This window comes from Heterodontus francisci, chromosome 2 (assembly GCF_036365525.1).
Source record: "Heterodontus francisci isolate sHetFra1 chromosome 2, sHetFra1.hap1, whole genome shotgun sequence".
NCBI lineage: Eukaryota > Metazoa > Chordata > Chondrichthyes > Heterodontiformes > Heterodontidae > Heterodontus > Heterodontus francisci.
The window spans coordinates 128,928,328-129,419,569 of record NC_090372.1 but is presented as its reverse complement, the minus strand read 5'-3'; the positions used below and the strand labels follow the sequence as shown (position 1 = coordinate 129,419,569).

The window sequence follows — 491,242 nt, the reverse complement described above, 5'->3', positions numbered from 1 at the left end:
AAAGAGGGAGGGGGGAGAAAGAGGGTGAGGGGAGAGAAAGAGGGAGAGGGAGGGGGGGAGAAATAGGGAGAGGGAGGGGGGAGAAAGAGGGAGAGGGAGGGGGGGAGAAAGAGGGAGGGGGAGAAAGAGGGACAGGGAGAAAGAGGAGAGGGAGGGGCGAGAAAGAGGGAGAGGGAGGGGGGGGAAGAGGGAGAGAGAACGAGGGAGAGGGGAGAGGGAGGGGGAGAAAGAGGGAGAGGGAGAAAGAGGAGAGGGGAGAAAGAGGGAGGGGGAGAAAGAGGGAGGGGGAGGAGAAAGAGGGAGGGAGGAGAAAGAGGGAGAGGGAGGAGAAAGAGGGAGGAGGAGAAAGAGGGAGGGGGGAGAAAGAGGGAGAGGGAGGGGGAAAGAGGGAGAGAGAGAGGGAGAGGGAGGGGGGAGAAAGAGGGAGAGGGGGAGAAAGAGGGAGGGGGAGAAAGAGGGAGAGAGGAGAAAGAGGGAGAGGGGGAGAGAAAGAGGGAGGGGGGAGAAAGAGGGAGAGGGAGAAAGAGGGAGAGGAGGGGGGAGAAAGAGGGAGGGAGGGAGAGGGAGGGGGGAGAAAGAGGGAGGGGGGAGAAAGAGGGAGAGGGGGGGAGAAGGAGAGGTGGGGAGGAGAAAGAGGGAGGGGGGAGGAGAAAGAGGGAGAGGGGGAAGGAGAAAGAGGGAGGGGGGAGAAAGAGGGAGAGGGGGGGAGAAAGAGGGAGGGGGAGGGGGGAGAAAGAGGGAGAGGGAGGGGGGAGAAAGAGGGAGGAGAGGAGGGGGGAGAAGAGGGAGAGGGAGGGGGAGAAAGAGGGAGAGGGAGGGGGGAGAAAGAGGAGAGGGAGAAGAGGGAGAGGGAGAAAGAGGGAGAGGGAGGGGGAGGGGGAGAAAGAGGGAGAGGGGAGAAAGAGGGAGAGGGGGAGAAAGAGGGAGGGAGGGGGGGAGAAAGAGGGAGAGGGGAGAAAGAGAGAGAAAGAGGGAGAGGAGGGGGGAGAAAGAGGGAGGGGGGAGGGAGAGGGAGGGGGGAGAAAGAGGGAGGGGGAGAAAGAGGGAGGGGGAGAGAAGAGGGAGGGGGAGAAAGAGGGAGGGGGGGAGAAAGAGGGAGAGGGAGGGGGGAGAGAAAGAGGGAGAGGGAGGGGGGAGAGAAAGAGGGAGAGGGAGGGGGGAGAGAAAGAGGGAGAGGGAGGGGGGAGAGAAAGAGGGAGAGGGAGGGGGGAGAGAAAGAGGGAGAGGGAGGGGGAGAGAAAGAGGGAGAGGGAGGGGGGAGAAGGGAGAGGGAGGGGGGAGAGAAAGTGGGAGAGGGTGGGGGAGAGGGAGGGGGAGAGAAGAGGGAGAGGGAGGGGGGGAGAAAGAGGGAGAGGAGGGGGGGAGAAAGAGGGAGGGGGGGAGAAAGAGGGGGGGGGAGAAAGAGGGGGGGGGAGAAAGAGGGGGGGGAGGGAGAAAGAGGGGGGGAGGGAGAAAGAGGGGGGGAGGGAAAGAGGGAGGGGGGAAGAGAGTGGGAAGGGGAGAAGGGGAGAGAGTGGGGGGGAGGGGGGAGCAGCGGAACAGAAGAGGTGCCTTTTTCTGTGCATGCGCCATAAACACAATAGCAGAAGACCTACTGGCCAGTCCCTGGACCCGGTGACACCAAGGTCTTCACACGCTCGCTCCCCGCGGCTCTCTACGGCCTCTCGCTTCCGGCCCTCTCCATTCAGCCGTTCCCTCCAGCTGCGGATGCCCAATCCAATTGCTTTCTCCCCTACCCAGTTGCTTTCTCTACTTTCTCCACAGTATTTCAGGCATTGCAACTGTCTGGTCCCTGCATTTTGCATGCTCCTTCTCCCCCCACCCCTCCCCCTCTTCCACCCACCCCCCCTTTACCCCCCTACCTCCACCCCTCCTTTACCCCCCTACCTCCACCATAGTTGAATATCTGAAGTGCAGTTGCAAAGTCGGGGAAATAGCATGCAAAACAAAACCTCAACAATTCTGGGTTTAATTATTGAAAAGTTTTATTAAGTTCATTAAGTATCCGAGGAACTGCTGTGCATGGATACGAGTGTTGTGTCCAGCATTCCCGTTCGACAGACAGGCCGAGTCTCTGCTATGCACAGCTAAAGAGATTGTTCCTGGAGAGCCTTGTGGTGAATGAACGCTTGGCTCTCTATTCCACTACTGTATTGTCCATGTGAAGAAGGCAAAGTCACAAGAGTCTGAGCTCAGTCTATTCTTGGTGAATGTTCCCCAAGCGCATCCCAATGTGCATTCCCAATTCATCCATAAATGCAATGTCCTTTCCACATCGTGATGAGCTCCGCAGCATGATCTAGTTGCCTTCGTTGCTTGAATGCTGACCGTAGTCTCGAGGATTGTTTTCTCGACGGCATGTTTTACATGAAAAGAAGAAAAGCAAATCAGAGTCAGAGCTTGCCTCCCTCCATCCACGGAAATTACTGTTGTGCACACCTTTTAAAGTTCTGCAGTGAAGGCACCAATTGATAACGTCGCCAATGAAGCACTTATTACCCACCTCAGATGCAGGAATCATCACATCCTTGCGTCATCTCCTGCACTGCCTCCTTTGCTGGAATGCCGTCCTTAAGTGTCAAGGATTGTTTTCTCAAGGGCACATTTTACACAAAAGGAAATAATGAAAGAACATCAGTGTCAGAGCTTCCCTTCCTCCAATGAATTACTGTTGCGCATGCTTTATGCTCTGCAGTATAGGCCAATGAATCACTTAGTACCCACCTCAGCTGTAGGAGTCAGGATGATGTAACTGCCCCTATCTTGTGATGGTTCAATGCTGCTCTCAGGGAAAACATGAATGATGTGAGGGTGCTGGAAAAAGAAGCACATTTCTTTTGGACTATGAACATAAAGCAGGCCATTTAGCCCAGCTGTTCCCTGCTAGTGGTTATGCTACTCGTGCGTCTTCCCATCCATTCCCATTTAATCCTGCCTACTACTATCAGCATCATCTTCCATTTCTTTCACTCTTATCTACCTTTGCCTTAAAGCAACAGAGGATGGAGAATGGTGTGGCTGCACTCCCACCTCACCAGTTGTGTACGCAGCAAGAGCATTCACATTTGTGCTACCACGGTACACGGCATGCTTGTTTCTTTTAGTGCTCAGTCTCTTCTTGCTGAATGTTCCCCAAGTGCTTGACCCCTTTGGACGCCTTCTCTGCTTGACAGGCAGCAGCTGGCAATTGTGGAGTCTCACAAGGCTCTGCCTGGTTGTTTCAAGGGCGGATGGGGAAACATGTGGCTGTGTGTCCACGTGCATTGCTTGGATGGGTGCAGGAACAGGTGACTGTGTAACTGAACAGCAAGGAGAGGGTACCGCAGGTGGGGGAAGTGGAGCTTTGAACAGGCAGGCGTATGTATGGTCCATCAGATCATTAGGCCAGGGGGTGAAACGCTCAGGATCCATGGATTGTGGCACGCGACTGATGTCCAGCGCGTGGCCACCTCCATCCGAAGGTGCTTCCGGGCAATTGTTGGGCAAATTAATTGGCTCCATCTCATCAGCCAGTCCTTGTGTTTATGGCGCATGCACAGAAAAAGGCCACTCCCCTTCCGCTCCGCTGCTCCCCCCCGACCTCCCTCCCTTCCTTTTCCCCCCGTCCCTCTCCTCCTCCCTTCCCCCTCCCCCCCGACCTCCCTCCCCTTCCTTCCTTCCCCCTACCTTCCCTCCTTCCTTCTTCCCCTTCCCACCTCCCTTCCTTCCCTCCCTCCTTCCTTCCCTTCTCCCTACCCTCCCTTGAAATGTATTTTCAGAGCAACTTACCTTGGAACAATCTCCTCTGTCTAATAAAAATGAAGCAAGTGTCCAAAATGACTAAATAATTGAGATAAAATGCCCGACGAAACCTCTCCTCCTTCCATTTTCAAAAACTCGCGCCGAAGCTTTCGGAAGCTTGACGCACATGCGCACACGGGCTCCGGTCATCTGCGCATGCGCTGCAGTCCAGATTGCCAGGACCAGTTTGCGCATGCGCAAAGGCCAACCTGGCGTGTTCCCCGAGGAAGATGACGTTACGCGATGACGTCACCTGCGCATGCGCAAACTGGTCCTGGCAATCCGGACCGCAGCGCATGCGCAGAGGGCCTGAGACCGTGTGCGCATCTGCGCACCGCGGCGCATCCTGATGACGTAGCGTTGTCATCAATCACTTTGTTAAAATTAAACCCTGTTACAGTAAGACCAGGTGAAGGCTGAAAGGGAACCCTAGACCCTTTTCTCACCAGGTCGTAACAAAGTGAATTAACTTTTACATGTCGATTGTCAGGCTCCGTTGAAAGCTCAGTGACAAACGTTTGTATGAGATTTTACAGCCAAATACAAGGCACCACCTCTATCCCATACCACCACTCCTCCTCTGACCCTCCACCTATTTCCTCACCCCATTTCCCCCAATCCATTCACCCACCTAACCTCAGTCCTTCACCCCATACCCAGACCTGCCTGCCTTCTGGCTCCTGCCTCTATCCCTCTGAGTAATAATTTACACGCTCGTCCTGCGACCTCGGGCCCGTTTCTCTTTAATATTACTGAACATCGAGGCCAGGGCTCCAGACCTCTTTATTCCGTCCGATACGTGGCCTCACTCCGCCGGCATCCCTCTTCCTCCATTTCGGGGAGGAGCCACCTTGCCCCTTGATCCTGGGAGTAACCGTTCTTTCGGTGGCGGGGAGCCAATGTGAGTGCGACAGGCTGCGATCTTTCTCGGCTGGGGTTGTGCGTGTAGGCAGGATGGAGGGGAACGCACCGCCGGGGCTCGACAGCCTCGAGCAGTTTGAGAGAGCCTTCGAGCACCACGGATACGGGGCAGACATCGGAGCGTTGCGGGCCCGCGAGTTCGGCAGGCTGACAGGTAACCGTGCACAGAAGGCCTGCCAGCTGGGCCACAGGCCCTACCCACAATCTCCTCCTCCTGCCGCCCCCTACCCACAATCTCCTCCTCCTGCCGCCCCCTACCCACAATCTCCTCCTCCTGCCGCCCCCTACCCACAATCTCCTCCTCCTGCCGCCCCCTACCCACAATCTCCTCCTCCTGCTGCACCTACCCACAATCTACTCCCTACGCCACCCCCTACCCATAATCTCCTCCCCCCTCTGCCCACCCACAATCTCCTCCCCCACTGCCCCTTACCCACAATCTCCTCCCTACCTGCCGCCCTCCCCAACTCACAATCTCCTCTCTCCCCGCTGCCCCCACCTACAATCTCCTGTCCCCACCGCCCTTATCCACAATCTCCTCCCCCTGCCGTCCCCCACCCACAATCTCCTCCGCACCGCCGTTCCCCCACTCACCATCTTCTCCCCCGCCGCCCTGCCACCAACAATCAGTGTATTTTTAGTATTTCTAACCAGGTTAGAGTGTTACGAGTAATAAACCTACCTCTTTCTTGTTTAAACTCAAGAAAACCTGTCTGGTTCTTTTGCAACCAGATTAGAGGAACAGGAGCAAACACTCACTGTGGCGGTAAGCTCAACCACTTTGTTAAAAAAGGAATAAACCCTGTTGCGGTCAAACCAGAGAAGGGAGGTAAGGGGAACCTGAGATCCCCTCTTCACCTGGCCTTAACAATGGGAGGGGTCTCGTGGGGTGGGGCTCATGGGGGAGTGGGGGTGGGGGTCGGCAGCAAGGGCAGGAGGGGGTTGGGGCCTGAGCGGGTCTCCCCCCTTTCTGATGCTGGGTCCCTCGTTCAGGCACTAAGTGCCTTTGAATAAGGCCCTTGGAGCCAGGAACAGCCCAAACTGTTTTCTGTGCTGTGCTTCCCATGCAGGGACAGGGCTGCGGTGGGAAGAGGCCCTTAATTGTGGGTTAATTACCCAGTTAAGGGCCTCAATTGATGGTGGGGTGGGAAGACCATTCACAGGCCTTCCTGCCCCGAACTAAATTTCGGCGGAGGCAAGATGATGGCGGGAATCCCCCACTCCGCCACTATCCCATCCGATTTTATGCTCTCCCCGCCTCCAAGCCTCTCATAGGAGAGCATAAAATTTAACCCCAGATTTTTAAAAAGGAAAAAATAAAGGTAAACCAAATGAATCAGAGACAACTGGAAGTCCTGAATTTCAGAGTAACTAGGAATGGAAAGTAAATGCCAACGACACCTAAAACCAATCATAGAATCTTTAAAAGGAGGGACTGAATTGAACAAGTGACTGGTCAAATTTAGCAGTCAAATCACCATTGTCCAAAATTTTGACAAATGGTGCTCCTATTTTTCTGTGCTGCTGAACTCTAGTTCAATTCTTCTTTCCAGTTTTTTCTGTCCATCTCATTGTAGACTTCGAAAAGATATTTTATTCACTGGATTGGGGTTATCTCTTCTGTATTGCTGTGAATTCAACAGAAAATCATGCAAAGAATAAATAATTAGATGTAAAGGTACATGTGACTGGCGAAGAATTAGGCTTTCATTCATACAGTGCCTTGTATGTCTTAAACGTATAAAAACACTTTGCATATGGATTACCTTGAAGTTTAGTAGGTAAGCTAAGGTCTTGAAGTTAAAAACTTTAAAGAAGTAATTAAAAGCACAAAAAACAATCCACTGGGTATTATTGTGAAACACATGATGTGATATTCTCGGGACTGGAGGGAGGTTTAGCCAAGTTTATTAAGAGATCAGAGACAGCATGCTGTTGAACAATAAATTCTTCTTTATTCTCTTTTTACTTTCACTTTCCCTTTTGCTCGTTCATGGGTGTGTGTATATAGTGGCCTTAAGTGAACAAAATGTAAAATACAATTCTCAAAACACTATATTCTCCCCCCCACCCCCCCACAACTTCTTAGTAAATGAGAGACATGGCATGTTTCAATGGTTTGTTTCCAAATGTGTAAACAATAAATTTAAACTTAAATAGTTCACATCGTAACATAGTCACTTAAGTATGGTGGATGTTTTCTCTCACGAGTAGGATGTCATCTGACATCAGGTGCAGTCTTCATCTGAGATGTCGTTGTCGGAATCGGATTCAATGCTTTCGAGTGGTGTTTTCAGTGCTTTGAAGAATGATACGTTTCGTTTGATGATTTGCGAATTCCATTTAGCAATGATCATTGATCCTTTTCTGTTGGACACAACAAGTGGTTGGATGTCATAAGGGGTTATTTGTTTTCCAACATGACCATCACGTTTCACAAGTACTTTGTCTCCTGGCTGCTAGCCATGTAGCTCTAAATTTCATGTTTCGCTCTGCATTTATCTTCATTCAATCCTTCTGTTCTTGATCACCTTTGTGTACACATACATGTTGATCATGAGCTCTGCAGGGTAGCTCAGGAAGAGGTGTGTGCATAGGATGTGCAAAGATGAATGTAGCTGGAGGTTTTCCAGTAGTCGAGTGAGGAGTTGCTCTGTAATTACGAAGAAAGTAATATAGTTCTTGCTTCCATGACTTTCTCTCAGCTATAGCTGTACTCAACACATTTTTCAGGTTTGCATCAAAGAACAAAGAACAAAGATAATTACAGCACAGGAACAGGCCCTTCGGCCCTCCAAGCCTGCGCCGATCCAGATCCTCTCTCTAAACATGTTGCCTATTTTCTAAGGTTCTGTATCTCTTTTCTTCCTGCCCATTCATGTATCTGTCTAGATACATCTTAAAAGACTCCATCGTGCCCGCATCTACCACCTCCGCTGGCAATGCATTCCAGGTGCCCACCGCCCTCTGCGTAAAGAACTTTCCACGCATATCCCCCCTAAACTTTTCCCCTTTCACTTTGAACTCGTGTCCTCTAGTAATTGAAACCCCCACTCTGGGAAAAAGCCTCTTGCTATCCACCCTGTCTATACCTCTCATGATTTTGTACACCTCAATCAGGTCCCCCCTCAACCTCCGTCTTTCTAATGAAAATAATCCTAATCTGCTCAACCTCTCTTCATAGCTAGCGCCCTCCATACCAGGCAACATCCTGGTGAACCTCCTCTGCACCCTCTCCAAAGCATCCACATCCTTTTGATAATGTGGCGACCAGAACTGTACGCAGTATTCCAAATGTGGCCGAACCAAAGTCCTATACATCTGTAACATGACCTGCCAACTCTTGTACTCAATGCCCCGTCCGATGAAGGAAAGCATGCCGTATGCCTTCTTGACCACTCTATTTACCTGCGTTGCCACCTTCAGGGAACAGTGGACCTGAACACCCAAATCTCTCTGGACATCAATTTTCCCCAGGACTTTTCCATTTACTGTATAGTTCACTCTTGAATTGGATCTTCCAAAATGCATCACCTCGCATTTGCCCTGATTGAACTCCATCTGCCATTTCTCTGCCCAACTCTCCAATCTATCTATATTCTGCTGTATTCTCTGACAGTCCCCTTCACTATCTGCTACTCCACCAATCTTAGTGTCGTCTGCAAATTTGCTAATCAGTCCACCTATACTTTCCTCCAAATCATTAATGTATATCACAAACAACAGTGGTCCCAGCACGGATCCCTGTGGAACACCACTGGTCACACGTCTCCATTTTGAGAAACTCCCTTCCACTGCTACTCTCTGTCTCCTGTTGCCCAGCCAGTTCTTTATCCATCTAGCTAGTACACCTTGGACCCCAAGCGCCTTCACTTTCTCCATCAGCCTGCCATGGGGAACCTTATCAAACGCTTATCAATTTTCCAATTTCTCCATTAGCTGTTGGCCAACGGGGTGTGATTTTTCGATGACTGAAACTTAGGTAGTTTGGGAATTTACTGAACTTGTCGCTGTTGAATAGAGGTCCATTGTCACTTCTTACCATTTGAGGGATTTCAAACAAGGTGAAGATCTGGTCAAGCTTTGGGATGACTGCTTTCATTGAAGCTAACATAACTAATTCCATGATTGGGAATCTGCTGTGGTCGTAAATGACCACAAGTAAGTGTTCACCTGTGGGCAAGTCTGTGAAATCAGCGCTAACTTCAATCCATAGTCCTGGAGGTATTTCGGACATCTTGAGAGGATCATGAAGATTTGACATTGTGGTTGCTTGCCAATACTGATTGATTTCGTTTTCTACCATGCGGTCAATTCTTGGAAATCATACCTTTTCCCCAAGGAGTTGTTTGATTTTGACAGTTCCCTGGTGTCCTTCTTTTGCTATATCGACAACACATTCCCTCAATGAGTGTGGAATGACAATACAGTTATTATGTAATACGAGATTAGATGTGGTTCTAACAGTGAGCTCATTTCGAACATTGTGAAGACCTTGTAATGTGTGAGTGATTTCGTTTGTAGATGCTCTTTCAATCACGTCTTTCCAGTTTTGTGATTCTATGGCCTTCATACATAGTTGCAAAGCCTCACCTTGTTTTGTTGCTGCTTTAATGTCGACTAGCTTTCGTGATTTATACTTGCGTAGTTAAGATGCTTTAGCACCAACCTTTTTCTCACAACTAGTAAGACCAACTGTTGGCAACAGATATCGTAAAAGGTAGTTTGCTGTGTTGAGTTTGCCTGGCTAATACACAACATGGAACTCGTACTCTTGTAATTTGAGTGTCCAACGTTCTATTCGAATGGGTGGTTTGCGAAGTGAATTGTTGAACAAGCTCATTAGTGGTCTATGATCAGTTATTACTTTAAACTCTCTTCCATACAAATAGAGATGAAAGTGTAAGATACCCCATGTGATAAAGAGCGCTTTGCTCTCTGTTTGCGAATAACATTGCTCTACAGGCGTTAATGATCTACTTGCCATTGCAACAATTGATGGGTTACCTGTCTTGTTTTTCTACACAAGAACGGCACCTAAGCCAACTGGGTTTGCATTCATGACTAGCTGGGCGGTTTTCTCAGGGTCGAAATAGTCATTTGTGCAACTTGCTGACAAATATCGTTTGATCCGGTCGTACTGCCTGTTTGCATGATTTAGTCAATTTCCATTTGGTGATCTCTTTTTTTTTAGATCACGTAGGGGGGCAGATAGTGTAGCAAGGTCAGGAATGAAATGACACAGTACGTGACAAACCCTAGCAGACTCCAGACTTCTTGCACGTTTATAGGATCCACGGTATTTGCAATGGCTTTAACATTCCATGGATCAGGTAATACTCCTTCACCACTGAACACATGACCAAAGAATTCAATTCTGCTTTCATTGAACAAGCACTTGTCTTTGTTCACGGTGAGGTTACATTCTCTGAGACTCTGAGTTGTAGGCGTATCTCGAGTTCTTTTTCAGTGCAGCCATAGATGAGAATGTCATCACTGATGTTCGGCATGCCTTCAAGTCCTTGAAGTGCAGACTGAATCAAATATTGAAATACCTCAGCTGCTGAACTGACTCCAACGTTGAGCCTCTTGTATCGGAAAAGTCCAATGTGAGTAGAGAATACCGTAAGATATCTCGATTCTGCTGCAAGCTTGATTTGATGGTAGCCGCATTGAAGTCAAGTTTAGCAAAGTGTTTCACGCCATTCACTTTCTCTATGAAGTCATCGATTGTTGGTGTCGAGTGTGTTACGACCAAGTGAGAGGGGGTCTAGGAGTTCCCTCTCAGTCTTTGCCTGGTTTAACCGTAACAGTATTTAATTTTAGAAACACCATGTTTTTAGCTCCCCCTTCGTGAATCCTTGTTCACTGCTTCGATTGTAAGGCAAGGAAATCAAACAGGTTTTCTTTGATTTAAGCAAGAAAGGTAGAAGTTTATTCATAAACTCTAATCCAGTTAACAACTACGAATATGCGACGTGACCACGCTAGAGGCCTGCTACCCGACCCAAACCCGGCGAGACCCGATGGCATGTGTCGGGTTCGGGTCGGGTCAGGCCCATCTTCAGGGTACGGCATTCGGGCTCGGGTTGGGTCAGGCCGAGTCCAGGTCGAGTCAGGTTGGGCTGGACATACACGGTAAGTGCTCTGCTGGTAAGTATTGAAATTTTAAAAACTTACCTGAACTGGGCGTCCGGGACAAACTGAGTCTGCGCAGAGCACGTGACGTCATGATGACGTCATCGTGCATGCGCTGCAGCTTCATGGCGATTCCAAGTCCAAAGGTGAATAAAGGGCTGGTCGGGGCAGGTTCGGGTCGGGCCGAGGCAAAATCGGAGGGGGTCAGGCTCTGGTCCGCGGTGGTTTGGGTCGGGTTCTTTTTTCCCAACCTGAGCAGGCTTTTAGACCACGCTAGCATGCAAATGCAATAAGCACACATACAGATAGAGACAGAAAATATCGAAGGAATAAAGGGGAAAAGTTTGAGGCAATATCTGGTAGTTACAGACCTTTTAAGTTCAATGTGCAGTCTTTGGTTGCCGGTGAGTCTTGCAATTCATTGGGGCCCAGTTCACATTCAACTTGTTCTGATGTAGGAGTCTTTTCTCTCTTGAGATTTACGTGTCTTCGTGGGTCCGGTGGCTTGGAGAGAAAGCGAGAGAGAGAGGCTTCCCTGTTCCAACTTCAGTTGCACACTGCTTTCTGTCTTCAAACTGTCCTGTGGCTAGTTCAAAAAACCTGGACCAGCCAGTTAGTCATGTGACCAGCTGGTTTAACCAGTCCTGGCACTGTGGATTGTATCATCTTAGCAGGGCCTGGAATGTGCTTCCTTACACCTTCAATGTCTGGTGATCAAAATCCATTTGGGTTAATTGGAGCAGGGAATAGTCCTTCGACTCCACAAGAAGCATCTCTTAGTATGCAAATATCCTTCCAGCCTAATGTCTGGTGAGCTTCAAACAAGTCATTTCTTCACTCCAGCAACATTTTAAAATCAATGTTCATATGACAAATTAACATGCCTCATTCTTGGCAGGTGGGGGTCTGCATGACAAATGTCTTTCTCGTCCGATGGCTTGGTTTGGTGATCGTATATCAACACAGATTCTAATCTTGTTCTCGCTCTTGGGTTTCTTGACAACTTGTATGAGTGAGACCAACATTTTCAATAAGGTCAAGAATGCGTTGAAGTTCCTTCTCTGTTGGTTCCCTGAAATGAAATGGCATTCATCGCCATTGATGCGCAGCTGGGGACACATTAGGGTCTTCTACAAAGGTCCTCTACCAGCTTCCTCCCGCAGCGCAACACTGCCCCCTGACTATCAAGATCCACGGCGAACCACTGAACAATGTGGATCACTTCCCATACCTTGGGAGCCTTCTCTCAGCAAGGGCAGACATCAACGATGAAACTCGGCATTGTCTCCAGCGTGCCAGCGCAGCCTTTGGTCGTCTGAGGAAAAGAATGTTTGATGACAAAGATCTCAAACCTGGCACAAAGCTCGAGCTCTGCAGGGCCACAATGTCACTTGCCCTCCTGTATGTGTCAGGAACATGGACACTGTACAGCAGGCATCTCAAAGCCCTGGAGAGATATCACCAGCGGTGCCTTCACAAGATCCTGCAAATTCAGTGGCAGGACAGGAGCTCCAATGTCAGTGTCCTCTCTCAGGCCAACATCCCCAGTATTGAGACACTGATCATGGCTAGTCAGTTACACTGGGCGGACCACATCGTCTGCATGCCTGACACAAGACTCCCAAAACAAACTTTCTACCCCGAGCTCTGTTACGGCAAGAGGCTACCAAGAGGGCAGAGGAAACGCTACAATGATGACCTTAAAGTCTCCCTGAAAAAATGTGACATCTCCACTAATTCATGGGAATCTCTTGCCCGAGACCGCACGAAATGGAGAAGAAGCATCCGTGACAGTGCCAGCCAGTTCGAGCAATGTCGACATGCCCAGATAGCGACCAAGTGCAAACAACGGAAGGAGCATTCAGAATTTCGAGCATCTCATTCGTTCGTCTCACCAAACACCATCTGCCCCACTTGTGGCAGAGTGTGCAGATCCAGAATTTGACTATTCAGTCACCTAAGGACCCACGACCCTGGAGTGGACTGCCTAAGAAATAAGAAGAAGGGTCTGCATGCAGCTTGCATGTAACACCTTTCATTTTGCTGATGCCAGTGAATCAATCAGCATACAGTTTGAAAATATTTTTTGTTATGCATAGGAATCGCGTAAGTGATTTTAATCTTGCAAATCTGTTGCTCTGTGGAAACTGATAAGCGTGTCACTTTCGCCAGATATGACACAGAACAGAGCATTCGTTCTAGTGTCTTTGAGACTGGCGTTTCAAAAGTCCCAAGGATTTTCAGTGGTTTGTCACTGTTGTAAGGGCAAGTTTTTGTATTCTCTGGTTTGCAGAGAATGAGGCAGTCCTGAAGTTGTTTGAATGTTTTGTCTTCTATGACATAGACAGATGCTCCTGTGTCTATGAGAGCATATATATCTGGGCAGCCAGTGGTCACTGTCACACGTGACTGTTTGCTGTGTCTGATAGAGAGAACAAAAGTATATTTAGGATTGTCCATCTTGACATTAGCTACATTCTCTTGCCCTTTTGCTGTGGTACGTATGCGTGGCATCCTTCTGTTGGTATTGGTCTTGGTAGTTGATTTTGTTGATAAGTGACAAACAAGAGCAAAGTGGTTGGGTTTTTCACAGACTTTACACTGTTTACCAGTAGCCGGACACTCTGTCCGGTCTGGGTAAGCACCACCACAGTGGAAACACACATTGGATAGGTTGTTGCTTTGCAGGTGGTTTCTTGGCACGAGTGATAAATTGTGTTCACAAGAGTTGAACTTGGAGTGTAGAACTGTTAGCGGCCTCAACTCCAGTAGCTCTGGACTTTGAAAACGATAGTGATCTTGCTAACTCCAGCAGCTCTGACAGCTTTCTGTCTTTGTCGAGTGCTTGTCGGCATTGTTGATTAGAGAGACAGCCTTCGATTATTTCTGGTTCAATTTCCAGTTCGACGTGTTCAACATCACCAAAGTCACATTTGGCTGCTAGTTGCCACAATCGAGCGCAATATTAGACAGTTGACTTGTTTGCTTCGTGTGTAGTATGTCGGAATACAATAATTTCGTATATGGTGTTATTCTTGGGTGTAAAGTGGGTTGTCAGTGCATTTTTTTGCTGAGTGTTATTCATTTTGTTCAGGTCTAAGGGTCTCAAAGATATCTTCTAATTCTTCACCTCCATAGTGGAGAAGTAAGGCCTTTTTCCTTTTTTTTATTTTTATTTATTTTATTTATTTAGAGATACAGCACTGAAACAGGCCCTTCGGCCCACCGAGTCTGTGCCGACCATCAAACACCCATTGATACTAACCCTACACTAATCCCATATTCCTACCACATCCCCATATTCCCTATATTCTCCTACCACCTACCTAAACTAGGGGCAATTTATAATGGCCAATTTACCTATCAACCTGCAAGTCTTTGGTTGTGGGAGGAAACCGGAGCACCCGGCGAAAACCCACGCGGTTCACAGGGAGAACTTGCAAACTCCACACAGGCAGTACCCAGAATTGAACCCGGGTTGCTGGAGCTGTGAGGCTGCGGTGCTAACCACTGCGCCGCCCTGTAACTGTAATTGCAACTGTAATTGCAAAACCTGCCATTGCAGCCACTTTTGCCAACGTGGGAATACAGATGATGGCTCCAAATGTACATCAAAAGGTGGTAGGTTGGGCATAGACAACGCCATATTTATCAGCAATGCCGTGATAATGTGTGATTAAGAATCTGGGATCACGTTCCTTTCAGAGGAAACTTCTCTGCAATGATCCGCGATTATAATTTTTTTCTTATTCGATGGTTATTTTGGAGAAATCAGTTTGTGTGTATACACTGTACAATCTTCCTGTGTGTCTAACATAGTCTCCAACTTAAAATGCTGTCTGTAAAAGTAGACAAAAACCTTCCAAAAAGTTTCATACCTGAAAGCAATGTTTCCTGTTTGTCACAATCCATTTTCTCTTTTCCTTGTCGCCATTGTGATATTCTCAGAACTGAGGTTAGCAAGTGATATGAGACAGAGACAGCATACTGTTGGACAATAGATTCTTCTTTATTCTCTTTTTACTTTCACTTTCCCTTTTGCTGGCTCATGGGTATATATATATAGTGGCATCAAGTGAACAAAATGTACAATGCAATTTTCAAAACAGTACACATAATTTTGTGAAATATATTTTGATTTGGTTTATAACCTTATTAATATTAGAAATTTAAGTTATTGAGGAAAACAGGGCGGTGAAAATATATTTAAAAGTATTTTAATGGATTCAAGTGGTATAATTTCTTTTGCTTTACTTGTGGGTTCCCCTGAATTGTTAGTTTTATAAATTGGTAGGAGTTTTCTATTCCCTCCCTGTCCAATTTTGTTCGGCTCAAAGTAAACAGCAAATCAGTAAAGTGTGATGGGGAAACATGAATATTAAGTTTTACCATAATGCGTTTTCCATACGAAGTGTGGCACAGAAATTAAGGTTAATTTGTACAGGGAGTTCACACCATTCATGACCTAATATATTAATCCTAGCCAATTTGCCATGGTGTTCCACATGGGAAATCAAGACTTAAGTTTTCAGATGAAGTAGTGTTAGAGGGCAGGAGATAATTTGATCAGGGAATGCATATGTAGCTCCGTTTTAAAATAATAAATTTTGACCTTATTTGTATATCATTCCAATATGAATTCTTGTGTCCACATTTATAATGTATAAACATGAAAATATTGAATCATAGAAACTTACAGCCTAGAAAGAGACCATTCAGCCTGTCATGTCTGTGCTGGCTCTTTGAAAGAGCAGTTGTGCTCAGTCCCACATTCCCATTTATTGTCAGAAGAGAATTGGACAGTTCTGAAGAGAGAAATATTGCAGGACTATGGTGAAAAGGCCGGGAAGTGGGATTGGGTGAGTTTTTCTTGCAAAGAGCCAGTATGGACACAATAGCCGAATGGCTGCCTTCTGTGCTGTAGACATTCTATGATTCATAACCCCACGAGTTCTTCATCCTCAAGTACCTGTCTAACTCCCTTTTAGAATTATTTATGAATCAGCTTCCACCACCTTTTCAGGTAGAAAGTTCCAGATCTCGATAACTCTGAGAAAATTTCTCCTCATCTCCCCACTAGATCTTTTGCAAATGAATTTAAATATGTGATGTTTGGTTATTGATCCACTCAACAGAGGGAATAGCTTTTCTCTACCTACTCTTTCAAAACCTCTTATCATCTTGAAAATCTTTGTTGGTCATTTCTCTTGACTTTCCCTATGCCATGGAGAATAGTCCTAATTTTTCCAGCCTCATAACGAAGTTCCTCATCCACAGTAACATCCTGGTAAACCTCCTCATCAGAGAACTGACCAAAACCTGTCTCCAGAGGCATGCGCAGCATTTGCAGGCTGGATCTATCAGGTAAGTGTCTTTACACCAAAGCTGTGGGCCAGGAGTGCTACCCCACCGCTCCCCCACCACGTCCCAGCCCACCTAGCTAACCTGATCATATGATGCTTTCCCCAGTCCCACAATAGTATTTCCCCACTCCACCCCCAGGTGTTCTCCATGCCCCATGATCTTCCCCCCACCTCCCCCCCCCCAACCCCCCGCACTCATCCCCTGTGGATATAACCCAACCCCCATGGACACCCTCCCCACCCACAATCTTTCCTATTCTCCCTCATTCTTCTCCACTCCTAAGCTGTGGCCTGATGCCACAGGTCTTACCACTCAACAAACAGCCACCCTTTCTTTCTGGTTTATTGGGAAAAGGAGACAAAAATTTAAAATGATGCCCTGCCACTAAATTTGGCAGGGCCTCTGGGTTAGCCAGTGTGGACAAAATAGGCCGAATGGCCTCCTTCTGTGCTGTATTTTTTCTGTGTTCTGTGTTCTACCTGCATTTACCCTGAGGCACAGTGTGGCTTTCGAGCAGAGAGATCCACTATTGACATGCTGTTCTCCCTTCGCCAGCTACTAGAGAAATGCCGTGAATAACAGATGCCCCTCTACGTTGCTTTCATCGATCTCACCAAAGCCTTTGACCTCGTCAGCAGACGTGGTCACTTCAGACTACTAGAAAAGATTGGATGTCCACCAAAACTACTAAGTATCATCACCTCATTCCATGACAATATGAAAGGCACAATTCAGCATAGTGACACCTCATCAGACCCCTTTCCTATTCTGAGTGGTGTGAAACAGGGCTGTGTTCTCGCACCTACACTGTTTGGGATCTTCTGCCTGCTGCTCTCATATGCGTTCAGGTCTTCAGAAGAAGGAATTTTCTCCGCACAAGATCAGGTGGCAGGTTGTTCAACCTTGCCCGTCTAAGAGCGAAGACCAAAGTACGGAAAGTCCTCATCAGGGAACTCCTCTTTGCTGATGATGCTACATTAACATCTCACACTGAAGGGTGTCTGCAGAGACTCATCGACAGGATTGCGGCTGCCTGCAATGAATTTGGCCTAACCATCAGCCTCAAGAAAACGAACATCATGGGACAGGACGTCAGAAATGCTCCATCCATCAATATCGGCGACCATGCTCTGGAAGTGGTTCAAGAGTTCATGAAGAAGGGTCACTGACCCGAAACGTTAACTCTGCTTCTCTTTCCACAGATGCTGCCAGACCTGCTAAGTGATTCCAGCATTTCTTGTAAGTGAACTCTTGAACAAAAACCTGGGCTCAACTATCACCAGTAACCTGTCTCTCGAAGCAGAAATCAACAAGCGCATGGGAAAGGCTTCCACTACTATGTCCAGACTGGCCAAGAGGGTGTGGGAAAATGGCACACTGACATGGAACACAAAAGTCCGAGTGTATCAAGCCTGTGTCCTCAGTACCTTGCTCTACGGCAGCGAGGCCTGGACAACGTATGTCAGCCAAGAGCGTCGTCTCAATTCATTCCATCTTCGCTGCCTCCGGAGAATCCTTGGCATCAGGTGGCAGGACCGTATCTCCAACACAGAAGTCCTCGAGGCGGCCAACATCCCCAGCATATACACCCTACTGAGTCAGCGGCGCTTGAGATGGTTTGGCCATGTGAGCCGCATGGAAGATGGCAGGATCCCCAAGGACAGGTTGCAAAGCGAGCTCGCCACTGGTATCAGACCCACCGGCCGGCCATGTATCCGTTTTAAAGACGTCTGCAAACGCGACATGAAGTCCTGTGACATTGATCACAAGTCGTGAGAGGCAGTTGCCAGCGATTGTCGGAGCTGGCAGGCAGCCATAAAGGCGGTGCTAAAGTGTGACAAGTTGAAGAGACTTAGCAGTTGGCAAGAAAAAAGACAGAAGCGCAAGGGGAGAGCCAACTGTGTAACAGCCCCGACAACCAATTTTATCTGCAGCACCTGTGGAAGAGTCTGTCACTCTAGAATTGGCCTTTATAGCCACTCCAGGCGCAGCTTCACAAACCGCTGACCACCTCCAGGCGCTTACCCATTGTCTCTCGGACAAGGAGGCCAAAGAAGAACATGTTCTACCTGCATTTCCAGATTTCCTGTTTGCTACAACCCCTGCCTCCCCATCAATATTAGGGCCTTAATTTCACCTTAATCACTAACTCCTGGAACTGAATTCTACAGCAGCAAATTCTGTGTAAAGGTGTTTCCCATGCTGTCTGTTCTAAATTTCTTACATTCTTTAAAATCTATGACATTTTGTTCTAGACTGCTCAATTTGGGGTTGATACCGTAGCTATCTTGTTTCTCCTTTCCTAATTTTAAATACTTCTATCATATCATACCTGCAGTGTTCTAACAAAAAATGTCATATTTTAAGCTTTCTTTGTATTTGCTCATACCAGGCAACATCCTAGTGAAGCTGAGTTGTACCCTGTCTATAATCTTGATATCCTTCCTATAATGTTAAGTCCTGTGCTGCACACGGTACTCATGCTGAGGTCCAGTGCTGGCAATTAATGCCCAGTTGAGGGCCTCATCCTGCCGCCGCTGCAGTTAGCCTTGCGGTGCGCGACCCTGTTGCGTGCAGGCTGCTTTCTAGCTCCGGTGGGGTGGGGTTGGGGTAAGGGTGTCCCTCGTTAAGAGACACTTTATGCATTTTTTTTATTCAGTCATGGGATGTGGGTGTTGCTGGCCAGGCCAGCATTTGTTGCCCGTCCCTAATTGCCCTTGAGAAGGTGGTGGTGAGCTGCCTTCTTGAACCGCTGCAGTCCATGTGAGAGAAGGAAGTCCAAGTGAATGAAGGAAGGCATCGGGAAGAAGGGGGGGTCCCACTAAGAGCCACCCCCTGCCCTTGCTAATAACCCCCCTACACTCACTCTGTGATCCCCACCCCGCGGGAACCCTCCCACCCTGACCTACCTGTGACCTAGGTCCAGTGCTGCTCCTATGCTTCGGCTGGGTTCTCCACTGGCAGCAGCCGCTGCCACTGTGGTGGCACTGCTCAGTGAAAGAGCTGCCGGCCTGTGATTGGCTGGTAGCTCTCTGAGGGTAGGGCTTCCATCGCCGGGGTCATTGATCCCGTGGAAGGCCTGCTGTTGTCCACTTAAGTGCCCAATTGGCACCTGATTTGGCAGGCTTTCCGGAGGAGAGGCAACGCAGGGTTCTCGGCATCGCTTTTTCCAGACGTTGAGCCCCTGTCACCAGGATAAAATCCCGGCCCCCGTACTTTGGTATCATCTGCAGATTTCAACACCACTCACTCTAGGCTTCAATCCAAGTCATTGATATATACAGTGAATAGAACTGACATCAGAAATGAATCCCATAGAACTCCACTACCCACACTATCCACTCTGAAAACTTGTCCTACTGTTTTTGCTTTCCAATCAATTTTTAATCCAGTGTACAAATGTGTATTCGAGTATACTACATGTCTATGGTATTATTTCAAGTGCACTTAAATCCAGATTTTATTTGTAAGAGCCTTGGAATTTTTTATCTATTGAAGACTCTATATAATTGCAAGTTGTTTTAGGTTTTGTATGAAACTTACTTTATCAGAAAAAAAACATTTTTTTTCTCATCACTTCACATTGGATTTTTAAGCACCCAGAAGTAATTTTGTATGCTGATTTGCACATAGGCTGAATTTAGTGGAGCGAGAATGGAGGCGTGGGGGGCCAGAGAATTGCATAGGAAGTGTCCACCTGGAAATCCGACGTTGTGAGGTCAGTTCTGGATTTAATCTGTGGTGGGAAATTACCAAAGCAGCATCGCTGCCCCGCTGCAACAGGAATGCAATTTAAATTGCTGAACACTTAATTTTTACACATTAGCATCTAATTCATAGCGATTCAGTAGGGGGAATGCCTGGGATCAAGCGGATGACAGGCAGCCCCACGTTCCTTCGGATTCCCCACTGTTGAAAGCTGGTGGCACAGAGGAGAGGCCTCAGTGCCGCGACGGGTAGGCAGCCATGACCAGCAGTGCTTGGGGAAGTGGGGGGAGTGGAGGTCATTGTTGGCCTACAGTGCTGTGCGCTCTGCACAGGGTGGTTTGTGGTCTCAACTGTTCTGCAAGGGTGGAGTTGGGGTCTCGGGTACTTCTGCCAGGGGGGCCGTGGTATCGTGAGCTCTGCAAGGGGGGCTTGGGATCTCGGGTGGGAGTAGCGGCAGAGCAGGGTCTCGGGTGGGAGTGCTGGCTGAATAGGGTCTTGGGTAGTCTACAAGGGGGGAGCTTGGTTTTGGTTGGCTGTACTGATTGTCTAAACTGTTGGGTGAGATGCTTAGCTGCCCATACTGCTGGATGACAGGGTCAGCTGTCAGCATTGGTGGGCACTGAGGCCAGCAGAGAGTCTGCCGGGAGAAGTCACAAAAACACAGCTGCCAAGGCAGCGTCGTATCTGCATCAACAGCACTCTGGAGACCCAGTGATTACCTAGCATGGATCTCATAAACCCTGTCTCTTTGGACCCCCATGGCATGAGGCTGCACCTCTGACGAAGGGAGGGCCAGGAGGCAGCTCTGCCCACCTGTGAAGCTCCCATGACGAGAGCAGCAGCAGCTGGCCATGCCAAGAAGGACCCATCTGCTCCAGAGAGTATACCATACTTGAATCAGCTACCTCCAAATGTCTGAGCAGCATTGTCAGCGAAGACTACAGGCCTCCAGGGAGGCCATCACTGACCTATGCACCCTGCTGCAGGATCAGTTGCGACCTATAGAATTCGGAGGTCACCCTGTGCCAGTGGCCCTGAAGATCACCTTGGCACTTCATTTTTGCACATCTGGCTCATTCCAAGGATCCAGCGGGGGCATGTGTGAAATCTCCCAGGCTGCACCCCAATCAACGTTACACTGGTCTGCGACTACCAAAGCATTTCTTACAGATATGTGCTCGCTTCCCGGGAAGTAGTCATGACATCTACATACTTCGATGTACAACTTTTCAGGCTCCCTGTTCATCTTCAGGGATGGATTATGGGGGACAAAGGCTACCCATTCAAGACTTGGCTACTGCCACCTGTGAGGAACCCTCGCATTGCAGCAGAGGAGAGGTACAACACTTGCCACGACTCCACCCAAGTGACCATCGAGCAGACTATTGGGCTGCTGAAGGTGAGATTCCGTTCCCTCATTTGCTCCAGCGGAGCCCTGCAGTATTCCCCAGTGAGGGTTTCACGTATTCTTGTGGTCTGCTGTGGTCTGCACAGTCTAGCAGTGTAGAGGGGGCAGGCCTTGCTTGACAATGACATGACTGAACGACACTCCACCACTGATGAAAACGCGGAGCAGGGAGATGAGCATTGGATGTTGAAGCCCTTGCACCGGAGGCTAGGCAGATTGAGCAACGGGGGCCAAGGAGGCAAGAGACAATCTTATACTTACCCACTTCTAGCCACCCTAATGGCCATGCAGAGTAAAAACAAAAAAAACTCCCCTCAATGCATGCAGTCTGTTGCTTCCTTTCTATTTATTTTCCATGCCTAGCACTTGCATAGCAATAACCTGCTCAGTGATGCTCAGTTTGGGTTCCGCCGGGGCCACTCAGCTCCTGACCTCATTACAGCCTTGGTTCAAACATGGACAAAAGAGCTGAACTCAAGAGGTGAGGTGAGAGTGACTGCCCTTGACATCAAGGCAGCATTTGACGGAGTATGGCATCTAGGAGCCCTAGCAAAACTGGGGACAATGGGAATCAGGGGGAAAACACTCTGCTGGTTGGAGTCATACCTAGTGCAAAGGAAGATGGCTGTGGTTGTTGGAGGTCAATCATCTCAGCTCCAGGACATCACTGCAGGAGTTCCTCAGGGTAGTGTCCTAGGCCCAACCATCTTCAGCTGCTTCATCAATGACCTTCCTTCAATCATAAGGTCAGAAGTGGGGATGTTCGCTGATGATTGCACAATGTTCAGCACCATTCGTGACTCCTCAGATACTGAAGCAGTCCAGGTAAAAATGCAGCAAGACCTGGACAATATCCAGGCTTGGGCTGATAAGTGGCAAGTAACATTTGTGCCACACAAGTGCCAGGCAATGACCATCTCCAACAAGAGAGAATCTAACCATCTCCCCATGACATTCAATGGCATTACCATCGCTGAATCCCCCACTATCAACGTCCTAGGGGCTACCATTGACCAGAAACTGAACTGGAGTAGCCATATAAATACCGTGGCTACAACAGCAGGTCAGAGACTAGGAATCCTGTGGTGAGTAACTCACCTCCTGACTCCCCAAAGCCTGTCCACCATCTACAAGGCACAAGTCAGGAGTGTGATGGAATACTCTCCACTTGCCTAGATGTGTGCAGCTCCAACAACACTCCAGAAGCTTGACACCATCTAGGACAAAGCAGCCCGCTTGATTGGCACACCATCCACTAACATTCACTCCCTCCACCACCGACGCACAGTGTCAGCAGTGTGTACCATCTACAAGATGCACTTCAGCAACGCACTAAGGCTCCTTAGACAGCACCTTCCAAACCTGTGACCTCTACCACCTCGAAGGACAAGAGCAGCAGATGCATGGGAACATCACCACCTGCAAGTTCCCATCCAAGTCACACACCATCCTGACTTGGAAATATATCGCCGTTCCTTCACTGTCGCAGGGTCAAAATCCGGAACTCCCTTCCTAACAGCACTGTGGGTTTACCTGCCCCACATGGACTGCAGCGGTTCAAGAAGGCAGCTCACCACCACATTCTCAAGGGCAATTAGGGATGGGCAATAAATGCTGGCCTAGCCAGCGATGCCCACATCCCATGAATGAATAAAAAAAAGTTGAACAACGTGCCATGACCCATGGGAGATCCTATTCAATTGAAGGCTGTGCCTGCATTGACAATCCTGTAAGGAGGGGACAGGGGGAAGTCAGCAGCTCACAATTAATGCATGACAGAATAATTACTTTTACACAATGAAGGTAATTGCTTGAACAGAAGAACTTTATATGATGCAGCACATGTTAAATTTCAAACACCTGTTAAGCCCCAAGTGTGTCCATGTGGTTTTCTTTATACATTTACAAGTGCTTCTATGAGGTGTGAACCCTCACAAGTAGCTGGGCTGGAGGGAGGCAGCTGATCAGACAGCCTTTTTGGCCTGTGATGACTTCTGTGGTCTCTCCTCAGGTGTCGTGGCTGCTGGCACTGGGCTCACTGGCAGAGTGGCTGAGGAGCCAGTGTCCACACTCGGAGCGCACTGAGGGGAGCCCCCAACTGTGGAGACCAGCTTCTCCTCCTCCCTTTCAAGGCTCACTTGAATCTCCATGCTCACCAGAGAAGGATGAGGAGCTGAAGAAGAGTCCAGGCACCTTGTCCTTCTCTTGCCCTGCCACTGCTGCATCGAGCTCTTGGCCAAAGCGATGGCGTGCAGGTGTGGGATCTAGCTCTCCATGAGGGTCGCCAACCGCTCAGTGGAGGAAGCCATGCACTTACATGCCTGGGACATGGCTGCACTAATGGCATAGATGGACTCCTCCATCGTCCACTCGTGGCTGCTGTTATGACCGGGTGAGAAAGGGGTCTCAGGCTTCATTCTTCCTCCTTTCCCGGTTTGGCCATAACCATTATCTTTTAAAACAGTGTTTTTACCTTAACACCTCAGTGAGCGCTTGCTCACTGCTCTCTAATTGTAAATGAACCAACCGGACAGGTTTTCTCAGGTTTAAACAAGAAATATGTAAGTTTATTAACCTAATCACTTGAGCTTGGTTAAAATTACTAAACTGCACGACGCAACCACGCTAGCATGCATACGAGATAAACACACACACAAATAGATACAGAGGGGAGAAATAATTAAAAGGGGAGGTTTAAGTAGGGTTGGCAATAAATAGTTACTGTCTTTTGGTTTGGGTGTAAATTCCTTGGTTGGAGTTGAGGTCTTGCAGTTCTCGCTGGGGCCCAGTGCACACTTTCAAACTTGCTTCTCTGGTACTAGAAGGCTGAGGAGGTCCTCTGTCTTGAGGTTCAAGCTGCTGCCGTGGATCCCTGGGACTTTGCTGGAGAGAGAGACAGAGCGAGACCTTCCTTCTCTTTTGTCTTCAAATTACAGTCTCCCAAAACTTTCTGTGATGCACAATTCAAACAGTTCCCAGTCTGGCTAGCGGGTAAGTCATGTGACCAGCTTTTCATTTGAAACAGCATCTTCTGCGAGTGTTGTTGATTCTCAAAGTTCTCCAGTTACACTAGGAGGGGTGTGGAGCTCTGGCTCTTACACAGACAAAGAATGTGACGCATCATGATTGCCCAGACCAGTTTTGCTAATTGAATGAGTGAGCACTCCTACTGTCTCTCTATTCAACTGTCTCTCGGAATGCAAATGTGCGGCCATGTTTCAGCAGTCCAATTCTGTGGTCTTTTTTAAACAAGTTCTGTGCAATGTCCAGCAAAAGGGTTCAAGTAGTGTTCCATCTGACAAAATTAATATGCTTCCTTTTGGCAGGTGTGGTTTCCATCACACTACGCATTGCCTCTGGCATCTCTGCCATATGTTGCCTTACCCCTCTTTGAAACTCCAACATGCCCTGTACTGTCAACACCAGAGCCTCATCATGAGCATGGGACCTGGTCACTCACAGTCTTCTGACTGTCAGAGGCCTCAGCTGTCTCAACCTCAGGCAGCTGCTAGGGCGCGTGTGCGGTGCTCTCAGCAGCTTATGGCCCTGATTCTACAACCGAGTGGAAACCCACCGATATGAAAGTATCTGCGCTGGGGAAGGTGCAGGAGGGTCATGGGATGGTGTATCCTCTGACTGCGGTTCCTCCTCAGATGTTGATGGCTTTCATTCTTCTGCTTGAGTCTCCTGCAGACGCCGACCTGCACGAGAGAACACAAACATGTGGGTTAGGCTGTGCAGATGTCATCATGCCAACCATGTGTGATGTGGATCTCCAGAAATGAACTGTAATTTAATGGAAGGCAATCCTCACTGTCTTGCGCGGAGACTCCACTCTGTTCATCAGATATGGAGTGGCCACCCTGGGTCCCCACCAATTCAAACGTCTCCTCTTCTCCTGTGGCGTGAGGCCAAAGATGTGAGATGCCTCTGCCAGTCTGGGCTGCTTCCATCCTGTTATAGGCCCTCCTGTCCTGCAAGTGGAAACAGGGAAATAGTCATCATTCGCAGAGAGATCAACATGACAGTTCTGCTAGTGGCAGCCCCTCGTCCCCTACTGTGGTATCACATATTGCTCATGCTCCCGTCTGCTCTCAGGGGACTTAATAGGAGTGAGCTGTGAAGGAAGTTGCCCTGTGGCTGAGGTGTAGCCATGCATCTGTTAGGATGAGGTGTTGCCTAACCCCCCTCTCTGCCATTGCACTTGTAATGCCTTCCTCCCCATGTCCCTCTTCCTTCTGCATAGCCACTTGCAATACTGAGAATGGAGAGAGTTATGGAGCACTCACATTAGTGGAACGAGGGAGAACATTGACCCTGTTGCGGCACTGCACCCGTGTTCGGGAAGGTGACCCCACAGCTGCTAACCTCCTCAGCAATCTCTATCCAGTCTTGGTTGGTCAGGTGGGCAGACCTCTTCTTGCCATCACTGGGAAGAGGACCTCCCGCCTTTCCCTTGCTGCCTGGAGCAGAATCTGGAGGGAGGCCTCTGCCATCCTACAGGGTCTGTCTCCAGGGGATGGGGGGCCCAGAGTCACCGCAACATCGGCCTCAGCAAGCAGCAAATCAGGTCAAGGCAGTGATGCTTTAAATATATCGCCAGCACCTGCTGTGCAGTCATCTGACACCATATTTGGCATCTCGAATCCCGCAGCATGATTGGCTGGACCTCATACCTCCGTTAGGTGAAGTGGCCTTTTGCCGTGTGATCTCAGTGGCTGGGCTGCCCACGTGACTCGTGTAAAGGCGCCCACTTCTGGGTCCACCGCCAGGACCCACGACGGTCTCACTAAATTCAGCCCAGTATATTTGTATCACAACATGAGACCCAGCATAACTACTCTTTTTAGGTATTTTAATTTACATAATCCTATGTGAAACATATTGCATCACTAAACACGTTAAAATAAGCACTGTTACTGCTGATGGAGACTTTCTGTTCGCATACAAGTTGTATTTAGATGTTGAAAAGAGCATCAAAAGGATTTGCACTATTAGTCAGTGTCTGAATTTCATTCTGAACTATCTGCTGACAGCCATCAGTTGATACTTTAATTTGGAAACCTGGCCTATAGCCATGCAGAATCTGCATGGTCATTCACTGTAGCTTTTTGGTGTTCTGATCAGCCAATATATAATACACACGATGTATGGCTCTCATAATCAATATTAGTTGAATGTTTCTGGATGTCAGTCGTCTTTAATGCAAATATATTTACAGAAAAAGATATAAAAAAGACGACAAATAAATTAACTGATGCATTGCACACTCAAATCATGTGTTGATTTATCTTGCATGTGATATTGCATTATTAATTTACCATTAGGCAAAGCAAAAGTCTATTTCCTAAAATTGGAATAAAGGGAATGAAATTCAGATTTGGTGAGGGCACAGAATGTAGTGGATTGTCCACTCCTTTTACACCAAATCTGTTTTTCTTTCCACTGAAGTCCCTGCTAAAGTTGAATTTCAAGCCCAAGATATTTTATTGATAACATGACAATCTAAATAAATAACAGAAAAATACTCTCCAGAAGCTTGAGGAAGTACTGCACTGTCAGAGGTGCCATCTTTCGGATGAAACGTTAAACCGAGGGCCAGCCTGTGTTCTCAGGTGGACTTAAAAGATCCCATGCACTATTTCAAAGAAGAGCAGCAGCGTTCTCACCCGTGTCCTGGCCAATATTTATCCCTCAACCAACATCACCAAAGCAGATTATCTGGTCAATAACATTGTTTGTGGGAGCTTGCTGTGTGCAAATTGGCTGCTGCATTCCTTAGATTACAACAGTGACTGCACCTCAAAAGTACTACATTGGCTATAAAGTGATTTGGAATGTCCTGTAATGATGAAACTACTATATAAATGCAAGTCTTTCTTCCCTTTTCAATGGCTGAAAGCAAGTTCGAACCAATGGATAGGTTTTCCACTTGCTTCTCAGTCACTAAAATTATGTTAGGTGCAAGCTGTTTGTTGTAAGTAATAAAATGGAGCTTTTCCAGCTAATGTTATCCCAGTGATACTACTTTTTTTGTCATGTAGTTCTACAGTCCTACACGATTAATGGTCAGTCTTTGCATTGCTTTGGCTTTCCTCCCCTCTGAGTCAAATGATATGGATATGAGCCCTAGGACTTGAGCATTGGGATGTTTTTAGTTAACATTAAGTGGAAACGATTTACTTGTTTTTTTTTAGGTAGCAGCACTTTGTGAGAGTAATTTCAAATTTAAAATATATCCATATTACTAGTATCAAATGCTGTAATAACATACTTAGTTAAACCAAATGTGAAACAGAACAATTCTGTTTGTTTAGTAAGTACTGCATCCTCCCACTGGGCAAAGCAATCTGCGAATAATTTTCCCAGTGCAAGAATAATAAAAGTAAATGATTCTTTTGCAGATAAAACCAGCTATTCCAAAGGCTTGTTCCTCTTCCTGTGGCTGAGGCATTCAAGCAATCCTTAATTAGATGAAGTCTCTCTGTAATGTGAATGGTGTTTAGATATAAGAACAGAACTGGAGAAAGCTATCTCTTCTGCATTGGGGATTGAAGTTTGCTTAAGAATTCTGAATTTCTACGATGGAGAAACACAGATCCCTTAATGCTCATGGATTTACAGTCATATACCAACTAGTTTATGATGTGAAATGCCAAAAATATTGTCCAGCATAAAGTTTATTAAAATCTGGGTATTGGTAGACCTATGTTAGATATCGCATGTTGTACAATGTTTTTCTTTCGGGGTGACAGTGATGGTGTCTAACCTGGTGTTGTCACTCATGATTAATTGAAATGCCAGGGATAGCTAAGTCTCACAGCTGAATGTTTTGTTTCGTGACTGCAATATTCTGGCTGTGAGATCTGACAGTTCCATTTTTCTATAAAACCACATAAGTTTACAGCGCAGGAGGCAGCCACTGGGTTTGTCGTGTCTGTTGGCTCTTTGCTGGTTCAATCCAAAACTAATTACACTGCGCCACCTTTTCCCCATAGTCTTTTTTATCTTTCTCTTCTTCAAATATTTATTCATTTATCCCTTAAAAGGTACATTCAGCTTTGCCTCATCCACTCCTTGTGGCAAGCATTCAATACTGCTACAAACCTCTGCATAAAGACATTTCCCCTAACCTCTTTCCTTACTCTGGGGAGTCAGTGATCATTACTAACGATCAGTATTCTACTTTTGTTTTGGAAGAAATAGTCTCGTCTATTTATCCCAACAAAGTTCTTTAAAATTGTTTAAACCTTAATTAAAGATCCTGTAAGCCTTCACTTCTTCCATGGAAATAGTCCAAATATATCAAGCCTCTTTCCATAAACATAGTTTCCCATTCTTGCTATCATTCTGGTGAGTCTATGCTGTATGCTCTCTATGACTTTAATATTCTCTCTATAATGCAACACCCAAATCTGCCTACAGTTCTCTAACCATTATTTTATATACATTCATCGTTAAATCTTTACTTCTATAATCCAAAATGCTGTTGGCCTTTTTTGTGGTTTTATCTACCTGCACTTGGACTTTTAGGAAATTACGGCTCAAATTTTCCCACAGCTGCAAAATTGGCAACATACACCATAAATCTCATCGGCTAGTATGCCAATCTCACTGTGGTAAATTTATTCACAATTTTTCTGGTTCCTATATAGAACATGCCGGAGCAAGCATAGCAGTGAATCAGGCACTTGCCATCAACCAAAGAGTAGAATTCACAGCACGTTCAACATCCAGAGTCACAGGAGGATTTAAATAAATGGAAGTATAACTTCTTAAATGCACTGTAATCAGCAATTATTTAAAGCTACAGTCCCCTTTTTGAGTTTTGACATGTTTGTCAGTTTCATTGATGCATGTCATCTATGAATTCGGGCCACTCCAAGTAGCTGCATTATAAATTATTAATTTAGGAATAAAAGAGTTATATTTTTATGGATTATAAGTCATTAGATGTGCTAAGCGCAAGCTAACCATGAATTTTTAACTGAATGGAAAACTTAGGGTTGGAATGAGACTTAAAATCCCAAATCTTTGTTGACAGCAAAGATTTACATAAATTCTGAAAACGATCTCCTAAATTAAATGGGCTCCGGCCATAAGACGTAGCAATATTAAAATTGGGAAAAAAAACAGGAGTAGGATGTGGATGATCAGAGGTCTTAGTTGTATAATCTTTGCAACAGTAAATATTCTTAACAACTTGGAGTATAAACCAAATTTTGAAGCAGTAAATCAACTCCTGCAAGCCATTTAGACTATTATTTTTAGGTTTATGTGGTAACAATGTGAAAACTGTCTTAATTGCAGTTAAATAACATTTGCCATTTATTTCAATGGAGCACAGCAATGTTAAATACCTTCGAACTGGTTTCAGTTTGGGTAACCACAAAAATACAAATAAATTCTTTACTCTTTCTTTTGCACTGTTCAAGGGTCTGTACACCACTGATGCACCGTTAGTATGACGCAAGTCTGCAGGAAAATCTAAACCTATGTATTTGATTCTCTGGGTTTCATTGTTCATCTGCACCCTTCAGCAACTTCTCATTGAGTATGCAGTTTATTGTCTGTGAGAATTCTTCAATGTGATTGGCTGCTTACCCAGCTGGATGACATCGCTGTTGCTGGATGCCTGGACCTGGCGCCAGATTCGCATTAATGTCAGGAAAGGTGAAATTCACGCCACAGAGATCACTGTCCCTTTGTGGGCAGTTTTCTTTGCGATCAGTGGTGAGCATTGTTGCTTCACCAGTGACCATAAAATCTAGGCCTTGACTTTTTGAAGTCTTTTACAGACATCCTCGCTGTTTGCCAAACCACCTATTTTTGTGTTAGCAAATGCTGAGATAGTGTTCCCTATATCCAAGCCTAAATCATTTATGTAAGGGTCGATTTTAATCCTATTTGCCAGCGGAAACAGGGCGAATGGGCAGTTCACCTGCTCGGAACTCGCCTGATTCTTACTGTCTCAAATATTAACCTGCAGGGTTCTGCAGGCAGTGAGACACCCAGATAAAGTAGGCAGAACACTAGGAACCAAATGGTACTTAACCAGGGCCAGAGTGGGGAAGTTGCCAGAGATTTCCCACTAGGCTGAAGCAGGTTGGCAGCAGCTGGGAAGGATGAAGAGGCCCTGCATGTAATTGTAAAGCGTTCCTTTGTAGGATCAGTAGCAGTCTACCTTGCCCCCCGACAACCGTCCGCCAGCACATAAAGAGCAAGAGGTTAACTAAGGAAAGAGTAGGGCCTAATAGAGATTAAAAAGGTAACCTATGTGTGGAGGTGGAAGATGTGGGCATGGTCCTTAATGAATACTTTGTATTTGTCTTCACAAAAGAATGGGACGATGCAGATTTCGTAGATAAGGAAGAGGAACGTGAAACTGGATAGGATAAACATTGTTAGGGAGTATGAAAGTGTTTAGCATCTTTGAAAGTAAATAAATCGCCATGTCTGGATGAAATGTATCCCAGGCTGTAAAGAGAAGTAAGGGAGGAACTAACGGAGGGTGTGACCATCATTTTCCAATCCTGTTTGGCTATAGGCGTAATGCCAGAGGACTGGAGGACAGCTAACATTGTACTGTTCTTTAAAAAGGGAGAAAAGGCTAGACCGAGTAACTATAAGCAAGTCAGCTTAATCTCGGCGGTGGGCAAGTTATTGGAAAAATTCTAAGGAACAGTATTAATTATCATTTAGAAAAGCACAGATTAATCAAGGGCAGTCAGTGTAGATTTGTTAAGGGAAGGTCATATCTGACTAAAGCGATTGGAGAGCTAACTAGGAGAGTCGATGAGGGTAGTGTGTTTGATATAGTTAATGTGGATTTTAGCAAGGCTTTTGACAAGGTTCCACATGGCAGACTGGTCAGAAAAATAAAAACCCTTGGGAGACAAGGAAAAGTGGCAAGTTGGATCCAAAATTGGCTCAGTAGCAGGAAGCAAAGGGTAATGGTCGATGAATGCTTTTGTGGCTATAAGAATGTTTCTAATGGGATTCTGCAGGGTTTAGTACTAGGTCCCTTGCTTTTTGGGGTATATATTAATGATTTAAACTTAACTGTAGGGGGCATGATCAAGAAGCTTGCAGATGATGCAAAGATTGTGTGTGTGGTTAATGGTGATGAAAGCTGTAGACTGCAAGAAGATACCAATGAACTGGTCAGGTGGACAGTAAAGTAGTAAATGGAATTCAATTTGGACAAGTGTGAGGTAATGCATTTGGGGAGTGCAAACAAGGCAAGGGAATACACAATAAATGGTAGAATACTGAGAAGTGTAGAGGAACAGAAGGACTTTGCAGTGCATGTCCACAGATCCCTGAAGATAGTAGGACAAGGAAGGAAGGAAAACTTGCATTTATATAGCGCCTTTCACAACCACCGGACGTCTCAAAGCACCTAACAGCCAATACAGTACTCATTTTGAAGTGAAGTCACTGTTGTAATGCAGGAAATGTGGCAGCCAGGATGGCAAACAGCACATGGTAATGACCAAGTAATCTTTCTTTGTGATGTTGATTGAGGGATAAATATTGGCCAGGACACCAAGGATAAGTCCCCTACTCTTCGAAGTAGTGACATGGGATCTTTTTCATCCACCCAAGCAAGCAGCTGCTGCCTTGGTTTAACATCGCATCCGAATGACAGCACCTCTGACAGTGCAATGCAGTGCTCCCTTGACACTGCACTGGAGTGTCAGCCTTGATTTTTGTGCTCAAGCTCTGGAGTGGGACTTGAACGTGGAACCTTCTGACTCAGAGGTGTGAGTGCTACCAATTGTGTCACAGCTGACAGGCAATGAAGGTGGTTCAGAAGGCATACAGGTACTTTCCCTTATTAGCTGAAGCATAAAAAATAAGAGCCGGGATGCTGTGCTGATAGGTCACAGACCTGAAACGTTAACTCTGTTTGTTTGTCTCTGCACAGATGCTACTTCACCTGCTGAGTATTTCCAGCATTTTCTGTTTTTATTCAGATTTCCAGCATCTGCTGTATTTTGCTTTTGTATAAGAGAAGGGAGGTTGTGCTAGAACTGTATAAAACACGAGTTAGGCCCAGCTGGAGTACTTTGTACAGTTCTGATCACTACATTATGGGAAAGATGCCATTACACTAGAGAGATACAGAGGGGATTTATGAGGATGTTGCCAGGACTGGAAAATTAAAGCTATGAGGAAAGATTGGATAGGCTGGGAATGTTTTCTTTGGAACAGAGGAGGCTGATGTTATGAGGGGCCTAGATAGAGTGGATAGGAAGGACCTATTTCCCTTTGCAAAGTGGTCAATAGGGACCATAGATTTAAAGTAATTGATAAAAGGTTAGTGGAGGGTTGAGAAATTTTTTCACCCAGAGGTTGGTGGGGATCTGGATCTCACTGCCTGAAAGGATGATGGAGGCAGAAACCCTCATTGCATTTAAAAAGCACCTTTTTACAGCACTTCAAGTATATATCTTACAAAGCTATGGACCAAGATCTAGAAAGTGGGATTAGGCTGGATAGCTCTTTCTCAACTGGCACAGACACAATGGGCCAAATGGCCTCTTTCTGTGCTGTAAATTTCTATGATTTTATTTACTTGGGAACCACTGGGCAGCTAATGGCCATTCAATCTTCAGATGCAATTACTCTCTTCATGCCCATTCTGGGTGGAAGTGCACTAACGGCATTTAAATGAGACCCGGGAGTTAAAATGCTCCAGATCTGAAAGTTAGACCAGTAGCTATGTTTCACACCTATCCCACCCCACTCCTGCCCGAAACGTGCAGCAGGTTAAAATCTATGCTATATATCGATAACAAAAATGGACCCAGTACTACTAATGAACTACACCACTTCCAAACCTCCAGTCCAACACTGATTCACCCTAACCCTTTGTTTCCTGTCCATCAGCATAATCTTTAGTTATTGTATTTCCCATTATACCATACAACTTACATTTTTTAACAAGCCTCCTGACAGACACCTTATCAAACACCTTCTGAAATTGCACACTGCATTATTTTTATATATACTATGGCCAATTCTTGAAAAAGCTCTATTTATCTGTCAATTATTTTTTTTTTAGATTAGAGATACAGCACTGAAACAGGCCCTTCGGCCCACCGAGTCTGTGCCGAACATCAACCACCCATTTATACTAATCCTACACAAATCCCATATTCCTACCAAACATCCCCACCTGTCCCTACATTTCCCTACCACCTACCTACACTAGTGACAATTTATAATGGCCAATTTACCTATCAACCTGCAAGTCTTTTGGCTTGTGGGAGGAAACCGGAGCACCCGGAGAAAACCCACGCAGACACAGGGAGAACTTGCAAACTCCACACAGGCAGTACCTGGAATCGAACCCGGGTCCCTGGAGCTGTGAGGCTGCGGTGCTAACCACTGCGCCACTGTGCCGCCCTAAATTATGTCCTGCCTTTAACAAATCCATTCTGCTGTCCTTGCTAATCCAGGCATTTCTACATATTCACTAATTTTGTCTTGAAATATGACACTAAAAGTTTGCACAAAGCTCATGTTCGTCTAACCAAGTCTTAGATACCCAGTTTACTCTTCTGTCCCTGTTTGAACAAGGTGTTATATCAGCTACTCCAGTAGCACAATTTAGATATTTAAGAATCACAATTATTACAGTGCAGAAGGAGGCCATTCGGCTCATCGTGTCTGCACTGGCTCTCTGAAAGAGCAATTCATTCCGTTCCATTTCCCTTCCTTCTCCCCGTAATCCTGCACATTCTTTATTTTCATGTAATAGTCTAATTCCCTTTTGAATGCTTCAGTTGAACCTGCCCCCACCATGTTCTCAGGCAGTGCATTCCAGACCTTGCTGTGTGAAAAGTTTTTCCTCATGCCACTTTTGCTTTTCTTGCCAAATACTTTAAATCTGTGCCCTCTCATTCTTGATCATTTCACGAGTGGGAACAGTTTGCGGACATACAAATTGGGAGCAGAAGTAGGCCATTCAGCCCCTCAAAAAATTGTGGCAAGAGTCCTTTGCTGGGTATTCTCTTAATTTCATTTCAATAACCGAAGGTGCTTGCCATCAGAGCAAATGATGGCCCACATTGTCTCATGGGTGCCCAGTTACAGGCTTCCAGATCTGTCCTGAGTCCATCTCACTTATTGTGGTGGTAGTGCCACACTGTGGATTGGAGGATGTTCTCATAATGGAGGTGAGACTTTGTTTTCCTACAAATGCTGTTGTGGACAGATATTTCTGCAACAAGTAGGTTGTTGAGAATAAGGTTACTCCCTATAATGAAAACAGTAAATGCTGGAAATACTCAGCAGGTTAGGCAATATCTGTGGAGAAACAGAGAATGTTTGAGGTCAATGATCTTTGTCAGAAATGGAAAAAGTTAGAGATGTAATCATTTCTAAGCAAGTACAGGGGCAGGGAAAGGGGGGAGGGGACAAACAAAAGAGGTCTGTGATGGGGTGAAAGGTAGGAGAGATTAAATGACTCAAGGGATGATGGTACAAGGCAAATGGAGATGGTAAAAGAACAAGTAAAAAAGCAAAAGATGGGCCTAAAGGTGGTGTAAATGGGAACAGCAGAAACATCAACAACTGCCATCTGAAAAAATGAGGACCGCGGTTGTGGTCTGAAATTGTTGAACTCATGAGCTGAGTCCAGAAGGTTGTAACCAAAGCCTAACCTAAAGATGAGATGCTGTTCTTCAAGATTTTTTTGAGGTTACTCCCTATTCCCCATGTGACAAGGCCCAGTATGGCAGCTTTGTCCTCCAGGACTTGGATCATTTTGATCTGTTTTGAGTCACCCATGATGGTGAACATTGACGTCTCCCACCTAGAGTACATTAATTGAGTATGGTAGCCCAGTAGTTACAGTCAACTAAAATAGTGATCTAGAGGTCATGAATTCCACTCCCACCATGAAATTGCAATCACCAGATCTGGTAATCTGTGGGCCAGCACTAGAACATGGCCATGAATGCTGCAGAATTTCGTAAAAAAAAAACTCGTTCACTAATATACTTTAGGGAAGGAGATCCGTCACCCGCTTAATGGGACTCCATTTCCACACTATATAATTAACTCTTAATGCCCTCAGGGTAATTAGAGCTGATCAAGAAATGCTGCCTAGTTGTTTTTAAAAATAGCTACTGAATGCTAAATTTGCTCTTCTTTGGTTTTTTGTGTTAGTACACCCTGCAGAGTGTGTTGAAAGGTTAAAGTGTACTGTTGTGTTTAACATTCCTTTTAAATATTTCAGGAATGGGTATAAATTGTTCCAACTGAGTTTTCAACAGTAATTTAAAAAAATACTGGAATGGTCAAGCTTCAAGATAGGATCTATTCATATGGCTCTCGTTATAATAGTCATAATGTAGTTTTGATAGTAATTCAAATGCCAAAATGTTGCATTATTTTTCTTCTTTGAAATTAAAGCTGATCTGCAATTGTCTTTGTAGGAATTAATTTTCAGACAAGATAAAGAGGGGGATTAAAAAGGAGCTTGGGTCGCAATATTGATTAAACAATTACAACTGTGAGAAGGGATGATATGTTAGAGGGATCATCAAATGAGGGTACATGGGTTGAACCTAGGAACCAAAAAGATGCAATCAAACTGCTGAGAGTGTACTATAAACCTTCAGCAGTCCAAGGGAGGTAAAAGAGCACATCTGTGGCAAATTTCTGACAAATTCAAAAACAATAAGGTAGTAATCGTGGAGGATTTCAATTGCCCTAAATATTAACTGGGATGCAGTCAGTGTAAAAGGTACAGAGGGCACAGAATTCCTAAATTGCATTCAGGAGAACTTTTTTAGCCAGTATGTGGCAAGTCCAACAAGAAGGTGGGGGGGGGGGCAAATCTGGATTTCGTTTTAGGGAATGAAGCTAGGCAGTTGGAAGGCACTTTTGAATTAATGATCATAATTCAGTTAGATTTAGCATAGTTATGGAAAAAGCTTAAGGTAAAATAGGAGTCAAGTTCTAAATTGGGGGAAAGCCAATTTTACTAGGGTGAGAAGCAATTTAGCAAAAATGTACTGGAAACAGTGACTTAGAGTCATAGTCATTTACGGCACAGAAGAAGGCCATTTGGCCCATCAAGTCCATGCCAGCTCTTTAGAGTTATGCAATCAATCGCACTCCCCAGCTCGATCAGGGTAATTTGGTGTCAGAACAATGGGAGGCATTCAGGAAGGAGATTAAAGGGATTCAGGGTAAACATGTTCCCACAAAGAAAAAGGGTGGGACAGCCAAATCTAGAGCTTCCTGGATGAAGGTGCAAAGAGGGTAAGATAAGGCAAAGAAGAGACGCTCATGCCAGACACCATGAGCTTAATACTGCAGAATACTGCAGAAAGTGTAGGGGTGAAATTAAAAGGGATATTTGGAAAGCGAAGAGAGGGCACGAAAAAATACTGGCAAGTAAAATCAAGGAAAATCCATTGATGTTTTATAAGTATATAAAGAGTAAGAGGATAACTCAGGAAAGAGCAGGGCCTATCAAGGGCCAAACAGGTAACCTAAATGTGGAGGAGGATGTGGGTAAGGTTCTTAATGAATACTTTGTGGCTGTCATCACAAAAGTGGGTAAGGTTCTTAATGAATACTTTGTGACTGTCTTCACAAAAGAGGGGGCCGATGACGTCGCAATTAAGGAGGAAGAGTGTGAAATATTGGATGGGATAAACATTGTAACACAGGAAGTATTAAAGGGTTTGACATCTTTGAAAGTCGATAAATCAACAGGCCCGGATAAAATATATCGTAGGTTTTTAAAAGAAGCAAGGCAGGAAATTGCAGAGGTTCTGACCATTATATTTCAGTCCTCTCTATTTATAGGAGTGGTGCCAGAGGATTGGAGCACCTCCAACGTTGCACCATTGTTTGAAAATGGAGGAAGGGGTAATCCAAGTAATGATAGGCCAGTTAGCTTAACTTTGGAATCAGTTCTGATTAATCGAGGAAAGTCAGCATGGATTTGTTAAGAGGACATGTCTGACAAACCTGATTGAATTTTTTGAGAAAATGACAAGTAAGGTTGATGAGGGCAGTGAGGTGGATGTAATCTACATGGATTTTAACAAGTCTTTTGACAAGGTCCCACATAGCAAAGTGGTTAAAAATGTAAAATCCTTGGGGTGCAAGGGAGAGTGGCAAATTGGATCCAAAATTGGCTCAGTCGCAGGAAACAAAGGGTAATGGTTGACGAATATTTTTGCGACTGGAAGGTTGTTACCAGTGGGGTTCCACATGTCTCTACTCATCCCTTGCTTTTGGTAGTTTATATTACATATGAACATATGAATTAGGAGCAGACGTAGGCCATTCGGTTGCTCGAGCCTGCTCTGCCATTCAGTAAGATCTTGGCTGATTTGTTTGGGTTTCGAATTCCACACTCCCATCTACCCCTGATAACCTTTGCTTCCCTTGCCTAATAAATGGGAGGATGCTGAGTCATGTGTAGGAACAGAGGGACCTTGGAGTGTATGTCCACAGATCCTTAAAGCCAGCAGGACAGGTTGATGATGTTACAAAGGCATATGGCATGCTTCCTTTTATTAGCCAAGGCATAAAATAGAAGAGCAGGGACATTATGCTAGAAGTGTGTACAGCACTAGTTAGACCACAGTTTCTGTACTGCATAAAGTTTTGGTTACCACATTATAGGGAGGATGTGATTGTAGAGGAGATTTACGAGGATGTTGTCAGAACTAGAAAATTTTAGCTCTGAGGAAAGATTGGATAGGCTGAGGTTGTTTTCCCTGGAACAGAGGAGGCTGAGGGGGGTGACTTAATTGAGGTGTATAAAATTATGAGGGGCCTAGATCGTGTAAACGAGGATGATCTATTTACCTTGGCAGAGGGGCCAAAAACCAGGGGGCATATATTTAAAGATCAAAGGATTAGAAGGGAGATTAAGGAAACATTTTTTTTACCCAGAGGATGTTAGGGACCTGGAACTCACGACCTGAAAGCTGTGGTCGAGGCAGAAACTCTCACCACATTTAACAAGTAGTTTGATGTCTACTTGAAAAGCCGTGACCTGCAGGACTACGGACCAACTGCAGGAAGGTGGGATTCACTGGGTAGCTCTTTCTCGATCGGCATGGCCTTCTTCTGTTTCATAAAAATTTCTATCACTTTGAAATTTTTTCCCATTTTTTGCGAAGTGGGCAAATCATTTGTGTTGTTTATAAGGAATATTAAATGCCTGTGTTTTCTGGGTAGTATAGAGGAAGAACTGAAATAAAAATGGATTTTTGGCTCACCTGAAGGCTCATGTAGTTAGATCAGCATTTAGCTGACCCATTCAAATGGTTAAGATACCAGGTTTGGTCTCGTGTCTACGCTGAGTTAACTGATTTGTGTTGAAGCAGCATAATTGATTTCACTTCTCCTTGATCTGGGAGGGAAACAGCAGACAGTGTTCTTGCTGCTGTTCACTGTCCATTGACCCCAGATAGAACAGTGCAGAAAAGTGGGGTTTAATAGGATTGAGCTCTGCTGTGTTGTCTCCCAATTGTCAAATATTCCGTAGACATGCTGTAGGATCTTGTAAAAATAATAATTGATGAGGAAGAAAGTGAGGGAGCTGCTATACATTAACTTATCTTTCTCTCTTTGTTGCCTGTACTTTCCCAGCATTTCCTGTTTTTAATTTGGATTTCAATCATTTTATAATATCTTAATACTATCAAAATTAACTCCTGTTTTGCTTTTTCTAGGAATCACTTATCTGGACCATGGAGGTGCAACACTCTATGCACATAGTCAGATTCATCACTTTTACCAAGACCTTGCAGAAAATATCTATGGTAGGATCTTGGCAATAATTTCTGTTCGTCTTCAAATTTAAAATGTTCACTTTTGTTGCAAAATATCAGGAGTTGCTCTTTGATTTACATTTTCCTTAAAATTAAAATTTCAACTTCCATTAACTGCTTTTGAAAAGCACGAGTACCATTTCTAGTTTGATATTTGGTTTAATAGTTCAACCTTTTTCATTCTGTCACTAATATTGTTTTCCATAAATTGTGGTTAGGGCGAATACAATCCACTTTTTTATAGAAAAGGCAGCAGCTGTGATGATCTATCAGTCTCTGTACATTTTGATGTTTTCACACTCCAGTTGTCACACTTCAAAGTGTCAAAATTGTCTAAAAAGAAAGACAAGCAGATTTCCAGCTCAGAGTAAACTGAAAGTAACTTGCAATTTCCAAACTTCCCTCACTCAATAGCAAGTAAGCATTTAAAAGTAGTGGAAGTGCAGGAGATTGGTCAATAATTTTGAAGCTTTTGTCCTGCCTCATGACTATTTTCTGTTTGAACTACTTACTCTTGGCATTAGCACCAGCAGGAAAAATGATTTACGAATTGCTGTTAACAGATTAAAAGTGAATAAAAATAAAAAATCAGATTTTGACAAAAACAATTCTAATCCCTCGTGTGATCCAGTTTACGACGGAGGCGGGAGGAGTGCACTGTCTTTCTCTAGTTCCACTTGTCCATTGGTCACAACATATGTTTCAATGTTTACCCAGTTACTGATATGGCCAATTACATACTCTTTTTATTTCAAATAAAATCACCAACCAGGTTCCTTTAATAAACAGCAAAATTATTAATTTATTATAAAACGAGACTTGTTCAGTAAAGATGCAAAGCATAACACACAGATTGAAATATGAAAGTTCCCTTTTAAAATTAATCCCCCTCGCCACACACACGTATGCACACGCAGGTTAAAGAAAAAAAAATGAAGTTTTTCTCTGCAGAGATCTTTTTACAAAAATACTTTGGCCAAATACTTTTTAATTCTTGAAGGAAAAGAAGATATGGAATGATATCAGTTGTCCCTTTATTCTGGTGTCCCAAATACATGTAGATAGCTGTCACTGGGATCTTTTTGGAGCAGTTCTCTTCAGGCAAAATCAAGGATTAGTCTGGCAAGCATTCTAGGAGAAATGCAGCATCAGGGATTTCAGCGATCACACAAGGATTCTCAGGGTTTCTCAAAGAGGTGGAGAAAGGAATGAACTGGTCTTCTCTCTTAGCAGGTTGATCTCCAACTGACTCAAAACAAAACCAACTCTTGACCACTATAAATCTTAACATGTCACTTCTCCGTAAACAACTCCCATAGTCAGAAGACACCTGCTGTTTACATAGAACATAGAACAGTACAGCACAGTACAGGCCCTTTGGCCCACGATGTTGTGCCGAACCTTTAACCTACTCTAAGATCAAACTACCTACATACCCTTCATTCTACTATCATCCATGTACCTATCCAAGAGTCGCTTAAATGCCCCTAATGTATCTGCTTCTACTACCACCGCTGGTAGTGCATTCCACGCACCCACCACTCTCTGTGTAAAGAACCTACCTCTGATATCTCCCCGAAACCTTCCTCCAATCACATTAAAATTATGCGTCCTGGAGATAGCCCTTTCCACCCTGGGAAAAAGTCTCTGACTATCCACTCTATCTATGCCTCTCATCATCTTGTACCCCTCTATCAAGTCACCTCTCATCCTTCTTCGCTCCAATGAGAAAAGCCCTAGCTCCCTCAATGTTTCTTCGTAGGACATGCCCTCCAGTCCAGGCAGCATCCTGGTAAATCTCCTCTGCACCCTCTCTAAAGCTTCCACATCCTTCCTATAATGAGGCGACCAGAACTGAACACAATATTCCAAGTGTGGTCGGACCAGGGCCTTATAGAGCTGCAGCATAACCTCGCGGCTCTTAAACTCAATCCCCCTGTTAATGAAAGCCAACACACCATACGCTTTCTTAACAACCCTATCAACTTGGGTGGCAACTTTGAGCGATCTATGGACATGGACCCCAAGATCCCTCTGTTCCTCCACACTACCAAGAATCCTGTCTTTAAGCCTGTATTCCGCATTCAAATTCGACCTTCCAAAATGAATCACTTCACACTTTTCCAGGTTGAACTCCATCTGCCACTTCTCAGCCCAGCTCTGCATCCTGTCAATGTCCCGTTTGCAACCTACAACAGCCTTCCACACTATCCACAACTCCAGCAACCTTCGTGTCATTGGCAAACTTGCTAACCCAGCCTTCCACTTCCTCATCCAAGTCATTTATAAAAATCACAAAGAGCAGAGGTCCCAGAACAGATCCTTGTGGAACACCACTGGTCACCGAGCTCCATGCTGAATACTTTCCATCTACTACCACCCTCTGACTTCTATGGGCCAGCCAATTTTGTATCCAGACAGCCAACTTTCCCTGAATCCCATGCCTCCTTACTTTCTGAATGAGCCTACCATGGGGAACCTTATCAAATGCCTTGCTAAAATCCATATACACCACATCCACCACTCTTCCTTCATCAATGTGTTTTGTCACATCTTCAAAGAATTCAATAAGGCTTGTGAGGCATGACCTGCCCCTCATAAAGCCATGCTGACTGTCTCTAATCAAACCATGCTTTTCCAAATAGTCATAAATCCTGTCTCTCAGAATCCTCTCCAATAATTTTCCCACTACCGACGTAAGACTGACTGGTCTATAATTCCCAGGGTTATCCCTATTCCCTTTCTTGAACAAGGGAACAACATTTGCCACCCTCCAATCATCCGGTGCTACTCCAGTGGACAGTGAAGACGCAAAGATCATCGCCAAAGGCGCAGCAATCTCTTCCCTCGTTTCCCGTAATATCCTTGGGTATATCCCATCTGACCCGGGGATTTATCTGTCCTCATATCATTCAAAATTTCCAGCACATCCTCCCTCTTAACCTCAACCTGTTCGAGCATATCAGCCTGTTCCACGCTGTCCTCACAAACGACCAGGTTCCTCTCACTAGTGAATACTGAAGCAAAGTATTCATTTAGGACCTCACCTACCTCCTCCGACTCCAGGCACGTTCCCTCCACTATCCCTGATCGGCCCTACCCTCACTCTGGCCATCCTCTTGTTCCTCACATAAGTGTAGAATGCCTTGGGATTTTCCTTAATCCTACCTGCCAAGACTTTTTCATGTCCCCTTCTAGCTCTCCTAAGTTCATTCTTCAGTTCCTTCCTGGCTACCTTGTAACCCTCTAGAGCCCTGTCTGATCCTTGCTTCCTCAACCTTAAGTAAGCTTCCTTCTTCCTCTTGACTAGCTGTTCCACATCTCTTGTCATCCAAGGTTCCTTCACCCTACCATCCCTTCCTTGCCTCATCGGGACAAACCTATCCGGCAGTCGCAGCAAGTGCTCCCTAAACAACCTCCACATTTCTGTCGTGCATTTCCCCGAGAACATCTGTTCCCAATTTATGCTCCCCAGTTCCTGCCTAATAGCATTGTAATTCCCCCTCCCCCAATTAAATATTTTCCCATCCCGTCTGCTCCTGTCCCTCTCCATGACTATAGTAAAGGTCAGGGAGTTGTGATCACTATCACCGAAATGCTCTCCCACCGAGAGATCTGCCACCTGGCCTGGTTCATTGCCAAGCACCAAGTCCAACATAGTCTCCCCTCTAGTCGGCCTATCTACATATTGAGTCAGGAAACCTTCCTGGACACACCTGACAAAAACTGCTCCATCCAAACTATTTGCACTAAGGAGGTTCCTATTAATATTAGGGAAGTTGAAGTCACCAATGCAACAACCCTGTTACTTCTGCACCTTTCCAAAATCTGCCTCCCAATCTGTTCCTCCATGTCGCTGTTGCTATTGGGGGGTCTTTAGAAAACTCCCAACAAAGTGACTGCTCCTTTCCTGTTTCTAACTTCCACCCATAATAACTCAGTAGACAAACCTCCTCGACGACCTCCCTTTCTGCAGCTGTGATACTATCCCTGATTAGCAATGCCACTCCCCCACCCATTCTACCTCCCTCCCTATTCCTTTTGAAACATCTAAACCCCGGAACATCCAACATCCATTCCTGCCCCTGTGATATCCACGTCTCCGTAATGGCCACAACATCGTAGCTCCAAGTACTGATCCATGCTCTAAGTTCATCACCCTTATTCCTGACACTTCTTGCGTTAAAATAGACACACTTCAACCCATCATACTGGCTGCAACTTTGCCCTGTCAACTGTCTAACCTTCCTCACAGACTCTCTACACTCGATATCTGCCTGTTCAACATCTACCCCATCCACTGATCTGTGACTCCGGTTCCCATCCCCCTGCCAAACTAGTTTAAACCCTCCCGAAGAGCTCTAGCAAACCTCCCGCCCAGGATATTTACTTAGCTGGAGACATGTGACTTCCAGTCAGTGTTTTCAAACAAAATCCTTCCAGTGACCTTTTTTAAAAAAAAACAAAATGGAATCACTCCAGCCCTCCAAAAGAATCCATTTCCACAATTTTAAAACACGAATCAAAAATAACAAAAATATTAAAAAAAATAGAAGTACCTTCATAACAGTTACCAGATTAAAAGTGAATAAAAATAAAAATCAGATACTGACAAAAAAACAATTCTAGTCCCTCGACATCCAGTAGCATGCATTTCAGTTTTATTAGGTTCATGTAAACTTGTAGAGGCCGTGCTGCTTTTTTGTTGTAATTTTCGAACATATCTGAATTTTTGAAGATTGAGATTAATGGTTATTAATTAATTTTTCTTGTGTTTGTGATATTTTTCAGGCAACCCCCACAGTGCAAATATTACCAGCAGATTGACACATGACACTATTGAATGTGTTCGTTACAGGTATGATGATAAAAAGACATTTTAGAACATGTACCCAGCTACTTCCTCAAATTTCATCTTGTAAGGATAGGCAGTCTGTGAATCTCATTTTCTGTGTGCTTGCCTCTCATATTGTCTGCCTCCAACACACCCCAGTTGTGTGTCTTAATCTGTTTGTGTGAGTTTCTCAGTCTCTTTTTTGTTGCCTCTTTGCATCCGTGTGAGTCTCTCTCTCTCTCTGTCTGTCTGATTTTATTTTGAAGGACACCTAGGGGCAAATATTTTCCAAAATGTTCTGCAAGAATATATTTATTTGCATATTCATTAAGTTAAATATTTGAGTTAAGTTAAACATTGCAACATAAATTTGTAACAAACCAGGATCAAAATCTATAAACCTTCACTCGTGCTTAACCTTGTTTGTGTGGCAAAAATAAATTTAGTATCTGCTTGATTTTTATCTTTCCAAAGGTCTTTGAATGTAAGCTCTGTGTTGAAATTAGAATCAAGTTTATAAGAACTGGAGATCTCAACTAAAACAGAAGATTCAGTTGCATTTAGTCCTAAATCATTTGTCTTATTGCGAGCAGAATATGTCCCATTTCAACACAGGAGTGAAAGCACATTTAACATGAACCTTTGGTCCTTCAGTGAGTGTAAAGAAAATGTGTTCTCATAAATCTTTAGCTCTGCTGTTGAAGATAACATTTTTTTAATTTTGTGAGAACAGTTTGGTGGATTAGTTAGAAGATTCAAAACCTCACCTGATATAAAAGTAAGCACGATAAAGCTCTTCATGGGAAAATATATTTAGTGGAAAACATAACATAGGTTTGATCTTCTGTTCCCAATTCTCATGTCTGGAATATTTCATCATTTTTGAGTCATTCCAATCTAATTATCCTTTATAAGATGACATATCTTTCAAGTTTACTCTCCAACATATGAAAAGAAAGGTGTAAAACGACTATCCAGTCCACCAATGCTCACGCTATTGTTACGGCCACGTGGTGAGATTTAGGTGGTTCCCACTGTTCAACTTCCACCTTGTTAATTGTGTATCAGTTGTTTAATTATATGCAGGTGGAGGATGTTAACTGGGGTCTTACTTGAGCACTTATATGGAGACTCTTAACTGAGACTGGTGGAGGGTTTGAGCGTGGAGTTACATGTTTGTAATCCTTTTACTCTGTACCATAAATATGAAACTGAGTAAAGATAGGCTCCAGCATTATCCTTCCACAACAAGCTTTCTGGAATTTAACATGGTAGGAGAGGATGGTTGCCTAAAGCTGAAGGTTGGAATTTTTTAGACAAAACTAAAATTGCACTGGCTATTATGGAAAATATGGCAGAAAGCAAGTGTAAATTGTCAGGGTATGATTACCCTCTGATCTTTTATGAGTCTGAACCATATGACCACTGGAAGAGTGAAGTGGGTCTGTGGACACGGGTTACATTCTTACCAAAGAGGAAACAAGGTATGACCTTGGCATTGTCACTTCTGTCCAAAAGTAAAATCAGAAATAAAGTGTTTTGTGAACTGAATACTTGTCAATTGGATACTGATGAAGGGTTGGCTCTTCTGCTAGAATTCTTGGATGAAATTTATAAGAACGATGACCTTTTGAGGCATGGTCAGGCTTTGATAGATTTTGGAAAACAGATGGTTATTCAATGGAAGAATATATCATGGACTTTAACAGACTGTATGGAAGATTTAGGAAATTCAGTTTAGAGATCACTGGTTCAATGCTAGCATTTAAGTTGCTAGATTGTGCTAGGGTGTTGCATATGGACAGGATTTTGCTTCCATTGGGGTTCGATTCTTGGAAAAAGACTCCCTGTTAGATCAGATATCTACTGCCTTAAAGAAATTCCTGGAGAAATGGTCATTTCCTGTAGCACTGATAGAACAAACAGGGCATTTGACGTTGACACAAAGAGTGTAGGACTTGATGTTTACTGGATTTTGAAATGATCCAGATACTGGATGCAAGCATAAGTACAACGGAAGAGTTAAAGGCAAGAGGAATGCGGATGAAAGTATCTTTAGCACGCTTGACAATTACAGCGGAAGACAGAATTGGAACAGTAATCATAGGTGAATGAATCCCAGGGATGCCCAAGGAACAGTTAATAGGTGTTACAGATGTGACTCAGAGTATCATTATGCAATGAACTGCCCAAAGCGGAGGGGCAGAGACCTTGAAATAACAAACGACACAGAGAATTATGAGGCAGAAGAGGAAGATACTGATGAATCTGAACAAATTGTACTAATCACAAGGAGTTTTAGTCCTGTGATGAATGTGTTATTTGCAGATTCATTCAACTGTGCTATATTAGATAGTACTTACACATTCACAATATGTAGAACAGATTTGTTATTTGTAGTGAAGATCGACGCAAGGCTAAGGAGTATAAAAGTACTACCAGCTTTAGGTTTGGTGATGACAACACATTGAAGTCACTGAGTAGAGTAGTAATACCATGTAAAATAGTTTGAGTAAGCCACTTTATCAGTATTGATGTAGTCTCTAATGAGATACCTTTACTGTTGTGTAAAACTTCAATGAAAAAGGCAAAAATGAAACTTGATATGGAGCATGATGAGGCAATTGTTTTTGGAAAGTCAATGAATTTGCAATTTACGCAGTCAGGGCATTATTGTATCCCCTTAATAAAACCTGATGCTTTCTAGTCAGAGTGTTAAGGAAATATTAATGGCATCAGGTGTTAAGAATCAGAGAGATAAAACACAAATTGTCTTAAAGTTACACAGACAATTTGCTCACCTTTGTCAGAGATTTAAAACCCTGCTAAAGGATGCAGGTGTGATTGATGAAGCGTACACAAGAATAAGAATCAGAAGTAGACCATATGCCGATCGAGCCTGCTCCGCCATTCAATACGATCATGGCTGATCTTGGGCTTCAATTCCACTTCCCTGCCTGCTCCCCATATCCCTTAATCCCTGCGAGACCAAAAATCTATCTATCCCAGCCTTAAATGTATTCGATGGAGCATCCACAACCCTCTGGGGTAGAGAATTCCAAAGATTCACAACCCTTTGAGTGTAGTAATTTCTCCTAATCTCAGTCCTGAATGATAGTCCCCTTATCCTGAGACTGTGTCCCGGCATTCTAGATTCCCCGACCAGCGGAAACAATCTCTCAGCTCCTTTCAGAATCTTGTATGTCTCAATTAGATTGCCTATTGTTCCTCTAAACTCCAGAGAATATCGGCCCAATTTACTCCGCCTCTCATCATAGGACCACCCCCTCATCCCAGGGACCAATTTAGTAAATCTTCACTGCACCGCCTCTAGTGCAAGTATAACCTTTCTTAAATGTGGAGACGAAAACTGCACACAGTATTCCAAGCCCTGTACAATTTTAGTAAGACTTCTTTATTCCTGTACTCCAATCCCCTTGTAATGAAGGCCAACATGCCATTTGCCTTCCTAATAGCCTGCTGCACCTGCATGTTAACTGTGCATTCCGTGTAGGAGTACACCCAAGTTTCTCTGAACATCAACACTAACCAGTTTCACACCTTTTAAAAAATATTCTGCTTTTCTATTTTTATGAACAAAGTGAACAACTTCACATTTCCTGACATTATACTCCATTTGCCATCTTGTTGCTCACTCACTTAACCTGTTATCATGCAGACCCCCACCTGCCAAGAATGAGGCACATTAATTTCGCCATATGAACATTGATTTTAAACTGTTGCTGGAGTGAAGAAATGACTTGTTTGAAGATCACCATACACTTGGCTGGAAGAACATTTGCATACTAAGAGACGGTGCTTGAAGAGACAAAAGAGTTACTACCTAATCCAATTAACCCAATTGGATTTTGATCACCAGACACTGAAGGTGTAAGGAAGTGCATTCCAGGGACTGCTATGATGATAATATCCACAAAGCCAGGACTGGTTAAACCAGCTGGTCACATGATTAACTGGCTGGTCCAGGTATTTTAAACTCGCCACATGGCAGTTTGAATTGAGAAGGAAGTTTGCGACTGAAGCTGGTTCAAGGAAGCCTCTCTCCTGGCTGTTTCTCTTTCGCTTTCTCCCAAGCCACCGGACCCATGGAAGACACGTAAACCTCAACAGAGAAAAGACTCCAACATCGAAACAAATTGAAGTGTGAACGAGGCCCCAATGAACAGCAGGACTTAACGGCAACCAAAGACGCCACGTTGAACTCAAAGGACTGTAATAATAATCTTGATATTGCCTCCAACTTTTCCCTTTTATTCTTTTCTACTTTTTTTGTCTCTATTTGCGTGTGTGTTTATTGCATATGCCTGCTAGCATGATCGCGTTGCATTATCGTAGTCATTAACCTTTCCACCTTTCTTGTTTAAATCTAAGGAAACCTGTCTGATTTCTTTGCATTACAATTGGAGCAGTGAACAAGGATTCACTGAGGGGGAGCTAAAAACAGTGTTTCTAAAATTAAAGCCTGTTATGTTTAAACCAGGCAAAGGCTGAGAGGGAACCCTGGTCATAACACTGTCTATATCTCTTTGCAGCCTCTCTGTGTCCTCCCCGCAGCTTACTACCGACCTTTGTATCATCAGAAAACTTTTTAGATACATTATTCTCTGTTTCTTCGATACATTACATTGTCTCTTCATCAAAGTCATTAGTATAGAGTAAACAAGGATAATGTAAGAGATTAGTGATGTGTGAAATCTGTAAAAGGTATCGAGGACGCCAGCATGTCCTATTCTAAGCTTCCATTGGCATGTGACTTTAACATGGATGTAAATGTACGGAACAAAGAAAAGAGTATTTTATTTATACATTTTGTAGACCGAGCAACTAGATTTAGTCTTTCTGCATTCATAAATAGCAAGGACAAATGGGTGATTATAGATAAAACCATGGAGAAATGGATAGGGACTGGACTTGGCACCAGCTAAGTTTCTGACAGAATGGAGGGGAATTTGCCAATGACAAATTGAGAGACAAGTGTGAAAACATGAACATTATGGTTATGAATACTGCAGATGAAAAACCTTTCAGCAAAGGGCTGTGTGAAAGGAATCACGCATGAAATGCTGCATAAAATCTTAGCTGACCAACCAGACTGCAAGTTGACAACTGCCATGGGCTGTTCGTGCAAAGAATTCGCTTCAGATTGTTGGGGGATAAATTGGTCTATGGCATGAATCCCAAATTACCTTCTGTACTGTGCAACAATCCTCCTGCTCGAGAAGGTACTAGAGGCCTGCTCAGGTCGGGAAAAAAGAACCCGACCCGAATCCAACCGACCCACCATGGACCACCAAGCTCGACCCGGCCCAAGTCCCTCCGATTTTGCTCTGAGCCCGACCCAACCCGAACCCAACCCAACCCCACTCGACCCGACCCGACCATCCCTTTACCTTCTGATTGACAAGCTCCACGAAGCTGCAACGCATGCGCGATGATGTCATAGTGACGGCGTCGCTTACTGCGCAGACTCGGTTTCGTTGCGGACTCCCAGCTCAGTTAAGTTTTAGTTTCAATACTTGCCAGCAGAGCACTTACCATGTGCTTCCGGCCTGGTCTGAGCCTGAACACCGCACCCTGAAGATTGGCCCGACCCGACCCGACCCGAACCTGACACATGTCGTTGGGTCCCGTCGAGTTCAGGTCGGGTAGCAGGCCTCTAGAAGTTACTACAATTAGTTCAGTTTTTTTCTGCACATTTGAATGCTTTACATGCAGGGAGACGGGCTTTCATCAATGCTGAGCTCCCTGAGAAAATTTGGAGAGTTCTGAGGCATCGTATATGGCCATCTGAGGTGGAATTTAATTCAGGAGATTAGGTGTACTGTAAAAAAGAGGGCCATAGGGATGTAAGTGCCCTGGTAAGGTAATAGGTCGTATGGCAAGAGAGTAGTTATCAAGCATGGAAATCAAACTGTTAAGGTTGATTCCTCACGATTAATCAGGGTTGATTACAAAATCTCAGGATCTGAGCAGCTGGTAGTGGGAAATGAGGCCAGGTTGTACCTCAAATGATCATGTGTTTTGTGATGACAGTCCTGAGGAACAGAATGAGGTAGATCAAGGGTTGGATAGTAATGTGAACGATCATGACACTCTAGAAACAGCTATCGCATCCAAAGGGCAATTGCCCCAAGTAGGTACTTGGGTAACAGATGGGTTTAATAAATGGAGGGATGGTTGTGGGACGTGCAGGAAAATCTAGCAAGTTTAAATATTGGTTAAATGTTCAAGATGATGGCCAAGAAGCAAGAACCATGGACTGGCAGAATGGGGTGAAAGAGTGGAGAGTAAGAAAGCACAGTGGAAGTAAAGGCCTGCTCGGGTCTGCAAAAAAATCCGATCCGCGTCCGACAGCACCACATCCGACCCAGCCCGAGTCCTTCCATTTTTTCCCGCGCCCGACCCAACCCAACCCAACCGTCAGTTAACTTACCTTCCGTTTTTCACTTTGTTATTGATCTGCACAGCTTAAAATAACTGTAACAAAACCACCTATCTAGTCCAAAAATTAAATTAACAGTGGAGCCACTTACGTGTGATAGAGTGTGTCCGACCCGGCCCGACCAGAGCCAGAATGCCGGACCTGGAACTGCAGCCCGACCCAACCCGACCCGAACCCAACACATCGGGTCCCTTCGGGTTCGGGTCGGGTAGCCGCCCTTTAAGTGGAAGTTCTAATAGTGGGTTTCGAAGTGACTCTTGCGTCAGGAAATGATCCCGTATTGGAGAAAGAACCTCCTTTAATGCGCGAGGGAGCTGTTATAGCAGTTGTCCCAAAAGACATCACAGTGCTAATAGAGGCCATAGTTTGAGCAGATTCCACAATGAAGCACAGGCTGGAGAGCAGTCTTGGAATAGAACTAGAAGCAGAAGTTCTCATGACTGTGAAATTTTAGTGGCTGTCAATAAACTAATAAGAGAAGGAAAACATAAGGAATTAGAGAGTTGGAGAGAGTTTCGAGTTTGTTCTGAGGTACCAGATAGGGGACAGCCAGCCTTGTCACATCGATGGATTTGTACTGAAAAGGTCCTTTCCGATGGGACATAAGGCTAAAGCGAGGCTAGTTGCGAGGGTTTTGAAAAGTGACTGGGTGATACTGATATTAGAGTGGACTCTACCACAGCTGGTAGCTGTTTTGGCCGCATATTCATGGGAGTGTAGATCCATTGATATAAAAGCCCATTTCTGCAGGGTGATACTTTTCAGGGAGAAGCATTTCTGAAACCACCTAAAGAGGCAGAATGCTAATCTTTCTGATGGGTGTTTGAGTGCAAACTTTGAGAGTCTGGTTTCATAATATTTCTGATGGATGAAAATGGAAATGTTGTCTTTTAGCTTGGGAAGCTAAGAAAATAAAAAGGGTTGTTAAAAGCACTTTAGCTGCAAAAACATTGGGTCTTGTGGAGGCAGTGGATATAGGGTTCTATTTGTCAAATATTTTAGATGAAATTCTGAACAAGGGACATACTGAAGGGAAGATACCCATTGAAAGTTATGTGGATAATTGTTCTTTGTGGGACAATGTACACTCTACAAATAATGTGACTGCGAAAAGACTATGTATTGATCTTAAATAAAAGCAAAATACTGCGGATGCTGGAAATCTGAAATAAAAACAAGAAATGCTGGAACCACTCAGCAGGTCTGGCAGCATCTGTGGAAAGAGAAGCAGAGTTAACGTTTCGGGTCAGTGACCCTTCTTCGGAACTGTATTGATCTTGCTGTATTGAAACAAATGCTGGAGAGAAAGGAAATCTCTAAACTTAAATGGGTAGATGCAAGTCATCGAGAGATACAGCACTGAAACAGGTCCTTCGGCCCACTGAGTCTGTGCTGAACATCAACCACCCATTTATACTAATCCTACATTAATCCCATATTCCCTGCCACATCTCCTCCTACATTAATCCCAAATTCCCTGCCACCTACCTACACTAGGGTCAATTTACAATGGCCAATTTACCTATCAACCTGCAAGTCTTTGGCGGTGGGAGGAAACTGGAGCACCCGGCAGAAACCCAGGCGATCACAGGGAGAACTTGCAAACTCCACACTGGCAGTACCCAGAACTGAACCCGGGTCGCTGGAGCTGTGAGGTTGCGGTGCTAACCACTGCGCCACTGTGCCATCAGCTATCCGATTATTTCACTGAAAGAAAGGCTGGTACAAATAAATCGTTGGGGTGCTAGAGGAGAGACGTCTTGCAATGTAATACTTTGTACATAATATGGAATGTATTTTGAAATGTTTGTTTGAGCATATTCTAAATTTTATTGTAAAAGAAGGAAGTGAAACTGCTAATTGTGTATCAATTGTTTAACTATATGCAGGTGGAGGGTTTTAACTGGGGTCTTCCTTGAGCACTTGTAAGGAGGCTGTTACTGAGACTGGTAGAGGGCTTGAGTGAGGAGATACATGTTTGTAATCCTTTTACTCTGCACAATAAATGTGAAACCGAGTAAAAATATGCTCTGGCATTATCCTTCTGCAACAAGGTTTCTAGAATTTAACACACCTGACTGCAACAAGTTTGTTTTGTTATTAGGGTTTAACCCCTTTTTTATTTGTCAAATAAACAGACAGTGACAAGTTTTCTTGTAGGTTTAAAACAGAATATAAATTATTTATTGATCAATATGCTTGTCCCAAAATTATCGCAACTGCATCCACTCACGCATTCATTTACGTACAAACACACGCAAACACAAGAAAAGACAGACACTGAAGAAAAGGGGTAAGTGGGTTTATAAGTGGGGGGTTCACAGTAAACCTGTTGAAGTCTCTTCTCATTGAGAACGCAAGTTCTCATTGGTTGCAGGCCTGAGGTGTTTGTAGATTGAAAGTTCAGTTGAAGACAGTGGATCGCTTCTAATTCACTGCTGTATAAAGTGTAAATGTAGAATTCTACAGCAGGGCGCATCCCTTCTGGTTTGCTGGAAACAAACTTCTTGGATACTGCTTTTAGGGTGTCTCTCTTTCTCTCACTAGGCTGCCTTTTAAGTTAAGGATGTGTTACATCTTGCCTCCTGGTAGGCCACGCTTTGGTCTCTTCCCCCATGATGATTGCACAATGGCCCAGGACATGGCTACCTCACACCTGCTTTGTTTCAGAAGAACCCGTTCAATTTGAAAGAGTCTCTTGATGGGTTCAGGATGAGAATAATCCAGTTTTGATGTTTCCACTTCACACCTTCTGTATTTCAGAAGAATCATTCTGGAATATTTTAGGATGGGTGTAGGATGGGTGCAATTGACACCTCTTAGCTTTGAAGATTTTCCTTTGTACCTGTCAGCCAGTTTGAATACACAAAGGCCAAGTGTTTTTCCTTCACCGGCTATTTTGGAGCACATTGTTTACTTTTTAAAAGAAAGGTACAATTTTTTTTAAAGGACAAGGTCAGCTTTTATAACTCTCCACTTTTTGTCCATAATTTTTCACTGTTGCACTTCTTGTTTGCGTGACACTATCCATTGGACAGTGTAACCATTGTGTAATCACATGCAACATCTCCTCCCAGCCTCCAGTTATATTAACACTTGTAGGAGACAAAAAGCTGATTTTAGGAAAGTCACTTGGAAATTCCTTCCCAACTCCCTAAGAAAATTACGTAAACTTCAAAAGACCAGGATTGCCCGTGATGCATTAAATGACATATGTCAAGTAAAGGTAACATTTCAGGTCAGTGACCCTTCTTCAGAACTAGCCGATATTAGAAATGTGAACGGTTTTAAGTAAGTAAAGCGGGGGTGGGGCATGACATAACAAAAAAGAAGGTGTAGATAGGACAAGGTCACAGAGAATAACTGACCAGCAGGTCATGGAGCAAAGGCAAACGGTATGTTAATGGTGTGTTGAAAGACAAAGCATTAGTACAGCTAGGGTGTTAACGGACTGAAAACTGAACAGCCACAAGTACAACCATGACAAAAAACAGTTTGTTCAGTTTGCCTACCCACTTTTTTTTTTCATGTTTGTACTTGTGGCTGTTCAGCTTTCAGTCCGTTAACACCCTATTGGTACTAATGCTTTGTCTTTCAACACACAATTGCCTTTGCTCCATGACCTTCTGGTCGGTTATTCTCTGACTTTGTCCTATCCACCTTCTCCTTCGTTATCTCTTGCCCTATCCCTGCTTTACTTGCTTAAAACCTTTCACATTTCTAATATCTGCTAGTTCTGAAGAAGGGTCACTGAACTGAAACGTTAACTTTGCTTCTCTCTCCATAGATGCTGCCAGACTTGCTGATTATTTCCAGCATTTCTTGTTTTTATTTCAGATTTCCAGCATCCGCAGTATTTTGCTTTTATATAAAGTAAACCCTCTCCATCTTATCCTATTTTACCTCAGTTATCCTTCTATGTCCCTGACTGTTAAAAATGTAACCATCTTCCTCTTACAATCTATATCCTCTGCTGCCACAGCGTCCCTGCTGTTCCACATTTTCCACCCTCTGCAGCAAGAAATTATATACTAACTCTACTTGTCTGTCAACTGTGGTTCAGTTGGTAACACTTTCACCTCTGAGTCACAAGATTCTGGGTTCAAGTTTCAGTCCAGGACTTGACACAAAAATGAAAGCTCACAGTGCAGTACTGAGGGTGTGCTGCATTGTCAGAGGTGCCATCTTTCGGATGAAACGCTAAACTGAGGCTCGATCTGCCTGCTTTGGATGTTAAAGATCCCATGGCACTATTTTGAAGAGGAGCAATATTTATGGCCAATATTTATCCCTCAACCAACATCACAAAAACAGGTTATCTGGTCATTATCACATTGCTGTTGTTACGACCAGATTGAAGGAATACATTGTCTTTCTCTAGTTCTACTACTCCACAGGTCACAACATATATTTAAATGTTTTACCCAGTTACCAATAAAGTCAATTATATACTTTATATTAGTTTCAGAATATAAAATATGCCAACCAGGTTTCTCTAATAAACAACAAAATTGTTGATTTATTATAAAACAAATTTTTGTCAATAAAGATGCAAAGCTTATTCACACACACATTGAAATATGAAAGTATAAGTATCTACCCTTCTAAAATATCTTAATGCGCACGCACACACACACACACACATTCATTAAAGAAGAGAATAAAGAAAATGAAAAAACTGGCTTTGCAGAGATCAATGAAAAAAATACTTTGACCAAGTTATTGTCAAGTCTTGAAGGAAAAGGATAAGATATGTAATGTTCCAGATGACATTCGGTCTTGGTACATATAGATGGCTGTCACTGGGATCTTTCTGGAACAGTTCTGTTCAGGAGACATCGAGGAGTAGTCTTGCAGGCTTTTCAGGAGAATTACTGCATCAGTGAGTTCAGCTATCACACTGGATTCTCAGAAGACTTTTCAAAACAGGTGGCAAAGGATGAGTTGGGTGGCTGCTGTCTTAGCAGGATACACACCAACAGCCCATTCATCCAGTGCAGATGCAAAACACAAAGCCAAAAATTCCTGACAGCCATAAACCTAGACATGTGACTTCTCTGTAAAGAACTCCAATACACAGCAAGGCTTCTTACGTTTATTTAGCCCTTTGTCGTCTCTTCCAGTGTTTTTTTTTAAAATTCAAATTGTCCTTCCAATAACCTTTTAAAAAAAAATCCAGACATCTCCTCAGTCTTTCAAATGAACCAATTTTCGCAATCTTTTAAACACAAGTCCTCAAAAAAATGTAATAATGGAAGCACCTTCATGACACTGTTTATGGGGTTTGATGTGCGCAAAATTGGCTTCCGCATTTCCTGCATTACAACAGTGACTATACTTCAGAAGTACTTCATTGGCTGAAAAGCAGTTTGTGACATGAAAAGCTCTATATAAATGCAAGTTTTTTTTATATTCACTTCTCTTTTCTAAGTTTGAATCCATGTCCCTTATCCTAAAACTAGTGTCAATATTGTACATCATTCTGGGATCTAGCTTATTTATTTCCTTGAAGATCTTAAATACCTCAATAAGGTTACCTTTTAAGCTACTTTTATTTCCACTGTAAGCAATCCCAGTATTTTTATGGTACATTTGCACTTCACAGGTTTAGTGCCTGTATGAAGAAGAAATTGTACCTAAGATTGCCAACCCTGGGTTTATAGCACAAACAAGAAATGCTGGAAATACTTAGCAGGTCTGGCAGCAACTGTGGAGAGAGAAGCAGAGTTAACATTTCAGGTCAGTGACCCTTCATCAGAACTGGCAGATATTAGAAATGTAAAAGGTTTTAAGCAAGTAAAGCGGGGGGTGGGGCAAGAGATAACAAAAGAGAAGGTGTTGATAGGACAAGGTCACAGAGAATAACTGACCAGAAGTTCATGGAGCAAAAGCAAACAGTATGTTAATGGTGTACTGAAAGATAAAGCATTAGTACAGATAGGGTGTTAATTGACAGAAAACTGAGCAGCCTGGCCCCAAGCACAAACATAAAAAAAAGTGGGTAGGCACAGTAGAAAAAAACTAAACAAACTAAAATAAAATAAACACATCAAAAATAAAAAATAACTAAAAATAAAAAGTGGGGGGCCTGTCATGCTTTGAAATGATTGAACTCGGTGTTCAGTCCGGCAGGCTGTAGCGTGCCTAATCGGTAAATGAGGTGCTGTTCCTCGAGCTTGTGTTGATGTTCACTGGAACACTGCAGCAATCCCAGGACAGAGATGTCAGGGATTATAGCCCATGGGTTCATTTATGAATACTGACAAAGAAATCTTAAGGATTTCTGTCAGTCCCTGGTCATTAAGGATTCCTATTATATAAAAACTTTTTAAGGGAAAAGCACTAAATAAACAAATCTGTAATTGTAACTCTTAGTTAGTAACACCTCTCTGAAAACTTTACTCCCTTAAGTTTAGTGCAGTTAACAGTGGGATAAAGTAATATCTGATTGCTATTTAACAGTTTTCTGTCCCACTGTCAGGCAAGCCCCCCACCTGCCAAGACAGACATATTATTTCGTCACGTGAACATTTAGACTTAAAATTGCAAGCCCCTGACTGGAAAGACATTTGTATAGTAACAGACATTGTTGGAACAAGGGGCCCCAGTCGTTGCTTCCCTAATGCACAGAAGAAGTAGCCAGACCAGTTTTAGTCACATGACTGACTGTTGGAGTTTTTTTTGAATTTGAGCTTCCAAAAGGGAAAGAAATCAGAAAGCACATTTCTCCTGGACTGAAAAGACCTCTCTCCTTCCTGCTCTCATTTCACTCTCACCTGCTTCAGAAACCATTGAAGGCACAGAGAAAAGTCTCCTACAGTGAACAAGATTTCAGAAGAATACTGGGCCCCAACTAAAAGTAAGAGCTGTTGACAATCAAGGACTCTGCGGCGAGCTGGCAACACAGAAGCAGTAACAAGAAACCTCCTTTCCAGGCTGCCTCAAACGTCTCCATTTTATTTTTCTTCTCTTTTCTGTCCCTATTTGCATGTGTGTATCGCGTGTGGTTGCTAGTGTGGGCGAGCTGTACATTTATAGGTGTGAATTGTATTAGAATTTAAGTTTAAGGTTTAATAAATGTCACTTTTCTCCTTTAAACCGAAAAAGCCTGTTTATGCTAATTTCTTTGCCTTATAATTGGAAAGCTATGAACAAGGATTCACAAAGGGAGAGCTCAAAACACAGTGTGTTTAAAATTAAACCCTGTTACAATAAGACCAGGTGAAGACAGTAACACCTTTCTTACCTGGTCGTAACACCCTCATCTAACCAACCTGATTGGTTGATACTGACAGACAAACACAATTTGGATTGCTGTGATATTCAGTTCCTGTGCTTAGTTTTGAGAGAATAAAAACAGAAAGTGCTTGAAATACTCAGCAGGTCTGGCAGCATCTGTGGAGAGAGAAGCAGAGTTAATGTTTCAGGTCAAGGACCCTTCTTCAGAATTGGTAGATATAAGAAATGTGAAAGGTTTTAAGCAAATAAAGCGGGGGTGGGGCAAGAGGGACTAGCCATGCATATTGCACAATTGGCTAGAATATAAAGGGCAGGAAGTTTTGCTACAGCTGTACAAAACCATGGTTAGACCACACCTGGAGTATTGTGTACAGTTCTGGGCTCCATGCCTTAGAAAAGATATATCGGCCTTGGAAAGAGTGCAGTGTAGATTCACCAGAATATTACCAGGACTCCAAGGGTTAGATTATGAAGAGAGATTACATAAACCAGGCTTGTATTCTCTGGAATATATAAGGTTTTTTGAGAATTTTGGAAGAAATTTTGATAGGGTAGATAGAAAGAAATTTTTTTTTGCTGGTTGGGTAGTTGAAGACACGGAACATTTAAATTAGAGTCAGGTCATTCAGGAGAGAGGTTGGGAAGAAATTTGTTTTGCAAAGGGTGTTAAGAAGTTTGGAACTCTCTCCCACACAAAGCAGTAGATGCTAGCTCAATTAATAATTTTAAATCTGGGATTGATAGATTTTTGCTAGCCAAGGGTAAAAAAAAGGCTGTTGAGCCATGCAGGTGCATAGAGTTAAGATCTCATTGAATGGTGGAATGGGCTTGAGGGCCTGAATGGCCTACTCCTGTCCCTATTTCCCTAATAAACAAGATAGATATTATCATAAGATATGTTAAATTTGACTTGCCATCTTGAAATTCATACGTGAAGGCCAATGTATCTGATTTTTATGAGCTTACCCTGAAATATTTTGTTGCAGTGACGACTCATTATTTTCTTGCCAATTGCTAAACAGTAATTTTTCTCTTTAAAATAAGTGGGATGGGTAGCCAAATTTCCATAATGGATTTTGCTGCTAATGATTGATCTAATTGCGGTACTGTTGGGAATTTGGGTACAGCATCAGATCACTCCTCACTCTTCAAATGTGTTTCCAGGGGATTTTTTGTCCTTGATGGTAGCCTTTTCTGTACAATTACTACAGTATTTCATACAGACATTGCTTGTCATAGGTCACAAGTCTGCTGTTTATTTTTAATCCACTAAGTGCTTTATGAGCATGCTGCTGCATTCCAAAAGTCTTTGCTAGTTAATCAATTTTAAACCCTTTTCGGAAAGAATTCTATACATTTGTTAAAATAACTTCTGGCAAATAGAGAAGATGGATTCTCTATCCACATGATTCTGCATTGAAATATTATATGATTTGATAAGCATATGTTAACCTTATTGGAACTAATACATGTTTTCAGTGTTCAGAATATGGATTGGGATGTTTGTGCATTAACATTCAATACACTTCCACACATACAGCACATTTGTCTTGTAATTCCAGGTTGAAGTACCCAGAGATGGGTTTGAGGCTGTAATGCACCCAAGAATTTTCAGTGACAAAGATGTAGAATTTATAAGTATTTTAAAATAAAAAGGACAAATTTAAAGCATGCAGCAGGTCAGTCTGAATCTGTAAAGAGAAAAGAGAGATTATGACTTTTTGGATTGTATTCTTCACGAGATGGAGTATCCAAATTATCATAACCCATCTTATTTTTTCAGATTTTTATTGATCTGCTGTGTATTGACAGTACTTTCTGTTTTATTTTATAAATATTTGAATCTGAAGAGTGTACGCCAGAAAGCCTTGAATATACCCCACTCAACTCGTATTTATACATAGAGACCTCCCATTTTAAATAAAAAATACATTTGTGAATCTTCCTTGTTTTGTGTTTTGTTGAATGAATTCATAGCTTACTATGTCAGTGTTCCTGTTACCATCCACTGTTAGCCCTGAACTTGGCATCCCTAATCCTAAAGCTGGTATTAGCTTTCTATGTCCAACAATCTGCCTTTCTTTTCCTGTTTCATAAAACTTTCTGTTCTGAAAGAAGTGATTAACTTAAGACTGGATGTCAATCTATTCCACATATTTTGTACTGCATGGGCCGAATTCACAGGATGTATATCATTAATGGTGATGCTGAATAATTGGCTTGTAAATGCTGTTGTAAATTTATTTTCCTGTTCCCCCTATTTTCATCTCTTTCCTCCCTCTGCACCTCTCCCAGTCAAATTTTAATTTCTATCTAATTTTAAAAGGCACATCTTCCACATAGCTGCTGTGTACAGTACTTCACTCAGATTAAAAGTGGCATGTAGCCACAAAACTGTAGTTTTATTTGCTTGACTTCCAGTGATTCAGGAGTTCCACAGTCTTGATGTATCTTTTTGTTTTTATTCTGTCGTTCTAACAATCTAAAAATGAAATGACTTCAATGTTTACACTTTCTGTATGGAGCAATATCCTTTCCAGCAGCCTGGTAAAATGTGACAGTTTGTCCTCAGTGTCCCAAAAATCCATTAAAGTGAGGTCATGGACATTCGTTTGACAATGTAAAATTACACTTTACGCTGCCAAGGCCGATAGCTTGAGGTTGGATACATATCAGCATAGTAGGCACAGCTGCACAAAAATAATTAGAATTCTATTCTTTCTCCTAAACTCCTGCTTACTTTATGATTGTCTAGTTTATGCGCTTTTAAAGCTTTAAATCAGAGAATCTGCGTCCTTACTTCAGCAACTTTCATTTTTTATTTCTTGAAACCTAATCACATCCACCCTTCTCTTTCCCTATTTTCCCTCTCATCTTTCACTCTACTTATCTGCTCTTGTCTCCTTCACCTCTCCATTTCATCCACCCTATAATTTGCTGCATACCTACTGTCTCTTCTTCCTCCTTCCCTCTCTCTTCCTCTCTCCCCATACCTCCTCTTTACCTTCTCTACCCCCTCTGTTCCTCTCCCCTTTCCACCTCTCCCTCAGTGTATCCCCTCTAAAGTAGTGATACTTAGTTTAGTTTAGAGATACAGCACTGAAACAGGCCCTTCAGCCCACCGAGTCTGTGCCGACCATCAACCACCCATATATACTAATCCTACACTAATCCCATATTCCTACCACATCCCCACCTGTCCCTATATTTCCCTACCATCTACCTATACTAGGGGCAATTTATAATGGCCAATTTACATACCAACCTGCAAGTCTTTTGGCTTGTGGGAGGAAACCGGAGTACCCGGAGAAAACCCACGCAGACACAGGGAGAACTTGCAAACTCCACACAGGCAGTACCCAGAATTGAACCCGGGTCGCTGGAACTGTGAGGCTGCGGTGCTAACCGCTTGATTGAGCTACAATGCTGAGTATTAGCCTATCAAATCTGTGTTCTAGGTGATATGTGTAGCATCCCTCTTGATGCTTTCCACTAACTTTGCCAGCACTGAGGTCAAACCTACTGGTCTATTCACCAGGATGTGATTTTAATCTTTTTTTGAATAAGGGCCCCACGTGCATCTTCTTGCCATCAATTGGCAATTCTCAGTGAACTATTGAAACCAATTGCTAGTGCATCACCAACAACCGTGGCCACTTCAGTACCCAAAGATAAATTAAATTTGGCCTTGATGCTTTTTCCACCTTGACCCGCTTTAATTTAGCCTGTACCTTTTCTTGTAAAAAAAATAAAGACTTCCATTTATTTAGTGCCATTCATGCTCCAAAGCGCTTTACAGACAATGAAGAACTTTTTGAAGTGCTGTAACTGTTGTAATGTAGGAAACACAGCAGCTAATTTGCCCGTAGCAAGTTCCCACAAACAGCAATGTGATAATGATCAGTTAATCATTTTTAATGATATGTGTTAAGGATAAATATTGCCCAGGACGCCAGGGATAACATCCCTGCTGTTCTTCGAAATGGTGTCAAATGATCTTTTCTATCCAGCTGAAAGAACAGATGGAGCCTCTGTTTAACGTCTCATTCGATAGATGCTACCTCTGACTTTGCAGCAGACTCGCAGTACTGCACTGAAACGTTGCTGAGTGTGGAGTGGGGCCTGACCCCACAACCTTTTGATTCGGAGGTGGGGCTTCTACCAACGGACCAATGGCTAACACTACATATATAAGCAGCCAAATTGACCTAAGGGGCAAATCCAGCCCGTTCATGGTTAAAAACATAATATCTATTCTGCTTTTCTACCTTGCTTTTGTCATCTTATACATTTCTACCAAAGTTACCTATCAAAGGTACTTTGGCTCCTAGCATAAGTAAATTGCCTTGCCATTTTTTAAAATTTATTTAGAGATACAGCACTGAAACAGGCCCTTCGGCCCACCGAGTCTGTGCCGACCATCAACCACCCATTTATACTAACCCTACAGTAACCCCATATTCCCTACCACCTACCTACACTAGGGGGCAATTTACAATGGCCAATTTACCTATCACCTGCAAGTCTTTGGCGGTGGGAGGAAACCGGAGCACCCGGTGAAAACCCATGCGGTCACAGGGAGAACTTGCAAACTCTGCACAGGCAGTACCCAGAATTGAACCTGGGTCCCTGGAGCTGTGAGGCTGCGGTGCTAACCACTGCGCCGCCCAGTATCTTGTCTATGTTAGCTATTCTTTGTGGATTCATTTTAGCTTTGCAAATATTTCTTTTTGTTAACACTAAAGCTTCAAAACCTTTTCTTTTAAAATTATTTATTTCCTTTCTATTAGAACAATCCTCAACTATCTCCCATTTAACTAACAGCTCTCTCTTCATAGCTTGTTTGCAGTTACTTTTCCACAATTGAACAAATCGACTCCTACCACCGGCAGCTTTTCTTGTTGTCAACCAATTCCTATTGTTATGTTTGTGTCTTAATGTTTCTGCTTTAAAGCTTTTAGATCTCTGTTAGTGAGTCTGCTGACTTTTGGGGGAGGGGGGGTCACTTTTGTCTCCTGAATGGGGGAACACAGTCAAGCAAGTGATCAGTCCATCGAGGAGTAATAGCAGGGCGGCTCGGCCGATTTTTAGCGGTCAAACTTAATTAGTTTGCAGCTTCCCAACATTCCATCCAGGCTCCCAGGCTGTTTAAATCATGTGGCTTGAGGCTGCTGCTCGCGCACCTCGGCACAAGGTAAGTAAGTGGCTGCAAGCGGAATCAGGATGGTGGATGGGAGGTGGGGGAGGAAACCCGGGGTTGGGAAGGCCCAAGGTTTTCTTGTGGGACCTGGCGAAGCACCCTTCCTCCTGGCTCACAAGGAACCAGACCAAAAACGTACCTTGCTGACCTCACTCCTGTTCTCAGCAGGTTTGACCACACAGGGCTGCCACCACTGCTCGTCCTGATCAGGCTTCGGGTTAAAGTATCAGCCCTTTGAACCTTCTGTTCCTCGTATTGAGTAAGATTACTATTGCAACTGCACATCATCAGTAGGGTAAAACTAACCTGTCTCACTCTATCGTCATTGGACCCTGACATGCATATTTAAAGACAGCCCCACTGGCTTTGTCTGAGTGTCCTACTGCCTGCAATTTACAATTACTTTTGGTCAGATTGGGATGAGACTGTGTAGGTAAGACCACTACTCCCCAGTGAGTAGGAGGGGGTTAAAATTTCTTTCATACTGTTGTTAATAGACATAAATTTCCATGAAACAAAAAAAACCCTCAAAATGCTCAAAATTCATTATTCTTCTAGCTTCTTAGTTTTTAATGTTAAAAATCCTTAACGTTGTCTAGAAGTCAAAGAATTTTTGTACTGAAATAAAGGACTGAATTTTATTCTCCCGCCGCCAGTATCTAGCGTGCAGCGGCTCATCTACATATGTGGGGCAGTCGTTCCCTCCCCCCCTCCCCCAATCACGGGGACAGGTTCTGCGATGCCTTCAGCTGCCTCTGCACAGCCACTGGTGCCATTTATAAAGGGCTGCCAGACCTGTACAGTTGAAGCCCATACTCCCTCCTTCAATGCACTGTAAATTGATTTCTGGCCCATATTCCCCACCCCAATACAAAGAAAATAAATGGCCACCCCATTTCCCACTCCCCCCCACCCCCCCCCCCCCCCAACTTCACGAAAAATCCTAAGTTTCCCCCCTTCCCTACCGCGGTGGCGCCAGCTTTCCTTGGATGGGAAAGTGAAGGCATGTGAGTGCCGACCGTCGCATGGAAGAACACTGACAGCTGGCAAGATCGCTGTGAAAGGAATGTAAATGTATGCCTATCCTTTAAATATTTACAGTTGGGTCCTGTCGCCAAGCAGCTGGGGGGGGGGGGGGCCACCACAGAGTCTCGCCTCAGCCAGGAAGATCGGGCACGGCAATCCAGGCGTCAGGTCTTGTGGCGGACTACTGCCAGTGCGATCTTCCGGTTCCCCCGTCCCCACCGCGGAGCCTGACATCGGGAACTCAACAAAATCCAGCCCAAAGAGTGGAGTGATGTGTTATGATTAACATGGTCAATGGCTAATCACGAGGTATCCAATCATTAAGACTAATCCTTGAGATAGGTTTAAATTACTTGGAAAAACAAGTTAAGATGTCCTGCAACTTTCCATTGAAAAATAAGAAAAGAAATGCATTCTTGAGAAACACTTTAATAGTTGGGGTCTTCATGATAAATGTATGGAACTGAATCGGGTCCATTTCAAAACAAAAGCAGATGACTGGCATCACCAGTGATGCCATTTAGAAGTGAAGCACCAAGAGCATTCTTAATTGAAGTTTCCGGGGAATAAATTGGTCTGTGTACCGAATCAGTGTTGCACACGCAGCGTACACCCAATCACATGGGCACTGTTAAGCACAGAAATTGGTTCCTGTGCCTAATCAATATCGAATTGACAGGCTACCTACTGATGCAGGCTGAGAAATTGTGTAAACTGCACGTGCTCAGAATTCACGGATATGAAGACTAGACTTTTGATTTAATCTGAGGCATTTAAGTAAAAAGAATGTCATTAAAAGACATTAAAAACAAAGTTTTGTAAAGCTAATTAACTAAATGTGGAGACAGGAGAAGCAAGACTTAACCTTCGGCACTCCTTTTCCCATCTCGCGTCCAGTGAACAACCTCTGGGGTCGCACTGGGTACCCGCAGCTTGCAGGTACTTTCCTAATGAGGCTTCTGGACCAATTTGCTGTGGTCCTGCTGCTGGTCTTGTTAGACATGTGCAGCAGATGCTGTATCGAGATTGTTCCCTAATTCAGGCATGATCCAATTTCCAGTCAAGCATTTTTATATACAGATAGAAATTAACATGGTGACTGTTGCTTATCAGTAGAACCTGACAGAACATTTCAAGAGCACCTAGTGATGTCCTCTCTTTTGTAAATTATTGCTGCCCTGCTGTTGCTGCAAGATGGACTGATCACTTGCTTGGCTACATTCCTCCATTCAGAGACAAAATTGACCTCCCAAAAGTCAGCAGATTTACTAACAGATCTAAAAGCTTTAAAGCAGAAACATTAAGGCAAGGATCTAAAAATAGGAATTGGTTGACAATAAGAAAAGCAGCTGGTAGTGGGGGTTGGTTTGTTCAATTGTGGAAAAGTAGCTGCAAACAGGCTATGAAGAGAGACCTAATCGTAGTTAAATGGGAGAGAGATGATGATTGTTCTAATAGAAAGGAAATGAACCACTTCAAAAGGAAAGGTTATGACGCCTTAGTGTTAGCAAAAAGAAATATTTGCGAAGCTGAAATGAATCCACAAAGAATAGCTAACTTAGGCAAGATAATGGCTCATGAAAGTCTGTCAAGCTTTAGAAACTGTATTTGGCATCTGTTTTGTTGTGTGTGATCCATTCTTCAGACGTAGTGATGCTAAGAGAATATCCCAGGAGATACCTGCTGAAATGTGGCAGCTACAACAAGTGCTGCAGAGTGGAAGTGTCATTCATGCTTAGAAGCATATTTACACTGGGAACTGTAATACAACAGGGATTTTGTGGGGGGTGGGGGAATCCCTGTTTTTGGAATCGCAAGTAGAGGATGCTGTTGCTTTTTTTTCTAATCAAATAACACTGATGCAGACTCTTTTTAAAAAAATTGGTTAATACAAATAATCATAGTATAAAGCAATTGTATTAAATCCGGCTATTTGTTTAATTTTTAGCTTTTAACTATTATACTTGATACATAGATTAGAGTAGAATGGTTGTTAATTTCAAGTAATCACCATAATAGTTTTAATTTGAAGAATGACCTGGAGATACTGTGTTACCAATCTCCTAAATATCATCCTGTCACACTGATTATGATATTTGATGGAAATTTCAATTCCTATGTTCCGATGTTCCTACGTTTTGTGTGAATTGTGTATTACCAGTCAAAATCACATTCTATCACAATAAATCCTTTGAAAGTTTTGGACACATTTGTGATCTGTAATGACATAGTACAGACCCATCTAGATTAGAGATACAGCACTGAAACAGGCCCTTCGGCCCACCGAGTCTGTGCCGAACATCAACCACCCATTTATACTAATCCTACACTAATCCCATATTCCTACCAAACATCCCCACCTGTCCCTATATTTCCCTACCACCTACCTATACTAGTGACAATTTATAATGGCCAATTTACCTATCAACCTGCAAGTCTTTTGGCTTGTGGGAGGAAACCGGAGCACCCGGAGAAAACCCACGCAGACACAGGGAGAACTTGCAAACTCCACACAGGCAGTACCCAGAATCGAACCCGGGTCCCTGGAGCTGTGAGGCTGCGGTGCTAACCACTGCGCCACTGTGCCGCCCCCCATCTAGCCTACGCTCTAAACTAAGCAAGGTGCCAGTATCCGAATTAATGCCTGGAAAGGGATGTTGAGTGATGGATTGTGATACCTTCCACTTCCTCTGTTTGTCCAGGGTCCTGCACAGCTTCAGAAACTGAATTGGAAGAGAGAGACGGTTAGTAGTAAGAGTTAGTAGAGACAGATGAATGCTACTGAAAGCAGCTGCACTTTGTTATACGCATAATACCCATTATAAAATCCTCAATCCGTGATAAGATATTACCCCAGCCTCATGAGCCCCAACCTTGTGTAGCAACCGCTTGTGTGACACCTTTCGAAAGCCTTTTGAAAATATCCATGCCTATTCCCGGTTATTATGTGCCCAGTTGTCCTGCAATGGAGCAGGGAGTGGGTTAGTAATAGCATAGTGAGAAGTCTTGAGGATATACATGCCATGATCAAATATTAAGGATGTTGCCTGAAAGGTGTCAGACATAAGGGGAAATGAGGAAGTTGTAGTAAAGAGGGTAGCTGATGTGAAACGTGGCAATAGTAGTGGAAGGAAGCGGAGTGACATGTGCTACTGTTATTGGAAGAGAGTGAAATGAAGCGGGACGGTAAGGCCTATGCATGATGGAATTATGGTGGTGCAGGGCTCAGGAGAGAGTAACACATGATATGAGTTAAGAGCCTAATTATCCTGGTGACGTCATTATACTTTGAGTGACATTGCACTCATGGCTTGCGTACTATTTTCATTGTTTTGACCTCTTTTGCCACTGCTGTCTGGCCACTTATCATAAGACACTTGTTATGGTCAAGTGATAAAGGGTGTGGCTGGTTCTCACTGTTTCCCTCCCAATTGACTGTAGCAAGTGGTTTGTTGCTAGTGCTTTAACCTTTTGTGTTTTATTTGTCAAGCAGGTTTTCTTGTAGGTTTAAAACAGAAGATTAACTATTTATTGAACAATATTCATTCCCAAAATCGTTGCAACCACACACATGCATACACTCGCGCGCACACACGCGCGCGCACACACACACACACACACACACACACACAATTATAGATAGATAGAGAGGAAAAAGAGTAAGTGGTTTGAAGTGAGGTAGATTTTCATGGTTCACAGTAAACCTATCGAATCTTCTCGGAGGTCAGTTTCTCTTTTAAAGTCGCAAGCCTGGAATGTTTGTGGATTTCTCTGGTGGTTGAGATTTCAGTCTGGAGATGGGGAGTTTTAGTGTTGACTTCACAGCAGGGCTTCTTCTTTGGCTTTTTCTGTATCTCTCACAGCTCTCAGCTGAACAGGCTTTTGTGATGTTTGCTCTGATCTCTCCCTTTTTCTCCATAGAGCTACTTCTTAAGGTAAAAGTCTCTCACATGTTGCCTCTGTTGGGAGACGCAGAGCCCCACCCCAACGTGGTCACCAACAATGGACCAGGATATGGCTACTTCACACATTCTTTGTTTCAGAAGAACCCATTCAATTGAAAAATGTCTTTTGATGGGTTCAGGATGGGTGTAATTGACACCTCTAAGCTTGGAATAGATCCTTTTGTCCTTAACAGATAGCAAAACAGTTTGAATATACAGGGCCATGTTGTTTGACCTTTGGCAGCCATATTGCACTTTTATTCAAAGGAAAAATCAACTTTTTATAACTCTTCAGTTTGTGTTCTCTATTTTTAATCGCTGAACTTCATGTAAGTGTGACTTTCTTTGGTCCACCATTGGGAACGTCACTTCATTCCTCGTGTGACATCTCCACCAGGGCCCACCAAGCAGCGTTTGAAAATCTTGGGGTTTTTTGCATTAGCTGAAGTCTCCATGGCAGTTTATAGTATATAGTAGCCAATGTACATCTCCCCTTTAAGATGTGCAAGCTGTCTTTAAATGTCATCAAGGACACCGCCCCCTCCTGCTCCCCCCCCCCCCCCGCGGCAATTAGACGAACTGCCAATGAACAGTGCGAAGCAGCTCACCTATTTGATATTGGTTAGGCACAGGGACCGAAATTTTACCAACTCAACACCTGAAAACTGAACAATGTGTAATTCAAAATATTGGAACTCTGCATTTGATTTCTAAATGGTGTAATTAGTATTGTCAGTTATCTGCTTTTCTCTCATTTTGAATGGTCTTGATTGTGTTCCAGAAATTTGAGAATGAAGACCCCAGATTATAAAAAAGCAAATTTCAATTTGTGTAAGAAAAAGTTTCACATTTAGGAGTACATATAGATGGAAGGGAGTTTTCATATGCCATGTGACATGCTAATTTGACTCATGAAAGGCAAGCAATTAAAAACCATAACTTTTTTTCCAAAGAAAATTCACCATTTTCACTGTCTTTAAAAATGTTACTTTCTTTATATAAATAGATTGTCTAAAAATGACAAACTGGCACAAAAGCAACTAATCCAATTGTTGCAAAGGCCACTGAGCAACCATGTTGGTTGTCCATCAACCCCACTTTAATCCATCCAATGGGAAACTGACTGGATTGGCCATGTGTTTTATACCGCAGCTGATTTTACTTTCTATAGAAGAAACAGGTCAAACCAGTTAGCTCCCACAGTTAACAAGACAATAAATAAAGGTTAACTATAACTTAGTAATATAGAGATCTCTATTATAGAATGAAATTGAGGAATACAATTTATAAATGAATGAGTTATTCCCGACAACAAATAATGATTTTAGTGCCCCAATTTTTAAACATAACCTGATAGTTTAAGGTGACTGAATTGTATATAACTTATGTGTCTGGGCGGGGATGGAGGCAGGGATGCGTTGCAAGTTGTTAAGTAAACAGCAGTGGTCACATGTTGAAATTCTTCAGATTTTGTCTATCAGCACTTCCATATGTGGATCTCTTCTTGAGCAGTTTTTAAATGTAAGTTAATTATTTAAAGAATTTATTGATCCATTTCTTTCAACAAGCTATTCTGTTTTTGCATGAATTGGAGATTCCCTAATGACTGATACCTGTCATTTTGGCTTGAATCTTACATGTCTGCCGCCAAGATCGGCAGCGGACATAAACTATGGTGGTCAGCTATCGCGGAGCCGCCGCGATATTAAACGCGGTGGCTCATTTAAATGGCCGGCACAGACCGCCCCCCCCCCCCCCCCAATGACGTGGAGGTGGCAGGCGGTCTGTCCCTGGCAATGGCATCAGGCGCCACTGTGCAGGTGCTGATGCCATGTTTAAAGGGCTTCTAGCCCTGCCATTTGAATGTTTAAAGAAAAATGACTTCAAAAATTTAAATAAAGTTATCCTGACCCTCTCCCCTTCCAATGATCCTCAAAGTCATTACTTGCCCTCTTCCCCTCCTCAAAAAAACCTACCTTGTGCTCCCAACCTTCTCCCCAAAGGTCATCAACTTTAAACTTTACCCCTTAACACCATCCCCTAGACCAATGAAATTAGTTTCACCCTGCTCCCCCCCCCCCGCACCGCCCTGCACTGAAAAACTTACCTGCTCTCCCCTCCCCACTAGTGTTCTGCCTTCGATCACCAAAAGGAGATCCGAAGGCGCGGGAGTGCTGGTCGCCACCACCAATATGGCACTGGAACGGATGGCGGGAGTGGGTAAATAATTATTTTTACTAAATTAACATATTAAATTTTGGTCCCTTCGCCAAGCTGCGGGGGTGCCTCCACGAGGCCTCGTCGCCGCCAACAATTTCGAGCCGGGCCTTCCTGGCGCCTCTCCCAGAGAGATAAGATAAACTGTGTTGTAGCTGAATGAATGTACTTGGACTCCATTTATTACTAGTTTCCATTAGCTTAGAGTTGTGGGTACATGCTGTTATTACTGATGTACAGCGTGACAGCCTTATCACCTTGCTTGCACAGTACAGGTAGATCAAAAATGTTCGTTGTTTAGCTCATTGTATACAGCACTAATCAATTTAATCATTGTTAGGGGTTGATAGATGGTGATACTTCTTCTGTAAAATAAAAGAGTCAAGCTGTAAACTAGCTTTTGCTTACTGGTGTTGTGCTATGGTATTACAATATATGAACAAATTTTACTTTGATGAATGATATTGAAAATCTTGACCTTGAAAATCCCTGGCAGTTTGGGTGTAAATTCCATTGTAACTTCAACAATTGTGGAACAGATGGAAACTAGACTGGATGGGCTGGATTTTATGGACTCCCTGAAGCTGGGTCAGAAGCGGGGAGGCTCAAAGAGTCGCGTGAGGTGCTGGGGGATGGAGGGCCTGTATCTGCTCTGACACCAAATGATTTTACCGGGGCTGGGATAAACCGACGACAGCCTTCCCACCCAGAGGATAATTGAGGCCCTTAAGTGGCCTATCAGTGGCCACTTAAGGGCCTCTTCCTGCCGCCACTGGGATCTAACCAGCGGCAGGGGGTGCCTCTGTCGTGCAGGGACGGCGTCTTGTAAAACGAGGTGCACTCCCTGCAGGCTTGCGGGGGCGTTGCGGGGGGGGGGGGTGGTGTCCTTCTCTGTTAGCAATCTGTGGCCCATGGAGGACCCCCACTGGCAAAGCCTACAACTTCATGGACCCCCACCCCTCCCCCTGGACTTCAAGACTTCACGTTTACCCACCCACCCCTCCTCGCCAGAGAGAGTCTTCTGGACTGACCCTGGCAACTCCGCCTCACTTAACTGATGTCTGGGGTTCCAGCACTGGGCCTGGGTCCAAGACCTCTGCATTATCATCAGGGGCCTCCGCTCCCGGTGGTGCTGCTGATACTACTGAACTGCCAGCCCTGTGATTGGCCAGCCGCTTTTGGAGGAGGGATACCTGTCTTTAAAGGGACAGAGATCCTGGCAAGGGACACCTCGGCTTGAAAACTCCGGATAATGGCTCTGGAGTTGTGGGGCATGAAAAGGCTGAGGCGGGATTCCCCTTGTCTTTGCAGCCCGGCACCAGGAGCCCCGCTCCCTCCACAAAATCTAGCCTTATATATCAGCTTACAACCTTTAGTATGGGATTCTATGAAGGCCTATTGGGAATGGAGCCTCCACCTGCCCCAAACCTGGGCAAAGGTGAGATCGGATCATCTTGTTCAGAGTCCTCAAGTTCCGGTTCTTGTGGAGCCCAGACATCAGTTAGTTGAAGTACAACGACTCAGAGGAAGTGTACTTCCATGACAACCATTGGAAGTGGGGCCCAGATGAGGATTATTGCATGTACCTCCAAAGAATAAGGACACCAGTTTGATTCTAAATTTTAAAAACAGCTTGTCCATAAAATGAATTTCGACTGAGAGCTGAGAGAGATGGAAAAGAGTATGCTACTCAAAGAAGGAGATGATTCTGGCAGAGTAGGTGAGACGCCAAGGTGAGATTTGGCAGTGAGATCTAGGCTATCATCGTGGTAGTCAAAAGTGAAGCCAGATGGGGAAACTTCTGGACTGTGAAAGGAGTCATTTCCTGGAACCCACAATTCTATCAGCACCAGGACGTCAATAGAATCATCCAGGATGAGATTGTAAATTGCCTTGTTTGCTAGTGAGCAAACTCTATGGCTCGGTCTGGAGCTGCGGTCATTGGCAGGAATGGAATGAGGTTGAGTTTTTGACGAGGGATGGAATTTCAGCAGCTACTAGTGCCACTCACTGCCAAGGCCACCTCCTTAAAGTAGATCTGGATCATGTCTTTTGTGGCCCTCCTTCCAATTTAGTCAAAAAGCTAGATCCTCCTTTGCCAAATTACGAACAGCCACATCTCAACTAAAGGGACAATAAATTTGTGAGTTACTCACTGCCCTGAAGAACCATGAGCCTTAGAAATTATAGGTGTCAGTTTTTGGGTACCTCCTCCAAATTCCCATTCTTCATATGTGAGCCATTTGAGAAGGTAGATTGAGTCGCGGTTTAAAGTTTCATCCAAAAGATGGCACCTCCGATAGTGCAGCATTCCTTCAGCACTGGACAGAAGCATCAGCCTAGGTTATGTCCTCAAGTCTCTGGATTGGAGCGTAAACCCACGACCTCTGACACAGAAGCAAAAGTGCTGTCACTGAGCCAAGGCTGACAGGTAGAACTGGGTGTCTACAAATGTTGTGAAAGGGCAATATGTAAATGTCGAGGAAGCAGGCTGAGGATAGATAGTTGGGGGACTTTTTATTCATTCACGGAATGTCAGTGTTGATTGCAAGGCCAGCGTTTATTGCCCATCCCTAATGTTCCTTGAAAATGCTTTGGTGATCTGCCGCCTTGAAACACTGCAGTCCATGTGGCGATTAGGTAGGGGGTTCCAGGATTTTGGCCCAGCAATGATGAAGCAACAGTAATATATTTCAAAGGCAGGATGGTGTGTGACTTGGAGGGGAACTTACCAGTTCATCTTATAGATGGTACACACTGCAACCATGGTGTGCTGGTGGTGGAGGGAGTGCCAGTCAAGTGGGTTGCTTTGCTTTGTTCTGGATGGTGTCTACCTTCTTGAGTGTTGTTGGAGCTGCACTCATCCAGGCAGGTGGAGAGTATTCCATCATACTCCTGACTTGTGCCTTGTGGACAGGCATTGGGGCGTCAGGAGGTGAGTTACTCGCTGAAGGATTCCTAGCCTTTGACCTGCTCTTGTCGCCACAGTATTTGCTTGTTCTTTTAAGTTTCCGGTCAGTGGTAACCCTATGGCTGTTGATGGTGGAGGATTCGGTGATGATAAAGTCATTGAATGTCAAGGGGAGATGGTTAGACGCTGTCTTGCTGGAGATGATCATTGCCTGGCACTTGTATCACAAATGTTTCTTGCCACTTATCATCCCAAGCCTGAATGTTCCAGGTCTTGCTGCATGTGGGCATGAACTGCTTCATTATCTGAGGAGTTGCAATTTGAACTACAATTATTAGCGAACATCCCCACTTCTGATCTTATGATGGAGGGAAAACCATTGGTGATGCAGCTGTAGATGGTTGCACAAAGGACACTGCCCTGGGAACTCCTGCAACGATGTCCTGAGGCTGAGATGATTGGCCTCCAGTAACCACCAGCATCTCCATTTGCGCTAGGAATGACTCCTGCCAGTGGAGAGTTTTCCCCTGATTTCCATTGATTTCAATTTTACTAGGGCTCATTAATCCCCTATGCTGCTTTGATGTCAAAGGCAGTCACTCCCACATCACCATAATAAAAGCAAAATACTGCGGATGCTGGAAATCTGAAATAGAAACAAGAAATGCTGGAACCACTCAGCAGGTCTGGCAGCATCTGTGGAACGAGAAGCAGAGTTAACGTTTCGGGTCAGCGACCCTTCATCGGAACTGACAAATATTAGAAAAGTCACAGGTTATAAGCAAGTGAGGTGGGGGTGGGGCAAGAGATAACAAAGGAGGTCTAGATTGGACCAGGCCACATAGCTGACCAAAAGGTCACGGAGCAAAGGCAAACAATATGTTAATGGTGTGTTGGAAGACAAAGCATTAGTACAGATTAGGTGTAAATACACTGAATATTAAACAGCAGCAAGTGCAAACCTGAAAAAAAACAGTGGGTACGCAAACTGAACAAACTAAGATGAAATGAAATAAATGCAAAAAAAAAGATTGTAAAAAATGTAAAAAAGAATGTAAAAAAAAAAGGAAGAAAAAATAACTAAAAATGAAAGTAAAATGGGGGGCTGTCATGCTCTGAAATTATTGAACTCAATGTTCAGTCCGGCAGGCTGTAGTGTGCCTAATCGGTAGATGAGATGCTGTTCCTCGAGCTTGCGTTGATGTTCACTGGAACACTGCAGCAATCCCAGGACAGAGATGTGAGCATGAGAGCAGGGGGGAGTGTTGAAATGGCAAGCAACCGGAAGCTCAGGGTCCTGCTTGCGGACTGAGCGGAGATGTTCCGCAAAGCGGTCACCCGGTCTGCGCTTGGTCTCCCCAATGTAGAGGAGACCACACTGTGAGCAGCGAATACAGTATACACATTGAAAGAAGTACAAGTAAATCGCTGCTTCACCTGAAAGGAGTGTTTGGGGCCTGGGATAGTGAGGAGAGAGGAGGTAAATGGGCAGGTATTACACCTCCTGCGATTGCAGAGGAAGGTGCCCTGGGACGGGGACGAGGTGGTGGGGGTAATGGAGGAGTGGACCAGGGTGTCGCGGAGGGAACGATCCCTTCGGAATGCTGACAGGGGAAGGGAGGGGAAGATGCGACTGGTAGTGGCATCACGCTGGAGGTGGCGGAAATGGCGGAGGATGATCCTTTGGCTATGGAGGCTGGTGGGGTGAAAAGTGAGGACAAGGGGAACCCTGTCACGGTTCTGGGAGGGAGGGGAAGGGGTGAGGGTAGAGGTGCGGGGAATGGGTCGGACACGGTTGAGGGCCCTGTCAACCACAGTGTGGGGAAATCCTCGGTTGAGGAAAAAGGAGGTCATATCAGAAGCACCGTCATGGAAGGTAGCATCATCAGAGCAGATGCGTCGGAGACGGAGAAACTGGGAGAATGGAATGGAGTCCTTACAGGAGGTAGGGTGTGAAGAAGTGTAGTCGAGGTAGCTGTGGGAGTCGGTGGGCTTATAATGGATATTAGTAGACAACCTATCCCCAGAGATGGAGACAGCGAAGTCAAGGAAGGGAAGGGAAGTGTCAGAGATGGACCATGTAAAGGTGAGAGAAGCGTGGAAATTGGAAGCAAAGTTGATAAAGTTTTCCAGTTTGGGGCGGGAGCAGGAAACGGCACCGATACAGTCATCAATGTACCGGAAAATGAGTTGGGGGAGGGGGCCTGAGTAGGACTGGAACAAAGAATGCTCGACATATCCCACAAAAAGACAGGCATAACTAGGACCCATGCGGGTACCCATAGCGACACCTTTTACTTGAAGGAAGTGCATGGAGTTGAAGGAGAAGTTGTTCAATGTGAGAACAAGTTCAGCCAGGCGGAGGAGGGTGGTGGTGGATGGGGACTGGTTGGGCCTCTGTTCCAGGAAGAAGCGGAGAGCCCTCAAACCATCCTGGTGGGGGATGGAGGTGTCGAGCGATTGGACGTCCATAGTGAAGAGGAGGCGGTTGGGACCAGGAAACTGGAAATTGTCAAAATGACGTAGGGCGTCAGAAGAGTCACGGATGTAGGTGGGAAGAGACTGGACCAGCGGAGAAAAGATAGAGTCAAGACAGGAAGAAATAAGTTCAGTGGGGCAGGAGCAGGCTGACACAATGGGTCTGCCGGGACAGTCCCGTTTGTGGATTTTGGGAGGGAGGTAGAAGCGGGCTGTCCGGGGTTGTGGGACTATGAGGTTGGAAGCTGTAGAGGGAAGATCTCCAGAGGAGATGAGGTCAGTGACAGTCCTTTGGACGGTGGCTTGATGTTCGGTGGTGGGGTCATGGTCCAGAGGGAGGTAGGAAGAAGTGTCCGTGAGTTGGCGTTGAGATTCTGCAAGGTAGAGGTCGGTACGCCATACGACAACACCACCACCCTTGTCTGCAGGTTTGATGACCATGCCGGGGTTGGACCTGAGAGAACGGAGTGCCTCAAGTTCAGAGGGGGACAGGTTAGAGTGAGTGAGGGGGGGCAGAGAAATTGAGACGACCAATGTCTCGCCGACAGTTTTCAATGAAGAGATCAAGAGCGGGTAAGAGGCCAGGGGGAGGGGTCCAGGTAGAGGGAGAATGCTGGAGGCGGGTGAATGGGTCTGCTGGTCGGGGGGAGGACTCCTGGTCAAAGAAGTGAGCCCGGAGGCAGAGGCGACGGAAGAAGAGCTCAACGTCAATGCCGAGCACGAAATTCATTGAGGTGGGGGCGTAAGGGGATAAAACTGAGACCTTTGCTGAGTACAGAACGCTCAGCATCAGAGAGGGGGAGGTCAGAGGGTATAGTGAATACACGGCAAGGGGCACCTTCCCCTGCAATCGCAGGAGGTGTAATACCTGCCCATTTACCTCCTCTCTCCTCACTATCCCAGGCTCCAAACACTCCTTTCAGGTGAAGCAGTGATTTACTTCTTTCAATGTACTATACTGTATTCGCTGCTCACAGTGTGGTCTCCTCTACATTGGGGAGACCAAGCGCAGACTGGGTGACCGCTTTGCGGAACATCTCCGCTCAGTCCGCAAGCAGGACCCTGAGCTCCCGGTTGCTTGCCATTTCCACACTCCCCCCTGCTCACATCTCTGTCCTGGGATTGCTGCAGTGTTCCAGTGAACATCAACGCAAGCTCGAGGAACAGCATCTCATTTACCGATTAGGCACACTACAGCCTGTCGGACTGAACATTGAGTTCAATAATTTCAGAGCATGACAGCCCCCCATTTTACTTTCATTTTTAGTTATTTTTTCTTCCTTTTTTTTAACATTCTTTTTTACATTTTTCCAATCTTTTTTTTGCATTTATTTCATTTCATCTTAGTTTGTTCAGTTTGCGTACCCACTGTTTTTTTTCAGGTTTGCACTTGCTGCTGTTCAATATTCAGTGTATTTACACCTAATCTGTACTAATGCTTTGTCTTCCAACACACCATTAACATATTGTTTGCCTTTGCTCCGTGACCTTTTGGTCAGCTATGTGGCCTGGTCCAATCTAGACCTCCTTTGTTATCTCTTGCCCCACCCTCACCTCACTTGCTTAAAACCTGTGACTTTTCTAATATTTGTCAGTTCCGATGAAGGGTCGCTGACCCGAAACGTTAACTCTGCTTCTCTTTCCACAGATGCTGCCAGACCTGCTGAGTGGTTCCAGCATTTCTTGTTTTTACTCCCACATTACCTCTGGAATTCAGTTCTTTTGTCCATGTTTCGACCAAAGTTGAAATGAGGTCCTGAGTAGAGTGGTCCTAGTGGATCCCAAATTGAGCATCTGTGAGCAGGTTATTGGAGACGAAGTGCTGCTTGATAGCACTGTCAGTGACAGCCTTTATCTCTTTGCTGATGATTGAGAGTAGACTGATGGGGTTTTAATTGGCCGGATTGGATTTGTCCTGCTTTTTGTGGACAGAAAATACCTGGGCAATTTCCAATTTGTTGTATATATGCCAGTGTTGTAACTGCACTAGAATAGCATGGCTAGAGGTTCTGGTAGTTCTGGTGCACAAGTCTCACAAACTTTAGGGATGTTGCCAGGGACCATAGGGCTGGCTTTACTGTGCGCAAAATGGCAGCGGTCCCACCTGTGAGGGTTATTGCGGCGGACAGCCATTTAGCATAATAACTAAGGCTGTCCCACCCCTTAATTACGTGGCGCGGGCAGCATTGGCGACGCCCCTAGCGACGTCTCCTGATTTTGGATTGCAACAGTATCTACTTTTCCCTCTGCAACAGTATCTACTTGCAGAACTCCCTCCTTCACCCCCCCCCCCACAACAGTATCCATTTGCAGAGTTCCCTCCTTCAACCCCCCCAACAGTATCCATTTGCAGAGTTCCCTCCTTCTCCCCTCGACAGTATCCATTTGCAGAGTTCCCTCCTTCTCCCCCCAACAGTATCCATTTGCAGAGTTCCCTCCTTCTCCCCCTAACAGTATCCATTTGCAGAGTTCCCTCCTTCAACCCCCCCAACAGTATCCATTTGCAGAGTTCCCTCCTTCTCCCCTCGACAGTATCCACTTGGAGAGTTCCCTCCTTCTCCCCTCAACAGTATCCATTTGCAGAGTTCCCTCCTTCACCCCGCACCAACAGTATCCACTTGCAGAGTTCCCTCCTGCACCCCCCCCCCCAACCACCAACAGTATCCATTTGCAGGGTTCCCTCCTTCACCTCCCCCAACAGTATCCACTTGCAGAGTTCCCTCCTGCACCCCCCCACCCCCCACCACCAACAGTATCCGCTTGCAGAGTTCCCTCCTTCCCTCGCATCTACAGATTGAGTTCAGCGGCAATGTCCGATGTGAAAAAAAATTCCACAAGATAATGGATAACTTGCCTAATCTCTATAGGCACCGATGACTCTCGCCTTGGTGGCACCAGGTTTTCAAGGACGGGAAAGTGAAGGCACATGAGTGCCATACAGTAAGCATAAGATTGCAAATGCTTGGTAGGATCGCGCAAATTAAATACAAATTCATACAAAACAGTATGTAGCAGATTTAAATTACGATCCCGTCGCTTCATGGTGGCAGTGCCGCCATAGAACTTTGCTGCCTCCTAGAAAATTGGAAAGCCGGCATTTTGGCAACAGGTTCCATGGCAGATGACTCCACACCGATTCTCTCCCCCCCCACCCCCCCCCTCCCCCCACCACACTCCCCGCCAAAAAACCTGCCTTCTAACAAAGAATAAAATCCAGCCCATAGTCTTTGCTATATCTTGTGCACTCAGCCATTCCTTGGCTTCAAGTGGAGGGAATCAAATAGGCTGAAGACTGACTTCTGTAATGGTAGAGCCCTTAGGAGGAGGTCGAGATGGATCATGCACTTAGTACTTCTGGCTAAAGATGGTTACAATTGCATCAACCTTGTCTTTTGCATTCACATGCTGGGCCCTGCCATTATTGAGAATGGGATTGTTCATGAAGCCTCCTCCTATTAGATGTTTATTTGTGCACCATTCATGACTGGATGTGGCAGGACTGCAGAGCTTTGATCTGATCTGTTGGTTGTGGGATTGCTTAGCTCTATCTATAGCATGTTGCTTCTGCTGTTAAGTATGCATGCAGTCCTGTATTGTAGCTTCATCAGGTTGGCACCTCATTTTTAGGTATGCGCAGCGCTGCTCCTGGCATGCTCTCCTACACCTCTCATTGATCCAGAGTTGACCAGAGGTAACGGTGCAGGGACAGGAAGTGAAGCCATTGCTGTAAATGCTCTGACTGTGTGAACTTACTGATCATACCTCCTATATTTACATCTAAATCATTAATGTACACTACAAACAGCAAGGGTCCCATCACCGATCCCTGCAGTACACCACTGGTCACGGGCTTCCACTCGCAAAAACAACCCTCGACTGTCATCCTCTGCCTTCTGCCATTAAGCCAATTTTGGATCCAATTTGCCAAATTGCCCCTGGATCCCATGGGCTCTTACCTTCTTAACCAATCTCCCATGCGGGATCTTATCAAAAGCCTTACTGAAGTCCATGTAGACTACATCAACTGCCTTACCCTCATCTACACATCTAGTCACCTCCTCAAAAAATTCAATCAAGTTTGTTAGACACGATCTCCCCCTGACAAAGCCATGCTGACTATCCCTGATTAATCCCTGCCTCTCCAAATGGAAATTAATCCTGTTCCTCAGAATTTTTTCCAATAGTTTCCCAACCACTGATGTTAGACTCACCAGCCTGTAATTACCTGGTTTGTTCCTGCTACCCTTCTTGAATAATGGTACCACAATCACTGTCCTCCAGTCCTCTGTACCTCTCCTGTGGCCAGAAAGGATTTGAAAATTTGTGTCAGAACCCCTGCTATCTCCTCCCTTGCCTCACATAACAGCCTGGGATACATCTCATCTGGGCCTGAGGATTTATCCACTTTTAAGCTCTCTAAAACAGCTAATACCTCCTCCCTTTCAATGCTAATTGTTGCTTGACTAGTCTGTGGGACAGCTCTCCAAACTTTAGCACAAGCCACCAGATGTTATTAAGGAGGACTTTGCATGGCCAACAGGGTTGGGTTTGCCATTGTCGTTTCTGGTGCCTAGGTCGATGTTGGATGAACACAGCTGATGAAAGTTCATTGACCTCAAACATTAAACCTGAAGTTCCTTCTCCACAGATACTGCCTGACCTGCTGAGTGTTTCCAACTCTTTCTGTTGTTACTACCAAGGCGGGAGGAGAGCACTGTTAATTCAGTCCCGCTTCTCCACAGCTCACAACTTATCAATAAATTTTCCCACTTACCGAAACAGCCAATTAGATACTCTATTTGTCCCCAGAATAAAGAACACCAACCAGGTTTATTTATTAAACAACAAAATTATACCTTTATTATAAACCAAGTCTTAACCAATAATGAAGTAAATATGTATGCAAATTGAGATATTAAAGCCCCGTATTTTTATCCTAGCTTTCACACACGCAGATACAACCAAAAACCGGTTAAGCTGGGAAAAAAGGGATTTTTGTTTACAGCTGTTACAATGAAGTAGAAGGAAGAAAAATAACAGACTGAATATGGAAGTCCTTTGTTTTGGTGAGGTGTCCCAAAGTCGAATAGGTGGCTGCCACTAGGAATCTTTCAAGGCGAGGTTGATGAACAGTCTGTTTGGGTAGGCGGTTAAAGAGATTCAACTACAGCAGTCTTCGCATAGGTCTCATAGTAGGTGTGCAGCAATCAAGGTTTCAGTTCTCACACATTCAATGAAAAGTTCTTTTAAAGTTGCAAGGTTTCTGCACCCATTCAGGGTTTCTTAAAATGCAGGAGGCATCAGTACAACTTCATGCAGGCTTTTGCTTTTCAAGAGCAGGGATTCTTCAAAGGGCAGTAACACTTGTCTGGATGTTCTTCTGAACAAATTTTTAGTCCAAAACCCAGCTGGCTTTAAACAGTTCAAAGTGAAACTAAACTTTTTCCAAGCAAGTCCCATGATAATCATAAATTCTGTCTTGTCACAACAAAGAATATCTCTTAAGTCAAACCCCTGCTATATTTACTTGAAATCAAATGCTTTCCATAAAAACTTGTTTACTGCTCAAACTTTTGTTGAACTTTTTAAAAAAAACCACCCGATGTACGGCTTCTTCAGTTTCAAAATATAGGCCATCCTTTTACGCCACCCCAGCGCCCCGATTGAGGGCCACCCCGGCCTCCCAGCTCACCCCCGGACCCAGCACACCCCCTCCCCCCAAAAGACCACTCCAGCCTCACCAGGGAAGGACCGATCCCCTGGTGAGGTATGCCCCTACTTACCCCCTCCTGGATCCATGGTGTCGGCTTGGCTGCAGTCCCAGCAGTGACCACCACTCCCAGCGGCACTGCTGGGACTAAGAGCTGCCAGCCCGCTGATTGGCGGGCAGCTCACTGAGGCGGGACCTCCTCCCTCAAGTGGTTGGAAGTCCCGCCTCAGGACAATTAAAGCCTGGGGACCCGTAAAATACAGGATGGATCCCCAGGCTAGGCGGAAGCGGGTTCGGCACCGACTTTCACGTCGGAGTCCAGCTCCCGTCCATCCACCGTAAAATTCCGGCCATAGATTCTAAGTTTTAACAAAAAATATGGAAACTCTCGTAGCACTCTGTTTCTGTCTACGTTTATATTTCCTTTTTCTAAAAGTAAGTAAAAGACATTGACTAATAATTTTTTGTTTCTTCCTCTGTAGAATTCTACAGCACTTCAACACCAGCCCAGAAGAATATACCATCATTTTTACATCAGGAAGTACAGCTGCTCTTAAACTTGTTGCAGAAAGTTTTCAATGGAGCTGTGCAGAACAAAGAGACTCAAGGAGTCAGTTTTGTCACCTGACTGACAATCATACGTCTGTCGTGGGTATGAGAGGATTGTCTGCTCTAGCTGGTGCTCTAACTATTTCGGTAAACCACAATGAGATTTATGAAGATAAAAAGAGTCTTGTGGGCAAGGTGGAAAATTGCCACACTCATCATCTGTTCTGTTATCCTGCTCAAAGCAACTTTTCAGGGACAAAATACCCACTTACTTGGATAAGGGACATTAAAGCAAAAAAACTGTCTCCTTTTAGCAGAATCCCAGGGAAATGGTATGTGCTGGTGGATGCAGCCTCATTTGTGAGCACCTCGCCACTTGACCTCGGCTTACATCAGGCAGACTTCATCCCCATCTCATTTTATAAAATCTTTGGGTTCCCAACAGGTTTAGGAGCTCTGTTGGTGAAGAATGAAAGTGGACATATGCTGGGAAAGAGGTATTTTGGAGGAGGAACAGCAGCTTCTTACTTGTCGGGAGAAGATTTCTATGTTCCAAAGCAGTCATTAAGTGACAGGTAAGGTATTTCTCCTCAGGAAGGAAAATATAACTTTTAAGATATTTTAGTATCTTTTTGGAGCTTGAATATTATTGGCTAAAATGCATTCATGTGCTAAAAATATTCATTTTTCCAGCAACTAGCTTTTAACATTATCTTGACTGAGTCACATGCAAGAATGATATTGCAAAAGGATTTTGCATTCTGTCATGCAGACCACCACCTGCCAAGAATGAGGCACATTAATTTTGTCATATGAACATTGATTTTAAACTGTTGCTGGAGTGAAGAAATGACTTGCTTGAAGATCACCAGACATGGGCTGGAGACAAAGGACTATTCCCTGATCCAAATAACCCAAATAGATTTTGATCACCAGACATTGAAGGTGTAAGGAAGTGCATTCCAGTGATTGCTAAGGTACAATCCACAAACCTCACAGGAGAGACTGTTCCAAATAAGGAGCTAGTCACATGAATAACCTGCTGGGCAGCCTGGGGTTTTTTGAATTGTGCCACAGAGAAAGATTCAGAAGGCAGGGTGCAATTGAAGCTGAAACAAGCAAGTCTCTCACCTGGCTGTCTCTCTCCCTGGCTTTCTCCCCAAGCCACCGGACCCACGGAAGACACGTAAACTTTAAGAGAGAAAAGACTCCCACATCAGAATAAGTTGAAGCGTGAACTGGACCCCAACGAATTACAAGACTTACCAGCAACCTAAGACTCCACATTGAACTTAAAGGACTGTAGCTACCAGATATTGCCTCAAATCTTTCCCCTTTATTCCTTCTACTTTTTGCGTCTCTATCTGCATGTGTGTTTATCGCATATGCAAGCTAACATGGTCGTGTCGCATATTTGTAGTCATTAACCAGATTAGAGTTTAAGATTAATAAACTTCTATATTTCTTGTTTAAATCTAAGGAAACCTGTTTGATTTATTTGCCTTACAATTGGAACAGTGAACAAGGATTCACTAAGGGGGAGCTGAAAACATGATGTTTCTAAAATTAAAGCCTGTTACGGTTAAACCAGGCAAAGGCAGAGAGGGAACCCCTAGACCCCTTCTCACCTGGTCGTAACAATTCTGATGTTCCTATTCCTCGTAAAATATATTTCCAGTTTTTCAACCATCGAATGCAAACTTTGGTAGTAAATCTGGGACGTTCACTGACTACTGCCAAAGAGCATAAAACCAATTTATCCTTCTCAAAAAGTGCTGCCCACAATGAATATTTAAGAATCTGTTTAATTGACTTCAATTAGACCTTTTCCTTCTCCCTTGTTATGTTGGGTCATTGCATGTTTTGTGTGCAAGATATGTCCCAGAGTATTTTCATCCTTAAACTTTCAATGTTATTTTAAGGCACTTAATTTTGAACATGCACTGTAAAGTACATTCAATGACTGAGTCAGCCATGGCTCAATTGGTAGCACTCTCACCTCTGAGTCAAAGGGCGTACCTTCAAGTTTCACTCCAGGACCTGAGCACAAATATCTAGGCTGACACTCCAGCAAAATACTGAGGGAGTGCTGCACTGTTAGAGGTGTCGTGTTTTGAGATGTTAAACCGTGTCCCCATCTGCCCTCTCGGGTGGATGTAAAAGATCCAGGGCACTATTTTACAGAACAGCAGGGGAGTTATCCACAGTGTCCTGGTCAATATTTATTCCTCAAACAACAACACAAAAAAAATTGCCTGGTCATTATCACATTGCTGTTTGTGTGAGCTTGCTGTGTGCAATTTTGGGATGTCCTGAGGTTGTGAAAGGCGCTATATAAATGCAAGTCTTTCTTTAGATTAGATTAGATTAGATTAGAGATACAGCACTGAAACAGGCCCTTCGGCCCACCGAGTCTGTGCCGACCATCAACCACCCATTTATACTAATCCTACACTAATCCCATATTCCTACCAAACATCCCCACCTGTCCCTATATTTCCCTACCACCTACCTATACTAGTGACAATTTATAATGGCCAATTTACCTATCAACCTGCAAGTCTTTTGGCTTGTGGGAGGAAACCGGAGCACCCGGAGAAAACCCACGCAGACACAGGGAGAACTTGCAAACTCCACACAGGCAGTCCCCAGAATCGAACCCGGGTCCCTGGAGCTGTGAGGCTGCAGTGCTAACCACTGCGCCACTGTGCCGCCCTTGTAATAATTCACTGATGACTTGTGAAACACAAGGAGGGCAATCTCACGAGTGCATGCTTCAGTGAGAAGCCTTGCCACTGAGAGCAATCAGCCTGCCCATGATTTTCAAATTTGTGTCTGGAATTTCCAATATGTGCCCCTGCCAGAAGTGTGGACCATAAAGAGTTGCTCACAAGTAAAATAGATTTCCCTATTACATGGTTGCCATTACAGGTGTGGGGTTCATTTTGTTAACTTTGTCTTTTTTTCCTGTATTTTTATGAGGATTATTATTGCAAGCCCTGTAGATTGTCTTATACCTCTCATTATGCTAATCATGGCAACTTTTTTTCTTGCACCACAACTAGCTCAAGTCAGGGATCTGCACCGACATGTTGCACCACAGACATCTGACAAAATTATTGACTCAGCCATGGACATGGGGGCAATTAATCTGTATATAAAGTGTATAGCCAATCTAATGCCATCAAAACACAGTCCGATTTAAAACACATTTCTCCCTATAAATAAAGTAACTAAGCATATAAGCATCAATGGAGAGCAGAACAACTGGATGAGGTAGATATCTAACAAAATAGTATGCAATGCCAATGTGAATTACTTTGTTTAACAGAATAAAGCTAGCCAAACCATGTCACGGTGTGGTAGATGCATCTGATCGGATGACCTCTGTGGATTCAAACTGTATCAGGAATGCAAATTCATCCAATAAACCATGAAACTCAAGGAGAGGATTGTTATTGTGGTTATTGAGGTGAGGCAGTAGAAAAATCAGCAATAGGAAGATCGACAATGGGACACACTTCTATTGTCACAAGACAATGTAACCTGTGATGGTCAATGTTTGTGCAACTTCTCCACCTGCTTGTAATATGTGTCTAAAGACAAGGCAGCCAACAAAAGGGCAGTGATCTCCAAATCAGGAGAATTTTATAGAATGGAGCAGATAGTACTTCAGAAGAGTCATGTAAAACAGAAAAGTAGAGTGGGACAGGAAGGGACAGAGAGATTAACGCTACATAGCCAAGACTAGTTTATTCATCTTGACAGGCTGTTAAACTAGGTCCTGGATTCTAAAATACAGAAACAACAGCATCTCTCATGGACAGAATGTCATCTTCTCACCAAAGCTAGTGACAAAATTAGATAAACACAATTACAAATAAAGAACGCCCTTCAGTTCCTCCAAAAAAGCGATTCTCTTTAATTCACTTATATCTTTATCTCGGTTGTTGCGATTGAGATGGGAGGAATACACTGTCTTTCTCCAGTTCCACTTTTCCACAGGTCACAACATATATTTAAATGTTTACCCAGTTACCAGTTATATATTCTATTTTTATTTGAGAAGAAAATCCACCAACCAGGTTTGTTTTAATAAACAACAAAATTATCAATTTATTATAAAACAAGATATATTCATTAAAGTGGCAAAGTATTAACACAAAGATTGAAATATAAAAGTTCCCTTCTAACTTAGCCCAACATATATACTTTGTTAATTCTTGAAGGAAAAGGATAAAATATGGAATGATATCAGTTGTCCCTTTTCTGGTGTCCCACATACGTGTAGACTAGCTGTCACTGGGCTCTTTTTGGAGCAGTTCTCCTCAGGCGACATCAAGGATTAGTCTGGCAGGCTTTCCAGGAGAAATGCGGCATCAGGAGTTTCAGCTATCACACACTGAATTCTTAGGGTTTCTCAGAGATGTGCAGAAAGGATGAACCGGTCTTCTCTTTTAGCAGGCTGACCCCCAACTGACTCAAAACTGGCCAAAACGAAACCAACACTTGATCACCATAAATCTTGACATGCCACTTTTCTGTAAACAACTCCCATAGATAGAAGGTACTTGCTGTTTACTTAGCAGAAGACATGTGACTTCCAGTAAGTGTTTAAAACAAAGTCCCAAAGTTCTTCTGGTGATCTTTTAAAAAAACTAAGTGCAGCATCTATGGAATCACTTCAGTCCTCCAAAGAAATCAACTTCCACAATTTTAAAACACAAGTCCTTGTAAAAATTAAAAATGGAAGTACTTTCACAACACCTCGATCCTTGGAGGAATGAAACATAATTTTTAAATGCATTTCGTTACAAAGAGTGGAAAAAAAAGATTAAAGAAAAATAAAACACATTTACACACTCATTCTCTCTATACCTGTAACTACTACAGTTCTAGTTGTTTGATAGTACAGAACTGTATTATCGCTGAAAATAGTGACATGTTGTCGAACCTTTTCGTCTTGCACTCATCAGGACAATACGCAAGAATAACCGATGTAAGGGAAAACAACGTATACTACATGAGAAGAGAGTGCTGATTGGTTGGCAAGTGAACTCTGATTGGTAGAGGCATTGCCTTGGAGAATGCACCAGTTTATGGTGACTGACAGTTAACTGCCAAGCTTTGTTTGAAATTTAAACCAGACAGCTTGACTCTGATTGGTCAAGGCATTGCCCTGAGAAATGAACCAGCGAATGGCTGTTATTTATTTTGTTCAGCTGAAAAAGGCACAATGTGTGTATATGTTCTTTCTGTGCAAAGAACAGGGACCTATGTATTAATATATGTAGCAAATGCGCCACACTGCGAGCCCTACTGACCATCTTAAATTGGTTGTCAGCGTAATTCTTAGCACACTGCGGATTATTTAGCAATTGTTGTCAATCACGGAATCACATCTAATGTTGGACACTGTGTTTTGAGTTTTGCAAGCATGGGTTGGTTTGGTATGGCCTGTACCGTGCCCGTTGTGAACTGCAGAAGGGACATGTTGTTTGATACAATCCGCCAGTCTTTGGGACATATGGCCTATATACCTAACATCACACTGGCATTGAAATTCATGTATCATATTACTCCTTTGTGTGACAGGCAGGATGTCTTTTTGGCTTGACGGCAGCATCCTTTTAGTGGCGACCGCCACACATGTTGCTACTGCGTATTAGCAGCGTGTAACAGCTAGCTTTATCTGTTGCTCAAATTTTTGGGATACATTACCCTTCCAGGATAATTTGAGGTAGACGGGGCACTATTCAGGGCCGAAAATGACGGCCTGAGGCCCATTCGTAAGTTTGCACGATATATGCAGTCACAGGGAGAACTTGCAAACTCCGCACAGGCAGTACCCAGAACCGAACCCGGGTGGCTGGAGCTGTGAGGCTGCGGTGCTAGCCACTGTGCCGCCCAATTTGCCAGTAACCGGACTCCGCTGCTGCTTTGATGCCTCTCCTGGGTGCTACGCATGGGTTCTTACTAACGGAGGGAGTGAATTCTTAAGTTCTTCCAGGAGAATTATTTTCCTAAGGGTCTCATACACAGCCTCTACCTTTAGTGCCTGTATCCGACGATCAAAATTAATTTGCTTTACCCTCTCAAATTCTATATAAGTTCGCCCAGGCTGTTTCCGGAGTTTCTGAAATTTCTGCTGGTAAGCTTCAGGGACCAACTCATAAGCTGCAAGAATAGCCTTTTTGCCATCTCATAATCTTTAGAAGCCTCCTCAGAAGGCATATCATAAACTTCATGAGCTCTTCCCATCAATCTGCTTTGCATGAGCAGTGTCCAGCTTTTTTTTAACCACCTCATCTGTTTAGCTATCGTTTCAAAGAAATGAAAAATTCCTCTGTGTCCCTTTCCACAAATTTCAGGAAGGCTTGCTCAAATTTAAGCAGCTCTCCACTTGGTCCTGGGTTGAAGTCAGATTCTTCCTCCTGTCATGCAGGCACATTAATTTCGCCACATGGACATTAAATATCAAATTGTTGCTGAGAAGAAGAGAAGGCCTGTTACAAGGAATTGCCAGGCCCCTGGCCAGAAAGACATTTTTGCATATTAGCATCTGGTGTTGGAACAAAGGACCATTCCCTGACCCACCCAATACACAAAGCCAGAAGTGGTTAGACCAGTAACATGACTACCCTGCTGGCCAACTTGGGTAGTTTTAAATTGTAGAGACAGTTTTTAAACTGGCAGAAAGCTGTTTGCTCCTGGACTGAGGCAGACCTCATCTCCTGTCTGCTGCCATCTCTTTCTCACGGAAATCCAAAACCCACTGAAAACATGTGAAACCCAAGAGAAAGAAAAGTCTCCTGCAGTGAACAAGGTTTAAGAAAAATACTGGACCCCAACGAAAAGCAAGACCATATCTTCAATTAAGGACTCTGCAGCTAGCTCGAAGCACAGTTACAAAAAATCCTCCACTTTATTTTTTCTTCTCTTTTCTGTCCCTATCTGCATGTGTATATCGCATATGCATACTAGCGTGGGTGCGTTGTGCATCCATAGGTGTTAACCGAATTAGAGTTTAAGTTTAATAAATTTCACTTTTCTTTTTTAAACCTAAGAAAGCCTGTTTGTGCTAATTTCTTTGCCTTATCATTGGAAAGCGGTGTACAAGGATTCACCAAGGAGAAGCTAAAACACAGTGTGTTGAAAAATAAAACCCTGGTACAGTAAGACCAGGTGAAGGCTGAAAGGGGACCCTAGACCTCTTTCTCACCTGGTCGTAACAGAAATTTGAGTGCTAACTTCTGGAATTTTGCCGACAGACAAACGAGAGAAATTGGAAGTGGGAAGCCAAATTGTTCCCAATCAAAATAGAGCTAGCAGGTTTTTTGTAGTTGTGTATGATTGAATACGAACATGTCTGCAACTCAAGCGAGTAGCTCTCCAAGCCAGGATGAAGTAACTTGAGATAAGTTAAAAGCACAGTCTGTGGAGGAATTGAGGAAAATGGCTGAGCAGTGTGGGATCACAATGCGTGGCAAGGCTAGAAAGTCTGAGCTCCTAAGACTAGTGGCCAACCATTTTTCCCTTGAATCTGAAGAAACAGAAGCAATGTTAGAAGCAGACCCAGACAAGGTACTGCTAGCAAAGATACAATTGGAACAAAGGAAATTTGAATTAGAGGACAGGGAGAAAGAGAGAGCCTTCCAGAAGTAATGTGAAGAAAATGAAAGGCAGGAGAGAGAGAGAGGGGGAGAATATTCCAGAAAGAGTGCGAAGAAAGAGAGTTGAAGCAGTTTGAGTTAACTAGGGGGCAATAGATTAACCCCAGTGAAAGCATAGCCAATATGGAGGAGCATAATGCAGGGCTGGGTACAAAATTGCTAAAACTCGCTCAACTAATTCCAAAATTCAATGAGGAAGATGTGGAGACATTTTTTGTGTCTTTTGAAAAACTGGCAAGGCAACTAAAATGGCCAGCTGAGATTTGGTCTCTTTCCTGCAAAGCAAGCTAACTGGAAATGCCCATGAGGTTTATTCCCTGTTGCTAGATGAGAGTTCATCAAGTTATGAACTGACCAAAAGTGCTATCCTCGGGGCATATGAATAAGTACCCGAAGCCTACCGCCATAAGTTTAGAACCCTCAAGAAGCAAGCTAATCAAACTTATCTGGAGTTTGAAAGAAGTAAGCAGCTGGCTTTTGACCAGTGGCTGAGGGCTTTTAAAGTACAGCTCAGCTATGAGAATCTCAGGGAAGTAGTTCTGTTAGAGGAATTTAAACACGCTCTCCCACTCTCCATAAAGACCCATGTAGAGGAGCAGCGGGTTCAGAGAGCCCAGCAAGCGGCCATTCTGGTCGATGAGTTTGCTTTAATTTATAAGTCGATTTCCCAGGGGAGAACCTTTCCTAATCACCCCCACAAATATGAAAAGGACCGAGAGTGGGAAGGTGATATCCACCCAGGCAGTCCTGGGAGAGAAAGGAAAGCAGGAGACACAGAGGACCCTCCTCCAGCCAAAAAGGAAGGTGCTGTCAGCAAGAGTGAGACCCGGAGACCTGTGTACTTCCTTTGTAATAACGAAGGGCATTTAAAAGCTGACTGTTGGAAACTAAAGTGAAAACTGGTAGGGTTAATCAGGGCACACCCGCTCAGTGAAAACAAGAACCTGATGGAAAGCACAGCAGAACAAGCTGTGGCTTTAACTGCAGTAAGAGTAATACCCAGGAAGCTTACGGCTACAAGTGCAGGAAAATTGAATAGGATTCCTGAGGGTTATCAGGGTTTTGTGTTTGAAGAGAAAGTATCCCCATAACCTTCGAGTGGGCCAAGCAAGCCAACAGTAATTCTCAGGGACACGGGCCACCAGATCCCTTTTACTTTGAAAAGGCCTGACCTTTCCCCCAGAGAGTGCAGTGAACACCAAAATGGTGGTGAATGGTACTGGAGGGCAGTGTATATCTGTGCCTGTACACCGGGTGCACCTGGAGTGCGACCTAGCTTCGGGACCGGTGACCGGAGGGATTGTCCCGAGTTTGCCTGTGGACGTGGTTGATCTGTTCCTAGGTAATGAACTGCTGGGGGTGAAGGTGGCAGCCCCCCCAGTAGTGAAAGAAAGACCGCAGGAGGTCAGAGATACAGGGCAGTGGCAGGAATCAGTCCACTGGAATTTCCCTGAATATGTAGTCGATCAGGCCATGATCAAACCAGCTCCCCCAGAGGAGACTGCATTGGCACTGCAGGCAGATGACCATGAGGTTTGCCTGTCCGAGACTTTCTTTCGAAAGTTAGGAGAACCAGGGAATGAATTAAATAGATTTTCCCTAGCGGAGGCTCAGCGAGCCGACCCAGTATTGCAAGAGTTAGCACAGGCTACCCAGTCTGAAAGTGAAGCAGAGGAAGTCCCTGATTGCTACTATTTAAAGAATGAGGTACTGATGAGGAAATGGACTTAACTTCAGAGACCTGAGAGCAAGGAATGGGCAGTAGTTCACCAATTAGTGGTGCCGCAGAGGTACCAGGGAGAAATATTAAGAAGGGTCCATGAGACGACAGTGGCTGTATGTGCCAGCATACAAAAGACCAAAGCCCGCATAAGACAGCAGTTTGACTGGCCAAAACTCCACAAAGATGTAGGAGTACTGTAGGAGTTGCCACGTGTGCCAGGTTGAGGGGAAACCCCAACCTACAGTGAACCCTGCACCCCTATGTCCTGTATCAGTGTTAGGAGGACCCTCCAGCAGAGGGCTGGTGAACTGTAAGGGACCCCCACCAAGAACAAAAGGGCCTGGCAGGCGCAAGGCTGGCAAAAATTTAGGAAGAGAAGGGGAAAAAGGGACCGAGGATAGGTTAAAGGAAGTCCTTGAGGAATCCCGGATGAAAAACCCTACTATCTTGTCAGCCAACCCCAAAAAATTTGAAAAGTTGGACCCCACATCCTCCTACGTAAATGAAGACTTTAGAAGCACTCCACCAGAGTTACTAACAGCATTTACAGGAACCTACAGAGACAAAGAAAGTCCTCTCGGGGGCAGAGAAACCGTGGGGGCGATGCCTCACCTAGTCAACGTGCCACAGGAGAGTGCAGTAGAGTCTGCACAAATACCTGCAGGCAGGAGTGTCCTCTGGAACAAAGGGAAGATTAACAAAGAAACCTCCCCCACAGTCAGAGAAAAAGGGAACACCTGAAGTGAAAAGCCTTTGCATGACTCAGCAAAGCTCTGAAAGACAGTTCAGGTTAGACCTGCCCACTACTAACTCTCCTGAACAAAAATTACCTCAGCAGGAACAAAGACCCTAGGCAGTCATGGCAATGGGCAAACTGAAGAAAAATGTCCCCAAAGAACCACATGTTTACTGGAATGCTAAAGAGGTGACAATTAAAGCACCACCGGCACCAAGAAAAGACAGTTTTAGTCAATTTTAGGATTCATGAATGAATGGAAATGAATGAGAGAAATGCATGGTTTTCTGTATCTTATTTTCCTCTCAACTCTTTTAATGAAATGTGCCTTTCCTCAAATCGCATTTCTTTCCCCTGGGTGTCATGCAGGCCCCCAGCTGCCAAGAATGAGGCACAGTAATTGCACCACATGGACATTCAATTTCAAATTGTTGCTGGAACAAGAGAAGGTCTGTTACATGTAATTGCCAGGCCCCTGGCCAGAAAGACATTTTTGCACATTAGCAGACAGTGTTAGAACAAAGAACTATTCCCTGACCCACCCAATACACAAAGTCAGAAATGGTTAGACCAGTCATGAGACTACCCTGCTGGCCAACTTGGGGAGTTTTAAATTGTAGAGACAGTTTTTGAACTGGCGGAAAGCTATTTGCTCCTGGACTGAGGCAGACCTCCTCTCCTGTCTGCTCCCATCTCTTTCTCACGGAACTCCAAAACCCACTGAAGCCACGTGAACCCCAATAGAGAGAAACGTGTCCTACATTGAACAATGTTTAAGACGAACACTGGGCACCATTGGAAAGCAAGACCATATCTTCATTCAAGGACTCAACAGCGAACTTGAAGCATAGTAACAAAATCCCTCCTCAGCGATTGCCTCAAACCTTTCCACTTTATTTTCTCTTCTGCGCTTTTTTGTCCCTATCTGCATGTGTGTATTGCGTATGCATGCAATGGTGGGCGCGTTGTGCATCCGTAGGTGCTAACCAAATTCGACTTTAAGTTAAATAATTTTTACTTTTCTTCTTTAAACCTAAAAACCCTGTTTGTGCTCATTTCTTTGCCTTATAATTGTAAAGCGGTGAACAAGGATTCACCAAGGGGGACCTACTACACAGTGCGTTTAAAAATAAAACCCTGTTACAGTAAGACCAGGTGAAGGTTGAAAGGGAATCCTAGACCTCTTTCTCACCTGGTCATAACACTCTTCAGAACTTTCACTGGTGTGAAGGCCAACCGTTTGTTTTAGTTCCAAATTTTTGAATTCGAATTCTCTTTCTCGCTTCCTTTCTCTCTCCTGCCTCTCTTCTCTTTGCTTTTGAAATATTCTCTCTTTTCCTTTTTCCTCTCTTTTTCTCTTTCAAGTTCAAGTTTTTTGATTTATTTTTCTCTTTCAAGTTCAAGATTTTTTCATTTCTTTTTCCTGTTCAAGCGGCTTCATCTGCAACTGAATTCTAGCTAATTCAAATTAACTACCATCTGGATTGCCTTTTCCTTCTTCCAATTTCAAATGCTGTGCTATTACCTCATTTATGTCTGCTTTCATAGCTCCTGGTTTTAATGCTAACTCCAACTTTTCTGACAATGCTTTTTAGCCTAGCCTTGTTTAAGATTTGCAAATCGCTCAGAGATAAATCCTCCTTCTCCAGAAAGGTTGCAGCAACTGACAAAGCCATTCCAGTAGTGTACACTTTACTCTGATACACAAGAAACATCACATTTTCCTTTTTCCCTTTTCAGTGACTATTACCCCAGTTACAATTACATGTCGTCAGCATTGGGTTATCCCGCAAAGAGCCTCCAATTATATGTTACAACGGAGGCGGGAGGAGTGCACTGTTTTTCTCTAGTTCCACTTCTCCACAGGTCACAACGTATATTTAAATGTTTACCCAGTTACCAATACAGCCAATTATATACTTTATCTATTTTAGTTTCAGAATAAAATCCACCAACTAGGTTTCTTTCATAAACAACAACATGATCAATCTATTATAAAACAAGATGTATTCAGTAAAGATGCAAAGCATTAACACACAGATTGAAATATAAAAGTTCCCTTCTAACTTAGCCCAACACACAATGAAAAATAAAGATGCTTTCTCTGTAGAGATCTTACAACAACAACAAAAATGTCCAAATGCTTGTTAATTCTTGAAGGAAAATGCTAAAATATGGAATGATATCTGTTGTCCCTTTTCTGGCACCTGCTGTTTGCTTAGCTGAAGACATGTGACTTCCAGTAAGTGTTTGTAAACAAAGTCTCAAAGTCCTGTCAGTGACCTTCAAAAAAAACAAAGTCCAGCATCTATGAAATCACTTAGTCCTCCAAAGGAATCCATTTCCACAATTTTAAAAAATGAGTCCTCACAAAAATTAAAAAAGGAAGTACTTTTACAACAGTCTATCACTGTTGATTCTGATTCAGCTCTGACAAGTTAAATATTAACAAAAAACTTTCTGCAAATTGTTGAGTGGTTGTTACCGCATGTGTTATTCAGTTATAAAATGTTTAGTCACTATCTGTAAGATTGTACTCCAGACTAACCAATTTATGTCCAACCCAAATGTCGTACCTGTTAGCAAAGGTGCACTTTTAATGTAATGTAATTATATGAAACTGACAACTTCCAAATGACATTGGCCACTCAGGTTATCTGCTGTCAGACTGGATAGTAAATAATGCACATTGCAGTTACTGATCTTTGATATACTTATAAAACTTGTCCTTTAATCCAATTTGCAGCAAAAGAAAACAGTTAATGACTGTTTCTAACATAATCATTGAAACATAATAAATTTTTACTATGTCTGCCACATCAGTTTTTAAAACTGCAAATGCAGCATGGGTTTTGTTCAGGAATCGTGGACAGTTAGTTCATCATAGATTAAGGTTTATTAAAGCTATCTGTTACTTTGTATTTACTAACTATTGTATATGGGTCAGCAGCATCCTGTTTTTGCCAATATCACTCAGCCCTATCACACTCTTGTTTTCATGAGGAACTTACAGTGGAGATTCCTTGGATTTTCTTGCCTGTTTTCCCCTCAATACAAGTCCTGGAACAATATGATTCCAAATGGATAGGGGAATTGTGACATTTATGTAGAAGTAAAAGTCCAGCAACTTTCAACATTTCACTGAGCTTGTATCCCAATGTGTGCCAGAGCGTAGAAATTGAGACATTCCCTTTGTGACTTTTTCCATTTTAAAATGAGTTTACATAACACAAGCCTTTAAACTTGTGCTTTAAAATAGCCTAGCTGCTAGGTTAATTGACAACACAAGGTTAAAAGCTTGGAGCAAGGGTCTTCAACCTTATCACGTGGGGCGGGGGTGGGGGGGGTGTGCATTACAATTTTTGTCTTACATAGGAGGCCGGTGAGACAATTTCAGACAGATAAAGGCGTTAAAAATGTATCTTACTATTAATCAAAACAACAACAAATGTGCATTTTTGTGAAGAAGCTTTAAATGTGAAGACTAATTTATTGACTTTCTTTCTTGGCACTACGTTGGACACTGATTTAATGAGTTAGCTGGCATTTTTTTTGTTTGCACAAGTAGTCAATGTTTGCCCGCACACTTCTTGTAGCAATGAGGAGTATTCCGGATAGATCTCCATCTGTCAGGAGTGATCTTGATTGCTCTCTCCCTCCTCTCTCTCTCTATATGCCTGCCTATCTCCCCCTCCCTCTTTGTGTTCCCCTCTCTGTGTTGTTCACCCCCCCTGTGTTGTTCACCCCCCCCCCCCCATTTTCTCCCCCTTCTCTGTGTCATCCCCCTTCTGTGAAGGTTTTGTGAAGGGGAGGTCGTGTCTTACTAATTTGATTGAGTTTTTTGAGGAAGTGACGAAGATGATTGATGAGGGAAGGACGGTGGATGTTGTCTATATGGACTTTAGTAAAGCCTTTGACAAGGTCCCGCATGGCAGACTGGTGCAAAAGGTGAAGTCACACGGGATCAGAGGTGAGCTGGCAAGATGGATACAGAACTGGCTCAGTCACAGAAGACAGAGGGTAACAGTGGATGGGTTTTTTTATGAATGGAGGGATGTGACTAGTGGTATTCTGCAGGGATCAGTGCTGGGACCTTTGCTGTTTGTAGTATATATAAATGATTTGGAGGAAAATGTAGCTGGTCTGATTAGTAAGTTTGCGGACGACACAAAGGTTGGTGGAGTTGCGGATAATGATGAGGATTGTCAGAGGATACAGCAGGATATAGATCGGTTGGAGACTTGGGCGGAGAAATGGCAGATGGAGTTTAATCCGGACAAATGTGAGGTAATGCATTTTGGAAGGTCTAATGCAGGTGGGAGGTATACAGTAAATGGCAGAACCCTTAGGAGTATTGACAGGCAGAGAGATCTGGGCGTACAGGTCCACAGGTCACTGAAAGTGGCAACGCAGGTGGATAAGGTAGTCAAGAAGGCATACGGCATGCTTGCCTTCATCGGTCGGGGCATAGAGTATAAAAATTGGCAAGTCATGTTGCAGCTGTACAGAACCTTAGTTAGGCCGCACTTAGAATATTGCGTGCAATTCTGGTCGCCACACAACCAGAAGGACGTGGAGGCTTTGGAGAGGGTACAGAGGAGGTTTACCAGGATGTTGCCTGGTATGGAGGGCATTAGCTATGAGGAGAGGTTGGAAAAACTCAGATTGTTTTCACTGGAACGACGGAGGTGGAGGGGCGACATGATAGAGGTTTACAAAGTTGTGAGCGGCATGGACAGAGTGGATAGTCAGAAGCTTTTTCCCAGGGTGGAAGAGTCAGTTACTAGGGGACATAGGTTTAAGGTGCGAAGGGCAAAGTTTAGAGGGGATGTGCGAGGCACATTTACACAAAGTTTGGTTAGTGCCTGGAACTTGCTGCCGGGGGAGGTGGTGGAAGCAGATACGATAGCGACGTTTAAGAGACATTTTTATTTAGAGACACAGCACTGAAACAGGCCCTTCAGCCCACCGAGTCTGTGCCGACCATCAACCACCCATTTATACTAATCCTACACTAATTTCATATTCCTACCACATCCCCACCTGTCCCTATATTTCCCTACCACCTACCTATACTAGGGGCAATTTATAAAGGCCAATTTACCTATCAACCTGCAAGTCTTTGGCATGTGGGAGGAAACCGGAGCACCCGGAGGAAACCCACGCAGACACAGGGAGAACTTGCAAACTCCACACAGGCAGGACCCAGAATTGAACCCGGGTAGCTGGAGCTGTGAGGCTGCGGTGCTAACCACTGCGCCACTGTGCCGCCCTTGACAAATCTTGACAAATACATAAATAGCAAGGGAATAGAGGGATATGGGCCCCGGAAGTGCAGAATGTGTTAGTTTAGGCAGGCATCAAGATCGGCGCAGGCTTGGATGGCTGAATGGCCTGTTCCTGTGCTGTACTGTTCTTTGTTCTTGTTCTTTTGCCACTTATCAGCTCGAACCTGAATGTTCTCCAGGTCTTGCTGCATGCGGGCGTGAACTGCTTTATTATCTGAGCAATTGCAAATGGAACTGGACATTGCAATCATCAGGAAACATCCCCACTTCAGACCTTATGATGGAGGGAAGGAATTTTTTAATTTATTTTATTTTATTTAGAGATACAGCACTGAAACAGGCCCTTCGGCCCACCGAGTCTGTGCCAACCATCAACCACCCATTTATACTAATCCTACATTAACCCTCTCACATCCCCACCTTCCCTCATTTCCCCTACCTATACTAGGAGCAATTTATAATGGCCAATTTATCTATCAATCTGCAAGTCTTTGGCTGTGGGAGGAAACCAGAGCACCCGGCGAAAACCCACGCAGTCACAGGGAGAACTTGCAAACTCCGCACAGGCAGTACCCAGAATTGAACCCGGGTCACTGGAGCTGTGAGGCTGCAGTGCTAACCACTGTGCTGCCCAATTTGATCATTATCAGCTGAGGAACTCTTGCAGCGATGTCCTGGGGCTGAGATCATTGGTCTCCAATAACCACAACCATCTTCCTTTGTGCTAGGTATCACTCCAACCAGTGGAGAGATTTCCATCTCATTCCCATTGACTTCAGTTTTACTCGGGCTCCTTGGAGCCACACCTAGTTAAATGATGCCTTCATGTCAAGGGCCATCAGACTCGCCTCACTTCTGGAATTCATCTCTTTTAGTCTGGAGCCAAGTTGTGCTGAAGGATTCCAAACTAAGCATCGGTGAGCTGGTTATTGGTGAGTAAATGTCACTTGATAGCACTGTCGATGACATGTTCCATAATCTTGCTGATGATTAAGAGTAGGCTGATGTGTGTGGGGGAGGGGAGGGGGGTTGTAATTGGCCGAATTGAATTTGTCCTGCTTTTTATGGACAAGATATACCTGGCCAATTTTCCACTTTGTCGGGTAGATGCCAGTATTGTAACTGTACTGGAACAGCTTGGATAGAGATGCGGCTAGTTCTGGAGCAAGGGTCTTCAGCACTATAGGTGGATGTTGCTTGGAGCCAAAGCCTTTGCCACATCCAGAATGCTCTGCCGTTTCTTGATATCACATGGAGTAAATTGAATGGCTGAATACTGGCATTTGTAATACTGGGGACCTCAGGGAGAGGCTGAGGTGGATCACCAACTCGACACTTCTATCTGAGGATGGCTGCAAATGCTTCAGCCTTGTCTTTTGCACTGTCCTGCTGGGCTCCTTCATCATTGAGGATGTTCATGAAGTCGCCTCCTCCTCGTGTTTAATTGTCCACCACCATCCACACTGTGTGGCAGAACTCAAGAGCTTTGATCATCTCATTTGGTTATAGGATCTCTCAGCACTGTCTATAGCACGCTGCTTCCCCTGTTCAGCATGCATGTAGTCCTGTGTTGCAGCTTCACCAGTTGAACAGCTCATTTTCAGGTAGACCTGGTGCTTCTTCTGGCATGCTCTTCCACAATCCTCATTGAACCAGGGTTGGTCACCTGGCTTGGTGTTCGTGGTAGAGTGAGGGATATGCTGGGCCATGACTTTACAGGTTGAGGTGGAATGTATTTCTACTGCGGTTGACTTCCCACAGTGCCTCATGGATGCCCAGTTACGAGATGTCGGATCTGTTTGTAATCTATCCCATTTAGCATGGTGGTCATGCAACACAATATGATGGAATCATAGACTCATTACAGTACAGAAAGAGGGCATTCGGCCCATTGTGTCCATGCCGGTTCTCTGCAAGAGCAAATCAGTTAATCCCACACCCCTGTCTTTTCCCCGTAGCCCTGCAAACCTTTTCTTCCGGTGCTTATCCAATTCCCTTTTGAAAGCCACGATTGCATCTGCCTCCAGCGCACTCTCAGGCGGTGCATTCCAGATCCTAACCACTTGCTGAATAAAAAAGCTTTTCCTCATGTCTCCGTTGCTTTTTTTGCCAATCACCTTAAATCAGAGTGCTCTGATTCTTGGCCCTTCCACCAATGGCAACAGTTTCTCTCTATCTACTCTGTCTAGACCCCTCATGGTTTTGAAAACCTCTATCTCCTCTCAACCTTCTCTTCTCTAAGGAGAACAACCCCAGCTTCTCCAATCTATCCACGTAACTGAAGATCCTCATCCCTGGAGCCATTCTCCTAAATCTTTTCTGCACCTTCTCTAAAACCTTCAATCCTTCCTAAAGTGTGATGCCCAGTATTGGACACAATACTCCAGTCAAGGCTGAACCACAGTTTATAAAGGCTCATCATAAGTAAAGAAACAAAAGATGTGTTCAGAGGAGGTGTGAGTGGCAGAATCATGAACAGCTGCTGTCTGAAAGGAAAAAAATGGGAAAAAAGAGAAACAAGTGAGAAAAATAAACAAAATCAGCAAAGAAAAACGAAACAAAATTGAGGACCGAGGTTACGATCTGAAATTGTTGAACTCAATGTCAAGCACAGAAGGCTGTAAAGAGCTTAATTGAAAGACGCGTTGTTGTTCCTGGAGCTTGCATTGCGCTTCATTGAAGCACTGCAGAAGGCTGAGAACAAGAGCTCAGCGTGGGAGCAAGGTGGAGAATTAAAATGATCGGCAGCCGGAAGCTCAAGATCACGCTTGAGGGCTGAATGGAGGTGTTCCGCAAAATGGTCACCCAATCTGTGTTTGGTCTCCCCGCTGTATAACAGACAGAATTTTGAGTGGCAAATACAGTATACTAAATTGAAAGAAGTACAATGAAATTGCTGTTTCACCTGAAAGGAGTATGCAGGGCCTTGGACAGTGAGAAGGGAGAAGGTAAAAGTGCAGTTATTGCATCTCCTGCACTTGCATGGAAAGGTGCCCTGGGAAGGGAAGGGGTGTTGGGGCTGATTGAGTGGTGGACTAGGGTATTTCAGAGGGAATGGTCCCTTCAGAGTGCTGAAAGAGGAGGGGAGTGAAAGATGTATTTGGTGGTAGCCTGACGTTGGAGGTGACAGAAATGGTGGAGGATGATCTGTTGAATCCAGAGGCTGGTGGGGTGGAAGGTGAGGACGAGGGGAACGCTATCATGGTTACATGGACGGCCGGTGGGTCTGATACCAGTGACGAGCTCGCTGTACAATACGCCCTTGGGGATCCTGCCATCTTCCATGCGGCCCACATGGCCAAGCCATCTCAAGCGCCGCTGGCTCAGTAGGGCATACATGCTGGGGACGTTGGCTGCCTCGAGAACATCTGCGTTGGAGATACGGTCCTGTTACCTGATGCCAAGGATTCTTCGGAGACAGCGAAGATGGAATGCGTTGAGATGTCGCTCTTGGCTGACATACGTTGTCCAGACCTCACTGCCGTAGAGCAAAGTTCTGAGGACACAGGCTTGAAACACTTGGACTTTTGTGTTCCGTGTCAGTGTGCCATTTTCCCACACCCTCTTGGCCAGTCTGGACATAGCAGCAGATGCCTTTCCCATGCGCTTGTTGATTTCTGCATCGAGAGACAGGTTACTGGTGATAGTTGAGCCCTGGTAGGTGAACGCTTGAACCACTTCCAGAGTGTGGTTGTCAATATTGATGGATGGAGCATTTCTGACGTCCTGTCCCATGATGTTCGTTTTCTTGAGGCTGCTGGTTAGGCCAAATTCGTTGCAGGCAGCCGCAAACTTGTCGTTGAGTCTCTGCAGACACTTTTCCGTGTGGGATGTTCATGCAGTATCGGCAGCAAAGAGGAGTTCCCTGATGAGGACTTTCCGTACTTTGGTCTTCACTCTAAGACAGACAAGGTTGAACAACCTGCCATCTGATCTTGTATGGAGGATAATTCCTTCTTCTGAAGACTTTAGCGCATGAGAGAGCAGCAGTGAGAAGAAGATCCCAAACAGTGTAGGTGCGAGAACACAGCCCTGTTTCACACCACTCAGGATAGGAAAGGAGTCTGATGATGCATCATTATGCTGAATTGTGCCTTTCATATTGTCATGGTACGAGGTGCTGATGCTTAGTAGCTTTGGTGGACATCCGATCTTTGCTAGTCGTCTGAAGAGACCACGTCTGCTGACAAGGTCAAAGGCTTTGGTGAGATCTATGAAGGCAACGTAAAGGTGCATCCGTTGTTCACGGCATTTCTCCTGTAGCTGGCGAAGGAAGAATAGCATATCAATAGTGGATTTCTCTGCTCGAAAGGCACACTGTGCCTCAGGGTAGACACACTCAGCCAGCTTCTGGAGTCTGTTTAAAATGACTCGAGCGAAGGCTTTCCCCACTATGCTGAGCAGGGAGATTCCACGGTAGTTGTTGGCAGTTACCACGGTCACCATTGTACTTATAGAGGGTGATGATATTGGCATTGCGCATGACCTGTGATACTGCTCCCTCATCCCAGCACAGGCAACGCAGTTCATGGAGTGCTGAGAGTATAGCAGGCTTGGCACACTTGATTATTTCAGGTGATTACTGTCTGATATATAAGTGTTTAATGAATCTTGTTTACAAACACAAAACATGATTAATTGTGTTAAACTGCATTATCACACCATTGGTATGAGATGTGGTTGTGACAATGATGGCTCACGGTTTTCCTTTTTTTTCCCACGAACAATCTAAAAAAAAAGTCGGTTAAACATTTTATTCATAATCACGTTACCTCTTGAAGCTTTGAACTTATGAAGTTATGAACTCAAGGCAGTAATAATTCAAAGCTTGTGTTATTGTACAGGAGCCAGAGTAAGTGAAAATGTAATGAAATAGAGTTTTGAAACTTATTAATGTTCATGAGGCATGGAAACTTTGAAATTCTATTACAGGAAACTTATTAAACTCAGTTTCCTTTATGTTTTAATATTTTAAAGGAACACTTGGCGATAATGTTTTACCTGTTTTCCTAATCCACATGATCTGCTCGTTACTGAAATATTGGAACAGGAGTAGGCCATTCAGCCCCTGAAACCTGTCCGCCATTCAAGTAGATCATGGCTGGTCTGTCCCTGACCTCTAGTTACTTACCTTTGCTTTATATCTCTTGATGCTAAGGGCATACTGTAGTACTGTCAACAATTCTGGTCACTGCAAGGCCATCCAGTGATTTTAGACAATACAAAAAAGGGCAACCAAACTGATGTCAGGTAGATAATATAATGGAGAACCAGGCTGAATATAGAAGGTTCAGAGGGGAAGTGAAAAGACAAATAAGAGAAACAAAGAGAGTATGAAAAGAGACTGCAGCTAACATAAAAGGGAATCCCAAAGTGTTCGACAGGTATATAAATAGAAAGGGTGGTAAAAGGTGGAATAGGGCAGATTAGGGACCATAAAGCGGATTTACACATGGAAGTAGGGGGAATAGCTGAGGTATTAAGTGAATACTTTGCATCTGTCTTTACCAAGGAAGAGGATGTTACCCAGGCCACAGTGAAAGAGGACGTAAATAATACACTAGAAGGATTTAAAATCGATAAGGAGGAGTTATTAGATAGGCTGCCTATACTTAAAGTTGATAAAGCCCCAGGACCAAATGAGATGCATCCAAGGCTACTGAGGGAACTAAGAGTGGAAATTGCGGAGGCACTGGCCATAATTTTCCAGTCTTCCTTCGACTCAGGGATGGTGCCAGAGGGCTGAGAATTGCAAACGTTACACCCTTGTTCAAAAAAGGATGTAAAGATAAGGCCAGCAACTACAGGCCAGTCAGTTTAACTTCGGTGGTGGGGAAACTTCTCAAAACAATAATTTGGGACCAAATTAATAGGCACATGGAAAATGCGGGTTTATTAAGGAAAGCCAGCATGGATTTGTTAAGGGAAAATCATGCTTAACTAACTTGCGGGAGTTTTTTGAAGAGGTAACAGAGAGGGTTGGTGAGGACAATGCTGTTGATATGTTGTACATGGACGTCCGGAAGGCATTTGATACAGTGCCACACAATAGACTTGTGAGCAAAGTTATAGCTCTTGGAATAAAAGGAAAAGTAGCAACATGGATACAAATTTGGCTGAGTGACAGAAAACAGAGAGTAGTGGTTAATGAATGTTTTTTGGGCTGGAGGAAGGTTGTAGTGGAGTTTCCCAGGGGTCAGTGTTGGGACCCTTGCTCTTCCTGATATATGTTAATGACATAGACCTTGGTGTACAGGGCACAATTTCAAAATTTGCGAATGATGTGAAACTTGGAACAATTATGAAATGTGAGGAGGGAAGTGTAGAGCTTCAAAAGGACATAGACAATTTGTTAGAATGGGCGGACAAATGGCATATGAAATTCAATGCAGAGAAATGTGAAGTGATTCATTTTGGTAGGAAGAACATGGAGAGACAATATAACATAAAGGGAACAACTCGAGGGGTTGCAGGAGCAGAGGGACCTGGGATGTATGTGCATAAGTCATTGAAGGTGGCAGGACAGGTTGAGAGAGTGGTTAACAAAGCATACAGTATCCTGGTCTTTAAAAATAGGCGCATAGAGTACAAGAGGAAGGAGGTTTTGTTGAACTTGTATAAGACACTAGTTCGGTCTCAGCTGGAGTATTGCGTCCAGTTCTGGCGCCGCACTTTAGGAAAGATGTGAAGGCATTGGAGAGAGTACAGAAAGATTCATGAGAATGGTTTCAGGGATGAGGAACTTCAGTTATGAAGACAGATTGGAAAAGTTGGGACTGTTTGTTTTCCTTGGAGAAGAGAAGGCTGAGAGGTGATTTGATAGCGGTATTTAAAATCATGAGGGGTCTGGAAAGAGTGGATAGGAAAAAACTGTTCCCACTCATGAAAGGATCGAGAACGTGAGGGCACAGATTTAAGGTAATTGGCAAAAGAAGCAAAAACAGCATGATGAAAAGCTTTTTCACACAGCGAGTGGCTAAGGTCTGGAATGCACTGTCTGAGAGTGTGGTGGAGGCAGGTTCAATCGAGGCATTCAAAAGAGACTGTTATCTGAAAAGGAAGAATATGCAGGGCTACAGGGAGAAGCCAGGGGAATGGCATTGGGTGAATTGCTCATTTGGAGAGCCGGCACAGACACGATGGGCCGATTGGCTTCCTTCTGCACTGTAACAATTCTGTGATTCTGTGATCAACCTCTCTCATAGCTCAGATGGTGTAAAGAATCTTGGATTGTTTTGTCTGGAGAAGAGAATGGTCATTGGATGATGCCATTCAAGATCGTTAGGGATTAGATAAATTGAAGTGCAGATAGTTTGAGATTCTCACACATTCTGAAACTAGGAGCTATTGGTTCAAGCTTGGAAAAGGGAAGGCTAACAGTTTAGTTTGAACTATTTAACACAGGCTGATGAACACAGGCTGATGCCCAGTAAGACACTGAAGGCAGATAGTGTGGAAAATCTTATGGGACAATTCAATGGACATTTAAGAGCACGGGATTGAAGTGTATTAGTATTGAGCACCAGCCACATGTACTGTAGTCTCTTCTCGCCCTGCATTCCTACATCAGATCCCCTTCCTGTGGACCAACCTTCTTCTTGTCCAGATGACAGCCAGGCCACTCAATATTACAGTGGCCCAGTGGTAGTGGGCTGCCCCAGGGTGCTCATATTCCTCCTGTTGTGTCCAAGACCAGTAAAAGTAAAAGAAGCCCAGCTGGTCAATTAGTAGATGTTTTCAATGGATTCCAGAGTGCAGTCAGTCTATAAAAGATCATACAAAGACCCCTGTAGGATGAAAGTGCTCAGATCAATTCTGATATGGAACTACAGGAATTTTCACGGATTCATGTCTAAATTGCTAATAAACTAAATTTAGAATTACAAATTGGGTTTGGCTGGTGAAAAATTATTTACAGGAACCCTTGAGCAAAATGACATTCAATGATGGTCTTGATTTATTGCCATTTGGATGAGATGGAATTATTGTTGTATTTTTTTTGTCATTTTTCGACAGTAAATTGGTTTTCAGAAGAGGCAAAATTACATTTTCCTCTAGTTTATTTATTTAGAGATACAGCACTGAAACAGGCCCTTCGGCCCACCGAGTCTGTGCTGACCATTAACCACCCATTTATACTAATCCTACACTAATCCCATATTCCTACCACATCCTCACCTGTCCCTATATTCCCCTACCACCTACCTATACTAGGAGCAATTTATAATGGCCAATTTACCTATCAACCTGCAAGTCTTTTGGCTGTGGGAAGAAACTGGGGCACCCGGAGGAAACCCACGCAGACACAGGGAGAACTTGCAAACTCCACACAGGCGGTACCCAGAATTGAACCCGGGTCGCTGGAGCTGTGAGGCTGCGGTGCTAACCACTGCGCCACTGTCCCGCCCATAGTCTCAGCCAATAAGATATTTAATTTATACTATTTAAAAATATTACTAGATTTGTCCCAACATTCAGTTACAAATTTTACTCAAACAACCCACAGTAAACTGTTCACAAAATCAGTATGTCTGAAAATAGTCTTTTCAATCTTAAGAACTGCTCTGATCATTTATTCGATAATCCTGGCTGATTAAGGTTCTGCTATGTGCATTTTGTTTGTAGATTTTTTAAAGAAGAGTTTTATTTCATCTGCAGGAGCATTTTCTTTGTAGCTGAAAGTGTTGTATCAAGAGTGTCTGTCATGTCATGACTTTCAAAGACAACAGCTGAAAGTGTGGCCTCTGAGGAATCGCACCTCCATACTATCACAGATTTGGAGGGCAAGCTGTGCGATTGATTCAAATAATCACTTACCTGTTAAGTTACCAATCAAATATTCGATTGCCTAAATGGCAAAAAAGTGTCAGAGAAACGAATAACCAGCAGTACACCAAGGGAGCAAATTGGTTACTTATTTCCTTCAAAGCTACCATGCATGAAGAGCAAGTATTGCAAAACCAATTAATCAAGTTGCTCAAAACAGTTTCTTCAAGTTGTTTATGCCATTATTTTCCTTGGTGCTAAACTGACAGTATTGCTGGCTAGGCGAGCTATAAAAATCAAAGTAACTGAAGAGGTGGGGTTGAATTTTCCTTTCCTATCCCACCTGAAAGCAAGAGGGGCAGTGGCAAAAAGGATGGCAAAATCAGGTGGTGAGACTACCGCCGCATTCCCGCATCTCTCCCCCACCACACTCCCTTCCACCCCCCCCCATCCCAAGACAGCTACTGATTGACACTTCCCCTCCAGTTTCTCTCCTTATCCCTAGTGTCTTGCCAATCCCAGGGACCCACCAGGACAAAGGTGACAATAGGTTCTGGGATAATGGCAGTTAAATCTCCAAAGTTGATCACTGGGAGAGGACCTATCAGTGGTCTTCTCCTTCGATGATTACCCACACACCTACCTTTTTAGGACTCAGCCTTGATCGAGGACAAAAGAAATATAGATTTTCTGTTTGAGACTCTTTTCCCTATCACCATGCACTTTGAAGCATGCAGCCACCTCATTTGGTGCTTCATCAGCAGTCCATTATAACACTGCCAGGAGTCTCTTCTTCTGCACTAGTGGGCTCCCTCTTGGTGGCAATGATCCTACTGAGAGCCCACCCAGCATACCAAATGATCTCTCATTCAGGACAACATGTAGGGGTTGCAGCAGAATCACAGCATTGGGTGGTTGTCCCGCCTCAACACTAATCTGCTGAGAAAAAGAGAAATCAGCCATGGTTTTAACTAAGGTTATGGCATTCAAGCATGCTGGATGTGATACCATTTAACTTGAAGGATTGCTGGAAATAACATCATAAATAGAAGCTGGAATATACCGTTTGGCTCTTCAAGTCTGCTGTGCCACTCAAGAAGATCATGGCTGACCTTCTACCTCAATTCCACCTTCCCGTACTATCCCCATGTCCTTAATTCCCTTAGTGACCAAAAATCTATCGATCTCTACGTTGAATATACTCAATGACTGAGCATCCGCAACCCTTTGAGTGAAAAAATTTCTCCTCGTCTTTTAAATGGCTGACCTCTTATTCTAAACTGTGACCCTGTATATATCTATATATATATATTCAGTAGCTCTTTACAGTCTGTGCTAATTCCAGAGGACTAGATTTAAGAAGAAGAAAGTAAACTCTGGAGATAGTGGCCTGTCAGTTTGACATCAGTTGTAGGGTTGATGCTGGAATGCATGATAAGAGTTTTTTTCACAAGATGTGAAATGCTGGCAATGCCATATTTATTGCCCATCCTAGTTGCCCAGGGACAGTGATGATGGATTTCTCCCGGAACTACTGTAGTACCGTGTTGACTACTCCCACTGTGGTGGTGTTCCACAATTTTGACCTAGTTATGATGAAATAACAGTAACATATGTCGAAGTCAGGATACTGTATGATTTGCAAGGGAATTTGGAGTTAATGATGTTCCTTCCATGTTCTTATTCGTAAAAGGCATTGCAGGACCATAGGGTATAGTCTGAAAAAATCTGTGTGAGTTGCTATAGTGGATTATGTAGGTGGTAGATACTGCAGCCACAGTGTAACTGGTGAGTGGATAAAAACTGAATCAAATTGCAGGGTTGTCGATCAAGCAGACTGCTTTGTCCTGGATGGTATTAAATTTCATATGTGTTGCTCTGGACCCACCCATCGAAGCACATGGATATTCTATCATGCTGGTAATGAGTTTTGTGAGTTGTAAACAGGCTTTGACATGTTATTTGATGAGCCATATACTGGTTGATTGCTGGATCATCTGGCCAAATGTGGATTAATGAAAGAAAGCCAGCACAGATTTGTTACGGACAAATTGTGTTTAACTAACTTGCTAGAGTTTTTTGATGAGGTAATAGAGAGGGTTGATGAGGGTAATGTGGTTGATGTGGTGTACATGGACTTCCAAAAGGCTTTTGATAAAGTGCCATTTAACAGGCTTGTCAGCAAAGTTAGAGCCTGTGAAATAGTGGCATGGATCCGAAATTGGCTGAGTGACAGGAAACAGAGAGTAGTGATAAAAAGTTGTTTTTTAGACTGGAGGAAGGTATATGTTGGAGTTCCCCAGGGGCTGGTGTTAGGACTCCTGCTTTTCTTTTTATATATATTAATGACCCTAGACTTGGGTATACAGGGCAGAATTACAAAATTTGCAGATGACACAAAACCTTTGAACTGTGAGGAGGAAAGTGATAAACCTCAAGAGGACATAGACAGGCTGGTGGAATGGGTGGTCATGGCAGATGAATTTAATGCAGAGAAGTGTGAAGTGATTTGGTAGGAAGAATGATGAGAGGCAATATAAAATCAAGGGTACAATTCTAAAGGAGGTGCAAGAGCAGAGGGCGTATATGGGCACAAATCATTGAAGGTGGCAGAGCAGGTTGCGAAAGTGGCCAATAAAGCATAAAGGATCCTGGGCTTTATAACTAGGGGCTTAGAGTACAAGAACAAGGAAATTATGATAAACCTTTATAAAACACTGGTTCAGCCTCAACTGGAGTATTGTGTCCAGTTCTGGGCACCAGACTTCAGGAAGGTTGGCATCCTTCCATCTCTGAAAGATGATGGACATGCAGCAAACAATCCATTTAGTTGGGGTGTCTTCGCTTGGTGCACCTTTGCTGATGGCTGTGTAGGCCAATCCTTGAGAAGCAGTTCTGCCACAATTGTTGCACATGAAGCTGCCAAGTGACACTGTGAGTTATTGTTTTTGACATTGGAGCCTGTTACCAAGCTGCTGTAGCAACTCGTCATTGTGGTAGTGCACATCAGTCCACAGGATGTATCACCATTTCCCTGGTTCGCCAGTTAGTGACTCCCAGGTGCGATAGTTGACATTTGGGGCTTTCATGTCACTCTTGCAAGCATCCTTCAAGCGAAGCTTTGGGTGCCCCACTGGTTGTCTGGAGTATTGTGTCCAGTTCTGAGCACAGACTTCAGGAAGGATGTGAATGCATTGGAGAAGGTGCAGAAAAGATTCAAGAGAATGGTTCCAGGGATGAGAAACTGCAGTTATGTGGATATATTATAGAAGCTAGGGCTGTTCTTCTTGGAGAAGAGAAGATTAAAAGGAGATTTGATAGAGGTGTTCAAAATCGTGAGGGGTCTGACAGAGTTGATGTGGAGAAACTGTCTCATTGGCGGAAGGATCGAGAACCAGAGGACACTGATTAAAAATTATTGGGAAATAAAAGCAACAACATGAGGAAAACCTTTTTATGCAGCAAGTGGTTAGAATCTGGAATGCAATGGCAGAGAGTGTAGTGAAGGCAGATTCAATCCAGGCCTCCAAAAGAGAATTGGATAATTAGCTGAACAAAAAAATTTGCAGGGATGTGCGACTAGGTGAGTGGCTCTTGCAGAGAGCCAGCACAGACTCAACAGGCCAAATGGCCTCCTCTGTGTTGTAGCCATTCTATGATTCCCTGGAGAGTTTGGCAGTTGCAAAATCCCAGCATGGCTGCTTTATTAATCTGATTGAGTTCTTTGTGGGTGCCCAACAAATGTTAAGTACTTTGATGTTCAGAAACCCTTTAGTCAAGAACTGCATTGATGGCTCTTGGAAAAAAGTGCCATCATTTGGAATTGTCAGTCAGATATTATCCTGGGTAAGTAACTGGTTTAACCTTATATGCAGAAGTTCACTATCAATAGGATAATATCTTTATGGGTCCAGATCACGAGTGGAGTCCCAAGGTGATCTTTATTACCTTCACCATTATTTTTAACCAAACAATTGTAAACCAAATTATCTTCTTCTTTGCTGTACCTTTTTTTTAACCTGAGTTACTTTTATCGTTTTCTCTGTTGACCCATCCAAGTTATTGCTCATTTGTTTTGATTGTCTCTTCTCCTGCACTGATCTATGCATCACTATGCTGTTGGCCACAACCATTGTCTTCATTGTCGAAGCATTTAGTCTCTGATTGCTGTTTCCCAGTCAGCTAGGAGTCTTTGTGTATCTGCTATCCACCAGAAAAGTATGATTAGATTTTCCTCTTCATTACATTTGAGCAACGGTGTTCTCTAGAAACAGTTCTCCAACACTTTGCACCAGGGATAGGCACTGACATGTTGCACCATAGACATTTGACAAAATTATTGACTCAGCCATAGACATGGGGACAATTAATATGTATATAAAGTGCACAGCCAATCTCATGCCCTCAAAACAATCCGATTTAAAACATATTTTTCCCTATAAATAAAGTAGTTAAGCATACAAACATCAATGGAGAGCAGCACAATTGTATTAGCTAGCTAGCAGGCAGAATAGTATGCAATGCCAATGCAAATTACTTCTGTTGACAGAACTGAGCTAGCTACACCATGTCACGGGGTGAAAGATGGACCTTATTGGATGACCTCTATGGATTCACACTTTATCAGGAATGCAAATTCATCCAATAAACCCGTGAAACTTAAAGAGAAAATTGTTATTGTGGTTATTGAGGTGAGGCAGAAGTAAAATCAGCAATAGGAAAACGAACCATTTCTCACATTGCTTTTGTCACAAGACAATATAAACTGATGGTCAATGTTTGTGTAACTTCTCCACCTGCTTGTAATATGTGTCTGAAGACCGGGCAGCCAAGAAAAGAGCAGTGATCTCCAAATCAGGAGAATTTTATAGGATGGAGCAGATAGTGCTTCAGAAGAATCATGTAAAACAGAAAAGCAGAGTGGGACAGGAATGGACAGAGAGATTAACAGTAGATAGACAAGACTAGTTTATTCATCTTGACAGGCTGTTAAACTAGGTTCTGGATTCTAAAATACAGAAATAACAGAATCTCTTATGGATAAAATGTAATTTGCTCACCAAAGCTAGTGACAAAAATTGATAAACACAATTACAAATGAAGAGTGCCCTTCAGTTTCTCCAATAAAGCGATTCTCTTAAATTCACTTGTACCTATATCTCAGTCTATCACTGTCGATTGCGATGCAGCTCTGACACATTAATAATTAACAAAAAGCTTATCTGCAAAAAGTTGAGTGGTTGTTACTGCGTGCATTATTCAATTACAAAATGTTTAGTCACTATCTGTAAGATTGTACTCCAGGTTAACCAATCTATGTCCAAGCTAAGTCTACCATCTGTTAGTAAAGGTGCACTTTTAACGTGATGTAATTATATGATACAGACAATTTTCAAATGACATTGACCACTTAGGTTATCTGCCCTCATGCTGGATAGTAAATGATGCACACTGCAGTTACTGATCTTTGACATACTTGTAAAACTTGTCTTTTAATCCAATTCGCAGCAAAACAAAATCAATTAATGACTGTTTCTAACATGATCATTGAAACATAATACATTTTTACTATGGCTTCCCCAATAGATTTTAAAACTGCAAATGCAGCATAGCTTTTGTTAAAGAATCATAGACAGTTCATCATAGATTAAGGTTTTTTAAAGCTATAGGTTGCATTGTATTTACTAACTATTGTATATAGTTCTGCAGCATCCTGTTTTTGTCGATATCACTCAGCCCCATTACACCGTACTCTTGTATTTATGAGAAACTTACAGTGCTGAGTTCTGGAGAATCCTTGGATTTTCGATAGCAGCGGAATTGTGACATTTGTAAAAGTCCAGCAATTTTCAATATGTCACTGAGCTTGTGTCTCAAGTGCAAGTAATGCATGACAGAGCGTAGAAATTGAGACATTCCCTAAGTGATTTTTGCCATTTTAAAATGAGTTTACATAATATAAGCTTTTAAACTTGTGTTTTAAAATAACCTAGCTGCTAGGTTAACTGACAACACAAGGTTAAAAGCTTGGAGCAGGGGTGTCCAACTTTTTCACATGGGGAGCCACATTACAATTTTTCTCTTACATAGGGGTCTGGTGAAACAATTTCGGAAAATTTAAAGGCATTAAAGATTTATCTTACTATTAAAACAACAACAGATGTGCATTTTTGTGAAGAAGCTTTAAATGAGAAGACTAATTTCTCATCACTATGTTGGACACTGATTTAGTGGGATACCTGGCATTTTGTTTTGCTTGCACAAGTCGTCAATGTTTGCCCTCACACTTGTAGCGATGCAGAGTATTCTGGATAGATGTCCATCCGTCAGCAGTGATCTTGATCGCGCTCTCTCCCTCCTCTTTCTCTCTCTGTCTCTCTCCTCCTCCCTCTCTGTTCTCCCCTGTCTGCTTTCTCCCCTCTCTGTTGTTCCCCCTCTCTGTATTGTTCTCTCTCTCTCTCTGTCCCCCCTCTCTCTGTTCCCTTCTCTCTGTCTCCTCTCTATCTCTGTCTCCCCTTCCTCTCTTTGTAACCCCCTCTCTCTCTGCCCCTTTCTTTCTCTGCCTCTCTCTTTCTCTGTCCCTGTCTTTCTCTCTGCCCCTCTCTCTCTCCATTCCTGTCTCTCTCTCTGCCTCCCTCTCTGTCCACCTTCTCTTTCTCTGTCCCCCTTTCTCTCTCTGCTCTTCTCTCTCTTCCCCCATCTCTCTTTGCCCCCCACTCTCTGTCTGTCCCCCCTCTCTCTCCTGCTGTTTCTCACTACTCCTCTCTCTCTCTGCCCTTTCTCTCTCTGTTCCCCCTCTTTCTGCCCCTCTCTCTCTCTGTCCCCTCTCTCTGCCCCCTCTCTCTTTCTTTGCACCCTCTCTCTCTCTCTGCCCCTCTCTCTCTGCCCCTCTCTCTCTCCCTCCTCCTCTCTGTCCCCCCCTCTCTCTCCCCCGTGCCCCCCATTCCCCCCTCTCTCTCTTTGTCTCCCCACCTCTCTCTGTCCCCCGCACTTCCACCTCCCTCTCTCTGATAGTTGCAGAGAGCAGGGACTCTCAGCAAAGCAGCTTTGTGGTTGGTCAGTTTTTTTTAAAATTGCGATGTCAGTTTCATAGCTGACAGGTGCTGGGAGTGGGAACAGCAATTTCTGAACTTTGGACAGATTCGTGGCTTTCTGGCGGACTTTTAAAAAAAATTGCAACCCGCTGGAAAACCCCGAAGCTGTTCGAAGTTCGGAAACTACTGTTCCCACTCCTAGCACCTGTCAGCTGTGAAACTGACATTTGTGATTTTTTTTTTAAAGCCAGCCTGGAAGAAGAAGCCAATGGGAAATTTCTCATCTCAAAATTACCAGTCACGGATCTCAAAATTTTTTACCAGGGCCACTGGTGTCTGTGTATAGACATGTTGCTGACCCCTGCTTTGCGCTGACCTGGGATGTGTTGGGACTTCCACAGTAACAATAAGAGTAGTAGTTGGGACAGGTTAAGCAGAAGGCTCTGTTGGTGATAACAGTAAAGCAGCTGCATGTTTTTCAGGGATACAGCTGCACTCCTGTTTCCACACGTTATTTAGGCGCAACCCAACCAGGGCAGCAGGGGTCTGCATCTGCTGTGTGCCTTGCTGATTCAGATGGCCTGGGGAGGAAAGATTTTCGCCTGCTTACTAAGGTGTCTGTCAGGCACTCAACAGGTGCCAAAAGAGGAAAATCATCTTGTCATCCCTGTATCAAAAGCGAATCCATCTGCTTTCAACAACCGCTTCAGCACTGTTTGCTCTACTGCCTCAATCAATCGGTTTCTTTCCCCTGGTAACTGAGAAGTCACCTGGTGGTGTAGTGTTTCAATCTGAAACCAAGAACACTTGCATTCTAAGGGCAGGTAATCTGTGCATTTGTCCAATCTCAAAAATATGCAGAAGTCAGTATATTTCAAAGGTATTCAGTTGCAGCTGCTCACCTCTCTTTTGTGCCCTTGTCTGTTTTTTCATTCTTTGATGGGATGTGAGCATCACTGGCAAGGCCAGTTTTTGTTGCCCATCCCTTATTGTCCTTGAGAAGGTGGTGGTGAGCCGCATTGTTGAACCGCTGCAGTCCATATGGTGTAGATATACCCACATGCTGTTAGGAATGGAGTTCCAGGATTTTGACTCAGTGACAGTGAAGGAACGGTGACATAGTTCCAAGGCAGGATGGTGTGTGACTTTTTTATTCTTTCATGGGATGTGGGTGTCGCTGGCAAGGTCAGTATTTGTTACCCATCACTAGTTGAGAACCTAGTGGCTTGCTAGGCCATTTCAGAGCGCATTTTAAGAATCAACCACATTGCTGTGTAGGCCAGATCAGGTAAGGACAGCAAGTTTCCTTCCCTAAAGGACATTCGTGAACCGGATAGGTTTTTATGACAATTGATTACAGTTTTTTTTATTCATTCATGGGATGTGGGCATCATTAGCTAGGCCAGCATTTATTGCCCATCCCTAATTGCCCTTGAGAAGGTTGTGGTGAGCTGTCTTCTTGAATCGCTGCAGTCCATGTGGAGTAGGTATACCCACTGTGCTGTTTGGAAGGGAGTTCCAGGATTTTGACCCAGTGACAGTGAAGGAACGGTGATATAGTTCCAAGTCAGGATGGTGTGTGGCTTGGTGGGGAACTTGCTCCCTTTGTCCTTCTAGTTGGTAGAGGTCCTGGGTTTGGAAGGTGCTGTCTGAGGAATCTTGGTGCGTCGCTGCAGTGCATCTTGTACACACTGCTGCCACTGTGCTTCAGTGGTGGAGGGAGTGAATGTTGTGAATAGGGTGCCAATCAAGCGTGCTGCTTTGTCCTGGATGGTGTCGAGCTTCTTGCTGTTGGAGCTGCACCCATCCAGGCAAGTGGAGAGTATTCCATCACACTCCTGACTTGTGCCTTGTAGATGGTGGACAGGCTTTGGGGAGTCAGGTGAGTTACTCGCCGCAGGATTCCTAGCCTCTGACCTGCTCTTGTAGCCACAGTATTTATATGGCTACTCCAGTTCAATTTCTGATCAATGGTAGCCCCTGGGATGTTGATAGTGGGAGATTCAGCGATGGTAATGCCATTGAATGTCAAGGGGAGATGGTTAGATTCTCTCTTGTTGGAGATGGTCATTGCCTGGCACTTGGGTGGCGCGAATGTTACTTGCCACTTATCAGCCCAAGCCTGGATATTGTCCAAGTCTTGCTGCATTTCTACACGGACTGCTTCAGTATCTGAGGAGTCACGAATGATGCTGAACATTGTGCAATCATCAGCGAACATCCCCACTTCTGACCTTATGATTGAAGGAAGGTCATTGATGAAGCAGCTGAAGATGGTTGGGCCTAGGACAGTACTCTGAGGAATTCCTGCAGTGATGTCCTGGAGCTCAGATGATTGACCTCCAACAACCATAACCATCTTCCTTTGCGCTAGGTATGACTCCAACCAGCGGAGGGTTTTTCCCCTGATTCCCATTGACTTCAGTTTTGCTAGGGCTCCTTGATGCCATACTCGGTCAAATGCTGCCTTGGTGTCAAGGGCCGTCACTCTCACGTCTCCTCTTGAGTTCAGCTCTTTTGTCCATGTCTGAACCAAGGCTGTAATGAGGTTAGGAGCTAAGTGGCCCTGATGGAACCCAAACTGAGCGTCACTGAGCAGGTTATTGCTAAGCATGTGCCGTTTGATGGCACTGTTGATGACACCTTCCATCACATGAGAGTAGACTGATGGGGCGGTAATTGGCCAGTTTGGACTTGTCCTGCTTTTTGTTTACAGGACATACCTGGGCAATTTTCCACATTGCCGGGTAGATGCCAGTGTTGTAGCTGTACTGGAACAGCTTGGCTAGGGACGCGGAAAGTTCTGGAGCACAGGTCTTCAATACTATTGCCTGAATATTGTCAGGGCCCATAACCTTTGCAGTATCCAGTGCCTTCAGTCGTTTCTTGAGCTCACACGGAGTGAATCGAATTGGCTGAAGTCTGGCATCTGTGATGCTGGGGACTTCAGGAGGAGGCCAAGATGGACCATCAACTCGGCACTTCTGGCTGAAGATTGTTGCAAATGCTTCAGCCTTATCTTTTGCACTAATGTGCTGGGCTCCTTCATCATTGAGGATGGGGATAATTGTGGAGCCACCTCCTCTAGTTAGTTGTTTAATTGTCCAACACCATTCAAGGCTGGATGTGGCAGGACTGCAGAGCTTAGGTCGCATCCGTTGGTTATGGGATCACTTAGCTCTGTCTATCGCATGCTGCTTACGCAGTTTGGCACGCAGATAATCCTGTGTTGTAGCTGCACCAGGTTGGCACTTCGTTTTTAGGTATACTTGGTGCTGCCCCTGGCATGCTCGCCTGCACTCCTCATTGAACCATGGCTGGGTCCCTGGCTTATTAGTAATGGTAGAGTGAGAGATGTGCCAGGTCAGGAGGTTATAGATTGTGGTTGAATACAATTCTGCTGCTGCTGATAGCCCACAGCGCCTCATGGATACCTGGGGCTGAATTTTACATACCCCCCAACGTCGGGGGTTGTGGCGGGGGCCGTGGGAGGGGGGTGGGTGGGTGCCATAAAATGCCTCCAGGAGAGGCCCACCACAGACCTCAACACCAGGGACGCCCGGCCCGATATTGCTGGTGGCGGCAAGGCTTCGTGGCGGCCACCGCTTGGCAACGGGCGCCCAATTTATATATTTAAATAAATGAATTAAATACCTTCTTGCTCCCGTTGTCCGTCCCGGTGCGATATTGGTGCCGGTGGCTGGCACTTCCGCGCCTTCGGATCCCCGTCCGTGGATCTGAGTTGGAACACTGGTGGGAAGCGGGGAGCAGGTAAGTTTCTCAGTGCGGGGCGTCATAGTCATTTCATTGGTGTAGGGGATGGTGGGAAGGGTGATCGTGTAAAGTTTATGAACTTTGGGGAGGGGGAAGGTCAGGTGCACAAATAAGTGTTTTGGGCTGGGAGAGGACAAGCAATTAATTCTATGGTTATTGGATGGGTGGGAGACGGTCAGGATCAATTTATTTAATTTTTTGAAAGCAATCTATCTTTAAATACTGAAATTGAAATGTAGGGCTCGGAGCCCTTTAAAAATGGCATCAGCACCTGAGAAAAGGCAGCTGATGCTATTGCCGCGAATGGACGGACGGGCCCGCCCCCACCACGTCATCGGCGGGGGGGTGGGGAGGGGACAGTCCGTCTCGGCTATTTAAATGAGCTGCCGCGCTTAATATCACGGCGGCTCCATCACATGTGACAAGCGCCGGCAGCCCGCCATTGTTTGTCTGCCTCCGATCTCTGTGGCACAAGTGTAAATTTCAGCCCCTAATTTTGAGCTGCTAGATCTGTTCTGAATCCATCCCATTTAGCATGGTGGTAGTGTCACACAACACAATGGGTGGTATCCTCACCATGAAGATGGAATTTTGTCTCCACAAGGACTGTCCGGTGGTTATTCCTAACAGTACTGTAATGAACATATGCATCTGCAACAGGTAGATTGGTGAGGGCGAGGTCAAGTAGGATTTTCCCTCTTGTTGGTTTCCTCACCACCTGCTGCAGGCCCAGTCCTGGCAGATATGTCCTTCAGCACTCGGCCAGCTTGGTCAGTAGTGGTGCTACCGAGTCACTCTTGGTGATGGATATTGACGACCCCACCCAGAACACGTTCTGTGCCCTTGCTACCCTCCATGCTTCTTCAAAGTGCTGTTCAACATGAAGCAGTACTGATTCATCAGCTCAGGGTGGGCGGTAGGTGGTAATCAGCTGGAGGTTTCCTTGCCCGTTATGACCTGATACCATGAGATTTCATGGGGTCTGGAGTCAATGGTGAGGCCTCCCAGGGCCACTCCATCCTGACTGGATACCACTTTGCCGCCACCTCTGGTGAATCTGTCCTGCTGGGTGGGACAGGGCAAAGCCAGGGATGGTGTTGGAGGATTGTGGGACTTTGACCGTAAGGTTCAATTCAGTCAGTATGATTATGTTAGGCTGTTAGATAGGGAGTTCCAGGATTTTGACCCAGCGACCACATGGACTGCAGCAATTCAAGATGGTAACTCACCACCACCTTCTCAAGGGCAATTACGGATAGGCAATAAATGCTGGCCTTGCCAGCGATGCCTACATCCCATGAATGAATATATTAAAAAAAAGGAACAGCAGTATATTTCCAAGTCAGGATGGTGTGTGTCGGAGTTTACAGCACAGCAGGAGGTCTTTTGGCCCTTTATTTGTGCTGGCTAGATCCCACTGCCTCACTCTATTCCCATAGTTCTGTATCTTCCTCTGTTTCAAATATTTATCCATCTACTTCTTAAAAGATGCAGTGGTCTCTGCATCAATCACTTCTAGGAGCAAAGCAGTCCATGTTCCAACAACCTTCTGCATGAAGAAATTTTTCCTACCCCTCTCTTTCTGCAAAATGTTAATTTGATGACCTTTTGTCACTGACATCGTAACGAGAGGAAACAATGGGCTGACGTTTACGTGCCCGCTGGGTGCGGGAAATCTGGAAAAATGGCGCGGGACGGCATTGAGAGGCTTGCCTAATGTCCTCCAGCCACCATGCCATTTTGCCACAGTGGGAAAGCTGGCAGATGGACCACCTGCCCTGAGCCCAATTGAGGCACCTAATTAGTCAATTAACGGCCTCTTTCTGCCTCTGCTGACAGTTTACCGGCTGCTGGGGGGCCTGCTGCTGCATGGGGAGATCGGCAGGTAAACCCTGGCAGCCTCCTAGCAGGCTCCGGTGGAAGGGGCCCTCCTTTTAGGGCGCACTTTTGTCCACGGAGGGCCCTCTGACAGCAGTGGCTGCAACCTCCCCCCACCCCCTGGAATCCGGGAAAGGCACTGTCTGCCCTCAGCGACCCCTCCCCAATCACCAGGACCTGCCTCACTGGCCCCAGAGCCCCCAGACCCTACTTAGCTGACTTTGAGGGTGCCCGGCCATCAATGCGCCCTCATCCTTCAGGTGCAGCCCCAGCAGTGAACCCACTACTGGTAGAACTGCTGAGGCTGCTGAGCTGTTGGTCCTCTGATTGGGCTGGCAACTCTTGGGGGCAGGCTACTGTCCTTAATAGAGACAGCAGGCACTTATTTGGCTACTGCTGGCAAAATGCGACCTGGGCCCTGCTGCCCGCCAAAGCGGGGTCACCCCCCTCGCCTCCCCCCGCAAAACTTTTGGGACCCATGCCACCTCCGCTCAATCCAGTCCCATATTTCCCTGTCACACAAAATCTTTAATAACTTTAAAAACCAGTATTAAGTCTTCCCTTCACCTTCTCTGCTCCAGTGGAAATAACTCCAGCATCTCAAGTCACTCATAACTATGATTTTCCATCCATGGCATCATCCCAGTGAGTCATTCTCTGTGGTTTTGATACCCTTTCTATAATGGGAAACCAAAAACTGTGCACCGTACTCTTATCTGTGACCTAGCCTATATCCCAATATTTAATACAAATGTATCATTACCTCTTTACTCTTGTATTATATGCCCCATTGATAAAACTCAACTGTTGATCTTTTTATGGTGTTATCTACCTACAGTTGCTTCTGTATTTGAACCTGTAGATTTCTATGTTCATCCACACCCTTCAGCATCATTCCATTGAGTGATTAATCTAATTTCTTGTTTTTACTCCCACATATTGACATTAAATAGTACCAGCCAACAGTCTGCCCATTCTTCTAACCTATCTATGACTTTTGTAGTCCCCTTCACTGTTTATTTATTTATTTAGAGATACAGCACCGAAACAGGCCCTTTGGCCTACCGTGTGTGTGCTGACCAACAACCACCCATTTATACTAATCCTACATTAATCCCATATTCTTACCGCATCCCCACCATTCTCCTACCACCTACCTACACTAGGGGCAATTTACAATGGCCAATTTACCTATCAACCTGCAAGTCTTTGGCTGTAGGAGGAAACTGGAGCACCTGGCGAAAACCCACGCGGTCACAGGGAGAACTTGCAAACTCCGCACAGGCAGTACCCAGAACTGAACCTGGGTTGCTTGAGCTGTGAGGCTGCGGTGCTAACCACTGTGCCACATTTTTATTTTATTTTATTATTTTTATTTTTTATTTAGAGATACAGCACTGAAACAGGCCCTTCGGCCCACTGAGTCTGTGCCGACCATCAACCACCCATTTATACTAATCCTACACTAATCCCATATTCCTACCACATCCCCACCTTCCCTATATTCCCCTACCACCTACCTATACTAGGGGCAATTTATAATGGCCAATTTATCTATCAACCTGCAAGTCTTTGGCTGTGGGAGGAAACTGGAGCACCCGGCGAAAACACACGCGGTCACAGGGAGAACTTGCAAACTCCGCACAGGCAGTACCCAGAAATGAACCCGGGTCGCTGGAGTTGTGAGGCTGCGGTGCTAAGCACTGCGCCACTGTGCCACCCCAATGTTCCTCCCTCCAACCTATTTTGTGTCAGCAGAATGGGAGATTGTGTTCCCTGTGCCCAAATCCAAACATCTACATATACTGACTCCTGGGGTACACAATTTCGGAGCCGTCTCCAATCCAAGCAACACCCATTACCCCAAACCCTTTGTTTCCTGTCCAGCAACCAACTGAGATAGCTCTTTTTCTGCAGCTTTGTGGTTTTAACAACTAGACTCTTTGACCTGTTTTATCTTTGTTCTTACATAAGTGGCTTTACAAATGTCAATTCAGCATTAAACAACTATACATTGACCTATTTCAGTCAAGCCTGTCCATCATGCCTTGCAGTCAAGCCTTGACACTAGTTTCTTGCAAAAAGAGTATTATAAAGTTATTCATAAAAGTAAGCCATGCAAATGCTATAAACCTTATAATTGAAGTAAACATACATATCTTGTTAAATAAAAATTGTCTCTGACCATATTGTTGGTTTTTTTTAAATTAGTCTACTGCACATTTTAATGTCAATATCAAATTATTAAATTATATTATCACAGCAGGCAACGCCATAATATAAATGTAATGATGAACATCTTCCCATTCTGGTTCAGCAGTTACCACCACCCAGTTCCAATTTAATATATCAACATAAGCAATAAGCCAATGGAAAATGGGCATCTAGGCAGAGGTCAGGTAAATGCATGTACAGTTAAAAATATCTGACTTTGTTTTCAAATGTCAAATCATTACCTAGAAGAAGGCCTGATCTTCTCTCTGCTAGGCTACTTACTGATACCAGCAACTCGGAACATTCTGCTGAGTATTTCCAGCTTTTTCTGTTTTTTGTTTCAAACTTCCAGCACTCACAATATTTTGCTTTTGTTGTAGGAACATTCAAAAGTGGTTCTTTAGAAAACTGTTAGACCACGAAATAATTCTAGATGAGGAAGGCCAGTTGGTTCTTTTAGTTCATCCATTGTTAAAAAGCCTACATTCCCCCAGCACCCAATTGTTAAATAATTCTAGGGATTTTGCCCGTTTCTCTTGCTGGAAGTTGCAAAGATTAGTCTTGTATTCCCCTGAGTAAAGACAATTTAGGTGTGATATGATTGAGGCATTTAAGATGATCAAAGGATTTTATAGGATAAATACAAACTTTTTCTGCTGGTGATGAAGTCCAGAACAAGGGGGCACAACTTTAAAGTTGGAGCTAGGCAGTTTAGGGGTGATATCAGCAAGTACTTCTTCACACAAACGGTAGGGGAAATCAGGAACTCTATTGCCCAAAAAGCAGTTGAGGCTAGGTCAATTGAAAATTTCAAAACTAAGATTGATTGGCATTTTTAGGGAAGGGTATTAAAAGTTATGGAACCAAGGTGGGTAAATGGAGTTCTGATGTTGTTGATCTCATTGAATGGTGGAACAGGCTTGAGGGACTGAATGGTCTACTCCTGCATTTTGTTGTAAGTTTTAATAAATCCTTTGCACCTCATTGTAGAGAATGTCATCATAGTTTTAACATGAACAATTGTATTGCTGCTAGCCTTTTTATCTTTAATCAAAAACCTTGCACACAATATAAAATTTACAGGCTTCTTTATATCTGGCTGAAAGATGTGTTCCAATTATTTAGAATTGAAAAGTAATTATTTTGCACAAAGTTATAAATGTCCTTTTTTTTATATGATTATTTTAACACACTTAAACACTTTTACATGTCTACAATTCGAAAATGGCCTTACAAGCAAGTAGCAGATGCTTGCATCTGAAAAGTCGCTTTTGTTTTTTTGTTAACTAAAGATTGGTACCATCTTTAAGTACACCTTTTTTCCTGTGGGGATCTTCATTAAGATTTTGTCCAGAAGCCTTTCACAAATTTTAAAGAACTATAACTTCACAGAGGTTAATTAGCCCTAAGTGATTCAAAAAGATGGAAGTATTCCAGCTATAAGAAGCCCGAGTACATCATAATCTTATAGAGAAACAATAGTTTTGTTACCTGTTATATTGTAGTAAATTGAGTGGATTATTTGTGTGATAAGTTATAATTTTCATTCCAGGTTTGAAGATGGCACTATTTCTTTCCTTGATATAATAGCAGTAAATCATGGATTTGATGCACTGGATAAATTTACAGGTCAGTAATAACGTATAATGTTAAATTTATTTAAGTTTTATAAGGATTCCATGAAAATGGGCTGTAATATTCCCAAGGGATAACCATTGCAAATGGTGAGCTTTTAATTGAGAAAAATAGTGACAAATTGCAACCATGTTGAAGTCCTAACAGCATTGTGGGTATACCTACACCACATGGACTGCAGCGGTTCAAGAAGGTGGCTCACCCCGACCTCTCAAGTGCAATTAGCAATAGTCAACAAAAGCTGGGTTTGCCAGCGACACGCACATCCCATGAATGAATTTAAAAAATATAAAGGCCTGTATTTATTTTTCAGTGGCACATTGAAAACCGTGGGTGGCTGGAAATAAGTGGTACATGAGCGGTCTAAGCCACAAGCCAATAGCATGGACAAAAATGAACAACTAGGAGTCTGTCAGTAAAACTACTGGGGGTGGAGGGGGGCGGGGAATCAGATCTTGACATTGTGCTTAGTGTAAAATGGGTGACAGTGAGTCAACAGCCTATTTTACTTTGCTCCTGATTTAAGTTTACATGATCTTTTGTGCTAGTTTGAAAAACATTGGCCCAGATTTTGCAGAGGTTGAGGGGGGAAGGCAGGGGGGCTTTGATGGCAAACTGCTAGTGTAATTACTCCTCTGAAATTATCCGCAACTTCAGCATTTAGCACATGAGCAAATTAACACAGGAATCCTGAAGTTACAGTCTGTTTCTCACTGCTCCATCATAGACTGCACTGTGTGACTAAACTGACCCCCACCCCCCCATCTCCACACCCCAACCTCCAGAGCCAGCAATCATTGAAATCAGTTGATCAGGGAGAAGAAAGAGGGCTTTCCTTGGAAGGTCCTACCCACAAATGGTCTTCCAGGAGCATGTCTCCTACTTAGTCATGAATCAGGAGCAGTACCTGAGGAGGCTACACTTCACAAGGAGGTCATCACAGAATTGGGCCATCTCCTTCACACTGACCTGGAGCCTCAAAGGGTGAGGACAGCCATCTCCGTGGCCGTGAAGGTCACCATCGCCCAAACATTTTGCGCCAGTGAATCATCCCCACACTGGAGCAGGTGACATCAGTAACATCTCACAGTTTGCCGTTCATTGATGCATCAAGGAAGTCACAGAGGCACAGTACACGAGGAGAGAGGACTGCATTACACTTGAAGAACTTACTGTTCTTCTTTAAATAGTGTCATAGGATGTTTTATGCCCACCTGAGCATTCAAATGGGGCTTCTGTTTAATATTAAGGAAAGACATCAGTTATGATAATGCAACCATCATTCTCCTCTCCCTGAGAAGGGAACAGCAGGATGAAAGAGCACGAAAGGACTCCCACATCCATGGGGAACAAAAGAGGAACTGCAAAAGCTACCACTTTCTGAACTTGCAGTTGGTGTGCCACCACACCAAGAAGTTGATCTCGGTGAATTCCCGCTATCCTGGCAGTACCTGTGATGCATTTATCCTGCGCAAATCCACAATACCTAGGCCTCCAATATGCACCAGAGATGGCTGCTCGCCAGCAAGGGCTAACCCCTCTACATATGGCTGATAACCTCCTTCAGCCATCCCACCAAGCAAGGTCAGAAGGCCTTCAGTGAAAGTCATGGAGTGACCTTCAACACTGGAGCAAACCACTGGCCTCCTCAAGCAACAGTTTCGCTGCTTAGTTCACATGGGGGGAAAATCTCGGCAATACACACTCGAGAGGATGTCCACATTTGTGGTTGGGTGCTGTATCCTCCACAAATTAGCCATTTTGATGGCACAGCCACTATCTTTTGGGATCCGTAAGCCACCTTGGGAAGAAGAGGAGGCAGGGAGGAGACCAAATCCACCACGTGGAACTGGACGCAGCGAGAGGGCTTGACAGTTAACAACAAGGTCACTGGCAGATTGGGAATGGTGGGAGCACAGAAGCTGTGATCCTGAAAGAGGATAGGAGGTTCATACTCATGGTGCCACTGCCACTCACACAGGGTGGTCCTCAGCAATCCTAGTAATCTGCTGGAGCACAGATTGCTGAATTGCTGTGAAAGCCTGCATGCCCCGTTGAACATTGAGATCCGCACCCAAGATGGCAGCAGTCTGAGCCTGCATGGCAGCAGTTATGGATCTCATGACCTCCATCTGAGCTTTCACTGCAACAGTGAAACATCAGGAAACCTCCAGGCTGCAGTGGATGCTGAAACTGCGGCCACCAGACACTCCATCGTGGGTCAGTCCGGCAGTGCTCCCACGGAGTTGCCCACCACTTCCACAGTGGAAAGGGTGGACTCCAAGCTCTGTGTAATGCCTGGCTGACACACTGGAGCTGGACTCCTCCATGTCCTTGCCAGTGACTGGAGGCTCTCTGGCAGACCTGCCAATGCATCAAGCATCTCAGTGTGCATTGTCATCAGCTTTTTCCTGTAATCCACCCCAACGAGGTCCTTAACTAAGTCCCCTGCAGCAGAACTCTTCTACGACCTTGCCCTCTGGGGAGTTCGCACATGAGCTGACCTGTTCCCCTGGCTTGCCTGCAGCCCACATGCCTGGTGACTCACCATGTGCTGATCCCAACTCTACTGTAGCCTCTAAAGTTTGTGCAGTGCCATATCTGAATGGTGGCTGTAAATGTAAAGTCAAGTGTTAGTGGTTCTTCTTCACTCTCGTGAGGTTGCTCTTTCACTTCCTCATGGCTCTTTGGAGGCTGAGCAGGCATCAGTTCTTGACTATCTGAAAACACAAAAGCATAAGGGGGGGTTGGGGGGAGAGAAGGGGGTTAGGGAGGAAAGTAGGAGTTCCAAGCTCACACCATCTGCTGTTTCCATTTTGCGGCACCTTTCAGGCTGGGGGTGAGGACTGAGTAGAGAAGGTGCATAAGGCAGCAACTTATCCTCAGCCTGGATGGCTTTGGCAGTGCCTGGTGCCACTGGCTCTGCGGCATCAGCCTTAATAATTCATTGGCCCATCTCCTTCAGGGTCCTCTGGCTTGCTTGCCTGTTGTATGTAGCTTTCACCTGCAAAAGAGAGGGCAGAATGTCATTGACTGCAATAACTGAATATCTGTAGGTTTGCAGAGGCATGGAGAGGTGTGTATGCGACTGGCATGATTAGTATTTGTGTGTGAGTGAGGTGTTAGAGGTGAACCCTGAGTGCCAGGGCGTGGTGCTGGGTGAATGATGGGGATGTTGTGCATTGAGCAGTACGAGAGGCGGCTGGTGTCGTGGGTCACAGAGTCATAGAGCTGTACAGCATAGAAACAGGCCCTTCCGCCCATCGTGTCTGTGCCGGCCATCAAGCACCTAACTGTTCTAGTCCCATTTTCCAGCACTTGGCCCATAGCCTTGTATGCCATGGCGTTTCAAGTGCTCATCTAAATACTTCTTCAATGTTGTGAGGGTTCCTGCCTCTACCACCCCTTCAGGCAGTGTATTGCAGATTCCAACCATCCTCTGGGTGAAGAAAGTTTTCCTCAAATCCCCTCTAAACCTGCTGCCCCTTACCTTAAATCTAAACCCCCTGGTTATTGACATCTCCGCTAAGTATGAGATGTGATGTGCTGATGCATTCACTCACCATGAGCACCCTAGTGAGGACATTGAACTTTTTCCTACACTGCTGCCACCTCATTGAGGTGATATTCTGGGCTTTAATTGCCCTTGTCACCTACTCCCATTCCCTTCTGACAATGTGCCTCGAAGTCTTCCTGCCTCCCAGCGGAAACATGGCATCTTTCTTGGCCTCCACTTGTCTCACCAGTGCCTCCAGGGCAGCATCACTGAAGTGGGCAGCCCTTTCACTGGCACTCTGCGATATCTGCGTTGATCCTGAGTGTTCCAAAATGATTATCCAGCAGCCTTCAGTCCAGTAGTGCAGCTTTCCTTTTATAAGGACAGTGCCTTTAAAATGGAAAGGCTGCCTGGAGCAAGTGGTTTAGTCACAATACTATTTGGCTCTCTGTGGAACACAGAGGCTGCCAGCAGCACTACTGAGGAGAGCAGCTTGGGATTCGCTTGGGGCCAGGCTACAATCATGGAAATGAGGTGGGTGGAGCAATTTTACGTATTGCCTACCTCGTCCCCACACCCAAAAACCAATTTCTAGCCCCCAGTATCTCCTTTAGATGCCGTGGGATTAGAGGGCAGGGAATAAATAATTAAATCAAGCAGATGCAATCCAGTCCTTTTTTTAAAGTCATGCACTGCGACCATAATATTTTGATTTTATATTATTTATAGTTATTAAATAGCAAGACCTATGGTAATTTGAGACACTGATGTTGAAACAAAAAAGTTTCTTTTCAGTACAGGTTGAGAAGTTGGGAAGTAATGCTACCATGAAATTAATGGCAGGAGGTGTAATTACAATCTGAATAGTTCATGTAGCCGGTTGGGGGGGCAGGCGTGGGCTGCAAAAATGCAGAGGCGGGGTTTCCCCGCCTTTTCGACCAGGCGCTGGGAGCCCCACCTCCTACACAAAATCCATCCCATTGAATCCTTACTGCAGTACGGATACACCTTTATGTATGAGCCTAGATTGTGAGTGTTGACAAATTAGTGAACTACATTTCAAGCCTGATCCAGTTGCACCTGATGTGCACAGACCTAAACTTCCAGTTGTTGCCACTACCTAGTGATCTTGAACAGGAAGCCTGTTGAATTTGCCACTCCAATTTGAGATGATGAGGTTAATTCAAGCACCCTGACTCCCACTGCAGCAGAGATAAATTAACTCAGCACATACCAGGGCTTAAAGCTGAGATTTTCCCAATCTCTATAGTTTAGCTATTTGCAACCTTAACCAGCACACCCATTAAGGGACCTGCTTAACCCACTTAAAAGATTCTACAGTCCTGCTGTGGAAGTCCATTTAGCAGCCGTAAGTCAAACAATCTTTCTAGACCACTAATTAAACATGAAACTTAATTGCACTTAAAGACCTTTCTTGCCAGATTTAATGTATTTAATGAATTTTAATACAGAATGAAATATCCCAGAGGATAGAATATTAATCACAAGCTGCTCAACTAATACTGGTTGGCTCTGTACTGTTTATTAATCAACCTGCTAATTTAAAAAATCCAGTTGTTATTTTTGGTTCTCACTTGAGCCACTGTTAACACCAGGTCCAGGGAGGCCAAGTAGAAACGCATGGTCTTCACAGAAGGCGAAGATTCTTTCTTTAAAACATCTGATTTGATTGATTTTTTTTTGCAATGTTAACTGCATGAATCATTTAAAAGGAGGATATCATAACAAATGAAAGCCTAATTGCTGCAGCATCAAACCATTTGGACTTTCAACAGAAGACAATAATTTGTACTTTCTCCTAGAGGGTAACTTTTGATTTTGAAATTTGGCTACCTTTGAGAGGATTGGGTGTTGGAGGCAAGACAAATCAGTCAGAGAAAGAATCCTTTCCTGTAAATGTCTCTTGTCGGGAAGTGTAATTTATGTTACTTTTCTTTGAGATTTCCGTAAGCAGACTATTTTGCTATTTCACTTGAGGTGGTTGATTTTCAATTGTCAGCTGATAGTGAAAAATGGATGGCTGGCAGGAAAGAATTGGGGAGATGATCCAAGGTCTGTCTGATGGGCCTATAAATGGACGAATACCATAGTTGCCAGTTTCAGATGGGAGACTGTTTAAATATGCAAAATGGAGTCTTGTGTTGATGTAGGACCCTAATTGCTATTTTGAAGTACAAATGGGTGGGGCATACATTGTATATGCTCTGCCCATAAGTACAAGGTATAGAGTGCCTAAAAAGGACCACTCGTGTGTTATACTGCCGAAAGCCAGTTGGTGAAGAATAAAACTGGAGCCAATCTTTACACACTTTTATATTTATTTACAAAGTTAGACATTACAAACATACACCTTCTAACCCAACAACCACAATTTTAGTCTATGTCTATTTATAGGGATTCAAGTGAATCATCGGTAAATGCCCACCACCTGCATATAATTAAACACAATTAACATGGTGGATACTCCACAAAAAGGCCCAAAACACTTTCTCTTTCCCCTTTTGTGGCTAACCACCACACCCCAACACGATCCCCTCAGGCCTGACCTACTAGCCAGCTCACAGCTGGTGTAGAAGAGAGTCTGTTTGCCACCTTGAAAAATTACTTTTTTTTACCCTTTGAGCATTTTGCTTTTAAAAGAAATTTGTGCAATTTGGAAATCAATTTTTCTTTTTTTTATATACTTTAAACTTCCTCTCAATGAAAGCAAATAATCTAGTACTGGAAGGGAAAGGTAACATAGTAATTATTGCTACTTGTCAAGTAACCCAGAGGCCCAACAAATGCTCCAGGACACGAGTTCAAATCCTACCACGGCAGCTGGTGAAATTTAAATTCAATTAATTAAGAAATCTGGAATAAAAATCTAGTCTCAGTAATAGTGACCATAAAACTACCAGGTTGCCGTAAAAACTCATCAGGTTCACTAATTTCCTTTAGCGAAGGAAATCTGCTGTCCTTACCTGGTCTGGCATATATGTAACTCCAAACCAACAGCAATGTCGTTGACTCCGAATTGCCCTCTGAAATGACCTAGCAAGCCACTGAGCCACAACAGAAATGTTAAACAAGAATACAACCGGACGAACCACCCAGCATCGACCTAGGCACCAGAAACGACAAAGGCACATCTTGCCCAGTTGACCCCACAAAGTCCTCCTCATAAACAACTTTTGTGAGGCGGCACAGTGGTGCAGTGGTTAGCACCGCAGCCTCACAGCTCCAGGGACCCGGGTTTGATTCTGGGTACTGCCTGTGCGGAGTTTGCAAGTTCTCCCTGTGTCTGTGGGTTTTCTCCGGGTGCTCCGGTTTCCTCCCACATCCAAAGACTTGCAGGTGATAGGTAAATTGGCTGTTATAAATTGCCCCTAGTGTAGGTAGGGAATATGGGATTACTGTAGGATTAGCATAAATGGGTGGTTGTTGGTCGGCACAGACTCGGTGGGCCAAAGGGCCTGTTTCAGTGCTGTATCTCTAAATAAATTAAATAAAAACTGGGGAATTGTGATAATATTGGGAGAGCTGTCCCACAGACTAGTCAAGGAATAGGCTGACACAGTCATACTCAACAAATCATACCTTACAGCCAATGTCCCAATCTCCTCCATCACCATCCCTGGGTATATCCTGTCCCACCGGCAAGACAGACCCACCAGAGGTGGCGGCACAGTGGTATGCAGTCGGGAGGGAGTGGCCCTGGGAGTCCTCAACATTGACTCTGGACCCCGTGAAGTCTCACGGCATCAAAGGAAACCTCCCGCTGATTATCACCTACTGCCCTCCCTCAGCTGCTGAATCAGTACTGCTCCATGTTGAACACCACTTGAAAGAAGCACGGAGGGTAGCAAGGGCTCAGAAAGTACACTGGGTGGGGCCTTCAATATCAATCACCAAGAGTGGCTCGGTAGCACCACTTCTGACCGATCCCTGAAGAATATATCTGCCAGCCTGGGTCTGCGGCAGGTGGTGAGAGGAAACCAACAAGAGGGAAAAACCTACATGGCCTCGCCCTCACCAATCTACCAGTCACAGATGCATCCATCCATGACAGTATTAGTAGGAGTGACCACTGCACTCGAAGACCAAGTCCCATCTTCACACTGAATATACCCTCCATCGCTTTGTGTGACAGAACCGGTGTGCTAAATGGGTTAGATTCAGAACAGATCTAGCAGCTCAAAACTGGGCATCCATGAGGCACTCTGGACCATCATATGTAGCAGAATTGTACTTAACCACAATCTGTAATCTCATGGCCTGGCATGTCCCCCGCTCTACCATTACCATCAAGCCAGGGGATCAACCCCTGGTTCAATGATGAGTGCAGGAAGGCATGCCAGGAGCAGCAGCAGGCATACCTCAAAATGAGGTGTCAGCTTGGTGAAGCTACAACACAAGACTAAATGTATGCTAATCAGCAGAAGCTGAATGTTATAGACAGAGCTGAGCGCTTCCACAACCAATGGATCAGATCAAAGCTCTGCAGTCCTGCCACATCCAGTGGTGAATGGTGGTGGACAATTAAATAACTAACTGGAGGAGGAGGCTCCACAAACATCCCCATCCTCAATGATGGGGGAGCCCAGCACATCAGTGCAAAAGAAAAATCTGAAGCATTTGCATCCGTCTTCAGCCAGAAGTGCTGAGTGGATGATCCATCTCAGCCTCCTCCTGAGGTCCCCAACATCACAGATGCTAGTCTTCAGCCAATTCGAATCACTCCACGTGATATCAAGAAACAGCTGAAGGCACTGGATACTGCAAAGGCTATGGGCCCTGACAACATTCTGGCAATAGTACTGAAGACCTGTGCTCCAGAATTAGCTGCACTGCTACAAGTTGTTCCAGTACATCTACAACACTGGCATCTACCCGACAATGTGGAAAATTGCTCAGGTATGTCCTGTCCATAAAAAGTGGGACAAATCCAATCTGGCCAATGACTGCCCCATCAGTCTACTCTCAATCATCAGCAAAATGATTGAAAGTGTCATTGACAGTGCTATAAAGCGGCACTTACTCAGCATTGACTTGTTCACCGATGCTCAGTTCTGATGAAAGTTCATCAATCTGAAGCATTAACTCTGTTTCTTTCTACACAGATGCTGAGTATTTACAGCATGTTCTGTTTTTATTTGCTCAGTTTGGGTTCCGCCAGGGCACTCGGCTCCAGACTTCATTACAGCTTTGGTCGAAACATGGACAAAAGGTCTCAATTCCAGAGCTGAGGTGAGAGTGACTGCCCTTGATATTAAGGCAGCATTTGACCGAGTCTGGCATCAAGGAGTTCTAGCAAAATTGAAGTCATTGGGAATTGGGGGTTCGGAGCGGAGCTCTCCACTGCTTGCAGTCATACCAAGCACAAAAGGCAGATGGTTGTGATTGTCAGAGACCAATCATCTGAGCCCCAGGACATTGCTGCAGGATTCCTCAGGGTAGTGGCCTAGGTCCAACCATCTTCAGCTGCTTCATTAATGACCTTCGCTCCATCATAAGGTGAGAAGTGGGGATGTTTGCTGATGATAGCACAGTGTTCAGCACCATTAGTGACTCCTCAGACACAAGCAGTCCATGCCTGCATGCAGCAAGACTTGGGCTGATTAGTAGCAAGTAATATTGGTGCTGCCCAAGTGCCAGACAATGACCATCTCCAATAAGAGAGAGTCTAACTATTTCCCCTTGATGTTCAATGGCATTATCATAGCTGTATCCCCCACCATCCTAAGGTTACCATTGACCAAAATTTAACTGGACCAGCCACATAAATACTGTGGCTACAAGAGCAGGTCAAAGGCTGGGAATTCTGTGGCAATTATCTCACCTCCTGTCCAACATCTACAAGACATAAGTCAGGAGTGTGATGGAATACTCTCCACTTGCCTGGATGAGTGCAGCTCCAACAACACTCAAGAAGCTCGACACCATCCAGGACAAAGCAGCCTGCTTGACTGGCACCCTATCCACCAACTTAACCATTCACTCCCTCCACCACTGGCACACAGTGTCAGCAGTGTGTACCATCTACAAGATGCACTGCAGCAACTCACCAAGCCTCTTTCAACACCACCTTCCAAACCCTCTACCTCGACCACCTAGAAGGTCTAGGGCAGTCAACACATACAAACACCACCACCTGCAAGTTCTCTTCCAAGCCACTCACCATCCTGACTTAGAACTATATCGCCATTCCTTCACTATCGCTGGGTTAAAATCCTGAAACTCCCTAACAGCATTCTGGGTGTACCTTTACCAGACAAACTGCAGCAGTTCAAGAAGGCAGCTCACCATCACTTCTCAAGGGCAATTAGGGATGGGCAGCAATGCTGGCTAAAAATAGTATCCCTAATAGCAAATTAGGAACCTTGAGATCATTCTAGTCAAGGCTATAGGCAACATATTTAAAATTGTGCAAAACCTTCAAGTTGACACTCATCTCCATCTAACCCTTTCAGTTCTCCCTCCTCCTGAGTCGAACCTTCTGCTCTTACCTCCACTAGCCCAGCTCAAACTTGTACTTTTCTTCTACTTCCCTGTTCAAGTTGGCACTTGATTAGTATCTAATCAAGGATGAGTGTGCAGTTTTGGTAAATCAGATCTTATAGTGAGGTGCAAGTTAAACTACAGAAATCCACCCTGCTGTGTATTCCAAACTGGGCTTAATTACAGTAGGAGCATCAAATAATGTGAGGATTTTTAATTGAATTAATTTTTAGTAAATACTCCAGTGTTTGTGTTTTCTCCAGGCAAGCAACTGATTAAATTATGCAAGCCAGTAATCATGTACGCATCTTTTTGAAATGATCTGGGAGGAACAGTTGCCACTCATTTTGTGAACAAGATCTACCATAAGAGAATACAGTGTTACTATATTATATAGGGGATTGTGGAAGTTATACAGATAAAAAGAAAAATAAAGTGCAGAAAACCTGAAATAAAATAAAATGCTAGCAACAGAGGTCTATCAGTATCTGAAAAGAAAAAAGAAAATATTGTAAGAAAAATGAATTATTTGTGCCTGCTTTTGCTTTGGGATTATCCTTTTAAATGCAGTGACAATGCATAGTTTAAAAGCCAGCTGCAGTTGAATTCTGTATCCCAGCATAGATTAGTACAAACATTGCAAGGATTGTAAACAGGTTTTCGAACTGTAAGGTTGATGGGAGGAGCCCAACCACATATCCTGTGATAAAAACAAGAAATGCTGGAACCACTCAACAGGTCTGGCAGCATCTGTGGAAAGAGAAGCAGAGTTAACGTTTCGGGTCAGTGACCCTTCTTCGGAACACAGATTCCACATAATATCTATAAATCACTTGCTCATCTTTTGTTCAATAAATTTGCTTGTAGTTTAAGCCCTGAACGGGATCTTATGTCATAACACTGTACCATTTAACAAGAAAGTTTACAGCACTGAAGGAGACCAGTCAGTGCATTGTTTTTGTACAAGCTCTTTGTTATAGCAATCCAAAAATATTTCCACTTGCTTTCTCTGTCCCAAAGCCCTGTATCTTTCTTTGATTCATATATTTAACCAATTTTCTCTGAAAAGATGCACTGATCTCTGCCTTAACCACTTTCTGTGGAAAAGCATTCCCTGCACCAATAACCTTCTACATGAAGATACTTCTCCTAATACCGCTCCCAATTTTCTTAATTGGAATTCTACATTGACAACCCCTAATCACTGACTCTGAAAGGAATCAAGGGCTGATTTTAACACCCATTCAACAAAAATCAGGTAGACGGGCAGTTAAAAGTGCCCATGGGATTTGCCCATCGACATCCCATAGGCTCTAAATTTAACCAGCTCATTTGAGAGGCTAGAGGGAAACATGCTTCTGGGGACTTTTTTATAATATGCAGATCAGGCACAGGTAATGATGTCATCATGTGCGACAGATCTTGCTTCAGCTTTTCCACAAAGCTCACCTAGCAGAAAAAAAATGTTGCAGCCAGAAAAGACTCGAAAAAGTCTTTTTACTATTTTCGACTTTCCTTGTGGTGCTAGCAGGAGCAGGAGTCTGATAGACTTACCTGAGTCAGAGACCATTCCTTTCCTATCAGTTACTAACCCTGATATCCTAGTGAATGTACACTCTCTCTGGGTTTAATGTTCTAAAGATGCGGCATGGGTTAATTCCAGTTTGCTAGAATATCATCAGAATTTCAACAGGGAACTGAATACCAGAAATAATACAAGGGTATGAGAGGTTATCAAAGGATATTTCCTAGGAACTGGGACTAGCCAGAAAGACCAGAGTGATCTTTTCCAGTCCTGTTTCCAAAGGCCTTCTGATTGTGATCCTGGGCACGTTACTGAAAGTTTACCTAGTTATCAAGGTGAATGAATATACTCTCAAATTACAGGGAATTGGATCTCATCTGTGAGAGCAGTCCAAAGTATGGAAGTTAGAGAAACTGAAGTAAGAAGGTTAGAAAAGACTCAAAAATGTAACAGCATTAATGTTTTGGGTGCAGGTCCACCATCAGAATTTTGTTTTGCAAACTGTTTGCAAAGAGAAATCAAGAATAAAAAACTTTATTGTCCATACTGTAACCACCTGGGCCCCAAACTCTGGAGTTCCCTGCTTAAGTCTTACCATCTTCTCCTTTTAGGCCTGCCTCAAAACCCAACTCTTTCATCAAGCGTTTGATCACTCTTCTTAATATCTCCTCCTTTGGTTCAACATCTTTTTTTAAAATCTGAGTATGCTCTGTGAAGTTCCTTGCAGTGTTTTTCTTCATGAAGAGCAAATTATATAAATCTAATAAAAACAGTAAATGCTGGAAATACTCAACAGGTTTGGCAGCATCTGTGGACAGAGAAACAGAGTTAATGGCCGAAATTTTACCTACCTGAATCGGGTCAGTGCGGAGGCATCCAGGTGGTAAAATGACGTCCGATGACATTGGGTTGAGTCCCCGGCGTCATCACGCACAGATGCCGTTTTACGATCCAGGAAGTTGGGCATGATCGAGTTGACACAAGTAATTTAAAGGCACTTAAAGCAATTGAGAAGCCAATTATCTGGAAATTTACTTGGCCGTTTGATTTTATGGCCGTAAATCAGGTCAGTGATCGTGTCCGGGACCCGGCAGCTTCAAAAGGGCGGAAGGCAGGCAATCAGTGTAGGTGTTGCAGGTAAAGCTTTTGTTGTTGCTTAGCTGTGAACGTTTCTGTGTTTTATATACTTTGTACACATTTGTAGCTTGTGTACAGGTCTCCAAGTGTGTCTGACTCACTGCAGCTCGGGACCTATCTGTTCTCGTTCAGAAGTGAGTGGAAGGAAGGGGGTGCCTGTCCTGACAGCTGGAACTTAAGAGATTTTGTCATTGAATCTGGTAACCAGTCCAATGATGGGGATTGTGCATTCTGGAGGCAGCTCTTCAGAGGAGGAGAACCATGCCCCAATCAGGGGCAGAAGGACAGCTGGGCATGGGCATGCGCCATCAGCTGGCCAGGTGTCTCCTCGTTATGTGGGAGGGAGAGCAGGTGCCAGAGTCGGGCGAGAGCAACCACATGTCAGGAGACGTGCCTAACCAACAGGCAGGGTATACTGATCGCGTCTGAGCTACCTGCACCTGTCGGAACACCAGTGCAGAAGAAGGCTGTGTCTGTCCCGTGAGATTGTGACATTTCTATGCAAGATGGTCGCAGTGGATGTAGGCGCAAACTGCCTCGGTGGCCATCCAATGCCAGTCGCTCTAAAGTTGACTGTCGCCCTTAACTTTTATGCGTGTGGCTTTTTCCAAGCGTCGATGGCAGACTTGTGTGCAGCCTCCCAAGCAGCTGCGCACCACTGCATTAAGGTCGTGACTGATGCACTGTTTAGACGTGCTAACAATTTCATTAGTTTCAAAATGGACAACACCAGCCAGGCTGAAAGAGCAAGAGGATTCAGCACAATAGCTGGGCTCCCAATGCTTCAAGGCGTGATAGACTGTACACATGTAGCAATTAGATCACCAGCAAGTCATTCAGAGGCATTCATCAACCGAAAAGGCTTCCATTCATTGAACGTTCAGCTTGTATGTGATCATCACAAGAGAATCATGCAGGTTTGTGCACGGTACCCAGGGAGTTGCCACGGTGCATATATTCTCAGAAACCCTCAGGTGCCTGCTCTTTTCAGTCCCCCAGACAGACTGGAAGGATGGATACTTGGTGACAGGGGTTATCCTTTGAAGACATGGCAGTTGACACCCGTGAGAATCCCAAGGGGTCATGCTGAGGAACGCTTCAATGAGAGCCATGGGGCCACAAGAGTCACAATCAAACAAATGATTGGCCTGCTCAAGATGAGATTCAGATGTCTGGACCGCTCAGGAGGATCACTGCAGTACATGCCAGCACGGGTATCCAGGATTATTGTCGTTTGCTGCACCTTGCATACCTTGGCGATGGAAAGGGGAGACGCCATTGAGGAGGTTCAAGGTAACCGTGAGGCGTCATCAGATGAAGATGGAGTTTCTGACAAGGACGATGGGCAACACTCACATGATGGCATAGGAGAGGAAGCAGAATGTCCTCCGGAATTAAGAGCAAGAGAGACCCGGGATACCCCAATAGGCAGGTGTTTCTCTTGAGAGGATCGCTCCATGCAAGGTTTTCACATTGTAGCATGCGATGAGCCATTGTGGGATTGTGAGAGGGGAAAGACACATACATCCAAGGGAAGAGATGATCAGATTGAAAGCAACGTCATGACACGATGAATCCAACCTAAGTGTGTGTGACATCTCTGCGCAACGATGTCTGATGCAACCTCATGGATGACATATGCAAAGTTAAATGTTCAAACCACAAATTTATTTACAGTGATGTAATGTCTAACTGAAGTAAATAATCGGACGGAAAACCAGTGAACCAGGAGTGATGTTACTGTGATTTCTTAAAATGTTTGTGGGTGCTCTTATGTGTGGACGATCCCTCCCCACCCGACTCACCAGAGGCAGGTGGCTGACCGGGCTGCTGCCCTGCTCTTGATGACTTTGGCGGACGTCCTCTGCCTGCTCGCGGCTGTGCAGGCCACGGCATGTCATCAGAAATATCAGATGCACCCTCTAACACCCTGGGAGTTTGCGGTTGACATGTCACTAGCGGAGGGAGCAAGGGGCTGCATGATGCATCAGGAGCGCCCTGAGAGGAGCTCCCATGTGCTATTGGCTGCTGACCCTGTGCCCTCCTGAGGCTCGACTGGTCCTCAAAGCTAACTTTAGAGGGATGAGCAGACTCGACCTACCGCATGCGCATCTGAGTTTGCACCCTGATGGCCTGGTCCAGGGAGGCTACACTCCCCCTGAGATCACGGATGTCTTATAGCACTGGCCCCGCCACTGCAGCCGCCAATCTGTCAACAGAGGATGCCAGATGGACAAATGCCTGAGAGTTTGCAGCAGACATGCCCTGGATGGAAGAATGTGCTGTGCCTCACAGCATCTCTGGCAACTCCACCAGATATTCATGTTGAACCTGCAACATCTCCCGCCAAATGGATGTTCTCAGAGTTGTGTCATCAGCTTGTGGCTCTACACTGGCCTGGCCTCCCACATTCCTCCGAGTGTGTGAAGCATCGGCCGGTTCTGCCTCTGGTGACTGGTCTGGCGACTGTGCTGTGCTAACACCAGTAAGTGACATTGTTTCCGTGGAGACAGTAATCCCAACCATGGTGGAATTCTCTGCACTGGCGCTTGGTGAGGTGCGATGAAGTGAGGGTGCACCCTCTGAGGTGATCTCCTTATCCTCAGAGGGGGACTGTTGAGCCCCCGAGACCCCTCCTGGCCGCTGATGTGTTTCACCTGCAGGGAAAATCAGATTGATCAGCACCACAGATTTAGGCATCACATGTCCCTTACTGCAGTTTGCACACATTTGTGTGCATCACCTTTTATTAGCACACTTAGACAATCACCACTTCAACTGCCCCCCCAAACCGCCCCCCCCAAACCCTCCCACCACATTATGGGTCACTCACTCTGAAGACCAGGCCGCCAACCTCCGTCCTCCCCTATCAGCATCAAGGTATCCTCCTCCATAGTTGCCAGGTATGCCTGATTGCCCTGGCCACTACCTGTCCGGGACCTCTCTCGGGCATTGTGAGCCGTCTTCTCCTTTTTAAACAAGCACACCTAGTTTAGACATATGATTTGGTCTCTCACCCATTGGGTTTGTTGTTGCATTTCAGCACGACTGCAATGCAGTGCCCAATTGGAACACTGTTGGATCACCATGCATCCCAAACCTGCCAATCCTGCGTCCCAATACAATGCAGCAGGCAAGGACTACTCATTGCTGGTTACCACCTTGTATTGTTAGGACAGACTGACCCTTCTCTGACACATTCACAATGAGATTAATGAGGAGTACCCCTGACCCGGGCAGAGCGAAGCAGGTCATTGAGCCGCTTGCGGCACTGGAGCCATGTCCTCCATACCACACAGCGGCTGCTGAACTCTTCGGCGACCTCCAGCCAGGCCCTCCACTTCTGCGGGCCTTCTTTGGCGTTGAATAATAAGTCCCACTTCGCCTCCACTGCCTGGAGGAGGACTTGCAGCGAATCCTCTGAGAATCTGGGGGCTGTGGTGAACCTTCTCCCCTCCATCACTCTGGATTTTGTCTGCAAATGTTGGCCCCTTTCCTGTCCCTGGGCACTGTCACTGTTCCTTGACTTCTTCACTTTCCAGTCAGCTGGTCACCTTGGCAGTTACACTGACAACTCCTCCTCTGCTGTATACCCCTGAGTGTCTGCTCCATTGTACTGCTGTCTGCCTTTTTACAGTGCTGTCATTGGCTCCACCCCCAAATCCACTGAATCAGCCAGCCGCGCACGCCCTGTCGGGTGCCGAATATGCCGAGGGGCCGCTAATTGGCAGCACCGCGCGTGATGCCAGTGGGCAGACGGCACAGAGCAGATGCGGAGCTCTCGGCCACTTCCGACCCGGCCACCCTGGAGTCGGCGAGAGCTGAAAAATTCCGGCCAATGTTTCAGATCTGTGACCTTTCATCAGAACCTAGAAATGCAAGTTGTTATTAATCTACTTATAAGTAAATCTTTAATTCCATCCTGTACACATTTATTGTGAGGGTGGATAATTTTCCACCTTTTGAAAGAGACTGGAGCATGTGATGGACATAATCAAATACTCGTCCTCGGTCAATTCCATGTTTGGGTTAATTGATAATCCTATGGCACAGTATTCCATTCATGTACAGGATTTAATTCAGAGGAGACTGATATCCACTTTGGGGTGTAGTCCAATGGTGCAGGACTTCCACTGCCCCTCCCGATTTGCCGCAGTCTGGCTAATTTCTATGGGTCAGGGGTCATTTATTAGGCATGACATGCTTCCAGTGGGATTCCTGCTGACAAGAGGGGGCCTGTGAGTGTTGGGGTGAAAAATCCCAATGGTGTTCATGGACACTACTGCATCATATGAAATGGTAAGAGACATTAAAGGGGGAGAAATTCCATGGAGATCAGAATGCATCTCCCACTGAAGGCCTCCCTGAGACCAGACTGAAGGGAAAGAAGTTACTGCAATGGGCCTCACTGAGACCAAACTGGAGGGAAAGAAGCTACCACAATGGGCCTTTACTTTCAACATGGTGGCCCGGTAAAATGACAGAAAGGAAGCAAATCCAGGAGGCCTGTCCCCTGCTTTTGGTGATAAAGGAAAGAATGGTTAGTGGCATTCTGGCAGGGACTGGCAAAGGAAAATCTTTATCGGGCCAGTGAGGTGGTGGTAGGCCTTACTCCCCAAATTTTACAGATTTGAAAAGAATCTCCCCTTTGGTATACTTATTCAAATTGTCTTTTAGCTGTGAACATAAAACAAAACCTAGGGAAAAAGCCTGAACTGCAACAACATGATAATTTCAAAATGCAAAATATAAAGTAAACATCAGTTAATAGTCTTAACGACACATGATCTTTCACTGTTTACTGTTCTTGTCACTTTATAAGAATTATAGTCATAGTCTACTTGGGATAATGGCTGGCTAAAGAATGAATATCTGTGAAGAAGCATAATTTGTATAATTATACCTAGCATTGTTCTCGTTCTGACATGTATAAGAGGCAATTATAAATATTCAGGTTTTTTTTTACTGACATGACAGTGAAAATGGTTTAGCTAAGTGCAGTAGTTATTACAGAAGTAATTGAGCAATACAATTTTTCTTTCTTTTTAATTGTACCTAGCTCCCTGCACCACACATTGTCCATCCCCCACTGAAAGAGCAAGTAGGCTACTTGATCTAAGCATCCTCTAAGGCTGCTCTATTACCCCCTCCGAACATTGGAAATAGGAGCTGGAGTAGGATATTTGGTCCTTTGAGTCTGCTCCGCCATTCAGCAAGATCATGGCTTATCTTCTATCTCAACTCCACCTTGCCACACTATCCCCATATCCCTTAAAGCCTTTGGTGATCAATTGGCAGATATCCATTCACCAAAAACAGGAAACAGGATGATCCACAACTGTTTTATTCTCAATCCACAGTTCAGTACAAATACCCATTTCCACTCTTCCCTTCTGGAGTGTCCGGAAATAACTTCTCTCACTGGGGCGGAACCCAGGCCTTAAATACAAGCTGCAATGAGCATCACCTGCTCTCTATTAACTCTGAAGTAAGTCCTGGTTAATTAAAGGGACCAGCATTTTCAACATTGTCACTTAGTACCCAAAATTCTTATCGACCTCGGTCTTGAATATACTCAATGAGTTCTTCATTTCAGTCCTAAATGGCTGACCCCTTATTCTGAGAATGTGATCCTTGTGTTCTACTTTCCCCAGCCACGGAAAATATTTTCTCAGTATCTGCCCTGTCAAGCCCCTTAAGAATTTTATATGTTTCAATTAGATCACCTCTAAACTCCAGGGTACACAGGTCTAGTCTACTCAATCTCTTCTCATAGGACAATCCCCTCATCCCAGGAACCAGTCTAGTGAATATTTGTTGCACTCCCTCTTGGAAAAGTATGTCCCTCCTTAGCTAAGGAAACCAAAATTGAACGTGGTACTCCAGGTGTGGCCTCACCAGCAATGCTCCCTCTAAGGTGCGTGCATGTGCGTAGCAATCTTGAATGTTCCGCACATGGAAATAAACAAGCCGCTCACAACAGCAATCATAAGTTGCCGGGGCGGGGGGTGGCGGGTATGGGGGTGGTGGCAGGGATGAACATAAGGTCCCAGTGGCAAGAGCACTAGTGGCTGGAGAGAGAGGAAAACAGTGCAGCTGTGATTGGAGGAGTGGTGATTGCAGGAGAGAGGGAATCTGTGGTCAGAGGAGCAATGAGAATGAACAGGGTACTGGGGGGGAGGGGTGTTGTACCTGGAAGTGAGCAGCAAGCGGCAAGAAGTACATGAGGTGAGGAGCCAGATGAGGCCTCAGAGCCCCAGGGAAGACTGAGCTTCAGATGGTGAGATACAAAGTTCCAGATTCATCCGCAAAGGTTTGTAGCAGGGGGGCGAGTCAGGAAAATTCCTTGGTAGCTGGGCTGCCTGTAAGGGGAGCGGAGAGGCTGAGCCGGAAGAAAGTGTTGAAGCCGGCAGAGCATCTGGTTGACAGCTCTGGATTAGAGCAAGACTTGGGAACGCTTCTCCTTCAGCAGCTCTCAATGACCCAAGATTCAACCTGGAGTCGAATGGCCCAGACAGGCCCACAACAACTAAAGGTCATAAACCCATTGGGCGGGGCACATCATGGTCAGGTAAACACACGCAGTCTGGGGTGAAGTTGATAAATGGATTTAGTTTCAATGAGCACTTAATGACTAATGCCGGCAGGTTTATGATGTACAAAAGCAAAATACTGCAGATGCTGGAAATCTGAAATAAAAACAGAGGGCTGGATTTTGCTGCACCACTGTTGGGAGCTGTGGTGGGTGCAGAAAATGGTGGCCACCCTGCACGGGAGCCGCGCTGCTGCAATTACGCAAAATTAATAATGGAAAATAAGGAGATGGTAGATGAATTGAACAGGTATTTTGCTTCGGGTCTTTACTATAGAGGATACAAGTAACATCCCAGAAATAGCTGTAAATCAAGAAATGGAAGGGAGGGAGGAATTCAAAATTACAATCATCAGGGAAGTGCTACTGAGCAAATTGTTGGAACTGTGGGCTGACACATGCCCGGGTCCTGATGGGCTTCATCCTAGGGTCTTAAAAGAAGGGGCTAGTGAGATAGTTGATGCGTTGATTTTAATTTTCCAAAATTCGCTAGCTTCGGGAAAGGTTCCATTAGATTGGAAAATAGTGAATGTAACTCCTTTATTCAAAAAGAGAGGGACATAGAAAGCAGGAAACTACAGTCCAGTAAGCTTAACATCTGTCATAGGGAAAATGTTAAAAGCTATTATTAAAGATATTATAGCAGGGCACTTAGAAAAATTGATGGTAATCAGGCAGAGTCAACATGGTTTTGTGAAAGGGAAATCATGTTAAGCCAATTTATTGGAGTTCTTTGAAGAAGGCGGCACAGTGGCGCAGTGGTTAGCACCGCAGCCTCACAGCTCCAGGGACCCGGGTTCGATTCAGGGTACTGCCTGTGCGGAGTTTGCAAGTTCTCCCTGTGTCTGCGTGGGTTTCCTCCGGGTGCTCCGGTTTCCTCCCACATGCCAAAGACTTGCAGGTTGATAGGTTAATTGGCCATTATAAATTGCCCCTAGTATAGGTAGGTGGTAGGGAAATATATAGGGACAGGTGGGATGTGATAGGAATATGGGATTAGAGTAGGATTAGTATAAATGGGTGGTTGATGGTCGGCACAGACTCGGTGGGCCGAAGGGCCTGTTTCAGTGCTGTATCTCTAAACTAAACTAAACTAAGTAACATGTGCTGTGCATAAAGTGGAACCAGTGGATGTAATGTACTTAGATTTCCAGAAGGCATTTGATAAGGCAAAGATTATTGCGGAAAATAAAAGCTCATGGTGTAGGGGATAATATATTGGCATGGATAGAAGATTAGCTAGCAAGCAGAAAACAGAGAGTAGGCATAAATGGGTCATTTTCTGGCTGGCAAGATGTAACGAGCCACAGGGATCAGTGCTGGGGTCTCAACTTTTTACAATTTATATTGTTACAAGATTGTTTCTATTTCTTTTGTAAAATATGTGTTCAGGACTTATATTTGAATTATGGACTCTGATAAATCTGGAATGTTGAAGAGATGGCTGAACTTTGTTTTTTTTAAAAAAGAGGTCACCAGAGGTTCCTGGATTTGGCTAGTAGACAGGTCTTACTGGAAGGCACCTGTCTGTGGATAATCACCCAGCAGGGGTTGTTTTTGACTTGGTGAGATGTTTACAAAGAAGTGACAGGCCAAGATTTATAGATGTCAGGAGGCTCGACTTCTGGAAGGTTTTTGTTTCAGTTTGGACTATTGCAACAAACAGTTGCTTCTTGCCTGCCAGAAGAAGAACAGCTTAGCTCGCTCTTTCTTGAAAACAAATCCTGCCTCCAATGTGTCAGATTCCTATTTCCTCCTGTATTTCAAGAAATCCTGCATCTTTGAAGAGCCCTTTGCTCTTCAGATGTGTGGGATCTGAAACCCTGTTGCTGCATTCCTGCTGTAAGACCAATTTGGAGTCTCTGTAGCTGCATCTCTTGGAAAGCCTACCCAAACTGATCTTCAACATCGCCTGGAAAGAACTGTTCTAGGAAGCTCCTAGTGACAGCTGCCTAATACACATTTGGGATGCCAAACCAATACAAAGGACATCTTTCCATTTTTTTTGCCTTCAAATATGATTATGTGTTCAGCCTTAGTGTGTTTTTTTCTGGGGTTTTTTTGCGCTTTAAACAAAAATCGCTTTTATTTTTTCTTGGGTAACATATGTGTATGAATGTGTGTGTGTGAGGGGCTAAGATAAATAAGGGGCTTTAATATTTCAATTTATGTGTATGTTTTACTTCATTATTGGTTAAGACTTGGTTTATAATAAACTGATAATTTTGTTGTTTATTGAAGAAACCTGGTTGGTGTGTTTTATTCTGGGGAAAATTAGAGTATATGATTGACTGTTTCAGTAAGTGGGAAATTTAAATATGTGTTGTGACCTGTGGAGAAGTGGGACGAGAATAAATAGTGCACTCCTCCCACCTCGCTCGTAACAATATAAATGACATGGATGACGGGACCAAAGGTATGATTGCTAAATTTGCTGATGACACAAAGATACGTAGCAAAGTAAGTTATGAAAAGGAAATAAGGAGTCTACAAATGGATATAGATAGGTTAAGTGAGTGGACGAAGACCTGACAAATGGAGTATAATGTGGGAAAATGTGAAATTGTTCATTTTGGCAGGAAGAATAAAAAAGAAGCATATTATCTAAATGGTGAGAGATTGCAGAGCTCTGAGATGCAGAGGGATCTGGGTGTCCTAGTGCATGAATCCAAATATGCAGAAAGCTAATATAATGTTATTGTTTATTGCGAGGGATATTGAATACAAAAGTAGGGAGTTTATGCTTCAGTTATTCAGGACATTAGTGAGACCACATCTGGAGTGCTGTGTACAGTATTGGTCTCCTTATTTAAGGAAGGATGTAAATGCATTGGAAGCAGTTCAGAGAAGGTTTACTAGACTGATGCCTGGAATGGGCGGGTTGTCTTATGAGGAAAGGTTGGACAGGCTAGGCTTGTATCCGCTGGAGTTTAGAAGAGTAAGAGGTGACGTGATTGAAACATAAGATTCTGAGGGGTCTTGACAGGGTGGATGTGGAAAGGATGTTTTCTCTTGTGGGAGAATCTAGAACCAGGGTCACTGTTCAAAAATAAGGGATTGCCCATTTAAGACAGAGATGAGGGGAAATATTTTCTCTCAGAGGGTTGTGAGTCTTCGAAACTCTCTTCCTCAAAAGACGGTGGAGGCAGAATATATTTAAGGCAGAGGTAGATAGATTATTGATCAGCAAGGGAGTGAAAGATTATTGGGGGTAGGCGTGAATGTGGAGTCGAGGTTACAATCAGATCAGCCCTGGCATTGTTGAATGACGGAGCAGGCTCGAGGGGCCGAGTGGCATACTCCTCCTCCTATTTCATATGTTGGTCTGTTCGTATGACCCCCATCCACCTCCTCCCCATATCCACAAAATATCGCAGAGTTGCCTCTTCCCCCCCTTATCCTTACACAAAATGCAGAGTTGACCCCTACCGCACCACCTCCCCCACGCCATCTACAATCAGAGTACAGCAGAGACCCCTTCCCCTCCTCGGTGGCACCAGCTTCTCCTGGATGGGAAAGTGAAGACACGTGAGTGCCTCACGTCACGCTGAAGATCGGGGACAGATGGGAAGATCGCGGTGGATGACATGGTAATGTATGCCTATAGGTATTTTAAATATTTAAACCAGGGTCCCGTCACAGAGCGGCAGAGGGGCCGCCATGGAGCTTCCCCACTGTCAGGAACATCAAGCCTGGCAATCCTGGCGTCAGGTTCCATGGCAGCACCACACCTCCCCCCCGCCCCACCCCGCCCCCCCCACCTGCCATGAAACCAACATTGGGCTGAGAACAAAATCCAGCCCAGGAAATGCTGGAAATGCTCAGCAGGTCTGGCAGCATCAGTGGAGAGAGAAACAGTATTAACATTTCAGATCAATGACCCTTCATCAGAAGATCATCAGGTTTATAATGTATATTGGATTCTTCTTTGGTCTCCTTGTCTCGAGAGACAATGGGTAAGCTCCTGGAGGTGGTCAATGGTTTGTGGAGCAGCGCCTGCAGTGCCTATAAAGGACAATTCTAGAGTGACAGACTCTTCCACAGGCGCTGCAGATAAAATTGGTTGTCGGGGCTGTTACACAGTTGTCTCTCCCCTTGCACTTCTGTCTTTTTTCCTGCCACCTGCTAAGTCTCTTTGACTTGCCACTCTTTAGCACTGCCTTTATGGCTGTCCGCCAGCTCTGGCGATCACTGGCAACTGACTCCCACGACTTGTGATCAATGTCACAGGACTTAATGTCGCATTTGCAGATGTCTTTAAAGCGGAGACATGGACGGCCGGTGGGTCTGATACCAGTGACGAGCTCGCTGTACAATGCGTCCTTGGGGATCCTGCTATCTTCCATGCAGCTCACATGGCCAAGCCATCTCAAGTGCCGCTGGCTCAGTTGGGTGTATATGCTGGGGATGTTGGCCGCCTCGAGGACTTCTGCGTTGGAGATACGGTCCTGCCACCTGATGCCAAGGATTCTCCGGAGACGCCGCTGTTAGCTGACATATGTTGTCCAGGCCTTGCTGCCGTAGAGAAAGGTACTGATGACACAGGCTTGAAACACTTGGACTTTTGTGTTCTGTGTCAGTGCGCCATTTTTCCACACTCTCTTGGCCAGTCTGGACATAACAGCAGACGCCTTTCCCATGTGCTTGTTGATTTCTGCATCGAGAGACAGGTTGCTGGTGGTAGTTGAGCGTAGGTAGGTGAACTCTTGAACCACTTCCAGAGCGTGGTCGCCAATATTGATGGATGGAGCATTTCTGATGTCCTGTCCCATGATGTTCATTTTCTTGAGGCTGATGGTTAGGCCAAATTCGTTGCAGGCGGCCTCAATCCTGTCGATGAGTCTCTGCACTCACTCTGGGATGTTAATGCAGCATCGTCAGCAAAGAGGAGTTCCCTGATGAGGACTTTCCATACTTTGGTCTTCACTCTAAGATGGGCAAGGTTGAACAACCTGCCATCTGATCTTGTGTGGAGGAAAATTCCTTCTTCTGAAGACTTGAATGCATGTGAGAGCAGCAGGGAGAAGAAGATCCCAAACAGTGTACGTGCGAGAACACAGCCCTGTTTCACGCCACTCAGGATAGGAAAGGGGTCTGATGAGGCACCGCTGTGCTGAATTGTGCCTTTCATATTGTCATGGAACGAGGTGATGATACTTAGTAGCTTTGGTAGACATCGATCTTTTCTAGTAGTCTGAAGAGACCATGTCTGCTGACGAGTTCAAAGGCTTTGGAGAGATCAATGAAAGCAACGTAGAGGGGCATCTGTTGTTGGCAGCATTTCTCCTGTATCTGGCAAAGGGAGAACAGCATGTCAATGGTGGATCTCTCTGCTCGAAAGTCGCACTGTGCCTCAGGGTAGACACACTCAGCCAGCTTCTGGAGTCTGCTTAAAACGACTCGAGCGAAGACTTTCCCCACTATGCTGAGCAGGGAGATTCCACGGTAGTTGTTGCAGTCACCGTAGTCACCCTTGTTCTTATTGAGGGTGATGATATTGACATCGCGCATGTTCTGTGGTACTGCTCCCTCATCCCAGCACAGGCAAAGCAGTTCATGGAGTGCTGAGAGTATAGATTGGGTTATTATTATTAACCTGACTATATCCATCTGCAGCCAAATTGTAGCCTCCTCACCACTTACTTTCCCACTTAACTTCATATCATCAGTAAACTTGGACACATTGCGCTCAGTTCCCTCATCTAAGTCATTCATAATGATTTTAAATAGCTGAGGCCCAAGTATTGATCTGTGCAGTACCACACTAGTTATAACCTGCCAACCTGAAAATGTCCCGTTTATTCCTACTCTCTGTTTTCTGTCCATTGATCAATCCTCAATTCATGCTGATATTTTACCCCCAATCCCACAAGTCCAAATTTTGTGTAATAACCTTTTGTGCGGCACCTTATCAAATGCTTTTTGAAAATCTGAATACACCACATCCATTTGTTGCCCACTGTTATGACCGACCGCTCCAGTCAAAGCCCCCAATCAAAATATACGATTCTGATTGTGGTGGGAGAAACACACTGTTAATTCAGTCCCGTCCCTTCACAGATCGCCTAACATGTCAAAATTAAAGAAAGACCGAGCCAAATTGTACCATCTATTAACCCCCAAATGAGGCTAACCAAACCAGGTGTCTTTAAATCAACAAATTGACTGTTTAATTAGAAAAACTAAATTCTTAAACACTACGAAGATATAAACAACATTTAAAATAGAAAGAATAAGAGTCCTTTCAAATTTACGCTCCTGCCAGGTGTGAAACCGTCCAAGTTTGCTTGAAATCCACACAAACGTCCAATGGGGAAAGACGGTTTTTCAACAGTAGAACAATCCGTAGTCTAATCCAGAAGTTGAAATTGTTGCTTTCCTTCTCCAGCGATGAACTTCTACAATTAACAACTCGCAAACACTTTTTAATGAATCAATTTGGCTTTAGAATTTTTGAGGGATAAAAGATTGTCACAGTCTAACTTCCCTTCCTTCAGTTTAACTTATCAGAGATCTCTGTTTTGGCTTGATGTTTTAGAACTTTGAGAGAGAATAATAAATAAACATGACTAAATTCTTTCTTCAGTTTAAATGGTCTGCGGCATATCCTTTCAGGTGCTAACACGCAGCTGTCAGTCTGTCTTCTGTTAGAACAGGATGTATGCACTATAAGCCAGTTCAAAATTAAATTGTAACAAATGTATCTCTTGATACTCAGTCCAATGGCGGTATCCAAGGCAACGAGAATGCACCCTTTGAATTACAGTCTCTGAATGGCTGTATCCCGTGGCAATGAAAATGCCTTCTTTAACTCAGCTTCTGGAACCTGCTGCCTTAAAGCAGTACGGCTCCTTTTCCCAGCCTTAAAGGCACACCACATTCTTCCCAATAAAAAACTAAAAAAAAGGATCGTAACACCCACATATCCATCTTACGCGTTACATTCTCAAAAAATGCGAACAGATTTTTCAAATGCAATTTCCCGCTCATAAATCCATGTTGACTCTGCTTAATCATATTTTGATTTTCTAAATGCCCTGTTGCCACATCCCTGATAATAGATTGTAGCATTTTGCCTACTACTGATGTTAGGTTAACTGGCCTGTAGTTCCTCATTTTCTCTCTTCCTCCTTTCTTAAATAGAAGGAATATATTTGCTATCTTCCAATCCTTAGGAACTGTTTTAGAATCTACAAGTTATCGACATTACCTGTTACTTATTGGAAGTTTCTGATTGGATAAATCTGCACATTCATGTGTTCCAGTTTCTTGTTAATTTGCTTTTGGAATGTGCACAACATTGGCAAGGCTGCATTTTATTGCCCAACTAGTTGCATTGAGGAGATAGTTGTTACGACCTCAGTGACATCGTTAACATGAAAAATACAAGATATGAACCTGCAGACCAATTTAAAGAATTACACGACAATATTTCATGTTTTAAGACTTATTTTATAACAACGAAACTAAAAGAAATTCCCATTAATAAATAGTACTTTGTAAGTAGCTGATACCCCAAATTACAAAGTAAGGTGTTTTCTTTAATTATTTAAATACTTGAACACCTCAGACCACACTTATAAGTTACACAGTCCTTTTTGATGGTGAAATGCTTTGCGGTTAAAAGTCCCAAACTCCTCCCAGTAGCAATGGGTTGGATGTCCCAGACCTATTCAAAAATCAATGTCCTCTTCACTCACTTCTCCGCGCACTTCCAACCTGGATGTCCATGAATAAGGCATTTCTTGGTGATCCTGCTGATCATCTACTTCTCCGCAAGCTTCAACTTTCAAAACAGGTTCAAATCTTCATAGCCTTTTACTGTATTAGGTTTCCAAGAGCAGGTGTCCCCTTTCTCTCTTGAGACTGCAACCACTTGTTTCCTTCTTACAGCTTGTCTGGGAGGCCACTACTGCTGGATTCTTCTCTTACAGCCTGTCTGCCTTCAGAAAATCTGTTAAATTTATCTGGAATCACATCCTGTTCCAATATGTAGAGTCTAAAAGTCTGGTTTCACAGAACCACCTGGGCCTTCCACTGTTCCCAGGTGTTAACAGCTGCTTGGTACATTTGCATCTTCAAAATTACTGACTCCTTGTCTTACGACAGGAAGTGTCTCCAGCTGAAGCTCCTGGAAGCCTGGGTTTCGGAGCAGGAGCGGCAGCTGGGGACACTGTGGGGCATCCAGGAGGTGGAGAGTATCGTAGATAGCACGTATAGAGAGGTGGTCACACAGCAGGCTCAGACTCGACAGGCAGGAAGGGAATGGGTGACCACGAGGCAGAGCAAGAGGAGTAGGCAGGCAGTTCAGGAATCTCCTGTGGCTATTCCCCTGCAAAACAGGTATACTACTTTGGATACTGTTTGGGGGAATGGCTTCTCAAGGGAAAGCAGCAACAGCCCAATTTGTTGCACCACGGTTGGCTCTGCTGTACAGGGGAGGAGTAAAAAGTGTGGGAATGCAACAGTTATAGGGGATTCAATTGTAAGGGGAATAGATAGGCATTTCTGTGGCCACAAAAGAGACTCCAGGATGGTATGTTGCCTCCCTGGTGCTAGGGTCAAGGATGTCTCAGAGCGGTTACATGACATTCTGAAGGGGGAGGGCGAACAGCCAGTGGTCGTGGTACACATTGGTACAAATGACATAGGTTAAAAAAAAAAGGATGAGGTCCTAAAAGCAGAATATAGGGAGCTAGGAAGTAAGTTGAAAAGTAGGACCTCAAAGGCAGTGATCTCAGGATTACTACCAGTGCCATGTGCTAGTCAGAGTAGAAATAGCAGGATATGTCGGATGAATACGTGGCTGAAGAGTTGGTGTGAGGGGGAGGGTTTTAGATTCCTGGGACATTGGGACCAGTTCTGGGGGAGGTGAGACCAGTACAAACTGGATGGGTTACACCTGGGCAGGGCCGGGTCTGATATCCTAGGGGGAGTATTTGCTGGAGTGATTGAGGAGGGTTCAAACTAAAATGGCAGGGAGATGGGAACCTTTGCAAGGAGTCAGAGGAGGGGGGAATCAAAGACAAGAACAAAAAACAGTAAGGGGAAAAAGAAAAGTGATAGGCAGAGAAATCAAGGGCCAGAATTAAACAGGGCCACAGTGAAAAATAGTGGGAAGGGGACAAGCGATGTGAAAAAGGCAAGCCTGAAGGCTTTATGCCTTAACGCGCAGAGCATTCGCAATAAAGTGGATGAATTAATCGTGCAAATAGATGGAAACGGGTATGATATAGTCGGGATTACGGAGACATGGCTGCAAGGTGACCAGGGATGGGAAATGAACATCCAAGTGTATTCAGTATTTAGGAAGGACAGACAAAAAGCAAAAGGCGGTGGAGTTGCATTGCTGGTTAAAGAGGAAATTAACGCAATAGTGAGGAACGATATTAGCTCTGACGATGTGGAATCTGTATGGGTAGAGCAGAGAAATACTAAGGGGCAAAAAACGTTAGTGGGAGTTGTATATAGACCCCCAAATGTAGTGGTGATGTTGGGAATGGCATTAAACAGGAAATTAGAGACGCAAGCGATAAAGGAACATCTGTAATTATGGGTGATTTTAATCTGCATATAGATTGGGCAAATCAAATTAATCACAATACCGTAGAGGAGGAATTCTTGGAGTGCATACAGGATGGTTTTCTGGACCAATACAATGAGGAACCAACTAGAGAACAGGTCATCCGACATTGGGTATTGTGTAATTAGAGAGGAATAATTGACAATTTAGTTGTGCGAGACCCCTTGGGGATGAGCGACCATAATATGATAGAATTCTTCATCAAGATGGAGAGTGACGTACAAAGAACAAAGAAAATTACAGCACAGGAACAGGCCCTTCGGCCCTCCAAGCCTGCGCCGATCCAGATCCTCTATCTAAACCTGTCGCCTATTTTCTAAGGGTCTGTATCTCTTTGCTTCCTGCCCGTTCATGTATCTGTCTAGATACATCTTAAAAGATGCTATCGTGCTCGCGTCTACCACCTCCGCTGGCAACGCGTTCCAGGCACCCACCACCCTCTGCGTAAAGAACTTTCCACGCATATCCCCCCTAAACTTTTCCCCTCTCACTTTGAACTCGTGACCCCTAGTAATTGAATCCCCCACTCTGGGAAAAAGCTTCTTGCTATCCACCCTGTCTATACCTCTCATGATTTTGTACACCTCAATCAGGTCCCCCCTCAACCTCCGTCTTTCTAATGAAAATAATCCTAATCTACTCAACCTCTCTTCATAGCTAGTGCCCTCCATACCAGGCAACATCCTGGTGAACCTCCTCTGCACCCTCTCCAAAGCATCTACATCCTTTTGGTAATGTTGCGACCAGAACTGCACGCAGTATTCCAAATGTGGCCGAACCAAAGTCTTATACAACTGTAACATGACCTGCCAACTCTTGTACTCAATACCCCGTCCGATGAAGGAAAGCATGCCGTATGCCTTCTTGACCACTCTATTGACCTGCGTTGCCACCTTCAGGGAACAATGGACCTGAACACCCAAATCTCTCTGTACATCAATTTCCCCAGGACTTTTAGATTTATTGTATAGTTCACTCTTGAATTGGATCTTCCAAAATGCATCACCTCGCATTTGCGCGGATTGAACTCCATCTGCCATTTCTCTGCCCAACTCTCCAATCTATCTATATTCTGCTGTATTCTCTGACAGTCCCCTTCACTATCTGCTACTCCACCAATCTTAGTGTCGTCTGCAAACTTGCTAATCAGACCACCTATACTTCCCTCCAAATCATTTATGTATATCACAAACAACAGTGGTCCCAGCACGGATCCCTGTGGAACACCACTGGTCACACGTCTCCATTTTGAGAAACTCCCTTCCACTGCTACTCTCTGTCTCCTGTTGCCCAGCCAGTTCTTTATCCATCTAGCTAGTACACCCTGGACCCCATGCGACTTCACTTTCTCCATGAGCCTACCATGGGGAACCTTATCAAACGCCTTACTGAAGTCCCTGTATATGACATCTACAGCCCTTCCCTCATCAATCAACTTTGTCACTTCCTCAAAGAATTCTATTAAGTTGGAAAGACATGACCTTCCCTGCACAAAACCATGTTGCCTATCACTGATAAGCCCATTTTCTTCCAAATGGGAATAGATCCTATCCCTCAGTATCTTCTCCAGCAGCTTCCCTACCACTGACGTCAGGCTCACCGGTCTATAATTACCTGGATTATCCCTGCTACCCTTCTTAAACAAGGGGACAACATTAGCAATTCTCCAGTCCTCCGGGACCTCACCCGTGTTTAAGGATGCTGCAAAGATATCTGTTAAGGCCCCAGCTATTTCCTCTCTTGCTTCCCACAGTAACCTGGGATAGATCCCATCCGGACCTGGGGACTTGTCCACCTTAATGCCTTTTAGAATACCCAACACTTCCTCCCTCCTTATGCCGACTTGACCGAGAGTAATCAAACATCTGTCCCTAACCTCAACATCCGTCATGTCCCTCTCCTCGGTGAATACCGATGCAAAGTACTCGTTTAGAATCTCACCCATTTTCTCTGACTCCACGCATAATTTTCCTCCTTTGTCCTTGAGTGGGCCAATCCTTTCTCTAGTTACCCTCTTGCTCCTTATATATGAATAAAAGGCTTTGGGATTTTCCTTAACCCTGTTTGCTAAAGATATTTCATGACCCCTTTTAGCCCTCTTGATTCCTCGTTTCAGATTGGTCCGACATTCCCGATATTCTTCCAAACCTTCGTCTTTCTTCAGCCGCCTAGACCTTATGTATGCTTCCTTTTTCCTCTTAGCTAGTTTCACAATTTCACCTGTCATCCATGGTTCCCTAATCTTGCCATTTCTATCCCTCATTTTCACAGGAAAATGTCTCTCCTGCGCGCTAATCAACCTCTCTTTAAAAGCCTCCCACATATCAAATGTGGATTTATCTTCAAACAGCTGCTCCCAATCTACATTCCCCAGCTCCTGCCGAATTTTGGTATAGTTGGCCTTCCCCCAATTTAGCACTCTTCCTTTAGGACCACTCTCGTCTTTGTCCATGAGTATTCTAAAACTTACGGAATTGTGATCACTATTCCCAAAGTAGACCCCTACTGAAACTTCAACCACCTACCCGGGCTCATTCCCCGAGACCAGGTACAGTATGGCCCCTTCCCGAGTTGGACTATTTACATACTGCTCTAGAAAACCCTCCTGGATGCTCCTTACAAATTCTGCTCCATCTAGACCTCTAACACTAAGTGAATCCCAGTCAATGTTGGGAAAATTAAAATCTCCTATCACCACCACCCTGTTGCTCCTACATCTTTCCATAATCTGTTTCCATATTTGTACCTCTATCTCACGCTCGCTGTTGGGAGGCCTGTAGTACAGCCCCAACATTGTTACCGCACCCTTCCTATTTCTGAGTTCTGCCCATATTGCCTCACTGCTCGAGTCCTCCATAGTGCCCTCCTTCAGCACAGCTGTGATATCCTCTTTGACCAGTAATGCAACTCGTCCACCCCTTTTACCTCCCTCTCTATCCCGCCTGAAGCATCGATATCCTGGGATATTTAGTTGCCAATCATGCCCTTCCCTCAACCAAGTCTCAGTAATAGCAATAGCATCATACTCCCAGGTACTAATCCAAGCCCTAAGTTCATCTGCCTTACCTACTACACTTCTTGCATTAAAACAAATGCACCTCAGACCACCAGTCCCTTTGCGTTCATCATCTGCTCCCTGCCTACTCTTCCCCTTAGTCACGCTGACTTCATTATCTAGTTCCTTACAGGCTTTAGTTACTACCTCCTTACTGTCCACTGACCTCCTCATTTAGTTCCCATCCCCCTGCCACATTAGTTTAAACCCTCCCCAACAGCGTTAGCAAAAGCACCCCCAATGACATTGGTTCCAGTCCGGCCCAGGTGTAGACCATCCAATTTGTAATAGTCCCACCTGCCCCAGAACCAGTCCCAATGTCCCAAAAATCTGAACCCCTCCCTCCTGCACCATCTCTCAAGCCACGCATTCATTCTGACTATTCTTTCATTTCTACTCTGACTAGCACGTGGCACTGGTAGCAATCCTGAGAGTACTACCTGTGAGGTCCTACTTTTTAACTTGGCTCCTAACTCCCTAAATTCTGCTTGTGGGACCTCATCCCGTTTTTTACCTATATCATTGGTGCCTGTGTGCACAACGACAACTGGCTGTTCACCCTCCCCCTTCAGAATGTTCTGCAGCCGATCTGAGACATCCCTGACCCATGCACCTGGGAGGCAACATACCATTCGGGAGTCTTGTTTTCGACCACAGAACCGCCTATCTACTCCCCTTACAATCGAATCCCCTATGACTATAGCCCTTCCACTCTTTTTCCCGCCCTTCTGAACAGCAGAGCCAGCCACGGTGCCATGAACCTGGCTACTGCTGCCTTCCCCTGGTGAGCCATCTCCCTCAACAGGGTTCTGAATCTTAGTAAAGGAAACTACGAAGATATGAGGCGTGAGTAGGCTATGACAGATTGGGAAACGTTACTTAAAGGGATAACGGTGGATAGGCAATGGCAAATATTGAAAGAGCGCATGGATGAACTGCAACAATTGTTTATCCCTGTCTGGTGCAAAAGTAAAACGGAAAAGGTAGCCAAACCATGGCTTACAAGGGAAATTAGAGATAGCATTAGATCCAAGGAAGAGGCATATAAATTTGCTAGAAAAAAAAACAGACCTGAGGATTGGGAGCAGTTTAGAATTCAGCAAAGGAGGACCAAGGGTTTGATTAAGAAGGGGAAAATAGAGTACGAGAGCAAGCTTGCGGGGAACATAAAAACTGACTGTGAAAGTTTCTACAGGTATGTGAAGAGAAAAAGATTGGTGAAGACAAATGTTGGTCCCTTACAGTCAGAAACAGGGGAATTTATTGTGGGGAATAAAGAATTGGCTGACCAACTAAATGCATACTTTGGTTCTGTCTTCACAAAGGAGGACACAAATGTCATACCAGAAATGTTGGGGAACACAGGGCTTAGTGAGAGAGAGGAACTGAAGGAAATCAGTATTAGTAGAGAAATGGTGTTGGGGAAATTGATGGGATTGAAGGCCGATAAATCCCCAGGGTCTGATGGTATGCATCCCAGAGTACTTAAGGAGGTGGCCCTAGAAATTGTGGATGCTTTGGTGGTCATCTTCCAAGATTCTATAGACTCTGGAACAGTTCCTACAGATTGGAGGGTAGCTAATGTAACCCCACTATTTAAAAAGGGAGGTAGAGAGAAAGCAGGGAATTATAGACCAGTCAGCCTGACGTTAGTAGTGGGGAAAATTCTAGAGTCCATTATCAAAGATTTTATAGCCGAGCACTTGGAGAACAGTGGTACAATCGGGCAGAGTCAGCATGGATTTACAAAAGGGAAATCATGCTTGACAAATCTACTAGAATTCTTGGAGGATGTAACTAGTGGAGTTGATGAGAGACAGTCAGTGGATGTGGTTTATTTGGACATTCAGAAGGCTTTTGACAAAGTCCCACATAAGAGATTAGCATGTAAAATTAAAGCGCATGGGATTGGAGGTAGTGTATGGCAATGGATAGAAAATTGGTTAGCAGACAGGAAACAAAGAGTAGGGATAAATGGGTCTTTCTCCGAATGGCAGGCAGTGACTAGTGGGGTACCGCAGGGATCGGTGCTAGAACCCCAGCTATTCACAATATATATTAATGATTTAGATGAGGGAACTAAATGTAATATCTCCAAGTTTGCAGATGACACAAAACTTGGTGGGAGGGTGAGTTGTGTGGAGGATGCAGAGAGGCTTCAGGGTGATTTGGACAAGTTGAGTGAGTGGGCAAATGCATGGCAGATGCAGTATAATGTGGATAAATGTGAGGTTATCTACTTTGGTAGAAAAAACAGGAAGACAGATTATTATCTGAACGGCTATAAACTGAGAGAGGGGAATGTGCAGCGAGACCTGGGTTTTCTCGTACACAAGTGGCTGAAGGTAAGCATGCAGGTGTAATCGGCGGTAAAAAAGGCAAATGGTTATGTTGGCCTTCATAGCGAGAGGATTCGAGTACAGGAGCAGGGATGCCTTGCTGCAATTATACAGGGCCTTGGTGAGACCACACCTGGAATATTGTGTGCAGTTTTGGTCTCCTTATCTGAGGAAGGATGTTCTTGCGATGGAGGGAGTGCAGAGAAAGTTTACCAGACTGATTCCTGGGATGGCGGGTCTGACGTATGAGGAGTGATTGAGTTGGTTAGGATTATATTCGCTGGAGTTCAGAAGAGTGGGGGGATCTCATAGAAACCTATAAAATTCTAACAGGACTTGACAGGGTAGATGCAGGAAGGATGTTCCCGATGGTGGGGGAGTCCAGAACCAGGGGTCATAGTCTAAGGATACGGTGTAAACCTTTCAGGACTGAGATGAGAAATTTCTTCACCCAGAGAGTGGTGAGCCTGTGGAATTCGCTACCACAGAATGCAGTTGAGGCCAAAACATTGTATGTTTTCTAGAAGGAGTTAGATATAGCTCTTGGGTCTAAATGGATCAAAGGGTATGGGGTGAAAGCAGGAACAGGTTACTGAGTTGGATGATCAGCCGTGATCATAATGAAGGACCAAATGGCCTACTCCTGCTCCTATTTTCTATGTTTCTATTTTTCTATGACCCGAAAGTCTGCGAGGGTGCAACCCATTGGTCTTCAGTTCTCAACGCTGCATTCTCCTTTTTTCAAAATAGTCGTTGATCTGTCTTATCTTTTAGCAAAATGGATGTGAGGTCACCTGTCCTTCCGGACTCCATTTTAAACTTTTAAAAATCACAATTTTTAAAAACATAATCAAGTTCCAAAGTCCAGTGTTCAGTCCTACTTGAGATGGTGCTTCCACAGTGCTGTTAGGTAAAGAATTCCAGAATAAAAAAGTGAAGGAGCAGTAATATATGTCCAAATAAGGATGATGTGTGACTCAGAGGTGATGATGTTTCCACAACATTGTTGCTCTTGTTCTTCTTGGTGATAGTGGTCGCAGGGTAGAGGGTTGTTTTTGAAGTACCTTTGCTAATTTGCTGCAGCACATCCTGTAGATAGTGCATACTGCTGTCACAATGCACTGGTGATGGAGGGAATGAAGATTGAGTCTGCCAGCAGGGCTGTCAATTCAGCAAACTGCTCTATCCTAGATGTTGTTGAGCTTCTTGAATGTTGTCGGTGCAACTCTCCAGGCAAGTGGTGTGTATTTCATCATATTCCTGACTGGAGCCATGTAGACAGTAGAGACATTAAGGGGTTAGGAAGTGAACCACTTGTGGCAGACTTCAGCCTCTGACCTGCTCTTGTAATCATGGTGTTGGTAATGTTGTGTTCTTGGCGATGGAGTTGCTGCTGATGTCAAGGAGAGAAGACTGTGCATTCTGGTCAAGACAGTCAATCCCTGGTACCTAATTGGTATAATGTTATCCGGGACCTGCTCTCGCCTGGCATGGACTCCTTCATTACTGGAGGAGTTGTGAAACGAGCTGAACACTGAGGAATGTTTAGTGAACCGCCCCACTTCTCACTATACCACAGAGGGAAGGTCATTTTTGAAGAAGTTGAAGATGGTTGGTCTAATTTTGAGTTTAGAAATAATCTTGTGGGAAATTGTGTGCTTGAACCTGCATCCAGTAGCAGCTTATTACAAGTTTTTTACCCATACTCCATCCATTCTCTTCCCACCTCCCACTGCATTCCCTATCAAATGGGGAGGGTGAGATACAGATATCTCTGACCACAATCATCAACCATCAAGAGATACAGTTCTGATCCTGGGGCAAGGATTTTCCAGTAGCAAACTGAGAACTGGTAAAACTCGCCCAAAGAAGGCTCCCAAACCAGAATGCCAGACGCAGAGGGAACATGGTTAGGAATCTCGCAGCAAGATAAATATTACCGAAAGAACTTCATACAAGTAACTTTACAGAACTAAACAGTTGTAAAGAAAACAGCAACAATTTACATTTATCTCGCACATTTAACGTAGTAAAACATCCTAAGGTGCTTCATAGGTTCGTTATCAGACAAAATTTGACATCAAGCCACATAACATATTAGGGTAGGTGACAAAAAGCTTGTTAAAAATGAGTACTGGGGCTCAGAAAGATGTAGACCTCAAGCAGGTGCAGGCTAGGTATTTTGTGCCGTTGATTAGTCGGCTTCTCTGTTTATGCCTCATGAAGGTTTTAATTGGATATACAGTGTCTGAATGAGATGTCAATTGGTATTCATTCAGCAGATGTCTTTACTGGTTTAAATCCATAGCCATATTTCTGAGAGGCTACCCTGATATTTTTGATTTATGTTATTGGGTAATTGTGAAGTATACATTTTTTCTCTTTCTTTGTATCAGCTTGGCCATCAAAAGGAAAGGCAGGTTATAGCCAGGCTGGTATGCCAAGCTCTTAAGTTTTCCAATTTCACTTTCCCATTATATTGCTGGCAGCTTAACATGGTACTCAGTGAAGTTAATTTCTTATGTAATGCTTTTTGCCACCACTCACAATCAAAAGTTACTGAGGAAATTGCTAATATTGTCCACCTCTCCCTTCGTTTCAGTAGTGTTAAGTAATATTTAAGGGAGCATTTGTATCCCAGTGGGATTGGCCTTTGTCCCACTTGCCTACTTTAAAATAGGACCCTCTCATATTATGCATGTTTACACTTTCCTGTTCCTATATACATTATCTTACATTACGCCCACATTAAAATTCAGTTATAAAAACAAGACATGTTGGAAATACTCAGCAGGTCTGGCAGCATCTGTGGAAAGAGAAGCAGAGTTAACGTTTCGGGTCAGTGACCCAGTTAACTGATTTCAAGCTATCTATAAAATTAGTTCAAGTCTCCCTGACGAAAGTCAATCTCCTTTTTCCCGGTATCTACCGACAGAGATTTGTGCAATCAGCAAATTTAATAACGCTACTACAGATGCCCTGCTTCATATCATTTGCAAGTATTGTAAATTACAGCAGCGCATAAATTGTGGAACTGCACTGATTACTTTTTCCTCAGGTAGACCAATTTCCATTTATCACCACTTTCCGCTACCTTCTTGTTAAGCCAGTTCTCAATCAATCTATGCAGTTTGTCAACAATTCCGAAGCATAATGTGAAGACCTTTATGAATTGTCTTACAGAATTACAAGTAATCTACATCTGCTGAATAACTCCAATCCACTACCAAGTTTCTGCCTTTTTTTAAGTATCGAAACCACATTTATCATCCTCCAGGTCCCAGCTAATTCTCCAACATATTCTGAAGCATATCAATGAAAACATCACTAATTTCCTTCTTTAATTCCTTGAAGATTGTGGGACGTATCCCATCTAGTCCAAAAGCTTTGCCAATGTTTAATACTTTCAGCTTCTCAAAATGCACATATTTACTCATTTCTACAATCAACGATCATAGCCCCATTTACTAAGAATATGCCATATCCTAATTATCTGTAATAAAAACAGAAATAGTTGGAAATGCTAAATAGGTCAGGCAGCATCCATGGAGAAAGAAACAGTTATTGTTCCAGGTCAAAAACATTTCATCAGATCTGGATAAAGTTGGAGTTACAAGAAGTTTCAAGCAAGTACAGTGGTAGGAAGGGGGGAAAGAACAGAGGAAAGGTCTGTGATAGGTTGAAGGCAGGAGAGATTAAATAACAAAAGGGATCTTGGTGTGAGGCAAAAAGAAATGGTAATGTGATAATAGAAGAAGCAGAAGATGAGTCTAGAGGAGCTGAAAATGACAAAAGCAGAATCATTACCAGTAACAGCTGTCCAAATAAATAGGAGCAGAGTTTATGATCTGAAATTGCTGAACTCACTGTTAAGGCTGAAAGGCTGTAAAGTGCCTAATTGAAAGATGAGGTGCTGTTCCTCAAGCTTTCATTAAGTTTCATCAGAATAGGGTAGGAGCCTGGGGTCAAAGTGGGAGTGGGGCAGTGAATTAAAATAACAAGCAGTCGGAAGCTTAGGGTCACGCTTGCCGACTGAACTGAGGTGTTCCATAAAGCGATCACCTAATCTACTAAGGGAATGGTCTCTTCAGAATGCAAGAGGAAGATGTACTTAGTGGCATCACGCTGGAGGACGATCCATTGAATATGGAGGCTAGTGGGCTGTAAGGTGAAGACAAGAGGAACTCTATCATGGTTCTGGGAGAGAGGAGATGGAGTGAGAACAGAAGTGCTGGAAATGGGGTGGACATAATCGAGCACCCTTTCAACCATGCTGAAGGAGAGTCCTTGGATGAAGAGAAAAAAAGATATATTGGAAGCCCTGGTATGCACTAGTTCCTAATTATCTGTAATACTTTTGCTGAATTTATATTTTAATTCAGAGCTTCTCAACCAAGGGTCCGCAGCCTCCTAGGGGTCTTCTAGAAGATTTCAAGGGCTCCACCAATGAGTAGGAAAAAGTAATACTTTTGTTTTGCCTAACAAAATATGGTGGCACTCATTCTAAAATTGCCACAGCTCCACAGTACACATGCAATTTAGTGAGAGTGCGGTCACTAGAAGGGGACGACAGTTGGAAGCTATCAGCAATAACGAGTTGTTATAAAGCAGTGGGCGGAGGTGAAGAACGCACCTGGAGGCAGCAGAGTGGGGGGGGGGGATAGTCCTAGCAACTTATCTGGAGATAGTAAGCTGCGACTTCTAGGTATGTCCCAGTTCCCCTCTGTTGATGGGGTTGGGTTTGATGTTCACCATTAACCAGACAAGGGCATGCTGACCTTCCCCCACCACACACACACAAGGATCCAGTCTCTGCCACTGGCTCTGCTTTCACCTGTCCAGACCCTAGCTATGCTGGTGTCACTATTTAGTTATCTGCAAGCTGCCACTCCAATGACCCATGCGACAGAAGGTTGGGCCCGGCATTTCATTGTGCAGTGCCTCCATAGAACTGGGAATTAATGTGCAGGTTCACAATATAACTTATCAAAGCATCCCCTTTCTAGGGAGGTAAAAAGCAGATTACTGCAACGGTGCAGATCCTGGAAAGCAGCAGGTCAATCAACACCTATAGGAAGAGCAGGCAACATTTCTTTAGAAGAGGTTGGGTATCTGATCTTTTATTCAACCTCCTGGGCTATCCATGTGGGGCATCTGATGACATTTTCACCCATCTGAGATTGGGCTATCTCACTTTACTCACTGTTCAGCTGAAGATTGGGATATTTTTAATATTTTTTGATTCTTAGGATATGGGCAGGGCTAACAGTTATCCCCATCCCTAGTTGGTGCATGTTTATTACATGCTGCAAATGCAGCAATTAACAAGTTTTCAGGTTATGTAATACATTCTCTCTTTACGTAAGGTGTAGAAGAGCTATTTCAGTGTGAGCAAGATAAATTACAAAGAACAGGAAAATGGTTGTAAATGCACACAATAACTAACAGATATGGATACATTTTTAATTGCATTATCTTCTTCAAAGCAACAATGTGGTTGACTCTTAAATACCCTCTGAAATGGCCGAACAAGCTACTCAGTTGTATCTAACTGCTATGAAGTCAATAAGGAATGAAACCGGAAGGACCACCCGGCATTGACCTAGGCACCAGAAAAGACAATGGCAAACCCAGCCCTGTCGACCCTGCAAAGTCCTCCTTACTAACATCGGGGCTTGTGCCAAAGTTGGGAGAGCTGTCCCACAGACTAGTCAAGCAACAGCCTGACATAATCATACTCACTGAATCATATCTTACAGACAATGTCCCAGACACTGCAATCACCATCCCCGGGTATGTCCTGACCTAACGGCAGGACAGAGTCCTCAACATCGACTCCAGACCGAATGAAGTCTCATGGCATCAGGTCAAACATGGGCAAGGAAACCTCCTGCTGATTATCATCCACTGCCCCCCTCAGCTGATGAATCAGTACTCCTCCATGTTGAACACTACTTGGAGGAAGCACTGAGGTTGGGAAGGGAGCAGAATGTACTCTGGGTGGGGACTTCAATGTCCTCACCAAGAGTGACTCAGTAGCACCACTACTGACCGAGCTGGCCAAGTCCTAAAGGACATAGCTGCTAGACTGGGTCTGCGGCAGGTGGTGAGGGAACCAACAAGAGGGAGAAACCTACTTGATCTCGTCCTCTCCAATCTGCCTGCCACAGATGCATCTGCCCATGACAGTATTGGTAGGAGTGACTACCGTACAGTCCTTGTGGAGACGAAGACCTGCCTTCACATTGAGGATACCCTCCATTGTGTTGTGTGGCACTACCACCATGCTAAATGGGATAGACTTCGAACAGATCTAGCAATGCAAAACTGGGCATACATGAGGCGCTGTGGGCCATCAGCAGCAGCATAATTGTACGCAACCGCAATCTGTAACCGCATAACCTGGCATATCCCCCACTCTACCATTACCATCAAGCCGGGAGACCAACACTGGTTCAATGAAGAGTGCAGGAGGGTATGCCAGGATCAGCACCAGGCATACCTCAAAATGAGGTGTTAACCTGGTGAAGTTACAACCCAGGACTACTTGCGTGCCACACTACGTAAGCAGTGGATCAGATCTAAGCTCAGCAGTCCTGCCATATCCAGTCGTGAATGGTGGTGGACAATTAAACAGCTAACTGCAGGAGGTGGCTCCATGAATATCCCCATCCTCAATGATTGGGGAGCCCAGCACATCAGTGCAAAAGATAAGGCTGAAGTATTTGCAACAATCTTCAGTTAGAAGTGCTGAGTTGATGATCCATCTTGGCCTCCTTTTGAAGTCCCCAGAATCACAGATGCCAGTCTTCAGCCAATTCAATTCACTCTGCATAATATCAAGAAATGGCTGAAGGCACTGGATACTGCAAAGGCTATGGGCCCTGACAATATTCCAGCATTAGTACTGAAGACTTGTGCTCCAGAACCTGCCCGCCCCCTAGCCAAGCTGTTCCAGTACAGCTACAACACTGGCATCTACCCGGCAATGTGGCAAATTGCCCAGGTATGTCCTGTACACAAAAATCAGGACAAGTCCAAACTGGCCAATTACCGCCCCATCAGTCTACTCTCAATCATCAGTAAAGTGATGGAAGGTGTCATTGACAGTGGCACTTGCTTAGCAATAACCTGCTCAGTGACGCTCAGTTCGGGTTCCACCAGGGCCACTCAGCTCCTGACCTCATTACAGCCTTTGTTCGAACATGGACAAAAAAGCTGAACTCAAGAGGTGGGGTGAGAGTGACTGCCCTTGACATCAAGGCAATATTTGACCAAGTATGGCATCAAGGAGCCCTAGCAAAACTGGAGTCAATGGGAATCGGGGGAAAACTCTCCACTTGTTGAAGTCAGACCTAGCACAAAGGAAGGTGGTTGTGGTTGTCGGAGGTCAATTGTCTCAGCTCCTGGACGTCACTGCAGGAATCCCTCAAGGTAGTGTCCTAGGCCCAACCATCTTCAGCTGCTTCATCAATGACCTTCCTTCAATCATAAGGTCAGAAGTGGCGATGTTCACTGATGATTGCACCATGTTCAGCACCATTTGCGACTCCTCAGATACTGAAGTAGTCCGTGTAGAAATGCAGCAAGACCTGGACAATATCCAGGCTTGGGCTGATAAGTGGCAAGTAACATTTGTGCCACATAAGTGCTGGGCAATGACCATCTCCAAGAAGAGAGAATCTAACCATCTCCCCTTGACATTCAATGGCATTATGATCAGTGACTCCCCCACTATCAACATCCTGGGGGTTACCATTGATCAGAAATTGAACTGGAGTAGACATGTAAATACCGGGGCTACAAGAGTAGGTCAGAGGCTAGGAATCCTGTGGCGAGAACTCACCTCCTGACTCCCCAAAGCCTGTCCACCAACTACAAGGCACAAGTCAGGAGTGTGATGGAATACTTTGCACTTGTCTTGATGGGTGCAGCTCCAACAACACACAAGAAGCTCGACACCATCCAGGACAAAGCAGTCCCCTTGATTGGCAACCCGTCCACAAACATTCACTCCTTCCACCACCAACGCACAGTGGCAGCAGTGTGTACCATCTACAAGATGCACTGCAGCAACTCACCAAGGCTTCTTAGACAGCACCTTCCAAACCCGCGACCTCTACCAACAAGGAGCACAAGGGCAGCAGATGCATCGAACACCACCATCTGCAAGTTCCCCTCCAAGCCACACGCCATTCTGACTTGGAACTATATCGCCATTCCTTCACTGTTGCTGGGTCAAAATCCTGGAACTCCCTTCCTAACAGCACTGTGGGTGTACCTACTGCACATGGACTGCAGTGGTTCAAGAAGGGAGCTCACCAGCACTTTGTCAAGGGCAATCAGGATCGGCAATAAATGCTGGCATAGCCAGCGATGCCCACATGCCACGAATAAATAAAAAAAGAATAAATAAACAAATCTACAGAGCAATGATACAGAGCTTTCTCTATCAAGTTCAGCTGTAAGAGCTGAAGAACACCGATGAGGGAGAGGTGCAAATAATAAGCACAAAGTTAGCAGTAGCCCTGCAAAATTAAGGAAAGGTGGGGCTGGATTTTAAGCAGCCCTCGACGTCAAGATCCCTGGCGGGGGAAGCCTGAAGATGGCTCCAGATGAGGACCCCGACGGCGACAGAGCTTGGCCCGATCCTCCCGGCAGTGGCGAGGTTCCATGGCAGCCTGCCTGCCGCTGGGCGAAGGGACCACAATCAGCATACTCAAATTAATAAAATTAATACATTTACATATACTCACTCGCGATCTTGAGGGCCTGCCGCGATCTTCGGCACGGTGGCCAGCACTTCTGCACCTTCAGAATCCCATCTGGGGAAATGAGGCGCGACGCTGGTGGCTTGGGGGGAGGAGGTAAGTTTATCTGAGCGGTTGCGGGGGCGGTGTCAAATAAACGTGTTGGGTGTAGGGGATGGTGAGAATGGTTGTACTTTATAAACTTTGTACAGTTTGGTGGGAGGAAGGTCAGATGTTAAAGGTAAGTGTTTTTTGTGGGGAAAGGGCAAATGGCAGATGTAATTGTTATGGGTGGTGGTGGGAAAGGGGCATTGAAACTTTATTTATGTAATTCTGGGGGGGATATGTCTTTAAAAATTTAAATATCCCAGCAGGGCTGACTGCCCTTGAACAATGTTGTCAGCCCCTGTGCACAAGCAGCTGACGCCATTGCCGGGGGCAGACAGCCTGCCCACTCCATGTGATTGGGGGAGGGGTTGGGGGGGCGGGCTACCCCGGGCTACCCTAACTATTTAAATGAGCTGCTGTGCTTCGGATCGCGGCAGCTCTTTGGCGAGATCGGCAGCAAGCTCATAGCATCCAGCCCATGAAGACAGCTACTTAAATTTTAGTTTTCTTTATACCCCAACTGCAGTGTGTATTTTGTGCACAAGTATTGTCCAATGAATCTTTGAAACCTTCCAAATTACAGATAGATTTAATTACCAAGCATGTAACTAATTTGTATGCAGAAAAAATACTTGTGTTACAAGAGGTCCATGGAATTTTTACAACACGGGAGGAGACCTCAGAAGTGCAAAGGTTGACAATCCCTGTTCTTTGACCATCTTTCTACTATTAGTTGGGCCTGTGCTGTAAGTTATACATATTTCTATGTACTACTGGCAGAGTTGTAAAACTTTTTCGGTTCTTCTTGCTGCTCTCTGTAATTTACCTTTCTACTTCTTGCTTACCTTTTGTAATATTTACCTAACCAGAGTTTCTCTTTGTTTCCTTACTTATTTTAAAATATTTTTGCTGTTTGTTTTATTCATTCTCGTCTCCTTATCAAACCAGTCTGAGGCAAAAAAATGGTATATACTTTCCTTATCTTACAAACAGAACAGCAGAATAAAAATGTAGGGCAGAATTTTGGATCTGGGGTCAGGACCCTGACGTTGGCCACATTTCTGGGTCCCGACCCCATGTTGTGTCGGTATGTGATGCCTAAGGTGATTTTAAACAAACAGGCCAATTAGTGGTCAGGGAGCACATTGGACACCCGATTCGGGGCAGTGGAGACATGGAAGAGGCAGGACAGAAGCGAGGTAGGCGACATTTAAAGAGGAGCTGGCAACCATTATGTGGCTGCCAGTTCACGGGAAAGATGGCAGAGGGAGAGGTTCACTTTCTACACAGAATGACAGGTGCCCACATCAGGGTGGCCTCCTGATTTAGCGATGCCTTTCTTCCTGGAGGCAGTGTCAGCAAGATGCAATTTATTTTTTTCTGGCGAGCAGAAGGAGATGGCTAGCTAGTCAAACCAAACAATCTTGGCTGGAGGGGCCTGAGGAAGTGAGTGGGCGCAGTGTCATGAGGAGGCATGAATTCAGTGCCACAAGGCTTTAATGATCTTCTGCGAACTGGCAAAGTGAGTGCAGCACTGCACCCAGCTGACAGACTTCCAGATCTGCAGTCACAAGCATCCACATGAGATGAGCAGCCTGAGGATGCACAGTCCTGTAAAACAGTCAATATAACTGATCCCAAGAGCATCACTATATTGTGGGCAAAGCTGATCTCTCTATCAGAAGTGCAGGAGGCAACACTGCGCCCAGTGTCATCACATGTGCAGCTGAATGTAGTGAAGGAGTGCTCATTAGTTCTGACTCTTATCCACTTGACCTTGCAGGCAAAGAGAGTGCATAACGCTAGAGAAAGGGCTCAGTTGGGTGGTGGAGTGGCAGATCTGACCATACTGATGCCAGTGGAGGAGGCGGCCCTTGATGTGGCCAAGGTGGCAACTCATGAAGGAGTTGGCAATGGCAAGAGTGGAGTCCATCCTAACTCAAACCCTCCTCCCAGGTTTCCTCCATGCCAAAGCAGTGACACCAAGGGCCTGCTTCAGCTCTGCAGAAGCAGATAATGGCAGAGGGGATGTAGCGTAACCACCTTCTTATATCTCCTAGACGGCCAGATGTGGTAGGGGAGGCAATACAGGCCAGAGCAACAGAGTCGGCATCATCTGCAGTGAAGGAAGATGCATACGCGAGCTTGGGCTTTCACACCAGTCAAGTGCTCCCTCCACCAGCATAGACATACTCACCTCAGTAGGATCTCAAGTGTATGTAGAATGGGTGGCACAGGGTGAGCGACACATCACGGAGGAAGTGAGGGGAGGCAGAGGCAACTGTGGGAAGGCCCTCTTGGAGGAAGGAGGACAGACACAGCGATGCTCAGATGAACGGAGATGTCACACACGCAAGGCATCTCTTCCTTGAGCAACAGCGGGAGATGTGTGCCCAGATGTCAGAGTTCCCTGAGGCTCTATGGAGTCATGGGCAGAGAATGGACAAGTCCATCCATGACATGTGCACTGCCATCTCTCAGGCATATGAGCATGAGCTCATTCTTTGAGAGAGTGGCCGACCTGTTGGAAAGCCATGTGCAGCATCACAATGCATGGATGCATGAGCAGCACACTGACTGCCATGCAATGAATGCCACTTTATGAAGTATGGACCAGTTAGTGGCAATGATGTATGGAGGGGTGCCAGGTGCGCCCTAGCTGATTGTCCACTGTGACATTTAAGAGGGCCATGAAAGAGCTGAGGCAGGTGCCCCTTGGCCCCTTCAACTAAGGCAACATCAATGTAGGAAGGCCCTGTGGCAGTGGCTGCCCCTGCATTGTTGCAGGTGGAGCAGCCTTTTGCAATGTCTTCATTGGAACTGCGGCACTGAGGACGACCGCAACAGGTATCTCAACCTTATCCACATACAGGTGAGCAGCCTGCTTCCACCTCAGACTCTTCCACAATGAAGCACCTTGTAGGAGCGACCAAGATCAGAGGTCTCCGCCTTGGTATTAACAGTCTGGGGCAAAAATAAAACCGGAAAGGTGGCTCAACCGTGGCTTACAAAAGAAATTAGGGATAGTATTAGATCCAAAGAGGAGGCATATAAAACTGCCAGAAAAAGGAGCAAGTCTGATGATTGGGAGCAATTTAGAATTCAGCAAAGGAGGACAAAGAGGTTGATTAAACGGGGGGAAATAGAGTATGAGAGTAAACTTGCGGGGAACATAAAAACTGACTGTAAAAGCTTCTATGAATATGTGAAGAGAAAAAGATGAGTGACGACAAATGTAGGTCCCTTACAGTCAGAAATGGGGGAAATTATAATGAGGAACAAAAAAATGGCAGAACAATTAAACACATACTTTGGTTCTGTCTTCACAAAGGAGGACACAAATAACCTCCCAGAAATGTTAGGGAACCAAAGGTCTAATGAGAGGGAGGAACTGAAGGAAATCAATGTTAGTAAAAAAAATAGTGCTAGAGAAATTAATGCGGTTAAAGGCTGACAAATCCCCAGGGCCTGATAATCTACATCCCAGAGTACTAAAGGAAGTCGCCCTGGAACTAGTGGATGCATTGGTGATCATATTCCAAAATTCTATAGACTCTGGAGCAGTTCCTACAGATTGGAGGGTGGCAAATGTAACCCCAGTATTTAAAAAAGGAGGGAGAGAAAAAACAGGGAACTACAGACCAGTTAACCTTATATCAGTAGTGGGGAAAATGCTAGAGTCTATTATAAAGGATGTGATAGCATTACACCTAGAAAGCATAAACAGGATTGGGCAAAGTCAGCATGGGTTTACGAAAGAGAAGTCATGCTGAACAAATCTACTGGAGTTTTTTAAGGATGTAACTAGTAGGGTAGATAAGGGAAAACCAGTGGATGTGCTGTATTTGGATTTTCAGAAGGCTTTTGATAAGGTCCCACATAAGAGGTTCGTGTGCAAAATTAAAGCACATGGGATTGGGGGTAATATACTGGCATGGATTGAGAATTGGTTGACAGACAGGAAACAGAGAGCAGGAATAAACAGGTCTTTTTCCGGGTGGCAGGCAGTGAGTAGTGGGGAACTGCAGGGATCAGAGGTTGGGCCCCAGCTATTCACAATTTATATGAATAACTTGGGTGAAGGAACTAAACGTAACATTTCCAAGTCTGCAGACGACGCAAAGCTGGGGGGGTGTGGGGGGCAGTTAGCTGTGAGGAGGATGCAAAGAGGCTCCAATGTGATTTGAACAAGTTGGGTGAGTGGGCAAATGCATGGCAGATGCAGTATAACGTGGATATATGTGAGGTTATCCACTTTGGTTGTAAAAACAGAAAGGCAGATTATTATCTGAATGGTGATAGGTTGGGAAAAGGGGAGGTGCAACGAGACCTGGGTGTCCTTGTACACCAGTCGGTGAAAGCAAGCATTCGGGTGCAACAAGCAATTAGGAAGGCGAATGGTATGTTGGCCTTCATTGCATGAGGATTTGAGTACAGGAGCAAGGATGTCTTACTGCAGTTATACAAGACCTTGGTGAGACCACATCTGGAGTATTGTGTGCAGTTTTGGTCTCCTTATCTGAGGAAGGATGTTCTTGCCTTGGAGGGAGTGCAAAGAAGATTTACTAGGCTGATTCCTGGGATGGCAGGATTGATGTATGAGGAGAGGTTGGGTCAACTAAGCCTAGATTCACTAGAGTTTAGAAGAATGAGAGGGGATCTTTAGAAACCTATAAAATTCTAACAGGACCAGACAAGCTAGATGCAGGGAGGATGCTCCCAATGGCTGGGGAGTCCAGAACCAGGAGTCATGGTCTCAGGATACAGGGTATACCATTTAGAACCAGGATGAGGAGAAATTTCTTCACTCAGAGGGTGGTGAACCTGTGGAATTCTCTACCGCAGAAGGCAGTGGAGGCCAAGTCATTAAATATATTCAAGAAGGAGATAGATATATTTCTTAAGACCGCAATTGTTGACAACGCAGTCGGTAGGTGGCGCTGTTTTGGCACATGCGCAAATACAGCATGTGCCACGAAAACGTCACAGCTTGCGACTGTAGCAGCTGCCAGGACTAAAGTTGGCGCTGCTCAAAGAATCACAGAGGTGAAACCTGACAAACACGTGGCAGAATACAATGGCCGGAGTGAGAGAGTGGAGCGGGCCGGGGAGAGCAGCACGGGGACCGGGGAGATCAGCGCCGGGGCCGGGGAGAGCAGCACGGGGGCCGGGGAGATCAGCGCGGGGGCCTGGGAGAGCAGCGCGGGGGCCAGGGAGAGCAGCGCGGGGGCCGGGGAGATCAGCGCGGGGGCCGGGGAGAGCAGCGCGGGGGCCGGGGAGACCAGCGCGGGGAGACCAGCGGTAGCGGTGCCGGGGGGCGAGGGGGGGGAAGGGAGAGGGAGGAGAAAGAGGGAGAGGGGTAAGGAAGGGGGAGAAAGAGGGGTAAGGAAGGGGGAGAAAGAGGGAGAGGGAGGGGTAAGGAAGGGGGAGGGGGAGAGGGGGAGGGGGAGAGGGAGAGGGGGAGAGAAAGAGGGAGAGGGAGGGGTAAGGAAGTGGGGAGGGAGAGAGCTGGGGGAGAGGGAGGAAGGGGAGAGAGTGGGGGGGGAGCAGCAGAACGGAAGAGGAGTGCCTTTTTCTGTGCATGCGCCATAAACACAACAGCAAAAGACTTACTGGCCAGTCCCTGGACCCGGTGACACCAAGGTCTTCGCACGCTCGCTCCCCGCGGCTCTCTGCGGCCTCTCGCTTCCGGCCCTCTCCATTCAGCCGTTCCCTCCAGCTGCGGATGCCCAATCCAGTTGCTTTCTCCCCTACCCAGTTGCTTTCTGTACTTCTCCACAGTACTTCAAGCATTGCAACTGTTTGGTCCCTGCATTTTGCATGCTCCCTCTCCCCACCCCTCCCCGCTCTCCCCACCCCTCCCCCTCTTCACCCACCCCTCCCTCTACCCCCCCACCATAGTTGAATATCTGAAGTGCAGTTGCAAAGTCGGGGAAATAGCATGCAAAACAAAACCTCAACAATTCTGGGTTTAATTATTGAAAAGTTTTATTAAGTTCATTAAGTATCCGAGGAACTGCTGTGCATGGATACGAGTGTTGTGTCCAGCATTCCCGTTAGACAGACAGGCCGAGTCTCTGCTATGCACAGCTAAAGAGATTGTTCCTGGAGAGCCTTGTGGTGAATAAACGCTTGGCTCTCTATTCCACTACTGTATTGTCCATGTGAAGAAGGCAAAGTCACAAGAGTCTGAGCTCAGTCTATTCTTGGTGAATGTTCCCCAAGCGCATCCCAATGTGCATTCCCAATTCATCCATAAATGCAATGTTCCTTTCCACATCGTGATGAGCTCCGCAGCATGATCCAGTTGCCTTCGTTGCTTGAATGCTGACCTTAAGTCTCAAGGATTGTTTTCTCGACGGCATGTTTTACATGAAAAGAAATAAAGCAAATCAGAGTCAGAGCTTGCCTCCCTCCATCCACTGAAATTACTGTTGTGCACGCCTTTTTAAGTTCTGCAGTGAAGGCACCAATTGATAACGTCGCCAATGAAGCACTTATTACCCACCTCAGATGCAGGAATCAGCACATCCTTGCGTCCTCTCCCGCACTGCCTCCTTTGCTTGAATGCCGTCCTTAAGTGTCAAGGATTGTTTTCTCAAGGGCACATTTTACATGAAAGAAAATAAGGAAAGAACATCAGTGTCAGAGCTTCCCTCCCTCCAATGAAATTACTGCTGAGCATGCTTTGTGTTCTGCGGTAAAGGCATGTACTGATAACACCGCCAATGAATCACTTAGTACCCACCTCAGTTGTAGGAGGCAGGATGATGTTACTGCCCCTATCTCGTGATGGTTCAATGCTGCTCTCAGGGAAAACATGAATGATGTGAGGGTGCTGGAAAAGAAGCACATTTCTTTTGGGCTATGAACATAAAGCTGGCCATTTAGCCCAGCAGTTCCCTGCCAGTGGTTATGTTACTTGTGCGTCTTTCCATCCATTCCCATTTAATCCTGCCTACTACTATCACCAGTTGTGTTCACAGCAAGAGCATTCACATTTCTGCTACCACTGGACACGGCATGCTTGTTTCTTTTAGTGCTCAGTCTCTTCTTGCTGAATGTTCCCCAAGTGCTTGACCCCTTTTGGACACCCTCTCTGCTTGACAGGCAGCAACTGGCAATTGCGGAGTCTCACAAGGCTCTGCATGGTTGTTTCAACGTCGGATGGGGAAACAGGTGGCTGTGTGTCCATGAGCACTGCCCTGATGGGTGTAGGAGCAGGTAACTGTGTGCCCATGAGCACTGCCCTGATGGGTGTAGGAGCAGGTAACTGTGTGCCCATGAGCACTGCCCTGATGGGTGTAGGAGCAGGTAACTGTGTGTCCATGTGCACTGCCCTGATGGGTGTAGGAGCAGGTGACTGTGTAACTGAGCAGCAAGGAGAGGGTACCGCAGGTAGGGGAAGTGGAGATTTGAACAGGCAGGCATATGTATGGTCCATCAGATCATTAGGCCAGGGGGTGAGACGCTCAGGATCCAGGGTTTGTGACACGTGACTGATGTCCAGCGCGCGGCCACCTCCATCCGAAGGTGCTTCCGGGCAATTGTTGGGCATAGTAAATGGCTCCATCTCATCAGCCAGTCCTTGCTGCCAGCGGAGAGTCTGTTGCCGCAGCCAGTCCAATCTCCTCATGAATGCTGCCGTTCCACTCTGCAGAACGGCCTGTTGTAGCTGGTACAATTGATCTGAAAGCAAGCGGTATTTTTCATTGTGGCTGAGGGGCCTTGGCTGTTCCTCCGTAATCACAATGGCAGCAGCCATGCCTGTCGTCGTTGGTGTCTGAGATGCACGCCAGCGACAATTGGGGGTGAGCCTGTCCAAAGGCAGACCCAGATGCCTCTGCACAACAACAGCATGTTTGCAGGGCAACAAAGTCTGAATGGAGAAGATGCAGCTGCAGGTAGCCTGGCCATCATGTATCTGCAGTGTGTACTGTTTGGCGCCAGAAATCACAGTCACTGTGCCTTCATCCTGCTACATGCGGTGGCCCAGACAATGGAAATGTTTTCAGAGCAACTTACAACAGAGACTGGAGAACATGCGGTGGCCCAGACAATGGAAATGTTTTCAGAGCAACTCACAACAGGGACTGGAGAACATGCGGTGGCCCAGACAATGGAAATGTTTTCAGAGCAACTCACAACAGGGACTGGAGAACATGCGGTGGCCCAGACAATGGAAATGTTTTCAGAGCAACTTACAAAGGCAGAGCAACTTACCTTGGAACAATCTCCTGTGTCAAATAAAAATGAAGCAAGTCTCCAAAACGAATAAATAATTCAGATAAAATGCGAAAAAATGCCCGACGAAACCTCCCCTCCTTCCACTTTCAAAAAGTCGCGCCGAAGCTTTGACGCATGCGCAGAGGCCAAACTGGCGCGTCGGCGAGGAAGACGAAATAACGCGATGACGTCATCTGCGCATGCGCACAACGGTCCTGGCAGGTCGGACCGCAGCGCATGCGCAGAGATGAGGAGACTGTGTGCGCATGCGCGTACGGTGTCGTCTGCGCATGCGCAAAGCGGTCCTGGTCATCCGGACCGCAGCGCATGCGCAGGGGGCATGAGACCGTCTGCGCATGTGCGCACCGCGGCGCATCCTGATGACGTGTCCGATGAAGTAGCGTTGTCATGAATTACTTTGATTTCTTAATGCCAAAGGGATCAAGGGATATGGGGAAAAAGCGGAAACAGGGTACTGAATTAGACAATCAGCCATGATCTTTTTTGAATGGCGGAGCAGGTCCGAAGGTCTGAATGGCCTACTCCTGCTCCTATTTTCTATGTTTCTATGGTGAAACTTGTTATACTTTTGAGATGTTACACTGATTCAATGTATTGCAACGAAGTTGATTATGACAGCACCCAGACTTGTGTGAATCTCATGATTGACAGGTTAAAGGCAGACAAATTGTAAAGTGATGGGGAGATGCACATGAGTGTGATAGTTGACATAGTGTGGCAGTTGGGAACTTCTCTTCCAGGCACTGTGGGGACCAGTGGAGCCTCTATGATTAATTTGTTTAGTGAAGTTGCACCTTCCTGAATAGACAGGTCAGGTCAAGAGCCACTAGTTTTCCCCTCAGGAAAAACGTGCCTGAATCCGAGCGGCCTGAACATCCCTTCCATCCTGATCACACCCTTGAAGACTCAACTGGAGCTCTGCAGGCCCTTGTGGGGCTGAGTCACCCTCCTCCTCTTCCTCTGAGGAAGTGTAACACTCCTCTGCTGTAACTTGATGGCCACATGGGTGCAGCCAACAACCCCCTGCACCTGAAGGAGTCCAGCTATGGAGGAAAATCCCACTGTGTTCTGTGCCTGTGTGACCCTATAGTCGTGAACTCAATGTAATCCAGTGCCCTCTCAAACAGGGCATCCATCACCTTCGGTATGCAGATGTGCAGCCGAATGCGAGGTCAGTGAGTTCAGCTGCCACCATTGAAAGGACTGAGTGGCAAAGACATTCAGTGCCACTGTCACTTTGACGGCTACTGGTGAGGATTGAGGTGGCCCTCCACCAGTGCACACAACTCAACTACCATCTGCCCTGTTAGGCACATCCTTCGGCGACACTGATACTCTCAGATTCAGGAAGCCAATTCATTGTCGGTATATCCTATGTGGAAGGTATTACCATCGTTCCTTCTTAGCCCCTCACCAGTGCGTGCCTCAGTGTCACTTGCTGTGTGAGCAGCTGTTCCTCATCGCAATATCCAAGTAGGTCAGCCCCATCTCCACGTTTGGTCTCCCTTGCATCCAGAAGCAAGGTCACTGCCTGGACCCTCTGTTACGCCTCTGTAGAGTCACTCCCCCCATCAAGTGCTCCAGTGCCTATAGAATTACTCCATGCTACCTTTGCAACTTACTGGCCTCTGTATGCCGTCACCTGAGCAGTTCGCTGAGCCGTTGCCCGTTAATTCACTGACGCTAAATGGACCTGTCTATGTGATTGGCTCCCTTCTGGGCTGCCGCCTCTTCCTCGATGACAGGGTCACAAACCTTTGTGGTCCCCCTGCCTGAGAATAAAAATCGCTTACAACCCTTTAAGTTAAGCCTTATTTGCACGCGCAAGGGCTGAGCCACTGTGTTTGGGCGGCTTGCTCGCATCAAGGTCCAAATTCCTGTTCAAAAATTGATGGGAGGCAGCACCTTGTTGGAGAGCTGGTACGCCGTACCTATTTCCAAATTTGTGCCCTGGTCTGCCTCCGGTCCTACCTCCTCTGGGAATCAAAAATCCAGTCCATGATGTCTTTATGTACAATTTCCCAATCTGTATCCCCTAAACAGTCTTCTTATAGCTCCAAAATCTGCTTGTCTGAAATCCTGTGTTGTTACATTGTTGTTTTTGGGGTTAGCTTTCACAGCATATCAACTTGAATGACACAAAGATCATTTGATCCCAGGTACTCATCATATTCCAGGCTGTAATCAGTTGTGGTGCATTGCTAAACATTAAATACAGCACAGCCTTTGCTCTTGTTACCTCCCTTACACTGACTGCCTCAGTGAATTTGTTTGTATTCTCACCCCTCCTTTCAGGTTGTTCCTGTTCTGTTTATTCAACTGTAGGAATGTTGAAATTCCTCATGATTCGTAAATAATGATGTTCCATAGCTTTCTTTAGATACCGAAACAACTCCTGGTTTGTCACCTTGTGATGTAGTAGTTGTCAATTCATAATTTGCCTTATTTGACTGAGGTCTTTAACATTATAAAGGCGTTTGATAAGATAAATAGAGAAACTATTTCTAGCCTTTTTATTCTACGTATGCTCGGCTAGATTTAAATATTTTAAGATTTGTAATGTAAATTTTGTGGAGCTTGGATTATTATCCAAAGTGGGTCCACTGGATTTGCTCAATTGTCAGTGCAGTGACATAAAGCTGAAGTGATTTTAGATTTTGGGCTAACAGATTAGAGCTGCATTTTGTGCAACCAAAGAATGTTTTGATTCAGTTTACTTGAAAGATGGTGGAAAATATGTTCTTTGAAATGTTGGATACTGCAGTCTATCAAAATAATAGATGGAGGCATGAAATTCTACAGTTTTGTCAACATTGTAAGAAAGGATTATGAATCAGTTGCAGCAGTAAATCTGGACAAAGAAATAATTGCATTCTGAGACAGATGTTAATACATCATATGACGTAAAATTTTAGTCCATAGTTTCTGCTTAAATGTACATCATCCCTTCCTTTCTGCTTAGATGGATGCTTCATTGTTTACTGTGGTAACTGGAAGTCCAGTGACCCAAACATGTTTTTTTTACTTATTGAAGACGATTTACCTATTTCAATCTATATCATAATTGTAAATATAATAATGAGCTGAGAAGATTTCAAATGCTGGAAATATGCCATCATATCTATCAGTATTTGAAAAGTAAAAGATTTTTTAAAGTTATAGCTTGAGATTCGTGGTTAGGACGAGAGCTGTCCATTTCTATTTGGTGATGCAACATGAAAGGGACTTCTTTAAATTTAAACATAGTCTTGAAAAATAAGTTTGGGGGAAACATACCAATTTTCTGCTATCGCTATATCTTAAATACATGACTTTATTTTACAATAACAACCTCAAGAAAATCTTAAGTTTCTTTATTCCTGCTCTTTTTTGCTCACCCTATGCAATTATGATACTCTGCATTGGATGTTGGTGTTCTGTTTATTGGGTGCTGAGGTATAGGCAGGGTTGATGCTGAGAGGCTACTTCCCCTGGCTGGAGAGAACTAGGGGCATAGTCCACAGCCCCATTATGCTGTGACAATGCCTGAGCGGCGCTACAGATGCTCAATGTCCATTTCAAATGGACACTGCATGATCAGCATGGTCACCCTGCTGGCTCCTATTGTCCGTAACTATTGTGTTTGTCTTGTTTTTGTCTTTTTTGCATTTGGATGGCAGCTGTTCATCATTCTGCCATTCACACCTCCTGTAGACACAGCTTTTGTTTCTTTACTTGTCCCATTACCAATCGTTTTGGCCTTGCACCAACAACCCTTTTGTCATTTAATCTTTCCTGTCTTCTACCTTATCACAGACATTCTCTTTGGTTGTTTTTTGAAACCTCCCCACCTTTCACTTGTTTATGAATGCATGCCTGGAGAGATGGTGCAGGAGGGAGAGCTATAGATTCCTGGGACATTGGGATCAGTTCTGGTAGACAGGCCAGACGGGTTGTACCTGAACTGAGACGGGACCAATGTCCTTGAGGGGCGATTTGCTAGTGCAATTGAGAAGGGTTGAATCAAACTTGACAGGGCTGTGGGAACCAGGAGGTAATATTAGAAAGGAAATCTAAGGTGCACAGAAAATTGGGAGAAACAAATAGCACTGTGACAAATAATAAGGCATTAGGTCGGGTCAGTGCAAGAGGGAATGTCATAAGGTCAAAATAGGGCTACTATGCATGTAATCTCTTCAGACTACTAGAAAAGATCGGATGTCCACCAAAGCTACTAAGTATCATCACCTCATTCCATGACAATATGAAAGGCACAATTCAACATGGTGGCTCCTCATCAGAGCCCTTTCCTATCCTGAGTGGTGTGAAACAGGGCTGTGTTCTCGCACCCACACTTTTTGGGATTTTCTTCTCCCTGCTGCTTTCACATGCGTTCAAATCCTCTGAAGAAGGAATTTTCCTCCACACAAGATCAGGGGGCAGGTTGTTCAACTTTGCCCGTCTAAGAGCGAAGTCCAAAGTACGGAAAGTCCTCATCAGAGAACTCCTCTTTGCTCACGATGCTGCTTTAACATCTCACACTGAAGAGTGCCTGCAGAGTCTCATCGACAGGTTTGCGTCTGCCTGCAATGAATTTGGCCTAACCATCAGCCTCAAGAAAACGAACATCATGGGGCAGGACGTCAGAAATGCTCCATCCATCAATATTGGCGACCACGCTCTGGAAGTGGTTCAAGAGTTCACCTACCTAGGCTCAACTATCACCAGTAACCTGTCTCTAGATGCAGAAATCAACAAGCGCATGGGTAAGGCTTCCATTGCTATGTCCAGACTGGCCAAGAGAGTGTGGGAAAATGGCGCACTGACACGGAACACAAAAGTCCGAGTGTATCAGGCCTGTGTCCTCAGTACCTTGCTCTACGGCAGCGAGGCTTGGACAACGTATGCCAGCCAAGAGCGACGTCTCAATTCATTCCATCTTCGCTGCCTTCGGAGAATACTTGGCGTCAGGTGGCAGGACTATATCTCCAACACAGAAGTCCTTGAAGCGGCCAACACCCCCAGCTTATACACACTACTGAGTCAGCGGCGCTTGAGATGGCTTGGCCATGTGAGCCGCATGGAAGATGGCAGGATCCCCAAAGACACATTGTACAGCGAGCTCGCCACTGGTATCAGACCCACCGGCCGTCCATGTCTCCGCTATAAAGACGTCTGCAAACGCGACATGAAATCGTGCGACATTGATCACAAGTCGTGGGAGTCAGTTGCCAGCATTCGCCAGAGCTGGCGGGCAGCCATAAAGACAGGGCTAAATTGTGGCGAGTCGAAGAGACTTAGTAGTTGGCAGGAAAAAAGACAGAGGCGCAAGGGGAGAGCCAACTGTGCAACAGCCCCGACAAACAAATTTCTCTGCAGCACCTGTGGAAGAGCCTGTCACTCCAGAATTGGCCTTTATAGCCACTCCAGGCGCTGCTTCACAAACCACTGACCACCTCCAGGCGCGTATCCATTGTCTCTCGAGATAAGGAGGCCCAAAAGAAAGAAGAAGAAGAAATGCATGTAAATGAACGCACAGTGTCAGGCAAGCCACAACCTGCCAAGAATGAGAAAAATTAATTTCGCCACATGAAGATTGATTTTAAACTGTTGTTGGTGAAGAAAGAACTTGCTTTACAAAGCAATTGGAGACTTTGGCTGGAGAAAGACATCAGCATATCAACAGACAGTACTACAAAAGACAAGGGGGCTATTCCCTGCTCCAATTTAATCCACAATGGACTTTTGATTACCAGACGTTGACGCATTCCAAGTTAACTACTAAAATGGCCGAATACACAAACAGACATGGTCAGACCAGTTTAATCACATGATTGGCTGACTGTTGGAGTTTTTTGAATTTGAACTGGCCACAGGTTTAAAACTCAGAAAGCTGTTTGCTCCTGGACTGGAAAAGATCTCTCTCCTGTCTGCTCTCATCTTGCTCTCACCAGCTTCGGAAACCATTGAAGACTTATGAACCCCAAGAGAGAAAAGTCTCCAACTGTGAACAAGGTTTAAGAAGAATACTGGGCCCCAACGAAAAGCAAGACTACCTACAAACAAGGATCCTGCAGCGAGCTCGAAGCACAGTAAAACAAAAACCCGCTTCAGAGATTGCCTCAAACCTCTCCATTTTATTTTTCTTCTCTTTTCTGTCTCTATTTGCATGTGCGTATCGCGTGTGCATGCTAGCGTGGGCACGGCGTGTATCTGTAGGCATTAACCGAATTAGAGTTTATGTTTAAGGTTTAATAAATTTCACTTTTCTTCTTTAAACCTAAGAAAGCCTGATGTGCTTATTTCTTTGCCTTATAATTGGAAAGCTGTGAACAAGGATTCACAAAAGGGGAGCTCAGAACACAGTGTGTTTAAAATTAAACCTTGTGACAGTAAGACCAGGTAAAGACAGTAAAAGCACCCTAGACACCTTTCTCACCTGGTTGTAACAACGGAGTGTGGTCAATAAGGTTGGTGAGCTGCAGGTGTCGATCATAGAATCTTAGAAAGTTTAAGGCACAAAAAGGGGCCACATTTACAGAAAGAGGCCACTTGGCCCATCGTGTCTGTGCTGGCCAAAAAGCGATCCACCTATTCTAATCCCACCTTCCAGCATTTGGTTCGTAGCCCTGCAGCTTACGGCACTTGAGGTGCATATCCAGACTCCTTTTGAATGAATTGACGGTCTCTGCCTCAACTACCTTGTGAGTTCCAGACCTCCACCACCCTCTGGGTGAAAATATTTTTCCTCATCTCCCCTCTAACTTTTCTGCCAATCACTTTAAATCTATGCCCCCTCTTCACTGACCTCTCTGCTAAGGTGAATAGACCCTTCACCTCCACACTATCCAGGCTCCTCAAAATTTTGTACATTTCAATCAGATCTCCCTTCAGTCTTCTCTGTTCCAAGGAGAACAACTCCAGCCTATCCAATCTTTCCTCATAGCTGCATTTTTCCAGTCCTAGCAACATCCTTGTAAATCTCCTTTGTATCCTCTCTAGTGCAATTACATCCTTTCTGTAATGAGGTGACCAGAACTGTACAGAGTACTCAAGTTGTGGCCTAACCAATGAGTTATACAGTTCCAGCAGAACCTCCCTGCTCTTATATTCTATACCTCAGCTAATAAAGGAAAGGATTCCATATGCCTTCTTAATCACCTTTTCGACCTGTCCTGCTACCTTCAGGAATCTGTGGACATTCACTTCAAGTTCCTTTACTTCCTCTACACTTCTCAGTATTTTCCCATTAATCGTGTATTCCTTTGCCTTGTTTGAACTCCCCAAATGCATCATCTCACACTTCTCCAAGTTTCCCTCGATTTGCCACTTTTCTGCCCATCTGACCAGACCATCAATATCTTCCTGCAGCCTACAGCTATCCTCTTCGCTATCTTCCACATGGCCAACCCTTGTGTTGACCGCAAACTTCTTGATCATGCCCCCTACACTTACATCCAAATCGTTAATATATACCACAAAAAGCAGGGGCCCCAGTACTGAGCCCTGCAGAATGCCACTGGAAACAGCCCTCCAGTCGCTAAACACCTGTCAACAGCTACCCTTTGTTTCCTGCCACTGAGCCAATTTTGTATCCACCTTGCTGCATTTCCCTGGATCCCATGGGATTTTATTTTTTTAACCAGTCTGCCATATGGGACCTTGTCAAAAGCCTTGCTAAAATCCATGTAGACCACATCAACTCCACTACCCTCACCTATCTTGCTTGTTACTTGTTCATAAAATTCGATCAAGTTAGTCAGACAAGATCTTCCCTTAACAAATCCATGCTGACTGTCCATGATTAACCTGTGCCTTTCTAAGTGACAGTTTATCCTGTCTCTCAGAATAGATTCCAATAATTTGCCCACTACTGAGGTTAGACTGACTGGCCTGTAATTATTCGGTCCATCCTTCACTCCCTTGTTAAACAGAGGTACAACGTTAGCAATTCTCCAATCCTCCAGCACCAAACCTGTATTCTGATAGCCACGTGGAAGCATGATGTCATGGCAATAATGGAGACCTCGCTCAAAAAAAGGGCAGGACAGGGTACTAAACAATCGTGGATGCAAAGTGTTCAGGAAACTCAAGGAAGGAAGGAAAGGAGGAGAGGTAGCTGTATTGATTAAGGGGAACATTACAGGAGAGCGGATATCCTCGAGCGGTCAAGGACAGAATCTATTTGGTTAGAGCTAAGAAACAATAGAAGTACCATTACATTGCAGGGTGTATTTTATCGGCCACCAACTAGTGGGAAAGATCTCGAGGAACAAATTTGCAAGGAAATTACAGAGAGGTGTAAGAAATGTAGAATAGTTACAATGGAGGACTTTAATTATCCCAATATAGACTGGGATAGTAATAGTGTAAAGCGCAAAGAAGGGAAAGAGTTTCTAGAGAGTGTTCAGGAGAATTTTCTACATCAGTATGTTTCCAGTCTGTTATGAACGCTCGACTTTTTATTATGGTTATGTTTTAAAAACTGTGATCTTTAATGCAGTGTAAATAGATTCAGAGGAGACATGTGACCTCACAGCAGTCCTGCTCCGAGACAAGCCAGGGATCTTGGTTACCATGAACACAAGGAACCCAGATCAAATACCCTTTTGAAAGCAGGATGCAAGGCTATAACACCTAAACGACAGTGGTTTTTGCTCTCCCAGACTCTAAGATTGTAAACAGGGAGCCAGAATCTCTAAAAATGCAAATTCAAGTTGCAATTGTTAACACCTGGTAACATAGGAAAGCCCAGGTGGATTTGCTATCGTCAGACTTATGGACTCTGAAAATTGTAGAAGGCAAACAACTATTGACTTTTTGTTCTGAATAAATTCAACAGGCTTTCCTAGGTCAGGCAGGCTGTAAGAAAGAAAGGAAGACCAACAAGCAGTCAGTGGCAGCCTCAAAAGAGAGACAGAGAGAAATAACTGCTCTCGGATCACCAATACAGCAAAAGGCTGCTAAGACTTGAACCCGATTCGAAAGTTGAGGTTTGCAGAGGAGAAAAGACCAATGTGATTGCCTTATTAACGGAAGACCTGTTGAATGTGCTCAGGGGAAGTGAGTGAAAGAGGACATTAGTTTTGAGAAGGACTGGGATATCCAACGCATTGTAACTGGGAGGAGTTTGGAACTTTAAACTGCAAGGATAACTGTTCCAATGAGAACACTGTGCAATGAATAAATGTGGTGTGGGGTTTTCGACTGTGTTACTGGGAAATACCTTACTCTGTAATTTGGTGTATTAGCTACCTATTAAATACTGTTTAGTTAATGTTGATTTTTAGTTTAACTATTATAGTAAAAGTCTTTATATGTGAAATCTTGTTGTGTAATTCTTTAATCAGTCTGGGTAATTCATATCTCTTGTATTAAAGTTAACAGTCTCTACTGAGGTTGTAACAGGTTCAACGAGGAAGGAGGCATTGCTGAATCTGGATCCAGGGAATGAGTTGGGTCAGGTGAATCAGGTGTCAGTAGGGGAACATTTAGGGGACAGTGACCCTGGCATCAGAGCTTTAGGTTAGCCATGGAAAAGGACAAGGAGCATTCCAGAGTAAAGATAATTAATTGGGAAAGGGCCAACTTCAATGGAGTGAGAAAGGATCTGCCCCAAGTAAATTGGAATCAAAGATTGGCAGGCTAAACTGTAACTGAACAATTGGCTACTTTAAAGAGGAGATAGTTTGGGTGCAGTCAAGGTACATTCCAACAAGGGGAAAAGTAAGACAAACAGAACTCTCTGGATGATGAAGGTGATAGAGAGTAAGATGAAGCAGAAAAAGGGTGCATTTAACAGAGGTCAGGTGGATACTACAGTTGAGAACCAGGCTGAATATAGAAGGTTCATCAGGGAAGTGAAAAAACAAATAAGCAAAGAGGGAGTATGAGAAGAGACTTATGGCTAAAATAAAAGGAAATCAAAAAGTCTTCTAGACGCATATAAATAGTAAAAGGGTGGTAGAAGGAGGAGTAGGGCCTATTAGGGACTTAAAAGGGGATTTATGCATGGAGGCAGAGGGCTTGGCTGAAGTACTAAGTGTCACGCCAACTTGCTTTATTGAATGATAACTTTCTTTAATCCACTGACTGGAGATCTGAATTTATATTTTTTGAAGAAATTTAAGAGAGACTAGATGAAGGATGACTTTGCTGGCAGCATAGGATAACGACCTAATTTGCAACACTGTGTCCTGCACTGTATCCTGGCAGGGCAGGGATCCTGAAGAACCAAGACAGCATGGAGTGGGCTTCGCCATCAGAAACTCTTTGCTCAGCATGATAGAGCCACCTTCAAATGGCACGGAACACATACTGTCCATCCGACTGCTCACCGCCTCTGGTCCAGTACACCTACTCAGCATCTATGCTCCATCACTCTGCTCCCCACCTGAAGCTAAAGACCAGTTCTACGAGGAGCTCCATAATATCATTAGTAGCATCCCCAATACTGAACATCTGTTCCTGCTGGGGGACTTTAATGCCAGGGTTGGGGCCGACCATGACTCATGGCCCTCCTGCCTTGGGCGCTATGGCATTGGAAGGATGACTGAGAATGGACAGAGACTGCTTGAGTTGTGTACCTATCATAACCTCTGCATCACCAACTCTTTCTTTCATACTAAACCCTGTCACCAGGTTTCTTGGAGGCACCCAAGATCACATTGTTGGCACCAGCTGGACCTCATCGTCACAAGGTGAGCCTCCTGAAACAGCGTTCAAATCACACGCAGCTTCCACAGTGCGGACTGCGACACCGACCACTTCCTGGTGTGCAGCAAGGTTAGACTCAAACCAAAGAAGCTGCATCACTCCAAGCAGAAGGGCCGCCCGCGCATCAACACCAGCAGAATTTCTTATCCACTGCTGTTACATAAGTTTCTAAATTCACTTGAAAAAGCCCTTCAAAACACTCCTCCAGGGGATGCAGAAAACAAGTGGGCCCACATCAGAGACACCATCTATGACTCAGCTATGACCACCTATGGCAAACGTGTGAAGCAGAATGCAGACTGGTTTCAATCTCACTTTGAAGAGCTGGAACCTGTCATAGCCGCTAAGCGCATTGCACTGTTGAACTACAAGAAAGCCCCCAGCGAGTTAACATCCGTAGCACTTAAAGCAGCCAGAAGCGCTGCACAAAGAACAGCCAGGCACTGTGCAAATGACTACTGGCAACACCTATGCAGTCATATTCAGCTGGCCTCCGACACCGGAAACATCAGAGGAATGTATGATGGCATTAAGAGAGCTTTTGGGCCAACCATCAAGAAGATCGCCCCCCTCAAATTCTAAATCAGGGGACACAATCACTGACCAACGCAAGCAAATGGACCGCCGGATGGAGCACTACCTAGAACTGTACTCCAGGGAAAATGTTGTCACTGAGACCGCCCTCAATGCAGCCCAGTCTCTGCCAGTCATGGATGAGCTGGACGTACAGCCAACAAAATCGGAACTCAGTGATGCCATTGATTCTCTAGCCAGCGGAAAAGCCCCTGGGAAGGACGGTATTACCCCTGAAATAATCAAGAGTGCCAAGCCTGCTATACTTTCAGCACTCTACGAACTGCGTTGCCTGTGCTGGGACGAGGGAGCAGTACCACAGGACATGCACGATGCCAATATCATCACCCTCTATAAGAACAAGGGTGACCACGGTGACTGCAACAACTACCGTGGAATCTCCCTGCTCAGCATAGTGGGGAAAGTCTTTGCTCGAGTTGCTTTAAACAGGCTCCAGAAGCTGGCTGAGTGTGTCTACCATGAGGCACAGTGTGGCTTTCAAGCAGAGAGATCGACCGTTGACATGCTGTTCTCCCTTCACCAGCTACAGGAGAAATGCCGTGAACAACAGATGCCCCTCTACGTTGCTTTCATTGATCTCACCAAAGCCTTTGACCTCGTCAGCAGACATGGTCTCTTCAGACTACTACAAAAGATCGGAAGTCCACCAAAGCTACTAAGTATCATTACCTCATTCCATGACAATATGAAAGGCACAAGTCAGCATAGCGGTGCCTCATCAGACCCCTTTCCTATCCTGAGTGGCATGAAACAGGGCTGTGCTCTCGCACCTACACTGTTTTGGATCTTAGTCTCCCTGCTGCTCTCACATGCATTCAAGTCTTCAGAAGAAGGAATTTTCCTCCACACAAGATCAGGTGGCAGGTTGTTCAACCTTGCCCGTCTAAGAGCGAAGACCAAAGTACGGAAAGTCCTCATCAGGGAACTCCTCTTTGCTGATGATGCTGCATTAACATCTCACACTGAAGAGTGTCTGCAGAGATTCATCGACAGGATTGCGGCTGCCTGCAACGAATTTGGCCTAACCATCAGCCTCAAGAAAACGAACATCATGGGACAGGACGTCAGAAATGCTCCATCCATCAATATCAGCGACCACGCTCTGGAAGTGGTTCAAGAGTTCACCTACCTAGGCTCAACTAACACCAGTAACCTGTCTCTCGATGCAGAAATCAACAAGCGCATGGGAAAGGCTTCCACTGCTATGTCCAGACTGGCCAAGAGAGTGTGGGAAAATGGCGCACTGACGCGGAACACAAAAGTCCGAGTGTATCAAGTCTGTGTCTTCAGTACCTTGCTCTACGGCAGCAAGGCATGGACAACGTATGTCAGCCAAGAGCGACATCTTCGCTGCCTCCGGAGAATCCTTGGCATCAGGTGGCAGGACCGTATCTCTAACACAGAAGTCCTCAAGGCGGCCAACATCCCAAGTATATACACCCTACTGAGCCAGCGGCGCTTGAGATGGCTTGGCCATGTGAGCCGCATGGAAGATGGCAGAATCCCAAGGACCCATTGTACAGCGAGCTCGTCACTGGTATCAGACCCACCGGCCGTCCATGTCTCCACTTTTAAGACGTCTGCAAACGCGACAGGAAGTCCTGTGACATTGATCACAAGTCGTGGGAGTCAGTTGCCAGTGATTGCCGGAGCTGGCGGGCAGCCATAAAGGCGGGGCTAAAGTGTGGTGAGTCGAAGAGACTTAGCAGTTGGCAGGAAAAAAGACAGAAGCGCAAGGGGAGAGCAAACTGTGAAACAGCCCCAACAACCAATTTTATCTACAGCACCTGTGGAAGAGTCACTGTAGAATTGGCCTTTATAGCCACTCCAGGCGCTGCTTCACAAACCACCGACCACCTCCATTGTCTCGTGAGACAAGGAGGCCAAAGAAGAAGAAGAAGATCCTACATTGCAAGGCCTGTGAGGAGGGAGATGAAATGTCTGTTTATTCTCCAGCAAGAACCAAGACCCAGGAAATTTAAGGGGACTGCTTGTTCTTTTTCTTTTAGCAAGAAGAAATACTACTAACTGCTTTGTTTGAATCACTGAGTGACTGTCATGTGACAAGCCGCTCCCCAGCTGTGGTTTTAAGCTTGTGTTTCTCTGCAGCAGAAAGGAGAAGCTTCTGGACTCTGACACATGCAGACCCAAGTTGGGGTCCCTCTCTCCATTTCAGCTTACAAGCTTCGAATTCTGCCTGTTGACTGACCACCTTTACATACTCCGGCAACAATCAGGAACGCCGTTGGAGGAAATCATGCACATCACTATCTCCAAGAGATTCACCGAACCAGTCATCTACCTCTTCAAATTAAAAGCCTCAGGACCACCGAATTCAGCTAGAAGGCAGCCGAATCACCAACCCCCACCGACTGTATATCCCTTTTTCTCTGGACTCTAACTCAACCAATCTACCTTTCCCCACTTTGTAACCTATTTGTGTGTGTGTAGATCTCTAGTGTGTGTGTGAGTGTAAGTTGGCGCGCAGTTTATTATTTTTATGAGCAGGTAAATAATCAAACATCTACTGAATTAGTCAGTATATCCATGTTAAGAAAGAATGAAACCTGTTGTGGTCAAGCAAGGAGAGGGAAAAGAGGGAAGCCCTTCAACCCCTCCTCACCTGACCATAGTATAAGTGTGTATTTTGTATCTGTCTTTACCAAGGAAGAAGATGTTGTCCAAGTCATGGTGAAGGAGGAGGTAGTTGAGACATGGATGGGCTAAAAATTGATAAAGAGGAGGCATTAGATTGGCTGGCTGTACTTAAAATTGATAAGTCACCAGGACCGGATGAGATGCAGCCAAGGCTATTTGGGAAAGTAAGGGTGGAAATTGCAGAAGCACTGCCCATAATTTTCCTATCCTCCTTAGATACAGGTGTGGTGCCAGAGGACTGGAGAATTGCAGATGTATACCCTTGTTCAAAAAAGGACATAAGGATAAGCCCAGCAACTACAGGCTAGTCAGTTTAACCTCGGTGGTGTGAACACTTTTTGAAATGATAATTCGGGACAAAATTAATTGTCACTTGGACATATATGGATTAGTTAAGGACAGCCAGCCCGGATTTGTTAAGGGCAATTGTGTTTAACTAACTTGCTTGAGTTTCTCGATGAGGTAACAGAGAGGGTTAATGAGGGTGATGTGGTTGATGTAGTCTCCATGGACTTCCAAAAGGCATTTGATAAAGTGCCACATAACAGGCTTGTCAGCAAAGTTAGAACCCATGGAAAAAAGGGACAGTCATAGAGTCATACGGCACAGAAACAGGCCCTTCGGCCCATCGTGTCTGTGCTGGCCATCAAGCACCTAACTAGTCTAGTCCCATTTTCCAGCACTTGGCCCGTAGCCTTGTATGCTATGGCGTTTCAAATGCTCATCTCTACTCCTTAAATGTTGTGAGGGTTCCTGCCTCTACCACCCCTTCAGGCAGTATATTCCACATTCCAACCACCCTCTGGGTGAAACGTTTTTCCCTCAAATCCCCTCTAAACTTCCTGCCCCTTGCCTTAAATCTATGCTCCCTGGTTATTGACCCCTCCGCTAAGGAAAAAAGTCTCTTCCTATCTAAATTATCAATGCCCCTCATAATTTTGTATACCTTAATCAGGTCTCCCCTCAGCCTTCCCTGTTCTAAGGAAAATAACTCTAGCCTTTTCAGTCTCTCTTCATAGCTAAAATTCTCCAGCCCAGGCAACATCCTGGCGAATCTCCTCTGTACCCTCTCCAGTGCAATCACATCCTTCCTATAGTGTGGTGCCCAGAACTGTACACAGTACTCCAGCTGTGGCCTAACTAGCGTTTTATACAGCTCCATCGTAACCTCCCTGCTCTTATATTCTATGCCTTGGCTAATAAAGGCAAGTATCCCATATGCCTTCCTAACCACCTTATCTACCTGTGCTGCTGCCTTCAGTGATCTATGGACAAGTACACCAAGGTCCCTTTGACCTTCTGTTCTTTCGAGGGTCCTACCTCCATTGCGTATTCCCTTGCCTTATTAGTCCTCCCAAAATGCATCACCTCACACTTCTCAGGATTAAATTCCATTTGCCACTACTCCGCCCATCTTACCAGCCCATCTATATTGTCCTGTAATCTAAGGCTTTCGTCCTCACTATTTACGACATCTCCAATTTTCGTGTCATCTGCGAACTTACTTATCATTCCTCCTATATTCACGTCTAAATCATTAATGTACACTACAAACAACAAGGGCCCCAGCACCAATCCCTGTGGTACACCACTGGTCACAGGCTTCCACTCGCAAAAACAACCCTCGACCATTACCCTCTGTTTCTTGCCACTAAGCCAATTTTGGATCCAATTTACCAAATTTCCCTGGATCCCATGGGCTCTTAACTATTTAACCAATCTCCCATGCGGGACCTTATCAAAAGCCTTGCTGAAGTCCATGTAGACTACATCAACTGCTTTACCCTCATCTACACATCTAGTCACCTCCTCAAAAAATTCAATCAAGTTTGTTAGACACGATTTCCACCTGACAAAGCCATGCTGACTATCCCTGATTATTCCCTGCCTCTCCAAGTGGAGATTAATCCTGTCCCTCAGAATTTTTTCCAATAGTTTCCCAACCACTGATGTTAGACTCACCGGCCTGTAATTACCTGGTCTATCCCTGCTACCCTTCTTGAATAATGGTATCACATTCACTGTCCTCCAGTCCTCTGGCACCTCTCCCGTGGCCAGAGAGGATCTGAAAATCTGTGTTAGAGCCCCTGCTATCTCCTCCCTTGCCTCACCTAACAGCCTGGGATACATCTCATCTGGGCCTGGGGATTTATCCACTTTTAAGACCGCTGAAACATCTAATACTTCCTCCCTTTCAATGTTAATATGTTCAAGTATATCGCAATCCCCCTTCATGATCTCCACACCTACATCGTCGTTCTCTACAGTGAAAACAGATGAAAAGTAATCATTTAAAACCTCACCTGTGTCCTCCGGCTCCACACACAGATTGCCACTTTGGTCCCTAATGGGCCCTACTCTTTCCATGGTTATCCTCTTGCCCTTAATATACTTATAAAATGCCTTAGGATTTTCCTTTATCTTGCCTGCCAATGTTTTTTCATGTCCCCTCTTCGCTCTCCTAATTACTTTTTTTTGTACTCCTGCTACACTTTCTATACTCCTCTAATGCATCCGCTGTTTTCAGCGCTCCAAATCTGCCATAAGCCTACTTTTGTTTCCCGATCCAATACTCCATATCCCTTGACATCTAGGGTTCCCCAGACTTAATGGTCCTACCTTTCACCTTAACGGGTACATGTTAGCTCTGAACTCTCACTGTTTCCTCTTTGAATGACTCCCACTGGCCTGATGTAGACTTTCCTACAAGTAGCTACTCCCAGTCCACTTTGGCCAGATCCTGTTCTATGAAATTGAAATTGGCCTTCCCCCAATTCAGTACCTTTATTTCTGGCCTGTCTTTGTCCTTTTCCATAACTACCTTAAATCTTACAGAGTTATGGTCACTATCCCCGAAATGCTCCCCCACTGACACTTCTTCCACTTGTCTGGCTTCATTCCCTCAGATTAGGGACAGTACCGCCCCTTCTCTTGTAGGACTTTCTACGTACTGGCTCAAAAAGCTCTCCTTTTTGCATTTTAAGTATTCCTCCCCCTTTAAGCTTTTTGCACTAAGACTATCCCAGTTGATATTAGGTAAGTTGAAATCCCTTACTATTATTACCCTATTATTTTTATACCTCTCTGAGATTTGCCTACATATCTCTTCCTCTATCTCTCCCTGACTGTTTGGAGCCTGTAGTACATGCCCAGCCAAGTGATTGCCCCCTTTTTGTTTTTAAGTTCAACCCATTTGGCCTCATTTGAGGCACCTTCTAAGATATCATCCCTCCTTACTGCAATAATTGACTCCATGATCAACAGTACAATGCCGCCTCTTTTATCCCCTCCCCTATCACGCCTGAATATTCTATACCCTGGAATATTGAGTTGCCAGTCCTGCCCCTCCTTCAGCCATGTCTCCTTGATAGCAATAATATCATAATCCCATGTGCTAATCAATGCCCTGAATTCATCTGCCTTATTAGTAAGACTCCTTGCATTAAATTAAATGCAATCCAGCCTTGCATTTTTCAGGTGCCTTAACAGGTCTATATTTGCTCTGTTTTCCAGACTGACTCAGTTTCTCTTCTATATTTGACTGTGCATAACCCCCTACTGTACCTCCACTCTGTATCCCATTCCCCTACCAAATTAGTTTAACCCCCCCCCACAACAGCACTAGCAAACCTCCCAGCAAGGATGTTGGTCCTGTTCCGGTTCAGGTGCAACCCGTCCAACTTGTACAGGTCCCACCTTTGCCAGAACCAGACCCAGTGATCCAGGAACCTAAAGCCCTCCCTCCTGCACCATCTCCTCAGCCACACATTCATCTGCTCTATCCTCCTATTCCTGTACTCGCTAGCACGTGGCACAGGGAGTAATCCAGAGATTACAACCTTTGAGGTCCTGCTTTTTAATCTGCTACCTAACTCCCTAAATTCTTGTTGCAGCACCTCCTCCCTCTTTCTACCTATGTCGTTGGTACCAATGTGTATCACGACCTCTGACTGCTCACCCGCCCCCTTCAGAATGGCCTGCAGCCGCTCCGTGACATCCTTGACCCTAGCACCAGGGAGGCAACATACCATCCTGGAGTCTCGTTTACGGCCACAGAAGCGCCTGTCTGCACCCCTTACAATAGAATCCCCTATCACTATAGCTCTTCCACCCCTTTTCCTCCCCTGCTGTGCAGCAGAGCCCTCCGAACTTGGCTGTTGCTGCTTTCCCCTGGGAGGTCATCCCCCCCAACAGTATCCAAAGCAATATATCTGTTTGAGAGGGGGATGGCCACAGGGGACTCCTGCACTACCTGCCTGCGCCTACTACGCCACCTGGTGGTCACCTATCCCTTTTTTGCCTGTGCAGCCATTACCTGTGGTATGACCACCTCGCGAAATGTGCTATCCACGATGTTCTCAGCATCACGGATGCTCCACAGTGAATCCACCCGCAGCTCCAGATCCGTAATGCGGGTAGCCAGTAGCTGCAGATGGATACACTTCCTTCACACATGATCATCAGGGACACTGGAAGCGTCCCTGATTTCCCTCATAGCGCAGGAGGAGCATATCACGGGGCTGAGCTCTCCTGCCATGACTTACCCTTAGATTAATTAGTTACTCCCTTAATTAAAAAATATTAATTACACTAGGGACCTTTTTCTACCCACTACAATCTAAAGTCCTTAATAAATTACACTGAATTAAAAAAAAACACTTAAGTAGTACTCACCTATCACTAGAGGTTTTTTTTTCAACAAAAAAAACTTACCCCTTATGTTATTTAAACTATTTAAATGCACTAACAGCTGCTACTCATCCAACCAATCGCTTTGCAGATTTCCCGTGATGCCACTGTATGTTTTTTTTGCTCTTGCAAAGAGCTGGCATGGACAGGACAGTAGCAGTATGGATGCGAAATTGACAGAGTGACAGGAAACAGAGGGTAGTTGTGAACAGTTTTTCAGACTGGAGGAAGGTAAATGTTGGTATTCCCCAGAGGTTGGTATTAGGGCCCCTGTTTTTCTTGATAGACGTTAATGACCTGGACTTGGGTGTACAGGGCACAATTTCAAAATTTGCAGATGACACAAAACTTGGAAGTATTGTGAATTGTGAGGAGGCTAGTGATAACCTTCAAGAAGACATAGGCTGGTGGAATGGGCGGACAATGGCAGATGACATTTAATTCAGGAAAGTCTGAAGTGATTCATTTTGGTAGGAAGAATGAAAAGAGGCAATATAAATTAAAGGGTACAATTCTAAAGTGGGTGCAGGAACAGAGGGACCTGGGAGTATATGTGCACAAATCATTGAAGGTTGCATGGCAAGTTGAGAAAGCAGTTGATAAAGCATAGGGGATCCTGGGCTTTATAAATAGGTTCATAGAGTACAAGAACAAGGAAGTTATGATAAACTTGTATAAAACACTGGTTCGATCTCAACTGGAGTATTGTGTCCAGTTCTGGGCACCAGACCTCAGGAAGGATGTGAAGACATTAGAGAGGGTGCAGAAAAAATTCACGAGATTAGTTTCAGGGATGAGTAATTTCAGTTACGTGGATGTGTTGGAGAAGCTGGGGCTATTCTTCCTGCAGAGGGAAGATTAAGAGGAGATTTGATAGAGATTTTCAAAATAATGAGGGATCTGGAGAGAGTAGATAGGGAGCAACTGTTCCCATTGGCGAAAGGATCCGGAACCAGAGATCACCAATTTAAGGTGACTGGCAAAAGAAGCAACAACGACATGAGGAAAAACTTTTTTACACAATGAGTGGTTAGCATCTGGAATGCTCTGCCTGAGCGTGTGGTGGAGGCAGGTTTAAATTGAGGGCTTCAAAACAGAATTAGATAAATTATCTGAAGACAAAAGGTTTGCAGGGTTACGGGGAAAGGGGGGGTAGTGGGACTAGGTGATTTGCTCTTGCGAAGAGCTGGCATGGGCACGACAGGACGAATGGCCTCCTTTGCTGTAACCATTGTATGATTCTATGGTTAAAACCTATTACATTTCAAACTTTTCCTAGTTCTGACAAGAAGTCATCAACCTGAAATGTTAACTCTGTATCTCTCTCCACAGATGCTGCCTGACCTGCTGATTATTTCCAGCATTTTCTGTTTGTATTATCCATAGCTACTTTGTTTGTTTGCACCAATTTTTGTTATTTTGCTGTATTTCTACTGGTGTCAGCCATGGTTCAGTTGGTCGCAATCTTGCCTCTAAGTCACAAGGTTGTGGGTACAAATCCCACTCCAGCATCAGAGCAGTACTGAGTGAGTGCTGCTGTGTCTGAGGTGCTATCATTCAGAAGGGATGTTAAACTGAGGTCCCACTTGCCTATTCAGATGGACATAAAAGATCCTATGGCACTATTTCCAAGAAGAACAGGGGAGTTATCCCTAGTGTCCTGGCCAATATTTATCCCTCAATCAATATCACAAAAAAAAGCAGATTATCTGGTCATTATCACATTGCTGTTTTTGAGAGTTTGCTGTCCGCTAAGTAGCTGCTGCATTTCCTACATTACAACAGTGACTGCACTTCAGAAGTACTTCATTGACTGTAAAGTGCTTTGAGATGTCTGGTGATCATGAAAGGCACGTCTTTCTTTAAGAGAACTTAGTCAGATGTTCTTAAACCTGGATCTTTTATTTCATGAGTGACCATCTCCCCAGGGAGCATGTCTCCCTGAAATCTTTCCTTGCCACAACTGTTGTGGAGTGCAGCCAACTCATCTTCAAACTTAGTAATGCCCTTCTTGAGCAACACAACTTTCTGATGCTTTAGGCATCTGCATGTTTTCTGAGTACTTTGTAGATCCAGGAGAGCCCATATTTGCTTATGTCATTAGTCTAGCTCCTGATAGCACCATTTCTGTGCACTAACTTTTGTACTGCTCGAAAACACAATTAATTGGATTAATTTTCACTCACTTATCTGGTCTTACAGGTTCAGCTCCACCCCTTCAACTGTGAACTCATGTTTAAGCCAAACATTTTTTTAAATCTTCCCTTGGCAAAAACTTAGGCCCTGATATGTGGGGTGCGGGAGAGGTCCTTGAAATATCAGAAGTGTGGAGGTCATGTGAAATTTAACAGCAGGACCTCATTATCATTTTTTAATTCTGTTTCTCAGCTGGCAGCTGGCCAGATTGACAGGCTGGCTATTGCCTGGGTGGGAAAACCAACAGTGGAAAGCTGCAACCTGGGACCTTTTGGCAATCGGAAAAAATTGGTGCATTCTTGTGGGCTGGTGGATGTTGGAGTACGGGAGTGAGGAAAGAGGGAGGCAAAGACTGGGGTCTGGTGGAGGGGTGGTGTCGGAACATTACCAGGACGCACAGGAGAGAGGCAAAGATCAGGGCATGGTTGGGGGGGATGTCGAGCATGACGAGCGAGGCAGTAGGAAGGCAAAGACCAGAGCATGTTTGGGGGAGTGGGGGGGAATGGGGGTGGGGTGCTGGTGGTTGATCACAGCAGAGAGGAGAGGTTGTGATCAGAAGATTTGCTTGAGAGGCTGGAGGATATAAGAAATGGCTGTCTAATGACATTATTAAATCTTAAGAAATTAATTCATTCTCTCTCTTTCTCATTTAAAAACTTGTCAGAGCTAACATAAGCACAGAACAGCAGTCAAGATAGATTAGGTTTCACAAGGGCCGTTATCTAGTCACAAACATAACTCTAGCACGGGTCTTGGTGTAAGACATTCCTGGGTTGATAAGGTGGAATCTCATGCCCACTTATCTAAACGACTGTCTGAGTGAAATTAACCAAATGTCCTTACATAAGATAAGCAGAGGGGTAACTTCATGGGCTAGGGGGCTGTAATTGGACAATTGAATGAGAAGTCGTAATTGAACGAGTGATTGGCATGAGATATGCATCAGCCCCCAGAGGTAGGTATACAAACGGGCACCAGAGAAGGGAAAAGCATAGATGAAGGGAGGAGATTTTTTAGGGTTGCTGGTTTCAGTTTAACACCCTGATCAACCTAAAGTCATGTAAGAGATCGTTATGTCAGGCAGCAGAGAACAGGCTATTCCATCTGTCTGATCTGGGACCAGTAACCTTCTACAATGTCTATTCTTATTATGTGTTGTATTTGACCTGCCCCTTCTCAATAAACGTCTTTAAATCGCTTGTGACCCCTCATCCACCACCCCCCCCTTCCCCCCTTTTTTGGGTAATATGTGACCCTTAATCAAATCTTAAAAGGAACACTCCTGCTTCTCCTGACTTAGAAGCAGTGTTATAAAAACTGCATATCGACCTGATCCAGCTGCTCTTACCTTCTTCTAGCCACTGAGTTTCCCTAGCCCTGGGAAACCTAGCTATGAGTGTTTAATTTACATCGGGCTCTCAGCTGCTGGAACCTGATTATGATATTATAAAAGATGTCCCCACCTCTCTGTAGTTGGACACAGACATGCCACGCAATCCACTATCATAAAAATTATGGCAGGCTTGTATGTGGCAGGTTGGGGTTGCGTTACACAATTTTTCACTTCTAACCCACCAAATTCTCCACCCCCCAAACCCCCCAATCATGTCGCGTCTGTCATGGGGAGGTTAAAATTTCCCCCTTACTGTCACCCTGTCATAAAATGAATGGATAGGTGGCTGTCAGGTAACATAGGCCATGAAGCTAATGATGGATTTTGAAGAGTTTTTGAAGTATTCTTTGCAGCATGCACGGGCCATTGTGCCTAGCAATTCTTCTCCATAACTCGAAGGATAGCTTGTGGTCTCTCAGGAGGGGAATCTTTAAATGCATGATAATGCTTTCCCTTCACAATCTCTCTGTCAAACACAATCTAATATGTTGAGCCTTACAGACACTGATGGAACATATAAATAATTCACATATTTGCTGTCAGATGGTTTGAAAGTTGTTTTTTTTTAAATTGCACATTATCTGCATTATGCAAATTTCACTTAAGCTTTCTTCATCAGCATAAGTATGATCCTGTTAAATTTATTGTAAATAAGCAAAACACAAAATGCTGATTTATGAATCCTAAACAATACAGTAGTCTAGTTTAACAGTAGAAATCAAAATCTCATTACAAGAGGATTCCAGGAAAGTAAATCACATTGTATCACGCCTTTTTGTATATTTTATGACTCAGGTCTTCACAAGTGTTTCAATACTTGCAGTGTCTCACACAGAAAATGTATGCTGTGTAAAGAGTCGTAAAATGTTACAGCACAGAAGCAGGCCATTTGGCTTATCAAATTTATGTCAGTACCTTTCTCCACATGAGCCACCTAATCTAATCCCACTCTCTTGATCATACATCATTACATTAATATTTTTCTTTTACAAGTAACGCATTGCACTGTTGAACTACAAGAAAGCCCCCAGCGATTTAACATCCGCAGCACTTAAAGCAGCCAGAAGTACTGCACAAAGAACAGCTAGGCGTTGCGCAAACGACTACTGGCAACACCTATGCAGTCATATTCAGCTGGCCTCAGACACCGGAAACATCAGAGGAATGTATGATGGCATGAAGAGAGCTCTTGGGCCAACCATCAAGAAGATCGCCCCCCTCAAATCTAAATCGGGGGACATAATCACTGACCAACGCAAACAGATGGACCGCTGGGTTGAGCACTACCTAGAACTGTACTCCAGGGAGAATGCTGTCACTGAGACTGCCCTCAATGCAGCCCAGCCTCTACCAGTCATGGATGAGCTGGACATACAGCCAACCAAATCGGAACTCAGTGATGCCATTGATTCTCTAGCCAGCGGAAAAGCCCCTGGGAAGGACAGCATTACCCCTGAAATAATCAAGAGTGCCAAGCCTGCTATACTCTCAGCACTACATGAACTGCTATGCCTGTGCTGGGACGAGGGAGCAGTACCCCAGGACATGCGCGATGCCAATATCATCACCCTCTATAAAAACAAAGGTGACCGCGGTGACTGCAACAACTACCGTGGAATCTCCCTGCTCAGCATAGTGGGGAAAGTCTTTGCTCGAGTCGCTCTGAACAGGCTCCAGAAGCTGGCCGAGCGCGTCTACCCTGAGGCACAGTGTGGCTTTCGTGCAGAGAGATCGACCATTGACATGCTGTTCTCCCTTCGTCAGATACAGGAGAAATGCCGTGAACAACAGATGCCCCTCTACATTGCTTTCATTGATCTCACCAAAGCCTTTGACCTCGTCAGCAGACGTGGTCTCTTCAGACTACTAGAAAAGATCGGATGTCCACCAAAGCTACTAAGTATCATCACCTCATTCCATGACAATATGAAAGGCACAATTCAACATGGTGGCTCCTCATCAGAGCCCTTTCCTATCCTGAGTGGTGTGAAACAGGGCTGTGTTCTCGCACCCACACCTTTTGGGATTTTCTTCTCCCTGCTGCTTTCACATGCGTTCAAATCCTCTGAAGAAGGAATTTTCCTCCACACAAGATCAGGGGGCAGGTTGTTCAACCTTGCCCGTCTAAGAGCGAAGTCCAAAGTACGGAAAGTCCTCATCAGAGAACTCCTCTTTGCTGACGATGCTGCTTTAACATCTCACACTGAAGAGTGCCTGCAGAGTCTCATCGACAGGTTTGCCTCTGCCTGCAATGAATTTGGCCTAACCATCAGCCTCAAGAAAACGAACATCATGGGGCAGGACGTCAGAAATGCTCCATCCATCAATATTGGCGACCACGCTCTGGAAGTGGTTCAAGAGTTCACCTACCTAGGCTCAACTATCACCAGTAACCTGTCTCTAGATGCAGAAATCAACAAGCGCATGGGTAAGGCTTCCACTGCTATGTCCAGACTGGCCAAGAGAGTGTGGGAAAATGGCGCACTGACACGGAACACAAAAGTCCGAGTGTATCAGGCCTGTGTCCTCAGTACCTTGCTCTACGGCAGCGAGGCCTGGACAATGTATGCCAGCCAAGAGCGACGTCTCAATTCATTCCATCTTCGCTGCCTTCGGAGAATACTTGGCGTCAGGTGGCAGGACTATATCTCCAACACAGAAGTCCTTGAAGCGGCCAACACCCCCAGCTTATACACACTACTGAGTCAGCGGCGCTTGAGATGGCTTGGCCATGTGAGCCGCATGGAAGATGGCAGGATCCCCAAAGACACATTGTACAGCGAGCTCGCCACTGGTATCAGACCCACCGGCCGTCCATGTCTCCGCTATAAAGACGTCTGCAAACGCGACATGAAATCGTGTGACATTGATCACAAGTCGTGGGAGTCAGTTGCCAGCATTCGCCAGAGCTGGCGGGCAGCCATAAAGACAGGGCTAAATTGTGGCGAGTCGAAGAGACTTAGTAGTTGGCAGGAAAAAAGACAGAGGCGCAAGGGGAGAGCCAACTGTGCAACAGCCCCGACAAACAAATTTCTCTGCAGCACCTGTGGAAGAGCCTGTCACTCCAGAATTGGCCTTTATAGCCACTCCAGGCGCTGCTTCACAAACCACTGACCACCTCCAGGCGCGTATCCATTGTCTCTCGAGATAAGGAGGCCCAAAAGAAAAAGAAAGAAAAGAAACAAGTAACTATCTTATTTACTTTAAAAAATTTATGGACTCTGTATGAACAACAGTTTAGGGCAGAGAATTCAACATTCTAAGCATGTAAACTTTCCTCTTAATTTTTTTATAACAATTTTAAATTTGTTTCCACAGGTCAGCAAGATGGTAACTGATTAGTTCTACCAGGTCTCCCAGTTAACTTTCTCAGTACTAATGAAAAAAGCCAAAGCTCTCTGTTCATAAAAAGTATCCCCTCAACTCTGACAACATTTCAATGAATCTGTCCTGCATGTTTGCCATTCCATTTATATCTTTTCTATAATGGGGTACCCAGCTGCATACATACTGCAACCAGGGCCTTGTTTGAATTTGATATTACCTCCATGGTTTTGTATTCCATGCCTCTACATAGAAAACTAAGGAGTCTGTTTTCCTTTATCATGGCTTTGTCCATTTGTGCTGTCAATTTAATGACCTGTGTTTTTGCATACCAAGACCCCTCTGTTCCATTTAATATCTTACCACTTAAGATGCATTTTGTTTTCCTATTTTTAGGATGTATTAACTTCACAGTTCTCTGCATCAAACTTCAACTGCTTGTCTGCTCATCCTGCTAGCCTATTTCTGTTCTTCTGCAGCCTTTCACAATCTTTGTCACAATATGGCATATCCCACAAATTGGTAGTGTCAGCAGCAAATTTCAGTATTGTTCCTTCCGTTCCTTTAGATCTGATGTGCATGGTTAGTCACTAAAAGAATGCAGTCATGCTGCTTTGTTACAGAAATTACATGTTGTTGAACCAAGTGCCAGTGCATATTTTCTAACCTGGAGCTTCTGATGACAGGCAGAAACAAAGTAAAACTCTTGGAAATTTAGTTACATCAATTTTCTGCACAAGCTTATTTGTCACCTTCCACCCAATATCAAAGAAGATTTCTCCTTCAATGATAATCCTTCTATCCTAATCCTGCCCCTCGCTTCCAGTATCTGGGAAGGAGAAAGTATATTGAAAGTGGAGACCGTGAAGTAATGATGTAATAAGGAGCAGTGCCTTCACGATAGAAAACTACATAATATCTCTTCTTCTGCCAGTGAAGCCATTAAACATATTATGCAGGCATTCAGTGAAGTCTTACAGTAAACACCTGAGACTTTTCTCCTGACAGCCTTACTTTCCAATGCTTTGGTAAGACGTACAATATTTATAAGCTACTTAATCGATTTTATAAACACATTGCAGTGATGTAAATTGTTTCAGATTACATCATCCCATCACTTTTATTGATGAGACATCAGTAAACGTGCAGAATGGGCATGTAATTGTGGGTGCTGCATTTTGGTAGGAAGAATAAAGAGGCCAAATACTCCTTGTAAATAAGAGTCTAAATGTTTAGCCATAACAATGGTTTGTAGGGTGTTCCTCACTTATCATAGCGTTAGGCATGTATCTTAGGTCTCCATGACAGGTGGGGCCTGAGATCTCACAGCACTGCTTGCTGATAAGAATTGTGTTGGGCCAATCCATCCTACTGGATAAAAAGCACCATCAAGTAACTACATCTGCTTTAACCAGTACAGTAACTAAGAAGAACGCGAATGATATCAATAGCAACATCGATCCACTCCCCAGCTCCAGTCAATTTCACATTTCTTCTTATGAACGCTGGGCAGTAGAGAATACTGCTGGAGTACATGCTTCACAGTTTAAGGCTGCCTCACTATCAAATCATCCCAAGGGGCCTTATCTTACCAGCAGTTGGAGCAACAGTGGTTCAAACGGCGACGTCTTGTTCTGGCTTTTGATCAACCGGCAATGACAGCTTGGGAATTAATAAATTTTCACTCATCTAACTTACTGTTCTTTCATTTAAAATTGACAGGAAACTATCAAATTTGTTTCACTTAAATCATTCTTGATTCTCAATTTGATGGTTGGAGAAATGGTGCTTTGTTATTGTGATTTTTAGATTTAACAGCAGTGATTCCTAGGGGATCTATCCATAGGCATCAGTCTGTATCTTGTCTTCTTGTAGAAGTCTAAGTACAAGCTCCTGTCACCTGTCTCCTTTAGTATCAGACATAAAGAAAAAGCCTATAATTGCACAAAGATGGGAGGCAGGTCAGAAGATTGGACAGAATATAAAAAAAACAGCAAAGAAGGACTAAAAGATTGCTAAGGAAGGTAAAATTAGAGTACGAGAGAAAGCTAGCTAGAGAAATAAAGACAGATAGTAAGAGGGTCTATAAATATTTAAAAAAGAAGTGTTTACAAAGTGAGCATTGGTCCTATAAAAAGTGAGTCTGGGGAATTAATAATGGATAATACGGAGATGGCAGATGAATTGAACAGATATTTTAAGGATACAAGTAACATCCCAGTATTAGCTGTAAGTCAGGAAATGGAAGGGAGGGAGGAACTCAAGAAAATTCCAGTCACCAGGGAAGCAGTACTGAACAAATTGTTGGAGCTGCGGGCTGACAAGCCCCTGGGTCCTGTTGGACATCATCCTAGGGTGTTAAAAGAAGTGTCTAGTGAGATAGTTGATGTGTTACTTTTAATTTTCCAAAATTCCCTCGATTCGGGGAAGGTTCCTTTAGATTGGAAAATAGAGAATGTAACTCCTTTATTCAAAAAGGGAGGGAGACAGAAAGCAGGAAACTACAGACCAGTTAGCTTAACATCTGTCTTAGGGAAAATGTTAGAAGCTATTATTAAAGATGTTATAGCAGCGTGTTTAGAAAAGTTCAAGGTAATCAGGCAGAGTCAACATGGTTTTGTGAAAGGGAAATCATGTTTAACCAATTTATTGGAGTTCTTTAAGGGAGTTACATGTGCTATGGATAAAGGGGAACCGGCGGATGTATTGTACTGAGATTTCCAGAAGGCATTTGATAAGATGCCACATCAAAGGTTATTGCAGAAAATAAAAGCTCATGGTGTAGGGGGTAATATATTGGCTTGGATAGAAGATTGGCTAGCTAACAGGAAACAGAGAGTAGGCATAAATGTGCCATTTTCTGGTTGGCAAGATGTAACGAGTGGTGTGCCACAGGGATCTGTGCTGGGGCCTCAACTTTTTACAATTTATATAAATGACTTAGATGAAGGGACTGAAGGTATGGTTGCTAAATTTGCTGATGATACAAAGATAGGTAGGAAAGTAACTTGCGAAGAGGACATAAGGAAGCTACGAAAGGATATAGATAGGTTAAGTGAGTGGGCAAAGACTTGGCAAATTGAGTGAAATTGTCCATTTTAGCAGGAAGAATAAAAAAGAAGCATATTATCTAAATGGTGAGAGATTGCAGAGCTCTGAGATGCAGAGGGTCTGGGTGTCCTAGTGCATGAATCGCAAAAGGTTAGTATGCAGATACAGGATGTAATTAGGAAAGCTAATAGAATGCTATTGTTTATCACGAGGGGAATTGAATACAAAAGTAAAGAGGTTATGCTTCAGCTGTTCAGGGTATTGGTGAGACCACATCTGGAGTACTGTGTACAGTACTGGTCTTCTTATTTAAGGAAGGATGTAAATGCGTTGGAGACAGTACAGACAAACTTTATTAGACTAATACCTGGAATGGGTGGCCTGTCTTACGAGGAAGGATTGGACAGGGTAGGCTTGTATCTGCTGGAAGAGGAAGAGGCGACTTGATTGAAACATATAAGATCCTGAGGGGTCTTGACAGGGTGGACGTGGAAAGGATGTTTCCTTTTGTGGGAGAATCTCAAACTAGCGGTCACTGTTTACAAATAAGGGGACGCCCATTTCAGACAGATGAGAATTTTTCCTCTCAGAGGGTCGTGAGTCTTTGGAATTCTCTTCCTTAAAAGGCGGTGGAAGCAGAGTCTTTGAATATTTTTAAAGCAGAGGTATATAGATTCTTGATAAGCAAGGGGGTGGAAGGTTATCGGGGGTAGGTGGAAATGTGGAGTAATCAGTTCAGCCATGAACTTATTAAATGGTGGAGCAGGCTTGAGGGGTTGAGTGGCCTACTCCTGCTCCGAATTCGTATGTTCGCATGTCCTTTCTTTTCTCTGCCCTCGGGTACTCTACCCTCACAAATCCCAATTCTTCAGCACTTCTCATCTTTCTTACTCTCCTGCCACCACCCCCGCTTGACTCCCTCTTAAATAATTCTACAACTCCCTTCAGTGTCCCTCCTGGCATCCTGTAAAAGGCTCACCAAGGCTCTTGTCATTGCCTCCGATTGACAGCAATCCCAATTGCCCCATCCTACTCCCTGCCTGCCCTTCTCACCCTGCATGCCTGCTGCGGGCTAATCTTGCCAACTCCCTTCCCATCCCTCTCATCACTTTTAGCTTTGACCCTTTGGATTCTGCCAGTGGATCAAGTATCATTGCCCCTCTCTGTATCTCCCTCCAAAATGTACGTTCACTTGTGATCAAGGCAGTTGCCATCCATGAGCTTATTGTTGATGATCATATTGACATCATGGTCTTGATGGAGACATGGCTGTGGGTTGATGATATCTTTCTCCATAATGAAGCTCGCCACCACCCCCACCCCGCCCCACTGTCTTCCCCAGCTATATTTTCCACAACTTACTCAGATGGCAACAATGGTTGTGTAGCCCTTATCTCTAAATCACACCTTGGTCTGTCTCCCTACTTCTCGGACAGCCTCTTCTCACTTGAACTCACCTTGTTCTGCACTTTATGCCTCTCATTTAAAATCTTGTTCTGTACTGCCCACCTAATTATTACACCAAGTTTGTTACTGAGTTATCTACTCTGCCTTCTTCCCTCAGCCTCTACATCAAGCAACTTCTCATCCTCAGTGATTTCAAACACCATCTTAATTCTTCTTTCTCTCTGACCTGTGGGTTCACTGCCCTCCTTTCCTACCTAAATCTCTCCCTCCATATAAACTTGCCTACCCATATTCACAGCCACCCACTCATCTTGCAATTTCACATGACCTTGCTACTCATATAATTACTATCACTGATAAGGCAATTTCTGATTATTCCCTTGTATCACTGTCCATCCATATTCATCGGCCTCCTCTCAACCACAATTTCTTTTTCTTTATTCGTTCTTCGGATGTGAGCATCAGTGGCAAGCTCAGCATTTATTCCCATCCCTGATTGCCCTCGAGAAGGTGGTGACCTGCCTTCTTGAACCACTGCACTTCATGTGGTGTAGGTACACCCACAGTGCTGTTAAGGAGGGAGTTCCAGAATTTTGACCCAGTGATAATGAATGAATGTCAATTATAGTTCCAAGTCAGGATGGTGAGTGATGCGGAGGGGAACCTGCAAGTGGTGGTGTTGCCATGCATCTCCTGCCCTTGTCCTTCTAGGTGGTAGAGTTTGTGGGTTTGGATGGTGCTGTTGAAGGAGCCTTGGCAAGTTGCTGCACTGCATCTTGTAGATGGTGTACACTGTTGTTACTGTGCGCTGGCGGTGGAGGGAGTGAATGCTTAAGGTGGTGGCTGAAGTGCCGATCAAGCGGGCTGCTTTGTCTTGGATGGTGTCAAATGTGTTGACTGTTGTTGGAGCTGCACTTATTCAGGCAAATGGAGAGTATTCCATCACATTCCTGACTTGTGCCTTGTAGATGGTGAGCAAGGCTTTGGAGAGTCAGGAGAGGAGATACTCACCATAGAATTCCCAGTCTCTGATCTGCTGTTGTAGCCACAGTATTTATATGGCTTGTCTAGTTAAGTTTCTAGTCAAGGGTAACCCCCAGAATGTTGATGTGAGAGATTCAGCAATGGTAATACCGTTGAATGTCAAGGGGAGATAGTTAGATTCTCTCTTCTTTGAGATGGTCATTGCCTGGCACTTGTGGGCGCGAATGTTACTTGCCACTTATCAGCCCAAGCCTGGATGTTGTCCAGGTCTTGCTACATGTGGGCACGGACTGCTTCAGTATCTGAGGAGTTGCAGGTGGTACTGAACACTGTGCAATCATCAGCAAACATCCCCACTTCTGACCTTATGTTGGAGGAAGGTCATTGATGAAACAGCTGAAGATGGTTGGGCCTAGCACACTACCTTGAGGAACTCCTGCAATGATATTCTTGGGGTGAAATAATTGGCCTCCAACAACCACAACCATCTTCCTTTGTGCTGGATATGACTCCAACCAGTGGTGAGTTTCCCCCCTGATTTCCAAATACTTCAATTGTGCTCGGGCTCCTGGATGCCACACTAGGCTAAGTGCTGCCTTGATGTCAAGGGCAATCACTTTCATCTCATTGCTGGAATTTAACTCTTCTGTCCAGGTTTGGACCAAGGCTGCAATGAGTGTGGAGCTGAATGACCCTGGCAGAGCCCAAACTGAGCATCAGGTTGTTGCTGAGTTAATGCTGCTTGATAGCGCTGTCAGCGATATCTTCCAACACTTTGCTGATGATTAAGAGTAGACTGATGGGGCGGTAGTTGGCCAGATTGGATTTGTCCTGCCTTTTGTGGACAGAACGTACCCGGGCAATTTTCCACATTTTTGGGTAAATGCCTGTGTTGTAGAAATAAAAACAGAAAGTGCTGAAAATACTCAGGAGGTCTGGCAGCATCTGTGGAGAGAGAAAAACAGAGTTGATGTTACAAGTCTGTGATCTTTCATCAGAACTTTCATCAGAAGGGACGTCGATTTTAACGTGTTTGGCGGACGACTAGTTTTAACCATCCTTCACCTGATCTGGTTGCTCCACAAAATTTATCGCCCTCCACAACTAAAACTGCTCACTTTTCAAAGATATCCAATAATGCAAACGTAAACCCCTGCTTCTCTTCACCACAAACCGTCTTCTTAAATCACCCGGCCTCTTCACCTTCACCTCCAACAAGTGCAAGGAGGTCATGGACTTCTTTGTCACAAAGATCAATACCGTCTTTTCAGCTGCCTCTGCTGCTTCCCTCCCTTCCCCTAGCCCAGTGGGCCAAACTTCCCTTAATGTTTCCTGCTGCTCTACCCCTGAATTCACATCTTTCTCTACACTCTATCCCATCTCCTGCCTTGCTGTCTCTGAGCTCATCTTGTCCTTGAGACCCAACTCCTGCTTCCTTGTTCCTATTCCAACCAAACTGTTGACCACCCAACTTTCCTTCTCGTGCCCCACATTAGCTGATGCTGTTAACGGTTCCCTCTCCTCAGAATGTCCCACATTCCCCCCACCCCTTCAAATCTGCCATCATCACCGCTCTCCTCAAAAAATGAACCCTTACCTCCTCTGTCCTTATAAATTACCATCCCATCTCCAACCACCCCTTCCTATGCAAAGTTATTGAACTTATTGTCGCCTCCTAAATTTGTGCCAATCTTTCCCGCAATTCCATGTTTGAATCCCTCCAGTTAGTTTTCCAGCGCTGCTACATTACTGAAACAGCCCTTATCAAAACCACAAATGATTTTCTTTGTGACTATAACTGTGGTAAACCATACCTCCTCATCCATTTTCATCTGTCTGTAGCCCTCGGCACAGTTAATCATACCATCCTCCAATGCCTCTCTTCTGTTGCCCAGTTGGTGGAACCGCCCTTGCTTGGTTCCATTCCTACCTATCGAATTATAGCCAGTGTTATTGATATATGGTATGTGGTGTGGGTTGCTTCCACTTTTCACCTCCCAACTGACCACAGTCGTCATAGAGTCATAGAGTTACACAGCACAGAAACAGGCCCTTTGGGCCACCATGTCCGCGACGGCCATCAAGCATCTATTTATTCTAATCCCATTTTCCAGCATTTGGCCCGTAGCCTTGTATGGCACTATGGCGTTTCAAGTGCTCATCTCGATACTTCTTAAAAGTTGTGAGGGTTCCTGCCTCTACCACCCCTTCAGGCAGTGTGTTCCAGATTCCAACCACCCTCTGGGTGAAAACAATTTTCCTCAAAGCCCCTCAAAACCTCCTGCCCCTTACCTTAAATCTGTGCCCCCTGGTTATTGATCCCTCCGCTAAGGAAAGAAGTTTCTTCCTTTCTACCCTATCTATGCCCCTCATAATTTTGTATACCTCAATCAGGTCTCCCCTCAGCCTTCTCTGCTCTAAGGAAAACAACCCTAGCCTATCCAGTCTCTCTTCATAGCTGAAATGCTCTAGCCCAGGCAACATCCTGGTGAATCTCCTCTGCACCCTCTCCAGTGCAATCATATCTTTCCTATAGTGTGGCGACCAGAACTGTACACAGTACTCCAGTTGTGGCCTAACTAGCGTTTTATACAGCACCATCACAACCTCCCTGCTCTTGTATTCTATGCCTCAGCTAACAAAGGCAAGTATCCCATATGCCTTCCGAACCACCTTATCTACCTGTGCTGCTGCCTTCAGTGATCTATGGACAAGTACACCAAGGTCCCTCTGGCCCTGTGTACTTCCTAGGGGCCTACCCCCATTGTATGTTCGCTTGCCTTGTTAGTCCTCCTAAAATGCATCAACTCACACATCTCAGGATTAAATTCCATTTGCTTTTGTTGAACAATGGTGCAATAGTCCCTGAGTATTTTTAGTGTCAAATCAACAGACAAATGACAGGTTTTCCCATAGGTTAAAAAAAGATCACGATTTATTTTAAAACAATTCCCGAAATGCCCGCAACCATCACCCACTCATGCACTCAAACACACATGCAAAGACAAGAATAGATAGAGAGAAATGGGTAGGATGCAATTATAGTCCAAGGTGATATGAGTTTGTGGTTTTTAAAGGTGGAGGCTTTGATGTTTGCAGTCTTGAACTTGCTGAGGTGTTGTCGAATTCAGGTGATTAAAACTCAGCCCAAAGTTAGTGGTGTCAATTTGGTTTACCTTCACAAATGGAGAGTCTCAAAGTCATTTTGTAATTTCTCTGCTGTAGTGGTTGTTCAGACTGTTGTTCAGCAGGGTTCTGCTGTTTAGCTGTCTTTCTCTCACAGCCTCTGGCTGGAAGCTGGTTTCTGTGGTCTTGGCTTGATCTTCCCTCTTTTTCCAGAGGGCTACCTTTTAAGCTAAAAATCCATCACATTTGAGTCTCCGTCAGGTGTCACAGGGCCCTCTCCCCGGTGGGACCATACCGCGGTCCAGGATGTGGAAACCACAGCAATCTATTAATGTCTGAATGGCGACCATTCTGTTATAATGGTGTTGCTTCACAACTATTCATCTTGGTTTGGGCTGTGAGTTAGTCTGTCTCCAGAACCCTTTGTTAGTTCATTCATGTAAGTAGGAGTCATCAATATGCAATGGCGCTCTTTTCAATTTCAATGGGTTCTCCCCAGAGCTATTTCAAACGAGGTTGATGAGTCTGTGATACAAGTGTCCATGTTCTTGTGGTTCAATTTAACAGTTGACTTGTTATTTTCATAATTCCTCCAATTCATTGTTTATTTCATCACGGCTCCTTCGGAGCATGACACCAGCAAATCATTTGCAATGAATTCTCTTCCCATCCCACACACCATTATTTCTGGAATCCCTCAGGAATCTACCTTGGTCCCCGTCTATTTCTCATCTGCACGTTGCACCTTCCCCCACCACCACCGCGCACCTCCAGCGATATCAGCTGAAGGCATGACACCAAGGTACACATGTACACTGCCATCTCTCAACTCTTATCTCAACACCACCTCTCTGGACTGCTCCATTCTCCCTGATTTATTACATCGCTTGTCTGACATCCAATATTGGATGAGCAGAAATTTCATTCAGCTAAATATTGGGATGATTGAAGCCATTGTTTGGTCCCTAGCACAAACTTCATTCACTGACCACAGTTTGCATTCCTGGCAGCTGTCTAAATCTGAACTAGACTGTTTGCAACCTTGGTGTCGTGTTTGACTCTGAGTTGAGCTTCCCACCACATATCCGCTCCACCACTAAGATTGCTTACTTCCACCTCCATATTATCTCCTGACTCCAACTCTGCCTCAGCTCATAAGAGTGCCTAGAATAGAGAAAAATAGCTTTAAACTAACAGCGGGGAAGAGGGTTCAGGTGAAGGGAAATTTAGAAATCCAAAGATAAAAGTTGAAGCAATAGAAAAGTATATCGATGTGGGTTAAGACAAACTGAGTGGGACAGGAAAAGACAGCGAGTTTAACGCAAACAGTGTGTCAGAGATTCACATCCACGCAGGGAATAGTAGTAAAAAATAAAATTGAAGTCACTATATCTGAATGCGAAGAGCATCCGCAATAAGATAGATGAACAAGAACACAAGAAATAGGAGCAGAAGTAGACCATCTGGCCCATCGAGCCTGCTCTGCCATTCAATATGATCATGGCTGATCTTGGGCTTCAATTCCACTTTCCTGCCTGCTCCCCATATCCCTTGATACCCTGCGAAACCAAAAATCTATCTATCCCAGCCTTAAAAGTATTCAACGATGGAGCATCCACAACCTTCTGGGGTACAGAATTCCAAAGATTCACAACCCTTTGAGTGTAGTAATTTCTCCTCATCTCTGTTCTGAATGAACAGCCCCTTATCATGAGACTGTGCCCCCGCGTTCTAGATTCCCCAACCAGCGGAAACAATCACTCAGCTTCTATCCTATCAAGCCCTTTCAGAATCTTGTATGTCTCAGTTAGATCGCCTCTCATTCTTCTAAATCCAGAGAATATAGGCCCAATTTACTCAGCCTCTCATGATAGGACAACCCCTTCTTCCTAAGGACCAATTTAGTAAATCTTCGCTGCACCACCCGATGTGCAAGTATATCCTTTTTTAAATGTGGAGACCAAAACTGCACACAGTATTCCAGGGTTCCGAAGAAGGGTCACTGACCCGAAACGTTAACTCTGCTTCTCTTTCCACAGATGCTGCCAGACCTGCTGAGTAGTTCCAGCATTTCTTGTTTTTATTTCCAGCATCCGCAGTATTTTGCTTTTATTACAGTATTCCAGGTGCGGGCTCACTAAAGCCCTGTACAATTTTAGTAAGACTTCTTTATTCCTGTACTCCACTATCTACCCTACTAATTAGATCCTCAAAAAATTCCAATAAATTTGTCAAACAGGATTTCCCTTCAGTAAAACCTTGCTGACTTGTTCTAATCATACTATGGTTTACCAAATGCATTGTCAAGACTTCTTTAATAATAGTTTCCAGCATCTTCCCAATGACTGATGTTAGGCTAACTGGCCTGTCGTTCCCTGTTTTCTCTCTCCCTCCTTTCTTGAAAAGTGGTGTAACATTTGCCAACTTACAATCTGGCTGGACCATTCCTGATTCGAAGGAATTCTGGATAATCATAGCTTGCGTATTCACTATCTGTGCAGCTATCTCTTTTAGAGCCCTAGGGTGTAGGTCATCTGGTCCTGTAGACATGTCAGATTTTAGTCCCTCAAGTTTCTCCAGTACCTTTTCTAAGCTGATATCAATTTCCTTAATTTCCTCATTTTTTTAGCTGCTAGGTTACTGCCTATTTCTGGTATGAAAGTTGTGGCTTCTACTATGAAGACAGACACAAAATATTTGTTCATTGCCTCTACCATTTCCTCATTTCCCATGATGATTTCTTCTGTCTCTACCTGTAAGGGACCAATGTCGACTTTAGCTACTCTCTTCCTTTTTATCTACTTATAAAAACTCTTACAGTCTGTTTTTAGTGTTACAAATAGAAATAAATAGTTTGGATCTAATTGCCGTAACAAAGACATGGTTACAAGGTAACCAAGGTTGGGAAATAAATATTTCAGGGTACACAATATTTCAAAAAGACAGGCAGAATGGAAAAGGAGGAGGTGTAGCCCTGATAATAAAGGAGGACATAAGGACATTAATGTGAAAGGATCTTGACTCAGAAAAGCAGGAAATACAATTAGTATGGGTGGAGATTAGGAATAGCAAGGGTCAGAAATCACTGGTGGGAGTAGTTTATAGGCCCCCTAACAGTAGTTATACCGTTTGACAGAGCATTAAACTAGGAATTATTGGAGTTTGTAACAAAGGCAATGTAATAGTTTTGGGCGACGTTAATCTTCATATAGACTGGACAAATCAAGTTAGCAAATGTTATGGAACCAAGTAGGGATAAAGCTATTTTAGATCTGGTATTGTGCAATGAGGCAGGGTTAATTAGTAATGTCATAGTAAAGGATCCGCTGCCAAATAGTGTTTAAAATACAATTGAATTCCACATTAAGGGCTGGATTTTACGCCGGGCGGATGGGAGCTGGCCACCGACATAAAAGTCGGCGGCGAGCCCGCATCCACCCAGCCCGGGGATCCGACCCGCATTTTACGGGTCCCCGGGTTTTAATTTTTCAGAGGTGAGATTTCCACCCGCTTGAGGGAGGATGTCCCACCTCATTGAGCTGCCAGCCAATCATCGGGCCGGCAGCTCTTAGTCCCAGCAGCGCCACTGGGAGCGGTGGCCACTGCTGGGACTGCAGCCCAGCCAAGGACATGGAGCCAAGACTGAAGGTACGTTGGGTTTGCCTCGCCGGGGTAATCAGTCGCAAACCAGTGAGGCAAGGGTGGTCATTTTGGTGGAAGGGGGGGTTGTCTCAGGTCCTGGGGGTGGTTGGGGAAGCGGAGGTGGCCCACAATCGGGACCCCGCCCCCCCCCCCAGTGCACTGAGAGGCCGCCAGGTATCACTAGGCGACGTTTCACATCTACCGGATGCACGCTTGCCACGGGTAAAATACCTGTGGAGGCAGGTGAAGGCCGTTAAGTGGCCACTTAAGGGCCTTGATTGTCCTGGGACGAGTGGCCTGTTTCTCGCCACCCCCCCGCAGCCCACATAAAGTGGGGCAGAGATGGGAGCGGGCTTGGGAAGGCATCCCGGAGCCTCCCGCTCAATTTTATGCCACCCCCTGCCACCATCTGGCTCGCTGGGGTGGCGTAAAATTCTGGCCTAAGTTTGAAAACAACATATTCCAATCACAAACAAGAATACTAAACTTAAAGCCAATTATGTAGGTGTGAGGGGAGAACTGGCTAAGGTTGATTGGGTAAACAGACGAAAAGGTATTGCAGTAAATAAAGAGTGGGAAACATTAAAAGAAACAGTTCAAAATGTTCAACAAAAATTCATTTCATTGAAAAACAAAAACTCAGCAAGAAAAAACCATCCACAGCTTATGAGGGAAGTTAAGGATAGTATTAGATTAAAAGAAGAGGCTTATAATGTTGCAAAGAATAGTAGTAATTCTAAGGATTGGGAGTGATTTAGAAACCAGCAAAGGCCCACCAAAAAGTTGATAAATCGGGCAAAAATAAAACAGGAGAGTAAACAAACCAAGAATATAAAAACAGATTGTAAGAGCTTTGACAGGTATATAAAAAGGAAGAGAGTAGCTAAAGTAAACATTAATCACTTGGAAGCAGAGACAGGAGAAATTATCATGAGGAATGAGGAAATGGCAGAGACATTGAACAAATATTTTGTGTCTGCCTTCACAGTAGAAGAAGCAAGTTACATACCAGAAATAGAGGGTAACCTAGGGGCTAGTAAGAGTGAGGAAATTAAGGTAATTAATATCAGCAGAGAAAAAGTACTGTTGAAACTCATGGGACTAAAATCCGAAACCCCCGGACCTGATGGCCTACGTCCTAAGGTTCCAAAAGAGATAGCTACAGAGATAGTGGATGCGCTGACTATGATTTTCCAAAATTCCCAAGATTCTGTAACAATCCCATCAGATTGGAAGTTAGCAAATGTAACACTGTTTTCAAGAAAGGAGAGAGAGAGAAAACAGGGAATTACAGGCCAATTAGCCTGACATCAGTCGTCGGGAAAGTGCTGGAATCTATTATTAAGGTAGTCTTAACAATGCATTTAAAAAAGCACTGTATAATTAGAACAAAAGTCAACATGGTTTTATGAAAGGGAAATCCTGTTTGACAAACTTATTGGAGTTTTTCAGGAATGAAAAAGGGGCAATCACACTGCTGGGAGTGTACTATAGACCCCAAACAGTCAGAGGAAGCTAGAAGAACAGATATGTAGGCAAATCTCTGAGAAGTGCAAAAACAATAGGGCAGTATTAATATGGGATTTTAACTACCCCAATATTAACTCTGATAGTTTCAGTGTGAAAGAAATTGAGGGAACAAAATTCTTGAGGTGCATTCAGGAGAACTTTTTTGACCAGTATGTAGCAAGTCCAACAAGAGAGGGTGCAGTTTTGGACTTAATGTTAGGAAAGGAAGCTGGGCAGGTGCAAAGAGAGACAGTGGGAGTGCATTTTGGTGGCAGTGATCATAATTCAGTCAGTTTTAAAATAATTATGAAAAAAGACAAGGATAGAACAGGAGTTAGAGTTCTCAATTGGGGCAAGGCCAATTTTACTAAGCTGAGGAGTGACTTAGCGAAAGTGGACTTGAAACAGCTACTTGAAGGTAAATCAGTGTCAGAGCAGTGGGAGGTATTCAAAGGGGAGATTCAAGGGATTCAGAATAAACATGTTCCCACAAAGAAAAAGGGTGAGATGGCCAAATCTATATCCCGTGGATGTTAAGGAGCTTGCAGGGTAAGATGAGGCAGAAAAGAAAAGCTTATGTCCGACACCAAGAACTCAATACTACAGAAAGCCAAGAGGAATATGGAAAGTGGAGGGTGAAATTAAAAAGGAAATTACGAAAGCAAAGAGAGGGCATGAAAGAATATTGGCAAGTAAAATCAAGGCGAACCCAAAAATGTTTTATTAATACATTAAAAGTAAGAGGATAACTAAGGAAAGAGAAGGGCCCATAAAAAACCAAAAAGATAACCTATGTGTAGGGGCAGAAGATGTTGGTATGATTGTTAATGAATACTTTGCGTCTGTCTTCTCAAAAGAGGGGAGTGATGCAGATATTGTAGTTAAGGAAGAGGGAGAGAGGACGTATTAATAGGATTAGCATCCTTGAAAGTGGATAAATCATCAGGGCTGGATGAAACGTATCCCAGGCTGTTAAAAGAAGCCAGAGAGGAAATAGCAGAGGGTCTGTCCATCAATTTCCAGTCCTCACTGGTTACAGGTGTGGTATCAGAAGATTGAAGGACTGCTAACGTTGTACCTTTGTTTAAAAAGGGATAGTCCGAATAATTACAGGCCAGTCAGTTTAACCTCAGTAGTGGGCAAATTATTGGAATCAATTATGAGAGACAGGATAAACTGTCACTTAGAGGGGCACAGATTAATCAAGGATAGTCAGCATGGATTTGTTAAGGGAAGATCTTGTCTGACTAACTTGATTTAATTTTTTGAAGTAACAAGGAGGGTTGAAGAGGGTAGTGCAGCTGATGTGGTCTATATGGATTTTAGCAAGGCTTTTGACAAGGTCCCACATGGCAGACTGGTTAAAAAAATAAAATCCCATGGGATCCAGGGAAATGTAGCAAGGTGGATACAAAATTGGCTCAGTGGGCAAGAAATAAAGGATAATTGTTGACAGGTGTTTTTGTGACTGGAAGGTTGTTTCCAGTGGCGTTCCGCAGGGCTCAGTACTAGATCCCCTGCTTTGTGTGGTATATATTAACAATTTGAATGTAAATGTAGGGGGCATGATCAAGAAATTTGCAGATGACACAAAAATTGGCCGTGTGGTTGATAGCAAGGAGGATAGCTATAGGCTGCAGGAAGATATTGATGGTCTGGTCAGATGGGCAGAAAAATGGCAAATGGAATTCAACCCGAAGAAGTATGAGGTGATGCATTTGGGGAGGTCAAACAAGGCAAAGAAATGCACGATTAATGGGAGAATGCTGAGAGGTGTAGAGGAAGTGAGGGACCTTGGAGTGAAAGTCCACAGATCCCTGAAGGTAGCAGGACAGGTCAGTAAAGTGGTTAAGAAGGCACATGGAATCCTTTCCTTTATTAGCTGAGGTATAGAATATAAGAGCAGGGAGATTATGCTAGAACTGTATAACTCATTAGTTAGGCCACAACATGAGTACTGTGTGCAGTTCTGGTCACCTCATTACAGGAAGAATGTAATTGCACGAGGGATTAGGCTGGGTGGTTCGTTTCTCAGCTGGCAAAGACACGATGGGCCATAGCCTCTTTCTGTGCCATAAAATTTCTATGATTCTTTGTATCTAATAGGATAGATAAAGGGGAACCAGTAGATGTAGTATACTTGGATTTCCAAAAGGCATTCAATAAGCTGCAGCACAAAATGTTAATACACAAGGTAAGAGCTCATGGAGTTGGGGGTAATATATTAACATGGATAGAGGATTGGTTGACGGACATGAAGCAGAGAGTAGGGATAGATGGGGAATTTTCAAGTTGACAGGCTCTAACTAGTGGAGTGCTGCAAGGATCAGTGTTGGTGCCTCAGCTATTCACAATCTATATCCATGACTTAGACGAAGAAACAGAGAGTAACGTATCTAAGTTTGCTGACAATACAAAGCTAGGCGGGAATGCAAGCTGTGCAGAGGACACAAAGAGACTGCAAAGAGATATAGGCAGGTTAAGTGAGTGGGCAACAAGGTGGTAGGAGGAGTGGAATGTGGGGAAAGTGTGAGTTTATTCACTTTGGTCATAAGAATAGAAAAGCAGAATATTTTTTAAAAGGTGGGAAACTTTTAAATGTTGATATTCTGAGACATCTGGGTGATGATATTCAGGGAAGTTAGCATGCTGGTACAGCAAGCAATTAGGAAGATAAATGGCATGTTGGCCTTTATTGCAAGAGGATTGGAGTACAAGGATAAAGAAGTCTTTGGCAAGACCGCACCTGGAATACTGAGTGCAGTTTTGGTTTCCATATTTAAGGAATGATATACTTACACTGGAAGCAGTACAGCGAAGGTTCACTAGATTGTTCTCTGGGATGAAAGGGTTGTCATATGATGAGAAGCTGAGTAAACTGGGTTTATATTCTCTGGAGTTCAGAAGAATAAAAGGTGATCTCATTGAAGCATTCAATATTATGAAGGGGCTAGATGGGGTAGATGTTGAGACTTTGTTTCCCCTGGCTGGGGAATTTAGAACAACGGGACATAGTTTCAGGATAAGGGGCTGATCATTTAGGACTGAGATGGGGAGATATTTATTCACTCAAAGGGTTGTGTATCTTTGGAATTCGCTACAGCAGAGGGTTGTGGATGCTCCATCACTGAATATATTTAAGGCTGCGATAGACAGATTTTTGGTCTCTCAGGGAAATAAGGGACATGGAGAGTGGGGAGGAAAGTGGCGTTAAAGCCCAAGATCAGCCATGATCGCATTGAATGGCGGAGCAGGGTCGACAGGCCAGGTGGTCTACTCCTGATCCTATTTCTTTATGATGGCACTGAAGGTGACCTTGGCCCTGAATTTTTTCGCCAGCAGATCCTTCCAGTCTGGTGTGGGATGGGGTGGTGTCTCTCCTGCTGCTGGACACAGGCTCAGCTGTGCATGTTTAAGAGAGGGTGTCAGTTGGAGCAGTGAGGTCGAAAATGGCAGGTCAGACTTCAAATCAGCTATCAACATAGAAAACATCTTGCAGTTCATAGTCTATCGCTGTATCCGGAAGGTGACAGAGCCTCTGTAAGTCAGGAGAGGGGACTTCATTGTCTTCTCTCTAAAAGTCCTCAAGTAGCTCTGGGCATTGAAGGTTCGGCTTCGGACTGCACCACCTCGGCATGGGCGGCAGCAGTCTGGGCTGGCTGTCTGGCAAGCAAGAGCAAGAACACTGGTGGAGTGGCAGTGGTGGGAGGACAGATACTGCCATCCTGAGAGACGACAGCAGGTTCGGCCTCCAGAGAGTCACTGCCACTTTCATGGGACAGCACCTCAACAATCCTAGTAATCTGCTGGAGTACAGATTGCTGGATGGTTGTGAGACATTGGTACAGGTCCCTGCAGCCATGATAGCAGCAGTCTGAGCCAAACTGGGCTTGCATGGCTACAAGCTGACATTTCATGACTTCAGTCAGAGCTTCCACTGCAGTATTCAGATGTTGCTTGGCTTCCGCCTGTGCTGCAATGGAAACTGAGACGTCAGCCATCAGCTGCTGCATCATGGGTGTGTCTGCAAATGCTACTATAGAGTTGACCACGGCTTCTATGCTGGAAAGGATGGGCTCCAAGCTCTGTCTGAAGCCTGTACCAAGTTGGAGCTGAGCTCCTCCATGCTCCACGACAGTGACCTTAGGCTTTCTGGGAGGCCTGCCAATGCGCCGGCATTTCTGTGCATGCCCATCAGCCTTTTTCTATATGTACCACCCCCTCCCCCCCACCACCCAGCCTCCCTGCCCCCTCCATCATAGTCCTTATCTGGGTCCTCTGCAGCAGAACTAATGTCTGACCTCACCCTCCGGGAAGCTGGCACCTGCACTATCCTTTTCATTCTAACCTGGCTGCAATTCATTTGTGTCCACTGATTCACCGTGCAGAACATGCCTCTAGGCCACCCTCCAAAGTTCATGCAGTGCCAGTATCTGAGTTAGCCACTGTCAGATTGTGTGACAGTGTTTCTTCCTCTTCAGTCAGTTCTCCATCTTTGCCTTCAGTCCCCCCACTATTGGCTAGCCAGGTGGCAGGTCTTGCTTATCTGAAATCATAAATGCACAAGAGCAGGGTTGGGATGAGGGAAAGTGGGGGGAAAACAAGAGGTGCATGTTTATACCATCTCCAGCTTGTACATCATAACAGATTGCAGGGTAGGAGTGAAATGGTATATGAGAAGGTGCAGTAGGCAGGAATGTACCACCATACCTGTGGCTCAGTTGGTAGCACTCTAGTCTCTGAGTCACAAGATACTGGGCTCAAGTCCCACTCTAGAGCTTGAACACAAAAAGTAAGGCTGACACTCCAGTGCAATACTGAGAGAGCACTGTGCTGTGAGGGGTGCCCTCTTGTGGATGAGATATGAGACCCCATTTGCTTGCTTAGGAGGATGTAAAAGATCCCTTGGCACCATTTCAAAGAAGCGCAGGGGTGTTATCCCCAGTGTCCTGGCCAATATTTATCCCTCAATCTACATCACAAAAACAGATTATCCGTTCATTATCGCATTGCTGTTTGTGGGAGTTTGCTGTGCTCAATTTGGCTGCCACATTTCCTACATTACAATAGTGACGACACTTCAAAAGTGCTTCATTGTCTGTAAAACGCTTTGAGACGTCTGGTGGTGGTAAATGGTGCTATATAAATGCAAGTCTTTTTTCTTTGTGTCATTAATAATATTGAGGCAAAAATTGAAAATTAGGGTCAACCAGTGCAAAGACTCATGAGTAAACAAAAAATGAGAACATTATTAAATAAAAACCCAGAAAAGACCCAGGAACGTGTATCTTTCGATTCTGTATCTATTTAATTAACCCCTACCTGAATTTCGGTCTCTAATAACCCTGGCTGCCAGGTTTCTTGAGTGTGGGTTGTATTTGGCGTACTGCATACACACTGGGAGATTTTATGCAAGGTGTTCTGTCTTCCTTTTGAAGCTTCCACCTGTTTTGCTGAGTAATTCAGACATCTGCTCCAAAGACCATTGGAGAATCCATCAGGGCACAATGCATGCAAGTTTCACAGAACTCATTTTCACCTAGTTTGTCAGATCCTTGAAGGTAGCAGGACAGGTCGATAAGGTGGTTAAGATGGCATTTGGAATCCTTTCCTTATTAGTCAAGGTATAGAATATAAGAGCAGGGAGGTTATGCTGGAACTGTATAAAACATTAGTTAGGCCACAGCTTAAGTACTGTGTGCAGTTCTGGTCACCTCATTATAGAAAGGATGCAATTGCACTAGAGAGGGTACAGAGGAGATTTATGAGGTTGCCAGGACTGGAAAAATGCAGCTATGAGGAAAGATTGGATAGACTGGGGTTGTTCTCCTTGGAACAGAGAAGGTTGAGGGGAAATCTGATTGAAATGTACAAAATTTTGAGGGGCCTAGATAGAGTGGAGGTGAAGGGTCTATTTACCTTAGCAAAGAGGTCAGTGACTAGGGATCATTGAGTTAAAGTGATTGGTAGAAAGATTAGAGGGGAGCTGAGGAGAAGTTATTACACCCAAAGGGTGATGGGGGTCTGGAACTCACTGCCTGAAAGGGTATTAGAGGCAGATACACTCAACTCATTTAAAAGGTGTCTGCATATGCACTTCAAGTGCCGTAACCTGCAGGGCTCCGGACCAAATGCTGGAAGGTGGAATTATACCTGGTGGTTCGTTTTTCGGCCGGTGCGGACACGATGGGCCAAGTGGCCTCTTTCTGTGCCATAAGCTTTTTGTGATTCTATCACTCCATTATGCACATGTTTTCATAGCTTAATGGCATCTAAAGTCGACCTCAGTATCTCCAATGGCTGGGAATTTCCATCCAGTATGTATTGTTTTAGGCTTCAGCAAGAATAAACTTTGTTGATGACCATCACGTTGTTCATTAGTATGCCTTGCTAGTATTTTGTATGTTTTTGATTTTGGAAATTGAAAACTGTCTTGGGTATCTCATAAAATTAGATAAGAATTGTATTTTTTTTCCCTGCTTAAAATTTCCCATTCCATGTCAGATTGGGAAGATGGGTCCTGTTGGGAATTATTGCTTATGTCATACTAAATCAGAAACTGAGTTAAGAGTCTTCAAAAAAGATTCTTGAACAGTTCAAATGTGCACATCAAGTAATGCATGATTCATTATTTGGATTTGTGAGTGTGCGTGTCCTACTTCTGTATAATTTGTTTTCATAATAGCTTTGGCTGTTAGTTTTAACCTACGTGTAACGGTCTGGCACAGCGCTATTTACTGTCTCTTGTGGGCAGCCAAAGTAGTTTCTGGTGCATAGTGCCATGCTAAAATGGTTAGTACTGTGGCATGTTATATCCAATCCATATCATGTGTAGAATTGCAAGTTTCAGTTTATAGGAGGTGGAAAATACCTTTTTGATGTGATAATGGGTTAAGAATGTTGAGCGAGTCCAGATTACAAAGTATTTATTATTTTCAATGGTGGGATATAGCTGATATTGTGAAGTGTCCAGCAAGATCAGCATTCTGAAAAGAGCTGATCTGCCAGCTATTAGTTTACATTGTACTCAGCTCTATTAATATAGGTAGCTGGATCAGGTCCTTGTGTAAACACTGATGTTGCAGGCTGAACGAATTAAGATGAGCACATGTGCTGCCAGGCAGCAGATGAGCTGCTTTTACAAGCACTGATCTTATCGGGTGGTTCATGAATTAATATAATAGGAGATATTCATGAGGTACTTAACTCACTCTATACATGCCTGTGCCTTTCATGCAAAACAAAAGTTTGCATGATTATTCCCTGGCAACACAATCAAGTGCCCACGATGAAGGAGTGTCCAGGAACAATAGTGGAAAGGGGAAAGCATTTCATTATGTTTCACTGAAAGTTGTCAACTGGTATGACTTGAGATAGTGGAACTATTTCCACTAGAGCAGTGAAGGCTAGAGAGAGTTTTACTTGGAAGTTTTTTTAAATTATCAGCAGTTTTGATAGAGTGAAAAGAGAAAGATTATTTCTGCTGGTTGGGGAGTGAGTAAGAAGGGACATTGATTTCAAGTAGTCACTAAGAATGAGAAGAGATTTCTTTATGCAATGGTTGTTGGGGCATGGAAAGCTTTGTTACAGGGAATAGTTGAGGTAGTGATCATTGCATCTTTGAAGAGAAAATTGGATAAATATTTGAAGCAGAGAAAGATAGATAGGAGAGCATGAGGCATTGGGTTAGTTTTGGATTGCTCCAGCAAAGAGCCAGCACAGAAACAATGGGCTGAGTGGGCTGAATGGCCTCCTGTGCTGTAAACTTTTATGGTTCTAGAGTTCAGCGAGATATATGCTGGAAGGTTGGGAGTCAGTGTTAATCATATCAAATAATAAAATAATGTCAATTCAGATGATGTTCTCAATCAATTAAGTGAAATGGAAATAGTTTATTAGCACTATCTGAATCCTGAGATTGAATTATAGGCTTTTAGTCATTCTATTCCTTTTTCAAAAAAACAATGAACACTCTGGGCTCAGTAAAAACAAAAATCATGCTAACGACTATTGATTGAGGACTGTTGGCCACTTATGTGAAATGCGACAATCAAGACACAGGAGAATATGATTGGAATTATTTTATAATTGGGAAGAAGGTCAGTGAAACCTTTAAAATGCAGATTACATTCAAGGTTCTGAAACTTAATGGAATTTCTCCCAGGTCTCCACTATTTTCAGGATTTTCGGTCCTACCTTGTAAGGGGCAGAACTTCTCCCCACCCTTTAGTAGGCAATTGCCATCAGAGTTGCAAAGCAAGGGCAAGGACTCCTTAACTTACCATGCTTATTCAGGACCTGGCATGGTACTGGAGGCCAGTATCCTCTGTTGGATGAGCCATACCAGCCATCAGAAGGATGAAAGTGGGTGTCACTGGGCAGATCCAGGCCAATCAAGCAGCCTGGACCCCTAGAGAGTGTTATTATCTTGATCCATTCTCTTACACAGGGTGTCAAAGGGAACATGGCTAGGGTATGGGGAGAGGGTCTGTGACTAAGATTGTTAAGTCTGCTTTAAGGAGTCTAAAAGCCGTATGGTAATCGTTCCCACGTCAACTTTTTAAATGCCCTTGGACGTTCCCCACAACATATTAATGGAAAAACACAAGTCAGCTGTAATTACCAATGTGCATGTATGTCAGAATACACTAAGTGCACACTGTTATTTTTCTTACCGCATGTAAGTGATTGCTCAGGAAAAACTTACTTCTTTGGTGCAAAACTAAGGAAAATGGGGATGGAGACTCATGATCCCAAGTTTCTCCTTCCTTTTGTTGCCCAGAGATTTCCAGGGGTTCCTTCCTGGGGGCTGGGGGCGAGGGGTGGTGAAACAAAATCCTTGCTCCTAAAGCAGGTGTAAGCATGGTAATCCATGCTGGTAAGATGCACATTTGCATCTTATTTCATTGTCCTGGATTTCTGGTTTGCAAAAGTCCAATCATAGGGTCACTTACTAATGGAGTGCCTCATTGTTCGTGCTCATTTTACTCAGATTGGAGGATCTGAGTATGACAGAAGACCCAAATTCTTGCAGCCATTTCCATGGCTGCAAGCCTCAGACTGCTAGTACCATTTTCTTTTCTGCCCCACTTCTGGGCACAGGCAATTGCCAGGGGACAGATCTCTTTGGGGATAATGACCTGAAGCTGGTCATACAGGCAGCTGCCGGTCAGGTCAGGCAGAGCAGAATTTAGGGATGGGTACGAAGGAAAACTAGCTAAGAGATTTGTATTTATTTCTTCACTGAAATACTTTTAAATGGTGGTAATTTCTATCTAAATATCCAGAGATGACATCAGATGATTCACCTCTGTCATCCTGTCCAAAATCCAGCAGGATCACAGCAAAGAATGATGAAAAATTTAGGAAGATAGGAACAAAGGTGTATGCTCCATCATTCAATATGATCATGGCTGATCATCCACTTCAATGCCTTTTTCCCATACTATCCCCATATCCCTTTATGTCATTGGTATTTAGAAATCTGTCAATCTCTACTTTAAACATACCCAATGACTGAGCTTCCACAACCCTACGGGGTAGAGAATTCCAAAGATTCACAGCCCTCTGAGTAAAGAAATTTCTCCTCATCTCAGTCCTAAGTGGCTTCCCCCTTATTTTGAAATTGTGTCCCCTGCTTCTAGACTCCCCAACCAGGGGAAACATCTTACCTGTATCTACTCTGTCTATCCCTTTGAGTATTTTGTAGGTTTCAATGAGATCACCTGTCATTCTTCAAAACTCTAGAGAATACAGGCCCAGTTTTCCCAATCTCTCTTCATAGGACAGTCCCGCCATCCCAGGACCACGTCTGGTGAACCTTCGTTGCACTCCCTCTATGGCAATAATATCCTTCTAAAGGTAACGGGACCAGAACAGCACTCAGTACTCCAGGTGCAGTCTCACCAAGGTTCTATACAATTTAAGCAAGACGTCACTACTCCTGTACTCAAATCCTCTTGCGATAAAGGCTAACATACCATTAGTCTTCTTAATTGCATCCTGCACCTGTATGCTAGATTTCAGTGACTTATTGATGAGGACACCCAGGTCCCTTTGTACATCTTCGGGTGGCACAGTGGCGCCGTGGTTAGCACCGCAGCCTCACAACTCCAGCAACCTGGGTTCAGTTCTGGGTACTGCCTGTGCGGAGTTTGAAAGTTCTCCCTGTGTCTGCCTGGGTTTCTGCCAGGTGCTCTGGTTTCCTCCCACAGCCAAAGACTTGCAGGTTGATAGGTAAATTGGACATTGTAAATTGTCCCTAGTGTAGGTAGGTGGTAGGAGAATGGTGGGGATGTGGTAGAGAATATGGGGTTAATGTAGGATTAGTATAAATGGGTGGTTGTTGGTTGGCACAGACTCGGTGGGCTGAAGGGCCTGTTTCAGTGCTGCATCTCTAAATAAATAAATCTACACTTTCTAATCTCTTACCATTTAAAAAATACTCTGCACATGTGTTCCTCCTACCAAAATGGATAACCTCACATTTTTCCACATTATATTCCATCTGCCACATTCTTGTCCACTCACTGCGTCTGTCTAAATCCCCTTGAAGCTGCTTTTCATCTTCCTCACAACACACATACCCACCTAGTTTTGTGTTTTCCACGAACTTGGAAATATTACATTTGGTCATCACATTCAAATGATTGATATATATTGTGAACAGCAGGGGCCAAGAATTGATCCTTGCAGTACCCCACTGGTCACAGCCTGCCAATGTGAGAATGACCCATTTATTCCTACTGTCTGTTTTCTGCCTGTTAACCAATCCTTAATCCAGTATATTACCTCCTATCCCTTGTGCTTTAATTTTGCTAACCAACCTCCTGTGGGGGACTTTATCAAAAGCCTTCTGAAAATCCAAGTATACTACGTCCACCGATTCCCCTTTATCAATTCTGTCAGTAACATCCTCAAAAAACTGGATTTCCCATTCATAAATCCATGTTGACTATGTCCAATTAGATCATTATTATCCAACTGTCCATTTATCACATCCTGTAGAATGAATTCTAGCATTTTTCCTACTACTGATGTAAGGCTGACAGGTCTGTAGTTCCCTGTTTTCTCTCTCCCTCCCTTCTTAAATAATGGGGTGACATTTGCCACCTTCCAATCTGCAGGATCTGTTCCAGAATCTATAACATTTTGGAAGATCATCAATAATGCATCCGCTATCTCCTAGCTACCTCTTTCAACACTCTGAGATGTAGAATATCAGCTCCCGGGAACTTATCAACCTTCAGCCTCATGAATTTCTCCAATACAATCTTCTTAGTAATACTAATTTCCTTCAATTCCTCAAACTCCCTCCTCCCTTGGACCTCTAATTCTGAGAGATTTGTAGTATCTCCCTTAGTGAAAACAGACACAAAGTAATCATTTAGCTTCTCTGCCATTTCTCTACTCCACATTATAAATTCTCCTGACTCTGCCTATAATGGGTCCACATTCGTCATAGCCAAACATTTCCTTTTTACGTACCTATAGAAGCTTTTACAGCCCGTTTTTTATGTTTTTTGCTAGTTTAAATTCATATTCTATTCTCCCTTTCTTTATCAGTTTCTTGGTCCTCCTTTGCTATATTATAAAATCCTCCCAATCCTCAGATTTACTACAATTTCTGGCAACTTTATAGGCCTTTTCTTTTAATTTGATGCAATCCTTAGCTTCGTTAGCCACGGTTGACTGCCTTTACTTTTGGGGTTTTTGTGCCTTGAAGGGATGTATAGTTGCTGTAAACTATGTAATAATTCTTTAAAGACTATCCATTGTCTGTGCACTGTTAATGTATTTTCCAAATCCACCTCAGCCAGTTTGCCCCTCGTAGCTTCATAATTTCCTTTGTGCAAATTTAACACTCTGTGAATTGAAAAGTGTTAGCTAAACATTGTGTCATGATGGCAGAATTCATGTCAAAATGTGATACTCTCATGAGAACATGAGAAGTGTCTGTAGGTCACTTGTGTGGAAAGTTATCATGACAAAAGCAGCGTAGAGCTGTTAACATCGAAAAACTTCTCAGTTCTTCAAAGATGTAATCAAACAAAAAATGGACTCTGTGCCAAAGGAGGAGATAGTAGGAGAGGTAGGAACATAGTAACATGTCCCTTGAGCTCGACCAATCAGTCAGATCACTGTTGATATGTATCTCAACTCCATTACCCGCCTTAGCTCCACATCCTTTGATACACTTACCTAACAAAAATCTATCAGTCTCCATCTTGAAAGCTCCAATTGACACAGCATTCACAGACTTTTGAGGCAGAGAGTTCCAGATTTGTATTACCTTTTGTGTGAAAATGTGCTTCCTGATTTCTTCCTAAATGGCTAGCTCTAATTTTAAGAATGTATGCCTCCTTATTGTCGATTCCCCCATCGGAGAAGATAGTTTCTCTATATTTACCCGACTGAATCTCTTTAATATTTTAAACACCTCAATTAGATCATCCCTCACTCAAAGGACTACAGGCCAAGTTTTTGCAACCATAATTTTACCCTCCAAGCTCCAGTATCATTCTGGTGATTCTGCAGTGCACTCCCTCCAAGGCCAATATATCTTTCCTTTGGTGAAGTGCCCAAAACTGAACAGAGTAGTACTCCAAGTGGGGTCTGGTTAAGACTCGATACAACTGGAGTATAACTTAGTCTTCTTTGGCTTTCATTAACAGGGGGATTGAGTTTAAGAGCCGCGAGGTTATGCTGCAGCTCTATAAAGCCGTGGTTAGACTACACTTGGAATATTGTGTTCAGTTCTGGTCGCCTCATTATAGGAAGGATGTGGAAGCTTTAGAGAGGGTGCAGGGGAGATTTACCAGGATGCTGCCTGGACTGGAGAGCATGTCTTATGAAGAAAGGTTGAGGGAGCTAGGGCTTTTCTCATTGGAGTGAAGAAGGATGAGAGGTGACTTGATAGAGGTGTACAAGATGATGAGAGGCATAGATAGAGTGGATATTCAGAGACTTTTTCCCAGGGCGGAAAGGGCTATCACCAGGGGGCATAGTTTTAAGGTGATTGGAGGAAGGTTTAGGGGAGATGTCAGAGGTAGGTTCTTTACACAGAAAGTGGTGGGTGCGTGGAATGCACTGCCAGCGGTGGTAGTAGAAGCAGATACATTAGGGAAACTTAAGCGTCTCTTGGATAGGTACATGGATGATAGTAGAATGAAGGGTATGTAGGTAGTTTGATCTTAGAGTAGGTTAAAGGGTCGGCACAACATCGTGGGCCGAAGGGCCTGTACTGTGCTGTACTGTTCTATGTAATCCAGCCCCTTGAGATAAACATTCCATTATCTTTTTTGATTGCTTTTTGTACCTGTGTATTCACTTTAAATGGCTTATGTCAAAGGACTTCAAAATCTCTTTGCTGCACTACAATTCCTAATTTCTCACCATTCAGAAAATACCAAAAACTTGGTGAAAGAAATGGATTTTAAGGACAACCTTGAAAGAGGAGGGAGAAGGGTTTAGAGAGGGAATTCCAGTGTGTGGACAATAGGCCACTGAATGCAAGGATGCCAATGGAGGGGGCAAAGGGAAGGGGGTAGTGCTCTTTCTAAGCTGCATGGTCGTGCAGCAGCCTCAAAGTCCCCGCATAGGATGCAAGGGTATGTTGGAAGGGGAGACTTTGCATCTGACTTCACAAGAGAGGGGGATGATGCCAATATTGTAGTTAAGGAAAAGGGTGTGAAGTATTGGAGATGATCAACATAGGGAGAGAGGACGTATTAATGGGATTAGCATCCTTGAAAGTTGATAAATCACCAGGGCCGGATGAAACATATTCCAGGCTGTTAAAAGAAGCAAGAAAGGAATAGGGTAAGGTCTGACCATCGTTTTCCAGTCCTCACTGGATACAGGTGTGGTGCCGGAGGATTGGAGGACTGCGAACATTGTACCTTTGTTTAAAAAGGAAGCAGGGGATAGACCGAATAATTACAGGCCAGTCAGTCTAACCTCAGTAGTGGGCAAATTATTGGAATCGATTCTGAGAGACAGGATAAACTGTCACTTAGAAAGGCACAGATTAATCAAGGATAGTCAGCAATGATTTGTTACGGGAAGATCTGGTTTGACCAACTTGATCAAATCCTTTGAAGAAGTAACAAGGAAGATAGATGAGGGTAGTGGAGTTGATATGGTCGACATGGATTTTAGCAAGGCTTTTGACAAGGTCCCACATGGCAGACTGGTTAAAAAAATAAAAATCCCATGGGATCCAGGGAAATGCAGCAAGGTGGATTGGCTCAGTGGCAGGAAACAAAGGATAATTGTTGACAGGTGTTTTGCAACTGGAGGGCTGTTTCCAGTGGCATTCCGCAGGGCTCAGTACTGGGTCCCCTGCTTTTTGTGGTGTGTATTAATGATTTGGATGTAAATGTAGGGGGCATGATCAAGAAGTTTGCATCGACACAAAGATTGGCCATGTGGTAGATAGCGAGGAGGATGGCTATAGGCTGCAGGAAGATATTGATGGTCTGGTCAGATGGACAGAAAAGTGGCAAATGGAATTCAGCTTGGAGAAGTTGAAAAAAATAAAAGCTCATGGGATCCAGGGAAATGCAGCAAGGTGGATACAAAATTAGTTCAGTGGCAGGAAACAAAGGGTAATTGTTGACGGGTGTTATTGCCGAGGTATAGGATACAAGAGCAGGGAAGTTATGCTGGAACTGTATAACTCATTGGTTAGGCCACAACTTAAGTACTGTGTGCAGTTCTGGTCACCTCATTACCGAAAGGATGCAATTGCACTAGAGCGGGTACAGAGGAGATTTACGAGGATGTTGCCAGGACCGGAAAAATGCAGCTATGAGGAAAGATTGGATAGGCTGGGGTTGCTCTCCTTGGAACAGAGAAGGCTGAGGGGAGATTTGATTGAGATGTACAAAATTTTGAGTGGCCTGGATAGAGTTGATGTGAAGGGCCTATTTACCTTAGCAGAGAGGTCAGTGACGATGGTGCATAGATTTAAAGTAATTGGTAGAATGATTAGAGGGGAGATGAAGAAAACCTTTTTCACCCAGAGGATTGTGGGGGTCTGGAACTCACTGCCTGAAAGGGTAGGCAAGGCAGAAACCCTCAACATTCAAAATAAATCTGGATATGCACTTCAAATACAATAATCTGCAGGGCGACAGATCAAATGATGGGAGGTGGGATTAGAATGGGTGGAACGTTTTTTGGCTGGCACAGACACGATGGGCCAAGTGGCCTCTTTCTGTGCTGTAAACTTCCTATGATTTTTAGAGCCTTGAGTTGGTGAAATGGAGAGTTTGAGGAGGAGGGAGTTAGAGTTGGGTGCTGTTACAGAGATGGAATGTATGAAACACATGTGGTGATTTAAATATGAGGACAAGAATTTTAAATTGGACGACCGGGAACCAAAGTTGGTCAGCTAGTACAGGGGTGATGGACGTGGAGAGTTGATGGGGAATAGCATAAGGACAGCAGAGTTTCGGATAAACTGAAGTTTTGGAGGGTGGCAATAACAGAACGTCCAGGAAAACATTGGAATAGTCAAATTTGGAAGTAACGAAAGCATGAATGAGAGTTTCAGCAACCAGTGGGCTGAGGCTCAGGTACAGGTAGGTGATATTACAGAGGTAGGAGTCAGTGGTCTTTGTGATGGAAAGGATATGGATTCAGAAACTCAGCTCAGGTGGAGTAGAAAGAAAGAACTTAAATTTATATCGTGCATTTTGCAACACCTGGATGTCCCAAGGCATATTATAGCCAATGAAGTACTTTTGAAGTTGAGTCACTCTTGTAATACAGGGCAACATGGTACCCAATTTGCACACAGCAAGGTCCCACAAATAGCAACAAACAGCAAAATGGCCAGATATTCTGTTTTTTAGTCATGTTGGTTGAAAAACAATTATTAGCGAGGGCACTGGCAGAACTCCCCTTTTCTTTGAATAGTGTCGTGGGATTTTTACGGGCATCTGAGGGATCAACCAGGGCTATGATTCAACATCTCATAACCTGTGCAGCACTTTCCTCAGTACTGCAATAAAGCATCAGCCCAAATTATGTGCTCAAGTTGTGGAGTGCAACTTGAACCCATAACTATAATAAAAGCAAAATACTGCAGATGCTGGAAATCTGAAATAAAAAGAAGAGATGCTGGAAATACTCAGCAGGTCTGGCAGCATCTGTGGAGAGAGAAGCAGAGTTAACATTTCAGGTCAGCGACCCTTCATCAGAACCCACAACTTTCTGACTCAGGCGAGAGTACTATAACTGAGCCAAGACTCAACAGCAAAATGATGGTAGCTTCGGACTTTCAAATGTTTAATTGGAGGAAATTGCAGTTGAAACAAGCCTGGATGTTGGCGAAACACTCAAACAGCACCAAGGTAGTTGAGGGGTTGAGAGAGTAAATGGAAAGGTAGAACTGGGCGTGGCCAGTGTACAACTGAATGCTAACCCCAATTCTTTGGATGATATAGCCAAGGGACAGCATGTAGATGAAGAAGAGGAGGGGGCCAAGGATAGATCTTTGGGAATTCCAGTAATAATGGTGCTGAGTTGGAAAAAGAAGCTATTGTTGGTCATGTTTGGGCTACAATTGGATAGCTAATTGTGGAGCTATGCAAGGGCAGTCCCATTGAACTGGGCAATAGAGAAGAAGCATTGTAGGGGGATAGTGGTCATTCACGTCAAAGGCTGTAGAGAGGTCAAAGAGGAGGGAAAGTGCACCACAGTAACAGAGGATGTCCTTCTCACAATAATATCGAAAAATTACTTCAAACAGCTGAAGCCAGATAGTCACCATCGGCTTGAATAAAAGAGAAATCATTGTTGAATATTTGTAAGAGTTACTGGACAGATATTATTTAATTTGTGAACCAATAAATTGGTTTCTCAGCCCTTCTACATTTTTAAAGTGATTGGAATGCCATCAAAGAACAGAACTTTTAGAGTGCAGTTCATAATTAGATATGTGAGATGGAAAATGTTTATTTAATAGCACTGTGCATTTACTGAAAAACTTTGAAAAATACGAGATGACCCAAAATAGATGTAAAGGCTTTGTACTTATTTCAAATAATAGATGATTTTTACCTTCAAAATTATACTATATTTAAGCACTAGTTAGCAATTTTTATGATACATTCGAGGCACTTCTATTTGTGATCCCATCTGTGTTATGACACTGTTGACTGTAATAGCCTAATACTTGTTTCTTCATCTTATTTATCAGGTGGAATGCAAAATATTATGCTCCATACCTTTAGTCTGGCCCGTTATACCTACATAATACTCTCTGGAATGTGCCACGCTAATGGAACACCAGTTGCTCGGATTTATAGCGATAATGAATTTGAAACTCCAGAAGCTCAGGGACCTATCATTAACATGAATGTGCTTGATGAAAAAGGTGTTATTGTTGGTTATAGCAAGGTATGTCATTAAATCCTGTCACTATCTCATAGTTTCTGCTAAAAGTCATCTATAGAAATGGTGGTAGTTGTACACTCCTAAGGATATGGCAAATGACTTGAGGTCATGACATGAATAAGCAGAAACCTGAAAAAGTGGAAAGTTGTACTGACATTTTGCTGAATGGCTATATTCCAGCAATCAAGGTGAAACAATACATGAGGAAAGCATAACATAATGAAACCACTTTTAACAATAAATTTCACAGAAAAGCTATATCCTCATATCCCTTTGTGTATTTGATCATATTGCACAGGGAAATCACAGTGATAAGTTTAACATGATTAAAGAGGTTTTGCCTCCACGATAAAGTGCCTTGCAAGTCACTGTATCATATTGCAAGTATAATTAAAATGTAAAAGGTTGTATGGCAACCAATGTAGCACCAACAGCTGCACATAGAGGGCAGAATTTTGTGCAGCCGTTTGAAGCAAGAATGGTGGCGTGGGTGGATGGAGAATCGTGTTGGAAGCGTCTGCTTGGAAGTCCGTTGTGGCATCGGTTCCAGCTTTAGTCAGTGGCGGGAAAGCACCAAGGTGGCATTGTCACCCTGATGCAATGGGAATGTATTTAAAATTGCTGAGCAGTTAATTTCAGTGCATTTGCATCTAATTCACAGCAATTTAATAGGGGGCTTGGGATAAAGTGGATGGCAGGTGGCACTCACGTGCCTTCAGGTTCATGACTTTTGAAAGCTGGCTGCACTGAGACGAGGCTTTATTGCCGTGATGCGTAGGCAGCTATGAACAGCACTTCATCGGGGAAGAGGGGTATGTGGAGGCCATTTTCGGACTGCAGTGCACTGCAACGGGGATCGGGATCTCAGCTGCTCTGCAAGGGGGATTCGGGGGTCTCGGGTGCTTTGCAATTGTGGTGGGGGGGGGTCAGGGTCTCAGGGGCTCTGCAAGGGTTTGGGTGGCTGTGTCAGGTGAACAAACGTTTGGGTGAGATGTGCGGTTGCCAATACTGCTGGATGAGAGGGTTGGCCATCAGCAAGGGTGGACACTGAGGACGATCAGGGATTCTGCTGGAAGAAGCAGCAGCAGCTCAGTTGCCAGGGCAGTATTGGCTGTGCATCGACAGTGCTCTGGAAGCCCATGGATCACTTGGCATGGGTCTCATACACCCTGTCTCTTTGGACCCCCCATGGCGTAATGCAGTACCTGCGATGCAGGAGGGCCAAGAAGTAGCAGTGCCCGCCCATGAAGCTCCACGATGAGAGCAGCAGCAGCCGGTCATGCCAAGAAGGGCTCACCTGCGCCAGAGTGTGTACTGGACTCAAATAAGCTACTTCCAAATGTCCAAGCGCCATTGTCAGCGAAGACTATGGCTTTCCAGGGAGGCCGTTACCGATTTATGCACCCTGCTGCTGGAAAAGTGCGACCATTGAGATTTGGGGGTCACCCTTTGCCAGTGATCCTGAAGATCACTGTGGAACTGAACTTTTATGCGACTGGATCATTCCAAGGATCCACCGGAGACATGTGTGGGGTCTCACAGACAGCAGCCCACTGCTGCATCAATGCCCTGTTCAAGAGGGCAATGTGTGCTACTGGACCGACCCTGACAGTCAGGCTGAGAGGGCCATCACATTCGGGGCCATCGCTGGATTTCCCCAGTGCAAGGTGTGATAGATTGCATGCATGTGGCCATCAATACTCCAACGCAGTAGCCAGCCACCTTCAACAGGAAAGGCTTTAATTCGATCAACGTTCAATGGATCTGCGACCACGGAAAGTGCTTTTCAGGACCCCCGCTCTCCTTCAGGGATGGATTCTTGGGAACAAAGGCTACCCATTGAAGACTTGGCTACTCACGCCTGTGATGAACCCTCGCAATGCAGTGGAGGAGAGGTACAACACTTGCCACAGCTGCAGCCAAGCAACCATTAAGCAGGCCATTGGGCTGCTGAAGATGAGATTCCGCTTCTAGATCAATCTGGTGGAGCCCTGCAATATGCTCCTGCGAGAGTCTCGCGTATCGTGGTGGACTGCTGTGCTCTGCACAATCTAGTACTGCTAGGGGGAGGCCTTGCACTACAATAAGATGACTGAGTGACACTCCTCCACTGATGAGGAGGGCAGGAGAAGGGAGATGAGCAAGCAGCAATGGATGTTGAAGCCGTGAACCCTAAGTGTGCCTAGGTGCTTTTCTTTATATGTTTACAAGTGCTTCTGTGAGGTGCAAACACATCACTAGCAGCCGGGCGGGAGGCAGGCTGCTGATCAGGCTGCCCCTTGGCCTGTGATGACTTCAGCGTCTGTTCTGTGGCTGCCTGTGGCCTGAAGGGCCCCGGCTGCCTGATGGTTTCCTGCACAGGTGCATAACTTTCCTTAGGTTTCGCGGCTGCTGAAGCTGCGTTCACTGCCGGAGGGACTGAGGAGCCACTGTCCACACGCGGAACGCCCTGAGGGGAGCCCCCTGCTGTGGATGTCAGCCTCTCCTCCTCCCTTTCAAGGCTCAGTTGAACTTCCCTGCTCAGCAGAAAAAGACAAGGAACTGGAGAAGACTCCAGGCACCTCATCCTTCTCTTGCCTTGCCACTGCTGCTTCGAACTCATGGCCAAGGCAATGGTGTGAAGGTCTGTGCACATCTGTGGGATCTGGCTCTCCATGAGGGTCGCCAGCCTGTCAATGAAGGAAGCCATGCACTCACATGCCTGAGTCATGGCAGCACTCATGGCATGGATGGACTCCTCCATCGTCCGCTTATGGCTGCGCATTGCCTCTGGCATCTCTGCCAGTTGTTGCCTTACCTCTCTCTGCAACTCCAGCATGCTTTGTGCTGTCGACACCAAAGGCTCGTCATCAGCCTGGAGCTCGGCACAAGCCTGGCCACCCACAGTCCTCCGACTGTCAGTGGCCTTGGCTGTCTCAGCCTCAGCCAGCTGCTAGAGTGCATGTGCGCTGCTCTCACTAGCTTGTGACCCTGATTCTAAAGCCGAGCAGAAACATACCGAGGTGAAAGTATCTGCGCTGGTGGAAGGTGCAGGAGAGTCATGGGACGGTGCATCCTCTGAGTGTTCCTCCTCCTCAGAGGTGGATGTTTGGCCCCTTCTGGTTGAGTCTCCTGCGGACACCGACCTACATGAGTGAACACAAACATGTGGGCTAGTCTGTGCTGATTTCGTTATGCCTACATACGTGATGTGGGTCTCCAGAAGTGATCTGTATGTTGATGGAAGGCAATCCTCACTCTCTTGCACGGAGACTCCAGTCTCTGCATCGCATATGGTGCGGCTGCCCTGTGTCCCTGCCAAATCTAACGCCTGTTCCTCAACAGGGGCGAGAGGCTGAAGATTTGGCATGCATCTGCCTGTTTGGACTGTCTCCCTCCTGTTATGGGCCCTCTTGTCCTTCAAGTGGAAAGTTGGAGATAGTCATATTTCACATTGAGATCAACATGACAGTTCTGCTAGTGTCAGCCCCTCATCCCTACTGAGCCGGTTTGAGCAGCAGTACTGTGCTGTTGGGTAGACCAGGGCAAGTGGAGCAGTGGCTGTTGGCTCTGCTGCCCCAGGTGGTACCCCCCCCTCCCCTCAGTTTCCTTATGAGATTCACTCTTTTCTTAACCTTGGCTCCAGTGTTCTGGAGGTGTTGCCAGTACGTCAATATACAGTCAAGAATGATGCCAAGGTATTTTGGCATTGGGTGGTGGGTGAGTGGTCGGCCACAGGACTGGACGTGCAGTTCTTCCCTGGCCTTCAAGTTGTTCAGGTGGAAGACTGAAATGTCAGTCTTGGCAGCATTTGGTCGGAATCTGCATTTTCTGAAGTAGGCGTCCAGAGAACATGGATCTTCAGTGAGTGTTTTCTCAATGTCCTAAAGTTCTTTAGCCTGGAAAGCCAAGGCCAAGTTGTCAGCATATATAAAGAAAAGAGCTGTGACTTTGTGGGAGGGAGGTCACTGGTATATATATTGAAGAGGGCCGATGCAAGAATTGATCCCTGTGGAAACCCGTTGTTGGTTATGCGTGGGCGGCTGATTTGATCTCCAAGGTGCACATGGAACACGGAGGGATACAGCAACCTTCACGTGGTCCTCATGTTAAAGTACGTTTTCCAACTTGAAAACCTGTGAACTAATGCTGTCAAGAAGGCAACCGAACCCCAGTCACCACACTCCTGATCCAAGCAGTTAAATCCCACTGGAAAATAATTGGCAAAATTATTTTGTGAACACACGCTTTAAACAGCTGACAGGATGACAGTATCAGATAGCCAGTCTAGTGGAGCTGGTTGCCTTGTCATCCTCTGGAATGATGGTGATAGCCTCCTGAGGCTTCAGAGTGTTGAACTTCTATCCATAGAGGCGATACTCATTCCCACTTGAGTTCTCTGCTCCTGGGTAAATTCGCCATACACACTGGTAACCATATTTGGACCAGCTGACTTAAATCTTATTTCCCTCAATCTTCAGGGATATCTAGGCTGGAATATTGTGTTCATTTCTGAAGGAAGGAAGTCAAGGCCTTGGAGAGGATGCAGAGAAGATTTATCAGATGTTATCAGGGATGAGGGAGTTCAGTTATGTGAAGAGACTAGAAAAACTGGGATTGTTCTCCTTCACGGGATAAAATGAGATTTAAAATAGATTTCAAAATTATGAATGGGTTTTGAATAAATAAGGAGAAACTGTTTCCATTATCAGGTGAGTTGGTAAACAGAGGACACAGGTTTAAGATCATTGGCAAAAGAACCAGAGGGGAGATGAGAAGAAATGTGATTACACATTGAGTTGTTATGATGTGGAATGCATTGACAGAAAAGGTGTTTGAAGCAGATTTAATAGTAACTGTCAAAAGGGAATTATATATTTGAAAAGAAAAAAAAATATTTTATCTATTTCACTTCCAAATCAACAAAAATAAGCCACTTCCTGCACATTTCAATACACAATGTCCTGGATCTTTTACTGCTGGCTGGCCATATTTTCTGGCATAAATCAGATAGCTGGTGTTATGAAATGGGCAGGAGTTCCATTCAGCCTGAACTCCAGAGCCTCCTGATGTATTTTCTGAGGGGCAAGGCCAACAGCAGTGAATAAACTTACCTGAAACAGAGGAGTGCCTCATTCAAATATTGATGCAAATTTTGTGGTAGTAATGAAGGCATAGCTGTCAGTGCTCCCCGTTAATACTCCTCTGAAACTGACAGCAACTTGTGGAACAAAGGACAAAGAACAGTACAGCACAGGAACAGGCCATTCGGCCCTCCAAGCCTACGCCGATCTTGATGCCTGTCTAAACTAAAACCTTCTGCATTTCCGGGGTCCGTATCCCTCTATTCCCATCCTATTCATGTATTTGTCAAGATGCCTCTTAAATGTCACTATCGCACCTATTTCCACCACCTCCCCCGGCAGAAAGTCCCAGGCACTCACCACCCTCTGTGTAAAAAAACTTGCCTCGCACATCCCTCTAAACTTTGCCCCTCGCACCTTAAACCTATGTCCCCTAGTAACTGACACTTCCACCCTGGGAAAAAGCTTCTGACTATCCACTCTGTCCATGCCAATCACAACTTTGTAAACCTCTATCATGTCGCCCCTCCACCTCCGTCGTTCCAGTGAAAACAATCCGAGTTTATCCAACCTCTCCTCATAGCTAATGCCCTCCAGACCAGGCAACATCCTGGTAAACCTCTTCTGTACCCTCTCCATAGCCTCCACATCCTTCTGGTAGTGTGGCGAACAGAATGGTACGCAATATTCCAAGTGTGGCCTAACTAAGGTTCTGTACAGCTGCAGCATGACTTGCCAATTTTTATATTCTATGCCCTGACTGATGAAGGCAAGCATGCCGTATGCCTTCTTGACTACCTTATCCACCTGCGTTGCCACTTTCAGTGATCTGTGGACCTGTACGCCCAGATCTCTCTGCCTGGCAATACTCCTAAGGGTTCTGCCATTTACTGTATACTTCCCACCTGTATTAGACCTTCCAAAATGCATTACCTTACATTTGTCCAGATTAAACTCCATCTGCCATTTCTCCGCCCAAGTCTCCAACCGATCTATATCCTGCTGTATCCTCTGACAATCCTCATCACTATCCACAACTCCACCAACCTTTGTGTCGTCCGCAAACTTACTAATCAGACCAGCTACATTTTCCTCCAAATCATTTATATATACTACAAACAGCAAAGGTCCCAGCACTGATCCCTGCGGAACACCACTAGTCACAGCCCTCCATTCAGAAAAGCACCCTTCCACTGCTACCCTCTGTCTTCTATGACCGAGCCAGTTCTGTATCCATCTTGCCAGCTCTCCTCTGATCCCGTGTGACTTCACTTTTTGTACCAGTCTGCCATGAGGGACCTTGTCAAAGGCTTTACAGAAGTCCATGTAGACAACATCCACTGCCCTTCCTTCATCAATCATCATCAGTTCCTCAAAAAACTCGATCAAGTTAGTGAGACACGACCTCCCCTTCACAAAACCATGCTGCCTCTCGCTAATAAGTTCATTTGTTTCTAAATGGGAGTAAATCCTGTCCCAAAGAATCCTCTCCAATAATTTCCCTACCACTGACGTAAGGCTCACCGGCCTGTAATTTCCTGGATTATCCTTGCTACCCTTCTTAAACAAAGGAACAACATTGGCTATTCTCCAATCCTCTGGGACCTCACCTGTAGCCAATGAGGATACAAATATTTCTGTCAAGGCCCCAGCAATTTCCTCCCTTGCCTCCCTCAGTATTCTGGGGTAGATCCCATCAGGCCCTGGGGACTTATCTACCTTAATGTTTTTCAAGACGCCCAACACCTCCTCCCTTTTGATAACGACATGACCCAGACTATCTACACTCCCTTCCCTAGACTCATCATCCACCAAGTCCTTCTCTTTGGTGAATACTGATGCAAAAGTAGGGAGGTTATACAGGGCATTGGTGAGACCAAATCTCGAGTACTGTGTACAGTATTGGTCTTCATGGTGGAGGACACTATAAACCTCCCAACAATAGCCGAACAAGGTGTAAATGGGAGGGAGGAACTTGTAACAATCTCTATCACAAGGGAAAAGGTGCTGGACAAACTGATGGGACTAAAGGCGGACAAGTCGCCAGGACCTGATGGCCTGCATCCAAGGGTTTTAAAAGAAGTGGCTGCAGAGATAGTGGAGCAATTGGTCGTAAAAACTCACTGTATTCTGGTAGGGTACCAGCAGATTAGAAAACCACTAATGTGACACCCCTATTCAAGAAGGGAGACAGAAAGCAGGAAACTACAGACCAGTTAGCTTAACATCTGTCATTGGGAAAATGCTAGAGTCCATTATTAAGGATGAAATAGCAGGACATTTAGAAAAACATAATGCAATCAGAGTCAACATGGTTTTATGAAAGGGAAATCATGCTTGACAAATTTGTTAGAGTTCTTTGAGGAAAGAACAAGCAGAGTGGATAAAGGGGAACCGGTAGATGTAGTGTATTTGGATTTTCAGAAGGCTTTTGATAAGGTGCCACATAAAAGGTTATTATACAAAATAAGAGCTCAGGGTATTGGGGGTAATGTGTTGGCATGGATTGAGGATTGGCTAACACACAGAAGGCAGAGAGTCAGGATCAATGGGTCTTTTTCAGGTTGGAATGCTGTAACTAGTAGGGTGCCACAAGGATCGGTCCTCGGGTCTCAACTATTTACCAATTATATTAATGACTTGGAGGAAGGGACAGAGTGTAGCGTATCCAAATTTGCTGACGATACAAAAATAGGTGGGAAGGCATACTGTGATGAGGACACAAAGAATCTGCAACGGGATATAGATAGGTTAAGAGAGTGGGCAAAAACTTGGCAGATGGTGTTCAATGTGGGAAACTGTGAGGTCATCCACTTTGGTAGGAAGAATAAAAAGGCAGATTATTATTTAGATGGAGAAAGACTACAAAATACTGCAGTACAGAGGGATCTGGGTGTTCCTGTGCATGAAACACAAAAGGTTAGCATGCAGGTGCAGCAAGTAATTAGGAAGGCAAATGGAATTTTGGCCTTTATTGCTCGGGGGTTAGAGTTTAAAAATAGGGAAGTCTTGTTACAACTGTACAGGGTGTTGGTAAGGCCACACCTGGAGTATTGCGTACAGTTTTGGTCCCCGTATTTAAAGAAGGATATACTAGCATTGGAGGCAGTTCAGAAAAGGTTCACTTGGCTGATTCCTGGGATGAAGGGGTTGTCTTATTAAGAACGGCTAAACAGGTTAGACCTTTATTCATTGGAGTTTAGAAGAATGAGAGGTGATCTTATAGAAACATAAGATTTTAAGGGGGCTTGACAGGGTAGATGTTGAGAAGATGTTTTCCCTAGTGGGGGAATCTCGAACTAGGGGACATAGTTACAGAATAAGGGGGCACACATTTAAAACTGAGATGCGAAGGAATTTCTTCTCTCAGAGGGTGGTGAATCTCTGGAATTCTCTACCTCAGAGTTTTGGAGGCTGGGTCATTCAATGTATTTAAGGAGGAGGTAGATAAAGTTTTGAAATCTCAGGGAGTCAAGGATTAGGCAGTGCAGGCCCGAAAGAGGAGTTGAGGCCTGGGACAGATCAGCCATGATCTTATTGAATGGCGGGGCAGGCTTGAGGGCTAAATGGCCTTCTCCTGCTCCTATTTATTATGTTCTTCTTATGTTCTATGCATTGGAAACAGTTCAGAGGTGGTTCACGAGACTAATATCTGGAATGGGCAGGTTGTCTTATGATGAAAGGTTGGAAATGCTAGGTTTGTATCCGCTGGAGCCTATAAGAGCAAGAGGTGACCTGAGTGAAACATATGAGATTCTGGAGGGTCTTGACAGGGCAGACGTGGAAAGGATGTTTCCTCCTGTGAGAATCCAGGACTAGGGGGGGTCACTGCTTAAATATAAGTGGTCGTTCATTTAAGACAGAGATGGGGAGAAATTATTTCTCTCAGAGGGCCGTAAGCCTTTGGAACTCTCTTCCTCAAAAGGCAGTGGAAGCAGAGTCATTGAATCTTTTTAAGGCAGAAGTAGATAGATTCTTGATAAGCAAGGGGTTGAAAGATTGATGTACAGTTAAATATGGAAATACAGAGGTTTCCGTCAGTGATTCTACACTTATCCAGAGAGTCAGCTATTGAAGTACCCCAGACATAAATCACTGAACTAATGAGAACTTGCCTTGGTGTAAAAACCCATGAAAAAGTTACACCTTGTGAAATGAGGTGTAACTGTTTTTTAACGATGTACTAAGCTCATAATTACTGCTGAACAGCCTCACTGGGACTGATAAACTATTATTTTTGTGGAATGTCAAATTTCTCCATTATGATAAAAGATTTACATTTTTTAAATGTTTTTTATAAAAAAATTGTTTAAGATATTTCAGAGCTTCTATCCTATCCCATATGTATGTAAACAAACTCACTTACAACCTAGTTGATAATGTCATTTTATGAAAATATCACTTTTTACTACTACAGGTGGACAAACTGGCAAATTTGTACAACATCCATCTTCGCACTGGCTGCTTTTGTAACACTGGAAGCTGTCAGCAACACCTAGGAATCAGTGACGAAGATGTCAAAAAGAACCTAAAGGTTAGTACTGGCTGCATAAGAATACCGTACTTTATCCCCCTATGTTTTGGTGTTCATTCAAAAAGTAATTTATAATTGTGATACTGGATGGAAGTATTCGCTCCTCTTCACCTCACCACAACAGGAGGCACTTATGATTAATCCTCCGGCAGGAGGTCTACTGGGCTGCCAAACCAGCTTGCTTGATCTTCAGGCTAGACTGAATTAATGTTTCTCATTGTGCACCTGATTGATTTTGACTTCAGAAAACACTTTAATGAAAACTAAACTGAAAGGTATTTACAATCTGGGCAAGAAATAGGGAATTTTTAAGTAATGCTGATATAGCTCATTCAATTGTGAACATCTTAAGTTAATACTTTCCTGACCTTTTGCTTATGCACAGCAGCATGCAGGAGACATTGGGAGTTGTACTTCCCTTGGTAAACTATAGCACCTGCACATCGGTTTAAGTGTTTTCAATATCTTGAGTAATTTGCCAGTACATGCAAAATACCATTCCTGTTTTTTACTGTGGTGCCATTGGGTAGCCATTCATGCTTTACAATGATCTTTGTATTTTTCAGTTTTATTTTGTTTTCCGTCTAGTAAATGTGATTCTTCTCTTGCCTATCGCTCAACAAACTAACACACAAGATAAAAAAGATGCATAAAACATTATAATCTGAGGACAAACAATACCGATCATCTTATCTCGTCTATTGATCAGAATTATGTGTTAAGTACCAGGATTAGGCCTGTCTGTGACCGTTACTTCCCTTCTATTTAAATAATCCTTCTTTCCAATCTCGTGTTATTGTTGAACCTGAGCTGGGATGTTAGTTTGCTTCCAAGCATCTGCCATTACCCATCTGAATCAAACACTAGAGGATGTATAAAAATGTCACTGATGAACTTAACTAATTTTTAATCCTCCTTCTTTCTATATCCTCTGCACACTATAGGAATGTTGTGTTCTTGGGAAACCATCTGCTAAGCACGTATATAAAAGTGTCATCATGATATTGCATATAGTTGCATATAGTCTCATATTCCCGGATCATATACAGTCCAAGGATTTTGTAAAGCATCTTTGTTGTTCTCTGTAAATTTGGTACACCATCACAGAGGGATTATGCAGGAAAATATGCCAAACATTCGTGAAGCCAGCACTGGTCTCTTTGTCTGCCCCATTCACAGTGGTGCAGCGGTTAGCGCCGCGGCCTCACAGCACCAGCGACCTGGGTTTGATTCTGGGTACTGCCTGTGCAAAGTTTGCAAGTTCTCCCTCTGACTGTGTGGGTTTCTGCTGGATGCTCCAGTTTCCTTCCACAGCCAAAGACTTGCAGGTTGATAGGTAAATTGGCCATTGTAAATTGCCCCTAGTGTAGGTAGGTGGTAGGAGAATGGTGGGGATGTGGTAGGGAATATGGGATTAATGTAGGATTAGTATAAATGGGTTGTTGATGGTCGGCACAGACTCGGTGGGCCGAAAGGCCTGTTTCAGTGCTGTATCTCTCCATGACTCTCTCTATAAAATGGGGCAGTAACAGTCAAGAAATCTCGTGGCATTTAATCCCATCCACTTCATACAAGGTTTTGTGGTGTGGAGGCTCAGATTTTCCAGAGCCAGACAGCTCCTATGCAAAGCAGACAGAAGCTTCATTTAGTTACGTAAGAGGGCAGGTAAGGGCACTGTACCATGTTCTAAGTCCAGGTGTGCTGAGTACTGCATCTTCAACAATGGCCATTGAATATAACAGGAGGAAGGCCTTGGGTTAACTTGTTGGCATGGGGGAGAGCCTTTAAAAGGCCCAAAAAATGTTGTAAGTAAGTAGTTTGGGCCTATAAAATGTGGCAAGTACCTAGCATTAAGTGTTGTATGAGTACAAGGTTTCTTAATCTTGCACACATACGAATAAAAGCTAGTGTGCTGGGCACTTTTTCAAAATTCATTAATGGGATACGGATGTCGCTGGCAAGACCAGCATTTATTGCCCATTCCTAATTGCCTTTGAGAAGGTGGTGGTGGTGAGCTGCCTTCTTGAACCGCTGTAGTCCATGTGGTATAGGTACATCCACAGTGCTATTAGGAAGGGGGTTTCAGGATTTTGACCCAGCGACAGTGAAAGAACAGCAATATAGTGTTGAGCTTCTTGAGTGTTGTTGAAGCTGTACTCATCCAGACAAGTGGAGAGTATTCCATCACACTCCTGATGTGTGCCTTATATAGTGAGCAGTGTTTGGGGTGTCAGGAAGTTTGCCACTGAATTCCCAGTCTCTGACCTGCTCTTGTAGCCACAATATTTATACAACTGGTCCAGTTAAGTTTCTGGTCAATGGTAACCCCCAGATTATTGATGGTTAGGTATTTAGCGATGGTAATGCTGTTGAATGTCATGGGGAGATGGTCATTGTCTGGCACCTGTGTGGCACGAATGTTACTTGCCACTATATCAACCCAAGCCTGAATATTATTCAGGCCTTGCTGCATATGGACACGGACACCCACACCCACTTTCCACCTGTCCGTAACATAATTGAGAAGTAGCCTTTTTTATAGCGTTGCATTGGGGATCGGGACAATTTTGGCCAAATGAGTGTAGTAAATAATGCCTGTGCTTGTCGGACTCCTGTCACATGGTAGAAGTAGACACCTCTTTCATAGAATCACAGAAAGTGGCAGCGCAGGAGGAGGCCATTTGGCCCATCATACCTGTGCTGGCTGTTTGAAATCATCCTCAAGGACCTGCCCAACTCCTTTTCAAAATAACTTATGGAATTTTCCTTGCTTTTGAAGTTAAATTGATGAGATCATTGACCCTGGCAAACAGTGCTTCTGTGTTGCTGCACTTACCTGGAAGTAACCTGCCGCATAAAACTTCAGTACCGATGTAACCTTGACAACCTGTCCATCTGCAGGATTGCCCATCTCTACCCCTGCTTCAGCCCTTCTGCTGCTGAAATCCTCATCCATGCTGTCATCATTTCTAATCTTGATTTCTCCAGTGTCCTTCTGCTGGCCTCCCATCCTCCACCCTTCATGGAATTTGACTTGTTCGTAACTTAGCTGCTCATATCCTGTCGGACACTGAATTGCATATACCATATCATGTACTTGCTCCCTGCACCCCCAGCATAACATTTTAGATCTACATCCTTGTCTTCTAATCCTTCTATGGCTTAACCACACTCTGCTTTTGCAACCTCCTCCAGCTTTATATTCGGTCCCATATGTTTTAATTTTCTGCCTCTGGCTTTTGTGCATATGCTGACCTTCATCCCACCATTGGTGAAGGAGCCTTAAGCCACCTTGGCCCCGATCTCTGGAACTGTAACCCTAAACCCTCTACTTCTTTTCTTCTCCCTTCACCTTTAAAAATCTTTCCAAGAACCATCTTTTCAACCAAGCCTTTAATCACTCTTCTAATCTCTCCTCCATGGCTAAGCACACATTTTCTTTAACTATGTGCACATTTTTTCCTCCCATTTTGTAAAGCTGTTTTCTACATTAAAGGTTCTAAGTAAATGACTTGTTGGAATTGGTTTGTCAGTCTGATTGCATATTTCTTTTACAGTGTCCTTTAAGAATCTTAGTGTGCACAGGCAGGTATCTTCATAAAGATCCAAATACAAGAGTCTGACCCTAATGAATAGCAACATAAAGGCTAATTGGATTAAGTCATCTAAGTTGACATGCCATGTCTGTCATGCCTCCTGATCCTTCTCCAGAAGCTGAAATAAAGAAAAATACCCATAAATGCACAAAATGAGGTCACGAACAACTTCAGTTCTATAGATATGTATAGACGAGATATACAGAATGGCTTTAAAATGCCTGACAAGTGAACGGAAAGACCTAAGTTTCTTTCTGCAGCCGATGGCTTTCAAATAATAAATACCTGACAGCACAGAGGCTTGATTTTCTCACAGCTATCAACTTAGGTTGTCTGTTCAGAGCAAGGTCCCAAGGGAAAACTGATGATGAAGTCGTACTAAGAATCCATCTCTCAATCATGTTCCAATTGATGGTATACTCAGAACTGCCATGTGGAGCAATATTCACACTTAACATTGCTGTCCAGATTTAACTGCAACAAATGATCATACATTTGGCTGATTGAATCTGTATAGTTCCTTTGCAGGGATGTTTTAGCACACTCCTGTGGTAGGTAACAGATGTGGAATAAAAAAAGAAAAGCATGATTTACCTAATGTGGTTTCTTCATTCTTCAGATGATATACATCAACACACAAAATTTACACTCATCCATCCCTCAGGTCCTTTGGAGCTATAATTTTGGGAATAAAAACAGAAACTGCTGGAAATAGCTGGTCTGGCAGCATCTGTGGAGAAAGAAACAGAGTTAACATTTCAGGTCAATGACCTTTTATCAAAAGTATGACCTGGAACTTGCTACCCACAAAGGTGGTGGAAGCGGAGAGGATCAATGACTTCAAGAGGAGGTTGGATGCCACCTGAGAGAAACAGACTTGCAGGGTTACGGGAATTGAATCAGGGAGTGGGAGTGACAGCAGAGCTCTGTGGAGAGCTGGCATGGACTCAAGGGGCCAAATGGTCTCCTTCTGTGCTGCAAAAGACTCTATGACTCTAAGTGGGAAAGGTTGGAAATGTAGTAGGTTTAAAGCACTGAAATGGGGGGAGCGTTGGAAAAAGAACGAAAGGGATTTCAACCCTTCTCTCACCTTCATATTGTCCATCTCTGACTCTTCCTTTCCTCAACTTCTCAGCCTATACTCAGAAATGAAGACAATCAACAAATATTCACTACAAGCCCACTGACTCCCACAGCTACTGGTATTCCTCACACCCCACTTCCTGTAAGGCCTCTATTCCATTCTCCAAGCCTCTCCATCTCCGTCGCATTTGTTCTGATGATGCAACCTTCCATACCGGCGCTTCTGATATGTCTTTCTTTTTCCTTAGCCAAGGATTTCCTTCCCCCACCCCTGTGGTTAACAGGGTCCATTTCATTTCCCACACTTCTGTTCTCACCCCTTCCCCTCCCTCCCAGAACCACAATAGAGTTCCCCTTGTCTTCACCTTCTACCCCACCAGCCTCCATATTCAACACATCATCCTCCGTCATTTCCACCACTTCCTGTGTAATGCTACCACCAAACACATCTTCCCCTCCCCTTTCAGCATTTCGAAGGGACCATTCCCTCCACGATACCCTAGACCACTCCTCAGTCACTGGCAACAACATCTCCCCTTCCCATGGCACCTTTCCATGCAAGCAGAGGAGATGCAACACCTGCCTTTTTACCTCCTCTCTCTTCACTTTCCAAGGCCCCAAACACTCATTCCAAGGGCCCTTTTACCTCCTCTGTCTTCACTTTCCAAGGCCCAAAACACGCCTTCCAAGTTAATCAGTGATTTACTTGTATTTCTTTCAATTTCGTATATTGTACTCGCTGCTCATAATGCAGTCTGTTGTACATTGGGGAGACCAAACACAGATTGGGTGACCGCTTTGCAGATTGCCTCCATTCAGTCTGCAACCGTGACTATGAGCTTGCGGTTGCCTGTCATTTTAATTTTCCACCTTGCTCCCACTCTGACCTTTCTGCCCTCAGCCTACTGCAGTGTTCCAATGAAGCACATCATAAGGTCGAGGAACAGCACCTCATCTTTCGATTATAGCCTTCTGGACTCAACATTGAGCTGAACAATTTCAGGCCGTAACCTCTGCTCCCATTTTATTTCCTCTTCTTTGCATATTTCGGTCTTACCCTTGTTTTTGTCTTGTTTTTGCTTTTGGACGGCAACTGTTCATCATCCTGAAATTCATGCCTGCTCTAAGCACATCTTTTGTTTCTTTGTTTCTTTTCTTGCCCACCACAACTCCTTTTGGCCCTGTATAACTAACTCTTGTGTCATTTATTGTCTTCTGTCTTCCACCTTCCTGTATTCCATCCTATCACTGACCTTCCCTTTTGTTCCTTTTCCCACCATTTCACATGCTTAACATTTCTAACTTTTTCCAGTTCTGATGAAAGATCACAGATCTGAAACGTAAACTCGTTTTCTCTCTCCAGACCCACTGAGTATTTCCAGCATTTGCTGTACTTATTAGGAATTTTGTGATATTGGCATGAAGGGTGACAGCAGTTAGTTTCAGGGTAGTTTTAGGCCTAAAGTCATGACATAATTTTCATGTGTGTTCCTAGTATCCGAGTTGCCCAGAACATGTTAAACTAGGCCATACTCCCATGGTGTGCATATTTGAAGAATGAGGAAAACAGCTTGGCGATCTAACTGTTTTAGTTATTACGCTCTAGTAGTTTTCAGGACATTTTGACCAAAGCACCTGAAAGGAAAGAACAATTTAGATTTTTTTTTATTCGTTTATGGGATGTGGGCATCACTGGCTAGGCCTGCATTCATTGCCCATCCCTAATTGCCCTTGAGAAGATGGTAGTGAGCTGCCTTCTTGAACCGCTGCAGTCCATGTGGGGTAGGTACACCGACAGTGCTGTTAGGAAGAGAGTTCCAGGATTTTGACCCAGTGACAGTGAAGGAAAGGTGATATAGTTCCAAGTCAGGATGGCATGTGGTTTGGAAAGGAACTTGCAGATGGTGGTGTTCCCATGCCATTGAACGTCAAGGTTCCAGCAGGCGGCGGCGGCCAGTTTAGGGGTCTGGAGGTGGCATCTCGGCAGCAGAATTGGGGCGGTGGAGGGGGGCAGCAGTGCTCCAGGCAGGCTGAGGGCTCTCCCTGCCAGCCTGTGTACTGCAGCAGCCAAAGGCCGCCCTCACACACCACAGTCTTGGCCTGGGTGCGACAGCCATTTTTTAAGTTAAATTTTAAAAAGTTGGAGAGAGGGTGCCTTCATCTTGAAGCGCCCTCTTCCATTACTTACCTCCCATTGCATCCTGCTACTCCTTTCAAGCTGGAAGGCCTCTCATCGGCCCGCCCATCATCCTTAATTGGATGGTGCGCCTGCCCTCTAGCCATTAATTGGCCGCCCCAGGGAAAATGACAAAGTGTGACTGTTTCCCACACAGCGCGGGTTTCTGACCCATATTTCAGCATGACGCGGGGCTCAGTTGCCTGCAGGGAAAATTCTGCCCATATGTTCTGTCCATTTTTAAAAAAACTTTATTTCTATATTGTTACAATCAAGCAGCAAAGCTTACAGCAATTTGGGAAGCAAAACAGTAGGTTAGTTGGGGTATAGGGGTTTCTCTATCGTACTGAATGAGGAGCTGGGAGACACAATAAGCTGAATTTTCGGGGCCCCCCAAAGTCGGGAATGGAGGCAGAGGAGGGGCCCTGAAAATACCAGCAGCGGGCGGCATGTCAATTTCAAGACGCTGATCCCAGTGCCAAGACTAATCAACAGGGCAGGGGAGGGCAGGACAGAGACCCACTGTCCTACCAATTGAGGCCAATTAAAGTTGTTGAAAAGCTCAATAAGAGCTTGTCAAGGTTTGGGGTTTAAATTTTTATAGGGGCACACAGGTTACCCACACCTTCAGAAACAGATCATCTGAAAGGGAGGTGGGTAAAGAGTAGGGAGCCAGTCATGGCTGTCCCAGGGCATCATCCCAGCCTCATAAGCGGGTTAGCGGGGCAAAGGGGGATTTGGCACTTGGTAAGGAGGTGCCCTTGGTTCAGCGCAGCTGGTAGGGAGAATGGACACTCAGTGTCCAGGATTTAAATGGGGTCGACATCTTGCTGGCATCGCAGGAGCAGAAGAGCAGGGGCAAGGCTGCCAAGGACAATTGGGCAGCCACCTTTCCAGAAGGAAGGCTCCAGCTGGCAATGGGGGCACGACCGTCATATTTTGGGCCCAGTGGCAATGAGGGGCAACACATCTGCATGAAGGCACGACACTGGGCATCAGAAGAGCATGGGAGAGGAAAGAGGGACAGAAAGGCAACAGAGGCTAAACCTTCAACATGGGATCTACCACTGAAGACATAGCTACCTGAACATGGCTGAGAGCCAGTGCTGCAGGAGACTGCAACTCTCCAAGTAGATGGTTACAGACGTCTGTGTCCTCCTCGTCAAAGATTTTGCACCTCGCAGTACTAGTCACCATACCATGCCAATGGCCGTCAAAGTCACTGTGACCTTGAACTTCTTTGTTTCTGGCTCCTTCCAAAGATCAACTGTGGACCTTAGTGGCATCTCAAACACAGCTGCACTCCACTGCATCTTGCTGCTCACTGATGCCTTCTTTGCCAGAGCTGGACAGCACATTCATTTAATGACAGACAGGCCTTGCAGTTATAGAGGGCATTGGATTTCAACTCTATTGCTGGATTCCCACAGGTGCAGGATATCATCAGTTGTACTCATGTGGCCATCACATGAGATCCATCAACAGAAAGGTCTTCCACTCCTTCAATGTCCAACTGGTCTGCGACTACAACAAGAGCTTCCTCATGTGTGCGCTCACTTTCCTCACAGCTGCCAGACTCCTTCATCCTCCACCAGTCCAGACTGCCTCAGGTCTTCATTCCAACCTCCAAAGTGTGTAGATGAATCCTAGGGGACAAGGGATATCCCTTGAATAGATGGCTACTGACCCCTCTGCAGCAATTCCAGATAGAGGTACAGAAGCATTACAACCAAGGCCACCTGCTCAGTAAGGCAACTACTGAGCAAGCCATTGGGCTTCTGAAGATGTGATTCTGATTCCAGTGCCTGGACCGGTCAGGTGGTACCCTCCAATACCCCCCTGCAAGGCTCTCAGATATTGTGGTGGTCTGATGCGCTTGAAAACAATGAGGCCCTGGAAGGAGACAGCTGGCATTCCCATCGCTGAATCCCCCACTATCAACATCCTAGGGGCGACCATTGACCAGAAACTGAACTGGAGTAGCCATATAAATACCATGGCTACAAGAGCAGGTCAGAGGCTAGGAATCCTGCGGCGAGTAACTCAGCTCCTGACTCCCTGAAGCCTGTCCACCATCTACAAGGCACAAATCAGGAGTGTGATGGATTACTCTCCACTTGCCTGGATGGGTGCAGCTCCAACAACACTCAAGAAGCTCGACATCATCCAGGACAAAGCAGCCCACTTGATTGGCACCCCATCTACAAACATTCACTCCTCCACCACCGACGCACAGTGGCAGCTGTGTGTACCATCTACAAGATGCACTGCAGCAACGCACCAAGGCTCCTTAGACAGCACCTTCCAAACCCGCGACCTCTACCAACTAGAAGGACAAGGGCAGCAAATGCATGGGAACACCACCACTTGCAACTTCCCTCCAAGTCACACACCATCCTGACTTGGAACTATATCACCGTTCCTTCACTGTCGCTGGGTCAAAATCCTGGAACTCCCTTCCTAACAGCACTATGGGTGTACCTACCCCACATGGACTGCAGCAGTCCAAGAAGGCAGCTCACCACCACCTTCTCAAGGGCAATTAGGGAGGGGCAATAAATGTTAGCCTGGCCAGTGACGCCCACATCCCATGCATGAATAAAAAAAAGCTCATCGGGGGAGGAGCAGGAGGTGAGAGAGGAGGAGGTGGAGGGAGAAGACGCTGAAGAGAGAGGTGCCTCTGCTGCACAATGAGGTGGCTTCCTTCTGCAACCCTCCAGGAAGAGAACTGCCCTCCTATCCCTCATGGCCTCCAGCATTAGATCCAGGTTGGCATCGGTAAAGTGAGGGGCTGCCCTGCGCTGGGTGCCAGTCCTCTGGCTCCCCTGTGACATCTCGCTTCCGTCTGGTGTAGTGGAAGGTTTTGGCACAAACCACAGGACAACCAGCAGCCTCAGTGATAGCTGCTGTGGGAGTCTAAATAAGTCCCACACTTTATCTGACGTGCCTCTGTTCCCGCACCCATTGGCTCTAACTGGACAGAAAACCCATCTCCGTACCAATCAAGGGCTTCCCCACGTGAAAATCTTAACTTTAATTATTTTCACACCGGAGATGGTTTCTGACCCGAGAACAAACCCACCTCCTGTTTCCTGCCTCTGTGGTGATAATTCAGCCCAAATTTCCTTCCACAGGAAGTTACTAAATTTAGCTGGGTTGTAAGCAGGTGCAGAGCAGAAGAATGACAAAAAAAAAATGATGTTGACTCAATTCAGCCCCTCTTATCTATCTTTAGCCAATTATAGGGCAGCATTGGCACAGGACTACCCTCTTGGACAGACAGTGGTGGATTTAAAAGGATTTAATCTATGGGTGGGAAGAAATTATTTAAAGAGAAGAAAAAAATAAGCTGGTCTAGTGATACGTTCAGAGGATGTAATGATGGTATAGCTGCTAAAACAACAAATCTATCAGATCATTCCCATCCTCAGGGTAATATTATCTATTATATTGAGGGGAGGCAGTGGCGTAGTGGTAATGTCACCAGACTTATGTCACCCAAGCGTATGCTCTGGGGACATGGGTTCGAATCCCACCACGGTAAATGATGGAATTTGAATCCAGTTAATAAATCTGGAATTAAAAAGCTAGTCTAGTGGTGACCATGAAGCCATTGTTGATCGTTGTAAGAACACATCTAGTTCACTAATGTCCTTTAGGGAAGGAAATCTGCTATCCTTACCTGGTCTGCTCTACATGTGACTCCAGATCTACAGCAATGTGGTTGACTCTTAACTGCCCTCTGAAATGGCCTAGCAAGCCAGTTGTATCAAACCACTACAAAGCCTCAGAAAAGGAATGAAACCAGAAAGACCTAGGCACCAGAAATGACAGGCAAACCCAGCCCTGTGGACCCTGCAAAGTCCTCCTTCGTAACATCTGGGGGCTTGCGCCAAAATTGGGAGAGCTGTCGCACTGGCAGGACAGACCACTGGAGGTGGTGGCACAGTGGTATATACAGGAGGGAGTTGCCCTGGGAGTTCCTCAACATTAACACTGGACCCCATGAAGTTTCATGGCATTGTGTCAAAGATGGGCAAGGAAACTTCCTGCTGATTACCACCTACCGCCACCCCCCCCCCCCCACCTCAGCGGATAAATCAGCACGAGGGTAGCAAGGGCATAAAATATACTCTGGGTGGGGGACTTCAATGTCCATCACCAAGAATGACTCAGTAGCACCACTATTGACCGAGTCCTGAAGGACATAGCCACTAGGCTGCGGCAGGTGGTAAGGATAGCACCTACTTGACCTCATCCTCACCAGTCTACCTGTCGCAGATGCTTCCGTCCATGACAGTATTGGTAGGAGTGACCACCGCACAGTCCTTGTGGAGACAAAGTCCCATCTTCACATTGATGGTACCCACCGTCATGTTTTGTGGCACTACCACCGTGCTAAATGGGATAAATTTCGAACAGATCTAGCAACTCAAAACTGGGCATCCGTGAGGCACTGTGGGCCATCAGCAGCAGCAGAATTGCACTCAACCAGAATCTGTAATTTCATCGCCCGGCATATCCCCCATTCTACCATTACCATCAAGCTAGGGGACCAACCCTGGTTCAATGAAGCGTGCAGGAGGGCATGCCAGGAGCAGCACCAGGCATACTGAAAAATGAGGTGTCAGCCTGGTGAAGCTACAACACAGGACTACTTGCATGCCAAACAGCAGAAGCAGCATGCAATAGACAGGGCTAAGCAATCCCACAACCAACTGATCAGATCTAAGCTCTGCAGTCCTGCCACATGCAATCGTGAATGGTGGTGGACAATTAAACAACTGACAGGAGGAGGCGGCTCCACAAATATCCCCATTCTCAACGATGGGGGAGCCCAGCACATCAGTGCAAAAGACAAGGCTGAAGCATTTGCAACAATCTTCAGCGAGAAATACCGAGTAGATGATCCATTTCAACCTTCTCCTGAGGTCCCCAGCATCACAGATGCCAGTCTTCAGCCAATCCGATTCACTCCACATGATATCAAAAATCGGCTGAAGGCACCGGATACTGCAAAGGCGATGAGCCCTGACAACATTCCGGCAATAGTACTGAAGACCTGTGCTCCAGAACTAGCTGTGCCCTGAGCCAAGCTGTTCCAGTACAGCTACAACACTGGCATCTACCCAGAAATGTGGAAAATTGCCCAGGTATGTCCTGTGCACATAAAGTAGGACAAATCCAACCCGGCCAATTACCGTCACACCAATCTACTCCCGATCATCAGCAAAATGATGGAAGGGGTCATCAACAGTGCCATCAAGCGGCACTTGCTCAGCAATAACCTACTCAGTGACGTTCAGTTTGGGTTCCACCAGGGCCACTCAGCTCCTGACTTCATTACAGCCTTGGTCCAAACATGGACAAAGGAGTTGAACTTCAGAGGTGAAGTGAGAGTGACTGCCTTTGACATCAAGGCAGCATTTGATCGAGTATGACACCAAGGAGTCCTAGCAAAACTGGAGTCAATGGGAATCAGGGGGAAAACTCACTTCTGGTTGGAGTCATACCTAGCGCAAAGGAAGATAGTTGTGGTTGTTGGAGGTCAGTCATCTGAGACCCAGGACATCACTGCAGGAGTTCCTCAGGGTAATGTCTTTCAGCTGCTTCATCAATGATCTTTCCTCCATCATAAGGTCGGAAGTGGGGATATTCGCTGATGATTGCACAATGTTCAGCACCATTCGCCACTCCTCAGATACTGAAGCAGCCCATTTCCAAATGCAGCAAGACCTGGATAACATCCAGGCTTGGGCTGATAGGTGGCAAGTAACATTTGCGCCACACAAGTGCCAGGCAATGATGATCTCAAACAAGAGAGAATCTAACCAGCTCACCTTCTTTAATTGGCCTTAAGTGGACCTTAGTGACCCGTGTCGGCTACCTACCTTGTGCGGATGGGTAGCCCTGCCACCCTCCCAACGCATCTTCACAAAAATGGTCCAGAGGCAGGTGGAGCAGGAGAACCGGCACGCCGGCTGATCGGGCTATTTTTAGCTCCCGCCCACCTGTGTTCCCGACCCCACGGGGGCTCGAAATCCTGCCCTATGATTTTGAAATGGGAACTGAATTAAATCAGTACATCCTGCTCCAATTATCCTTTGCCCTGTAACCCTGTTTCACCTGAACTCTACATTGGATCTTCATGCCCTTGTTGTAACAGCACAGAAAATTGAATAGTTATATAAATAAGGATAAAATTTATGACATTTAACTGCAAATTGAACTACTTTGTCTGTACTGATCCATTTGTAAGTAAATTGGAGTGTCGGCCTAGATTATGTGCTCCAGACTCTGAAGTGGAACTTGTACCCAGAACCTTCAGACTTAAAGCAGAGGATGTTACTACTAAGCCACAGATGACCTGTAATGCTACACTGATCAACTATTAAAATAACAACATACGTGACCCGCTCCCTATTATGGGTTAAACTCACTCACAAATTAGCAGTCTCTGGAAAGAACTGTGACTGATGAAAATTGTTGTGCAGAATATTAAACGTTTATAATTTTTACCAACAGGCAGGTCATGTCTGTGGAGATTCTTTGGATCTGATTGATGGCCGCCCCACTGGATCAGTCCGAATATCCTTTGGCTACATATCCACGTTTGATGATGCACAGACATTTTTAAAGTTTATCATAGATTGTTTTGTTAAGCAGCCAGTTTGCTTTGACAAAGACACCCTGTCTAAGCTGACAAGGTGTGGGACAATGAAAGAGAGCGATGAATCATGGACAGAGAATCTCACAGATGGAAAAACAAAAAAAGTCTCTTCAGAAATTGCTGCAACACACAATTCTCTATATCAACATTTTTCAGATAATCAGTCAGAGTTGAACAAAAACCCAGAGAATTCCAAATTAATCTACTATGACTGTGAGTCAGTAATACTCACCAACATCTACCTCTACCCAATCAAGTCCTGTGCTGCTGTTGAGGTGGGTGTGGAGTTTTTTTCTTATAAATGCGACAGTATTGTGAAGATCCCTGATTGTCATTCAATGCCATTGTTTATTCAGTACTTATAATCCAAACTTAATGTGGTTAAAACCGGTTACTTTATTTATAAGGAATATTTGCAATCTTGTCACCCTGGAAGATAACAACAGTGAGCCCCATCCTTTCTTACATGGCCACCCTTTCTTACTTCCCCCATTATCGGCTTTCCATGGTGACATTCCTCTAAGTCTCCACCTTTGGCACCGAAAAATAATACCAACATTTTTTATGGGCAACCAGAAACCCTTCACTTCCTGCTAGCATATGACATTCTGGCTTTCTACTCACCCCACCATTGGAACCCCCAATGTCATGCACTTTGCACTGGAAGTGCCTGAATATTATGTTAGTGAGCTCACCTGCATTACAAAGCACGGGTTAGCTTATCTGGGCACAAACAGGAATCATTCTTGATAAGTGGTAGCATTTTGCAAAAACTGTATTATCGGGCTCCTGTAATGGTAGTGTTGGTGCAAAGCAAATATGCCCATATAGTTATCAAAGAACCAATCGCCCATCAATTCTCTGCTAACATTAAAAACAAAAATGTTCCAAGTTTTACTACAGGAGCTGAGAAGCTGAAGTGGTGTGAGATGATTTCTTGTAATTCTTGTAATTGAAAGGAAAAATGATAAAAAGTTACAATCTAAGTGAAAAGGAGATGGAAACAAAGTCACTGAATCTAAATTTTGCCTGCAAACCCAACCCCACATACAGCCTGTAACCATGGTGGCTCCTTTCTCTGCCACATCACGCAATGCCACCTCCACTCTGCCACAGGTGAAGCTAGCCGTTTCACACTGCTGCTATGCAGTAGCAACACAAGTTGTATTTTCCACTAACAGGATTCTGCCATCAAGCCAAAAAGACGTTCTGCCTACCCCACAAATGAGTAATGTGGTATATGAATTCCAGTGCCAGTGTGATGCCAGGCATATAGGCCGTACATCCTAACGACTGGCAGATTGTACCAAACAGCGCGTCCCTTTGGCTGTTGACAACAGGCAGAGTACTGACCGTACTCAACCAGTCCATACTTCTAAATCTCAGAACACAATGTCTAACGTTAGATGTGATTTCACGATTGGACAGCACTTACTGAACAGTCCCGAGTGTGCTAGGAATTATACTAACAACCAATTTAAGATTATCAGTTGGGCTAGCAATGTGGCTCACATACGCTTGCTGGAAGCTACAAAAAATTATACGCAGGGACCTGTTATCTGCGGATAAAAGGAACATGTCCAGGCGTTGCATCTTTTTTGAATTAAACAAAAGCGTGGGGAACAATCGTTCCCTGGTGCATTCTCCATGGAAACTCCTCGGCCAATCAGAGTCGACTTGCCAACCAATCAACACCTTTTACTCATGCAGTATAAATTATTGCTCCCTTTGAAATTTGACATTCCTGCGTCTATCCTGGTGAATGCAAGACGAAAAGCTTCGACAGCATGTCTCTTTTTTCAGCAATTCTCAAGTTCTAATCTATTCTTTTATTTTTTTAAAATATACATAGTTCTTTTCTTACCAGCATTGGGAACCAACAACTGTACCTTCTCTTTTCTTCAAGATTTCAGTATCATGGCTTACCACCACTTTCTCGGAATTAAGGATTATACAATAAATGCTGGCCTAGCCCGCAATATCCACATCCCATAAATGAATTTTAAAAAAATCATTGACTCAGTCCCACTGAAATGACTCTCCTTTGTTCACACCTTTCATAATCATTAAATGGTTATGTAGTCTTGATGGATTTCCCCCACTGCTATCCACATTTATAAATAAATGGCTGTAATATTCATATCCAAACCACTCATGTAGTCTATATATATTTTAAATCTGTGTTTTCCTTCTCCTGAGCTTGATGCTATAGAAACAATGGCCAGAATCTTCCCAATCCCATGGTGACTTGTTTAAAGGTGAGACGGGAGCAAACTTGCAGAATAGTTGTTGGGTCGGCAGGCCAACATGTTCCTGCCTCCAGATGAGCTACAAGTAGCGGCAGTTAGCCAATAATTAGCAATTAGGAAGCTAATGAAGTGGACGGTGGGGATTCATGCAGGTGGGCGAGGCTCAACAACCATCAGGGTTGGAACCCCATCTGTCCCCCATAGAAGAAATTTTTTCAACGGTAGTAAGATTCTGCCCAGTAATAGCAAGCTTCACAACACGTTTCAGTATAAGCTGGGATGAAGCAGGTAGCTTTTTAAACTCGTTGCACCCAAAGCAGAATCTCTATCCTAATCAGAAAAATGGGTGAAAATTGCGCTATTTTTACAAAGTGAAGTTATTGTTCAAATTTCCGTCCAAACTCATTTGCATTTTATGGGGCCTGCAAGAGCAGGACAGGAGATGGGGTCTGGAGGGTGCCAGAAAATAGCAAGGGATGGTGGGGTTGGAGTGCCCTTTGACTTCCCATGGGTCCCTTCCCGCCGCCACTGGCACTTTACCAGGTGGGCTCTCAACCATGTGAGGACAACGCCTGGTAAATCCTGGCGGCCTCCCTGCAGGCTCGGTGGGGGAGGAAAATCTGCTAATCAGGCACTCTGTGGCCCACAGAGGGCTGCTCCACAAGCAGCAATAGCCCCCCCACCCCTTGCGCTCACCAATCACCCGTTCGACCCACCATTTACCTTGCTGTGAAGGCAGCGTTCATTCCTGCATCACTTGGCTGGGTGCAGTTCCAGCAGTGGCCACCACTTTTGGTGACGCTGTTGGGCCTGAAGAGCAGCCCTCCGATTGGCAGCCAGCTCTTGGAGGCAGGATGTTGTCCCTTAAAGGGACATGAGCCCTGACTGCAGCTGATTAGCTGCAAGATGGGCCTAGAATCGGGCCGGGGCTCTTTCACAAATCATTGCCATTAGTTCAGTGTAATAGAACATAATTGTTTTATATTTTTTCTTGGCATTAAGAAATATTTATTGATGTACTTAAGAATGGTCACCTGGTGCAGTTTTATTAACACAGCTGAAAATGTGTATACCACAAAAATAAGCATTTAAATCGTATCTAGTCTTCCACCTTAGTAACCTTATTTCAGTAACCTTATTTTAAACCACTGAAAATTATTTAAAAACCTGTACTTGAACTATTTACTAGTTTCACTCATGCAAACTAGGCAATTTCTTATTGAATTAAAGGTTTCTCATACATAGAAACTTTGAAAAAGGTGCCGACTAGTACCTGTGTGCCTAAAAGAACTGAACTAAATTTGAAGAGCCTCCTCAAGCAGATGCAATCAGCTGAAAATCGTCATCCTCATTATTCCAATCTGGTAGCATGGCCAGGCTTGTGGCCAGGGCTCACTTCCAGTGAACTGATTTTTATACCAGCATTAAAGATCGTGGAAACTCCATTTATGCTTGACTTAACTTATGATTAAAGTGCCCAATTTTTTGCTCTGGTTTGCTGATTTCACCTGGATTTGGCTGATAATACTAGCACAAACTGGTGGAAGCTCTACCCCATTATGTACTGTGTCTACATTAACAGGACAGTGGCGTGAGTAAAACACGACAGAACTGTTTCATTTTTATCATAATATTGTCTAGTACCCCAAGCCTTTAAGGATTCCAAACTTTCTTCCATTAAAGACATTCAGCTCTGTGAGCTTGGTGATCACATCTAATTTGTAGAAGAGTGTGACCTCAAAATTTGGATTGTTTATCACTTTTGGCAACTTAAATGCTCTTCAAAACCAGCTTCTTTCCAGTGATGGAGTATTGTTGCCTGTTCATTCAACTGCAGAGGAATCTCAACTCTTGCTCCTAGACTCAGAACAGCTCAATTCACGAAGGTAGTGCATTTATTGAGGATAACAGAGCAGCAGAGCAAAGTGAGCATGAGCGTCAGGGAGTAAGCTTAAAATAACTAAAAGGATTGTCAGCAGGAGCTGGGTTAGTATAACAGTGAGTGAATTTATAATTAGTAGTAGCACAGAGCAGGTCTAGAGGCATTAATTGAAATTAATAGTTTAAACAAGGTACTAAGTAATCCTAAAAGAAGGAATAGAGCTTTTTTAGCTCATGGATGGGCAACTGAGACCAGTTGACAATTCCTGCGGCTTGTGGAAACTTCAAGACACTTCATCTGTCTTGGGGCATTTAGGCTGGGATTTTCTGTGGCCTCCTGAGACGAAGGGGGGAGGGGCACAGTGTATCACAACCGGGGTGGGGGGGGGGGGGGGCTGCGGAGGACAACAGCCTTCTTGCCCAGAGGCCAATTGAGGCCTTTAAGTAACCTATAAACTATCAATTAAGGGCATCTTCCCACCGTCACTGGGATCTCACCAGTGTCGGGGGTGCCTCTGCAGCTTGTAACGCAAGGTGCACTCCCTATGGGCTTGGAGGGTGTCCCTCCTCCGTGGGCAATGTGTGGCCCACAGAGGAACCCCAGTGGGAACAACTTTACCCCCCCCACTAGGGCTCCCCCTGCCCTGGACTTCACGACCACTCTCCACTGCTCCTCACCAGGGCCTTCTGGACTGGCCCCAGCGACCTCGCCTCACTTACCTGAGGTCTGGGATTCTAACGCTCGTCCTGGGCCCAAGTCCTCTGCAGTACTGGCAGTGGCCACTGCTCCCTGGTGGCACTACCAAGACTGCTGAGCTGCCGACTCTCTGATTGGCCAGCAACTCTTGGAGGCAGGATGCCCGTCTTTAAAGGGATGGGGATCCCGGCTCCTGAAACTTAGATTTAAAAAGTCTGGACAAGCGCTCCGAGTTGGGGGTGGGGGGTGGGCAGAGGCAGAGGCGGGCTTTCCCCTGCCTTTTCGGCCTGATACCAGGAGCCCCGCCTCCAACCCAAACTCCAGCCCATGTCTGTGGGAATTTTCTCCATCTGTTTGAGCTCGAGCTCAGGATTACAAGCTTGAGGGACAACTGGAATCACTGCGGAGCATCAGGGAGGATTAGTGTTTGCTGGATTGTGCGTTCACCCCACAGGCAGAAATAGGTTAGGATAGTAGGTGAAAGTAAGGTAGAGACAGGAAGTGCAGGAGTCTTCGGGGTGTGTGCCACTCTCAAACTGGTACTCAGCATTGGAGACAGCTGGAAGTGACAACACCTTGAAGGAGTGCAGTCCAGACCATGGCATCAATGGAAAAGGGACTGCCCAGGTGCGAACAGCAAAGAGTAGAAATGTAGTCGTTATAGCAGATTCCATAGTTCAGGGGACAACCAAGCATTTCTGTAACTGTCATCGTGAATCCTGCATGGTGTGTTGCCTCCCTGGTGCCCAGGTAAAGGACATCACACACACTGTGCAGAATATTCTGCGGGAGGAAACGAGTGAGCCAGAAGTTGTGGTACACATCGGTACCAACAGCATAGAGCGAGCAGGTGTTGAGATTGTCCAGTCAGATTTTCAGGCAGTAGGGAAGAAGTTAAAAAGTAGGACCATGAAGGTAGTAATCTCTAGATTACTCCCAGTGCCTCCCCCTTGCGACAGTAGAAATAGAAAGATAGGGAGGGTCAATGCGTGGCTTGAGGCATGATGTAGGAGGGAGGCCTTCAGATTCTTGGGGCATTGGGACCAGTTCTGGGGCAGGAGGTCCATATTCAAAAGGGACGTGTTACACCTCAACAGGACTGGAAGGTTTACTAGTATGGCTGGGGAGGGTTTAAACTAAATTGGAAGGGAAATGGACACCAGCATATAGAAGTAGAGAAGAGGAATGAGGTGCATAAAGTGAGAGTATTGGATAGTACTAGAGTAGGAAATAGTACCATATTAGATAGGAGTAGACTAAGAAGGACTACGAGGAATGCAAAGACAGGCTTAGAATGCATGTACATAAACGCAGTTCATGTGGTGAATAAGATTGGTGAGCTACCAGAACAAATAGCCTTGTGGGAATATAATGCAGTAGCAATAATGGAAATGTGGCTTAAAAATGATGAGGACTGGGCACTTAATATTCAAGGATACAAACTGTTCAGAAAATATAGAGAAGGAAAATAGGAGGTGGGGTGGCAGTACTGATTAGGGAAGATAGTGTTGGAAAGAGGGGATGTCCTTCAGGGGCAAAGACAGAATCCTTTTGGTTAGAGTTGAGAAGCAAGAAAGATATGATCATGTTACTGGGGTATTCTGTAGGCCTCCAATAGTGAGAGAGAGATAGAGGAGCAAATCTGTAGGAAATCACAGAGATGTGCAAGAACAAGAGAGTGGTGATATTGTGGGACTTTAATTACCCAAATATCGATTGGGATAATGTTAGAGTAAAGGGTAAGGAGGGGATGAATTTCTGAAATGGGTTCAGAAGGACTTCCTTGACCTGTATGTCTCAGTCCAACTAGGAAGGAGGCATTACCTGATCTGATGCTGGGAAATGAGGTAGGCCAAGTGGACCAAGTGTCTGTGGGGGAACACTTGGCTAAGAGTGATTATCATATTATAAGGTTTGGATTTGTAATGGAGAAAAGCAAGGAACAATCTAAAGTAGAATTTCTAAATTGGAAGGGGGCTAACTTCAGTAGGATGAGGGGGGATCTAGCCAGGGTAAAATGGAATCAAAGACTGACAGGAAAAACTATAATGGGACAATGGGTGATCTTTAAGAAAGAGATGTTTCAGGTACAAGCTAGGTATGTTCCAACAAGGGTGAAAGGTAGGGAAACCAAAGGCAGGGCTCTTTGAATAACGAGGGAGATATAGAAATGATGAAACAAAAAAAAGGTGTATGATGCATGTCAGGTGAATTCTTCAAGTGAGAACCAGTCCAAATACAATAAGTGCAACGAGAGAATATGAGAATATATTGGCAGTTAACATAAGGGGAACCCAAAAATCTTCTACTCCATGTAAATAATAAGCGAGTAGTAAGAAGCGAGGTGCATCCTCTTAGGGACAAAGAGGGTGATGTATACCTAGAGGTGCAGGGCAAGACTAGAGTACTTAATGAGTACTTTGTATTGGTGTTTACAAAGGAAGAGAATGCTGATAAAATATTGGCAGAAGCGGTGAAGGTTGATAGGCAGGATGTACTGGAAAGGCTAGCAATGCCTGGTCTGGATAGCTTGTATCTCAGGTTGCAAAAGGAAGTGAGGGTGGAGATAGCTGAAGGGCTTGCAATAATCTTCCAATCGTCCCTAGATATAGGAGAGGTGCCAGATGATTGGTGAGTGGCAAATGCGACATCCTTATTCAAGAAAGCGTGTCAGGATATTCCTAGTAACTACTGGCCAGACAGTTTAACATCAGTGGTGAGTAAGGTTTTAGAAACAATAATCAGGAAAAAAATCACAGGTTTGAAAAAGGCAGATAGTGTTTGGCTAATCTAATTGAATTTTTTGATGAAGTAACAGACAAAGTTGATGAAGGGACTACAATGGATGTTTTATATATGGATTTTAAGAAAGTGTTTGACAAAGTACGATATGAAAGCTGGTTAATAAAACTGAGGCTCATGGAATAGGAGGGTCTGTGTCAGCTTGGACAAAAGAATTGGCTGAAGGAGAGAAAACAGCGAGTTGTGGTAAATGGTTGTTTCACAGTCTGGAGGATGGTAGACAGTGGTGCTCCCAAAGGGTCAGTGCTGGGACCGCTTCTTTTTTGTATATATATGAATGACATGGATCCTGGAATACAGAAGAAAATTTCAAAACTAGTCAATGATACCAAATCTGGAGGTGTGGCAAACAGTGAGGATGATACCAATCGACTGCGACGGGACATAGATAGGCTAGCAGAATGGGCAGACAGGTGGCAGATGGAATTTAATACAGAGAAGTGTGAGGTGATGCATTTTGGCAGAAGGGATAGGGTGAGGCAATATAGACTTAATGGCACATCAAAAAAGTGTACAGGGACAGAGGGACCTGGGGGTTCATGTGCATTGATCTTTGAAGGCGGCAGGACAGGACATATTGAGAGAGCAACAAGCAAAGCATATGGGATCTTGGGCTTCATAAATAGAGGTAGAGTACAAAAGCAGGGAAGTTATGCTGAACCTTTATAAAGCTCTTATTGGGCCACAGCTAGAGTATTCTGTCCAGTTCTGGTCACCACACTTTAGGAAGGATGTGAGGGTCCTTGAGAGGGTACAGAGGAAATTTACCAGAATGATCCCAGGAATAAGGGATTTTAGCTACAAGTTTAGGTTGAAGATGCTGGGGTTGTTCTCCTTGGAGCAAAGGAGATTGAAGGGAGATTTGACAGAGGTGGACAAGATTATGACAGGTTTAGAAAAGCTAGAAAAAGAAAAGCTGTTCCCATTAGCTGATGGTACAAAGGCTAAGAGACACAGATTGAAGGTTTTAGGCAAGAGATGTGGCAGGTTGTGAGGAAGAACTTTTTAACGCAGTGAATGGCAATGAGCTGGACTTGCTACCAAGTGGTGGAAGTGACGATTGTCAATGATTTCAGAAGGAAATTGGATGGGCACTGAGGGAAATAAACTTGCAGGACTACAGGGATATAGCAGAGGAATGGGAAAGACTGGATTGCTCCACAGGAAGCCAGCATGTACTTGATGGGTTGAATGGCCTCCTGTACTGTAATGACTCTGACTCTATGAACATACTCCATGCGAACGTGCACTGAATCCAACATTAAGGATATGTCTCAGATGCTGCCAAACCTGCTGAGTATTTCCAGCATTTCTTGTTTTTATTTCAGATTTCCAGCATCTGCAGTATTTTACTTTTATCAAAGATATGTGGTTTGGCTATCAGTCTCATACCTACCAAATTAGTAAACGGTGTGGAATGCTTCTAACAATGAAAATATGTTTCTTCTGCTAGCACTGTGCCAATAATTCTAATTTTGTAATCAATCACTTTTTCGTTTTGCTGATGATTTGTCCCAGGCATACCACATCAAACCTAATCACCAGCTTCGGATCCATGCTGCATTCTCCCTCTTGGCTATACCCATCCCTGAGCCCGTCCCATTGCCCAAACGCACTTCTGACTAGGATATTCACTAGTACTGCTTGCAAATCGTGTATACATGTTTGCTTCATATTGCAATTCTGATATAATCTAAAGTCTCACTGCTCTGAATTGCAATTTGTAAATGCAGCATTTTAGCAGAGTGCTTTTTCAGAGAACTAGAAAGGACACTTAGGCTAGACAATACTGATAGCACTGAAGTGCTAAATGACCGGTTACATTTGGATTCCCAAATACTCATGGGAAGATGAGGTGGAGGATGAATGAGAGGCCATGTATTTCTTTTTGTAGAAGGGAGAGGATGCTTCTTAAAGTACTAGATGCCCATGTAGGAGATTAGTTCTTTTTTTTTTTAGGTGCCCAGTGCCAGCTTCAAAAAATCCCTGCTGCAGAGTAAAACTCTCCTTTCTACATCCCATTAATCCTCCTAAATTCTCACTTTACTGTTCCTCTGCATTAGTGTGATATAACTGAAATTTAGAAAAGCATTTTTTGTATTATTAGCAACTAAGTAGAGGTGGTTATTAATTGGGATGAAGTGCTGGTAAAAGATGGATTTTTTTTTATTCATTCATGGGATGTGGGAGTCGCTGGCTCGGCCAGTGTTTATTACCCATACCTAATTGCCCTTGAGAAGGTAGTGGTGAGCTGCCTTCTTGAACCGCTGCAGTCCATGTGGGGTAGGTACACCCACAGTGCTGTAAGGAAGGGAGTTCCAGAATTTTGACCCAGCGTCAGTGAAACAGCGGCGATATAGTTCCAAGTCAGGATGGTGTGTGGCTTGGAGGGGGAACCTGCAGGGGGTGATGTTCCCATGCATCTGCTGCTCTTGTCCTTCTAGGTGGTAGAGGTCGGTACTTTGGAAGGTGCTGTCTAAGGATGGTACACATCTTGTAGATGGTACACACTAAGGAGCCTTGGTGCATTGCTGCAGTGCATCTTGTAGATGGTACTCACAGATGGTACATCTGTCTTGTTTTATATTTGAACAGAAAATAGTCATGTACACAAAGTATCTGAACATATCCAGGTACTCTAATGTTGAACACATATATTTATACTATCATTCTATCTTTAGTGACACTAGTTTTATTTTTGTTTATTATTTTTTAGATTAGGACTATAATTATAGCTGGATTTCTCTAAGCCCATAATCTTCTGAGTTTAATATGTTGTTAACTGTTACAATCAAAAGCCAGGTTTATGTGAAACTCTGGTCTTTCCAGTCAACTGTTCAAATCAATGGCAAATCAGTAACACCTAATTGGTACTCTTGGGGCTGGATTCTGTTCAATATCCAGCCTAGTTTATGAAATTTTATCGGTTGGATACCAGTCTGAGTCATTACAAATTTAATGGAACTGAACCTGTGGAGTTTTATTCCTACTCTGTCAGTAACAAATGATTAGTCTAAATTGGGTTTACTGTCATAGGAAAAGTAAACTCAAAACAAGACCAAGTTTATTTCTATTGAAAAAACACTGATCCATGATTACCCAATCCCAGTATCAGTGGAAAAGATCTGGACTAAAAATCCTTCAGGTCATAGGGCCAATGAATATTTGGGGCCTCTCTGTATCCTCGCAAGGATGGTATTTGTAACAGAACGAATCTGCAGATGGCCTCATCCCTTTCTGACAGTATTTTTAAATGGTAGAATATTTTGATACATGGGGCTGAATTTTATAGAGCCCTCGACATCGGGAACGGTGGCGGGGGAGGCATGAAGATTGCTCTGGATGAGGCACGCCACCGATCTTGGCGGCAGCGGCGAGGCCTCATATCGGCCTCCCCACCGCTCGGCGACGCGACCCGCATTACAATATGCAGATGGGCACTTACCTTTCATTAACATGCCGGCTGCTGCGATTCTGACAGCAGGTTGAGAGCTTCATTCTGGTGGCTGGCGTTGCCGTGCCTTCAAATCCCCGTTCGGGAAAACGAGGCGTGACACCTGTGGGGAGGGGATGGAGAGAGATTTATCAGTGCAAGAGTGGGGGAGCGGGGTCAATCATACTTGATTGGTCTAGGGGGCGATGGAAAGAGGTAAAGGTAAAAGGTTCTAAGCTTTGTGGGGGTGGAAGGTCATATCTTCAAGGTAGGTATTCTGGGGGGGTAAAAGGGCAGGAATGATGTGCAATGCTATTGGGGGGGGCGGAGAGGGGCTGGAAAGATTTTTAAAATTATGATAATTTTTAATGCACTTTACCTTTAAAAATTTAAATTGTCATTTAGGGCTCTAAGCCCTTTAAAAATGGCACCAGCCCCCTCCACGTCATTGGGGCGGCTGCCCTGGGCATGTTAATGAGCCACCACGTTTTAAGATCGCAGCGGCTCCACGGAGTAAACTCCGCGCTTGGGGCTGCCATCTTTTACAGCTGCCACCGAGTACGGTGGCACCCACTTAAAATCCAGCCCATGGCAAATTTTACCAGGGACCTTGGGAACATACCCTGTAGGCACATATGTTAATCCACCCCTGCAGTGGAGGTTTCAAAAGACTGGGGTAATTTTTCTCTTTATGAATCATTAATAGCCATCATTTAGTCTCACTGCATGAATGTTACTTAAAACATCACAGAAATGCAATGGGAGATGAACAAAGAATTCATTCACCTCTGAAATTTAAATTTCGCAACACTCGTCAAGATGAAGCTGCAGCAATTTAAATGAAGACTGTAATTAGTGAAAGTAATTTGTCAGCTCTTTCCTGCATTTGCAAACATGTTGGCTTTCTTAGAAACAGCTCTACAAATACATTAGAAATTGAGGCCTTTGCATGTCTGTCATCTGACTCTTAAACACCTTTTTACGTAGAATTGCATAGAATGTACTGCACAGAAACAGTCCATTTCGTCCAACTGGTCTATGCTAGTGATTATACTCCACAAGTCTCCTCCCATTCTGTCTACATCACCTCAGTTTTTTCAGTATATCTTTCTATTCCCTTTTCTATCAGATACTGCTCTAGTTTCATTTTGATAGCATCTAAGCTATTTGCCTCAGCCACTTCCTATGGTAGAGTTCCACATTCTAATCACTCTTTGGGTAAACACTTTATTCCCCATTGGATTTATTGTTAACTATCTTGTATTTATGGCCCTTAGTTTTAGATTACCCCACAAATGGAAACATTCTCTTTGAATTGCACCAAGCTCTGATGCAATTAATTGCAGACAATTTATGGTGGAGTATGTCACACATTTAGTCACTTTCCCAACTATTGAGTAATGCATGTAAATTACTGAAAAGAGGCAACCTCAAGATGTTAGCAATAAAAAAAGAGGAATATTTTCGCAGCTTAGACAGATAGCCACCTGGTAGAACTCTCAGCACTTGTTAATGATCTACATAATGGTTAGCCAATAGTTACAACAAAGTTACCCATAATCGTATTTTCTAATAAGCATTTTTGGCGGTGAAATTGGGTTTCACCATTATCACAAAATGGGCTCGTCCTCTGTGGATGACAATGACCCAGATTTTGCTTAAGGGGTAAAACGGCGAACTATCAATGAATTTTCAACCAGCAAAACATGTAATCTTAAATGCCCATAACATTTAACAAAGATTGTCAAATTACCTTATACAATTAAATAAGGAAACAGTGAAAATGTTAGGTATTGCTGGATAAAGAAAATTTGAAGATGTTTGATCTGGGTTAATAAATGTGCATTTTGGAAATTGTACATTGCATATATACAGGGGTATGGTAGCATAGTGGTTATTTTACTGGACTAGTAATCCAGAGACCTGGACTAATGATCCAGAGATATGATTTCAAAATGCATGAAGGCAGCTGGGGGAACTTAAATTCAATTGATTACCTTCCGGGAGAGCAGCGGAGAAGAGTGGATCTGCGGGATGAGCATGGAGCGGGGAGCAGTTAAATACGGCCCGAGGATCGCAGCCTACAGCACTTACCTTCCAGGAGAGCAGCGGAGGGGAGTCCAGGTGCGTCTGAGTTTGAAAAAAAACAAGTGAACAGTGACATCACAGGAAAGCTGTAAGATGATTGGTTAGTGAGTAACTGCTGTTAGGGAGCATCAGTAAATAGCTGGGTTAGTACACTACTGTTAAGGGATGTGTGTAAATAGCTGGGTTATAGCATCTCAACAACTGGCAGACTAAAAACGAGTAAAATTAAGTATAAATGGTAAGGAACAAGTGAGTAGCTGGTGACCTGTATTGATTTTTAGTAGGATTTATGAGTACTAGTGAGATTTTATTCATAATTCTAAGGTCTTGTAGTATTGGTAAGACTTCTTTTTTTCAGCAGTAGCAAAGGGTCAGCTAATAAATAAAGAAATGGCAGGGGTGCTTCAACCTTGAGAGTGCACCTCCTGTGCTATGTGGGAGATCCAGGATGCTTCCCGTACCCTGGAGAACCATTTGTGCAGGAAGTGTTATCAATTGCAGCAGCTTGAACTCCAGGTTTTGGAACTTGAGCAGCAGCTGGTGACATTACGGTACATTCATGAGGATGAGAGCTACGTGAAGAGCACGCTTATAGATGTGGTCACCCCACAACTTAGAAGTATGCAGGGAGAGAGGAAATGGGTGACCGCCAGGCAGTCAAAAAGAATCAGGCAGGTAGTGCAGGAGACCCCTGAGTGCATTCAGTTCTGAACACTGAGGAAAGTGATGCTTCACCTGGGGAGTGCAGCCAGAGCCAAGTCCATGGCACCACCTGTGGCTCAGCTGCACAGTGGGGTACAGGAAAGACTGGAAGAGCCATAGTGATATTTGATAGTCAGGGGAACAGGCAGGCGTTTCTGTTGTCGCAGTCGTAAATCCAGGATGGTAAGTTACCTCCCTGGTGCCAGGGTCAAGGATGTCCTTGAACGACTGCAGAGCATCCTGAAGGGGGAGGGTGAACAGCCAGCAGTCATGGTCCACATTGGAACCAATGACATTGTAGAAAGAGGGATGTGATCCTGCAGTCAGAATTGAGGGAGCTAGGTAAGAAATTAGCACGCAGGACCTCAAAAGTTGTCATCTCTGGATTATTCCCAGTGCCACGCGCAGTTGAGTATAGAAATAGAAGGACAAGATAGGTGAATGCGTGGCTGGAAAGATGGTGCAGGAGGGAGGGCTTTAGATTCCTGGACATTGGGACTGGCTGGGGGAGATGGGACCTATACAGGCCGGACGGTTTGCACCGGAACAGAGCTGGGACTGAGTTCCTTGCGGGACATTCTGCTAGTGCTGTTGGAGAGGGTTTAAACTAGTTTGGCAGGGGGATGGGGATCTGAGGGTAGACTCAGTTGGTTCAAAATCAGAAATGAAAATGGAAGGCAGAAAATTAATGGATGAGTCTGGAAGACAGAGGAAACAAAGGTTAGAAAATAAAAAAAAGAGTTTGGAAGTGCTCAAGGGTATCTATTTCAATGAAAGAAGTATACAAATAAAGCAGATGAGCTGAGGGCACAGATAGACACGTGGCAGTATGATATCATAGCTATTACAGAAACAATACTTAAGGAGGGACAGGAATGGCAGCTCAACATTCCTGGTTACAGGGTTTTCAGATGCGATAGGGAAGGTGATAAGAGAGGAGGGGGACTGGTAATTTTGGTCAAAGAAACTATTACAGCTGTGAGGAGGGATGAAATGGTGGAAGGTTCATCAAAAGAGGTCATATGGATTAAGCTAAGGAACAAAAAAGGGGCAGTCACACTGTTGGGAGTGTACGATAGACCCCCCAAACAGTCAGAGGGAGATAGAAGAGCAGATATGTAGGCAAATCTCTGTGAAGTGCAAGAACAATAGGGCAGTAATAGTAGGGGATTTTAACTACCCCAATATTAACTGGGATAGTTTTAGTGTGAAAGTTTAGTGTGAGGTGCATTCAGGAGAACTTTTTTCCCCAGTATGTGGTAAGTCCAACAGGAGAAGGTGTAGTTTTAGATTTAGTTTTAAGAAATGAAGATGGTCAGGCAGAAGGAATGGCAGTGGGAGAGCATTTTGGTGGTAGTGATCATAATTCAGTCAGTTTTAACATAATTATGGAAAAGGACGGGGGTAGAACAGGAGTTAGAGTTCTCAATTGGGGCAAGGCCAATTTTATTAAACTGAGAAGTGATTTAGCGAAAGTGGACTGGAAACAACTACTTGTCAGAGCATTGGGAAGCATTCAAAGGGGGGATTCAAGGGGTTCAGAGTAAACATATTCCCACAAAGAAAAAGGATGAGACGGCCAAATCTAGAGCCCCATGGATGTCAAGGAGCGTACAGGGTAAGATAAGGCAGAAAAGGAAAGCTTATGTCTGACACCAAGAACTCAATACTACAGAAAGCCAAGAGGAGTATAGAAAGTGGAGGGGTGAAATCAAAAAGGAAATTAGGAAAGCAAAGTGAGGGCATGAAAGAATATTGACAAACAAAATCAAGGTGAACCCAAAGAGTAAGTGGATAACTAAGGAGAGAGTAGGGCCCATAAAAGACCAAAAAGGTAACCTATGTGTAGGGGCGGAAGATGTTGGTATGGTTCTTAATGAATACTTTGCGTCTGTCTTCACAAGAGAGGGGGACAATGCAGATATTATAGTTAAGGAGGACGAGTGTGAAGTATTGGATGTGATATACATAGGGAGAGAGGAAGTATTAATGGGATTAGCATCCTTGAAAGTTGATAAATCACCAGGGCCGGATGCAATGTACCCCAGGATGTTAAAAGAAGAAAGAGAGGAAATAGCGGAAGGTCTGACCATCATTTTCCACTCCTCAATGGATACAGGTGTGGTGCCGGAGGATTGGAGAACTGTTAATGTTGTACCTCTGTTTAAAAAGGGAGTGACGGATAGACCGAATAATTACAAGCCAGTCCGTCTAACCTCAGTAGTGGGCAAATTATTGGAATCTATTCTGAGGGACTGGATAAACTGTCACTTAGAATGGCACAGGTTAATCAAAAATAGTCAGCGTGGATTTCTTAAGGGAAGATCTTGTTTGACCAACTTGATCAAACTTTTTGAAGTAACAAGAAAGATAGATGAGGGTAGTGCAGTTGATGCAGTCTACATGGATTTTAGCAAGGCTTTTGACAAGTTCCCACATGAAAGACTGGTTAAAAAAATAAAATCCCATGGGATCCAGGGAAATGCAGCAAGGTGGATACAAAATTGGCAGGAAACGAAGGGTGATTGTTGACGGGTGTTTTTGTGACTGGGAGGCTGTTTCCAGTGGCGTCCCGCAGGGCTCAGTATTGGGCCCCTTGCTTTTTGTGGTATATATTAACGATTTGGACATAAATATCGGGGGCATGATCAAGAAGTTTGCAGATGACACAAAGATTGGTAGATAGCGAGGAGGATAGCTGTAGGCTGCAGGAAGATATTGATGGTCTGGTCAGATGGGCAGAAAAATGGCAAATGGAATTCAACACGGAGAAATATGAGGTGATGCATTTGGGGAGGTCAAACAAGGCAAAGGAATACATGATTAATGGGAAAATACTAAGAAGTGTAGAGGAAGTGAGGGTCCTTGGAGTAAATGTCCACAGATCCCTGAAGGTAGCAGGACAGATCGATAAAGTGGTTAAGAAGGCATATTGCTTTATTAGCCGAGGTATAAAATATAATAGCAGGGAGGTTATGCTGGAACTCTATAACTCATTGGTTAGGCCACAATTTGAGTATTGTTTGCAGTTCTGGTCACCTCATTACAGAAAGGATGTAATTGCACTTCAGAGGGTACAGAGGAGATTTACGAGGATGTTGCCAGGACTGGAAAAATGCAAATATGAGGAAATATTGGATAGGCTGGGGTTGTTCTCCTTGGAACAGAGAAGGCTGATGGAAGATCTGATTGAAATGTACAAAATTTTGAGTGGCCTGGATAGAGTGGAGGTGAAGGGTTTATTCACCTTAGCAAAGAGGTCAGTGACGAGGGGCAGAGATTTAAAGTGATTGGTAGAAGAATTAGAGGGGAGATGAGGAAACAGTTTTTCACCCAGAGGGTGGTGGAGGTCTGGAACTCACTGTCTGAAAGCTTCAACCCATTCAAAAGGAGTCTGGATATGCACCTCAAGTGCTATAATCTGCAGGGCTACGGACCAAATGCTGGAAGATGAGGTTAGAATGGGTGGATTGTTCTTCGGTCAGCACAGACACGATGGGCCAAGTGGCCTCTTTCTGTGCTGTAAACTTTTTATGATTCTATGAATTAAATAAAACTCGAATGAAAAGCTGTATCAGTAATGGTGACCATGAAACTACCGATTGACGTAAAATCCCAACTGCTTTACTGATGTCCTTTCGGGAAGGAAATCTGCTGACCTGTCTGGCCTATATGTCACTCACAGCAATGTGGTTGGCTCTTAACTGCCCTCTGAAATGACTGAGCAATCCACTCAATTGTATTCGAGAAGTATTCTGGGCAATTAGGGGTGGGCAATAAATCCTGGTCTTGCCAGTGATACCCACATCCTGTGAATGATCAAAAAATACATATATATATATATATATATATATATATATATATAAATATATAAAATTCACTGTTTAATTAAAAGGAATATAAAATAAGTTTAACCAAGTAATTAGTATTCCCATAAAGTGGCATATGGTGGAGTCAGTACAGTTTTAATTCTCATGTAATTGAGAACAGTTTAATTAATATATTTAAGAGACCTATTTACATTATAAAGAAATGTTATCATTAAAAATGTATTGGAAAAAGTGCCATGTCATTTAAAATTTTTGAGACAAGCTCATTTGGATCTTCCTCTTTGATGATTTTAATTGCTTTTTCCCATTAACGATAGGATTGACCACTTCAAGCAATCCAAGCACTGAATTAATTCAGTAGTCTAGACTGATCTGATGTTTGACTTGCCATAGCAACCTAAAGCCTAGATCCACAGTGAAGGGGAGAAGAAAGCTTAAATTTCATTGCAAAAATCATTTGATTGTTTTTGAAGCAGCATTTTACTTTTATATGTATCATTGATGTCATTTAGCCAGTTCAATTGTGACCAAGAACAAAGCCTACAAATAAGATTTATCTAAAGGTCTGTCAAAGACAAATAGTGGTGTCATGCCTGAACTAAGCTCATTCCTTAATTGGATATATCTTTGGCTTTTAACTGTGACATTCTAATCCTCTTCATATGGATGAAATCCATCCCATAACACACTGAAGGTCTTGGCATAAGAAAATCGTTACCTTTTTTTAAAAATGGGTATAACCTTACTCAATTTGATATCTTTTTTATTTGTTTTTTTGTGGGATGTGGACATCGCTGGCTAGGCCAGCATTTGTTGCCCATCCTTTGGCCAATTTAAAATTCAAAAATGTTGAACGTTGCTGAGAGGGTGTCTCAAGATGGAGGCATACTCTCTCTCCCTTATCTGCAGTGGCAGGCTGCAGCTCCTTCTGTGCTGGAGGGCCTCTTATTGGCCCTCTAACTTCAAGAGCCTGCCCGCCATCCTTATTTGGATGGCGAGCACACCAAGTAGCCACTAATTGGCCAATTCAGGGAAAATCACTGCAGGGGTGAATGTTTCCCACACAGTGCAAGGTTGGGACCCCCTTTTGACCCCAACATCGGGGTCCTGACCCAAAACCCAAAGTCCTGCCCCAATTTGTTAATGCAATGACCTAAAAAATGGTGGCAAAAAGATTCAATGAACAAGGACTTAAAATTAATTAGGTTTGATATAAATAAAGCAAGTGTTTACTACAAAACAAATTTTACATTTTATTTGCTTTACCTGATTTGCTACATAGCCACAGTGATCATCCGTAAACTATCTGCGTAAGTTCTGTTAAAACAAAAAATGTTAGAAATACACAGCAGGAGCATCAACTTCTGCAAAGAGAAATGACAGATTATAATGTTTCCCACATACAAAATGTCATAATCTAGAAAATAAAGCAAGAATGCATTGTACATAGAATTTGCAGCATTTGCGTCGCACCTTTCACAGCCAAAGGATGTCGTAAAGCATTTTACAGCCAATGAAGAAGCTATCTTTTCTTTTTACTGATGCTAACTAAACTGCTGTTTATTTCTATTATTCCTCATTTCCAGCACTAGCAGCTTTGTGATTCTCAGTCAGGAAGACATTACAGAACAAAGAAGGAATGGAAATCTCATGTATATCATCTAACAATCTACTCCTTTTGTAAGTGGGATGCAAGTCATTCTACCCATTAACTTCCTTGCTGATTGGAGTATCTGTCATGTCATTCTTTTATCCTCCACTGCCTTTTTCTGATTGTGTTGATATGCTTGCACCTGCCAAGAATGAGGCACATGAATTTTGTCATGGACATTGATTTTAAACTGTTACTGCAGTGAAGAAAGGACTTGTTAAACAGATCAGCCATGGCTGGAAAATACATTTACAGTGTGACGAAGGACAAAGAAGCCATTCCCTAACACATTCAACCCACAATGGACTTTTGATCACCAGACAACGAAGGTGGGGGAGCTCGCATTCCAGGTTGACTGCTAAGATGGCCGAATACACAAATGGACATTGTCAAACCAGCTAGTCACATGACTAACCTGCTGGGCAACCTGAGTTTTTTGAATTTGTACAAACAGTTTGGGCAGAAAGCAGAATGCTCCTGGACTGCGATCTCTCCTGGCTGGCTCGCCACAGCCTCTCCTGTCTGCCTGCTCCCATCTCTTTCTCACAAGCCTCTGAATCCACTGAAGACACATGAACCCCAAGAGAGAAGAGTCTCCCACAACGAACATGGTTTAAGAAGAATACTGGGCCCCAACAAAGAGCAAGATCTACCTACAATCAAGGACTCTACAGTGAGCTCAAAGAACCGTAACAAAAACTCTTCAGATATTGCCTCAAACTTTTCCACTTTATTTTACTTCTGCTCTTTTCTGTCTTTATTTGCATGTGTATATCGCGTACATATGCTAGCGTGGATACGTCGTGCATCCGTAGACGTCAACCAAATTAGAGTTTAAGTTTAATAAATTTCAACTTTTCTTCTTTAAACCTAAGAGGGCTGTTTGTGCTGGTTTCTTTGCATTATAATTGGAAAGTGGTGAACAAGGATCCACCAAGGCGAGCTAAAAATGGTCTGTTTAAAAAGAAAACCCTGTTACAGTAAGACCAGGTGAAGGCTGAAAGGGGCCCCTAGACACCTTTCTCACAAGGTTGTAATATTGCTTATCTTGCAATTTTGAGTTCTGAAGAAGGCTGTGTGCAAAATGGCAACCTGCCTTTCTCCCCCGCAGCTGACTGACCTGGTACAAACTTTTAACCCTTTCAGTATTTGCTTCAGATTGCCAGCATTTGCAGTACTTTGCTTTTTATTTGTATTAAATTTTTAGATATTTATTATATCACTTTGTTGGATCTAACATCTCCTCTGAACATGTGTGATCCTGCTCTTTGTACTAATTGGCCATTGTACGCTGTAATATTCAGTATAGTTTGTTTTTAGAACTCCATCTTAATAACAGTCAAGTTTGGTGCCAGTTTGTAATGAGGCCTGTGTGTTAAGCTAATTAAATTCTATGTGTTGATAAAGGGAGCAACAACTGATGCTAAAAACCTGAATAACAAAAAACAGAAAGTATTGTAATTACACAGTAAGTTGGTGAAATAGAAAGAAGTGTGACCCTTCATCAGAATTTGCAGCAACACGTTGAAGAAGTGTTAAAAAGGATACCATTCTTTATTTAGTCATCCAAGGAGTTCTAGCTTTGGATGCCCTTTCTTTCCCCCTCATTGGAATATATTTAGTTTGTACCCAGATTATTTCCTCCTTGAAGACCTCCCATTTCATTTGCTGTTTTACCCGCCAATCTATGTTTTCAATCAACTGAGACGAGATCCCTTTTCAACTCCCTTTTCTAGTTGAGCATCTTCACCTTTTCCCCTTTCCAAACTGCTCTAAACCTAATAATATTGTGATCACCATTTCCCAGATGCTCTCCTACTGAAACATGCTCCATATTTGTCATTACAAAAAGTTTGAGTTGAAATTGAAATTAAATCTTAACTGAGGCATGCCAAAAACAGTAAACAGAAATAAAATTAGCTATCAGCTTAATCTTTCCATATAGAAACATCACCCTGCATCAGTTTTTATTTAGCACATTTCAAATTTAATAATTTTAGTTGTTCAAACACATTTATTAGGAATTTGCTTTGAAAATAACTGACACATAACGACCCTTAATTCCTTGAGAAGTATAAAATAGGGGAACTGTGCAGCATCATTATTCACCTAACATTGGAATTCGTACAAGCTAAATGTTAATTTTGGCATTTATGTAGAACTCTGAATACCCTGGTTGTAAATGTACTGTCAGTGAGTGTAGCAGTATGCAGCACCATTCTTTAATGGTCTATGTAGCATGCATTTTAGCATGTTTGCAATTGACACTGATTTTAATGGGGGCAGTACCATTATAATTAACTGTTCGCTATTTCAGCAAAGGAAACAACACAGTGGCACAAAAAGTTCCAGTTAATTATGGAGTGGCGTAATCAATGGCACCAGTTACTTATGACCTCATTTCCTGAGACTTTTGTGCCATAAATTGGGCCCTACAAATGCTGCATGTCTCCGGGAAATTCTGAGTCATTAATTAAGGAGTTTTACAGTTAATACATCAGTTAATGTTCTATTACTATTGATTTGCAAACTGATTTCAAAACAATTTGTGTATTTGTGTTGACTCACTGGGCTTTATTAGCTCAGTGACTGTCAGTGTAAATGGTAAATCAAATTCTAGCAGGAACTCAGACAGACCAAGAATGTAATACTTATTCTACTTTAAATAATTTTCAATGTGGCAGATAGTCTTGAATGTCCCTCTTCCACTGTACTTTTCTGCATTACCCCCATTAAGTTATAAATTAAATAATATAAATGTATTAAATAAAGAATATAATAAGTGTAATATCATGGCCAATCTGGAAATGTTTCCTATTTCCACATATGAAGCCCACAATGAGTCATCTGTCAGTTCTCATTTGTGGAAATATAAATCCTATTTCACAGCTTGCTATTACAAAATCCTTTATTTTCCTCAGAAGCCAGCCAATATTATCCTACAATGAACTTTAACAAAACACATGAGCCCAAGTATTTATGGGGAGAATGTGGGTGAGGATGAAAATGGCTGAAGAACTTGGCAAAGCCGAAGATGCGGAAGTCCTTAGGATCCCATTAACATTTTGTAGCTCCATTTCCAGTCCGGCAGTTGTCCAAATGGACAGGCTGACCAGTAGGTAGAAAGGAACACCAGCAGCAAGTGGCTGCAGCTGGAGGCCCATGGGGATGGTCTCTGGCAATCTGGAAGGCCTGAGGTTGGAGAGGCCTGTGATCACAGAATCACAGAATAATAGAGCAGAAGAGGCCCTTCGGGCCATCGAGTCTGCATCGATGCATTAAAGACACCTGACCTGTCTACCTAATCCCATTTGCCAGCACTGATCAAGAGCTTTGGGGTGATGTAGGGAATTGGGGCAGTGGGGGAGGTTGTGGGGGGGCAAGGGGGAGGCTAGCAATTGGGGGTGGAGGAAGCGAAATGCTTCCTTACACTTTCTGGCCCACAAGAAGTACTGCAAGAAGTACTTACCTTGTGGAGCCAGTTGCTCCTACCTCTCTTTCACTGCTGTACTTCCTGATCCCAGGGAAACCCTGCAGCAGCAGTAAGTTTCAAATCTGGCTCCCAATCGAACCATGTTAATTTGGCGTCCCATCTCTCCACAGTGAGAAACTCAGATTACCAAACATCTGCAGCTATAAAAAAACAGCGGGAGGTGTGTGACGGTGGGGTCACATTGAGCACATTTCACTTTTTAACCTTCCCCCCGAACCCATCTGGCTTGTCATGGTGGGGTTAATGTGAATGCCATGGTTTCAGTTTAAAACTCACACACTACAGCCAAAGACAAACCCAATTGTTTTAACTCACAGACCTCATTATAATCTCACCAGCCGATTTCCCACTGAATTGGCTGACTTAACAATTCCTGCGGGTTCAGCCAGAGGCCTATTTAAAATTCCTTCTCAATATCCAGAGCTCCCCAAAGAAGACATCACCAAGGAGGCACCACCAAACACTCCACCATTCCCAAACCCCAGCAGAGATTGGTAATGCAGCTGAGTTAGAGACATTATGCTGCTCCTTCGTCCAGTTCTCCCACACCATCTCCCAATTCTTCTTTGTTGACGGTAACTCTTGTTCTTGCTGTGCTTCCTCCAACTCCAATCCTCTTTGCGGAGTCATGTTGTACATTTTAGTGCAGCACACTAACAAGATATAGGGGTTCTGAAGAACCTGAAACGTTAACTCTGCTTGTCTCTCCACAGATGCTGCCAGACCTGCTGAGTATTTCCAGCATTTCTTGTTTTTATTACAAGATATAGCCCACTTTGCAACATATTGCAAGGAGCCCCCAGAGTGATCAAGGCACTGTGAAACCTTTTCTTCAGAATGCCAAAGGTGTGTTCGATGATGTTTCTGGTGTCCCATGACTATTATTGTATCTATACTGCTCAGGTGTGTTGGGGTTGTGGAGGGGTGTCATCTGCCAAGTATGTAGTGGGTATCTTTTGTTCTCTAGCAGCCATCCTCTGTCATTCTTACAGGGGGTTGGACTAGTGTCTAAGGATGGAAGTATCATGACAGCAGCCAGTTGGATACTGATGGAATGGAGGCCCACCCTGTTGAGAAAAGCTCCTAGCTCATCGACATTTGCCCTAATAGCTGTATGTGTGCAATAAGTGATGCCCTGCACACAAGGGAAGCCAGCCACTGCTTTAAATTCCAGAGCACTCTCATTTAGTTGTTGGTGCTCATTGAGAAAGTAACACACTGATTGGCTCTAGTAAAGAGGGCATTGGTAACCTACTTATTGCAGCTGTGCAATGCAGACTGAAAGATGCAGGAACTTGTCCCCTGCAGCAACTCTGAAGGAATTTGAGGCAAAAAAGTTCAGGGCTGTGGTTACTTCCACAGCCACTGATAAGGCATTGCCTTTGGGTCCTTTTTTTAAAATTCTTTCATGGGATGTGAGCATCGCTGGTGAGGCCAGCATTTGTTGTCCATCACTAATTGCCCTTGACAACTGAATGGCTTGCTAGGCCATTTCAGAGGGCAGTTAAAAGTCAACCACATTGCTGTTGGTCTGGAGTCCAAGGACGGCAGATTTCCTTCCCTAAAGGAAATTAGTGAACCAGATGGGTTTTTACACCAATCGATGATAATTTCATGGCACCATTACTGAGACTAGCTTTCAATTATAGATTTTTATTAATTAACTTTTGAACCCATTTTCCAGAACATTAGCGTGGGCTTCTGGATTACTAGTTCAGTGACATTACCACTACGCCTCCACCTCCCCTGCCTCCAGGTTCTTCTACTGTAGGCAGCACAAATATGTATATGCCTGCCTGGTGAAGTGCAGTCTCCTGACTCACTACTTGTTTGAAATGTCCAGAATAGTGATTGAAGGCCTCTCGACATTGTGAGATGGGTAAGACCTTCTACGATCAGCCGCTAACCCCGTCTACCTTCAAAAAGGCTCAGCTGCTGCTTGTCTGTGTTGCTGAGGCTGCTGCTGCTGTTCCTCTTCCACCAACTGTGACTCCATTCAGAATAAATAAGCAAAAATGGCACCCATGACAAGCTGAAAAGACAGACAAATCAAAAAGAAACAATCTCCAAGCTCTCAAATGTCTTGACAATCCACTAATCACAAAGATCCTAATTTCTGCAGGTAAATGGCCTCTTAAATAGTTCTTCCAGACATGTCAGTCAATTTCTGAGGCCAGTCCCTTGATGTTTTACTGAGCAGGTTATTCTCCCAGTTAAAATAGCATCAGTGTCCCAATGTCATCATGGGACTCTGATTTAAACATATTTTTCAGGCACCTCTCAGTCGCACAGTTAAATTCATGATCTGGGAATTCCCATTGGGAGCTGGGCAGTAAGTTAATTCTGTGATTTTACCGCTTACCTGCCCTATTCCCACCGAGTGGATAGGATTAAAATTGGGGCCTATGTAAATGAACTGTAAGATTGTTTTAGTTTCAATGTCATGTGTTTGAATAAAACCAGAAAATGCTGGAAATGCACAACAGATCAGGCAGCATCTGTGAAGAGAGAAACGGAGTTAACATTTCAAGTCCATCGCCTTTTGACAGAACTGTAAAAGGTTAGAGATGTAATAATTTTTAAGCAAGTACAGAGACAGGGAAATAAAAGCAAAATACTGCGGATGCTGGAAATCTGAAACAAAAACAAGAAATGCTGGATTCACTCAGCAGGTCTGGCAGCATCTGTGGAAAGAGAAGCAGAGTTAACGTTTCGGGTCAGTGACCCTTCTTCGGAACTGACAAATATTAGAAAAGTCACAGATTATAAACAAGTGAGGTGGGGGTTGGGCAAGAGATAACAAAGGAGAAGGTGCAGATTGGACCAGGCCACATAGCTGACCAAAAGGTCACGGAGCAAAGGCAAACAATATGTTAATGGTGTGTTGAAAGACAAAGCATTAGTACAGATTAGGTGTGAATATACTGAATAATGAACATCAGCAAGTGCAAACCTGAAGAAAAACAACCTGAAAAAAACAGTGGGTAAGCAAACTGAACAAACTAAGATGAAATGAAATAAATGCAAAAAAAGATTGTAAAAAATGTAAAAAGGAATGCAAAAAAAAAAAGGGAGAAAAAATAACTAAAAATGACTAAAAATGAAAGTAAAGTGGGGGGCTGTCATGCTCTGAAATTATTGAACTCAATGTTCAGTCCGGCAGGCTGTAGTGTGCCTAATCGGTAGATGAGATGCTGTTCCTCGAGCTTGCGTTGATGTTCACTGGAACACTGCAGCAATCCCAGGACAGAGATGTGAGCATGAGAGCAGGGGGGAGTGTTGAAATGGCAAGCAACCGGAAGCTCAGGGTCCTGCTTGCGGACTGAGCGGAGATGTTCCGCAAAGCGGTCACCCAGTCTGCGCTTGGTCTCCCCAATGTAGAGGAGACCACACTGTGAGCAGCGAATACAGTATACTACATTGAAAGAAGTACAAGTAAATCGCTGCTTCACCTGAAAGGAGTGTTTGGGGCCTGGGATAGTGAGGAGAGAGGAGGTAAATGGGCAGGTATTACACCTCCTGCGATTGCAAGGGAAGGTGCCCTGGGACGGGGACGAGGTGGTGGGGGTAATGGAGGAGTGGACCAGGGTGTCGCGGAGGGAACGATCCCTTCGGAATGCTGACAGGGGAAGGGAGGGGAAGATGCGACTGGTCGTGGCATCACGCTGGAGGTGGCGAAAATGGCGGAGGATGATCCTTTGGATATGGAGGCTGGTGGGATGAAAAGTGAGGACAAGGGGAACCCTGTCACGGTTCTGGGAGGGAGGGGAAGGGGTGAGGGTAGAGGTGCGGGGTATGGATCGGACACGGTTGAGGGCCCTGTCAACCACAGTGGGGGGAAATGCTCGGTTGAGGAAAAAGGAGGTCATATCAGAAGCACCGTCATGGAAGGTAGCATCATCAGAGCAGATGCGTCGGAGACGGAGAAACTGGGAGAATGGAATGGAGTCCTTACAGGAGGTAGGGTGTGAAGAAGTGTAGTCGAGGTAGCTGTGGGAGTCAGTGGGCTTATAATGGATATTGGTAGACAACCTATCCCCAGAGATGGAGACAGAGAAGTCGAGGAAGGGAAGGGAAGTGTCAGAGATGGACCATGTAAAGGTGAGAGAAGGGTGGAAATTGGAAGCAAAGTTGATAAAGTTTTCTAGTTCGGGGCGGGAGCAGGAAACGGCACCGATACAGTCATCAATGTACCGGAAAAAGAGTTGGGGGAGGGGGCCTGAGTAGGACTGGAACAAAGAATGCTCGACATATCCCACAAAAAGACAGGCATAACTAGGACCCATGCGGGTACCCATAGCGACACCTTTTACTTGAAGGAAATGCATGGAGTTGAAGGAGAAGTTGTTCAATGTGAGAACAAGTTCAGCCAGGCGGAGGAGGGTGTTGGTGGATGGGGACTGGTTGGGCCTCTGTTCCAGGAAGAAGCGGAGAGCCCTCAAACCATCCTGGTGGGGGATGGAGGTGTAGAGCGATTGGACGTCCAATCGCTCTACACCTCCATCCCCCACCAGGATGGTTTGAGGGCTCTCCGCTTCTTCCTGGAACAGAGGCCCAACCAGTCCCCATCCACCAACACCCTCCTCCGCCTGGCTGAACTTGTTCTCACATTGAACAACTTCTCCTTCAACTCCATGCATTTCCTTCAAGTAAAAGGTGTCGCTATGGGTACCCGCATGGGTCCTAGTTATGCCTGTCTTTTTGTGGGATATGTCGAGCATTCTTTGTTCCAGTCCTACTCAGGCCCCCTCCCCCAACTCTTTTTCCGGTACATTGATGACTGTATCGGTGCCGTTTCCTGCTCCCGCCCCGAACTAGAAAACTTTATCAACTTTGCTTCCAATTTCCACCCTTCTCTCACCTTTACATGGTCCATCTCTGACACTTCCCTTCCCTTCCTCGACTTCTCTGTCTCCATCTCTGGGGATAGGTTGTCTACCAATATCCATTATAAGCCCACTGACTCCCACAGCTACCTCGACTACACTTCTTCACACCCTACCTCCTGTAAGGACTCCATTCCATTCTCCCAGTTTCTCCGTCTCCGACGCATCTGCTCTGATGATGCTACCTTCCATGACGGTGCTTCTGATATGACCTCCTTTTTCCTCAACCGAGCATTTCCCCCCACTGTGGTTGACAGGGCCCTCAACCGTGTCCGATCCATACCCCGCACCTCTACCCTCACCCCTTCCCCTCCCTCCCAGAACCGTGACAGGGTTCCCCTTGTCCTCACTTTTCATCCCACCAGCCTCCATATCCAAAGGATCATCCTCCGCCATTTTCGCCACCTCCAGCGTGATGCCACGACCAGTCGCATCTTCCCCTCCCTTCCCCTGTCAGCATTCCGAAGGGATCGTTCCCTCCGCGACACCCTGGTCCACTCCTCCATTACCCCCACCACCTCGTCCCCGTCCCAGGGCACCTTCCCTTGCAATCGCAGGAGGTGTAATACCTGCCCATTTACCTCCTCTCTCCTCACTATCCCAGGCCCCAAACACTCCTTTCAGGTGAAGCAGCGATTTACTTGTACTTCTTTCAATGTAGTATACTGTATTCGCTGCTCACAGTGTGGTCTCCTCTACATTGGGGAGACCAAGCGCAGACTGGGTGACCGCTTTGCGGAACATCTCCGCTCAGTCCGCAAGCAGGACCCTGAGCTTCCGGTTGCTTGCCATTTCAACACTCCCCCCTGCTCTCATGCTCACATCTCTGTCCTGGGATTGCTGCAGTGTTCCAGTGAACATCAACGCAAGCTCGAGGAACAGCATCTCATCTACCGATTAGGCACACTACAGCCTGCCGGACTGAACATTGAGTTCAATAATTTCAGAGCATGACAGCCCCCCACTTTACTTTCATTTTTAGTCATTTTTAGTTATTTTTTCTCCCTTTTTTTTTTGCATTCCTTTTTACATTTTTTACAATCTTTTTTTGCATTTATTTCATTTCATCTTAGTTTGTTCAGTTTGCTTACCCACTGTTTTTTTCAGGTTGTTTTTCTTCAGGTTTGCACTTGCTGATGTTCATTATTCAGTATATTCACACCTAATCTGTACTAATGCTTTGTCTTTCAACACACCATTAACATATTGTTTGCCTTTGCTCCGTGACCTTTTGGTCAGCTATGTGGCCTGGTCCAGTCTGCACCTTCTCCTTTGTTATCTCTTGCCCAACCCCCACCTCACTTGTTTATAATCTGTGACTTTTCTAATATTTGTCAGTTCCGAAGAAGGGTCCCTGACCCGAAACGTTAACTCTGCTTCTCTTTCCACAGATGCTGCCAGACCTGCTGAGTGAATCCAGCATTTCTTGTTTTTGTTTCAGAGACAGGGAAAGATGGGGGGAGGAAAGAATAAAAGGGAAGGTCCTGATAGGGTGGAAGGCAGAAAACATTAAATAACAAAAGGGATGATGGAATAAGTGAAACACTTGGCCCACCTCCATTCAAACTGGAAGTGGATGGTTTGGGGTTGGCTTTTACCTTTTTTTTGTATTTTTATAACCCCACTTATCCGGGGGTTGAAATCATTTTATAACATTTTCATCACCAGACCTTGAATAACGATCCACATCCTCTTCATGACAATAAATATCACTCAACATGTTACAATTCCCACAATAGAATCACAGAATGATGCAGCACGGGATGAGGCCATTTAGTCCATCATGCCTGTGCCAGCTCATTGAAAGAGCTTATCCAATTAGTCCATGCTCTTCCCCCAAAGCCCTGCAATTTATTCCACTGGACGTATTGATCCAATTACCTTTTGATATTATCAAATCTGCTTCCACCGCCTTTTCAGGCAGTGCATTCCAGATCATAACAATTGGCTGTGTAAAAAAAAGCTTTCTCATGTCACCTCTGGTTCTTTTGCCAATTAACTTAAGTCTGTGTCCTCTGGTTACCGACCCACCTGCCAGTGGTAACAGGTTCTGCTTATTTATTCCATCAAAACACTTGATATTCATTTTGAACACCTCCACAACATCTCCACTCAACATTCCCTGCTTTAGGGAGAACAACACTAGTTTCTCTACTATCTCCGCCTAAACTGAACTCTTTCATCAATGGTGTCATTCTAGTAAATCTACTGTGCACTCTCTCTAAGGCCTTGACATCCTTCCTAAATGATGTCCATAATTAGACAAAATACATCAGCTGGGGCCTAACCAGTGTTTTATAAAGGGTTAGCCTAACTTGCTTGCCTTTTTGCTGTATGCCTCTGTTTATAAAGTCAAGGATCATAGAAATATAGAAAATCGGAGCAGGAGTAAGCCACTCGGCCCTTCGAGGCTGCTCCGCCATTCATTATGATCATGGCTGATCTTCCAACTCAGTAACCTGTTCCCACTTTCTCCCCATATCCTTTGATCCCTTTCGCCTCAAGAGCTATATCTAACTCCTTCTTGAAAACATACAATGTTTTGGCCTCAACTGCTTTCTGTGGTAGCGAATTCCACAGGCTCACCACTCCCTGGGTGAAGTAATTTCTCCTCATCTCAGTTCTGAAAGGTTTACCCCGTATCCTTAGACTATGACCCCTGGTTCTGGACTCCCCCACCATCGGGAACATCCTTCCTGCATCTACCCTGTCAAGTCCTGTTAGAATTTTATAGGTTTCTATGAGATCCCCCCTCACTCTTCTGAACTCCAGCGAACATAATCCTAACCGACTCAATCTCTCCACATATGTCAGTCCCGCCATCCCAGGAATCAGTCTGGTAAACCTTTGCTGCACTCCCTCTATAGCACCTTTGCTGCACTCCCTCAGATAGGGAGACCAAAACTGCACACAATATTCCAGGTGTGGCCTCACCAAGGCCCTGTATAATTGCAGCAAGACATCCCTGCTCCTGTACTCAAATCCTCTCACTATGAAGGCCAACATACCATTGGCCTTTTTTACCGCCTGTTGCACCTGCATGCTTACCTTCAGCGACTGGTGTACCCGAACACCTAGGTCTCGTTGCAAATTTCTCTCTCTCAGTTTATAGTCGTTCAGATAATAATCTGCCTTCCTGTTTTTGCTAGCAAAGTGGATTACCTCACATTTATCCACATTATACTGCATCTGCCATGCATTTGTCCACTCACTTAACTTGTCCAAATCACCCTGAACCCTCTCTGCATCCTCCTCACAACTCATCCTCCCACCCAGTTTTGTGTCGTCTGCAAATTTGGAGATATTACATTTAGTTCCCTCATCTAAATCATTAATATATATTGTGAATAGCTGGGGTCCTAGCACCAATGCGGTAGTGCAGGGCCCCACTAGTCACTGCCTGCCATTTGGAAAAAGACACATTTATTCCTACTCTTTGTTTCCTGTTTGCCAACCAATTTTCTATCCATCGCAATACACTACCCCCAATCCAATGCACTTTAATTTTACACGCTAATCTCTTATGCGGGACTTTGTCGAAAGCCTTCTGAAGGTCCAAATAAACCACATCCACTGGCTCCCCCTCATCAACTCTACTAGTTACATCCTCCAAGAATTTTAGTAGATTTATCAAGCATGATTTCCCTTTCATAAATCCATGTTGACTCTGTCAGATTCTACCACTGCTCTCCAAATGCTCTGCTATAAAATCTTTTATAATGGACTCTAGAATTTTCCCCACTACTGACGTCAGGCTGACTGGTCTATAATTCCCTGTTTTCTCTCGACATCCCTTTTTAAATAGTGGGGTTGTATTAGCTACCCTCCAATCTGTAGGAACTGTTCCAGAGTCTATAGAATCTTGGAAGATGACCAGCAATGCATCCACTATTTCCAGGGCCACTTCCTTAAGTACTCTGGAATGTAGATTATCAGGCCCTGGGGAGTTATCAGCCTTCAATCCCATCAATTTCACCAACACCATTTCTCTGCTAATACTGATTTCCTTCAGTTCCTCCCTTTCACTAAACCCTGTGTTCCCCAACATTTCTGGTATGATATTTGTGTCCTCCTTTGTGAAGACTGAACCAAAGTATGCATTTAGTTGGTCAGCCATTTCTTTGTGCCCCATAATAAATTCCCCTGTTTCTGACTGTAAGGGATCCAAATGCCTTTTTAACAGCTTTCTCAACTTGTTCTGCTACCTTCGTGTACATGCACCCCAGGCTTCTCTGTTCCTGTAACCACCTTAAAATTGTAACATTTAGTTTGTATTGCCTGTCCTCAGTTTTCGTACAAAAATGAATCACTTCATGCTTCTCACTTTACTAGTCTATGTCCTGCTGAGTATACCCCTTTACCTTTTGTAGATTTCACTAAGGCATTAGACACCGTCAGCAGAGCAGGGCTCGATAAGATTTTGGGGAAAATTGGCTGTCCGCTGAAGCTCCTCAGTCTCATCCACTCCTTCCATGACAACATGTACTGCACTGTATAGGTTAATGGCCCCACATCTGACAGTTTTGGAATGAAGAATGGAGTGAAACAGGGTTGTGTGCTAGCCCCCACTCTGTTCTGGCATCATTTTCTCCATGCTCCCGACCTTCGCCTTCCCTGCAGATACGGAAGGAGTTTACTTGCATACTAGATCGGATGGCAAGCTCAACAATCTATCAAGGCTGAAAGCAAGGACAAAAACATATCGTGTCCAGAGAACTCCTGTGCGCTGATGATGCTGCACTCGTCGCTCACATGGAAACTCAGCTGCAAAGACTCATGAACCATCTCTCCCATGCCTGTAATTTGTTCTCCTTGTTTAGAAGTATCAAGAAAGCTGTGGTCATGGGAGATGGTGTTGTATCTCCACCCCAATCACACTAAATAACACCTCACTGGAAGTGGCTTGCAAATTCTGTTACCTTGGGCCCACGGTGATAGACAATCTGTCTCTTGATGCAGAGCTCGATGGACGCATAGGGAAAGCAGCTACCATCTTTGGATGACTCACGAAACGCGCATGGGATAACCCCAAGCTGGCCCTTAGGACCAAGCTGCTGTTTTATAAGGCCTGTGTTCTCAGCACCTTGCTGTATGGCTGTGAAACATGGGTGACTTACGGCTACCAGGAAAGAAGCTCAATATTTTCCATCTTCGCTGTTTGTGGAACACTTTGGGTATATCCTGGCAGGACAAAATCACAAATTCGGCAGTCCTCTAAAGGCAGAGCTCCCAAGTTGGCACTAATCAAACAGAGGCGACTTTGGTGGATTGGGCACATCCACAGGATGGAAGATTGTTGCAAGCCCAAGGACCTTCTGTATGGTAGCCAGAGCAAGACGAACAGCGGGGCTCTCAAAACTCCGCTTCAAGGATGCTTGCAAGCGTGACATGAAGACCCTAAATGTCGACTATCACACCTGGGAGTCATGAGCTGGTGAAACAGGGAAATAGCGACACATCCCGTGGACTGGTGTGCACCACCATGACGACCAATTGTTAACGTCAAAAACAACAACTCATAGCGTCACTTGACAGCTTCACGTGCAGCACTTGTGGCAGAAACTGGCTCTCCAAGGATTGGCCTTCACAGCCATCAGCAAAGGTGCACCAAGAGAAGACACCCCAGCTAAATGGATTGTTTGCTGCGTGCCCATCATCTTTCATATATGGAAGGATGCCAACCAACTTGTTTGTCTATGTCCTCCTAACGTCTGATACAATCCTTCTCCCTATTTACTACAATTCCGAGGTTCAAGTCATCGACAGACTTTGAAATTATGCCCTGTATATCCAAATCCAGTTTATTAATTTATATCAAGAGCCATGGCTCTAATTCCAACCCCTGGGAGGCTGCTCGCTTCTCTCCATTCTGAAAATGACTTGCCACTACTAACCTCTGCTTTCTGTTAATTTTGTATCAGTCCAGCCACTGCGCATTAATCTAATGAGCTTCAATTTTACTAACATGTTTTTTACGTACTACTTTGTCAAATGCCTTTTGAAAGTCCTATTCTGATCAGATGAGGAGAGGGTCAAAGGACTCCCCACTTTTCCCTCACCTTGTTTACCTGCAACAGAGTTTATTTCTTTTTAAAAATGAATGTACTTGCCAATTCAGTGAGTGTTTTACTATTTACATGCTGTGATCATAAAAGAACCAATCGGACAGGTCTTCTTGAGTTTAACAAGGAGGTTATCTTTATTGTACCTAAACCAATCTGAGTAAAATAATAAACTACGTTCCAAGTTTCACACGCACATACACTCGAGGGTCACACGCACACACAAATAAGTACAGAGTGGGGAATGATAGACTGGTCAGATTAGAGTCCGGAGCAATAAAAACGGGTATGCAGTCTGTGGAGTTTGGTGACTCGGTTGTCTTCCTGATGAACTTGGTTGTCCTGAGGCTTCCAGCTTGTAGATGCGGCCAGTAGATTTGGTGGTCCTTCTGGAAAACAGTGATGTGGATGAGTTCCTTCACGGGTCTCTGTCTGAAGCAATGATGCTTAGGTAGTTATGGCCAGCAGGCAGATTCGAAACTTGCCAGGTGGACTGGAGAGAGAGAGAGAAAGGGACCCCCCACTTGGGTCTTTTCTGATCGGTGTCAGTTGCGTGTCTGCTGCAGAGAAAAAAGACAGTTTAAAACACACTGATGGGCCTGTTACATGATGGCTCAATGTGTATTTCCTCTTGCAACTTAATTCATGTCTAGGACTTCCCTTCTACCGAACAGGGTCCTGTTGTTCAAATGATTACCTTTGAGTGGTCTGTCTCCAACAGTTTAATGTCCCAAGATTGCCTTTAATGTCTTGTCAATGGAGATTGGCCCAGGTGAGGCACTCCAAACTTCTCAAGTCATTGTGCTGGTGAGGATTGTCAGACAATTCGACTCACTCTCAATGCAGTGGAATGCAAGGGATTTTGATGCAAATTTCAGAGGCCATTTTAGTTGCTAGCAGTCACCTTTTTTAAAATTTTAATTCAGGTTTCCAACTGATGGATTTTAAAAAATCATCATTAGGCGTAGCATGTATTCGTGACAGTCCATATAGACACCATCAACTGCACTTCTTTCATCAACCCACCATGTTACTTCAATGAACATAATCAAGTTAGTCAAACACAATTTGCCTTTAAGAAATACATGCTGGCTTTCATTTATCAACTCACATTTTTCCCAATTGCCAATTAATTTTGTCTTGGATTATTTTCTCTAAAAGTTTCCCCAACACCAACATTAGGTTGACTGGCCTGTCGCTCCCGGGGTTATTCCTCTACCTTTTTTGAATAGGTGTGTAGCATTTGCAATCCTCCAGTCCTCTGGTACCACTCCCATATTTAGGGAGGATTGGAAGATTGTGGCCAGAGCTTCCACCATTTCCACTCTTACTTTCCTCAGCAACCTAGAATGCATTCCATTCAGACCAGGAGGCTTTTCTACTTTGAGTGCTGCTAACCTTTTAATTAATTCTTTATTTTTATCCTAGCTGATTACTACCGTTTCCTTTACTGTGACATCAGCAGCATCATCTTCTTTATTGAAGAACTCATTTAGTACCTCGCCATGCTTTCTGCCTTCATAAGATCTCCTTTTAGGTCCCTAATTGGCCGTACCCTTCCTTTGACTACCCTTTTATTATTTATATGTTTATAAAAGACTTTTGGGTTTCCCTCTATTTTACCTGCTACTCTATTTGCATATAATCTCATTGCCCCTCATTTCCTTTTTCAGTTGTCTCTGTACTTCTTGTATTCAGCGTGGTTCTTTAATAAATTGTGAACACAACATTTATGATAAGGTTTCTTTTTCTGTTTCATCGTAATATTAGGTTTTGGTCTGAAAAGTAATTTTAACATTGTGATATTGCTTAGATTTGTGTGAAAAACATGCTCGTCTCAATTTACCATTTAATATTTTCATTAAATGTGAATATTTTGCAAGTAGGAAAGGTTTTTACCTGATCCACTCTTGAGCCAATTGCAAGCTATATCAGAACACCCCAGGAATCTGAGGCTGCTTATGTTTGTCTCATATTTTTATCTTTCTTCTTTCCCTGCAAGGCTCTTTCCCTCCATGCCAGTGACCTTAAGGACTTTACCATCGCTTCCTAGAGCTCACCGCCATCTTCCAAATGACATCCCCAGAAAGCAGCAGTAAGACAGGAGGAAATTTCTCTGGTGACCCAGACCCTTCCTGCGACCCTCTTCCCCTCCCCCCCCCCCACTCACCCCTCCCACCCCCAGCCCCTATCATTTGCATGTGGGAGGTAGAGAAGAAACAATCAGCAGCTTTGTTCTGTGGAGAGGAGGTGCAGGACAGGCAAGTTCCTGTTGGGGCAGTGAGGTGGCAGAAAGCCTCAGTACCTGCAATTTCCCTCATTCTGCACTGCATTCCTTCCCAATTTCAGGCAGGATCACAGAGAAGAATTACACCCGCCACACAATGCCCACCGTCCCCGTGTCAAGAAGACAGACGATGTAGAAAAAAATTAAATTGTACTTACATGATTACATGAAAATGGGAGGGAGGCCAAAGGAAAGAGACAAAAATTACAGCAGAATTTTTAATTAAATTGGATTTAAAGTGCACATTTTTGCAGTTTAGGGTTAATGTTACTATAATAAACCCACTGCTGATATATGATAAGTTTTTTATTTTAATATGTGTATTTGTTTCACCACAGTATTTTGAACTGAATACTTACATAATTGGACGTTCCATGGAGAATAATTTCCAATTATTGCCAACAAGCTCTGAAGTGTTAATAGTGAGACTTCAAAATCCAATAATCTTCAATTAGTTTATCTCAGATTCATTAAAAAAAAGAATTAATTGTTTTTAGATTGAAAAAGCATTATTGACTGCCTCTGGCATCACATATAGATTAGTAAGAGATTCAAGGACAGGAATAACTTCCAGGACTAACAATTATGAAAATAGGCCGACTGAATTGAATGATTTCTCATGGGAGAATGGTGGATGGATGTGAGAGAATACAATTTGGATCTTTAAAATGCTAAAAGGCATGAATAATATGGGAGTTAAGCAGCATATTTAACTTCTAACTGCAGGACCAGAGGAAATGAGTATAAAATTAACAAGCCTCAAGCAAAACTAATGATTTGAAAAAGATTTTCTCCGTTGTGGTGCATTTGTGAAATAGAGTCCCATCAAAAGCACTTAATGCTTTGCCAATTAAACATTTAAAAAAAGGAGCCACATGATAGCATTGGTAGTTAAGAATGGATTTACAATTCTAACAATATAAGTGTCACAAAATACCAGATGAAAAAGAAAGACTTGCATTTATATTGTGCCTTTCATGACTTTAGGACATTTAAGGTGTTGGATGGTGTGTCAATCAATCTGGCTGCTTTATGCTTAATGGTATAGAGCTTCTTGAGTGATGAGTGTTACAGCATCTAAATAGCTCAGTAGTACCATCACTGACTGAGCGGCCATGTCCTAAAAGACATAGCTGCCTAACTGGGCTTGAGACAGGTGGTGCGTGAAAATACTTGATCTTGCTTGCACCAGTCTGTCACAGATGCATCTATTCAAGCATTTGTAAGAATGACCACATTTACAGCCCCCTCCTAAACTCTTCTCCATCACAAATATCATTCTTCAGCCTATTTGATTCGCTGAGTGCACTAGGCGCGCCAAAGACAACATGCCACAACGACATCCCCTGTGCTCCAGAACTAACCATGGCCCTAGATAATCTGTTCCAGTAAAACATTGGTACATACAAATTCGTCGGATATATCCTGCCTACAAAAAGCAGTTATTAATCAAACCCAGCCTATTACTACTTTATCAACCTAACCCTCAATCTTCAGCTAATTTATGGAAGGTGGTGCCAGTGCTATCAAGCAACACTTACTTACCAATAATCTGCTCACCAATAAGTACAACTTATTGAAGACCTCATTACAGTCTTGAATTCCAGAGGTGAGATCAGAGGCTAGGGAAGTGTTGAACTTCAGAGGAACTTGGGTGTCCTTGTTCATGAGTCACTGAAAGCTAACATGCAGATACAGCAAGCAATTAAGATGACAGATGGCCTTTATTACAAGAGGATTTGAGTATAGGAGTAAAGATGTCTTACTGCCTTACAGCCTTGGTGAACACAAGAAATAGGAGCAGAAGTAGACCATATGGCCCATCGAGCCTTCTTCGCCATCAATACGATCATGGCTGATCTTGGACTTCAGTTCCACTTTCCTGCCCGCTGCCCCATATCCCTTGATTCCCTGCGAAACCAAAAATCTATCCATCCCAGCCTTAAATGTATGCAACGATGGAGCATCCACAACCATCTGAGGTAGAAAATTCCAAAGATTCACAATCCTTTGCGTGTAGTAATTTATTTTCAGCTCAGTCCTGAATGATCGGACCCTTATCCTGAGACTGTGCCCCCGCGTTCTAGATTCCCTGACCAGTGAAAACAATCTATTAGCTTCTACCCTATCAAGCCCTTTCAGAATCTTGTATGTCTCAATTAGATCGCCTCTCATTCTTCTAAACTCCAGAGAATATAGGCCCAATTTACTCAGCCTCTCATCATAGGACAACCCCCTCATTCCAGGGACCAATTTAGTAAATCTTCACTGCACCGTCTTCAGTGCAAGTATATCCTTTCTTAAATGTGGAGACCAAAACTGCACACAGTATTCCAGGTGCGGTCTCACCAAAACCCTGTACAATTTTAATAAGACTTCTTTATTCCTGTACTCCAATCTCCTTGCAATCAAGGCCAACATACCATTGCCATCCTAATAGCCTGCTGCATCTGCATGTTAACTTTGTGCGTTCCTTGTATGAGTATCCCCAAGTCTCTCCGAACATCAACATTTACCAGTTTCACACCTTTTCAAAAATATTCTACTTCTCTATTTTTATGACCAAAGTGAACAACTTCACACTTCCCTACACTATACTCCATTTCCCATCTTGTTGCCCACTCACTTAACCTAACTATATCTCTTTGCAGCCTCTCTATGTACTCCCCGCAGCTTACCTTTCCACAGAGTTTTGTATCATCAGCAAATTTAGATACATTACTCTCTTCATTCAAGTCATTAATATAGAGTGTAAATAGCTGAGGCCCCAGCACTGATCCTTGCGGCACCCCACTATTCACTGCCTGCCAACTTGAAAATGCCCCATTTATGCCCACTCTCTGCTTCCTGTCGATTAACCAATCCTCTATCCACGCTATCATGAAGAGCCCACCTATCACGAATGAGACATATTAATTTTGTCATATCAACATGGGTTTTAAACTGCTGCTGAAATGAAGAAATGATGTGATTAAGGAGATCAGCAGTGGCTGGAAAACATTTGCATACTAAAAGACAGTGCCTGCAGACAATAGAACGGCTCCCTAATCCAATTAACCCAAATGGATTTTGATCACCAGACAATGAATGTGTAAGAAAGCCAGCATTCCAGGGTATCTGCTAAAATGGAGAATCCACAAACGCAGGAGTTTGTTAAAATAGCTAGTCACATGACTAACCTGCTGGCCCAGGTTTTTGTTTAAACTACTTACAGCACAGTTTGGGTCAGATTGCAACTGAACCTGAAAGAAGAGAGCCTCTCTCCTGGCTAGCTCTCGCTCTCTCTCTCAAGAATCACCAGATCCACTGAAGTCACTTAAACCTCAAGAGAGAAAAGACTCCTACATCGAAACAAGTTTTAAAGCGTGCGCCCCAATGAAACGGCAAGTCTTACTGGCAATCAAAGACTCGACACCGAATTCAAAGGACCGGAAATAAATCCCATCTATTGCCTCAAAACTTTCCCCTTTATTCTTTCTACTTTTCTGTCTCTATCTGCGTGTGTGTTTATCGTGTATGCATGCTAGCGTGGTCGTGTCGCGTATTCGTAGTCATTAACCGAGTTAGAGTGTAAGGTTAATAAACTTCCACCTTTCTTGTTTAAATCTAAGTAAACCTGTCTGGTTGATTTACTTACCTTACAATTGGAGAACAGTGAACAAGGATTCACTGAGGGGGAGCTAAAAACAGTGTTTTAAAAATTAAACCCTGTTACGATCAAACCAGGCAAAGTCTGAGAGGGAACCCCTAGACCCCTTTCTCACCTGGTCGTAAGAACACTAATATATTACCCCCATCACCATGAGCCCTTATCTTGCCTATTAATCTTTTATGTAGCACTTTATCGAATGTCTTTTGGAAATCCAGGTATACTACATCTACTGGTTCCCCTTATCTACCCTACTAGTTACAACCTCAAAAAACTAGAAGAATTTGTCAAACAGCATCTCCCTTTAGTAAAACCATGCTGACTTATTCTAATCCTACTATGCTTTTCCAAGTGCAATGTCAAGACTTCTTTAATAATAGTTTCCAGCATCATCCCAACGACTGATGTTAGGTTAACTGGTCTTTAGTTCCCTGTTTTCTCTCTACCTCCTTTCTTGAAAAGCGGTGTAATATTTGCCAACTTCCAATCTGACAGGACCATCCCTGAATCTAAGGAATTCTGGAAAATCATAGCCAGTGCATCCACTATCTTTGCAGCTATCTCTTTCAGAATCCTGGTGTGTAGGCCATCTGGTCCCGGGGACATGTCAGATTTTAGTCCCTCAAGTTTTTCCAATATTTTTTCTCAGCTGATATTAATTCCCTTAATTTCCTCACTCTTTTTAACCCCTAGGTTACTGCCTATTTCTGGTATGGAACTCGTGTCTTCTACTGTGAAGACAGACCCAAGATATTTGCTCAATGCCTCTGTCATTTCCTCATTACCGATGAGGATTTCTCCTGTCTCTGCCTCTAAGGGAGCAACGTCTACTTTAGCTACTCTCTTCCTTTTTATGTATTGTTATGACCAGGTGAGACAGGTGTCTCGGGGTCTCTTTCAGCCTTCACCTGGTCTTATTGTAACAGGATTTAATTTTAAACACACCGTGTTTTTAGCTCCCCCTTGGTGAATCCTTGTTCACCACTTTCCAATTGTAAGGCAAAGAAATGAGCACAAACAAGCTTTCTTGGGTTTAAAGAAGAAAAGTGAAATTTATTAAAACTTAAACTTAAACTCTAATTCAGTTAACGCCTATGGATACACGCCGCGCCTCACATAAGCATGCATATGCGATATGCACATGCAAATAGAAACAGAAAAGAGCAGAAGAAAAAAAATAGAGAGGTTTGAGGCAATATCAGAAGAGTTTCTTGTTACTGTGCTTCAAGCTTACTGTAGTCCTTTTGTAGGTAGTTCTTGCTTGTAGGTAATTCTTGCTTTTCGTTGGGCCCAGCCAAGGTTCTTAAACCTTGTTCACTGTAGGAGACTTTTCTCTCTTGGGGTTCAGGTTCTTCAAGGGGCTTCATTTCTGTGAGAAAGAGATGGAAGCAGACAGGAGAGAGATGTTCTCAGTCCAGGGATCAAGAGCTTTCTGAGTTCAAATTCTCTGTGGCAAGTTCAAATTCAAAAAAACTCAAACAGCCAGTTTGTCATGTGACTAAACTGGTCTGACCACGCCTGTTTGTATATTTGGCCATCTTAGCAGTTAACCAGGAATGCTAGCCTCTCCACCTTCAACGTCTGGTAATCAAAAGTCCATTATGGATTAAATTGGAGCAGGGAATCCTTTCCAAGTACAGTCTGTTACTATGCAAATATCTTTCCAGTCAAGGGTCTGGTGTTTTTTTTTTAAACAAGTTCTTTCTTTACTCCAGTAACAGTTTAAAAATCAATATTCATGTGGCGAAATTAACGTCTCATTCTTGGCCGGTGGGGGCCTGCATGACAGTACTTATAAAAGCTCTTACAATCTGTTTTCATATTGCTGGCTAGTTTACTCTCATTCTATTTTTTCCCTTTTATCAACTTTTTGTTGGCCCTTTGCTGGTTTCTAAAACACTCCCAATCCTCAGACTTGAAACATTGTAAGCCTCTTCTTTTAGTCTAATACTCTCCTAACTTCCTGAGTGAGCCTCAAATGGGTTTTTGAATGGAATGCACTTTTGTTGAATCCTTTGAATTGTTTCTTTAAATGTTTTCTACTGTTCATTTACTGCCATACCTTCCAGTCTATTTATCCAATTGACATTAGCCTGTTCTCCCTTCATACCTTCGTAATTGGCTGTGTTTAACTTTAAGATTCTTGTTTGTGATTGAAATGTGTCACTTTCAAACTAAACATGAAATTCAGTGGTATTATGATCACTATTTCCCAGTGGATCTTTTACTATGACATTGCTTATCAACCTTGCTTCATTACACAATACAAGATCTAAGATAGCTTTATCCCTAGTCAGTTCTACAACGTATTGTTCCAAGAAACTGTCACGAAAACATTCTACAAATTCATCTACTAGACCACTGTTGCCAATGCCAATTTGATTGTCCCAGTCTATATGCAGATTAATGTCCCCCACAATTAATACATTACCTTTTTTACATGCTCCAATAATTTCCCGTTTAATGTTCTGTCCAATAATGTAACTACTGTTAGGGGGCCCGTAAACTACTCTCACCAGTGTTTTCTGACTCCTGCTATTCCTAATTTCCACCCAACCTGATTCTACTTCATGATCTTCTGAGGCCAGATCCCTTCTTATTAGGGATCTGAAGAAGGGTCACTGGCCTGAAACGTTAACTCTGCTTCTCTCTCCACAGATGCTTCCAGACCTGCTGAGTTTTTCCAGCACTTACTGTTTTTATTCCCTTCTTATTAATGTCCTTATTTCATCCTTTACCATCAGGGCTACCCCTCCTCCTTTGCTATTGTGTCTCTCCGACATATTGTGCACCCTGGAATATTCATTTCCCAACTTTGATCTCCTTGTAACCATGTCTCGGTAATGGCAATTAGGTCTAGATCATTTACCTGTATTCGTGCCACTAGTTCATCTATCTTATTACAGATGCTTCGTGCGTTCAGATAAAGGAACTTTAATTTCAATTTTGTTTACCTCTATTCCCTGCAATGACCTTATTATGACCAATGTACAATTTTTGTTAAACTCTCTGTCCCTTCCTGTCCCATTCTGTTGGCATTTACTCACATCACCATCCTGCTCCAATGCACTGACCTCTCTCTTTGGATTTCTAAATTTCCCTTCACTCAAACCCTACCCCACCTCTGTTAGTTTCAAGCTCTATCCACAGCCCTAGTTATTCGATTGGCCAGAACACTGGTCCCAGCCCAGTTCAAGTGAAACCCATCCCAATAGAATAGCTCCCTCTTCCCCGAGTACTGATGCCAGTGCCCCAAGAATCGAAACCCCTTCTTCCCGCATCACTCTTTGAAACACGTGTTCAGTTCTCTAATCTGCTTGACCCTGTGCCAATTTGCACGACGCTCAGGTAACAATCCAGAGATTGATGTTCTGCATTTTAGTTTGGACCCTAACTTCTCAAATTCTCTAAGCAGATCATTTCTGGTTCTACCTATGTCATTGGTTCTCACATGGACCATGACAACTGGATCCTTCCCCTCCCACTCCAGGTTCTTCTCCAGCCGTGACGAGATGTCCTTAACCCTGGCACTAGGCTGGAAACACATCTGTCAAAGTTCCTGGTTGTGGCTGCAGGGAACAGTATCTATCCCCCTGACTATACTGTCTCCTATCACTAACACATTCCTCTTCACTCCCCCCACTGGAATGGCATCTTTCACCATGGTGCCTTGTCATCCACCTTGCAGTCTTTTGCTTCATCCACACAGGTAGTAAAGACCTCAGACCTGTTGGACATTCTGATTCCCCCTGCCTCACTCGCAGTCACACCCTCCTGGCCCTGACCATTGGCCGTCTCTAATGCTCTCCCTACTCTAAGGGGTGTGACTACCTCCTGAAACAAAGTGTTCAGGTAACTCTCCCCCTCCCTGATGCTCTGCAATGTCTGCAACTCAGTCTCCAGTTCAGCAATTCTGAGCTGAAGTCGTGTAAGCTGCAGACACTTACTGCAGACATGGTCGTCCGGGATTGCAGTGCATTTCACATGCTGCACACCACCAGCCCTGCAATCTCTGTACAACCAAATTTTGTTAGTCAATTAGGTAATAATTCACACAGCTGAAGTCGTAGAAAGTTGCACTCACCTACCTTGGATTCAAAGGAAGAAGACTCACCAGCTGCTGGAGGCTAATAGGATAGGAAAAGGAGCCCCTCTTTTCCCCTCTGCACCAAATTCCCACATGCACCAAATTTCCAACTCCACTCAGGCAGATGTCTCCTCTCACTGCCCCTGGAGTATTATGTCCAGTTTTGGTCTTCTTACCTAAGGAAAGATATTCTTGCCATAGATGGAAGGTTCACCAAACTAATTCATGGGATGGAGGGATTGTCCTATGAGGAAAGATTAAACAGACTGGGCCTTTATTCTCTGGAGTTCAGACGAATGAGAGGTGGTCTCATTCAAACATACAAAATTCTTACTGGGCTCAATAGTGTAAATGCAAGAAGGATCTTTCCCCTGGCTGGGGAGTCTAGAACCAGGGGACACAGTCTCAGAATAAGGGGGACGCCATTTAGGACTGAGATGAGGAGGAATTTTATCATTCAGAGGATGGTGAATCTTTGGAATTCTCTGCCCCAGAGGGCTGTTGAGGCTGAGTCATTGAGTATGTACAAGACTGAGATTGATAGATTTCTACATATTAAAAACATTAATGTATATGGGGATAGTGCAGGAAACTGGTGTTGAAGTAGAAGATCAGCCATGATCTCATTGAATGGCAGGAGAGGGCTCAAAGGGCTGAATGGCCTCCTCCTGTTTATGTTCTTATGAGTGACTGCAAGTAACATCAAGGCAGAAATCAACTGGCTATGACACAAAGGATCCCTAGTACAACTGAATTCAAGAAGGATTTGGGGAAAAACTCTCCAGTAATTGGAGTCATACCTGGCACAAAGGCCAGGTTAATGTAGGATTAGTATAAATGGGGGGTTGATGGTCGGCACAGACTCAGTGGGCCAAAGGGCCTGTTTCAGTGCTGTATCTCTCTATGGCTATGACTCTGAGTGAAGAAATTCCTCCTCATCTCAGTCCTAAATGGCCTAGCTCTTATTCTGATTTCCCCTGGTTCCAGACCACACAGCCAGGGGAAACATTCTTCCTGCATCTACCCTGTCAAGCCCTGTAAGAATTTTGTATGCTTCAATGACATCACCTCTCATTCTTCTAAACTCTGGAGAATATAGGCCCAGTCTCCTCAATCTCTCCTCAGAGGACAATCCCGCCATCCCAGGCATCAGTCTGGTGAACCTTTGTTACACTCCCTGAATGGCAAGTTATCCTTCTTTAGGTAAGGAGACCAAAACTGTACACAACACTCCAGGCCTTAGCCTCTTGCTGCAGTCTCACCAAGACTCTATGCAATTGCAGCAAGACTTCTCTACTCCTGTACTCAAATCCTCTTACAATAAAGGTCAACATGCCATTTGCCTTCCTAATTGCTTGCAACTAGGGATGGGCAAATAATGCCAGCCTTGCCAGCGATGCCCACATTCCAGGAATTATTGTTACATCAGTGGTAGGGAAACTATTAGAGAGGATTATTCGGGACAGGATTTACTCCCATTTGGAAACAAACAAACTTATTAGCGAGAGACAGTGTGGTTTTGTGAAGGGGAGGTCGTGTCTTACTAATTTGATTGAGTTTTTTGAGGAAGTGACGAAGATGATTGATGAGGGAAGGGCGGTGGATGTTGTCTATATGGACTTTAGTATATAGGGGAAGTTAAAATCACCCACCACCACAACCCTGTTACCTTTACATCTTTCCAAAATCTGTCTACATATCTGCTCCTCTACCTCCCGCTGGCTGTTGGGAGGCCTGTAGTAAACCCCCAACATCGTGACTGCACCCTTCCTATTCCTGAGCTCCGCCCGTATTGCCTCACTGCATGTCCCCTCTGAGGTGTCCTCCCGCAGTACAGCTGTGATATTCTCCTTAACCAGTAATGCAACTCCCCCACCCCTTTTACATCCCCCTCTATCCCGCCTGAAGCTTCTAAATTCCAGAACATTTAGCTGCCAATCCTGTCCTTCCCTCAACCATGTCTCTGTAATAGCAACAACATCATAGTTCCAAGTACTAATCCAAGCTCTAAGTTCATCTGCCTTACCTGTTATACTTCTCGCATTGAAACAAATGCACTTCAGACCACCAGTCCCGCTGTGCTCAGCAACATCTCCCTGCCTGCTCTTCCTCTTAGTCCTACTGGCCTTATTTACTATGTCCTCCTCATTTATTTCACTAGCTGTCCTACTGCTCTGGTTCCCACCCCGCTGCCACACTAGTTTAAACCCTCCCAAGTGATGCTAGCAAACCTTGCAGCCAGGATATTAGTGCCCTTCCAGTTTAGATGCAACCCGTCCTTCTTGTGCAGGTATCATCTGTCCCTGAAGAGATCCCAATGGTCCAGATATCTGAAACCCTCCCTTCTACACCAGCTGTTCAGCTACGTGTTTAGTTGCACTATCTTCCTATTCCTAGCTTCACTAGCACGTGGCACAGGGAGTAATCCCGAGATTACAACCCGAGAGGTCCTGTCTTTTAACTTTCTACCTAACTCCCTAAACTCCCCCTGCAGGACCTCGTCACTCTTCCTGCCTATGTCATTGGTACATATGTGTACCACAACGTCTGGCTGTTCACCCTCCCCCTTCAGCTATTCAGCTATTACAGGCACATCACCTTGCAACAAACCCATTAACACTCTCCCATCTCTCTTCTAGTACAAAGTCGCACATAACAGGAGGCAGCAGCAGAGAAATGCCAGGGTCAACTATGCCTGCATCTTCTGAGCCCGTTGAAGACAGTGCTGAAAATTATTGCAGTGGCACTGACTGAGGCTATTGCAACCATTGTTGCTGAGAACATATTCCTGCCTTATGGACCTTTTCAAACCTCACCGCACCCTTATCCCACTATCTGGCATGAAGTGCAAGCTGACGATGGTATGCCACAGACCTCTTACTTTCCACCCAACCCTCCTTTCCTCACCCCAACCCTCCCTTTCTGCATTTATGCTTTCGGATAACCAAGAAGTGCCATCTGGCCAGCCAGTGCAGCCTCACGATGAAGAGTGCAAACAAGAGCACATGCATGATGAAGAGTAGACTAGCAAGACACATAAAAACAGATTGTATATTTTTCTATAGGTATGCAAATAGGTAGAGATAAATGAAAGTAAACGTGCACCCATGAGAGGTAGAAACAAGTGAAATTATAATAGGAAATAAGGAAATGGCAGACATTAAATAAATACTTTGTATCTGTTTTCATGGTGGAAGACACAAAAAAAAAATTCCAGAAATAGTGGGGACCAAGTGTCTAGTGAGAATGAGGAACTTAAGGAAATCAGTTTCAGTAAAAAATAATACTAGAGAAATTAATGAAACTAAGTGGCAGAAAATCCCCTGGACCTGACAACCTGTGTCCTGTGGTTTTAAAAGAGATAGTTGCAGAGATAGTGGATGCGTTGGTTTTGATATTCCAGAATTCCTTAAATTCTAGAATGGTTCCCAAGGATTGGAAGGTAGCAAACATGACCCTGCTTTTTAAAAAAGGAAGAGAGAAAAAGGGAAGCTATAGGCCAGTTAGTCTAACATCAGAAGTAGACAAAATGCGAGAATCTGCTATTAGGGTTGTGGTAACAGGGTATTTTGAAAATCATAGTATGATTAAGCAGAGTTAACATAGATTTATGAAAGGAAAATGGTGTTTGACAAATCTGTTCGAGTTCCCTACTGTCATTAATCTTCAGGTCATCCAACCTATGCCTCTCGTATCGTATCTCATTCCAAGTACCTCTTCCCCATTACCCCTTCCTCGCTGACCTGAACTGGTTTCCAGTAACCCAAAACCTTCAATTTAAAATTCTCATCCTGGTGTTCCCATCCCTCCATGGGCTTGTCCCTCCCTATTTGTAATCACTTCCAATGCTACAACCCGCGTCCCCACCTCGCATGCACCATACCTCTGATTCTGGCCTCTTGTGCAACCCTGTCCACACCACCACCTCCATTGGTGGTCACAAGAGCTTATGCTCTCAGACTCTTCTGCCTCTTCACCTTTTTAAAACACACCACTTTAGCAAAGCTTGCAATCATCCCTTTGGCTTGTATCCATTTTTTTTCCTCTTGCATCTCTGTGAAGTACATGGAGATTTTTTCAACATTAAAGATGCTATATAAATGCATGTTGTTATTGCAGATATTTTAAAACTCCTATTCAAAGCTCCCAATAATCAAAAGGCTAAGAATCCACCCACTCTAAGCACTTAAACAATGAAGTATGAAAACCAAGAGAATTCTACCCTGTTATTAAACTATCAAAGGATATAAACTAATTGGGATCAAATTACAATGCTGAAAGGAATTTCACTATTTTGTAAGCTTAAGCACAGTATGAAGGATATAAGAAATATCATCAACACAGTAGATATGAAACGTAAACCTCAATAATCTGTAAAGGCTGAAGATTGGTTTTACAGCAACTCATGGAAACTGGGTAGATTGAGGGAGAATTCATCCATTTTTTTCACTGGTTTCTGTGGCAGCCAATCATTCTCGCCAATCTGCTCAATGAACTGTGTCACAGTGTACCACCCGTCCATAGCAACAGAAAACCAGACCTCTGAGCATGGTTATCTTCATTTAGATAGCTAGCCAAAATACTGAGGATGCTGGAAATCATAAAATTTTTCAGAAAATGCTGGAAATATACAGCTGGGCAGGTGGCATGTGGGTGTGGGGAGATAAATCCTCTAAAAGCGATGTCGGACTGGGATCCCAACATCATCCCGCTGTCTAACAGCTTTCACCCAGGCGGATTCCAAATCGACTAGGGAAGCCCCTTGGATCTGTCGGGAAACCAATAAAGATACTTAAAAGCCAATTAAGTTGTTCTTTTAACCCTGCATTCTGACTTTCACTGCCAGTGCACAGGTTCCACGATGTCTCTACATCTTGCCAAGTTGGAGGAGGCGAGTGCACAGCGGAAGTCAATGTGGAATGAAATTGACCTACTAGTAACAGTATAAAGGCTGAAATCAGCAGGCTTGTGGTTAGCCACAGTGAAAGGCTAGCACTGACAGGGGCAGTTCTTTCAACTTGAATTCACAAGTTACTTTGGGAATTGCTGCTTTGTCCAGTAACTTTGAAGTGCCTTGGAGTCTACTGAGCTGAATCTGAACTTCTTGCTTGTGAGACTTCACAATCACAGAATTGTTACAGTGCATAAGGAGGCCATTCGGCCCATTGTGTCTCCACCAGCTCTCTGAAAGAACAATTCACCTAATGTCATTCCCCGCCTTCTCCCCATAACCCTGCACATTCTTCATTTTCATATAACAGTGTAATTCCCTTTTGAATGCTTCAATTGAACCTGCCTACACTCTCAGGCAGTGCATTCCAGACATTAACCACTCGCTGCATGAAGAGGTTTTTCATGTCGCTTTTGCTTCTCTTACCCATTAATTTAAATCTGCGGCCTTTTGTTCTCGATCCTTTCATGAGTGGAAACAGTTTCTCCCTATCTACTCTGTCCATACCCTTCATGATTTTGAATACCTCTATCAAATCACCTCTCAGCTTTCTTTTCTCCAAGGAAAACAGTCCTAACTTCTCCAATCTATCTTCATAGCTGAAGTTCCTCATCCCTGGAACTATTCTTGTGAATCTTTTCTGCACTCTTTCCAATGCCCTCACATCATTCCTAAACTGCGGCGCCCAGAACTGGATGCAGTACTCCAGCTGAGGCCAAACTACTGTCTTATACAAGTTCAACAGAACCTCCTTGCTTTTGTGCTCTATGCCCATTAATAAAGCCCAGGATACTGTATGCTTTATTAACCGCAACATGGGAGCTACCTATACTGCAGTAGCTTGGATCTCTGAGGGAGGAGCGGCAGCTTGATCTAGCCAAAGGCCACAGCAACAGGGGCAGCAACTCTAGCAGCAGCAGCAGCAGCTGCCTTCTCCACAACCACATGCATGCAGCTCCACAGGACAGAGTGGATGGACGCAGAGCTGCACCTTGAAGTGGCGATACCCCCAGCACAGGGTCTGTAGGCCAAGGGTGAGCTTCCACAGCATGTCAAAACAGTGCCTCAGAAAGCTCAGGCTCTCGCAGCAGGTCATTACAGACATCTGCAGCCTTCTGGAAGCAGACCTGCACTCAAGAGGAGCAGTTGGCCACACATTGCCCGGGGGTGTCAAGGTCACCACAGCCCTCAATTTCTTCACATCCAGCTCCTTCCAGAGATCTGCTGGTGATATCTGCAGGATTTCACAATCTGCAGCCCACAACTGCATCACCCAGGTCCCTGAAGCCTTGTTTGTCAAGGCCGCAAATTATATCCACTTTGCCGCGGATGAGGCGACTCAAACCCAGAGGGCTGTCAGCTTTGCTTCACTTGCAGGATTTCCACAGATCCAGGGGGTGATTGCCACATGAGTGCAATCAATCAAGGCATGATCAGATCAACCAGACATCTTCATAAATCGGAAAGGCATCTACTCCCTTAATGAGCAGCTGGTCTGTGATACATCATGCAATTCTGCACCAGGTACCCAGGGAGCTATCATGGCTGTTTCATCCTTCAGCAGTCTCATCTACCGCAGGTGTTCTCTCCAACAAACAGCCTCAGCGGTTGGCTGCTGTGAGGCAAGGGCTACCCAGTGAAGACCTGGCTGCTGACTCCAGTGAGGAACCCAAGTACAAAGGCATAGGAGAGATATAACATGAGCCATGTCAGCATCAGGGTAATAATAGAGCAAGACACGGGCTTGTTTAAGATGAGGTTTCCGGTGTCTTGACAGTTCTGGAGGTGCTCTTCAATATGCCCCAGCAATGATTTCCAGGATTATTGTGGTCTGCTGTGCCCTTCACAACATGGCACTACATAGGTGACTGGAGCTAGCACGAGAGGAAAGTGGGGAGCACCCGGCATTCTTGAGAAGGAGGAGCCTGATTGTGCCATTGGTGCCTGCAGCTGCACACCTGACTGCCAGACAAGCCCACAACAGATTCATCCAGACACCCTTCAGTTAAAAAGTGTGCTTGCAGCAATTTACTCTTTCCATCAAGAACCCTCCGTCATTGCCCCCCACCCCCAACACACATTATTCCTACTGTCAACCAGCCAACCCTCACAGTCACACCCTTTCCTCCTCATCAAGGATGATTTTTCCATTCACCTGAAGGAAACTAACCAGGGTCGATGAGGGAATACAACAAGATAGAGGCCATGACAATGAGGAGTCCATATAAACTCATGCTTTCATTGAAGTAAAGAGAATTAATGAAGCACTAACACTGTTATAAGCACCCAAGTGAATCTCTTTCTTCAACTAAGATGTCTTCCTGGTACACTTTCTATTTCTTCTACATGGAGCTACCCCTGTGGCTTCAGAATGTCTAAAGGTAGGCTCCTCGTTCCACTGCTCTGACACATGAGATGCCTGTGGCAGACGTGCTCTGGGTTTTGGAGCCTGTGAGGGCCACGTCAAAGACTGCCCCTGTGCAGGAGGCAGCTTGTACACCTCTGTTTAAGGGGGGGGTGAGGGCAAGGACTCAAAAGTGAGAGCACCTTGAAAAAATCCCCCACTGCCATGAATTATTTCTCCAATTTCCCTCTTAGTGTCCACCTGCACTTCCCTGCACTTGCCTGCATGTCAGTGAAGCATTGAGCCACCAATATGGTGCTTTGCTCGATACTCTGTAAACTGGCAGCCATAGTGTGCAGGCCATTGGTGTGGGCCAGCATGCACTTGGTGGCCTGCCATGTCTGAATCTCCATGAGATTAGCCACTCTTTCATGGAGGTGATCATTAGTGCAAATGCCTTTGACATCATGGCTCTCATGTTTGAGATGGACTCCTTCATTCTCTCTGCAAGGGTGCACACTGCCTCTGAAAATATTGACAGCAGCACACACATTTCCCATTGCTGCTCCACAAATTCCCTTTTTGCGCATGACCTCTTGAGGCTCAGCATCTGTGCCCAGCTGAGCAGAGCTTGGTATGTCCTGTACCCTCTGACAGGGACTCTCCACTGTCTGTCCCTGTCTCCAACATCTCCTCCTGTTCATTTGTGATGTGCTCCTCACCATCACCTCACCTATCTGGATCCACCGAGGTATGTATATCTGCACTGGTGGGGTTGTGTAGGACACTGCATCCTGTTACGACCAAGGCAGGAGTATTGCACTGTTAATTCAGTCCCACTGCTCCACAGGTTGCAGCATATTAGTAAAGTTTCTGACCTACCAGAAAAATAGCCAAATTAAATACTTTATTCCCCAGAATAAAGCACACCAAACTGGGTTTCTTTAAACAACAAAATTAACTATTAATAAACCAAGTTTTAAATTATTATGAGATAAATCTATATGTATGAAAAGATTTTATAACTCCTTAATCTTCCTAACCCTCATACACGCACATACATTCAAAAACCAACAGTTAACTGGGGAAAAAGCGTGATTTAAGTTGTAACTGTTTCTTAGGAACAATAAAGTAATTGTTTGTCAGAGTCTGGTAGGATATTTCTGGATTGGTGAGGTATCGCAGAGTCGAATAGTCAGATACCACTCTCCAGGTGAATTTGATAAACAGTCTGTGATGGGTAGGCATTCAAGGCAATTTGTCTGCAGATGATGTCACACAGATCTTTCAGCTTAAGTGGTAGCAACAGGTCTACTTAAATTTTAAAGCAGCAGTCTAACAGTAGAAACTTTCTTGAGATGTCAGAATCTTTCAAAAGCAACACAAAAAGCAACAGAACTCACTCTTGAGGCAGGGACTCTTGAGACTGGAGGCAACAGCAACCTGCCACACCCGAAACACAAGGCTTCCTTTCTCCAAAGCAGTGTTTCTCCACAGAGTGTAACAACTCCTCTTTCTCTGGATCTTTTCTCTCTCTTCAGGCAGGTCAAAACCACACCTTAAATGTAGCACTTCTTTCCAGGAAATGTAAAACTTATTTTCAGAAATAATAGGTATCTAGTCTACAAACCCAGGTCTCTAAGAGCAACTGGCTTTTTAGCTGCTCACAGCTCCTTCTTGTCTATTTCACACTGCAGAACTGAAGCTAAAAGCTTTCAACATAGAAGTCATAAGACTGTTGTAAAACCTTCCTGTTGCTTGGATATATATTGCCTTGCAGTCTGTGCTCCACCCAGTTCAGCATTCATTGTTCTCAGAAAGTCCTTTTTTCTCAGTCTTAAAGGCACACAGACCTCTTAGTTTTAAAAAAAACTCATGACAATCCTCAGAGTGCAGGTTCTCCTTTGGGGACTCCTCAGGCTGCTCCCTCATCCCCTCCATTGGGACCCGCAAGAAGCCTGTAAGAGATGAAAGACATGGGTTATTGCTGAAAGTGTGCGAAATAGGGTACAAACATAACATTGTGCAGATCATGTTATCTCATGTATTGGTGACATCAATTCAACACGAGGGACAGTTAAGTGCCAAGTAGCGGTTCTTCATTTAGTACTGTTACCAGGTCTCTGGGTCACCACCATCTCTCCATTGCCAACATCCAATTCTGTGCCATGCTGCTGATTTCCAGAGCATCCTCCTGCAATGCGGTCAGGGTGGCAATGGCTGCAGCTCCACCCCCAGGTCTCTGCCTCTTTCTGGAAATGTGGGCTGTCTTATTGGGCAATGAAAAAAGGCAGAGAGTTATGAATGTGAGAAGTGAATTGAGTGCTGATAATCGACGGAGAATATTTGAGGAGGGTGACTGTGAGGAATGGGTGCAAGAGGGTAGTAGGATATGAGGGTGAGAGTGAGTACTGTCTGTGAAATGGAGATTTTAGGAGGAGGCTGGAGAGAAAGGAATGTGTGTGACAGCAAGGAGTGTCAGTCAGAGGAGTGCTGTGCAAGAGAATTCTAGGGAGGTGAGAGAGTCATGGCTGCCAGCTGAGAGTTGTATGACACTTATCTTGCCGGATCTCATGAGATCATTGCACCTTTTCCAGCACTGGAACGAGGTCCTGGGCACCACACTCCTGCCGCTCAGCTCTTCTGTAATCTCCATTCATGCCTACTTGGTCAGGCTGGCAGACCTCCTCCTGCTGTCCTCAGGGAAAAGGACTTCTCTTCTGGCCCTGATTGCATCGATCGTTACATCCAAGGTCAAGCCCAAGAACCGGGGCTCAGCCTTCCTACATCTTGCTTCCATCCTACAGCAGTTTCCTCCTTTACACTGCTGCATTCACTGCTGCCATTGTGATCCCTGCCCGGGTCCCTTTAAATAGTGGTTCTTCAATTAATAATTTGGCATGTCATCCCACACGCCCTCCCTGATTGGTCATGCAACCTGGAGGAGGGGATGGTAATGCAGTGGCTCTGTGAAAGAGCTTTAGCAAAGCCCACTACTTAAATAGGTTCCCATCCCGCAAATGGCCCGAATGTTTTGGTGGAGGTTAAGGGCTGAATTTTCCTTCTGCGGTCAGGAAACTGACATTGGGAGAACTTCTATGTCTCAACCCCGCGCTGTGTCAGAAAAAGAATCCCAAGGCGATTTTTCAGTGCCAGGCCAATTAGTGGCCAGAGGGTGCGCTCACCGTCCAATTAAGGCCGGTGGGCGGGCACCCGAGGATGAAGGACCGATAGGACCTCTAGCAATGACACATCAGAAACCCCACAGTCAGAGGTGGGAGCTGCCGATGTATGTAGAAGAGGGAGAGAGGAGGCGCCTCCATCTTGAGGCGTCCTTCTGTTCACTTTTTTAAATTGTAGTAATAGAAAGATGCCACAACTGTGGCCATCGCAGTATGGTGCCTGTGGGGTTTTGGTGGTGGGGGGTGCGGGCGGGGGCGGAGGTTAAAAAGCCCACTGGAACTCTAGTCCTCTCACTGACCATGTTTCGGCCCCTGTAGGGGGCCCGCCTTCAATGCAGGAGAGGGAGTTCCTCAGCCAGCCTGACACAATAAAAATTAGCTGCCTGAACATTAGGCACCAACATTGATATTGGCGCCAATGAAAACTAACTTCTTAAATGGTTCTCGGAAACTTGAGAAATAGAATTGCAGTCTCCGTTGTTACTATGTTGCTGTGAAATTAAGACTTCCATCAGCAGCGTTGCCATAAGGTAAGATGCAGCATTCATCTGGCTTGGAAATTTATATTTCCTTCTGATTTAATTTTATACTAAGGTAATTTATCTAAAATACAATGGCTAAAAGAAGTTAAGAATTAAAGGTAATAAAAAGCAAGCACATTTATAACTAACATAAGATAATGACCCTCTTCCTCTAAGGACATCATTTCTTGTTTTTATGTCATTGACTTTGATAAGAGCCATTCTGGTTCTGTGTCAGAGACGGAAACCTGTTTGGAGGGATTCAAACATGGAGTTCCAAGAAGGATGGGCACGGATTTGGGAGGTGACAAGTTCAAGGAGAAGAAAGGGAGGTTGGAGATTGGGTGGTGGTTTGCGAGAATGGCGAGGTCGATTGATGTTTTTTTTGATGAGAGGAATAATTTGACAGATTTGAAGGAGAGAAGGACAGTATCTGAACAGAGATAACAGCTAACAATATCAGCTAACTTGAGAGCCAGGAAGGGAAGTTGGTTGGCCAGCAATTTAGTGGGAGTAGGGTGGAGGGAGTAAGAGATGGGTCTCATGGACAAAATGAGCTCAGAGAGGGAATGAGGTGAGATACATGAGAAACTGGAGAACTTTGTGTATTCAGGGCTAGGGCAGGGGGATACATTAGAGGAAGTTTGGCCCAGTGGGCTAGGGGAAGGCAGGGAAGTGGCGAAGGCAGATGTCTGAATCTTTCTTTGTCTGCTATTCCCCATCATCTAGTCCTCATCAATCTGTTCTGTAATGAGATCAAGTTCAGTTCTAAGAATCTCTCTGAATAACATACAACCCAGAATGCTTTTCCAATACACAATCATCTTTTGGTAAAGTGTACAAAACTGTACATTCTTCCAAATGTGACCACACTGGTGATCTGTTTAAGATTCAAATAACATAATGAAATTCCCTTGAGATGCAACAGCGTGATTAGCTTTGTTGATAACCACTTCATGGTCAGTGGTCAGACAAATCCTTTTCTACCTTAGCTAATGAACATCCCCTCACTATCTATTTATTTTTGCTGTTCCAAAGGGTGTAACTTTACACTTATATCTACATTAAGATCTATCAGCTTACCTATTTACTTGATTAATCATACTGTCAATTGGCGTGAAATTGGGATCTGTGCCAACCATTATTACGGCACTGTAGATGCCGTGTGGGGACCAAAATTGTGCTCACAGCGTGTGCACATGATTTTGGGGCGAGTCATTCTGGACACCTTTCGGTGAGGCCATTTGCACGCGTAGTGAACGCCGCTAGAAGTATGCAGAGCAGGCAGATTATGACGTCAATCAGTGTGTAACACTGATTTGACCCCTGTGGTGCCATTTTGGAGCTCAACACTCCAGCTAAAGCCTTCTCTTAACCCTGCACAGCTGAAAATGATATTCAGCAGACCCCGGCGAGCATTACTTAAAGGGATCATCAACTATTTACAAGTTGGTTGCTGGTTTATTCAGGTTGCTACTTTAGTGAAGTTGTTTAAAGTTGCAAAACTCTGCAGGGAGTGGTATGGCAGGTGCTGAAGGAGTTTCTGCTGACTTCAAGGCTTCTGCACAAACTAGTTCCACTCAGGCATGGATGCTCTAATTGCCATTGCCCTTGGAATACAACACGATTTGGAGAATGAACAGAGATCACACAGAGCAGGACAAGCTGGGGCCACTGCCACTCCCCTGGGGTGGCGCCTCAGCAATCTTAGTAATTTGTTAGAGGACAGGTTACTGGTTTGCTCTGACGCCCTGCAAGCCCCTTTGCACGGTGTAATCCACAGCCATGATGGCAGCAGTCTGAGCTTGCATGACAGCAAGCTAACCTTGCATGACAATAGTCTAACCTTCCCTGGCAGCAAGTTGATCTTGTGCAACTTCTGTCTGAGCTTCCACTGCAGCACTCAGACTTCTGGTGGAAGCTGCTTGTGCTACAGGGAAGCTGAGTCATCGGCCATCAGTTGCTGCATCATGTTTGGGTCCACAAGTGTGCTGATGGAATTGGCCACCACTTTCATGCTGGAAAGGATGGTCTTCAAGCTCTGCACAAAACTCTAGGCCAAACTGGTGCTGGACTGCTCCGTGCTCCTTAATATTGACTGCAGGCTTTCTGACAGGCCTTCCCAATGCACCAAGCATTTTACTTGCGTACCTATCACCGTTCTTCTGTAGCTTCCCCTAACTAAGTCCCTATCTGACTGCTCTGTAAAAAAACTCAGGTGTGACCTCTCCCTTTGGCGAGCTGACACCTTAGTGTTAGCCCCTGCCCTAGCTGCATCCCACGTGCCTGGTGTCTCACACATGCAGATCCAGCCTGGATGCTATCCTAGAAATAACGTGCCATGCCAGTGGTTGTGAGTGTGACATCGAGTGACAATACATCTTCATCATTACTGTCTTTTTGCTGTTCCTCCACTGAAAGTTGAAAGGCACAAGGATAAGGTTGTGGTGCATGAGGGTGGGGCAAATAAGAGGTGCAAGCTTAAACCACCTGCTGCTTGTAGATCAGAAGAGAGTGTGGGATGAGGGGGAGATGGGATGGGAGAAGAAGGCTTAGATATGAACATTCCATCATCTTCGATGGTTTCAGCCCTTTCAGTGGCCATGGTCTCAGCAATGGAATTCCCAGGTATGGCCAGCACCATCTGTTCCATGGAGCTAAGACATACAGGCATGCCTATCCCTGACCAGTAATCTCATGCTGCCTCTGGTTGTACATCACCTTGTCCTGCATAAGAGAGGGAAGTGTGTCAGGGAATGTCATGCAATGTGTTTGGGTGATATGGCTGTCATAGTTCAATAGCTGGCAGTGTGCAAGCTGTGAGATATGCATGTGAGGCTTGTCGCATTGCTTAGTGTGTGAGGGTTCAGTGGAGGAAATAAATGTCAAGTGTGAGTCCTGATAGAGATTGTTGGTAGATGAGAGATGGGGGTGTAATGAATTTTTATTTTATTCGTTCATGGGATGTTGACATTACTGGCAAGGCCAGCATTTATTGCCCATCTCTAATTGCCCTTGAGAAGGTGGTGATAAGCTGCCTTCTTGAACCCCTGCAGTCCATGTGGTGTAGGTAAACCCACAGTGCTGTAAGGGAGTTCCAGGATTTTGACCAGCAAAAGTGAAGGAACGGCAATATAAGTTCCAAGTCAGGATGGTGAGTGACTTGGAGGAGAACTTACAGGTGATTGAGTTCCCATGCGCCTGTTGCCCTTGTTCTTCTAAGTCAGGGGTCAGCAACTTTTTTTTTAACCTGAAGAGGCTTTTTTTAAAAATTGCCAAAAATAAAAACTATTGGGAGCCATAAGACAAAATTACGGCATTCCTAAACTTGGCAAATTGCCAAGTGTCCCTGGCAAAAGGCATAACTTGCATGTATAATAAGTAAAGTACATTGTTACGCTCACGTGAAGTACAGCAATTGAAAATACAAGAACTCAAACTGAAGAGTTATAAAAATGGACTTTTCTTTTAAATGGACTGTTTTTTTAAAGTGGACAATGTGCTTCAAACTGTCTTACTGTCTGGCAAGGACAAAGGTACATTCAAAGCTAAAAAGTGTCAATTACACCCATCCTGAACCTATCAAAAGACATTTTTGAATTGAATGGGTTCTTCTGAAACAAAGAAGGTGTGAAATAGCCACATCCTGGACCATTGTCAGTCACCACGGGGAGGAAGATCTATGTCTCCTAATAGAGGCAAGATGTGAGATCATTTTGACCTTAAAAGTAGCTCTCTGGAGAGTGAGAGAGAGAAAGAGGCCCAGGACAAACATCACAAAGGCCTGTCCAGTTGACAGCTGGGAGAAAATCCAGCAAGCCAAAAAGAATGTGCCCTGCTGTGAGTTCTACACTTCAACTTGTGCAGCAGAGAACTGAAAGTGGTGCCCTATCTTCAGACTGAAATTTCAACCAACAGAGAAATCTATGAACAACCGGGGCCTGCAACTTTAAAGAGCAATTGACCTTCAAGAAGATTCAACAGGTTTATTATGAACCTTGAAAATCTACCTCACTTCAAGCCACTTAACCCTTTTCCTCTCGATCTGTCTGTTGTGTGTGAGCATGAGTGAATGCATGTGCGGGTGTGGTTGGAATTTTGGGAGGGAATATTTTCTCAATAAATAGTTAATCTTCTTTTAAACCTACAAGAAAACCTGTCACTGTCTGTTTAATTGACAAATAAAACACAAAGGGGTTAAAATCCGAGTAACAAAAACACTAACTGTGCTCAGTTGGGAGTTTAACAGTGGGGACAACCCACACTCCTCACCATGTGGCCGTAACAAACTGGGGGCTGATCCAGATCTGAACTGCCAGATAAGTGAGAGATTTGAAAATAGAAGGAAAAGTGACATCTAAAAGTTTGGTAAAGTAAACAAACAAGTTTTCTTGTATTCTTCTGTTTTTTCGCTATGGTGCTAGAAATAATAGAGGTGGCCACATTTAATGCTAAGGAGTTTGTAGAGCAGGGAGAGATAGCCCATGATAAGTTAAATAAATTAAATATTGAAGATTGAAAAAGCTTAGCTACAGGGTGGGAATCACTTTCAAACAAAAAGCAAAGAAATCTCAACTGGTGAAGAGTCTAGCTAACCATTTTAAACTTACCCCTGTACCGGAAGAAGAAAGCATGGAAACTGAGTCTGAAAAGGTAGCACTAGCTAGGATCATTTGCAGATGAAAAGGGAAGAAATACAGTTGCAGTTGAAAAGAGAAGGCGCTGCAGTTTCAGAAGAAAAAAGACAGACAGATCCAGTTGAAAAGAGAGAAGATGCTCTTTTAGAACAAAAAAAAAGGAAAGAGAATTACAGTTGAAAATAGAGGAAATATAATTGCAGAGGAGAAAAGAGGAAGCAACAAGAAAGGTGACAGAGATGCCACCCAAAAGCAGAACAAACCATGGTATTGGTAAAAGGGCTTACTGGCAAATGATTAAAGATTCCCTTAGTTAAAGATTACCCACAGAGTAAGTTGGTCACCGGGGTAGTGGTGGTTGGTGTCACTCCAAGTTTACCAATGCAGGAGGTCGACCTATTGCTGGGCAATGAATTTCAGGAAGCATAGTATTGTACCCAGAGGGTCCAGAGCAGTCCATGGAGACTGGAGAAACTGAGGGGAACAAACCAAAACTCTGTACAGTTGCAAGAGGGCTGAGGAAGTCCCAAAAGTCCAACAGGGGGCGATGGTGCCAGTAAAGATTAAACAGGCGAAAGGAAAGCCAGTAGAATTTAAAAAGGCCAAGATACAGCCAGCAAATTTTAAAGGAGCTGAGATAAAAGCAGCAAAGGTTGAAGGAAAAGCAAAGAGATATGGTTAGTCAAAACCTTTAAAGATTTAAATAGGGACAAACAAAGTTCCCAAACAGGCAAGCAAAGAGAGAGGGAGATGCCTCACCTAGCTAAAATGCCACAGGGGAGTACAGCAAAGCTAGACCTACGAGCAGTAGTGTCCCAGAGGACAGGGGGCAGATTACAGAAAAAAACATTCCCAAAGTAAAAGGAAAAGGGAAGGTAAAATACCCTAAAGTAAGCAACACTTCTGAAAGCCACCATAAAACAAAAGTGAGGTCAGTGTGGATGTGCCCACTGAAAAAGTCAAAGGGCCAGGTTCTAAGTCCAGAGCCAACTGAACCAAGCCAAACAGATTCAAAATTCACGAAGGATAAAATAAGGGAGGAGAACCCAGACAAAACACAAAGGGGTTAAAACCCTCGTAACAAAACACTTGCTGCGGTCAGTTGGGAGTTGAACAGTGGAGACCACCCACACCACTCACCAAGTGGCTGTAAAAACATGTATTGAATTTATGTATCAATGGAAAAAAATCAAAATTAAAATAGACCGTACTGAATTATTGCATTTTTTGACTTTAATGTAATTTTGTCAGTAAATCATCTTTAAAGCAAACTATAACTTAAGTTGCTGACAATTAAGACATTTTTTTAGCTATTGATTCTCATGAATAGTTTCTAATAGCACATTCAGAATAATTTATCAATTCAGCTATATTAGAAACAATAATGGACACAACCATAAAACCTGTTCCTCGAGCCAAAGGCACTTTCTATATGGTGTAGCGATTTTTCATTAAAATAATCATTTGAAACTGTAAAGTGCAGCATAATGTTTAGCTTTTTATCCTCACAGTAAAAACATGGCTGTTACTTTTCTTGACTTAATTTTTTTTAGGGTTTTTTCATGTTAATACAGTCCAACTGGAAAAGGACTGGAGCCGCAAATGAGATGTCAAAGAGCTGCATGCAGCTCCAGACCCGCAGGTTGCAGGCCCCTGTTCTAGGTGGTAGAGGTTGCGGGTTTGGAAGGTACTGTTAAAGGAGCCTTGGCGAGTTGCTGCAGTGCATCTTGTAGATGGTACACATCGCTGCCACTGTGTGTCGTTGTGGAGGGAGTAAATGTTTAAGGTGGCGGATGGGATGCCGATCAGGGGGACTGCTTTGTCCTGGATTGTGTCGAGCTTCATGAGTGTTTTCGGAGCTGCGCTCACACAGGCAAGTGGAGAGTATTCCATCACAGTTCTGATTTGTGCATTGTAGATGGTGGACAGGCTTTGAGGAGTCAGGAAGTGAGTTACTCACCACAGAATTCACAGCCTCTTACCTGCTCTTGAAGCCACAGTATTTACTTGGGTGGTCCATTTAAGTTTCTGGACAATGGTAACCCCTAGGATGTTGTCATGCAGGCCCTCACCTGCCAAGTATGAGGCATATTCATTTCACCACTTGAACATTTTATTTCAAATTGTTGCTGGGAAGAAGAGAAGGCCTGTTACAAGGGGTTGCCAGGCCCCTGACTGGAATGACATTTTTGCATATTAACAGACAGTGCTTGTAGACAAAGGACCATTCCATTACACGCACAATACACAGAGAAAAGATGTAGTCAAATCAGTTAGCCACATGACTAACCTGGTTGGCAGTCTGGGTTTTTTTCTGAATTGTAGAGTTTGAACAAAAAAGCCTGCAGAAAGCTGTTTGCTCCTGGATTGAAAAGACCTCTCCTGGCTGGCTCGCCACAGCCTCTCCTGTCTGCTCCCATCTCTTTCTCATAGAATTCCAAAAACCAACTGAAGACGCATGAACCCCAAGAGAGAAAAGTCTCCTACAGTGAACAAGGTTTAAGAAGAATACTGGACCCCAACAAAAAGCACGATCAACCGACAATCAAGGACTCTACAGTGAGCTCGAAGACCCGTAACAAAAACTCTTCAGATATTGCGTCAAACTTTTCCACTTTATTTCTTCTCTTTTCTGTCTGTATTTGCATGTGTGTATCGCGTACACATGCTAGCGTGGATGCGTCGTGCATCCGTAGACATCAACCAAATTAGAGTTTAAGTTTAATAAATTTCAACTTTTCTTTAAACCGAAGAGAGCTGTTTGGGCTTCTTTCTTTACCTTATAATTGGTAAGCGGTGAACAAGGATTCACCAGTGGGGAGCTAAAAACAGTGTGTTTTTAAAAAAAACCCTGTTACAGTAAGACCAGGTGAAGGCTGAAATTGAACCCTAGACTTCTTTCTCACCTGGTCATAACAGAAATTTGGGTGCTAGCATCTGGAATTGATCCACATTCAAATGAGAGAAATTGGAAATGGGAAGCCAAATTGTTCCCAATCAAAAAAGAGCAAGATCAATACAGGTTTTCTTGTGGTTGTGTGTGATTGAATACTAACATGTCTGCAAAGGAAGCTAGTAGCTCTCCAAGCCAGGGTGAAGTAACTTGGGATAAGTTAAAAGCACTGTCCATGGAGAAGTTGAAGAAAATGGCTGAGCAGTGTGGGATCACTGTACGTGGTAAGGCTAGGAAGTCTGAACTCCTAAGGCTAGTGGCCAACCATTTATCCCTTGAATATGAAGAAGCAGAAACAGGGTTAGAAGCAGACCCAGATAGGGTACTGCTAGCAAAGATACAATTGGAACAAAGGAAACTTGAATTAGAAGACAGAGACAGAGAAACAGAAAATGAAAGACAGGAGAAGGAACAAGAATAAACAAAGAACAGTACAGCACAGGAACAGGCCATTCGGCCCTCCAAGCCTGTGCCGATCTTGATGCCTGCCTAAACTAACACCTTCTGCACTTCCGGGGCCCATATCCCTCTATTCCCTTCCTATTCATATATTTGTCAAGATGTCTCTTAAACGTCGCTATCGTATCTGCTTCCACCACCTCCCCTGGCAGCAAGTTCCAGGCACTCACCACCCTCTGTGTAAAAGACTTGCCTCGCACATCCCCTCTAAACTTTGCCCCTCGCACCTTAAACCTATGTCCCCTAGTAACTGACTCTTCCACCCTGGGAAAAAGCTTCTGACTATCCACTCTGTCCATGCCGCTCATAACTTTGTAAACCTCTATCATGTCGCCCCTTCACCTCCGTCGTTCCAGTGAAAATCCGAATTTTTCCAACCTCTCCTCATAACGCCCTCCAGACCAGGCAACATCCTGGTAAACCTCCTCTGTACCCTCTCCAAAGCCTCCACGTCCTTCTGGTAGTGTGGCGACCAGAATTGCACGCAATATTCCAAGTATGGCCTAACTAAGGTTCTGTACAGCTGCAACATGACTTGCCAATTTTTATACTTGATGCCCCGACCGATTGAAGGCAAGCATGCCGTATGCCTTCTTGACTACCTTATCCACCTGCGTTGCCACTTTCAGTGACCTGTGGACCTGTACGCCCAGATCTCTCTGCCTGTCAATACTCCTAAGGGTTCTGCCATTTACTGTATACCTCCCACCTGCATTAGACCTTCCAAAATGCATTACCTCACATTTGTCCGGATTAAACTCCATCTGCTATTTCTCCGCCAAAGTCTCCAACCGATCTATATCCTGCTGTATCCTCATCATTATCCGCAACTCCACCAACCTTTGTGTCATCCGCAAACTTACTAATCAGACCAGCTACATTTTCCTCCAAATCATTTATATATACTACAAAAAGGTCCCAGCACTGATCCCTGCGGAACACCACTAGTCACATCCCTCCATTCAGAAAAATACCCATCCACTGTTACCCTCTGTCTTCTGTGACTGAGCCAGTTCTGTATCCATCTTGCCAGCTCACCTCTGATCCCGTGTGACTTCACCTTTTACACCAGTCTGCCATGCAGGACCTTGTCAAAGGCTTTACTAAAGTCCATATAGACAACATCCAATGCCCTTCCCTCATCAATCATCTTCGTCACTTCCTCAAAAAACTCAATCAAATTAGTAAGACACGACCTCCCCTTCACAAAACCATGCTGTCTCTCGCTAATAAGTTTGTTTGTTTCCAAATGGGAGTAAATCCTGTCCTGAAGAATCCTCTCTAATCGTTTCCCCAGCACTGACGTAAGGCTCACCGGCCTATAATTTCCTGGATTATCCTTACCACCCTTCTTAAAGGAACAACATTGGCTATTCTCCAGTCCTTTGGGACCTCACCTGTAGCCAATGAGGATGCAAAGATTTCTGTTAAGGCCCCAGCAATTTCTCCCCTTGCCTCCCTCAGTATTCTAGGGTAGATCCCATAAGGCCCTGGGGATTTATCTACCTTAATGCTTTGCAAGACACCCAACACCACCTCCTTTTTGATAATGAGATGACTGAGACTATCTGCGCTCCCTTCCCTAGGCTCATCATCCACCAAGAGAGAAAGAATATTCCAGAAAGAATGCGAAGAAAGAGAGGCGAAGCAGCTTGAGTTATCTAGGAAGTGACAGAGTAACCCCAGTGAAAGTATGGCCAATATGGAGGAGCATAATTCAGGGCTGGGAACAAAATTGTTAAAATTAGCTCCATTAATTCCAAAATTCAATGAGGAAGATGTGGAAGCTTTTTTTGTGTCTTTTGAGAAACTGGCAAGGCTGCTAAAATGGCCAGCTGAGACCTGGTCTCTTTTACTACAAAGCAAACTAACTGGAAAAGCTCATGAGGTTTATTCCTTGTTGCCTGATGGGGGTTCATCAAATTATGAACTGACCAAAAATGCTATCCTCAGGGCAAATTAATTAGCACCCGAAGCCTATCGCTAAATGTTTAGAACCCTCAAGAAGCAAGCTAATCAAACTTATCTTGAATTTAAACAAAATAAGCAGCTGGCTTTTGACCAGTGGCTGAGGGCTCTTAAAATACAGATAGCTATGAGAATCTCAGAGAAGTAATTCTGTTAGAGGAATTTAAGCACTCTCTCCCACTCTCCATAAAGACCCATATAGAGGAGCAGCGGGTTCAGAGAGCCCAGCAAACGGCTGTTCTGGCCGATGAGTTTGCTTTAATTTATAAGTTGGTTTCCCAGGGATGAACCTTTCCTAGTCATCCCCACAAATCTGAAAAGGACAGAGGGTAGGAAGGTGATAGATGTCCAGGCAGTCCTGGGAGAGAAAGGAAAGCAGGTGACACAGGGGGCCCTCCTACAGCCAAAAAGGAAGGTGCTGTGAGCAAGAGTGAGACCCAGAGACCTGTGTGCTTCCATTTTAATAAAGCAGGGCATTTAAAAGCTAACTGCTGGAAACTAAAGTGAAAACTGGTAGGCTTAATCAGGGCACACCCGTTCAGTGAAGAAGGAACCTGATGGAAAGCACAGCAGAACAAGCTCTGGCTTTAAGTGCAGTAAGAGTGAGACCCAGGAAGCTTACGGCTGCAAGTGCAGGAATATTTAATAGGATTCCTGAGGGTTAGCAAGGTTTTGTGTCTGAAGGGAAAGTAACCCCATACCCCTCGAGAAGGGCAAGCAATCCCATAGTGATTCAGAGGGACACAGGGGCCACAAGATCCCTTTTACTGGGAAAAGGCCTGACCTTTCCCCCAGAGAGTGCAGTGAACATCAGAATGGTGGTGAATGGTATTGGAGGGCAGTGTATGCCTGTACCTGTGCACTGGGCGCACTTGGAGTGCGACCTAGTTTGGGGAGCGGTGACTGTAGGGATTGTCCCTAGTTTGCCTGTGGACGGGGTTGACTTGCTGCTACTTAATGATCTGGTGGGGGTGAAGGTGGTAGCCCCCCAAGTAGTGAAAGAAAAACCGCAGGAGGTCAGAGAGACAGGGCTGTGGCAGGAGACGGACCCCTGCAGTTTCCCTGAATGTGTAGTGGATCAGGCCATGATCAAACCAACTTCCCCCCAAAGGAGACTGAATTGGCACTGCAGGCAGATGACCAGGTCTGCCTGCAAGACTTTCTTTGGAAAGTTAGGAGATCCAGGGAATGGATTAAGTGGATTTTCCCTAGGTGAGGCTCAGCAAACCAACCCAGTATTGCGAGAGTTAGCACAGGCTGCCCAGTCTGAAAGTGAAGCAGAGGAAGTCCCTGATTGCTACTATTTAAAGAATGAGGTACTGATGAGGAAATGGAGTTCTCCTCAAAGATCTGAGAGCAAGGAGTGGACAGTAGTTCACCAGTTAGTGGTGCCGCAAAGGTACCAGAGAGAAGTATTAAGTAGGGCCCACGAGACTACAGTGGCTGTACATGCCAATATACGAAAGACCAAAGCCCACATAAGACAGCAGTTTGACTGGCCAAAACGCCACAAAGATGTGATGGAGTACTGCAGGAGTTGCCACATGTGCCAGGTTGAGGGGAAATCCCAAACTACAGTGAAACCTGTACCCCTAAGTCCATCACTTTGCTGATGATAGAGAGTATGCTGATGGGGCATTAATTGGCCGGATTGGATTTGTCCTGCAATTTGTGGGCAGGACATACCGGAGCAATTTTCCACATTGGCAGAGAGATGCCTGTGTTCTTGCTGTACTGGAACAGTTTTGCTAGAGGCATGGATAATTCTGGAGCACAAGTCTTTCATCATCACTGTCTTCTTGCCAATTCTCTACTGCCTGGCCAGTATTCTCTTCTTCGGTATCAGAAAGTTGAAAGGTACAGGATAAGGTTGTGGTGTATAAGGCCACCATTGAGGAGTGTCTGAGACTAGAGGTGCAGTTGGTAATTTGAAGATGCATTCACTGGCATTGACTACTCGTGTGAGGTTATTGAACTTCTTGTGGCATTATATCTGGGTTCTCGGAGCTTGATTCCTGACATTGACCTATCAAGTCCCAATGCCTTCTCAGTATGTGTTTGGAAGGTCTTCTGGCGCCTTGTGGATACAGGACATCTCTCTTGCTTTCTATCTCCTTTATCAAGGCCTCCAGTGCAACATCTGAAAACCTTGGAGCCCAGTTCCCTCCGTTGTGGGGCCATTATTCAATGTTTCCCAGGTCAGATTCACTACCAGCATGACTGCCAACATCAGCTCCAGCCACAATACACCTCCTGTTTAAGCAGTACAGGCTAGCTTTAACTGGAGCCAGCCACTCACAATATTGGACCCCTGCTAAAGCTTCCAGCTAATCAACAACACAATTAGTGCTGGCTGGACAATCTTGGAGTGCTGCCTGTGTTGTGGTCAACGGGTGCTAGTTAATCACCCATTGCCCATTTTCAGGGGTTGTCGAATTTACTTCCAATATATTGTAAACATGTCACTTGTTGGCTTAGTATTTTCAGTAAATTTCACAATATTAGAAGATAATTAATGAATAATGTGAACGACCCTTTAATGTCATCTAAATTTTGTTGCAATTCTAGTGTTCAGTCCAATTAGCTAATTCGCCATTAGCGCCATCCATCAGTTCCTGAATTACTGCCAGGCATATTCACCATTCTGAATTTATTTTTCTCATAAGTGTTATTCTTACCTGTATTAGTTGATGGAAGAACAGGTTTGTGTTTGTGATCTGTCAGTCAGGAATAAAAGAAGTTTGATGATCCTGCAGTTGTTATGTTGTATGCAGCATGTCTACCTAATCTGTGACAAAAATGACTCCAGATCTGCAGAAACATGCTTCTGGAAATTGCTATAAAATTATTTCCATATGATTGAAACATTATTGTAGTACAATCATAAGATACCATGAAGAAAACGCTTTAATCTTAGCAAATTTAGATAAACAGTAGAGAAATTAATTCAATTAATGTCAAGTCTGATCAGAATCTGTAGGACCAGATATTCACCATTACGAAAGCTAATGCTGCCCCATTTTATTGCTATACTAGTGTTCAGTCCAGTTAGCAGATACTTGAAATTATGTTAGTTAACCAACATCTCTTGACTAAACCTTAATCTTTCCACCACCACCGCCCCTTCCCCAACCTGATTCCTCTTCCATTCACTATATGGTGGTTCTTCTCCTGCGGGATTGTCGATGGTGTATTATTTTATTCCTTTCTCTTGAGGTCATAATACACTCAAAATGATATACTTCTAGCTGTTTGATCACTGTGCTGAAAATACACATTAAGGAGTGATACACCAGAGATATTAATATGTGCCTATAGGTTGTTCCTGTGAAACAAAGGATAGTTAAATGAGCTAATGCCTCCTAAAACCAGTGCCTTAGCCTCTTTCAGTCCAGAGTGCATTCCTTGTGACTTTTTGGATAAGTATTAATTTCCTGCAATCACAGAAGGAGTCATGCCAATTCAAACATCCCGTGTGATTGACAACTTGGGAATCTTTTTAAAGTAATACATTTGATTGACAGCAATGTCTGAGGTGAAGATGTGATTTAGCTCTGTGAGATGGACTGGGGCAAAATTCTCAGTCCCTTTAACAGACAGCTCTGTAGTCAAAGGTTTCCCATTGTATGCTTAAATTCTGCCATTTGTGCTCAGCACCCTTTTAGTTTACAGCCAGCAGCAACAATGCAAATTGGAGGTCTCACTTGTACCATATTGCCACTTAAGAAGTAGTGGCCATGTTTTAGGATCAATTTTATGATGAGGATTAGCACAATAGAAGCATATTTGTTGTTTTGGCATTTTGAGGAGAATTATAGTATTTTTATTTACTGTAACATACTATTTGTGTCAGATGTCATTGATTTACCTATTCAGTAAAAGTAAAAGTGTCTGTTGATATATAGTCTAAAATGTGGTCCGATAGAATGGATATTTTTCTGCCTTTTGAAGTCTAGTTCATGTGGCGGCATGTGATGTGTTCCAATACAGTGACAAGGGTTCTCCATTTTACCCTTGAGTTTCAGTTCACCAACACATTAGCAGGAAAGGGCACACTCTGATCCAGAAGGACCATGATGTCTGCTTTTTGGGCGTAGTCAGTAACACCAAATCTACAGAGAATATTCAGTCGGTAAACCAAAAAGTATAACCTACTGTGTAATAGTAACATACAATTATTTGTAAAATTCTCCTTTAACAATATTTGCATTTATGTAGTATAATATACTTAACATTTAATGTATACAAATGTCCTATGGTACTTTACAGAGGCATAATCAAACAAAAGAGATACCAATATCCTACCTTGCACCGTCCCACTCATCCATTTCATCTGTCCTCACAGAGTAATAATAGCTCTCGAAGCCCACACATTTACTTCAAAATTTTCATTTTCATGTTTAAATCCTTTTATGGTCTTTGTCTTCCCTATCTCTGTGAACTCCTCCAGCCCTATAATCCCCCCCAAACTTGATTCATCTGACTCTGATCTCATATGTATCCCCCACTTCTCTCGCTGTTGATGGCCGTGCCTTCAGCTGTTTAGGTCCTATGCTGCTAAACCCCTTACCCTCTCCTTCTTTAAAGCCATCCAAAAACCCACCTCTTTGGTCAAGCTTTTTGTCACCCCTACTAACATCTCCTACCTTTCTTTTTGACTATACCTCTATGAGGTGCCTTGGGATGTATGTCTACATCAAAAATGCTATAGAAATGCAAGTTGTTGTTGTTCCATTTGTTCATTTCCCACCATTCTCCACCCCCCCCCCCCCCATCCCCATTTCCCTGGACTATTCACTTCTCCGTTCTCACCCTTCTCCAAGCAAGTAACGTTGCAAAATAATTCATAAGGGACTGTATCATTGGGATAACACAATTTGACTATCAGTTGAGTGTAAGCCCACCGTAAAGTTCAATGTTCTACCAATGGACAACCAAGCTCCACTGCTGGAATTTGTGATCTGTTACTATAAGCTCAAAATTTATGCTGATGACATTCTGGGGTTGAATTTCCTTAGATTTCTCCCAATAACCTACCATAACTTTGACGGAAGATCTATGGAAACTCACAAAAATTACATAAACAGGATTTCTCCACAGTTTCCATGGCTCGATCAACAAATGTTCAGTAGAATCCCCACAGAAATTTGTGTGCTTGTCCCAGGTCCTTTGTGAATCAGATTGTATTTAAATTAGATGCCACTTTTGTTTATCTTTTATCTTTTCGAATAAAATGGTATTTGTTGGAGATTTGGTTTCGCAAATCAAAAGACAGCTGTGAAGCTTTCTTTTATACATTTTTTGATCTGACATTTTGACTTAGTTTTTTTATCATCAAAGCTGTTTTTGAAAGAGAGCAGCTTTGAAGTTGTCTCTGGGATGTAACAGCAATAAAAATGATTCAATTTAAAAGCAATATTAAAGTGAGTGAACATAGAAATCTGGAATGGAAGCCTCAAATAAATGAATCGGAATGCCCAGAATGATTATTGTGATCTGAAAAAATGTAGGAATGTACAGGACTAATGACACATGTTTGTTATATTATTAAATGTTATTAAGTATATTTCAAAACATGCAAAAGAATATCTCAAAGTGGTAGCGCAATGCTTCCCATATCAGGGTTAAATTCCTTTACTAGTAAAAAACTGCTTTGCCATAATTGAAGTCTTCCAAAATTCAGGACATCCACTATGCTAAGGCATTTCCTGGCGGTCAAATTGATATTAATGATGGGCAGGGGTTTTCAACCACCATAAAAGCAGTATTTCATGGTTGAATTGGTATAAAGTGAAGGAATGTGCCAGGTAAATCAGCAGGCACCAGAGTCAGGTTCCCACCACTTGCAATTATATCACCAAACATATCTACAGGCACTGGCACATCGACCTGGCAATGACGGTGGGAACTTGTTCCAGAAGCTCTAGGTTTTCACATTTCTGGGTCCTGCCCCTGCACTTGCTGTCAGCACGGATGCCTGGGAGACCTTCCTGAAGGTGGCCAATTAAGAGGCCGCCTCCAGGTCCACTGTCTGATTAAGGCGGCAGGTGGGTTCCTGAGGGTCTGCAACATTGGAAGGACAGCAACCAGACAGACAGAGGTGGGGCCTGCTGTTGCAGGATGGGGACCGTGAAGGCGCCTCCATCTTGAGGCACTCTCTGAGGAGGTTTCAATTTTAAAAAAATAAACTCTGGCCACAGCTGCCAGGCCACCCCTGTGGAGGGAAAACCCACACACGGGATGGCTGTCAGCACTGCTGCTCCGGTGGCGGGGGAGTTGGGTGAGGTTAAGAGCAAGAGTCCTCGCGGGCCTCCCCTGGGCCAACCGCCAACAAGCTACCTCCAAACACCTGCTGGGCTTGGTCTTCGGTCCGCCGCCAGGGAGATCCCAGTGGTGTCCCCAATCAGCCCACAAATAGGCAGTTAATTATTCAAATTGGCTACATGCCGCTGCCAAGCAGGTAGCCTCTACTGGTGATGATGCTGGGAAGATTGCCCAGAGGCATGAATGCGTTGGACTGCCGACCTGATGGCCAGATATCTGAATTTCCCTCTGGTCCCGCCTTCAGGCCTGTCCCCAGGGGACTCGGAAGATTCCACCCTCTGTGTTCATCAAGATCATCTACTTCCCTTTTCAACCCCCTCCCTCTGCCACAACTCCCACTGACTTTTCTGGGTACATTTTATTGTAGGCTGGCAAAGAATCATCTGGAAGTTTAGGTGATTGATACCTAAATCAGCACAGTCATCACAATTCTCATTGAATAGTAACAGCAGCCCAATGTCACTGCACTGCTGCATTTTCCAAAGTGGAGGGTTATTGGTGACAATGATGTGGCCATCTTGTAGTCTATCCTGCATGTTAAAAAGTGATCATTTGTCAGACAGGTAGTTTGTTGAATATTGATTTCAAGACCTTTGAAGATGTATGTGGGCCAGGAATGGTGTGAGGAATGAGTAAGGTGACTTCTATTCAGTTCACTTTTGAATTCCTTGTAATAAGAAGAGCATATTAAATAAAAAGCTGTTATCAGTAAAAGGGACCATAAAGCTATTGGATTGTCACAAAAACCCAATTGATGTTACTAATGTCCTTTAGGGAAGGATACCTGCCATCCTTACGCGGTCTGGCATATATGTGAGTAAAATCCCACACCAATGCGGTTGAGTCTTAACTGCTCCCTGAAGTAGCCTAGCAAGCCACTCAGTTGACAACTAGGAATGGGCAAAAAATGGCAGATTTACCAGTGCCAGCAACATCCCAAGAATTATTTTTTTGAAAAGCTGTAGGTGACATTACCCTGAAATTACAGAGCAGTTTTATTTTGCACTAAGGAGTATGTATATGTAAGAATCAGTGCTGCCTTGACTTGTATACCATGATTTCTTGTGTTGTTTACAATGTGCAAGATTCACCCATACTTTACCATTGTGTCCTATTTATGTTATTGCTTTACAGGTTAAGAAGTGGCCAATTGGAAAGCATGGCTTACTATATGACCGCACCTGGATGATTGTCAACCAAAATGGCATCTGTCTTAGCCAAAAGCAGGAACCCAGACTTTGCTTTATTCATCCACACATTGACCTAGAGCAAAGGATCATGACCATCAATGCAGAAGGTTAGCAAAGCCAACAGGTCTTAGAGGCATTAATCTCAAAAATAGTCATAAACATAGGAAAATATTATTTGGATTTTAAACCCTCCGTTAAACCACTCCATTGCTCCGACTTTTTTCTGCTTTTTCTGTTGGACTTGAACGCAAAAATCTGTACTGAGGGAGTACTGCAACAGTACTGCAGCTGCACTGTTGGAGGTGCTTCTCAGGTAGAATCAGGTAAAAGATTCCATGGCAGTATTTCAAAGAAGAGCAGGGGAGTTATCCCCTGTGCCTTGGCCAATATTTATCCTTCAATCAACATCACCAAAATAGATTATCTGGTCATTATCACATTGCTGATTGTAGGATGTTGCTGAGTGCAAATTGGCTGCCGTGTTTCCTACATTACAACAGTGACTACTGTTTAAAAGTACTTCATTGGCTGTAAATCGCTTTGGGAAGTCCGGTGGTCGTAAAAGGCATCATATAAATGCAAGCCTTTTTTTCCTTCTAAATAACTGGTATCAGTGTTGGGGAATGGAACAATTTTCCAGAATTGTATTTCCCCCACAGTGGTGGTAAACATATCAAGAATGATATTACCACTCCAAACTTACCCAGCATATTAAATGAGCGCCTTGGGAGGTTATTCCAGTGGGTTTATGATGAACTCTCATATTGGTAAGTTGTATTCCTACTCCATCGCTAACCCACCAATGAGTGAGCAACCTATATTTTGGACCTTAGTCACAACCTCAGAGGAACACCCTTTTTTACATCTCAACAAACATCTTATACTAACTTGTGTTGAATTAGATGTAGCTTTTGCTGCGTTTCCTTATTAGAGATTAGGAAACCCCTTCCCTGCCATACATCTGTTACATCTCAATATAAAGAAGGCTCACAGTCAAACCACACTTGTTTTCACTGTTCCTCCACCTACTGCTTGACACAACATTTCTACCCTCTTTCCAGCTCCCTCCAAGCTGAGTGCAGAGGTGTCTGGATTGCTGCTTGAGTGCTGCTGCCATCCCAACCATGGCTTAATAACACACCCAGTCACAGGGGACAAACCTTTTAAATAAATGTAAAGACTACCAACATGTAAATCACAGTTTCTGGCACACATTAAATAAAAAAAACTCACCATTCTCCATCAGACAGTGTCCAAGTAACAAACTGCCCATTTACTCACAAAACTCCTAGAATAGAATCATAGAAAGTGTAAGGCACAGAAAGAGGCCACTTGGCCCATTGTGTCTGTGCCGCCAAAAAAGATCCAGCTATTCCAATCCCACCTTCCAACATTTGGTCCGTAGCACTTGAGGTACATATCCAGACTCCTTTTGAATGAGTTGAGGGTTTCTGCCTCAACTACCCTTTCAGGCATATGAACATACGTACATACAAACATACGAATTAGGAGGAGGAGTAGGCCACTGGGTCCTTTGGCCCTGCTCCACCATTCACTAAGTCCATGGCTGAACTGATTACTCCACATTTCCACTTACACCCGATAACCTTCCACCCCAAGAATCTATCTCCTCTGCCTTAAAAATATTCAAAGACTCTGCTTCCACCGCTTTTTAAGGAAGAGAATTCCAAAGACTCACGACCCTCTGAGAGGAAAAATTTCTCCTCATCTCTGTCTTAAATGGGCAACCCCTTATTTTTACACAGTGACCCCTAGTTCTAGATTCTGCCACAAGGGGAAACATCCTTTCCACATCCATCCTGTCAAGACCCCTCAGGATCTTATATGTTTCAATCAAGTCGCCTCTTACTCTTCTAAATTCCAGCAGATACAAGCCTAGCCGGTCCAATCTTTCCTCGTAGGACAGCCCGCCCATTCCAGGTATTAGTCTAGTAAATCTTCTCTGTACTGCCTCCCAACGCATTTACATCCTTCCTTAAATAAGGAGGCCAGTACCGTACACAGTACTCCAGATGTGGTCTCACCGATGTTCTGTATAGCTGAAGCATAACCTCCCTACTTTTATATTAAATTCCCATTGCAATAAACAGTAACATTCTATTAGCTTTCCTAATTACATCCTGATCCTGCATACGAACCTTTTTCGATGCACAAGACACCCAGATCCCTCTGCATCTCAGAGGCAGTGAGTCCCCACCACCCTCTGGGTGAAAAAGATTTTCCTCATCTCCCCTCTAATTTTTCTACCAATCACTTTAAATCTATGCCCCCTCGTCACTGACCCCACTGCTAAGGTGAATAGACCCTTCACCTCCACTCTATCTAGGCACCTCAAAATTTTGTACATTTCAATCAGATCTCCCCTCAGTCTTCTCTGTTCCAAGGAGAGCAACCCCAGCCTATCCAATCGTTCCTCATAGCTGTATTTTTCCAGTCCTGGCAACATCCTCATAAATCTCCTCTGTATCCTCTCTAATGTAATTATATCCTTTCAGTAATGAGGTGACCAGAAATACGCACAGTACTCAAGTTGTGGCCTAACCAATGAGTTATACAGTTCCAGCATAACCTCCCTGCTTTTTTATTCTATACCTCGGCTAATAAATGAATGGATTCCATATGCCTTCTTAACCACCTTATCGACCTGTCCTGCTACCTTCAAAGATCTGTGGACATACACTCCAAGGTCCCTCACTTCCTCGACACTTCTCAGTATTTTCCCATTAATCGCGTATTCCTTCTGGCTTTTTCATGGCACTTTAATAGTGCTGGCGTCTTTAAGGCCCAGGATGTGCTCAGACTTCATCTGTTTTCTTGGCTGTGGCCAAAATTGCATCCCTCGAGTACATCCACTTGCTACATCCATAATTTAAATAAGACAGAAGAGAGCAAATTCAGGCACTCAGCTCCGAGACAGAGCAGAGTGCACTTGCAGTCCACACTAATTACTCCTGGACAGCCCTTGAGAAGAAGATCAACCTATGACTGTCTTGCAGCATGCAACATACATCTGTCACTACTTCCCTGGGGAAGCATAGCCTTCTCATGTATTGCACTCCATGGAACTGCAAATGTTTTCCCTTTCGCCTGTACACACAGCTGGGACTGCAAGAGCATCCTGCCTGTTGACTGTCTAGCTGCTTCAGTGTTTTCTTCCTACTTCTCTTCCTCATCCTCCTCCTCCAAATCTGCCAAATACTGTGATAGTCCAAGAAGACTCACCTTGGTGAAAAGGCTTGAATCCTACTTAAATTATAGCTGAAAAATCCTCTAGCAAAGCCTCCTTCTTGTAGCAAGTAGAAAAGCTGATTTAAAGACAATACCTATCGGGTGAGTTTCTTCAGGATGTAATCTAGTCAGCCGCCATAACTTCAGCATCTAAATGATGTTTCTGCCCCTTACCTTCCTTTTTTTAATTCTTTCATGGGATGTGGCTGTCGCTGGCAAGGCCAGCATTTGTTGCCCATCCCTTTTGCCCATTAATTGCCCTTGAAAAGATTGTGGTGAGCTGCCTTCTTGAACTGCTGCAGTCCATCTGGTGCAGATACTTCCACAGTGCTCTGAGGGAGGGAGTTCCAGGATTTTAATCCAGTGACAGTGAAGGAACAGCGATATATTTCCAAGTCAGGATGGTGTGTGGCTTGAAGGTGAATTAGCATCAGCTGCCCTTGTCCTTCAGGTGGTAGAGATAGTGGGTTTGGAAGGTGCTGTCAAAGGAGCCTTGGTGAGTTGCTGCAGTGCATCTTATATATGGTACGCACTGCTGCCACTGTGCGTCAGTGGTGGCGGGAGTGAATGCTTAGGTTGTTGGATGGGGTGCTGATCTAACGGACTGCTTTGTCCTGGATGGTGTCAAGCTTCTTGAGAGTTGTTGGAGCCGCATTCATGCAGGCAAGTGGAGAGTATTCCACCATACTCCTGATTTGTGCCTTGTAGATGGTGGACAGGCTTTGGGGAATCAGGAGGTGAATTACTCGCCTCAGAATTCCCTGTGCCTGACCTGCATTATAATCACAGTATTTATATGGCTACTCCAGTTCAGTTTCTGGTCAGTGGTAACGCACAGGATGTTGATAGTGGGGGATTCAGCGATGGTGATGCCATTGAATGTCAAGCGGAGATGGTTAAATTTTCTCTTGTTGGAGATAGTCATTGCCTGGAACTTGTGTGGGACGAATGGTTACTTGCCACGTATCAGCGCAAGCCTGAATGTTGTCCAGGTCTTGCTGCATATGGACACAGACTGCTTCAGTATCTGAGCAGCTGCAAATGGTACTGAACATTGTACAATCATAAGTGAACATCCCCAATTCTGACCTCATGATGGAGGGAACCTCATTGATGAAACAGCTGAAGATGGTTGAGCCCAGGACACTACCCTGAGGAATTCATGCAGCAATGTCCCGGGACTGAGATGATTGACCTCCAACAACCACAACCATCTTCCTTTGTGCTAAGTATGACTCTAACCAATCAGGGAGGCAGCCTTTATATTAAATGAGACTTACAAGAAGTCAGCTTTATGAAAATTGAAGGAACTTGTACTGATGTTTATTCAATAAAAAGCTTTAAACTAAACTAAACTAAACTAATACAAGCATATGAACAATGTCGGAAAGGAAAAGTCCATCTGGCCCATCCAGCCTGTCCCACACAACTCTCTGATGCCTTGTACATCAAAATATATACACTCCCAACCACACGAAAACTGTGAGATCTCTTGGGATAGGTGAAAACCCAGATAAAAACCCAGTTCAATGAAGGAAAAAAGATCTGGAAAATTCCTCTCTGACCCCTTTAAGTGATTGAAACTAGTCCAGTGGACCATCTGGTCCTAATTAATTTCATACGGTCCTTACCTTTTGTACGAGGTCTGTTTACCAATTTAGCATTATGATACTAATGCCTTGATTTTGAAAGACCCTGCACTGAGAAAGCAGTGATTGCAAAACTGGGCCCATTATCTTGTGTGTGCAATTTGTCGTGTACCTGAATTTACAAGTCATTATTTGATGGAAGGAAATAATGAGGCCATGCAGGAGCAGTCTCATTCAAATATTAAGGTTCTATTGTAAACTTTTATGTCTCCATGATTTTACATCTTCAGGTGAGGCTTAACCCACAACATGAGCCTTGTCTTAAAAACCTCCTGAAACAGGCTTCTTAGAGGAAGAAGTTAGGTTTTTAACGATTTTCAGATCTTTTTAGCAATTTTATTTACCTCCTTCTGTATTTTGAATGATGTATTAGTTGACCTTTCTGGATCGTTCTTCATTTTTGGATAAAGGTGAGCATCCCTTTAGGGTGTCAGTTGAGATGAGGAAGGGCCAACTAATGCACATGCAACATCCACTGAGCTGCTTTGACCATGTCTGTCACTATCCCAGGACTTTTACCTGAACATCGCCGGGAGATCCATTTTTTGCTGCTTCTATTACATAAGACAGGGCCACAGAGTTGTGCCTTCTGCTGCATTTCTTAACATTACAGCAGTGACTACACATCAAAAAGTAATTCATTGACTGTGATGCACTTTGGGGCATCCTGAGGTCTTCTTATATAAATACAAGTTCGTTCCTTTCTTTCAGTTCTATAACAGTACAAAGCTTTTCTGCTATTGCTGGTGAAAGGCTCTTAGAAGAACAAGGCTATCATCTCCACCAATGGCTGCTGACAACACTGAGAAACCCTTGAACAGCAGAGGAACAACTTGGCCTGGACACATCAGCACTGTTTTCTGGTTGAGGCTGACTTACATCAATAAAGCTCTTGTCTCAACTTCCCTCGTGCTTTTTGAGCCAAATCATAATCCACCCACCATATCCCAACTGACCTCATTTCTCATTTGCACATGTCAAAGTGAGGCCCCATAATGTTGCAGTTCTGTTTCCTGATTTTAAATTCCTACTATACTATGGGCATTGTACACTGAGTTCTATGAGATTGCAGCAGCTGCCAGGATCAACGAATCAAAGCGGAACTGCGGAGTTTTTGACACAGAAGAGCCTGGAGATTTTGAATACAGAATCCTACAACTGGGAAATGCTTTTCAAAGCATTTTATTACCATTCTGCCTAGGGGCATTTGGACTTGTTTCTTATTGCTTTTCACAGGACCAGACACCAGGAGATTTTCAACCCACTTCTGCAGGACTTCACAGTAACAGGTATCATATAGCCTTATATCCTGTTATCATGGAGGAAGAGGAGCAGCATAGGATGAAGCAAAGGACACTTACTGCAAGAGACATCATAGCACATCTCATCGTTGAAGTCTTCTATGTGATATATACCTTTGATGTCACTGCCTTATCTCCTTCCACCCATTTTGAAATAAGGTAGCATTCCCTCAATCCGCTATCCATTCTACAACATGCCAACAGTCAGCCCTTTTTGCCCCTACATGGACATGCAAATAATCATCACCTGAGTGAAGGCATCAGCACCAAATAAGTACTTTCTTCTATGATTCTAACCTCCACCAATAACAAAGTGCAACTGCATTCTACTTTATACTAACCTTTGGCCCTCCATTCATCGCAACAGCTACTGATTTGCTCAAATGCAACTTCACCTCCACCTTTGATGCTATTGTCCCCAGGAAAACCATTACTCTCTCTCACCCTGGTTGTTCACCCAGTATAGCCCTCATCTCCACTTCCTTAAGTCCAAGGGACGCAGACTTGAACATAAATTGTAGACGACTGTGTTACGGACAGGTGGTAAGAGGTGTGGGTGATTCCCACTGTTCTCCTCCCAACTGACTGCAATCGTGTTTTGTTTAAAATGATGAGTTATCCCCTGAATGTTTTACTTGCCAAATAAGCAGACAGTGACATGTTTTCTTGTAGGTTTAAAACAGAAGATTAACTATTTATTAAACAATATTCATTCCCCAAAATGTTTGCAACACCACTCACACACACATTCACTGTCACATGCATTCTCAAGGGAAGATAGATAGAAAGTAAAAGGTAAGATTTCAAGGTGTGGTAGGTTTTCATGCTCTAGGGGAAACCTGTTGAATCTTCTAAGTAAGACAGTATCTTTTAAAGTAGCAGCCTTGGTGTTTATAGTCTTGAACTTGTTGAAGTATTTATGGATTTTTGGTGGTTAAGATTTCAGACTGGAGATGCTGGTCACTTATAGTTGTCTGCTGCACCAAGTTGAAGTGTCGAATTAACAGCAGGGCTTCTTTGTGTCTAGGCTGGATCTTGTCACAACCCATGGCTGGACTGTCTTCTGTGAGGTTGCTGTGATATCTCCCTCTCTCTCCGGAGGGTTACCTTTTAAGATCACAATTCATCATATTTTTGAATACACAGGCCAGGTCATCTGCCCTTCTGCAGCCATTTTGCAGCATATTGTCCACTTTTTTAAAGGAAAAGTCATTTTCAAAGATTCCACATTGAATAAAGTTTGTATCTTATGTTATGGCATGACCACTCACGACAAAGCCCCCAATCAAAATATATGATTCTGATTGTGGTGGGAGCAACGCACTGTCAGTTCAGTCCTGTCGCTCCACAGGTCGCATCATCCATATCTTTAAGCTTTCCCAAATCAAAGAAAGCAGCAGCTGAATTGAACAATCTAGTAACCCCCAAATGAGGCAAACCAGACCAGGTATCTTTAGATGTCAACAAATTAACTGTTTATTTAAAAAAAACTAAAATTTTAAACACTACTAAGATAAACCAATATCTAAAGACCTTATAACTTATTTAAAGAATCTAACTCCCGCATTCGCATACATATACCCAAACTGATGGTAGTTTGGTGTTTAATCAGCTGCCTGCAAAAATAGAATGACAGTAAAGTCTTTGCAGGTTTCCATTCCAGCCAAAATGGAATCTTCCAATGTGGAAACAGTCCAAGGTTGCTTGAAGGCTTCGTGATTGAGCGATGGGAAAAAAAACAAGTTCCTCAAACACAGAAAACCCAGCAGTCCAGTTCAGCAGCCGAAGTGCCACTCTTCCTTTTCCAGCAATGAACACAGATCAACTTTTTTTTTCAATTAAATAATCTGGCTTGATTTTTCAGAATTTTGAGAGATAATAAATAGGGTTTAAATAGACCGAGGGAGAGCTCTCCTATTTGCTTCACGTGCCAGAACAGTCTGTGTCAACTGTCTCTGCAAAGTCAGTTTTCAAAGTCAAACGGCAACATTGTAGGTCCTGTTGTCCCTCTCTGTATGGTTGTATCCAGGCAACCAAGATGCACCTTCACTTGGTAACTTCTGAAGCTGGCTGCCTTAAAGAAGTACTGATCTCTTACAGCCTTAAAGGCACACTGCATATTTCCTGAAGAAAATAAAAACAGGATCATGACACTTAAAAGTAGGAATATGATATGTCTATACTGGGCATGACAACTGATTTAGCCATTCACCACCAGTTCTGGCTGGGCCACATAAAGCACTATCAGGTCTTGGTTTCAGCTGTCAGAATTGCTTACTGTTCCAGGATCATCCTGGAATGCAAAGATAACCCCCAGCTTCTCTTCTCGACTGGAAACGGTGTTCTTAAAATCCTCTCCCATCTCCTCCACTCTTCCTTCAAGTGTGAGGAGCTTATGGACTTCTTTGTTTCTAAGATTGAGACCATCCAATAGCTGCCTCTGCTACTGCCCTTCCTTCCCCTAGCCCACCAGGAGAAACCTCCACTAAAGCTCCGCCTGCCCTTGCCCCAAACCCGCATTGTTCTCTCCTATCTCCCCTCATGCCCTCTCTGAGCTCACCTTGTCCGTGAGATCTACCTCATGCTCCTTTGCCCCTATTCACACTAAACTGCTGACCACCCAACTTCCCTACCTGGTTCTCATGTTAACTGATATTGTTAATTGTTCTCTCTCTTCAGATATTGTCACTCTCTCCTTCAAATCTGCTATCATCACCAATGTCCTTTCTCAGCTGCGCAGCTGGGCAACAGCCTAGGTGTTCCCACGAAGGCTGAGCGAAAGGCAGCCCCTTTAAGTTACCACATGTGCATGGCCATGCAGGAAAATTTAAAGGGCAACACAATTAAATGAATAGCCCTCGCACAACAAAAAATAATTAAAGGGAATGTTGGTCATCACCCCTCTCAAAAAAAAATCCTTGCTCCCACCGTCCTAGCAAACTACTGCCCCATCTCCAACCTCCATTTCCTCTCCAAAGTCCTTGAATTTTTTGTTGTCTCCCAAATCCATGGCCATCCTTCCTGGAACCCCATGTTTGAATCCCTCCAATAAAGGTATCTGCCCCGCCACAGTACTGAAACGGCTCTTATCAAAGTCACAAAAACCATCAGGGGCTGGATTTTACAAGCTCGCCGTTCAAAAATGGCAAACCATCCGTGCGGGCTGCACATCGCGGAGCCACCTCAATAGCGCGGCGGCTCAATTAAATGGTCAGTGCAGTCCGACCCCCCCCCCCCCCCCCCACCGCCCCGATGACGTGGAGGGGGTGGGTGGTACATCCCCAGCAAGGGCGTCAGGCACCATTGCGCAGGTGCCAATGCCATTTTTAAAGGGTTTCGAGCCCTTCCATTTCATTTCAATATTTAAAGATATAGTTAATTAAAATGGATTTAGCAAAATTAAATAAATGTTTCTAGCCCCTCTCCCACCCCCCAATAATCATACAATTCATTCCTTGCTCTCTCCCCCCTCCCAAAATACTTACTTTGTGCACCTGACCTTCCCCTGCCCCAGTTCATAAACTTTAAACTTTACCCCTTCCCACCAACCCCTAGACCAATGAAATTACTCTGACACCACTCCCCACTCCCACATTGAGAAACTTACATGCTCCCCCTTCCCCAAGATCCCCGGATGGGGATCTCAAGGCATGGGAGTTCCAGCCAGCTGAACCAATATGGTATTAGAACAGATGGCGGGAGGAGGTAAGTAATTAATTCATTTGTTTAAATAAATGTACCTGTGCAAATTTGTCTCAGATTGCTGAGTAGCGGGGAGGGGGGCTGCCACGAGGCCTCGCCGGCGGCGGCAATATCGCATCGAGGCCCATGGCAGGCCTCTTGGCGCATTTTCCGGCCCCTCCCACCCGCTGACACAACTCCTGATGTGGTGTGGGGGGTGCTGTAAAATCCAGCACTCTATATAACTGTGACAAAGATTAACTATCCTCTTTATCCTTCTCAACCTATCTGCAGCCAACTGGGTGGGACTGCATTCGCAGGGTTCCATTCTTATCCATCTATTCATAGCCAAAGAATCACCTGCAATGACTTTTCTTCCCGCCCCTGCCCCATTACCTTTGTTGTCCTCCAAGAATCTATCCTTGGCCCCTTCCTATTGCTTATTTACATGCTGTCCTCGACAACGTCATCCAAAAGCACGTGGCAGTTTTCACACGTACGCTGACAACACCCAGCTTTACCTCACTACTATCTCTCTCGACTTCTTTACTGTCCCTAAGTTATTGGACTGTTTGTCTGACACTCAGTACTGAATGAGCAGAAATTTTCTGCAATTAAATATTGGGAAGACAGAAGCCATTGTCTTTAGTCCCTGCCAGAAACTCTGTTCCCTAGCCACCAATTCCATTCCTCTCCCTCACAATTGTCTGGGGCCAAACCAGACTGTTCACAAACTTGCTGCCCCATTTGACCGAAGATGAGCTTCCAACCTCATTTTTGTGCCATCACTAACATCGCCTATTTCCATCCCCGTAACATATTCCAACTCTGCCCCTGCTGCAGCTCATCTGTTGCTCATCCATGTCTTTGTTACCACTAGACTTGACTATTCCAACGCACTCCTGGCTGGCCTCCCACATTCTACCTGCTGTAAACTTGAGGTCCACTAAAACACTGCTTATTTATTTGATTTGCGTTCTCTTGTTATACCTCCTTTTGTCTCAATGTGAATATCACTTCTGCCATTTAACCATCTCTTATTCTCCATCTCAGGACTTTAGAGGTCATTTTATTTCTTTTCCTGTCCGAGTGGTTGTTTTTCTCCCTTTCCTCCCTTCCGCTTCTGAGGATTTATCTGCACCTGAAATGTCGACCTTTGTTTTCTCCACAAATTCTGTCTGACTTGCTGAGTGTTTCCAGCATCTTCTGTTATTGTTTCAGATTCCCAGCATCTGCAGTACTTAGCATTTTGTCTATGAATGTATAATTAAACTGTGGCATGGTTAGTCTTAGTCTCGCACAGAATTGCATATTCTTGCAAATTGAAGATTCAGTGTTCTGTTGAAAATGATATATTCTAAGGTTATGTACTATTTTCTAATTGTGTATTCTAACTAAATAAAAACTATTCCTCAGCCACAGCCCCTTTTGTACAGTTGAAAATGAGCTTCTACTGAAAGCTGCAAAGGGCAATGCGAACTCCCAGGGTTAGTAACTGGTAATTAGTGAATGTCAATCACCAGTGGAATCTTTGTTTTTCTGTCGAACTGGACATCTACTCCCCAGAGCATACTCCACAGCACCAATGGTGCCTCTTGCAGATTGAAGAAGAATAATAAGAAAAACAAAACCTTTTAATTGAATGAAAACTAATACAGGTTTTTTATATTCATATTGGATTTGAAACTTGAAGATTATTCTCAGACAGAATTCCAGCTTTGTGTGGTGGAACATATACTTTTTTTTAAAATTGCCACACAAAAAAAAGCAGCCTGAAAAAATGAACATAGAATGAGTTACGTTCACAGCAGACATTGTGAAAAAATGTTGTCACCCACAAGGCAAAAATCAGATTTGTGGACAGTTGTGATATTTCTGATGGCACAAAGGACAGTAAATCTACTACCACATACCCAAGGGAAAATGCAGGGCAATGTTGTGAAGTGCATACAGAAAATAATGTCTGGAACCTGTAGCTTACAGTTGGTAGCACAGCAGCTTGCTTGTCACTTCCAACTTTCTTTGTTGTTCCCCTGAGATCATGAATCTCCAGGCTATGCTTTGGCCTTGGCGAAGACATTTAAGAGTAGATTTTCTGTGTCCTTGAATGCAGCGATGTACCTCACAAACTTCCAGCGTAGATTGGAGAATTGAGGGTAGACAGTCGTGGCTCCTCAAAATGTGTGCTTGTGATATGCAAAGTACCTTCACTTGAAAAATTTACGCTTTAATGTTTCTTGAAGACAAGGAAAATCTCTCTGAACAATCCTGCCAGCCTCCAAATAAAGTATTCTGTAAGGCAGGAAATATGTTGTACCTTCATATTGAGTGAAAATGCAGAACATGTTGGATGGGGGAAAGGTCTAGGAACATAGGAGCAGTAGTAGGTCATTCAGCCCATCGAGCCTGCTCCACCATTCAGTACGATCAAAACTGATCATCCACTTCAATGCTTTTTTCCCACATTGTCCCCATATTACTTTATGTCATAGGTATTTAGAAAACTGTCAATCTCTGCTTTGAACATACTCAATGACTGAGCTTCCATAGCCCTATGGGGTAGAGAATTCTAAAGATTCAGAACCCTCTGAGTAAAGAAATTTCTCATCTCGGTCCTAAGTGGTTTCCCCCTTATTTTGAAATTGTGTCCCCTGGTTCTAGACTCACCAACCACGGGAAACATCTTGCCTGCATCTACTCTGTCTATCTCTTTAAGTATTTTGTAGGTTTCAATGAGATCACCTCTCATTCTTCAAAACTCGAGAGAATACAGGCCCAGTTTCCTCTATCTCCCTTCTTAGGACAGCCCCGTCATCCTAGGAACAAGTCTGGTGAACCTTTGTTGAAGTCCCTCTATGGCAATAATATCCTTCCTAATGTAAGGAGACCAAAACTGCACACAGTACTCCAGGTGCAGTCTAACCAAGGTTCTGTACTACTGAAACAAGACTTTGCTACTCCTGTACTCAAATCCTCTTGCGATAAAGGCTAACATACCATTAGCCTTCCTAATTGCTTGCTGCACCTGCATGTTAGCTTTCAGTGACTTATTGACGAGGATACCCAGGTGTCCCTTTGTACATCTACACTTTCTAATCTCTTACCATTTAAGAAATACTCTGCACATCTATTCCTCCTACCAAAATGGATCACCTCACATTTTTCCACATTATATTCCATCTGCCACGTTCTTGCCCACCCACTGGCCTGAATTTTGTAAGCTCGCCGCCATTCTCAGCAGCAAGCTTGGAAGAAGGCGCAGTGCACGTGCAACTTGTATGTCACTGAGGCCCCAAGATATTTCGTGCGGGGGCTCAGTTAAATGGAGGGAGCAAAGCGGCAGCCTCCGATGACGTAAAGGGTGCGGCCACTCCGTCCCTGGCAATGACATCCGGCTCCACTGCACACGTGCCAGTGCCATTTTAATGGGATTCAAGTCATTACCGGTACCTCAAGTTTTTAAAGTCACATTGTGGGCAAAGTAAAATTGAAAAATTTAATAACAAATCGAGGCCCCTCTCCAGCGCCCACAATGACCATTTCATGTTATTTACCCACTGGAAAACCTCTTCTTCCTAATCATCAGCTTTGCCCCACGAACTTTGTAACTTTGCCTTTCAACCCTTTCCCCATCCGCTCAGTCAATGGAAGGGTTTTTCCCTGTTCTCCCCTCCGCCCTGAGAATTTCACTCCTCCCCACTCCCCACCAGTGTCTCGCCTCAGAAATCTGAACGGAGTTTCAAAGGTACAGGAGTTCCAGCCAGCGGCTGGAGTATCAGCATGGGATGGCAGCCAGGAAAAGTTAAGTTGATTTGCATGTGTTTTAATTAATTTTAATATTAAAATGAAGGCTCCACCTCTGAGCAGGTAGGTGGGGTGCCACACCGAGTCCTCGCTGCTGCCGGTAAAATGCGGCGAGGCCTTCTCGACGTCAGGGGTCATGGCAGGCCTCTCCCAGAAGAACTTTCCGAACCCCCTGCCACGACCCCCGACATCAGAGGGCTAGTAAAATTCAGCCCATTAAATCTGTCCAAATCCCCTTGAAGCTGCTTTGCATCATCCTCACAACACACATTCCCACCTAGTTTTGTGTCATCCGCGAACTTGGAAATATTGCATTTGGTCCCCACATCGAAATCATTGATACATATTGTGAACAGCTGGGGCCCAAGTATGGATCCTTGCAGTACACCACTAGTCATAGCCTGCAAACGCGAGAATGACCTATTTATTCCTACTCTCTGTTTTCTGCCTGTTAATCCTTAATCCATGCCAGTATATTACCTCCTATCCCATGTGCTTTAATTTTGTTAACCTACCTCCTGTGGGGGATTTATCAAAAACCTTCTGAAAATCCAAGTATACCACGTCCATCCTTTATCAATTCTGTTAGTAACATCCTCAAAAAACTCCCAACAGGTTCATCAAACATGATTTCCCATTCATAAATCCATATTGCCTATGCCCAATCAGATCATTGTTATCCAAGTACCCATTTATCACATCCTTTAGAATAGATTCTAGCATTTTCCCTACTACTGATGTCAGGCTAACAGGTCTGTAGTTCCCTGTTTTCTCTCTCCCTCCCTTCTTAAATAGTGGGGCTGACATTTGCTATCTTCCAATCTGTAGGAACCATCCCAGAATCTATGGAATTTTGGAAGATGATCACCAATGCATCCACTATCTCCATAGCTACCTATTTCACCACTCTGGGATATGGAATATCAGGTCCCAAGGACTTATCAACCTTCAGCCCCATTAATTTCCCCAATACAATCTTCTTACTAATACTAATTTCCTTCAATTCCTCATTCTCCCTCGTCCCTTGGATCTCTAATTCTGGGAGATTTCTTGTATCTTCCTCAGTGAAGACAGACACAAAGTTCATTTAGCTTCTCTGCCATTTCTCTATTCCCCATTATAAATTCTCCTGACTCTGTAATGGACCCACATTTGTCTGAGCCAAACATTTCTTTTTTACATACCTATAGAAGCTTTTACAATCTGTTTTTATGTGTTTTGCTAGTTTACATAAGCCAAGACATAATCTGGAGACAGTGCCAAGAGTGCATTTGGAGGGACTGGAAGATGCATTCTGACATACTAAAATGTTAATGGTTAGTTTACTTCAATCCCTCAGGAATGGATTCCATAATGGTGCCTCTCGAAGAAGGAGATGGAAGACAATTTCCACATCAGTTCTGTCAAACCAAAGTCTGTGGAGACAGGTGAGTGTCTGAGATAAGCATAGAAATGTGTTACTGCTGGCTGCATTTGCACCATTTTCTTTCGCAGCCTGGCCTGAATAACCTCAATGGATAAGCGAAGGTGGACTGCCATTGAATTAATTGATCTGTAGACAAAGTATTAAAGCTTGATACAGCACAATGTAAGCTCCTTTAATGAAAATGGAGAATGATTTTTTGTGCTGTGTGCTAGGATCTCTTTTATTTTCAATTTATATAAATGGCTTGGACATAGGCACAAGATGAAGTTTGCTGATGATACTATATTTGGAGACACATCAAACTGTGAAGAATGCAAGATTGGGAGGACATAGAGTGTTTAGTGGAGTGGGCAGGTAGGTGACAGGTGTAGTCCAACGGGGGCTTGAGAGATGTAAGGGTACAGACAAATCGATTTTTAAAAGTAAGGCAGCGAGTAGAAAATGCCAGGTAAATGGAACTCTGGATTTTAAATGTAGGGACATTGAATACAAAATCAACAAAGTGATTTGTATAAATGTATCTGTATAAGACAATGGTTAGGCCATAGTTTATTTTGTGTGAAGTTCTGGGCAATCCAGTATACATCCTTGAAAAGGGCACAGTAAAGATTCACTGGAATTATATATTACATGGTAAAGAAAGTTTTGAAAAACTGGAACAGGGAAGGTAAAGGCTGGATCTCATAGAAGTTTTAAAAACTATGAAAGGATTTTAGAGAAGCCTGAAGGAGCAGTAATGGCCACCAGCTGTGTGTCCAAAAACAGCAGCAAGGAGGTCTCCAACCCCAAGATAGAACTGTTAAAGAAAAGGTGCTATTTACCTCCAATCTGAGAGGGGCCAAAGTCAAGGGCCACCGCCAGCATTATCTGTGTTTGGATGTTCAATTGGCAAGGAGGATGATGAGGTGGAAGATCCAGTTAGGGGGTTCTGCTTCCTTATTTACTATAGCTGCCCCTTTATTGTGCCTGCCCTGAGTACAAGCACTCCATGTCTACTCCGAGGATCCCCAAGAAATCCTGGGCATATAAAGATTAGAGACCTGATGTCACAGATCTCCAACTTTCTTTACTGTCTTTTGTGCCTGGGAACTGAACATTTTGCAAGAGCACAGGAAAGGAAAATTGGTCCCATATTTCTCTTAACAGCAACTTATATTTATATAGACCCTTTAATGTAATAAAATGCCCCAAGATGCTTAATAACATTAGGTGGGTCAGTCATTCAGAGGATTCACAAAATAATTTTCCACACAAACACAGCTAATCAAATATAATTTAAATGATACAAAGATTTACTGGTTTGCTCCCCTTACCTGGAACACAATTAAATATTTTCAGTGACCTGTGTTATGATCCCATTAGGGACCATTAACTTTTAAAAAGAGGAAGTCACTTTCCCAGTTATTACTGAAAGAATTAGCCACAAGATTTCACATTTTAAATAAAAAACTTTACTGTACAAGAGTTATAGAATTATAGATTTATAGAATGGTTACAGCACAGAAGGAGGCCATTCAGCCCATCGTGTCTTGCTGGCTTTCTGCAAGAGTAACGCACCCAGTCCCACTCCCCTGCCTTTTCCCTGTAGCCCGGCAAAGTTTTTCCCTTCAGATAATTATCCAGTTCTCTTTTGAAGGTCTCGATTGAATCTGCTTCTCCCACACTCTCAGGCAGTGCATTCCAGGTCTTAACTACTCACTGCATAAAAAAGTTGTTCATGTTTCTGTTGCTTCTTTTGTCAATCATCTTAAATCGGTGTCCTCTGGTTTGGGATCCTTTGGCCAATGGGAACAGTTTCTCCCTATCTACTCTGTTCAGACACCTCATGATTTTGAACACCTCTATCAAACCTCCTCTTAATTTTCTCTTCTCCAAGGAGAACAGACCCAGCTTCTCCAATCTATCTATTTAACTGAACTTCCTCATCTCTGGAAACATTCTTGTGAATCTATCTATATGCTATCAAGTTCAGACCACCAGTTTCAGTACAGTAAGCATGAGGAGCAAGACTGTAGAAGTAGCAAGCCCGCTGAAGAATCAAAGTAAATAAAGTATTGCTTTCTCAAAAAGACTTACACAGACCGGTAATAAAAAGAACAAACTGACTTTTGGCTTATAGCTCAATTCCAACCATTCTGCTCACAAATCATTATAGTTGGCATATGGCAAGAAGTGGAAGGTTTGTGTGTGCAGTGAAACCCACAGCCTGATTCTGTAAATTCAGGTGCTTATTTAATATTTATGGATTGTATATTTAACAGAAAGAACTTTATCAGACAGTAATTTGGTCTCTGAATTGCCAAATAAATCCATAAGATGGCACCTGGCTAAACTGTAAATGTGGTAGAGTGGCTCTTTGAGGTCGTTCTCCCTAGATAGGTTCAATTACACAGGTGAGTATAACAGTAATTTAGCCTGTTCAACAGGCTTCCCAGATAATTTGTTGCACAATCCTGTTGCTCACAATGGGTGAAAAAGTTCCCTCTTTTTATTGGCTGTGGGGATGGTGGAAAGGGATTGAAGGTTGAATGTTAGAATGTTGGGGGAGAAAGTTCAGGTAGAAAATAAAGTGAGATTTGTTCATATCGTGCAATGAAAAGACCATTGGGGGTGTTGGGGAAAGGCCTCCATCACCTAAGTACGTATTCAATAAAAATTTATTATCGTGCACCTTTAAAAAATTTTAAATTTTTGCTGAGGGCTTAAAGCCCTTTAAAAATGGCGCCGGCAACGGTGCGGTGGCACCCAATGCCGTTGCCAGGGACACAGTAGTCACCCCCTCTATGTCTTTGGGGGAGGCCGCTCAGCCCCCTCTATTTAAATGAGCCCCCATGTGTAATATCAAGGAGGCTCAGGGACGGCACACTCATAAAATTCAGCCCTTAATTTCCTAAAAGTAAAATTGACCTCTAAAATATTAGTACAAACCATGAACCAGGTGATCATAAACCTGTAAGACAGATTTCCATCCAAGGACAATGCAGCATTTAGTCCATGCATGCCAAGATCTTCCTGAGCTATACTTTGTTGCTACCCTGTTCTAATGGGATTGAAATTTCTCAGGACCTCCATTGTCTCCCCTTATAGCTTCAGCAGGAGACCAGAAGAACCTACAGGAAAATAGCAGAGGCCCAGCGAAGGACAAGGAAAATGGTGGCCATGGTTAGGAAATTTCTAAGCCAAGAGTCCCTGTTGCTGAGACTGGACGGGCCCTGATATACCAATGGTAGTTGATATGTCATTTGATTCCCAAGGGTGTATATCAGTAACACTAGTGAGGTCCCCCCTCTAAACACTGGCACCTGATAGATTACATCTTGGTGCGCCAGTGTGACCTAAAGGACGTCCTGCGTACTAAAGTCATGCCCAATGCTGACTGTAATACACACCACCGGCTTGTCCATTCAAAGCTGAACTTCCACTTCAAGCCTAAGCCCAAGAACAGACCTAGAGACAACTCATCAAAGAAATTTCGAGTCAGCAAACTGCACACCTCATCTTGCAGACATAGATATCAAGCAACCTTACAGACTAGACTGGAACATCCGGATCTCACTGCTGATTCCACTCCATAAGAACTCTGGGAACACATCAAAGCTGCAGTACTGGATACTTCCAATGAGGTCATTGGACCCAGCACCAAGAAGAATAGGGACTGGTTTAATGAAAATGACGAGGAAATTCAATTCCTGCTAAAAATAAAAAGGTCAGCTCATCAGGCTCAGCTGGCCAGCCAAGAGAAAAAGACAGCCTACTGTCAAGCATGCAACACCCTTCAATGTAAACTGAGGAACATCCAAAATGACTGGTGGATTGCACTTGCGGAAAAAACTCAACTGTATGCTGATACTGACAACATAGAAGTTTCTATGAAGCATTAAAATCTGTCTATGGACCAGCATATCAAACCCAAAACCCCCTGAGGAGCGCCGATGGCAAGACCAACAAGGAGACTGTCCTGCATCGCTGGTTGGAGCACTTTGAAACTCTGTTCAGCACCACGTGCACAGTGCATGATACTGCCATCAATCGTATCCAACAACAAAGAAGAACTGGATGAGAGCCCAACTCTGGAGGAAACTGTGACCGCCATCAACCAGATGAAGAACAACAAAGCCCCGGAGCCGATGGAATTCCACCCGAAGCCTTGAAGAATGATGGCCCTGCCCTATACACCAAGCTCCATGAGTTTTTCATGGCTGACCGGGAACAGGGCAGGATTATCACCTTGTACAAAAACAAAGGAGAAACACCATACTGCTCCAACTACCATGGGATTACCTTCCTTTCTATTGCTAGGAAGATCCTGTCTAGAATACTTCTGAACAGGCTTGTGCCTACTATTGCAGAAGAAACCCTCCAGAGAGCCAGTGTGGTTTCAGAGCAAACAGAGGCACCACAGACATGGTATTACAAGAAAAGTGTCATGAGCAAAACAAAGGCCTGTACATCCCTTTCGTAGACCTCACCAAGGTATTCGACACTGTGAGCAGAGATGGACTTTGGAAAATCCTTGAAAAACTTGGATGCCCACCCAGGTTCCTGGCCATGGTGAAGCAGTTTCATGAAAATCAGTACAGACAAGTCAAGCAAAACAGCGACCTCTCAAGTCGCTTCCGTATCTCCAATGGCGTGAAGCAGGGATGTGTGTTGGCCCCGACCCTGTTCACCATCTTTTTCAGGATGATGTTGCAGCAGGCAATGGAAGACCTTAAGGAGGGAGTTTATGTAGCTTCCAGACTGATGGAGGCCTTTTCAACCTCGGGCATCTTCAGGCTCACGCAAAGACACAAGAAAAACTCATCTGTGAACTTTTTTTCACCGATGACTGTGCTGTCCTGGCCCACAGTCAGTCAGACCTGCAACGTACAACAACACATTTTTCTGAGGCAGCACAACTCTTCGGACTGAAAAACAGTTTAAAGAAAACTGAAGTTCTGCATCAGCCTGTACCCCAAGAAGAATATAGACCACCAAGCATTGTCGTCGAGGGAACCGGGCTGAATGCCATCAAGCAATTTACTTATTTGGGGAGTTTCATCTCGTTTGATGCCACCATAGACAAGGAAGTGGACAATAGGCTCTCAAAAGCAAAAAGTACATTCAGCAGACTCTACAAACATGTGTCGAGCAACCACAGCCTCGGAACACAGACCAAACTCAAAGTGTACAACGCATTGTCCTCACCACCCTTCTGTATGGCACCGAGTCATGGGTCCCATACCGCCATCATGTATGCCTTCTAGAGCGCTTCCATCAGTGCAGCATCCTCAAGATCCGCCGGCAGGACCGCATCACAAACATTGAAGTCCTGGAAACAGCCAACATCACCAGCATCGAGGCCATCCTCTTGCAAAACCAACTGCATTGGGAAGGTCACGTTGCCTGGATGGACGACAGTCGCCTGCCCAAGATCGTGTTGTTTGGAGAGCTGACCATGGGCAAATGGAACAGAGGGGCCCCATGCAAACATTTCAAGGACTCCCTGAAGAAGTCCCTCTCTGTGTGCCACATCGACCATCGCTAGTGGGAAGCGCAGGCCATAGATCTTGATGCCTGGAGATGCTTCATCAGAAGGGCTACAGGCACCTTTGAGACTGAGCGAAGAACCAGCAAGAAAGAGAAAAGGAGGAGAAGGATAGATCCAATTACATCCAGCAGCAACTACACCTTCACTTGTACCCACTGTGGGAGAATCTGCCAGTCACGGATCAGCCTGACTAGCCACCAGCGGGCCTGCAACCGATGACTACAACCTTCCCAAAATCTGCGTCTGCGAAGAAATTCCAAGAGAGTGAAGTCCAGTTAAGATAAGCAGCTGGGATCTTGAAGAGTTGAAATTTGTTTCAAATCATTTTTATAGATTGACCAGTTTACTCAGGGGAACATATCTGGGGTAAATGAATGCAAACTCTGGCAGGATCCATGCTTGTGGGAACTATCAGACATTGAAACTTAGGAACGTGGTGTTAGATAGTAAGATTGAGAAATAGTTAAGGAATGCATTTTACACAAAAGAATCAGCTATGTTGCTTTCATTTTATTACATCTGTAGTTAAAATCCTGAGAGGCTAGCATGAGTTCAAGCCAGTTGCACTACTTACAGACTTTGGTTCTGTTAACTCTGCTTCTCTTTCCACAGATGCTGCCTGACCTGCTGAGTATTTCCAACACTTTCTGTTTTATTTCAGATTTCCAGCATCTGCAGTATTTTGTTTCCAGTTACAAAGGGGTTGCATTGTGGCTGGAGCAGGTGTTTAGGCAAAGCTAATAGTAGAACTGCACAACTTGGACAACAAGTTTTGGGTATTGGCATTTCACTGTCCATCTGGCCCTTACCTGAATTTGCTGTACCATTTACACTTAAGTAACAGTAACTATCATTAGCCTCGCCCTTACATTGACAGCAAAATCCAGGCCAATGTAGCATTTCAAAATGCATATTCCTTATAATAGGAACAGGACTAGGCTATTCAGTCCCTCAAGTCTGTTTATCTATTCCAGTAGATAAGGCTGATCTCAACTACATTTACCTACTTTTGATCCATATCCCTTAACATACATATGAACATACAAATTAGAAGCAGGAATAGGCCATTCGGCCCCTCGAGCCTGCTCCGCCATATGAAAAGATCATGGCTGATCTGATTGTGGCCTCAACTCTATTTTCCTGTCTACCCCCTATACCCTTTGACTCCCTTGTTCATCAAGAATCTATCTAACAGTCTTAAAAATGTATAATCACCCTGCTACCACAGTGCTCTGGGGAAGAGAATTCCACAGACGCAGGATCCTCTGAGGGAAAAAAATTCTCCTCACCTCCATCTTAGATGGGAGACCCCTTATTTTTAAACTGTCCCCTTGTTCTTGACCGGAAGTTTACGCACCCGGTGGGAGTGGGCTGGAACAGGGCGATGGGGCGTAAGATTGTGTGGGAGCTGAAGGGTGCCGGTCCCGTCGCCTTCCCGCCCAGGCTGCAAATTTGTGAGTGGTGGGAGAGATGGCAAACGGCCCACCCGCCCCAGGCCATTTGAGGCCTGTAAGTGGGCAATTAATTACCACTTAAGGGCCTTCTTCCGCCGCCACTGGTATATTACCAGGAGCGGTTGGGCACTTAGTCAGCTGTGGAGTCCGCCCAGTAATACCTGGCAGCCTCCTTGCGGGCCAGAAAGGAGGGCCATCCTGATCAGACACTCTGTCCCCCAACAGTTCCTGCTACCCCAACTGGTGCACCTCTCCCCGCCCTCCTGATAGACTCCCAAACCCCTCACCGGGAGCCTAGCCAATTGTCCCCAGTGAGGCCCGAAACACCACTTACCATTTTCGCAGCCAGTGTCCATGATCCTCCTGAAGCTGGGTGTGGGATGTGCGCCGCAGAGCCAGCGCTATATTTCACATGGCGGCTCATTAACATGGAGGGGGCGGAACGACTGCCCGCAATGACATAGAGGGGGCGGGAACTCCGTCCTCGGCAATGGCGTCTGGCGCCACCATGCAGGCACAGCGCCATTTTCAAAGGGCTTCAAGCCCTTACAGGTAATTGTAATTTTTAAAGAGGAATGGATGGTACATTCACATTGAGAAGTTTAATAAACGATTGAACCCCCTCTCCTACCACGTCCCCCATGACCTAAGAATTCATTTATTGCCCTCTTCCCCCCCCCCCAAGAAAACCTTTCTTCCCATACCAAACATTCCCCCCAAAAACTTCGCTCCTCCCCCTTCTCCACCAGTGTTCCGCCTTGGATCTCTGAAGGCATGGGACTTCCAGCAACCAGCTGGAATATCGGCGTGGCACGGCCATTGTGGAAAGGTGAGTAATTGATCTGTGATTAGCATTTATTTAAATATTTAGGTTACTATTCCGTCGCCAAGTGGCGGGGAGGCCGCCAAGAGGCCTTACCGGCGCCGGTAAAATGGGGTGAGCCTTCCCAACATCGAGGCCTGTGTCGGGCCTCTCCCAGAAGTATTCTCCGGGCACCCTTGCCACAACATCGGGGTTTGGTAAAATCCAACCCACTTTCTCTGCATCTACTCTATCTAAACATTTTACGATTTTAAGCACCTCAATTAAATTACCCCTCAACCGTCTAAAGCCAATGGAATACAAGCCAAGTTTATGCAAACTCTCGTTCTATGCAACTAAAGCATAATTTCCTACATTACAACAGCGTCTACACTTTAAATGTACTTAATTTGCTGTGTTACGACCATGTGGTGTGACATGGATGGTTCCCACTGTTCAACTTCCCACCTGATAGCTGGAAGAAAACTTGTCACTGTCTGTTTATTTGAAAAGTAAAATACCAAGGGACTAAACTCTCCTACAAATACACTTGCAGGGTCAGGTGGGGATCAATATGCCTTATCCCAAAATTGTCGCAACTGCATCCACTCACGCATTTGCTCGCACACATACACAAACACAAGAAGAGACAGATAGAGAAGGAAGGTAACTTTTAGTGGAGGGGAAGGTAACGATAAACCTGTTGAATTCTCTTGAAAATCAAGTTCTTGAATCCTGGGATCCTTCTTCTAAAAGTTGGAGCCTGGTTGGGTTTTCTTTATCAAAGTGATTCCTGACAACGCAGCAGCCCGATGATGTCATCAGAGTGCGCCAAGCTGCGCACATGCGCAGCTACATCTTGCCAGGACTAAGTGGCGTGTGTGTGGGATGACAATGTGCACAGTGCCAACGTCATCGCGTTTCCGCGCCTGGTCCATCTTCTTGCATGCGTGATAAAGTCATCAGGTATCCAGCACCCCACTCGGCTGGAGCTCTCCCCCTCGGCAACTCGCTCCAGGCTTTGACGCTTCCTCCCCTCAGCCGCTTGCTCCAGACCTCGCTGCTCCCCCCACTTCCCTGGCTGACTGTTCCTCGCTTTGCGCCACCCTGCTCTCTGGCTGCTCGCTCCCTGCCCCCCCCTCCCCGCCACTCCAGCCGCTAGCTCCAGACCGCGCCGCTTCTCTCCTCTCGGCCACTCGCTCCGTCACCTTCTTCGGGCAGCACGTGGGGACTGATGAAACGTGGGAGCGAGCGGGCGAGAGGAGGGAAGCGGTGCAGCCTGGAACTAGCGGCTGGAGGGGGGCAGGGAAGCAAGAGGCCAGGAGAGCGGGGTGACGTGAGTGGGGAACTATCGGCCAGGGAAGTGTGGGGGGAGCAGCGAGGTCTGGAGTGAGCGGCTGAGGGGGTGAGCGGCCGGTAGGGAGCAGAAAGCGAGTAGCCGAGGGGGGAGCCAGTAGCTGTGTTCGGATGAAATCAGTCCTGGTCAGTCATATAAACGAATCACAATAACAAATTGGCAGCACATTTTATACTCTGCCCGATTTTCGATTGGGGTGACAATTTACTATCTTCCAAAGGAAATTCAATCATAAAATTCCTTTTGTATTTAATAGGATTATTGGACTACTAAATGGATTTTAGGATTACAGTTAGTATCCTATAACTACATAGTCGCATATTACTGGGCTTCCACCCAACTTATTGTCAGGTTCATTTGCTAGAACGATCTAGCCATAAGCATTTCCTGTGATAAATTGAGCAGCGCCATCTTTAATCCTGGCAGCTGCCTGAACGTCGCAGACACTGACGTTCCAGTTGAAGAGCCTGCATTTGCGCATGTGCAAGTACTGCACCACCTCGTGGTTGCATTGTCAGCAAAGCAGCCTTTCTTTATTTGCTCTCATTTTCTCTCAAGCCCATTTCTGCTTCCTCTGCATCCCTGCTATCTATCTCTATCTTGTACGAGTTACTAGACCCAAATTTATTTGGAGTTAGGGATTTGTGTATTAATTCATAGTTGTTGGCCATTTTAGCTGCTTTCTTTACTCTTGTGACTCTTTGTTCTTTGATATGGGTTCTTGGACTATTTGGGATGCTATTTCTGAACTCTCTTGTAAAATCACTTCTCTCAAATTTTCATTGTTTTGTAGCTTGAGAGATTGTATCCAGCGATCAAAAGCATACATTTAATTCTTTCTAATCCATGTAAATCTGTGTGGGTCTTTTCCGGGAGTGTCGGAATTTCTGTCTATATGCTTCTGGTACCCAGTTTATATGCACTTAGCATTGCAGTTTTAGTTTGTTCATAATCAGAGAAATTTTCTTCTGATAACAGGGTAAAAGCTTCACAGATTCATCTTATAAGAGGAGAGTCCAAAATTCTTTCAACCATTTTTGCCTGGTAGTTAGTTTCTCAAATTAGGTAAAATATGCCTCAACCTACTCCTCATTAAATTTTGGCACTAGTCTTGAGTGTCTCAGCACATCAAAGTTTTGCTCTGAATTGGGGATAAGGTTTGGACAGCTAGTAGCATTTTCATTTTGGGTTTGCAGTCTCTGTAACTCAAACCTTCGTGCTGCTTCCTCTCTTTGCATCTCCCTTTCCTGTTTTTTAGTTCTGAAATTGCATCTATTCACTTTTCAACTGCATCTCCTTTTCCTCTTTTTCCACCTGAAACTCCATTTCTTTTTAGTCTGTAACTGGATTCTAGCTAGCGTTAATTTTTTAGACTTTGATTCTAGGTTTTCTTCTTCTCGTTCAGGGGTAAGTTTAAAATGGTTGGTTAGACTTTTCACCAGATCAGGTTTCTTTGCTTTTTTGTCTGAAAGTGACTCCCATCTCTGTAACTAAGCTTTTAAAATCTTCAACACTTAATTTTTTTAACTTATCATGGGATATCTCTCCCTGCTCTACAAACTCCTTGGCATTAAATGTGGCCATCTCTTTTGGTTCTAGCACCGTAGAGAAAATAAAACAGAAGAATACGAGAAAACCTGTTTGTTTATTTTTCCACAATTTTAGAGGTCAATTTTCCTCCCGTTTTTCAAATCTCTCCTTTGTCAGATGGTTTAGATCCTGACTTCGAGCCCCCAATTTGTTATGACCACATTGTGTTACATGGGTGTTTCCCACTGTTCCACTCCCCAACTGACTGCAGCAAGTGTATTTGTATTAAAGTTTAGCCCCTTGGTGCTTTATTTTTCAAATAAACTGACAATGTCAGGTTTTCTTGTGGGTTTTAAAAACAGAAAGTCAATTGTTTATTGATCAATATGCCTTATCCTGAAACTGCATCTACTCACGTATTCACTCGCGCACGCACACATGCACACACACAGAAAGAGACAGATTGAGAAGGGAAAAAGAAAGGTTACAGTAAACTAGTTGAATTCTCGTGGAAATCAAGTTCTCGATGGATGTAAACCTGAGATGATTGCAGAATACTCTCTTGATTGAAGGTTCTGTTGAAGACAGTGGGTTACGTCTAGCTTTCACTGTTGTATAATGCAGATGTAGGATTCTGCAGCAGGGCTGGTGTGTTTTCTGGCTTGGCCAGAACACAAGCTGTTGGGATGTTGCTTCTTTCTCTCTTTCTGGGTGTCTTTTTTAAGGTCAAGCTGTTATCTCTCACTTCCTGTTCGGGGAAGCTCTGGTCTTTTCCCCATGGTAATCGTACAATGGCCCAGGACATGGCTACTTCACACCTCCTTTGTTTCAAAAGAAGGGAAGTAGAGAATTCCAAAGATACAAAGCCCTTTGAGTGAAGAAGTTTCTCCTCATCTCAGTCCTAAATGATTGACCCCTATCCTGAGACTGTGCTCCCTTGTTCTAGATTCCCCAGCCAGGGGTAACAACATCTCAGTGTCTACCCTGTCAATCCCCTTCAGAATCTTGAATGTTTCAATGAGATCACCTCTCATTATTTTAAATTCCCGAGAGTATAAGGCCCAATTTACTCAGCCTCTCATCATAGGATAATCCTCTCATCCCAGGAACCAATCTAGTGAACCTTTCACTAAACTGCCTCCAGTGCAAGTATATCCTTCCTTAAATATGGAGACCAAAACTGCATGCAGTACTCCAGATGTGTTCTCACCAAAGCCCTGTACAATTGTTGCAAGGCTTCCTTATTCCTGTACTCCAACCCCCTTGCAATAAAGGCCAAAATGCCATTTGCCTTCCTAATTGCTAGCTGTACTTGTATGCAAACTTTCTGTGCCCCTTATACAAGTACACCCAAGCCTCTTTGAACATCAACATTTAGAAGTTTCACATATTTTTTTAAAATTCTGCTTTTCTATTCTTGCTACCAAAGTGAATAACCACACACTTCCCCACGTTATGCTCCATCTGCCACCTTGTTGCCCATTCACTTAACCTGTCTGTATCTCTTTGCAGCCTCTTTATGTCCTCTGCACAGCTTACATTCCTGCCTGGCTTTATAGCGTCAGCAAATTTAGATACATTACTCTTGGTCTGTTTGTCTAAGTCTCTATGTTAATGTTGCTATAGAAAAGTTATATTGTAGACACACTTAATGTTTGTCACAATAATCTAGTAGATGTGACATGGCTGCAGAGAACAGTATCTATCCCTCTGACTGTACTGTCTCCTACCATTACCACATTCCCTTTCCTTCCCCCATCTTGACTGACCATGGTGCCATCATCAGTTTTCTCATCCATACGGGAGTTTTGCTCTCATCCATGCAGCTCGCAAGTACTTCGCAACTGTTGGATAATGGTAAAGGCCAAACCAAGTTCCTTCTGCACTTGGCTGCTAAATTGCTGCTTCAACCTATACCAGTTTACTTTTTACAATATTCCTGTATCTTCTTTCATGCTGCCTTTAACTTTCTATGATCTTCCACACACTACCCAGATTCTCCAATCTATCCATGTAACTGAATCAGCATTAATACACTTACACTTTGGTACTCCTTGCCAGCATGTTAAACTAAGAGCATTTAATGGATAAGTCATTGGTTTAACATTGCTGATGTGAAAGCAGGACATTTAGTATCAGTTTAACAAAATCAATCAATCTGCCCTCAGTACTAATATGCTTCATGATGCAAAACTTAACCTTGTACTGCAGTTTTCAGAAATTGAAGGTACAATAAAAAATTATGAAGGCAAAATACTTTGGATGCTGGAAATCCAAATTAAAAGCAGAAAATGGTGGGCTTTAGAAATAGGGGCATTGAGTATAAAAGTAAGGAAGTTATGATGGACTTTTATAAGCCTCAATTGTATTGTGTTCAATTCTGGGCACCGCACTTTAGAAAGGATGTGAAGGCTTCAGAGAGGGTGCAAAAAAGATTCAGGAGAATGATTCCAAGAATGAGAAATTTTGGTTATGTGGATAGATTGGAGAAGCTGTTCTCCTTAGAGAAGGGAAGGTTGGGAGGAGATTTAATTGAGGTGTTGAAAATCATGAGGGATCTAAACAGATAGACACAGAGAAATTGTCCCCATTGGCAGAAGTGTTGAGAACCAGAGGACGCAGATTTAAAGTGATTGGCAAAAGAACCAGAGATGACATGAGGAAAAGCTTCTTTATCCAGTGAGTGGTTAAGATCTGGAATACACTGCCTGAAAGGATGGTGGAAGCAGATTCAATTGTGGTTTTCAAAAGGGAATTGGATAAACACCTGATAAGAAAAGAATTGCAGGGCTACAGGAAAAGTGTGGGAGAGTAGGACTAGCTAAATTGGTCTTGCAGAGAGCTGGAACAGGCTCGACGGGCCGAATGGCCTCCTTTTGTGTTGTAACCATTCTGTTATTCTATGAAATACTCAGCAGGTCAGGTAGCATTGTGGAAAGAGAAACAATATTAACGTTTCAGTTCTATGAGCTTTTGTCAGAAATGGAAAAAGTTATGATGTAACAGATTTTAAGCAAGTACAGAGGCAAGGACAGGGGGCGGGGGGGCGGAAGAACAAAAGGGATGTGATGGGTGGAAGGCGGGGTAATTAAATGACAAAAGGGTTGATGGTGCAAGGCAAAAGTAAAGAAACAAAGATTGGGTCTAGAGGAAGTGTAAATGGGAAAAGCAAAATTATTATCAACAGCTGCTGTCTGATAAAATGGGCCAGAGGTTATGATGTGAAATTGTTGAACTTAATGTTGAATCTGGAAGGCTTGAAAATGCCTAATCAAAAGATGAGGTGTTGTTCCTCAAACTTCTTTGAGCTTCATTGGAACAGTGTAGGAGGTCAAGGTCAGAGTGGACGTGGGGCAGAGAATTAAAATGACAGGTGACCGGAAGCTCTGGGTCATGCTTGCAGACTGAACAGAGGTGTCCACAAAGCAGTTGCTCAATCTGCATTTGGTCTCCCAAATGTAGAGGAGACCGCATCAGGAGCATCAGATACTAAATTGAAAGAAGTGCAAGTAAATCACTGTTTCACCTAGAAGGTGTGTTTGGGGCCCTGGTGAGTAAGGAGGAGGAAAACAGGCAGGTGTTTGCACGGAAAGGTGCAGTGGGAAGGGAGAGGGTAATGGGAGTGATTGAAGAGTGGGCCATGGTGTTGCAGAGGGAATGGCCCGTTTGGAATGCTGAACGGGAGTGGAGGGGGCGATGTGTTACGTGATGGCATCATGTTGGATGTGATGGAAATAGCGAAAGATGATTTGTTAAACATTGAGGCTGGTGGGGTGGAAGGTGAGGACAAGGGGAAACCTATTGTGGTTCTGGGAGAGAGGGGAGAGCAGAAGAGCATGAAATGGACCAGACACAGTCAAGGGTCCTGTTTACCACGGTGGACGGGAATCATCAATTGACGAAAAAGAAAGCCATATTGGAAGCACTAGTATGGAATGTGGCATCATCATAAAGGTGCAACAAAATCCTAGTTTTCCAGCATTTTCTGTTTTTATTTTACAATAAAATTACAAAGATTACATTATACAGCTCTGAAAAGATTTTGCTACCTTAGAATTTCCCTAACATCTTAAAACAAATAGTATAGATGCATTTAATTATCCCTGAGCAGGGGCCCTAACAACCCCACTGCCTTGTGGGCGTCTCAGGAGAGACCAAGGCTAAGGGAGTAAACCCTAACAGAAAATCTGGAGCGGAACCCCGAAGGTGGTCATGTATCACCTTTGGCATGTTTCCGGCAGTTTCTGCAGCCATACCGGTGCCAAACATCGTGCTCTGCACTCCTTTGGACCCCACCAGGAAGGCCGAGAGGGGGGTTTTGACACTTGGGCAAGCTCCATACATCCGCCCAGGCATGCGCCATAGAGAGGTCACTCCATAGTCACCTCACCGCGGCCAAAACAACACGGAAGGCAGCAGTTACAGGTTATAAGTCCAGCTCAATTGGCGTAGAGATTGGGTGCCACAGGTTGCCTTTGTCGGTGGGAGAGGTCATCGCATCTCACTGGACAGTTACTGCCCGTCTCAAACCGGGCAGCCCCCGGTCAGTAAGGTTCTGTCTCGCCACAGTCCACCAGCTTCAATGGGTGCTTGGAGCTCAGGGTCATTGCCCGAAAAATGGACTGCAACACCGCACCAAATAGCACGACAAAAAAAGGAAAGAAGGTACCAGCCCTTCGTTTTGCAAGCTGGAACGTCGGAACTATGTGTCCTGGCCTGTCAGAAGACCATATACAAATCAGCGATTCTCGGAAGACCGCCATCATTAACAACGAGCTCAGTTGACTCAATGTGGACATTGCAGCACTTCAGGAGACACGCCTCCCTGCAAGCAGATCTCTAAGAGAGCAAGACTACACCTTCTTCTGGCAGGGTAGGGATCCTGAAGAACCAAGACAGCATGGAGTGGGCTTCGCCATCAGAAACTCTTTGCTCAGCATGATAGGGCCACCTTCAAATGGCACGGAACGCATACTGTCCATCCGACTGCTCACCACCTCTGGTCCAGTACACCCACTCAGCATCTATGCTCCAACACTCTGCTCCCCACCTGAAGCTAAAGACCAGTTCTACGAGGAACTCCATAATATCATTAGTAGCAACCCCAATACCGAACATCTATTCCTGCTGGGGGACTTTAATGCCAGGGTTGGGGCTGACCGTGACTCATGGCCCTCCTGCCTTGGGCGCTATGGCGTTGGAAGGATGAATGAGAACGGGCAGAGACTGCTGGAGTTGTGTACCTATCATAACCTCTGCATCACCAACTCGTTCTTTCATACTAAACCCTGTCACCAGGTTTCTTGATCACGTCGTTGGCACCAGCTGGACCCCATCGTCACAAGGTGAGCCTCTTTAAACAGCGTTCAAATCACACGCAGCTTCCACAGTGCGGACTGCAACACCGACCACTCCCTGGTGTGAAACAAGGTTAGACTTAAACCAAAGAAGCTGCCTCACTTCAAGCAAAAGGGCCACCCGCGCATCAACACGAGCAGAATTTCTTATCCACTGCTGTTACATAAGTTTCTAAATTCACTTGGAAAAGCCCTTCAAAACACTCCTACAGGGGATGCAGAGACCAAGTGGGCCCACATCAGAGATGCCATATATGACTCAGCTATGACCATCTATGGCAAACGTATGAAGCAGAATGCTGACTGGTTTCAATCTCACTTTGAAGAGCTGGAACCTGTCATAGCCGCTAAGCGCATTGCACTGTTGAACTACAAGAAAGCCCCCAGCGAGTTAACATCCGTAGCACTTAAAGCAGCCAGAAGCGCTGCACAAAGAACAGCCAGGCGCTGCGCAAATGACTACTGGCAACACCTATGCAGTCATATTCAGTTGGCCTCCGACACCGGAAACATCAGAGGAATGTATGATGGTAGTAAGAGAGCTTTTGGGCCAACCATCAAGAAGATCGCCCCCCTCAAATCTAAATCAGGGGACACAATCACTGACCAATGCAAGCAAATGGACTGCTGGGTGAAGCACTACCTAGAACTGTACTCCAGGGAGAATGTTGTCACTGAGACTGCCCTCAATGCAGCCCAGTCTCTGCCAGTCGTGGATGAGCTGGACGTACAGCCAACAAAATTGGAACTCAGTGATGCCATTGATTCTCTAGCCAGTGGAAAAGCCCCTGGGAAGGACGGCATTACCCCTGAAATAATCAAGAGTGCCAAGCCTGCTATACTTTCAGCACTCTCCGAACTGCTTTGCCCGTGCTGGGACGAGGGAGCAGTACCACAGGACATGCGCGATGCCAATATCATCACCCTCTATAAGAACAAGAGTGACCGCGGTGACTGCAACAACTACCGTGGAATCTCCCTGCTCAGCACAGTGGGGAAAGTCTTTGCTCGAGTCACTTTAAACAGGCTCCAGAAGCTGGCTGAGCGTGTCTACCCTGAGGCACAGTGTGGCTTTCGAGCAGAGAGATCCACCATTGACATGTTGTTCTCCCTTTGCCAGCTGCAGGAGAAATGCCGCGAACAACAGATGTCCCTCTACGTTGCTTTCATTGCTCTCACCAAAGCCTTTGACCTCGTCAGCAGATGTGGTCTCTTCAGACTGCTAGAAAAGTTCGGATGTCCACCAAAGCTACTAAGTATCATCACCTCATTCCATGACAATATGAAAGGCACAATTCAGCATAGCAGCACTTCATCAGACCCCTTTCCTATCCTGAGTGGCGTGAAACAGGGCTGTGTTCTCGCACGTACACTGTTTGGGATCTTCTTCTCCCTGCTGCTCTCATGCATTCAAGTCTTCAGAAGAAGGAATTTTCCTCCACACAAGATCAGGTGGCAGGCAGGTTGTTCAATCTTGCCCATCTAAGAGTGAACACCAAAGTACGGAAAGTCCTCATCAGGGAACTCCTCTTTGCTGATGATGCTGCATTAACATCTCACACTGAAGAGCGTCTGCAGAGACTCATTGACAGGATTGCGGCTGCCTGCAACGAATTTGGCCTAACCAACAGCCTCAAGAAAACAACATCATGGGACAGGACGTCAGAAATGCTCCATCCATCAATATCGGCGACCACGCTCTGGAAGTGGTTCAAGAGTTCACCTACCTAGGCTCAACTATCACCAGTAACCTGTCTCTCGATGCAGAAATCAACAAGCGCATGGGAAAGGCTTCCGCTGCTATGTCCAGATTGGTCAAGAGAGTGTGGGAAAATGGCGCAATGACACGGAACACAAAAGTCCGAGTGTATCAAGACTGTGTCCTCAGTACCTTGCTCTATGGCAGCGAGGCCTGGACAACGTATGTCAGCCAACAGTGACGTCTCAATTCATTCCATCTTCGCTGCCTCCAGAAAATCCTTGGCATCAGGTGGCAGGACCTTATCTCCAACACAGAAGTCCTCGAGGTGGCCTACATCCCCAGCATATACACCCTACTGAGCCAGCGGCGCTTGAGATGGCTTGGCCATGTGAGCTGCATGGAAGATGGCAGGATCCCCAAGGACACATTGTACAGCGAGCTCGTCACTGGTATCAGACCCACCAGCCTTCCATGTCTCCGCTTTAAAGACGTCTGCAAACGCGACATGAAGTCCTGTGACATTGATCACAAGTCATGGGAGTCAGTTGCCAGTGATCACCAGAGCTGGCGGGCAGCCATAAAGGCGGGGCTAAAGTGTGGCGAGTCGAAGAGACTTAGCAGTTGGCAGGGAAAAAGACAGAAGCGCAAGGGGAGAGCCAGATGTGAAACAGCGCCGACAACCAATTTTATCTGCAGCACCTGTGGAAGAGTCTGTCACTCTAGAATTGGCCTTTATAGCCACTCCAGGTGCTGCTTCACAAACCACTGACCACCTCCAGGCGCTTACCCATTGTCTCTCGAGACAAGGAGGCCAAAGAAGAAGAGAAGATGCATTTAAGGGGAGACTGGATAAGCATATGAGGGAGAAGGGACTAAAGAGTTCTGCTGATAGATTTAGTTGAGGAAAGGCAGGAGGAGAATCGAGTGGAGCATAAACACCGGCATGGACTGGTTGGGCTAAATGGCCTGTTTCTGTGCTGTATATCCTATGTAATCTTTGTTTATGCTATTCCAACTACATAACAATGGCGGCTGCTTAGGACATAATAAACTGGTTTTATAATTGCTCCCGTTAAATATTTTGTTCACTTTCCCCATAAGGAAAGAAAATAGAGCAGAACCATTTCAGCAGCTCCTTTTAGCTAATCATGTAGCAACGTGAAAGTGGTCTGTGGAGACATTTGTGTGTTAGCTCATCCTGATCTTCCTCCTAATTAGGAGGAAAAGGAGGAGGCTCAACATTAAAACCTATGATATTAAATTAACATAGTTCCTCTCTATCCATCTATCCTTCCCAGCTGCCCTTCAAACAGTTTCTGTAGGTCCTTTTGGAGAGATTGCTAATCTTACTGGAAGTCTAAAGAGAATGAAGGAAAAAGATTTTTAAACATAACTGTTCAAATAGGTTGCACAAAATCATTTGAACGATGAAGGAAGCAGGAAGCAGAGAGATAAGTTTGTCTCAGTCATTATTCTTCCATAATTATGATGCTTTTGTTCTTCCTGTGCATAAAAGCTCCCCACAGCATAAATGAGGCACTTTCACCATCAGCAGGAAGAATCTTTGAATGTTTGGAGCCACTTTCCAACTTGGCTTTGTAACATAATCATGGCATGAAAGTGTCTGGATTGCACAGGGTTTGCATTACCAGAAAGCAGAAAGATCCAGTCTGTTCTGATCTTACTTGGGCTGATGGGTGAGGCACTGCTGTTCATCGGTTAGGGAGGGGAAGATGAGCCGGAGTTCCTGCTCCTGATCATTAACCAGCAACCCTGCTGGCATTGCATCTGTTCCAAAATTGGGTAAGGGCAGGATTGGCTTTGGCTCTGATACTGGCATAGTAATTAGCATATACAAAGTACTGGAGGCATTGTAATTTGGCATTGACCCAAACTTCACCTAAAAATCTATAGTTTCAGGAGATGAGGAGAGGGGAGAAAAATTGGTACAGAGGGAAAACATTTTGGAAAAGATCTCTTGAAAATCCAAGGAGAAGAATTCCTGATAACATTGTGCACTAGAACTTAGCAAGCCCAGTAAGCCTGTGAGCTTACTGTCAATCTCAGGCTCCAGGGTGCCATTTATTATTTGTCTTCTTTTGTCAAATGTTAAATTGTAATTTGTCTACATCCTCCCAAACCCCTTTTGGCAGCTCTAACACAGAATGAAGAAGAATCTGATTTTGAGGGAAAGCCTTCCTTTGTTCTCCCTCCGTTGCTTCTCTTGATTTTTACTGTTTTCCGGCATAGTCTTTCTTCAGTGTAATTTTATGACCTTGTTTTGGACAAATAACTGATAGGATACCTGCTTGTTACTCAAAAACAAGTAGTTAACATTATTGAACTAATCTTAAACAATTTGTTGAAAATGACCTTAATCGCAGTGTAAAATAATGTATCCATTTTTGAAATCATTGGGAATATTAGGAGCTTTGATGATTACTTCAATCAACACTGCCACCTTCTGATGAAAGGAATGTACTCCCCATGGCAGTTCTTTACAACAACCATAAAGTCAGGTGCGCAAGACGTTGGAGTGAAAGGAATCTTAAAAGTTATGGTGAAAAGTGTAAAAAAAAAAGGGAAAGTTGATGTAGTTGTAATACAATTTTTATTAATTTTCCTGCATTACTTTGTTTCCTAGCTTAAATTTTCCAATTGGTAACACCCAGTGTTTAGGCACCAAATAGGTTTTACTAATCACAAATTTGGGCAAAGTTCCATCATGCTAATCTATGCTCATTTTGAATATTTCCAATGGGAGTTCTTTTTGTCACAGGAAGCTCGTGCCTAAAATAATAAAATCATGTTTTTGTTAGATGATATAAAGGGATGGGATACGGTAGATAGAAACAGGCTGTTTCTAGTGGTTGGGGGATGTAGAACAAGGGGATATAGATATAATATTAGATGTAAAGGAGATTTAGGCAGAGAGCTGAGAATTTATTTTTACACAAAGGGTTATGAGACTATGAAATGCACTACAATAGTTAATGATTGTAGCAGAGATCATGTTAACATTTAAAATTGGCTAGATATGTGGTTGAAAGAAAGAAGGATAAAAGGATATGGGTACAGGGCAGGCACATGAAATTAGGACTAATGGTGCGTGGAATATAACCACCAACATGAACTTACAGCACCAAACAGCTTGTTTCTGTGTTATAATTTCAATGCAACACTATGTAACCCTAAGGGTGAGTACTGTCACTGGAAGCTAGTTATACCTAGAGCCCCTACCGAGGATATTTTATTGTTTTTAAATTTCAGAATGTGGGTGATGCTGGAAAGGCTGCATTAATTGTCCATTCCTAGTTGCCCTGAGTATGTAGTGTGGGACTGGAGTGTCTTGTAGGCTAGACTGGATAGGGATGGCAGGTTTTGTTCCCTGATGGACATTAGTGAATTAGTGGGTTTTTACAACAATCTGGCACCTTTCATGGTCATATTATCTGGTGTCAACCCACACATTATCCAATTTACTGAATTCAGTTTCCTAATATGCCATGTTGGGATTTGAACCCAGACCCGCTGGATTGCTTGTTGAATACCATAGCCACCAGGCTATAGCACCTTCATTTGTGGAGCTAAAGGGCCAGCAGATGCTCACCTTTGCCTAACCAGCTTTGGGAAGTGGGAAGCTTTGGTCAGGTCACCCTCTTGCAGAGCCCAACCTCCTTGTTATCCTGACTTTTTTCAAATTGTCCAATCACTGGTGGTCAAGGTCACTTCTGTGACCTGGGCCCACCCAGTGGTGCTCACTCCTGCCCATCTAGAGGCTGATGCACCTGATCTCACTCAGCATGCTGGTCTTCAGCCATGTGCTGGGTCCTGACTCACCAGAGGTGGTGAGGAGGTGGGGGTAATGTGAACTCCAAGCACTCTTCCCTGGTTCCACTCCCAAGTTATCTCCTTATGTTATTTACTTTGTAAGGTGGCAGTTAGAGGTTACACCTATTAAATTGCCATCGAGAAATTCCCAGAAACTTCAGGGACCCGACATAATTGAGTCTTGGCCATTTTCCGGTGGTTTCCAGCCGGAATCCTGCGGAACCTCCAAGGAAATTTGCAGGCCACTGGAATGACATAGGATAAAGGAGATAAAAATTAGAATTAAAATATCACCAAACACGTGATCAGAAAGAAAACAATCATTTAATAATGAATTATTTTAGGTGCTTGCAGAAGAGAATCAGGATGCAAAAAGGCCCTGAAAGATAAAATTTTACTTTTCCATGTAAGGCCAAGAGAAGAAGTGGTCCTGGGGGCCTGACAAGGATGTTCTTGGTAAAGGTACTTCAACTTATCAAAATTTATCGTAAGAAGCTGCTGATGACTTGCCAAGACATGATAAGTGATACCGGTTCTTGAAGGGCCGACTGAGTGCCATGGACTGGCAGGATGCAGACTCAATCCCCTACTTTACTGAACCCTTAATCTCATCACACAGAGGCAGGCGAGGAATGGAAGAGGGGACCTAAAATGAGTTGAGGAAGAGCCTTCAACAGGCCAAATTCATATATCTCCTGGTAGCAACCAGTGGTGAAATTTCTGTGATATGAGAGCAATCCTCCTTTAAACTACAGGAAATAGCACAGGAAGGACAAATAAGGGCCGAAAAGAGGGTAGCATGACAGGCTACAAATCTACCTGCTTTTCCAGCTCTCCCAGACGATTACATGGCTTCCGGGTGGGGTGGGGTGGGTCTGTATTGTGATCACAACTGTAAGGGACAGGCTGGATGGGCCAGGCATTTTTGTATATTCATACCTTCCTAAAATTAATATATATCTTTTTAATGCAGAGTAAAAGGATTAGACTGTGGGGAAAAGGTTGCAGGATGGATCTCCACATTTCTTGGACGGCAGTGTTATCTGATCAGACAGAGTTCCAGTTTTCACAGAGTGTTGAAAAAACAGCACATACAAGGTAAAAAGTTAATCATACATTGAAAAGTGACATTTGCCAAGGCTAACCATTTCAAAAATTGAAGTCCTACTCATACATTATGTCTTAAGTTACTCAAATCACTTGATTCCACAGTGCCAGGTTGAAAGGAATCAGAGTTTTAGTTATCCGTTCTCTAAGAGAAACCATTGAATTCGATTTTACAACTTGATACAATTTCTTTTAGGAAACGGAGCATATTTTTAAACATTTAATCGATTTAGGTTAAGTATTAAGGGAGATTTTAACCCTACCTGTCTGGCAGAAATCTGGCAGGTAAAGCATCTAAAATACCACAGGTATCTTACCAGTCGATTTCCCACCTGCTTCACTGATCTGCCCTTCTGATGTGACAAATACACTCACTTGTAGCCGCCGGGAGCTTCTTTAAATATACAGATGAGGGTCGATGAGATCATTGGGCCTTGACTGCAATTCTAACTCTGTCTGAGTGAGGAAGCCTCTGTGACTTTCCTGCTGTGTTGAAGCAGGTCAAAAGAGAATCAGGATGTGAAAAGGTCCTGAAAGCTAAAGCTTTACTTTTCCTTGTGAGGCCAGGAGAAGTAAAATTGGTTGTGGGGACCCAACAAGGAAAGTTTAAGTCTCCCCTGCCCCAGACATTCCTCCCACCCAACCCTCCTGCGATATGCTCTTGGTAACCCTTTCTTCTCCAAACCTGACTGCATGCCATGGGCAGTCCCTGAATGGCCAATTTTCCGCACCCAGTGGCCACTTCCTGCCCACTTACCCCCTGTTTCAGACAGGACAATAATGAGGCCAAGCAATTAAAATCGATGTGCCCTCATGCTGCAACTGGATGAACGAGAAATTTACTCGCTAATGTGGTTTCCCATCAGAAACCTGCTGGGCGTTAAAATCTCCCCGTTAGCTTGTAATAGAAAACTTTTGTTATGTGCGCCATCGTCTGAGGATTGTCAGAAAATAGTAAAGATTATTAGGCATGACATACCCTCTAGGGGACATAATGATGGTATTTGTCTATCTGTGTGACTTCCTACTAAAATTATACTGCATCACCTGTGCTTCGTACAGTGAATTACCTGCCTGGTTAGCTTAGTGGTACAGAAATAATAGTATTTCTCTCTGCATTGTTAAGGTAACAATGCCATAGCAGATGCTTATCAAAAGGTTTCCTCTGCACTGTGGACGTCCAATCTCTCTACACCTCCATTCCCCACCAGGATGATCTGAGGAGTCTCCGCTTCTTCCTTGAACAGAGGCCCAGCCAGTCCCCATCCACCACCACCCTCCTCCGCCTGGATGAACTTGTTCTTACATTGAATAACATCCCCTTCAACTCCACTCATTTCCTTCAAATTAAAGGTGCTGCTATTGGTACCCACATGGGTCCTAGTTTTGCCTGTCTTTTTGTGGGATATGACGAACATTCCTTGTTCCAGTCCTACTTAGGCCCCCCCCCCCTCACCTCTTTTTCCAGTACATTGATGACTGTATCAGTGCCGCTTCCTGCTCTCGCCCCAAACTGGAAAACTTCATCAACTTTGCTTCCAATTTCCACCCTTCTCTCACCTTTACATGATCTATCTTGGACACTTCCCTTCCCTTCCTCGACTTCTCTGTCTCCATCTCTGGGGATAGACTGTCTACTAATATTCATTATAAGCCCACCGACTCCCACAGCAACCTTGACTACACTTCCTCACACCCAGTCTTCTGTAAGGACTCCATCCCATTCTCCCAGTTTCTCCATCTCCGACGCAGCTGTTCTGATGTTGCAACCTTCCACAACAGCACTTCTGATATGTCTTCCATTTTCCTCAACCAAGGATTCTCCCCCCCCCCCTTCCCCCACTGTGGTTTGACAGGGCCCTCAATCAGCCTCCACATCCAAAGGATCATCCTCCGCCATTTCTGCCATCTCCAGCATGATGCCACCACCAAATACATCTTCCCTTCCCCTCGTCAGAATTCCGAAGGGGTCATTCCCTCTGCAACACTCTGGTCCACTCCTCCATCACCATCACCCCCAACACCTCGTCCCTTTCCCACAGCTCATTCCCATGCAATCGCAGGAGGTGTAACAGCTGCCCTTTTACTTCCTCTCTCCTCACCATCCAAGGCCCCAAACACTCCTTCCAGGTGAAGCAGCGATTTACTTGTACTTCTTTCAATTTAGTATACTGTATTTACTGCGCACAACGTGGTCTCCTCTACACTGGGGAGACCAAATGCAGATTGGGTGACCGCTTTGCGGAACACATCCGCTCAGTCCGAAAGCATGACCCCGAGTTTCTGGTTGCTTGCCATTTCAACACATCACCTGCTCCCATGCCCACATTTCTGTCCTTGGCCTGCTACAGTGTTCCAGTGAACATCAACGCAAGCTTGAGGAGCAGCACCTGATCTTTCAATTAGACACTCTACAGCCTTGCGGACTGAACATTAAGTTCAATAACTACAGCGCATGACTGGCCTTTTTTTATATTTTTCTATTTTGTTTATTATTTTATTCTATTTTTTAACCAAGTGCCTGCTTTTCATGTGGACAGAGCGTTTCATAATTGTGCCATTAACACTCTCTCTGGACTAATACTTTGTCTTTCACCGCAAGCATTAACACACTCTTTGCCTTTATCCCATGACAGCTTTTTTATTTAATCTCTCCTGTCCTCTGTCCTATCACACACCTTCCATTTTGTTCTCTTCCCCACCAAACCAACCCCCCACCCCCCCACCTTCACTTGCTTAAAACCTACTTTTCTAACCTTTGCCAGTTCTGTTGAAAGGTCACAGGCCTGAAACGTTAACTCTGTTTCTCTCTTCACGGATGCTGCCTGACCTGCTGAGCATTTCCAGCACTTTCTGTTTTTATTTCAATTTTTAATATTACCTTTTGTAGTAAATTTACAGGAAAAAGATATTTAAACATAAGGTCAATATTCTTTAATTTTTGTTAATCATGGTGAGGGCTATCAATTTCCATCACAGGTATTCAATGTCAGCATCAAATCCCAAGTCAGGTATAGGTAGCATGATTAGATGCAAAGGAAATCTTCTTCTACTCTGTCCCAGCAACATGTCCCACAATGTCAGAAATGGACTCCTGTCAATGCCAAACCTTTTTCATTTCCCAGCTCATCAAATTGGTAGCCTGACTTAATTGTTGAATTGGGGTGATTATGGTATGTAGCCCCATATCTACTAGGAACTGGATTCAAACTGCCCTATGTTATTTCACATAGGGCCCTTACAGTCAATATTTGCAACCTAGCTGTCTGGGCTGAATTTGTGACTAGTCTCAAAGGTGAACGGTTGGTGTCTACCATTCTATATCATTCAGTGAATTTGGTGAAATATTTAGGCATTATGGCTTCAAAACTCTGTGGGGCAACGCACCTTGACATAAATATCGAGATGCACCCTACGTAACCTTGGAAAAGAGTGTACAAACATCACATTACCTTTTGAATCTGCCTAATATTTTGCTGCATTCTTGGAGGTTGACACAATTTTATTTATTACCAGATGTGTTTCTCATGCCTAACACAAAGGTCAACCCTCCTAGTGAAGCACTTTTGTTCGCTTTGATCGAAGTATGCGAATTTCGCAATATTATGTGGAATTTTGCCCTGGGTAAATAATTGACCTACATAATGTCTTTGGATGTATGTAGAGGATTCCAATGCCCACATAATTTCTTAATATGACTAATGTCAGTCATGCCAAACCCTTTTGTATCAGACTGAATTGCCAAACGAGTTTATTCAAGGATACAGGGTGGGATTAAATTGGATACCCCTCAAAAGCAGGCGTGGGGAACACAATGTCCTCATCTTCAGCTTCTCTCTCGCCTGATAGCTAGTGGCAAAAAGCTGCTCCCTCATGATGACATGTTGTCCAGAATGCAGCATACCACCACAAATAGAGACGCACTTAGCCAAGTGCTGCAGGCCTCCACCAGAGCGGTCCAGACAGCGAAATTGCTACTTCAGCATGCCAATGGTCTGATCTATCACATTTCTTGTGGCAGCATGGCTCTCATTACCATCTGGACAACATTCAGGCTTGGACTGACAAGTGGCAAGTAACATTCGTGCCATACAAGTGGCAGGCAATGACTATCTCCAACAAGAGAGAATCTAACCATCTCCCCTTGACATGAACAGCATTACCATCACTGAATCCCCCACTATCAACATCCTGGGGGTTACCATTGACCAGAAACTGAACTAGACGAGCCATATAAATACTGTGGCTACAACAGAAGGTCAGACACTGGGAATTCTGAGGCGAGTAACTCACCTCCTGACTCCCTAAAGCCTGTCCACCATCTACAAGGCACAAGTCAGGAGTGTGATGGAATACTCTTCACTTGCCTGGATGAGTGCAGCTCCAACAACATTCAAGAAGCTCAACACCATCCAGGACAAAGCAACCTACTTGATTAGCACCCCATCTACAACCTTAAGCATTCACTCCATCTACCACTGCCGCACAGTGGTAGCAGTGTGTACCATCTACAAAATGCACTGCAGCACTCACCAAGGCTCCAGCGACAGCACCTTCCAAACCCACGACCTCTACCACCTAGAAGAACAAGGGCAGCAGGCGCATGGGAACACCACCACTTGCAAGTTTCCCTCCAAGTCGTATGACATCCTGACTTGGAAGTATATCACTGGGTCAAAATCCTGGAACACCCTATCCAACAGTACTCTGGGCGCACCTACACCACATAGACTGCAGTCGCTCATGTTATGACCTAGGCTCGAGAAGTGCACTCTTAATTCAGTCCCACTTCTCCACAGGTCACAACATATATTAAAATGTTCCCACTTACTGAAACAATCAATCAGATACTCTACTTTTCCCCAGAATAAAGCACACCAACCAGGTTTCTTTAACAAGCAACAAAATTATCCGTTTATTCTAAACCAAGTCTTAACCAATAATGAAGCAAACATACACACTGTTATGGCCAGGTGAGAAAGGTGTCTAGGGGTCTTTTACTGTCTTTATCTGGTCTTCTTGTAACAAGGTTTGTGATTTTTAAACACACTGTTTTGAACTCCCCCTTGGTGAATCCTTGTTCACCACTTTACAATTATAAGGCAAAGAAATGAGCACACCAGGTTTTCTTAGGTTTAAAGAAGAAAAGTGAAGTTTCTTAAACTCTAATTCGGTTAACGCCTACGGATATATGACGCGCCCACACTAACAAGAACACGCAATACACACATGCAAATAGGGACAGAAAAGCGCAGAAGAAAAATAAAGTACAGAGGTTTGAGACAGTCATTGAAGGGAGTTTCTTGTTACTGTTTCTGTGTTTCCAGCTTGCCGTAGAGTCTTTGATTGTAGACAGCTCTTACTTTTCATTGGGGCCCAGTATTCTTCTTAAACCTTATTCACATAGGAGCCTTTTCTCTCTTTGAGTTCACGTGTCTTCAATGGATCTTCCGTTCTGTGAGAAAGAGATGGGAGCAGACAGGAGAGAGATCTTTTCAGTCCAGGAGCAAAAAGCTTTCTGAGTTTCTTTCTCTCAGCAAGTTCAAATTCAAACAGCCAGTTAGTCATGTCACTCAACTGGCCTGACCAGGACTTCTCTGTATTAGAGAAGCAAGGACTGAGTACTTTGTTCCAACACTGTCTGCCAGCATACAACTGTCTTTCCAGTCAGGGGCTTGGCAATTTCTTGTGATAGGCCCTCTTTTCTTCCCAGCCACAATTTTAAGTTTGAATGTTCATGTGCTGAAATAATGTGTGCCGCAGTCGCAAAACATCCCATTTTTATCAGAATGCCAATCTTCGGATGAGAAGATTGCAGAATGAAAAACAGAAAATGCTGAAAATACTCTTCAGGTTAGGCAATATCTATAAAGGAGAGAAACAGAGTTAATGTTTTTGGTCGACGCCCTTACATCAATATTTTGCTTCTGTTTTATTGGTAAATTATGGTCCTGTTCTGCACATTTCAATGGGCATTAAATATCCCATGGTATCATCTGAAGACGAACAGGAGAGTTCTTCCAATATCCTGGCCAATATTCCTTCCTCAATCAACGGATTCAAAAATAGATTAACTGTTCATTTGTGAAGGAATATAGGTATGATAGGCTTGATTAAGTAGAATTTGGAAATAGTTAGTGTATTATGCCTTTCGAGTTAAAGATTGAATAAATGGTTAGTTTTCAGAGCTCACTGAAGTTCCCCTTTAAGATGGTAGAGTTAAACATTTCAAGGTCTCTGTTAGAATAGAATTGCTGTTGTCAGGGGCTTGGAAGATAAACACACACATTGAAATATCCTGTGTGACCTCAGTAAGAGGTAGCAATAATACTTGATTGGTTTATGGGGTTGTCGACCTCTGGTCGGCTCCGGAGGTTTCTGTGGGTACCACGGAAAGGACAATTAACAATAAATGGAATGTACTCACAGGAACAAGAGAGGTCACATAAACACAATAATAAACATTTTGACCAGATAAAAGCTCAAAACTTCAAATTCCAGTAAAACATTAAATTAAAGATATGGATTCTGGAGGGAACACAGGAAGGTCACTTCTAATGCAAAAGTCATATGACACCTTAGAAATAGTATAAAAATACAAGGTTCTGAAGCGAACACTTAGGGGTGTTGAATCCTCAACAACACTTCTCATCCCATGCCTTATTCGGGGATTTAAGGTACAAGTTTACTTTAAATTTTGATGGATATTCTGGATATTCTAAGATAATTTTGCTGTAACATTAGCAAGGTTAAATTTTTGAATTCTGTGTTAGAAATAAGAATATGTGTTACATCTCTCAGTAATATTTGATATTGTGATATACTTATCCACTTAAGTTTATTGCATGTTAAATTCTTTAATAAATAATTCTTTAATAAATTGTAAAAATAAATATATAAAAGTTAAGAATCGTCTCATGTAGTATTCTGTATACTACTACGAGAACCCCCTCTCTGTGTCTCTTTAAGTGGAGAGATAAGTATTGAAGAGAGTTTCCCAGACCCTTATAATATCTGGGATATTTATGACTTAGCCATAACAATATTAGAAATAGGCTATCCGAAAGATGGTAAAATTCTCTGTTGGTTTTCTTTCTTTGAGGGAAAGCTAGTGCAATTCTTTGGACTCAAATAAGTGTCTGAGAATTTGGTTTGAACTTGATGAAAGGAGATTTGTGGGGATGTGCTCCTGATCTGGTTTCGTCCCTACAAGGGGTTAAAGTCATAAATCACTTCACATTCATTTCATTCACAGTTAGTGGGATGGCACTGCCCCAAAAGACTGCTATTATCTACGTAACAGTTACTACACATCAAAAGTAATTTGTGTCTTAAGCTCTGACACATTTTGATGTAACAAGGCACTAAACAAATAAGTATTATTAATTATATAATTAATAAGGTTTCCTTATTCTTTAAGGAGAACAATATTTTGTTCAAAAATACATATTTTAGTAATGTAGAGTATATGGGAATGCTCCTGCCCTATCTCACTGCTGGTGAGATTTGTTACAATCGCCTGGTTCATGGTTTGTATCAATTTTCTTGGTAACGTTTAATTTGGGAATTGAATCTTTTTAATGCAAGTCTTAGGCAAACAAGCCTAAGGTGGTTATAAATCAAAGAGCAGCCCATGTTTATTTTGTCAGGTCATATGGGGAAGTATAAAGACCCAACACAATGGGAACTTCTCTTAACTTGTTGATGGAGACGGTGGGTCAAATTATATGAGTGCCGCGCGGCGTTCCCAATGGCGGGACCAGAAGTTGGCATAACTTCCACTTCTGCCACAATTCCTGTTTCACACACGATTTTGTATGTAAATGAACTGTGTGGCAACAGGCACATGGGATCATGCGTGGTGGGGCGGCCTTTCACTGGTGAAACCCACCATCACTGGTCCAAACAGTATGATTGCGACAGATATAACACATTCTGTGCTTATGGCCTCAAGGATCAGCAGCCTTCCTTTTATGTAAGTATCTTCAGAATAACCTAAATTGAAGCTTTTACTTAACTCAAAATGGTTTTGCCTCCCTTATGTAGTGAAAGTCACCACCAACTTCACATCATTTATTTTCCCTGCAGCAAAAGTAAGTCAAATGTCAGCCAGTAGGCAAAGACCAGCCCCAGGGTTCAGTGATGTCGCCCTGCAGGTTCTCCTCCAGGCCACCAGGGAAAGACGGGAGGTCTTCTTCCCTGCAGATGGAATCCGAAAACCTTCCCACCTGACCAAGTTGGCCTGGATGGAGGTAGTAGAGGAGATCTCAAACCATGGGCTGATACGTAGAACCTGGAAGCGGTGCTGCAAGCGCATCAATGACGCTCAGATTGGTAAGTGGTCTTGATGAAGCAGCTCTATTGTTTTCCTCCCTGGTTACATGTCTTTAAGGCAGAGGGCACAGGAAGAGTGCAATTGAATGCATGAGCAGCCTTGGTGCCATTCACTAAATGATTGTGCTCCAAGATGAAGATTGACCTTGTTTACATGCTTGGATGTGTCATGCGAAAGCCACTGCAGAATGAGTGATGTTGATGCATGTATGTAACCATTGTGATGCATCTTTTGCCATGTCATTAATTCTGCACTGTCTCCTGCAGGATAAACGCAGCCACAACCAGCAAGAGCATGCTAAATCGGGAGGAGGGGGTCCCTGACTTTGGGTTGCTGACCATAGCTGAGGAGGAGGCATTGGAGATCGCGGGAGAGGAGCGATGCAGTGCGTTTGGAGATGGCGAGGCAGGAGCCATAAGGTGTAAGGATGAAGTGTCATCTCCACTTTTGCAACCATATGTGGAAACCAAAGGAAATTGTGTGAACTCGTGCATCAGATGCTTAAAGTGCCTCTGTTTGCGCCTTCACTGCAGATGCCCATGCCAGTCATGGAACGCCGTGTGGCCCAAGACTCTGCCTCTGGGGAGGAAGAAGAATCCAATATCCCAGAGGGTCCACTGTCACCTGCCTCTACTTCCACCTCCACCAGTGCAGATACATCCGCACAGTCCACGTGGGGTTTAAGATTAAATATGGGTCACAAGCTGATGATCACGAGATAGACAAATCCCAACAGCTGAGGGAGCATGTGCCAGCCGGGTACCCTGACAATCGGAGGACTGCTGGGGATCAGGCCCCTGCTCAGCCCCACACTCATAATGGTCCTCTGTTGCTATGAGAAGTCTGCTAGATGTGCAGCAAAGCCATGTGGAAAATATGTTGGAGATGCGTGGCTTTGTGTGTGCCATGGAGGAGTCCATGCAAGCCATGACGTCTGCCATGTCCCAGGCATTTGAGCGTATGGCTTCCTCAGTCGAGAGTTTGGCGAGCTCCATGGCAAGTCTGGTCGAGCGCTCGAGCCATATGCGATCTGATGAACACTCCACCGCTGTTGCCATTGGCTCCATGCAGCAGAGTCTAAGCAAGAGGGAGACGAGGAACCTGGACCGCTCTCCGGGTGACCCTTCCCCTCAGGGAGGCAGGCAGATCGTGCACACAGATGGAGGAGAAGCACATGCCAGCTGCCCCGGGGCCTCCTCTCAGGACACCCACAGGATAAGCAGCTGGCATGCTCGTCCTCCCCCCAACATTGATCCCCTTACCTCCAGCAGACAAGCACACAGGGTGCACTCAATCACCATTGCTGCGGACCCCCAGTAGGAAGGAGCCATCAAGGCCCCGTTCCTCCAGAGGACGCCCATGGTCATCCGCAGCAACGGAGCATTGCACTGAGCAAACTGCCTCCACCTCAGCTGCTAATGTCAAGGTAGCACCTTGTGGTAGAAAAATAAATTTGAAACAGTTTTGATCACAAAGGTGGCACTTCTTTCTTTCTTTTGGGCCTCCTTATCTCGAGAGACAATGGATACGCGCCTGGAGGTGGTCAGTGGTTTGTGAAGCAGCGCCTGGAGTGGCTATAAAGGCCAATTCTGGAGTGACAGGCTCTTCCACAGGTGCTGCAGAGAAATTTGTTTGTTGGGGCTGTTGCACAGTTGGCTCTCCCCTTGCGCCTCTGTTCTCCATGGCGCATGCCTGGGCAAATTTATGGAGGTTGAGAGTTGCCCAGTCGTCAAAACCCCCCTCTCGGCCTTTCTGGTGGGGTCCAAAGGAGTGCAGGACACGACGTTTGGCACCAGTATGGCTGCAGGAACTGCCGGAAACATGCCAAAGGTGACACATGACCGCCTACGGGGTTCCGCTCCGGATTTTCTGTTAGGGTTTACAGGTGGTGTACATATTGTGCCAATGCTAAAGATTTTTCAATACTTCTTTATTTCATTTGAAATTTGATCCATGCTCGTTATTCTTTTGCTTGATTTCAGATGGAAACAAAGATGCCCTTTGAAGGCCTGTGGCAGGAACGCCATGATGTTTGCAAGCATCTCAGAAACGTCTCGTGTCCATTTCTCCTTCAAATTTGAGCCTTCAGTCTTCAATGATAACTGGTTTCCTATTGATGATTGTTAACTTTTTCCACTACTGTCATGCCTTACTTTTGAGTTTCTGCAGTCATAACTTAAAGCTGCTTGCAGTGGTGTGTAGTCCAATTCACCATAGCCCATAGATGATTTCAAATGCCAATCACAGTGCGACAACACTTCATTAAGATTGCAGCGACAAATAGGACCTCAGATGTATGTGATTTTCTACGGGGAATTGTTATATTTCTCCTCTCAACGTTCCTTGATGATGTGGCTTATTGTTGGCTGAAAAGTGCACAAATTAGGTTTCTCCTTGATCCTTACTTGTCTCTCCATGGACCTCATATCGATGATGACATCATTTTCATTGTTGTCCTCTTCCTCACCTTCTTCACAGTCATCCTCATCTGAGGAGGACTGGTGTTCCTTCTGTTCCTCCGCCTGCAGAATGTTGCCACATCTAATTGTAAGGTTGTGAAAGGCACAACAGACAACGAGTATTCGTGACACCCTCTGTGGCATGTACTGAAGAGCCCCTCCAGACCGGTCAGGGCAACGGAAGTGCATTTTCAGAATGCCAATGTTGTGTTCAATGATGGCTGTGGTGGATGAGTGAGCAACATTGTACCTCTCTTCACTAGTCTTTGGGGATGCCAGACTGGTATCATCAACTATGTACAAAGGGGTTAATCCTTGTCACCCAGGATCCAGCGAGCCTCGAAAACTGCTGGCAGCTGGTTGTTCCTCAAAATGTATGAGTCTTGACAACTCCCTGGGAAACGTGCGCAAACATGCATGATTCTTTTTCTGTAGTCGCAAACCAGTTGAACGTTTAAAGAGTGGAAGCCTTTGCGATTGACAAATACAGCAGGCAGGTCCCAGGGAGCTCTAACGGCCACTTGAGTACAGTTGATCACCCCCTTGCACTCTAGGGAAACCAATGATGGCGCTAAAGGCCACAGACCTTGCTGCATGGCTGTCCTCGTCTACAGGTAAGTAGATGAAATCATTGGCACATGAAAAAAAGACATTGGTCATCTCTTTGTTGCACCTGTAGAACGCAGACTGCGAGATGCCACATATGTCACCTGTGGATCCCTGGAAGGAGCCGCAAGCAAAAAATTGAATGCAGCAGTCACCTTGAGGGCAACTGGCATGGGATTCCCACCAAAGCCGAGCAGCTGCAAGATTCTGCAAATTTCTGTGACCATTTCACATGACATCCTTAGGCATCTCTGGCATTGCCTCTCTGACATTTGTTAGAGCCATAGAGTACTACAGCACAGAAACAGGCCCTTTGGCCCAATGCGCCTGTGCCGACCATCAGGCACCCGTCCTAACTAATCCCATTTCCCCGCACTTGGCCCGTAGCCTTGTATGTTATGGCATTACAAGGGCTCATCCAAATACTTCTTGAATGTCGTGAGTGTTCGTGCCTCTACCACCCCTTCAGGCAGTGTGTTCCAGATTCCAACCACCCTCTGGGTGAAAAAATTCTTCCTCAACTCCCCTCTAAACCTCCTGCCCATTACCTTAAATCTATGCCCCCTAGTTATTGACCCCTCTGCTAAGGGAACAAGTTTTTTCCTATCTATCCTATCAATGCCCCTCATAATTTTGTATACCTCAATCAGGTCCCCCTTCAGCCTTCTCCGCTCCGAGGAAAACAACCCCAGCCTATCCAGTCTGTCTTCATAACTGAAATGCTCCAGCCCAGGCAACATCCTGGTGAATCTCCCCTGCACCCTCTCGACTGCAATCACATCCTTCCTATAGTGTGGCGACCAGAACTGTACACAGTACTCCAGCTGTGGCCTAACTAGCATTTGATAGCTCCTTCATAACCTCCCAGCTCATACTCTATGCCTCGGCCAATAAAGGCAAGTATCCCGTATGCCTTCCTAGCCACCTTATCTACCTGTGCTGCTGCCTTCAGTGATCTATGGACAAACACCCCAAGGTCCCTCTGGCCCTCTGTACTTCCTATGGTCCTACCATCCATTGTATATTCCCTTGCCTTGTTAGTCCTCCCAAAGTGCATCACCCCACACTTCTCAGGATTAAACTCCATTTGCCCCAGCTCTGCCCATCTTACCAGCCCATCTATATCGTCCTGTAATCCAAGACTTTCCTCCTCACTATTTGCGACACCACCAATCTTCGTGTCATCTGCGAAGTTACTGATCATACGTCCTATATTCACGTCTAAATCATTAATGTACACTACAAACAGTAAGGGTCCCAGCTCTGATCCCTGCGGTACACCACTGGTCACAGGCTTCCAATCGCAAAAACAATCCTCGACCATCACCCTCTGCCTCCTGCCATTAAGCTAATTTTGGATTCAATTTGCCAAATTGCCCTAGATCCCATGGGTTCTTACCTTCTTAACCAATCTCCCATGCGGGATCTTATCAAAAGCCTTACTGAAGTCCATATAGACTACATCAACTGCATTACCCTCATCTATACCTCTAGTCACCTCCTCGAAAAATTCAATCAAATTTGTTAGACACCATCTCCCCCTGACAAAGCCATGCTGACTATCCCTGATTAACCCTGCCTCTCCAAGTGGAGATTAATCCTGTCCATCAGAATTTTTTCTAATAATTTCCCTACCACTGATGTTAGACTCACCAGCCTGTAATTACCTAGTTTATCCCTTCTTGAATAATGGTACTACATTCGCTGACCTCCAATCTTCTGGTACCTCTCCTGTGGCCAGAGAGGATCTGAAAATTTGTGTTAGAGCTTCCGCTATCTCCTCCCTTGCCTCACATAGCAGCCTGGGATACATCTCATCTGGGCCTGGTGATTTATCCACTTTTAAGCCAGCTAATACAGCTAATACTTCCTCCTTTTCAATGCTAATTTGTTCAAGTATATCACAATCTCCTTCCCTGATCACAACACCTACATCATCCCTCTCCATAGTGAACACAGATGAAAAATAATTGTTCAAAACTTCACCTATGTCCTCCAGCTCCACACACAGATTGCCTCTTTGATCGCCAATAGGCCCCACTTTTTCCCTGGTTATCCTCTTGCCCCCAAAAATATTTATAAAATGCCTTGGGATTTTCCTTTATCTTGTCTGCCAGTGATTTTTCATGCCCCCTCTTCGCTCTCCTGATTACTTTTTTTAAGTACTCCCCTACACTTTCCATACTCCTGTAGGGCCGCCGCTGTTTTCAGCACTCTGAATCTGCCATGCACCTTTTTTTTCCTTATCCAATCCGCTATATCTCTTGACATCCAGGGTTCCCTTGACCTGTTGGTCCCACCCTTCACCTTTACAGGAACATGTTGGACCTGAACCCTCACAATTTCCTTTCTAAATGACTCCCACTGATCTGATGTAGACTTTCCTATAAGAAGCTGCTCCTAGTTCACTTTGGCCAGATCCTGTTTTATCATATTGACATCTGCCGTCCCCCAATTCAGTACTCTTATTTCCGGTCCCTCTATGTCCTTTTCCATAACAACCTTAAATCTTGCAGAGTTATTGTCACTATCCCCGAAATGCTCCCCACTGCCACTTCTACTACTTGTCTGGCTTCATTTCCTAGGATTAAGTCCAGTACCACCCCTCCTCTTGTAGGACTCTCTAAGTGCTAGCTCAAATAGCTCTCCTGAATGCACTTGAAGAATTCTGCCCCCTTTAACCTTTTTGCACTAATACTATCCCCTCTAATGTAGGGGAAGTTGAAATCCCCTACTATTATTACCCTATTATTATTTTTTTTTAATTTTAGAGATACAGCACTGAAACAGGCCCTTCAGCCCACCAACAACCACCCATTTATACTAACCCTACAGTAATCCCATATTCACTATCACCTCCATACAGGGGCAATTTACCTATCACCTGCAAGTCTTTTGGATGTGGGAGGAAACCGGAGCACCCGGCGAAAACCCACGCAGACACAGGGAGAACTTGCAAACTCCGCACAGGCAGTACCCAGAATCGAACCCGGGTCCCTGGAGCTGTGAGGCTGCGGTGCTAACCACTGTGCCACTGTGCCGCCCATTATTGCACCTCTCTGAGATTTGCCTACATATCTGCTCCTCTACCACTGCCTGACTGTTTGGAGGTTTGGAAGTGTGGAAGCAGGTACGATAATGACGTTTAAGAGGCATCTTGACAAATACATGAATAGGATGGGAATAGAGGGATACGGTTCCCGGAAATGCAGAAGGTTTTAGTTTGGGCAGGCATCAAGATCGGCGCAGGCTTGGAGGGCCAAATGGCCTGTTCCTGTGCTGTACTGTTCTTTGCTCTTTGTTTGTTCTTGTCTGTAGTACACTCACAACCAAGTAATAGCCCCCTTTTTGTTTTTAAGTTCTACCCATATGGCCTCATAAAATAAAACCTTCTAAAATATCATCCCTCCTTACTGCAGTAATTGTCTCTCTAATCAACAGTGCAATGCCACCTCCTCTTTTATCCCCTCCCCCATAACGTCTGAATATTCTATACCCAGAGATATTAAGCTGCCAGTCCTGCCCTTCCCTCAACCATGTCTCAGTAATAGCAATAATATCATATTCCCATGTGTTAATCAATGCCCTCTATTCGTCTGCCTTACTAGTAAGACTCCTTGCATTAAAATAGATACAATCCAACCTTGCATTATTTGCCTGTTGGTAATTTGTCCTTGTCCTAAGGATGCAATGATGTTCCAGTGCCCGTCGTTAATAAGGCCATTTATCGTTTGGAGCATCCTCACCTTCCTATTCTGCCTGTTGCTGGCGCTCAGACATCAGGAGTTGAGGGAAAAAGTCCTCCTTAGTCTCTTCCTCTGCTCTTCTTCCTTTGGTACTAGACAAATTGGGTGTATGAGACCTATGTCTCTGCAGCTTTTCTGAACAATAAATAAGCAGAGCATGGCAATTCAGACCTCTCTTGCCAGTGAGCTGAAACATCGAGGCAATGATCTTATATCTGCCTTCAAATTTCAGCCAGATAGAAAACACACCCACTATCGTTTGTCTCCTCCAACTCTCTTTGCAATCCTTGAGTGGCCACATTGTTTCCATTAACGTTGAAGAAAATGGTGCGTGTAGAATTCAGGGTAGGTTTTGCCACCTTCCAACCTCCTCCTGCAACCTTCCAGCTTGAACCCATCACCCTTGACCCACCCAATGTTACCATTTCCCTTCCCTCTGTTACCATTGAGACTTCCCCCATTACCATGCAGCGTGTAATCATCAATTTTTTCATGCCATCCCTCCCCACTGTTCCTACTCCGTTACTATCGACTCTTACCCTTGAACCTCCTCACATCAACCTGACCATTGTTGCTGAGTCCCATTCTCCTCCATATGAAGCTGCCAAATAGCTACCCATTAGTCTTAACCTTCGCCCCCCTACAGAATCCATTTGCCCTCATTGACTGTAACTGTTCCCTCTGCTAGCCAGTGCCCTCAATTTGTCCCACAGCTCCCCGACGTTGACAGCACTCATCCTTCCCTTTAAGCCTTTGCCAAACATCTTCACACTGTAATGCTATAATCCACCCACCACCCCCGCATCCATCAACATGCAGCTTCAGCATCAACAGCAACCATCCCACATCCTAGAAGCTCCACTCCACCCGCCCCGATCCTCCATGCTCTCGATCAACCCCACCCTTCCCTCCCCAAGTACCCTCCCTTGATCCTCTATGCACTCGATCAACCCCATCTTCCCTCCCCGAGCACCCTGTCCTGATGCTCCATGTTGTCCCCCCACCACCCACCCCCCCCCCTTGCCTTCACTCCCATCCCTGAGAATATTCACCCATGCCATTGCTGAGCCTGGAGGGAAACATCCATTTCAATGCTGGCATTAGTTTTGCAGATGAGTTAAAAAAGAGAACAGCTCAGTCTTGAGACTCAACTGCACATATCCAACTGCTGCACGCCACGGTAAAACAATCGAGAACCGAGTGGCACGGGAATAGCGCTCACCATTCACTTAATCTGGAAAGTAGGACTAAATTGTAACTATGCGTATGTTTTTTTTTTAGATTTAGAGATACAGCACTGAAACAGGCCCTTCGGCCCACCGAGTCTGTGTCGACCATTAACCACCCATTTATACTAATCCTACACTAATCCCATATTCCTACCACATCCTCACCTGTCCCTATATTCCCCTACCACCTACCTATACTAGTGGCAATTTATAATGGCCAATTTACCTATCAACCTGCAAGTCTTTGGCATGTGGGAGGAAACCGGAGCACCCGGAGGAAACCCACGCAGACACAGGGAGAACTTGCAAACTCCACACAGGCAGTACCCAGAATTGAACCCGGGTCGCTGGAGCTGTGAGGCTGCGGTGCTAATGAGTATTCATGTTATTTAAATGAATGCAAAGCTGCAATCTGCCACCATGCTGGCTGGACCCCAGAAAGCCGCACACCTGCCGCCAATTTAATTTCTCTAAAATATCCCGCCGTCGGGAATCTGAAAAAACACCTCCCGCCTAATTATATCATCCATGCCACCAAATCCACTCTTGCACAGCCCATAAAATTCCACCTGGTGTGTTTGTAGCTACTTCAGTTAGGGGTTTAACTTATTCATATGATTTCCCAGAATAAAGAGATGATTAGGAGTTAGAAATAATTAGTTTAAATTGCTATCTGGGACATCGCACATGTTATGGAGAAAGATGATGCAGGGGGTGCCTGTTGGATTTTTGATCTGTCTGCTCGCTGATACAGACAATCAGATGGCTTTTGGAAAAGCAGTTGGCTTTTGGACAAGCTGTTGGTTTCAGACAAGCAGTTGACTTCTGGAAATCAGAGCAAAGAGGCCATCAGGAATCAAGGGTGTTTCTGTTTTGAGTAAGGCCTGTGCTCAAGCTTGTAAGTCCAGATTCGGGAGGTGATCTCGTACCTCAGAAGATAGCTGAGAAATTAAGGAAATCGAAGTGAATTCCCAAGAGCTGTGGTACACTTTGGATTGGCCCCAGGAGAACTAAACAAACCATCAAGATCCTGTAATGTATAGGGGAATTTTTAGGGTGGAAGAAAAAGTCAAACAGGAATGACTATTGAGATTTAGAGTTTAAAGCATATGACTTCATGTTCTGTTAAGAAACAGTCCCTAATGGGATCGTAACAGATTATAGATATGAGTTTCATTGCAAAAGAGATTAAACAGCATGCTGGTTATGACAACTTAGCTGATCCTTTACCTATATTCAGGTGTGTGCTCCAATATTGAAGGTGTTCTAGATTACCTGACTGCTAACCGAATGGATTTATTAGGATGAGGAATATGAAAGTAGACAAAAATTCGAATTAAAGAAGTCAGGTTTTAAAGCAGACCAAATCAAGCAAATGTTGAAAAACTGCTGTTGCATTCTAATAATTATATATTTTCAAAGCTGAAATGTAATGTCCAATTAATTTGTCCTAACATAACTTTGCAAGAGATATACAATAATGATGTATTTAAATTTTCAGTTCAAGGCCAAGGTTCGACCCAGTCATCTTCCCTCTCATTGGTGAATGAAGCCCAGTATCTTCTCATAAATATGGCGAGCATTCTACACCTCAAGGAGCAGATATTACAACGGTAGGATCTATCCAGAAAGGTCACTCTCCTCATGAGTAATAAAGAAAAAACTATAAAATTATGCTAAGCAGATAGTAGCTGTCGTATTCAATGAAAAGGTAATAATGTAAAATATTTGGAATATTTTCAGTCAAGTTCTCTTAGTGAAAGAAAATGGATTGCAACAAAAGCATTAATTTTCAGCACAGACATTTCACTCCACGTGACATTAAGTAGATGAGTACACAGAGTACAGCCCTGACATTATCCCGGCTGCAGTGTACAAGACCTGCACACCAGACCCAGCTGGCCCTCAGCCAAGCTACTCCAGTACAGCTATGACACTGGCATTCGCCAAACAACGTGGAAAATTGCACAGGTGGGTCCTATCCACAAACACAAGGACAAATCTAGCACGGTTAATCATCACCTTATCAGCCTTCTCCCAATGATCAGCAAAGTAATGAAAGAAGTCACAAGTGCTAAGAAGTAACAAGTGCTCACCTGCTCACTGATGCTGATCTTGATTTCTTCCAAAACCATTCAGCTCCAGACTTCATCACAGCCTTGATTCAGAATGGGAATGAGCTGAGTGCCAGAGGACAGGTGACAGTATCCACCCTTGGCGTAAGCCAAGCAAAAGTGAAGTCAAAGGGAAACATCTCGTGGCTGGAGTCAAATGTGACACAAAGAAAAATGGTTGTGCTTGTAGAAGGCCAATCATTACTGCTCTAGGACATTGCTGCAGGAGTTCCTCAGCTGCTTCAGCAATGACTTTCCTTCTATCATAAAATCAAGAATTCACACTAATAATGCTACATTCAACTACATTCACAACTCGTCCAATAGTAAAGCAGCACATGCTAATCTAGAGCAGGACCTGAGCAACATCCAGTCTTGGTTCGACAAGTGGCAGGTAACATTTGCCAGCTTAAGTGCCAACAGTCAAATCATCTCTCTCTGACATTAACGTCACCATTTGCGCCATATCTTAAACCATCAGCACACTGGGGATTAGCACTGACCAGAGACTTAACTGGAGCCTCAGATATATCATGGTTGGTACATTTAATAGATTGCTGTTTCTTGGTCAGTGAAGATGGAACATTATTCAACTTTGCAATATCATGTTTCGCTCAGAGAGTTAGTTCTCCAATGACTCCTAAAGATTAGATTAGAGATACAGCACTGAAACAGGCCCTTCGGCCCACCGAGTCTGTGCCGAACATCAACCACCCATTTTATACTAATCCTACACTAATCCCATATTCCCAACAAACATCCCCACCTGTCCCTATATTTCCCTCCCACCTACCTATACTAGTGACAATTTATAATGGCCAATTTACCTATCAACCTGCAAGTCTTTTGGCTTGTGGGAGGAAACCGGAGCACCCGGAGAAAACCCACGCAGACACAGGGAGAACTTGCAAACTCCACACAGGCAGTACCCGGAATCGAACCCGGGTCCCTGGAGCTGTGAGGCTGCGGTGCTAACCACTGCGCCACTGTGCCGTCAGTGTTAAAGTGAGGGTTACTGAATATAATATCCAAAAAGTAACAAATTTTGGGAAACACTAGAAAACATGTTAACAAATTCATTGTGGCCAGTTTGTGACACATCAGGGGCATCTTTACACCTTCCTCTTCCCGCAGAGTGCAAGTTAGAAGGCATATACTTGAAGTGTGCTTTACCTAACCTGGTCTAGTTTGGTAAAGGTTATTTTTTATGAGGTTCTGGGACAAATTTCATGGAGGGCCCATCGCCGCCCCGTTGCCAAACAATTTTCCCAGGACAAGGATAGACTGATGATGGCCTTCCCACCTAGAGGCCAGTTGAGGCTCTTAAGTGGCCTATTAATGGCCAATTAAGGACCTCATCCTGTGCACCTGGGATCTTCTCAGTGGCAGGGGTGCCTCCACCATGTGGGGAGGGTGCCATGTAAAGCAAGGTGCCCTCTCTGGGGGCTTGGAGCGGATTCCTCCTACGTGGGCAATCTGTAGCCTACGGAGGATCCCCACCGGGAATTACTTTACCCCTGGAGCCCCCCTCCCCCTTGACTGCACGACCACCTGCCCTCCGCACCACCTCGCTGGGGCCTTCCAGACTTGCCCTGGCAACCCGGCCTCACTTACCTGAGATCTGGGGTTCTGGTGCTGCGCCCGTGTCCAAGGCCTCTGCAGTACCAGCAGTGGCCACCACTCCCATTGGCGCTGCTGATACTGCTGAGCTGCCAGCCCTCTGAATGGCGGGCAACTCTTGGAGGCGGGATCCCCGTCTTTAAAGGGATGGGGATCCCGGCTCATGAAATGTAGGTGTGAAAAGACCAGAGGATCACTCCAGGGGGGTGTGAAAAGGCCAAGGTGGGGTTCCCCCGGCCTTTTTGGCTCGGCACCAGGAGCCCTGCCTCCTCCACAAAGTCCAGCCATTATTTCTTTTTCAATATTTGTGGTTTTAGAAACTGCTAATTATTTGAGATATTTGTCCAGATTACCTCATCATAATTCCAAGTCATTGTTGAATGTGATTGTCCTTCTGTGATAGAGATGGAACAAGTGATTCTAATTCTACTGAAGCATTAACAACTGAGGAGCTAATCCATCGTTTTCGTGCCAACCTTGTGATAAGTGCAAAGTGTCCATTTGAGGAAGATGACTGGGCTGAAATTGATATAGATGGTGTTTCTTTTAAGGTAAGTAGAACTTTTCACACAGACTATAATATATATATTTATATAAACATTTTGAGTATGTCTGTCACAATCCAGATGCCTCACTTCAAAGTATCAAAAATATAAAAAAGGAAACAAGCTATTTTTTCTGACCCGTAACCAGAGATTTACAAGCACTGAAGAAACTCTGCAAACTGCACACATAGAGTAACTGCGCGGTAGCCTTTAAAGGGACTGACCATGTTAGCAATTAAACATCACACCCATTCTCCTGACACCAGGTTACCTGTAAGTAATACCATAGGAAATATATAAACAAGTGCATTGCCCAAAATTTTCTCAGAGCTGCTCCTGCAATGCTCCCATAACTCCACTGGAAGTCTGACAGAAGATGGCTGTTCTATCTGCCTTTTATTTCAAACATATAAACCGATTGGGGAAGGAATCCTATTTCAGTTTGTGGGTATTGAGGTACAATTAAGTAACCAAACAATTACTCAAGCAAGAACACTGCAAGTTCTGCTCTTAACAATTTAGCTTACTGCCAGCATCAGCAGACCATATAAACCAACCAACTGCATTTTACACAGTCAACATTTTGGATTCCTAGTCTGTATTCATGGCCGAAAATCATCACCGCCCCCCACTGCTAGATTCACCCCCATCATCACTGCAATTGGAAATTCTCATGATAATTTTACAAGATCTCCTGCTCATGCATCAAGTACCAACCCCAGAACAGCATCAGATGAGAACCCATTGGAGAGGAGTTAGGAAGTGGGAGGAGGGTAAAAGTAGGAGTATCAGTAAGAACTGGGAATATGAACTAGCTCCCAGAGCAAATAAGCAGCAGAAAATCATAAGATTTCACAGATATCTCGTGAGATTGCAAGTGAGACTGGACTTGGCTGAGAAATTGCATCTCGCAATCAATTCGTTAGAGTTGGCATGTCTGAGCACGGCTTCTATCAGGCAACACAAAATCTCCCCGACTTTTTACCACACTGACATTAGTTTTATCAAGCTCAACCTAATTGAAAGTTTAGGGTCATGTGTGAAATGAGTTTTGACTGTCTCAGCCTACTTCCTATTTGATGTGAGTTCACAACCCTGCATATAATGCAGCAGTAATTGGCCCTAAATTGGTATATCATTCAGGGAGATTACAGAAATGGCTGATATGGAAAATCTCAAACTGGTGCAGTTGAGATGCTTTTCTGACTTCTGAAATTGTGATTAGAATTTTTTATTCATTCGTGGGATCTGCGTATTGTTGCCAAGGTCAGCATTTATTGCCTATCCCTAATTATTCTTGAGAAGATGTGATGAGCTGCCTTCTTAAAGCACTGCAGTCCCTGTGGTGTAGGTACACCCACAGTGCTATTAGGTAGGGAGTTCCAGAATTTTGACCCAGCGATGATGAAAGTACAGCGATACAGTTCCAAGTCAGGATGGTATGTGACTTGGAGGGGAACTTGCAAGATGTAGAGTTCGCATGCACCCGCTGCCCTTGTCCTTCTAGCAGTAGAGGTTGTGGATGTGGAAGGTATTGTTGAAGAAGCCTTGGCAAGTTGCTGCAGTACCATCTTATAGATGGTACACACTGCAGACACAGTGCACATGTGCTGGAATGAGTGAATATTTAAGGTGGTAGATGGGGTGCCAATCACTGCTTCATCCTAGATTGTTGCTTTTTTTTGCCAGTCACCTTAAACCAGTGCCCTCTGGTTCTTGATCCTCCACCAATGGGAACAGTTTCTCCCTATGTACTCTGTCCAGATGCCCTCATGATTTTGAACACCTTATCAAATCTCCTCTTAATCTTCTCTACTCCAAGGAGAACAGCCCCAGCTTCTCCAATCTATCCATGTAACTGAACCATTCTCATGAATCTTTTCTGTACCCTCTCTAATGCTTTCATGTCCTTCCTAAAGTGTAGTGCCCAGAACTGGACACATTAGTTAAGTTGAGACTGAACCGTGTTTTAAGCATAACTTTCTTGCTTTTGTCCTCGATGCATCTATTTATAAAGCCTATAATCCCGTATGCTTTATTAACCCCTTTCTCAACCTGCCTTGCCACCTTCAGCGATTTGTGCACATATACCCCCAGGTCCCTCTGCTCTTGCACTCCCTTTAGAATTGCACCCTTTATTTTCTGTTGCCTCTTCTTGTTCTTCCTACCAAAATGAATCACTTCACACTTTTCTGCATTGAATTTCATCTGCCACTTGTCCGCCCATTCCACCAGCCTGTCTATGTCCTCTTGAAGTTTATCACTACCCTCCTCACAGTTCACAATACTTCCGGGTGTTGTGGCATCTGCAGATTTTGAAATTGTGCCCCGTACACCCCAAGTCTAGGTCATTAATATGTATCAATAAAAGCAGGGGTCCTAACATCGACCCATGGGGAACCCTGCTATATACCTTCCTCCAGTCCACAAAGCAACCGTTCACCATTACTCTGTTTCCTGTCACTCAGCCAATTGCTTATCCATGCTGCTACTGTCCCTTTTATTCCATGGGCTCTAATTTTGCTGACAAGCCTATTATGTGGCACTTTATCAAATGCCTTTTGGAAGTCTATGTGCACCATATCAACCACATTAACCTCATCAACCCTCCCTGTTACCTCATCAAAAAACTCAAGCAAGTTAGTTAAACATGATTTTCCCTTTACAAATCCATGTTGGCTTTCCTTAATTAATCCACATTTGTCCCAAATTATCATTTCCAGAAGCTTTCCCACCACTGAGGTTAAACAGATTGGCCTGTAGTTGCTGGTCTTATCCTTACACATTTTTTTGAACAAGGATGTAACATTTCGTGCTTTAGATTCCTGGGACATTGGGGAAACTTCTGGAGAAGGTGGGACCCGTACAGGCCGGACAGGGTTTAAACTAATTTGGCTGGGGTGTGGGAACCAGGAGGAAATATCAGAGAGGAATACCAAGGTGTACAGAATACTAGGAGAGATAGACAGCACTAGAGTAGGGAATAGTAAGTTATTAGGTGGGGTCAGAGTGAGGGAGGAAGTTATAAAGTCTAAATCAGCGTTAATGTACATGTATGTGAATGCACAGAATGTTGTTGATAAGATTGGTGAACTACAGACGCAGATTGACTTGTGGAAATATGATATTGTGACTATAACAGAAACCTGGCTCAAAGAAGGGCAGGACTTAGTGTTAAATATTCCAGGATACAAGGTGTTCAGGAAAGATAGGAAAGGGAGAAAAGGGAGGAGTGGTGATATTGATTAAGGAGAGTATTGTAGTGCTGGAGAGGGAGGATGTCCCAGAGGGGTCAAAGACAGAATCTATTTGGCTAGAGCTAAGGAACAAAAAAGGTGCAATTACATTGCTCGGTGTAGTCTATAGACCACCAACTATTGGAAAGGATGGAGAGGAACAAATTTGCAAGAAATTACAGAGAGATGCAAGAATTATAGTGGGGGACTTTAATTATCCAAATATAGACTGGGATAGTAGTAGTGTAAGGGGCAGAGAGGGGCAAGAATGTGTTCAGGAACATTTTCTACAGCAGTATGTTTCTAGTCCAACGAGAGTGAAGGCACTGCTGGACCTGGTTCTTGGGAATGAGGTGGGCCAAGTGGATCAAATGTCAGTAGGAGAACATTTAGGTGACAGAAGGTTTCGGTTGGTTATGGAAAAGGACAAAGAACAAGCTAGAGTAAGAATAATTAACTGGGGGAAAGCCAACTTCAATGGGGGTAAGAATGGATCTGGGCTGAATAAATTGGAATCAAATGTTGGAAGGAAAAACAGTAGCTGAACAATGGACTAACTTCAAAGAAGAGATAGTTCGGGTACAATCAAGGTATATTCCCATGAAGGGAAAAGGTAGGGCAAATAAATCCAGAGACTCCACGAATGACAAAAGAGATAGAGATGAAGATGAAGAAGAAAAAGTGTGCTTATGACAGATGTCAGTTAGATAATACAATGGAGAACTAGGCTGAATATAGAAGGTTCAGAGGAAAAGTGAATAGGCACATGAGAGGAGCAAAGAGAGAGTATGAAAAGATACTGGCGCTAACATAAAATGGCATATAAATAGTAAAAGGGTGGTAAAAGGTGGAGTAGGGCTGATTAGGGACCAAAAGGAGGTTTGGCCACAGCAAAAGAGGAGGTAATTAAAACACTAGAAGGGTTTAAAATTGATAAGGAGGAGGTATTAGATAATCTGTCTATACTTAAAGTTGATAAAGCACCACGGCCAGATGAGATGCATCCACGGATACTGAGGGAAGTGAGAGTAGAAATTGCGGAGGCACTGGCCATAATTTTCCAGTCTTCCTTAGACTCAGGGGTGGTACCAGAGGCCTGGAGAAATGCAAATGTACACCCTTGTTCAAAAAAGGATGTAAAGATCAGCCCAGCAACTACAGGGCAGCCGGTTTAACTTTGGTGGTGGGGAAACTTCTATAAAGAATAATTCAGGACCAAATTAATAGTCACATGGACAAATGCAGGTTAATTAAGGAAAGCCAGCATGGATTGTTAAGGGAAAATCATTTTTAACTAACCTTCCGGAGTTTTTTGAAGAGGTAACAGAGAGGGGTGATGAGGACAATGCTGTTGATATGGTGTACATGGACTTTCAAAAGGCATTTGATGCAGTGCCGCACAACGGACTTGTGAGCAAAGTTCAAGCTCATGGAATAAAAGGGACAGTAGCAACATGGATATGAAATTAGCTTAGTGACAGGAAACAGAGAGTAGTGGTTTATGGATGTTTTTCAGGCTGGAAGAAGGTTTGTAATGGAGTTCCTCAGGGGTCAGTGTTGGGACCCTTGCTTTTCCCAATATATATTAATGACATAGACCTTGGTGTACAGGGCACAATTTCAAAATTTGAGGATGATACGAAACTTGAAAGCACTGTGAACTGTGAGGAGGATAGTACAGATCTTCAAAAGGACATAGACAATTCGGTGGACTGGGCAGACAAGTGGCAGATGACGTTCAATGCAGAGAAATGTGAAGTGATTAAATTTGGTAGGAAGAACACAGAGAGACAATGTAACATAAAGGGTACAATTCTAAAGGTGGCGCAGGAACAGAGGGCCCTGGGAGTATATGTGCATAAGTCATTAAAGGTGGCAGGACAGGTTGAGAGAGTGGTTAATAAAGCATACAGTATCCTGGGCTTTATTACTAGTGACATAGAGTACAAGAGCAAAAAGGTTATGTTAAACTTGTATAAGATGCTAGTTTGGCCTCAGCTGGAGTATTGCGTCCAGTTGTGGGTGCTGCACTTTAGGAAAGATGTGAAGGCATTGGAGAGAGTACAGAAAAGATTCACGAGAATGGTTCCAGGGTGAGGAACTTCAGATATGAAGACAGATTGGAGAAGTTGGAACTGTTTTCCTTTGAGAAGAGAAGGCTGAGAGATTTGATAGAGGTATTCAAAATCATGAGGGGTCTGAACAGAGTGGATAGGGAAAAACTGTTCCCACTCATGAAAATATCAAGAACGAGAGGACACAGATTTAAAGTGATTGGCAAAAGAAGTAAAAGCGACATGAGGAAAAACTCCTTCATGCAGCGAGTGGTTAGAATCTGGAATGCACTGCCTGAGAGTGTGTTGGAGGCAGGTTCAATTGAGGCATTCAAAAAGGAATTAGACTGTTATCTGAAATGAAGTAAAAACAAGAAATGCTGGAAATACTCAGCAGTTCTGGCAGCATCTGTGGAGAGAGAAACAGAGTTAACGTTTCAGGTCAGTGACCTTTCATCAGAATCATATATCTGATAAGGAAAAATGTGCAGGGTTACGGGGAGAAGGCAGGGAAGTGGCATTAGGTGAATTGCTCATTCGGAGAGCTAGTGCAGACACGATGGCTGAATGGCCTCCTTCTGCACTGAAACAATTCTGTGATTCTGTGGTTTACAATTCTTTCTGGCACCACCTATGTATCTGAGGAGGTTTGGAAGATTATGGCCAGTGTCACTGCAATTTCCACCCTTACCTGCCTCTCTGACTTATCAATTTTAACTATTGCCAGCTCATCTCATACCTCCTCTTTATTAATTTTTAGCCCATCCAGTGTCTTAACTACCACCTCTTTCACTATGACTTAGGCAGCATCTTCTTCCTTTGCAAAGACAGATGCAAAGTACTCATTTAATAGCTCAGTCATGACCCCTGCCTCCATGCACAAATCCCCTTTTAAGTCCCACTCCTCCTTTCACCACCCTTTTCCAATTTCTATGCCACAGAAGGCTTTTGGGTTCCCTTTTATGTTAGCTGCCAGTCTCTTCTCACATTCTTTCTTATCCACCTGATATCTATCATATGCACCCTTTTTCTGCTTCATCTTGCTCTCTATCTCTTTCACCATCCAGGGAGTTCTGGATTTGTTTGCCCTAACTTTCCCCCTAGTGGGGATGTACCTTGACTGTACCCAAACTATCTCTTCCTTTAAGGCAGTCAATTGTTCCATTACAGTTTTGCCTGCCAGTCTTTCATTCCAATTTACCTGGACCAGATCCATTCTCACCCCACTAAAGTTTGCCCTCCCCCAATTATTTTTCTTTCTGGATTGCTTCTTGTCCTTTTCCACAGCCAATTTAAACCTTATGATACTATGATTACTGTCCCCTAAATGTTCCCCTACTGACACTTAATTCATTTGAACCACCTCATTTCCCAGAACCAGATCCAGCAATGCCTCCTTCCTTGTTGGACTGGAAACATACTGATTAGAAAACTCTCCTGAACACACTCTAGAAACTCTTGCCCCACTCTGCCCCTTACGCTATTACTCTCCCAATGTATATTAGGATAATTAAAGTCCCCCATTATTACTACTCTATAATTCTTGCACCTCTGTAATTTCCTTGCAAATTTGTTCCTCTATATATTGCCCACTAGTTTCTGGCCTATAAAATACACCCAGCAATGTAATGGTATCTCTATTGTTTCTTAGCTCTAACCAAATAGATTCTATCCTTGACCCCTCTAGGACATCCTCTCTCTCCAGCACTGTTATGTTCTCCTTAATCAATCCCCTTCTCCTTTCTTTCCTTCCCTATCTTTTCTGAACACCTTGTATCTAAGAATATATAGCACTCAGTCCTGCCCTTTTTTGAGCCAGGCCTCCGTTAATGCCATGACATCATATTCCCACGTGGCTCTTTGTGCCTGCAGCTCACCAACCTTATTTACGACACTCCGTACATTCACATACATGCACAGTAAACATATTTTAGACCTTATTACATTCCCTCTCTCTCTGATCCCAGCTAATACCTTATTATTTCCTACGCTAGTGCTATCTGTCTCTCCCAATTCTCTGTGCACCTTGGTTTACCTCTCTAATATTATCTCCTGATTCCCACATACCTGCCACGTTTGGTTAAACACTCCCAATAGCACTAGCAAATTGCCCCGAAAGGACATTGGTCCTGGCTCTGTTGAGGTGCAGCCTTATATGGCCTGTACAGGTCCCATCTCTCCCAGAACTGTCCCAATGCCCCAGGAATCTAAAGTCCTCCCTCCTGCAGTATCTCTCCAGCCATGTATTCATTCGCTGTATTCTCCTATTTCTAGACTCACTTGCACTTGGCACTGGGAGTAATCTAGTTTCTTTCCTTGCTGCCTAAACACTGCCTGCAGGACTCAACCCTCTTTCTACCTATGTTGTTTGTACTGATATGAACCATGCCCACTGGCTGTTCACCTTCCCCACTCAGTTCTGCAGCCGCTCAGTGGCATCCTTGACCCTGGTACCAGGGGAACCAACAAACCCTCCTGGATTCACGTCTGAAGCTGCAAAACTGCTTCCCTGTTCCCCTATCGAATTCCCTATCGCTGTTGCTTTTCCACTCTTCCTGCTGCACCCCCCCCCCCCCCCAGTACAGCTGAGCCAACTGAGGTGCCATGGATTAGGCTCTGGCTGTACACCCCAGAGGAACCATCACTCTCACCAATATTCTGAATGGAATACTGATTGGAGAGTGAGATGCATTTAGCGGACTCCTGCATTACATGTCAAAAGAGAATTGGAGTGTTATATGAAAAGAAAGAATAGTCGTTTGGTAGTATAGAACTTGAATATTGCTGAAAATAGAGACATTCTGTTGAAGCTTTTCATCTTGCACTCATCAGGACAATTCGCAAGAATACCAATGTAAGGGAAGCAACAAATTTATACTATATGAGAAGAGAGTACTGATTGGTTGGCAAGTGGACTCTGATTGGTAGAGGCATTGCCATGGACAATGCACCAGTTTATGGTGACTGGCAGTTAACTGCCAAGCTTTGTTTGAAATTTAAACCAGGCAGCTTGACTCTGATTGGTCAAGGCATTGCCCTGAGGAATGAACCAGCGAATGGCTGTAACTTATTTTGTTTAGCTGAAACATGCAATGTGTGTACATGTTCCTTCTTTCTCTCCGTGGAGAGCCAGCATGAACTCGATGGACCAAATGGCCTCCTGTGCTGTAAATGACTCCATGACTGTATGAATTGAATTGACTGAAAACTAGCTTCTGCCAGGAGGAGGCTGAAATGGATTATCCACTCGGTACTTCTGACTGTAGATGGTTGCACTATTCAATTTTGTCTTTTGCACTCACATGCTGGGCTTCGCCATCATTGAGGATGGAAATGTTCGTGAAGCCTCTTACTGTGGTTAGTTGCGAATTGTCCACCAACATTGATGACTGGATGTGGCAGGACTGCAGAGCTTTTATCTGATCCCTTGGTTGTGGAATTGCCTAACTCTGTCTATAACATGCTGCTTCCGCTGTTCGGCATGCATGTAGACCTATGTTGTAACTTCACCAGATTGGCATTTCATTTTTAGGTATGCCTGATGCTCCTCCTGGCATACTCTCCTGCATTCCTCATTGAACCAGAGTTGATCCCCTGGCTTGATAGTAATCCTAGAGTAAGGGATATGCCAGGCCATGAAGTTACAGTTTGAATACAATTCTGCTGCTGCTGATGGCCCACAGTGCCTCATGGATGCCCAGTTTTGAGCTGCTAGATCTGTTCTAAATCTACCCCATTTATCATGGTGGTATTGCTACACAACAAGATGGAGGGTGTCCTTTGTGTGAAGGACACAAAGTCTCCACAAAGACTTTGCAGAGAGGCCTCATACCAGTACTGTCAGGGATAGGTGCATCTGTGACAGGTAGATTGATGACGAGGCTAAGTAGATTTTTCCTTCGTGCTGGTTCTCTCACCACTGTGCTGTACAGAGCACTGTTCCAAGTGGTGCTCAATGTGGAGGAATACTTATTTATCAGCTGAGGGAGGGCGGGAGGTAGTAATCAGCAGGAAGTTTCTTTGCCCATGTTTGGCCTAATGCCATGAGACTTCATAGCATCTGGATTCAATGTTTAGGACTCTCAGGCCCACTCCCTTGCAACTGTATACCACTGTGCCATCACCTCTGCTGTGTCCATCCTGCTGGTGGGACAGGACATACCCAGGGATGGTGATGGAGGAGTCTTCAATGTTAGCTGTGCTTGTCTTCAGATATTAGTAAGGAGGATAAAAGCAAAATACTGCAGATGTTGTAAATCTGAAATAAAAACAGAAAGTACTGGAAATACTCAGCAGGTCTAACAGCATCTGTGGAGAGAGAAGCAGAGTTAACATTTCAGGTCTGTGACCTTTCATCAGAATTTATTGGTAAGAAGGTCATGTGCAGTGCCTCAGTTGATGCTGGGTAGGCCATACAGTTTTATTTTTATTAGACTTTTTTATAGTGGTTTGATAGAACAGAGTGTCTTGCTGGGCCATTTCAGAGTGCACTTAAGATTCAAGCATATTACTGTGGGCTTGGAGTCATTTGTAGACCAGATCAGATAAGGAGAGCAGATTTCCTTCGCCAAACGACATTAGTGAAACCAATGGATTTTTATGATAATCTGGTAGTTTCATGCTCAACCTTATTGATACTAGCTTCTTATTCCAGATTTATTTTAATTAATTGAATTTAAATTCCCCAGCTGCATGGTGAGATTTGAATTCATTTCTCCAGATCATTGGTCTAGGCCTCCAGATTACTTTTCCCAGTAACATAACCATCACACTACCATGCCCATACATATCATTTGAAGGATTATAGATCACAAAATAGTTACAGATAAGAAAAACCATTCAGAAAAACTTAATTATACTACCCAGAACTTACCTAAAATCTTCCCATTATAGCTTTCAAATTCTTTCTTAAATGATTCCATGTTTTTTTTTCCCACTATTCTACTTGGAAATCTATTCTACATCTTAATCATTCTCTGCTTGAAGAATTTTCTGATAATAGTCCTACATCTACCTTTTACTAGTTTGAACCTATTTCCTCTTCTTCTAGCAATTTAATTTAAAATGATATTCTGGGTTACTTTTTCAATTCTCATAACAATCTTGCATGCCTCTATAACATCACTTTTTAGATGCTGATTTTCTCGGTCATGAAGCCTAAGGCCACAAAACGGGGCTCTGCAGCACCTACAGTTTTGGTGCTTTGGTTGCTGTTTTGGTACCAAAATGGTGACGTGTCATGTGCACACACTTCCAGTGTAAACTGCATGGAATGCCATCTTGGTTAGGATGTTAGCGCGCACACTTGGGACATGTGCTGGAATGCAGAGTAGGCAGATCATGACGCTGCCATTTTCGATCTCACTACTCTAGTTAACGTCCTCCCTTAAACACTCACAGCTGAATATGCGTTCAGCACCAGAAAAGACCACCACCCTCCCCCCATCCTCACCTCAACCAGCGAGCCAGCGTTACGTAAAGGGATCATCAGCCACTTTCAGGTTTGTTGCTGATTAATCTCTACTGACTCTGTTTGAGTTTGTGAAATTCTTGGTGGTTTAAAGAGTTGGTTAAAGTTGGTGAAGTCGACAGAGTGTGGTTCTGCACATGGAGAAGGCCCTGATTGTGACTGCAAGGGTTCTGGTCAGATCATTTGCTCCCAGTCATGGGTGCTATAGCGGCAATTCCCCTTGAGCTGCAGCATGAGCGGGAGATGGAGCAGAGGCAGCAAAGAAGAGGACAAGTTGTACGCAAAGGGAGGAGGAGGTGGGGTAGAAGAGCTCTCAGCAGGAGGCCTTATCCACCTAGGGTCTTCCAGAAGCACTTCTCTTACCTTCACCTAAGCCAAGAGCATTGTGTATGCTTTACAAAGGAGGTGCTCACAGGACTTTGCCACCTTTTGCAAGGATGTCCCTGCCAGTGGCTGTGAAAGTGACCATAGCCCTGAATTTCTTTGTATCCGGATCCTTCCAGGCTGAAGCAGATGACATATGTAACATCAGACTGCCACAGAATGAAAGCACCATGACTGCTGCCAGGGTAGCGGGCATTCACCAGCATAATGTGCTGAGCACAGTCACACACCAACTGCATATTCAACAAGTGTAACCTTTGCAGTTACAGTATTTAGATGTGGGGCCTGTAAAGCCACGTGTGTACAGCAAATGGTACTGTGTACCATGGGAAAGCCCATTATTCTGACAAAGCTAAGTGCACTTTTTTCCTGCTTCTTTCTGTTCAGAGAAATGACAATGAAGTCCCCTCTTCTGGCAGAAAGAGCATCTCTCACCTCTCTGATGCAGCAGTGGACAGCAAACTAGGGAATGGGACTAGCTAAATTGCTGTTGAAGAGAGTTGGAATGGGCTCAATGGGCCAATTGGCCTCCATCTGTGCTATAACCATTTTATGATTCTATTCTTAACATCCCTCTTTTACGGACCATCACGGCATCCTCTTGGCCACAATGCTAAAATAAAAGCCACCACAGCACAGCCATTCCATACCAACTGTATCCAACAAGTCATCTAATATTCCATACAAAAGTCAACTAATCACCCTTGCGCATTCCCTTAGTGCCTGTCTTGCGGGTGCCTTTTCCTGGCCTACTGCTCCTATGCAGTGCTACCCCAGTGACTGAAGCATGGCTGGTGGAAGGCTGGTGGTGTTGAATTTCAGTGGGGCAGACTGCAGATGGCCTTGCAGGATGCACTTGAGCAGCTCTAGGCTTAGAAGTCGGATCTTCAGACTGCATCACCTCAGTAATTGTGGCAGCAGTTTGGGCTGGCTGGCTGAAAGGCAACACTGAAACGGGACACTGCTGGAGTGGCAGTATGGGATGAAGAATGTTGTCATCCTAAGAGAGGACAGCTGGTTCTTGCTCCACAGGGCTACTGGCACTCTCCAAAGCTGGCGCCTTAGCAATCCTATTAATCTGCTGGAGCACAGATTGCTGGACTGCTGTGAAATCCTTAAAGCCTCTTTGAGTACTGGTATCTGCAGCCATGATGGTGGCAGTATGAGCCTGCATGGCAACAAGCTGAGATTTCATGACCTCACAGTGAGCTTCCACTGCAGCACTCCAACATTAGATGGCTTTTGCTTGTGCTGCAATGAAAGCTGGGATATCGGCCATCGGACGCTGCATCATGTTCAGGTCCTGAAGTGTTCTCACGGAGTTGGCCACCACTTCCACTCTGGAAATGAGTGGCTCCAAACTCTGCGCAAAGCCCAGTGCCAAGTTGGAGCCGGATTACCCTTTGCTCCTTGGCGCTGACATCCGACTTTCTGGCAGGCCTGCCAATGCACCAAGAATTTCTGTGTGCATGCCCATCAGCCTTTTTCCATAAACCACCCCATCGAAGTGCTCATCTGAATCCTCTGCAGCAGAGAATGTGTGAGACCCTCCCTTCAGGGTTTTGGCACCCACATTATCCTTTTCCTCTGCCCTGGCTGCAATCCACTCGTGCTCTGTGAATCACCACATGCAGATCCCACCTCTGTGCTACCCTCTAAATTACATGCAATGTCACTATCTGATCTGATGGCTACGAGTGTGAAAATGAGTGACAATGGACTGAATTTTTCAACCTGAGGTGGAGTTAGATTTGGAAGAGGATGTGATGGCAGTCTTGAACGACCATCCAGTGTGCCGGTATGTTCCCGTTGTTAGCCTATTTTCAGGGAGGTGATTTCTGGACGGTGATGGCTACCTGCCTGCCAGCAGTATATAGGCAATTAGGCAAAGTAAAGTGCAAATTGAGGGCACTTCTTACATGGCGTCTAGATTTTCCAGATGGAGGACGGGCCCCCCGATGGTGGTGGTCTCCCAGCGACAGGCCTGGCCATGGGTGGGGCATGAGAGAAGTGAGGAGGTAAGTACCAGAGGCGCATCCTGCAAAGCACCACACAATGGATCTACTGGGCTGTGTGGGATACAGCTGCAGCCGCAGGCCATCTTGTGGAGTGGTTGCCCCTCCGAAATGAGGCCTGGCAACTGCGGCCACAGTATATTTTGAAACATTTACAAGTCTTCAGAGAGCACCTCCAACTTGAGGCACCCTTGCGGTCACCCATCAGCAGCAGCGCACATTTCTCCTGGGGTTTGCCGACCACCCAGAACCTCGGGCACTCACATCAGTCCTCCCAGCTGTGGAGCGCACCCGCCATCCTTAATTGAACAAGGCTCCTCCAGGGTCCCACCACGGCCACTTGCAGGTTCCCGACCCAGAATTCAGCCCAGTGTCAGGATGGGGAATTCATCCCGATGTTACTTTTTCATTAGTCTCTTGTGCATCAGGCTTCCGCAGCAGTTGTTGATCAGGTGGCAGTACTTGGGCATCTGAAAGGTTAAAGACACAAGGGTAATGTTGGGGTGAGGGGATGGGGGAAAGCAAGAGGTGCATCAACTGCACCTTATAAATCATAAGAGATTGTGGGATGAGGGGGAAGTGGATAGGAATGTAGATTAGGTTAGAATATATCATCCTCTATGTTTCAGCCCCGCCACTGGCCATGGCCTCAGTCACAGCAGCACCAACAATTGACAGCACCATCTCCTCCATGGGGATGAGGTCATAACAGTAATGCCGGTCACCTTCCAATTAAGTGCTGCTGCCTATAATTGTGTGCCACCTTGTCTTGCAAGAGAGGGAGAACTGTGTCATTGAGTGTGGTGTGATGTTTGGGCGATGTCCCTGCCACAGTGGACTGGATCTTCTTGTCCTCCTGATGGCGGGTAATGTGGCGGGAGTGGGGGGGTGGGCAGAGAATCGGAGCGGCAGCAGACACCACGGAACCCGATGCTGGGATTGCCGGACCCAATCTTTCTGGGGGTGGGAAAGGCCGACGTCGGCCATCCCGCCCAGAGGCCAATTGAGGCCCTTGTGGCCTATTGATGGCCAATTAAGGGCCTCTTCCCGCCACTGGGGGACCTTACCCTGTCTTGGAAAATGAGGTACCCTCACTGCGGGTTTGGGCAATTTGTGGCCCATGGAGAACACCCCCACCCACCCCGGGAATCACAGTACTCCCCAGGATCTTGCTCCCCTTGGACCAAATGCCAATCCCCTCACCCCACCTCACCGGCGCCTTCTGGATCAGCCCCAACGACCCTGCCTCACCTACTTCGGCTCCGGGGTTCCAACGCTAGGCTTGGGTCCGAGGTCTCTGCAGTACTGGCAGTGGCCACCGCTCCCGGTGGCTCTGCGATACTGTTGAGTTGCCGGCCCTGTGATTGGCCGGCAACTCTTGGGGGTGGGATTCCTGTCCCTATAAAGTGTTTAGAGGGACAGGGATTCTGCCTCCTTCAAGTTTGACAACCAAAGACTAGAGGATCGCTCCGGGGCCTGAAAAAGTACAGAGGCAGGGTTTCTCTCGACCTTTCAGACTGGTGCCGGGATCCCCGCCTCCTGCATAAAATCCAGCCCATGTGTACAAATTCTGAGACGTGTGTGTGAGGCTTGCAGCAGTGCTTAGTGTGAGGGTGAGGTGAGGCAAGGGTCACACCACAGTTTAAAAGTGTGCAGGCAGAGAGGGAATGGGTGACCACCAGGCAGTCTAAGAGAACCAGACAGGTAGTGCAGGAGTCCCCTGAGACGATCTCGCTCGCTAACCCGCTTTCCATTTTGGATACTGCTCAGGGCGATGGTTCCTCAGTGGAGTGCAGCCAGAATCAAGTCCGTGGCACTACAGGTGGCTCAGTTGCACAGGACGGAGAAAGAAGAGTGGAAGGGCAATAGTGATAGGGGATTCGCTATTTAGAGGAACAGACAGGCATTTCTGCGGCTGTAAACATGAAACCAGGATGGTGTGTTGCCTCCCTAGTGCCAAGGTCAAGGATGTCACAGAGCAGCTGCAGGACATTATTCTGGGGGAGGGTGAACAGCCAGAGGTCATGGTCCACACTGGTACCACCGACATAGGTGGAAGAGGGATGAGGTCCTGAAAGTAGATTTTAGGGAGTTAGGAAATAAATTAAAAAGCAGGACCTCAAAAGCAGTAATCTCAGGATTACTCCCACATGCTAGTGAGCATAAGAATAGAAGGACTGAGCGATTGAACACATAGCTGGAGAATTGGTGTAGGAGGGAGGGCATCAGATTTCTGACGCACTGGGACTTGTTCTGGGGCAGGTGGGACCCGTACAAGATGGACGGGCTACACCGTAACAGGACCAGAACTAACATCCTCGCAGGGAAATTTGCTAGTGCTATTGGGGAGGGTTTAAACTAGATTGGCAGGGGTTTGGTAACCTGAGATGGAGCTCAGATTGGAGGAAAGCAAAACTGGTAACAGGAAGTAGAAAAGTAGCAAGCGAAATTAAAAGGCAGACGAAACAAAGGCAAACATCAGATAGGATCAGAATAAGGAATAATGTTAAGACAAAGTTAAGGGCACTCTATCTGAATGTACGCAACATTTGCAACAAGGTAGATGATTTGTATGCACAAATAGAGGTAAATGGGTATGATTTAATTGCCCTTACGGTATTTCGAAATCTGTCAATCTCTACTTTAAGCATACTCAATGGCTGAGCTTCCACAGCCCCCTGGGATAGAGAATTCCAAAGATTCACAACCCTCTGAGTAAAGGAATTTCTCATCTCTGTCATAAGTGGCTTCCCCCTTATTTTCAGGGATATTATTCAGGGATATTCGTAATTTAGTAAGGAAAGGCAGAGGGAAAAGGAGGTGGGGTAGTGCTGTTAATAAGGGACGAGATCAGTACATTAGTGGGAGAGGATCTTAGATTGAACAAGCAGGATGTAGAATCAGTTTGGATGGAGTCAGGAAACAGCAAGGGGCAGCAAACATTGGTGGGAGTTGTTTATAGACCACCAAACTGTACTGGTAATGTTGGGCATGGTATAAATCAGGAAATTAGAGCTGCATATAGCATGAGCAATACAGTAATAATGGGCGACATCAGTTTACATATAGACTGGGTAAACCTAATTAGCACTAAAGCTGTGAAGAATGAATTCCTGGAGTGTGTATGAGATGGGTTTCTGGAGCAGTGTGTTGAGGAACCAACTAGGGATCAGGTTATTTTAGATTTTGTATTATGTAATGAGAAAGGGCTAATTAATAACCTTGCTGTAAAGGACCCAATAGGAAATAGTGACCACAATATGATAGAATTTTACATTAATTTTGGAAGATATATAGTTCATTCTGAAACTAGGGTCTTAAATCTGAGCAAAGGAAACTATTAAGGTTTGAGGGGCAAGTTGGCTATGATGGATTAGGAAAATACATTAAAAGATTTGACGGTAGATAGACAATGGCTAGTATTTAAAGAAGTATTACATGGTTTACAAAAAATATACATTCCTCTAAGACACATACACCCAACAGAAAAAGTGAATCAACTGTGGCTAACAAAAGAAGTTAAAGATTGCATTCGATCAAAGGAAGTGGCTTATAAGGTCACCGAAAAAGTAGTAATCCCGAGGATTGGGAGCAAATTTAGATTCCAGCAAAGGAGGACCAAGAAACTGATAAAGAAAGGGAAAAGAGAATATGAATGCAAGCTAGCTAGAATATAAAGGTGGACTGTAAAACTTCTTTAGGTATGTGAAAAGAAAAAGATTAGCAGGGACAAATATGCAAGCAAAACAGGCAGAGACAGGAGAATTTGTGGTGGAGAAGTGGGAAATGACAGAGGGACTAAACAATTACTTTGTGTCTGTCTTCACGGAGGAAGATACAGAAAATCTCCCAGAAATACAAGGGAACAAAGGGACCTGTAAAAATGAAGAAATGAAAGAAATTAGTACCAATAAAGAGGTAGCACTCGAAAAATTAATTGGATTGAAAGTTGATAAATCCCCTGGACCAGATAGGCTACTTCCCAGAGTATTGAAGGAGGTAGCTATTGAGATACTGAATGTATTGGTGGTTATCTTTCAAAATTCTATAGCTTCTAGGAGGCTTCCTGCTGACTGGAAAGTAGAAAATGTAACCCCACTATTTAAGAAAGGAGCGAGAGCGAAAATGGAGAACCACCGACCTGTTTGTTTGACGTCAGTAGGAGGGAAAATGTTAGAATCTATGATAAAGGATGTGATAACTGGACATTTGGAAATAATGATATGATTGGACAGAGTCAAATTGGATTGATGAGAGGGAAATCATGTTTGACAAACTTGTTAGAGACTTTTGAGGATGTAACTTGTAGCATAAATAAAGGAGTGCCAGTGGATGTATATTGTATTTGGATTTTCAGCAGGCTTTTGATAAGGTCCAACACAGGGGGTTAGTAAATACAATTAGAGCACATGGAATTGGGGGTAATATACTGCTATGGATTGAAAATTGATGAACAGACAGAAAGCAGAGAGCAGGAATAAACGGGTCATTGTCAGGATGGCAGGCTGCTACTGGTGGGGTATTGCAAGGATCAGTGCTTGGGCCACAGCTGTTCACAATCTATATAAATGATTTGGATGTGGGGACCAAATGTAATATTTCCAGATTTTCTAATGATACAAAACTAGATGGGAATGTAAGTTGTGAGGAGGATACAAGGAGGCTTCAAGGGGATTTGGACAGGCTGAGTGCATGGGCAAGAACATGGCAGATGGAATATAATGTGAATAAGTGTGAAGTGATCCGTTTTGGTAGAAAAAACAGAAAGGCAGAGTATTTCTTAAATGGAGAGAGGTTGGGAAGTGTTGATGTCCAAAGGGATCTGGGTGTCCTTGTTCATGAGTCACTACAAGCTAGTATGCAGGTCCAGCAAGCAATTAGAATCACAAAGTAATTACAGCGCAGAAGCAGGCCATTCAGCCCATCATGTCCACACAGGCTGTCCGAAAGAGCAATTCACTTAGTGCCACTCCACTGCCTTCTCCCCGTAACCTTGCACATTCTTCCTTTTCATATAACAGTCTAATTCCCTTTTGAATGCTTCAATTTAACCCGCCTCCACCGCATTGTAAGGCCGCACATTCCAGACCCTAACGATTCGCTGCGTGAAGAGGTTTTTCCTCATGTCGCTTTTTCTTTTTTTACCCACCACTTTAAATCTGTGCCCTCTTGTTCTTGATCCTTTCACAAGTGGGAACAGTTTCTCTCTATCTACTCTGTCCAGACCCCTCATGATTTTGAATATCTCTATCAAATCACCTCTCAGCCTTCTCTTCCCCAAGGAAAACAGTCCTAACTTCTCCAATCTATCTTCATAACTGAAGTTCCTCAAAGAGAGATACAGCACCGAAACAGCCCCTTCGACCCACCAAGTCTATGCTGACCAACAATCACCCATCTATACTAATCCTACATTAATCCCATATTCCCTACCATTCTCCTACCACCTACCTACCTACACTAGGGGCAATTTACAATGGCCAATTTACTTATCAACCTGCAAGTCTTTGGCTGTGGGTGGAAACCGGAGCACCTGGTAGAAACCCACGCGGTCACAGGGAGAACTTGCAAACTCCACACAGGTAGCACCCAGAACTAAATCTGGGTCACTGGAGCTGTGAGGCCGCCCCTAAAGATAGTAGTGAACCAGATGGGTTTTTACAACACTTGACAAAGGTTTCATGGCCATCATTAGACTAGCTTTTTTTTTTATTAAGGAGGCAAGTAACTCACTTCCTGACTCCCCAAAGCCCATCCACTATCTACAAGGCACAAGTCAGGAGTGTGATGGAATACTCTCCACTTGCCTGGATGGGTGCAGCTCCAACAACACTGAAGAAGCTCGACACCATCCAGGACAAAGTAGCTCGCTTGATTGGCACCCCATCTACAAACATTCACTCCCTCCACCACCGACGCACAGTGGTAGCAGTGTGTACCATCTACAAGATGCACTGCAGCAATGCACCAAGGCTCCTTAGACAGCACCTTCCAAACCCGCGACCTCTACCAACTAGAAGGACAAGGGCAGCAAATGCATGGGAACACCACCAACTGCAAGTTCCCCTCCAAGTCACACACCATCCTGACTTGGAACTATATCGCCGTTCCTTCACTGTCACTGGGTCAAAATCCTGGAACTCCCTTCCTAACAGCACTGTGGGTGTACCTACCTCACCTGGACTGCAGCGGTTCAAGAAGGCAGCTCACCGCCACCTTCTCAAGGGCAACTAGAGATGGGCAATAAATGCTGGCCTGGCCAGCGACGCCCACATCCCATGAATGAATAAAAACAACTCACACTGTCTGTCCCCCTCTCTTTGCCCTCACTCTCACTCTCTGCCCCCCTCACTCTCTGCCCCCCTCTCACTCTCAGCCACCCCCTCACTCTCTGCCCCCCCCCACTCTCTGCCCCCTTCACTCTCTGCCCCCCTCCCTCACTCTCTGCCCCCCTCACTCCCTGCCCTCTCTCTCTTTCTCCACCCTCGTTCTCTTTCTTCGCCCTCTCTCTGCCCCCTCACTCTCAGGTCCCCTCTCTCTCTGTGTAACCCCTCACTCTTTCTGTAACCCCTCACTCTGCCCCCCCTCTCTCTCTCTACCCTCTTTCGCTCTCTCTCTCTCTCTGTCCCCTCCAGTCTCTCTCCCTGTCCCCAGTCTCACACTCTGTCCCCACTGTCTGACCCTCTCTCTCTGTTCACCCTCTTCCGTCCCCCCTCTCTCTCTGCCCCTCTCACTCTAACCCACTCTCTCTCCCCCACCCCCTCTCTCTGTCCCGATCTCTCTCTTGCTGACCCCTCTCTGCCACCTCTCTCTCTGATCCCACTCTCTCTCTACCCCTCTCTCCTTCTGTACCCTCTCTCTGTCTCCTTTCTCCCTCTCTCACTGCCCGCTTTCTCTCACTTCCTCCTCTCTGCCCCTCCCCTCTTCTGCCCCTCTCTCTCTATACCCCTCTCTCTTTCTCTGCCATCTCTTTGCCCTCACTCTTCGTCTCTCTGCCCTTGCTCTCCCTCACTCTGCCCTCGCTCTCCCTCACTGCCCTCCCTCTGCCTGCCCCTCTCTCTCTCTGCCCCCTCACTCTCTGCTCCCCTCTCTCTGTGTAACCCCTCACTCTCCTTGTAATCCCTCTCTCTCTGCCCCTTCTCTCTCTTTCACCTCTCCCTGTCCCCTCTCTCTCTCTGTCCCCTTCAGTCTCTCTCCCTGCCCCCTGGTCTCACTCTCTGTCAGCCACTCTCTGCCCCCCTCTCTCTCTCCCCCACGCCCTCTCAATCTGCCCCTTTCTCTCGCTCAATGACTCCTTTCTGCCACCTCTCTCTCTCTCTCTGCCCCCCCCAACTATCTCTGTCCCCGTTGTATCTCTGTCCCCCTCTCTCCCTCTATACACTCTCTCTGCCCCCTTTCTCTCGCTTCCCCCACTCTCTCTGCATCCCCTCTCTCTCTCTCTCTGCCCCCTCTCTCTCTCTCTGCCCCCTCTCTCTCTCTCTGCCCTCTCTCGCTCTGCCCCCTCTCTCTCTCTCTGCCCCCTCTCTCTCTCTCTGCCCCCTCTCTCTCTCTCTGCCCTCTCTCGCTCTCTGCCCCTCTCTCTCTCTCTGCACCCCCACTCTCTCTGTACCTCCCTCTCTGTCTCTGCCCCCTCTCTCCCTCTGTACCCTCTTTCTGGCCCCTTTCACTCTCTCTCGCTTCCCCCTCTCTCTGCCCCCCTCTCTCTCTCTCTGCCCCACCGCTCTGTCTGTCCCCCTCTCTCTCTCTCTCTCTCTGCCCGCCCCTCTCTCTCTCTGCCACATCTCTCTCTCTCTCTGCCCCCTCTCTCTCTCTCTCTATCTCTCTCTGCCCCCTCTCTCTCTCTGCCCCCCTCTCTCTCTCTCTCGCTACCCTCTCTCTGTCGCTGCCCCCCTCTCTCTCTGCCCCCCCGCTCTCTCTCACTACCCTCTCTCTCTTTTTCTGCCCCTTCTCTCTCTCTGCCCTCTCTCTCTCTCTCGCTGCCCCCCCACCTCTCTCTCTCTGTCCCCATTGTATCTCTGTACCCTCTCTCTGCCCCCTTTCTCTCTCACGCTTCCCCCTCTCTCTCTCTCTGCCCCCCCCCCACTCTCTGTACCCCCCTCTCTCTCTCTCTGCCCCCTCTCTCCCTCTGTACCCTCTTTCTGGCCCCTTTCTCTCTCTCTCGCTTCCCCCTCTCTCTCTGCCCCCCTCTCTCTCTCTTCTGCCCCTCTCTCTCTCTTCTGCCCCTCTCTCTCTCTTCTGCCCCCCTCTCTCACTCTGCCCCCCTCTCTCTCTCTGTCCCCACATCTCTCTCTCTGTCCCTCTCTGTCTCTTCCCCCCACTGTCTCCACCCCCTCTCTCTCACTGACCCCTCTCTCTCTCTCACTGACCCCTCTCTCTCTCTCTCTCTGACCCCTCTCTCTCTCTCGGTACCTCTCTCTCTCTCTGTACCCCTCTCTCTCAGTACCCCTCTCTTTCTCTCTCGCTGCCCCCCTCTCTCTCTATGTCCCCCTCTCTCTCTATGTCCCCTTCTCTCTCTCTGCCCCCTCTCTCTCTCTGCCCCCTTTCTCTCGCTCTCTCTCTCTGCCGCCTCTCTCTCACTCTCTGCCCCCCGTCTCTCTCTCTCTGCCCCCGTCTCTCTCTCTCTGCCCCCCTCTCTCTCTCTCACTGCCCCCGCTCTCTCTCTCTCACTGCCCCCGCTCTCTCTCTCTCTCCGCCCCCGCTCTCTCTCTCTCTCCGCCCCCGCTCTCTCTCTCTCTCTGCCCCTTCTCGCTCTCTCTCTCTGCCCCTTCTCACTCTCTCTCTCTGCCCCCTCTCTCTCTCTCTGCCCCCTCTCTCTCTCTCTGTCCCCTCTCTCTCTCTCTGCCCCCTCTCTCTCTGCCCCTTCTCGCTCTCTCTCTCTCTGCCCCCTCTCTCTCTCTCTCTGCCCCCTTTCTCTCGCTCTCTCTCTCTGCCGCCTTTCTCTCACTCTCTGCCCCCCGTCTCTCTCTCTCTGCCCCCGTCTCTCTCTCTCTGCCCCCCTCTCTCTCTCTCTCCGCCCCCGCTCTCTCTCTCTCTCCGCCCCCGCTCTCTCTCTCTCTCTGCCCCTTCTCTCTCTCTCTCTCTGCCCCTTCTCACTCTCTCTCTCTGCCCCCCCCTCTCTCTCTGCCCCCTCTCTCTCTCTCTGTCCCCTCTCTCTCTCTCTGCCCCCTCTCTCTCTGCCCCTTCTCGCTCTCTCTCTCTCTGTCCCCTCTCTCTCTCTCTCTCTCTGCCCCCCCTCTCTCTGCCCCCTCTCTCTCTCTCTGCCCCCTCTCTCTTTCTCTCTCTGCCCCCTCTCTCTCTCTCTCTCTGCCCCCTCTCTCTCTGCCCCCTCTCTCTCTCTCTGCCCCCTCTCTCTTTCTCTCTCTGCCCCCTCTCTCTCTCTCTCTCTCTGCCCCCTCTCTCTCTCTCTGCCCCCTCTCTCTCTCTCTGCCCCCTCTCTCTCTTTCTCTGCTCCCTCTCTCTCTCTCTCTCTCTCTCTCTCTCTCTCTCTATCTCTGTGCCCCCTCTCTTTCTCTCTCTGCCCCCCCCCCTCTCTCTCTCTCATTCCCGGAACTATTCTCGTGAATCTTTTCCGTACTCTCTCCAATGCCCTCACATCTTTCCTAAAGTGCATTGCCCAGAACTGGATACAATACTCCAGCTGAGGCCAAACTAGTGTCTTATACAAGTTCAACATAACTTCCTTGCTCTTGTACTCTATGCCCCTATTAATAAAGCCCAGGATACTGTGTGCTTTATTAACCGCTCTCTCAACCTGTCCTGCCACCTTCAATGACTTATGCACATATACAATCAGATTCCTCTGCTCCTGCACCCCTTTTAGAAATGTACCCTTTATTTTATATTGTCTCTCCATGTTCTTCCTACCAAAATGAATCACTTCATATTTCTCCGCGTTGAACTTCATCTGCCGCCTATCCAGCCATTCCACCAACTTGTCTATGTCCTTTTGAAGTTCTACACTATCCTGCTCAGTAATTCACAATGCTTCCAAATTTTGTATCATCCGCAGTCTTTGAAATTGTGCCCTGTTAACCAGGTTTAGGTCATTGTATATCAGGAAAAGCGAGGGTCCCAACACTGACTCCTGGGGAACTCCACTACAAACCTTCCTCCAGTCCAAAAAACATCCATTAACCAGTACTCTTTGTTTCCTGTCACTCAGCCAATTCCGTATCCATGTTGCTACCATCCCTTTTATTCCATGAGCTATAACTTTGCTCACAAGTCTGTTGTGTGGCACTGTATCAAATGCCTTTTGAAAGTCCGTGTACATCACATCAACTGCATTGCCCTCATCAACCCTCTCTGTTACCTCCTCAAAAAACTCCAGCAAGTTAAACATGATTTTCCCTTAACAAATCCATGTTGGCATTCTTTAATTAACCCACATTTGTCCATGTGACTATTGATTTATCCCTAATTATTTTTTCTAGAAATTTTCCTACCACCGGAAGTTAAACTGACTGCCCTGTAGTTGCAGGGCTTATCTTTACACCCTTTTTTGAACACGGGTATAACATTAGCAATTCTCCAGTCCTCTGGCACCATCCCTGAGTCTAAGGAAGACTGAAAAATTATGGCCAGTGCCTCCACAATTTCCACCCTCACTTCCCTCCGTATCCTTGGATGCATCTCACCGGTCCTGGTGGTTTATCCATATTAAGTACAGTCAGCCTATCCGATACAACCTCCTTATCAATTTTAAACCCTTCTAGTGCCTGAATTACCTCTTCTTTCACAATTGCCTGGTAAAGACAGATGCAAAGTGTTCATTTAATACCTCAGCTATGTCCTCTGCCTCCATGCGTAAATCCCCTTAATGGTCCCTCACCAGCCCCAGTCCTCCTTTTACCACCCTTTTACTTTTGATATGTCTATAGAAAACTTTGGGATTCCCTTTAATGTTAGCTGCCAGTCTCTTTTTAAGGTCTCTCTTTGCTTCTCTTATCTGCTTTTTCATTTCCCATCTGGACCTTCAACACTCACATACATGCACATTAACCCTGATTTATACGTTATCACTTTTTTCCTTACTCTGACCCCACCTAATAACTTACTATTATCTATTCTAGTGCCATCTCTCTCTCCCAGGAAGGCAAATTGTATGTTGGCCTTCATTACAAAGGGATTTGATTAGAGGAATAACGATGTCTTGCTGTATAGAGTCTTGATGAGACCTAATCTGGAGTATTGTGTACAGTTTTGGTCTCCTTATCTAAGCCTAGTTCTCAGTAGTATTTTCTACCTGGCATCTGTCATAACCCCATTTTTTATTCTCCATCTTAATCTCTACCTCTTTTGTCATCCAGAGACTTGTTTACCCTATCCTTCCCCTTTGAGGGAACATAGCTTGACTGTGCCCAAACTATTTCTTTGAAGGTAGCCCATTGTTCAGTAACTATTTTTCCTGTCAACCTTTGATTCCAATTTATTCGCCCCAGCTCCGTTTTTACCCCATTGAAGTTGGCTTTCCCCCAATTAATTATTCTTACTCTGGATTGTTCTTTGTCCTTTTCCAGTCAGCCTAAACCTTATGATCTCTTACTAATACTTGATCCACTAGGCCCACCTCATTCCCAAGAACCAGATCTGGCAGTGCCTCCTTTCTCATTGGATTAGAAACATACTGCTGTAGAAAATTTTCCTGAACACACTCTAGGAACTGTGTCCCTCACTGCCCTTTACACTACTATTATCCCAGTCTATGTTTGGATTATTAAAGTCCCCCATTATAATTGCCCTATAATTTTTGCACCTCTCTGTAATTTCCTTGCAAATTTGTTTTTTCACATCCTTCCCACTAGCTGGTGGCCTATAGACAACACCAAGCAATGTAACTACACCTTTTTTGTTCCTTAGCTCTAGCCAAATTGATTCTGTCCTCAACCCCTCTGGGACATCCTTTCTCTCCAGCACTGCAATGCTCTCCTTAATTAATACTGCCAACGCCCCCCCCCCCCCCCCTTTTTTTCCTTTTCCTATCTTTCCTGAATACTTTGTATCCGGGAATATTCAATACCCAGTCTTGCCCTTCTTTGAGCCAGGTCTCTGTTACAGCCACAGCATTATATTTCCACATGGCAAACTGCGCCTGTACCTCACATTAGCAACACTCCTTGCATTCACATAAATGCACATTAACCCTGATTTATACTTTATTACTTTCTCCCTTACTCTGACCCCACCTAATAACTTACTACTCTCTATTGCTATCTATCTCTCCCAGGAAGGCAAATGGTATGTTGGCCTTCATTGCAAGGGGATTTAAGTACAAGAGTAATGATGTCTTGCTGATAGAGCCTTGGTGAAACTGCATCTGGAGTATTGCATACAGTTTTGGTCTCCTTATCCAAGGAAGGATATACTTGCCATAGAGGGAGTGCAACAGAGGTTCATCAGACTAATCCCTGGGATCGCAGGATTGTCTTATGAGGAGAGATTACAGAAACTGGGCCTGCAATCTCTGGAGTTTCGAAGAATGAGAGGTGATCGCATTGAAACTTACAAAATTTTTACAGGGCATGACGGGGTAGATGTGGATCGGATGTTTCCTCTGGCTGGTGAGTCTAGAACCAGGGGTCACAGTCTCAGAATAAAGGGCAGGCCATTTAAGACTGAGATAAGGAGAAATTTTTTTACTCAGAGGATGGTGAATCTTTGGAATTCTCCACCCCAGAGGGTTGTGGAAGCTCAATCACTGAGCATTTTCAAGACAAAAAGCGATAGATTTCTGGATACTAATGACATCAAGGGATATGGGGATAGTGGGGAAAAATGGCGTAGAGGTAGATGATCAGCCATGATTTTGTTTGACTGGTGGAGCAGGCTCGACGGGCTGAATGGCCGACTCCTATTTCCTATGTTCCTGTGTTAGGTATGAGTCATGCTTGATAGAAACTGTTGGTTGGTAAGTGAAGGGTGAATGGAGCAGCGTGTGAAGCTAATGATTCATTTGTGAGGATATGGTATGTGAAGGTGCATTCACTGACCTTGACCACTCGTGTGAGTTCATTGATCTTTTTGCTGTACTGCATCCAGGACCTCGGAGCTAGACTGCCGGCTATCTACTCCCACTGCCTTTGTAATGTCTGTCTGGAGGGCCTCCCTGAAGGATGAGGACCGCTATCCTCCTGCATCAAAGCCTCCAATGCTGCATTAGAGAACCTAGGGGCAAACACTCTGGCCTTCTGCACCATTTCCACACCTCTTGCTGCTCAGAGATTCTTCTTGAACTAGTTTCAGCAGCTTTTGCAGCCAGAATGACCTCAGCTTTAATAGATGCAGGCTGGTTTTAAGTAGTGCAGACTATCTTTACGTGGTGTTAGCCTCACACAAACTTGGGCCCCGTGCTGAGGCATGCAGCCACTCAGCAGCATGCTTAGTGCTGGACCGCACACCAGTATCATTTAAATTAGCAGACAGCACAAAGTTGCATGCTGCCTGCATCGCTGCGAATGGGCATGGGTTAATCAGGTATTGCAATCCCCATGTCTGATTACAGGCCTAACTCAATTTTACCCCTAAGTTTTTTCAGACTTTTCTCAGAACTCAGACCCCTGAGACTAGAAATCAACCTCATGGTTCCTTGCACAACTTCCAACTCTTTCGTGTCTCTCTTGTGTCGGAAGTGAACGCAGTACTCAAGGTGTGATCTGACTATAGCACGATACAGTTCAATCATCACCACCTCTGATTTATATTCCACTGTTTTGGCTATATCATTCAATATTCTTTTGGCTTTGTTGACTGTTGTTCTGCATTGACTGGACACGCTGAGCTTTGGGTCCACTGGGCTTCCTCGCGTTCTTTGAGCTTCATCTTTAGCCATTTCAGTACCATTCATGAAGTACATGTGTCACCTACTTTGCCTTCCTGTGTGCAGTATTTCCACTTGTTGGTTTAAATTTCACCTGTAATTGTTCTGCCAACTTACTTATCTTATCTGGCTCATTTATGGAGTTTCTGAGCATCAGCTTCCAATTCCGTTACCCTTTCTAGTTTGCAAATTTGATCACTTTGCCTTTAATTTTTGAATCCAGGTAATTCATGTAAATTTGAAGCAGTAGTGGTTCCACCACGGATCCCTGGGCACTCCACTTAGTATTCTTCCACACTCTGACACAACCACTTTAACGAGTATCCATTCTTTTCTACTCCTCACCTACTTTCTTACCGACTTCTACAATTTTGAATTTATCTAAGCCTTTCTTGTGAAACTTTATTAAAAGCCGGCTGAAAGTCTAGGTACACCATTTCATAGAACATTCCACAGTCCTCTTGGGTTGTCACAACCTCAAAAGCTGGTCTCCCTCTGTAGAATTAATGCTGTTCACCAGGTTGTTATCGAACAGAAAGCCCTCAAGCTAATCCTGATATTCAACTCCACTGTTTTACTTGTAATGAAAGCAGGACTTATAGATCTGTAGCTGCATGTGTTTGTTTTGTTACCCTTCTTGAATATGGGTACCATGTTAATATGTTTCCAGTTGTCTGGTACCTTCCCAGAGTCCAAGGACACACTCATAATGATTATCAGTTCCTTGCAAATTTCATCACTAGTTGAGAAGAACCATTATTCTTTCATTGCTCCATGCGATACCAGAACTCAGGGTACTTCATGCTAACACTTGGTTTTAAAGTAGAATAACAGAAGGTAATGATTTGGTAATGTGTTTATTAAAATGTGCAGTATCTTGAAACTATAACAGCAATGTTCAAAAATAGTTAGCTATCGTGCAGTTATACCTTACCCTCACTTTTCATTAACCCTGCATAATTCATATTACATTTTCAAACTTCACTATAAACTATATTCCCTGGAGTTGAGAAGAATGAGAGGTGATCTCTTTGAAACGTACAAGATTCTGAAGGGGCTGGATAGGGTAGACACTGAGAGATTTTTCCGCTGATCAGGGAATCTAAAGCACGGGGACACAATCTGAGGATAAGGGACTGATCATTTAGGGGTAAGATGAGGAGAAGTTGCTTCACTCAAAGGGTTGTGAATCTTCGAAATTCTCTACCCCAGAGGGTTGTGGATGCTTCATAGTTGACTACATTTAAGGCTGGGATAGACAGATTTTTGGTCTCTCAGGGAATCAAGGGATATGGCAAGTGGGCGGGAAAGTGGAGTTGAAGCCAAAGATCAGCAGTGATCATTTTGAATGGTGGAGCAGGCTCAGTGGGCCACATGGTCTGCTCCTGCTCCTATTTCTTGTGTTCACCAACTGAAGGAGGCAAGGGAAGAAATTGCTGGGGTCTTGACAGAACTCTTTGCATCCTCATTGGCTACAGGTGAGGTCCCAGAGGACTGGAAAATAGCCAGTGTTGTTCCTTTGTTTAAGGAGGGTAGCAAGGATAATCCAGGAAATTATAGGCCGGTGAGCCTTACTACAGTGGTAGGGAAATTATTAGAGAGGATTCTTCGGGACAGGATTTACTCCCATTTGAAAATAAATGGACCTATTAGCAAGAGGCAGCATGGTTTTGTGAAGGGGAAGTCGTGTCTCACTAATTTGAGTTTTTTGAGGAAGTGACGAAGATGATTGATGGAGAAAGGGCAGTGGATGTTATCTATATGGACTTCAGTAAAGCCTTTGACAAGGTCCCTCATGGCAGACTGATACAAAAGGTGAAGTCACACGGGATCAGAGGTGAGCTGGCAAGATGGATACAGAACTGGCTCAGTCATAGAAGACAGAGGGTAGCAGTGGAAGGGTGCTTTTCTGAATGGAGGGATGTGACTAGTGGTGTTCCGCAGGGATCAGTGCTGGGACCTTTGCTGTTTGTAATATATATAAATGATTTGGAGAAAAATGTAGCTGGTCTGATTAATATGTTTGCGGACGACACAAAGGTTGGTGGAGTTGCAGACAGTGATGAGGATTGTCAGAGGATACAGCAGGATATAGATCGGTTGGAGACTTGGGCGGAGAAATGGCAGATGGAGTTTAATCCGGACAAATGTTAGGTAATGCATTTTGGAAGGTCTAATGCAGGTGGGACGTATACAGTAAATGGCAGAACCCTTAGGAGTATTGACAGGCAGAGAGATCTGGGCGTACAGGTCCACAGGTCACTGAAAGTGGCAACGCAGGTGGATAAGGTAGTCAAGAAGGCATACGGCATGCTTGCCTTCATCGGTCGGGGCATAGAGTATAAAAATTGGCAAGTTATGCTGTAGCTGTACAGAACTTTAGTTAGGCCACACTTAGAATATTGTGTGCAATTCTGGTCGCCACATTACCAGAAGGACGTGGAGGCTTTGGAGAGGGTACAGAAGAGGTTTACCAGGATGTTGCCTGGTCTGGAGGGCATTAGCTATGAGGAGAGGTTGGATAAACTCGGATTGTTTTCACTGGAACGACGGAGGTGGAGGGGCGACATGATAGAGGTTTACAAAGTTGTGAGTGGCATGGACAGAGTGTATAGTCAGAAGCTTTTGCCCAGGGTGGAAGAGTCAGTTACTAGGGTACATAGGTTTAAGGTGAGAGGGGCAAAGTTTAGAGGGGATGTGCGAGGCAAGTTCTTTACACAGAGGGTGGTGAGCGCCTGGAACCTGTTGCCGGGGGAGGTGGTGGAAGCAGGTACCATAGAGATGTTTAAGAGGCATCTTGACAAATACATGAATAGGATGGGAATAGAGGGATACGGACCCCGGAAGTGCAGAAGGTTTAGGCAGGCATCAAGATTTAGTTTAGGCAGGCTTGGAGGGCCGAATAGCCTGTTACTGTGCTGTACTGTTCTTTGTTCTTTGAAATTACTCGAATTGTTTGGCATTTCTTGGGTGCTATTTCAGTGTACCTTTACTTTGTGACTGCAATGTGGAATGGTACCCGTTTCTGATGCACTTTCAATGGCAGCAATCCAGTTTACTATCACCATTGAAGCTTCACTGTGATCCCTTTGCCAATTCTCCACTCAGACCATTTAAATTTATTTGAGTGAGAGCCCATGCCAAAATCTCAGAAGTTACACTCAACATCAGGGTAACTCAAGACTTATATAAATGAGGCATACTTGTTGCCAATAACAACTGAGTCTAGCAGAAATGATTTATTTTGGAGCTTGAAGACTGAAGAAATTTTAAGCAGTGATTACTGGTGCTTAAAGAGCTTTTGTGTTTCTTTTGCTTTACACCTGGACAGAGCTGCAGTTGCCCCTTTCAATCTGTGGGCATCTGAGACAAGAGGAATTTTTTTTTTGCTCTCATCCAGAGAAAGAGATAAGGACTATCAGGTATGGTATGAATATTCCTTTGTTTGCAATTATAATAGAGAAGGAGGTAGGACAGCACAGGAAAGGAAAATAAACCAGTATATGAGGAGGATGTGGCCTAGAGGATGTTACCAAAACCCACAAAGAATTTATAGACCATGCAGATCCTATAAATATTATAATCCATGAATAGAATGCATGTAACTAGAGAATCAATGGAAGAGCTGTGGCTACTACTGTATAGAGACTTGTAGCCAAGATCATCTGCCCAGAGAGCTCTACCTGTGGCTGTGAAGTTGATGACTGCAGTCAATTTTTATGTCACCAGCTCACTTCAAGCAGCCACAAAGGATCTGTGTAATATCACCCAGTGAGCTGTCATGTATTCATCACGTGCCTGATATACTTTACAGGTGACCTGCATGACTTTGAGATCCAAAAGTAGATTTGTGGGTAGGTTGTCCTGGCTGCTGTCGGGGCAGAACAACATGGAATAGAATGTCAAAAGGACCATCACTTTAGATGGCCCCTTAATGACAGCTGCAAGGGCATCAGAACTCAACTTATCTGTGAGATTTTCTCATCACTGCCATTACTCCTTCTTCCCACCTTCACATAAACACCTTCAACCTGGTCCACTTCCTAGTTTATGTCCTCTGGCTAATAACCAACCACAAATTAAGTGCACATGCTCCTCTATACAAGGAACTCAAAAGTGAATAGAAGTCATGCTAATCACTGAATTTTCCCTTATCTACTATGGGCTGGATTTTATAAGCTCACCACTAATCTCGGCAGCGAGCTTCAAAAATGGTGGCCCACCTGTGCGGGCCGCACACCAAAGAGCCGCTGCGAACTCAAGCTTGGTGGCTCACTTAAGTAGCCGGGGCAGGCCACCCCCCCTCTCAATCACATGGAGGGGGCAGGCTGGCCATCCCCGGCAATGGCATCAGCTACCTGTACGCAGGCGCTGATGCCATTTTTAAAGGGCTGTCAGCCCTACTGGCTTTTTTAAATATTTAATGATACATGGCATAAAATTAAATGAATACATTTATTTTGCCCCTCTCCCACCCCCACCCCCATAACAATTAAATTAATTATTTGCCCTTTCCCCCCAAAACACGTAGCTTTACCACCTGACCTTTTACCCCCAAACTGCACAAAGTATAAACTACTACCTTCCCATGAAGTTAATTTGACTCATTCCCCCACCCTCCACTTCTGCACTGATAAACTTACCTCCTCCCTCCTCCCCACCAGTGTTGCACCTCGTTTTCCCAGATGCAGATCCGAAGGTGCGGGAGTGCTGGCTGTCGCTCTGAAGATTGCAGTGGGCCCTTAAGCTCCCAGGGAAGTGCATGTTAATTTATTAATTGTATTCATTTGCATATGTTAATTCAGGTCCTGTCACCCAGTGGCGGGGAGGCCGCCACAGTGCCTCACTGCCGCTGGGAGGATCGAGCCAGGCCCATGCCGGTGTCGATGTCTGTGGTGGGCCTCATCCTGGGCCATCTTCAGGCTGCCCCTGCCATGGATCCTGACATCGAGGGCTCCTTAAAATCCAGTCCTATGTCTGTTACCTCCTCCAATAATTCTATACGATTTGTCAAGCACATTTGTCACTTTTGAAATCTGTGTTGGTTATTTCTATTTTCTCTATCTAAATATATGGTAATTTCATCCTTAATTCGAGACTCTAAAATTGTTCCTACCACAGATGTTGAGCTAACTGGTCTTTAATTAGATTAGCCTTATGTTCCTTTTCATGAACCCCTCAGCCATAGTGCAGTATAAAGGGATATTTGTGCATCTGTTAATTTCAGTGTACAGTGCACTGATACCGAAGGAAGCATAGTGCCACTGCCATGTAGCTCCACATGGCACCAGACGTTTTTGGAGTATTTCCTCTCATAGGCATCCAGCAACCCCTTTTATCCTTTGATGCATTTCATTTATGAGTGTCTGTAGATTGGTCTCAGTAAAATTATATACCCTTCTTTTCTGCATTCTTTCACAGCCATGCTCCCTTCTTTGGGTGCCTCTGCTAGGTCTTCCACTTCAAGACATATTCTGAAATTCTCCAGAAATGTACATGGGCCCTCTATGACCTATACCAGTGACCACAGCCTTCCCATATGTCCAGTACTTGTTCACTGCTCTCCCATCTGGCTGCTGCAGCCTTCACACCATCCAACCTTTTCATAAGCCCGCTGCCCATATTTCCACACCTCCTGACACAGTATTCTTTGTATTACGTGGAAGTACCGCTACTGAAACACCAGTGAGCATTTAAATTAGCTGACCCTGCGTTCTCTGGTAAGGTCAGTGCTGGCAGGCGATCCGTGGGCAGAGGTCCCATTTGCAGGGCCCTGTACCAGCATAAATGGGCCTATGTATTTTCACAGCCTATAACTCTGGTGTCCGGTCCCAATATGCATAATGTACTGGTGTGAGACCCCAATGGAGATGCCATTTCACACTGTTGTGTGGTTTACAATTAATGTACAGTGTAAAGCCAAGTTATAAAAATACTTAGGTTGTCCTTTGGGCAACTGATAAATTTAAGCAGAGTCTGTCATGATATTTTTGGAGAGTGGAGGCTGCTCTGCCCACAAAAATTACTGGCAACTATATACGACAGTATGCCCTATGTTCAAAAGTCCATTCTACTTTCGAAAGAATCAAGCCAAAGAATTTGAAAATTATTTCAGGTATGTTAAAGAGAAAACTATGAACAAAAGTACAAGAATTAATTTATTATTTGCGTTACGACTGAGGCTGAAGGAGTGCACCGTCTTTCTCTAGTTCCACTTTTCCATGGGTCACAATATATATTTAAATGTTTTACCCAGTTACTGATACGACCAATTATATACTTTATCTATGTTAGTTTCAGAATAAAATCCACCAACCAGGTTTCTTTAATAAACAATAAAATTATTAATTTATTATAAAACAAGATCTATTCAGTAAAGATGCAAAGCTTATTAACACAGATTGAAATATTAAAATTCTCTTCTAAATTAACCCAACACACTTGCACACACACACTGGTTAAAGAAAAAATAAAGAAGTTTTCTCTGCAGAGATCTCTTTACAAAAAAAGTGCTGGCAAAATACTTGCAGGTTGATAGGTTAATTGGCCATTATAAATTGCCCCTAGTATAGGTAGGTGGTAGGGAAATATATAGGGACAGGTGGGGATGTGATAGGAATATGGGATTAGTGTAGGATTAGTATAAATGGGTGGTTGATGGTCGGCACAGACTCGGTGGGCCGAAGGGCCTGTTTCAGTGCTGTATTTCTAAACTAAACTAAACTTGTTAATTCTTGAAGGAAAAGGATAAGATATGGTATGTTCCCAGGTGGTCCTTTATTCTGACGCCCAAATATACATAGATGGCTGTCACAGGGATCTTTTTGGAGCAGTTCTTTTCATATGAAGTCGAGGATTAGTCTGGCAGGCTTTCCAGGAGAATCACTGCATCGGGGGTTTCAGCGATCATACTGGATTCTCAAGGTTTCTCAAAAGGTGGAAAAGGATGAGCTGGTGGCTTCTCTGAAGCAAAACAATATACAAAAACTAAAGCAACTCTTGACCACCAAAAATCTTGACATGTCACTCCTTTGTATACAATTCCCAACTCCCACAACTGCCTTGATGCATACAGTACTTCTGTTCAAAGAATGTGCACCATTTTTCACACTTTTGTCTGTTACACTCATATTAGGAATTCCAAATGTTATGAAAGTGCTTCCATTTCTAAATATTTTTTGAGCTCTCCAGTACCTCATGTCTTGCGTGAGTCTTGTTAGTGAGTTCATCAAGTTACATAGCTTAAGGCATGTGACTTCTAGTAAGGGTTTGTTTTTACACAAAGTCCCAAGTCCTTCCCCTGTCCTTTTTTTGAAAAAAAAACGAAGTCCAGCACCAATGGAATCTCTCCAGTCTTTCAAATGAATCAATTTCCACAATTTTTAAACATGAGTCCTCAAAAAAATATTTAGAAATGGAAGCACTTTCATAACATTTGGAATTCCTAATATGAGAGTGTAGCAGACAAAAGTGTGAAAAATGGTGCACATTCTTTGAACAGAAGTACTCTATGCATCATATATCAGGGATGATGAAAATGATATGATTGAACCACATATACAATTTATTTTATTTCTTTGCAACTGATTATTGCAAATCACAAAACAGAGTAAGAACAATTTTTTTTTCATCCCAGGCCAATGTGGGTAATTATTGTTTTTTTAATGTAGCACTCATACATTTTCTATTTCCTAATATTGATACATTTTATGTTGAACTCTTGTTACCAACACGTAGTTGAAAATGACACAAGAAGCAGTCCTTATGGTAAAAATATTCACTGTCCTGACATATGTAAAACTTTGCAGATTGTCGGGCTTTGCAGCAGATGCCAAATGATTTGTATTAACCAAGAGAATGGAAAAAGAAGCACCGAACCCCTGCAGACTCTATATTCATCCAAGGACAAAAAGGTAATTGCTGCCTCCTTTTTAAAACAAGTAAAAAACATTAAAACTGACAACTATGTAGTGGTTTGCTGTATTAAAGAGCAAACAAAATAGTGTTTTGCAAGACAGTGCAATGATCCATTGGAAGGCCTTGTCAGTTCTAAGAGAGTTGGCAGCTCTCCAGTACCTCATGTCTTGTGTGAGTCTTGTTAGTGAGTTCATCGAGTTACATCGAATGTACTGCACAGAAACAGTCCATCTAGCACAATTGATCTATGCCGGCATTTACGCTCCACAGGAGCCTTCTCCCCACCCTCTTCATCGAATTCTTCTATTGCTTTCTCCCTCACGTGCTTATCTAGCTTCCCTTATGTATCCATGCTGTTTGCCTCACTACTTTTTGTGGTATTGTATTCCACATTCTTACCACTGTTTAGGTTGAAGATGTTTCTCCTGAATTCCCTATTGGATTATATATTATATTTATGATCTCTAGTTTAGACTCCCCTGCAAGTAGGAATTTTTCTCTCTGTCTACCCTATCAAAACCCTTTCATTACCTTAAAGACCTCTATCAGATCATCCCTGAGCCTTCTATTTTCCAAAGAAAAGTCTGTTCATTCTTTCATGGTATTTTCTTTCAGTTCTGATGTCATTCTTGTGAATCTTTTTTGCAGCTTCTCCAATACCTGTTTATCGTTTTTAGAATATGGCGAATAGAACTGTGCACAGTACTCATAGTCTGATCCAACCAAGGTTCAATACAAGTACTAACCTGTTATTCAACTGATCCTGATCCTGGCCTCACCCAATTTCCACACAAATAGGGCTGGATTTTAAAAGCTCGGCACCGAAGTTGGAGGTGGGCTTCAAAAATGGCTGTCTGCTCTTGCGTCCCGCAGGTCGCGGAGCCGCTGCAAATGGTCGGGACCGACCGCCAACTCCAAACCCCCCCCACCAAACCAATGACATAGAGGGGGTGGGCTGTCTGTCCCTGGCAATGGCGTCAGGCGCCACAACGCAGGCACCCATGCCATTTTTAAAGGGCTTCAAGCCCTACATTTCCATTTAAAGTGACATTTGTTGTAAAGAAATTAAATAACTTGATCCTGACCCTCTTCCACCCGCCCCCACCCCCCACAATAACCTGAGAATTAAGTACCTGCCCTCTCCACCACGGCCCTCCTCCGCCCCACTTACCTGATGCACCTAACCTTCCCCCCACAAAGTTTACAAACTTTAATATTAACCCATTCCCACCATTCCCTACACCAATCAAATCACTCTGACGCTGCTCCACCCCCTCCCACACAGAAAGACTTAACTGCACCCCCTTCCCCGCCAGTGTTCCACCTCAGATCTCCGGATAGACATCCAAAGGCGCAAGAGTGCTGGCCACTGGCACTTATATTGGAGTGGAACAGACAGTGGGAGCCAGTAAGTACGTAATTCATTAATTTACATTTATTTAAATATTCAGATTTGGCTCCCGTTGCTGTGCAGCAGGGGTCCACCACAAGGCCTCGTCGCCGCCAACAATATCAGGCCGGGCCTTCCTAATGTCTAGGTCCTTGGTGGGCCTATGCCGGGGGCATTTTCTGGCCTCCCCCAGCCACGAACCCTGACATCTGGGGGGGCTGTAAAATTCAGGCCATAATCTTTTCCAGAAATCACTGAATAGTAGTAAAAGGAGAAGACCTACCTTTTTTTTATACTGCTTTCAAAAATTTTGTATTGCAGCAAAGAAAATGTGTTCTCTGCAGCCAATGTGGCTAATATGTAGCTAATTTTGAGATAAGGATATTCTGAGAATTAAATGCCCAGTTGAGATGACAATGTCCTCTAAAGATTTAACATTAAAATTCTATGCCTCCTGTATGTTGAGAACTGATGATGTAAGCCTAGCTCAGTATATGGGAATGCCTCAGCCAGAAGATTCAAGTTTCCCTAGGCTGACTTAGTATGTACCTGAGAAAAACCAGAGGGAAACCATCCCTTACCAAGCTTGATTTATGCCAGCACTGATTTTGCCCCTGTTATTTAATGGATTGCCACGTGCCTTAAGCTATCTAGGCCCAACAAGGGAAAAATTCAACATTGTTTTGATTTTTCATGAAAATAAAGGACAGAGGGTCGAATTCCCCATACTTCCCAGGGAGGGTTGCCAATCTTCCAGGATTAGCCTGGAGTGTCCACAAATTGTTAATTTCCCACAACACTGCTGCGAGCAGTCAGGGAGAAAATTCATAGGGACATTAAAAAAAAAATGCTTTTTTCCATTTTCTTTGAACACTTCTGTTTAGTAGCTATAAATATAGTGGAGATGGGAAAAATGTTTGTTTGACAGTTGAGAATTATCCAATTGAGTAATGAAGAGTCATTTCACTTTCCAATTGGCATGGGAAGCGCGCTGGGAGGTGAAGGGGGCGTAAAATCAGGTGGGATGGCGGGGCCTGTCATGCCCGTTGCCTACTTAAGAAATAGGAGCAGGAGTAGGCCATTCAGCTCTTCGAGCCCGCTCCGCCAGTCAACGAAACCATGGCTGATCTTCTACTTCAACACCATTTTATTGCACTATGCCCTTGATCTTTTTAATATGTAGAAATCTATCGATCTCAGTCCTGAACATACTCAACGACTGACCCTCCACAGCCCTCTGGGGCAGAAAATTCCAAAGATACACCACCATAAAGTTTAAAATGTAACCCGCCCAGTATGGGGCTCAAGCCTACGATGCTGGGGTTAAGAGTCTTATGCTCCACTGACTGAGCCAGCCGGGCATTTTACCAGTGGCAGGGGAGGTGGCAGGCAGTTTGCTCACCCTTGGGTCAATTGAGGCCCTTAAGTGGCTAATTAATGGCCACTTGAGTGCCTCCTGCCACTTCGCCACTTGGAGAGGCCACCTAGCAGCCTCCCTGCTGGCTCGGTAGGAGTGTCCCTCCTGATAGGGCACCCTGTGCCCAAAAGGAGGGCCCCTCCTGTGGCAAGTGCCAACCCTGCTGAAAGACCCCACCTGCCCTCACGATCGACACCCCCCCCAGCCCCCCACCACCACCTTGCTGGGGCCTGCCTGATTGGTCTAGGCGATCCCCGACCGCACTTATCAGCACCGCAGGCCTCCTCAATGGCTGTTGCTCCAGGGATTGCTGCAATCCCAGCTGTGGCCACCGCTCCTGGTGGCGTTGCTGAGACTGAAGAGCTGCGGCCCTCTGATTGGCTGGCAGCCCTTGGAGGCGGGGGACATCCTGCCTTAGAGGGATGGTAGCCACGACTGCAGGCAGCTAATTGCCGAGAACCGTAAAATATGCTTGTGGTTTCCAAGGCCAGTGGAGGCAGCCTTGCCATGGATTTCCAAACGATGGGTGGGGCAACCGCCTCCACGTTAAATCCTGCCCACAATCTCTGCAGCTCCCTCTTTTACAACACTAGGATGTAGGCCATCAGGTCCTAAGGATTTGTTGGCTTTTACTCCCTTAAGTTTCTCCGATACTTTTCCTCTGCTGATATTAATTACTTTAAGTCTTTATGCTTATTAGTCTCTTGGTTGCCTTCTATTTCTGGTATGTAATTTGTGCCTTCTACTGTGAAGATAGGCACAAAATATTTAGTCAACGTCTCTGCCGTTTCCTTATTCCCCATGGTAATTTCTCCTGTCTCTGCCTCTAAGGGACCAACGTTTACTTTAGCTCCTCTCCTCCTTTTTATATACTTGTAAAAACTTTTACAATCTGTGTTTGTATTCCTGGGTAGTTTACTCTCATTCTGTTTTTTCCTTTTTTAACCACTTTTTGATCACTCTTTGCTGGTTTCTAAAACTCTCCCAATCCTCTGACTTATTACTATTCTTCACAACAATATAAGCCTCTTTTTTTTAATCAGATACTATCTTTAACTTTCCTCGTGAGCCACGGATGGATCTTTCTCCCTGAATTTTTGATTTTTAATGGAATTTATTTTTGTTGAACATTTTGAGTGGCTTCTTTAAATGTTTCCCGCTGTTTATTTACCGCCATACTTTTTAGTCTATTTACCCAATCAACCTTATCCAGCTCTTCTCTCAGCCAGGATTTTATGACTCCCACAGCGTTTCCAATAGCAGGACCAGAAGTTGGCATAACTTCCGCTTCCACCATTGTGCCACTATCCCACACAATTCAATATTCAAATGAACAATATGGCGACGGGCACGGGTGACACATGAGATCATGTGGCGGGGAGGCCTTTCATTGGTGGAACCCGCCGTCACTGGGCCAAGCACCAAATTCGCCACGGAGATAAAGCATTCTGTGTTTGCAGCCTCAAGGACCAGCAGCCTTCCTGTCATGTAAGACTCTTCAGAGTAACTTAAATTAAAGCTTTTACTTAATTCAAAATGCTTTTGCCTCCCTTAATTTATGAAACCCAGCACCAACTTCACATCATTTATTTTCCCTGTAGCAAAAATAAAGCAGATGTCAGCCAGCAGGCAGCGTCCAGCCTCATGGTTCAGTGATACTTCCTTGCAGATTCTCTCGAGGCTGTCAGGGCAAGGCGGGAGGTCCTCTTGCCTGCAGACGGAGTCCGAAGACCCTCTCACCTGACCAAGGAGGCCTGGATGGAGGTAGCAGAGCAGGTTTCAAACCATGGGCTAACACACAGAACCTGGGTTCAGTGTCGCAAACAGATCAATGACTTGCTCAGATCGGCAAGGGTAAGCAGTCTTGGTGAAACAGCTCCATTGTTTTCCTCCCTGGCTCCGTGTCTTTAAGACAGAGGGTAAACAAGGCATGCAGTGGAATGCGTGAGCAGCCATGGTGCCATTCACTAAATGATTGTGCTTCAAGATGACGATTGGCATTGTTTATGTGCTTGGATGTTTCGTGCAAAATCCACTGCGGAATGACTGATGTCGATGCATGTATGCAATGGTTGTGATGTATCTTTTGATGTGTCATTAAATCGGTACTGTCTCCTGCAGCATAAACGCACCCATAACCAGCATGACTGTGCTAAAATGGGAGGAGGTGTCCCTGACATTAGGGTGCTGATACCAGCTGAGGAGGAGGTGTCGGATATTGCGAGAGAGGAGGGAGGCAGGGTTATAACAGATGGTGAGGCAAGATCCACAAGGCATAAGGATGTAGTGTTCTCCACTCTTGCAGCCATATGTGGACACCAAAAGAAAGTGGGTGAACTCATGTGCATCAGATGCTTAAAGTGCCTCTGTTTGTGTCTTCAGTGCAGGTCCCCGCACTCGAGTTGTGGAATGCCACGTGACCCAAGACTCCTCTTCTGAGGAGCAGGAAGAAGCCAATGCTCCAGAGTGTGCACCGTCACCTGCCTCTTCTTCCACCTTTGCCTGCACAGATACATCAACACGGTCCGCAGGAGGTTCAGGATCACAAACAGGTTCGGAAGCTGGTGGTCACAACACAGACATGTCCCAGCAGCTGAGGGAGCATGTGCCAGCTGGGTCCCCTGACAATCGGAGGACTGCTCATGCTGATCCTCTTATTGTTGCAATGAGAAGTCTGCTGGATGTGTAACAAAGCCATGTGGAAAATATGTTGGAAATGCCTGAGGTCATGCGTGGATTTGCGTGTGCCATGGAGGAGTCCTTGCATGCCATGACGGCTGTCATGTCCTAGGCATTTGACACGACGTGCTGAATGGCCGCCTCCTGTTCCATAATTTTCTATGGTTCTATATGCGATCTGACCTGCACTCCATCGCTGTTGCCATGGGCTCCATGCAGCAGAGTCTAAGCAAGAGGGGAACAGGGACCTAGACCTCTCTATGGGTACTCCTTCCCCTCAGGGAGATAGGCAGGTGCCATCATGCACACAGCTGCCCCAGGGCCTTCCTCTTGGAACACCCCCAGGGTAAGCGGCATCTCGTCCTTCCCCCCCCAACATTGACCCCTTTATCTCCAGCAGGCGAGCACACGGGGGATACACAATCACCATTGCTACAGACCCCTTTAGTAGGATGGAACTGCCAAGGCCCGTGCCTGCAGATGACGTCCGCCATAGCAACCGGCAGCGCATTGAGCAGGCTGCCTCCACCTCAGCTGCTAATGTTGGGGTTGCACCTAGACATAGTGGTAGGAAACATGAGATGAGAAAGTTTTTTTTTATTCATTCATGGAACGTGGACGTCGCTGGCTAGGCCAGCATGTATTGCCCATCCCTAATTGCCCTTGAAAAGGTGGTGGTGAGCTGCCTTCTTGAACAGCTGCAGTCTATATGAGGTAGGTACAGCAACTGTGCTGTTAGGAAGGGAGTTCCAGGATTTTGACACAGCGACAGTAAAGGAATGGCGATATAGTTCCAAGTCAGGATGGTGTGTGACTTGGAGGGAAGTTGCAGGTGATGGTGCTCCCATGCATTTGCTGCCCTTGTCCTTCTAGTTGGTAGAGATCGTGGGTTTGTAAGGTGCTGTCTAAGGAGCCTTGGTGCGTTGCTGCAGTGTATCTTGTAGCTGGTACACACTGCTGCCACTGTGTGTCGATGGTGGAGGGAGGAATGTTTGTGGATGGGGTGTCAATCAAGCGGGCTGCTTTGTCCTGGATGCTGTCAAACTTCTTGAGTGTTGTTGGAGCAGCACCCATCCAGGCAAGTGGAGAGTATTCCATCACACTCCTGACTTGTGCCTTGTAGATGCTGGACAGGCTTTGGGGAGTCAGGAGGTGAGTTACTCACCACAGGATTCCCAGCCTCTGATCTGCTCTTGTAGCCACGGTATTTATATGGCTACTGCAGTTCAGTTTCTGGTCAATAGTAACCCCTAGGATGTTGATAGTGGGGGATTCAGTGATCATAATGCCATTGAATGTCATGGGGAGATGGTTAGATTCTCTCTTGTTGGAGATGGTCATTGCCTGGCACTTGTGTGGCGCGAATGTTACTTGTCACTTATCAACCCAAGCCTGGATATTGTCCCGGTCTTGCTGCATTTCTACACAGAGTGCTTCAGTATCTGAGGAGTCACAAATGGTGCTGAACATTGTGCAAACATCAGCGAACATCCTCACTTCTGACCTTATGATTGAAGGAAGGTCATTGATGAAGTAGCTGAAGATGGTTGGGCCCAGGACACTACCCTGAGGAAATCCTGCAGTGATGTCCTGGAGCTGAGATGATTGACCTCCAACAACCACAGCCATCTTCCTTTGCGCTAGGTATGACTCCAACCAGCAGAGAGTTTTCTCCCTATTCTCATTGACCTCAGTTTTGCTAGGGCTCCTTGATGCCATACTCGGTCAAATGTTGCCTTGATGACCAGGGCAGTCACTCTCACCTTACCTCTTGAGTTTAGCTCTTTTGTCTATGTTTGATCCAAGGCTGTAATGAGGTCAGGAGCTGAGTGGCCCTGGTGGAACCCAAACTGAACGTCACGGAGCAGGTTATTGCTAAGCAAGTGCCGCTTGATAGCACTGTCAATGACACCCTCCATTACTTTACTGTAGACTGATGGGGCAGTAATTGACTGGCTTGGACTTGTCCTGCTTTTTGTGTACAGGACATACCTGGGCAATTTTCCGTATTATGAACACAAAGGTGGCACGGGTGTTGTAAATATTGTCCACATTTTGCTCCATTTTCAATACATCTTTATTTACTTTAATATTTAATCCACTCTAGTAAATCATCTGCTTGGTGTCCTTTGAAAAGGAAAAAGTTTATTGGAGGCATATGGCAGGAACGCATTGTTGCTTACAGTATTTTTCAGAACGTGTCCAGTATTCATTTTTCAGTTTGATGTTAGCCTTCAGTCCTCAATGATGGCTGTATCACGTCTGCATATTTGTCAATGTTCAAACTACAAACATGCCTTCCATTCGTGGATTGCGATCACAACCTTACTTTGCTGGAATTGTTGTGTTCCCCATTGCATAACCCCCAGAACATTAGATCTGCTGGTCACATCAAAGTGCCGCAATGTTGTATCGTCCTATGTGTGCAGGTTAATGCCTTGAAGCATTGCAATATTTTCTGTATAGATGCATGTTGCTTTCAATGAAATGGATAGCATACAAGCCATTTGCCTCATCTCTACTCAAGGTTCATGTGATGTTGTCAGAGAAGTCCTTTTTGATTGCAGCAATGATTAAGAGCTCAGGTTTATGTGAATATTTTTTGAGAATGTATGTTTTCTCCTCCCAACGTAACTTTTTTAATTGGGTTTTTGTTGTTTGAAACGTGCAAATATGAGGTATTCCCTGATGTCCCTTGCATGGCTCACCATGGTCCTTATTTCTATAACAGCATTGTTGTCCTCCTCCTCACCCTCGTCACAGTCATCCTCTTCTGCATAGGCTGCATAGGACTGGTGTTCTCCTGTTCTGCTGCCGACAGAAAATAGCCGTGTCTAAGTGCCAGGTTGTATAATCCATAGCAGACAACGATGACTCATGAGACCCTCACTGGCGTGTCCTGATGAGCCCCTCCAGACCTGTCAAGGCAGAGTGTGCATTTTAAAAATGCCAGTGGTCTTATTGATTATAGCTCTTGTGGATGCGTGAGCAGCTTTGCATTTCTCTTCAGCTCTGCTTTGGGGTGACGCACTGGTGTCATCAACCATGTACAAAGTGGGTAACCCTTATCACACAGGATCCAGCTGTCCACTTCACCTTGTTACTCAAAAACTTCTGGCAACTGTGGTTTCCTCAAAATGTATGAGTCGTGACCACTCCCTTGGAAACATTCGGAAACTTGAATTATTTTTCTCCTATTGTATGTTCAAAGATTGGAAGTCTTTGTGAATCACAAATGCCACTGGCTGCTCCCAGAGAGCTCTAATGGTCACATGTGTGCAGTCGATCATCCCTTGCACTCTAGGAAACCCAGCGATGGCAGCAAAAGCCACAGACCTTGCTGCCTGGTTGTCCTCATTTACAGATAAATAGATGAACTTATTGGCATGACGAAATAAGGCATTGGTAACCTCTTTGATACACCTATGGGTCGCAGACTGTGATATGACACTTCTGTCACCCGTTGACCCCTGGAAGACGCCGGAAGGCCACAAATCGGGCTGAATTTTACAAGTCCGAGAACAATGGCAGGGCATTGGGGTGCGTGGCAGCCCTGTCCTGGAGGCAATTTCTGCCCACCCTCACCCCGGCACGGACCCCAATGTCGGGGGTCTGTAAATTTCAGCCTATTGAGTGCAGCAGTCACCTTGAGAGAAAGTGACATGGGTTTCTGACCAAACCCAGGTGGCTGCAGGTCATGCTTCAGGCTTGTTGAATTTTCTGTGACCAGTTCACGAAACATCCTTAGGTGTCTCTGGCATTGCCTCTCTGACATTTGAAGGTGAATTGTCTTTGTCCTGAAATTGCAGTGACGTGTTAGCGTCCATCTTCAGCAATGCCATTCCCGCATGTTGTCAGTCACAGCATTCTCACCTTCCTGTTCTGCCGGTTGCTGGCGTTCAGCTGTCATGCTTTGAGGGAAAAGATCCATCCTTAGCCACTCCCTGTGCTCCTCTTCCCGTGGTATTAGAAAAATGGGGGGTATGATACCTGTGTTGCTGCAGCTTTGCAAATAATGTAGTGAGCAGAACGTTCCAATTCAGACTTCTGCCAAGCAGCAGATACATCCAGGTAATGTGCACTCTTCTTTTCTGTGCCTTAGAAATGCAGCCAGGTCGAGTACCCACCTACAATCATTTGTCTCCTCCCATTCACATTGCAATCCGTGGTTTTCGCTATCATTCGAGAAAATGGTGCGGTTGCAATTTAAGACAAGTCTCCCCACCTTCCAACCTCCTCCTGCCACCTTCCAGCCTGAACCCATCACCCCTGACCCACCCAATGTAACCTTAACCCTTCCCTCCATTACCTTTGAACCTCCCCCCATTACCGTGCACAGTCTCACCATCAATTTATTCATGCCATCCCTCCCTCTGTTCCATCTCCCATTACCATCAAAATGCCCACTCTGACCCTTGATCCTCCTGAAATCAAACTGAATATTACTGCTGAATCCCCTTCCCCTCCCTATGATGCCATTGAGTACCCAACCCTAAGTCTCGACCTTCCCCCCTACAGAATCCATTCGCCTCCATTGACTGTGACTGTTCCTCCTGCCAGCCAGTGCCCTGAATTCACGCCATAGGTCCCCGATATTGACAGCACTCATCCCTCCCTTTAGGCCCTCCATGATCATCTGCTGACTGTAATACTCAAATGCACCCAACTATCCCGCAGCCGCACACAGCTTCAGCAGCAAGAACAGCCACTACACACCCTGGGTGCTTCGTGCCTCCCTCCCCTGCTCCTTCATACATCCGGTAAACCCACCCTTTGTTCTCCCGTCCTCCCTTCCCTGCTGCTCCATGCACCTGGCAACCACACCCTTTGTTCTCCCCTCCTCTCTCCCCTGCTCCTCCTTCTTGACTTGGTAACCACACCCTGTTCTCGCCATGTAGTCTCTTCTGCTCCTCCATGTAGACCCAGTAATCCCACCCTGTTCTCCCTGAGTAACCTTCCTGCTCTTCCATGTAGACCTGCCCATGCCTTTGCCGCCATCCCCTGAGAAAAATTGCCCTTGCTGGTGCCGAACCTGGAAGCAAACATCCATTCCAATACTGGCATTCCTTTTGCCGATGAGTTCAAGAAACAAAAACACTGACCTCAGACTCAACTGCACAAAGCTGACTGTTGCACACCGCGTTCAAACGAACGTGAATCAGGTAGCATCAGAATAGCGCTTGCCGTTCACTTAACCTGGCAGCTAGGAAATTAATAGGAACTAAGTGTAAGGTAATGAGTATTCATGGCATGTAAATGAATGCAAAGCTGCAATCCACCCACCATGCGGGGGAGGGGGGGGGGGTGGAGCCCATAATGCTGCAAACACACTGCCAACTTAATTTCATTAAAAATCCCACTGTCGGAAATCTGAACAAACACCTCACACCTAATTAAATCACCCCACACGCCACCAAATCCTCCCTTGCATGGCCCCATAAATGCCACCCCTCAAATCTATGTAATTAGCTTTGTTTATGTTTAAAATGCTTGTTTTGGACTGGAATATGTCGTTCTCAAACTTAATATGAAAGTCAACTGTATTATGATCACTTTTTCCCAGAGGATCTTTATAAGATTACTAATTAAACCTGCCTCATAACACAAAACTAGACCTGAAATAGCTTTATCACTAGTTGGTTCCAGGAAACTCTTCCAAAAGCATTCTGCAAACTCATCTTCCAGACTAGCTTTGACAATTTGATTTGTCCAGTCTACATGAAGATTAAAATCCCCCATGATTATTACATTGCCTTTGTTACAAGCTCCAACTATGTTTTGTTTAATGATCTGACCAACAGCATAACTACTGCTAGGAGCCTGTAAACTACTGCCACTAGCATTTTCTGACCCTTGTTATTCCTAATTTCCACCCATACTGATTTTACTCCTTGATCTTCTGAACCAAGATCCCTTCTTACTACTGTCCTTGTGTCATCTTGTACGATCAAGGCTACTCTTTCCCCTCTTCTATTCTGCCTGTCTTTTCAAATTGTTGTGTACCCTGGAATATTTATTTCCCAACTTTGGTCACTTTATAACCATGGGCAGGGTTTTGGCCTTGATATGGGGAAGGGAACTGAGGTGGGCGGTTGCATAATTTTGTGCCACCAACTGGTTTGTCAGCACCATCCCACCCACCCCCCCCCCCCCCCCACCACCCACCAGGCCATTTTCCTGGAAGCTGGATTGGGGGCAGAACAGCTTATCCAATTGAGGCAATTAAAAGGCCAATAAAGGCCATTAATCAGAGGCAAAATGCAAGTTGGCCTGTGGGTCCCCAGCGAGGTCAGGAGTATGGCAGCTGCCTAGAGGCAATCTCGCGGCAGCAGACCTGACGGGGGTGGGCGTGTGCCAATGCTCCAGGAGGCCTCCCACCCACTGCCTTTCTGGCCACAGCTGCGGCCTCCACAATGCAGCTCTTTCCATGCTGGAGGGCATCTTATGGGCCTTCCAGCTTCCACAGCCTGCTCACCGTCTTTAATTGGACGGCGAGTGTGCCATCTGGCCACAAATTGGCCATTCCAGGCAAAGTCAGGGGACTGCTTCCAACACAGTGTGAGGTTGTGACCCACATTTGACCCCAACGTTGGGGTCCTGACCCAAAATGCAAAATCCTGCCCCATGTCTCTGTAAAGATGATCAGATCTAAACCATTTATCTCTATTTGTTCCACTAGTTTGTCCATCTTATGAATGCTTCACACATTCAGATGAAGAACATTTAATTTCTTTTACCACTATTCTTTGCAAGGACCTTATTTGCTGATGCACTATTACTGTTAAACTCTCTGTCCCATCCTGCCCCAGAGGCCTGAATCCATTTGCAAATTGCATATTGGGCCTCCTTACATCTACATTTTTGAGGCAAGGTGTCATCCCTTAGGTAGGTTTTGGGAGGGGGTGTTAGATTGGGCAATCGGGGAGCTAATTGCCAGGACTATGGAGTCAGGGGCCTCCTCTTGGCGCCACAGAAAGGATTTTTTTTTTAAGTATTAAAATTACATTTTGTCAGTGGCTGTAGAGGCCACTGAAGAATCCTGAGCATGGCAGGTCCAATGCTGGCACCACTCATCAATAGCAAATTTTGTAGCGGGAGCCTTCATTAGTCACTAGTCCCCTCATTAACAATGTTAAGGGGCCTAGCACCTGTTTTAGGCATTCACCAGGACTTATAAAAGATGGTCTCCACAAATTTAGCAATTGTATGTTTCGTGCCCATTTTACTCCTAGCCCATGAGCATTGCTGGAAAAGCACTTACCTGTTCCATCCAGTCCTTCTTGTCTCCTTTTAGCTGCTGGGTTTTCAGAGGCCTGGGAGATCCAGGCAGCTAGCATTAAAGCTCAAACAAAGAGAAGTGTCTAATGCACGCAGTGTCATTCAAATATTTAAGTAAGGATCCTGCCTCCTGGAAGCAGATTAGTTTCCCACCCCATCTTGCCTCTGTTAAAACTGGAAGTTGGTGGGTTTGAGGCACATTGGGTTTGGGTGTGAGATTTTTGATATTTTTACTTTAAGTCTGTACCTCCTATCTCTTAGTCCCTGCAAGAGAATTTGTAGGATCTGGCCATTAAATTGGTCTTTCTCAATCAGTAATGCCCAAACCTGCGGCAGGTTTGTGAACCTGCTTTGCTTTCACAGCGCTGCTTCTGCAACCTATTTTGCCATATTTGCAGTTTCACATGATTTTGAAGAGTTAGCGTTTGGTTGTTTCTTATAAGTTCATTATGTGGGAGGGAACAGAGGAATTAATTCTTCTGGAGACGTTTAGTAATTCAGTTTTCCTGTGATTATTACACAAACTGCAATTTTCAGGCTATTAAGAGTGTTTCACCAGAAAAGAATGTAAATGTAAAAATGGAAAAAGTGATGGAAAGAAAATGTGCACAATAGTAGCAGACTGGGACAATCAAGTGCTCCATTACTGTTCTTAATGCATTGGGACCCACTATAGCGTGGAACTCAGTATAATGTTTCCACAGATGCTGCCAGACCAGCTGAGTATTTCCAGCACTTTCCATTTTTATTTCAGTATAATCTTGTTTCGTCTTGGACCCCAAAATTTTCATTCTGCAAATGCAGCTACAAGCCTCTTCTCACTAAGAACATAACCACCAGCTTTAAAAAAGAAAAATTAAAAGGAGCCATTTCATTATTTGGTTGATTTTACACAATTCATTATTTGGTTGATTTTACACAATTCATTTATTTTGGAGCACAAGGATTGGAAACTGGAGGGATATGCACGCAATATTCATCCTGGCATTGGCAGGATCAAGCCTGAGCATTGGGCAGTAGCAAGAGACAGTTACAATATAACGCGGTCTCACGCAGTCTCAAGATATGGTCCCTGTGGACCACATTATAGGGGGGGGGGTGGTCCCAGTGTATTATTATAATTCTCCATTAAGTATTAGCCGTTCTGAAGAAGAGTCATATCTAACTTACAATGTTAACTCTGTTTCTCTCTCCACAGATGCTGCCAGACCTGCTGAGTATTTCCAGCACTTTCTGTTTTTATTTCAGATTTCCAGCATTCTAAAGGCCTTTGTTTCAGTATCAGCTGTGGCTCAGTTTGTAGCACTCTCACCTCTAAGTCATAAGGTTCTGGATTCAAGTCTTACTCCAGGGCTTGAGTACAAAAATCTAGTACTGAGGGAGTGCTGCACTGTCAGAGTTGCCATTCTTTGGATAAGGCATTAAACTGAAGCCCCATCTGCCTGCTCGGGTGGATGTAAACGATCCCATGACACTATTTTGAAGAAGAGTAGGGGAGTTATCCCTGGTGTCCTGGCCAATATTTATCCCACAATCAACATCACATTGCTGTTTGCGGGAGTTTGCTGTGTGCAAATTGGCTGCTGCATTTCCTACAACAGTGACTAAACTTCAAAAGTACTTAATTGGCTGTAAAGTGCTTTGAGATGTCCCGTGGTGATGATAAATTCAAGTCTTTTTTTCTTTTTTATTGTTGGACTAGGCATCATCTTTGAGGTCTGTCAGACAAAATTAAATAGGTTAGAATTATGTTTGATTGCCTTTGAGCACTGAGGAATATTTTTACATAAAACTTAAATTCTTTAGTTTATGTAGATGAGGTTGTGTCAATAACAGGGTTGTTTGTACATTGGCATATGAAGTAGTAGGCTTGATGGATTGAGAAATCTTTCTTGATCCACATATTCTTATGGTCTTAGATATAACAGAAAAAGTAAGATTTTGATGAGTAAAAGAAAAATGAATGTTTTTCTTGTACTTGGAACAATGATTTTGGAGTCAGTATCATCAGTTTCAAATATTGGCTTGCTCCGATAACTCATAAAGGCATTTTTTCTTGGATATAACTGGGGTAACATGTCAAATAAAAATTCTGTGGCATTTTAACTGAAATCATATTCTTTCCAGATGACCTTTGGGGTATACCTGCTTCATCAGCTACCAGCAACCTCAGGGCATTGTGCAATCCTGGCTGTAGGATCTCAGGTCTTTATGAGAAAAAGAGAGAAAAGAACTACTACACCTTCTGTTGGACAATGACCTCCTTTGCAGCTGCTGTCAGAATGAATATGGATGTTTTCCACAAGAATGCTTCAGTATAACTTTACAATGAAGTTCTGAATTAATGTTCCATTTATGGTTCTCCAAATCCTGTGTTAATTCCAGTTTACTAGGCTGAAAACCTATTAGTATTAGATTATTTTCTGATTTAAAGGAGAATACAGTGATTTCCAGCTGTGCATTAGATCACTACAAAGTAGTAATTGCCCAAATGAATCTGAGTTTTAATTTATTTCAGTTCCTTGTACTTGACCGTACTGTACAGTAATTTTCAATATATTGGGGAATTGATTTCAATAACGTATACAGTTCCATATATGAAGGTACTGAATTATATCAAATTATTTTTTTTACCTAATTTTGTTCATGTTAGACACATATAGATTTTGTTTTTATTCCTCTCCCAGGCTGTTAAAATCATGACATCTTAAAGCTGCTGGCTAAATGGTTCTATTTATACATCACTCAAGAGATATCATTTGTGATTAGCTGGCACAATAATATCTGCAAATTTATTATAAATCTTCTATGGTTGTAAAACTGAGAGAAATTGAGATAATTGCCTGAACCTCACCCACAATTTATCAATATACACTGGCATGGTTCCTTGCTACTTATGTATAATCAGGAAATTTAGACCAGTGTTGTTTAAATGGTTTTAATTTTGTTAAAACTGAATTCAGTTCGTTAATCTCACCTAGGCAACACTGAGGGTGCTGTAATTGACCTCAGTGCTACTGAGCTAGGGAGCAAAAATCAGCTAGGGCTCTTACTCCTGATCACTTATGACCTCTACTGGAAAATGCATGTGAAAATGCATGAACACAACTTTGAATTTAGCCACTTTCCATTTGAATGGCCTGACAATATTCATGTCCAGACTCACATATGGAGAACTGTGACTTAGGTGAGGACCACGAAGGCTGCTGGCACTTGTAGAAACCATACTACAACTTGAGCCACTAAGTTTAGTAGGAGAGGGAGTATTAAATAGAGAAAACTAAAAAGTGACCCAATTCAGCAGTTTTTTGTTATTGATTTTATCACAGAATGGCCAACACAATCTCAAACGTTAAGAAGCCCAAACTATGTCTTCTTGATCATTTCTAGTTGCATGCATTGCACTCATGCTGTTATACTGGCAGTTCCATTGCTCATCTACATTGCTTAATTTAATTTGCTCTAATGATAAATAGAATGATTTGTTGGCACTTTCAGACATGAATGCTAGGGCCCACTACATGCCTAATGCATACAGCACAGGAAAATGCTGGCAGAAAGTGCCTTGGGCTTTAGGAGTTGCTGTACGGACTTTGCTCAAATCTCACCAAGATCCTAGATGTTATGGAAATTAGGAGGGTTCTTGCAACTGGAGTTGCTGAGCATCACTGCAGATTCTGAGACCCTGATTTCTACAGGGGTTTCGGGGAGACCCACCTCAAAACCTACAAATTGTAATCCTGGATTTCCCTCTCCTTGTTATCGAGTCACTCTTCATTGCTTCCTCATTTATTTTTGTAATCTCCCAAAAGTGATATCTTGAAAACGGCGTTGGGTCATTACTATCTAAATGAATCACTAAATCGTTACAGTACAGAAGGATGCCATTCAGTGCATTGTGTCCGCACTGGCTCTCTGAAATAGCAATTCCCTCAGTTCCATTCCCCCGCCTTCTCCCCATAACTTTGCACATTCTTCCTTTTTATATAACTGCCTAATTCCTTTTTGAATGCTTCAATTGAACCTGCCTCCACCACGTTCTCAGGCAGCACATTCCAGACCTTAACCACATACTGCGTGAAAAAGTTTTTCCTCATATTACTTTTGCTTCTCTTACCAAATACTTTAAATCTGTGCCCTCTCATTCTCGATCCTTTCACAAGTGGGAAGATTTTCTCTCTATTTACTCTGTCCATACACCTCATGATTTTGAATACCTCTGAGCCTTCTCTTCTCCAAGGAAAACAGTCCTAACTTCTCCAAAAAAAAACAATAAACGCTGGAAATACTCAGCAGGTCCGGAAGCATATGTGGAGAGAGAAGCAGAGTTAACGTTTCAGGTCAGTGACCCTTCATCAGAACTTCTCCAATCTATCTTCATAACTGAAATTGCTCATCCCTGGAACCATTCTCATGAATCTTTTCTGTATTCTCTCCAATGCCCTAAATTCCTAAAGTTTGTTGCCCAGAATTGGACACAATACTCCAGCTGAGGCTGATCTAGTGTCTTATACAAGTTCTACATAACACCCTTGCTCTTGTACTCTATGCCCCTAGTAATGAATCCCAGGATACTGTATGCTTTATTAACCACTCTGTCAACCTGTCCTGCCACATTCAATGACTCATGTAAATATACACTTAGATCCCTCAGTTCCTGCTCCCTCTTTAGAATTGTACCCTTTATTTTATATTGTCTCCCCATGTTCTTCCTACCAAAATGAATCACTTTACACTTCTCTGCATTGAACTTCATCTGCCACCTGTCGGCCCATTCCACCAACTTGTCTATGTCCTTTTGAAGTTCTACACTACCCTCCTCACAGTTCACAATGTTTCCAAGTTTTGTATCATCTGCAATGAAAAGACACTCATTCTTTGGCTGCTGGCACCTGGAACTCTGGTCCCCAATCTCTCTAGTTCTTCCAGCGTATCATCTGTTAAAAGCTAGGAGCACCACTAAAATATTTAAAAGACCTGACTTTACATTACTGTTCAAGGTCAACTGATTTGGGCACAGGCACTGTTTCACTTCAGGAACAGCAGTCTTGGCAGAGCTGAACATTAACCACACTATCTGCCCCAATATCTCCTCCAAGCCACCTCTCCTAACAACAGTATCAGCACTTCCTTTCCAATTATTTAAATAAGAGTAAACTAAAGAATATTAAGCATAATTTTGATTATTTATAACTGGGTTTAAAAGTGGTGCCGATGGCTTTTTTAATACATCTAACAAATTGTGCAATTATTTAAATTGTTTAATTTTTGTCATAATTGTGAAAAATGTTGTTATACTCATATTAGTAGTTTTATTTTTACAATATTGATGTATAAAATCATTAGCAGATCTACATGATTAAAAAATATGAAATCAGGATGAAAAATCTGAATCTCTTCTCCTGTGAAATACTTCTCCCAATTCCTGTCTCTATCCGTGGATGGTAATATTAACTTTTATCACTGGGAGAAAAATAGGTAATGTTGAATTAGCAGCTCCTTTTACACCTCACCTGATTTCCTTTTCCAATGGGTGAGGTTTGTGATAGTGGATATAGCACAACTTAAAAATTACGGATGGTAGTTCGGGGCGGCACTGCTGACAACGAAGAGGGAGAAACTATTTCCAACAGTTTCCAAAGGACACAAATTTAAAGTAATTGGCAAAAGAACCAGAGGGGAGATGAGGATTTTTTTTTATGCAGCAAGTGGTTATGATCTGGAATGCACTGCCTGAAAGGGTGGTGGAAGCAGACTCAATAATGACTTTAAAAAGGGAATTGGATAAATATTTGAGAGCGAAAAATGTGCAAGGCTTGGGGATCGAGTATAGGAGTGAGACTAACTGGATAGCTCTTCAAACAGCTGGCATAAGCATGATGGGATATTATAAAATTAAGGGCACATTCGAGGGCCTGAGGAAGCTATTAGCCCTGTGTTCTGAGATGTGTTTGTGCAGAATAGTCCTCCTTATTGGTTTGGGTCAGTGCCCCTCACCTCCAGGAGTGGTTTGCTGTATTGCAGGAGTAGTTTGTATTGAGTGGGGCTCCAAGAACGGTCCCCATACTTCTTGGTATTTTCCCAGTTCCAGTTGGAAGAACTTGGGGATAATACATAAGCATGGATGAAGGATTGGTTAATGGACAGGAAGCAGAGAGTATGGATAAACTGGGCATTTTCGAGTTGGCAAGCTGTAACGAGTGAAGTGCCACGAGGATCAGTGCAGGGGCCTCAAGCTATTTATCATAATTAATGATTTAAAGAGACCAAGAGTAATGTATCAATGTTTGCTGATGATGCAAAGCTAGGTGGGAATGTAAGCTGTGAGGAGAACACAGAGGCTGTAAAGAGAAATAGGTTAAGTGAGTGGGCAACAAGGTGGCAGATGGAATATAATGCAAGAAAGTGCAATGTTATTCACTTTGGTAATAAGAATAGAAAAGCAGAATATCTTTTAAAAGGTGTGAAACTTGTAAATGTTGATTTTCAGAGAGATTTGAGTGTACTCATACAAGGCACACAGAAAGTTAGCATGCAGATACAGCAAGCAATTAGGCAGGCAAATGGCATGTTGGTCTTTAGTGCAAGAGGATTGGATTACAAGAATAAGGGAGTCTTGCTACAATTGTATAGGGCTATAGTGAGACCACAGCTAAAATACTGTGTGCAGTTTTGGTCTCCATACTTAAGGAACGATATACTTGCATTGGAGGCAGTACAGCGAAGGTTCGTTAGATTGGTTCCTGGGATTAGAGGCCAAGTAAATTGGGATTGTACTCTTTGGAGTTTTGAAGACTGAGAGGTGATCTCATTGAAATATACAAGATTCTGAAAAGGCTTGACAGGGTAGAAACTGAGAGGTTGTTCCTCCTGGCTGAAGAATCTAGAACATGGGAGCACAGTCTCAGGATAAGAGATTGATCAATTGAAGAGATGAGGAGAAATTTCTTTACTCAGAGGGTTGTGAATCTTAGGAATTGCCTACCCCAGAGGCCTATGGGTGCTCTGTTGTTGAGCGTATTTAAGCCTGAGATAGACAGATTCTCGGAATCAAGAGATATTGGGAGCAGGCGGGAAAGTGGAATTTAGGCAGAAGATCAGCCATGATTGAAATGAACGGCAGAGAAGACTCAAGGGGCTGTATAGTCTACGTCTGCTCCTATTTTTTTTCTTATATTCTTATAAAATTGCTGAAGCCTCTATTAATTGTTCTCTCCATTCAGCTAAGATTATCGGATAACCTATCCATTGAGGAGGACACATTGCTGGCCAAAACCTGAATGGCATCAGTCTGAGTATTCAGGAGATGTACAAAAACTGACATAACAGCCTTTGTTATTAGGAGCTGTACTGCAGATGGCCCGAGAACTGCCCCTTGCTCCAAAGGTGTTTGCATACTTCAGAAGTCTTGCCTGAGTACCGACATAGTTATGGAATCCTCCATCTATCAGAAGGTGCTAGGCACTTGCTTAGTGACTCGAGTATTCTCGCATATGAAGAAAACGTCCCTTTTTTTTTAAGTCCTGGGCCTTAGAAATCAGGATCCCTGACCTCACCAGCTTCCAATCGCGTAAGGAACTTGACACAACATTGTATAGACTGTCCTGGGCAAGCAGCTGGCATGTTACTGAAGTTGCTGGTCAGCTTGTGCAACAGTGCTTAAGAGGGTCCATATATTCCGTTGGTTGCCTTGAAACAGGTGCACATGTCATGCATGTCAGCAAGTTGAATTTCCTTAGCCTTCTCTGTCCATTTGTTCATCAAATCCCAGGTTCTTTTTTGGACTTTAGCTTTGGCTGTCTGGTGGGCAAGCTTCTTTTCTGTGGAGTTTGGATCCTGTTGCCAGGTTTGGAATGCTGTCCATTTACAGTCGATGGGTTTGCATATTTCTGTATTGTTCTCATCAAACCAGTCTTGGTGTCTTTTAGTGGTGTGTCCAAGGATTTTTTGGCGTGTATGAGTGATGATGGATTTCAATGATTGCCAGTCATCTTGGACATTGCTTGAGGTGTAACCATCCATTCCTGTAGTTTCTGATTGATTTGTTCTTGAAATTCCTTGAGCTTTGTGTCCTTTGACAGGCCTGAAATCGCAAACTTTGTACATATCAGTCACGGCTGTTAGTTTCTTTTCATAAGATCATAAGAACTAGGAGCAGGAGTAGGCCGTCCGGCCCCTCGAGCCTGCTCCGCCATTCAATAAGATCATGGCTGATCTTTTCGTGGACTCAGATCCACTTACCCGCGCTCCCACCGTATCCCTTAATTCCTTTATTGTTCAAAAAGATATCTACCTTAGCTTTAAAGACGTTTACTGAAGAAGCGTCAACTACTTCACTGGGCAAGGAATTCCATAGATTAACAACCCTCTGGATGAAGAAGTTCCTTCTTAATTCAGTCCTAAATCTGCTCCCTCTAATCTTGAGGCTATGCCCTCTTGTCCTAGCTTCACCTGCCAGTGGAAACATCCTCTCTACTTGTATCTTATCTATTCCCTTCATAATTTTATATGTTTCTATAAGATCCCCCCTCATTCTTCTGAATTCCAATGAATATAATCCCAATCTACTCAGTCTCTCCTCATAAGCCAACCCCCTCAACTCCGGAATCAACCTAGTGAACCTCCTCTGCACCCTCTCCAGTGCCAGTATATCCTTTCTCAAGTAAAGAGACCAAAACTGCACACAGTACTCCAGGTGCGGCCTCACCAGTACCTTATACAGCTGCAACATAACCTCTCTGCTTTTAAACTCAATCCCTTTAGCAATGAAGGACAAAATTCCATTTGCCTTCCAAATTACTTGCTGTACCTGCGGACCAACCTTCTGCGATTCATGCACAAGGACACCTAGGTCCCTCTGCATAGCAGCATGCTGCAACTTTTTACCATTCAAGTAATAATCCTTTTTTCCGTTACTCCTACCGAAATGAATTTTCACATTTATTAACATTGTATTCCATCTGCCAGACCTTTGCCCACTCACTCAATGTATCTATGTTCCTCTGCAAAGTTTCACAGTCATCTGCACACTTTGCTCTGCTACTCATCTTAGTGTCATCTGCAAACTTTGACACCCTACACGTGGTCCCCAACTCCAAATCATCTATATAAATTGTAAATAATTGCGGTCCCAACACCGATCCCTGAGGCACACCACTACTGACTGATTGCCAACCAGAATAGCACTCATTTATCCCCACTCTCTGCTTCCTGTTAATCAACCAATCCTCTATCCATGCTAATACTTTACCCCTAACGCCATGCATCCTTATCTTATGCAGCAGCTTCTTGTGCGGCACCTTGTCGAAGGCCTTTTGGAAATCTAGGTACACCACATCCACTGGGTCCCCATTGTCCACCTTGCTCGTAATGTCATCATAGAATTTTGGGAGCTGCCTCAAAAGCCAGTACTGAACAAATGAGTTGATGGTCTGTCCAGCACTCGTCAGCCGTAACCCTGGCACATGTAATGTGCACATCCTTTCGATCCCTGGTCCTGACTATCAGATAGTCTATTTTGTTGCCAGGAGGTATTGAAACCTTTTTTTTGGCAGAAAAGGAAGTTAGTGCTCACAAGATCATGTTCAGCGTACAGGGTAAGGATGCTGTCATGCACAGAAGGAGCTGTGATGTAATAAACAATGAAATGGAGGAATTATGAAGTTAAAAAGTCAACTGCTAAAACTAAATCGCACAAACTTGGACACTTGAATCACAGTCAAAATGGAGTACAGTCAATGTGACCCCTCCTGTACTGGAAATAAACAAACGAGTCTGCAAAGATGGAACTCGTTAACCTCAGCTGAAATAGCTCTGGGAAGAACCCCTTTGAAAATGAAAGGAGGATTATTGCATATTAATGACTCTTAACGTGTGCTGGAGACAGTCTGATTCACAGCCAAAACCAGGATGAATAGGTGTGAAGTAGCAACATCATAACAAAATAGTACCCGTTCAAACATTAATCAATAGCCATGATTATCAGATTCTGGCTCATTGTGTGCTCAAAACAGGGAACAGGGTCTCCAAACAGAAACTCCAATATGAGAGATTTTTACCTTAAAAGGTAGCCCTCTGGAGGGAGGGAGAGAGCGAGAGATCAAACCAACATCACAGAAAGCGTGTCCAGCCAAAAGCTGTCTGAAGGATCCAGCCAGGCAAGAGAAGATCCCTGTTGAAATTGAACAGTGACAACAGCAGAGACATCACAAAGTGGCTTTGAGACTAACCATCTGGGAAGGCAACAAACTACGCACCACCAGCTTTGGGCTGTATTACAACCACTCGAGCTCCACAATACCTTTGCAAGTTCAAGAATGCAAACAATCAGGCCTGAAACTTCTAAAAAAGCTTTTCCACCCAAGAAGACTCAACAATATTCTGTAAAGCATGAACACAGAAAATCTCCCACAAATACTAGGAAAGCAAGGGACTTGTAAAATGAAGAACTGAAAGAAATGAGTATCAATAAAAAGGTAGCATTCAAAAAATTTATTGGATTGAAAGTTGATAAATCCCCTCGACAGATGAGCTACTTCCCAGAGTATTGAAGGAGATGGCTATAGACATAATGAATGCATTGGTGGTATCTTTCAAAATTCTATAGATTCGTGAAGGCTTCCTGCAGACTGGAAAGTAGCAAATGTAACCGTACTATTTAAGAAGGGAGCGAGAGAGAAAACAGAGCACTACAGACCTGTTAGTTTGACGTCAGTAGTAGGGAAAATGTTAGAATTTATTATAAAGGATGAGAAAACTGGACATTTGGAAAATAATGATATGATTGGGCAGAGTCAACATGGATTTGTGAGAGGGAAATCATGTTTGACAAACCTGTTGGAGATTTTTGAGGATGTTACTTGTGGCATAGATAAAGGAGAATCAGTGGAAGTGGTGTATTTGGATTTTCAGAAGGCTTTTGATAAGGTCCCACAAAGGAGGTTAGTAAATAAATAGGAATAAATGGGTCTTTCTCAGGATGGCAGGCTGTTACTAGTGGGATACCGCAAGGATCAGTGCTTGGGCCAGAGCTGTTCACAATCTATATAAATGATTTGGATGTGGGGACTAATTGTAATATTTCCAAATTTGCTGATGACACAAAACTAGATGGGAATGTAAGTTGTGAGGAGGATGCAAGGAGGCTTCAAGGAGATTTGGATAGGCTAAGTGAATGGGCAAGAACAATGCAGATGGAATATAATGTGAATAAGTGTGAAGTGATCCACTTTGGTAGAAAAAACAGAAAGGCAGGGTATTTCTTAAATGGTGAGAGGTTGGGAAGTGTTGATGTCCAAAGGGACCTGGATGTCCTTGTTCATGAGTCACTAAAAGCTAGTATGCAGGCACAGCAAGCAGTTAGGAAGGCAAATGGTATGTGGGCCTTCATTACAAGGGCATTTGAGTATAGGAGTAAAGATGTCTTGCTGCAATTGTATAAAGCCTTGGTGGGACCACACCCGGAGTATTGTGTACAATTTTGGTCTTCTTATCTGAGGAAGGATATACTTGACATAGAGGGAATGCAACGGAGGTTCACCAGACTGATCCCTGGGATGGTCAGATTGTCTATGGGAAGAGACTGCAGAAACTGGGCCTATATTCTCTAGAGTTTCAAAGAATGAGAGATGATCTCATTGAAACTTGCAAAATTCTTACAAGGTGTGACAGGGTAGATTTGGATAGGATGTTTCCTCTGGCTGGTGAGTCTAGAACCAAGGGACACAGTCTCAGAATAAGGGGCAGACGATTTAAGACTGAGATGGGGAGGAATTTCTTTACTCAGAGGGTAGTGAAACTGTAGAATTCTCTACCCCAGAGGGCTGTGGAATCTAAATCAATGAGTATGTTCAAGACAGAAATCGATAGATTTCTGGATACTAGTGATATCAAGGAATTTGTGGATAGTGGGGGAAAATGGCGTAGAGGTAGATGATCAACCATGATCAGTTTGAATGGCAGAACAGGCCGAATGGCCTACTCCTGCTCCTATTTCCTACGATCCTATGAACACTTAGCTCACGTTGGGTTTCCAACTACCTCCTGCCCTTTTCTCTCTATCTGTCTATTCTTGCGTATGTATGTGTAGGTGAATGTGTGTGTGGGTGAGGTTGCGACCATTTCAGGAATTGTTTAAAAATAGTTTTTTTTACCTTTCATTTGTCTGTTTATTTGACCCTAAAGACACTCAGGGACTAACGCAACAATTTAACAAAACATGATTGCAGTCAGTTGGGAGGCGAACAGTGGGAACCACCCAGACCCCTTTTCCCCCTGTCCTTAACAAGGCATACACTGTAGGGATTGGTCTTTCCAACTCCATGCTTTCCAGTGATGTTCAGCCAAAGGGCGTTGTTGTCCCCCACCCTGGTATTGAAATCATCGAGAAGTATAATCTTTGACTGTGATGGTACAGTTGCCAGAGTTGCAGCCCTAGATTGGAATAGAAGGTCTCTTTCACTTCATCCTTGGAGTCCAAGGTAGGTGCATAAGCACTGATGAGGGTGGCAAATTGATTGCCTTTGAGCTTACGATTGAATGTCATAAGACACTCATTGATTCCAACAGGGAGTTTGTGACATCTCTTCATGAGTTCATTTTTTGATGGCAAAGCCAACACCAAAAACTCTGCATTCTTGTGATTTCCCTTTCCTGAAGAAAGTATAGCCATCTCCATGTTCTTTGATTTGTCCCTCATCTGCTCTATGGGTCTCACGAAGGGCTACTATGTCAATGTCTAAGCCTCTGAACTCGCAGGCTACTATTGCTAATCATCTCTCAGGTTGATCTGAGTTATCCATTAATAATCTGATATTCCAGGGTTCTATCTTGATTGCTTTTTGTGAGTTTCAACTGCTGATAGGTGATCCTGCTGGGTGCAGTTGTCTTGCCCACTTTGGAGTGAGGCAGGCTATTTTTAAGGCACCTTTACTAGCCCCTTCCCATAGTGGGGTGAGCAGAGATAATCCTGAAGAGGGCTGCTGAGACACAGATACAAATACTGAACCACCCTTCTGCCTCAATTAAGAGTGGAGTGGTTAATTGGTAACTGTTGCCTTTGTGTCAGGTTTTGAGTAGAAACTCCCAGATATCATGATCCTCTCCTCATAACCACTAGCTGATCGCCAAAGGGCTCGATGAAATATGCCATCTGTAGAAGGGTCTGTGCATGGTGTCTTTTAGAGTAGGAGGCCTAGGCACACTGTCTTAGTGGGACATTGCCTGTTTCAATGTTCAGGCAAGCCTATATAATTGAGGATAAGGCCCTGCTGCAATCTTTTGTCTGTCTTCACAACCATCAGCTGATCCACCGTTGAAGGATTTTGTTGTGGTAGGACTTATTGAATGGCAACCCTTACTCGCTGTCATATGGTGTAGTAGAGTATATTATGAGGCACCACTCTACCTCCAACAACACAGGTATGATCCAAGGATGGCAATACTCCTCAAAGATACAGACAGTATCAACACCTGCTGGAGAGAGCACTTTGCAGAATTGCTCAATCAGAACCCCATGGTGGACATGCACCTGGAGAACCTCCTACAACATACAATCAGAAGTGAGCTGGATGATGATCCAACTCTCAGCGAAGTAATAAAAGCAAAATACTGCGAATGATGGAAATCTGAAATAAAAACAGAAAGTGCTGGAAATACTCAGAAGGTCTGGCAACATCTGTGGAGAGAGAAACAGAGTTAATGTTTCAGGTTGAAGAGCTTTCATCAGAACCCGTTGATCATCGATCTGAAACTCTGTTTCTTTCTCCACAGATGCTACTAGACCTAAACAAAGTAATAACTGCTGTCAACCAGATGAAAAATGACAAAGCTTCTGGTCCTGATAATATCACTGTGGAAGTACTGAAACATGGAGGGGACATACTGATCTCTCAGATACATGCCCTATTTGTCAAACTCTGACAGAATGAAGAAATTCCAAGTGACCTTACATATGCCAAGATGATCACAATCTTCAAGGAAGGAGACAAATCGAACTGCAGCAACTACATAGCATTGCTTTCAAATGTTGGCAAAATAAACTCTTAATCAAGTCTCGCCAATTGCAGAGGAGGTCCTTCCAAAGTCCCAGAGTGAAACAACCAGCATGATCTTCACAATATGCCAACTTCAGGAAAAGTGCAGACAGCAGAACATCCCTTTGTACATGGCCTTCCTCCGTCTCACAAAAGCATTCGACTTGGTGAATCGAACTAAGCTTTGGAAGGTACTACAATAATATGAATGCCCAGCTGAGTTCACAAACATCATCCATCTCTGACATGACAATATGCAAAGAATAGAACTTTGCAATGGCTCCAGTACAGACCCTTTCCCTGGCTTTGCACCAACAGTATTCTCAATCTTTCTTGTAGCAGTGCTGTAGCTTACTACTGACAGGCTCCCCTCAAGTGTAGGAATAACTTATCGCACTGATGGTAAACTCTTCAACCTCAATTGGCTGAAGGCCGAAACCAAGACAACAACCAGTTCTGTAACAGAACTACAGTATTCTGATGATGAATAAGTTAGTGCTCACTCTGAAGAACTACAACAGAAATCTGACATAGTCACCAAAGCCTTGAGAGCACAGACGTGCCCTGAACACCAGGAAGACCAAAGTCCTCTACCAAACTGCACAAAATGTATCAAATCCAATGGACAAAGTCCAGCTTGACAGTGTACTGCTGCGACTGAGTATGTAACTCGGGGAATTTGGTCAGTGAGGGAATTCCAAAGGTTGATCACTTTCTAAAATATAGTCAAGTTTTTCATTTAGCATTTAGCTTAACTTGTAGTTTCTTTCCGTCTTAGACAGTGGTAAACAAGCTAACTGCTAGTGACAGCTGCATAGTTAATTAATTAGGTGGCTAGGTAGAACTGGTTACCTGGTCAACAGGGGTTGACTCAGGTCTTAGAATCTCTGTGAGTATAAATACAGGAGGTTTTTGTTCACACACAAAGTAAGTAGCATGAAGTCCAGCTGAATGGATTACTGCTGTGACAAAGTATGTAAGTTGAATTCGGTCAGTGAGGGAATTTAACGCAATGAGGGAAGAGGTGCTGTTCTGGTCTTTAAAAAAACAAGGAGGGTCTGAGTGAGAGAGCGGGAGACAGTGAAAAATGCCATCTGATACATCAGAGCGGGGAAAAAGTGAACCTTCCACGGTGTTTTCCAAAACAACAAGGAGGATAGTGGGTAGGTGATTGTTCGGTGAGTTTTTAATGTTTTTTTTTCCTCCAATCTAGGTTAGTTGTTTAAACTAGAACCAGGAAACTATAAAGCACTGTATTAAATTTACAGCTTAGATTAATTAATAGGGCGGCGCAGTGGTTAGCACCGCAGCCTCACAGCTCCAGGTTCGATTCTGGGTACTGCCTGTGCGGAGTTTGCAAGTTCTCCCTGTGACCACATGGGTTTTCGCCAGGTGCTCTGGTTTCTTCCCACAGCCAAAGACTTGCAGGTGATAGGTAAATTGGCTGTTGTAAATTGCCCCGAGTGTAGGTAGGTGGTAGGGAATATGGGATTACTGTAGGGTTAGTATAAATGGGTGGTTCTTGGTCGGCATAGACTCGGTGGGCTGAAGGGCCTGTTTCAGTGCTGTATCTCGAAATAAAATAAATACATTCTAACTGGGGTAAGTATAACAGTAACTGAATTAATAAGAGTATTAGCATAGAGCAGATCTAGAGGCATTAATTAAAATTAATAGTTTATACAAGGTAATACATAGATTATCCAGAGGGAAGAGGAATATTTTTCTTAGATCATGGATGGGCAGCTGAGACCTGTTGCTAGCAATACCTGTGCCATGTGGGAACTTCAGGACACGTTATGTGTCATGGGCGACCATGTGTATAAGAAGTGTCTCCAGCTGCTTCAGCTTGAGCTCAGGATTTCCAAGTTTGAAGAGCAGCTGCAGTCACTGTGGAGCATGAGGGAATAGGAGAGCTCCTGGATTGTATGTACCAGGAAGTGGACACCCCACAGGTAGTGAGAGTTCAGGATAGTAGATAGGTGGCCATCTGGAAGTGTATGAACTGGTAGGAAGTGCAGAGTCTTCGGGGTGTGTGCCACACTCAAATCTGTACTCCGCTTTGGAGACTGCTGGAAGTGACAACACCTTGAAAGAGTGCAGTGCAGACCATGGCATCAATGAGCGTGGGACTGTACAGGAGGGAACAACAAAGAGTAGCAATGTAGTCGTTATAGGAGATTGCATAACGAGAGAGAGAGACACGCATTTCTGTAACCATCACCATGAGTCCCACATGGTGTGTTGCCTCCCTGGTGCCAGGGGTAAGGACATCATGAAGAGGGTGCATAATATTCTGCAGGGGGAAGGAAGTGAAGCGGAAGTTGTGGTACACGTGGTACTAACGACAAAGAGACAGCAGGTATTGAGGTCCTAGCATTAGATTTTCAGGAGCTGTGGAAGATGTTAAAAAGTAGGACCTCAAAGGTAGAGTCATAGAGTTATACAGCACAGAAACAGGCCCTTCGGCCCACTGTGTCCGTACCAGCCATCGGGCCTATCTATTCTAATCCCATTTTCCAGCACTTGGCCCGTAGCCTTGTATGCTATGGCGTTTCAAGTGCTCATCTGAATACTTCTTAAATGTTGTGAGGGTTCCTGCCTCTACCACCCCTTTAGGCAGTGTGTCCAGATTCCAACCACCCTCTGGCTGAAAACATTTTTCCTCAAATACCTCTAAACCTCCTGCCCCTTACCTTGAATCTATGCCCCCTGGTTATTGACACCTCCGCTAAGGGAAAAAGTTTCTTCCTATCTATGTCTCTCATAATTTTGTATACCACAATCAGGTCCCCTCTCAGCCTTCTCTGCTCCAACGAAAACAACCCGAGCCTATTCAGTCTCTCTTCATAGCTGAAATGCTCCAGCCCAGGCAACATCCTGGTGAATCTCCTCTGCAGCCTCTCCAGTGCAATCACACTCTTCCCATAGTGTGGCGACCAGATCTGTACACAGTTCTCCAGCTGTGGCCTAACTAGCATTTTATACAGCTGCATTATAACCTCCTTGCTCTTATATTCTATGCCTTGGGTAAAAAAGGCAAGTATCCCATATGCCTTCTGAACCACCTTATCTACCTGTGCTGCTGCCTTCAGTGATCGATGGACAAGTACACCAAGGTCCCTCTGACCCTCTTTACTTCCAAGGGTCCTACCATCCATTGTATGTTCCCTTGCCTTGTTAGTCCTCCCAAAATGCATCACCTCACACTTCTCAGGATTAAATTTCATTTGCCACTGCTCTGCCCATCTTACCAGGCCATCTATATCGTCCTGTATTCTAAGGCTATCCTCCTCACTATTTACGACACCACCAATTTTTGTGTCATCTGCGAACTTACTGATCATACCTTCTATATTTATGTCTAAATCATTAATGTACACAACAAACAGCAAGGGTCCCAGCACCGATCCCTGTGGTACACCACTGGTCACAGGCTTCCAATTGTAAAAACAATCCTCGACCATCACCCTCTGCCTCCTGCCATTAAGCCAATTTTGGATTCAATTTGCCAAATTGCCCTGGATCCCATGGGTTCTTACCTTCTTAACCAATCTCCCATGCAGGACCTTATTAAAAGCCTTACTGAAGTCCATGTAGGCTACATCAACAACTTTACCCTCATGTACACATGTAGTCACCGCCTCATAAAATTCATTCCAATTTGTTAGATATGATCTCCCACTGACAAAGCCATGCTGACTATCCTTGATTAATCCCTGCCTCTCCAAGTGGAGATTAATCCTGTCCCTCAGAATTTTTTCCAATAGTTTCCCTACCACTGATGTTATACTCACTGGCCTGTAATTACCTGGTTTATCCCTACTACCCTTCTTGAAGAATGGTACCACATTCACTGTTCTCCAGTCCTCTGGCACTTCTCCTGTGGCCAGAGAGGATTTCAAAATTTGTGTCAGAGCCCCTGCAATCTCCTTCCTTGCCTCACATAGCAACCTGGGATACATCTCATCTGGGCCTGGGATTTATCCACTTTTTAGCCCACTGAAACTGCCAATACCTCCTCCCTTTCAATGCTAATTTGTTCAAGTAGATCACAATTCCCCTCCCTGATCTCCACGCCTACATCGTCCTTCTCCATCATGAACACAGATGAAAAGTAATCATTTAAAACCTCACCTATGTCCTCTGGCTCCACACACACATTGCCACTTTGGTCCCTAATGGGCCCTACTCTTTCCCTGGTTATCCTCTTGCCCTTAGTGTACTTATAAAACACCTTGGGATTTTCCTTTATCAGGCCCGCCAGTGTTTTCTCATGCTCCCTCTTCGCTCTCCTAATTACTTTTTTAAATACCCCCCTACACTTTCTCTCCTCTTCTGGTGCCTCCGCTGTTTTCAGCCCTCTGAATCTGCCATAACCCTCCTTTTTTTTCCTTACCCACCCTTTATATCCCTTGATATCCAGGATTCCCTGGACTTATTGGTCCTACCCTTCACCTTTACGGGAACATGTTGGCTCTGAACTCTCACTATTTCCTTTTTGAATGACTCCCCCTGGTCTGATGTAGACTTTCCTACAAGTAGCAACTCCCAGTCCACTTCGGCCAGAAGCTATTTTATCATATTGAAATCAGCCTTCCCCCACTTCCCCCAATTCAGTACCTTTATTTCTGGTCCATCTTTGTCCTCTTCCATAACTACCTTAAATCTTACAGAGTTATGGTCACTATCCCTGAAATGCTCTCCCATTGACATTTCTACCACTTGTCTAGCTTCAGTCCCTAAGATTAGGTCCAGTACAGCCCCTTCTCTTGTAGGACTTTCTACGTGCTGGCTAAAAAAGCTCTCCTGGATGCACTTTAAGAATTCCGCCCCCTTTAAGCCTTTTTTTTATTCATTCATGGGAAGTGGGCGTCGCTGGCCAGGCCAGCATTTATTGCCCACCCTAATTGCCCTTGAGAAGGTGGTGGTGAGCTGCCTTCTTGAACCTCTGCAGTCCATATGAGGTAGGTACACCCACAGTGCTGTTAGGAAGGGAGTTCCAGGATTTTGACCCAGCGACAGTGAAGGACCGGCGATATTGTTCCAAGTCAGGATGGTGTGTGACTTGGAGGGGAACTTGCAGGTGGTGGTGTTCCCATGCATTTGCTGCCCTTGTCCTTCTAGTTGGTGGAGGTCGTGGGTTTGTAAGGTGCTGTCTAAGTTTTGCAGTAAGACTATCCCAGTTAATACTGGGGAAGTTGAAATCACCTACTTTTATTACCCTATTATTTTTACACCTCTCTGAGATTTGCCTACATATCTGCTCCTCTATCTCTCCCTCACTGTTTGGAGGCCTGTAGTACACTCCCGGCAAAGTGATTGTCCCCTTTTTGTTTTTAAGTTCTACCCATATGGCCTCATTTGAGGAACCTTTTAAGATATCATCCCTCCTTACTGTAGTAATTGACTCCTTGATCAATAGTCCAATGCCACCTCCTCTTTTACACCCCCCCCCCCCCACCCCCCGCCACACCTGAAAATTCTATACCCTGGAATATTGAGCTGCCAGTCCTGCCCTTCCCTCAACCATGTCTCTGTAACAGCAATAATATCATATTCCCATGTGTTAATCAATGCCCTCAATTCATCTGCCTTACTTGTAAGACTCCTTGCGTTAAAATAGATGCAATCCAGCATTGCATTATTCACTTGTGCCTTAACAGGTCTATTTTTGCTCTGCCTTCCAGACTGACTTAGTTTCTCTTCTATGTTTGGCTGTGCATCACCCCCTACTGTACCTCCATTATGTATCCCACCCCCCTACCAAATTAGTTTAAACCCCCCCAACAGCTCTCGCAAACCTCCCAGCAAGGATGTTGGCCCCGTTCCGGTTCAGTTGCAACCCGTCTGACTTGTACAGGTCCCACCTTTGCCAGAAACAGACCCAGTGATCCAGGCAACTAAAGCCCTTCCTCCTGCACCATCTCTTCAGGCACACATTCATCTGCTCCATCCTCCTATTCCTATACTCACTAGCACGTGGCACCAGGAGTAATCCAGAGATTACAACCTTTGAGGTCCTGCTTTTTAATCTGCTACCTAGCTCCCTAAATTCTTGTTGCAGGACCTCATCCCTCTTTCTACTTATGTCATTGGTACCAATGTGAACCACAACCTCTGACTGTTCACTCTCCCCCTTCAGAATGTCCTGCAACTGCTCCGTGACATCCTTGACCCTAGCACCAGGGAGGCAACATACCATCCTGGAGTCACATTTGCGGCCACAGAAATGCCTATCTGTACCCCTTACGATAGAATCCCCAATCACTATAGCTCTCCCACTCTTTTTCCTTCCCTCCTGTGCAGCTGAGCCACCTTTGGTGCCACAGACTTGGCTCTTGCTGCATTCCCCTGAGAAGCTATCTCCCCAACAGTATTCAAAGGGGAAAATCTGTTACAGAGGGAAATGGACCCAGGGGACTCCTGCACTATCTGTCTAGTTCTGCTATTCTGTCTGGCGGTCACCCATTCCCCTTCTGCATGAGCAGTCTTTACCTGCGGTGTAACCACCTGCCCGAACGTGCAATCCATGATGAACTCAGTAGTCTCTGGATAACCCCCAGTGCCACGCGCTAGCAAGAGTAGAAATAGGAAGATAGGGAGGATCAATCATGGCTTGAGGCATGGTACAGGAGGGAGGGCTTCAGATTCTTGGGTCCTTGGGACCAGTTTTGGGGCAGGAGGCACCAATTCAAAATGGATGGGTTGCACCTCAACAGGACTGGGACCAATGTCCTTGAGGGGGGATTCACTAGTGCGGTTGGGGAGGGTTTAAACTAAACTGGCAATGGGATGGGCACCAGCATATAGAAGTAGAAAAGAGGAATAAGGTGCACAAAGGAATGAGAGTGTTGGATAGTAGTAGAGAAAGAAGTAGTTACATAATAGACAGGACCAAACTAAGAAGGACTACAGGAAATACAAAGATAGCTTCACAATGCATGTAGGTAAATGCATAAAGGGTGGGGAATAAGACTGGTGAACTGCAAGTACAAATAGCCATGTGGGAAAATGATATAGCGACAATAACGGTGAGGACTGGGCGCTTAATATTCAAGGATACAATGCGTTCAGCAAAGATAGGGATGGAAAAATGGAAGTGGGGTGGCGCTACTTATTAGAGAGGACATTATAGTGTTGGAAAGAGAGGATGTCCTTCTGGGAGCAAAGACAGAATTCATTTAGTTAGAGTTGAGAAGCAAAAAGAGGATGATCATGCTATTCTATAGGCCTCCAAATAGTGAGAGAGAGAGATACAGGAGCAAATCTGCAAGGAAATCAGAAAGATATACAAGAACTATAGAGTGGTGATATTGGGGTACTTTAATTACCCAAATATTGATTGGGATAATGTTAGAGTAAAGGGAAAGGAGGGGGAAGAATTTCTGAAATATGTCCTCAGTCCAACTAGGAAGGAGGCGTTGCTAGATCTTGTTCTGGGGAATGAGGTGGGGAAAGTGGACCTTATGTCTGTGGGACAACACTTGGGTAACAGTCAGCAAAGTATTAGATGTTTTAGATTAACAATGGAGTAGAGCAAGGAACAATCTTAAGCAGAACTTTTAAATTGGAAGAGGGCTAACTTCAATGGGATGCAAGGGGATCTAACCAGGGTAAAATGGAACCAAATATTGACAGGAAAAACTGTAATGGAACAAGGGGTAATCTTTAAGGAAGAGATGTTTCAGGTGCAGGGTAGGTACATTCCAACAAGGGTGAAAGGTAAGGGAACCAAAGCCAGGGCACTTTGGATGACGGGGAATATGATGAAACAAAAAAGGAGGGGGTATGATGCATGTCAGGTGAATTCTTCAAGCAAGAACCAGGCCATATACAATAAAGTGAGAGGGGAAGTGGATGTATGGTGTAGTATGTGAGGAGTAGTCCCTTTGTACCCTTGTGTGTGGACAAGGACCACTGGTCTCCCACTGCCATGCAACTCTTACTTATGCCTCCAAGGAGCTGGTAGTGCTCACCAGCGGGCACACCCTGGGACCTTGCCTCGGCTGGCATTCTAGACTACGTGAAGGGGAACAGCAACTTCACAAGATGCTGAACAAGGGATATCACTCTTTTCAAGTGCACGAAGCCTGGACCAGCAACTGAGGCAGAAGAACTCACTACTCAGAGTCAATGGCTCAGAAAGTGCAACAGCAAAATGTGTGACACATGTAGAGCAGAGGCATGACACTCAAGAACAAATGGCCAGTCACTTTGCAGGAGTCAGGGCACTCACCAAGTATTCATCCATAGTTAGTCATGGAATCTAGTTTAAACAGTAGTTGTGATGTAGGCAGACCTGGCCCCCCCCACCCCCCTGCAGAAATGTCTACTGTAAATCAGAACAGGGAAGAAGAGGATTTGCAAGGAAGTAGGAATAGCCAGGTGAATGAAGAGGGCAGCCCAAACTCGGAAGAAAGGCTACCACCTAATGATGCTACACTCAAACCCAGACAATAACTGTTGGAAATTGGAACATGGAATGTGAGGACACTCTACCAGTGTTAAAATAGACAACTGCATGAAAGAGATGTTAACACTCAACATTGATATTTTAGGATTGGTAGAAGTTAGATGGACAGAATCTGGGAAAATAGACAAAGGAAAGCTGGTGATGACCTTCTCAGGTGGTAGAGAATATGAAGTTGGAATAATGATGATGAAGAAGGTAGCAAGAACCATGCAAGGATATTAGCCAATATCAGAGAGAGTGATTATGGCAAAATTTAAAGGGAAATCAATGAACATTGTGACTGGGATTTTTCCCTCGGCGGACAGAGGCTGTCCACCGACTGAAAAGTTGGTGGCGAACCCACTTCTGCCTGGCCTGGGCTGGGGATCCAACCCGTATTTTGCAGTTCCCCGGCCTTTAATTGTTCTGAGGTGGGTCTTCCACCCGCTTGAGGCAGGAAGTCCCGCCTAATGGCCGGCAGCTCTCAGTCCTGGCAGCTCCACTGGGAGCGGTGGCCACTGCTGGGACTGCAGCCCAGCTTCAAGATGACGGGGCGCCCCGGAACCAAGGTAAGTTTTTGTTGCCTCGCTGAGGGTGGTCGGTCACAGGGTGCCTGATCATGAGGGCCCACTCCAGGCCGTCAGAGCCGCCTGCTTTTGTCGGGCGGCTTTTCTCTGGCCTGGGCCGCCCACTTGCCAAGGGTAAAATCCCCATGGCGGCGGGCGGAGGCCCTTAAGTGGCACTTAGGGCCTTGATTGGCATGGGGCAGGTGAGCCGTTTTTCGTAAAGTGGGGGCGGAGGTGGGAACGGGTCAGGAAGGGCCCCCTGAGCCTCCGCTCCATTTTACGTCCCCCCACCCCGTCACCTTCCCACTCTTTAGGGGTGCGTAAAACTCCGGCCACTGTGTTTACAACTGTATGAGTCCACTCAGGATCACAGGGATGAAGTGGAAGTATTCTATGAGGTGCAAAAAGCATTGAAGCATGTGAAGAGTGGAGACATCTTGATAGTCATGGGTGATTTGAAAGCAAAGGTTGGCGGAGAGAGGCATGGAAATGTGGTAGGAGCTTATGGACTAGGAACAAAAAACAGCAGAGGTGAATGCCTGATACAGTTCTGTGAGGAATACTGCTTGGTCATCTTGAATACACTCTTCAAACAACATCCAGAAGACTACACCTGGAAGAGTCTAGGAGATATTCACAGAAATCAAACAGATTTTCTGATTATCAATGAAAGATACAAGAATAGCATTAAGGGGCGGCGCAGTGGTTAGCACCGCAGCCTCACAGCTCCAGGGACCCGGGTTCGATTCTGGGTACTGCCTGTGCGGAGTTTGCAAGTTCTCCCTATGACCGCATGGGTTTTTGCCGGGTGCTCCGGTTTCCTCCCACCGCCAAAGACTTGCAGGTGATAGGTAAATTGGCTGTTGTAAATTGCCCCTAGTGTAGGTAGGTGGTAGGGAATATGGGATTACTGTAGAGTTAGTATAAATGGGTGGTTCTTGGTCGGCACAGACTCGGTGGGACGAAGGGCCTGTTTCAGTGCTGTATCTCTAAATAAAAAAATGCCTTCACTTACCCAGGTGCAGACATCAGTTCAGATCACTGCCTGATTGCAATGAAGATGAAGATCAGGCTGAAAATCCTAAAAAGGAATCCTATTAAAAATCAAGGGTGTGGGGCCCTTGCAATTGAACACCTGAGGTGCCAATGGTGGCTTCATCTGACTCAGCAGCAGGTGCTGGCACCATATTTAAAGGGCTGCCAGCCCTGCTTTCACTGCTGCCTTGTTTAAAGGAGTGCCTTCCTAAGAACCCTGCTGTCTCTGCTCCCCAAAGAAACCTGCTGCTGCATCTGCTCCCTGATAGGAAAGGAGTTGAATGCAAGCCAGCAGCGACCATGGCTGGGAGGCCACATGGTTTCGTGATCCCTCCCTGCAGGTTCTCCTCCAGGCTGCAAGAGAAGGCCGGCAGGTCCTCTTCCCCAGGGATGAGAGGAGGAGACTGCCTACCTGACTAAGCAAACCTGGACGGAGATAGCGGAGGAGTCAGCAGCCATGGGATAACCCCCAGGACATGGATCCAGTGCAGGAAGCGGGTCAATGACCTGATTAGGGCTGCTAAAATGAGAACTCCAAACACTTTTGGACCTATAAGCATTGCATGTGTAAGAGCGAGACAGAGGTTTGGTGGAAAGGGAGTGACTATCCAGTCATGTGCATTGGGGAAGGGCAGCTGGGCATGCTGCCTGAGGCTGGGCTGCATCTTGGTGAGAGGCGCACGTCAATCATTGTATAAACCATACAGTCCCTCAAGAGGGAGCGCAAGAGGCATATGTGTGCCCCTATCATGTACCACTGAACTATCTCTATCACAGATCTTGTGTTTGTCCCCGCTGGGAGACTAACTTAGCTCATCATTGTGTCTGCAGAAGAAGACAGCCCACAGTCGAAAAGAACATGCCTAGGTGGAGTGCCTTATTTCCGTATTATGAGCCGAAAGGAGGAGGAGGCCATAGAACTGGCAGGGCAGCAAGGCGGCCTTCCAAAGCTGAAGGTGAAAGGAGGGCACCTACCCAAGAGAGTGAGTGAGCATCTCCTGGGGCGCAAGGGTGTATCTGCTACAAGTGAGCCATACTGCTGATGTGTTCACCACAGCATCAATGAAGCTGCACAGTAGGGGTAGTTGGAATGTCGTGACGGGCAGCCCTTAACCCTTCAATGTCTCTGTTCTCTCATGCAGGTCAAGATGAATAACAAGAACAATGAGCTGGAGAGACTGGGGGACAGCCGGCCACCTCTGAGGAGGAGGAGAGAGCATCAGAGGGTGCACCGTCACATCATTCCCCCGCACCCTCCACCAATGCAACTACTCTCACATCGGTGGGTATCCAATCACAATTAGATTCAGGCACACAACCTGGTGAGCACATCAGACACACCCCAGCAGCTGACAGAGGCTGTGACAGCTGAGGGCACTGACAGTCAGAGGACTGCTGTAGGCCAGATGCATGCTGAGCCCCAGGCTGATGTCATGCTTCTGGTGTCACCAGCAACATGGGAAATGCTGCAGCTGCAGTGAGAGGTAAGGCAACATTTGGCAGAGATGCCACAAGCTCTGCGTACCCAAGCAGGAACAATGGAGGAGTCCATCCAGGCCTTTGGGTGCTAACATGTCTCTGATGGGTGTGCATTTGGCTTCCTCCATTGCAAGATTGGTGACTATCATGGAGAGCCTGATCCAGCAGACCAATCAGTGGCTGCTGGAGATGTGCACAGACTAGCACACCATCGCGTTGTCCCTGAGCTCCAGGCAGCAGTGGCAAGGCAAGAGAGGGACGAGGCACCTGGAGTCTCCACCAGCTCCACATCCCTCTCGGGTCAGGAGGGAGGTACAAATGTGCTTTATAAGGGGGAAGGAGCAGCTAGCCCCCGCATCTGGGGGCTCCTCTCAGGGTGCTCCTGGTGTGGACAGTAACTTCAAGCCCCTCTGCCAATAATGACAGGGCCTCCATCATCCCCGACGACAGAGGGGGTCCCTACACCTGTGCAGGAGGCCCTCAGCGTACTGGGGCCCTCCAGGCCTCAGGCAGCTAGAGGATCGCTGCCAAAGTCATCTCAAGCCAGAGGACAGTAAGGTCAACACCCTGTCTCCACCTCAGCTGACAGTGCAGGGGGAACACCACGTAGGAGCACTCGGCAATGATTTAAGAAGAGCATTTAGATGCACTAATGGTTCACGGGTGAATGTTTAGTCTATGAAGATATGAACTAGGAGCAGGAGTAGGCCACTCAGCCCCTTGAGCCTGCTCCACCATTCAATAAGATCATGGCTGATCTGATTGTAACCTCAACTCCACATTCCCGCCTACCCCCAATAACCTTTCGCCCCCTTGCTTATCAAGAATCTATCTACCTCGGCCTTAAAAATATTCAAAGACTCTGCTTCCACCATCTTTTGAGGAAGAGAGTGCCAAAGACTCACGACCCTCTGAGAGAAAAAATTTCTCCTCATCTCTGTCTTAAATGGGCAATGGAAAGGGTTGTGTTTGGTGTCATGTGCAATAAAAAAGTACTATTATGTCACATCTCCCTCCTTCCATTAATGTCCTTTGGGATGTCCTTTAAACCCTGCCTCTGTGAAGTGGCTGGAAGCAAGGGACCAAGCTACAAGCACTCAATGCTTCAGCCTTGCCACTGTGCAATGTGCACCTGGGCACAGGGCTATGCAGTGCGAAATGAAGGAAGGTGACAACAGGCTGCATAACGTTATGGCTTCATTGTAGCAGCTACCAAAAGTAGTAAGGGTCATAAGAACTGTAAATATATAAGGGCATCTCGAGCCTCCCTTTCATGTGTCTCATGGCGCCTTTTCTGCTGTCTCTGAGGCCCTTCATCTGGCTCTGCCTGGACAGCATCCTCCGCTGCATCCTCACCGTTGGAGGAGGCATCATGCCTCGCGATATCCTCACTGGACAATGTATCCCCACTCTGTAGCGCCAATTTGTGCAGTGCACAACAGAACACCTTGATATGCAAGACCCTTGCTGGGGCATACTGAAGCTCAATCCAGGCAATGGAATCTCATCTTCAAGAGACCAATGGCCTGCTCGATCACTCAGGTCATCCCATGGAAGGTTTGTACCTCTCTTCTGCATCCGTGGATGGGTTACTCACAGGCATCAGTAGCCATGTTTTGAGTGGGTAGCTCTTGTCTCCCAGTATCCATCCCTGAAGGTACAGCAGGGGTTGGAAAAGCTCTGGTACCTGCAACTGTCGAAGTATGTAGGCATCATGGCTGCTTCCCGGGAATTGTGCACAAACCTGCATGGTCCATTTGCGGTGGGCACATTCAGCGAATGGAAGCCCTTCTTGTTGATGAAGGCTGCTGGCTGGTCTGTGGGAGCCTTGATAGCCATGTGCATGCAGTCTGTCACACCTTGCATCTGGGGGAATCCAGCAATGGCCCACACAGCTTGACTGTTTGCATTGGTGCAGTAGCACACATAGTCGCCTGTTCTCTTGAATGTAGGGTAGGATTATTAGTATTAGTAGTAGCAGGGTTTAGTTGTAGTACCAAGGTTTAGTATGCAATAGATAGAAGAATGGCAGGGCTGCTCCAACCTCTGGAGTGCACATCCTGTGCTATGTGGGAACTCCAGGACACTTCTTGGGTCCTGGATAACCATATGTCAGGAAGTGTCGTCAGTTGCAGCGGCTCGAGCTCCAAGTTTCAGAACTTGAGCAGCAGTTGGCGACACTGCAGTGCATCCGTGAGGTTGAGAGCTTCATGGATAGCATGTTTATGGATATGGTCACCCCGCAGCTTAAGAGTATGCAGGGAGAGAAGGAATGGGTGACCACCAGACAATCAAGAAGAAAAAGGCAGGTAGTGCAGGAGACCCCTGAGTGCATCTCATTCTCTAACTGGTATTCAGTCCTGAATACTGAGGAAAGTGATGGTTCATCTGGGGAGTGCAGCCAGAGCCAAGGTTGTGGCACCACAGTGGCTCTGCTGTACAATGGTGTACAAAGAAGACTGGAAGAGCGATAGTGATAGGAGATACAGTAGTCAGGGGAACAGATAGGCATTTCTGTAGCCGCAAATGTGAATCCAGGATGGTGTGTTGCCTCCCTGGTGCCAGTGTCAAGGATGTCACTGAACGGCAGCAGAGCACCCTGAAGTGGGAGGGTGAATAGCCAGCAGTCGTGGTCCACATTGGTATCAATGACACAGGTAGGAAGAGGGATGTGGTCCTGCAGAAAGAGTTTAGTGAGCTAGGTAAGAAAATAGCAAGCAGGACCTCAAAAGTAGTAATCTCCAGATTACTCCCAATAACATGCACAAGAGAGTATAGAGATAGGAGGATCGTGCAGATGAATGCATAGCTGGAAAGATGGTGCAGGACGAAGATATTTAGATTCCTGGGGCACTGGGATCAGTTCTGTAGAAGGTGGGACCTGTACAGGCCGGACGGGTACACCTGATCACTGCTGGGACAAATTTCCTTGCAAGACAATTTGCTAGTGCTATTGGGAAGGGGTTAAACCAACTGGAAAGGGATGTGGGATCCAGGAGATATTACAAGAGAGGAACACCAAGGTGCACAATGAGTTGCAAGAGACAAATAGCACTGGAGTAGGAAATAGCAAAGTATTAGATAGGGTCAGGGTGAGAACGTTAGACGGTACTGGAGAAGGGAATAGTTCCGTATTAAATTGGGGTGGACTGAAAAGGAATACAAGGAATGCAAAGACAGGATTACAATGCATGTGTGTAAACGCACAAAGTGTGGTGAATAAGTTCAGTGAGCTACAAGCACAAATAGCAGTATGTGCATATGATATAGTGGCAATAACGGAAACGTAGCTTAAAAATAGCAAGGACTGGGTGGTTAATATCACAGAATCACATTATCGTTACAGTGCAGAAGGATGCCATTTGGCCCATCGTGTCAACTCCAGCTCTCCGAAAGAGCACTTCCCTCAGTTCCATTCCCTGCCTGCTCCCAAAACCCTGCACATTCTTTTCATATAACTGTCTAAGTCCCTTTTGAATGCTTCAATTGAACCTGCCTCCACCACATTCTCAGGCAACACATTCCAGATCTAAACCACTCACTGCGTGAAAAAGTTTTTCCTCATGTCACTTTTGCTTCTCTTACCAAATACTTTAAACCTGTGCCCTCTTGTTCTCGATCCTTTCATGAGTAGGAACAGCTTCTCTCTAACTACTCTGTCCAGACCCCTCATGATTTTGAATACTTCTATCAAATCACCTCACAGCCTTCTCTTCTCCAAGGAAAACAGTCCTCACTTCTCCAATCTTTCTTCATAACAGAAATTCCTCATCCCTGGAATCATTCTCATGAATCTTTTCTGTACTCTCTCCAATGCCCTCACGTCTTTCCTAAAGTGCGGTGCCCAGAATTGGACACAATACTCCAGCTGAGGCTGAATTAGTGTTTTATACAAGTTCAACATAACCTCCTTGCTCTTGTACTCTATGCCCCTATTAATAAACCCCAGAATACTGAATGTTTTATTAACCGCTCTCTCAACCTGTCCTGCCACCTCCAATGATGTATGCACATATACACCCAGGTCCCTCTGCTCCTGCACCCCATTTAGAATTGTACCCTTTATTTTATATTGTCTCTCCATGTTCTTCCTACCAAAATGAATCACTTCACATTTCTCTGCATTGAACTTCATCTGCCACCTGTCTGCCCATTCCACCAACTTGTCTATGTCCTTTTGCAGTTCTACACTATCCTCCTCACAGGTCACAATGCTTCCAAATTTGTATCATCTGCAAACTTTGAAATTGTGCCCTGTACACCAAGTTCGAGGTCATTAATATACATCAGGAAAAGCAAGGGTTTCAACACTGATCCCTGGGGAACTCTACTACAAACCTTCCTCCAGCCTGAAAAACATCTATTAACCACTATTCTTTGTTTTCTGTCACTCAGCCAATTTCGTATCCATGTTGCTACCGTCCCTTTTATTCCGTGAGCTACATGTTTGCTCGCAAGTTTGTTGTGTGGCACTGTATCAAATGCCTTTTGAAAGACCATGTACACCACATCATCAGCATTGCCCTCATCAACCCTCTCTGTTACCTCCTCAAAAAACTCCAGCAAGTTAGTTAAAAATGATTTTCCCTTAAGAAATCCATGCTGGCTTTCCTTAATTAACTCGCATTTGTCCATGTGACTATTGATTTTGTCCCGAATTATTTTTCCTAGACGTTTTCCCATCACTCAAGTTAAACTGACTGACCTGTAGTTGCAGAGCTTATCTTTACACCCTTTTTTGAACAAGGGTGTAACATTTGCAATTCTCCAGTCCTCTGGCACCACCCCTGAGTCTAAGGAAGACTGAAAAATTATGGCCAGTGCCTCTGCGATTTCCACCCTCACTTCCCTCAGTATCCTTTGATGCATCTCATCTAGTCCTGGTTCTGTATCCACTTTAAGTACAGACAGCCTATCTAATACTTCCTCTTTATCAATTTTAAACCCCTCGAGTGTCTGACTTACCTCCTCTTTCAACATTGCCCGGGTTGCATCTTCTTCTTTGGTAAAGACAGATGCAAAGTATCCATTTAATACCTCTGATATGCCCTCTGCCTCCATGTGTAAATCCCCTGTCTGGTCTATAATCGGCCCCACTCCTCCTTTTACCACCCTTTTGCTATTTACATGCCTATAAAAAAACTTTGGGAATTCCTTTAATGTTAGCTGCCAGTCACTTTTCATGCTCTCACTTTGCTTCTCTAATTTGCGTTTTCACTTCCCCTCTGGACCTTCAATATTCAGCCTGATTCTCAATAGTATTTTTTACCTGGCATCTGTCATAAGCACACTTTTTCTTCTTTATCTTAATCTCTACCTCTTTTGTCATTCAAGGAGCTCTGGATTTGTTTGTCCTACTTTTCCCCTTTGACGGAACATACCTAGACTGTGCCCGAAATATCTCTTCTTTGAAGGTAGCCCATTGTTCATCTACCAATTTTCCTGCCTGCTTTTGACTCCAATTTATTGGCCCTAGCTCCATTCTTACCCCATTGAAGTTGGTCTTCCCCCAGTTAATTATTCTTACCCTAGATTGCTCTTTGTCCTTTTCCATAGTCAGCCTAAACCTTATGATACAACGATCACTATCCCCTAAATGCTCTCCTACTGATACTTGTTTACTTGTTCCACTTCGCCCACCTCATTCCCAAGAACCAGGTCTCAGTGCCTCCTTTCTCGTTGGATTAGCAACGCACTGTTGTAGGAAGTTTTCCTGAACACATTCTAGAAACTCTTGCCCCTCACTGCCCTTTACACTACTATTATCCCAGTCTATGTTTGGACAATTAAAGTCCCCTACTGTCATGCTGTGCCCCCACTTGCCAAGAATAAGGCACATTAATTTTGTCATGAACATTGATTTTAAACAAGGAAAGGACTTGTTAAACAGATCAGCCGTGGCTGGAAAAGACATTTGTATATTAACAGACAGTGCTTGGAAGGACAAAGAACCATTACATTCAACCCACAATGGATCTTGATCACCAGGTATTGTGTGTAAGAGGAGCATTCCAGAGACTGCTAAGGTGATACAATCCAGGTCTGGTTAGACCAGCTGGTCACATGACTAACTGGCTGTTCCAGTGGGTCTTTTGAACTAGCCACAGAGAGTTTGAACTGAGAAAGACCGTTTGCTCCTGGACTAAGAAGATCTCTTCAGTCTGCTCTCATCTCTTTCTTACAAGCCTCTGAATCCACTGAAGACACATGAAACCCAAGAGAGAAAAGTGTCCTACAGCGAAAAAGGTTTAAGAACAATACTGGGCCCCAACGAAAAGCAAGATCTACCTACGATCAAGGACTCTACAGTGAGCTCGAAGAACCGTAACAAAAACTCTTCATATATTGCTTCAAACTTTTCCACTTTTTTTCTTCTGCTCTTTTCTGTCTCTATTTGCATGTGCGTATCACGTATGCATGCTAGCGTGGACGCGTTGTGTATCCATAGGCATCAACCGAATTAGAGTTTAAGTTTAATCATTTGCAACTTTTCTTCTTTAAACCTACGTAAATCTGTTTGTGCTGATTTCTTTGCCTAATAACTGAAAAGCGGTGAACAAGGATTCACCAAGGTGGAGCTAAAAACACAGTGTGTTTAAAAATAAAACCCTGTTACGGTAAGACCAGGTGAAGGCTGAGAGTGACATCTTTTTCACCTGGTCGTAACACCCATTATAACTACCTTATAATTTTTGTACCTCTCCGTAATTTACTAGCAAATGTGTTCCTCCATGTCCTTCCCACCAGATGGTGGCCTATAGACACCATCGCGCAACGTAACTGCAGCTTTTTTGTTCCTTAGCTCTAGCCAAATATACAAGGATATAAAGTGTTCAGAAAAGATAGAGAAGGAAAAAGGGGATGTGGGGTGGCAGTCCTGATTAGGGAAGACATTTCAGTGCTGGAAATGGAGGATGTCCTTGAAGGGGCAAGGACAGAATCCATTTGGTTAGAGCTGAGGAGCAAAAGGCGTCTGATCACTCTACTAGGGGTATTGTACTGGCCACCAAATAGTGAGAGGGAGATAGAGGAGCAAATCTGCAGGATAATCACAGAGATGTGCAAGAACCATAGAAGGTGATTTTGGGGGACTTTAATTACCCAAATATTAGGATAATTTTAAACTAAAGTGTAAGGAGGGGGAGGAATTTTGAAAATGTGTTCAGGAGACCTTCCTCGATCAGTATGTTCTCAGCCCAACTGGAAAAGAGGGATTGCTGGATCTGGTGCTGGGAAATGAGGTGGGCCAAGTAGACCAAGTGTCTGTGGGGCAGCATTTGGGTAAGAGTGATTATCCTACCATAAGGTTTAGACGAGTAATGCAGAAAAAGAAGGAACATTATAAGGCAGAATGTCTAGATTGGAAGAGGGCTGATTTCAATGCGGTGAGAAGGGATCGAGACAGAATAGAATAGAATCATAGAAAGTTTAAGGCATTGAAAGAGGCCACTTGGCCCATCATGTCTATGCCAGCCGAAAAACAATCTACCCATTCTAATCCCACCTTCCAGCATTTGGTCTCTAGCCCTGCAGATTACGGCACTTGAGGTGCATATCCAGATTCCTTTTGAATGAGTTGAGGGTTTCTGCCTCAACTACCCTTTCAGGCAGTGAGTTTCAGGCCATCAGCACCCTCTGGGTGAATAACATTTTCCTCATCTCCCCTCTAATTTTTCTACCAATCACTTTAAATCTATGCCCCCTAGTCAGTGACCTCTCTGTGCAGGCCCTTCACTTCCACTCTATCCAGGCCCCTCAAAGTTTTGTGCATTTCAATCAGATCTCTCCTCAGCCTTCTATGTTCCAAGGAGAACAACCCCAGCCTATCCAATCTTTCTTCATAGCTGCATTTTTCCGGTCCTGGCAACATCATCGTAAATCTCCTCTGTACCCGCTCTAGTGCAATTACATCCTTTCTGTAATGAGGTGACCAGAACTGCACACAGTACTCAAGTTGTGGCCTAACCAATGAGTTATACAGTTCCAGCATAACCTCCCTGCTCTTACATTCTATACCTCAGCTAATAAATGAAAGGATTCCATATGCCTTCTTAACCACTTTATCGACCTGTCCTGCTATCTTCAGGGATCTGTGAACATTCACTCTAAGGTCCCTCACTTCCTCTACACTTCTCAGTATTTTCCTATTAATCATGTATTCCTTTGCTTTGTTTGAGCTCCCCAAATGCATCACCTCACACTTCTCCAAGTTGAATTCTATTTGCCACTTTTCTGCCCATCTGACCAGACCATCAATATCTTTCTGCAGCCTACAGCTATCCTCCTCGCTATCTACCACACAGCCAATCTTTGTGTCATCTGCTAACTTCTTGATCATGCCCCCTACATTTACATCCAAATCATTAATATATACCACAAAACGCAGGTGACCCAGTACTGCGCCCTGTGGAACACCGCTGGAAACAGCCTCCCAGTCACAAAACACCTGTCAACAATTACCCTTTGTTTCCTGCCACTGAGCCAATTTTCTATCCACCTTGCTGCATTTCCCTGGATCCCATGGGATTTTATTTTTTTAACCAGTCTGCCATGTGGGAAAAGCCTTGCTGAAATCCATATGGACTACATCCACTGCACTACCCTCATCTATTTTCTTTGTTACTACTTCAAAACATTCGATCAAGTTGGTCAAACAAGATCTTCCCTTAACAAATCCATGCTGACTATCCTTGATTAACTTGTGTCTTTCTAAGTAACAGTTTATCCTGTATCTCAGAATAGATTTCAATAATTTGCCCACTACTGAGGTTGGACTGACTGGCATGTAATTATTCAGTCTATCATTCACTCCCTTTTTAAACAGAGGTACTATGCTAACAGTTCTCCAATCCTCCAGCACTACACCTGTATCCAGTGAGGACTGGAAAATGATGGTCAGACCTTTCACTATTTCTTCTCATGCTTCTTTTAACAGCCTGGGTACATCTGGCCCTGGTTATTTACCAACTTTCAAGGATGCTAATCCCATTAATACTTCCTCTCTCCCTATGTTTATCACATCCAATACTTCACACCCCTCTTCCGTAACGACAATATCTGCATCATCCCCCTCTCTTGTGAAGACAGACGCAAAGTATGCATTAAGAACAATACCAACATCTTCCACCCCTACACATCAGTTATGTTTTTGGTCTTTTATGGGCCCTACTCTCTCCTTAGTTATCCTCTTATGCTTAATGTATTGATAAAACATCTTTGGGTTCACTTTGATTTTTCTTGCCAATATTCTTTCATGCCCTCTCTTTGCTTTCCTATTTCCTTTTTGATTTCACCCCTCCACTTTCTACACTCCTTTCGGCTTTCTGCAGTATTGAGTTCTCGGTGTCGGACATAAGCTTTCCTTTTCTGCCATATCTTACCCTGTAATCTCCTTGACATCCATGGGGCTCTAGATTTGGCCGTCTCACCCTTTTTCTTTGTGGGAACATGTTTACTCTGAACCCCTTGAATCTCCCCTTTGAATACCTCCCACTGCTCTGACACTGATTTACCTTCAAGTAGCTGTTTCAAGCCCACTTTCGCTAAATCACTCCCTAGTTTAGTAAAATTGGACTTGTCCCAATTGAGAACTCTAACTTCTGTTCCATCTCTGTCCTTTTCCATAATTATGTTAAAACTGACTGAATTACGATCACTACCACCAAAATGCTCTCCCACTGCCACTCCTTCCACCGGCCAAGCTTCATCAAGGGGAGGCGGTGGCATAGTGGTATTGTCACTGGACTAGTAACCCAGAGACTCAGGGTATTGCTCTGGGGACATGGGTTCAAATCCCACCACAGCAGAAGGTGGAATTTGAATTCAATTAATAAATCTGGAATTAAAAAGCTTGTCTAATGATGGCCATGAAACCATTGTCGATTGTTGTAAAAACCCATCTGGTTCACTAATGTCCTTTAGGGAAGGAAATCTGCTGTCCTTACATGTGACTCCAGACCACAGCAATGTGGTTGACCGTTACAATCCCTCTGAAACGGCCTAGCAAGCCACTCAGTTGTATCTAACCGCTACGAAGTCAATAAAAACAGCACTGTGGGTGTACCTACCCCACATGGACTGCAGCGGTTCAAGAAGGCAGCTCACCACCACCTTCTCAAGGGCAATTAGGGATGGGCAATAAATGCTGGCCTGGCCAGCGACACCCACATCCCATGAATGAATAATAAAAAAAAAAATTCCTAAAAGTAAAGCTAAAGCTGTGACCTCTCTTGTTGGATTTGCTACATACTGGCCAAAAAGGTTCTCCTGAATGCACCTCAAGAATTCTGCCCCCTCAATTCCTTTCATACTAAAACTAGCCCAGTTAATATTCTTTCTTTGGCCTCCTTGTCTCGAGAGGCAATGGGTAAGTGCTTGGAGGTGGTCAGTGGTTTGTGAAGCAGCGCCTGCAGTGGCTATAAAGGCCAATTCCAGAGTGACAGACTCTTCCACAGGTGCTGCAGATAAAATTGGTTGTCGAGGCTGTTACACATTGGCTCTCCCCTTGCACTTCTGTCTTTTTTCCTGCCAACTGCTAAGTCTCTTTGACTCGCCACACTTTAGCCCCGCCTTTATGGCTGCCCACCAGCTCTGGCGATCGCTGGCAACTGACTCCCACGACTTGTGATCAATGTCACAGGACTTCATGTCGCATTTGCAGACGTCTTTAAAGTGGAGACATGGAAGGCCGGTGGGTCTGATACCAGTGACGAGCTCGCTGTACAATGTGTCCTTGGGGATCCTGCCATCTTCCATGCGGCTCACATGGCCAAGCCATCTCAAGCGCCGCTGGCTCAGTAGGGTGTATATGCTGGGGATGTAGGCCACCTCGAGGACTTCTGTGTTGGAGATACGGTCCTGCCACCTGATGCCAAGGATTCTCCGGAGGCAACGAAGATGGAATGAATTGAGACGTCGCTCTTGGCTGACATACGTTGTCCAGGCCTCTCTGCCGTAGAGCAAGGTACTGAGGACACAGTCTTGATACACTCGGACTTTTGTGTTCCGTGTCAGTGCGCCATTTTCCCACACTCTCTTGGCCAGTCTGGACATAGCAGTGGAAGCCTTTCCCATGCGCTTGTTGATTTCTGCATCGAGAGACAGGTTACTGGTGATAGTTGAGCCTAGGTAGGTGAACTCTTGAACCGCTTCCAGAGCGTGGTCGCCAATATTGATGGATGAAGCATTTCTGACGTTCTGTCCCATGATGTTCGTTTTCTTGAGGCTGATGTTTAGGCCAAAATCGTTGCAGGCAACCGCAATCCTGTCGATGAGTCTCTGCAGACACTCTTCAGTGTGAGATGTTAATGCAGCATCATCAGCAAAGAGGAGTTCCCTGATGAGGACTTTCCGTACTTTGGTCTTCGCTCTTAGACGGGCAAGGTTGAATAATATTAGGGTAGTTAAAATCCCCTACTATTACTGCTCTATTGTTCTTACACTTCTCAGAGATTTGCCTACTTATCTACTGTTCTATTTCCTTCTGACTGTTTGACGGTCTGTAGTACACTCCCAGCAGTGTGATTGCCCCTTCATTGTTAAAACCAAAGACTAGCAGGAAGAGCTGTATCGGAACAATGGGTTATCTTTAAGGAAGAGATGCTTCAGGTACAGGCTAGGAACATTCCAACAAGGGTGAAAGGTAGAGGAACCAAGAACAAGGCTCCTTGGTTGACGAGGGAGAGAGTGATGATGATGAAGCCAGAAAAGAGGGTGAATAATGCATGTCAGGTGAACTGATCAAGTGAGAACCAGGCCATATACAATAAGTTGAGAGGGCGGTGAAGCGGAAAATAAGACTGGCAGAGAGACAATACGAAAATTAGAATGGCAGTCAACATAAAAGCGAACCCAAAGCTCTTCTACCAGCATGTAAATAGTAAGTGGGTAGTAAGAGGAGGATTGGGGCCTATTAGGGACAGACAGGGTAATGTATGCTTAGAGGTGCAGGGCAAAACTAATGTACTTAATGAGTACTTTGTATCGGTGTTCATTAAGGAAATGGAGGCTGACAAAATATCAGCAGAAGCAGAGAGAGTAGAGGCAATGGATGGGATAAAAATTGAGAAGGGGAGGTAATAAAAAGGCTGGCTATGCTTAACGTAGATAAGTCACCTGGTCCAGATGGCTTGCATCCCAAGTTGCTAAAGGAAGTGGGAGTGGTGATAGGGAAAGGGCTTCCCATAATCTTTCAATCTTCCCTGGATACGGGGGAGATGCCAAAGAATTGGAGAATGGCAAATGTGACACTGTTATTCAAGAAAGAGTGAAAGGACAGTCCGAGGAACTGCAGGCCAGTTAGTTTAACATCAGTGGTGGGTAAGGTTTTAGAAACTATAATCAGGGGAAAAAAATATCAACAGTTACTTAGAGAGGTTCAAGTTAATTAAGGATAGTCGGCATGGATTTGTAAAAGGCAGATCATGCTTGACAAATGCAATGGAATCTTCTGATGAAGTAACAGAGAAGGTTGGATGCTGTTTATATGGATTTAAGAAAGCATTTGATAAGGTACCACATAAAAAGCTGGTTAAGAAACTTGAAGGTCGTGAAATAGGAGGGTCAGTGTCCAATTGGATAAAAAAAAATGGCTTAAGGACAGAAAACAGGAAGTCGCAATAAATGGTTTCTTTTCAGACTGGAGGATGGTAGACCGTGATGTTTCCCAAGGGTCAGTGCTGTGACCATTGCTTTTTTTGATGTATATAAATGACTTGGATCTCGGAATACATAGTAAAATCTCAAAATTTGCTGATGGCACCAAACTTGGAAATGCGGCAAACAGTGAGGGTGATATGAACAGCCTGCAACAGGACATAGATAGGTTAGCAGAATGGGCAGTGAGGTAACAAATGGAATTTAATACTGACAAGTGTGAGGTGATGCATTTTGGCAGAAGGAATAAGGAGAGGTAAAGAGTGTGCAGGAACAGAGGGACCTGGGTGGGTGGGGGGGGGGGGGGGGGCGGGTGCATGGGCATAGATCTTTGAAGGTGGCAGGACATATTGAGAGAGTGGTTAGTAAAGCATATGGGATCTTTGGCTTCATAAGTAGAGGCATTGAGTACAAAAGCAGGGAAGTTATGCTGAACCTCTTTAAAGCTCTGGTAAGGCCTGAACTGGAGTATTGTGTCCAGTTCTGATTGCCACACTTCAGGAAGGATGTGAGGGTCCTTGAGACGGTGCAGAGGAGATTTACCAGAAAGGTACCAGGGGTGGAGGATTTTAGTTACAAGGTTAGGTTGGAAAAGCTGGGTTTGTTCTTAGAACAAAGGAGATTAAGAGGAGATTTAGTAGGAGTGTACAAGATTATGATAGGTTTAGAAAGGTTAATCAAGGAAAAGCTGTTCCTATTAACAAATGGTACAAGGACTAGGGGACACAGATTGAATGTTTTGGGCAAAAGATGGGGGGAATAAGAGAAAGCACTTTTTTACGCAGTGGGTGGTAATGACCTGAAACTTGCTGCCCACACGGGTGGTGGAAGCGGAGATGATCAATGACTTCACCTGGATGGCCACCTGAGAGAAATAGGCTTGCAGGGGCACGGGGATCGAGCCGGGAAGTGGAACTGACAGCATAGCTCCGTGGAGAGCCGGCATGGAGTCGATGAGCTGAATGATCTCCTTCTGTTCTATAAATGACTCTATGACTCTATGATATTGCATTGGTGACCTCCGTGATGCACTGGTGTGTCACAGACTGCAAGATCCCACACATCTCCAGTGGATCCCTGGAAAGATCCAGAGGTGTAGAGGGTCAGTGCCACGGTGACCTTCAGCGGCACTGGCATTGGGTTTCCGCCAAGTCCCATGGGGCTCAGCTCATCCTGCATCATGGCACACAGATCAGTGATGGCCTCCCTGAAGAGGTGGAATCTTCGTAGACACTGCCGTTCTGATATCTACAGGTAATTGAGTCTTGGCTGCCGGCAGTAAAATATGGATGGGTTGTCACAACGTTGGACTTCTGGTCCGACGTCCTCCATCCTAATTTTGTGCCCTCCACCCTGCCTCCATGAAATTCAGCCCATTGACTCAAAAAGTAATTAAAATGCTAATGAGTTAAGCCTTGATGTTGCTTTCCTAAAAATTGTAAATAATGAGTCATTTGTTAGCCTCTCATGACAATCAATAAACAGCTCACACCCATTGCATAGAGGTCCCTGGTCTCATGCACCCTGTTAAGCAGTTTTCTGCTGTAGGAACTCTGTTATAGTTCTTAGCCTACCATAGCTATCTTCTCAGGTTCATTGGTACCAGCATCACCCATAAGTAGTCTGACTGTCGGCTATCTTATTTTTATAACAGTTGACTCATACTGACATTTATCCAGGACCATTATAGCCCAAAGCCAGGTTCTAACAATACACATCTGAACTACACATTTATGTCTTTCACAAGTTCGCTTCTTCAATCTCTTCGAGGGTGAACGAAGCAGGCACTTGGGAAGGCAAGACCACAAACGAATCATTAACAACAACAAAAACTTGCATTTATATTGCACCTTTAATGTAGTAAAATGTCCCAAAGCACTTTACAGGAACGTTATCAAGCAAAATTTGGCACTGGCTGGAGATTACAGAGATAGGGAGGGGCAAGGCCATGGAGGGAATCACAATCAAGGATGTGAATTTTAAAATTGAGGCATTGTTTAACTGGGAGCCAACATAGATCAGCAAGCACAGGGTGCAGGTTACAGTATGGGTAGCAGAGTTTTGGATGAGCTTCAGTTTATGGAGAGTGGAAGATGAGAGGCCAACCAGGGATGTGTTCGAATAGTCAAGTCTAAAGGTAACAAAGGCTTGGATGAGGGTTTCAGCAGCATATGAGCTGAGGCAGGGGCAAAGTTGGGTGAAGTTAAAGAGGTGAAAATAGTCAGTCTTCGTGATAGTGAAAAAATGTGCTTGGAAACTCATCTTGGGGTCAAATATGACATCAAGAATACCAACAGTCTGGTTCACCCTCAAACATTTGCCGTGGAGAGGGATGGAGTTGTGGCTGGGAATGGAAATTGTGGGGGGGACCAAGGATTATGGCCTCGGATTTCCCAATATTTAGCTGAATGAAATTTTGGCTCATCCAGTACTGAAGGTTCAAGCAGTCTGACAATTTAGCGACAGTGGACGGGTCAATAGAGGTGGTGAGGTAGAGCTGGGTGTTGTCAGCATACATGTGGAATTTGACGCTGTGTTTTCGGATGAAGTCACCTAGGGGCAGTGTGTAGTTGTTGATAAGCTGATTTATTTCACAGAGCTTGAACATATAGAATATGAGTTGTAATCAAAATCCATTTAATACACTCAGCTTCACTTTCCTTACATAAAGAAAATAATGAACTTGCCACTTTAGTCAAGTGTACATTTTCAGAATTTTTCTACTTTCAGTACAATGACTAGCTATATGAAACAGCTTTCCTGCATTCTGGCCTTAAACCCAGGGCAGACATTTCTCTCTCTGCCGTCAGTTTTTTTTTCGATCCTGTGCACCTGGATCCAATGTCAGCTTCTAGCCAAACTGACGATGAATTTAATTTTACACCCAAGAGCAGAATTCATAAGCATAATTTGGCAGTGACTGTTACTAAGTGCAAGTGAATAGATTTGTTGCAGCAGCAATAAGTATAATAGAACATATAATAGAATGTAAATGTAATAAGTATATAACATAAGGTTATTATTTTAATATATAGAATATAATGTTATAATGAACAAAGGAAAAACAAAGTATATGATGAACTTTAAGACAGAAGATACCATAAAAATTGAAGACCAAGAAATTGAAAAAGTGACTGAATAAAAATATCTGGGTCAAACATTAAGGATTGAGGGTTGTACAAATGAAAAGGTACTGAGTAGGATTAGGGCAAGATGGAGTTGTTTCAGGGGATACAGAAATATTCTGTGTGATAAGAAAATACCACTGGCATTAAGGAGGAGGGTGTATAATCAGTGCGTGCTACCGACCACGACATATGGGGCAGAATCATGGACAGCTACAAAATATATAGAACAAGAACTGTGTACATCTGAGAGAGCAATGAAAAGGAAAACGTTACACATCTCCATTCATGATAAAATTAGGTGTAATGAAATACGCCAGAAAACCGGAGTTAAGGAGATCATTCAGAAGATAAAAGAAGCCAAATGGGGATGGGCTGGGCATGTTGCTCAAAGAAATAACAGGTGAACAAAAAGGCTAATGGACTGGCAGCCAAGAACAGGAAAAAGAAGGGGGAGACTGAGAAAAAGATGGAGAGATGACATAATATCATACCTAGGAACCATGTGGGCGAGGACAGCAAGGGATAGAGATAAATGGAAAAGGCATGAGGAGGGCTACATCCTACAGTGGATGAACACAGCCTAAATGATGATGATGATAATATGTTAGGTAATATATAAAGGGGAAAAATACACTAGGGCTTGTGAGCGGGCGCATGGATCATGACGTGCAATACCCCCGTGCCTGATGGAACTGATGCAGGCAGCATGCAGACTTTGTGCTGCCTGCTCAACTTCATGACTGTAGCATGTTGCCCAGCACTAAATGCACTGCTTATTGGCTGCAAACTAAGCAAGGGGCCCAACTTCGTGCAAGGCTAGCACCAATTAAAGCTTGCCCACACTTCTTAACGGCAGCGTACATCTCTTAAAGGGGAGGTGCATTCTGGCTGCAACAGGTGCTGGAAGTGGCTGGGAAAGACACTCTGAGTAGGAAGAAACCAAAGCAATGGAGGAGCAGGCCAGAGAGAAGGCTCCTATGTTCTCAGATGCAGCACTGGAGGCCTCAGTGTAGGAGATGGAAAGGAGGTGAGAGGTTATCTTTCCATAGGGAGCTATACACTGAAAAGCAATTGGGAGCAGATAGCCAGGAGTCTGGCCTTGACAACCTGGATGCAGTGCTGGAACATATTCAGTGATCTCCTACCAGCCGCATCACTGTTCAATGTACCATACCTCCATCACTCACCTGTCAGCAATCTGTAGCAATCAGGGCTGATGCCTAACATTCATATGCTCCACCTCACCCTTACACAATTAGCACAACTGCAATCCTCACACTCACATCTCGCAACTTCCACAAACTTCCAGCTATTCAGGCACATCAACCAAACGCACTCACTGACATTTTTCTCTCTCTCTTGTAGGACAAGGTGGCACAGAACTGAAGGCAGCAGCAAAGACCGAGCTGAGGGCAGGCACAGCTGCATGTCCTCACCTCCATGGAAGAGACGGTGCTTAGCATTATTGCTGTGGTCATCCCTGAGGCCGTGACAACTGGTGTCACAGAAGCTGTCAAGTGGTGTCCTCAGAGGCCTTTCAACACCACAGAACTCCTTTCAAAAGTCCAGCACTTCTTCCTTCTGATGAAAGAATTTATGCCAACTCTTCCAACAACACAGTAATTCAACTAACTCGGCAGCAGCAATAGATAGTCAAAAGCACCTCACATGTAAGTTGAATGTTGATGCCTTTAAATAAAGCTGGTTGAGGTGGGGGGGGTCCCTCCTACTGCTGAACACATGTTCAGCTGTGCATGTTTAAGACAGGGCAGTAACAGGACCGACGAGATCCAAAATGCCAGGTTGGGCGTCAAAGGAGCGTTAGACATTGACTGGCCTCACAATCTGCATGCTTCCGGCCCATGCTATTAGCCTTCAAAACATGCCAATTGGTGCGGGTCATGCTAGAAGTCATGGGAGCGGATCCCTTCCGACTTTTCTCCTTACCCAGCTCCCATAGCACTGAAAACAGCAGAACAACAGAGCCAAATTTTGCAGCCAATAAATACAACAAAAATATTAGATAGAGTATATAAGATCATTAGACTATTAAATTATCTTTCATGATTCCATCTGTCCTCATAGGTGGATGTAAAAGATACCATGACACTACAAGGAGAGTAGGAGAGTTCTTTTGGTGTCTTGACCAATGCTTTTCCCTCAACCAACATCAGTAAAACAGATTATCTGGTCATTTATCTTATTGCTGTTTGTGGAACCTTGCTGTGTGTTAATCGGCTGCCATGTTTCTCACATTATAACAGGGACTACAATTCCAAAGTATTTAATTGGCTGAGGCCATGAAAGGTCCCATATAAATAAATACAACAAAAATATTAGATAGAGTATATAAGATCATTAGACTATTAAATTATCTTTCATGATTCCATCTGTCCTCATAGGTAGATGTAAAAGGTGCGGCACAGTGGCGCAGTGGTTAGCACTGCAGCCTCACAGCTCCAGTGACCCGGGTTCGATTCTGGGTACTGCCTGTGTGGAGTTTGTAAGTTCTGCCTGTGTCTGCGTGGGTTTCCTCTGGGTGCTCTGGTTTCCTCCCACATGCCAAAAAGACTTGCAGGGTGATAGGTTAATTGGCCATTATAAATTGCCCCTAGGGAAATGTGGGGATGTGGTAGGAATATGGAATTAGTGTGGGATTAGTATAAATGGGTGGTTGATGGTTGGCACAGACTTGGTGGGCTGAAGGGCCTGTTTCAGTGCTGTATCTCTAAAACTAAATGTTTTTTCTTTTCTCTTGCAACATATTGTGTTAAGACACCTAGGCCCCGATATTTACCCGGAGCTGGGAAGAGAGCAGGGGAAGGTTATTGTATCAGGAAAGGTTGGACAGGTTGGGTCTGTATTCATTGGAGTTTAGAAGGATGAGAGGTGATCTTATTGAAACCATAAGATCCTGAGGGCACTTGACAGGGTGGATGTTGAAAGGATGTTTCCCCTTGTGGTACAGACTAAAACTAGGGGGCACAGTTTAAAAATAAGGGGTCTCCCATTTAAGTCAGAGTTGAGGAGAAATTTTTTCTCTCAGAGGGTCATGAGTCTGTGGAACTCTCTTCCCCGGAGAGCAGTGAAGGCAGGGTCATTGAATGTTTTTAAGGCTGAGGTAGACAGATTCTTGACAAACAAGGGAGTCAAAGGATATCAGGGGTAGGCAGGAAAGTGGAGTTGAGTCCACAAACAGATCAACCATAATCTTATAGAAAGGTGCAGCAGGCTCGAGGGGCCGAATAGCCTATTCCTGCTCCTTGTTCTTATGAAAGATTTTCAGACGGGAAACCCAGAAGAACAGCTTTCCTGCACATCTCGCCAAATGTAACAGCAGGATGTATTTTAAATTTTTTGAACAGGTTCTTTGTTGGGCTGGAAATCAGCCAGGAGCAGATGTCAGTCACATCTGACATTGTTAGGGTGGGGGAATTTGGACAGCAAAAGGAAGGGCATCGTGGGGGTGGGTTTAAAGCAGACATTACCAGGGGATTCAGACATCGTGGGATTGCTGAGTACATCAGCCATTGAGGAGGGATGGATATCATGGTGGTGAGGAGGAGGGGGGTGCGGGGAGACGATCAGACGATTGTGGGGACATTCTCCTTTTTTTATTCATTTGTGGGATGTGGGCATCGTTGGCTAGGCCAGCATTTATTGCCCATCCCTAATTGCCCTTGAGAAGGTGGTGGTGAGCTGCCTTTTTGAACCGCTGCAGTCTTTGCAATATAGGTACTGTTCGGAAGGGAGTACCAGGATTTTGACCCAGCGACAATGAAGGAACGGTGATATAGTTCCAAGTCGGGATGGTGTGTGTGGCTTGGAAGGGAACTTGCAGGTGGTGGTGTTCCCATGTGTCTGCTGCCCTTGTCCTTCTAGGTGGTAGAGGTCACGGGTTTGGAAGGTACTGTCGAAGGAGCTTTGGTGAGTTGCTGTAGTGCTTCTTGTATATGGTACACAAAGATGTCACTGTGCATCGGTGATGGAGGGAATGAATGTTGAATGTTATGGCTGGGGTGCCAATCAAGCAGGCTGCTTTCTCCTGGATGGTGTCGAGCTTCTTAAGTGTTGTTGGAGCTGCACCCATCCAAGCAAGTGGAGAGTATTCCATCACAATTCTGACTTCTGCGTTGTAGATGGTGGACAGGATTTGGGGAGACAGGAGGTGCGTTACTTGCCGCAGAATTCCCAGCCTCTGACCTGCTCTTGTGGCCACAGCATTTATGTGGCTGGTCCAGTTCAGTTTCTGGTCAATGGTGACCCCCCCCCAAGGATGTTGATAGTGGGGGATTCAATGATGGTAATGCCATTGAACGTCAAGGGAAGATGGCTAGATTCTCTCTTGTTTGATATGGTCATTGCCTGGCACTCATGTGGCACGAATGTTATTTGCTACTTATCAGCCCAAGCCCGAATATTATCCAGGTCTTGCTGCATATGGACATGGGCTGCTTCAGTATCTGAGGGGTCGCGAATACTACTGAACATTGTGCAATCATCAGCGAACATCCCCACTTCTGACCTTATGATTGATTGAAGGTCATTGATGAAGCAGCTGAAGATGGTTGGGCCTAGGATACTGCCCTGAGGAACTCCTGCAGTGATGTCTTGGGACTGAGATGAATGACCTCCAACAGCCACAACCATTTTCCTTTGTACTAGATTAGACTCCAACCAGGAGAGAGTTTCCCCCCTGATTCACATTGACTCCAGTTTTGCCTAGGGCTCCTCGGTCAAATGCTGCCTTGATGTCAGAGGAAGTCACTCTCACCTCACCTTCGGAGTTCAGCTCTTTTGTCCATGTTTGGACCAAGGCTGTAATGAGGTCAGGAGCTGAATGGCCCTGGAGGAACCCAAACTTTAGATCAGCGAGCAGGTTATTGCTGAGCAAGTGCTGCTAGATAGCACTGTCGATGACCCCTTCCATCACTTTGCTGATGATCAAGCGTAGACTGATAGGGTGGTAATTGGCCAGGTTGGATCTGTCCTGCTTTTTGTGCACAGAACATATCTGGGCAATTTTCTACATTGGTGGGTAGATGCCAGTGTTGTAGCTGTACTAGAACATCTTGACTAGGGGCGTGGCTAGTTCTGGAGCACAAGTCTTCAGTACTATTGCCGAAATGTTGTCAGGACCCACCACCTTTGCAGTATCCACTGCCTTCAGCCATTTCTTGATATCATGTGGAGTGAATTGGACTGGCTGAAGACTGGGGATCTCAGAAGGAGGTTGAGATGGATCATTCACTCAACACTTCTGGCTGAAGATGGATGCAAATGCTTCAGCCTTGACTTTTGCACTGATGTGCTGGGCTGCCCCATCATTGAAGATGGGGACAGTTATGGAGCCTCCTCCTCCTGTTAACTGTCCATCACCATTCATGAATGGACGTGGCAAAACTGCTGAGGTTAGATCCGATCCGTTAATTGTGGGATTGCTTAGCCTTGTCTATTGCATGCTGCTTCCGCTGTTTGGCATGTAAATAGTCCTGTGTTGTAGCTTCACCAGGCTGACGCCTCAGTTTTAGGTATGCCTGGTGCTGCTCCTGGTGAAGCCCACCTACACTTTTCATTGAAACAGGGTTGGTCCCCTGGCTTGATGGTAATAGAGTGGGGGATATGCCAAACCATGAGATTACAGATTGTGGTTGAATACAATTCTGCTGCTGCTGATAGCCCACAGTGCCTCATGGATGCCCAGATTTGAGTTGCTAGATCTGTTCAAAATCTATTCTATTTAGCATGGTGGTAGGGCCACATAACACGATGGTGGGTACCCTCAATGTGAAGACAGGACTTCGTCTGCACAAGGACTGTGCAGTGGTCACTCCTACCAATACTGTCATGGACAGATTCATATGCAACAGGTAGATTGGTGAGGACAAGGTCAAGTAAGTTTTTCCATCTTGTTGGTTCCCTCACCACCTGCCGCAGACCCAGTCTAGCAGCTAAGTCCTTTAGGACTCAGCCAGCTTGGTCAGTAGTGGTGCTACTGAGCCACTCTTGGTGATGGACATTGAAGTCCCCCACCCAGACTACATTTTATGCCTTTGCTACCATCAGTACTTCCTACAATTGGTGTTCAACATGGAGGAGTACTGATCCACCAGCCGAGGGGAGACAGTAGGCAGTAATCAGCAGGAGGTTTCCTTGCCCACGTTTAACCTGATGCCATGAGACTTCATGGGGTCCGGAGTCAATGTTGAGGACTCCCAGCGCAACTCCCTTTCCACTGTATGCCACTGTGTTGGTTCTACTAGTAGGACAGAACCAGCACAGGGATGGTGATGGTGGTGTCTGGGACACTGTCTGCAAGGTATGATTCCGTGAGTATGACTGTGTCAGGCTGTTACTTGACTAGTCTGTGGGATAGCTCTCCCACAAGCGCCCAGATGTTAGTAAGGAGGACTTTGCAGGGTCAAAAGGACTGAGTTTGCCGTTGTTGTTACCGGTGCCTAGGTCGATGCTGGGTTTCGTCCGGTTTCATTCCTTTTCTTAGACTTTGTAGCAGTTTGATACAACTGAGTGGCGAGCTGGGACATTTCAGAGTCAACCACATTGCTGTGGGTCTGGAGTCACACGTAGGCCAGACCAGGTAAGGATGGAAAATTTCCTTCCCTAAAAGACATTAGTGAACCAGATGAATTTTTACAATCAATAATGGTTTCATGGTCTGCTTCTTTATTTGCAGTCCATTCTGGAAGAACCTGGAGACTTGCATTGACTCAGCACGTTACCCACTGTCAGGTGCTGGATTGGTCACTAAATATTTTAAGGAGGCTGCATGCTTCCATTATAACTCAATGAATATCTTAATGCATGAAGGCTGGGATTCCAGGGCAACAGGTATCCTCGCAGGTAAAACAAAGGGAGAAGGGCTGATCTATGTGGTGAGTGCCTTTATTGCATTGGTTGTGGGCCAGCAGGGAGGTGATGGACAGATTGTAGGCTGCCCCTGACGGCACTGTTCAATGATGTGCTGCAGGGTCTGATTAGGAGCTCTGCACTCGCATGAGAGGGATGCTTTACTCTTCCATCTATAGAGAAGTTGGCAGCATCTACCAGGACTGGTTCTGAGGCAGTTGGTGGTTGTCCACTATTTGCAAGGAATGTTGATCCTTCAGGTTGTACAAGGGGTCCTCCATAAGGAAGCCATTTGGTATGTTGTAGTTCTTCTAAGCATTATGCCATCAGTCATCAGAGCTGAGTGGAGATCGCTGAAGGGCCTCGACAATGGTTCAAAATGGCCTTCTAGATTTGAGATGGGTTGGTGGTAGGTTGGTCAAGACTGTCTCGATTGGCATGACTTTGTTGATGTAGCGGTTGTATTCTCTGGATGCTGCATATTCATGGTGTAGATGTGGCAGTGCAATGTTTAGAAAAACAGGCAGCCAAGGTGTTGATGTTGATAAAAGGGTAACTGTGATAATCTCATAGTAGAGTTCAGCTGGACATCAATGGATTTGACATGTAGATTGATTTGAGAGCAGTACTCTGCTTTAAGGCGAGTGAAGCAATTGAGGGTTTGAGTGTCCCATGTGGATCCAGCAAACTTCTGGATCAGGTTGACCCTACTCTTTATTTTCTACCCAAGGTTCTGGAGATGCTGCTGTCAGATAGGGTGCGATGGAGTGGTGACACCTAAATAGAAGGGGTTTTTAGAAAAGGAAACTTTCACGGTTTGGTTTGCTTGATGAGTGTTCAGGTGGAATGTCGAAGTGACGGTCTTTTGAGAGTTTAGCTGAAGTCACCATCGGTGGAATTAGGCTTCCATCATCTGTAAACCACCATGTAATTTACAGCATCTCCTCAATGACAGACAGACTCTTGTTTTGCATGACCAAGGCAGCGTCATCAGCATATACATTGCAGGACTCTGTTTCAGGTAGATAATTGGTGTAACTTTGAATAACAAGGGGACCAGAAAGGAATCCCATGGCAGTCTGTTGTTCAGTCTCCTTTATCTGTTTTTCTAAGTGCCAGTGCAGACACGGAAGAGTCGGCTGCTAAGCATGGAGTTGAGAAGATGGATCATTGTTCTGCGAGGTAAAATGGTGGAGAGCTTGAAAAGTAGTTCATGCTTCAATTCTGAGTCATACATCACTGTGAAGTACACGAGTGCCACAGTGGTCTGGACATGCACTGGAAGCTTGCTTCGATGTATGTTGTTAACAGTACCATTTTCTCACAAGCAGTTATGGCCATTCCAAAAGCCTGTTTGCTCCTTTGGGATGGTTGACTCGATGTTGGGGAGCTAGTCTATGGCGTAGCCTTTCCAGCATTTTGTAACAAGTACAAGGTAAGGAAGTCAGATGATAGCTGGAGGCATCTCAAGAATTCTTCCCATGCTTCAGGGGGCAATTATTTTAGCACCTCTCCAGATAGATGGAATTTTACTGGTTGCCAGCATTTCAGAGAAGGAGACCAACCATCTCTTTGCTTTGGGTCCTCGTGCTTTTAAGAATTCTGTTTTGATACCGTCTGGACCAGCAGCTTTTCCAGATTTGGTTGAACATGAATGATGTTATTTATTTTGTCAGCTATCATCTGAACATTAATTGAATACAAACACTTGCTGTTCATTTATGCCATGTGGTTGGTATGAGAAGGATTGATGACCATGTGGTTGCCATCTGCAATTGTCTCAAGGGAACCCTGCCACCCAGTGAAAGCTCTGCACTGTCTCCAGTTGATGCCTCCTTCTCACAAGGAAGCAAGTATATAATTTGGTACGTACTTGATAGATGTATGCACTAGTCTTTTGATGTAGTAGATAGCCTCTGGGGTGGTGTGGAAGGATCTGGTAATATGAACTCCTTTCTATGGTATCTGCCCACTTGTATGAGAAGAGCTATCTCTGCTGCAAATGTTTCTGTGGGTTATCCTGGAGCAGATGGTACAACTGTCTTGTGAAGTGGAGATGGGAAACTCAGGTCTCCTTTGATATGTCCTGATGAATGTGGAGGGATCTATAGTGTTGTTGGAGCTACACCCAACAAGACAAGTGGAGAGTATTCCATCACACTCCTGACTTGTACCTTGTAGATGGTGGACAGTCTTTGGGGAGTCAGGAGTTGAGTTACTTGCCGCAGGATTCCTAGCCTCTGACCTGCTCTTGTAACCACGGTATTTATATGGCTACTCCAGTTCAGTTTCAGGTCACTGGTAACCCCTAGGATGTTGATATGTGGGCGATTCAGCAATGGTAATGCCATTGAATATCAAGGGGAGATGGTTAGATTCTCTCTTGTTGGAGATGGTCATTGCCTGGCACTTGTGTGGGCATGAATGTTACTTGCCACTTATCAGCCCTGGCCTGGATATTGTCCAGGTCTTGCTGCATTTCTACACGGACTGCTTCAGTATCTGAGGAGTCACGAATGGTGCTGAACATTGTGTAATCATCAGCGAACATCCCTACTTCTGACCTTATGATTAAAGGAAGGTCATTGATAAGAAGCTGAAGATGGCTGGACCTAGGACACTACCCTGAGGAACTCCTGCAGTGATGTCCTGGAGCTGAGACGATTGACCTCCAACAACCACAACCATCTTCCTTTGTGCTCAGTATGCCTCCAACCAGTGGAGAGTTTTCCCCCTGATTCCCATTGACTCCAGCTTTGCTAGGGCTCCTTGATGCCATACTCGGTCAAATGCTGCCTTGATGTCAAGGTCAGTCACTCTCACCTCACCTCTTGAGTTCAGCTCTTTTGTCCATGTTTGAACCAAGGCTGTAATGAGATCAGGAGCTGAGTGGCCCTGGCAGAACCCAAACTGAGCGTCACTGAGCAGGTTATTGCTAAGTAAGTCGAGGAGAATTAGCAGTTGGCAGGAAAAAAGACAAAAGCGCAAGGGGAGAGCCAACTGTGTAACAGCCCCGACAAACAAATTTTTCTGCAGCACCTGCGGAAGAGCCTGTCACTCTAGAATTGGCCTTTGTAGCCACTCCAGGCGCTGCTCCACAAACCACTGACCACCTCCAGGCGCTTACCATTGTCTCTCGAGATAAGGAGGCCAGAGAGAAGTGCTGCTTGATAGCACTGTCAACGACACCTTCCATCACCTTACTGATGATCGAGAGTAGACTGATGGGGTGGTAATTGGCCAAGTTGGATTTGTCCTGCTTTTTGTGTACAGGACTACCCAGGCAATTTTCCACATTGCCAGGTAGATGCCAGTGTTGTAGCTGTACTGGAACAGTTTGGCTAGTTTGCTGTTATAAATAAATCTAACTAATTGTTTATAGCTTAACATACGGTAGAGTTCTTAATCCTCTAACTTCCAAAGTTGAGGAGCCCATAAGGCAGAATGTGATATATCCAGTAAGCCCAAAATATAAAATCAAGGCTGATCAGTTTGACCCTTACATTTATCAAAATCTTGAATAAGCAAAGGGTCCTCAAGTCATAAGGAATAAGTGCACACTTACAAGGGTGGTCTGTGTCACTGAACCTGAGGAAAACGTCAACAACAAAAATCCCAAAATTGAATAATCAGGTTTCGCAAAACCTGAGGCTTTCCTAATTCTCCCATTATAAATGTCTAAAGTGGAATGAATGTGTTTAGGCATGCCCAGTTTCAGAGTTTTTGCTAAGCTTCACTGATTTATTCAACGTCTTCACAATCTCAGAAAAGTCACAAATATTACTATGTAAATATAATTTATTTAAATACACACACATATACAAACACTTATTTTAAAATCCTTAAATGACACTATTTAGTGCTTTGCATTTTCTGCATCACACTTTTAAAAAGCGCAAAGATCAATAATTTCACTAACACAATTAATATCTAGACAATTCTTTTCTGAGATTAAGGTGAGTTTTCCACTTCCCCAGCAGCCTAACTGAAAGTAACTTCTGGAATTTGGCAAATTATGCAGTGTTTGTCTGGAGTTTACTTTTCAATAAGTATCTGACTTTAAACACATTGCCAATAGAAACTTGCTCATTCAACCATGAAGAAAAAGCATGAAAGCCACTTGAGAAAGCTTTAAGGTCTAGTTTATACAAGTTCTCACTGACATCATTGTTAATGATGTCTGCCAAATGCCTGGGGCTTCCTTAAGCCGGTTTTACTGCTCCTCCCTTTCTATAGTTTTGTGTTAAGAACATGGGATAGATTTTGGTATGGGCCCATTTTTGGGGCCAGATTCTGTGTTGTGCGATTTAGCACATGTCTGAACAGAGGCCTGAGAATCAATGAAAATGAGTCCTCAGGCCTCATCAGCAAGCAGCTCGGCTGAACAAAAAATTAATATCCAGCCTCCTGCCTCACCAGCAGAGGGCATGTTTCAGGAGCAGGGATTGGAGTCAGCGAATGTTTTTTAAACTTGCCATTTGTTGACGATTGCTAGAGTCACTGAAGAATCCTGACTGGGCTTGTCACAGAATTTTTTTTTTATGGGGTTATTCATCAGGCCTCTGATTTACACATTTAAGGATCTCAAAGCTCCTAGTACTATTTGAAGCTTTGGGTTAGTAATAGCCATATTACTGACTGAACTCTCTGTGATGTATAATCAAAAGTATACAATTTACCTTAATCATAGCCTAACACTGAGTATTATTTTAAATTAATATGTAATAGTGTTCTCCATATAAAAAACAATAATTGGATTTGAGAGCAGTACTATGTTCTACGCTCTTTCAGCTATTGCATTGTGGTTATGACCGTGTACTTTAATCAGCTTTCAATTCCTATTTCAGCCTAGAACTTGCTGAAGTCTGGACCATAAATACATTAACAATTTATTGTATACATGCACCTAGATATGACACTCTGCTGGAGGCAGAATTCTGCTGCAGCTGAGGCAGAAGTTGGGGTGGAATCTAGATCCGGGAGGGGAATTCCAGACCCTCAGAACAACAGCACCAAACTCCAAACATTTTAGAGGAGAGGCACAGGCACTTCCATGAAAACCATAAATGAGTAGTCTAGGTTATTATTACATGATCATTTATCAACTTATTTTATTGTTATTCGTTACCTTTGTTTAAAGTGCAGGATACACAGCAAGATGGCAGGCAACATGCCTTAGATTAAAGTTAGTCCATCAAGTTTAGCAGTAGTGGGGAACAGAAGTTATGGAGGAGATGTTAGACTTAATATCTTTCGGGGGAGTTCTAGGGTATAGAACATTGTGGAGTGGAAATGTATAATTAGGTGGTAATGGACTGGACTGGGGGAATTGATTTATGGATTGTTCTTTGGGTCTTAGCAGTAGTGTCAGGACTGTGGAAAAAGTGCAGCCTGATAGCATTGTGAGGTATGGTGTCATGCAGCAACAACTACAACTATATAGTGCTTTTAACATAATAAAAGGTCCCAAGGCACTTCACAAGAACATTATAAAGTAAAATTTGACTCCAAGCCACAATAGGAAATATTAAGACAGATGACCAAAAGTTTGGTCAAAGAGGTAGGCTTTATGCAGAGTTTTAAAAGAGGAAAGAGATGAAGAGAGGCAGAGAGGTTTAGGGAGGGAATTCCAGATCTTAGAGCCTTGGCAGCTGAAAAGACGGCCGTCACTGGTGAAGTGATTAAATTCCGGAATGCTCAAGAGGCCAGAGTTAGAGTAGTGCAGATATCTCAGAGGGCTGTGGTGCTGGAGGAGATTGCAGAGAAAGGGAAGGGCAAAGCCATGGAGGAATTTGAAAATAAGGATGAAAATTTTAAAATTGAGGTGTTGCTTAAGTGGGAGCTAATGTAGGTCAGAGAGCACAGGAGTAATGGCTGAAAGGGTCATGATGTAAGTTAGAACATGTGCAGCGGAGTTTACCGATTTATTCAAGAAAACCAGTTGGTGAAAGATAAAACTGGACCCGATCTTTACTCAGACTAACATTTATTTATAGGGTGAAACATTAGAAGCATACAACTCTGAACTCAACTACACACCAGTTTCAATGAGTGTCTGCTCAAGTGAAACCCCAATTAATCACAGTATCACAGATGCCCTCAAGCTGCATATAATTAAAAACAATTGATATACAATTAACATTTAGGATGACCTCAAGTTTACAGAGGGTAGAATGTGGGAAGCCAGCCACGCTTGTATTAGAATAGTCAAGCCTAAAGATACCAAAGGCATAGATAAGGGGGCAGGGGAGACTGAAGCCTGGCAGCACTGGAGTGAAAGTTCAAGGTATATTAAATAGAATTACACTGAATGCACAGAAACAGAGCATTCGGTCCAACTAAGTTGTGCTGGTGTTTATACTCCACATGAGTTTCCTCCCATTGCACCGACCTCATCTTTGTCTATCTGCATTTCTTTCTGTTACTTTTTCTCTCCTGTTTCCTTTTTAAAGCATCTATTTACCTTAACCACTTCCTGTAGTGGTGAGTTCCCCATTTTAATCACTCTCTGAGTAAACAAATTTCTTCTTACTTTCCTATTGGATTTCATAGTAACTATATTGTATTTATGGTCCCTAGTTTTGGATTCTCCCACAAGTATAAACATTCTCTCCACATCGACCCTGTCCAACCCATTCATAATTTTAAAGACCTCTATCATGACACGTCCAAGTCTTCTTTTTTCTAAAGAAAAAAGCCCCAATATGTTCAATCTTTCCCAACAGCTGTAATCTTTCAGTTCTGTTGCTATCTTTTTTGCACTTTCTCCAGTGCTTCTATTTCCTTTTTGTAGTATGGAGACCAGAGCCGTGCATTGTACTCTAATTATGAACTGATCAGGGTCCTATATAAGTTTAATGTTACTTCACTACTTTTGAATTTTATACAGGTAGAAAAAAAATCCCAATACATTTTTTTTGCTTTTTTGATTGCTTTGCTGATCCGTGATGCTGTTTTATTAAATGATTTATTCACCTGTATCCCTAGATTAATTTCCTCTTCTATACCATTCAATTTCTTATTTTCTAAGGTGCAGGTGGTGTTTCTATTTTTCCTATCAAAGTGCATCACTTCACATTGATCTATCTTAAAGTTCATTTGCTAATTAACTGCGCAATCAGCAAGTTTTCTAAAGTATTCATGTAATATGTTGCAGTGTTCCTCATTGTTAGCTACACCTCCCAGTTTAGTATCATCAGCATAGGAACATGTGTAGGCTATTTAGCATCTCAAGCTTGTTCTGCTATTCAATGAGATCATGACTGATCTGTAACCTAACTCCAGATACTCGCCCTTGCCTCATATCCCTTAATACCTTTGGTTCATAAAAATTTATCAATCTCAGATTTAAAATTAATAATTGACCTAGCAACAATTGCCATTTGCAGATTTCTACCACCCTTTGTGTGCAGAAGCGTTTCCTAATTTCACTCCTAAAACGTGACTATGCCCTCTAGTCCTAGATGGCGGGCAGTCTCCTGATGCTGTATGCTTTATTAACAGCGATCTCAATTTGTCCTGCCACCTTCAATGATTTATGCACAAATACATCCATGTCCCTCTACTCCTGCACCCACTTTAGAATTGTACCCTTTGTTTTATATTGTCTCTCCGCATTCTTTCTACCATCTCTGCATTAAATTTCATCTGCCACTTAACTTCCCATTCTACCAACCTATGTCCTTCTGAAGTTCTACACTATCCTCCTCATAGCTCAAGATACTTCCAAGTTTTGTATTGTATGCAAATTTTTAAATTGTGCCCTGTACACCAAGGTCTAGGTCATTCATATATATCAAGAGGAGCAGGGGTCGGTGTTAGGAACCTGTCTCTCAAGAATTTGCCTTTACAGCCATCAGCAAAGAAGCACCGAGAGAAGACACCCTACCTAAATGGACTGTTTGCTGAGTGTCCATCATCTGTCGTAGATGGAAGGATGCCAACCAACCATCTCCACAGTCTATCCGACACCTCCTCATCATCAAATTTAAACCCTTCAAGTGTCTGAACTACCTCCTCTTTCACCCTCATGTCTTACTAACTTAGTTGAGTTTTCTGAGGAAGTAACAAGGAGGATTGATGAGAGTAATGCAGTGGATATGGTTTACATGAATTTTAGGAAGGCATTTGACAAGGTCCCTTGGGATACAGGGGAAGGTGGCAGGTTGGATCCAGAATTGGCTCAGGGTAATAGTCGAAGGGATGTTTTTGCGAATGGAAAGCTGTTTCCAATGGCGTTCTACAGGGCTCAGTGTTGGGTCCCTTGCTGTTTGTGGTATATATTAATGATTTGGACTTAAATGTGGGAGGCATGATTGGGAAATTTGCTGATGTCACAAAAATTGGCCATGTAGTTAATAGTGAGGAAGAAAGCTGTGGACTCCAGAATGATATCAATGGTTTGGTTGAGTGGGTGGAAAAGTGACAATCAGCATGGATTTGTTAAGGAAAAGTAGTATCTGACTAACTTGATTGAATTTTTTGAGGCGGTATCAAGGAGGGTTGATGAGAGTAGCGAATTTGATGTAGTGTGCATGGATTTTAGCAAACTTTTTGACAAAGTCCCACATGGCTGACGTGTCAGAAAAGCAACAGCCCATAGGATCCAAGAGCAAGTGGCAAGTTGGATCAAAAATTGGCTCAGTGGCAGGAAGCAAAGGGTAATTTTTAATGGGTCTTTTTGTGACTGGAAGGCTGCTTCCAGTGGGGATCTACAATACTAGGTTCCAGTTCTGGTAACCACATTACAGGAGGGATGTGATTGCACTAGAGAGGGTACAGGAAAGATTGGATAGAAATAAGAACATAAATTGGAGCAGGAGTAAGCCATTTGGCCACAACAGCCTGCTCTGCCATTCAGTATCATGGCTTATCTCATCGTGGCCTCAACTCCACTTTCATTCCTGCCCCCCATAACCCTTGACGCACTTGTAAATCAAAAATGTGTCTCACTCAGCATGCATATATTCAATGACCCAGCCTCCACTGCTCTCTGGGGTACAGACTTCCAAAGATTAACAACCCTCTGAGAGTAGAAATTCCTCCTCATCTCTGTCTTAAATGGAGACCCTGTATTCTGAAACAGTGCCCCCTAGTTCTGGACTCCCCCACGAGGGGTAGCTTCCTCTCAGCATCTACCCTGTCAAGCCCCCTCAGAATCTTATATGTTTCAAGAAGATCACCTCTCATTCTTCTAAACTCCAATGAGTATAGGCCCAACCTGCTCAATCTTTCCTCATAACACAACCCCATCATCCCAGGAATCAAATTAGTGAACCTTCTCTGTAATGCCTCCAATGCCAGTATTTCCCTCCTTAAATAAAGAGACCAAAACTGTATGCAGTTCTCTAGGCGTGGTCTCACCAAAACCCTGTACAGTTATAGCAAAACTTCCCTACTTTCATACTCCCTCCCCCTTGCAATAAAGGCCAACATTCCATTTGCCTTCCTAATAACTTGCTGTACCTGCATGACAACTTTTTGTGATTCATGTACGAAGATCCCTCTGTACCGGAGCATGCATTTAAATAATATTCTGCTTTTCTATTCTTCCTAACAAAGTGAATAACCTCACATTTTCCCATATTATACTCCATCTGCCAAATTTTTGTCCACTCACTTAACCTATCTGTATCCCTTTGCAGACTCTTTGTGTCCTCCTCACAACTTGCTTTCCCACCTATCTTTCTATCATCAGCAAATCTGGCTACAATATATTCGGTCCCTTCATCCCAGTTATTAATATAGATTGTTAATAATGCCCCAGCACTGATCCTTGTGGCACCACACTAGTTACAGTTTGCCAAGCTTAAAATGACCCATTTATCCCAACTCTCTGTTTCCTGTGAGCCAATCCTCTGACCATGCTAATATATTATCCCCACAGCCATGAGATCTTCACTTATTCGGTAACCTTTTAAGTGGCACTTTATCAAATGCCTTTTGGAAATCCAAATACACTACTCCTACTGGTTCCCCTTGATCCACCCTGCTTGCTACATCCTTAAAGAACTCTAAGAAATTTGTTAAACATGATTCCCTTTCATAAAACCATGTTGACTGCTTGATTGTATTATAATTTTCTAAATTTCCTGCTACTACTTCCTTAATGGATTCCAGCATTTTCCCAATGACAGATGTTAGGCTAACTGGCCTATAGTTCCCTGCTTTCTATCTCCCTTCTTTCTTGAAGACAGACACAAAGTATTCATTAAGAACCATGCAGGTATCTTCCGCCTCCAAACACAGGTTGCCTTTTGGTCTCTAATAGGCCCTACTCTTTCCTTAATTATCCTCTTGCTCTTTATGTATTTATAAAACATCTTTGGGTTTTTCTTGATTTTACTGGCTAATATTTTTTATGCCCTCTCTTTGCTTTCCTAATTTCATTTTTAATTTTACCCCTGCACTTTTGATACTCCTTTTGGCTTTGTGCAGTATTGAGCTCTCGGTATCTGACATAAGATTCCTTTTTTGTCTTTTCCTACCCTGTTAGCTCCTTTACATCAAAGGTGCTCTAGATTTAGGAGTCACATCCTTCCTCTTTGTGGGAACATATTTTTTCTGAACACTCTCTATCTCCTCCCTGAATGCCTCCCACTGCTCAGACACTGATTTTCCTTCAAGTGGCTGCTTCCACTCCACTTTTTCTAAATCACATCTCAGCTTAGTAAAATTGGCCTTTTCCCAATTGTTATGAAAGTGCTTCTGTTTTTTGTTAAAATATTTTTTGGAAAGGAATTCATAGTCAAACTGAACAAAATGTTGGACCAGATTTTTCAAGAGTCATGAAGGGGACACTGAGGGAGCCGGTTTGGCAACAGTGTTACTGGTGGTCACATGACTCAAGTTAAAGAAAGAACAGAAATCCTGGTAACAGGGGCAGAGAAGTGACAAGCGCCCCTAGATTGGACAAGCCCAGCAGCAGCAGAGTTCACCTGGGATGGGCAAAAAAAAAAAACTCACAAGCTTTTTGATTGTTGGGTCAGTGTGGTTTTACCTTCTGGAGTGAAATAAAGTCAAGTGTACTGCTGAAGTATCAAGGAAGACT

At 44.5% G+C, this 491,242-nt stretch overlaps 1 protein-coding gene across 2 annotated transcripts; it reads left to right on the top strand.

Annotated features, from left to right (window-relative positions):
• Positions 1-4,453: 4,453 nt before the first annotated feature.
• mocos (molybdenum cofactor sulfurase) lies at positions 4,454-437,339 on the top strand. 2 transcript variants are annotated; one of them, XM_068010709.1, is made up of 16 exons: positions 4,454-4,855; positions 39,040-39,129; positions 43,930-43,996; positions 81,643-82,284; positions 122,348-122,424; positions 230,241-230,440; positions 239,918-240,034; positions 253,415-253,834; positions 325,830-325,992; positions 340,909-340,996; positions 363,532-363,656; positions 371,754-371,999; positions 381,542-381,653; positions 384,178-384,325; positions 419,103-419,207; positions 434,103-437,339. In XM_068010709.1, the coding sequence occupies exons 1-16, from the start codon at positions 4,735-4,737 to the stop codon at positions 434,232-434,234; spliced, it is 2,853 nt and encodes a 950-aa protein (XP_067866810.1). In that variant the 5' UTR covers positions 4,454-4,734; the 3' UTR covers positions 434,235-437,339. The 2 variants fall into 2 exon arrangements, with proteins under 2 accessions (XP_067866810.1, XP_067866818.1); XM_068010717.1 differs by lacking the exon at positions 371,754-371,999 and having other exon boundaries at positions 4,457-4,855; positions 434,103-437,338.
• The last annotated feature ends 53,903 nt before the right edge of the window (positions 437,340-491,242 follow it).

Excerpts from the sequence above, each read along its gene's own strand:
- mocos (XM_068010709.1), top strand. The coding sequence starts at position 4,735 with ATGGAGGGGAACGCACCGCCGGGGCTCGACAGCCTCGAGCAGTTTGAG. Across the intron at positions 43,997-81,642 it reads ATTGAATGTGTTCGTTACAG|AATTCTACAGCACTTCAACA; the intron begins GTATGATGATAA and ends CTTCCTCTGTAG. Across the intron at positions 384,326-419,102 it reads TAGATGGTGTTTCTTTTAAG|ATTGTCGGGCTTTGCAGCAG; the intron begins GTAAGTAGAACT and ends AAAACTTTGCAG.